This window comes from Panthera pardus, unplaced genomic scaffold, assembly GCF_024362965.1.
Source record: "Panthera pardus isolate Hobbes unplaced genomic scaffold, ASM2436296v1 HiC_scaffold_5, whole genome shotgun sequence".
Lineage (NCBI taxonomy): Eukaryota > Metazoa > Chordata > Mammalia > Carnivora > Felidae > Panthera > Panthera pardus.
This window is the reverse complement of record NW_026526980.1, coordinates 17,297,742-17,728,754: the sequence shown is the minus strand read 5'-3', so window position 1 is coordinate 17,728,754 and position 431,013 is coordinate 17,297,742. Positions and strand designations below refer to the sequence as shown.

The following is a 431,013-nucleotide window of genomic DNA, read 5'->3' as shown; positions in this document are numbered from 1 at the left end:
ATCATTATACCTACCTCTTGCAGCTGTCATGAGGGTTAAGTGAGCTAATACACACAAAGCACTTAGAACAGAGCCAGGCATATAGTGAGTGCTTTGTTAGTGTTTGCTGTTTTCTCGATGAGGGAAAGTTAGGGGCTGGCAGGGGGGGGTGCCAAAGGCAGCACCTGCTGGGGGAGGGAGGAGGAGATGGTGGTCAGGAGGGCTCCTTTGGGAAAAAGAAGGTTGTCTAGATGTCAGGTAGGCAAGACATCCATTCCATGGAGAGGAAGAAAGCTGGAATGTTCTAGGAACTTTACAACAGTCTAGACGGCAGGTGTGGAGAGAAGGGAGAGCCACGGGGTGTGAGGAGGACGGGGGAGCCAGGCAGAAGGATACGGAGCCTCCTTGGGAAGCTCGGTGCTTCCTGAGCACCGCACCCCCCTTTATCCTACGATGTTCGAGGGGAGGGAAGAGGGTGGTCTGGCTTGCACGGTGGCCCCAAGGGATGGGACCATGAGGGCGGATTCAGGAACTAGTCAGGGGGCAGAAATCAACAGACTGCTGTGGGAGGAAGGGAAAGTTGGCAAAGACTCTCGGATTTGGGGCTTGGGTCAGGCGCGGGTTCAGTTGAGTCTCAGATCCCAGCAGACACCCGCGCGGAGGTGTGTGCTCATTCATTATGCATGCGTTGACTAATCACGTGGGCCATTCATTAATCCATTTTCCATTCATTTGGCAAATATTGGCAAATATTGCAGACCTACTGTGTGGGGCTCTCAGGGAAATGGCTCTGGGTGGGACATTGGGGTCCCCTTACAAAGGTCTTGAACGTCAGGGCAAGGAGTTGGGGCTTTGGCCTCTGGGCAAGACGACACCACTTGTAGACGTGGGGCTGGGCCCCCAGGGCACCCGGCATCTTGGGGTCCTTCCTTCTCACCCGAGGTCCTTCTGTACTTGGCGGCTGGACCACAGACGTCCAGGAGATGATCTGAATTGACACGTAGGCAAAATTTCAACCTATTTTAATAGTTGTGTTCATGTACATGTGTATTAGGAAAAAACGTGTAACGGGCACATCGGTGTCACGATCTCACAGACGCTGTTGCTTAGGATGAAACCAAAAATAGGCATTTAAGTAAAAAAGACAGAGCTGGCTTGAAGAAAAATATTCAATAAATAATCGTGCAAGTAGTTTGTGATTATGGTGTGCGGACGGCTCAAGCCAAGGCCTTTCTTACCCCCTGCACGGGCCAGGAGGCTCACGGGGCCACTCTGGCTTCAAGTCCTCCTCTCTGTCTGGGCACCTGTTGGGCAGGAGGGGAGAACCAGCTTTCAGGTCCGTGGAGCCTGTAGCAGGAAGGCTGCTGGTGAGACAAAAGGAAGCATTTGCAGGCGGGCCGGATGCGTGGTCCCAGTGCGTCCCTACCGAGAGTTACTGGGAGGGTTGTGTTCACACAGGGGGCAAATGCCACCGTCTGCCTGAACCTGGGGGGGGGGGGGGCGGGGAGGGAGGACCGGGGGTTTGAAGGCGGGAAGTGCCCGGATGAGCACGTAGCGGTCTGCCCTGGATGCCCGCGCCCCGCGTCGCTGGGTCCACACCCCCTGGGCTCACGTGCACCCACCGGCATCGTACAAGCTTGAGTCAGCGCTTTGTACGCGCACCCGTACAAGGGGGTCTGCTCGGCGCCCATCCGTACCTGCCCGAGACCACCCCCGATCTGCGGTGGGCCCCCTTCATCCGGGAACTACCGGCTGAGCGGCTTCTATGCGCCAGGCATGACGGCGCCCTGGAGCTGCCGCGGTGAGTCAGGAGGACCTGATGTTCACCCTCGTGGAGTTTCTATTCCAGTGAGGAGACAGAGACCACTCAGATAATTCTAGCAACAAAAGTATCCCCTCCGAGTGGGGGAAATGCTATGGAAGCACCCCCAGGGGAGGCCTGGTTTATGCTGGAGCCGTGGGGAAGGGCCATTGCAGCAGGGACGGAAGGAAGCCGCCAGGGAGTTTGGGCAGAAGCCAGAGCCTGTGCAAAGGCCCTGGGGTTGAGAGGAATGCTGGGTGCGGCGCCGTGACAGGACACAGCGCTTGCAGCTCAGGCTGAGGGCACGAGGTCTGCTGCGGAGCAGTTGGTCGTCGGGGGTCAGAGCCTTCGGGGCGTGTGGGTTACGGCACAAAGTGCGCCCTTCACCTGGAAGGCCACAGGGAGCCCCTGGCAGGAGGCTTTTCAGAGGAGGACGCGGTCAGCTCTGCATTTGGGCAAGTTCCTCCTGGTTGCGCGTGGGGAAGGCCTGGGAGGTGGGGTGCAAGGCGGGGGCAGGGTGACCAGAGAGGGGACTGCAGCAGGGCCTGGTGGGAGATGGTGGGGGCTTAGGCTGCGGTGGCACCGGGGACGAGGTAAGTAGCCATAGTGTGGCCTGGGGACGGGTGAGGGCCCGAGGGGCGCCTGGGCTGGGCTGGCTTTTCTCTGCGGCTCCTGTTTGGGCTTTGACGCCGTGCAGGCAGGGACACTGTGGGCCGCACGGGGGCAGCGGCGGGACTCAGGAACAGGTGTCCTCTGAGTGGCTGAATTAGAAAAATCCGTGACCCCAAACCACCGGAGACGCGGCCCGAGGCACACGCTTGGGGGGCGGGGGCGGGGCTGGAGCTTAGCTCCGCTCACCCGTCGCTCAAGGGCTGTGGGCAGCGAACAAATCGCTCCGCCGCACCGGTGGACGATCTCGCCGCAGGATTGAGGACAAACTCAGCCCGGCCGGGGACCATCAGTCATGAGGAAAAACCAATCTCCTCCGTGCGGGGATTTACTGCATGGACAGACAGGAAATCCCGGCGCGGGACCTCTGCCCTGTCCCCACACAGCCCCGCCCGCCATAGCCGGGTAATTGCTTTTGGGGCCACATTTCGTCGTGGACCGACACCGTCTGAGCCTCTGCCTTAAGGGAGGCCGGTGGCTGGGCTGATGCCAGAGGCCTGGCAGGGGAGTGGGCGGCCACCGGGACGGGTCAGGAAGGGGGTCTGGTGCGGGAGAAGTGCCATCACCCCAAGCCCCCGTCCTCGGACCCTCCTGATCCCCCTGGAAACCTCCAGGCTGAGTGTGGGCGGCATGGGGGGGTGCAGGCAGGGAGGTTTGGGGAGAGGAGGCCGGGGGTGGAGAGAATGAACAGAGCAGGGGCAGGAGCTGGCAGAGGAGGAGGGGGAGGAGGGGGAGGAGGGGAAGGGGGAGGGGGAGGAGGGGGAGGGGGAGGAGGGGGAGAGGAGGAGGGAGAGGGGAGGAGGGACAGGGGAGGGGGAGGAAAGAGGAGGAGAGGAGGAGGAGGGGAAGGGGGAGGAGAGGGAGGGCAGCAGGGGGAGGGGGAGGAGGCAGAGGGGGAGGAGGGGGAGGAGGAGGATGGGGAGGAGGGGGAGGAGGAGGGGAAGGAGGAGGAGAGGGAGGGGGAGGGAGAGGAGGGGGAGGGGGAGGAGAGGGGGAGGAGGGGGGAGGAGGAGGAGGAGATGGGCTAAAACACCCGCCTCTGCTCTAAGGCCAATGCCCCTCCTGGGCCAACCAGCTGAGGCCCGGAGGTCGTCCCGAAGGTCTGAAAGGTCAGGTGGAAGGTGGCGCTGAGTGACTCTGGTGAGGAGCCCGGGCCCCGTGCTGGGCAGCCTTGAAGTCCTGAGCCCCAACGACACGATTTCATTACGAAAGCCTCAGTTTGCACACCCGGCAAATGGGCTTAGTCGTGGGACTCGGCAGGTGTGTCTGCCCTCTGGGAAGGGAAGCCGAGGGAGGCCGGAGGTGCAGGGGGTGAAGTTGGTATTTTTGTGGTGCTGTCGCGAAAGGTGACTGCCAGAGGTCGGCCTCCGGCAACGGCTGTGAGCGGAGCAGTTTCCCGGAGGCTGGGGGCCTGGCGGTGGTGTCACGAACGCCTCGCATCACACGGAGGTCCAGGGACGCGCCTGCGGTGAGCCCCACGGCACATGGGGACACGTGACCCGTTGGACGGAGGCCACGTCTGCCTCTTCCGGCCCCGGGCCTGGGCCTGTTGCTGACCGGACCCCAGAGGCTTGGGTTGCGTGGCCCCAGGAGAACCCTCTGGATGGCCAGGCGGCCTGGCACCCCCCGACCCCCCGCCGGGCCCCATGGCACCGTCACCCGCTCAAGCTCTGGTGCCTTGCAGGGCCGCGGTGGTGAGGGAAGCAGGCAGGGCCTGACACGGAGGGGCTGTGGGGGTGTGGTGTCCCGGAGAGCCTGTGCCCGGGCTCCAGTGGCCGTGAGTAATGGGGCCCAGACCCTGCACAGCCACCGGACCCGGGTGGGCTGAGCCGCCAGACCGTGTTCCACTGTTTTGCTCAGAGGCCAAGTGGGTCCTGGGGCCTCAGAAAGGGACTCTAGGTGGGGTGGGAGGTGAGGCTTGGAGAGGGACCCAGGATGTCGCGGCAAACACTCCCAGGTGGGGGGCGGCCGCCTCCTGACTGCGGAAATAGCCCCGGTGGTCTCCTGGGGACCATGTGGGTCCTTCCGAGGTTGTGGGTCCAGGGCCGGAACCGTCGGAGACAAATGAACGAACAAACAGAAGCAGGACCTCCCCACTGCTGGACAGAGGAGGCAGGTGCCCAGGGGGACAGAGGCCTGCGGGGAGGTTCCTCCGGAGCCCCTGCTGCTCTTCTGGAACTCTCCTGTCAGCCTCGGCCGAGAGCTGTGACCCACGACCGGGCGCGGGCATGGCCCTGAGCCCACAGGGATAGCTTTGTGGAAACGTATGCCTGGGGCTGAACAGGGACCAGGATTCGCCTCTGTTCTCCCACCAGGGATGCTGGGGGGGAGGGGGACTGTCACCTCCAGCACGCACAGGTCACTGGGCCAACCCCTGCCTCTGTGCCCAGGGGGGTCTGAGGGCATGATCCCCTCCCTCCTTGGACCTCCTGGGGAGGAACCAGCTGAGGGGCATTCGGGGAGCCACGGTCTTGGAGGGGGGACTGCGGCTTTCAGGGGGACCCGGAAGGGAGGGGGCGCTGGCCTTCATGCTGAGGGAGGGAGGGGGCTGGGGTGGAGGGTGGGCTACACAAGGCTTGTAACCCGTTCGGCTCGCTTGGCGTGTGCTTGGTTAAGCTGAGCCAACATTTAAAAGTTGGATTTTCGGGGCGCCTGGGTGGCTCAGTCGGTTAAGCATCCGACTTCGGCTCAGGTCACGATCTCGCGGTCCGCGGGTTCGAGCCCCGCGTCGGGCTCTGGGCTGATGGCTCAGAGCCTGGAGCCTGCTTCCGATTCTGTGTTTCCCTCTCTTTCTGCCCCTCCCCTGTTCATGCTGTGTCTCTCTCTGTCTGAAAAATAAATAAACGTTAAAAAAAAAATTTTTTTTTAAAAAGTTGGATTTTCGCATTAAAAAAAAATAAAAACACCTGGATTTCCGGCTTCTCGTAAAGTCCTTGAAGGCATCTCCGGACCATTGGAGCTGAGACGCGATCACCCCCTAGTCGGGGCCTGCGCTGCCCTGTTAAGGGGACCCTCCTGGGCCAGCTTTGCTCCCCGATGTCGTCAGAGCAGGGCCCCCGGGCCTCCCACCCCACAGGAGGGCCGGAAGGGCTTGCGTGCCCTCCAGTAGGGGGAGGCTCTCCAACACCGGGTCGCTGGGCAGGGCAGAGCAGGGCCCCTCTGTCTGGGCAGGAGCTCAGAGGCAAGCGGTGGGGTGGGGGGCTGGTCAGGGGAGGGGGTGGGGTTTCCGAGGGGCCCCCTGCTCAGCACCAAGGCGCTCCCTGGCCCCTGAGCTGTAGCCCAGACACCGGCCCCCAAATGAGCCTTCTTCCCCCCCCCCCCCCCGCCCGCCGAGGGTGGCTCTCTCCAGATGCCAAGAGCCCCCAACCAAGGCTCACCTCTGGGGGAAGCAGGGGAGCCGGAAACCACAGGAGGCGGCCCAGGAGTCTGGCATTGGGGGGGGGGGGGGGGGGCTTGGCTTCAAGGATCCACATAAGCCTCGGGGAAACTGCAGGGCCACCGACCCGGGGATTTCACCCCGCCTCAGCTCTCCTGGGGCTGTCCCAGGATTTGTGCGCTGATGGCTTCCAAAGCTGTGTATCTTGGGCAAGCCGCTCAACCGCTCTGTGCCTCAATTCTCTCATCTGTGAAAGGAGGATCATAATAGCGCCTACCCCGTGGGGTTGTTATGTGGATTAAATGAGCGCCGGACACAAAACAACCACTACATACGTGTGGGCTTCTATCGTCTACCCAGGATCATGCCCCCATTTGCAGGTGGAGACAGCGGGGGGGGGGGGGGGGGCTCAGAGAGGGGACTTGCCCCGTGCCACTCAGCCAGCCTCAGTTCCTGGAGGCGGCACAGGCTCCCTCCGTCTGACCCCAAACCCAGCACGTCAGACCAGATTCTTAATAACATCTTTTATTGATTTTGCAAGAGAAAAAAATAGAAATTTATTTTAGAGTTAATGCCTGTACAGCTTTTTTTTCCCCCTCCTAAATTGCATGGTGCATACAATTATTATAAACATCAGTGGAGATTCTGGGAGCGTGTGCGCTGCTCGAGCAATCTCCCCGACAGTCTGACCCGGGCCCCAGCCTCAGGTGGGGACGGGAAGCCGTGACAGCCTTTAAAGTCGTGGCACCTGTTTTGGTCCCCAAGCGCCGGCCTGATCAGCCCCTGACTCCCCCCAAGCCTCGGCTCTCCTGGGAGCCCACAGGCCTTGGGGGCACCCGCCCCATCTGGGAGGTGAGCAGGGGAGCTGCAGCAATGATGGATCTTCTCCGGGAGAAACAATTCCTCGTCTTCGCATCGGCCCCCTGCTCCAAATGAAAAGCGCATTTGCATAGCTGCTCCGCGGAAGCTGCAAAGCTCATAAAGTATCTGCCGGGCTCTCGGTTGCATAGGAACGTACTTCGAGTACAGCGCTGCGGCGGGGCCGGGCTGGGCGCCAGGAAAACAACGGATTAATATTTGGAACGAGAAATTACCCACCACTGGGAAACCAATTAGGTCCCTGATCCGGGCTTGTTACATAGATGGAAATAGATGCGTTCTGAGCTCCACTCGGCTGGGGGTGCAAGGCACATTTCCAACTCGCGGGGAAGCTGCCGGGAGGGGGGGAAGGGGTGGGGGCACCAGACACCTCGCTGCCCGCAGGCAAGGGCGCCCGGCACGGGCGAGACGGGGGGAGGCGAGTGAGAGAAGCCCGTGGCGAGACCGCAGGGATGCGGCCGCCCTCCTCCAGACAGAGTTCAAGGGGAAGGGGAGGTGGGCTCTGGGGCCCGAGGGTGGGGTTGTGGCCCTGGTCCTCGGCCTGCCCTGCGTCCGGAGCCTTCTGGGGCGTGAAGCTGTCCACCCGCGGGTCCCACGTGGGCCTGGCAGCATGGCGGGTGGGCACGGCCCCCTTCCTCTTCCCAATGAGACACACACGTCCCCGGGGATCCGTCCTCCTTGCCTGGGATGAGTGAGGGGGGTGCAGCGGCCCTGGCTAGACCTTCGGGGGACCAGGGAACTGTCCCACCTTCTCAGCCAGCTGCACCGGCCCCCGGATGAGGGAGGGATGTGGGGGCGGGGAGCTGCTGGCACCCCTCCCCTTGCTGTCGGGGTCTGAGGCCTGACCCCGGGCCCGGGACAGCCACACTCTGTGCTGGGAGCAAGTCCTCCCCGGCCACCCCACCATCTGGGCCTGAGCAGGGACAGGCGTGAGTGCGTGTGGCCCTGCTTTGCTGGGTCCTGCGGGAGGGCACCGAGCTGGGTGTCCTGGGAGGGAGCCCCCGAGCCGCAAGGCGGAGGAAGGCCGTGCCACGCGAGTCCTCTTTCCAAGTCCTCTTTCGCGACGGGACTCCTTCTTCCAGCCCCCGGAGTCCAGGCTGCCGAGGCTGAGGTCTGGGGGCGGGCGACACGGGTGCTGGGCGGGGCCGGTGACAGAGCCCGGCTCCGGTCGGGAGGCCCGGCTCTCCCTCCTCCGCCAGTCAGCACCGCCACCGTCGCACTGTCTCCTTCTCGCTTATGCAGGTTTTGGGGCGCAGTGCTGTCGGGGAGAGTACAGAGGGGTGGACGTTACCCAGCCTCAGTCACCGAGGGCGGCCCCACGCCCTGGGGGTGAAGTCCGGACCGTCCTGGTGGCCTGGCCAGGCCACCGCCTGCAGCCCCGGAGCCCATCGCCCGCACGCCGACCCGTCCCCTCCCCTGCAGCGACTCTGCTGCCTCGCCTCCGGGCCTTTGCCACGCTGTCCCCTCTGCCTGGCCAGCTCCCCGTATCTCTTAGGGTGCAGCTCAAACAGCACCTCCTCTGGGAAGCCCTCGCCCCCTGCATCCCCCACTGGTTTCCCAGCCGCCTCCATACAGCACGTCTGCCCTTCGGGGCCTTTTCCCTCTGCGTCCCAAGAGCCTGCCTCCCAGGAAGCCACACCGGGTCACAGGCGCCTGTGGGACGTGGGAAGCACGTTGCCCCTGGGGTTCTGCCCCCACAGCCCCAGCTCAGCCGCCAGGCAGGCTCCTGGGCGGAGCAGAGGGGTCCGAGGGGCGGGCAGGGGCTGCTGGCTCCCGACCGTTCAGCCTTAACTCCCGAGGGCTACGCTCTGGGCCGAGAGGCGACACTGACCTGGGTCAACCGCGCTCTGCTTCCTTTTCGAGTTGGTAATGATTTGGTTTTCGTTCATCATCTGGACGTCCTGATCCTCCACCTGATTGCTGGGGGAGGGAGAGGAAGGAAGGTTCGACCCCTGCCGTCCGTCCCCGTTAGGGCCGGCGGGGGAGGCCGTGGGGCGGGCCTGGGGCGCACCTGATGGCGGTGCGTTTCTCCTGGCGGCACACGTCTGCGTCCTCGGTGAAGAGGATGGTGTGGTAGGGCAGCGTGGGCTCGCACGTGGGCAGGATGCCCCCCACCAGGTGGCCCACCATGGCCAGGATCCCGTTGTACACAAGCAAGTCGTCCACCAGGAGCTGGACAGACAGAGGAGGCGCTGCACCGTGTGGCCGGGGGGGGGGGGGGGGGGGGATAGGGACCCTTCCCCCCACCCCCCTACCCCCGGCCTCGGGCAAAGCAGGTCACTGCTCCGAGCCTCGCCCGCTAGCCCGGCCCGCGTTATGGTGTCAGATCTTTGCAACCCTCGGCCAGACGGGGACGGGGAGGCTTCAAATACCTTTAGCCCACGTGGCCGAGCCGGGAGGCAAATCTGGGCCTCTGGCCCCCGAGGCCCCGGCTCTCCCGGCCCCAGAGTTGCCTCCCGGCGCGAAGAACTCCCTAAACCAATATGACTGGAAAAGACAAGATGAAAGAAAAGCCACTTTCGGTTTGTTTTTTTTTCAGGGTGATGATTCAAATCACTCGAGGCGGGTTTTGAATTCACGATGGGACGGCAAATTTCCCTGCATCTGAGGACCAGGCAGTGGTGTCTAAGGTAGCGACGGAGAGGAGTAAATCAAACGGCGGCGACGAATGGTAATTGCCGGCAGCCTAATTACCAACCAGCATAATTATCTCAAAAAACCCAGCTAATAAGTACTTACGCCAAACTCCTTCACCCCTCGATGGGGCGTTTTTGCATAATTCCACAGTTTGATCATTGACACGGTGGTAGGCAGATCGAAAATCACATAGACCCGGTTCACCTGTCAGAGGCAAGAACTCATTAAAACGGGCATGTTTGGAAACAGAGGCGCGGGGCGGGGCGGGGGGCGCCAGACGCGGGCAGGGGTGAGCCGGGCGGGCGCGGGAGGCAGCGCCTGGGCTGCTGGGGCCGCGGTGCGTGGGGCTCCCGCTGCCTTCTGTCTCCTGGAAGCCCATCTTGAGTCCGGTCACGTGTGGCTGCGTTTGCAACAAACCGCTGAGCTGGCTCCGGGAGGGCCTGTTTTCTCGGGCCTGGCGTGGCCCTCATCTAAATACCCACGGAGAATTGGGTGCGCCCTTCCCTCTCCCCCAGGTCAGGCCAGACGCTTCGCGGGCCAAAGGGGCGGGCCCCGGGTCAAGGAGCACTGTCTCCGGCGATCAGCACGGCCTTGACCCCGATCTGTCCTTTCCCCCAACCACAAATGAGCAGCACGGCGCAGGCCCTGAAAGCAGTGTGGGATAATATCCAGCATGGGTCTTTGAATCTCTGCCTGGCGCAGGGGTGGTGGAGGGGTGTCGGGATCAGTGGCAGAATCAGCTACTAAGGTCAGACCTTCAGCTTCCCCCACCCCCGCCCGCCCGGGCCACCCCCGCTGCCCCCACAAAGACTCTCCAATATCAGGGGGCCCCTTGCACGACAGAATAAAGCAAAAAGCAGTCAGTGCTGGCCCCGGGCTGCAGGCTGCAGGCTCCGTTTTGCCCCAGGCCCTGGGGCTCGGCCTCCGGCCATCCTCAGAATGTCTCAGAGGATGTCGGGAGTGCAGGGGGGTGGGCCAGGGTACTGCTGGGGCAGGGGCAGCCTTCTGACTGCACCACAGAAATAATAAAGGTCCTCAAACTCAGTTGCCCATGGGGCTCAAGCAGATACGAATATTTGAGTCCAAGGGCATCTGGGTGGTTCAGTCGGTTGAGTGTCTGGCTTCGACTCAGGGCATGATCTCAGGGCTCGTGAGTTCAAGCCCCGAGTCGGTCTCTGCCCTCAGCACCGAGCTCGCTTCAGATCCTCTGTTCCCCTCTCTCTCGGCCCCTCCCCAGCTTGTACTCTCTCAACAACAACAACAACAACAAACAAACAAACGTTCGAGTCCAGCTGGGAGAGTGACAGCTGGGCAGACGACTTCACACCAAAAGCCAAGTGAAAGACGACGGGAAAACACGCGCTGGCCAAACACCAGATGGCCGTGGGAGGGCAGGGCCCAGGTCTCAGGGCTGAGAGACCTCCGTGTTTCTCCGCTGCAGCGGTGGGGCTGGCCTCCGCTCAGGGGGGACGGATGCTCGGGGCTCACGGGGGACACTGTTGGAAGAGCTCCCCAACAGAGCTGCTGATGCCGTCTCTGTGCTCTGAGGGCCAAATGTACCTCCCGGTCCTCCTGCCCAGTCACGCGGAGGGGGAGGGGACACTTCCGCCGTCACAGGCGTGCCCCAGGGCCTGCGGCACTCACATACTCGGGCATGAGGGTGGCGCGGGGCTAGAACGACCTGCCCGGCCGGCCTGTCTCCTCTCGCTGTAGCCGGGTGGGTGAAGGCCACCCCCAGGTCCCCCGGTGACCAGCAGGACCAGAGGGAGGGTCTGAGGTCTGCAAAACTGAGTCCGCTGAAGAGCTGGCAGGCAGATCTGGGGCCAGAGGTCAGGGTCCGGTGCCCAGTGCTCTCAAGGCGGAGCAGACACAGAGAATGAGGCCAGAGGATGGGGCTGGGAGGGCAGAGGGGGCTGCTGCACGGGCCCTCCAGAGTCCCATGTGGGCGGCCTCTTGTCGCAACCACCCCAAGAGCGCCGAGAAAGAACTTGCCCCGAAGAGTGCCCGTCAGAGTGTTAGTTAGCTAGACGTGAGCCTTCCTGACGGCCCGCGGGCATTTTGGTTCGTTGGAGATTCACTCGCCTGGAACAAAGACGCGTCACCGAGGCCAAGGACACAAAGTCGCCCTGCCCACCCCGGGGCGGGGAGTCCACGCAAACCCACCAGTCCCGGCAGGATGGGAGCCAGCCACATGTGCCTGCCATCGCAGGTGTCGTTCACTTGGTCGATGAGCTTGTCGGGCGTCCGGACGTCCCCGCACACGCCCTCCAGGGAGTTCACGCTGTCGGGGAAGGCGGCGATATCTGGGGAGCCTCTAAGCTGCCATAACCCAAAGCAGTGTGCTGGCAGCTGCGTGCCACCCTGGCGGCCGCTGGCCTCGTCACGCTGATGGCGTGGCCCAGGGGACGCTGGGGCTGGCGGGCAGAATGGCCGTCCGCTGCTCTGGGCAGCCAGAAGAGCGACAGCCAAATTAGACATGCCAGGGAAAATGAGCACAGAGGCCAACGGGGGTGGGTGTGTGGGGAGGAGGTGACCAGTTTCAAGGAAAGGGGAGGAGCTGTGCAGACAGATGGCGGGGAAAGAGCAGTCTCACCGGACTGCTGGCGGCAGGAACAGAATTTGTGGCTGACGCTTTGGAGAGTGGAGGACAAACTGCTAAGGTGTTCCTTTCCAAGGGGACACGGCCTCGGCATGTGGGGACCAGCCTGAGACTGGATGCAGCGGGGGGGAGCCGGGTCCAGCTATGGCCACTCAACTCCCGGACATTAGCGCGGATCTGGACAAACCAGGTCCGGTGCTGGCTCTGCATTCTGACCTGGGGTCTTGGGAAAGTCACAGAGCACCTTGGGGCCTGTTCTCATCTGTAAAATGGGTATAAAAACCTCCGCGTCCGGGGCGCCTGGGTGGTCAGTCGGTTAAGCGGCCGACTTCGGCTCAGGTCATGATCTCACGGTTCGTGGGTTCAAGCCCCGCGTCGGGCTCTGTGCCGACAGCTCAGAGGCTGGAGCCTGCTTTGGATTCTGTCTCCCTCTCTCTCTGACCCTGCCCCACTCGCACTCTCTCGCTCTCTCTCTCAAAAATAAGTACACGTTAAAAAAAAAAAATTAAAAACCTCCACATCCCAGAATTGATGTGAGGCTCTCAGAGGACACTGGATGTGAGCGTGCCCGGTAAAATCAACACAGCCTTACGTATCCAAGGACTCACTAACAACAATCAAAACCACCAACAATCATTTGTCAGGTGGGGAGGATGGTGTCACCGGGGGAAGGGGCAGAAAAGCTGGATCAGAAAAGGATCCATCTGGAACCCAGGGAATCCCACATAGGTGCAAGGCAGGCTTTGGGGTTGGGGGCGGCTCTGGCCGGTCCCTGTGGTGGGCCAGGGATCACAGGGCAAAGGCCCAGAGGGGTCAGGCAGGTGATGTCAAAGAGACACATGACAGCTTAGTGGTCAGAGCATGGTTTCTGGAGCCGGACTCCCAGGTCCCTCACTCCTATGCTGTGTGACCTTGGGCAAGTTACTTAACCTCTCTGTGTCTCAGGTCTTCATTGGTAAAATGGGGCTAACAGCACTCACTTCACGAGACCGTCGTGAGGGCAAATCAGGTACCACGGGACAAGCCCTCACCGAATGAGCCCTCAGTAAACATTAGCAATTTGGGGGACCTGGCAGGAAACAATAAGGACATGCTTGGGGGAAAGGCCAGTGGATACCGAGGTCCGGCCATCATTGTGGTGCATGACTGTGGCATCAAACATTGCTAATTTTTTCAAGAGCTGCTGAAGAGTGAGGTGTTCCTGTGAAACGCCCTGATCTTTCCAAAACACTAGCAACGAATCTAAAATATTTAAAAACTCAGTGGGCTAATAGTTTGCAGGTTCTGGTGCGGGCGTTCCCTGAACAAAGAGGACCATGGTCAATGAATTCACTGGGCTGAACACAGGGCCACAGGCTGCTCCCTGCAGGCCTTGCCAGAGCCTTTAGAACTCCAAAGTACCTGCGGATCTCCAGGAGGGGGTGCAGTTGGTACCGTCGCCCGAATCCCCGGGCGACAGGACTCTCTGTTTGTGGCACTCCTGTTACCTTGGGACTCCCAAGAGTCAGCCTCTGACCCTCAGCAGAGTCCCCTGGCATTTTCAGTCCCGGGGTCTGGTTCTTGCAGGGACGTCTCCTCTCCTGCCCCCGACCCTCCCACGTTCCCTTTGGTCAGGGTGGGGTCCCCCTTCTGCCTAGAAAGGATACTGTTTTTCCGACAGAGGGATTTTTTCTCCCCGCTCATCATACAGCTCCAGGCCCGTAAGACCGATGTAATAGGGGTCACCCCAGCTGGTCAGGAGCTGGAACTGAAAAATGACTGTGGCACATTATTAAGGAAAAATAGGCTTAATTTTCTGAGAACAAAGCAAGACAATGGCAAAGATCATATTGGGATAGACTTTTTGGGGGCTTATGCAGGTGAAGGGGGGGGGAAATCATTTTTTTCTCGCACGGAGACTGAAACCTACCCAAATATGTGTGGCATTAAATTTTCTTTAATGGAAGCTGTGTATGCATGTGTTTCAAGAATTAAAAACTTCCCTCCACGTCCCAGGAGACAGGAGGACAGGAGGGAGGGAGCTGGCAGGACGGAGGACCATTTGCACCAGAAACTCATCGTGTGGTCATGCCGAACAAAGTGACCGGGAGTCAAACTGTCTTGTGCCTCAATTTCCCTGGTTGTAAAATGACAAAGAACGAAGCACCTGTTCTCTCCTCCGTCCACTTCAAGTGTGCAGGGGGGTGGGGGTGGGGGGGATACATGAGCACCAGGAGGGATGGGCCGTGGCAGGGTGACCGACCCGCCATTGCTGACTGAGTCGCACAATGGGGGCACCAAGCCTGTCCTCAGCCCTGTCCCCAGCCTGCTCCCAGCATTCCAGGGGCAGACAGGGCAGGAAACCAGAGTGGCGGCTTCCGGGCAATATCATAGCCACAGGCAGACCTTCCGGAAGAACGGACTGGTGAGAGAGCCAGGCTGCTCATATTCACTAACCTGTCTTACTCCTTCCCAGCTATGTGGCCTTGGGCAAGCTACTTAGCCTCTCTGGGCCTCAGTTTTCTCATCTGCGAAATGGGGGGTGTTAGCAGTTCCACCGCCCGGGGCTGGGGTGAGGCCTGAGTTAACACAAGCAGCCCAGTGTGAACAGTGTCAGGCCGAGGAAAGGGCCCGGCGACTTTGAGCTCTCCTTACTTCTATCTTTACCTCCTCCCTGCCTGGGTCCGAGGACAGCCTCCAGTTCAGGCCCTGCGGAAAGTTCCAGCTTCTCTGGCCCCGCACCGCTGGAGTCCTGGGTGCTGCTTCCTGAAACATCAGCCGGCCAGGGCGCGGCATCTGGAACTCGGGTGGCTGCCCCCGCCCCGGCAGCACCCAGTGAGCCCGCGGACCCGCCAACCCTCCCACGGCTCCCCGGGTTTCCCTGCGTGGGGCTCCAGCTCCTGGGCTGCAGCCTGCCAGGAACCCCAACGTTGCCAGAGGGGCCGAACCCTCTCCTGGGGTTCCGGACAGGGCCCCTGAGGGCTTGGGACACGCAGACAGGTGGCAGGATACAGCCGCAGGGCATCAGGGGTGCCTCGTAGTCCATGCTTGCCTGCTCCTGGCTTTGCGTGTTGAGCCTGAAAAAAACCCACAAAACGGCACCAGGAAGCAGGAGATTGCAACTACCCTGACCGCTGGCCACTTACTCCCCAGGTGACAGACTTTGAAGACCCTGTGGCCGGAGAGGGTTCCCCGATGTAGTGTGTGCCCACGTGGAGTCCTGTCCTACTCCGGGAGACTCAGTCACCTCCCAGGCGACTGCATGGACACTTCCTTCCCCAGGACGGCCCCAGGAGGTGGGTACGCTTATAGCCCTGGGGTGCGGGTGAGGAAACCGGCACACGGAGAAGTGAAGTCACTTGCTCAGGGCCACACAGCTGGCAGGCGGCCGAACTGGGATGTGACCTGAGGTTGGCCGGTTCCGGAGTCCACACTTAACCACCCAGCTCAGGGATGTACTCAGTAGGTGTCGGCCTGCCCTGATCCTTCTTCAAGCCCCGCCTCACTGCCTGTTCATGAACAAGGCGAGTCCACACTGTGCTGACAGCTGGGCCAGACCCAGGGTGGGGTGGAGTGCCCGGCCGGGACGGGCTACCCTAGGGGGTGGTCAGGGACCCGACGCCTGAGCCAAGAAGGAGGCAGCCGCACAGAGTCAGAAGTGAACCCTGCAAGCAGAGAGGCAGCCAGGGCAAAGGTCCTGCGGCGGGAGAGCAACAAGGAGGCTGCGTTGTGGGGCGGGATGGGAGGCAGGCAGGGAGAGGAGGCCTGCGGAAGGTGGGGCGTACCCTGAAGGCTTTGGCTTTGTGATCCTGAGCAAGTGGCTTCGATAGCAGGGGCCTGAGTTCCCACATCTGTAAAATGGGCGTGATAATCCCTACCTCAAAGGGTGGGTGGAAGGATGAATACAAAGCATCAGAACAGAGCCGGCACCTGGAAGGGGCTGGGGCGTTTCTCCCGGTCCACAGCCAGTACCCTCCAGGCTTGCTGGTTTTCTTCAATTTCAAGGGCAATGTTATAATTAAGTGGCTGTTCCCAATGACCGGCCCAACAAGTGATCCCAGCCACAGCGGAGGGAAACTCATTTTGTTTTGTGAGCATGGCCTCTGGCATTTGGACATCAGGGGGTTTAAATGAGTTAACTGAACGCGGCATTTACAAATTGTTACGGACTTAATGCAGCTGAGACCGGGGCCAAGAAATACCAGCGAACCCACAAAATGTTAGGCTCTCATTTTCTCTTTGAATCTTTCTAAACTGGGAACTGAGAAACAATCGAGAGAGAGAGAAGGCCCTTCCCCAAATTGGCCGGCGGGCATTTCTGGAACGGAGGCAGGCTGGAACCTCTTTTCCCAGCAGGAAGTGCAATGAAGCATTTAAAATCTCCAGCACTCCAGACTGTGAGAAACCCAAACATCCCTAGACAAGGTGGGTACATCCCACAGGCTTCCGGAGAGGCTCGGCTGAGCTTTAGAAAACCGCCAAGTTGAAAAGCAACGCGTTTGATCATCGTTTCAAAACCTTTAGGTATTAACTTCAGAGCGATGCGGGGAGCCGGCAGCCCTGAGGACAGGGAGGGGACACTCCCGGGCCTTCCCCCACTCACCTCTGGGCTGGCTGGGGCAGCTGTCGAGCCTGGAGGTGGTCCACAAAGAGAATTTCTTGAGCGAAATCAAAGTGGCAGTTGCCCGGCCCCTTCCGGATGAGGAAGCCCTCTGGAGGGGAGATGCACAGGCCGTCCAGGGAGGTGTGGACGATTTTGGCCTAGCAAACAAAAGAAAGCCGCGTGCTCGTGTGCCGTGTGTGTGACAGACGGCCTTCACGGAGCCCCCACGCCGGACAAACAGCCCGGCCTGGCCTCCCTCTCAGGCCAGAAGCACCGGGCCGGGCCACTTTCTGGTGCCACCCCCACTCCGTGCCAGGTGCTGTGCTGGGCACTGGGCAGACGGCAGGGGATGATGGTGGCCCACAAGTTGGGGTGGCGCCTGACCCGGCCCGGGTCTCCACCCACCTCACCCGCTGCAGAGCAGCACGGTGGTCAAGGGCACTCAGGTGCCCCGACATCCGCCGTTAGCACCTGTGCGAGTGACTTAACCTCCCTATGCCTCAACTGCCTCCTCTGTTAAGTGGGCTCGATAATGAGTGAACTTGGTAAAATACGCAGAATGCAGTGCCGGGAAAAAGTGATGTACTTGGTAGATGTTGGCCTACCCTGATCCTTCTTCAAGCCCCGCCTCACAGACCACCGCTTCTCCTACGCTGTCCCCAGGACAGAGCGAGCCCCTTCCTGATCTTCCTTCTCATGGCCCTTAGCTCGTTCTCTTTTTTTTTTTTTTTTTTATGTGATGTTTATTTATTATTTTGAGAGAGAAAGAGAGTGTGAGCAGGGAAGGGGCAGGGGTGGGGGTAGGGACAGAGGATCTGAAGCAGGCTCTGTGCTGACAGCAGCAAGCCTGATGTGGGGCTTGAACTCACAAACCGAGAGATCATGGCCTGAGCTGAAGTCGGACGCTTAACCGACTGAGCCCCCCAGGCGCCTCCTTAGCTCAACCGAGCCCCCCAGGCGCCCCCTTAGCTCAACTGACTGAGCCCCCCAGGCGCCCCCTTAGCTCATCCTTTTAGGACGCGTACTCCCTAACAGCGTCCTGAGCGGCTTCTGGGTCTCCCTCCGCGGCAGAGACCCTGGCGAGGCCCCTATACCTGCTTCAGGGCCTGGTGCGTAAGTGGGCGCTTACCAGCTTGCCGAATGGGGTGCATTTGGGCCAACGTGTCCCCCGTTCTAGGATGGATTTCACCAGCCAGGTGGCCAGGATCTACCAGTGAATCTCCAAGCCTGAAGGGCAGGGTCTGAGGTGGCTCGGGTCTGCTCCCCTTGGGCAGGGGGGTGCTGGGTGAGCAGAGAGGGGTAGTCGACCACACATTTTGGAATCAGGCCCGCTTGCGTCGTCCTGGTGAGGAACGTGGGCCCAACTGCAGACCAAATGGGTAGATTCTCACCTCCAGGGGACGCAGAGGGGCTGTGCTCCATGAGAGGAGCCCCCTCATGGCAGCCGGTCACAGGGCACGTAAGCAGGAAGAGTGTAGGGTAAATGGCTTCAGGTATGGCTGGATATGGGGACCCTAGACTGTGACTGCAACTCCCCACTTGGTCTTGCTCCCGGCTGATTCAGACCCTGGCCCAGGGCCGGACCCGGATGTACTGTAACCTGCTGGTCACACGACTGGTCCAGGGACGTGGACCTAGACCAGAACGACCGGCATGACTCCCGGGGTTCTGCTGGCTCGCCTCCAAAGAGGGGTTCCTTCTTCAGCTGGGCTTGGAGCTGGCAGGAGGCTGGTGACAGAGCAGAGGCCCAGGAAGGCCCTGTCCCTCCTCCAGGGCCACCACCTCCACTAGGAGGTGTCCCTGACTTCCCCAGGCCTCTGTTTATTCCATTGGATGGGACTTCTATCACCTCCGTCTTACAGCCAAGGAAATTAGTTCAGAGAGGCTAAGCAATTCGCCTGAGGACACACTGCAGGGACCTTAAGCCCCATCCCCAGCGTGCAAGGCCTGGTTCTAACCACGTGCCAGGGGCCCGTAAACGGAGCGCCCAGAGGGCCTTGGGGGACACCGGCAGCCGAGGCATCTTCCTGGGGAGGGCATGGTTGCCATCACACTGCCCTCTGGAATCTACCCTTACAGATCGTGCCCCTCTCTCCAGTCCATGGTGGCCACTGGTCACCGGCAATGAGGCCGGTGGCCACGGCCAGGCCTGGGAAGCAGGGGCTCTGGGCCCAGCATTTCCAGGTGGCAAATCCGGGTCATGGAGGCTCGACAGGACAGACTGATTCACTCGAGGGAACGTAAAGGCCCAGAGGCACGAGTTGAGCCAGAAGAATGTTTTTTTAACGCCCATATAGCTGACTTTTTAAACCCGCTGAAGCTGAGAGCGTGCTCAGGGAGCCGCCAGCGTGGCCTGGGAGGCTTTGTGAGCTGCGAGCTCACACGCCTGAGGGCTGCTGACTCCACCGTGGCGACCCCCCACGGTTCTGCCCCAGGGGCCCGCGGAAGTAACTCCGTGGCAGGTGCATGGTGGGGTGCCACACGTGGGGCTCACGGGACCCGAGGCCGAGGCCTGGCGTGGTCAAGCTTCGTGTGGCAGAGGATGATGGGTACTCTCCCAAGGCAGGTAGCATCTGCCTCCTCACTTTATAGATGGGGAAACTGAGGCCCAGGGAAAGCAGGCCACTTGCAAAGATCACACAGCTGGTTAGGGTCAGAGCTGGGTTTCAGACCGGGGGCTTGTGACTTTCGGGCCCTGACTGCGTTGCTGTATTTTCGGTGGCCTTCTCACCATCCGCTCTGTGTTGCAGTGGGAGGGGACAAACGTGTCACAGTCCATAGTCACAGGAGGACAGAAAAGCCCACACTGCAGCAGAGGCCCCTGCTTTTTCACACCCAGCAGGAGAACCCGGTGTGGAACCGGAGTGTGAGCCCCACGCCCAGCAGACGTGGACTGGGGGCTCCAGCTGTGTGACCCTGGATGAGTGAATGCACCGTCCTGAACCTCAGTCTAATACCCTGGAAGATGGGGGGTACTGACACCGGCCTCCCAGAGGCTGGGGTGAGGGCCCCATGAAATGAACGGGTACAAAACCCTCAGCTCAGGGCCCGGCCCCCAACCCTCAATGAACCGGCAGGCCTCAGTCTACCATTACGGTTGGGGCCTGGGCCTGCTGGGAACCCCCGAGCCCCCAGAAGAAACAAAGTGTCCCGAGTCTGCCCTGGCCTCTTTAGCCCATATTTGCTCTTTGCAGAAGAAGCCAATGGCAGTGTGTTCTCTCCCTGGCTATAACCCCCCCGCCCCCAGCTCCATTTGGAAAGTTCTGGAAGATTTATGCTCCTCTCTGGCAGCCACACCAGCCATTCATCACGGCGCCGTTTCCCTGACAGTGGACTGAGCGCGGCTGCTATTCCCCAGCTTACCCCGCGATAGGTGTCCTCGGGAGATTTATTGTAGTTCCAGAAGCGCAGGCCTGCGATGCTTTCGGCTCTGTCGAAGCGGATCGTGACCACGTGGTCCAGGCCCGGTGAGAAAGGGATCAGCCACATATGCTCACCCTCCATCGTGATGTTGGCTCCATCGATTAGCCTGCAAATAGTGGGGGGAGCGGTGAGGTGGGGCTTGGCCGTGTCTTCTGGGAGAAATCAGAGCGGGGGTCTACATGTCCCCCCCCCCCCCCCGCCTCCTGTACCCACTGCACCAGCCTGGCTGTGCACAGGGATAAGTCTGTGCTGTTAAAGGTGGGGCGAACCAGTCATCAAGGTTTTTTTCTTTTTAATCTTTTTTAACGTTTATTTATTTTTGAGAGTCAGGTGGGGGAGGAGGGGGAGAGAGAGAGAGAGAGCAGGGGACACAGAATCCAAAGCAGGCTCCAGGCTCTGAGCTGTCCGCACAGAGCCCGACGCGGGGCTTGAACCCACAAACCACGAGATCAGGACCTGAGTCAAAGTCGGACGCTTCACTGACTGAGCCGCTCAGGAGCCCTGCCACCAAGGTTTAAAATAAAAGGGGAGAATGTATCATCTCTCTGGACCCTTTAACTCAGGGGTTCCATTTCTGGAACTGTTCTCCTCTAAGGAAATTTTGTTCAACCTGCCTGAAGGGCTATCTGCACGAAGATATTCATCATAGTGTTGTTTATTTACAAACCACAAAAAACCCCACACCACCACAAAAAAAAAAAAACGACCACAAAAACCCTAAGAGGTCTCAAAACACAAAGAGTCACGGAAATCTGTACACTTGTTGAAACGATCATCGTGAGGATGATGCAGTGACGCGGAAGAGGTGGCCACGGGCACCGATTTTAATGCTGGACAATGGGGACGGGGACCAGGAGAGATGATGCAGAAGTGAAGCACACATTTGTGTCAGGGGGATGGGAGGTGGATGCCTTTGTCTGTTTTCCAAACTTTTTGCGAAATGCTGTGGTGGCTCTATGGCACATTTTGAAATAATTTGATTCGTTCTTTCTTGGGCTGGGGAGAGACGTACTTAGGCACCAGGGTGAACTTGGCAGCTCTCGGTGAGGGAAAAGCACAAGAAGGGGCCGACCTGTGGCCTTAGGAGGGAGCCCCTGGAGCCTTTATGTGCTTCTTGGCCACTATTCTGAATCAACTGGTTACCTTGCCCGGATTGTACTCCCATCCCGGCCGTTTCTTGTTTTCCTGCTCAGAACATCCTGCCTCATCGTTCTCAACTTTGCCTGTGTTTGTCCCAGAGACCATCCTGCCACTGACTGCCCTGGGCTGCCCAGCACACCGCAGCCCAGACCCCAGGCCGTCATCCTGTGGCTCCGGCCTGTGTCTGGCATTGCCACTGAGTGGCCTGGCCCCAGGAACGGGGGCCCAACTCTCAGCTTCTCGGGGAACCCTCTCTCCTCTCCCTCTTATATTCCTGGTGACTTCGAGGCTGCTGCCCTGGGAGACATTCCTAGATTTTAAAATAAAACTTTATGTTTTCCTTTTACATTTTAAAGTTCTGGATTTGGAATAAATCTTACAATCTAAGTGTTCATCCAAGGAGGTAATGTTTCTTTTTTTCTCTAAAAGGCGGTTATTAAATTGAAGGATGGCATGTCTTACAGCTGCTGGCATCTTAAAACTGAGGAAATTCAGCAATTTCAAACGGAGGTGTTTGCGGAATTAGGCTGACCAGAGAACCTTCTGTTTCCTTCTAAAAGCAATTGCTTCTCTGTCCTAGAGATGGGGCTGCCTCCATAGCAACACTGCTGCTTAATTCTGAAAGTAGAGAGAGTTGTTGAAGGGTTTACAGTTGACAGTGAAGGGAAGCCCCTACAGACCCCTTCAAGAATATCTAAATGATACTTCCCAGCTCTGTTCACAGAAAAACCTAGAAACTGGTTTCTACAGAAACTGGTTCCACAGAAACCCAGTAGCAATGAGCATCTCTCGTGGCTAGATTATGGTCTCTAAATACCATTTCCCAATAGAAGGAACCAGAACTTCTTGGGGAAAATGGTCAATTCCACATCTGGGACCAGAAATATACAAGGGGAGCCTGGAATATCTTGTCACATCAGAAAGCAGGAAAGCTGTCACAGACTCCTATTTTTAAAAAAGGATGCAGGGGCACCTGGGTGGCTCAGGCAGTTGAGCATCCGACTTCAGCTCAGGTCATGATCTCGCGGCTTGTGAGTTCGAGCCCCGCGTTGGGCTCTGTGCTGACAGCTGGGAGCCTGGAGCCTGCTTCGGATTCTGTGTACCCCCCTCTCTCTGCCCCTTCCCTGCTTGTGCTCTGTCTCTCAAGAAGAAATAAATGTTAACAAAACTTAAAAAAAAAAAAAAAAAAAAAGGATCCAGGAGCTCTCAGTATCTAAGAGCATCAATAAGATAAAAACTGTAATAAATTGAAAACCTTCAAACACAGTCTGTGTAAGTTCATGATTTATGATCGTCAGACACAAAGTTTTTTTTTTTTTTTTAAGTAGACTTCACACCCAGCATGGAGCTCAATGTGGGGCTTGAACTCACGACCCTGAGATCAAGACCTGAGCTGAGATCAAGAGTCGGATGCTTAGCCAACTGAGCCACCTAGGTGCCCCCAAACACAAATGTTTTAGTATGCGAGAGAAACACCTTTTTATTCTGAAAGCTGAAAAAGAAAGGGAAAGAACCAAGCATTCAGACTGCCTTTCCTATTTGACTTGTACCTCAGAGTAACCAAATCATTGAAGAAAAATTTCTCTTTATTGATGAGAAAAAGAATGATAGGATCAGTGGACCACCATCCTGCACCCAAACCCCTAATATAGTAATGGGTGTGCCCACTGAGCATTGACCGCCAACGTCACAAGAACCCTGACAAGCAGACATTCTGTATGTCCTGAAGGGAATGCACAGTGACATCGACACCCCCGTGGTCACGTCTTGCCCCGGTGGTCAAACTTCCATCGGATCGGGCATCTAGATCTAATGAACAATTTACAGGAAATACAGGGGCCTGAGGAACAGGTTAAACAACACCATAGAGATACAACCAGTAAAATCCTGACACTACGGGGGGGGGGGGGGGGGTGGTGGTGGAAAAAACCCTTTCTTTAACAGATAATTTTGAAGAAAAAGTGAAAAAAAGATGGGAGGGAACCTAGAGATTATAAGAGGCTTAAGAGACTTAACAGGGGCACCTGGGTGGCTCAGTTGGTTGTGTCCAACTTTGGCTCAGGTCATGGTCTCGTGGTTCATGAGTTTGAGCCCAAGTCAGGCTCTGTGCTGACAGCTCAGACCCGGAACCTGCTTCAGATTCTGTGTCTCCCCCTCTCTCTGCCCTTCTCCAACTCGTGCTTTGTCTCTCTCTCTCTCTCTCAAATAAATAAATAAATAAATAAATAAATAAATAAATAAATCAACATTTAAAAAGAAGAAAAGTGACATAACAAAGAATCACAATGCATGGACTTTATCTGGATCCCAAACCAACCAATCACGATGGATGGAACTTATGGGGAATCTCAAAACAACCCATCAGAATGTGTGGATCCTTACCTGGACCTCAATTCGAGAAACAAACTGTTAAAAAGGGAAGGTGAAGAGACTGTCAAGGGAAATAGGAACTTGCTAGATACCCTACTCATTTAGGGAATCAGTGTTAATTTGAATTTTGGGGGGTGGAATGGTGGTAGTGAGATGATGTTCTTCCTAAAGTCCTTATTGGTTAGAGCTACACGCCGAAGTATTCAGAGATGAAGTGCTCTCGGGCCTGGGGTTTGGGGGGGGGGGGTAACACCCCCCCCTGAGGCGGGGGTGGTAGGCGGGTGGGTGTGGATGGACAAGCAGGGCCGGCCGTGGGCTGATCATTTGGCAGCAGGAGCTGGGCTGGCGGGCTCCAAGCCTGAGCATGCGGGAGCCTGATCTGCCAAGATGCGGAGTGCCGCGTGGTTCGTGAGCAGGTGCTGACGGCAGGTGTGAGGGCCGCGGTTAAGGGGTCCCTTAACAAAGCAGGGGGGAGTCCTCTGGGCCAGACAGGGGGTGCGGGTGTGGTGTGGACATCCCCTTCCCGCCCTCCGGCCATGGGATTTATTGTCCTCATGCTACTGATAAGGACACGGAGGCAGTGGAAGACGGTGGAACTTAGTGGTTAATTAAGTGCGTGGATGTTGGTTTCCCCGGGGACCTCCATTCAGAGGACTGTGCCACTCAAAACTAGTCTGGGTGGGGACGGCTGGGTGGCTCAGTCAGTTAAGCGCCCGACTCCCCGTCTCTTGATTTCGGCTCAGGTCATGGTATCATGGTTCATAAGATCAAGCCCTGCCTCGGGCTCTGCGCCGACGATACGGAGCCTGCTCGGGATTCTCTCTTTCTCGCTCCCCCCCTCTCTCAAAATAAATAAGGAAACCTCAAAAAATACAGTAAAATAAACTGGGAAGACCCACACCCCACGGGGTGGCAGGAAGGTGGAAGAGGGAACGCTATTTCATGTCTGAATCTGGAGTCTGAGAGACAGAACAGATCCGCACCAGCTCCACGTCTGAGCGTGAGCGACCCCGCCTCTCGGGGGCCGAAAGTGGTCCACTGCTCGTGGTCGGAGGGGATTGCTCTGGAAGTCGCCGCAGGCGGCTTCTTACGGACAACTTACTTGTCCAGGGTCCGGGAGTCATCGGCATACTCAGGAAGGTCGTTCAGGTCCCTGGGGGAGGCGGAGATCTGGTGCAGGCTGATGGGCAGCGCCTGGCCGTCCTTGCCCACCACTTCCAGGCCTGTGAGCCCCAGGTAGTGCGGGTCCCCCCAGGAGGCAGTGAAGTTCAGCTGAAGGCCTGTAACAGGAGGAAAGGCGGCCCATGAACGCCAAACATTCCGGAGGAGGCTCCCAGACGGAGACGGGAAAAGGGATGACCTTCAGCCTCTGTGTTCTACCGCCTTGAAAACCCAGACTCAGATGAAAGGGCCTTCAGGGTGGGCTCTCCACCTTTCCTCTTAGTGACCCTCAGGCCTGGGACACCGCTGATGTTCTGGAAGCGTCTGCAGGATGACTGGACCAGTGTCGTGTAAACCTGCACATAGCCCTGGATCCTTTCTCCACTCATCCATCACGTTGCCTAACACCGTATCGGGGCTTCCCGCTAGGGTGATGCTTGGCCAACAGGCCTCGTCCATCTGGCTTCTACCTACTTGTCTAACCTCTTACGACAGGGAGCTGGGCTCCACCCAGACTGTCCGTCACTCACATTTCCATTCCTGTCTCCTGTCACGGGGCCTTTGCACATGCTGCTATTGCTGTCTGGAACTCACATAGCCTAGTCAACGGGGTGCGCATCCTTCAGATCCCGACTCACTTCAGAAGCCCGCCTGACCCCGTCAAACCTCTATCCGCAGCCTGCCGTGTCACTGTGAATTTCCATTTCCCTGCCCTGGCCACCACTGTGATCTTGTGACTGTTTGGTAAACATCCGTTTGCCCTGCCGGAGGGTTAACTCTCGGGGTGAGCCACGACCCATGATGACACCTCCATCCTTTCGCCCCTGCCTCACCCGGGCTCCATCAGAGACCCCTTTGGACGTGACCTTCTGGGGTCCTGGGGCAATACGGCCCAGGTGAGTCACCCGTTTGCCCCAATAGCTCAAATCGAACGAATCCTGACCAAGGTCAGTTCCCAACAGGTAGGTGGCTGGAGCTTTTCTCTCCTAACTGGTCTCCCGTTAGAGCGGGGCGCCCTTCTGGGGAGGCCGCGTTCAGAGGGTTCACACTCTTCTGCAGCTTTGACAGGACGCCCACGCTGTGGTGCTGGGGGAAGGCCGCCTGGACGTCCCGTCCAGCTCAGCTCAGGTGCGGAGGCGGAAGCCCGGGGAGTCCGCAGGACACGCTGGGAAGTGGGGCCAGGCCACGCAGTCTCCCCGGAGCCCCGCTCCCTCGCCTACCCGCCTGTCATTTCCAACATACGCGCTGCAACTCAGCCTCAGATCCCGTCTGCTCTCCACGGTGCCGAGGCAGCCCCGGGGCATCTTGGCGGCAGACGGCAAAGCCGGGTGACCTGCATGGTAACGGGCACGTCCTAGCTTCTCACGGCACCGACGGCGTGCACCGTGACCACAGACCCTTTGCCACGAGACTTGGCTGCTCCTCCCGTGCGAAAGCGGGGGGTCTCTCTCTGCACGGCTCGAGTCTGGGTCATGTGACCTGCCGTGGCCAGCGGGGGCACGTAAAGCACACGTGTGCACTGGGGCTTATCCCTTGGGCGTCCTGCCGCGTGGAGGAGCCGGGCCGACCCAGTCTCCCTGCCCCTCCGGCCAACAGCCTCCCAGCTGCCGGACGTGTGAGCGAAGACGCCCTAGACCATTCGGCCGCCGGCCCACCTGCCGGCTGACCAGCAGGCCCAGGAGAGGCCGGCCGAGCCAGCCCATGGGAGGACTGCCCAGCCAGGCCACGGAATTATGAGCCCCTCACGGAGAAACGGGTCGCGCGAAAGCCACTGAAGTCTCGGTTGGTTTGTTCCGCAGCAAAAGCTAATCGACGCGCTCCTTCGCATCGCGAGCCTGTGCTCAAATGTCGTCTCCTCAGACAGGCCTCTCCCGACCACACGAGCCCCAAAGGCGCCCCCATCACTCTCCGCTTTGTTTTCTGCCACGGCGCTTGCTGCCCGACCGCGTGGTCTACATCTGTTTGCTTAGAGGACAGCAAGGCCACCGGCTCTGGGACGGGAGCCAGTGTGATCTGTGGTTAGGACCAAGTGATCGAGGGGGGGCAGTGGCTGGCTCACGTCCTGAAGTCTGGATTTTCTTCTCCCTGAGATGAGAAGCCACTGGAGGGATGGACTTGGAATTTTTTTTTTTTTTTTTAATGTGTATTTATTCTTGAGAGGCAGAGAGAGACAGAGTGCAAGCGGGGGAGGGGCAGAGAGTGAGGGAGACACAGAACCTGAAGCAGGTTCATGGCTCCGAGCTGTCAGCACAGAGCCTGACGCGGGGCTTGAACCCCTGGACTGCGAGAGTAGGACCCAGGCCGGGGTCGGACACGTGAGCCACCCGGGCCCACTTGTGCTCCCAAGAGGCAGTGTGCACGGAGGCAGAGGACGCAGTGGATTTGGATGAGGGGATCCCCGTGAGACAGAAATGCCACCTGCCCCCAGGGAAACAAGGCAGGGCTCCCCAGCCTCTCCCCGGACGCCCCTTGGCTTGCCTGGCACGAGGTACTACTCGGACATCTAATTTGGGGTTGCTCCAAAGGCGCCCGCGCTCCTGTTTGAGCTAATATTCACGCTCCACATTCATTTTCCTCTGGTGTATCAATTAGTATGTATATAAATGGGAATTAATTTTGCTATTTCTCTCCCACATTTCAACTCTCTCAGCTACTTTCCTATTCATCACTGCTGATATTTGCAAAACGCCCCAAATTAGTGTCATCTGCTAACTGGCAAGTCATATATCCCCTTTCAAAACATTAATAGGATTGGCCATATTTACCAACCCCAGCGCACCCCCCCGGGTCACGTTATCAAAGCTCTCTCCACGTGCGCAGGCTGGCGAAGTGGGTTTAGGATTTTAGAGACAGCAGGGAAAACAAAAATGTTCGGGGAAGAGAGACTCAGAAATTGCAGGGCTCCGAAAGGGCAGAGGATGCTTGGTCAGGACGCTCTTCTCCCGACCAAGTAGAGAAGCGGGAAAATCACACTTTCCCTACAGCAAGAAGGGCTCGGAGCTCTACTCTGGGGCAGAACTCTCAGAGGCACTGAAATAACATTTCCAAGAAAGGTCAGAAGCTGGTTGGGCAGGAAGGACATTTACAGACAGCATCTTCGGGGAAATCATCAGATGAAGGGGACAGTGGCTGCTTCTGGCCAGCCTTCCTTCCTTCCTTTTCTGGCTTTGGCATTCTGACCTCTCCTAGAACACTGGGGGGCTGACCGCTCACCTCTGGCTTCAGGGATGCGCCTCTGACCCAGGCTGCACGGAGTTTTCCATCCCACACCCCGACTCCCTCCCCGCTGTGGTGAGCCCCGGTCATTGGTTTATGGATGGGCACGTGACCCAAGCCAGGCCCAGGAGACATGATTCTGGACCCGCTGTTGGACTCAATGGGAACAGAAACTCTCATTTATCTGGGTCTGCCGGGCAGAACGGGAACGTAAAGCCAGAGCTTCCAGAAGCTCTTGGGTGGCCAGGGTCTGAACGGGAGAAAGACAAGAGAGAGTGAGACAGGGCAGAGAGCGGGAGGGAGACACCTAGGCTAGATGAGGTCATTCGCACCCTTGAATCCGGCTGTGCGGACGGAATGAGAACTGAGGGTTCAGTGAGATGACACAGGAAAGCCTCAGCATGGTGCCCGAACGGGGGACAAAACCAAGCCCCAGACCAGGCTCTCGCCTGCACTAGGTTGGTTCTAAAAAATTCTCTGCTGTCAGTTGAGAGAGTGTTCTGGAATGTAAGGATGTGCGGGGATTCAAAGGGAGGCATCTTCCCCTTCTAAGAGGAATTCGTCTTTGTGCAGTGACGGGGGGAGAGCTGGCTCTCGCTCGGCACGTGGGCAGGCTTCCGGGGGGGAGCTGGGTGTGGCAGCAATGCCCTGAGAAGGGGACACGGAGGATGCGGTGGGGGCACAGCCGGGTCCCAGCCCAGGACCGCAGGGCTCATTCCTGCAGCGGAGGGCAGAGCTGACGGCTCACAGCTGAGTCCTCCCACACGCGCTGCCCTGGGCCTTGCCGCTCCCCGCGTGTCCTGACACCCGTAGATACGGGTGTATGAGGCCCGGTCCCCTCACTCAATGCAGGACAAGTCCAAGGGGACTTCGCGGCTCCACAGCTCCCCGTGCAGCTGGCAGAGGCCCCGAGGTGACGGCATGAGGCCCGGCCCCTCCCTCTGCCTGTCCTGCTCGCTGCCCTCCCTCAAGAGGGAGTCTAGCTGGTGTGGCTGCAACGGACTGACCGCCAGGGCCTCCTTCATGGGGGACAGGGAATGGGACCAGGAGGGAGATTGCTCAGCCGGGACCTTGGGCCTGAAGATTCCCCAGGACGCAGCAGAGGTGCTGGTGGGCCGCACACAGAGTAAGGGAGGAACTGGCTGGAAGGGTGAGTGGGAAAAGAAGAGGGAACAGACACAGTGAAGCCCCGATGGGGTTTGCTCAGAGGCCACAAACTGGCACCCTGCTGGCTGGATATACTGTTGTATATATGTTGTATATATGGCGTTCCGTTTGGCTCATGCGGTATTTACAAATAGCACAAAATTAGTCCACCAACGCTTAAAAAATCTGGAGACTTCACATAAAAATCCAGACTTCTCAGAAGACCTGGGACCCTGGGCCAGGATTCCTGCCACTCCCGCCCACCTGGAGCAGGGAGGATGCAGATTTCCTTTGTGCATGAGTTTGAAGGGACAGCCCAAACCACCGGACGACAGATGCCTTGGGTCTCTTCTCGCTCTTACGTCTGCTTGTCCTATGCTTTCTGGGCTCCCGCTGCAGCCTCCTGGGTCAGGGCCACAACTAACACATAAGGTGTCTGCATGCAAGATGCAAAAGTGCGCTTCCGGAAAAGGCCAACTGCAGACAGGTACCCCCTTCTGTGAAATGATGTGGCTCCATCCACGGCTTGGCCTCTCTGTGCAGTGTACAACCTGCCCAACCGTCTAGGGAATCCCTGCCCCAAGTGGCCATGATTGCCCCGGGCCCCTGACAGTCCTCCTTCCACCGGACATCGTCCCAAGAGAGGATACTCACAGATCCCATGGTAGATGCCTGGCTCTGGGGTGGTTACTTCAGGGACAGGCGGACTGAGTGGTGGCTCCAGCTCCGGGACCTACACACAGGTTGGGGGAGAAGCAGAGAGGAAGAAGGTGATTTTGTGATACCCGCACAGCTGGCTAGCCATTTTCCCAGATACTGCTGTCCACGGGGATCTGTGTCTTTTCTTGCATGTTCTACCATTGTGGAAGCTCTGTGACTGGTAACATGGGCAGCCGTCATGTGTCTGAGTCCTCACGAGCAGCTCTTTCTGGTTGGGGAGGAGTCTGACGCCACCAGCTAAAGTGATCAGATTTTCTGGAATAGGGAAGGACCCAATAAATGTTTACCTAGGGTGCTGGAGGGAGGAGAGGGAGAGGAGGATCAGGAGGGAGGGATGAAGAGAAGGAGAGTGAAAAATTTCAACCACAGAGAGTGGTTCTCAGCCTCGGGGCCTGGGCATCTCATTTTAAAAATGGTTATTTATTGGGGCGCCTGGGTGGTGCAGTCGGTTAAGCGTCCGACTTCAGCCAGGTCACGATCTCGCGGCCCGTGAGTTCGAGCCCCGCGTCAGGCTCTGGGCTGATGGCTCGGAGCCTGGAGCCTGTTTCCGATTCTGTGTCTCCCTCTCTCTCTGCCCCTCCCCCGTTCATGCTCTGTCTCTCTCTGTCCCAAAAATAAAAAAAAAAAAAAAAAAAAAAAAAAAACGTTGAAAAAAAAAATGGTTATTTATTTATTTTGAGAGAGTGAGCATGCGCGTGTATGAGCCGGGGGAGGGGCAGAGAGAGAATCCCAAGCAGGCTCAGCATGGAGCCCAGGAACAACCCACTGGATCCTTCGGCCCAGCCCCTAGACAGAGCCTCTTCAGGCCCTTTCCCGCCTGGCTGTGGGGAGGAGAGTGGGGAGGGTGGCCCGCCAGGAGCATCTATGACACCGAGTAGCTTCGGGTCACCAGGGAAGGTCGCTGCCCTGTTCTCCACCCTCCCTGAGCCTCCTGGGACGGCTCATAGAAGGTTTGAAAGCATTTCCACTTAGTTGCCAATAGGTTTTAATTGGGGCAGTTTATATAAAAACCCAGGTTTCTGGCTTCTCTTGAAAAAAAAAAAATCAGGACAATTATCAAGATGAACTGGCAACTCCTGTCTCCTTCTGACCTTGCCAGGCCCCGCCTTCTGTCCTCTGGATTCCAGCGGACCCCTCTCCTCTCCCCCACCCTCTGTAACCATCTCCTTTTCCCCCTTAGGGCCTCAAGAACATCCCTGGGGATGCTGGTTCTTTGGATCGCTGGTCCTTCACTTGGACTGACCCTTTCCCTGAAGGTCGTCTTTCATTTCTGAAAAAATTGGTTTATGAGTTTAAAACACATACTCTGGAGTTACGTCTGGGTGGCTCAGTCAGTTAAGTGTCGGCTCAGGTCAGGATCTTGCGGTCTGTGAGGTCGAGCCCTGCGTCTGGCTCTGTGCTGACAGCTCAGAGCCTGGAGCCTGCTTCGGGTTCTGTGTCTCCCTCTCTCTCTGCCCCTCCCCTGTGTTCTCTCTATGTCTCTGTCACTGTCTCTCTCAAACATAAATAAACATTAAAAAAAAAAAAAAACCAACAGACTTTGGAGTCATACATTCAAGTTCAAGCCTGGTTACTCTCCTGCTGTGTGCCCTTGGGCAACTCACTTAACCTGTCTGAGCCTTGGTTTCTTACATGGGGGTTTTAATGGTCTCTACCTGGTTAAGCATAGTATACACAGTGCTCCACAAGATCACTCTACGTGTGTGGGAAACAATCGCTGGGATTATCATTATTTTAATTCTAAGTCTGCCCATTAAGAGCGTTTCTAGTCCTTTCCGTCAAAAACAACAGTGAGTGATCAAAACACAACCCGAAGCAAAAATTCCCCTGAGACTGCCAACCTCTAAATTACAGAGACGACGCAGGACCGCTTTCTCCTAGCTTTGATTAAAATTTGAATACTTTCTTCACTCTGGTTTAAAAAAAAATAAAAAAATAAAAAATAATTAGAAAATGAAATATGACATACAGGGCCAAAAAATGAAGTAGAAAAATGGGAAATGTCAAAACAGTAGCACCAGCAGCTTAAAGGCTATCTATCTTCATTCTTCCTGTTATACCCGGAGTTGGGAGAAGAAATCCCTCTGGGGGTGCCCCCTGCCCCTACCCGCAACCCCCTCCCCCCCCCCCCCCCCCCGCCAGTCCTACCCGGTCCTCAGCCCATGAGCCGGCCTGGGTGTAGGGCCTCTCCTCCCCCTCGCTGTCGGCAGTGCTCGGCCTCCTCAGCGTCTCCCCACTCTGCAGGCTGCAGGGACCCTCCACGTCCACGTCAAATGTCTCATCAGAACAGAATATGGCCTCCAGAATGTCATCGTCGGTCGTGAATAAGATGGTGTCTCCAAAGTGCTCTGGGGCTGGATGGGTCACAAGCAAGACAGAAGAGTCAACTCACCCCAAATCCAAATAGTTTGTAGACCGGGAACCCAAACCCATCAACCTTTGTGCTAGAAAATCCCAAACCACCCACCGTCCCCGATTTGTGTAAGCAAACCTCATTATTTATTATTCACCCACTGCAAATGGGATTCCCATGGCCTAGATCAATGAAGGGATCTAATCTAAGGAGGGTCATGGTGATCTGTCCTGAAGTAGGTAGTGTTTTTAGGTGTGGGCGAGGCATCCTGGCAGGATGCTGTTGGGACCCCCACCCAGATCCCTGCCGATCCTTTTTTGGGGGGCTGGAGGCTTGCCTGGAAGGGCGTGGGAGTGACACCCCCAAACCGGGGAGCCTGCAGGGTTCCAAAGCTCTTCTGCTTTGCTTTCATGCAGGACGGACTTTGCAGTTTAAGCTCCAGAGCTCTCGCTGGGATCGGGCTGAGGCTGGGCTTCTCCCAAATCGTATCCTTGCCTGGCTTCCCCTCATTCCTATCCTGTCTCTCTCCTTGGACCACAGGCTCTCCTGGGAGCACCCCCTCAATAAGTCGCTTGCAGAAGAACTCCCCCTTCTCCGACTGAGGCTCTAAGGAAGCTGAGTGGGGCCAGCGCCCAGATGAGGCGTTTAAATGAGGTCAGCTCACCCGTGCACCCCCGCACACCCCCGTGCTGCAAAAGGGGAGGAGTGGGCCAGGCCTAGGAAGAGGAGAGACCCATCTGTCACTGGAGAGCCAGGGTCTTTAGTGTTTCCTCAGAGCCTCAGCGGGTGGCAGGTAGAGGCTTCCAGAACATTCTTACAGACATACTGTACCTCCTGTCAGGGTCCCCGAGGCCTTGGCGATTTCTCCTTTGAAGATGCACTGCGAGTCTAACAGCATGGTGATGTCCTTCACGCCACGGAAGGAGTGTATCCGAGATTTATTGTAGTTCCAGATCCGGATCAGGGCGACCTGGCAAGGGTGCATGAAGTCTACGGAGATGGTGTGGGGCTTGCCCAGTGTGAAAGGGGCCAGCCAGACGTGCATGTCGTCCTGGGTCCTGTTCACCCCGTCGATGAGGTTGGTGACCACGCGGGGGTCTTTCCCGTAGGCCGGTAAAATATTGATGTCGGGGGGGTCGGCTTGAATGTTCGCGATCTGCACCGGCTCCCCCTTGGAACTGAATATTTCTATTCCATTAAGGCCGACATAGTGCCTGTCCCCCCACGTCGACTTGATGTCGATGACCAGGCGCTGTCCGTAAGGCAAGACGGGGATTTCAAAGTCACTCGCGTCGTCCGTCTCTATGGGACTGTCTTCCCGGCCTCTCCTTGGCCCCAGCTTCTCCTCCTTCCACGGGGGCGGCTGCTCGCCGTGCCGGCTGGCCTTCTGCTGCTGCAGGAACTCGTCCAGGATGTCCCCCTGCGGCTCCATGTTGGAGATGCGTCCCCGGTGGGAGCGGTCAAAGGCACTGAGGGAGTCCCAGGACTCATGCAGCGTGTGTTCCTGCTCACTGCACCACCGGGGTCGTAGCGGCGTCTCGGTGGACCGGGCGTCTTCTGGAAGAACACAGGAGGGTGAAGCCCCATTAGTGCCCTGTGTGCAAGCAGGGACCTTTACAGACTGTCTCACCCAGGGGCTCTCGGCCAGGTGGGGTCGCCCTCGGGGGTGGGGCGGCATTCTAGAGATCAGTGGGGTGGCTCTTGGGGTCTCAATGCCTAGAGGCCCTGCTGGCCTTTGATGGGTGGGACCGGGATGTTAATATCCTGCCCTGTGCAGGACAGTCGGGGCCTCCTGTCACATGCCACATTCAGGTTGGTAAAAATTGACAATGGTTACTCAAGTCTAGAATCTGGCTGTTTTACAAAAAGCAAAGTATTTTTCAATATACTTTGAATTTTTTTTTTCTTAAGTTTATTTATTTTGAGAGACAGAGAGAGAGAGAGAGAGAGCACGTGCACAAGCAGGGGAGAGGCAGAGAGACAAGGAGAGAGAGAGAAGCCCAAGCAGGCTCTGCCCCGTCAGCACAGAGCCCAACGGGGGGCTTGAACTCACAAACCACAAGATCATGACCTGAGCCGAAACCAAGAGTCGGATGCTTCACCAACTGAGCCAGCCACCCAGGCCTCCCGATAAGACGCTTTGAATTTCCTAAGGCAACTGCCATGCAAATCGAGGGAAGACACTCTGTTGTGTGACAACCTTTGCTGGAAATCATCCGGCGTGTCAGACACTCACAGGACGGGCGGGGGTCACGCCACCGCCAGTCGCGCCCGAGTCAGCAGCCAGGGGGTCTGCTCTGAGACTGTCACGTCACGTGACTTGGACAGCGTCTTCAAAGACTGCCTAACGGCAGGTGGAACACTCGTGAAAGAACGCTGAGTGGGAAAAAGCCAGACCCGCGACTGTCAGATGCAGCAGAGTCTAGCACGGGCGGTGCGCGCCAACGTGTTACCACGATCCTTTCTGGGACGGGAGTAGGAAGGGCTTTTAGCTTCTTTGTCACCTGATCTTCCGAGCTCCCTGGATGTGTTATTTTTATAACCGGGAGAAGGTGCTATAGAAACCGCCAACAACACAGGTATGTTACAAGCAAGGAATTTCCTTCTGTGCGTGGCTAGGTTGGCTTCCAGATCGGAAGCCCGCGTCCCCAGCACACGGAGAACACAGTCGGGCCCTCGGAGGCGCGCTCCGAAGGCTGCACTCTCCTCCTCGCGGAACAGAAAGGGCCCAGCGTGCGCACCAAGCGGCGGCCCTGCCCTCGCGGCCACGCCACGGCTAACTGCCGTGTAAGGGTGTCATTCTGGGAAAACAGCAGCTGATGACACTGACGTTCTGTTTTTTCTCCTTTCATATCGGACGGTGCCCTGCACTCCATTTTCTGCCTGTCTCCTAGGGGGCCCGGCTCCATCGATTATCCCCTCTCTCCAGAACCCTCAATCATCTCTTCCCCACTGGCACCTTGCCCTCTCTCCGCCTGCAGATGCGCATAAATCTCTCCCACCTGAAAGAAAAAGGAAGCCAGACCCGATCTCATGACTTCCTCCAACCGCCCCTCCCCCCCTATTTTCTCCTTCCCTTTGCTGCGGCCACTGTGTTCTTTCTCCCTCAAGCCCTGCAAGCTGGGGCCTCTTTGTGGAGTTGCTGTTGGGCTCACCCAAACCCCGTTTTCCCTTCTCCTGGTTTTCCTTTGGGGATCACCCCGCCTTCAGGCCATCCAGATGAGGCAAATCCCGACGGTGCCCTTCTAGGCTGGGAAGGGAACTATGGAGAGAGGGGGGCTCACTTTGAAGTGGCTCTCCTCTGGGGCACCTGGGTGGCTCAGTCGATTGAGCGTCCGACTTCGGCTCAGGTCATGATCTCGCGGTCTGTGAGATCGAGCCCCGCGTCGGGCTCTGTGCTGACAGCTCGGAGCCTGGAGCCGGCTTCGGATTCCGTGTCTCCCTCTCTCTCTGCCCCTCCCCCGCCCATGCTCTGTCTGTCAAAAATAAAATAAACATTAAAAAAAAAATTTAAAATGGTTCTGTCTGCTGCAGGATATCGGAGGTGAGCGTGCAGTGCCGCTGGCCAGCTTGCTGCGCTGTGGGGGAGGGGGGGCTGCCTGACAACGAAGCCAACACCGGGGACGTGAGCCAGGAGATGGAGAGCCCCAATGACATCATCTGAGCCCCTGGATCCAGCCAAGCCTGAAGCCAAACCCTTGGTGGCTTTCTGTCCCTTGCCTCCATAGGAGTCCTATAATTCCCACGACCCTCCCCTGCGCTGACTTTCTGCATGTACACGATGACTCCGTGCACTCGATCTCTCCTCAGTCCTCATGCCCCACATCCCACGCACTTGGCGGTCCCTCCTCGCCCGCTCAGGAGCGTTGACACTTCCGGGCTCTCCGCTGCTGTTTCTGCTGCTGCTGCTGCTGCTGTCAGCCTCCCCACGCCCTTGCCCTGCCCCAGGCCTCGGCCCCCTCCGGTCCTCCTCTCTGGCCTCGCCCAGCCAGCTCCCGGCTGCCAGGCAGGCACCGCTCGATTTTCTGCATCAAGTTCTGGCTTGTCTCCCCCGGCCACCACCGTCCAGTTCCAAAGACCCCTCGGAAGGCCGAGACGTGTCCATTCTGTCACTCCAAACTCCGTGTGCCTCAAAGGGAATTTGTCACCAAACCCTCCACTGCCACTGTCTCTACCGTGCCGGGAAGCATCTGACTCCTCGCCACGCCGCCACGCCTCATACCTTCCTCCCTGACGATCAGCTCCACCGTGCCAGCCTTTCTGTTCCATGGACACCCCAAGTCTCTTCCTGCGTATCCTTGCAGTGTCTTCTCCCAGGAATGCTCTTCTCCCGGATCCCCACGTGCCTGCCCATCTTGTCCCCGCCTCCTCCTTTGCCCCGTTCCCCAGGTGTGTCCCATAGACGTTGGCGCACGTAAGTGCTCAGTTCATGTGTGCCAGCACAGGGACGGCTGGCTGGTGTCATCGTCATGCAACCCCTGGGTTCAGGCCCGGAGCCGAGGGACCCCCCGCCGCCCCCGGCTTCCACCTGTCAGCTCTCCTGCACCTGTCCTCTCCCCTCCTCATCTGCCATCAAAAAAGACCCTAGGAGTTTCTTCCTTCTTTTCCTCCAGGCGCGAGGCTTAACATCTGGCAGAAGGAACTTCCCATATGGATCGTCATGACATCAGTTTATTGTGATTTGATTTCCACTGACTGAAATGAATGGCCTGGGGGTTGGTCTGCAAGCGCGCGGAGAAGAGAGAACGGACGTCATGTGTCAGGGACTCGGCCTGTGGTTCTCCGCCTGGGTGGCCAAGAAAGGCAGGACTCTGCCCTCACTCTGCGTCTGCGTTCCCGACTTACTCTCCTCGAGATGTACGCTCTGGGTTTCGAACGCAGAGACGTGCAGGCCCTCACCTGGACCTCTCGGACGTGACAGCAGGCTGGCCCACGTTTCCCTCTGTCTGGAGAACACGCGGTCACTGCTCCCCGGGAGTTGGGGAGCTGCCGTGATCCGCGCTTTGTCGTTGTCAACCTCCCCGCCCACAGCCCTGAACGGACACCACAAAGCTGCTGCTGCTTTCACGTGCAGTCGACACAAACTTGGGGGGCGGGGGGGTGGGTGGGTACCCGTATGAGATGGCGGATTTAAGGTTTAAAACTACCTCTTGGCGGAGGGACGTAAACATGGAGCGCGGAGTTCTAAACCTGAGCTTAGGAAAATCAAGGGCACCACCGTGGGGTATGGGCTGATTGTTACTAAAACGGGAAATGAAAACGAACGTAGACACGACAGAGCCATACGCGTTCAAGGTGAACAGCCTCCAGCCACAGCCGATTGGGCCAAGAGCGGTCACCTGACCCAAGTCGACCAATCAGCGGCTCCCGTGAGACTTTGGGAGCCACAACGGGCAACCGTTGCTCCCCGGCGGTGAGGCCGTTGCCCACCCCCAGGAAAGAGCAGGGGCAGCTGACCTCATGAGGAAGAGTGAGGGAACGTGGCAGAGGCAGGGCCCGGCAGCCCCGGGGAGTCGCGGCCACGTCTCCTGGGTGCACGCTGGCTTTCCGGAGGGTCAGTGCTCCCACCGGGCAGATGTGATTTGGTTCCCCCATTGCCAATGGACCCCTGATGCGGACCCTTCCAAGATGTGGATGCCATTATAATGAGAGGCCCTGTCAGACAAAAGGATTTCCAAGCTCTGTCTTTCGGTGACACCATGACTCCAGTCCCAGGGAAGAACTCGGGCGGTCATCCATTCTACAAGCGTCGTTGGAGGGCTCTGCCTTGCGCCTTTCCTGAAGGGCACGGCTGTGGGATTTGGCTCTACGTAATGGGTAATTTAAAATTTCTAAGCAACTTTCCTTTTTAGCATGACTGGCTTAACAAGCATTAAATCTCAAGGGCCCGGTTCTTAATGTGTCATTGAGCCAAGCAGTGAAATGCCTGGAAAGAAATTAAAATGAGAGAAGATTCTTCTGAACGTGGACAAGTCAGAATAACACCCATCACCTCGGAGCTCCCAGAGGTTGTGCGGGGTCTGTCTTACCAGGAAGGCTCCGCAGTGCCCGGCTCTCCCCGGCCGGGGGCGCTGCGGAGGTGGGGCACCAAAGGGGTGGTAGTTTGAGGCACGGATGCTGGAGCAGGCTGGCCTGGGTTCAAATCCCGCTCTAACCCTCCCTGGCTGCGTGACCTGAGGAGAGTTTCCTAAACCTCACACTTTCTTTATCTGTAAAATGGGGCTGGCGTGAGGAGAAAATGAGGATCATTTGAGTAACGTGCCTGGACGAGAGCCCAGCTTAACACACACACACACACACACACACACACACACACACACACACACACACGTCAGGCATCCAGCCACGGCAGTTCCCCTCCCCCACTGCAGAGGACCCACCATGTGTCAGGCCCCCGGGGCCCCTGACACAGATGAGACACGGCCCCTACCCTCAAAGAGCACCCCCACGTCTGCTCTGCTCTCCTCCCTGACACCCAGTCTCAGGGTTAACTCCAGGTGGGGGTGGGGGGTGGGGGGAGGAGCTCTGGAAGAAGGGAGCCCTTCGCCCACATGGAAAGCCACCTTGAGTCCGAGGGACCTGCCTGGGTGCCCCAGGTGACATCGGGGGTCTGAAAGAGGCCACCGATTCTCTGCATGTCTGAGTGTAGACGTGGGCTGAATGCAGACCTTTGGGGTGTTGTTGTTGTTGTTGTTGTTTTTCAAGTGTATTTGAGAGAGCGAGTGGAGGAGGGGCAGAGAGAGAGGAAGAGAGAGAATCCTAGAGACTCAATCCCACGAACCATGAGATGGTGACCTGAGCTGAAAGCAAGAGTCCAAAGCTGAACTGACGGGGCCCCCGGGGTCTGTCTTCTGGACAGTAACAACAGACACGTCGACCCGATTCGCTAGGAAATAGATTCCCTGGCTTTGCACACAGATACACCAGGAGGCAGAATCCCGGGGTGACGGTGATGAAGAGCAACAGCTCACACCTTCCGGGTGCTTTTTTGGGCCCGACGCTGCACACGTATGACCTCATTTTATCCTCCCACGGGGATGGGTGTTACTGGTGCCATTTTACAGATGAGGACACTGAGGCTCAGAAAGTGGACACGCCAGGCTCTGTTAAGTCCCAGCCCCGAGGTACCAGAGCTCCAAGTCGCAGTGGCTGGACTCAAACGGTTCGACTCGTAGCCGCTATGCTGCCCGCCTTCCCAGTAGCCAGATCTGAGTGCAAATAGTCGGAAACCCAGTCTTCGGCACCCTCCTTTCAGACTGCTCACGTATAATCTACTGCGAAGTTGACAAAACAGGTGAGTCCTCCCAGGAGATTTTTTTTTTTTTTTTGACCCACCTAGTGGTTTAAAAATAATATCAATCAGTTGCCAATGTTGAAAAATAATATTGTACATCTCTGATTTCTCTTCACAAAAGGAGAAGGGAGGGGCGCCTGGGTGGCTCAGTCGGTTGAGCGTCCGACTTCCGCTCAGGTCATGATCTCGTGGTCCGTGAGTTCGAGCCCAGGGTCGGGCTCTGTGCAGACAGCTCGGAGCCTGGAGCCTGCTTCCGATTCTGTGTCTCAATCTCTCTCTCTCTCTCTCTCTCTCTCTCTCTCTCTCTCTCTCTCTGTCCCTCCAAACCCCCTTGCTTTGCAGATGAGGAGGCCCTTATCTGGGGTCCATGGAGCAAAATGGTATCCTGGGGACAATGGCACCCGGGTCAGACCGCTTCTCGAGCTTACCTCTGCTGGTTGGCTGGCCATCACTGTGACCGCTGCTGAGGGCGTCCTTCCTCGGGCCCCTCCTCCCACTAGCAGGGCGCTCTCTGTTGGAGGGCTGGTTAAAGATGTCAAAGTCGTCACAGACGTTGGGGGTCACCTTCTGGGCTCTCTCCCCAGCGATGACATTCCAGCTGCTTGCTCGCCCTTGCTCACGCCTGGGGCCTTTATCCCCGATCTCAGCCTCTCTAGGACCCTCACCCCTGGCGCCAATGACGTCATCAGACAGAAGCCCGCCTTCCCGGTCCAGTGGCTTCTCGGGACTCAGCCACAGGGGTTTTGGCTTCCTGCATCCCTGCTTCCTGCCCTTCCCCGCGGCAGAAGGTTGCAACCAGGAGGGAGTTTTTGCTGGTGGCTCGGAGACTTTTCTGCCCGTGAGGTTTTCCAGCTGTTGGATCAGAGAGGGCCCTGGGTCCAGGGCAGGGCATTCCACAGCCGGGCGGAGGGGAGGAGGACGGGGCACGCCACCCATGGAGGCCGGCATCGGGGCTGGGGCTGCTAATAAGCTCGTGTCTTCGTTTAACTTGGACAAATTGTCTTTCGTGCAATTGGGAGGATTCATCTTTTCGCCAAATAACTTTCCTTGGGAAGAAACCTTCACATCTACCGCTGCTCCGGCTGGCTGTGAGCGGGCCCCATCTGTGCCAGCCGTCTGGCAGGCATCTCCGCCTTCTCCTGAGGGGGCACCCACGGTCCTCTCCATTCTTTCCTCCTTCTTGTTTTTCTGGCCAACCAGGACGCTCAGGTCAGCTGGGCCCTCTCCACCTCCTTTGTCTAACGTGCCATCAAAGATGAGCTTTTTATTGACATAAAGCTTCATGTGCTTGGCACCAATGTCAAGATCCTGAAAACACAAAATTTAACAAAATGAAGCTGTGTGGCACCAGGCTGACGTATCACATTTTGGAAGCGGAAGATCAAAAAGAAAAATGTGGAATGCTGGAAACGCAAGCTTTAAAAAAACCATAGCACCGGGGATGTTAAATAAGGCTGGTGTCATTTCTGTGTGAACTGTTACATACTTTATAAATCAAAGGACTTTCACAAAGAGACGGCCCCAATTGCTGCCTTCTCACCACTGCTCCCTGCTGGGACATTGGTAATAGCCTGCTAATTGGTCTCCCTGCTTCCTGTCTCTTGCTGCCTTCAACCTCAACTTCACATTGCCAGAGTTCGTTCTCTACAAGAGCAGGTCTGGCCCAGTCACTCCCCTTTCCAAAATCGTTCTTGTTTTTCACTGCCTATTCTTTAATATATGGTTCCTGGGACCTCTGTGTCAGGAAAGCCTGATGTGCACAGGAAACGCAGAGCCCCTGGTTCCACAGATATCATTTCAGGTGCCCTGAAAGCAGAGCCTGAGACAAGGGTTGAGTACAGGTTGCTTATGTGAAAGCTGTTCCCAAGAGGGAGTTGGGAGAGTAAGATAGGGCAGGAGAAAACCCCCCAGTGTTTTTCTGAGCCGGTCCCGGCTGTTGTGCACATGGTGTTCCACTCCACTGGGGCCCTCAGAGGAACCCACAGAACACAACTCAGAAGTATCCCTCCCAAGGCGGGAGGCTGGGGTGTTTGTCCACTGACTCCCTTCCCCGCTGTTGAAGGCTGCCCCTGGGGGCACTGACTCCCCACCACACAAACTGAGGCCACTGGGACTTTGGGATCAGGCCCTGAGCAGAAAGGCCGAGAGATCTGGGAGCACTGGAGGCGGTGCCTTGTCAGCATGCCCGGGGACCGTCCCACCTCAGCTGCTATCGGAAGGCGGGGGGGCAAGGGGATGTGGTGTGGTGCTGTGCTGGTAACACGTTCTCCGGACGATTCCTTGGAAGGTGGAGAAGCTCAGGCCGATGGGATGAATTCCGAACTCCTCGGCATGACATATGTACAGTAACCTTCACAGAAGGATCCCTGGCTTAGCCTTCCCGTCTCCTCCCCACGACACTCATGGCCTGCCTCAGGCAGGTATTTAATGTTCCTTTGCTCATGCTTAAAACATAATCACACCTCCTCCTGCTACCGCCCCGACTGTCCATTCCTCTTTACAGCAAAACTCTTTCTTTACAAACAGCTTTATGGGGTGCCTCGCTGGCTGAGTCCGTGAAGCGTCTGACTCTGTTTCAGTTCAGGTCACGATCTCGCGGTTCATGAGTTCGAGCCCAGCACCAAGCCCTGTGCTGACAGCGCGAAGCCTGCGTGGGATTCTCCTCTCTGCCCCTCCTCTGCTCTCTCTCTCTCTCTCTCTCTCAAAATAAATTTTAAGAAGAAAATTTAAAAACAGCTTTATGAGAGAATACATACTTCATACAGTAAACCATGCGTGTTTAAAGCATACAGCTTGGTAAGCTTTAACACCTGTATACGCTGCGTATCAGCTCCGCAGTCAAGCTAAGGAACACATCCATCACCCCCAAATTTCCTTGTACCCCTTTGGAATCCTACCCTCCCCGCTTCCCCTCACCCCCAGGCAGCCACCCGTCAGCTTTCTGTCACTGCAGATTACTTTGCATTTTTCTAGAATTTTCGTATAAAAGGAGTCCTGCACTATTTGGGCTGACTTCTCTGACACAGCGTAACTGAGGTTCCCTGTGTTGTGTGAATTAGTAGTTTTATTCCTTTTAATTGCTGAGGAGTGGTCCGCTGCAGGGATGCCCCACAATTTGTTCAGTTCTGAGGGTCACTGTCACGGCTGCTCCTCCCTGCCTTCCCTCTTGGCCTTTGCCTCCACCTCTACATGGTCCCCTGCTTGGCAAGGGCACCAATCGCTGGGGAGGGGTGAAGCCTCCTTGTTAGTCTGGGACAATTGGGATTTCCTCCTGTTGTCCTGGTGCCATCACTCATAAAGTCCACTTTCCACCCTCTGAAGTGTCCCGGTTCGGACAGTAAATTGAAGGGTCCAGCAGGCTGCCGGATCCCCTGGGAGGTGTGCGGTCCTCAGTTGGGGCAACGGCTTACTCCCCTTCGGTAGATTTCCTTACCAGGCTCCTGGGCCCTGCGCTCCCCTGGTCTCTCCCCTGCTTCCAGCTCTCACCGCTGCAGCCCCGGGTTCCTTGTTGATCCTCCTCTTCGGCTGCCCCAGGGCTCAATCCTAGGCCTCCGGATTCCTCTGCACCCTTTCACTAGGTGGTCTCATCCAAGCCCATGGGCCCTAAATACCATCATCACGTTGATGACTCCTGATTATTTACATTATTTTTATTTTTTGACTCCTGATTATTTTACTCTCCAACCCCGAACTCTCCAGCAAGCCAAGTGACCGCATGACCTCTCTTCTGGGATATCCAACAGGTATCTTAACCTTAACATGCCCCAAACAGAGTCCTTTCTTTTCTTTTGGAGAGAGAGTGCACAAGTAGGGGGTGGGGGGAGGAGCAGAGGGAGAGAGACAGAGAATCTCACGAGGGTTCCACGCTCAGCATGGAGCTCGACGCAGGGCTCGATCCCACAACCCTGGGATCACGACCTCAGCTGAAATCAGGAGTCGGATGCTCAACCAACAGAGCCAGCCAGGCGCCCCTGCCCCCCAAAGAATTCTCGATTCCTTCTTCCCAAACCTGGTCTTCGCCCATCTTAAAAACGGTCAGGGGATGCCTAAACCTCGGAGTCCTGATTCCTCTCGTTCTCTTATGTCACAAGCCCCCAGGGGCTCCCTCCAAAACCCCTCCTGAATCTCGGCCTTCTCGTCTCTGAATGTACTGCTGCCCCCCAGCCCATGTTGTCGCCATCCTCCCTGAGACAATGACCACAGCCTCCTACCTGGCCTCTGCTTCCTCTCTGCTGTGCCTGTGCCCCCCCCTCCCCCCCCCCCCCCGCAACACAAACACACTTGATTGTCTACACAGCAGCCAGGGGTTTTTTTGTTTTGTTTTGTTTTTAAGTAACTTAACAGGTCATGGCAACCCCCTGCTTAAAACCCCCTAGCAATTTTCCACTACACAAAGAATAAACTCCAGTGCCCTTCAGGGGCCGACGAGGCCTATGTGATCTGGCCCCTGCGGACCTCTGCCCCGGCTCCTATCACATTCTTCCTCCTCCCTCCACTCCCAACACACAGGTCTGATGGCTGCCCCGTCATCCCGCAGGGCTCACGGCCACCTTGGGACCTGTGGGCTGGGCTGGAGCAGTCTCGTCCAAGATACCTGCAAGGTGGGCTCTTCCTTGTCCCCAGAGAGATCTTCCTGCCCCTCTCTCGAGCCCTCACCCCATCCGGCCCCCTGTCTCTCCCATCGCCCTGTTTGATTTCCTTCCTGTCTCTGAAATGGTCATGTTCATCAGCTCTTTAGCTTAGCTACGGTCTCCCCCGCTCAGACTCCAGCCCCAAGACAGCGGAGGCCCCGCCGATCCCATCCCAGGGCCCAGCAGGTACCTGGCGCCCGGCTGGCACTCAACACTGACTTTGGAACTAAAAGTGCCCAAACGCAGGTACTTTTCTCCAGGATGGCACTGTTCTCGGACGACGTTCTGAGAACAAATCTGATCGGAGAAAAACGGCGGCCTGTTGTTTCACCGCTGGATCATTTTCCACCTCGCTTTGGCTTCTGATCTGCCTTTGAGGTACGGGATCTGAGACCCCAGGGGTGTCCATCTACGCTCATTCCCCGCCCTTTGCCTTCCGGAAGCGGGGCGAGTAAGCTCTAACTAAATTTCTAGTTCACCAAGCTACTGCTGCAGAGTTTCCGCAGCAATTTAGAACGAGGGGCCCTCAAGCCCATGTTATACCACAGGAACCCGGCTTCAATCATCCAATTGCAGGATGGCAGGCCACTATTTGCCGACTGTCAGAAAAGTCGATTCTCAAACCACTCTTTTACATGTTTATATGGATGTGTTCTCTGTTTAGCGGAGGCACAGAGCAAGCGCGTGCTGGGAATTAATCAGGAAAGAGCTATTCGAGGAGGACAGCACGGGCAGCTTCAATGACTAGTTCTGCACAATTACCACCACGGAAACATCTGGTGAGACAGAAACTCTCATTGCAAGAGGGGAGGGGGTGGTGGGGAGAGGGCTTTCGGTCCGGCATGGCCAGGAGGTGGGCACCGCGGCTCTTATAATGAGATGGCCGGCTCTCCGAGGGTGTTCGTGTACATTCCGCGAACGGCCCGGAGCACCGCCTGACCTCTAGCCGTCCGCTGCCCCAGCTCTCTCCAAGGCGTCTGGCGGAGCGGGGACAGAAGGAGGGAAGCAGGTGCACCGTCAAATGCCCGCAGGGGCCAGGAAGGTGGGAGACAGATGCACTGACGTAGGACCTCAGGGCGTGATGGGGGGCGTGGGGAGCTGGGAGGCTCAGGCCTTGCCTGATGGTGCTTAAATCTGAGACGTTTCCAGCACTCTGCGGCCAAAGAAGCAGTATCTGTGGGTGGATTTGGTCCAACAATCACCAGAGTGGGCTCCCTGGCGGGGAACCAAGCAGTGGTCACTTCTCCGGGGATTCCAAGGGTGAAGAAAATAAAAGCCTGCATCATCTCACGCAGCCCTTGGAGCAAATCCGCACGGTGGGCATTAGGACCCATCCTGCAGATGAAGACAGTGAGGCTCAGCCTTCCCTGAGGTCACACAGCTCGTGCGCAGGAGCGGTTAGCCACTCTGCCTGGCATCTCCCTTGGGGTCAAGCTAGATCCAGAGAAGGTCTGGCCACGGGCAGAATCCCCTGCCCTGGCAGGAGCTCTGATTCCACGTCTAGCTTTTAGGAAGTCCCTGTGGACCCAGTCTCTCCCGTCCCCACCCTGGCTCCCTCCTCACCCCCCAGGGGCAATCACTGTGGACACTGGGTGGGGGGTGTGTGCACATGTGCCCTTCCAGATTTTTCCTCCGTATCTATGTACATACTGATGTCCCCGTCACCGCAGCTCAGGGGCGGGGTTAGACACCATGTGAGATGCACACGTGCAGTGTGGAAGATTCTGCTCGTCCCTATTGCTCGGGGTCCCCGCAGTAAAGCTCTGTATGTGGTATGTCTTTGGACGTGGATATGCGGAGAAGATTCTCCCGCTTCTAAAGAACCAGGCTGCTTCCTCCCTTTCCAATAAGCAGCCCTTTAGTCCTGACTGTTTCCCGCTTTGGCCTGGCCTCCAAGAAGTCCAGGGTGAAATTTTGCCTACCGTCTTAATCTCTAAGAGTCACGTGTGCGCGCGCGCTCGTGTGTGTGTGTGTGTGTGTGTGTGTGTGTGTGTGTATACGCTTATTTCCTTGGCGCTCATGTTTTCTTCCTTGCTTAACTAGCGTTACCTTTATGCCCCTGTCGATGCTGCCTCAAACCCCTTCTGTAATGGGTTTTCAAAAGGACGCTTTGTGAAACCCTATGGTTGGCATGTGATTTGTGGGAACATCCTTCCTCGTCCACATCCCGACTTTGTCGTCCTTCTGTATCTTCCTTCTTTACAGGCGCCGAGAACCAGCCATGTTGAGACAGTCATGCATTTTTAACACATCGGTATTAATATTATTCCAATCTAAGTCATTTGACTGACTCTGCAAGGCCAATTCCCCGCGTGGCCCCGGTGTCGAGTGACATACCCCTTCCAATGAGCGCACAGACTGCTCAGCAAAGATTAATGGCGGTGCAGCTCCGTGGGTATTTGCATTCATGAAGTGCTTTCCCCAGAGACAAACATCTGCCTGAGGCACCGCTGGCAGAATGACATTTGGAGCCAGCCCAGGCTAGGCCTACATGCTGAATGCCCTGGAGGGTCTGTGAGAGCAGACCCTTCCCTGGGCACCCAACTGAAGTTGGGCCAGAGGCACGATGACTGGGCCTCATTCATGGGCAGACTGGGGGGGCCATCCTGAAGGCCCCACTCCATAGGCTCTGTCACGAGCTAGGGGCTTTGGGTGGACCGGGAGGGGTTTACCCTGACAGTAGGCTTATCAGGGGCGGGGGTGAGGGGGGCTTTGGGGTTGAGCCACTGCCGCCCGGGACCCACCGTGCAGGCTTCGGGACCTGGCTCAGGGGCTGACTCGTCCAGGAACCCCTCAGCCCTCCCTGTCTGCCCCTCCTCCCCTCCTCTGGGCTCTCGGAGCTGGGCTTACAAGCTGGATGTGGGCAGCTGAACGTGCGGGGACGTTCAGCTGCTGAGTGCCCACATGTGCATGCCTGTCCTCACCTGGATGTGAGATCTTCAAGGACAGGGAAGAGGCCCAATCCCTAGGTATCTTGGGGCCTAGCTCTGGGAACTGAACGTGCTCCTTCCCGGAGCACCTGAACTTGAATATTTTATGGGGAAGAGATCTCAGTGGCCTTTTACATGTCCCCTGAAAAGAAGGACAATGAAAACCGTTTTTGTGATGGAGAAACTTGAAGAAGACGGTGAGGCACCGTGACATTTAACAAGCACCTAGTACCTGCCGGGCTCTGGGCCAAGCACTCTGACCCTCCCAACATCACACACTCAGGACAACAGACGTGGACGGGCCCTGACAGATCGGGTCACAAGCAGCTCTATGGCTAAATCTGTGCCGGGCTGGCTGTTAAAATTTTCAAAACGAGTCAATAAGATCTACAAATCGGGAGCTTTCACGTAACAATGTGCATTTCCGGCCTCTCTTGAACATTGAGGCCATCTGGCATCATGCGGCCAGGGCTGAAAGGCAGTGGCCGCTGCCTTGATGGGGCACAGCTCTCCGGTGACCAGTCTCCACTGAAAGGCAGGACCATGTGATGGGCACCAGACCGCGTGGTAGTCATGTGACCACGGGCAAGATGCTCTGCTTTTCAGTGCCTCAGTTTCTCCATCTGTAGAATGGAGCCCATCACGCCATACCCATCTTATAGGACGGCTGGACGGAAGAACTGGGCCGATATATGCAAAGTTCCTTTGCCTACTGCCTGGCACACAGCACGTACTCACGAAATGTAAGCTACCATCATGGCCTTATACCCGTTCTACCGCCCCGGACGTATGTACCTGCCAAGGCTGCTACTCAGGGCTAACATGGCCGGGAGACTCCCTACTCCCCTTGTTCCAGGCAGAGGCTGGCAGCAGGTACAGGAAGAGTCCCATCCACTCTAGCGTGGGGCTTAGCATCACTCTCCCTGTCTCGGGTCAGGACTCCCCTACCTCTGGGCCGAGGCACACGGGCAATGTGGCCAGTTCATCCAGAGCCAATTTTCAAATTCATCAAGTGGTCCACAAGCTGTACAACCCCCTGCAGGGGTACACCTGCAGGGCAGATTTGACCAGGGGGCACAAGCTGGGGATATCGGAGCCTCAGCAAACTGAGGAACACCTGGGGAAGCATGTGACTTGGTGCCTGGAAGGGTGCGGCCGGAGATGCCAGAAGAGGCCTGGGGCAGGCTAGAGGCACGCAGGAGGCTTGTGTGTGAAGACACAAGGACCCTGACGTCCCCGAAAGGCGGGGTCTGTGATAAGACAGGCTGGGGCGCCTGGGTGGCCTCGTGGGTTAAGCGTCCGACTTCAGCTCAGGCGATGATCTCGCGGTTCGTGAGTTCGAGCCCCGTGTCGGGTTCTGTGCTGACAACTCAGAACCTGGAGCCTCTTTTGGATTCTGTGTCTCCCTCTTTCTCTGCCCCTCCCTGACTTGCACTCGATCTCTCTCAAAAATGGATAAACGTTAAAAAAAATTTTTTTTTTTAAATAAGATGGGCTAGGCACTCAAGGTTGTGGGAACAGCAGGAGCAAAGGCGTAGTGAAGAGGACAGTGTTATGGAGACCAGAGGGAGAGAAGAGTTGGACAAGGACGGAAGAGCCAGAGGGGCCAGTCTGGGGGGCTGGGAGCGGAGGAGGTCCGCAACACACACGCACACACATGCGTGCAGGGTCCGGGCGAGCATCGCACGTGGGAGGGGCGACATGGTGTGATGCCCGTGTCACTGTGCCGGGGAGACTAGCAGGGACGGGGAGGACGGTGGCGCCGTGATGGAGCTCTGCCACAGCTCCCAGGTGCGGATGTGGCCTGGGGTCGCCACAGCTTCCTTTCTCAATAAAAGTCGAAAATCCCCATTTTCATGTAAAACCGCCCAATTTTTCAAAGTTGGCAACGCAAAGAATTTTGCAAAGGCCGTTGGGAGCCGGCTGAAAGCTGTCTGCGAGCGGCCTGTGGTTGGCCGGGGACACAGCCTCCGTGGTGGCCTTCTTCTCAGGATGGACCAGGGAGGGGTCACGGCAGGGGGCTGTGCCACTCTCCCTGGAGGCTTCCTGCAGCTGCGAGGTCCCCGGCTCATGCCCCGACTCATCCCACGTCACCGCACTGGCCTCATTGAACTGTGGTTCGTTTCTGATGTCGCTGGGTGTGAGCTGGCAGGCGTAGACAGCGCATCTGATTCCTGGCCCCAGCACAACAGCGGAGTGTGGGGGATCGATAAGCCCCTGCTGATGAGGCTAAGGGCTGAGAGGCTAAGCAAGTAGAGAGGGAGATGGGAGGCGTCTCGCTCGGGGGTCTGCGAGCCGAAGGAGCAGCTGGGTCCTGAAGAAGACAGGTTTTGGCCACAGAAATAGCAGGACTTAGGGATGCCCAGTGAGGGGCAGAGGGACAAGAGGAGGACTCAGGGGTGGGAGGCCGCAAAAGGGAGCAGGGGACCAGACCGGCTGGGACAGACCAGCCTGGGCGCGGGGATGCGGAGTTGGGAGGGTCCGTGGATTGCTGGGCAGAAATGCCAAAGACAAGCGTCTGGGGGCCAGGATGAAAGGAAGCTCGGTTCAGAAGTTAAGCTTTGGGGAAGGTTTAGATCTGGGAGCCGATGAATTTGTCCGACGGCACGTGACTTCTGTGCTCTTAGAGAAAAAGTAAAAAGACCTCGTTTGGATATCATTTCCTACGTGTTCCCTTCTCGTGGAGAGAGTACCTCAATTTTCCACTAGGTATCCGTCCCTCCCCCAACCTCTCTTCAGAGGGATAACGTGAACCCCACCACAGGTTGCCTGGCCGGTGTGTCCTAGATCTGGGCCTTTCAGGAGGACAATCTCTGCAAGGGCTGATGTAATAAGGAGTCTGACACCATTAAGTGCCACCCCTTGGAGACTGAGGATGAAGCCAATATAGAGGAAAGCAGAGATGCATGGTAGAGGGAGGTAGATTCTGGACCACATCATGTGAACTCCTGGAACCTGCCATGCCTGAAGCCAGATTCCCTATACTCTCTTGTTACATGAGCTGATGAACTCTCTTTTGTGCTTATGTCAGTTTTTTTTTAAGTTTATTTATTTATTTTGAGAGAGAAAGAGAGTGCAGGAGCGTGTGAGCAGGGGAGGGGCAGAGAGAGAGAATCCCAAGCAGGCTCTAGCACTGTCAGCATGGAGCCTGATGCAGGGATCGAACGCACAAACCATGAGATCATGACCTGAGCCAAAATCAAGAGTCAGATGCTCAACCAACTGAGTCACCCTGTGCTTACGTCAGTTTTAATTAGGTTTTCTGTTCTTTGCTACCAAGAGAATCCTGACTGATACTCTATCTCTGGGACTGAGAACTTTAATCAGTAGGCTCAGCTACTCAGTCAATGCTGGTCAAGGCAGGCAGGAGGTGGGAGGGGGAGCCCCAACCCCTAGGGGGCCCAGGATTTACTGAGACGGGCACCTGCATGCAGGCAGCCCTCCCCTACTCAGACATCCGTCTAGCCCAGCTACCACTTGTTCCCGCTATAGTCCGCACAGCACAGGGCAGGGGTCTCGGCTTCCGTCCTGGTTCTACATCTGTGCCCTCCTCCCTGCTGGGAGGTCGTCTGGTCCTGAATCCCCAACCTGCTGCTTGGATCCTGAACACCTTGTTGGGCCCCCTCTCCGAAGGCTGAATTCTCTGCTTGCCTCTCCTTCCCCTGCAGGCTGGGGGCCTGTTTCAGACCCAGGACTTCTGGGGCTCTCAAGGTTACCATGCCCCTAACCTCCTGAGTGTGGACTCGGCTCCCAGATTTCAGCACCCTCTGGTGACTGACAGTGGCCTAGATCAAGCCCGAGGTCACGCACCTGGGTCGGTCCCCTTCCCACCAGCCACCCTACTGAGATGCATGGTGCTCCCCAGGCTCGAGGCTGCCCAGACCCTGCCATGGGGCACAGCCACCAGGTCGCTCAGACTCGGCTGTACCTCAGTTGCACCTTTGACTTCAAAGCTACTGCCACATTTGGTCTTAATCCAAACAAAACAACTATAAAAAAAACAATTTGGGGGGCACCTGGGTGTCTCAGTTGGTTGAGCATCTGACTTCGGCTCAGGTCATGATCTTGGGGTTTGTGGGTTTGAGCCCATCATCAGGCTCGCTGTTGTTGGCGTGGAGCCTGCTTCAGATCCTCTATCCCCCCATCCTCTCTGCATTCTAACAAAAATAAATAAACATTTTTTAAAAACCCAATTTTTAAGGCACAAACACAGACACTCTGATCAATAGAACAGGATAGAAAACCCAGAAATGGACCCACAAACATATGGCCAACTAATCTTTGACAAAGCAGGAAAGAACATCCAATGGAATAAAGACAGTCTCTTCAGCAAATGGTGCTGGGAAAATTGGACAGCAACATGTGGAAGAATGAACCTGGACCACTTTCTTACACCAGACACAAAAATAAACTCAAAATGGATGAAAGACCTCAATGCAAGACAGGAAGTCATCAAAATCCTCGAGGAGAAAGCAGGCAAAAACCTCTTTGATCTTGCCCGCAGCAACTTCTTACTCAACACGCCTCCGGAGGCAAGGGAAACAAAAGCAAAAATGAACTACTGGGACCTCATCAAAGTAAAAAGCTTCTGCACAGCCAAGGAAACAATCAGCAAAACTAAAAGGCAACCAACAGAATGGGAGAAGATATTTGCAAATGACATATCAGATAAAGGGTTAGTATCCAAAATCTATAAGGAACTTCTCAAACTCAACACCCAAAAAACAAATAACCCGGTGACGAAATGGGCAAAAGACATGAATAGACACTTCTCCAAAGAAGACATCCAGATGGCCAAACGACACATGAAAAGATGCTCAACATCACTCATCATCCGGGAAATACAAATCAAAACCACAATGAGATACCACCTCACACCTGTCAGAATGGCTAACATGAACAACTCAGGCAACAACAGAGGTTGGCGAGGATACAGAGAAAGAGGATCTCTTTTGCATTGCTGGTGGGAACGCAAACTGGTGCAGCCACTCTGGAAAACAGTATGGAGGTTCCTCAAAAAATTGAAAACAGAACTACCCTATGACCCAGCAATGGCACTACTAGGCATTTATCCAAGGGATACAGGTGTGCTGTTTCGAAGGGACACATGCACCCCCATGTTTATAGCAGCACTATCAACAATAGCCCAAGTATGGAAAGGGCCCACATGTCCATCGATGGATGAATGGATAAAGAAGATGTGGTATATACATACAACGGAGTATCACTCGGCAATCCAAAAGAATGAAATCTTGCCATTTGCAACTACATGGACGGAACTAGAGGGTATCGTGCTAAGCAAAATTGGTCAGAGAAAGACAAATATCATATGACTTCACTCATATGAGGACTTTAAGACACAGAACAGATGAACATAAGGGAAGGGAAGCAAAAATAATATGAAAACAGGGAGGGGGACAAAACAGAAGAGACTCTTAATTATGGAGAACAAACTGAGGGTTGCTGGAGGGGTTGTGGGAGGGGGGATGGGCTGAACGGGGAAGGGGCACTAAGGAATCTACTCCTGAAATCATTGTCGCACTCTAGGCTAACTAATTTGGATGTAAACTAAAAATAAATAAATACATGGAGACAATTAGGGATACTTGAACATGAACCGGGCTGTAGCGCACAATAACCAATTACCGCCAGGTATGACAGTGGCATTGGAGTTGCATAAAAACAAACTCCTTATCTGTTAGAGATGCGCACTGAAGAACTGATGACTGGAATGGTATGAGAGCCACAATCCGTGTGGTGGGAAGTAAATGAAACCAGAAGGGCGGGATGCCGATTACCACGGGAGCAGGTGAGGGGTACGTGGGTTGTTTGAGCTCATCTCTTTCCTGCCACGTTTGTTTGAAACTTCTCCCTCCTGCCCCAAACAAAGGCCTTGCTGGAAATGCAAACGTTGCCCTGGGATGAAGCGAGTCTCCCCGTGGGGCACCCCATAAGCACCAGGCCCCTCATCCAAGCCACCATGACCCTTAACTAGACGATGCCAGAAGCCTCCTGTGGGGGCTCCCTGTTCCCTCTAAGCCACTCCCCAAACAGCGGCCGGAGTCATCTTTAAAATTCCTCATATTCTATCACCGCTGGCTCAAAACCCTCCAATCACGACGCCAACTGGTAACACTTGTATAAGAGTCACAAAGCCCAGGAGTCATTCTGAGAACTTCATATGTATTAACTGAAGAATAATTACCCAGTTTTATGGATGAAGAAACGGAGGCACAGAGATGCAGAGCAACATGCCCAAGGTCACACAGCCAGGAAGAGGCGGAAGAGGAGGAGCCAGGACTTGCCCCAGCTGGGCTGGCTCTGGTGCCTGGGCTCTGACCACTTCTCTATATTCTGCCTCTCCGGGCATAAGATCTGAGCCAGGGAGGCCCACGCGACCTGGTTCCCACCCATCTCAGGGACCTCCCCTTACCCTCTCCTTTGTTCAGTATCCCCGGCCTCGGCCTAGACTCCTATCCTAGAAGTGCTAAGCATGCTCCTGCCTCGGGGCCTTTGCTCCGGCTCTGGCCTCTGATGGAAGGTCTCTCGCTACTCAAAGCAGCCCTGCCTCCTTCTCCCCATGCCCCTCTCCCACTCCCTATTACATCGTCTTCGGGACACTTAGCGCTACCTGAAATTACATTATTCGTTTATATCCTTGTCCGTTGCCCTTCCCCACGAGAAGGGACAGGGCCGTGTGGACAGGGCCTTGTCTGTTTGTTCAGCACGGCACCCTGAGTGCCAAGATCCGTGCGGTGCCACACAGTCGCCAGCCACAGATGGCGGCTGGCGTTGCAGTCAAATTAAAGGTAAGATGCAGCTTCTCGTAAGAGATAAGCGTGGGCAAGGATGCAGAGACAAGGGAACCCTGCGCACTGTTGGTGGGTCCGTGACATGGAGCAGCCACTGTGGGGAACAGTATGGAGGCTCCCCCCAGCATGAAGAGCAGAACTTCCACGTGATTCAGCAGTTCTGCATCTGGGGATTTATCCGCATGAAACGCAATCACTAGCTCGAAAAGATACGTCCACCTCAGCATTACTTAGAGCAGCCAAGACACGGAAACAACCCACGTGTCCACGGACAGGGGAATGGACGAGGAAGTTGTGGCACATACACACAGTGGAATATTACCCAGCCATAAAAGATGAAACCTCGCCGTTTGCAAATGGATGGACCTTGACTGCACTGCGCTAAGTGAAATAAGTCAGACAGAGAAAGGCAAATATTGCATCATCCCACTTACACGTGCGGCTTAAAAAAACCCGAACGCAGGGGTGCCTGGGTGGCTCAGTAGGTTAAGCCTCCGACTTCGGCTCAGATCACGATCTCGTGGTCTGTGGGTTCGAGCCCCCCGTTGGGCTCTGTGCTGACAGCGCGGAGACCGGAGCCTGCTTCGGATGCCGTGTCCCCCTCTCTCTCTGCCCCACCCCTGCTTGTGCTTTGTCTCTGTCTCTCAAAAATTAATAACGTTAAAAAGCAAACAAACAAACCTGAACACATAGATCCAGAGAACAGACTGGTGGTTGCCAGAGGCAGGAAGTGGGAGGTGGTGATAAGGGGGGAGAAGCACCAAAAGGCACAAACTTCCAGGTACAAGACAAAAAAGTCCTGGGGATGTAACATACAGCATGGTGACTGTAGTTAACAATACCGTATCGTAAATTTGAAAGTGCCTAGGAAAGTTGATCTTAAAAGTTCTCATCATGAGAAAAAAAAATTTTTGTAACTATGTGAGCTGGTGGATGTTAACTAAACTGATTATTTAGTTTCGTTTATCATTTAGTGATTATTTGCAGTATGTACCTATCTCAAAGCCTGTACCCCTAAAACGAATACAGTCTTACATGTCAATTACACCTCAATTAAATATAAATAAATAAGGGGCGCCTGAGAGGCTCAGTTGGTTAAGTGACCGACTTCGGCTCAGGTCATGATCTCACGGTTCATGAGTTCAAGCCCCGCATCAGGCTCTGTGCTGACAGCTCAGAGCCTGGAGCCCGCTTCAGAGTCTGCGTCTCCCTGTGTCTGCCCCTCCCCCTCTTGCACTCTGTCTCTCGCTCTGTCTCAAAAATAAATAAACGTTTAATAACAATTATAAATAAATAAATAAAATAAAATGCAGTTTCTTAGTTACTGGCCACACTGCAAGTTCTCAACAGCCACCTGTGGCTTGGGGGTTACTGAACCGGCCGGGGCAGACACAGAGCATTGATATCATTGTAGAAAGTTCTCTGGGGCAGCACGGGCTTAGACTGCCATAGCATATCACAGAGTTACACCCGCTGGGGAACTCTGACATCCATTCGTTCATAAACTATCTAAGGAGCAGCTTTTCTGCGTATGAAATACACCCCTGGGTGTCCGTCCTGCCTCACTTGCTGTTGTGACCAACTGGAAGTGACATCGGCACCGGTTACGCTGTGGGCGAAGATGGTGACAACGTGCCTGTCGTTCCTGAAGGGTGCCACCAGATAGCAGATAACTAACAGGCTTGTTACAAAGGGAAACACAGACCCTGGGGAGCGGCCGAAAGCCCACTTTTTGGATGGGTTACTACACACGAGAGTAAGGGAGACTCCTGGTTCCTTCCCCCTCTCTTCTGCAGGGGTGGGGGCGGTGCTGAGAAAAAAACCAGAAAAACCAACACCTCTCACGCTCCCCTCTCCACCGTGTCCCCTGCAAGTCACTAGCTGGGCCAAGTCGTGGAATCTGACAAGTATCAAAAAATGTGACAGACGTATTATCACATCCTCCTCCTGAGCCCGGGGCCGACATCACTGATCAATCACACACCCTCTTCTTTTTGAACCAGAAGGAAGGTTCCAGATCCTTCCCAAGACAGCACTCCAGGCAGCCATTGCCAAGCAGAGCTGGTGAAAAAGACGCAGTCTACCCGCCCCCTAGGAGCTCGCTACTCTAAGCCCCAGCTTCTTCACCTCCAAGGCTGACACCACCTTGTAGGATTATTGGGGGTCAGTCGAGATGATTCATTTGCTCAGTTATTGGTGTTATTTGGGTGCCTCACGCCCGCCTGATGGACGCGGCACTGGATAAACGGCAGCTGTGACAAGGACAGACATCTGTGTGCGGCCTTCTGTTTGCCTGTGTGGATGGATTCCAGCCTCTGTGTCTTCCCTTCCCCTGAAGTCCCTCCCCTCGGGGCCAGCCCACACCCACCGCCTCACCTGATGAGGGGGAGAGGAGCCCAGAAAAGTTAGCCTGGGGATTTAACGGGCGGCATATTTTGCAATAAGAGAGACTTCCCTTTTTCTAGCACCTTCTCGTCTTATGTTCTCAATACGCCTTGGTTGGATTAGCTCCCCCCATTTAACTTTTCTTCCTTGGATTCCCGTACACAAAACACTGTATTAACAAGCCGTGTCTACCAGGCTGAGCTATATTTCCTATAAAGTCTCAGTTTATCTCCTCTAAAACACACAGTAATAGCATTCTCTGGAGAATATTAAATCAAACCAACCTGCAGCTGCATTTGTTTGCGCTTTCTGCCCCCGGTAAATTCTGGCAACAGACGGGGGTGCGTTACATAAGCAGCACCCCTGTCAGGGACTGCAGTCCTCCGCACTCCACTCTGCGTGTAGAGATGCCTCCTCAGGACTCTAATCCCCGCAGCCGAGGCTCCCCAAAGCACCCGCAACGACACCCTGACGTCCTGCTCCTCTTTTTTATTCTCCGCACACAGGGAAGCCTGAGTGCAGGTTCAAGAAGAAAGGCGGGCCGCGGCCAAAAGGGATGAGGCTTATCTGCTTTGTAATCCAGAGCATCAAATCCGCTTTTCTTGGCCTGAGACGTATAGTCAATGACAGGGCTGAGCCACAGGACACGGGCTTGGGCAGTCAGCACTGTTCCATTACTCATTCCGGAAGATGCTGACGACCACCTGCCAGGAAGTGCCCAAGAGGAGAGAGCATGGCCCTACCTGCTGGTAGTGTCCGCGGCTACACAGGGGTGGGGGTCCCGCTAGGGCCTGGAGGACAGCCCCTAAGCACACAGCTGGACGCCCGGGGGGGGTGGGGGTGGGGTGGCTGAGAGAATTAGCAGGAAGAAGTACAGGATGGGGGGGATGGGAAGGAGGGAGGAGGGGCAGACTCCCCTGGACTTGATCCTCAGCTCTAACCTTCCGTACGAGCCTGCTCAAACACCCGGAACTCTGATTCTCTGTGTCTCATCTGGATATCAAAAAGCGTAAGACGGCTGCTTGTGGGTTCTGGGGAATGAACTCATTCCTTCAGCTGGCAACCATGCATGTTCTACTTCGCAGGGTCTTGACGTGGAGACAGGTCCTGCTCCCCAGGTGCCCACGGTGGTCTGGGGGAGGCAGGTGTCAATCTCAGTATGGGGGTGATGGAACATATTCATGAGGGCCAGAAGTGGCATAAGGGCCAGGGGTCAGGGCCAGCTTCCTGGAGAAAATGACGTCTCGTTTTCCAGGAATCTAGGGCAGAGGCGGGCACTTCGAGCTGAGCCGGATGGGAGGGTCCAGGGCCTACAGGGTAACTGCTGTGTGGGGTGGTAGAGAGTCACAACAGCTGACACTCCGGAGTGTGGAGCCAGCAAGGGGCAGGGGCTGATGGGAGACACAGGGCCTGGCGCACAGGGATTACGAGGCCCTGATGTCACACTAAGGGGTTTGACCTGGGTCCTCTGGGACAGGGGGAGCCTCTGAGGGTGTGAAGCAGCAAAGAATGATGATCAGACCTCCCAGGGGCTGCTGGAGACGGACTGGAGGCCTGGGCCTGGGGACAGCAAGAGCAGTTCAGAGGCTGCACCGTTCCGCACCTCAGTGCCTTTGCACATGCGGGGCTCCCCACCTGGGACCCGCTTTCTTCTTTTCTACCTTGGCTCTGTGCTATTGTCTCTTTCTGCCACAGCTCAGTTGTGTGCTCCAAGCCCCTTCCCTGAGCTCTCCCAGCCTGATGCAGGCTCCCTCCACGTTCCAGGGGCTACAGTCTAGACAGGCCAACTCCAGCCCAACGATGAGTTTGCTTTGGACTGTGGAGTGGTTTCAAAGGAATTTCAGTTAGCTGTTGACATTTACAAACCAGAAAGGTTCCTATCAAATTCCAAATTCCCAATTCCCTGGGAATGTTCAGATGACCTAGCAGCACTGGCTGGCATTCCTATATAGCAGCCATTAACTGAAGCTGAAAAGTGGCCTTCCCTTTACCTAAAGCATGGGCTTACCAGTTTGCCACACTCCCCACCATGCCCTGCCGTCTCTTTTCACAATATTGAAGCTGAGGACCAGTTTCCAACATTCATCTCCCTTGCATTATTGCTTCCCTGAGAACAAGTTGGAAGGGAGAGCAGAGCAATTCTTGTCCCCATGTTTGTCATAAGAGGGGAAACAAGTCAGGCTGAGGGGCTCTTGTCCTTCCTCACGCACTGAGTTCCCTGCTGAGTTCCTGGGCTTTCTGTTTGAAACCCTGGGCACTCTGCAGTCACCTCTATCAAGGCCTTCCGCACACTGCGTCCTATTTTTACAATTACTTGTCTGCCAGCTTTTAGACCAGGAGTACCTCCTGGACAGGGACTGGGTCTGTGATACCAATGTCCTCCGAACTGATCAGGAAGGCCGATGGTACATATGCTCAACAATAAATGTCGAATGAAGAAATAAATACAAACGAGAGCATGAAAAAACAGCCCAGAGAAGAAAGAAAGCATAAGTGCCCAGGGGTAGGAGGTGGTGTGGGGGTAGAAAGGAGGGCAGGGATGCTGAAACCGGGGGGACTGAGGAGCACAGAGGTTAAGAGCCTCGCTGTTCAGAGTGGGGTTCTCACCCCAGGGACACTGGCACAGGTGGATGCAAAATCTTGGGCTCTGCTCCAGACCCGCTGAATCGGAACATGCATTTTAGCAAGAGTCCCGGTAAGGTATCGCAGATTAAGGTTTGAGAAGCCCTGGCTAAGTGAACGGGCCCAGAGTCTGACTGCGTGGGTTCAAATTCTCACTGTGACGCTTCCTTGCTGTGTGACTTGGGGCATGTCACACAACCTCTCTGTGTGTCTGTTTCTTACCTATTAACATTGAGCCCCAGTTCCGGCAAAGGGCGGCCACACCTGCAAGCTGAGGCCCTGCTCCTGGTGGCCCCAACCATGCAGTGTGAAATGCACCACCAGGCATTCTGCAACAGGCAGGAAGGGCCGCAGTGGGGCGTCCGCGTACCCATTTTGCAACTTCAGCACTCAGGCTGTTGGACAGCGCCAAAGTGCTTCCGTCAGTCAAACGCCCAAGGAGTAGTCGGGGGCCCTTACTTACACCATCAGCTGTCCAGTAATTCCAAACCTTGATCTTGGCTAGATCAAAGTCGTGCAGCCGGCCCGTGTTGCGGATAACAAAAAAGAGCTGGAGCGGCGGGTGGAAGGGGCACGTCCACAAGGAGGGGTCTTTCTTGCTCTGAAACACCAGCAAGAGAGGGAAGTCGTTAGCCCATTTTCTGCCTCTCCCCAGTGTAAACAAGCTGAGGGCAGGAGGCTAGGCCTCCTCCGTAATCCGAGGTGGAGTCTTAGATCTCAGCCGCCCGGGCTGCACTTTGTAGCAGGTACTGACTCATCCCTGGCACAGGCTGGCTCGAGGGCCTCTCTGCTCTGCCATTCGGACTGAATTTAAAATGCAGCGGGCTTTATTCTAATTGATTAATCAGCTCTGGGGAGATGGCTGAGGATGGGGAGTGAGAGGGGAAGGGAGGTTGGGAAAAGAGCCATCACTTGTGCTATTCATTAACCTGGCAAACAGAGACTTTGGTTTTCTTTTGTAAAAACCCTGTAGAATTAAAAACCTTTAAAAAATAGAAACGGAAGAAAAGAAACCACCGAGCCTCAGGATTTGCTCTGTTCCCTGGCAGGGTTTCCAGGCCTCAGGACCCCAGAGTGTGGTTTCCGCCCACCGGTGAGGCTGCCAAAGCCGCTCTCAAGGCCAGAGGAGCAGGGAAGCCCTGTTGCCGTGTGCATTTTGCACCAACAAAATTCCATGCCACAGGTGCTTTAGATGCAGGTGGAAAAAGCCAAATCTGGGGACTCTTCTCAGCCCCAGCTGCCTCCTGTTCCGTCTCTTTGGATACCTCTTCTACGTTCTGTCCCGAGAAAACTCACAGCTGCTCCCAAACAGCCCCCTGCAGGCTCGGCCTCAGTGCCTTTGCACAGGCTGGGCCTCTGTTTGCAATACTCTTCCAGCCCCTCCCTCCCAGGGAAATTCAGCCCAAATGTGCTGTCACGCCCACAGTCACCCCTTCCCTGTCACCGTCACTCTCTCCTCCAGGCACCTAGGGTTCCTTGCAGTGCCTAAGGTTAGCATTTTACTCAGTGTCCCACAACCACCTGTTTTCCAGTCCAGGTCAGCCCTCCACACACTTGACTGTGAGCTCAAGGGAAGCGTCTGTGTAGAGTTTCCACACGGTTCCCTGGCACATGGTAGATGCCACAGAATCTTTGTCGAATGAATGAATGAATGAATGAATGAAATTTACCTCCTAATAGCTGTCTTTTCATTGCAACTAGAGAAGAGGCTATAAACTCATCTGGCCTGCCTAGCTATTTTGTTTGGCTCATGAAGTATTCAAAAACACTGTTGCCAACATTTAAAGATGGGGAGATTTCGCCTTTCCCTCCAGAGCTAGTGTGTGGACAGGCAAGACGCAGGGCAACACAGGGCCCCTAACAGCTGCTGGCTGGGGCCTAGGGCACAGCTCCCATGGCCGGGCCGGCTGGGGCTCTCGGGCACCCCAGTCCCCACAGCTCCCTACAGTTTTAGAGTTTTGTTTTGTTTTGTTTTAAATTTTGAGAGAGAGAGGGAAAGAGTGTGTGTGAGCTGGGGAGGGGCAGGGAGAGAGAGAGGGGTGGGCAGAGGATCCGAAGTGGGCTCTGTGCTGACAGTGGGGAGCCCGAGGCAGGGCTGGAACTCATGAACCGTGAGATCATGACCTGAGCCGAAGTCAGATGCTTAAGTGACCCACCCAGGCACCCCAGCTTACAGTTTTAGTCTCACACCTACTTCTCTTTCCAGGTTGTGCCCCTGTCTGGCCCCTGCGGGCAACTGAGTCTAGGGTCCCCACCTAGTGGCTGACAGCTGCAGTAAGTCCCATCTGCCAACATAACCACCACATCTCTGATACCAAGGAAGTTGTCCCTTTCACCTAAACGGAGCACCGCCGTGTATTTGAGAAGGTCTCAGCAGACTCCTGTCACCAGGACCAGGCCGGCTACTTGGGCCTGGACACAGCCAGGGGAGGAGACTGGCCGACGCTGGGGTTTTGCTGCCCCCCAGGAGATGCGAGGCCCAGGCTCCAGCTGCGGGGGGAGAACAAAGCTGGCTTGTTCCAGTGACAATGGTGCCTTTCAGGAGGGAGGAGGTTGCTTTTGTTAAGGGGGAGAGAGGAGTTCAAGGGGTTCTGACTTATTCCGGCCAAGTTTCTCAAGCTCTGCAAGGACTTTTAGTGCTCTGGGCAGCTGCAAGGGGTCAGGAGACCACATTTCAGCTTCCAGCGGGTGCATCTCACTCCTTCCCCAAGTTGGGGCCTAAACTGGGTCGCTGTGGCTGCTTGACAAAGGAAGAGTCCGAAGGCTGACCCTTAGACACGGGCGAGGGGACTGTCATTGATTTCCCATCACATTTCTGTCAGCAGGAGGGATAACAGGAGGACTAAGTGGGAATCATGGTGTTCAAAGTCAAAGAACATTAACCTGTGGGTAACTCAGGGCCTCATTAGCAGACAGAGTCTCTGAGATGAAGGCTGATGGGAAGCCGTTGAGGGCTGGCCGAGGCACGCTGCGCGAACCCCCGGATGCCAGGCCAGCAGGCCGAGCGTCTGCTGCACCTGTCCATCACAGGCAGTAACAGAGACGGCAGAACGAGAATCAGGGTTCCCTCTTGCCGCCGCTGTGACCTCCCTGGGTTCTCTCAAAGCCCTGGGAGGGGACGAGTGCTATAACCCTCCCGTCACAGCTCAGCAAGGGAGCAAAGGGTGTGGCTCGCCTACGTGGTGGAGTAAGGATGTACACCTATTTTAATCCATTAATTCGTGCTGTCTTAGTTTGTATTCTCTCAGAAGCAGACCCCCGAGTCCAGGATTTGAGTGTCAGGAGATTATCTGGACACCAAAGGAGCATGGGGAAGAGGAGGGGAGGAAAGGCATTCCATAAAGAGTGTGTTACCCAGAGAGCCCGCTCTGGGAGCCAGAGCAGAACGTGCCCCGGAGCAACTCCACCCCCGGGACAAGGGAGCTGGGGTACTCATACCCCAAAGCCCACCAGCGCAGGTTGAGGGCTGCTCCTGGGGGCTCCGTTCCCCACCGGTTTGGGCCCGCTGCACGGGAGGCAGAGTGGGCCCCAGAGGCCAGAAAAGCAATCCTCCGTCAGAGAATTATCAATGGGAAGTACAGCCAGCACGCTCAGACGTGGGAAGGGCCAGAGGGCCGGGGAGGCTCTCACAGCGTCTGTTACCCATTTGCTCAATACAAATACCCTCCTGTGGGGCAGGTGCCGAACTACAGTCGGGGGTGGGTGGCGGAGCCTGGCCCACCGGGTCCCAGCTCTGCACTGGTCGGGGAAGCAAACAAGTAACACTGCCAGGAAAAAAAAACCCCAAAAACAAAGACAAACCCCAACCAGGCAGGGATAAATTCGACAAAGAAAATAAGAGTGAATTCTTAATGGCCAATGGAAGGGCATTTTTAGAATGGACGGTCAGGGGAGACAGGAGGTCCCTTTCTCATTCCTAATTAAGGTGCTTCCCTCTTCCAGAATTAACCTAATACGGATCTACCCCCTTCAGGGATATGTTGGACTGCCCTCAGAAGTAGCCCCAATTTAATAAATTATCATAATCAAAAGGAACAAGCTATGGACACACACAGTTTGGATGGATGTCAAAGGCATTATACTGAGTGGCAAAAGCCAGTCTCAAAAAGATTACATACAAGATGATTCCTTTTATATAGCACTCTTGAAGCGAAAACAGATCAGCGGTTGCCAACGTTAGGGATGGGTGCGTGGGGGGTTATGGCTGTAAAGGGTTGCGAGGGGGAATCCCTCTCTGGTGATGGAACTGTTGTATTTTGTGCTTGTGTATTTTGATGGGGTGGTGGTTACATGAATCTACACATGAGTGATAACATTGCATAGGACTCATACGCACATGCACACGAATGTGTGTACAAAGGTGTGCACCTGATACTAATGTCAATTTCCTGGGTTTGATAATGTACTACAGTTATACAGAATGTTAGCACTGGGGGACGCTGGTGGGCAAGGGCACAAGGGACCTCTCCATACTTTTTTTTAAAAAATGGAGATATACTTCACATATATATAAAGTCACCACCTTCAAGTATGCAATTCAGCGGGTTTTGTTTTGTTTAGTATATTTCAAGGTTGTGTCACCATCACCACTATCTTTTTCCAGCATATTTCATCACCCTAAAAAAGAACTCCATACCTAATGTGTGGCCTGCCGGGTGTGGGTTCTTCCACATCCCATAATGTTTTCGAAGGTTCATCCTTGTTGCGGTAACAATCGGCGTTTTGTTCCTTTGTACAGCTGAGTAATATTCCATTGTATGGACGTACCACATTTTCTTTACCCATTCATCTGTGGATAAACATTTGAGTTGTTTCCACCTTGTGGCTATCATGAATGATACTGCCATGAACATTTGTGTGTAAGTTTTTGTGGGAACACATTTTCCGTTCCCTTGGGTCTGCACCTAGGAGTGGAACTGCCGGGTCATAGGCTAACTCTACATTTAACTTTTGGAGAAACGGCCGAACTATTTTTCACCACGGCCGCACCACTTTACTTTTGTATTCCTGCCAGCGAGGCATGGTTTTTCCACATGAATTGCCAATACTTTATTCTTTTCTCTTTTCTTTTCAAAACCTGTAACAACCTGGTGGGTATGAAATGATACGTCTTTGGGGTTTTGATTTGCATTTCCCTAACGACTAATGATGTTGACAGCATCTTTCCTGTGCTTCTGGGCCGTGTATGTCTTCTTTGGAGGAAAGTCTATTCTGAGTGCTTTGGTCATATTTTCATGTGGTTGCTTGTCATTTTGTTGTTGAGTTTCAGATTTCTTTTCTTTCTATATTCTGGATGATAGACCCTTATCAGATATATGATTTGCAAATATTTTCTCCCATTTCCTAAGATGTCTTTTCAACTTTCTTGATGAATGTCCTTTGAAGCAAATGTGTTTTAAATTTTGATGAAGTCTGATTTATCTATTTTCTTCTTTTGTTGCTTGTGCTTTCCGTGCCATATGTAAGACCTCATTGAAAAGCTCAAGGGTATGAAGATTTATACCTGTGTTTCTTCTAAGAGTTTTACAGCCTTAAAGCTTTAAAAGTTCTAAGGTCTTTAATCCACCGAGTTAGTTTTTGCACATGATGTTAGGGTAGGAACCCAACTTCGTTCTTCTGCATCAGCAATCCAGTTTGTCCCGATATCATCTGCTAAAAAAATGATTTTTTTTCCTCCACCCAATAGTGTTGGCATCTTTGTTGAAAATCAGTTGCCTGTAGAGGCACCTGGGTGGCTTAGTCGGTTTAGCTGGTTAAGCATCCGACTTTGGCCCAGGTATGATCTCATGCTTTGTGAGTTCGAGCTCTGCGTCGGGCTCTGTGCTGACAGCTCAGAGCCTGGAGCCTGTTTTGGATTCTGTGTCTCTGTTTCTTTCCGCCCCTCCCCCACTCTCGCACATGCTCTCTCTCACTCTCGCTCTCAAAAATAAATAAACATTAAAAAAAGAAAAGAAAATCAGTGGACTGCAGATGTATGGGTCTATTTCTCTATCAATTCTGTTCCATTGACCTATATATATGTCTATCCCTATGCCAGTACCAGAGTCTTGATTACTGTAGGTTGGTTTTGAAATTGGAAGAGTGAGTCTTCCAACTTCCTTCTTTTCCAACATAGTTTTAGCTATTCTGGGTCCCTTGAACTTCCATACATATTTTAAGATCAGCTTATCAATTTCCACAAAAAAAGGCAGTTGGAATTTTGATAGGATTGCATGGAATCTGCAGATAATTCAGGGAGCGTTGCCATATCAACAGTATTAAGTCTTCCGATCTGTGAACATGAAATGTCTTTTCATTTATTTGGGTCTTTTTCAATTCCCACCAATAGTATCTCATACTTTTCAATGTACAAGTCTTTCACTTATTTGGTGAAATTTACTCTTAAGTATCTTTTTTTTTTTTTTTTATGCTATTTTAAAACAGATTTTTTTTTTCAGGGCACCTGGCGGCTCAGTCGGTTAAGTGTCTGACTCTTGATGTTGGCTCAGGTTATGATCTCATGATCTGTGGGACTGAGCCCCGCGTTGCACTCTGCACTGACACTTCAGAGCTTGCTTGGGATTCTCTCTCTCCGCCCCCCTCTGCCCTTCCCCTGCTTGCGCGCGTGCTCTTTCTCTCTCTTGAAAGAAATAAACATTGGGGCGCCTGGGTGGCTCAGTCGGCTGGGCGTCCGACTTCAGCTCAGGTCACAATCTTGCAGTTCGTGGGTTCGAGCCCCGCGTCCGGCTCTGTGCTGACAGCTCAGAGCCTGGAGCCTGTTTCAGATTCTGTATCTCCCTCTCTCTCTGACCTACCCCGTTCATGCCCTATCTCTCTGTCTCACAAATAAATAAATGTTAAAAAAAAATTAAAAAAGAAAGAAAGAAACATTAAAAAAATTTTTTTAAAAACAGATTTTTTTCCCTTAGTTTCCTTTTTCAGATTGCTCATTGCTAGGGTATAGAAATACAACTTTTTTTTTTTTTTTGTATATTAGTCTTTTATAAACTTGCTGAATAGGATTTTAGTTTATCAGTAGTTTTTGTGGATTCTTTAGGGTTTTCTATCTGTAAGATCATATCACCCACAAATATAGTTTTACTTCTTCCTTTCCAACCTCTTATTTTTCTGTTTATTTACTTATTTAAGTTTTTATTTGTTTATTTTGAGAGAGAGAGAGCACACGTGGAGGAGGGGCACAGAGAGAGGCGGAGAGAGAGAACCCCAAGCAGAGCCCAATGCGGGGCTCCAACTCATGAACCATGAGATTATGACCTGAGCTGAAGTCGGATGCTTAACCGACTGAGCCACCCAGGGGCTCTTTATTTCATTTTCTTGCCTAACTTCCCTGGGAAGAATCTCGAGTACAATGTTGAACAGAAGTGGTGAAAGCAGGCATCCCTGTCTTGTTCCTGATCTTAGTGCAAAAGCTTTCAGTCTTTTACCAGCATGATGCGAGCTGTGGGTTTTTTACAGATGCCCTTATTAGGTTGAGAATGTTTCCTTCTCTTCTTGGCTTGTTTATGGTTTTTATCATGAAAGGGTGTTGAATTTTGTCAAATGCTCCTTCTGTGTCTATTAAGAATGTTACATGACTTTTTCCCCTCTATCCTATTAACATGTTGTATTATATCGATCTGTTCTCATATATTGAACAACAAACCATGCATTCCCGGGATCAAGCCCACTAGGTTTCAACATATAAATCTTTCTATGAACTGGGAGACTTGGCTTGCTAATGTTTTGTTGAGGATCTTTACGCTATATTCATAAGGGCTGTTGGTCTATAGTTTTCTTTTCTTGGGATGTCTTTGGTTTTGTGATCAGGGTAAGACTGGTCTCATAAAATGAGTTTGGAAGTCTTCCCTCTTCTTCATTTTAGAAGAGGTTGTGAAGGATTGGTGTTAATTCTTCAAATATTTGGTATGACTCACCAGTGAGCCATCTGGTCCTTGGTTTTTCTTTGTTGGAAGTTTCTTGGATTATTAATTCAATCTCTGTACTTGCTATAGGTCTAGCCAGATGGTCTATTTCCTCTTCACTCAGTCTTGGTGATTTGTGTCTTTCTAGGACGATGTCCATTTCATCCGGGATATCTTTATTTGTTGGCATTAGATTGTCCAGAATATTCCCTAACCATCTTTTTTTCCCTGTCAGGTAGACTAATGTCCCTTCTTTCATTCCTGATTTTAGTTATTTGAATCCTTTCCCCTTTTTCCTTGCCGATCTAGCTAAAGTTTTGTTAACTTTGTCGATCCTTTCAAAAAACCAACTTTTGGCTTCACTGATTTCCCTTTATTATTTTTCTCTTCTCTGCACAAGGTTTTTGTTTTGTTTTGTTTTGTTCACAATTGCCTGCGATTCTACGATTATTTCCAAACAAAAAGTACAAAAAAAATGTAGTGTGAACATTTATGTACTGGGGATGTAGTATGGTGAGGACACGAATGTATAGCTAAGTGTGGGGAGAGGGGAAGACAGATAATAAAGGAGTGAACAAGACCATTTCTTAATGTGAGAAGCGCCCTGAAGAAAGTGAAAGAACAGGATGTGATAGAGACAGGTGGGGAAGACTGGGGTGGCGTGAGAAAAGACTCCTCCACACAGGAGTCAGGGAAGGGCTTGCTGAGAAAGTGGTATTTGGGCTGAAATTCAAATGAAGAGAGAGGAGGTAGCCACACGACACTCTGGAGGAGGGAAGTTCTGGGCAGAGACCAGAGGAGCCATGAGCTTCAAGCGTCAGAAGAGCAGAAGGCAGCCTCTGGCGGCTGGAGCCCCGGGGCCCGAGGCAGTAGAGGGAGCCGAAGGCCTGTTCACAGACAGCCTCCCAGGCCACGGGAGGCATGAGGTTTTACTTCTAAGTATACTGGGAAGTCATGGCTGGGGTTTTAGGCAGGGGAGGGGTGCAAGCTGACATTTGTAAAAGATCACTTTGGTTACAGAGTAGAAAATGGAGCAGATGGGGCCAGAAGAGAAGACGAGGAGACAGGAGGCCATTTGACAGTGGGCACGGGGTGAAGGCGACAGACCCGGGCTCGGTATTGCAGGAGGAATCAACAGGACTTTCTGGTGTCCTGGAAGGTGGCAGGAAGGGGTCGGGGCAGTCAAGGAAGACTCTTAAGAGGTTAAGAGGTGGGCTTAGCAGCAAAGCAGACAGCAATGCCATTTACTGAGCACAGGAATCTTGTAGGCGGGAGAGACGTGGGTAGCGCAGGGGAATGAAAAGTTAGGTTTCAGATCACTGAAGTCTGGGATGTCCAGTAGGTGCCCGACAAGAGACGCCAAGCAGGAAGTTGGCATTTAAATCAGGAACTCAGAGAGGCAGGCAGGCCCTGGCATATCCATCTAGAATCATCTTGAAGCCACGGGCCTGGGCGAAGCCAATGAGAGGGATGGCATGGGCACAGAGGGGAGCCGGGCCTGCACTGAGCGTGGGGCACCCCCGTATCTTCTGGCAGCCCCCAGCTCTCTTCCACTGAAGCAACTTCTCTTCTGAACCCAGACTCCACTTTCAGTTACCTGCTGGTCAGATTTCAGCCGAGCTCCCTGACTCCGTGGCAGTATGGCCCGGGGCAGGTCCCTAGTCCTCCCCGAGACTTGGTTTCTCATTTAATCAAATGTGGAGAGCAGCCCCAGGTTCATGTGAGCATCGCACGAGGGATGTCTGAGGACCCCGGCTAGCACGCTGTGGGGCTAAACCCCAGCGAAACCGGGTGGTCCGGAGAGGCTGCATGTGTTGGTAGTCCCGGACCTCGTGCATAGGAGGACCGTCGGGGAGACCCCATGCCAGGACGGCAGAGGGAATCCAGCCTGCCCACAGCTGGGCCTGGAGACCCAGTAGCCCAGGAAGAGATGGCTGCCTCATGTCCCAACCTCAGGGTCAAAAATTTAAAACCCCAAGCCCACCAAAACCATGGGCTGGACTTGTCCCTGCCGTCACATGGCAAAGCTCACCAGCCTCTGCTAAGCGGAGGAAAAGGAACGCTAATTATAAAAACTGGCAGCCATCAGGGGTGCTGGTGGGGGGGGGGGGGGCTCAGTCGGTTAAGCACCTCACTCTTGCTTTCGGCTCAGGTTATGATCTCAGGGCTTCGTGGGTTTGAGCCCCCCATCGGGCTCTGTGCTGGCCGTGAGGAGCCTGCTTGGGATTCTCTCTCTCTCTGTCCTCTCTCTCTGCCCCTCCCCACCTGGCACTTGTCTCTGTCTCTCTCAAAATAAACAAATAAACTTAAAAAAAAAAAAAAACTGGCCCCCACCAAACCCAATGATGTTTTTACTGCCCCAGGATGCTCTGTTCTGTGCAGCAGGCTTCCAAAGTGCTGCTGCTCTGTGCACAAGGGAGACGGGAGAGGGGTGGCCAGGGCCACGCACGTGGGTGCCTACAGACTCGAAGCAGGAAGCAGAGCGGGAAAACCCAAGGCCAGAGCATCCCAGTGGCTGTGACCTACGGGACCTGTTTCTTTCAAGGTCACGGAGCTGCCGATCTTAGAGGGCTGTCACCACCCAGTCTAACCCCATGGACGGGTAGTGTCTCTCAGAGACCTAGCATCTATCCTGCCTTCCCTTCAGTAACAACCCTGAATCTCCTCCAGGGAGAGTTTCTCCCTGCCCCGCTGTGGCATCTCGGGGTAACTGGCATCACGGTGGCCACTTTCCTAGCCAGGGTCACCCATCAGCCTTCCTCTCCTGCGACTGTGTTATCCGCAGCAGGGCGACAGGATGGCAAATCAACTAATGCACACTGCCCCCCGCCGCCCCCAAAAAAGACCACACCCTTGGTGCACTTCCTGGATGCTGCCTAGAACCCCAACACGACCACGGGGTCCTCTGGCCTGGGTGACAGCCAGTCTCCCAGCTACCCAAAGGCTTGCAACAAATTCCTTTGTTAGAAATTTGCTAAAGTGAGCCAGACTCCAGTTTCTTTTGCAGACAAGTAAGAATCGTATGGGTTATCTGTGCCCTCCAGTTCGATTTTACGGGGGGCCGGGGGTGCGCGGGCGGGGGTGGGGCACAGAAACTGATTCTCTGAGAAGGCAGGTAAGTTGCTGAAGTCAAAACCAGAATGCGGGTCTCTAGAACGGAGGACTCCCAAGCTCCCTTTTCTTACTTCCTCTTCTTTAAATGGGAATGATATCTCTTCTTAGTGGTATTAATATTATTATGAATAAAACAACAAATCTAACAAGAGCTGGTGTTTTGGAGCCCTTAGGAAGAGCCAGCCACGGTGCTGAGCTGTTTATAGTTATGTTCGCTCCCCACAACATCGTAGCAAGGTAAGTTCCATTATTATGCCCATTTTACAGATGAGGAAGCTAAAGTAGAGGTCAGGTGAGTTGCCTGTGCTCATGAGGCTGTAAACGGTAAGCTTCGAACACGGGCCTTTCTGCTTCTTGAGCCTGTGTACTGCTGGGTTTAAATAAGGTTATATGGATGATAGCCCGTGCCTGGCACTAGGTAAGAACTGAACATGTGGTAGCTGGTTTCATTTCCAATACATTTTAAAAAATTTATAATTTGTTCTTTGGAATGGATAATACAGGTGCTTGGCGGGAGATTTACAAGGTGCCAACAAGGCCCCAAAGGAAGTCCTCCTATCGCCTCTGTGCCTTGCCCACCGGGTTCTATGGCCCAGAGGCAAAGTCTGTCCCCAGGTTCTCAGGCCCCCCCTGGGGGCGAAGCACCACATAGTAAAGACATGCTGCTGGGCGGCCTACCTCAGCTTAGCTCCCAGTCTCTGTGTCCAACTTGCAAGTGGAAAGAGGAGAAAATGCCAGTGCTCGCCCTTCCTTCCCTCCTTCCTTCCTCCCTTCCCTCCCTCCTTCTCACCTTCCCTCCTTCCTTCCTTCCCTCCCTTCCTTCCTTCCTTCCTTCCTTCCTCCCCTCCTTCCTTCCTTCCCTCCTCCCTTCCTCCCTCCCTTCCTTCCTTCCTTCCTCCCCTCCTTCCTTCCTCCCCTCCTTCCCTCCCTCCCTCCTTCCTTCCTTCCTCCCTCCCCTCCTTCCTTCCTTCCTTCCTTCCTTCCTTCCTTCCTTCCTTCCTTCCTCCCCTCCCTCCTTCCTCCCCTCCTTCCCTCCCTCCTTCTTTCCTTTTTTGACTATTAGATATTTAAAGGGCAGGAACATTCAGGGCACCTGGGTGGTTCAGTCAGTTGAGCATCTGACCCCTGATTTTGGCTCAGGTCATGATCCTAGGGTTGTAGGATCGAGCCCCATGTTGGGTTCCTTGCTCAACATGGAGCCTGCTTAAGATTCTCTCTCTCTCCCTCTCTCTCTCTGCCCCTCCCCTGCTCATGCATGTGCACACTCTCTCTCCCCCCAAAATAAAATAGAATAAAGGACAGGAAAGTGTGATGTGCATTGGGTGTGTACTTGATGTTTGTTGGGAAGCAGGACTGGGGGGCGGGGGAATGCTGTGGACATGGGCCCTGGGCCAGGCTGCAGGATGTGAACGTGGCCCCACTACCTTCTGGAGGTGTGACCTTGACCAAGTCAATATTCTTCTCCAAGCCTCTGTTTCTTCATTGATAAAATAAAGGCATTGACCTCAATGACCCCCAAGGTTCCGTATTTGGTGGTGACTGTGGCAAACTGCAGGGTGGATAGAAGGAGGTGACTTGGCTCCTCTTTGTGCCCTATTCTCCCAAGAACAAGCCCAGGGATCTGGAAATGAGCTGGGGGACGGCTCGGGGGCCCTCACCCACACCTTTCCCTCAGGCTCCTTCCACTTTGCCTGAATGAATGATGATGGACGACTATCTTCTTCCCCTCCCCATACCTGCACCCCCCACACCCGCGTCACAGACTTATCGCGGGCAGAGAAAATGCATCAAAACACAAGGCCAAGGCTCACTGTAGTTTCGAGCACCGCCTCCACTTACAGCTAAGTTCCTATTGACCAGGTGGCCCAGGTCCCCGGGCGTGTCCGTGTTCCGGATATCCACGTCATGGGGCGACACGTAAAGCTTTGTGTTGTTCCGGTCAAAGAACTCAACTTCCGTGAGACCCACCCGGGACGTATGGCCCCAGTTGGACAGGATTTCCACGGTCACGTAGACGGCATCTTCGATCTCTCCGCCTCTTGTTCTCAGTTTGTCCTTAACAAACATAAAAATAATGCTAACGGGTCAAAACGCGACAGGCTCGATTCAGCTCACCACTACACAACAAGTTATTTAGCCACTCAGTGCCTCAGTTTCCCCATCCATACAATGAGGATAAGAACGGCACCCATTACATATAGTTATTACAAAGATTAAATGAGCTGTTACTGTGAACCGTTGGTATTTTCCATAAGAGTTTGCAAGTAACAAAGAAATGTTTAAAAGGCATCAGATTGTGGCTGAACGTGCTCTTCTCTTCCTCATTACCAAGTGTTCACGGCCTATCGGCTGAGTTGGGGAAGGTGTTACGGGCTAAACTGTGTCCCCCACCTCCCCAAATTCAGATGCGAAAGCCCTAACCCCAGTACCTGAGCATGTTCCTATATTTGGAGACACGACCTTTAAAGAGGTAATTAAGTTAAAATGAGGACGTGAAGGTGGGCCCAAATCCAATGTGAACCATGTCCTTAGAAGAAGGGGAAATCTGGGGGCTCCTGGGTGGCTCAGTCAGTTAAGCGTCCGACTCTTGATGTCTGCTCATGACGAGATCTCACGGTTTGTGAGTTTGAGCCCCACGTGAGGCTTTGCAACGAAGGCACGGAGCCTGCTTAGAATTTTCTCTCCCTCTACCCCACTCATCCTCTCTTTCTCTCTCTCAAAATAAATAAATTTTAAAAATTAAAAAAAAAAAAGGGGGGGGGGTGTAAATCTGCCCGGGAGAGACACCAGAAATGCTTATGCACACAGGAAAGATGGTGTTGAGACACAGCCAGAGCACGGCCATCAGCAAGGCAGGAGAAGAGGCCTCAGGGGCCATCAAACCTGCCCACACCTTGACCTTGGACTTCAGCCTGCAGAACTTGAGAGAAATACATCTCTGTTGTTCAGGCCACCACCCCGTCTGAGGTGTGGCTGCCCTAGCAAATGAATTCAGATGACACCATCTCTCTGACAATCCCGTCACGGAGACTAAGTGAGATACGGATACTGGGGGGGGTCCCTGTCATGGGTCCTGGCCCCCGTGTGCGCTCCCTGAGTGTCCACTTCCTCCCATGTTTTCCCTTCACTGATTTTAGCGCTGCCTCCTTCGTGGGCAGGTGGTCCGGTCCGAGGCCGCGTGAATGCCATCAATAAACAGCCACGCTGCGGAATGGCTTCCCGAGGCCCCTTCGGGCCCCGGCTGCAGTGCTGGTCGCCACGGATCAGTCCCTCATAAAATGGTGCATTCCCTGCGTGCACATGCCCTCTGTTAATTAGCAGTGGTAATCTGCAATGGTTCTGTGAGCAGGGAGTTGAGCAAATGAACAGCAACTGTTCCCTACTTACTTTTTTAATTAATAGCCAGCGAGACGTGCCATCGCCCTCAGCGTGTGTTTGGACGAGCCTTGATGGCCACGCGACGGGGATGGGGACGGGGAGGGAGGGAGGTCAGCTCCCAGCTCCCAGAGGGAACACAGGGCCCGCTCTTATCAGCAGACCCCGCAGGCACCGCCTGCTCTGGGCAGAGCCGGGTGGGGCCCTGGCCAAGGCCCTCTGCCGCCCTGGGCCTGAGTCCCAGAGGCAAAGGACAGTGATGAACCGAAGCCGGCCTCGCTCAAGTGGGGCGGGGGGGGGGGGGGGGGGGGGCGGCGGGGGGGAGGGTGAGGAGGTTAATGAGCTGCTCCACCAGGTGAGCGGCAGGAGGCGTGAAGGGAGGTTCACCTTGGCTGCCAGCAGCAGGGGGAGGTCCAGATGGGAGGCGAGCTGCCTTGCAGAGGGGCCGGCGGATCCCACAGCCCGTGCAATGTAAAACGTGCGACGTCCTGCAGCGGGGCTTCTAAATGAAGCAGCCGGAGGGTCTACTAACTAAGGACGCGTCACAACCTGCCAGCGTCTCGAGTCGATGGCCCCCCTGCTCCTGACTCGCTTGATTTAGGATCCCTCGTGGGGGTCTAAGGTAAATGCGGGTTGGGCCGCTCCGGTCTCCGCACTCCCTGCCCTCCTCTCTCGTGTCTCTTCTCAGCCATGACGATGGTCCCAGAGGGGGAAGGACCCCTTCTCAGCCCAAGGAGGAGCCCGACTGCTCCAATGAAATAGCGTGGCCTGTCCCCTGAGCCACCGAGGGGTGGGGGTGGGGGGGGGTAGCTCTGTGATGGGTACGTGGCCCAATCTCAGTTCTGTGCGTGGAAGAAATGCTCTTCGCTCCTGACTGTAGGGCCCGAGGCGATGAGGGCAAGGGGCGGTAACCACTCTAGCTTTTGAGGGGTCCCAGGGAGACAGCAGAGCCGGGCCTGGGTGCTGAGGTGGGGACGGAGCTTGAGGAAGCAGCTGGCATTGTGGAGACACAGCATGAGCTGCTGGGTTGAGCCCCAACTGGTCCCCACTGTGGCGTTTGTTACAACAGTCTTTCATTTCCTTCGCTTCGGTGTAGAAGTCCGTTTGCCCTGGGTTTTCTGTTTCCTATAAAAAGACTTGATCAACCCAGGCTCTTTTTAACGTGGCGGACGCTGTATCACACTTAGGATCTTCATGGCTGAGAAAGCCACTGTTCCACGTGGGCGGCAGGGGTGGGGGTGGGGGGCAAAGCTTTGACTCCTCTAGATTTTTCTAGATGTCAAACTTTCAACGGGTATTTGCCGGATCCTCCTTGCCTTGTGCCAGGCACTGAGGTGCCCACCCTCACAAAACATTTTGTCCTCACAGCAGCGCATGGCTGTGGATTATTTACCCCGTGTGACAGCAACACCCCACGCAGGATCAGAGAGCTTAAGAGGCTTGCCTCAGGTCACATGCCGTCTAAATCATGGTGCCAGACTCAGAGCCAGACTGCGGTCTAGGCCCGGGCAGGGGGCGGAGGGGGGGGGGTTCTGCCATCACAGGACTTTGACATGTGGCTCTCAGAGGACCTTGAGTTAAGTCCTCATCGGCCAAGCGTAGGGTGGGTGACCGCTGTGCTGAAGAATTACAAGAAAGGCTGGACTCAACGAAGACGAACATCACCTTTTGCAGTTAACTTATTATATCCTTAACATTTTCATTCTGCGTAACCTCCATAACGGTAATTCCCCTCCTTTTATACTACTGCTCTGTGCCGATATATCATACCTTCCCGATTAACTCCGTTATCATGAGACATTTATGTGATTTCTGGTTCTTTTTTTTTTTTTTCCTCATTCTTCCCTACTTCCAATCATTCTGCAACAGAGATCTTTGCGCCTATAGCTTTTTCTCGCTGTGGAGTGATTTCCTGAGGGGGTGGGGAAGCGGGATCGCTGGGCTGGGAGGACATAAGTATTTCTACGGCTCTTCTTAAACCCGGTCTTTGTGCTTTTCAAGAGAGTTCCTTCCACCCGTTTCTATTGCTGCCAGCTGGGTAAGCCTGCTGTAACCCTGCAAGTCCAGAGCTTATCATCAAAAATAATCTGCAAACTCAGATATCAAATAGGAATTAAGGTTGCTCGAATCTGCATTTCTTTTTAAATTTTTTATGTTTATTTTATTTTGAGAGAGAGAGAGGGCGCGCAAGTAGGAGAGGGGCATAAAGAGAGGGAGACACAGAATCCGAAGCAGGCTCCAGGCTCTGACCTGTCAGCACAGAGCCCGATGCAGGCCTCGAACTCATGAACCGTGAGATCATGACCTGAGCTGAAATCAGATGCTTAACCCACTGAGCCACCCAGGCGCCCCTGAATCTGCATTTCTGGATTACCAGCGATGTTGGACATTTTCCTGTGGGTTTACATGCTATTTATATTTTGCCTTTTGTGTGGACAGGCTCCTCTCTCCTGCAACATTTAGTGCCATCACATGTACATCTGGGTGCTGGGCAGGAGGAGGATGGAGACTCGGGCAGAGAGAGGTGAAGTTTACCACTGTGGCAGCCATCCCCCCCCCACCCCTGCCCCGCAGAGAGATAATTGTCCCGAGGGGCCCTTCCTCCCTGACCTTTTGCGCGAGATGCCAGATGCATCTGGAAACCCCCAGAAGCCGAGCATCTCACCTCTGGATCCGGCACTGGCTCCTCTGTCGGTGAAACAGCCCTGCTGAGGCGGACAGAGTCGCTTTCGATGGCCTGGAGGACTTTCAGAAGCCTTTGCTGTTGTCTGAAATGTGATTTGGTTTTAGCAAACGGGTGGTAACAGATGGTATGCAACAGAGAGCGTGCCCGTCAGGGCCCCGCACTGGCTTTTCTATTTCAGAAGAAGCGGCGGTTTGAGAAGAGAGTACCCACCCCGCACGCGGTTCAAAGGCGCACACAGGCTGTTTCCCCCCTTTATCATAAGCACACAATTCGTGATAAAAGAAGAGGAAATTGGGGCAAGGCAGCCCGCAGACTCCCTCGGCTGGGCAGGGGCTGGAGCAGCGGGCTGGCAAAGGACAGCAGGCGGGTGGAATCCAGTCCGCAGCCTGAGAGCTCAGAATGGTTTTTACCTTTTGAAGGGTTGTTAAGACAAACAAACAAACAAAAAGCGAAAAGCCCTACTCACTAGGGCATTTGCTGTGTGGCCCTTTGCTAAACACACGTTTGCTACTCCCGGCCTAGAGACTGACTTTGTACCTCTTGCTTCTGAGGATGCGGGCGTTCCCAACTCAGCAGGATGTGGTTTGCAAATGCACCCCACGCGTGTGCGGTTTAAGGCTGCGGAGCCGCAAGACCCCGGAGCACCAAGGATCTTGAGGGTGGAAAAAGCGGCTCCCGGTGGGGTGTGTGTGTGCTGCCTATAAACAGGACCGCATCAGGTGTGAGGTCGCCTCTGGCACCAGCCCGTGGGCGCAAGGGGAACCAGCGAGGGCTTACTTATGGCCACAGTGATGCACGGCCATGGTTTCCAGGCTCTGGGGTCTGTAGACTCCTAGAGCGATGGCTGGAATGGCCTGTTCAGAGTTTTTCTGCAAATCAGGGGAAGGAAACTCCTCTGCGGTGGACACAGACCTGGAGGGTGCACAGCTTGGCCCGGAAATTCCTCTTTCGTGCAGTGGAGAAAAAGCCCTCGTCCCTCTCCGGGCTGCTGCAGTCCCCGGCGGGGGCCCCAGCTTAGTGACCAGCACGCCAGCTGGATTTCAGCCCCCCTTGCCCCTCAGACAGGCACGGGCCTTCTGCATAGACCACGGCGCGTGCAGCCCCACACGCCGGCCGGGGCAGCGGGGCTGTGGGCCACGCTCACCCTCCACCCCCCAGGCCAGCACTCTCTGCTGCGTGGCATACTTCTGGGGAGGCTTCTGAGGAGGATGAAGTCTTACACCGGGCTGGACCGAATCCAACAGGCGTAGACACGTTTGCCGGGAACACATCGAGTCCGTTCCGGGCTTTCAGGCTGGAGGGGGAGGGAGGCTAGAGTGTCAGGGAGCAGTTTTACGGGGTCTGAAAAAACACAGGGTTTTTGGGGTTCTTGGCTGTGTTTGGAAGCAGGCTCGGTACCTACCTGCTCCCCAGCAGGCCGATTCTGTCAATGGCTTCACGGACGACTGTGGTTCCCCCCGTTGCCCTACACGGCTCCTGCGGGCTGGTCCTGCCAATCGCCTCAGGGGTAGGAAGTGGCTGAGGACGGAGAAGCTTATTAGGAGGAGGGAACAGGAATGAGCATAATAGCCTTTTCCCTGGGCTGATTAGATCCAGGATCCCTCCCCGCCCCACCTCCACCCAGGGCCATGATCTTTGCAAAGAGACAGACCCGTCAGTTTCTTATGATCCGGGAGGTCCCAGGAAGCAATCTCTTCAATCAGCTAAGGCAAAAATTTTCTCTCCTCAAAGTCTTTCCCCATCTCAACCATACCCCTGCTCTGTTTGCTACAAAGTAACCAGACTCCATGGAACATTCCAGTAACATCCTTAGGGCCCTTTCATTTTTAATCCTCCTTCTCTTACATTTGTCATCTAAACTAGACACGTGCTCTGCTCTCTATCCGCAAGTGAGTTTAGTCGCCGGCAGCTCGGTGGGTTGGGGGTGGGGGGTGGTCAGGTCATCCAGAAATCCCAGGCCGTGCGGCGGGCAGGGCCGCAGACTGGTCAGAAATGTCAGCTGGCAATGGTTCAGGACGACGGGGAAATAAGAGACCAAGCAGGAGGGACGCATAAAGAAAACCACTATGGTGCTCTGGCGTCCTGCCCTGCCTACCGCCCTCTCCCATGGGCTCTCTCTCCTCCCCTCTGGGCCTCACTCTCTACCCCCTACCCTCTTGTGTCCCCCTTGTGTTCCCTCTTCCCCCCACCAGTCAGGCTTCTGTCTTCCCGCTCCTGGGTCAGGCTGGGCTCATTCCCACTTCAGAGGGTCTCCTGTTGCTTCCACCTGGACTGCTGTCCCCTGTTGTCGGCTCATTCCCTAAGAGACGGGGCTCAGCTCAAACGGCACCTTCCCGGGGGCTCCCTTGGACCACACTTTCGGAGGCAGCAACATCTATGATCTTTTACTGTCATCTCTCTCTGAAAGCACCTTGTTTATTTATGGCTTTACTTGATTGTTTTCTGGAAGTTCCACGAGGCCAGGGGCTAATCTGACCTGATTTAGCCACTCTGTATTCTAAGCACAGGGCACAGACCTGTGCACAATCTAACAAAGACGTTTCTGGGTGTCCCATTAATAATTCATGGGTCCCCCTTGTGTCTGTTTGCAGGGGCTGTCTTGGCTGAGATAGGTCTGAGTGACCTAGTAGATACAGACGTTATTTATTTATTCAGGATACTAAGATCTGTTTTTGCGTTGTCTTGTCGGGAAACCAAAACGTAACAAGGAGCTGGAGTCCCCAGGCCTGGGTGAATTCCGGCTTCCACTCGTAACCTCGGGCAAGCTGTGCCAGCCCGGGTCTCCCCATCTGTGAAATGGGCAGGACAGCTGCCCAGGGAACACAGTGAGTGTCTGCTGGGACCACGTGGGGAAAGCCCTGGGGAGGCCACCGGGTGCCGTGGGGCACAGTGGGCACCGGGGTTTGCTGTGCTCAGGCCTTCACCAACCTCAGCGCTCTCTTCCTTCCCCTTCAGTAGACTGGTCCACGATTTTGCTGGTGGTCCCTCCGTGTCCTGGAATGAGGTAATCATACGATCTGAGGTCACAACAAAGCCAGGCGCTGTTGACTCCTCATTAATAGATGAGGGCACAGAGGCACGGGGGCTGTCTCGAGATCCTAGAGACACAAATGTCGGGGCAGGGGGGCCCGGGGTGGCTCAGTCGGTTGAATGCCCGACTCTCGATTTCAGCTCAGGTCATGATCTCACGGTCATGAGATCGAGCCCCGCGTTGGGCTCTGTGCTGACGGTGCAGAGCCTGCTTGGGATTCTCTCTCTCTCTCTCTCTCTCTGCCCCTGCTCTGCTCGTGCTCTCTCACACACACAAAGTAAATAAATAAACTTTAAAAAAAGTTGTCAGAGGCAAAGGACCGAGCTTGAGGAAGACAGACAGTAGGGTGCTGCTCGATGAACGCCCCAGAGGGCAGCCCCTAACAGAGCCTGGGGAGAAACTGGTGGTGTGGACGGGGCCCCAGGCCTGTGGGCAGGCATACCTCTGCGCCTTCCAAAGACGTGACCTGAGTGAGCCACCTTGCTCTCTGGGTGCCATCAGTCACATCTAGGAAATGGGGCGATGAGACCAGGCCTGCCTGTTTCTGGCCTACTGGGGGCAACGAGTAGGACAAGCTACAATAAAGGGCTTCGGCCGGTGAGGCGGTTTCTCGGCTTCTGAGAAAGGATGTGTGCTCGGGGGCGTGTCCACAGCCTCCAGCTCCCGAAGGGTCCCTACTCCACCCCACCATGTAGCTTCCTGCTTCTTGCTCGAAGCTGAAGGCAGTGGGCACCAACCCAAACCCCTGCAGGGCCATGGAGGTCTCCTGAACAGGTGCAGTGGGTCAGGGGCAGGACAACAGGAGGTGCTGAGGGCGGCGGAGGCCCGAGGGGCTCACGCTCTGGGGAATGAGGTCTTTCCGGAGAAGCCGGGGCTCTTGTCTACTCTATTCTTTCCCTCAGCCACCAGTTTGCAACCCTGGGCTGAGGCTTCCAGGGCTCGCCGGGAGGTCGGCAAGGATCAGAGGCAAACAGGCATTCACCTTTGGCCTTCGGAAATAAACAAAGAATGGAAGGAAGGTGATGAAATGGGCACTTGGGTAGGTCAGTGAGCGACTGTGCATCCAGCAGTGGACGAGCAGCTAGTCTGAGGTCAGGGACGCCCACAACGTCTCTCTCCTCACCGCGTGCTCTTTGCAAATGCTGCTCAGACACCACCGGGTCCCTGAGTAGCCTCCTGTGTGGTCCTTCCCCTGCGCCCCAGACGCACCTGCAGCGGGCTGCTGGGGGCCTCCCCCTTTCTGCTGAGGAGCGCCCTCTGCAGGGCTTCGTTCTCCACCTGGATGGCCCTGAGCACAGCCAAGGCATCTTCCTCTCGGTCCTCAGCCTCGCGCACGGGTTTCCGGGTTGCTGATAGGGGTCTCTCTCGTCGGCTCCCGGGTCCTGCAGGCAGAAAACAGGGGGTGCTCCTTTATATATATATTATGTTATTGCATTCTCGGAGTGCAGCTCAAAAATCTATTAGACCCAAATTGAGAAGCACTCTATAAAACAACTGGCCTGTACTCTCCAAGAATGTCAAGGTCACGAAAGACAAAGAAAGCCTGGAGAGCTGTTCCAAATTAAAGGAGACTGGGCAGACATGGCAACAGAAGGCAGTGGCGATCCTGGCACTGGATCCCGGGTGGGAAAACACTGCCATAAAGGACATTATGGCAGCAAGGGGAGAAATCCCAGTACAGTTTGAGGTTTAGATAACGGTATTATATTAATGCTAACTATTCAGAATTCCCTAAGTGTAACTGTGGTAATGTAAAATGAATGAATGCCCCTAGTCTTAGGAGCTACACACTGCGGTGTTCAGGGGTAAAAGGGGCAATCTCAGATGGTTAAAAAGCGCACACACACACACACACACACACACATACGCACAGAGAGTACAAATATAAATCAACTAGGACAAGGGGTGCCTGGCTGGCTCGGTAGGAAGAGCCTGCAACTCTTGAGACACTAGTCGTGAATCCAAGCCCCACGATGGGCCTAGAGCTTACTAAGAGAAAAAAAAAAAATCAAATCAACCGATCAATCAATCAGTGAATTAACTGGGACAAAATGTTAACAACCGGTGAGTCGGGTTGGAGGATATATGGAGTGTCGTTTGTACATCCTTGCAACTTTAAGAGTGAAATCGCACCTAAGTAAAAGTTGTAAAAAAAAAAAAAAAATTAACCCTCGCACAAAGTACCTATAAGCAAGAACATATGCTATCTTGGAGACAGATGGGCATTTTGGAGTGTTTTGCTTTATTCTGTCTTGTTTTTCCACGGGTAACAAGAATTGCAAAGAATGTACATCCTAATCGAAGAAAAAAGTATTGCGAAGCTGGGGTCGATTCCAGAAGTTCCAAGGAAAGGACAATCAGCTTCACACAGTGTAAAGAGACATATGCTAACAGCACCCCGTGAGACTGGCCGGATGAAAAAAATTCCGGGATACCCACCTAACAAGTACTATGGAGCGTAAAAAGAAACACATACTCAACTATCTGCAGTTGGAATGAGATGATGGCCTGAACTTGCTTCCTAATCATCTGGGCAGTGGCTGGGGATGTAGACGAAATGACACTGGCCACCAATTCATGATTGCCAAGGTCAGGTAATGGACACAACCGAGTCCCCATGACATCCTCCCAGTCACTTACGTGTGGACCCTTTCAATATCAAACAAACAAACAAAATCTCCATTTAAAAACAGAACTCAAGATGTTTCTATTGGAATGCTTGAAGATGTTTCTACCCATTGAATTTCATCCCCTTGGCAAATATTTATTGAGTGCCGCTGTGTCAGGCTCTGTCCTTGGCACTGGGGACACAGCAGTGACCAGACAGATCAAGAACCTCGCCCTTGTATAGTAAGACAACAAGCCGGGGAATAAGAAACGAAACAGAGTGTTAGACGTCAGAAAATGCTGTGGAAAAACAGGCAAAGCGGAGCAGAGTGGGGCTGGAGGGTGGTGCTGTGCTCCAGGCACCAGTGAGGTGAGATCTGCGTGTGCTTTGTTACTGGAGCACCAAGGTGCAGCCGGGGAAACGGGTTCAGGAGGCCTAAGTGGGGGTGGGTGGGGCCAGGTCACTCAGGGCCTTGCTCTGAGCGAAATGGGGAGCCACTGCAGGTTCTAGGGCAAGGGAGTGCTTGACCTGACTTAGGCGCTGAGCGGGGGACAGACTGAATGAAGGGAGGTGGAGGTGACAGCAGGGAGACCAGGCAGTGGTGGAGGCGGGACACAGGCTGCTCAGATCCCGCGGACACAGTAAAGACAGGACCCAGGGATGTGGCTGGGGGAGAGGAACAGTTGAGCTGGGAAGGCTGTGGGTGGAGCAGGTTTGGGAGCAGAGAGCAGGGGCTCAGGTTCGGACAGATTGGGTCCAAGATGTGATTCTGGCATCGGAGCGGAGCCGTCGGGTTGCGCGAACGCACCGTGCTGGAGACAGATGTGAATTCAACAGCAGCGACTGGACCGCATCATTTAAGTGATGTCGAAGATAACCAAGTGGGCATTCACAGGTACGACCTCTTGGGATGCAGAAAATAGCATCCATCCGTCTTTACGACCTCGGTAAGCCATCCGGGTGGAGCACTGGGGGTTCCTGTTGGAGCGCGTGACCCTTCTGCTATGTTGTGTCACAGAACGTGGGGTCTGAAGGAGAGTTCCGGAAGCGACATCCAGAATGGCACCGGGAGGAGAGGCACGGAAACCCAGCAGCTCTGCTGGGCTGCCTTCCAGGACGGCCGGGCACTGGGTTGATGGGAGGCGGTGGGTTTTTATGGAAAAGCTAAACTAACATGAACAGTATCAGTTTCCACAGGCACCCAGGGAGTGGCTGTGAATTTGAATGCCCTGGGCCGGGGGCCACAGCCCAGCTCCAGCCAGCACCTGCCACATAGGGCTACACTCCTTTTTTTAAATGTTTTAATGTTTACTTATTTTTTAAAGAGAGAGAGAGAGACAGAGAGTGAGCGGGGGAGGGGCAGAGAGAGAAGGAGACACCGAATCCGAAGCAGGCTCCAGACTCTGAGCTGTCAGCACAGAGCCCGACGCGGGGCTCAAACCCACAGACCGTGAGATCATGACCTGAGCTGAGGTTGGACACTGGACCGACTGAGCCACCCAGGCGCCCCCATGTAGGTCTACACTCTTAGCGTTGCCTTTTTTTTCCCCCCAAGAAAAGCTAGAATCAGAAATCTATGTGAAATCCCCTGAATTTTACCTGTTCATGACGTAGCCTGGTTTTTAAGAAACCTTATGAAGGCCAACAGAACCCAAGGGGCTGGCCTACCCCAAGGCCACGACAAGTCCAAGCTGCTCTCCCACGAGGGTCAAGAGCACCCAAAGGAACCTCGCGTGGCTGCAGATGGCCGGCCTGGGCTATAAACAGCAAGTGGGTCATTTTCTGACTTTGGTGTACTGTCCCCTCATCATTGCCCCGACGCCGCTCCTCAGGACAGGAAGGTAAGGGGCTGCCGGATAAGTGACCCGGGATTCTGCTCACCCCAGTCAAGGCTGCTTTATGGTCTCCCCTGGTTGCCCTTCTTCTCAGCGACCCAAACACCGAGCAGAAAGAACGCAAGGGCTGGTAGCAGCTAGGGCTTAACATGCTGATGGGGGTGGGGATCCTTGATGGGGGTGTGGAAATGCCCCCTTGGGGGGACGCAGGGGGCCTCGCGGGGCTCAGGTCCTGGAAGCAGCTGGGGGGATGGGACTCGGTCTTGAGCTACACCGAAGCTAGAACTGAAAAATCCACACGGTCGCCCCAAGGGTGGCTGAAGCGGAAATGGGTTCCCGCAAGGCAAACGCATGAATGACGCAGGCTCTCGACCTTCGCTAGGCTGTGGAATGACACGCTGCTCTGGTAGAACAGCACGGCCCTGCCTCAGAGCCCACAGTCGTGGGGCAGGGACAGACACGGATCACGCAGGTGCACCGTGGACCTACCGGCAGGTGGGGGGCAAGTGGCAGGGTAAAGGCTGGAGAGGATAGAGGGAGTGGACACTATTTGAGGCACTTGGTGAGGGAAGGCCACATCTGAGTGGAGACCTAAGGGCAGTGAGCCCTGTGAATACCCCTATAGTGGAGGGAGGGAAGGGGGTTGCTCCTGGCGGGGGAACAGCAGGTGCCAAGGCCCTGAGGTGGGCTGGGCTTGGGGGTTGGGTTCTCATGCAGCCCCGAGGCCATGTCAGCCCAACAGGCCTCAAGCTACAACCCGGGTGACTGGCACGATGATTTTTGTCAAAGGAACGTATGGAAAGTCCTTTCGACCCCAGACCTTGTCGGTCTCGGTGTTTGCGAATAGCACCAAAGCAATGCTGTTTCCTCCATCAGCTGCAGTGCAGCAGAGCTAAAAAATTCAAGGCCCCTTCAGATGCTCTAGAGGATTCTATAAATAAGGGACCAAGGTCTATAAATAAGAGACAAGTGTGCCCAGGCTCTAACAGTGGGGGTGCGAACCCCCACGTTGGTGGAAGGCTCAGGCAGGACCAAGACCAGCAGAACAAAAGCTCCTTCTCCATTTCCTGCGCGGAGCGCTTATAAAGTCGGTCTACAAGGAGCTGTGTGGTGCCCCTGCCTTGTTACTGTCTTTACGTGCGCAGGTGGCCCGTCCTCTCGTGCCTCAGTGGTCTGGGGCTGGGGAGGAACGGTGCACCCGAGTCTAACCCTCTGTCCTCGGTCGCTGCACCCCTGTGCTCGCCTCTTCTTGGAAAAGGATATCGAGGACGGCGTGTTCTTCCAGTGGGGTCCAGTTCTGCCTACACAAACGCTTCTGCCCCAAGCGAATTTCACTGGGGAGGGAATGCTCCCCTGGCAACAGGATCATCTCCGGCTGCCTGTGCCCTCTGAGTCCTATTATGCTAAGAAGACGCTTTGAAAAATGAAATCACCCTCTTCCCGAGTGAAGGTCAACCCTGCAGCTCCGTTACCAGAGCTTTCCCCGCCCGTGGTTTCCGAGAGACGTCTGCACACGGTGCCGGCGTCCTCCTGAACCCCATTTCTGCTGACCAGCTTGTGTTTACGGTGCATTTCCTCCCGACACACGAGGCGACCACCTTTTAACTCGTTTTGACGCTCTCATCGCTCACTTGGGTGAGCCAGCTTCGCACCAGCCTGAACCCCACGGGGGGGGTGGATTTATTTTCATCACACACCTAGAGAATGGCAGATTTATTCACACAATAAATTTGTGCCACCAGCAGGAACCAAATTGCACATTTTAATTTATCCCACACTGCTCTTTTCTGGTGGAAAACCATCCCTCTTCTGGTCACTTCACTTTCTCTCCCCTTCACCGAAATTTGCCCTTTTTTCTCTCTTACAGAGAAACAAAGAGCATATCAACATGGGAGGTTTACCATGAATACAACACATGTCACAAAAGAAGACAGGGGGGTGCGGGGCTCCCGGTGGACTCACAAGCCAGGTAACTTGCTCCCATCTGCCAGCCGGGACTCCAAAAAACTCAAAGTCAGAGTCTCTGCAAAATTGTCCCTTACCGCATGTGTGGGACCTTTAAGGTCACCTGGGAATCCACTGGAACGGCAAGATCTACATCTGAGAATAACAAGGGTCTATTGTAAAGATCATAAGCCAGCAGCCCACAGGCCAAAACCACCTGCAGATGTGTGTTGTGTGACTTTTACTATTTTTTTTAATTGGAAATAGATGCTAAGCTTTTTTTTTTCTTTTTTTTTTTTTTAAAGAGGAAATCTACTTGATAATTAGAATTCCTGGAGTTTCTTGAAAAATCATAGGAACACAGGGTGCCTGGGTGGTTCCGTCAGTTAAGCATCCGACTTGGTTTTGGCTCAGGTCATGATCTCATGGTTTGGGGGTTCAAGACCTACATCAGGCTCTACACTGACAGCTGCAGAGCCTGCTTGGGGTTCTCCGTCTCCCTCGGTCTCTGCCCCTCCCCCACTCACTCTCTATCTCTTTCTCTCTAAATAAATAAACATTAAAATAAAATCCTATGATCTGGGAACCTCTGACCAGACGGCATTCCCATGTGGGGATCATATGCTGGAGTTGGGTAGTGGGGCCCCCTTTAGACGGGTTATAAGCCCTCTGGGTTCTACGGGGCACCCCTACTCCCTAGGGTCACATGACCATCAGCTTGGAGACTGTGCACTTACTTGCGTGGCAAAAGGTCCAGGGAAACAGCTGACTTAGCCCTCTTTTGTCCTGAGATGCCCACACTCATCCCTAAAATCCTGAGACCGGGTGGCTTAGTTGGCTAAGCGCTGGACTTTGGCTCAGGTCATGATCTCACAGTTCGTGAGTTCGAGCCCCACATCAGTCTCTGCTGTCAGTGCATAGCCCGCTTTGGATCCTCTGTCTCCCTCTCTCTCTGTCCCTCCCCTGTGCTCTCTCTTTTTCTCTCTCAAAAATAGCAAATAAGCATTAAAAAAAATGAAACAAAATAACATCCTGAGATGCCCACACTCGCCTCTAAAATTCAACTGGCAGGTGGGAAGGGGGGGCTACACCCGCACAATGGTCTACACCTGAGTACTCAACCCTCCATGCAGCTGACGACAGCACAGCCTCACCAGGCCACACGCTTCCCATGGCCTAAGAGGCTGTGACCAGTGTCCGCCACCTCCTCCCCTCCCTGGCCCCCCGATGCAACGTCACTCACCGAGGGGTGGAGTCTATTTCTCCAGCTGGGCTCAGCTTGGTGACTTTCTTTGGCCAACAGATCACTGGACAGTCAAGACCAAGCAGAGTCTGCAAAAAGCACTTACACGGGGGCGCCCGGGTGGCTCAGTCGGTCAAGCGTCCGACTTCGGCTCAGGGCATGATCTCACGGTCCGCGAGTTCGAGCCCCGCGTCGGGCTCGGTGCTGGCCGCTCAGAGCCCGGAACCTGCTTCGGATTCTGTGTCTCTCTCTCTCTGCCCCTCCCCCACCCATGCTCTGTCACGCAAGGGACCATCCAGCCCAGGTGGCCACCAGCTCCCTCTGGAGCCGCCCAGCCTGTCTGAGCAAAAAAGGGCTGTTGTCTCAGGCCACCGTATTTTGGGGTTGTTTGTTGGGCGGCTATAAATAGCTGATACACATGGCTTGTCAAGGCCTGTGTTCTTCTGTCTCCGGGCCTCTCCGTGGGCAGGTGCTGTCTGTGACTCAAACACTCATCATGTTACTGCCGTCTCTTTTCTCAGCCCCGGGAATGCACGTGGTTTCCGAGGAAGGCGATGAGGGCTCCCCGCACCACCCTGACTACGTGACTCCGCTCCTTCCTCCGGGATCATCACAGCCCTCTGCTCCACGCCCTGCCTCTGGAGCATCTTTAGCAAAATGTCCTCGGTGCTTAATTTGCACATGAAATGAAGAGCAGTTTGCTTGTGTCTTTCCTGTAAGGGGAACACCATCACAGCGCCCGTGTTTTCTTTGGGGGAACCAGCCCTTCCCCTCTCTTCTCAGGCTACAGACTTTGGACGGATCTGACCCTGCTCCTCGCCCAGCCTTTCCCTGTGACCACAGAGATTGGAGATCCGTTCAGGGGAGAGCTCGTTCCTGGGCTCTGCTGAATTATTAGCAAAGGAGCAGTTTCTTTCTCTAGGGCTGCTGGGCCAGGAAAAAGAGAGCCTAGAGGCCCTGGGGGCCATCCGTGGGCCATGCCTGAGACTAGAGATGTGGTTCTCAAAGTGTGATCCCTGGATCGGTAACCTCAGCATCATCGGAACTTGTTACGGGATCAAAATACTTAGGCTCCAAGATGCACCGAAGCAGAAACTGGGGCTGGGTCCAACAATCCGTGTTTTCATTTGCTTGGCAAAGAATTCTGATGCACATTCCAAGTTTGAGACCCTGCTGGACTGGAGGAGAGAGGAGCTAAGTGATGAAGAGACAGCTTCCTGGTGATATCATCCGGGCACCTAGATCCCACCATGCCTGACGCCGAATCTATAGTCCTGGACTCTCCAGGTCTGTGAGCAATACATTTTCCTTTGTTGCTTTAGCCAGTTTGGATTTCTGTCACTTGCTATTAATAATGAACACGGACCAACTACTAACTGTAAGACTCTGGACTTCGGCAGAGTGGTCTTTCTGCTGCTGGTACCTGACAGAAATGCTAAGTACGGGGCTGTCAGGGTCCTCTAATTCAATCACACTGAGGGTGTTACTTTATTTCTACGGTTGGCAGCTTGTCTGAGAAAAGTGGTTCAGATATATCACTTCCCTAGAGCATTCTGACAACCTTGACAGTAAACTTTGTGCATTAAAGACTAATGTTCTTTCCCCCTCAATAGGACAACAGGTCTCTGGAAGTCTCCTGGGTAGAGATGGGAGTAACACAGGACGTGAGGTCCCTTCATTAGAACCAGGACAGTTACAGTGACAGAGGGGAATAAGCTCTCATGCATCATACGCACACTTAATTGACACAAATTCAATTTTATGACCTTGGCCAAAAGAAAAGGGGCAAGGGGGGAAATAACTCTACAAAGAGTACAGGCAATAGGTTGTACTTCTGGTGACGTTCATCCGGACCCAACTCTTCCTTAGAGCACAGCTAGAAAAGCTGGCCCAAGTGTTACACAAACCTGGTTGAAAAAAAAGACATTTGTTGGAAGGCGTGGAGAATGAACAGGGCTGTGAAGGACTACATGTGAATGAACAGGGCCAAAAGAAGGCAGGAGAAGGAAACCCAGAGAGGTGAACCCACAAGGAGCTGTTGACTCTTGAGTGAGCCGCTGCTAGCTGGGAGGCTGAGCGGAGCTGGTGACAGACTTGGGGTCACAGCCTGAGAGTCAGGGTGACCTGGCAAAAGCCAGGATGGAAGGGCACAGAAAGGTTAACAACATGGGCAGTCCAGATCACTACTGTGTAAAATTAAGAATAATAGTGATAATAATGACGATGCCGTCACCTAGTGAGGTTTAAAATCTAGACAGAATTAAACAGCATGACAATAATAGCATTTAAGTTGGGAGGGGAATAAATGGAGTTACAGAGTTGTAAGGTCCTTTCACTGAGTGAGAAGTGGTAAACTTGCTAATTTAGACTCAGATAAGTCAAGAATGCGTGTCGCAATCTCAGGTGATGACTGGAAGGATAATAAAAGAATGTATAACTAACAAGCTAATAGAGAGAGAAAGGAGGAATAACAGAAAGTAATCAGCTCAAAAGAGGGCAAGAAAGGAGAGAGAGAGGAACATAAAACAGGCAGAGCCAATAAAAAGCAAACAATACGATAGTAGATTTAAACTCAAGTATATCAGCAATTACATTAAATGTAAATGGACTAAATGTGCCCATTAAAACACATAGATTGTTAGAGGATAAAAATAAAACCCAATTACATGCTGCTTATGAGAGACAAACTTCAACATAAGGAAGGAGAGATTTCAAAGCAAAGGAGGAAAGGAGATACACCATGTAAACACTGACCAAAAGAAAGTTGGTGGGCTTTAGGGCAAAGAGCATCACTAGATTGAAAAAGAGACAATGCGGTGATTAAAGGTTCCATTCACCATGGAGATATAAAGAGGCTGATTTGTGCGTGACCCTCAAAAGCCCGCCCCACAAATACAAAGCATATAAGCAGTCCAGATTGTGCCTGGAAGGGGTGAGATGGTTTGATGTCACTGTCTTGTCAGGAAGTCTCAGGTTCCTTGTGCCTCTGGGGATGTGAACACCCAGCACCCTGAGCACAATGCCAGAGTCTAAAAACACACATTTTCAGGGTGCCTGGGTGACTCAGTTGATTAAGCATCCGACCTGGGCTCAGGTCACGATCTCACAGTTTGTGGGTTCGAGCCCCGCATCGGGCTCTGTGCTGACCGCTCAGAGTCCAGAGCCTGCTTCGGATTCTGTGTCTCCCTCTCTCTCTGCCCCTCCCCCATTCACTCTCTATCTCTCTCTCTCAAAAATAAACAAGCATAAAAAAACTTTTTTAATAAATAAATCAATAAAAAATAAATAAAAACACAGTTTCACTGCAACCCAGACCCTAGACAGAGCCAACTGCTTCATCTGGGGCTCAGCCAAGGAGCTGGGATGGTTCCCACCCTGGAGGAGAGACGATGCTCTGGGGTTGTCTACATATATACACATACACGCTGCCCTTCAGCATCAGTCTGACAGATTTCCAAGGGTTTCTTTGGACACCTGCACTTCTGACCTTCAGAACATAATCCCCGTGTGAAAAGTGGCTCCACCGTAATCCCAGCGCAAGGGTGGGGACAATGCCACGGTTTTCAACTTTCCTTTCTTCCAATGTGGCTTATGTAGGGGCCAAATGTATTTGACAGGCTGAGCTCCAAATCTGTTCAAAATGAAGATTCCATTACCTCAGACAGGGTCCTCTTTCGGGGAGTCGATGGGACAAATCGCTCTAAGAACCAAATACCAGAGACGGCGGGTGATCTGACTTTGATCAGATGGCCCAGTGACATACATTTTTTATATGCATCCACGATTCTTTGCCACGGAAGCTCAGAGCCACAACTGTACCGCCCTCACGTACCCATTTGTTCACCCCCTGGCTTCATCGTGTTTTCTCTACTCTCGTTTTCTCTCCACCCTCACTTCCTCAGGTATGTGTTCGACTCACGCCACAGGTTATATGTAGTTTGTTAAAATATGCCAGAACTTTCTGGAGAATGGCCGATGATAGATTGATTAATTAATTAAGCTCTGCTTCTCAAAATGTTGTCCATGAAGGTCTGTGTTACGGGTTGAACTGAGTCCCCATAAAGGATGCTGGGGTCCTAACCCCCAGGCCCTGTCAACGTGACCTTCCTTGGAAATGGGGTTATTTGCAGATAATTGGGTTAATATGAGGTCGCGAGGGTGGACCTTCATCCAATATGACTGATATCCTTATAAAAAGGGGAAATCTGGACACGTAGACAGATGCCCACGCAGGAGAGCGCCACGTGAAGGTTGGAGTTCCATTGCCCCGAGTCAAGGGACCACCGGGAACTAGAAGGAGGCCCAGCACAGATTCTGCCCTAGAGCCTTCAGAAGGAACACGGCCCTGCTGACACCTTAGTCTTGGACTTCTGGCTTCCAGAGCTGCGAGGCGATACATTTCTGCTCTTCGACTCGATCAGACTGTGGTATTTTGTTACAGCAGCAACCGTAGGAAACGAAGACGCTATTCAAAATTGTTTTAGTTGATGCACTAAAATTTTGTCCACCTTGGAGAATATTAACAGTTATATGCTGACATCAATGAGAATTAGAAAAAAAAAAAATATCTCCTGTGACTCAGTTCTGTGATTTCAGGCTTGTTTTTGGTTCGGACCGGCCCGACGTGGGTACGTCGTAAGTGAGTCACATTGTAGCGGGCACGCGAGGGGCCATGCGGTGGCGTGGCTAAGAAAACAGACTCTGAAGCCACGTTTTCAAGCACTGGTCTCGCCACTCGCTGGCTGTGTGACTTTAGACAGACTCCTCAACCTCTCTGTGCCTTGGTCTCCTCTGTAAAATGGTGTTGCTGACAGCATCCGCCGCCCGGGGTGGTTTAGATGATGACACGTAAGATGACGTGCGTGTTGTAAAACATGCCGCTTTCGGCTCAGTGCTTTGTAAATGCCGGCTTTTCGCTTTATTACCCAGACGCGGGACATCTAGTGATCGCGGCACACGCATGAGGGAGGGGAGCCCCGGTGAGCCCAGCAGGACAGACCAGACTTTTGTTTCCTGAAGCTGCGGTTAACGGAGCCAGTTTGGGTGTCGGAGAAACAGCATCACGCGGGATTTACCATCTGCACCCTCCACGTGCTGTTGGCCCTGCACGTGACGGGGGCCAAGAGCTGACGGGGCCCTTATCTCGTCCCCTGGCCCCCCCCACCTCCTTCCCAGCTTCTTGGTCCTTCATCCAACCAAAGCACATAGATCCAAAACTCACCACGTTTTTCTGACATCTTACATGTTACATCTGACTCTTCACCCCTGTCGACTACATCTCGAAAGACCTATTTACAAATATGGCATCTCCAGCCCCATCGGCGGCTGTGACCTTGGCATGCCCTTGTCAACATATCACTTCTGCGGTGATTCCCTTTCCACGTCTACCTTCCTCGGGTCCCCCCCCAATGCAAGCACCTTTCTAGGCTCTGGCTTTTGCCAAGAAGTCCCAGGAGCCAGTTTGGTTCCAACTCTGCCCACTGGATTCTGGCTCTTCGTGTGGGTAGGACGCACACAACTCCACCACCCGCAGCCTCTGTCTGGTTGTGGTTCGGGGTCACTCCCCGCTGAGGCAGGACGCAGATCAGACCCAGCCTTCCTGCAGTGGGCTTAGCACTGAATACTACCTGTCCAGATCCAGCGGCCTGGCTTACTTAGGTCTCCCTTGCTCCCTTGCTAGATCTCAGGACCTGCACCAGCCAAGTGACAAGCCAGGGAGTCCCCCATCACTGCCGAGTCTCGGCTCTGCTGTCCTATCACGGCAGGCTCCCCACCGCCCAGCTCCTTGCCCTCGGTTGTTCAGGATAAATGTCACAACTAGTCTTGTATGCTTACAACAGACTCCTCGGTTGCTGTCAGGAATCCAGCCACTGGTAAGACTCAGAGACGAGCCACCACCTTCCCCATCCTCTAGTCCCACATCCACCCTGGCTCCCGACAAGCCACACTCCATGTGGCAGCCACAGGGACCTTGTTCAAATATAAAGCAGGTCAGTGCCAAGTCCCTCCCCCGGCCCCTGCTCACCTCTGTGACCCCTCACCCGCCACGCTCTGGCCTCCAGCCTTCTTTCTTATTCTTGAGCCAACTGAGCAGCTCTTTCCTACCTCAGGGCCTTTGCACAGGCTTTCCCTTCTGCAAAGGGCTAGTCCTTGACCTCATCCAGGTCTCAGCTCGTGTCCCCCCTCCTTGGAGAGGCCTCCTCTGACCATGCTGCCAGCCTTGGTGCAGTTGCTGTCTTGGTGGTAGCTGTTACCACCCATCTTCGTGTTTGTTATCTAGCCCCACCCACCGAAATATCAACACCAAGAGAGCAGGAAAAGTGTGTTGCTCACTGGATCACCAGGCCTGGATCAGGGGCCGGCACATAGCGGGTGCTCAGCACACAGGTTTCTGGTGAGGTCAAAAAGACAACAGATGACCTGCTGCCCTACCCAGAACCCCATCCGGGGCTGGACTGGACTGGACTGGAGCATGCCCCTGACCTGCAGCCCCAGGCCTGGGCCCCACGGCCCAGCCTCCCCTGCTGGCCCGGCCCATGGCCCAGGGCACATTCCCAGGATGCTCGCTGCCAGCCCTGCCTACTGTCCTGACCCCCCAACCCAGGGCTCCTGTGCTGTAACGCTGCCTGAGTCACCACCAGACTTGTCAGGGCCCACCCCCAGGTGCCTGCAAGGCCGCCTCTGTGACCAGCCAGCTCGGGGTGGGGGGAGGGGGGAGGGCAGAGGAGCAGCCCGGCACAGCCATCCAGAGCACGAGCCCTGGAGCCTGGGTGTGAATCGTGGCTTTGCTCTCCCGTTACTCCAGGCAAGTAACTTCCCGCGTTCTCAACCTTGGTTTCCCCGCCTGTGAAATGGGAGAAGGGGGTAGCACTATCCAGAGGGATTTCCTGGAATTTGCTGCCTGGCACCCACTGCCTCTGCCTCCGGGGACAGCACCAGTGTCTGCTTCACAGAACCACCCCGACTCAAGCTGGGAGCGACAGCAGCTCCAAGGCTTTGCTGGCCTCGGTGGGAACAGTGCCTGATGGTCCTGCCGAGCACTTGTTCTCGGCCAGGTGACCCTCTAAGTGGCCTATCTCTCCAGCTCTTTGATCCTGATAGCAACCCTCAGATGGGGGGGGTTCTTCTTCTCCCTGTTTGCAGATCGAAGAATGAGGCCCAGAGAGGTTAAGTAACCTGCCCGAGGTCACAGAGCTAGTTGGTGGTCAGGCTTGCTTTCTGCCAGTGTTGCTGGGCTCTGGGCTGCTGGTGGCCATCTCACCACCCTTAAGAGCCTGCCCAGGCACAACGGGCACAAAGAACGTTGAAGTGGAAGATGGGCAGAGGCAGGCTGCTGCTTTTAATCACCCGGATCCAGCTGTGCCTAAAAATCCCACCACCGTCGGACTTTTTAACTACACGGGTTGATGCGGACTCTTTCCCTCAAAGACGCTTTTTCAAAATCACATTGCTACCTAAAATGCCTTGCTCTGTATTAATGTGGGTTTCGGGCTGTGGTAAGAATTAACCAGATAATGCCTGGGTGCAGCCCTGCCCACGTCCCCTCGGGCAAACCTCTGCCCACAGCTCCCCCGGCACAGGGGAGGGGTATGTAAGAACCTGGCTCCCTTGCTCCATCCAGGGTGGGGAGCGGAGGTAGGACGCGGATGTCCAGCACTGGGGATCCCCCAGCCGGGAGGTGTTCCACTTGCCCAGGGAACTTGCGTGGCATCCCCGGTGTGGACGGAATGCCACAGCAACAGAGATCAGGGCCCCTGGCTCAGACAGACTGCTTGTTTAAGCAAGGCTGGCAGGCTGGAGCTGGATTTTGCCCGGGACACCCCAGGGTTCCAAATCCTGGGGACACCAGCATGCCTTGAATTCTCTGGCATTCACAGGATGCCAGAAACCAGAAGCAAGTGGCTTCCTCAGAGCCACTCCACTGGGGCTTGGGGCCTACACTGGCCACTTCCCAGCCGTGTGACTGATCGCCTGCTCTGGGCCTCAGCCCCTCCTCTGTGAAATGGGGACAATCTGTGGGCCTCCCTCAGAGGCTATGTATAAGGATCATAATTTATTACGAATGACATAACACAGCTGACAGCGGTGGCCGGCTCACAGGAAGTGCTCAATGAGCGTGACCTCCCGTCTCCATTAGAAGAGCAACAGGCTGACTTCACCATAACCTCTTCTGTACTATTGGAATTTAGCACCATTGGCATGTATCATGATCCATATGAAGTAGAAAATAACAACAATTTAAAAGCAAAGCCAAAGCTGAAATAGGTTTTCTTCTAGAACCGCATCTTGGTTATAGAATGAGCAAGTGGCTGTGATGGTTGACTTAATGTGTCTATTCAACTGGGCCACAGGGAGCCCAGATATTTCGTTAGACACTACTCTGGTTTCCGAAAGGCGTTTCGGGATGAGGTTAACATTTCAGTTGGAGAATGAAGCAGATTACCCTCCATGATGTGGGTGGGCCCCATCCAATCAGTTGAGCAGCCTGGATTGAACAGAAAGGACTGACCCTCTCCCAAGTAAGAGAGAATTCTCCAGAAGACGGCCTCTGGACTTCATCAGGCAACTTCGACCCTTCCGGTGCGATGGCCTGTGTACTGGAAGACTGGCTCCTCCTGGTTCTGCTAAGCCAGCCTGCAGATTGGACTTTGACACACACACACACACACACACACACACACACACTCTCTCTCTCTCTCTCTCTCTCTCTCTCTCTCTCGGTTCTGTTTCTCTGGAGACCTTGGAGACCTTGACTAACAACACAATTAGGAAAGGTGAGCTCAGGCCTTGACAAAGAGGGTAACACAGCAAAGACTGCTCTATCACGGCATCCCAGTGAGAGTGCCCCAGGCCCAGCCCCAGTCCTGCTCAGAGGCTGCCAGAACTCTTACTTGAACATGCCTTCTCCTGGTCTGGGAACACAGCAGAGGGCTGGGGGTTCAGGTTCAACTCAGGTCTGCTGGGAATGAAAACCTCAGCGTTGTCCTTCCGCTTAGCAGACAAATTCCTCTCCTTCTTACTACCTGCAGGAAAACAGCGGTTTATATGTCAAACGTGGAGCGCTAGCAGAGCGGGGCTTTCTGCTTGGGTATCTGTTGGTTCGTTCACTTATTCATTCGACAAATACTTGCTGAACCCCTACCCTGTGCCAGGCGGCACGCTAGTTTGGAATGGAGATGTGAATTTTGCGGCGCATCCTGGCAAATAAATGAAACTTTCTAGGACACGTTCTAGGTGTAGGTTTTCAGATTTTAACATTTCTGGGACAGAAGAAGGTTCCAGCACCAGGGTCACAGAGGGGCCACGCAGCTGGGAGCATGTGGCCGGCAGGCATGCAGCAGACAGAGAGGAGAGCCCTGACAGGTTACCAGAGGCACGGAGATGGGGCATTCCAGACACAGGGAACAGAATGTGCAAACGGTGAAAGGCACACAGGCCGTGCTTTGAAGTCAACGTTTCCCAAAGTAGGGTGCCTGTACCGCGGGCAGAACAGGAAACGATGCCAGAGGCCGTGCAGGCAAATGTTTTTTAAGCGATTATTTAACTGAACCTGCATGGAAAAAACATGTAACCAGCCTATCGACCCCTTGATTTCATTAATATCATTGCTTAGAACAATCTGAAAATCATTAAAGAAAGGAAAGAAAGAGAAAGGAAGGGCAGGGGGGAAGAAACAGAGGGAGATGGAGAAAGAAAAGGTGCTGATTTAAACAACAGCTAAAACAGTACAGGAGGTTTGTGGCGATGGCAAAAAACAAACAAACAAAAATGCACAAAAAAACAAAAACCAAAGAAACCCCCTGTGACTTCAGAAGGTCTGCAAATGGCTCCAGCTCAGGGGAAATGGCGCTAAGAGCCTCTGTCCAGCGCAGATTTAAGAGCTCGAGAGAACGTGCTTGGGACCAGCGGGCAGAAGGCCAGCTTTGCAGGCCAGCAAGGCTGGCGGCTGAGGAGAACAGACCCTGCCGGCAGGGAGATCAGTCAAGGTCCCAGGATTCGGGACTTCCTGACCTGGGAAGACAGGAAACCCGGGAACTGTCTGCTGAAGTGCCATGTAATCGGAGTCCCAGCAGAGCGATCCCGGGGGCCTCAGGGGGGCCCAGAGGAGAGGGAGTCCCAGAATCCAGGGCCCCATGGGATTCTTGGGGGCTCAGAAGGTGCGGGGTGTCCCGCACCAACCTCTCCACCCTCCGCTGCGGACTTGATGAAGGACATGTGTTTCTCTATACACTTCTGAACTCGCTGCTCCCTGGCTGGCCTGAAATGCAGGACCCAACGGATGACATTCAGGACAGGGGACAAGACAAAGAAGGGACGGGGCAAATGACCACAAGACTGTCTCCCCACATGCCGAAAATATGCAGCTGCTGCTAACAGCGACAGCCAGCACTGATTGAGGTCAGGCCCCTGAGTGCTCAGCTGCGGGGACAGGTCCTTCCCCAGACATCGCACGGGGTGGATGGGAGGCGCCCAAAGATGCCTTGACACAAGGTCACAGGGCAAAGGGGAATCAACAGTGCTGATCAGCCGACTCGAAACTAGGGAGATCATTTTGGGTTATCCCAGTGGATCCAATGGAAGCCACAAGGGTCCTTAAAAGTAGAAGAGGGACAGAGTTTCAGTTTGGGACGATGAAAAACTTGTGGAGCTAGATCGTGGTCATGGTGACTGTCCTTAATAACACCAAATGGTGCTCTTAATGGTGACTTTGGTAAATCTGTGCCGTGTGTACCTGACCACAATAAAACAGACCCAAGCACTCGCACAGGCACAGAGAAGAGGGTGGCACACAAGGAGGGCGAGAGGGAGACAGGATCTGGAAGAAAGGTACAGAGAGACTTGACCTTGCTGGCTCTGGAGGTGGAGGGAGGGACCCTGAGCCAAGGAATGCAGAAGCCTCTGGAAGCTGGAAAAGGCAAGAGGGGTTTTCCCCGAGAGCCTCCAGAAAGCTCACAGCCTTGCGGATACCGTGGTTTTAGCCCAGTGAGCTGATGTCAAAGTTCTGGCCTATAGAACTATAAGATAATAAATCTGTGTTGTGTCGGGCCACCGAGTTCGTCATGATTTGTTACAGCAGCGACAGAGGACTAATACATACTATTACAGAACAGGGCTCTGACGTTCAGGTTGTTGGCCCAAGGTCACAGAGCCAGGGAGCGATGGAAGCAGGTTTTCACCAGGCCCGCCTGGCTTGCTTGGAGCCCTGCCCTGAACCACGTTAATCCCCGTCTACCACCGCCTCCTCTGGATAAGATGACCTTCCAGAAACTGTGGCCCCCAGGCCTGCCTTATCTATCGAAAGTCTACACGAGGATATTTTCTAGGGCTCCAAAGGATCCAGAACCCCCTTGAGTCTTCATGGAAGGTGGCCTGGGACCCCCACCAGCCTCCTCATGAACCTCTCTCCCTACATGCTCGCTTGGCTCCAGCCGCACGGGCCCTTTCTCTGTCCTCGGGTGTGCCAAGTTCGTTCCCTCTTCGAACCCTTTGCACCTGCTACCCCCTGCCCCTGGAATGCTGTTCCCACAGCTGCTCCCTCCTCATTCCCGTCCCAGCTTCACCACGGTCTCCTCTGAGAAGGCTCCTCTGACCCTTCCAGCCACAAGGTCCTTCTCTGACCCCCAGCCCCCAACCAGAGTCCTGTTTTATAATCTTGACAACGTTCCAGGCTCTTGAGGGCACCGTGCTCTCCTCCTACCTGAATTCTTAAGCTGGCCCATGATTTGGCTTCACCTTTCCAGTTTGGGGAAAAACAACTTCTGTTTTTCTCTGTGCCACTCCCGCGCTGGCCCTCACGGACAAGAGGACACATGGAGTGGGACAGGGAGGGCAGGAAGCCATCAGAGCTCAACCCAGCCACTCTCTTCGTTCCTCCAGTGGGCTCGCCCTCAGGGCACACGCGCCCCACTCCCCCGCCCCCGCCCCTGCCATCACACTGGTGGCATTAGTTGCCCAGCTCTGCCCACATCTGGGATCAGGGTCTGTCTACTTTAGCGGGCAGCACTGAGTGGCCAGCAATGCGGCTCTTCTCAGTTGGAAAGGTGGATCATTTGCTCTCCTTCTAGCAGATTCCCAAACCCATCTCTCATTTGTTTCAATTAGGAGGGAAAAGAGGGCTTTGACTCCTCAAAGCCCAACTATTGCTTTATAACTTGATCTGGTTTATTTATTTAGCCTAGTGATTAAGAGCTCAGGCTCTGGGCTCTGACGCCTACAGGCTCAACCCCACTCTGCCCCTCCCTAGCTGTGTGACCTCGGGCAAGTGATCTGACCGCTCCGTGCTTCCGTTTCCCGATAGGTAAAGCAGGTACAATGACAGGACTTGCCTTGGTGTTGTGGTAAGGACTTCGCGTCCTTGGAACAGTGCTTGGCACATGTTAGTAAGAATTCTGCAAATGCTGGCAGTTGTTATCACTGTGGTGTGTGTGTGTTTGTTCTCCTTGCTAGGATTAAGGGCCACGGGAGAAGGGACCGGGGCCTCTTTTGTTCCAGCACAGTGCCTGGGGCGTGATATGCGTCCGGTGGAAAAAAAAGGAACGAACAGCCCAGAACCAAGCACGTCTTTTCCGGACACTATTGACTGGTTTTGAGTAAATGCTCGGGATTAGTTCAGAACTCCAATCCCACGCTGGGGTCTGGGGCGACCCTGCGACAGGCCCCTCAACCTCTGCCTGCTCCTCTCTGTGAGTGGGTTCTCCTGCTGGGGAATCACTAGGGAGAATCACTAGGGAGAACATCCCTAGGAGGCAGGCATCAGCCCTCTGTGGCTCCAGATGAAGCAGCCCCCGCCCAGGGCAGACATCCCCGCGGCCAGCGTGGGGCCTGCCAAACAATCTAATTGTTCGAAAACAAATGTCAAGAGAGTGAAGTTCTCTCTCTTTTTGTTTCACGCTCCAGCATCACTCGCAAAACGGTGCCAGGGGTCCAGCTGTCTGTGGCCTGGTCCTTCACCCCACAAGTGACTATCGTGCCCTCTGTTTCCAGGACAGGGGGGCTCGCTCAGTCTCCTTACAGCCCTCCCCCTCCCTCGTCACTCCTTGGAGAAAACGCAAGCCACTGGTCGCGGCCCCAGCGCGTCTCACGAGTATGTTAACATTTCCCCCACCGCGGGGTACTCCAGCGGGTGGGCATAAAGCTTTCATGCGTTTGACACCAATTTCCCGGGTGGCTTGAACGTGCCAGATGAGTGCTGTCCGCTGGGGAGGCAACGGAGGGGAAGCGCTGATCTGTGCCCTGGCAGAGCTCACAGGCCAGAGAGGGAGAGAGACCCCTGGGAGTCCGGGGCAAGGCCAGCACCATGATGATACTGTGGGAGCAGAGAAGGCACTGAGCTGCCTGGCCGGGGCCAGGAGGGCAAAGGAGGCTTCCTGGAAGAAGCAGCCCCGGAGCTGAGTCTTGAGGGGAAAGCAGGGAGCCAGGTTTCAGGCTTCGGGGTGGAAGGAAGATGTGGTAATCTAGACAGAGGGAGCGGCCCAAGCAAAGGTTTGGAGGTGAGAGCACACAATGAGAGCACGCCTGAGGGACAAATGTTCGCTCTCTGGAAGCAACAACCACCGGGTGTGGGTTTTTCCAGGGCTGCCTGTTATCATGTCTCCCCAAAACTCGTATGTTCAAGGGGCGCCTGGGTGGTTCGAGTGGGTTAAGCGTCTGACTCCGGGATTCGGCTCAGGGCACGATCTCACGGTTCATGAGTCTGAGCCCTGCTTTGGGCTCTGTGCTGACAGCGCGGAGCCCGGTTGGGATTCTCGCTCTCCCGCTCTCTCTCTGCCTCTCCCCTGGTCGGTCTCTCTCTCTCTCTCTCTCAAAAATTAATTATTTAATTAATTAATTAAAAGAAAAAGCAACAACCCATATGTTCAAGTCCCAATCCCCAGGACCTCAGACTGTGACTGTATTTGGAGACAGGGTCTCTAAAGGGGTTAGTGAGGAAAAATGAGTCGCTGGCGCAATCTGCCTGGTGTCCTTGTAAGGAGAAGAGATGAGGACACACAGGCACACACAGAGGGCAGACCAGGTGAGGCCACAAGGGAGGAGATGCCCATGTCCAAGCCAAAGAGAGAGGCTGAAGGAGAAAACAACCTGCTGGCAGCCTGACCTTGGACTTCCAGCCTCCAGCACTGTAAGAAAATAAGTGTCTGTTGCTGTTTAAGCTCCTGGCGCATCTGTGGTACTTTGTTACGCGGCACGAGCAGACTGATACACTCTGTCTGATTTCAAACATTCCCTTGTTCCTCTTCCCTGAGGGTCACTCACGCTTCCCAGCTGGTTGGCCTTGATATTTGGTTCAGAGCATGTGGCACAGCCGGCTTGGAGAAGGATGTGCTCAGAATGGAGAGGGAAGATGGGCACAGACCAAGCCAGCTCGGGCCTGGGCACGGGGACTGTGGCAGGTAGGCCCCTCCCTGCCCCCCCATCAATTGTTTTCTCTACTCAATTTTCCAGGGTCCTTTCTGGAAAACCTCCCCTCGTGGACAGCTGCTGTTTCTGTCTGTCCTGCACGCTTCCTTCCTTCCTCAGATTTACCTTGACTTTTCCTTTGGAAACTACCTGTCCATGTGGTTTGGCTGGCAGTGACCGCACCCAAGGCCTTATTGTCTGGACCTGGTCCATCAGAGCCACAGTGACTAGTTCAGAGATGTGACCCGATGTGGGTTCAAGAGCCAGGCCTGGGACCTGCACTGGAGCTTTTGGGAAGAAAAATCCATTTTCTGAGGGAGGCATAAAGCCAGTGTCTCAATTCTGTGTCAGTTACGTGGAGAGCCCACCTCAGAAGGGTCTCAGGACAAATGAAGGCAGAGACGAGAGGGAGGAAGTGGAGGGGAGAGAAGCGGGGGGGGGGGGGGGGGGGGCGGGGAGGAGGGGCCAAGAGTCCTATGACAGCCCTGGTCTCCTCTGTTCACCAAGCCAATCTAGTCCCTTTTGCTGAAGCCAGTATGCATTAGCCAGTTGGCATGCGGACCCTGTTATACTTCCTACAATGCACAGGCTAGTCCCCCAAAAGTAGCTGCCAGACACCTGCCTTTTGGGATTTCAGGGTCATCTGTAGGCCTCTGGGAGCCTTTGTGTCTTGCGATCAGCAGACAGACCAGATAGACATACCTCCCTGGCCTGCGAGACAGTCTGCCCAAGACCGAACTCCTGAAGCCCTGCTGGAAATACAAGTCCTGCTCTTAGGCCCAGAGCCACCAAAGGCAAAGAAATGCCACATAAGGCAGAGCTCACTTTTGGAAGCTGGGTTAAATTCCAGCACCACGAGGGGGTCTGGCCCCCGGGGAGGGCGTCCTTCCATCTCCTGGTCCTTGGGAACGTCCTTCTGCACCGAGTCCCCACTGGAAGGGGCGGGGTCATCTCTGCGGTGGCCCCCCAGCACCTGCTCCTCGGGCTCTGGCTCCGAGAGCACATCTTCTTCGATAGAGTCATACTCCTCGCTGGAACCATCTTTTTGTTTCCTTTGTAGATTTACACTAAGTTCCAGGCTTTTTCTTAGCTCCTGCCAAAAGTCAAGAAGAGAGGCAAAAAATGAAATATGTTACTTTGAGAAGAACTCATCTGAAAATGGATCATTAGAACCGAGGGACTATTCCCAGCAAACGAACATTTACCAAAATCATCTTGACACACGTGTTGGCATCGCTCGGAAGATACGAAAGGGACAAATGAGCCACTCTCCAGCAGGGCGGTAATTACAGTATGAATTGTGGTCACACGCCTGGGATGTCACTAAGGGTGTACGTGTGTGTGCGTGGGTGTGCGTCACAAGTGTTTTGGTTTGGGGCTCCTGTAAACAGACTGTGGGGTCCCACCTCCCCCCACATCAGCGTCTCCGATTCGGTGGGTCCTGGATGAGGCCCGAGGAGATGCGCTTCTAACGAGGTGATGTTAATGCTGCTGGTCCAGGGACCACACTTTGAATATGAGATCCCAAAAGCCTCCAAATGATCCTGAAATTCCAGACGGTAAAATGTCTGGCAGAGAGTTGTGGGGGGGCTATAAGAGTTGTGGGGGGGGCTATCCTATGTACTGAAGGATGTTTAGAAGCACCTAAGACGTCCTAAGATTTAGCTAGAATACTTTGACCATCTTAGATAAACCATTGTAAAAATACCCGACAGTAGAAATATAATGGACACCAAATGTGCTGCTTGTGGGGACTCGGGAAATAAGGAGCATGTTACGGAAACTAGGGGAGGGGGAGTCCCATGACGTAGTGGCAGGATCTTAGCCGAACTGTGTCTACGGCTACGTGAGAAGTAGTGCGTGGAACGGAGATTTGATGATGTGGGAAACTCTCAGCCTATCTAGGTTGCAAAGGATGCTAAAATGAGGAGATTCACGGTCAGAAAAACACGCTCGGGAGAGAAGCCTGAGCATGGCTGGACAACCTTTCGCTAGTTACTGGAAAAGGATCCAAAGTTTGGAGTATTCAATCATGCTGAGGGTTCTCTCGAGACATGGGACTCATGGATCCTTGGAGACATCTCAGCAGAAGCCAGGAATAGAGGGAAATTCTCCAGGAGAGATCTGTGAAGCAACCTCTTGTCTAATGGAGGGAATCCTAGAGACGTACATAGGAGACCATATGGTTTTTGAGAATGGCATACCAGTGCAAACACTGGCAGCTGGTACCAAACGGAAGAGAGGAAGGACGCAATACAAGTAGGCTTCCCACTCTCCAAATTCTACGGTCAGGAAGCATGAGGCTCTGTGCTGACAGTGTGGAGCCTGCTTGGGATTCGCTTTCTCCCTCTCTCTCTCTCTCTCTCTGCGCCTCCCCTGCTCGTGTTCTCTCTCTCTCAAATAAAAATAAATAAAATTAAAAAAAAAAAAAAACAGATCACTATGGCTCTTGGGTACTGAGTGGAATTTGAGAGGTGGGGCCAGGATGGAAACAGGGCACACAGGTACAGCAGAAGTGGGGGAAGGCAGAGGTGGCTGCGGAGGTAGGGACAGCAGGTGCATTTGGAGATGCGTTTTGGAGGCAGAGATGACAAACGATGGGCTAGAAATGAACAGGGTATATACACCCTTTGACCAAATCTCTCTGAGAATTATCCCTCAGTCCTAATATACGAAGGTCATGGAGGGATCCTTGATAATAGAGAATGATCTTGAGGGATCCTTGACAATGGAGAAGGAGCTCAATGTGCAACGAGAAGAGATAGGTTCAATGGTGCGTCGAGTGGCACCAACGGAGCCCTGAGCAGCCACCACAGAAAACGAGGTAGCTCTCGCGCCCTTACTCAGAAAGATAGGAAGACATACATTTAAGCAAAACCAAGCATGTCAAAAGATGCACACGTAGGATACGTCCAATTGAAAAAAAATGGTTTCTGTCCATGTGTGCAAATATGCCTACAAACAGTCTGGAAAAATAGGGGTGCCTGGGTGGCTCCGTCGGTTGAGCGCCCGACCTCGGCTCAGGTCACAATCTCGCGGTTTGTGAGTTCAAGCCCCGCGTCAGGCTCTGGGCTGACAGCTCGGAGCCTGGAGCCTGTTTTGGATTCTGTGTCTCCCTCTCTCTCTCTCTCTCTCTGCCCCTTCCTCTGTTCACGCTCTGTCTCTCTCTCTCTCTCTCTCTCAAAAATTAAAAAAAAATCCTAAAAAAGTCTGGAAAAATAGTCACCAAATTACTAACAGTGTTCTCTCTGGGGGTGGCATTATGGGAACTTTCTTCTCCATTTTGTTTTACTTTTTTTTTATGTTTATTTATTTATTTTTGAGAGAGAGAGTCTGAACAGGGGAGGGGCAGAGAGAGAGGGAGAGAGAGAATCCCAAGCAGGCTCCACGCTTAGCGCAGAGCCCAACACAGGGGCTCAAACCCATGACTATGAGATCACGACCTGAACCGAAATCAAGAGTTGGATGCTCAACCGACTAAGCCACCCAGGAGCCCCTACTTATTTTCAATTTTTTTTTTATTATTATAAGCACGTTTCCAACTTTGTAATTAGGAGAAAATGATATATTTATATTTATGTTTAAATCCTGTCCGTCACTCTGGCAAATAGGTAAATTCCCCACAGGAATGGTAGAGAGAGTGGGGTAGAGGACCCTGGACAGCCAGTTGTCCGAAAAGGAGCTGCTCTCCATCCCGGACCAAATCTTGTCCCCTCCAAAGAGTGACTCAGAAAAGCAGCAGTGCCTAACTCCGGAAGATGACAGACCAAATGGACCAGATTTCAGAACAACAGACCATCGGGGCACCTGGGTGGCTCAGTCAGCTGAGCGTCTGATTGTTGATTTTGATCATGATCCCAGGGTCATGGGACTGAGCCTGTGTCGGGCTCTGCACTGAGCAGGAAGCCTGCTTAGGATTCTGTCTCTCTTCCTCTGCCCCTCTCCCTTACTCGGGTGCTCTCTCTCTCTCTCTCTCTCTGTCTCTCATAAATAAAGAAAAAAGGGAGGGAGGGAGGGAGGGAGGGAGGAAGGAAGGAAGGAAGGAAAGAAAGAAAGAAAGAAAGAAAGAAAGAAAGAAAGAAAGAAAGAAAGAAAGAAAGAAAAGCAGGCCACCAATTCTAACAGGAAGAAACTCAGGGAATATAGCACTCCTGAGCCTTTCTCAGGAAAAAAAAAAAAAAAAAAAAAACCACAACAACAAACCTCCCAGAACAAAATCCAAACAATGCACGGTGAAATCAAAATAAAGAACACGGAGTTGGAGAATCTGTGGTAAAACATCTGACGGTAAACACGGAAGCCATTTAGAGACCAAATAAATACTAGACAATTACGCACACTTGGGTCATGGACCAGAATGCAATGCTCTAAACCTAAGGCCTTAGCTTAGCTAACAAAAGCCAGAAGACAGCAGGCAGTGTGGGCGGACCCCCGACCTCATTTTCCAGCCACTCATTTCAAATCCATCTTTTTTTATTTTTTTATTTTTTTAAATGTTTATTTATTTTTGAGAGACTGAGAGAGACAGAGCATGAGCGGGGGGGGGGGGGGGGTAGGGGGACAGAGAGAGAGGGAGACACAGAATGTGAAGCAGGCTCCAGGCTCCGAGCTGTCAGCACAGAGCCCAATACGGGGCTCAAACCCACGAACCATGAGATCATGACCTGAGCTGAAGTCTGGCGCTTAACCAACTAAGCCACCCGGGTGCCCCTTCAAATCCATCTTAAATGGAAACACAGAGTTTTTAAAAATGGCAACTCTAACCTGTAAATATTTTTTTTCGTAATTAAACCGATGAAATATTCTTAAATTTTAAAAAAATGTTTATTTATTTATTTTGAGAGAAAGAGAGGGAGAGGCAGGAAGACAGGAAGAGAGAATCCCAAGCAAGGTCCACACTGTGAGTGCAAAACCTGATGCAGGGCTTGAACTCACGAACCATGAAATCACGACCAGAGCCGAAATCAAGAGTCAGATGCTTAACCGACTGAGCCACCCAGGTGCCCCCTGATGAGATATTTTTAAAAACCTCTTGTGATCAAGAAATTTGAATTTTGGGGTGCCTGTGTGGCTCAGTTGGTTAAGTGTTCGACTTCAACTCAGGTCATGATCTCACGGTTTGTGAGTTCAGTCCCCACGTCGGGCTCCCTGCTGTTGGCACAGACCCTGCTTTGGATCCTCTGTCTCTCTGTCTCTCTCTCTCTTTGCCCCTCCCCTGCTCATGCAGAGCATGCTCACTCTCTCTCTCTCTCAAAAATAAATAAACATTAAAAGAAAAAAAAGAAATTTGAATTCAATAATTCCTCCCATTTCAATTTGGTTTTTTGCTTTTGTTAAATTAGTGCAACTTTCAACGCCATAATTGTATTTACAAAATACATAGGAAAAAGAAGCCTAGATTCTGCACAGCTGGTATCTTCTTCACAAAGGAAAATAACACACTTGCTCGCACTGGATGAGCCAACTTTAGGAACCTATGCTCTTATGATGCCCACGTGATTCAAAACCATCTGTTCCAGGGCAAAGGGGAGACAGAGTAAGTAGCAATGCTCCCCCGGGAAAGCCGTTCAAAACCTTTCCATCTGGAAAGATGAAGACCTTGAACTGGTCGCTTTGAAAGCCAACCTGCCCATACTTCAAACGCATACCATGGAGGGGGATCTACTGGTTGCTTTGAAGCTGTCATCCAGAAATTCCTCTGTGAACACTAACTGTAGGGCTTTGCTTTACGATCTTGTGATTTCGGCGTTCAGTGTTGAAAAGTTTTTGTAAGTTTTTATTTATTTATTTTTGGGAGAGAGCCAGAGAGGAGAGAGCAGGGGAGGGGCGGAGTGGGAGGGGCAGAGAGAGAGAGGGACAGAGAGAGAATCCCAAGCAGGCTCCGTGTTGCCAGCACAGAGCCCGACCTGGGGCTCGAACTCACAAACCCTGAGCCGAAACAGGGTGGGACTCTTCACCGACTGAGCCAGCCAGGCGCCCCTCAGCGTTCGCTGTTGAAAATGTTAAGTTCACACCCTTGCGACAGAAAGCCCTCTGTACAGAGGCCAGGCGGTAAACACCACGGGTGGAGAACAAATCGGTCTCCTCCTCTCTGGAGAGCCAGGGGCGAGGCGGAGGAAGGAAGAGACACCAGACCACCAGCTAAAACGTGGCAGGGGTTTGACGGTCAGTGGATTAGTGCCTCACGTGCCTGATCGGCCTCCTTCTGCTGGGCTAGGAAGAGAGGGAACCCGGGCGCCACAAAATGTGAAATGTTTGCCGTAATAGTGACCATAACTGTAACATCAACAGCAGTAGCAGCTACGAATTACGAAGCTTTTGTTTCATACGGGCCACCAAGATAACCTCTCTACGCACCTTGTCTCATTGCTGCCCCTCACCATCCCGCTGGGTGCCCTTATCTTATAGGCTCAGGGCACCTATCTAAGTACCAGGGCGAGGTCACGCAGCCAGCCAATGGCAGGGCCCGTTTGAATGAATGACCGTCTTGACTCCAAAGTCTGGGCTCTTCACCACGTGCCCGTGTTTATTCCCTGCCCTGGTACCAACGCGTCGGAAGCAAGTGGTCCCTCGAGCGGGATGAAAGCGAGGTGCTCAGTGGCTGTCCCCTGGTTTGCATGACAGACGCCTGTAAGAGCTTTTCACACAAAGCTGCCTTGAGGCCACTAAACATGTTGAAGTGCGTGCTAAGTGCTCGTGGATGAAGCATTAAACCTCTCACGACACTCAGAAAAGGGAACGGCTGGGTCTAGGTTCTGGGCCGGGGGTTCTGGGCCTGACTCCAGCCACCCTGTGTCCCCCGGCAAGACTCTGGGCCCAAAGCACCCCCCACGCCCACCCTGCTGATGTGGGAAAATGCGGCCTGGCGAGCTGACAAGGTTGCTGAAGGGTCGCAATGAGATAATAGCTATGAATCAGTGCTCCGTGATTGCTTTTCCAGAGGTCTTGCTTTTCCAGAAAATTTCAAATTGAGATGACAGCACGCTCACCTTTGTGTCTCAGACCCTACTGACTTTGCCTACGAGAAGATCGGACGTTTAGACCACGAAGCCGCAACAGATACGCTGACGGTTTTCGAGGAGAAGCAACAGACTCTGGGGTGGAGATCACTGACCTGCAGCCGGTCCCCCGGCCCCCCCCCCCCCCAACAGTGTCTCTCACTTGGTTGGCAGAGTTATAAAATTGGGATCTGGGACGCTCGAAGTCTGGCCCACACAGTTAGTTGTAATAATTCCCACTCACGCCTACTGCCTTATACGAACCAGATTTATATTCATCTGCCTGGCCCAGAAAGGGTTTTTACCCCGCCTCAAGGGGTTAATCGACTCATTTGTTTTTCTTTTCACTCACTCGTTTATTCGACGAATATTTATTGTTGACTACGCTTATCCCAATAAGTGCGTCTGACTGCTAAATATTAGGGATAGAGGAATGAACCAGGCGGACAGAGTATCTGTTCTCACGGAATTTCTAATCTGGCAACAAAAACAGCCATTTTAGAAGACATTACAGGTGCAACAGGCTTCGAGAGGCCAAACCTGGGGCTTGCCAGCCCACGCCTCAAACCTGGTGGCTCTTGGGTCACAAGCTTTCCAGAATAAAGTGACCTTTAGGGTCCACACCGTGTATTTTTAAAATCACCTTCCCCTACACCAATTCTGGAGAAACTATGGCAAGGAAAATCTGAGTCACATATTATATGCTTCAAATACCCATGTGGTGTTTGGTTTTTGGTACTTTCTTACTGTCCCATTGAACCTTGGATTGTCTTTTACTAATTTTCATTCAAAGCTAAATTTATTTATGAAGCGCCTTGGAGTTCGGTCTCAAACATCTATCATTATGAAGAAATAAATCTATCCTTGCCTTAGGGAGTGGTGACGTAAGGGAAAGGGCAGGGGCCGTGGAGGCAGAAGGGCACTGCCTGTTTCCTTGGCCGTGAGGCACTTGGCAAACCTCTTGGCATTAGTGTGCCTCACCCGGGCCTGCCCAGAGCAGGGGCTGGTTGTAGGAAACTGCGCAGGGATGAGGGGATAGAGACAAAGTAACGAACAATGCTGCCAGCCGCCTAGAAACTTTGAGGAACCCTCTCCACCCCCAATCACAAACCAGTTAGAGATAAATGACAAGGAAGGGGCGCCTGGGTGGCTCAGTCGGTAAGCGACTGACTCCATTTCGGCTGAGGTCATGATCTCACGGTTTGTGAGTCCGAACCCCTCTGACAAGCTCCGAGCCTGGAGCCGGCTTCGGATTCTGTGTCTCCCCCTCTCTCTGCCCCTCCCCTGCTCATGCTCTGTCTCTATATGTCTCTCAAAAATAAATAAATGTGAAAGAAAGAAAGAAAGAAAGAAAGAAAGAAAGAAAGAAAGAGAAATGACAATGAAGACACTATACACAGCAAAATTTGTAGGACAAGGACAAAGCAGTGCTCGGAGGAAAATGTATAGACTTAAAATTGTTATATTAGAAAACAAGATTCATATGTTAGATGTTATGTTAAATAATACGAAATAATGCAAAAATACCTAAGAAATCCTAAGCAGGCTACAAATGCAAGAAATGAACGACATCATTTATTCCACAAGCGATGCAGAGGTCGGTTATTCTTTCCTTTCGTTGAGACTGAAAACGATGCTTTAGTAACTCGGATACCATCCGGTGTCGTCACGTACAGAAATGCTCTCTTGGTTGAACGAATCGCTACGTCTCGCACTTCTGGACCCGCGTTTCGTGGGCCGTTGGTGCCTGTTCAGCATCATTCCACATGAATCACTCCTGCACCGCTGGCCTTGTGCCGTCTGACCCTCCTGCCCGGGACCCTGCCTGATGCCATCGGCCAGGCTGTCCTTTGGTCTGAGCTGTCTAGATGGGCATCTCTGGGTGCGTTCAAGGGAACCTCGCCCCCTGATGGCTCTGAATACCAGGGAGGCTAACTCAAGTGCCACTGAGAACGGAGAAAGGGCGCCGCTTCCTGGCATCAGGAACAGACGAAGCTATCCAAACCGGAAGTTGCAAGCTGGCGGTCTCGGGCCAAACCAGCCATACATTCTGTTTGCTCTATAGAAAATAACGAACCCGTCATCAACATTAAAAAAAAAAGCAAAAACAAAGCAGGGAGAAGCCGAACGCCAAGAAACCCAGACACCTGGCTTCTCTTAAAACTGGAAAGCCCTAGGGGCGCCTGGGTGGCGCAGTCGGTTAAGCGTCCGACTTCAGCCAGGTCACGATCTCGCGGTCCGTGAGTTCGAGCCCCGCGTCAGGCTCTGGGCTGATGGCTCGGAGCCTGGAGCCTGTTTCCGATTCTGTGTCTCCCTCTCTCTCTGCCCCTCCCCCGTTCATGCTCTGTCTCTCTCTGTCCCAAAAATAAAATTAAAAAAAAAAAAAACAAACAAACAAAAAAAAACTGGAAAGCCCGGTACCCCTGGGCCCTTGTGTCCACACGACTGCCCAGCTGTGTCCACAGTGTTCTCTATATCCCCACCGCTCCCTGCCATGCGCGGACACCCAGGCCAAGGGCGGTGCTTGTTACTTGCCTGCCTCACTCCTGTCATTTAAAATACTCATTTCAGTTGGCACCATGTGCCAGCTATCCCAGTATTTCAGGATCCAAACTCCATCCCCCACGCTGATTTTTCTACCACAAGCAGCAAAGAGTCTTGTCAGCTTATGTGTTAGACTCCAAACTCTGACTCATAGTTTGGAAAATACTGTCACCGGGACGTGATGACTGAACTCAGCTTGTGTGGGCTGGCCGGGGTGCCTAATCAATATCTATACCAGCCCCTCGTTCACTGACCACATCAGCCAATGAGTCAATTCACTGGCTTAATGAAGATTTATTTGCAAACGGACTCTATGCCAGGCGCTTCTCTAGGGACCAGAGATCCTGCAGGCAGAGACGATGCACATCTCTGCCGTCATGAAGCTTAGATCTGGGGTGAGGGAAGGGTGTTGCAAGCCCTGAATATGTAACTTTCTTACTACCTACAGAAAGAGTCCCCGGGGTGAGTGGACACTCCATGAATATTATGTAACCTCCACTCCTACGGATATTGTCAGCAGGAACAGAGTTTTCCTATAAACTCCATCAAATCTTTACAATTTCAGAGCTGACAGGCACAGGAAATATCTAATCTACCCCTTCTTGGTGATTGAGAGGAAAGGGCGTCCTGAAGGAGTGACACCTGGCCAAGGCCCCAAAGTTTATGTAAAGCCCAAAATACCCTCTCGAGGCTTACTGAATCTCAGCCACTAGCTCCTTTTGGCTCTGTGAAAAGGAGTCACAAGCTGCAACGTCTTCAGACGATGTAATGTAGCATAAAATGGCAATGGGAGGGTGAGTGTCACACATTAGGGAGCGGTGGGGACCAGGGCAGATGGGAGAGTGCGTGCTCAGAAGAAAAGTTTTCTAATTCAAAATAGAACAGGACTTCCAGGGAGGATGGCAGAGTAGGAGAGCTTTAAGCTCACTTTGTCTCCCACATACAACTAGATAACACCCGCATCGGTGTAAATAACCCAGAAAAAAATGACCCAAAGACCGGCAGAACAGGCAGCTAAATACAGAGAAGAGGCCACGTCGAAGAAAGGAGGAAGAACAGAGACAGTCAGGAGCTAGACGCACCCGCAGGACTGTCCGTGAGAGGGACCGAGGGAGGGATGCTGTAGGTGCAGAGAAGGGAGAGAAACAGACCCTCGCACCAGGCACCCCAAGCGTGGGGAACCTGCACGGGGAAGATGAGTCCCCATAACATCTGGCTTTGAAAACCAGAGGGGCCAATCCTTGTGGGTTCTTATAACCGGTGAGACTTAATCACCTGGAACTTTAAAGATCAGTGGCTCAGCTCTGGGAGAACCAAGAAGGCGAGAGGAAACTGAGTTCCTGCCCTTAAAGAGACAGCACAACAAACATGCCTGTGGAGATACAGCGCAGAAGCAGCAGTTTGAAAAATGCCTGGGGTGTACACGAGGGAGACTTGTTTATTCATCTCAGAGCGTGGGCTGGAGGGGCAGGGACCTTTAGGAGGCTTCTCCAGGAACAAAGGAGATGGCCAGTGCCATTTCCCTCCCATGACCCCAGCCTGGACCTGTGGATGCCTGTGGGAAGGGCACAGTGCCAACAATTCCCACCTAGCTTGCTAACAGTGGGCTGGCCCCGACGTTCTCCTGTGGACACGCCCCTTCAATATGCCCTTGGCCGGAACCCGTCCAAAGTGTTGCCACCAGCCCGGTAGTGTGTAAACAGCCCCACGAGGGGCTAGTGGCACTAAAAGTGACTCCTGCCCCGGGGGCAGGGGGGAGATAACCACACACACCACTCCAACTGCAGACCCGGCAGCGGACTGCGGGCAGACATCCGGTCTGACCGCAGGCCCTGCCCACCAACAAAAGCTTCTTAGGGGACGACACAGGGAAAGCATCCTGCAGTTCAGTGCTACTGCATCTCTGGCAAATGCCTGGTCTGACTCAACCCAAGCCCCAGGTAGCCCCACGCTGGCCTACTAACAACACAGGGAACAAACCCTGCCCTAAACAGGCAAAGAGAGCCACTGAAGATAACTGGACTGAAGGGAACAGTGGCTCGGCCACAACAGCAGGGGGCATGCAACACATAGGAGACACCCCTGAAGCACCAGGTTCCAGAAAACCGGGGACACTGAGCTGAGGGGTCACTGTAGGACCTCTTCTTCAAAAGGCCACTGCTTTCAAGAGCAAGAGATATAGCTGAGTTTTGTAACACGCAGAAACAGACACAGAGAGACAAAATGAGGAAGCAGAGGAATATTCCCAAATGAAAGAATGGGACAAAGTCACAGCAAGAGACATAAATGAAACAGAGAGGAGTAGCCTGCCTCGTAGAGAATTTCAAATAACGGTTCAAAAGATACTCACCGGACTTAAGAGTGGGGGGACTTCACTGAGACTCAATGAAGAGATAGGAAGCACAAATGAACAGATCAGAGGTGAAGAGCTCAATAACTGAAATGAGAAACACACTAGAGGGAATAAACATTAGACTAGAAGAAGGAGAAGAATGGATTAGCAAACTAGAGGACAGATTCACGGAAAGCAATCGAGGTGAACAGGAGAGAGAGAAAAGAATAATAATAAAAAATGACAGTAGATTAAGGGAACTCGGCAACACCATCAAGCCTAATAACAGTCACAATACGGGGATCCCAGAAGGAGAAGAGAGAAAATTGATTTGAAGACATAATTGCTGAAAACCGGGGAGGCACAGAGAGCCCCCAACAAAAATCAACCCAGTGAGGTTCACCTCAAGACATGCAGTTATTAAAGTAGCAAAAAGTAGTGATGATGAGATAACTTTAAAAGCAGCAAAGGGGGCGCCTGGGTGGCTCAGTCGGTTAAGCGGCCGACTTCAGCTCAGGTCACGATCTCGCACTCTGTGAGTTCGAGCCCCACGTCGGGCTCTGTGCTGACAGCTCAGAGCCTGGAGCCTGTTTCAGATTCTGTGTCTCCCTCTCTCTCTGACCCTCCCCCGTTCATGCTCTGTCTCTCCCTGTCTCAAAAATAAATAAACGTTTAAAAAAAATTTTTTTAAAGCAGCAAGGGAGAAATAGAAAAACATTCCATACTCACGGATTGGAAGAACTAATATTGTTAAAATGTCGATACTAATTCAAAGCAATTTACATATTCAATGCAATCCCTGTCAAATAACACCAGCATTCTTCACAGAGCTAGAACCAACAATCCTCAAATTTGAATGGAACCAGAAAAGACCCCGAATAGTCAAAGTAATGTTGAAAAAGAAAAACAAAGCTGGAGGCATCATAACTCCAGACTTCAAGCTACATCCCAAGGCTGTAATCATCAAGACAGTATGGTACTGGCACAAGAACAGACTCACAGATCAGTGGAACAGAATAGAGAACCCAGAAATGGAGACACAAATGTATGGCCTAATCTATGACAAAGCAGGAAAGAATATTCAATGGAAAAAAGATAGTCTCTTCAGCAAATGGTGTTGGCAAAACAGCGACACAGAAAAATGAACCTGGACCACTTTCTTACACCAGACACAAAAATAAACTCAAAATGGATGAAAGACCTAAATGTAAGACAGGAAGCCATCGAAAGCCTAGAGGAAAAAACAGGCAACAACCTCTTTGACCTCGGCTACACCAACTTCTTACCTGACTTGTCTCCAGAGGCAAGGGAAACAAAAGCAAAAATGAACTACTGGGACCTCATCAAGATAAAAAGCTTCTACGCAGCTAAGGAAATGGTCAGTGAAACTAAAAGGCAACCGACAGAATGGGAGAAGATATTTACAAATGACATATCAGATAAAGGGTTGGTACCCAAAATCTATAAAGAACTTACCAAACAACACCCGAAAAACAAATAATCCAGTGAAGAAATGGGCAAAAGACATGCATAGACACTTTTCCAAAGAAGACATCCAGATGGCCAACCAACACATGAAAAAATGCCCAACATCACTCTTCATCAGGAAGCTACAAATCAAAACCACAATGAGATACCACCTCACACTTGTCAGAATAGCTAACATTAACAACTCAGGAAACTACAGATGTTGGTGAGGATGTGGAAAAAGGGGAATTTGCACTGCTTTTCGGAATGCAAACCGGTGCACTCTGGAAAGCAGTATGGTGGCTCCTCAAAAAATTAAAAATAGAACTACCCTACAACCCAGCAATTGCACTACTAAGTATTTATCCAAAGGATTAAAAAAAAAGCTAACTAGAAGGGCACATGCACCCCAATGTTCACAGCAGCACTACTGACAACAGCCAAATTATGGAAAGAGCCCAAATGTTCATTGACTGACAAATGGATAAAGAAGATGTTGTATACATATGGAATATTACTCGGTGATCAAAAAGGATGAAATTGTGCCATTTGCAACAATGTGGATGGAGCTAGAGTGTATTATATTAAGCGAATTAAGTCAGAAAAAGACAAATACCATATGATTTCACAAATATGTGGAATTTAAGAAACAACACAGATGAACATAGAGGAAGGGAAGCAAAAATAAGATAAAAACAGAGGGAGACAAACCATAAGAGACTCTTGAATACAGAGAACAAAGTGAGGGTTGCTGGAGGGGTACTGGGTGGGAGGATGGACATTAAGGAAGGCACTTGTTAGGATGAGCACTGGGTGTTATATGTAAGTGATGGATCACTAAATTCCATTCCTGGAAAAATAAAAATAAATAAAGACAAAAACTTTAAAATGTAAAAAGTAGCAAGGGAAAAGAAAACAGTCATGTACAAGGGAAACCCCAGAAGGCTTTCAGCAGATTTCTTAGCAGAGACCTCTTAGGCCAGAAAGAGTGGTATGATACATTCAAAGTGCTCAAAACAAAACAACCTGCCACCAAGGACACTCTATCCAGCAAGGCTATCATTCATAATAGAAGGAGAGATAAAGAGTTTCCTAGACAAAAGTTAAAGAAATTCATGACCACTAAACCAGCCCTACAAGAAATGTTAAAAGGGGACTCTTTGAGTGAAAAGGAAAGACCGGAAGTAAGAGTCAGAAAAGTAGGGAGCACAAAAACAGTAAAATTAAGTACGTCGGTAAAAATCAGTCAAGGGATTCACAAAATAAAAGGATGTGAAGTATGATACCATATACCCAAAACTGGGGGGGGGGGGGGGCGGTGAGAGGATTAAAGAATGGGTTCAAACATAAGCAACCATCAACTTTATGATATAGAGTGCATATGCATAAGATGTTACATACAAATCTTTGATTTGGTAACCACAAATAAAAAAAAAAAACCAGTAACAGCTAAGCAAAAAATAAAGAGAAAGGAATCCAAGTATACTAAAGAAAGCCAGCTAACAGTGAGAAAAAAAAAAAAGAGCAAGAGAAGAGTAAGAACGTACCTATCAACAATTACTTTGGAACAAATGGTCCAATGAAAAGACACAGGGTATCAGAGTGGATAAACAAACAAGACCCATCCATATGCTGCCTACAAGAGACTCATTTCAGACCTAAAGACACATGTAGCTTAAAAGGAAAGGGAAGGAAGAGCATTTATCATGCAAGAGGAAGGGAAAAGAAAGCTTTGGGTAGCAGCAATACTTACATCAGACAAAACAGACTTTAAAACAAAGACTGTAACAAGAAACAAAGAAGGACACTATATAATCATAAAGGGAACGATTCACCAAGAAGCTGTAACAATTATGAATATTTGCATACCCAACATAGGAGCACCCAAATACACAAAGCAGCTAATAACAAACATAAAGGAAGTAATTGATAGTAATATAATAATAGTAGGGGACTTTAACACCATACTTACATCAATGGATAGATCATCTAAACAGAAAGCAACAAGGAAACAGTGGCTTTGAATGACATTGGACCAGATGGATCTAACAGATATAATCAGAATATTACATCCTGAAGCGGCAGAATACCCAGTCTTTTCAAATACACATAGAACATTTTCCAGAATAAGTCATCTATTAGGCCACAAAACAAGTCTCAACAAATTTAAAAAGATTGAAGTCATACCATGCATCTTTTCTGACCACAATGCTTTTGTAAAACTAGAAATGAACCATGAGGAAAAAAATCTAGAAAGAACAGAAATATATGGAGGTTAAATAACATGCTGCTAAACAGTGAATGGGCTAACCAAGAATTCAGAGGAAATTAAAAAATACATGGAGACAAGTGAAAATGAAAACACAAAGGCCCAAAACTCTTGGGATGCAGCAAAGCTGTTCCAAGAGGCAAGTTTATGGCAATACAGATCTACCTCAGAAAGCAAGCAAAATCTCAAATAAACAACCTAATCTTACACCTAAAGGAACTATAAAAAAGGACAAACAAAACCCAAAACCATAGAAGGAAGGAAATAACGAAAATTGGAGCACAAATAAATGAAATAGAAACTTAGAAAACAATAGAACGGATCAACGAAACCAGGAGCTGGTTCTTTGAAAAGGATCAACAAAATGAATATACCTAGCCAGACTCATCAGAGAGAGAGAGAGAGCGAGAGAGAGAGAAGACTCAGAGAAACAAAATCAGAAATGAAAGAGGAGAAATAACAACAGAAGCGCACCTGGGTGGCTCAGTTGGTTGAGCGTCCGACTTCAGCTCAGGTCACGATCTCACGGTTCGTGAGTTCAAGCCCCACACTGGGCTTTGTGCTGACAGCTCAGAGACTGGAGCCTGTTTCGGATTCTGTGTCTCACTCTCTCTCTGCCCCTCCCCTGCTCGTGCTCTGTCTCTCTCTCTCAAAAATAAATAATCATTAAAAAAGAAAGAAAGAACAACAGATACCACTGAAACACAAAGGATTATAAGAGAATATTATGCAAAATTATATCAACAAATTGGACAACCTAGAAGAAATGGATAAATTCCTAGAAACAGATAATCAACCTCCCAAAACTGAACCAGAGAGAAACAGAAATTTGAACAGACTGGGGTGCCTGGGTGGCTCAGTCAGTTGAGTGTCCAGCTTTGGCTCAGGCCATGATTTCACAGTTCATGAGTTCAAGCCCCACGTTGGGCTCTGTGCTGATAACTCAGAGCCTGGAGCCTGCTTCAGATTCTGTGTCTCCCTCTCCTTCTCTGCCTCTACCCTGTTTGTGCTGTCTCTTGCTCTCAAAAACAAGAAGACATTAAAAAAAAAAAAGAAAGAAAGGAAATTTGAACAGACTGATTACTAGCAATGAAATTGAATCAGTAATCAAAAAAACTTCCAACAAACAAGTGTCCAGGACCAGATGGCTTCACAGGTGAATTCCACCAAATATTTAAAGAATTAATAGCTATTCTTCTCAAAGAATAGAAGAAGGAAAACTGCCAGAAAAAAACAGAAGAGGAAGAAAAACTTCCAAATTCATTCTATGAGGCCAGCATTATCCTGACACCAAAACCAGATAAAGACACTACCAAAAAAAAAAGAAAATTACAGGCCAATGTCTCTGATGAACACAGATGCAAAAATCCTCAACAAAATATTAGCAAACTGAATCCAACAATACCTTAAAGAAATCATTCACCACGATCAAATGGGATTTATTCCTGGGATGCAAGGGTGGTTCAATACTCACAAATCAATCAACATGATACACTGCATCGACAAAAGAAAGGATCAAAACCATATGGTCATTTCAATTGATGCAGAAAAAGCATTTGACAAAGTACAATATTCATTCATGATAAAAACTGTCAACAAAGTAGGTTTAGAGGAAACATAACTCAACATAATAAAGGCCATATATGAAAAATTCACAGCTAACATCATCCTCTAAAACCTGAGAGCTTTTCCCCTAAGGTCAGGAACAAGACAGGGATGTCCACTCTCACCACTTTTATTCAACATAGTACTTTGAAGTCCTAGCCTAAGCAATCAGATAAGAAAAAGAAATAAAAGGCATCCAAACGGGCAAGGAAGAAATAAAACTTTCACTATTTGCAGATGACATGATACTATATAGAGAAAACCCTCAAGATTGCACTAAAAATCTACTAGCACTGATACATGAATGCAGTAAAGTCACAGGATACAAAATCAATACACACAAATATGTTGCATTTCTATACACTAACAATGAAATAGCAAAAAGAGAAATTAATAACCCCAATTACAATTGTACAAAAAATTAAAAAATACCTAGGAATAAAATTAACCAAGGGAGTGAAAGGCCTGTACTCTGAAAACTATAAAACACTGATGAAAGAATTTGAAAATGACACAAACAAATGGAAAGATATTCCATGCTCACAGATTGGAAGAACAAGTATTGTTAAAATGTCCATACCACTCAAAGCAATCTACAGATTTAATGCAAAACCCATCAAAATACCAACAGCATTCTTCACAGAACTAGAACAAATCATCTGAAAATTTGTAGGGAACCACAAAAGACCCTAAATAGCCAAAGCAGTCTTGAAAAAAACACAAAACTGGAGGTATCACATTCCCAGATTTCAAGATATGCTACAAAGCAGTAGTAATTAAAACAATATGGTACTGGCACAAAAACAGACACACAGATCGATGGATCAGAATAGAAAACCTAGAAATAAACCCACAATGTTATGGTCAATTAAACTTTGACAAAGTGGGCAAGAATATCTAATGGAAAAAAGACAATCTCTTCAACAAATGGTGTTGGGGAAACATAACAGCAACACTTGCAAAAGAATGGAACTGGACCTCTTTCTTACACCACACACAAAAATAAACTCAAAATGGATGTGAGACCTGAAACCATAAAAATCCTAGAAGAGAGTACAGGCAGCAATGTCTTTCTCGATATGTCTATAACGACTTCTTTCTAAATATGTCTCCTGAGGCAAGAGAAACAAAAGCAAAAATAAACTATTGGGACTTCGTCAAAACAAAAACCTTCTGCATAGCAGAGGAAACCATCAACAACACTTAAAACACAATGTATTGAATTGGAAAAGATATGTCTGCAAATGACATATCCAATAAAGGGGCAGTATCCAAAAATGTAAAGAACTGATACAACTCAACACCAGAAAGAAAGAAAGAAAGAAAGAAAGAAAGAAAGAAAGAAAGAAAGAAAGAAAGAACCCAATACAAAATGGGCAGAAGACATGAACAGACACTTCTCCAAAGAAGACATCCAGATGGCCAACAGACACATGAAAAGATGCTCAACATCACTCATCAGGGAAATGCAAATCAAAACCACAATGAGAGATCGCCTCATACCTGTCAGAATGGCTGATATCAAAAACACAAGAAACCACAAATATTGTTGAGGATGTGGAGAAATGGGAAGTCTGCTGCACTGCTGGTGGGCATGCAAACTGGTACGGCCACTGTGGAAGACAGTATGGAGTTTCCTCAAAAAAGTAAAAATTGAATTGCCATATGATCCAGTAATCCCACTATTGGGTATTTACCCAAAGAATATGAAAACGCTAATTTACTAATTTGAAAAGATACAGGCACCTCTATGTTTATTGCAGCATTATTTACAATGGCCAAATTATGGAAGCAGCCCAAGTATCCACTGATAGATGAATGGATACACAAGAGTGTGTGAGTGTGTGTGTGTGTGTGTGTGTGTGTGTGTGTGTACACGTCTACACAATGGAATATTACTCATCCATAAAAAAGAATGAAATCTTGGGGTGCCTGGGTGGCTCGGTCGGTTAAGCGACCGGCTTCGGCTCAGGTCATGATCTCGCGGTCTGTGGGTTCGAGCCCCACGTCGGGCTCCGTGCTGACAGCTCGGAGCCTGGAGCCCGCTTTGGATTCTGTGTCTCCCTCTCTCTCTGCCCCTCCCCCGTTCATGTTCTGTCTCTCTCTGTCTCAAAAATAAATAAACATTAAAAAAAATTAAAAAAAAAAAAAAAAGAATGAAATCTTCCCATTTGCAACAATACGGGTAGATTCAGAGGATACGGTGCTAAGTGAAATCAGTCAGGTAGAGAAAGTCCAATACCACGTGATTTTACTCATATGTGGAATTAAAACAAAACAAAACAAATGAACAAAGAAAAAAGAGACAAACCAGAAAACGGACTCTTAACTATAGAGAACAAACTGATGGTCACCAGAGGGGAGATGGGTGAATTAGGTGAAGGGTACACCTACGCACCTGAAACTAATTTAACGCTGCACGTTAACTACACTGGAATTAAAACAGAACAGCCAACAAGACACATCGGTGAGCTAAACCTGGCCCCCGCAGTCAGGGATCCAGGACCTCCCCGCTGGCCATACCTACTTCTTTAAAAAAAAATTTAATGTTTATTTATTTTTGAGACAGAGAGGCAGAGAGACAGAGTGTGAGCGGGAGAGGGACAGAGAGAGACGGAGACACAGAATCCGAAGCAGCCTCCAGGTTCTGAACTGTCAGCACAGAGCCCGACATGGGGCTCGAACCCACGAACTGCAAGACCGTGACCTGAGCCGAAGTTGGACACTTAACCTGCTGAGCCACCCAGGTGCCCCTGGCCACACCTATTTCTATTCATCATTGTATTTCTACCCTTATCCTGAATTCCAGCATAATTTTTTCAAGTCATAACTAATAAATCCTCTCCTACACGCCCCTATTTTCTCTGGGTTGCTTTTTTTTTTTTTCCAGTTTGAAACATACTTTGAATGTGACCAAAGTGAGAAAAAATGTGAAGGGTTCATATTCATTTTCTTAATATAATTATGTATTGATACAGTAACACAAAGTTAATTTCCTATCTAAAATTCATCTCTTTAATCAAAAACCTAAATAAAATAATTTTCTATGAAAATATTTCTAAAATACATTAAGACTTTCCTGTCTTCTTTAAAAGAGTGTGTTGAACATCACTTGGTCTTTTCTTGATACTAATGGTCAAAATTCTGGATAGAAATTGATCTATAATAGAGAAGATGCTGTCAGGAGCTATTATGGTTTTGTATCTTTCATTTGTTATTTTAAGTAACATCCTCTGTCACCAGAAGTATAGGATATGGGCAGAGCCCCTCTCATCCTTTTCTGGCTTTTGTGAACCTCCTGGGTTTTTGTTGTTGTTTTATTTTGTTTTTTACTTTATAGTTATCCTAATTTTGTATGATGGAGATGAGATTCTAACTTTGAATTTTAAAGCTCCTTTTTTGGGGGGTGGGGGGGCGCCTGGGTGACTCAGTCCGTTAAGCAACCGGCTCTTGCTTTCAGCTCAGGTCATATTTTCATGGTTCATGAGTTCAAGCCCTACACTGGGCTCCACACTAACACCACAGAGCCTGCCTGAGATTCTCTCTCTCCTTCTCTGCTGCTCGTATGCTCTGGGTCTCTCTCTCTCTCAAAATAAAATAAATAAACTTAAAGACTTTTAAAGTTTTTTTTATAGTCCCCAGTTCCAACTCACAAAGTGCAAATTATCTCCAAAACTTTCCTTCTGTACGAGGTAAACTGAAATCTTCAGTCCTTCTGATTCACAATCACTGGGAATTCTTTTGTTAAAAACTACGCTATCTCCTATATACAACTTCTGTATCTTAAAAATTAGCTCTAAAATATGCATTTCAAATATTCTACACGATTCTTACAGAATCAAAAATTGAGATCCACAGCTGTCTTTTCCCTAAAACTGGGGTTCTCAAACATGGTGAAATGTTTGCAAAATGTGGGCTACTTCAAACAAACAAACATGCCTGAGCCCAAGCCCAGGATCAAAATCTGAACCTCTGGAAGATAGAACCTATGCATTTGTGTTTATTTTATTTAGTTATTAGCTTTTTACTTTTCATGTTGTGCTTATTGTAGATTTCCTATGCTGTTTGTAAGAAATAACAGAGAGAGAGAGATCCTATGTACCCTTCAGTCAGTTTCCCCCATGGTAGCATCTTGCATAATTAAAGCACAAAAGCACAATCAGGAAATTGACATCAATATAATCCTACAGAGTTTTTAAAACTAGGTCTCCTTAAAAGGAAACTCTTCTCTTTTTCTCTTTGCTGATGCTTAGCTCTACTGAAGCGGCATATCCCCCTCCTTAATGTGCTAGCTTTAAAAAAACAAACAAACTTTTTATTTTGAAAAAAAGGTAAAACCCACAGAAAATATATCTGAATACTATAATGGGAAGGGTATAATGAATACCCACATACCCTCCACCTACATTCATTGGTTCTTCACCAATTCTGGGCAGCCCTGAGAACTGGAGCCTTCTCTTACATAAACAGAACAGACAGAATTATCAAATTCAGGAAATTTAACAACCATACAATATTATCTAATATAATGTAGTTCATTTTCAAATTCGTTAATTTCCCAAAACCATCCTTAAATTTAGGGCAATTAGCAACCCCAACAGCCCCCTGCCCCCCGCCCCCCAACAAGGATTTCATGTGGGGTAACTGTGATATGCTGTTAGCCTCTTTTTTGTTTTTTTTTAATGTTTATTTATTTCTGAGACAGAGAGAGACACAGCATGAGTGGGGGAGGGGCAGAGAGAGAGGGAGACACAGAATCAGAAGCAGGCTCCAGGCTCTGAGGTGTCAGCACAGAGCCCGACGCGGGGCTCGAACTCACAAACCGTGAGATCGTGACCTGAACCGAAGTCAGTCGCTCAACCGACTGAGCCACCCAGGCACCTCTGCTGGTAGCCTCTTTTATCTGGAATAACCTTTCTCACTTATGCCATTGGTAGTTTTGAAGCCTCCACGTGAACTGTTTTGTAGACAGTCCCTCAATTAGGCTTTGTTTGGTTGTTTCCTCATTGGGTTTCATTTTTGAAAAGCACTGTTCATCAACGTTCCCAGCTATGGGTTCACTGAGGAGATAGACATTTGGCAAAGAAGAGGTCTTCTCAATCATAAGCACAACTGACAGATGGCCACCTCTCAGCACCTTGCTTCCAGGCTGAACATCAATGATATTTACAAGACTGTGCCCCTCCAGAGAGCTGGGCACTTTGGGGAGCAAAAGCAGGCCAGCGCAATTCCCAGCCTAGGATTGTTAATTGCAAGGAATAAGGAGTCACAGGGTTGAGGTTTCCAGTCTGGGTTTCTCTGAGGGCTGGGTGAACAACATCCTTTCTCTTGTCCTCAGTTTCTCCAAACTACAAAATGAGGACGAAAGTACCTAGCAGTTAACTCACAGGGTTAATGCAGTGATGGATGCTCCACACTCAGCACGGTGCTTAGCACTTAGTAAATGTTCATCTAATGTGAGCTTCTACCCACATCAAAAACTAGATCATTAAGTCAAATCTCACATGTATTGTTTTAAACCTAACGGGTGGGCTAGAGGTTTTCTGTTAAAGCCAAATCCTGGTGTGATTTTCCTATCCTACAGCCCAGCTGCTTGGCTATGGCAAAGACCCTGGCCCTTCGTGGGGTTATGAGGCTGAAGTCCATCTTACCATTACATCCTGAATAGTTAAGAGGATCCTTTCTTTGTCTGCACTGCTGGCAGGGTCTGGTAATCCATGTGCATTCAGAAGGGAGACATTAAAATCACAGGGCGTGGTGCCCGTAGGAGACTTGGTACCCTAGGGGCAAGCAGAGAGAATGGGCGTGGTAAAAGCAATTTACGTCCCTGAAGATGCGCTGGGTCCCTCGTTCTCTCTGTTGGTCTCCATGCCTCCCGTCTGCCTCCTCACCGTCCATCATTCTCGGCTCTCTCTCTCCCAAAGCTGAGCTGGTCAAACTCATCCCTGCCTTACCCACACCGCTGTAGACACACAGTTAGTAAAGAGACCAGGATTCAAACTCAGGGCACCAACAACCTAGACACTGGGCTCAGTGAGTACCGAGATACGGCGTCCACATCTTGCTGAATAAAGAAAGTGGGATATCAAATAGTGTGGATGGTATATAATCCCATGTATGTGAAAACAGCTATAAAAAGTGAAGGAAAAAATGGTTCTCACTTGAAAGTTATTTAAATGGTAATCCAAAACAGAAGTACCCAAGCAACGCGACGGGCTTAAAAACAATCTTTCATTGTTTAAGCCTCACCGTTGAAATTAATGAATGGCAAACTGGAGGGATTTGCTACAGGGCCCTCCCTGCTGGGAACCGGGTGGGATTCCCACTGGGGGATGCCTGGCCAGTGATGGCACCCTCTAATCTCCACGATTCCCATAGGTGGGTGACCCGTCATGGGCCTCGGCAGAGTCCACACGTGGTGGACCTACTGGGGGCACACAGGCTGTGAACAGGTCTTCAGTTGTTTGTATGTGTCAGCAAATAGCAATGACTTTAAAACATCGAATTGTAATTGTGGGCAAATATCCAGTTCATCCCACACCAGGGTCCACACAATGGAGGCATTCCAGAAGATGATGGGGCGGCCAAGTCTTCCCATCAACCCATCATGCTCGCAGGAAAAATCAAATAACTAAACTCAGGAATTACCACCACTCACTGGGGATGGGCCAGGACTGGAACATTCCAGATAAACCATCTCCTCTTGGATGTAATCAATACCTTTCATATGTTATGAATGTAAGAATTTTTTATTCTGGATGGATACACCCATCTATGACCTCTGGGGCAGTGGGATTATGAAAAGACTTTTATTTTCTTTGTATGGGTTGAATTTTATTTTTTTTAATTTTTATTTTTTATTTTAGACGGGGGGGGGGGGGGCGGGGGGAAGAGGGGTAGAGGGAGAGAAAGAGAGAATCCCAAGCAGGCTCCAGGCTCAGCGCGGAGCCCAAAGCAGGGCTCGATCCCACAACGCTGGGATCGCCACCTGAGCCGAAATCAAAGAGTCAGCCGCTCAACCGACTCAGCCACCCAGACGCCCCGATACATTGTTTATTGTCTGTCTTATCTTCGGTGTGTAGAACGGTACCTGGGATCTGTCGTGGGGACCAGGCACCTGCAGTGCACACACCTGTGTAAGGACACAGCCGCTCCTCAGCTCCGACCGCTGCTGTTACGTAAGGATCTGGCTCCCAAACAGTTCGGATTTTTCAAGAGAAGCCCCAAATTCCCATTTCAACATGGACTCTCCTGATTCTTAAATGTCAGCTAGTAATTCTTTCGAAAACACCGTGCAAGTCCATGGGCTGAGGCCAACGGAGCCTGTCTGCAGCATGCGGGTCTGCGAACTCAGAGCCCGCAAGAAATTGAAGATCACCAAGGGTATGATTGAAGGCAAACAGGCTGGTATGTTTCAACAGTGAAGGTCAGACGAAAAGTACACATGCGGACACGGATTTCCTTTTGCTCCCCCTCGGAGCTGCGCTTGCAAACAGTGTGAGGTGGCTGAATATATTTAGCCACACGCTTTTCTTCTTCTTTTTTTTTTTTTTCCTCTCTAGTTCAGACTGCGTCTCTTAAGCCTTCTGCCTCGGCCGAAAACGCATGTTACCATTTCACTCTTTCGCTTCGCGGGAAAATAACTCCGAGGGGAAATTGACTGTGAAGCCTTACAGAGTGCCCCCTCAAGATGGGGAGAAAAAGGAAAGAAGGAAATACAGTCAAGCGCTCACAGTGGAGACAAGGCAGGGCGGGCAGGGCAGGGCCATGCTGCTTCAGAGCGTGTGTGCACCCAGGAATGCTAATGGGGCTTACAGCTCGTGAGGGGCGGGCTGCCTTGTGCTGCAGGCAGCCTGGGGGCTTGCAAAGGAAGGAATATATGTTCACTTAACAGGAGGTACCAGAGGAGAAGAGGGAACTACCCCACTTTTCGCGCCGAAGGCATGCACACATTCCGTGCGGGGCGGGGGCGTGGCCGGGACTGGACCGGGCTGAACTTGGCTACAGACCAGCCTCCCAAACTAAAAGAAACTGATGGCTGTTGGCAGAGGCACGTGCTCAGACCCTGAGCCGGGCGCCGTTCTGTTGTTCCAAAAGCAAGTGTGTATGTGTGTGAGCGCGTGTGCTGTGTTTGTGGTATGGGAGGTGGGTGTTAAAGGCAGTAAAGCCCACGCTAGAGTGTTGCCTACTGTAAAATCCCTTTAATACGGACTGGGTAGGAAACAAGGGCACTGGGTTAAGTCCATAAAACCAGCGCCACCCCCCCCCCCACCGGCCCCCTCCAGGAAGACAGAATTTCCAATTTACTTTTAGACTTTTGCAGCTGGGATGTGAAACAAAGCAACCCTTTGCTCTTTACCTGTCCTTCTTTTACGAGCAAAGAAGGAAATACAAACAGGCAAACACAACACAAGAATGTTTCCTGGACAATATTCCCACTTTTATGAGTGCTTTGCAGTTCTTAAAGGCAGGGTTTGGTACAGGAGCGGCATTCAAAAGCAAGATTTGGGGGGCACCTGGGTAGCTCCGTCACTTAAGCTTCCGACTTCGGCTCAGGTCGTGATCTCGCGGTTCATGAGTTCGAGCCCTGTGTCCGGCTCTGTGCTGACAGCTCAGAGCCAGGAGCCTGCTTCGGATTCTGTGTCTCCCTCTCTCTCTGCCCCTCTCCTGCTTATGCTCTCTTTCTCTCTCACGCACACACAAATAAATAAACATTAAAAACAATTCTTTTTTTAAAAAAAGCAAGATTTTGTTCTTTTAGGGAGGCTATTGAATCTGCAGCCTGCACTCACAGCGGAACAAAGGCCTGGGGGATGGGACGGGGGATGGCCCCGGGGCCTCTGTCCTGTGGCGTCCCGATAATTTTGCTTCTATATAGACATGGCGATGATCTATGCACTCATTCTATATATAAAAGCGATGCCCTCAGAATAAAACCCAGCTACCTGGACTCACCCCTCACAGCCCCCTCCACTGCCCTGCCCGGGGCTCATCGTGCCCTGCCTGGTCTGCCCCACACTCCCACCTTGCTCATGCTGTGCCTGAGCCTCATGTCGTCTGTGCTTGCTGTTCCCTCTGCCTGCAATGCTTTTCCCACCAGGTTTCAGCTGAACTGTCACACCGGAAGGCAGCCTTCCCGCCCTCTCTGCCGTGTCTGAAGCTGCCCTCTCTCCCACACTCTTCCACTTTCCTCTGTTTTCTTCGCAGAACGTGACCATACCTGCAATTGTTGCTTTCTTTATCTCTTGGTCTATTCTTTTTTTTTTTCAATTTTATTTTTTATTTCTTAAAACTTCCATCTAAGTTAGTGAGCATATAATGCAACAATGATTTCCTTAGTGCTCCTTCCCGATTTAGCCAATCCCCCCTCCCACAACCCCTCCAGTAACCCTCTGTTTGTTCTCCATATTTAAGAGTCTCTTATGCTTTGTCCCCCTCCCTGTTTTTATATTACTTTTGTTTCCCTTCCCTTATGTTCATCTGTTTTGTCTCTTCAAGTCCTCGTATGAGTGAAGTCATAGGATTTTTGTCTTCCTCTGACTAATTTCACTTAGCATAATTCCCTTCAGTTCCATCCACGTGGTTGCAAATGGCAAGATTTCATTCTTTTTGATTGCCGAGTAATACTCCATTATATATATATATGCCACATCTTCTTTATCCATTCATCCGTCGATGGACATTTGGGCTCTTTCCATCCTTTGGCTACTGTCGATCATGCTGCTATAAACATGGGGGTGCTTGTGTCCCTTGGAAACAGCACACCTGTATCCCGTGGAGAAATGCCTCGTAGCGCCATGGCTGGGTCGTAGGGTAGTTCTAGTTTTAGTTTTTCGAGGAACCTCCGTACTGTTCTCCAGAGTGGCTGTGCCAGCTTGCGTTCCCATCTTGGTCTCTTCTTTACTGTCTACCCCCCACCCCCACCCCCGCCCCGGAGTATAAGTTGCTTAAGAATAGGGCCCCCGTGCGTTTTGTTTGTTTCTGTGTCTCTGGTGCCAGGGACAGAGCCTGATGCTCCGAAGTGGGTGCCCAACCAATGCCTGCTGAATAGAAGCCCAGCACGCACCGTCGGAGGTCCCTGGATTTCACAGGTGACACGGCGGTTTGAGGAGGGGACCGAAACGCCCCATTGCCTGCCTCATCAGCGGCTGCGCGGCTGTGGACTCTTGAGCTACAGTTCTGTGGGGCTTCTGGGCATTTCCGTGTGTGGCTTCTGCTGCCCCAGGGGGTGGGGTGATACTCAAAATCTTTAACAGCAGGTGCATACATACAGTTGTGGCCAGGCTGAGTATCAGCTCTGCCCGCCTCCCCTCCCCTCCTTGCCCCACACTCCACCCCAGCCTCTCGGACCCCGGCAAGTGTCACTTCCTCGAGGAAGCCTTCCTGGATACCCTCTCTCCTGGGCCCACCACGCCCTGCCCCACCCCTCAGCAAACTCTTGCGGTGGAGGGACTGTAGGCTGTTGCCTCTTTGGGGTCGGACGCCAGCCCTTCTGACACCTGGACACCGTGTGCCTGGAGGAACATCCAGCATGTGGCCCGGCCTGGGTGCTCGTCACGGCGTGCGAAAGGGAGGACAAGAGTGAAGGAACTTAGGGACAGAAGGAGGGAAGGAATAAACAGCTGTCACAAAGTGCCCCCAGAGCCGCTACAGCACAAGCTGAGGCCAGTCCTACCTGTGGACGGTCCCCGGAAGCGTCCTTGGCCTTGACGGTCACATCCCCACACGGCTCAAAATCTTCAGAAGGGTCCAGAGGCGGCTCGATGTGCAGCCGCGGGCCAGCTTCCGTCCTGATCTGCACCGATTTCTATACAGAAAAAGTCAGATTGCTTGAGATGTGATGGGAGGAGCATCTGAATTCCTCAGAGGGGTGAGCACGTTAGCGGCTGATGGCGAGGCGGTAGGTCTGCATGGGCCACGCCACCTCTGCTCAGAAGCCCTGACTGGAGGGCCGCCTGGGTGGCCCGGTCGGTTAAGAATCGGACTTCGGCTCAGGTCATGATCTCGCGGTTCGTGACTTCGAGCCCCGCGTCAGGATCTATCCAGTCAGCACAGAGCCCCCCTCAGATCCTCTCTTCCCCTCTCTCTCTGCCCCTCCCCTGCTTATGCATGCGTGCACTCTCTCTCTCAAAAGTAAAAAATAAAATTAAAAAAAAAGTCTTTACTGGTTCCTACTGCACAAAGGGTGTTCAGAATTTTTCACTAACTTTTTAGCTTGGAGTACTTTCTCAGTAGAATTTCAGTGGGTGTTACACTCCCCCCATATTGGCTTTGTGATCAAATAAGTTTAGGAGACCCTGGGTTTTCCTCGGGACTTCTAAGGGCTGGGGCCAGGGTGGCACAAGGGAGGCACCCAGGGAGCAACATTTAAGAAGGGGCTCCCTCTTAACAAAAATAATATAAAAACAGGGAGGGGGACAAAACAGAAGAGACTCATAAATATGGAGAACAAACTGAGGGTTGCTGGAGGGGTTGTGGGAGGGGGGATGGGCTCAATGGGTAAGGGGCACTAAGGAATCTACTCCTGAAATCATTGTTGCACTGCATGCTAATTTGGATGTAAATTTTAAAAAATAAAAAATAAAATTAAAAAAAAAGGAAGAAGAAGGGGTTCCCTCTTGGGTGCCCTGCATGTGCACGAATCCAAGAGTGAGGGCCTCCTTAAACTTCCTGCTCCGGGCCTCACTCGAGTGAGGCCTGGCTATTAAAAGGAGGGACAGGTCGGCCAAGCCATGCATACTGGGTTCGTTACCCCGCTGCGGGACAGAGATTTATTTTATTTTTTCTTAAGTTTATTTATTTTTTTGAGAGAGATAGAGAGTGAGCAGGGGAGGGGCAGAGAGAGAGGGAGAAAGAGAGAATCCCAAGCAGGCTATGCACTGTCAGCACAGAGCCCGGTGTGGGGTTTGAACTCATGAGCTGTGAGAGCATGACCTGGGCCGAAACCAAGAGTCTGACGCTTAACCGACTGAGCCACCCAGGCGCCTGGGGACAGTGATTCATGCCTTTCCCCTCATGCCCTGGGTGAGAAGCCTCCATCCCTGTGAGACTCGGCTTCCCCACCAGCCTAGTGAACTTGATGATGAAGAAAATGACGCCGCCTGCGGGACTCTCACTGGGTAGGACCGAACACCTTTCTCATCCACGGTCACGCCGCCCCACCCCGCCCATCCCCGTGAGCGCGTTCACATTATGCGTCACGACACTGAATGCACACTGAGCGCCCCTCCAAGTCCTTCGCGTGCCTTTGCTCGTTCGGTCCTCATAGCAACCCCAGGGGGAAACCGAGGCACAAGGCCACAAGCCCCTTGCCCAAGGTCGCACAGTGAGGAAGCCGCAGAGCCTCGATCTGAACCCCAGCAGCACAGCTCCAGAGGCCTTGCTCCAAACCAGGGATGGGTCCGTGTTTCCTGTACAGACTAAGGATTTTAGGTCCTGCCAATCATATGGTCTCTGTCACCAGAATTCAGCTGTCCCATTGTAGCTGGAAAGCAGCCATAGATAAAGCCTGAATGAATGGGCTTGCCTGTGTCCCCAAAAGACTTTATTTATAAGAACAGGCTGTGGCCAGATTTGGCCCGAGAGCTGTAGTTTGCTGAGGGACCCCAGTACTAACCACCACACTATAATGCCCCCCAAAAGGCACGTGAAGGATAAATGTGCCCGGCCTGGGCTACAGGATGGAGGGAAATGAAGGAACTTCCTGAGAACACGTAACACTCAGAAAAGTAGGCAGGGGCTTGGCTATAGATCATGCGAGAAAAAGATCTTGGAAAGAAAGTTTAAAAAAGAAGAGAGAGAGAAAGAGGCTGAAAAAGGCAGACAGGGGGCCCCTGTTGGGGAACAGGGAGGACGCAGAGGTGCCGAAGGAAGGTGCTTTGGGACACTTTTCCTTCCATAGGCGATCCTGTCACTTAGCGATGCCCCCCAGGCTCCGACACCAAGTGTGAGCTAGCTGCCTCCCAGGCTGCGTCAGCTTGCTCTCAGAGCATTTCTTAGCGTCAGCAGACCTATGGAGGCTAAGCAGGATCCAGGCCGGGAGACACCTGGGAGCTTTCCTGCCTGGGGCCAGGATGAACCTGAAAGGGGTTTGAAGTTCATCTCCAAGATGGATTTTCTACCACAGACGCTGGGGAGGCCAGGCTCCTCCCCACTCCCCAGGATCCACTCAAAAACACCCAAATGCTGAAATGGAGATGGAGAGTGAGAGAGGCAGAGACAGTGGGGTGGGGGGGGCAGGGAGAGAGAGCGAGAGGAGGGAAGGCAGGAAGGAAGGAGCCAGTGGGGAAGGGAGAAGAGGAGGGAGGAGGGAGAAGGGGAAGGGGCTGGGAGGGAGGAGCACCAGGCATGGGGCACACAGCCTGGCCCCTCTACAGGCTTCTGTTCCTTTATCCAGAAAGGGAGGACTCAGACGAGGACCTTACTCGTGGAAGGTCCAGGCACCAGCAGTATTGGCTTCTCCTGGGGATTTGTGAGAAATGCAGAATTTCAAGCCCCATCTCAGAGCTGTGAATCGGAATCTGCATTTTCACAAGAGCCCAGGTGGCTCGCACGCACACTCCAGTCTGAGCAGCGTGAGGTCTGTGAAGTCTTGCGGCGGGTGCTTCCGTCTGTGCTGCACGCGCCCCCCTGTCTTCTGGCAAAGGCACCCTGATTTTCTTTTGGGAAATCCTCCCCCTCCCCACCCCCAATCCAAGTGTTCATGTGGAACGGAGTCCACGGGGGGCTGGAGCATAGGACAGGCCCAGGCGATCTGAGCATTAGATCCTGCTGGCCCAGAGCGACCAGGTGACAGAATGCACGGTGGAGGCTGACAGTGGTCACCTTGGTGCCACCCAGAGCAGCACAGGGAAAAGCAGAGTTGAGAGATGGAGAACGGGCTGTGCAACACTGTCTGAGCACCTGGATCCAGCCATACCTGAACCCCAGTTTCCCGCTGCCAAGTAAGAGAGCTGGCATTAATGCAGTTTTGCTGGTCTGATCTGAAGGATAAATATGAGAAAGAGCTCCAGCATTCAAGGAGGAGAGCCCCGGTATGCCTCTGTCCTCTGCAGCCTTCCCATCCTCCCTTTTCCCAGAAGCGCCCCTCTGCCTTCCCAGGAGCTTGTCACAACTGCTCGCCTGGCCGAGAGGTCGGGAGATGGGTTTGCAGTAGGCATTAAGGCACTTAACCAGCAAGCCCTTACTGAACACGGACTGCATACAAGGTTCTGGAAGCATGTTGAGATAGTAAAAAAAAAAAAAAAAATGTAACAACCCGTGCCCTGGTCTCAAGGAGTTCACACAGAACTTGCAACAGAAGAACGCGTTTCTGAAGCAACACGTAACAAAATTAATGTGGTCCCGGAAGAGTTTTAAATGCCGAGTGGGCGCCGCCGGAGGGGAATAAATAGTCTCCCATCTGGCCTGCTCTCCCACCGCAGCCCCGGGGCTGTACCTCCGCCACCACTGGAGGAGAAGGGGAGCTGCCTCACCCACATCAAGACGCCCACCTCCCAATAAGCGCACGAGGCTGGAGGGTTCCAACCCAGCCCCCGGGCAGCGCCCGCTCCCCGCCGCCCACCTTCACGTGCTGGTGAGCATGATGCCCGAGCGCCTGGCTGGCTCCCCATCTGGCACGTTGCTTTACCTGGAGTGGGTGTTTGTAAGTGGCTGCTTTCTCCTGCCTCCTGGCAGCGCCCAGACCCGGGTGGACCCTGGTGGTATCAGCCACGCATCGGGACGGGGTTTTAAAGCCCTGACACCCGAACACCCATGTTCCAGTTTGCCCGCCCAAGGGCAGATCTTGCCCTCAGCCACACGCAACCCAAGGCCACGCTCAGAGTTATCTGTGTGTATCTGCCGCCCCCTTAGCAAAGCATTCTAAGAGATGCGCGTGCAAGCTGCTGTCAATGCGAAAGATAGACGGAGGCTAGGGGTTGCCCTGTATGGTTGTTCAGGTTGTGTGGTATGCAAATGGCTCCCTCTAGAGGTAGGAGTGCTCTGAAGATACTGACAGGCAGGTTTGGGGTGGGGAGGAAATATACCCTATTTGATATGTTCTTCCCGGATTTTCCTGATCTCTTACAAATAACAGCGCTCGACACTCTGACAGTGTGTGTCGTGCAAGGTCGCCGTAAAAGCCGATGCTTTATGGGCTGTTTCATTTATTGTCCTCTCTGCAGGGGTTTTCAAAACTCAGACACAGGAAAACAAAGGAAAGGGCTTCACGTTTTGACTCATGAGCTTTTCTGGAGGTATCTGCAGCTGCCTAGCCCACAACAGGAACCCGGATATGACAGTGGAGTGAGAGCAAAGCCTTGCTTTCCGGGCCTTGAAGGAAAGCCCACCCCCACCGTAAATTGCTGAAAGGCCAATCCCTTCACTACCAATTTAATGCTAAGAGCCCATGACGTTCATCAAATCTGACAGCATTTTGGTAAACGACAGCTCTGTTGATTAGGCCGCTGTCCACCCAAGTATTACAAGGCTGAGGAAGCCATAAATCTTAATCCGCTGATAGCAGGAGAAAGATCTGAGGCTGAGACGTGGTGGGGGATAAAGACTAGTGCCAACAGGAGCCCATTGATCACCTCCAGGCCGGTCCACGGGGCAGGTGGCAGCTCAGTCCCGGGACGGGTTTTACAGGTGCGGCCGGTCAGGCTCCAGGCCAGCGTTTGGATGAGCCGGTGACCTTCCGGCGCAGGGATCCTTGAGCCCGTGCGCCTGGGGGAGCCCCTTCCAGCGGGGGCATCTCGACCCCAAAGTGCTTCCTAGTTGCGGAGGGCAAGACCCTAAGAAGGGAGGTTATTCTACAGGAAGACACGAAGGCCTGGTCACCGGGAAGGGGCCGTGTGACCCAAAGGAATTTCAGGCAACACTCAGAACAAGTGGCTGGATGCAAGCTGGAGAGTGCAGAGGGCCACAGGGAGGAGGCAGAGTGCTGGCCAGGGGGAGACTGTGGCCGCCGTGTCCCCAGCTGACCCGGCTGTGGTCTGAGATGACACACTGAGTGCCTGTGTGCCCCCCACCATCCCTCCTGCTGGGCACAGCCATACGGGAGAAACCCCAGGACTGGGACAGGGCTGCAGTGCCTCTCCTGACGGGGTGGCTTTTGAGGACTGGCCACCACTGGCCACCGGGGGATTCTGCTTCCCTCACCGCCGCCTACCTCTGGCTGCCTCCAAGGATGGTGAGGCCCACCCAAAGGGGTGAGGGAAAGACTGCCTTCCTCTCTATCCTTGGCACCCGAAAATCCATCCCCATGTACTTCCTACCATGGAGAAACTTTCTACTTAACCCCACTTCTTGGGGCCAAAGGAAACCCGACCAGTGCCTCTTCCTGGTGTAGTCGGTACATTGGGGCTACTTACTGTCCTGGACAAGAAGCTAGGGGACCCAGGCCCCGCTCAGGGAACAGCTCTGGGGCGGGCAGGCTTTGCATCATCCGACCCGGCCCACCTCCGCTCACACCCTCTCAGGGCGGGAGTGGGCATCTGGTCCAGGCTGACCAACTGAGGCATTGTCCCAGACAATTTCAACAAAGACCGGCAGGGAGAAGACACGAAGGGGTGGGTCGAGGAAGCTGAGGTGACCAGGGGACTCTGGGAGTTAGGGAAGGTGCGAGGTGGAGGCTGGGAGGATGAAGAGCCGAAAGCTGGAGAGACAAAGGCCTGCTTCAAAGCCTCCTGCCTGGTCCTCCTACAGCCACCTGGCCCCACGGGCATCCTTCGGCATGGGGCAGAGGGGATCTTTCCAAAATGTGAGCCCAAACACTCAACTCTCCTATTGAAAACCCTCCAGAGGATTCCCCACATTTAAAATGGAATCCAGGGTCGGGGGCGGGGGGGGGGGCGTCTGGGTGGCTCAGTCGGTTGAGCATCCGACTTCGGCTCAGGTCACAATCTCACAGCTCGTGAGTTCGAGAACCCGCGTCGGGCTCTGTGCTGACAGCTCGGAACCTGGAGCCTCCTTCGGATTCTGTGTCTCCCTCCCTCTGCCTCTCCCCTGCTCACGCTCTGTCTCTGTCTCTCTCTCAAAATAAATAACCATTAAAAAAAAATTTCTTCCAAATTTATTTCTAGAGCTACTCTCCCCCCGCAACGACCCTGTCCGTCTCCCCCCCCCCCTCCTGCGTAGCACTTGTTTCTTTGCTTACTTGCTCCTGGTCCTCTGCCTGCCTGCCCACACACCCCGGAACCGTGAGCTCCAGGAGAGCCGGGCCAGGCCTGCCTCGGTCACGGCTCGGACCCCAGCGCCTCTCCGTGTCCACAGTGGAGCAGGTGCTCGGTAGAGGTCACCGAATGAACAACGGACTGAATAAATGAAGGAACACCCTGGAGCGAAGCCCTGAGGTCTCCAGGCAGAGCCGCCCTCGGCACCTGCCCCCCACGGACGACAGTGACGGTCGTGACCGTCTACCGCCTGCTTCCTCTGTGCCGGGCGCTGCTGGCCACGTTGCACAGACACCGGCTCACCCGGTCCTCATGAACTACCCTACCAGGCGGGTGCCATTCTTAACCCCAGCTGCAGACAAGGAAACGGGCACAGAGAGGTTGAGCAGCTTATCCAGGGCCACACAGCTAGGAGGAGGTGGAGCCCGGGCTTTGACGTACGGCTGCGGGGCTCCTGAGTGGGTAAGCTTAAACGCCTCCTTGGATTTGTCCGTCCCCTGCCGCCTGGTGCTCCTACCCGAAGCTGAAGGACCCCCTGTGACACACACCACGCCCGCACTCCCTCCGGGCGGCCTGGGAGGTTTGCACGCAAAGCTCAGAGACCTCACACCGCCGGGGCACACAGCTAGGAAGTAGGTTGACCCCAAAGCCCATTCCCGTCTCTCCAGGGGACGCAGGTTCAAACGCCCCAGGGAGCCAGGCCGGAAATGGAAAGGCAGGAAGCCCCCCCCACCCCCCACCCGTGTGAGAGAAGCAGTGGCCGCAGCACAAGGCCACCACACCTGCCACTGGGCCTCAGCTCTGGGGCGCTAAGGGGGGTGGTGAGGACTGCGGCAAACAGAAGCACTTTGCCCAGCCTTACCGGGGTAGGGGGCAACCACTACTCTGCTCTAAAGGCTGCCTCGCAGAGAGGGGAGGCCGGCGTGAGGGCCAGATCTTTCCATTTTCCCAGGGAAGTAGGAATCTAGCTTTTTAAAAATATAGAAGAACTTTCTGAATTTAAATGTTAGCAAGTGACTAAGTCTTTTTTAAACTGTGTGAGTCCAAAAAACACCCTCCGGGGGACAAGTTCAGCCCACAGGCCTCAAGCTGCGCGCTCCCGAGTCCAGCAGGCCATATGCCTGGAACAGTCACCACGTCTGTCTTGCAGGCTGGGCGGTCCCCAGGCCTTTATAGCCGAGGGGGGGACTCCTGGGGCAGGACCAGAGCCTTATCTGATTTTTTTTTTTTGTTTCGAACCCCAGAGCCCCACACAGTGCCTGGCCCGTGGTAATACATCTTTTTAAATGAAAGGATGATTTGTCTCGAGACATGGCTTCTACCCCTCTCACGACTTCCGTGCGTTCTCTGGCTTGTCCATCTTGGAGGAGTGGTCCCCAAGGCACGGTAGTGGTGGGGGTGGGCTGACCCCCAGGACCCATTCCACTTCCCTCCTAGGGTGGCTTTACGTTCAGGAGAGGCCGGAAAGTCAGCCCGTGTTTCCCAGATACCCTTTCCGTGGGGGTTCTGGATGCGAGCTGGGTGCAGCCGATCCGACGACTTCATACAAGGCAGGGGACGCGGAAATGAGGTGGAAGCAAGGGGACACATGCCGGCTGATTCTGTGCTAACCACAGTGCAGAGGTGAGGGGTTTTGCAAGTGTCCCAGCCTGGCCGGACAGGCTACGGGCATCGTTGCTCTAGCAGGCGCGGCATCATTCGAGGCCATCGGTTGTGGCGGGAGCCACCTGGTTCCCAGATGACAGCTCAGGTGACCCAGCCCTGATGCGGATCCCCCACCTTCCCCACTGGGCCCTAGGGAGCAGTTCTCCTGGCAGGCTGTGTGAGAAGCACAGAGACCTTGTGAGCACCGGACTCCCTGTATTCCATCCATCTCTGATTAAAACAGCCTGAATGGTCTCTACTGTTAGGCAGTGACTGACCCCTGACTGACACGGTACAGAAGGACAATTACAGCCTTCACGGCATCGGGAAGCTAGGAAATTAGCCATGATTAGGCCCTGTGAAGTGTGGGACCACAGGGAGAGGCTGGGGAGGGATGCTAATTAATCTTAGGCCAAGTCTTTTAAATTGCACAGGCTCTGGGGCCGGCCATTAAGTCACAGTCTAAGATGCAAATATGGCTCCTGATAATAGAAGGCACTCAGAACAACCAGAAGGAGGGTCTGAAGTGGGAAGTGGAGACAGGCCTCCTTAATGAGAAATTAACATTCATTGCTGGGGACAAAAGGAGGCCTCCAGGCTGCGTGCCCTGGAGGCCTTGCTCAGCAAGCCCCGGCAGGAACACCCAGCCACATTTAATCACAGACCCACAAAGGCAGGGGAGACCAGTGGGTTTGGGGGTCACCGGTCCAGTGTTCAAACGTCAGCCTACCCTCCTCCCTTAGCGGCTGCGTGACCCTGAGCAGGTCACCTCACTTCTCTGGGCCTCAGTTTCACCAATGGCATGATGAGGATAGTTACAGACCTACAGGGTTATCGCACAGATGGGCCAGTAAAGCTTATGGAAGTATTTACTATAGACCCACACATACAGCCCCGTGCAGAAGGTTCTAAGGGCAGTACTTCCCAACCTGGGTGAACACAGGATTGAAAAGGATTACATACCATTGCTTAAGCCGCACCTCAGACCAGGTGAGTCAGAATCCCTGGGGGGGGGGGGGGGGGGGGGCTCCCCAGGTGGTATGAACGTGCAGTGGGGGGTTGAGAAGCACTCATCCCAAGCAAGTGGCCAGATAAGGACCACGTGGGCAAGAACACCACGCTTGGAGCAAAGGTCTGGGCTGAAGTCTTGATTCTGGTTGACCTTGGAAGAAATCTCACTTAGCTTTTCTGAGCATTCAAGTCTGTGGCTCCCTTAGAAGAGGAAGAACATTGGAACTTTACCCTGCAGGTCTGCCTCGAGGGCAAAGGAGAGGAGTCACGCGGGAGCACGGCTCGTACCTGGTTGGCACTCAAGAACGCCAGCTGCTGGCGTCAGCACCATCAACAAGCAGCCCTAAGTGCATCTCAGGTCTGTGGGACAGGGGCTTTGCCTTGTTACCCACTGCATCCCTGGCATCAAAGACTATGCCCGGCACATAGTAGGTGCTCAATAAAAGACAGCTGTATGAACGAGTCATCATGAAGGGGGCTGAGAGTGCGCACGTGATCCTCCTGCGTAGGGCTGGGGTGACCCCATCGGAAGGGAGGATCACGCCACAGAGAGAGGGCTGGGAGGTCCCCAGTCTCCTCCACTCCCCAGGGGCCAGGACTGCATGCAAAGAGGCCACCTGCAGGGTGCCCGGCCAGCCCCACCGCTGCCCGCGGGGATTCTGAAAGGTTCTGTCACAATAACCCTGCTCCTTCTTCTAAAACATGAGCTCGGGCCATGTGTCTTGACTCTCCCCCCAGGGTTTCCTGACCTGGTGCCATCCTCGGCGCTGAACTTTGGAAGGGGCTGTCCGCGAGTTGCGTCTTAAAGCTTCTTCCGCTTCTCGAAACAGGGTTCTTCGCCCGTAATCTGCACCAGACATGAGAGAAGGGGATTTGGTGAGGCGCCCGTGACAAGCTCACACCCAAGGCAGATTCATGACTCACATCTAAAACGCACATCAGGTGCCCAAAGTCCCGTCTGTGGAGCGGGCCACTGTAGTCCCATTGGTAGCCGCAGGGCGTTAGGAAACAAGCCAAATGCGCAGCGAAAAGGGCAAGGGTAGTAAGTCACAGCTGAATCAGGCAGGTTTATGTACAAAAGGAAAAATCTCCGACATACGGAAGCAGGGCACACACAGTGGGCACAATCGGCCAGCGTTTGTGTAAAAGAGGAGAGGGGAGATATATTTGTTGAATGAGTAAAGATACTACTCCGTGGCCCAAGTAGAAAGACCGTTACCTGCACCTCCCTGAAACCCGGACCAGGAGAGGCCTGCACCTGCCAACTAGCAGCAGGCTGGCCAGAAGCCTCGTCCATGAAACCGTGAAACCTAGAAGAATCATTCCATTCCCCTTGTTGCCCTGGGGGCCAGGAAGCTCATTCTAAACTCTAAGCTCAACTGCAGTGGCTCTCCTAGGGGAAGGTTTGGGGACATGACTTTCGCCTTTTATCTCCTCGTTTTGACTTTTACCGTCTATTTTACTGTTGTTTTGGCTTTTGCCGTCTATTAATGGCTTGGGATATCTACCGTACCTGTAAGGCAATGAATTAGAACAACACAGATCAAGATTATTGTCTGATGGACATTTTACTTTTCTTATGTCAGTTAGTCTTCCTGGCAAGCCCGCAAGGTGGACGTGATTGTTCCCATCTTATAGAAGAGGAAACTGAGGGTCAGAGAGGACCCAACTGCCAGAGGTTTCAAAGCCAGAGAGTGGCAGAACAGAGTTCAAAGCCAGCCCTGCCTCATTCCAAATGCTCTTCCTGTAACTCAGTAGCACACCGGCTTCTCAGATAAAGCCGCCCGACGTGAAGGGCATGCTGGCGCCCCGGGGATGGGCACCCCTGTTAGTCCCATTTGAAAGATGAGGAAACAAAGGCACGTGGCCAAATTGGGACCCGACCCCGTGTGCTCTGCCATTTCATTCATTTTACCGCCAGGTCATTTTTATTGGTGCCTGTTTTGGGCCAGCCCCTCGGTGGGGTGCTCGTATTGCGCCCCCCTCAGCTTTCAGGACAGGACACATGAAATCTGTTGAAAGTACATGGAGCATGGATTAACTAAATTCAGAAATGAACAGTGGGAATCAAATATCACCCAGGGGTTAGGTACTGAGGTTAAGACAGATCCAGTGAAAATCGGGTATCATTTCAATTATCCTAGACATTTCCTTCAATTACTGGCACTATGAAACATAAAAGCCAGGAATTTACCGCCCTGGCCACCTTCGCCCTGGGGTAATGGAGGCCAAGATGACCCTTTAAAAGGAAGAAAAAAGGGTTTCTCTCTCTTCCTCCCTCTCCTGCTCTCTTTCTGGCCAAGCGGGCACAGTTAGTGTGTATGTAGGTTAACCGGTCATTTGCTGGGAAGTTCACGTGCATCGGATGTGGGTCCGCGGTGCCGAACGAGCTAGCGCGTTGCAGGGGCCGGACGGGCCAGTGCTCACCGTGCGTCCCCTCGGCGTGCGAGGCGCTTCTGGTGAAGTCGGGGTGGACAGCTTTCCGGGGTGAGGTCTTCAGCTCAGAGTTGGCCCCGTTGACGTAGACGGAGAAGCCTTGTTCCAAATGCTCCAGTCTCAGCTGCATGGGGTCCTTGGATCTCAAGTGCTTGAGTATCCTGGAAGAGAAACGATCATTCATTCCTCGTTCTGGAAGCCTGGGCCGCCCACCCCCGACGCGGGGGAGGGGGGGAGAGAACTACCGCTCTGATGGGCAAAGCATCTCGAATCGGGAGGCCGGGTGGCGGGCGCCCAGCTGTTCATCGACAAACAGCCTGGAAGAGGCCCATTACGCACACAGAGAAGCAGCAAGGGGGAGACTGTTTTGGGCCCGGCAGGGCTGTTTCTGCTTTCGTTCTGAGGCCCAAGCGCAGGTTAGCGGCGACGAAGGCACACGTCGTCCTCGCCCCGCGGTGGCTGAGACAGAAAGCAGGCGCGTGTGCGCATTGCCTCCACACAGCCTGGGTTTCCTGGGAGACCCCAACCTCATGCATCTCCACGTTGTGTGGACGGTGGCACCTTCTCCAGCGTGCAACGAAACATGCTGGGTGTCAGGTCGTAAGCCTTTGCGAGAGATTTCCTAGAATATCTACGAAGCAGGAAACGTCCCGCGTCAGACCAGGCAGACTGACTCCTTTTGCTTCAGGAAACAAACGCGTTCTCAGACGCTCACCCCTGGTATCCCCGATGTCATCATCTTCTATGCCGATGCAGTGAAAGAACATATCAATGTAGGCTTTAATTCAAGATTAGTGACAGGATTGTCACACCCTCTGGCTGAAAGGGTCTCGGCGTCAACATGGCTGGCCTCTAGTTCAAGTTTTCTTGAAAGCCTTGGGTCTTTCCCAACTATACTGTAGTGCCATAAAGAGCGTGCAGCAACCTCGTCACCCCCCCCCGCCCCCCGCCGTCCCCGTCCCCTGGAGCCGCTCCCGGCTCCAAACCCCAGGGCCTCCACAAACGTCTGTGCTCACTCCCGCGTCAACCGGATTTATTTCCGCACAGGAAGCGATGCAATCAAACCACATGGCAACGAGCGTGCATCCCCTTTGTGATTAAATAAGTTCCTACCAAACAAGCGAAATGTAAATGTTTTTAAAATATGGAAATAGGAATCACCTGGAGGGTGCGTACTAGGTGCCAAACTCTGTTCTAAATGCAGTGCGCATACGGGATCTGATGGTCGTCATCGGTGGTAGTTTTGCTCCGTAAAGTCACCGCAGACACTGAGCTGGTGACTAAAGAAACTCTGTCCCCAGGGCAAAACACGGGATTCGGTTCCTGCGAGCCTCCGTCACAGCATTTTCATCAACTGATCAGTACATAACCTTGCTGTACGTGAGTTTCGGTTTAAAGGCACCTTATTTAACACAGAGTTGATGCGCTGACATCGAACTCACGGCCGACAGCAGTGTTCTAACTCAGGCCTGACGGAAGCTCGTCCAACGCGTGTTATTTTCTCCTTAAGAGACATCATAGCCTTCTCGCGCTTCCGCACACGACATGGCACTTTAGCAACAGGCCCAGGGGCCAGTGTCAACAGCAAAATCACCAACAAAAAGCATGAAAATGTGGAAAACAGGGCACTAAGTATACTGCGAAAAAGACGCTTTGTTTTGGGGGGAAAGGGTTGGAACAAGAAGGTAGAGCGGTCCCGTGTTCTACCAAAGTTGGGAATGTGTGTGTCGCACAATGAAAATGTTTTGCCCCTCTGCACGTGCCTTTGAATGACCACAAGAGCTCTGTAAATACTGACTTTGGGGTTATGAATAAATTTCAGGGAGTGGGTGAATTTGTATTCAGGGAACACGTGAATAATAAGGATTGACTGTATTAAGGCATTAATCTTCCCCCAACAACCCTATGGGGCAATTACTTTTATTGTCCCCAGGTAATAAATAAGACAAGGGAGGCACAGAGAAGTTGAGTCATTTGCCCAAGGCCACACAGCTGGTATGGTGGCAGGGCTAGGATGAAAACGTAAGCAATCGGACTCAAGTCTTTACCACAGCAAAGACAACCTCTGAAGCTAGCCAGATGCCGAAACGGGCAAACTTAGACATTGCTGGTAACTCACAGAACCTTCTCAGAAAGCAATATGAAAATAGAGAAAATGCCATATGCTTGGTCTTTCCCCAGTAAGCCCATTTCGGCAAGACATTCTTTTTTTTTTTTTTGAGAGAGAGAGAGTGCGCATATGTGCGTGAGCAGGGTAGGGGCAGAGAGAGATAGAGGGACAGAGGATTTAAAGCACGCTCTGAGCCCGAGGTGGGGCTCAAACCCACAAACTGAGATCGTGACCTGAGCTAAAGTCGGACGGAGCCACCCACGCGCCCCAAATCATTCTTGACCAGGAACAATGGTCGGTGCTTGGGCATAACAAAACCCAGATGTCCAAAACCGGGGAAGCAGAACCTGAGATCTCACGCAGCTGACATCATCGCGTGGAGTGTGTCCAAACACGAGGAATCGCTTCTGATCGGTGGAGGGCGAAAGAGGCGGAATCAAAACGGTACGTGTGTGTGGTCAAGTGCAAAGTTGGAAAGAAGTGTGTCTGTGGACCCAGAGTGGGAGGTGATAAATGTGAGAATGCAATGGGTTGTTGAGGTAGGGCGGCGGCATTATGGGCGATTTCTTCGTTTGCTTTTTAAATGTTTCTCGAGCTGTTGACACATCCATCTTTTCAACAATCGTGGCAGGAACGTTTATTACCGACTTCTTATCTCCTGCCAGGCTTGGAAGCCCGGGAGATGATTGTCGGGCGGGCAACAGCATAAAACAGAAGGAAAACACAAGTAACTAAGAGACGCTTTCCAAACACAGCAATAGTTGGGGCAAACAGTCGGAGGTTTCAGCGGGCGCCCGGCAGCCCCCAGGGAGACAGCGCGGGGAGCCTGAGCCCCGGGAGGCCCAGAGAGTGGAAAGTCTGAGCACCCGGCCACAGACTGCCGGCCTCGACCTCCCTCCGGAGACCGCCCTGTCTCCTGATGATGCTATCCTGGTGGCTATGGTGGCATCCGTCACCCAGGATCTGGGACTGGCACTCGTGTGCGCGCTTCTGTATTTAAGCGGGACGATCTATGAAAATGCGGATTTACGAAACTGATAAATGGGGAGATAATTATCGAGAGTGTGAAAGGGATTGCTAAAGGAACTCCCTACTGCAGCTGAGCCTTCGGCGATACTCAGGTGGCACCAAAGAAAAGTGGTGGGTTTTTTTTTTGTTTTTTTTTTTTTTAATGGATAGCCTGCTTTGCATAAAAAGCTGCCCTCGGTGTAGACGACTGAGGATAATCAGATTCAGCCTCTGCCCTGTCGAAGACGGAGCCCCTGCCACCTGTGCCCCATCACGCTCTATTCTCCTGTGGCTCACTGCCTCACCCTACAGGATTCTGTCTGTGTGTCTGTTTATTCTCCCTTCTGACCGCCAGACTCTGACCCCCGGGCACAGGGTCCATGCGGAGTGGAATTCTCTCCATACTTATTTCTGGAACTGGCGGCTTCAAGGCGCCCAAGGTCTAGCAGGGGAGAGAAAACATGGATGTGTATGTATCCTAACAGCCGCCGTGGACCCAGTGCCCATCACAGGAACCCTTCCTGTCTTAGCCAGTAGCGACCTGTGGGGCCACCCTGAGGAAGCAGGGCACCCTGAGCTAGCACCGGGTGTCATGAGGGAGTGTGGCGGGGGACATGAGGGGGTGGTCAGGGCACACGCAGGGGGCCAGCTGGCGACAGGGTTCAGCCAGGCTCCAGGGGCAGTCACCTGGGTGTGACTGTGCTGGGGTTAATGGCTAAACCACCTTGGTCTCAGAGAGCTGTGGCTGCTGTGTGACCAGGCTGGCCACAGCGGCCCTTGGATCTCAGTCACCCCAGGGGGCACTCAAGGATTACCCGGAGGTCAGCTCAGGGAGAAGGTGTGTTTAACATTCAAATGACACCTGGGTGCCTAATCCTTCACCGGTCCTGGGATTAAGGTCCTACCATTGGCCTGTTTTATAGATAAATTTGCCCAAGGTCACAGAGCCCAGGAAGCAGCCAGGATTTAAATTCTGGTCCACGATGCTCCAGAGTCCGTCTCCCAGCCACTGTTTCTTGTCTCCTCGCCAGGCTAGCATACCACGGGGGCTCTGAGCTAGCAGAGCGGTGGCTCCCACCTGGGGGCTTCCTGGAGGTGGTGGCGTTTGAGTCTAGCCTTGAAGGATGGAGAGGCGAAGGGCAGTGGTGCAGACCGCCTGCTGTTCCTCCCAGAACCCGGGTGCTCGCAGGCTCGGTGTTCGTCCTTTAGGCTGTCAGCATCCCCCATCCGCGTGGGGGGAAGTGGCAGACGTGGGGGACAATGCTCCGCCCGGGGGAGGCTCTGCCAGTTCCTCGGCTTGTGTGACCTTGGGCAAGTCCCGCCACCCCTGGGGCCTGTTCCCCTTCTGCAAAATGAGCCCCAGAATGCCTCCACCTCTTAGGAATGTCATGAGGATGGAGTGGGGTATCCGGCTGAGGCTCCAGCTCAGAGACTGGTCCATGCCAAGCCCCGTCGGATGCCAGCTCTCCCCTTCCTTCTCTCTCTTTTTTAAATTTTTTTTTAATGTTTATTCATTTTTGAGAGACAGACAGTGAGAGACAGAGCGTGAGCAGGGGAGGGGCAGAGAGAAAGGGAGACACAGAACAGAACCCGAAGCAGGCTCCAGGCTCTAAGATGTCAGCACAGAGCCCCGACGTGGGGCTCGAACTCGCAAACAGCGAGATGCTGACCTGGGCCGAAGGCAGACGCTTAACCGACTGAGCCCCCCAGGCGCCCCTCCCCAGCACTCCAGCCCTTGCTCTGTTGTGAGTCTGTCAGGCATGATGACATCTTTCATGAAGCTGAGTGACCAGAATCACTAAGTGTCCTCCGGGACGGGTTGTGCAGGGGTGACCCAGGGCAGTCACATCTTCCCTCCCCCTCCCCCGGGCCTCTTGGAGCACATGGCCATTTTCTGCTTCCTCTGGTGCAGTTATAAATAGGTGGCCTTGTGCTCCCCTGCCACCCACCAGGGAGTTCCTCAAGGGCAACGGCTCTGGGGTGAACACCTGTTCATTTTTCCTCGCCAGCTACGCTCCCCCACCTTCCAAAACCCAGCCCCTCAGATCCCCTCTGGCAACTGCCCCGTTCCTTCTCTTACTCCGTGTGGTGTGGGTGAGGCTCACTCACTCCACCACCCAGCTTAAGGAGGTAGCCGAGGAGTGGCCAGCGAGACCATGGCACCTCACAGGCACAGGGGACGCCTGGCTCGGGGCTGGGGCTGGAGCCCTCCTCTGCACTTCCGCCGGAACTATCAGGAAGGAAGTGCTCTCTCCTTCTCGAGGCAGGATGTCAGCGTGGGGCCTCCAGTGGCTGCCTTGGTAAAGAAAGTACAGACCTGAGATGCCTCCAACGTGAGCTGAGTGCCTGGATACAGCTATGCCTGAAGCCAAAGTATTATCCTGGGCTTCTTTAATTTCATGAGCCAGTAAGTTTCCTTATTGTTTAAGGTCCATTTACCTTGGGTTTCTGTCCCTGGGACCTCAGGAGCATTAACTATAAAGCGTGTGCCCTCCTCAGCACAGGGTTCTCCTTGGCACTGGCGGCAGTGCTAGGCACCGAGAAGGTACTCGGCGAAATCCTACCGGCTGTGTTCTGGGCCGGCCTCTCCTAGGGACTTGCTCCAATGATCGCACAGCCCTTTCTCAGGTCACAGGCAACCGCATAAGCAGGCTGGGTTTGCATCTCCCTCTATGCACAGGATAAAGCCCAGACACTGGTTCTCCACCGGGTCATAGAACCGGACTCCCAAGTAAACTGCAGTTTATTTCTGCAAAACCCCTCACGGTGAAACTGGCAACCCCGGCAGGTTTCTCTCCTCCTGAGTACTTATGACCACGTCTGACAGAACGCGAATCCGAAAGTACAGCCCAGCCCCACCACTTCCGGGGGGTGTTGCCTCAGGCTTTCTTTTCTGTCAAATGGGTGCAATGGCTGCACCCACACCTCATCGGGGAGGGTGAGGATAAAACGCAACGATGGGGGCGAGGTTCCTGGCGTGCAGGGTGGCAGCCCAGAAAAGGCGCCTCGAAAGCAACGCCCGGTGATAGCTCAGGGGGACGCCCCCTCCTCGTGCCTCCCTTTGGACGTGTTTCCAGCTCTACTTTCTGAGTCCCTGTCGTCCAGCCAGCTCCCTGTCGGTGACCACACGTTCCCCCAGTTTTACGGCAACCCCACGCGGACACGTTTCTTCATTGCCTTTGTGCCGCGACCTCGTCTCTGGATACTCTCCTCCATGCTGTCGGCTCGTACCTCTTTGATCGCAATCTGCCGGTTAATGAGAAGCAACGTGCTCCTGAGAAACCACGACCCTGTCCCCCAGGGTGAGTCACGCGTGTGTGACCCAACGATCACCCAAACGTTCAGTGGCACCATCCAGTCTGCCAGCAATGGAATACAAACATCCTGCTCCATGGCATTAATGATGATAAAAACCCACGTTGGGCTAACGAGCGCAAGCCTCCCGCTATCGTAGTTTGCGGTCGCCCCTGGGCTGGGCAGATGAGCAGAGAGCAGCCGGGCACAGGGGACGCTGCCTGGCATTTCTGGCTGTGCCTTGGGCCTTGATCCGTTCAAGGGTTTGCCACTAAGGGTCGTACTGCCTCACTAGGGGGCAGCTGGCGACTTGGGTGGGTGCTGTTAGAGATACTGGGGGTCTCGGTGGAAATTAGTAAAGGGGCCGGCGGGCAGGACTGCTGAGCTATAGAACACGAAGGACTAAACCTGTGCATATAATATGCCACCAGGGCCCTGCCTGACGAGCACCGGGAGCCCCACCCGCCAGATGAGGGCGGGATGTACATCCAGGGTGACAACCCCCAGGCTCTCCTGCCTGCAAGACCCCAAGTTCATTCCCAGAACACAAACGCCCAGATCAGGGCCCCCTCCTCCTCACTCCCGCCTGATCTGTTTTAGGGGCCCGTAGGATTCTTGCCGTTGTTTTGCAGGGTTTTTTTTTGTTTTGTTTTTGAGAAAGAGAGAGAGAGAATACAAACAGAGGAGGGGCAGAGGGAAAGAGAAGATCTTAAGCAGGCTTCACGCTCAGTGCAGAGCCCGACACGGGGCTCGATCCCACGAGCCTGGGATCACAAGCTGAGCCAGAAACAAGAGCCAGAAACGCTCAACCGACTGTGCTACCCAGACGCCCCTGTTTTGTGTTTTAATCTGAGTGCATTACCGACATTTTAAAACTCAGGAGATTTCACAACACAGAGCCAGACTTCCAGCTTCTCCATCAACCTCGGAGGATACGGACCCCTGGGCCCGTGTGCCCACACACATCAGGTGGCCTGAGCAGAGCAGCATGGGAGTGAGAATTCCAGGTGCCCATGGTCTCCACCGAGCTGGTTGTGCTCACTGCCATCCCGCCCTCCTAGCATCTGAATTTGCGAACCCGGCCTAACGCGAGGCCCGGGGCCCGACGAACTTGCACAGGCCCTGCGAGGGCGCTGAAGACGGGACACCTCTTTCCAACCGGACCCGACCGCTCTGCCCTCAGTCACTAAACACTGCCTCCACCGCTGTGGGTTTTTTTTCAGGAGCTAGCCCTCCAGAGTCAAAATCAGTACGAACTTAACTTTCAACGACATATCGACCAACTTCAAACACAGACGGAAGGTGACTCCACCTGTATCTCACGAGGCAGGATTACAGGCTCAGGTTTCAAGGGGCCCGGCAAAGCCTGTAGGATCACAGACTGGGCTCTTCAGGTGACTGAGGCCCAGGCCCTGCCGGGTTCCAGCTTCTCGCGACAAAGCCACCTCCTCCCAGAACAGGAGCGGGAGGCGAGAGATGGTAGTTACGGGGAGAGCGGTTGGCTACAGCTCAAAGATGCAATTAAATCAGCGGATGGACAACCGGGGGCTGGGACTACAGTTAAAATCCCAAGCCCCTGAGTGGAGGGTGACTACATAACATTCCTACGTGCAACAGAGCCCAAGTGCTGTTAAGCAATCTAACTAGGGTTTTTATGGGGCTGCCGTTGAGCAGCTTTATCTTACCGGTTCCTCTGCTGAAGCAATATTAAATACTCATCATGCTTCTCATCAAAGTCTGGCACCATGTCCTTAGTATAACCCTGAAAGGAAGAAACAGAGCAGTGTGATATCGGAATGCAGGGAATTATTTACTGAGGCAGGAGAGGCGGAGAGGCAGAGGCGAGCTTGACGAGGGCCCAGCTCTCTGGGCGCGTCGCTCTGGAGACCCAGAGCCCCAGAGATCGCCTGACGGCCCGGTGGGCCTTCTGCGTCCACAACTAACAGTCTACAGAAAGCAGGAGGCTGAGTCCCCCGCCTCAACACTGTCCTTCCCTCCCATGCCCTCTAAAATCAGACTAGGGTTGAGCTTTACCGTTTTCTCCACACTCATTATTTATTTATCTGAATGATCATAATCAGATGTACCCCAGATCCGTTGTTTAAGGAGGGATCTCATTTTTCCCTTGCCACGGCAAGAGAAACGCACGCTTATTAAAAAAATACCCAGTCGCTACAAAAACGTATGACCCAGACAGTGAAGGCTCCTTGAGGAGCAGACACTCGTGGTTTTATGCCCCCTTTTCAGGCAACAGAACTCTGGGTTTCCTTCGGAGAACCCTTCGGCCCCTTTTTTCAGTTCACTGGCTTCCGGAGATGCCCTTGGAAGTTCCTTTGGTCTGTGGCTGAGCCAGGGCCCATGTCGGGTGCTCGAAAGTCAGCTCTGGGACGTTGCAGATACTCTTCGGGGAAAAGCTGTTTTCTTTCCACGGGGGTGCCAGGCTGCTGAGACACAGGCCTGGAACTGTCTGAGAACGAGGTCAATGGGGGAGACAGCAGGCGTGAGAGATGGAAAGGAGATCCCTAATGTCATAACCTGAGACCCTGGGTCCACTCATGTATGAACAAGTATCTGGACGATTCAGCTATTCCTTTAGAAGTTTCTGCTGAGTTTCTGTCATGTGCAGCCAAAAGAATTATGTCATATATACCACAATCTGACCATTAGAGATAACCCCTATTACAATTTTTTACAGCTTTATGGAAGGATAATTCAGGTAAAATAAACTACACATATTTAAAGTGACATATGTATATGCCAGTAAAACCCCCATTATAATTTGATACATATACCCTTAGATGTTTTTCTTTAGAATATACGTATATATACATATTTATAAAATACACATGCAAACACAGACATTCTTTTTTTTTTTTATTTTTTTTTTAAGTTTATTTATTTTTGACAGAGACAGAGCGAGCGTGAGCTGGGGAGGTGCAGAGAGAGAGAGGGAAACACAGAATCCGAAGCAGGCTCCAGGCTCCGAGCTGTCAGCACAGAGCCCGACGTGGGGCTCGAACTCACAGACCACGAGATCCTGACCTGGGCCAAAGTCAGATGCCCAACCGACCGAGCCACCCAGGCGCCCGTACAGACATTCTTTCAAACAAAAATAGGATCATCCTGTAAACAATGCTTTGCCATTTTCTACGTTTCTTAAATAACTTTTTTTGCCAAGGGATGGATTAGAGAGGCAATATCAGCTTGGTTCTAGTCACAAGTTACATGGATTAAGTTTTAAATGGCAAGTAAGACATTTGTGATAGAAATGCAATTTGTGTGAAAATCCTAACTACTACCATGGGGAGAAGAGAAAATCCCCATCATTCTCTTCTTCTCAAAAGCTGGCTTCAACACCATTATTCTACCACAACCCTATCCACAGGTGACCCATAACCTCCTTCACCAAATATAATAGCTCTTCCCACATTCATCCTTTCTAGCTGCTCTGGGCCAGGGGGGACTGCTGACCATCCCCCTCCCATCGTCCCCAGATTCTCCTCCTTCAGCTTCTGCAGCTGTAAATGAGCCTCCCTCCCCTCCGATGCCTTGTCTGACTTCCTTCCCCCTTGGCCCCAGTTGGGGATGGTCACTGTTTCTGTCCGTGTCACCCTTCTGTGTCTCCCTCCTCCATTTTCTCTTTCAGAGGAAAGAGGACATTTTCAGGGAACCCAAGGTCACTCCTGGTCCAGGGCTGACGGTCCGATCCCCCTTTCTTGTCCTTTTTCCTTTCTTTAAAAAAAAAAAAAGTTTATTTATTTTTGAGATACACAGAGAGAGAGAGAGAGAGAGAGAGAGAGGGAGAGAGAGAGTGTGAGCACAAGCAGGGGAGGGGCAGTTAGAGAGAGAGGGGGACAAATAATCAGAAGCCGGCTCTGCACCGACAGCAGAGAGCCCGACACGGGGCTCAAACTCACAAACGGTGAGATCGTGACCTGAGCTGAAGTCGGACCTCTTCTCTGTCACCCCCAGCACACCCCCCTCTCTCGAGGTCCACCTGGGGACAGGATGAAGTCCTCATCTCCCATCTTCTTTCCTGTTCTGATGTCCCTGAAACCTCTTCAGTTTTACCCGGGTTTTCCTGCTTGCTCATCTGGCCAAACAATCACGAAGTGGGGACTAATAAGGAATTTAAATAAACAGACTAGCAATAGCTGACCCCATTCTCTTATTTCCCTGGCTTCCTGAGATGCCCAGAGAGGGTACTTTGTCCTCTCTGGGACCCAGCCCTGCCTTGTCCTGAAAGGGAGAAACACTCGTACACCCTCAGCCCTCAGAGAGCGGGTTGCAGGACAACGGGTCTGGGGAGGATTTCTCCCTCCCTTCCAGAATAACACGGGTCTGAGGCAGACAGTTCATGAGCATTTCCATACACATGATTCTCCTTTGATCTTCGAAGGAGCCCTGGAAGTGGTTATTATTACCCCATTTAAGATACAAAGAAACCCATCTCATGCATCTTCCCGGAACACGCAGGCATCCTACTCCGTGGCAATTTACATAACCATTTTGAAATATCAAAGTGACCACTGATGTACTATGGTGTGGAATGAACAGTCAATGACATTTTAAGATGAAATACGAGATGACAAAGAGATCTCAGCGTGGGATGGGCTGCCCGGGGCCTTCACCTCAAACCCTCCGGGAATGCATTTATTCGCCTCTGCCAGGAGAGCGAGGTCCTCACAAAGACTTGAACGGCCCAGACACGTGTCCAGCCAAACTTCTCACCAGCCCCGTGCTTCTCAAATGCTAACTGATGTGCATATCAATCACCTGGGGACTGCGGAGAAACTCTGACTCACAGGTTCTGACTCGGTAGGACTGGGGAGGGCCCAAGGCTGCATTTCTAACCAGCCCCCAGGCAATGCTCTGGGGCCCACGTGGAGAAGCAAGGCCCAAGCCCAGCCCACCTCTAATCGGAAGGTCTCTGAACTTGAGCCGGGAAGAACGGGAGCTTGGAGACCAGGCCCGGCGCTGGGTCCCCGCACTGCCATCAGTTTACTCCCCTGTTAAAATGGAAGTAATAACGATACCTGTGTGGTTGCCTTTTTGTTTCTAGCGTAGGGTTAAACATGGGTGGGAAACAGCAGCAGTGGAAAGGGCTTAGTCCAGTTCCAGCATTTAGAATGTTCTCAGGGAGGGGCTCCTGGGCAGCTCAGTCCGTTAAGCAGCCGACTTTGGCTCAGGACGTGAGGTCGCGGTTCGTGAGTCCGAGCCCCACGTTGGGCTCTCTGCTGTTGTCAGCACAGAGCTGATTTTGGATCCTCCATCCCCCCCCCCCCTCTCTGCCCCTCCCTGGCTTGCGCTCTCTCTCTCTCTCTCTCTCTCTCAAAAATAAACACTGGGGCACCTGGGTGGCTCGGTCGGTTGAGCAGCCAACTCCTGATTTCGGCTCAGGTCATGATCTCACAGTTCGTGGGATCAAGCCCCCCCCACCCCCGTCCCTGCGGAGCCTGTCTCGCATTCTCTCCCCTCTCTCTGCCCCTCCCCCACTCGCGCTCGGTCTCTCAAAATAAATAAACACTGAAAAAACAAACAAAAGAGAGAACTTTCTCCGTGACTATTAGTTACGTTTCCATTCACAGAGCTCCACTATCTCAGGCCTCTCCCTACCCATCCCATGCTCATTCCTACCCTGCCGCCTTTTTCATTCTACTCCCTCATGCAGAAATCCACCCAATATCCTCTCCAGAGCCCAGCTGAGTTCCCAAAGTCTCCCCGAAGCCTTCCCTCGCCACCCTCGCCCCCCGCTCCCTGCAGCTCCTTCTGAAACCCTGCGATTAGCGTGAAATTACATACAATACAGTGAGAAACAGTACATAATTAAGTGCTAAGTTGTTAGCATTTAACTATGTATGTTGCTCACTAATTATCTGGGGATCTGGAGACTTTGGGGGGTGAGCCCTGAACTCTGCTACCTACCTTTGGGGAGCCTCAGTTGCCGCGTCTGTAAAAGGGGGATAATACTGTCTACCTCCCAGGGCTGCTCTGAGGATCAACTAGGAGACAAGCAGGAGTGTCTCAGGATCCTTCTTATTGATTCCACAGCCGGACGATCAAGTCTGGGGCACAGTCGCAGCCTCCCAGCATGCAGCTCTAGGACGATCGCCGCTGAGGCTGACCGAGCGCCACCACGGCTCACCCTCACTGCAGCCCTGGTCAGACACCAGATGCTGACTCCCCCCCACCCCGCGCCGCGCACTTCGCTTTGCCGAGGCGTTATTCGTCCGGCTATAAAATGGAGGCATTTGCATCCAAGGCGCCTCGCGGAGGTGTGAGGACCTTGTCAAGTGCCAAGTTTATCATCGCTGTCTTTCGGCAAACATTTATAAGCGCTCACTGCGTGGCTGTTACATATGCAATGAGGGTCTGACAAAAGCTTGGACCCACTGTGTGTACTCGCCTATATCAGCTGCACCCGACGGCCAGTCAGGGACCCGCACTGTGTGGTCCTACTGTGCACCGCGTCCGGGGAACACGCACTAGCCAGGGGTCCCTAACAGCGGGGATGTGCAGGGGGTTCTAGGAACATGTATTCAGTTGAGTGGAAGTCCATAATTTTCATCAGATTACCAAAGGCATCTGAGCCCCCAAAAGGGAGACAAACGATCGTAACAAAATGTATAAAACGGGATGCCAAGGTTTTGAAGGAGGGACCTGAGAAGGCTCCCAAGGGCACGGCAAGGCTCCCAAGGGCACGGCCAGGCCCCAGTCTCCACAGAGAAACAGTAGGAAGCCCCAAACCTGACCACTTCTCTCCACCTCCCGGCCACCACCCTGGTTCAGCTCGCCCTCCCTGGCCTCCCCCTCCTGCCCTCACCCCTGCTGTCTGCTCTCCCTGCCACAGCCAAGGGGTGCTGCTGAAAGCTGAGTCCAATCACGTCACTCCTCTACTCCAGACTCTGCATGGGTCTCCGAGGCCACCAGGCCTCCGCTCACGTGTCTGACCCACCTCCTACTACTCTACCCCTCCTCCCCATTCCAGTACCCTTGACGCTCAGCACGCTCCCTCCTCAGGGCCTTTGACTCACCAGTGCCTTGGCCCCCTCCCCAGGCGTGGGGTACTCTTCTCCCGGGTAAGTACCCAGGTTGCTCACGCCCTTCAAGGCTTGCCTCACATCTTACCTCCTCCTGTCTCCCTGGTCACCCTGTTTATAATTGTGAGCCGTGCCTCACACCCCCACTCCCAAGCCCCACTAACACACTATTTTATCTTGTTTATTACACCTTTTAGGTATTGATTCCATGAAGGCGGACTGGGTCTGCTTCGATCGCTTGTGTATTCCAAGCCACCAGGACAGTGCTTGGCACACACTTCGCCCTCACTAAATACTGGTTGAGGGGCGCCTGGGTGGCTCAGTCGGTTAAGCATCCAACTTTGGCTCGGGTCATGATCTCGCAGTCTGTAAGTTCGAGCCCTGCATCGGTCTCTGTGCCGACAGCTTGGAGCCGGGAGCCTGCTCTGGGTTCTGTGTCTCCCTCTCTCTCTGACCCTCCCCCACTCATGCTCTGTCTCTGTCTCTCTCAAAAATAAATAAACATTACGGGGCGCCTGGGTGGCTCAGTCGGTTGGGTGTCCAACTTCGGCTTAGGCCATGATCTCCTGGTCCGTGAGTTCGAGCCCCGCGTTGGGCTCTATGCCGACAGCTCGGAGCCTGGAGCCTACTTCGGATTCTGCGTTTCCCTCTCTCTCTGACCCTCCCCTGCTCATGCTCATGCTCTGTCTCTCTCTCAAAATAAACATTAAATAAATAAATAAATACTGGTTGAATGAGTGAATAAATAAGGAGACACATGAGCTGGGATTTTAAAGTTGAAACATTTCCTGGGTCACAAGGAAAGGGAAAGGCATTCCAAGCAACAGCAGCAGCATTGGGCAAAGGTCTGAAAAAGCTTGACGTGTTCGCGGACTGGCCAGAAGTTGGGTCTGACAGGAGGTAGGTGCCCAGGATGTGCGAGTTAACTACGGCTCAGGGTCTGAGGAGTTTGGACGTGACACGGAAGCAAAGTGTCACTGCCACTACTATGAGCCTCATCGTCTTTATCCCTGATGCTGGCCCTGGAGACAGTGCAGAATCTTATCGGTGGCCATACTATTAATTCTCTTTGGGGGGAAAAAATGGAATTGGAAAAAAATGCCAAGAATCAGTTATGTTTAAAGGTGCTCGGCCGCGTCTGTATTTCAGGGATCACAGATTCCTCTGCGGCCGGGATATTGGAATTCTTTCTGAACAGGGGTGATTTAGCAAGCGCCAGTACCCGCTGCATTAACAGGCGGCTGAGAGTGGTAGTGTTCGTTTCCAGGGCTCCCGAATGTTGGGGACCTAGCCTTGCTGGTGTCAGGTCCCAGCAGAGAACAATCACTTTGGAGGGTTTCATAATGAGGCTGTGAAAACACTGCATCTGGGGGCACGGCAGGGTTCCTAGAGCACTTTCACACACCTGAGTTCCTCCACCTCCCCCACCCTGCCTTCTCCCCCACCCCCCCAGGCTCCTGTCGCACCCCAGGGACAATTTAGGAGGCAAGCCCATGCTCCAGGTTACTGGGGCCTCGCTCTGTGGGCAGCCTTAGCTGCCATTTATTATGCTCTCTGCGGGTGCTTATTGTGGCTGTCTGCAATAATGCTATGGTCAATAATGCTATGCCCATTTTACAGAGGAGGAGACTGAGGCTCTGAATGCTGGGGCAAATTGCCTAACGGCCACAAAGCGTCTAGGTGGAGCTAATGCACATCTGTTGTTTGTGTCAGCTCAGCATCTATTCATTTCCTTCTGGTTACAACACCTCGATCTTCCTCTGGGAAACCACCTCTCCTCCACTCCCCATCCACGCGGTTGTGGGTGGAAACAGCACCCCCTTGGTGGACATGTGACCTAGGCCGGGCCAATCAGGGTATTCCATCTCCCTGGCCATGTGATCGGCTCAGGGCTAGGCGTGCGTCCCAAGCCAGGCCGACAGACTCAACTAAGGGATTGGCTGAATCGGCTGGAAAAGTCCCTGGGCCTCTTGCCCTGGAAATATTAGCTGATAGGAGCACAGAGCTACCAGGGAAGGAGTCATTGTTGTCAACTGATTAGGTTCACCCTTGTGAACATCCTTATATGTTCCGTGGAGAGATCTGTCCAAGGGTGACAGCAACACAGGCAGCCGAATTGAGGACAGAAAGAGACCACACAGAAACTAGATCCTCTTAACCGTGTTTAATCCCCCGTATCCAGCCATGCCTGAAGCCAGCCCTACATTGGACTTTTTAGTCACATTTCTTTAACTGGAGCCAGTTTGAAGTGGAGGGGTGGGAAGGCGAGAGAGAGACAGAGCTAGAGAGAGAGAAAGAGAGAAAGATTTACCCCTGAGGGAATTCTGGGTGGCACAATGGTAGAGACAATACTCAGGGCTGTCTAAATCCGAAGTCTCACCTAGGGCTCAGAGAAGTGTTTACTTAGAGGATTCAAATGATACCTTAAGGAATGTGCCCGATGATGACCCACAGCAAGAGATGATCCAAATGTGTCTCAGAGTGTGAAACTCCTATTCTCCCTTCAAAACCCAGCCCAGTACCAACTCCTCTGTTCTCCTAGTGATTCTCTTCTTTATGTCCCCATGTTGTATAGTAGTGAGTCCTTAATGCATATTACTTGAATGGAAAAGTATGGGTCTGAGCTTCCTTTGTACTGTTCTTGCTAACATAACAGGTGACCTCCTATCCTCAAAACAGGAACCCAAAATGCTCTGCATTCAGGAGGCTACCAAAGAAGCCTAAAGCAACGGCTGATACTGCCCCCTAGGGGTGGAACGAAATACGGCAAGGCACAGCAACAAAGATTTGAGTTTCTCATGCCCTGGGGAGACGGGGTAACAAAATCACAAGCTACACACACACCAGATGGATAATCAAAGGAAGAGTTTGGGTTATTTCTCAAACACCTTGGGCTTACATTTATCACGTCACTAACCTGCTATGTACCATTCCTGATTGGTACCAATCATACGGTACCAATACGTACCCGGAGATTTTATCCTTAGTTCCAGGGTTTGTAGAAAGTTAGGGCAGATCCAGAATCCAGGATTTCCTCCAGGACTCCAGGACACAATAAGCTGTATCTTGGTAAAAACGCTTTCCTTACATACCTATCTAAATAAATATCCCAGTACGTATCTGCTAGAAAATAATGAACATGTCTTTTTATTTTTATTTATTTATTTATTTATTTTGAACATGTCTTTTTAATTCTCCGAGAAGTGTTCTCGTAAGACCGCAACGTGTATGATAAACTGTCTTTCAGGCTGGCAAATACAGGTTTTCTCTTTTTAATCTTGAGTGAGTTTACTTTAAAAAGGCAACTCTATATTAATGCCATAAACGGAAAATCAGTATCACTTGCCATAAATAGAAGGCAGTCATAAATACGGACCTACTAAAATAGCACATGGTTTACGAGCCACCTACAGAGCCGTGGAAGCATCCAAGCCACACGCTGGGAATCTCCCCACAACCCTGCAAGGTGGACGGCACTGACCTCATTTTACAAATTCATTTGCTCGCTCAATATTTATCGAACGCCTATTCTGGAGACACACAGTGAGCACATCAAAGTCTCTGCTGTTACATTCTAATGAGAGGAGACAAGCAATAAAAAAAAAAAAAAAGAAAGAAAGAAATAGGTAGTGTGTCGGATGGTGCTAAGTGCTGTGGAGAATGAAAGGCAGAGAAGGGCAGGCGAATGGGGGAGGGGGTTGGGGGGGAAGGTGCTATTTTAGCCAGGGGGTCAGAGAAGGCCTCTGGCAAGGCAACCTTCAAGAGAAGGCTGAAGGGAGTGAAAGAGAAAGTGTGGGGATCTGGACAAAGGGGTTTTCCAGGTGGCAGGAACAGCAAGTGCAAAGGCCCTGAGGTGGGAGCGTGATGGCATGTTTGAGGGCACCTAGGTTTTAAGGGAGCCAGGATGGGCTGAGGCTGCTCCCACCCTCCTTCCTGAGGAGAGCTCTGGAGGGGGCTGAGGCTGGCAGTACCCCTGGACGCACCAAGGGAAGAAAAGAGGCCTGCCTGCTTTCGCACTCCTGGGCTTGTGCTAAACTGATTCGGGCAGCTGTTAGCGGTGAGAGCCTCCCAGTCAGGAAGGACAGGCCCCTTGGCCTGCTGGGGGGAGACAGGCAGCCTGGCTGGGATCTTCTCTTCTCCAATCTCTGCTGCCACCACTCGATTTGCTTCGGAGAACTTTTCCTTCTAAGGGAATGAACCTCCCACAGGGTCCATCCATCCCCGGGTTGGGTTGCGAGAAAGGACGCTCACCGCTCGGGCAGAAGCAGCCCCCAACCCCCTGAAGAGGGGGGAGCACTCAGGGGCCCCTTCCTATTTATTCAACAAATATTCCTTGAGCTTCTCCTACGGGTTGAACACTGCGCGCCAGAGACAGACGGAGACGAATGGGGTCTGGCTTCACCACCCTCCCTGACCTCCTTCCCACCTCCCTTGCCCCCCACCTCCGCCTAATAGTCCTTCTGGCAGTTTCTCAGAAGCCAAGCTGCTGCTAGTTTCCTCCTTGCTTGTGGGCATGTGTGGCCCTTCCTGGGGCCTCTCCTGACTACCCAGGCCTTCCCGGCTGCCTCAAAGTGGCAGTTTTTCTCCCCTCCCGGGAGGGTAGGGCCCGTGCCCGCACTCACCGTTGTACCTCTCAGCCCCGGACCAGTGCCTGGCACCCACGAGGAGCTCACAGAGTGTTGTGGGAAGGAAGGAACAGAAAGAAAAGAAGGAAAGGGAAGCAGGAAGACAAGATCCCTGTCCAAGAACTTAGCGGGGCGGCCACTGAAAGACAACTGTTTGGATGCCGTGGGGTAAGTGCCACAAAGGGGAGGCACAGATGCCAGGGGCCGGTGGGTAGAGTGAGGAATGCCTGGCATCACTCGGGGCTGGGCAGTCTCTACAGAGGAGAGGACACAGCACTGAATGGTAGGTGGATGGGGGAGGGCAGGGGAGGGCCGGGAAGGGCATCCAGGCAGGAAACAGGGAGCTTATCTTGGGGTTGGGATGGAGAACGCTCAGAGCACCTTGGTTTGATCCCAGGGGGTCTGACATTCCAGGTCTGCTTTAGGCTGGTGAAGGGCAAAGCCCACAGTGCCCGTGACAGGTGCTGGCAGGGGGTGGGGAGGGGGGGAAGTGGGCAGGGAAACCTCATGCTCAAGCCTGGGGCAGCACAGTGGGCTGGGAGGCCCAAATTCCATGTCTCCTCACATGCTACAGTTAAAAGTTTTGGAATATAGGGGCACTTGGGTGGTTCAGTCGGTGAAGCGTCCGACTTGGGCTCAGGTCACGATCTCACGGTCCATGAGTTCGAGCCCCGCATCAAGCTCTGTGCTGACAGCTCGGAGCCTGGAGCCTGCTTCCGATTCTGTCTCCCTCTCTCTCTGCCCCTCCCTGACACATCCCTCCCCGCCTCAAAAAATAAACATTAAACATTTTTTTTTTTAAGTTCTGGAACATAAAGGAAGCAGTTCGTGTTAGCTCCCTCCCCCCGTCCCCTCCCCGACCACGCGGGAGCGTGATCAGTTTCTTCCTTCTCTCTCTCCCCATGTCCCCCCTCCTTCCGTTCCTCAGGTTTGCAACTTTCAGGCTTACTGAGCACCTCCCAGCCCCTGCCAGGACAAGTCCCCTTGCCTTACAGACCTGACAGTGTAGTGAGGGGGGCCGATCCTCAACAAACGAGCCCACCACCGAATGTACGCTGTCTACCATTTCAGTCACCTTGAGCTTTACAGGGGACACGGGACTACGGCAGGGAGGTCAGCTGAGGCCTCAAGGGGGAGGCAACACAGAAACCAAATATGAGGGACAAACAAGTTAATTTGGGGGGGGGGGGAGATGGGAGTGTGCTCCAAGCAAAGTGGACACACACGTGATGGCCATGTGACAAGAAGGCACAAAGAGCAGGAGGGACAAGGAAGCTCTGAGGGGCTGGACCCAGGGGAAGGGGAGCAGAGGATGACACAGGGCCGAGGGGCCGGACCACCAAAGCCACGGGGCCCACAGCAAGGAGTTTTGCCCTCGACCCCGGACCACTGGGGAGCCACATCGGGTTACTGGGGCAGAGGGGGCGACATGGAATGAGAGGTTGGAGGTGGCCGAGAGCAGGTGCCGGGAGCAGGTAGGAGGCTGCGGTGGGGGTTCAGACAAGAGGTGTCAGCAACACGGAGGACGTAAGGGGAAGATGTTTTCAAGGGGAAAGGTACGGGACTTGGCGATGGGCTGGAAAAAGGATGGCGGGGAGGGGAAGGTATCGAAGGCTCTGCAGTTTCCGGCCGGTGTGATGGGAAGGGCGGCGCCGTCATTCTTGGGGAGGTGAAAGCTGGCGGGGAGAAGGGCTGACTTTGGCTTGGGGCAGCTGCGTGGAGACGCTGAGGCACCCAAGAGGAGCCATTCATGGGCTGGCAGTTGGGTATAAGGGTTCGGGGCTCAAGGCTTCATGGCACAGCGAAGATGCCCCTTCGTCCCTGCTCCCCACCCCACCCCCATCCCGGGAAGGGTTACGCCCTCCCTCAGCGGTGTCCCTGACGCCTCCTCATGGACCGCTCTCTGTCGCAGCCCTTATCCAAGCCGCTGTGGACGCAGCCCAGATGACTCATTCACACCCAGGTACGGGGACCGGTGATGGCTAGCAGCTCACGGCGGGTCCCTTCCCAGGAAAAAAGCCAGGTTATGCTGGGCTGATGCCAAGGGTCCACAGACCCAGGCTCCTCGCTTGAACTGGGGACTCTCTGAAGCACCACCCATCCCCAGAGCTCCCTGTGGGATTACCCAGGCCTGCATCACCATTCGACCCCTCCCTCTGCTCAGCCCCACGTCCCTCGTCGCCCACGGGTGGAACTCCCCCCAGCCAGCCTCCTGCCGCACATCTTCCCTCCCAGAGTCCGCTCTCCGGGGGAACAAGACAGCGCATCTCTCCTCCCGGGGCTGAGGGTTGTGACATCAGAGGACGTGGATAAACGCATTTTGGATGATATGGACAATCATGACTCAGCCAGGACTCCTGCCCACACGGTCCCGAATGAAAGTCAGACAGACCCGAGTCCCCAAAAGCATGATGGATTCCTCGCGCCACAGGACCCAATTTTTAATTCTCAAGTATGGTGGCCATGGGGGTGTGCGACATAGGCCCCTCAGTCCTGGGTCTTCGTTCCGCGGCTGAGCGGCCAAGAGGGATGGTCGGGACTCGGCTGTGGAGCCGGATGCCTGGGTAGGAATCCCATCCTGCTTGTGCGAGTGGGAAATGGTATTCGTGGCTGAGTTTCCTCTGCCGTCAAACTGGGATGATGGGCTGGTGGCATAGTTCATACCAGCCAAAAAGTGGAAGCAAGCCGGCTTGTCCTTCAAGGGATGAATGGAGAGACAGCAGGTGCGGGATAGCCCTACCACCTCACGTGCTCAGGTCCCCGAAAGGATCCGAGGTACTGAAACGTTCCCCAACATGGATGGACCCCGAAAACATTATGCTTCGTGAAAGGAGCCAGGCGTGTATATGAAACGTCCAGAAGAGGCCAACCCATAGAGACCGAAAGTAGGTCAATAGTCGCCAGGGCCTGGGGGAAGCAGGCAGAGGGAGTCACCGCTAACAGGTACAGGGTTTCCATCTGGGGTGACAGACGTGCTTTGGAATTTGGTAGCGGTGAGGCCCTCACGGCACTATGAATAGGCTAACCACCACCGAAGTATACACTTCAAAGTGGTAAATTCTGTGGCATGGGAATTAGACCTTGATAAAAAAAAAACACCAGAAATGGGCACGGCGATTAAAAGCAGCCACCTTACGAACATACACTGTTCAGGATTCGGCCTGGCTTATGACACGTGCTCAATACACATTAGCAGTTGAGACGACGTTCATGAGACGTCTTCAGAAGTTTCTAGCTCTGACGGCACAACATCTGAACTCACGGTGGACCCCAGCCCCAGCTCCCCGAGCTAACCCCGAAGGCATCCTATACCCCAGTCAACACCCACCTGAAATCCACGCAAAGGAAAGATGACGTAACTCTTTTAAGGACGCAACTTTCCCTTTCCCGTGTGGGCTGTGGCGGAGCTAAACTCTTTCTGGGGAGAGCAGCTGGGTGTAGGATCTGGTCTGCCTCCAGAGAGGGGCTGCTATCGCACCCTCAGAACAGGCGCCGGGCTGGTGACAATCACAAACCCTTGGACGCATTGTCGCGGGGCGGGGCGGGGGGGTGGGGGGGAGGGCAGGCAAAGAACGCTGGCAGGCCGGTGGCGGAATAAGAGGCCCGCTGATAGAGGAGTTGGTCTGCTCTAATAAAAATAGCGTTTTTATAATGTCTCGGCCGGTGTGTTTGTCAAAAGGGGATGGCTTCAAGCTGGTGAGGAAGTCTAGGAATAGAAACTGGCTGGCAGGGAAGAAGCCAGGCTTGCAGGCTGCAGGAGAGAGGGGAATTCATCTGTGCAGGAGGAAAGGAAGGGGCGGGGAGTGTCTGTTGCAGCCCCTAAAGGAACCCGTGTCCCCATCCCCAAGGAGGGTTCTAAGAGTGGAACAGCAGCCCACAGATTCCACGGTCTCTCGGCTTCCTCCTCGCTCCCGACAACCCACGGCCCGCCACACAGATCTCTGTGGCTCCCTTCATTAAAACCCACGGAGGCTGACAAGTCAGATGGAGGCCTATGGGGGGGCAGTATGACCGAAACAAGACCGGACAGAATCCCACATGGCCTCCATCTACTCAGACCCAGCCATGTCACTCCTAGGAAGCCTCCGGAAAGACACAGGTGTCCGAGGAGGAATGTACAAAACGCTAAAGCCCTCCCACGGGAAAACTGGCTGAATAACCCACAGTCTGGCCATAGCATACTGTAACAAAAAAAAAAAAAAAAAAAAAAAAAAAGACCTAGGTTTATTTGTAACACCAAGAATGGAACTCTCCCGGACACAGTTCAGGAAGGATGGGCAGGTTACGAGATACAAAAGCACATCGCTGAAGAACCCATTCATGATGGCACCATTTCGTTAAAATACATACACTCCCAAAATACGCCATGTAGTTTTTACAGATATCCTCGGGTATACAGAGGCACAAAGAAAGGTCTGGAAGGATGCACGCATGCCAAGCTCCTGACAGCAGTGACAGTCAGGGGGAGGCCGGGAGTAGGGAGGGGTGGGAATTGGCAAAAGGGATTTGAGCCTTATCTGGAAGGCTGAAAATAATTTTCTTAAGGAACTTGTTTTCAAGCATTATTTGTGTAACTAATGACCTCCACCCACCCTACTTCCCTTCTCAAAAAAGAAAAAAAAAGCAAAAACAAATCAATGGTTCCATATTCCAGACGGAGGAAGCTTGACATGGCTTTCCCCTTGAATTCCAGATTCTCATATCCAGCTGCCTGCTCGAGGTCTTAACAGGTTTTAAGCTGAATTCCTGGTCTTCCCCCTAAAAGCTGCTGCCACTCCTTCCCATTTCAGGAATTAACCAATCTTTTTTTTTTTTTTTAATTTTTTTTAATATTTATTTTTGACAGAGAGAGAGAGAGAGAGAGAGAGTAGAGAGAGACAGGGCAGGAGCAGGGGAGGGGCAGAGAGAGAGGGAGACACAGAATCCAAAGCAGGTTCCGAGCTCTGAGCTGTCAGCACGGAGTCCGACGTGGGGCTCGAACCCACGAGCTGTGAGATCACGACCTGAGCCGAAGTCGGACGCTCAACCGACTGAGCCACCCAGGCGCCCCAGGAATTAACCAATCTTTTCCTTCCGGTTGCTCAAAACAGAAACTTAAAAGCCCTTCTTGATTCCTCTCTTTCTCTCCCACCCATAGCCGATCCAGCAACAAATCCACGTGGCTCTCCCTTCAGAGGGCTCAGGATCTAGCCCCTTCGCCGCTGCCCCCAATCCCAGCCACCATCACCACCACGTCCTGCTGAGGTCAAGTCCGTTTTGTTCTGGCCCTCTTCTGCTCAAAATGCTCCTGTGGCTCCCTCCTCATTCAGACAAAAGCCCAGGTCCTTATAAAAGGCCACAAAGCCCTACACGACCTGGGCTTTACCCCTCTGTCGGTGCCTCCCACCTGCCTGCCCCTCACTCCCCCTAACTCAGCCACGCAGCCTCCACCCTCGGGAATTTTGTCCTAGCTCTCGTCCCCTCACTGCCCTTAGGATCTGCCCCCTTCTCAGAGAGGCCTTCCTGAGGACTCCCGCCCAGCACTCCCCACCCTCTTTCCCTGCTTTCTTTTTTTCTCTGACACCCTTCCTATTTGACTTACTCATTTGCTTAGTGTCTGCCTCCAGCCACCAGGGCTTAAGCTCCACAGGGGTGTGGACTTGTGTCTGCTTCTTCACGGCAGAATCGACCGGACCCAGGACAGTGCCTGGGACACAGCAGGTACTTGACAAATATTTGCTAAGTCGATGTAGGAATGAGCAAACAAAGGTTTCTCCACTGGCCCCAGTCACCCCCTTGGCTCCCAGTACGTATTCCTGGCTTCGAGCACAATTAACTACTGGCTGGTCCCTCAGACTCCTGCATATCGCGTGTTTGCACCAGTTCTCACCTGCCTGTTACCCCAACCCTCCTCTCCATCCATTATTCCAGTTTCAATGTCATTTCCTCCTTGAAACCCTGGCCAACCCACTTCCCCCATGCTATCCCATTGGCTCAGTTACAGGCTTTCTCCTCTGGACTCCTGTACTTTGTCGTTGCTCCAGAGGTAATCAACTGCTACCATTTATAGAATCGATGACTCTGTGCTGGCCACATGCAGTTTACAAGTATTATCTCATTGAATCATTTAAAAAAATTTTTTTTTTCAACGTTTTTAATTTATTTTTGGGACAGAGAGAGACAGAGCATGAACGGGGGAGGGGCAGAGAGAGAGGGAGACACAGAATCGGAAACAGGCTCCAGGCTCCGAGCCATCAGCCCAGAGCCTGACGCGGGGCTCGAACTCACGGACCGCGAGATCGTGACCTGGCTGAAGTCGGACGCCCAACCGACTGCGCCACCCAGGCGCCCCTCATTGAATCATTTTAACAGCCGATAAAGTAGGTATTGGTATAATCTCCATTTTACAGCTATGGAAACTGAGGCACAGAGAGTCACCAGCCCAAAAGTGACCCACCTGGAGGTCCCCACCGTGGCTGCTGAGTGAGTCACAGAAGAAATAGGCAAACGAACCAATCAAGGGTCTCGGAGCCCTGGGCTGGGGCTGGACCACGGTGATGGCACAAGGTGGTTCTTGACACTGGCCGGCCCTTACCGACACCACCACAGAAGCTGTCCCGGGACAATGTGGCCCAGGGCGAGGAGCACGTTATATTGACATGAGCATGCACATCAGACAAAACCAGGATCAAGTCCTGGTCCCTCTACTTACTAGCCATGTGACTTTGGATCTCTCTTTCATTTGTAAAATGCGCAGGGGGACTCTGGACGTTACCCTGCCCCGTGATCACAGGTGACAGCACTGAGACTCCCACGGGCCACGTCCAGACGGTACGACCCCACCGCGAACTGCAGGCGTCTGGACCGGGAGCGGGTGCCTGACCCAAGTAGGGCCGATAATCCTGGAGAATTGGGACTGACAGGTTCAGGGAAGGTCTGACAGCTCTCTTGAAGGCAGGAAAGTGAACTTGGGTGTTGCCTTGTGGGACCGCTTTCTGCCAGGCGATCTGAGTACGAGAGAAAGCTGCTTTGTACCAAATGACAAGAATCACAGATGCCCACAGACATAAAGATAAGAGTCATCGAGAGAGGATTTTCTGGGACCCTAGAAGGTCGCAGGCACTGGTTCACCATTCTCGACACCCAGGCACATCCCTGCCCTTGGCTTCTGTGAGTTCAGTGCCCACACTGGAGAGTCTCGTAATGAAGTAATACAGTGCTCTGCTAAAGCTAGATTGAGTTTTGTTGTTGTCGTCGTTGTTGTTTTTTAACTGAGTCCTAAGTAATACAAATATTCACCTGGCAGACTTGTTATAAGAAATGAAAGTAATATATGAAAAGCACTTAGCTCAGTGCCTGGCTTGTGGCACATAAGACCCCATACGTGGTTGCTAATATGATTATTAAAATCAAGCCACGAGGACATACGATTACAGGAACTGGACAAATGAATCAACTTGCACAGTCCTCTAAATTACTCTTCCCCTGAAGGGTGGCATGCCATGGCGTTCTGTCCTTGGTCCTATCCCAAGCTGTAATTTTATCAATGGCTGGGTCTGGCTGTTGAAGGCTGTTTATTAAGTCTGCAGATGACATTCAGCTGGGAGGCACACGGAATCAACTGGATGACGGAATCTGGGTTCAGATCAATTTCTACAGCCTAGAGATGGATCGAGAACAGCTTGATAGAATGCATCATGGCCAAGGTAAAGGTCCTACACAAGGAGAGGCACTGGGGGAGAAGCCTGGCTTGAGAAAAGTTCACGAGACAAAGACAGACTTTTAGCTAATGTGCTCAGTATGAGCTAACAGTGTGGTGTGGCTGCCCAAAACAACCCCCCGCCCCCACAGCACACACAATGAGCGTGTTAGAAATTTCGTCAGAATAAGAGGAAGGGAACCAACATGTTTTAGCACCTACCGTGTGCCAGGTCCCGCGTGAAACTCCTGATGTACTATTTCCGTGGGTAGTCTCACCAACCTAAGAGGTGGGTATTATGAGCATTACTCCCGTTCGACAGGCAGGGAAGCGGAGGCTTAGAGAAGCGAATGGCCTTGAACAATGGAGTAGAGGGCAGGGCTGGCATCTGAACCCAGTTCTTATCAGGAAGTGCACCCCATCCCTACATTCTACATGGATCAGCCCATAGATGGAACCAACTGTTTGGTTCCAACACAGTGTATTTTGAGAGAAAGATGAACCTGTTCAGATGAGGGTGGCCAGGAAGGCGAAAGCCGTGACAAGAGGTCACCTTGGGATCGAATCGAGTTGGCAAGACCAAGAGCAAGCATACACGTCAGCCTCTCCTGCCCAAGCCCACAGAAATGACACCACGTGAAATCCGTAAGAGCCTGGGAAGATAAGGAGGGGTGCCCCTGGCAGATGAGAAAGGTCAAGATACCCCTGAGAAATGGATGGCAGACAGAACTGGATTAGTGCAGAAGACACACGGGCCACATCAGAAGAACTGTTGCAAGAGGGGAAGGCAATCTGGGGCTCCCTCAAACCAAGAGGCAACACGTTCTCCAGGGAGAGAAGAGGACCCGAGGTCAACGTTCAAAGACATGGACTACGCACACTTTTATTTTTCTCTACTTTAGACAGCAAGCAGAGGAGAGGGGCAGAGGGAGAAAGAGAGAGAATCTTACTCAGGCTCCGCGCTCAGTGCAGAGCCCAACAGGGGCTTGATCTCATGACCCTGGGATCATGATCCGCGCCGAAATCAAGAGTCGGACGCTCAACTGGCTGAGCCAACCAGGAGCCCTGGATTGCAAATTCTTGTGGGGTCACTAAGAGGTGGCTCTTTGCTCCGCTTGGCTTGGGGGATCCGTGACGGTGAGTCTCTGGAACAGAAAAGCACGGCATATCCAGCAGGAAAAGGAAGATCCCGTGCCCACAAGACAACAAACTATTGGCAGCACCCTTCTCGCAGCAAGCCCCGCCCCTCTGACGCAATCACTGGCTGCCTAGAAAGAAATGCATCCACAGAGAAGAAAACGAGCTCACAGAACACAGAAGAGCACGCATTCACACATCACCGGACATTCCAGGAAAACTCACGCCATCAGAGAGGGGGGCCAACTCAACTAACAGGAGGACCAACAACCAAAGAAATAGAGACGACGATGCAGAGACATTTAACATGCATTTAATATTCTCAGAGGGATAACGGGGGACCTTGTCTCCATCAGATAAGTACAACCTCGTACGGAGAAGAATTAATTAGGAATCACGAGTGAAAGATGTAATCATCAAAATAAAAAGATCAAAAGACCGTGAACAGCAGACGAGATACAGATACAGAGAACATTCCTGAGCTGGAAGATCGGGGAGAGGCATTTACCCAAAACACAGGAGTAAGGACGAAGAATACCGACAAAAATTAAAAGGTTGCGAATAGCCACTATTGGCAAGGTTGGAGGCATTCTCCAATATTTTTGGTAGGAGTGTAAATTAGGTTTTCCTTATGAGGCTATTTCTAGATTTCCTGCCACTTGAGCCAAAGAAATCCCTGTTGTTAAGGCAAGGGTCAGCCAATTCCAACCTATAGGCCAAATCTGGCCTGCCACCTATCTTTGTCAATAAAGTTTTATTGGAACACAGTCACACCCATTCGTTTACATACTGAATATGGCTGTCTCCATGCTAGAATGACAGAGCTGAGTAGCTGTGACAGAGACAGTGTGGCCCTCGAAGCCTAAAATATATGTTACCTGGCCTTTTACAGAAAAAGCTTGCTGACCCCTGATTTAGGCAATAGTTAGGTTTTCTGTTACATGCAGCTGAATACACTCCCAACTACAACGAGTCCAATTGTACAAATAGAATGAAGTCCAAAAAGTCCAAAAAGATGAACATTCCACTGATAACTGGTTATTTCTAGGGAGAAGAGTGAGATTGGGGTAAATTTCAAGGGGAATTTTCATTCAGTGCCTGAACTTGGAATTTTTACAAAGACACTCAAATTACTTGGCAATTTAATTTTTCTTTATTGAAAAAAAATTTTTTTAATGTTCGTATTTCTTTTTGAGACAGAGAGAGACAGAGCAGGAGCAGGGGAGGGGAAGGGAGAGAGGGAGACACAGAATCCGAAACAGGCTCCAAGCTCTGAGCTGTCAGCACAGAGCCAGACACGGGGCTCGAATTCACAGACTGTGAGATCATGACCTGAGCCAAAGTCGGACGCCCAACCGACTGAGCCACCCAGGTGCCCCGCAATTTAATTTTTCTAATAAAAGAACAATTGAGGGGTGCCTGGGTGCCTCAGTTGGTTATCCGGCTCTCTTTTTTTTTTTTTTTGTAAGCTTCCAACTCTTGATTTCAGCTCAGGTCATGATCTTGCAGTTTGTGAGTTTGAGCCCCGAGTTGGGGTCTGTGCCGACAGTACGGAGCCTGCTTGGGATTCTCTGTCTCTCCCTCTCTCTCTGCACCTCCCCCACTCATGTTCTTTCTCTCTCTCTCTCTCAAAACAAATAAACTTAAAAAAAAAGAACAATTGAATTATACTGCACTTAAAAAGAGATGAATCTCACAAATATGCTTAAAACTAAAAAGACATAAAATACGTATTTACTCTGTGATTCCATTTTTACGAAGTTAAATACAGGCAAAATTTATCTATGAGTCCAGACAGTGGATGTGGATAATACCCTTGGAGAGGTTCATGAACAGGGAGTTGGCATGAAGCTGCTAGGAATGTTCTATCTTTTGGTGGAAATTCTTAAAACTATGTACTTAAGATTTTTTACTTTGTCACTGCTAGGAATTTACCCAAGGGATACAGGAGTGCTGATGCATAGGGGCACTTGTACCCCAATGTTTATAGCAGCACTCTCAACAATAGCCAAATTGTGGAAAGAGCCTAAATGTCCATCAACTGATGAATGGATAAAGAAATTGTGGTTTAATACACAATGGAATACTACACGGCAATGAGAAAGAATGAAATATGGCCTTTTGTAGCAACGTGGATGGAACTGGAGAATGTTATGCTAAGTGAAATAAGTCATACAGAGAAAGACAGATACCATATGGTTTCACTCTTATGTGGGTCCTGAGAAACTTAACAGAAGACCATGGGGGAGGGGAAGGGGGAAAAAATTACAGAGAGTGAAGGAGGCAAACCATAAGAGACTCTTAAAAACTGAGGATAAACTGACGGTTGACGGGGAGTGGGAGGGAGGGGAAAGTGGGTGATGGGCATCGAGGAGGGCACCTGCTGGGAGGAGCACTGGCTGTTGTATGGAAATCAATTTGACAATAAATTTCATATTAAAAAAAATAAATTAAAAAAATAAAATTAAGAAAATGCTAAAAAAAAAAAAAAGGGTACGCACTTTGTTGTATGTAAGTTATATCTCAATAAATAAAAAGCCAAAAAGAAGAATGGAAGGTAGGCATTTCTAATTGTCCCATAGCATGATGCTAATTCCAAAATATATGTAGGTGCACACAAAAAAGCCAGAAGGAAACATGAAAACAAGTAATAGTGATTATCTAGATGGTAGGATAATGACAGATGGGTGTACCTTTCTGTATTTTCCTTTTTTCTTTTTTTTTTAAGTTTATTTACTATTTACTTTGAGAGAGAGAGCAAGAATGCGGGACGGGAAGGGGGAGAGAGAGAGGGAGAGAGAATTCTAAGCAGGCTCCTCACTGTGAGCATGGAGCCCGATGCAGGGCCAAAATCCATGAACCGCGAGACCGTGACCTGAGCCAAAACCAAGAGTCAGGTGCTTAACTGACTGAGCCACCCAGACGCCCCACCTTTCTGTATTTTCTAACTTCTCTGCAATCAGCGTTCCTTAGTTCTGGAACCAGACAGAGATGAAGAACATCTAATGCAGGCCCTACCAAGGGGGTAGGACCACACGGGCCCCGCCTCCCTCACTTCCCTTGCCGATGGCACAGGAGGACAGGACCTCCCCCACCCCCAGCCGGACCCGCCCACCTAAATGTGCTGCTATGGTTCCAAGGATCCACTACTCCCTAATTCTCTTTTAACAACTTCACGAGGTGGTAGCCCAACTTTCAGTTCCTTTCTGCAGGTGAGAAAACTGAGGCACGGAAAAACATAACGGAAGCGTATAATTGCCAAAGGCCACACAGCTAGAACCGGGAGGCAAGCCCCAGCAGTCTGAGCTGGACCTCTGCCCCCTGAGGGGTCCCCGACCACCCCCTCTGCCATTCATGAGCCAACCACCGTGCAGGGGGTCAACAAAGCACGAGCAGCCCTGAGAATATTTTTTTGAAAGAGTGTAGGTTTCTGTGTCAAAAAAAAGAAAAAGGAAAGAAATGGAGAACTTCAATGAACTTCCTTATATTTATTTCAGTTTTGTTTTGAATCATCCAGTGGGGGCAGGGAGGGGCACACACTCCCTTCACTGGCCTCTGATTGGAAGCCAGCTGTCGTTAACTGCACTTGGGGGCGCAGGGAGTGAGTATCAATGTCAGCTTGGTCGGTGACGAAACTGAGGTTTTCATGACCTGGCAGTTACCGCCCCTGCTTTCCCGTTCACCTGCCCAGTCCCGTGGTCCCAGGAGGACGGACGGGGGTCCTCGAGGGTCACTCTGAACCGGCAGTAGGGGCCGTGGGGAGAAGCGGGAAAGCAGCCCGTATGAGAGCCACTTGGTGACCCGAGTTGGGCTGGGCTTCGTGCGTTCATCTCTCTCAACCTCAACGAGTCCTCAGACGAGGGAGGAGGGAGTGAAGATGCCCCTTTTACAGGTAAAGAAACCGACCCTTGCTCTCGGGTCCTCACTTCTAAGATGACCAAGAAAAGAAAGAACAATGGCCATGCCCAAAAGGGCCACAGCTACGTGCAGCCTATTTGCTGTGCCAAATGTGCCCCATCGGGGTCCTAGCACAAGGCCACCAAGAAGCCCGGGGGGCTCCGTCGGTCAAGGGTCCAACTCTTGATTTCAGCTCAGGTCACGATCTCACGGTTTGTGAGTTCAAGCCCCGCGTTGGGCTCTGCGCTGACAGAGTGGAGCCTGCTTGGGGTTCTCTCTTTCCCTCTCTCCCTGCTTATGCACGTGCTCTCTCACTCTCCCTCAAAATAAATAAACTTCAAAAAAAAAAAAAAGAAAAAAAAGAAGTCTGGGATTTGAAACATGGCAGAGGCCACACTTGTCAGGGACGTTTCCAAAGTGAGTGTCTTGGACGCCTGTGTGCTTCCCAGGCTGCACGTGAAACCCCATTCATGCCTGAGCTGCGCCGTTTCTGGCAAGGCGGTCCGGAACCACTCTGGCACGGCCCAGGAGGACCGAACACCCCCGCCCCAACTTAGACCTGCGGGTGCTGCCCCGTGACCTTTACCAAAGCCCAGCTAAGGAGCTAGGTCCTAGAGGACTAAAGAAAAACTGCCCTCTAGGAAAAAATAAAGTGGACTTAATGCCTTTCAAAAAAAAAAAAAAAAAAGAAAGAAAAGAAGGGAAAATTGAGCCTTGGGACGGTCGCAGGATGCCTGAGGTCCCCCAGGGTGACACACATACTCTCCGCTTTCCGCGGTGCACAGGACGTGGAGTGTCCGTTCAGCCCTGGACTCGCGGCGTTAACCGGGGCGGGTTTGCCTGGGAACCCAGGTGCCCTCGCTTGCAAGATGAGGATCACGTTGCATTCCTCACAGGGTGTCCTGAGGGTTTAACAACTGCAGTATTTTGTCAGCCTCACCGCCTACACGACAAGGTGGCCGTGCGCTGGACAGCTATTGTCTTCTGCCTGCTCGCTATCTACCCTTCCCCCCCTTCTTCTGGTCACGGGATCCCGGGGTTCCTTTGGGAAACACCCCTTCCCTACCACGTGCCTAACATGGGGTCAACTCCCACCCCGGCCCCGTCACCAGGGTGACGCAAAACCCTGGGCTGGCTATGGGTCTCAGTCCGCTCTCCTTTGCCGTAGCGGCTGAGAGAATCGTAATAATGACAGGAAGGGAAGGAGAGGACGAGGCACCTGTCACTTATTCAGGGCTTCCTACGTGCCAGGCGCTGCTCAGAACACCCCTCATGACCTGATGATGTGGGTAACACTATTATCTCCATTCTTTTTTTTTTTAAGTTTATTTATTTTTTGAGAGAGAGAGAGAGAGAGAGAGAGTGTGTGTGCACACACGCATGAGTGGGGGACGGACAGAGAGAGAGGGAGAGAGAGAATCCCAGGCAGGCTCCACACTGTCACAGCCCGATGCGGGGCTCGAACTCACGAACCACAAGATGGTGACCTGAGGCAGAGTCAAGAGCCGGACGCTTAACCAACTGAGCCCCCCAGGCGCCCTTATTATCCCCGTTCTACACAAGAAGAAACTGAGGCCCTCGGTCCACGGACTGAGGGATAATTCTCGCAGGCCCGGTTCCCCCAGGAGACAAACCTTTCAAGAGGAATTTGCGGGAAGCTCCTTCTCTTAGACAGTAGCATTCTCTTTTCTAACCATATTCGGTATTCTACAAAGTGAATTTGGGGGTGGGGAGGTAAAGGGAGATAGTTTCAAGGCAATTTCATGCCTAAGATCTGGAAATATAGAAAACTTTGATGATGCTCTGTTGAAGGGCACACTGTTTATCCAAAACAGGCTCGGGAAGGGGAAGCTGTCAACATTATCTCTTTCTGGTCACAAATTGCAGCCCTCTGATGGGTTTTTCCTAGAGTTTAATCTTGTGCTGGAAGCTAAGCTGATACCAGGAAGGTTTCTGACACGTCAATCTCCTTCCTGGCATTTTATCAGAAATTGATTCTCTTTGCTTTCCGAGGCTCGTGTCTTGGCCTTGCCATTAAACTTGGGTTACGGGCACTGTGTCTGCAGCCACGTTTCCCGCAGCTCCCAGCCTGACTGTGGGGGTCTCAGAGTAGGCTGGCGATTCGGTGCGAGGGATTACGTGAGGTTCCGACGCACCGAAGGGATGAGGAGCGTGGGTCCGATCGGGGCCTGCTTGATTGTGACAAGACCTCTCATCCATCTGTGGCTCTGATGGGATGAGCTTTCTAAACGGGCTACCTTGCCCCTGCCAGTCCTAAATTATAGCCCACAACGTTTACTGAGCTCCTAGTATGTGCCAGGCACCACGCTAAGCACTTTACACGTATTAAATCACTGAATTCTTACCACAACCCTCTGAGGGTGGGCTCTATACTAGCCCCACTCTTTAGAAGAGGAAGTCAAGTCACAGGCAGGATGGGCAACTTGCCTGAATGAAGGGGCTCGCCCAGGAATCCAGGCAATTTGTTTCCAGGGTTCCCAGGCTCCACTACTTTGCTAAGTGGCTTCTAACCCTGCCATGTGACTTATTTGCCCTGGAGAAATCAGTTGTCACTGTCTTGAGGGACCCCCCCCCCCCCTCCAAGCTCTCAGAGCTGCAGAGGCCAAGACCTCAAGAAGCAGAAAGGCTGATAATGGTACCCTCACAACTGGGAATGTACTTGGCAGTTGAATGGAAAACGGACTGGGTCCTTCTCTGCCTAGAAATGTGAACTAAAGGGTTTCGTTCCGGGAGAAGTGTGGATTTGGAATGTCAGCTGTCATATCAGACAGGCTCTTATAATCAAGTGCTATTAGCTTTCATTGTCTTTTTTTTTTCCTTCTCTCTCTCTTCCTTTTTCTTTCTTTCTTTTTTTTTTTTTTTTTTTTTGGTTATTTAAAAAATTTTTTAGTGTGTATTTATTATGAGAGAGATAGTGTGCATGCACACGGCCATACAGGAGCAGGGGAGGAACAGAGAGAGAGGGAGAGAGAAAGAATCCCGTGCTCTTAGTACAGAGCCTGACACAGGACTCGATCTCTGGAACCGTGAGATCATGAGCTGAGCCAAGATCAAGAGTGGGACGCTCAACCGACTGAGCCACCCAGGCACCCCTGTTTTTTAAATTTTTAAACAAAGGCGTTGAGACCTGTACAGATGGAAGGGCCAGCTCCCCATTCTCCAGAAGGCTGAAGTGGCAAGAGTGCTGAGCTCTGAAACGAGGGAGGGGAAAGGTCTGTTGACTGCCTGCTAGCGGGGGGCCTGAAACTTCCAGTACAAGTTACCAGCCCCACTGGCCTCCTGCAATCAGCCAAGCGAGGTGCTCAGAGCCAAGGGCCCGGGAGAGATGGCTTTTAAAAACTGAGGTGCTAGACGTGCCTCCAAATCCTTCTTAGGACAGCTGCCCTGCTCCTACTCCCCCCAAGCATGGCCTGGAGAACATACCGGGGCAGCCACTGAACAGCCCCCGGTGTGCCTACCTCAGCCAAGGGCAGTCACACTTGAACCTGGCCAGCATTCTACAAGGTGGCCTAGAAGAAAAGCTCTGTTCCTCTTCTGTTGTTGGGAGACAAATTGGGAATGTCAGTTTTTAAAAAGCACGTACCCTTTGAGCCATTAATTCCACTTTTGAGAATTTAAACTTTGGCTATTCCTACACGCGTGCACAAAGATGTCTGCTCTAGAGTATTCTTCTTTTTTTTTTAAGTTTAATTATTTATTTTGAGAGAGAGAGAAAGAGACAGCGTGAGTTGGGGAGGGGCAGAGAGAGAGAGAGAGAGAGAGAGAGAGAGAATCCCAAGCATGCTCTGCACTGTCAGCACAGAGCCCAACTCAGGACTCGAACCCACAAACTGTGAAACTATGACCTGAGCCGAAATCGAGAGTCGGACACCCAACTGACTGAGCCACCCAGGCACCCCTAGGATATTCTTTAAAGTACTCTCACGATAGGGGCGCCTGGGTGGCTCAGTCGGTTGAGCGACCGACTTCGGCTCAGGTCATGATCTCGCCGTCCTCGAGCTCAGGCTCCACGTCGGGTTCTGTGCTGACAACTCAGAACCTGGAGCCTGCTTCTGATTCTGTGTCTCTGTCTCTTTCTGCCCCTCCCACACTCATGCTCTGTCTGTCAAAAATAAATAAACATTAAAAAAAAAAACAGTACTCTCACAGTAGCAAAAGGCTCCTAATAGCCTAGAGAGTCGTCAACCAGGATCTAGTAATATATTTACAGACAAGTCCACAATTCTTTACATGTACTTATTTATATTATTTATTTATAGGTTTTTTTTAATGTTTTATTTATTTTTGAGACCATGTGAGAAGGGGAAGGGCAGAGAGGGAGGGGGACAGAGGATCCGAAGCAGGCTTTGTGCGGACAGCAGTGAGCGTGATGTGGGGCTCAAACTCACAAACCGTGAGATCATGTCCTGAGCCAATGTTGGACACACAACCGACTGAGCCACCCAGGCGCCCCTATATGCATTGGTTTAGTATCAAAACCTGATCTGAACTGATATGAAACTCACAGTGTTTTTCCCACCTAGGATGAATATTCATATTTCCCTGCAGATATATTCATGTGTTTGATTATAGGGTGTTGTCCCAGACCATACTGGGATGGTATTACTTTCTAAATTCTAAAACAATGAAACATATTTGGCCCCAAAGGTGTCAAACGAAGAAGTGCGTTTCTGAGCATTCATGATGGAGCACTGTACAGCCATTGAAAAAGAAGGAATGAGGTCTGTGCACATGGCCTGCTATGGAATGCTCTCTAAGACGTGTCATTAAGTGAAAAAAATAATGCCAGGAAAAAAAAAAAGCAGCATGTGTCGCTGTGCTATCATGAGGACAGAGGACAGATACGCTCTGCATAGTTGTATAGCTACAGAATACTTCTGGAAGGACACGTAAGACATTTCTTACTGCGGTTGCCTCTTGAGAGGGCATCTGGGGGACTGATAGCAGGAGCACTTATCCCTTAAACAGCCTTTGGTATTGACCATCAGGTCAGTCTCTCTTTCTGCCTCTGAACTGGGAGAAGGAACAGCTGGTAGGGAAGAGAATCAGGACAAGGACAGGTGCGCAGACAAGAGGGAGCAGCGGCATGTCCCTGGTGGTACACAGAGGCCTGTCCAGCTTTCCCCATCCCTGGAGGCAGCCTGAATCCTGGACTCCCTCCTTCCCTGTGTTCCCTTGAGATCCGGTTCCTCCTCTGCTTGGCAAAGATGGAAGGAGTCGCTAGCCCTTGCACCGAAAGGCTCTGCTCAGCAGCAGGAAGGGCCGTGTGTGCGTGCGCGTGCACTTGTACGTGCATACAAAGGGGAAGCTTAACGTTTTCTAGGTGGTTGAGTTAAATGACTTTTGCAGTCCTTCACAAAGTGAGCTTAGCAGACGGGTGTGCTGGGAAGGGCATTTTTCAGAATCTCCAATCGGCTGCAAAAGAAGGCAGTCCGTCGTCACGGGAGCCTCTCAGACTGGCTCAGGGGCGGGGCGGGGGGGGCGCATGAGCTGGCCTGCCTGGGGCCCACCCGCCTGGGGGCACACAGCCAGGAGACTGGAAGGCTGGAATCAGTCCAAAGTCCAGCTGGAGCAAGGGAGACCCCTTCAGCAAGAAGCACAATCGTGCACTCTGTCCAAGGGCATGGATACCTCTCCGTTAACTGTCAGACATGCTAAGAAATGGCTAAAATAACGTAACGCCTAACGTTTATGGAACGCTTAGGAGGGGTCCCGGCACTGTGCAAGGTATTTTAACACGTTACTGCCTAGTAGACACAATCTCGGGAGGAGAGGGGTCAAGAGAATCGTCCAAGGTCCTATGGCTGGGATTTGAGGCAGAAGCACATGTGGCTACTAATTCGGCCTCCTGGAGTCCCTGTGTCTCTGTGCAGCAGGACAAGTCTCCAGTTACACGTCTGTGAGCCCCACGGTGCCGTGGCCACCAGTATGGACGCTGGAGGGGCGACGAATCAAGATCTGTTCCCTCCTCGGCGGTTTTCTTTTTTACTTTTTTAAACACTGTGTGATAAATTTACTTCCTAATGATTTTTGAGTCAACTACAATGACCACAATTTCAAAGTCATTAATAATTCATGACCGAGGGCCATAAACACTATATAATCTCCACAGGCAAGAAACCACGAATACTTGTTAGCGACAAGGCTGAGAATATCTTTGCCAGCTGAACGGAAGTACGTACCCGCTTCGAGCTACGCCTCCCATACGCGTTTCAGAAATGACCGCAGCCCTTCCAAAGCCTGGGTTCCAGCCTTCTTTCCCTCCTCCAGCACCCCACCCCCTGGGGTTTTATCTGTGCCTGTGGCACGGCTCGAGGACTGAGGTGTCCTGGGGCCAGGCAGCCAAGCAGAGCTCAGGGAAGGATCTGAGCTGACAGCCAGGGGTTACTTACTACGGATCAACCACTGGCTTTCACCTGTGGCTGCACACCGGAACCCCTTGGGGGTGGTTACAAAATTCCGAAGCCTGGGTCCCACCCCTGGAGATTCCGATTTAACTGGTTTGACAAGAGGCCTGAACTTCCGGGTATTTCAAAAGCTCCTGGGGATTCTAATGCGCAGCAACGTTGGTGACCACTGCCACGGTGTGGTTGCTGCTCTCTCTTGGCCACCGAGCAGGTGTCTGTGGAGGCAGGCATGGCAGAATGGAGCGCCCCACTGAAAGGAGCTCTCCTCGACACCAGCCATTGCCCGGTATTGCCTTAAGGGAATAAGGCCTCTGTGGTCGTTCTCCATTTTAGCAAAGAAGCCAGAAGTGCGCATTGTTCTGTGAAAATTGTAAATGCGGATGCCTAATTTTTAAAAAAGGTGTAATGGGGGAGGGTGTCTGGGTGGTTCAGTCAGTTAAGCGCCCGACTTCGGCTCAGGTCACGATCTCACAGTCTGTGAGTTCGAGCCCTGCATCGGGGTCTGTGCTGACAGCTCAGAGCCCGGAGCCTGCTTCGGATTCTGTGTCTCCCTCTCTCTCTGCCCCTCCCCCACTCATTTTCCCCCTCTCTCTCTCTCTCTCTCTCTCTCTCTCTCTCTCAAAATAATAAACATTAAAGATTTTTTAAAAAATAAATAAAAAATTGTAATGGAGTCCGGGCCAAATAAAACACATCTCTGGGCTGACTTTGGCTGGCAAGTTCATTGCAAACAGCCTCCCCTCCTCCCCTCACCATGCTGGCCCATGACGGCGTGGAGAAGTTCCTGATCCCAACCCGGGGAGGAAACGGCACGTTCACCTGCCACGGTGTGAGCCGGCCCGTGTCACCTTACCACCGGAGGAACATGAAGAACCTCCCTGTCTGCTTGTTCCCACGAGCTTGTCTTTTCCTTGCCGTTCATGGTGACAGAGTCTGATCTATACCCGGCATCCTGTGTAAGGCACAGAGTGTCAGGAAGAGCAGATTTCACAGGTGGCGTGGGAGGGATGCGGAAAGGGGAGGTAGGTGGAAAAAAGCACGTTATATCAAGATGAGCATCTGCCAGCTTTTGCCATTAGTTTCCTTCTCCTATTTTTCTAACCAAACAAAAGCCCTGTGAGGAGAACCAGCACCCTCTTTTTCAGAAAGGCCTGAAACCATTTTAAATCTCTCAGATATTGTGATAAATATCTCCACTCTCTTGGTTTGTTTGGTTTTTGTTTGTTTGTTTGTTTCTCATTCCAAGCTCTTCGCCAGGCGGGGTGATCTGAAATGCTCTGGGGCAACTGGCAGGATGGGAGTAGCCAAGAAAGCGGCAATTAGGAAGCCCTGTTGCCAAGGAGAAAGACTGAGGAGGAAAAGAGTATCTCAACTAGTTACCCGCTGCCCTGCTTTGTGGATTCCCAGCAAATTTCTTAATGCAGATAAATGGGATGCTGTTACTCTGTGATCAAAAGCCTCGGTGAGGTCGAAACAATTCATGCCTGGCTTGGGAGCGGGGAGCGGGGGGCGGGGGGGTGCTGGTCACCACCCCCCCCCCCAGGTCACGTCACCAAGGGGGGGGACCAGGAGCCTGCGGGCCTGTGCTCACTCCTGTTCCGGGCTCCTCTGCCCCCCCCCCCCCCCCCCAGTCTCTGGAAAGACTTTGCAGGAGACGTGCACATCTGTTCCTGCTTCCAGAAAAATGTTCTTACCAGAAAGGAGTGATGGAATCCACCCCGGCTCAGTTTCTAGAACATCCAGTGGGGCTGACACTTAAATCTTTTTAGTAGCACCAAAGTCCCTAAGTTATCTCTCAGCCCTCGTCCCAGGTAGGCTGCTTGAATGAGAAGAAAACCCACGGTGGCTGTTCTGGCTACAGTTGAGAAAGGAGACGAGAGGGGATGGGATGACAGCCATCGCAAAGGCCCTTTGCAGTCCAACCCCAACCTGCCTCCTCAGAGCTGGTTTGGGAGGCCAACACAGAGGACACAGACATGGAAAGAGAAAGCCCAAGTGTTGTGGCCATTTCTGAGCCCCTGGACCCAGCTCAGCCTGGGAAATTCCTTTTCATTGTTGGAATTATGTCACTTTACAAGCAAGAGTGTTAACACCTAAGTGTTGATGAATTTCAGGATTGGTCGATACTTACGACGAGCCACACGACTGCATACCCATGTACCCCTACACTCGTCCGTGGCTAAAGACTCCAATTCAAACTCCCATGAGCTGGAAGATGTCATCAAAGGGCCCTGCAGTGACCTATGGGTCCTTGCTATCACTGTGTACTCCCAGGCTCAGCTACTCTTGCAACTTTCCCTATTCGTGTCTCTCTGACTTTGACTTTGACCATGCTGCACACCCCGAGACCAGGGCTGTGTCTCTCTCATCCCTGGTGCCGGGCACAGAGCAAGTGGGCTCGGTGTGGCAGGTTTCAAGAAGGGCCACGGTATCTGTAGATTTCTCACCCAGAGGTGAGACCTATTTCCCCACCCCGCGAATCTGGGCTGGCCTTGTGACCTGTTTTAAGGAAACAAAGTAGCGGTAGTGACACCAGCTTGGGGGGGGGGGGGGGGTCCAGCAGCGTCCACTCTTCATGTGTGTGGCCCTGTGAACCTCCACATGAATAAAGCTGGCTGCCTTACTGGCGGACGAGAAAGCATTCAAAGAGAGCTGAAGCACACTACTGATGCTCAGTCATCCCCAAGGCGACACGGCGGCTCACTGCAAAAGCCTAAGGGAGTCCAGCGGAAATCAGCAGACCTGCCCAGCTCCAATGGCCGACCCACAGAATCACCAACTGAATGCACAGTTCTTGTTCCACATCCCTGAAACGTGGGTTTGGGACTACTCAGTTACACAGACAAAGCTAACTGACACACTTCCTAAGAAATTGTCACTACAATGTAGCGACACTTTGGTTGAGAGCTCTAATTGCCAGCTAGCATTTGGTCCCGGATTCAAGCTGGAGACTCAGAGGGAAACAAGAAGGAAATCCAGGAAAACTTATTCACCAGCATGCTCCCTCAGGTGCCTTCAAACAGAGTCCCCTCCCACCCACCCTCACCAGTGACACATTTACCTCCTTTTTCTCCCTCGAGCAGGACCGGCTTCTGTCAGCCTTCCGCGGAATCTGACCTGTGGCAGTTCAAAAGCAGAACCAGAGATTAAGGCTCTTTTAAAACAGCTAGTTTATCACCATGAAAGCTTTTTATTTGCAAACTGAATAGACGGGACCAATCATAATCAAATGATTTTAAGAAAATGTAGCCTATTATTATAGTGGGAAAATGGCATGCTCTTGAAATAGACCAACGGCAAGGAAATGGTAATTCACACGCTCACGTTATTTGACTGTAATGAACAAAGCCTCAGCTCTTTAATCTGGAACATTATCTGCACTCTGCAAGGGCCGACTGTAGATTTCCCAGTCGAATTACATTTTTATTAAATTGTTTGGAATTATATAAAATGCCTTCCACAAAAATGCCTTCCACTGTGCGCATACACATAACCTTTGATGAGTGCACACCAACGTGCTTCACCAAACCCCCAAACTCAACACCTAGGTGATGGTGCAGATGTGAATTAGCAGTAATCACCCGCATCTCCCATATAACAGGTAATTTCAGGGTGAATGTTGCTTTTCTTAGAAAATTGGAAGACTAACATTTGAGAGTGCGCATAAATTCAACAGCTCAACATCATTATGTTTAAAATGCTGTTCCAAATGCAGTTTTCACAACTTTTATGGACATGTCCATTGTAAAAGGATTCCTTGATGGAAAATTAATGGATGGCCTGGGTTTTAAAACACAAAGCGGGAACCTCTGTGCTTTGGCAACGTGTCTTCCAAACTCTCCGGCCTCGCTCTTGGGTGGCGATTTATGAGGAAATCACAGGGTCCCGTGAGCCAAGAGCACGCCAAAGCAGGAGGAAGAAGGCTTAGTGATGACTCATCAAGAGGCAAGAAGTGGGGACCGAGTCTCAGAGGAAAGATGTTTGTGGGTCTACACAGGTGTGGGGGACCTCATAGCTGGTGATAAAGCACAAGTCAAGGGATGATGCTCTTTCCAAGAAAGTGAAAATAAGGGGAAAAGCAAAGGTCCACAGATGACCCTCTGACCATGGCCAAATTTTGGCACCAATATTATAAAAGGATCTAGAAAAGAGGCCGCTGGAGAGTGCATAGACACTGGGTTGTCTGTCTGCTCAGCTCACAGGGACACCCTAAACTGCTTCCTTCTCTCTCACTCTCCTTCCTGTCCTCAGCGGGGAGCTCCCTGGCAGCCATGACGTGGTACAGGACCCCAACCCCAGTATGGCGCACTGGGGATGGGCCCCTGACCCAACCACAGTCGATCAGAATGCCAGCCCCAGGAATTTGACATTGGTTTGGAAAGACAGAGAAGACAGAGGGCCAGAGCAGGGCTATTTCCACCTGTGAACTTTGATGTGGTCGGCACCCTCCTGCCTTGGGGGACAGACTGACACAGAACGCCAAGGCAGAAAGAACAGATCTGAAATTGACTGCATACCTGTCTTTGCGTTCCGCAGACACGCACTTAATGTACCACTGACATGCCGGATGCCAACAGCGGGGGAAGGCCGTATGTGTGTGCGGACAGCGGGTATATGACACCTCTCTGTACTTTCTACTCAATTTTGCTATCAATCTAAAATTGCTCTAAAAAAGCTTATTAATTAAAAAAAGAAAGAAAAGACCCAGAATCAGGGATCAGGTGATCTGGGTCGTTGGGCTAATTTTATCCCAACCTCCTGCCCCCTGATGCTCTGGAGCAGGAACTAGGGTGGACAGCACCCAGAAACCCTTGTCCACACCTGCCCTAGCTGTCAGTCAAGGGACTCGTCGTAGGCCTGAAGGCCAACGAGAGAGGATGACATGTCGGGTGGTAGGGCACGCGGGGCAGCACCAGGAGCCCGAAGACTGGCCTGGAGCTCGAAGGGGACAGAGAGGGTTGGAGACCAGGGTGTTCTACAGAAGCAGTCCCGAGGCGAGTAGGATGCCAGTAGGAGCAAAAAGGGCCCAGAGTGAAGCTGGGGAGAAGGAAAGCAGAGCTAGCCCAGGGGCAAACAAGGCAGTCCCCAGAGCCTGGCTACAGCTCCTCCAATGTTAGTCAGACACATGCCAAGGGACCTGGTCCAGTGGACAGCTGACCAGTTTACGGGAGCTTGGATAAGTCACAGGATCCCACAGGATCTCTCTGGGCCATATTTTCTTCCTATTTTTTTTTTTTAATTAAAAAGAATTTTTTTTAACGTTTATTTTTGAAAGAGACGGGGCATGAGTGGGGAAGGGGCAGAGAGAGAGAGGGCGACACAGAATCCGACGCAGGCTCCTCCGGGCTCTGAGCTGTCAGCACAGAGCCCGAAGCAGGGCTCAAACCTGAGAACCATGAGATCATGACCTGAGCCGAAGTCAGATGCTGAACCGACTGAGTCACCCAGGTGCCCCATTTTATTTTTAAATTTTAAATGAGAGTTAGGCTAAATCACCTCTGGGGTTGCTTTTCATCTCTAAAATTCTGTTATGCCAACAGAGAACAGTAAGAAAAGTCTTAAGGTGGGCCATAAAAACAAAACATTAATACAAAGAACACAAGAGCTTGACTACTGAATTTTGAAAGCAAATCTCTCTCCTGGAGTTCGTTAGAAGCTTCTTATTCATGGGGCGCCTGGGTGGCTCAGTTGCTTATAAGCAACCAACTCTTGATTTCGGCTCAGGTCAAGGTCTTGCGGTTGTGGGATCGAGCTGCGCGTTGGGATCCGCCGTGAGCGTGGAGCCTGCGTGGGATTCTCTCTCTCTCCTTGTCTCTCTGCCTCTTCCCCACTCACGCTCATGCACTCTCTTTCTCTCAAAATAAATAAATAAACTTCAAAAGGAGCTTCTTGTTCATTAAATTGGGAAACAATTTGCTTACTTTCCAGTGAAGAAGATTCACTCTAATTGTACACGCTTGTTCCCTAACGCCTGTGTCCTCAAGCCACTGAGCCCCTCTCTCTCTGTTCCAGGAGGCTCAATGTGGAGACTGCTCCTTCTCACCAAGGACGGAAGAAATGAGATTACATTGCCCCTTGTCTACGGCACTTAGCTTCTCGGAGTATCTTCCTACTTATATCTCGTTTTATTCTCATGACAGTCAGGGAGGGAGGTGGAAGAAGGTGACATTAATATCAATAAATGCTGCTTGCAAAATTAAGGGGGTGTTCCCCTGCATTTTGCAAGGTGACCTGTCAGCTTCAGCCATGAGACGATAAATAAGGCCAAATGTAAATGATACACGTGTACGTCGCGTTACAAAACCGATGTGTGCCTGGGGAAAAGGGAAAAAAAAAAAAAAGGGTGTGAATGCATATGATACTACGCTCCCACTTAGGACTTCAGAGAGATTTTATCCGCACTTTGGATTTATTTTCAATGGTTCGAGGATTCTGACACTTTGGTTTTACTTTGCTCTGGAGGCAGATAATAACATTCATCGCTGCCATTTAGAAGGGAGGTGCATCTTGCTTGGATGCCAGCTTCTGAAGCCAGCAGGCGAGGGAAAACCAGCGTCAAAATTACCCTCAAAAAAGCCTTAAGCCTCCTGTGAAGTGCAGTCCACAGGACACAGCCTTTTACATCCACTGCTGTGGACTACTTAGGATGTGAGATGTACGGTGCGTGATAAAAATACATCTGCCTGATATCATTTGATGGTATTTCTAATTAAATTATTCATATTGTAATTACTCCATTTTTCCTTTAGGGTAGAAGAAGAGTGGCAGCGGGGGAGGCTGAGGACCAGGCACCAAGTTCAAGAACGTGAATGCTCCACTGAACCGGACACCTACTACGTGCCAGGTTCAACGCACAGCCTTCATCCCCCTGCATCCTCAGAACCACTCCTGGAGGTCAGGGGTCAGTGAACTTGTCTTGTAAAAGGCCAGACGGTAAAGATTTTGGCGAGAGAACAGCTACAGACTATATGTACACAAATGGGCACAACTGTGTTCCAATAAAACTTTATTCACAAATGCAGGCTGCAGGCCAGGTGTCACCCCGGTTGGTCACAGTTTGCTGACTCTTGCTTTAGATGGACAGCACCATGGGGCGCTTGGGTGGCTCAGTCAGTAGAGCATCCAACTTCAGCTCAGGTCATGATCTCACAGTTTGTGGGTTCGAGCCCTGCATCGGGCTCTGTGCTGACAGCTCAGTGCCTGGAGCCTGCTTTCAGTGTCTCTCTCTCTCTCTCTGTCTCTCTCTCTCTCTCTCTCTGCCCCTCCCCCACTCATGCTCTCTCACTCTCTCTAAAACAATAAATAAACATTAAAAAAAATAGAGGGACAGTACTACGCCCTTGGCACAAACCAAGGAAGAAATGAGACACAAACTTTGAGTGAGTGAGTGAGCTGCTTTTTCAAGGCCACACAGATGTATCTTGTAAGTGACAGGGCTCAGTGTGCTCCTAATCATGAGCGTCACTGACATTATCACAATCACAAGCATGTTAATCGCCGCCATTACCATGTGAGCTCACCTTAGTGAGGTTTACTATGTGCCCGGCACTGAGCTCAAGGCTAAGTACGGGAACCAACTCATGTGCTCCTCTCAGCTGCCCAAGAAATAGGCACTGTTATTATCCCACTTGTCAGATGCGGTCACTGAGATCCAAAGAGGTTAGGAAGCTTGCCCAGTATCACGCAGCGAGTGACTAGAGAAGCCTCAACCTGGATCTGAGCAGTCTGGCTCCAGAGCCTACGCTCCTAACCACTGGGCCACACTGCTCCTCAGTCAGGGCTTTGAAGACAAATACAAGAACACCAGAACGTGCCGGGGAGGGAGTCTGATTTAAGGAATTCTTTCTGCGATGCAGCTTTTGAGTGTACTTTGCACTCCTAGAGCAATTCATAAGGGGGTTAGATAAAAATGATTCCCCAATTATCCAAGGAGATGGCGTTGCCGGCTAGCCAGGGTAAATGCCATAAAGTGGCCAAAATGGTAAGGCGTGGCATTAGACACTCACTCCCATCTACTCAGGTGAAATGCTCAGCCTTGGCAGAAAGAGTTGGGCTTTGGAGAACAAATTCAGTGGAAAGAGGGGCCATGCAGGGACCTCCCCAGTGCAAAGGAGCTTCGAACAAAGAACTTGTTTCTCTCCACTGGGGTATGGTGCCGCCATTAGGTTACTCAAATGAGCTGATTGCTTCTGTTGTCCAAATACGAGGGCTTATGTTGCTCTCATTTTATGTATCTCTGGAACTTAATTTAAATGACAAATATCTCACTGAAATACCACTTACTCTCACCAATCCGACTGGCAAAAATCAGAGGCTTGACAAGAGAGCGTTGGCGAGAGCTAGGAAGCTGGTGGTTTTGAGCATTGCCGGGGGAAGTACAAAATGACAGACTCCCTTTGGAAAGGTGTTTTGACAATATCCTCAAAAGGACGAATGCATTTTTCCTTTGGGGCTAGCAATATCGCTTCCAGGAATCTACTGTAAAGAATCACCTCCGCGAATGGGAAACAAATGCACAAGGGTATTCACTGTATCACAATTTGCAATAACAACTGTTGGAAATGATGGGTGAGTCCGTCAGTAGGGACTGGCTGAATAGGGTGAATCCACAAATGAAATGGAATGCTGGAAGAAAGAATGGGCAAGCTGCTTATATATAAGACAGTCATATGTCAAGTGAAAAAAAATCAATAGGCAGAAAGTATATGTAGGATGCAATCTTTTCTCTAAGAGGAAAAGAAGACTACATGGGTTCTGTTTGTAAAGAGAACCACCCAGAGGTACATGCACAAATGCAACCGCTCACTGTCACTTTTTTCTGACGTTTATATATTTATTTTGAGGGAGAGAAAGCATGGAAGGGGCAGAGAGAGAGGGAGAGCGAGAGAATCCCAAGCTGGCTCTATACGGTCAGTGCAACACCCAATGCGGGCTGGAACTCATGAACCGTGAGATGATGTACAAGCCTAAATCAAGAGTCGGATGCTTAACCGACTGAACAATCCAGGGTGCCTCACTGTTACTTTTTATATTGTTTTGATTTTTGAATGGTTTGGACCCATTTTCTATCGAGAAAATTAAAAGAAACTTAAAATATTAAATGTCCAAAAGCCAGATTCAAATTAAAAACAAAACAAAACAAAACAATGGGAAACGCTGTAGAATGTTCCCATGAGAGAACCTAAGAGGGTGGTCTACGGGGGGAGAGGGGAGTAGCCTCTGTGAACTTCAGCACCCCGAAGCTTTGCCGGAAAGACAACGCGATATTTAAGGAAAAAGAAAAAAGCAAGAACAAGGAAAGGAAAATCGAGACCTGTCCGGATGGGTTGCCTGGGAATCGTGGTTTCCTGGTGCTTACAGAGCATCTACACGTGTTCCCCCCCCCCCCACCCCCCACAACTCCATGTTCTTCCCCAGGTGAGAGCTCTCTGTCATGCACAACAAAGCCACGTGGCTCAGAGAAGCAAAGTAACTTGCCCAAGGTCACAGAGCAAGGAAGGGGAAGAACCTGGTTAACAACCAGTCATTCTGGCTGCTAATCCAGTGTTCAGTAGACCCTGGTGCCTGCCGGCACCCCCTTGTCAAGCCCAGGAATGGGAGCAGCCCGCCCCCATGTGCCTTCAGCCCCATGCCAGCTTCCTGGACCTTGATCGTGACTTCCACCTACAGCCTTGGTTTTCAAAGATACCTGTGGCAGAGTAAGGAGGCAGGGAGGCGGACCCAGAAGGCTGCCCAGCCTCAAGGGCAATCACTGTTTGGCTCCTGCCGCCTGTTTCCATGCAGGAATGCGGGCCCCGGTCTTGTTGGATCAGATTTTTCCAGAAGTCCAGTCTTAGAAGACAGCTTCTAATTTTTAAATATTGACAATTACAAAAAAAAAAAAATGTAAAGCTCTGTACAGATGCAACAAAACAGGCTTCTAGTTTCTAACCTAATAGGTAACTAGGCAGAAGACTAGAAAATTTTCCATTATTTACCTCGATGCCGCGGAACCATGGCGGGGGGGAGGGGGGCGAGGGGGAGAGCTCTTTAAGGAAATTTCATCATAGCAACAGAAATCTGTTAGACAAAAAGCGTGACTGTTTGGAAGACAGGTAAACGTGGGCTCTGCGACACACTTTCAAATTCTTTCAAATTCCCCATGTGCTGCCTCCAGGCTGGTTCTGGGACTTGAAGTTACATTCTGTCTCCTGAAAGCCCGAAACAATATCCCTGTCACTCTTCCTTTGCATTTTCTGTGTAACTCAAATTCCCGGGACCCAGTTTACTGCCAAATTACCTGAGATAAACAAGTCATGCTAAGATCCTCTTTTCCTCTCCAAACCCAAACAGCAGCTGGCAGCTAGAAATGGTTATTTATAACCTGCACACTGTTATGCACATTTTCTTGTGCACTTCTAAAAATGCTTAGCCGTGCATTCTTTGGCTGCCTTCATAATTAGATGAGAGCCTGGGGACAATGCCGTGCGGTAGCAGAGAAGGTAGGCTCTGGGTCAGCCTGTCTGGCTCAGCTTCTCATTACCTGTTTGGAAACCCCGATACCGTAATTCCATTTCGGTCTATTGTCAGTGTTAAGACAGTACAGATGAAACGATTAGAGCAGTGCCCTGCACACAGTAGGTGATGGGGTTTGGAGTGGGGGTGGGGATCCGGAGCTGATGGCCAAGAAAGAATTCTTGAGATGTCTTTGGGGCAAAAAGCAGATTTATTAAAGCACGGGGACAGGGCCCATGGGCAGAAAGAGCTGCACTGGGGGTGTGAGGAGTACTATGATATACTATGGAGTTGGAGGAGGTAAAGTCAAGAGGAAGTTTCTTAAAAGGGATTTTCCATATGCTAAAGCCTCACAGATCACTGGAGGCCTAGCTATTGTCAAGCTAAGGTTGTTTTTCCCTCTAGCAAAGCATTGAGACAGTAGGGAGTTCCTGGAGAAGGTTTTACTCTGCCTGCCCTCAAGTGTTTGTCACCTGCCTGCAGGTTATAAGGAAATTTAATTTTACCTGCCATTTCCTTCTTGCCTTTGTTCCCCACATCACTATGGAGGGGAGGGTGATGTTGGGGCTCCAGGAAACAAGCCTATAGGTTTCTGGAGATTAGGCTATTGATAAGATTGCCTTTTTCTTGTAATTTACCAAGGTATTTGTAAACGGATGGACTCGTGTCCTGCAGGACTGCGATCTCTATCAGTTAACCATTTGTGTTCCTTCCTTTCCTTTGTTCTTGGGCAGCCAGGAGTCCACGAGGAATATACGTATCCCACCTGGGGGGGGGTGGGGGGATGGGAGGTATGCTAGCTCGTGCTTGGCCTTCGGCTTGCCTTACGCTCCCTCATCAGAAGAGACATCAGTAGACATCCCTGGAGTCTGTGAATGAATGAACGAATGAATGACCAAATTTTTTGAATGGATAAATGCTGGGAGGACAAGAGGTAAGAGTACGAGAAGCTGTAAAGACTTCATCTTCTCTCACAACGTATTTTCCTGATCCTTCCCCCCCTGCTTTTTCTCAGATGGTGAAATGAAATATGACAAAGTGGGTTTAATACACCACTGGAGATAATTGGAAAATATTGATTTTTTTTCATTTGAAACGGTAAAGATAAGAAAGTGCCCCACTTCTGTAATCTAATCAGTGGCTTATGTGACAACATGCTTCCCAGGCTAAAATGTACTTTGGTCGACCTCTGTATCCATCACACAAGTTCCCAAAAGCATTCCAACTACACCCGCCAGCCCAGCCCCATCCTTTCATCCCAGCTCCTGGCTGAATACAAGTGGGGACACGGCGTTTGTGAATCTATGTGAGCATGTGTGTACACATACAAATTAAAGTGTCTTCTCGGTATTTGTGTTCCACCACCCCCCCACCCCAATGATCTGCAAAACAGCCCTGGAAAACGTAAGAAATAATGCATGAGATTCCCCCAGAATCCTAAAGAAAAAGATACATTCCTGCCTCTGACAGCTAATTTTTACTGAGAACCTATTAAGTACTGGGTACCATTTTAAGAGCTTTATTTATGTTTATTTATTTTTGAGAGAGAGAGAGAGAGTGGGGAAGGGGCAGAGAGAGGGGGACAGAGGATCTGAAATGGGCTCTGTGCAGCAGAAAGCTGCATGCAGGGCTCAAACTCACCAACCATGAGATCATGACCTGAGCTGAAGTTGGATGCTTAACTGACTGAGCCATCCAGGGGCTCTGTTAAGGGCTTTATTTTTTAATTTACTTTTTAAAGTAAACTTTTAAAAGTCTTTTTAAATTTGTTTTATTTTAGAGAAAGAGTGAGAGAGAGAGTGCAGGGGTGGGGGAGAGGGACAGAGGGATGGGGGGGGAGAGAGAGAGGGAGAGAGAGAGAGAGGGAGAGAGAGAGGGGGAGAGAGAGAGAGAGAGAGAGAGAGAGAGAGAGAATCTCAAGCAGGCTTCACACTCAGTGCAGAGCCCAAGGTGGGGCTCGATCCCAGGACCGTGGGATCATGACCTGGGCCAAAACCAAAAGAGTCAGATGCTCAACTGACTGAGCCACCCAGGCGCCCCTTAAGGGCTTTAAATAGATGAATTCATATGATTCTCACGGGGCCTTATGACGTAGTCCTCCTATTAATCTCTATTTTATAATTTGAGAGTCCAGGCACTGAGAGATGAAGTAACTAATCTCCCAAGGTCATGTGGCCTCAGGACCAGAACCCCCTTGGTCGGTCTCCACACTCTGCTCCTCCCTCTCCTCTCCAAGATGAGGAAGGCTCACAGAGTGAGCACCTCTAACTTGAACAGGGAGAGCAGGAGAGCGAGTCCAATCCTCTGCCCTGGTTTTTTCAGAGTTGCCTTCTGCAGGCTTAAAATAAAATCTCCACCTCAAATCATGCAAGAGGCAGGACTTCCCACCACAAAGGCTCATCAGGAGGGAGGCTTTGCAATGGCGGCGGGGCGGGTACAGAAACGGAGCCAGGCTGGTTCTCCGGCAAGTGGCCACCTTAACTCCCCAGGCCTCGGCCTCCACATCTGATAAATGACAGCAATCAGACCAGATCGGAAGTTACTCAACTGGCTGAATCCAGGCCACAGACATTTGTTTGGTCTCCATAATGTTTAAAAAAAATTTTTTTTTTGCAGCCAACAGCTTGGGAGATTTCACATTTTAAAATCCTGAGTTCTGGGGGAAAAAAAAAAAAGAAATACTGAGTTCTGGATTGTTTTTGAAAACCTAGAAGATCTGGCAACACCAGGCTTGCCTTCCTGCCTGGCAACAGTTGTCAGGAGCCGGCAGATGGCTGGTATCCTCTGGTTCCTGGCCCCCTAGCTCTCTGTCTCGCTGCCACTTTGGTCTGACAGGCTTCTCCCTACAGTAAAGATGAAAGTGAAGGTCTGTGTGTCCACACCTCTAGCAAAAGTGAGAATCATTACCATCATCATCCTAACTGCAGCTAACACATTTATACTTATCGTATGCCAGGTCCTGATCTAAGGGCTTTGCATCCATGAACGCATTTAATTTTCACAATAACCCCAGGAGATGGAACAATTATTATCTCTTTTCTACAGATGATGGAGGTATGGAAGAGGCTACATGCTTCAAGGAATTAGTAGACGATCGAGTCCTTTATGACATTGAGGAATAGTCCCAGGTATGCAAAGTTCACGTAGGTGTTGAAAGAATCTGACATCAAGCAGCATAATGAAATAAACCCCAGTCACTGTGGTCATTTACATTACCTGCCTGGACCCTGCAGGCTTCTAAACCTGTATTCCTGCACGGGATCCTCAGAGTTTGGAAATCTATCAGATTCCCTGGACTAGATCTTTTAAGTCCCTCCTGGATCTAACTGTCTGTGATTTTAGGTAGGTTCATAAAAACATAAAAAGGTACATAAATAGTTTGGGGTTCTTGAGAGAGTGTGTGCGTGCGTGCATACACACACACACACACACACACACACACACACACACACACACACACATATCGCATTGCAAGGTCACTCAGAGTTTATAAGAGTGTGGTGGTCCCTGCAGGGCTTCTGTGGTTGGTGACCAGTCATCTGTGATGCCCCACCTTCCTGCCTGGTGCTGCATTTGCCTATAACCCTTCAATGACATGTTAAGTCTCCAGAGAATCCATCAGCTACGGGGGGTCAAGGCAGCATCAGAGTTAGAAATGAGGCAGGAGAGGGGCGCCTGGGTGGCTCAGTCGGTTAAGTGTCCGACTTCAGCTCAGGTCACGATCTCACGGTCCGTGAGTTCAAGCCCCGCGTTGGGCTCTGGGCTGATGGCTCAGAGCCTGGAACCTGCTTCTGATTCTGTGTCTCCCTCTCTCTCTGCCCCTCCCCTGTTCATGCTCTGTCTCTCTCTGTCTCAAAAATAAATAAACGTTAAAAAAAAAAATTAAAAAAAAAAAAAAGAAATGAGGCAGGAGATAGGGGTGATGGTGACTCACTGGGGCAGAAAATGGGGGAAGGGTAAGAATGCTAGCTGAAAAATAGAGGGAGTACAGACTAACAGAGGCCAGGGGTACAGTAAAGGTAGCCAGGTCAAGACATATTATTAGGACTGGGTTGAACTACTCCAAAGGTTTCTGGGAGAAAGAGGAAGATTGAGCTGCAAGGACTTTTTCCCTGCCTGCTTTATGGAGACCAGCTACCCATTCGCTAAGGGACAAATCAGTTCATCTCTTCCCTGATTATGACGTCAGCCCAGCAAACACTCATGTACATCTCCCTGTGCCACTCCTTGGGCCAAGTGTTGGGTGTATAAAGGAACAGGAGTGGGTCTCTATCCCCAAAGAGGAGAAAAGGCTCGGAGCCCAACACCTGTAATATAGCATGGGACATGAGGGCTATGGGATCCTGTCACGTGGGAGGATTAATTCAGCAGATGTCGGTCACCATCATCTACAGCGTGGAGGTGACTTGAAAGAAGGAGACAGCTGGCAGGGAACACAGCAAGGGGAAGGCAGGGAGGTGGAAAAGAATGTAGCGCATGCAAGAAACAGCCAGCTTTCCGAGGTGGCTTGGGCAGGGGTTAATTTCCAGGTGCCCATAGGCTCAGGCGACTATTCTCAATGCAAGAAAAGAGCACTTGATGACAGGTGCCACCAGCCAGAAGAGGTCAAACTGTCATCACATGTCCAAGACCAAGGGGTGACCAATGTTCAGTGCTGGGGACCAGGGCTGTGTGGGAATGCAGGCCCAGCAGGGCCAAAGCACCCTTCTATCAAGAGACTAAATAGCCCCGGTTTTTATGGGAAATCACTATTTTTAAATATGGGAAAACACATCAACGGACCCCGTTCAGCCCAGTATAATACCTCTGGGCAGGAGGGTGGGTGGGTAGGTGGGTATCTAAATATGAGGCTGGAGACCAGCAGACCAACCAAGGGACAGGGGAAGGGAAAGACACTGTTTCCCCAGGGAAATTCTCTGATTTAAGGTGCTGTGTCTGATTTAAAGCTACAAGGGTCAAGCCGTTCAAATCCCACGGGGCATCAGCAGTCAGTCCAGTGCTATTGAGGGCAACTGATACTTCCTTACTCTTATATAAAGTGATCTGTAAACAGCACCAAACTCCAGCTTCCAAGCAACCATACTGCTCCTTGTAAGCCCTCTCTTATGTGTAAACAGAGGAGCAGCCACAGAGTCAGATCCTGAGGGAGCCAAGAGCAAGGGCCAAGGGCAGTGCCTTTTTTTTTTTATTTGCTTTTAAGAGAGAAAGAGAGAGAGAGAGAGCATGGGCAGGGGAGGGACAGAGAAAGAGAGGGAGACAAAGAATCTAAAGCAGGCTCCAGGCTCTGAACTGTCAACACAGAGTCCGATGTGGGGTTCGAACCCATGAACCATGAGATCGTGACCTGGGCGGAAGTCGGCCACTTAACCGACCGAGCCACCCAGGCGTCCCCAGGGCAGTGCCTTTTAAACTGTTTGTTCTTCCACCAGCCTAAGAGGGAGCCTCGCCCCCAGACTCACCCCCTAGGTGAGACGACCTGGCGACACCCTGGCAGGGACAAGTTTGAAACAGGTCTTTGATGACATACTCTAGACATACATTAATTCTAGAGTGTGTGCTTTATTTGGCGGAGTCCTGGTCCTGCTACCCGCTGGCCACGTGGGTGTAAATGGGCCCAGTTACAGTGAGTAGCATATGGAGCTGTCTCAAGCATCAAATCGAATGGATCCCCCATGGAAGGAGTCAGCAAACCTTCCCAGTGAAGGACCAGATAGTAAATACTTCTGGCTTTGTGGGTCATATGGTCTCTGTCACAACAAATCAACTTTGCCAATGAAGCATGGAAACAGCCACAGACCGTGTGCATTTATATGCAGAGGGGGCTTAGCTATGTTCCAATAAAACTTTATTTACAAAAGCAGGCAGTGAGGCAGATTCCTTTGAGAAAGGGGAAGACCTTCACGAATGTCATCTTCCAGGAACTCCCAGGTTGGATTCTAGTTATCTGTTTATGACTGGCTTTCTCACCAGACTATGAAGTTCTTTTTTTTTTTTTTTTTTTTTTTTTTTTTTTTTTAGTTTATTTATTTATTTTGAGAGAGACAGAGACAGAGTGAGTAGGGGAGGGGCAGAGAGAGGGAGAAAGGATCCCAAGCAGGCTCTGCACCATCAGCCCAGAGCCCTACGAGGGGCTCGAACTCACGAGCTGTTGAGACCACGCCCTGAGCTGAAACCAAGAGTTGGACGCTCACCCGACCGAGCCACCCAGGCGTCCCCAGACTATGAAGTTCTTAAGGGCAGGGAATATATCCCCCCTTTTTTTTTCAGATTGAAACTAAGTGAACAAGCATATGCAGCACAGTATGCCACACAGGAATAATTCATAAGGATTCCAACATTGCCCAAGTTAATATGAGAGTAGAATTGTTGCTTCAGATGCCTATGGGGCCCAGGCAGGGAACGCAGGCAATGGAGTTCAGGTAGGTGGCCAGTCAGGTAGGTGCTGTGACAAATTGGAAAGGGCACCTCCCTTCTAAAAGGGTGGTCTCCGTTAGCTCTAGCTGTGAGGAGATTGTTGCCTACAGAATTCTGATCCGGTGCTGATAGACTTCATTGATTTTTAAAGAAAATCCCACAATCAGATGTTTATGAGAAATCTCCCAATCTTCCAATGTTGACAACTCATTCAAAAATTGAAAAAGCAAAACATTAGGGGCCAAGTAAACAGGATTGTGGGCTCATTCGTTCGGAGGCCCCCAGTGTGTAACCTCTGACGTAAAGAATTCGTTTTCAAATTTGCTACATCTTTCTTTTTTTTTTTTAAGGTGAAAAATGCTGGAACTAATATGTTGAAAAAAAGAACTTTACAGGAAGTTTTAAGAGTAATACAATGAACTCCCCTCTACCCTTCACCTGGATCCAGTCTCAATCATCTTGAGATCTCTGGATTCCGGTGCGCAGAAGGCACTGGAATGTGGAGTTACTAAGTGAATGCCCTGAGGAAGAATAAGCAAACCATGCTGTGCCAAGTTCCTGTACGTTAAAATCACAGCTGGAGATGAATACTGGGAAATAGGGAGAGGGGAGAAATGCACCCGACTCAAGGATGGGCGCAAAGAAGGAACGAAGACAGAACAGACCAAGAGATTACATGGACCACATGTTTATTTTGCCCGCTGAATGCTTGCTTTATTTTATTTCATATCGGTTTTTGGCTCGGCTTATTTTACGTAGCAAGAGAAACAGACAAATCACCAGGAGCCCAGGTGAATACCACACCAGAATGAAACAGACCAGGCACGTGGATAGCATACTTCCAACAAAACCTTACTAGTTCGCTCGTCGCCCGTTTTGCAGTTTGGGCTTATTTAGACAAGCTAGGCTAAATTTCATCTCGGCGTTATTAATTCTATGAGAAAGTGTACTAAGCAAATGAACAGTATAAGCAGGGGAAATGTTGAATATTTGCTCTAGGGAGAGCAAAAGCAAATGAACAGCTTTAAAATCCTTTCTAATTATGTTGATGTGCTGAACTTTTGTCTAATTATTATGTTCCTTGAAAACTGAGTAGAAATTTTTTTTTTTTTCCTAAACCATATTTTAAAAGCGCTGGGGGGAAATGTGACTTTAACATAAAGATGAACACTTCAGGGGCAAAAGACTGGGGGCGCCTGGGTGGCTCTGTCTGTTGAGTGTCGGATTTCGGCTCAGATCATGATCTCACAGTTTGTGAGTTCCAGCCCCACATTGGGCTCTGTGCTGACAGCTCAGAGCCTGGAGCCTGCTTCAGATTCTGTGTCTCCCTCTCTCTCTGCCGCACCCCCCCCCCCACCCCCCCGACCCCCGCTCACGCTCTGTCTCTCTCTGTCTCTTGAAAATAAATAAACATCAAAAAAATTAATATATATTCGGGGCAGAAGACTCGCACACTGCCAGTTTACTTTCAGGTAAATACAAAATGTAGCACGTCAGCTTTTCTTTTAAATAAACAGTGAGCTAATTACAAAGATTATTATTTGCTAGAGAGCTTCATCAGATTCCTTCCTCCCTCTTCCGCCAGCTGAAGTCTGCCCATTTGCAGCTAACGACAGCATTAGCTACCACGAGGAGCACTTTTTATATGCCAGACTTGGTGTTAAGAGCATTCATGCATAGTCTTGTTCAATTCACCATTGGGCTAGCAAACAAAACAAAGTAAGCCTTCTCATCAGCTTGACTTTATTGACAGGAAAACTGAAGCTCAGAGGGGTAAGAATCCACATCGAGATATGAATCCACAGATACACGGCCCCCGAAATATACCAGTATTACATTATGATGTACTGCAGAGCCAGATAAAACCTGCCCAAAGTCAAAACCAATGGGTCAGGAAAAATGTTGTGAAAAACCATGGTGATTTGGACATGCAGAATTAACCAAACTACAATCCAGTTTGGGGGTACTTGGTAGATACTTAAGCTTTTGTAAGTTTAGGAAGTAAACATCCTTTTGATAAGGCCTACCTAGTTGGCTAGAATCACAATTCATCACGGTATGCTTCACTTTATCCAACACATATGTGCGTACAAAATTGTTGTGTAAATCTAAGTTTTAAAAATAGTAATGGAAAAAGGGATCCTTTGAATGCTAAATTTTTTTTTAACGTTTATTTATTTTTGAGACAGAGCATGAACGGGGGAGGGTCAGAGAGAGGGAGACACAGAATCTGCAACAGGCTCCAGGCTCTGAGCAGTCAGCACAGAGCCTGGACGCGGGGCTCGAACTCACAGACCGCGAGATCATGACCTGAGCTGAAGTCGGCCACTTAACCGACTGAGCCACCCAGGCGCCCCTTTTGAATGCTAAATCTAATCTTAGGGCAAATGCTTTCTTAAAAGAGAACAAGCTTTTCTTGTTTGTGACCAGTCTGAAAATTAACAGGTTCCTCTATTAGGCCACAGTAATGTTCTAGGAGTGCTGACATGGTAACAGAGCGACAACGTAGACTTCTTGAAAATGGCCTACAGCAATAGTTCTCAAACTATCTTCCACAGACCCTAGGAGGAAGAGAGATCCACAAAGACAAAACTATTCTCACCATAATTCTAAAACTTTTTTTTATTTACATCAGTCAATATTTGCACTGATGATGTGAAAGCAGCGGTAGGTAAAACTGCTTGTGGCCTGAATCTCTACAAGGCAGCAGCACCAAACTGTGTTATTAGTCATTATATTCTTTACTACCACATACTCATGATAAAACAAAACAAAAGAAAAATCATTTTCACCTAAGAATATCCTTATAAAATAGTAGAAATTAATATTATTAAATTTCATTCCTTGAGTACACAACTTTTTAATACTGTGTGTGACAAAATGGGAAGTACACATCGAGCACTTCTGCTATGTGCCAAAGTACAACAGTTGATCCCAGAAAACACTCATGTGCTTGTTTGAGTTACCAGCTGAACTAGCCACGTATGATACTGAATGCCATTTGCACTTAAATGAACAAACTATCATTATTCAAACTTTTCTCAAATATATAAAAAAAAATGAGTCTGTCCCAAATACCCAACTGACAGTGTTTGTTGCCCAAATGAAAACTTGTTTCTTACTACCTTGAGTTTAACAGCTTATATGGTAGTTATATTAACAAATGTGATTTTTTTATATCATAATGACATTCTATTTGATATTAATAATGGAATTTTTAAAATGTCAACATTTGGAAGATTTGTATAACTCGGCAAATCAACATTTCCTAAATGACAAACATTTAATGTAACAAAATCATACATGGGTAAAATATCCAACCAAAGGGCATGATAAACCAATGGATTTTAATGCAATAGAGTATAAAAGTTCACCAATATGGTTTCAGATGCCACACTGTACATAACCTTCAAGAATTACAACTTGCTAAGTCTTGGTGTAGCATCAAAAAAGAATGGTATTTGAAAAGGCAATTAAAATAGTCCCTGCTCCAACTATATATCTGTGTGAGGCCAGACTTTGCTCATATACATCAGCCAGAAAACACATGTTTGGTTGCCAAAGCCGAAATGAGAGTCTAGCTATTTTCTATCAAGCCAGACATTGAAGAGATTTAAGAAAATGTAAAATAATGCTACTACTACTCTTCCTACTACTTTTGGGGGCGGGGGCGCAAAGCTATGTTTCATTAAAATTATTATTTATATTCAGAAGTAATGGGTTCATGGTTATTTTTAAATAAGTTGATAAGTGGATGTTTTAAGATTTTCTCAGCGTTAATTTCTGATATGGTAAATTTCACAGATCTACATAAACAACACTCTTCTGAGGTAAGAGCATAAAGGAGTCCTGAGACCAAAAACATTTGAGAACTGTTGTTCTGTAGAAACATTACATTGATCTTCCCACAAGGCAAACTGCAAATGACATTTTACAGTACCTCTGAAGTACAAAGGGCAAAGCGTCTTTTAAGCGCACATCAGATTATTCAATTAAAAAAAAAAATCCCACACTGCATTAAGTGGATATCACAAAGGAACAAATCCCTGTTAGTGGTGAAATGAGAAAACTGATCTGGATTCTAGCATAGACCCTAACAGTCTGTCTAAACATTAGTCCTCCTGTCTTCAAAATGAGATCCGAGTAGCCTATTTTTAGATTGCTTCCCATGGTCGATTCTCTGATTCTAATCAGGGACCTCTAGACAGTGGCCCACAGGCTCCATCTGGCCTTCAGACTGATTGGCTGTCCCGGTATTTAGAGAAGTGCCCCAGGAAAATAATAGGTTGGAGCCGAGTGAGACGCTTTCCTTTCAAAAGGCGAATTGATTTTCAGTCGCAGCCCAATCCAGCCCGCCAGACTTGTCCCTACAGATATCTGCATTTGCAACTTCTGGAATGAAGGGCCTCTGAAACCCGTTTCAAATCTCAAACTCCGTAATTTGGTTCCAGAGGCAGAGTGTCTGGCTTTCTTACCCACCCTGCCACTTGTGGGCCGTTTGGTTAGGGGCAAGTTAACTTCATTGAGCCTCAGTTGCTTCATTTGCAAAACAGGAGAACACTACTGACCTCAAAGGGCTGTTCTGAAGCTTAACGAGGTGTTGCTTGAGAGAGCTTACAGAGTTCCTGGCACTGGACGGTACTAATTATTCTCAGCAGAGCTCATAAAGAGAGTATGTCCTAGAATTCCCCCACCCACCTTACCAACTCCCTTTTCCCACTAGCTGACGACCGCACTCCCCAGGGTGACGCTTACTCCCGCACCAACTCCCAGATTGCACAGTTCCACATCCGAGGAAGACACACAGGACCCCCTCGCCCTTAGACTTCTACTTCTCCTTTCCACTCTAAACCTCTTCTGAGCCCCCAGCCTGTACCGGGTTCTTACACGACCACAGCTCTGCACCTTGGCCAGACCACTGACCACTCCCCCCGGCCTCTTCTGGCCATCCCGGATCACTAAGGCTCCCTTTCCCTCAGACCGGAGGCCACCATGGGTCAGGAAGTGGTGGTCCAGGGCTCTCCGGCCTGGGATTCTGTCCGGGGAAGCCTCAGGAGAGGTGAAAGAATAACTGCCCGACCGCCCGGAGGGGCCCACGGACACTCACCGTCCATCCCTAGAGGCGGCGGTTCCGGGTGCTCGAACCGGAAGCGGCCCCTACACTGTTTGCAGTTCCCCTGGTTACTGCGGGGTTCCGGACCAATGGCGGTGGAGATCCAGGGACTGAGCCCGCCCCCAAAGGGAGTGACGTCGCATCGGCGCTCTGGAACTCCTCCTCGGATCTCTAAGTCCATCCCGCCTCTCAGGGCTGCCGAAGGTTGTGCGCAGGCGCGCTGGAGGGCCTATAGTGTCCTGGTGCGCAGGCGCCGGGGGAGCTGCCCACCGAAGTAGCAATGGACGCGCTTGAGTCGTTGTTGGACGAGGTGGCCCTCGAGGGGCTTGATGGCCTGTGTCTGCCTGCGCTGTGGAGCCGTCTGGAGACGCGAGTGCCGCCCTTCCCCCTGCCTTTGGAGCCCTACACGCAGGAGTTCCTGTGGCGGGCCCTTGCCACGCACCCGGGCATCAGCTTCTATGAAGAGCCTCGAGAGCGACCCGACCTCCAGCTCCAGGACCGGTCAGCGGCCTGGTCCTGCGGCGGGCGGGCGAGAGGGCGGGCGCGGAGCCCGGGGTCCGATGGCTCTGGGAGGGGCCCAGGTTCTGACGGGAGGGGGTGGGAGATAGGAGTGGAGCCCGGGGAGGACCGTGAGTCGTGGGGCGGGGGTGGGGGGGGGTGGGGGGGGTGGGGAGGCCTGGGTGTAAGGCTGACTGGGGGTTCCTCGGGCCTGGTAGAGCCCGGGCGTTCGATGGAGTTGAGGGTTATCTCATGATGTCCCATTATGTCCGTGTGGGTGTTGGGTGGTGGTGAGCAGGACCGGCGGGATATTCTTCAAGTTTCAAAGAGTACTCTTCTTCCGTAGTGGTTAGGAGGTGAGTTCAAACCAAGGCTGGAGACCGATGAGTTCAACCACCCTTTCTGGGGCATTCGTTCAGTGCTTGACTGGAGAGCCTAAGTCAATTAGACATCTGCATAACAGCAACCTTAATAATAATAATATAATTATAATAATAATAATAATAATAATAATAATAATAATAATGGCTAGCATTTATGGAGTGCTTATTTTTAGCCTAGTCCTGTACCCTAAGATCCTGTTCTGGGAGCTTCAGGAGACTGAACTCACTTGATCCTCAGCAGTAGGTACTGTTATCTTCCCCATTTTGCAGAGGAGGAAACTGAGCCTTCGATTAAGTAACCTGTTCAACGGTTACAAAGATTATAAGTGACTCACGTGTTGATTTGAACGCAGGCCATCGGTCTGTAGCATCTGTGCTCTAAAGGCATATTGTGAGAAGTTCCCAGAGGTAATACTGTCCAAAACAGGACTTAAAGATTGGATTTAGGTGGGCACTTGGCAGAGTATTCTGGACAGGAAACCGCACATGTGAAGCCTGCAGGAGGAGAAATATGTTAAGTTTGGTTGAAGTGTAGGATTGGAGGTGGGGAATGAGGAATAATGTTTGTCACATGTATGCTTGTTGTGAGCCGGGACTGTTCTAAGATCCTGACATAGAGTGAGTTATTTAATTTTTACAAAAGCCTTAGAAGAGAAGATTGAGGCACAGAGCGTTTAAGTGACTTGTTTAAGATCATCTGCTAGCAAGGCCAGAACCCCCAATTTGAATCCACGAAGTCTGGGGTACAAAACCCACTCTGCCCTTCGCTCAGTTGGACGGGAGAGGGATTTGGGTGGTCTTTTAATCCACTTAAATAGCTTATCCTTTATCGAAAGGGTAGTTAGAAGCCACTGAAAGGCGAGTCAGACTAGGGGCAAAGTGTGAAGTTGAGAGATTTTAGTAATCCAGCCACAAACAACCAATTGTGGTTTTGCTTACCAGGGCGCAGGTGAAAATAAGAGAAGCAGGTGGGATGAGAACCTATGAAACCAGAATAAAGAGGATTGGGTGACTGGATGTGGGGTATAAGGAGAGGTGGGAGTCAGGGATGATTCCTCTGGTTCCTGATATTTGGGTACCTGAGTGAATACTGATGCCCTGCCCTGTTGGTAGGGAACACAGAAGGGCAGCACAGTGGTTGAGTCTTGGGGGAGGTGGGGAAGATGTTGAACGTACTTTGAGACACGTGGAGTTTGAAGTTCCTTTGGGTGACCCTAGTGGAGATTCTGTTTAGTAAACATGTGGCTTCATGCGGGGCGGGGGAGGGGGGAGCAGGCCAGAGAGGAGTCATCCCGTATGGTTGGATGTTTAAGTTGTAGGCCAGGATTCTCCCTGGAGGCCTAAGACATGGCCCTGAGGTGCACCTACGTGGAAGGGCTGGATGAAGGACTAGGAACCTTCCAAGAAGCCTGGGAAGGTGTGGCTGGAGAAATGGAGGGTAGCAGTTCAGGGTGGTGTCCTGGCAGATAGATGGCAGATGTGACTGGGGGTTGGAGGGTTACGCAGTGTAGAGATCGCACAGAAGGCAAAGGAGGAAAGGGCCAATAAGCTTAAGTGGGATTTAGCCTCAACTGGACTAGAGCAGGATGTGAGCGAGGTTTGCAAGGAAAGCTTAACAAAGTTGGCTGACTGGATAAAGGAAGAAACCCAAGTCAAAGATGTCTCCATGACATTGATACGACACAACTGGGAGAGAGTGGAGAGGAGGGACTTTATCAGGGGCGGGGAGTGGCAGTTATAACTTTGCCTTTGATCTCCTTGAATTTGAGGCGTTTGGTAGACAAGCGAAGATACAGGGTCAGTGTTTGGAGGGAAAAGACAGGACGTAGGATCCCAAGGTGAAAATTGTTAACGTACAGGCACCAGATTTGAAGGGAAACCAAAAGGCCACGACTTGGGCCAGTAGGATGGTTCTGGTTCCAGCATTCAGCTTCTTAGGGTGGATTTGGGGGACCCTGGGAAGGCCTGTGTTCTTTGCGTTAAAAAGGCAGGAATGCTGCTCTAATCTGCATTTGCAAAGTGGGAAGACTGAGTGAGCACATTCTCTCTCTCTCTCTGGTCTCAGCAGGAGGTTGTCAGAAGAATGTGGCCCAGTATGTACTGTTTCCGGAGCTGATTTGTGGTTTGGTATTTGTGCCTTCCCTCTTGTAGATACGAAGAGATTGACTTGGAAACCGGAATTTTGGAGTCCCGGAGGGATCCAGTCGCTTTGGAGGACGTCTACCCCATTCACATGATTTTAGAGAATAAAGATGGCATCCAGGGCTCTTGCCGGTACTTTAAGGAGAGGAAAAACATAACCAATGACATCAGGACCAAGTCTTTACAGCCCCGCTGTATGATGGTGGAGGCCTTTGGCAGGTAACTGATCTGCACCGTCAGAAACTCAGGGGAATCCTCCTGCTTTGGAGTCGGGTGCACAGTCAGAGCGCTGAGTCTCGTCAGCCCTTTAGGAAGCCTCTGCCTTCTTCGCTCGGCTCATGTTGCTCAGGGACCTGCCTTTCTCTTTCCCTCGTATCCACAGTCCTGGCACGGTTGGGCAGAGCAGGAGGCTATCATTTGGATCACTCTTTTTTTTTTTTCAATGTGTTGTTTATTTTTGAGAGAGAGCACAAGCGGCAGTCGGGGAGGGAAAGGGGAGGGGGGAACAGAGGCTCTCAAGTGGGCTGTGCGCTGATGGCAGCGAGCCCAGTGTGGGGCTCGAACTCACAAACCATGAGATCGGGACCTGAGCTGAAGTCAGCCACTTAACCACCTGAGCCACCCAGACGTCCCCTGGATCACTCTCTCGTCCCCTGGATCACTCTCTCGTAGGGACTGGGCCCCCTGCTGCCCAGCGGTCCTTTCCTGAGTCTCCGGCCGGACCCCCGGTTTCCCCGAGTGGTCCATTCCACCTGTTACCTTCTAAGCCTAGCCCCACTCCCACCTCCCTCCCCGCTTCACAGAACAGGGAGAAACTGCCCGTGTGAACTCTCCTGACTTCCATCTTCAACTTGCAGCTGTTACACATCTCTTCCTCCCCCCACCCCCACCCCCCAGCTCAGAGGTGACCAGAAACCATGTCACCAGGACCAGGCCCTGTCTAGAGCCTCCCTCTGCTTCTCTTCCTCCTCCTCTGCCCATCCCCCTTCCCGCCCCCCAGCCCAGCTCCCTGTACCTCCTGCTCTTTCCTGCCTCTCTCAGGAAGCTCATCTTTCTCCATCATTTTCTTTCTTTCTTTTTTTTTTTTTTTTTTTAATGTTTATTTGTTTTTGAAAGGGAGGGGCAGAGAGAGAGGGAGACAGGATCCAAAGCAGGCTCTGTGCTGACAGCAGTAAGCCCGATGCGGAGCTCAAAGTCACAAACCTCGAGGTCATGACTTGAGCTGAAGTCAGATGCTTAACCAACTAAGCCACCCAGGTGCCCCTTCTCCGTCATTTCCAACTTTTGGCCTTTCTGCTGGTACTGTTTCCTCAACCCTAACGTGACTCACACAGCTTACAACAGGGCCTTCTCTTGACCTCAGATCCCCTGTGACCATAGATCTCTCTTTCTCTCTGCCGCTTGTAGGACCAAGCTTTCCAGAAGAAATAGCCACTCTCACTCTTTGTCCCCTTCACCTCTGCCCTCTCAGTCCTGATGTCTGACTTTATTACTTCACCGAAATCTTATCCCCGAAGATTCCTAGTAACGAGCCTGTGGACACTGTAGGGCCCTTAACCTCCTTGCCCCCTCCGCCCCATCAAGGACTTGTAAAGCTTTTGTCCCATGGCTTCCTGCTTTATTTTCCTGTTCTAGCCGATCCTTACCAGTTCCCTCATGGACTCCCCGACTTCCTTCCACCCCTTAAATGTTGGGCTGCTCCCCAGGGCTCTGAGTGCTCCCCAGGCGTCTGCCAGGTGCCGTGTGTGAAGTTACAGTAACCTCTTCCTCAGTGCGCCCACAAGTCAGAGCATCACTCTCCTTCACCCCAAACTTGCCTCCTCTTCCATTTCCTGCCCCTTTTGTGTCTTCCCTCTGCTCCGGAGGATTCCCACGCGCCTGCCGTGTAAGACGCAAACTTGGGCCCCTTCTCTCTTTCTACGTTCAGCTGGCCACCGAGTCCTGTGGACTTGACCTTCTGACGTTTTCTCAAACGCCCTTTGGGCTCAAAATAGTACAATAGTCTCTTATCTCCCTTCTTACTGTCTCTCCTCTTCGGAACTTTCCACACTGCATGGAACATTTTTCTCTAAGATGGACTTGCGGTGGAAAGTGCCTTGGTCACTCAGGACAGATATCAGACTGGCCGCATGTCCCCCACAGACATGCTTTGTTTAGCCAGCATGGTGGTTTGTTTGTTTTCAATTTTATTTCATTGCTAATATTTAAAATCTGGATTTCTGCCTCCTCTTAAAAACATTACAGGATCCATGGGGCGCCTGGGTGGCTTGGTTGGTCAAGCCTCTGACGGCAACTCAAGTCATGATCTCCTGGTTTGTAAGTTCGAGCCCCGCCTCGGGCTCTGTGCTGTCAGCAGAGTGCTTTGGATCTTCTGTCTCCCTCTCTCTCTGCCCCTCCCGACTTGTGCTCTCTCTCTCTCTGGGACTGTGATTTTCCCTTGGTATTTAGGCCAGAACCATGAGCCATGTCCCACCTAGTGCTGCCCACCCTGCTGAGTGGCCCATCAGGCTCCATATGCCTACCCGCTGCCCACCCAGCTCTCCCCCCATAGCCCTCTCTGTGCTTTGGCCCGAACACGCCGGGCTAATCTTACTCAGGGCTGCAACACATGTTGTTCCTTTTGCTTAGAGTCTTCTGCCTTCAGGACTCCTGGGGGGCTCGGTTGGTTAAACGTCTGACTCTTGATTTCGGCTCAGGTCATGATCTCACGGTTCGTGAGATCGAGCCCCTATTCGTCGGACTCTGAGCTGACAGCGCGGAGCCTGCTTGGGATTCTTTGTCTGCCGCTCCCCGACTCACGCACACTCCTCTCTCTCTGTCTCTCTCTCTCTCTCTCTCTCTCTCTCTCTCAAATAAATAAACTTAAAAAAAAAATTCTGCTTCAGATCTTCACATCTCCACCCTCTTCTCTTCATTCAGCCTTGGACTTGACTCCTCAAGAAGTATGTCCCTGTTGCCCAGACATCATCGTATTACTCACGTCAGTACCACAAATGGTCTTCAGTGTTTATTTACGTCACTCTTTCCATACCAGACTGTAACCTTGAGGGCGGAAACTCTTGTTTGTTCATGGCTGTATCCCTAGGATCTAGACTATGCCTGGCACCACATCGGCTCCTGAGAGTGCATGTTGACTGACTGACTGTCCTGTTGGTCTGGAAGTTCTAACCCCTGACCTGTGGCATGGCATCCAAACTCCCTGGACGGCACTGCCAGGCCTTTTGGGATGTGGACTCGCACTGACCTCTCGGGCTCTCCTTCCTTCTGCTTTCCAGCCTGCGACCCCACACCAGGCTTCCCGGCCGGGCCATTTGCCCCCAGGACAGGCGCACTGCTTCATGCCTCCAGAAACTTGCAGGTTCTGCTTCCTTGCCCTTCACCGCCCCCGCCCCCAAGCTTAGTGCTCACTCAACACCCCCTCCTGTGAGAGCGTTCCCTAGTTACTGTGCGTGTGCTCCGTTCACACGCGCAGCTTAGATGGAATTGGGCTCTGGACGCATGCCATTTCCTGGGTGCTCTCTGGCAGCTGTTGGATCATAGCATAATCGCTCACTTTCTGGACTTCCTCCTCCAGTGGACTGTGAGCTCCTTGAAGGTGGACACCGCTCTTATCTATCTTGGCATCTCTGGTACTTTACATTGTGCTTAATCAGTATTTGACATCCTGTCTGGTGACCACACTCAGCATTTTAAGCCTAGCAGGAGTCCCTTAGTCAGCTAATTGGAACTGTCGGGATTATGATAGTGCAGCGTAGTAAACAAATCTGAGCCTGTGCGAAAAGCAGCAAACCTGTTCCCCAGTTTTCCAGCTTTCTTTTCCCAGCTGGCCTCTTCCAGTTTGACTTAATGAACCTGTTTCGGACGAGAGAGCAAAGGTCCTAAGTCTGTGATGTGCAGACACAGGAAGTGGACTCTTTCATGGGTGTTCGCAACCATTCTCTCTGAGGATGGATTCTGCCGACTTCCATGACTCTACAGAAGACTTATTTTAGGTCACAAACAGTGTAAGGTTAAAAGGAAGACAACCTCTTCTTTCATCTTTGCCCCAGTTGGTGGTAGAAGTGAAACCAGCCAGTGTGGGGTAGGAGGAAGGAGAACCGTCAGCCTGAGGGATGTGATAGAAGAAATCCGTTTCTCTGCCGAGTCTCCATCACTTAAGTCTGAGGCTCCACCCACTGGGCCTCATCTGCTAATTTAAGCCAACATCTTGGGCAGATTGGCCCACTCCATTCACATACTCTTGGGGTCCAAGCCCTGCAGCAGAGATCCCACGAGGGTGTGCTGGCAGAGAACCCCTCACTCACTCACTTCTTGGCATCAAGATACCCCCACTTGGAAGCGCTCCCTTTCCCAGATGAATGCATCACTGAGGGTCCCTGTATAAGAACTCATGGACTACCAACCCCTCAAATCTGGGCCAGCATCTAATTCTTCTTAGCTCTGTTGTTTACACATCTAACCACAAGGCCTGTCTCCCATCACGTCACTCAGTCTGAAATGCCTTGCTAGGACGTATTCTTGGCCTCTTTATTATTTTCACACCTCAAGTCACTAGGAGGAGCTGACGATTCTTCCAGGGTCTGGTCTTCAACAGAGTACAAATCCGCTGATTAGCCAGTTCGGTACAGACCTACCTCGTCGTCCTGCACTTCACAGATACTGCGTTTTTTAGAAATTGAAGGTTCGTGGCAACCTTGCGTCAAGCAAGTCTGTTGGCACCATTTTTCCCAGCAGCATTTGCTCGCTTCGTGTCTCTGTATCACATGTCAGTCATTTTCTCAATATATTTTCTTTCCTTTTCTTTATTTTTTTTTAATGTTTGAAAGAGAGACAGAATACAAGCGAGAGAGGGGCAGAGAGAGAGGGAGACACAGAATCTGAAACAGGCTCCAAGCTCTGAGCTGTCAGGACAGAGCCCGGCACGGGGCTCGAACTCACAAATTGTAAAGACCATGACCTGAGCTAAAGTTGGACGCTTAACCAACTGAGCCACACAGGCGCCCCAATTTTCTCAATATTTTGAACTTTTTCGTTCAAATATATTCAAATATATTTTGAATTCGTTCAAATATATTTTTGTTCAAATATATTCGTTATGGTGATCTGGGATCGGTGATTACAGTTTGGCGAAGGTTCAGATGATGGTTCGCATTTCTTAGCAATAGTATTTTTTAATTAAGGTACACACATTGGTTTTTTTTTTGGACGTAATGTCATTGCACACTTAATACACTATAGTATAAACATACTTTTATATGCACCGGAAACCAGAAACTTTATTTGACTAGCTTTATTGTGATACTTGCTTTATCACAATATTTGCTTTCTCGCGATGGTCTAGAATTGAACCCACAACATCTCTGAGGCGTGCCTGTATTTTTGACTCTGAAGCTTATCTGTCCAGTTCAGTAGGCTAGTTTGCTCACTTAACAAATACTCACAGAGCCCCGACTATGCACTACAATCATACTAGGCACTGAAGGTGTCCTAGTGAACAGGTCAGTACCATGTGCCTACTTTTATGGCACTTAAATTTGAAGGGAGGAGATGGACAAGAATGTCTGCCAAAAAAAAAAAAAAAAAAAATGACCTTTAAAAAAAATTTTTTTTACGTTTATCTACTTTTGAGAGAGAGAGACAGAGCACGACTGGGGGAGGGGCAGCGAGTGAGGGCGACACAGAACCCGAAGCAGGATCCAGGCTCCGAGCTGTCAGCACAGAGCCTGATGCGGAGCTCGAACTCACCAACCATGAGATCATGACCTGAGCCAAAGTCAGACGCTCAACTGACTGAGCCCCTGAGGCATCCCCGAAATACGACCATTTTTAAGAGTGCCGGGTGCTGTAAAGAATATGACAATGGCCGGGTAGGGGATAGCTGGGGCTACACTTTCAGGAAGGCCCGAGGAGGTCATGTCTAAGCAGTAGCCCTAATAATGAGAAGGAATCCGTCACCTACAGATTCGGGGAGGGGCCCGGGCAGAGGAAGCAGCTCATTTGAGGACCAGCAGGGCCATGGAGGGTGCGTCAGATGTACCAGGCCCTGCTGGGGAGTTTGGGCTTTGGTCTGAGTGTCCTGACGAGACCTCGGAGGGCACCACATAAGGAGAACACAAGGTTGGCTCTGTTCACCCCAAATGCTGCAGTTTGGACACTGAAAGCGCCTTAATGGGGGGGATTGTAAAGCTGTAAGAAGCAGCACAAAATGATGATTCTCTAAGGTTCAGGGTTTTGTTTGTTCTTTTAAGTTTGTTTATAAATAAGTGTGCAGGGGAGGGGCAGGGTGAGCAACAATCCCAAGCAGGCGTCATGCTCTGCACTGAGCCTGACGTGGGGCTCGATTCCATGAACCGCGAGATCATGGCCTGAGCGAAAACCAAGAGTCTGATGCTTAACTGACTGAGCCACCCAGGCACCCCCTGTTTTTTCATATTTTCTTCAAATCACTTAAAGTTATTTCTTCTGTGTGGTCGTTTCTGATCCGCAGGTGGGGAAAGAGACTGATCATCGTCGCCTCCCAGGACATGCGGTACAGGGCCTTGATAGGCTTGGAGGGTGACCCCGACCTGAAGCTCCCTGACTTCTCCTACTGCATTTTGGAGCGGTTGGGCCGGTCCCGGTGGCAAGGCGAGCTCCAGCGTGACCTCCACAGCACTGCTTTCAAGTAAGGGGATGATTCGCTTGACAGGGCTCCCTGATGATTGTGCCCTGCCCCCCAGCCTGTTGACCTACCTCCTTCCCCGTTCCTCTCAGCCCTGCCACTGGGGCAGTCTGCAACCTATGCTGACTGGGAGTGCAGGGCTTTGTGTATGAAGAGACCCTGGAGTGATCCTATCATTTAGTATCTAAACCAGACATTTTGAGAGTGGAGAGTGGGGCCCCAGGGCAAGGCCAAGGCAGTGGTCATAAATTGGGACCGCCGGGCAAACCAGGATGTATAGTCCCCCTAGTTATTGGCCACTACAGGATTGGGCACCTGTATTTGATGGTGTCATCGCTAACCCTCATCGTCGCCCACCCCACCGTCTGTCCCGTGCCCATTTCCCTGGGCCTCCACCCCCATCCCCCGTCTGCCTCTGCCGGGGACCTCGGCTGTGCTCTTAGGCTGAAGCATGGCTGTTGTTTTCAAGGCCGCTGTCTCACAGTGACTGTCGTCGTAGAGTGGCTGGGTAGGACTAGCCAGTGCTACAGTGTGTGTCTAGCACTGATGTTCAGGTGAGAGGCCCTCTGCGCTGTTGGGAGAAAGCAGCCAGCAAAGCAAAAATGACAGAGCCACGCTCCTCCTCTCCTCCAGGGTTGATGCCGGGAAGCTCCACTATCACCGGAAAATTCTGAACAAAAACGGGCTCATTACGATGCAGTCACATGTGATCCGATTACCCACCGGAGCCCAGCAGCACTCGATCCTCCTCCTCCTGAATCGGTTTCACGTGGACAGGTATAGCGTGTGCACGCCAGAGCACTCCGTTCTGCCCTGCGCGTTAGGCCTTTACAAACCATGGAGGCTAAATCACAGCACGACTGTAGCTTTTTACTTTTATTGATTTATGTTTTGCTTTTATTTTAGAGACGACGAGCACACACATACATGCGCAAGCAGGGGAGGGGCAGAGGGAGGGAGAGAATCTTTTAAGTTTTTTTTTAAACATTTATTTTTTTTGAGAGACATAGACAGAGCACAAGTGGGGGAGGGGCAGAGGGAGAGGGAGCCACGGAATCCGAAGCGGGTTCCAGGTTCTGAGCTGTCAGCACAGAGCCCGAAGCAGGGCTTGAACTATGAACCATCAGATCATGACCTGAACCAAAGTCAGGACGCTTGACCGATTGAGCCACCCAGGTGCCCCAAGGGAGACAGCCTTAAGCAAGCTCCACTCTAAGCATGGAGCCCAATATAGGGTTCGATCCCACAACCCTGGGACCATGATCTGAGGCAAAATCAAGGGTTGGATGCTCAACCAACTGAGCCACCCCAGGTGTCCATGACTATAGGTTTTTTTTCTTTTTTTTTTTTTAACTATTTATTTATTTTGAGAGAGAGAACATGAGCACAAATGGGAGAGAGGGACGGGGGGTGGGGAGAGAGAGAGAGAGAGAGAGAGAGAATCTTAGACTCCACACTCAGTGAGGAGCCCAACGTGGGGCCTGAACTCATGAACCATCAGATCATGAACCAAAGTCAAGAGCCAGACGCTTAACCTACTGAGCTACCCAGGTGCCCTAGACTATAGCTTTTTAAAAGAGATTTACTATCTATTTTTGATTGTGAAAATAAGTCATGCTGATTTAGAAAATTTGGACATTATATTGAAAAAAAGGAAAAAAAATTCCTGTAACCCTATTGCCCGGCAATAGGGACTGTTAACATTTTGGTGAAATTTGGGGGGGGAGTATAAAAATAAAAACAAATCAGTCAAATCAGATTTGTTTTGGTGACAGAATTGAGATTGAATTGTATCCGATTTAAAATTGGCATGTTTTTCCAACACGCAACTCTCATAATCAGCCTAGACGGTGAGATGTGGAGGTTGTGCTGAGTGATCACCGTGCATGACGTTGCTATTTAGCCTCGGGTCCTGGTCCAGCCAGTATAGCAAGGTGGTGAGATGTGTACATTCCCTTCTGAGGATGAGGGTTTCTGGGAGTGAGTCTCTGACTCCTTCCTGCTCCCTGTTGGGGTGACTGCCTGGCATAGGAATGGGGGAAAGCAGTGTTCCACCACGCTTGAGACAGGCCTCAGCCTGCCCTCCGGCACCTCATGGCCTCCTTGGTGAGACGTCCAGAGACCAGGCTAGGGAAGGATCGAGCTGGAGTAGGCCTTGGAAAAGGTGGCCCTTGGGTGAGTAAGCGGGAGCCCCCGAGCGCCTGGCCACCTGTGCTCCACAGTGGAGTCGGGCAATGTCACGGAATCCTTGAGAGGCAGTAGGCAGGCCCTTCCTTTCCCTGGACCACAGGGAATGACTCTGACTCTCCCCTAGCCGAACGACAGAGACCTTGCCCATTACCAGTGGCCAGGCATGCTGTCCAAATGGGAGGTGAGTGAACACTCAGGATTAAGTATAAGTTTTAAAGTCGACAGTGTCCGCTGCCTAGCACAGGCCTGGGCCCAAAGAAAGTGCTTGATACACATGTAGGCAGACTGTTGACTAAGGATTTCCAGGAGTAATGATATCACTGCATTCCTGTCAAAATTCCAAATTTGTCGTCAAACCTATATTTTAGGAATCCTACTGGAGAGAGAATCATGCTTCTACAGTTTGCATTTTATTTATTTAGTCTTACTTTCCACTAGTTAAATACAGTATCACTAGACTCCTACCTGGTGTAGGCGGCAGCTGTGGGTGGAAGAGATTAACAGTGGACTAAGTCAAGATCTGTTTTTAAATCTTTGCCCCTTACTTGGGCAAAGGCACTTGACCTCTCTGAACCACGGTTTCTTCTCCTAGAAAATGGCCAAGACTCAGTGCTTGGTGTTAATTCACATGCAGTAAATATCTGTGCCTTCCTTTATCCTTTCATGTGTTGAGAGGCAGTCGAAGTGGAGAAGTGGGTGCAGACTCCGTATCCCATACATAAGCCCTCCGTGACCCTGAGCTTGTGACCAGTTAAAGTCAAGGTCACCTTCCCAGCTACGCCCTGCCCCCCAGCCTCCCCAGGCACACATAGTCGAGAGCCCTCCGCTCTCTTTCATAGCTTCCTTGGTGGCCATTAGCTTGGAAGCAGTCATTTATGATTCTACACAATAAAAATGAGGTGGGGGGTGGGCTTGATCAGGGCAGTGAAGTCAGAGTAGAGGCCAGCCTTCAGAATCAAAGGCATCATGATACAGCGAACAGAGCGCTGGATGTGGGCAAGGACCTAGGTTCATGTCTTGAGTCTGAAGTTTAGAAAACCTGTTTCACTTCTTTATGAAATAATCCCCTCCTTCACCAAGCGATTTATATAGAAATACCTAAGGTCCTTCCTAAACTTGATGCTATTATAAAAACATAAGGCATTTTGAAGAATCCTTACGGCTGCGGCCCAAAGGTCTAGTTTGTACACGGCCACTACCTAGGTGCCCTTGGCCATGTGACCGAGCCACTCAGAGCCGGTCTCTGCCCCACCAAGTGCGCGTTGTGGGCTGGATGGTGGCCGAGACCGAAGATGAAGGTTCTGTAATTTGGGATGTGGTCACTGAAGGCTTGCGAGGCACTCTTTAGCAATAGGTTTGACCAGACAAGCTGTTTTGTGTTTCTCACAGGAGGAGCAAATATGACATCCTCATGGAGAAGCTCTCGGGTGTGCTGAGCACACGGAGTAACCAGATGGAGACCCTGGGCAGGCTGCGAGAAGAGCTGGTAAGTGCCCGGGGCCGCCTGTGCTCTGGGCCGGACTGAACTGTGCCACAGCCTGGACATCTTTGTTTAGTGTACCTTGATGGTGGCTTGTAATCAGCCCTGTTCACAGACTTAACCGTCCTTAACCTGGAAGCGAGTGGGATCTTCCTTTGTTCCACAGAAGGAAAAAGTGCCCAGGCCTTCATCGAAGGCCTTCCTGCCCTAGGCTGGCTCCCGTTTTCCCCAGGGTTTGCTCGAGGCCCTGCGGTATAAGTTCGTGTGGAATGGTGGACCTGGGTACTTAGGGGTGCTTCTGTGAGCACGCTTCTAATTCCATCACACCGGTTTAATACTGAAATGATAGTGTGACGGCACGGGGAGAGAAGTGCTTACCCACCGGCCTAGTCTCTGGGCCCCGCAGTAGAGTTGGGGGGAGGAGGAAAGCACAGAGGGGGCATGTGGCCTCCAGGCTGATTAGAACAGTGTTCGGCGGAGCCAGCATTAGACAGGGGAGAGAAACAAATTGCCCTGCCAGTTAGACAGCGGAACTTAAACCTGAAGTTTAAAGGCAGCCTGTTTGGGTCATAGTGATTAGCCCACAAAGGACCGTGATTTGGAATCTGATTATCAACATCAGGGTTGGGGCGCCTGGGTGGCTCAGTAGGTTAAGCATCCGACTCTGGATTTTAGCTCGGGTCATGATCTCATGGTTCGTGGGATCGAGCCCCTTGTTGGGCTTCATGCTGAGCTTGGAGCCTGCTTGGGATTCTCTCTCCCTCTCTCTCTGCCCTTCCCTGTCCCTCAAAATAAATAAACATTAAAAAAACCAAAAAACAATAATCCTTGCTCCTTACCTCCTGCATTGGTGAGTGGAGCCCTCATCTCTGATTCCGTCATAGAGGGAAATGGGCCTCTTCTCTATGCTAGATCTCCTCTACGCCCGAGCCCCTCATTTGTTCATTTATTTATTTAGAGCTAGAGAGAGCACACGAGCAAGGAAGGGCAGAGGGAGAGAGAATCTTAAGCAGGTTCCTTGCCCGACACAGAGCTCGATCTCCTACTCCCGACTGAGATCATGACCTGAGCAGAAATCAGGAGTCAGATGCTTAACCGACTGAGCCACACAGGCCCCCATGCCCAAGTCTCTTTGAGGCAGAGCTTAGGAACTGAGGCCTGGGGGTCAGATTTGGCCTATATGTTGTTAAAAGTACATTTGACCTGGCATTTTTTTTTTTTTTTTTAAACTGAGATTTCACGGACAAATCTAAGTTCCCTGCTTCCTTTGACATATCAGAGGCTCCGTCAAGCCTGGGCCTGCAGTCTCTCCTGATGGCAGTCAGCTAGAGCCAGCTGTGCGCTGGCCAGCCGCCCCTCCGCCCGCCCCCCACCGGCCCCTTCCTTCCTGCCACCTCTCAGACACCAGGCCCTTGTCATTTGTCATGACATGTGCACTGCTGTTTGTGGTAAGAAATATTTTTCGGTATCTGAGTCTCCATGAAGAGTGGAAAATGAAAGAAAAATACATCTTTCTCTTGAGAGATCCTAGTAGAAATGAAGAAAATCCCTATTTAATAAACAAATCTCTGCCCACATTGTTCCTCATATTTCTTGTCCAGCAGACATCGGTGATTGAAACCCTCCGCCCTACTGGGTCACTCGGGCGTGCGGAGACCGGGCTAGTCGGGTCCCAGGTCAGCACTGCGGACTGTCTAAGTGATACGAATGGACTGTCACAGGATGCTGTTCTCTTATTTCTCCAGCAGATACTTTAGTGAATGTCTGCTTTGAGTCAGAACTGTGTCCTGTACTTCGATGACAAAAATTAGTGAGGATGACAGGTCTCCCACTGTCGTGGAGCAGTCTCACTGGAGAGGCAGACGTGCGAACACATGCTCAGGCTCGAAGGCACCTCGCAAGGACGCGCTTCAGGGAGCTGGGAGAGGCTTTATAGAGCAAGTTGCAGCTGAGCTGGGCTGTGAAGAAGTGTTCCCAAAGTAGACAGACAAGAAATGGCATCTCGGGCACGGGAGGGTGGCTCCAGCAGGTTGTCAGAGGCGCAGTAACCGAGCCGTCGCCAGGCGGCAGTGTGCTCAGGCAGGAGGAACGGCAATGTGGCTGGAGCGCTAAGAAAGGTCTAGAGCACCGGGCTGGGGGGCTGGTCTGTGGCCTTCAGCCTCGTAAACCGCCAGTGGCAATTCAGAGACGGAGAAGTTACGAGGAGGGAAGAGTGTTTATAGGAAATGAACCTGGCAGAGGAAGAGAGATTGGAGGCGTGGGTGGCAAGGTGGATGCTGTTGACTCTGGCCGGGGGTGATGACCGCTAGAAGGGAGATGTTTTGGAGAGGAGCTAGCAGGGCGGAGTGAGCGCCTGAGGCCAGGACGTGGAGGTGAGTGAAAGGGAAGGAGTCTTGCTGTCCGGCTTGAGTAATGGCTCCTCACTGAAGCCGATGGGGCTGGAGGGCAGGCTCCCGAGAGCAGGGACTGGGGACCAGCGACCGTGCCTGTTTGTTCACTGCTGAAGCCCCACCAGGCGGACGTTGCCTGGCCCATGGTAGGCGCTCAGTAAGTATTTGTGGAATGGGTGTCTGAATAAAGTAGGGAGTTCAGAAGGAGGAACACGTTTGCACGAGGACGAGGAGCATGACAAATTTGATGTTAGGATTTATTGAGTGTGACGGTCTTCTGGGACTTTGACTTAGTGATGTCTCATCGGCAGCCGGAAACAGGGTCAGAGGAAGCGGAGCAGGATTTGGTGAATAATTAGCCAACACGTGAGGTTGATGCCATGAATATGCATGCTGTCCTTTGGGGGGAGTGGGGGAGGCTCACACGGCCTCTTTCCCTTGTTGCTGGGCAGATTGTGCGAGACCCTGATGGCAGACCCCCCGGAGGGCAGGACTCCCATCATCCTCTCCCGCGCTTGGGATCGTCCAGGACGTAGGACCCTATGTTAGGGGCTGGGGTTTGATGGATGAGCTTCCGTAGGGTCTTTCCATGATGCCGAGGGCACAGCTAGATTAACAAGAGATCCCATTTACAAGCCGGTGGCTTCGGATGAGCCATATGTGAGTCATCTGTAATTCCTTGATAGCCGTATGTCCTCCTGCCCGAGGGCTGGGGCACTGGCTGCTCTGAGAGTTGATCACATATGTGGTGGCGGCAGCCCGCAGACATTTTGCTCCCTCTCTCTCCCCCAGAGAGTAAGAGGAAACCCGTAAGACTCCACTAAGGGCTCTTAGTGGTAAGTGCCTCCTGTCATTCAGCCCACGGCCTACAGCAGCCGGAACTGGCCTCATGACTCCAGGGGTGGCCAAGTCAATGCTCGTCGCAGCCAGGATGGATTTATGAACAAATGAAACAGGCCGGGTGTAAAAAATGTTTTTGCTCTCGGTATGGATTCAAGAAATATGTAATCCTCCTGGTAACTACTGTAGGAGAAGACGGCACATAACTGGTGACCTTCAACCCCAATGTACCAGAGGCTGATGGGGCCACCGTGCATGGGCCTGCCTGTCGCGGCTCCCTCTGACTGCTGCTCTGAGGAACCGCAGTCCAAGGATTTGTTGCTGGATTTTTTTTCTAGGAGAAGCTAGAACCTGCTTCGTATATATACATACATATATATGTATATATGTATGTATGTATATATACATACACACACGCATATATATGTTTATATACGTTTATATGATAAATATATATACACACAAACGTGCATATGTATGAAATCTCTCACTTTCCAATGTTGGCAAGTAAATCAGTTATTTTCAAAAACGTGCAGATGGGAAAGCATGGCCTGCACTGGAGGCTGCACATCAGCCACCCCTGCAGCTGGGGTCACGTAGGGTCATTATGGGCACGTTGCCTTGCAGAGCTGTGAGCGGTGGGGCGCACGTGATCATCCTCACGTTGTGGAAACTTCACTGATAGACTACAATTTTTTTTCTCCTGAATCTTTTTTTCTGTTTGTTCCATTGCCTGTGAGAGGTGTGTGTGTGTGTGTGTGTGTGTTAATGATACACTTCCTTGGTTAGAAAACCAAACCACTGAAAAAGTATACGGCGAAAAGCCTCCTGGCTCTGCTCCCATCTGCCTCACTCCCACCCCTGTGTATCCATTTATAGAATCATCTACACCTTCTTCTGTTCCCTTGACAGCATAGCTTGGAGTCTTTCCTCATCAGCCCCTCCAGTGTTTCGTCGCGCAAGATAATCGGTTAACTCAGGTCTTGAGCCTGTGTTCGTTCACATGACTTTAGCGGTCGCAAACGCCGTGCTCGTATCTGATAGCAGCTCTTAAATTGTGTGTTGGCAGGGGCTGTGCGAAAGGACGTTTAAGCGGCTGTACCAGTACATGCTGAATGCTGGCCTCGCGAAGGTGGTGTCTCTCCCCTTACAAGAGATTCACCCTGAGTGTGGACCTTGTAAGACAAAGAAAGGTAAAGAGTCTCGGCCTCTGTTCCCTTGGCTGCGCAGACGGCTTTCTCTTCTCCCCTCCAAGCTCCAGCCTTTCTGTGTCACTACGTTTGGCCTTGCGGTGGGAGGACTTCACGTATTTGGTCGAGTCTTCATTCCTCGGTGCCTGACTTAGGATCTCCTGTAGCAAAAGTGCTCAGGAAATGTTTGCCGGATGAAAGCAATCCTGAGGGCCCGCACCCATCTCCGTGTCGGTGTCCCTCCAGCATCTCTGCTCCGTGGCGTCCAAAACCAAGTTCGTGTTTTCCTTCTCAGGCTAAGCCACTGTCCATTCCAGCATTTGCAAGTCCCTCAGCCGTGTCGCATGATCTCATTCTGTAGCCCTTGCGAGGTAGGTGGTAGGGTCACCTTTTAGGTGTAAGAAAATAAAACTTAAGAGGTGCTAGTAACTTACAAAAGGTTGAGCAATCGTAAGTGACAGATGGGGGATTCGAGCCTTCCCAGAGAGTTAAACTCAGGACAAGAGACCGTAAAACTTTAAAAACCTTCCTTAGTGCTTTATTTTTCTCTATCCTTGAGTTTTGCACCATGCTGCTCCTGACCAACCGAAGTCATTGAAAGAGCCGAGGGTCAGAGCTTTCAGTGAAAGATGATAGATGGAGCATACGCATGTATCCGCACTCTCCCCAAACTCCTCCCTAGTGACAACAAGGGATAGAAAAGGAATAAACCAGCAGGTGCAAAGAGGCTAGGGCAGGAATGACAGCACAGAGTCCACAGTATTCTGGTGCCCGAGGCAGACGAACGCGTGGTAACAGACTGAGCGGCCTGGGGAACCTGAATGCCTGTGTGTGGCAAGAGCCAAGGATTGATGCCTCCACACCCGAAATTAACTAAAGATGTGGAGATCCCAGGTACCCTTGAGCACAAGTTTGGATGGTGCCAGAGACGAGGGGGTCGGTTGGCAGCGTGTGCAAGAAGCCGCCGCTTCCCCAGGTCCCCTCCCTTACTTTGCATGGCCGGGGTAGAAGTCCTTTCCCACACAAGTCTGGGCTTATCTCAGGATGAGATGCATGAGAGCGTCTCTGGGCTCGCAGACCCAGCCGGGGACAGGGTGCCGTGCTGGCAATGGGACACAAAAAGGTGAGGGTCCTCTCCCTGCGGTCCCCCCATGTGGCTCCTGAACATTGGTGGCCAGACTTACCGTCCCCTAGGCCGGAGGCTGGAGGCTGCTTTCCTGCAGAGACCGACCTGTCCGAGAAACGTCCTCCAGATGCTGAAATTTAGGGGTATCCCAGCAACACAGCGGGCCCCTGCCCGCTCACCGTTCCTGGAACCCCACGCCATGACAGCCTCTCCCCTGCTCCTCCTCACCCTGCACGACATCCAGAACACAGGCTCCAGGCAGCAACTGAATACTTCCCTGAACATCTGAGAACTCTAACAGGAATGTAAGAGAGACAAATGGGGGAACTAGGAACAAAGTGAGGAGCAGAGGAAAGCCTGGAAGGACTTGCAGAGAGGAGGCGTCGCATCTGTGAAAACACAGCGAGAAGCTGTAAAGGGGGGACGGACGGAAGATAAAAAAGAGCTGTTGGAAATAGAAGAAATCCGCTTATCGCAGTGAAAGAGTTAGCGGGAGGGAAGGTGGTAAGATAAAGTTGAGAAGGATCTCAGAAACTCAAAAGAGGCGGGAAGTAGAGCTCAGTTGAAAACAAGATGCTAAGCCTCGAAGGTCCGACAGCCCGCACGACGGGCTCACAGTGGGGGAGACGGAATGTGGGCAGGGGAGGAGAGGGGAGGAGGTGATGAGAAATGACACAAGGGATTCTCCCAGATCTGCAGCACGGAGGTTCTAGAGCAAGAGACCTATCAGGTGCCTAGCGTGAAGAACATAACAGAAACCCACACCAACACCCACCATCCTGGAACTTGAGAAACCCCGAGCCAAAGAGCCTCCAGAGAGGAGACGTCAGACTTCCCGGGAGTCACCGAAGCTGGGCGGCCTTGGAGCAGTGCTTTCCTTCTGAAGGGAATGGACTTTCAGTCTGGAGTCCTTTATTCAGCTTTTGCATCGATCCGCTGTGAAAATCAGGAATCTGAAACCGCTCGTCTCCCATGTTCCCTTTCAGGAAGCTGCAGGAGGATGCCCACCATCAAACAGCAGACTGAAACAAGAGGCGGGGAAAATGGGGTCCAGGGAGTGAGGAGACCAGGAGAAACGTGGGAAGGTGGTGAAGGGAAGTCACCATGACCGGCACGAGGGCAGCCCGTCCCGGCAGGGGAGCAGGAGAAGGGGGCTCCAGGAGGGACGGAAGTCCACGCAAAGGATCAGTTGCCCGGTGGGTGTGAATGTGTTTAGAGAAGGTTGTATGTCGGCAGAGAGTCTGCGTGTGAATTAGGGACAGGTACGCAGAAAACCAAGCCATTGGGAAAAAATGAAGTTATTAATTCCAGGAAAACCAAAAGGTGCATGAGAAAAAAAGGTTGGGGCCTGTAAGCTTGACTTTGTGGGCAACCTATCAGTCACTGCCCACCCTAACTGGCTCCCTGTATCTGAGAAAAGTCTCAGATGGGGAGAGGAGATGGGAACACACCCATATTATCATCCAACAGGTGAATAAACCAGGGAAGGAGCCCCCAGGGGCGTAGGGGAAGCTCCTAGAGGGCACCTCCCCTTTGAGTCCCTTCAGTGCCGAGTGCACACGTGACTGGTTGAATGCCTGGCATCCCTCTTCTCGGGAACGGGTGGGCGGCATCAGCCTTCTCAGGAGGAAGAACACCGGGAAGTGCTGCTGGGTCCTGTGGCGGGGACAAAAGTCCCAGGCTTAAGTGCATTTGACTCGAAGTGGGATCACCTGAATGCTTAAAATAGTCATTGCCCGTGGGTCTGTTAATCTCTTTTTTTTTTTTTTTTTTTAATTTTAGAGTGTAAGCGGGGGAGGGGCAGAGGAAGAGAATCTTTTTTTTTTCTTTAATGTTTATTTATTTTGAGAGAAGGAGCATCCACACACATATATACACACGTGGGGGAGGGGCAGAGAGGAAGAGAGAGAATCCCATGCAGGCTCCATGCTGTCAGCACAGAGCCCAACATGGGGCTCGATCTCACAGACCACAAGATCATGACCTGAGCCAAAATCAAGAGCCTGACGCTTAACCGACTAAGCCACTCAGGTGCACCCCCTCTTTTTAATTTGAGAGAGAGACTGCATGTGAGTCAGGGGGAAAGGAGTAGAGGGAGAAAGGATCTTAAGCAGGCTCCAGGCTCAGCATGGAGCCTGACTCAGGGCTCAATCCCATGACCCTGGGATCATGACCTGAGCCTAAATCAAGAGTCAGATGCTCAACTGACTAAGCCACCCAGGCGCCCCAAGAGAGAGAGAATCTTTTTTTTTTAATTTATTTATTTTAATTATGAGAAAAAGAGAACACGAATAGGGGAGGGGCAGAGAGAGAGAATCTGGAGCAGGCTCATTGCCGTCAGCACTGAGCCCAACGTGGGGCTCGAACTCACAAACCATGAGATCGTGACCTGAGCTGAAATCAAGAGTCAGATGCTCAACCAGCTGAGCCACCTAGGCGCCCCGAGAGAAAGAGAATCTTGAGGAGGCTCTATACTCAGCATGGAGCCCAACTCAGGGCCGAATCCCATGACCCTGGGATTATGATCTGAGCCAAAATCAAGGCTCAGACACTCAATGACTCAGCCATCTAAGCGCCCTTAATCATCTTTATTTCCTGATTTCTTGCAAAGAAGACATTAAAAATAAACAGACTGGATTGATTATATTTTTAAAGTAGAGAAACTAAGAAGGAAATGCCCTTAAATAACCTTTCTTGCTGGGCGGGCAGCCACGGAGCAAAGCTTCTCCCAGGCTTGAGGTCCCTGGAAATTCAAGCCAGCCGCTTGCAACTGAGACACCTGAGTGAACTTTGATGTAAGACAGCCCTGGGTCAGAATTCTTATTTTGTCACTTCCTGTTGGGGTGACTCTCAGCAAATTTTGACCTCTCTGTACCTCAGTTTCCTCAGCAGGGTTTTCTGGAGATAATAATACAACTTTCCAGAGTGTCATGGGGCTGCCCGAAAACCGTGCACACACAGCGGGGGCCACAGAATGGTAACGGCCATATGTAGCCATGTATTTTGCTTGGCTCACGGCATGTGTTTTCATTGGGTAGGTTACCGGTCTTTTAAAAATCAGAAATTGCACCTAAGGAGTCAGCCTTTCAACTTGCCTGCACAAATGAAATTAGGCAACGTGAAACTGCATTTCTTTAATAGTAAAGGGTCAGGCCCCATTCCCCAAGGACACCCCGCTTCCTGCTATGTAGCCCATAGCCAGCTTCACTCTGGTATGTCATCGACCTGACCCTTGAAGGTGTGTCTGTGGTCGGGGTTTTCTCGAGGCCTGGTGCTGGGACTAGAAGCTTCCGAGACTGGGTACTGATGGTAATGATGGCTTTGGCTCCTTCTGCAGGGTTAAGTGGGCAGGCACCTAAGACAATGACGATTGGAAATTTTAGATTGTCACCCACAACCACGGTGAGCCCATTCTGACTGTCCAGGGGGCTCATCTCTCCCCGGTGGGCTTGTCACCCACCTTCTGCTGCTCAGGCTTATCGACTGGGTTCTCCTGACTTCCTCTGTCACACTGTGATTTGGTTGTTTGCGTGACTTTTTTCCAAACTAAGTAGTGAGCTTCTTGAGAGCAGCCACCACACTCCTCACATCCCTTCTATCCTTGAGACCCGTGCAGGGTCTGCTTGGAACAGAGTAGGGCTAAGCAAATGCTTAGCAAATTTAATTTAATTAGGTAGCACTTCAGTTACTTTCCTGGGGCAGGAGACAAGGGATGAAGGCACAGTTCTAGTCTTTTTTGCCTTGTGCGTCATCCCACTTTGCAGAATTAATATAAACCTTCCCTCTAAGGCATGAGGGAGCAGACAAGACTTAATAAGTAAAGATGATGGATTACTTCGTGTAAATTTACAGGTGTGCTTGGATATATACGAGTTGTTTCTAAAAGCTGTAAATAGTTTGGGTTTCACATATTTCAAATACATTACAGTAAGCTGCAGTGATCTGCTTTGCAGAAAGGCGGGGTGGGGTGGGGGGGAGTCTGGGTAATGAAAACAGTCACCCTGAACTGATCTGTTTTGCAAATTTGGATTATAGTCTTCAAGAGTGGACTAGTCAGACTGTATTTATTCAGTTGGGCTGAGAACAAAAGGGAAGAGAAAGAGAAGTTAATGGCGTGATCCTTCATAAAATAATGGCAACTGGAAGCAGTTGACAGAAGTCGTGCCCCCCCGCCCCCCCCCCCCAGGGCTAATGATGGAGGCGGTGAGTCAGCGGGTTTTCCAGGTTGGGTGACGAGGCAGGTCCAGCATTGAAGAGGATGGGGGAGGGGCCCTAGCATCTGTATCACCCTGTTCGTGATGTAGCCTCTTCCCATAGCTATTAACCCAGGGCCCTTAAAAAATAAGGAACAAGTTCAACAAGACAGCGGGACACGAGATCAATATACAAAAATCAGTTGTATTTCCATTCATTGATAACAGGCACCCCAAAAATGAAATCAAGAAAGCAGTCCTCCCATTAGCATCAAAAAGAATAAAATACTTGGGAATACATTCAAGCAAAACAAGCGTAAAAACATATACTCTGAGAATGACAAAACATTGTTGACCGAAATTTCCGATCTAAGCCAGAGGGAAAACCTCCCTTGTTCACGGATCCGGAGAGGTAGCCTAGTTCAGATGGCTGCACTCCCCGAATGAGCAGAACCCCAGCTGACCTATGTGCAAACATTGGCGAGCCAATCCAGAGTTCATCTGGAATTGCAAGGTGCCCAGAAAGTTAATCCTGGGAAACAAGAATCCAACACAAAGCAACAATAATCAAGCCAACACGGTACCGGCACAAAGAGACCACGGAGTAGAGCCGACAGTCCGGAGGTACACCTACACATCGATGGTCGGCTGATGTTCAACAAGGGCTGCAAGACCATTCAATGGAGAGAGAAGCCATTCACAAGAGGCCATTACAGCGTGATTCCATTTGGGTGAAAGTTCAGGACAGGGAATCCGGAAGGAGATTAATAAGTGCTTAGGGCTACGGGGTGGCCACACAGGGGTGCCAGCGGCTACAAGGTCTGAGGCAGTGAGGACGTTCTCAGACGGCCTGGTGACAGGTTGACAGGTGCACGTACCTGGGAATACACGACATCACCATCGACTTGCACGCTTCGCACGGTGAATGGAGTGGAATAGGAATTGTAGCTCAATAAAGCTGTTAAAAATTAAAGTAAAACCAGCAAACACTTGTAACAGGGTACAGCAAGCTTAAGATCATTCAAATGGCACAAGGCGACATTTAAAAAGTTCTAGTAGGATTCAGGTATACGAGCTAAGAAAAAAGAGAAATGAGCCATATCAAGAAGGATTAACACACAATAAAATAAAGGTTTAAAAGAGTTTTGGAACCAGGAGAGTAGAATTAAAAAGAACGAAGATCAGAAACACAGAAAGGATAAAAGGTGAGCATAAACATGAAAAGAATAGAAGAAGGTTGTCAGGGCCGAGTTTAAAGCCTAGCAAATTAGTGGTGCTGGGGGAAAACCAGTTAAATCGGTTAAAAATAGCAAGATCTCTTTAAGTTAAAAGTGACAAAGTTGATCCAAGGATGCTAGCTAAAAAATGAAGGGTAATTACTCTCAGTAATATTTCTCGTAAATGAAAGAAACAGTCACTTTATGGCAAAAGCGATTAAAGGCAAGAACCTCAAAGAGTAGAAGGAGTAAAACACCCTAGTGGCATAATTCCAGGCCGCGTTCCTGCTGTCCAGGAGGGAACTTGTACTGAAGCCTGCTGACCGTGAGGGAATGTTCCGTCAACCTCCCTGAGCAGGAAAACGTGCCTGTCCAGGCTGTGCTAGGGGAGGGGGAGGCTGGTGGCAAGTGGAAGGGGAGTGGGGCAGGGGGAGAATTCTGGAGAATCGGACTGGGGCAGATGGCAGTCGATGTGCCAGAGATATGGGGAGGGCCTGGCCAGGTTCTTTGGGCTTGCAAGAGCCCAGAGGCCAGTGCAAGGACTTGTGAGCTCGAGACTGGCCGCACGGGTGACCAGCTGGCCACAGGTTGGCGAGGGGCCAGTAAAGTGACTGCGATGTGTCTGCTGAGCACCTGGCTCAGAGCCCTCAAGAAAAGTGCACGGTTTACCCCAGCCCTTTCCATCTGTGGGTCTCTAAGAACTTTGGGGGCCTAACCGAGTCCATCACTAACTCAGCCCAAGGGCTTGGGAGGTGGTCCCTACCCTGGGTATTTAATGGTGGCTCTGGAACTCTCTCAACCGAGGACATTTCTACAGTGTCCTGAAGTTCGTGAGCCCTCTGTATGCATGTATGTGATTGTCCGTGCCCTTGTTACCTTGTGCAGTTAGCAAGGGAAACCTTAGATCCTGTGGGCTTATCTCAGGGCGTGAAAAAGAAGGCACCAGGGGAGATTCTGCCGTTTTGTAATCCCATCCTGTTAGTCTTGGAGCCAGGAGAGAGATGGGAAAGCCATCCAGATAACATGTCAGGCTCTATGCCAAGTGTTCGTGCTGTGTTCTGATCCTTTTGGCCACCCCATCGTGCGGGTGCCCTCTTCTTTTTCTTCCCTTCACTGATCAGAAAACCAGAGCGCAGATCCCTTGCCTCAGGTCCTAGAGCTAGGTTCTGTGGGGGGGTTGAGCACAGAAGGTGCGAGTCTGTCACCAGGGCCCTCTGCTGCCTCCCTGACAGATGACAGGGGTGACCGGATGGGCGGTAGAAGCTGGCAGGCAGGGGCGGGGCTGAAGGTGGGGCCAGCCGAGGACAGCTGTCCCAGGGGCAGGAGAGTCGGGAGATGTGGACTACCCCTGCGGACCATCTTCTCTCCAGTCTGTCTTCCACATCCACCGTGGAAATAACTTCGAGTCACGCCTACGGAATAAAAGCAAATATGCATAGAAAGTGAAAACTACAATATCCATCGCTTGGCCTGGAAACCTTTTGCAGTCGGTCTTCCCCTTCAGTCCCGCCCTCCCACCACCCCTGCCCGCCTCGGTGCCTCTGCCCGTGCCTTCCTCCCGCCTCGACAACTGCGTATCCTCTAGCGTCCCGCTTTGGGGCCACCCTCGGTACCTCCTCCCCCCACGCCGCCTGGCCCCACCTGCCTCCCCGCTCACCAGCATCGTGCATGCGGGCGGTAGAGCCCTGCCTCATAGCTTCTTTCTCTGTAGTCACTGAGCACTTAGCGTGTTTAGGAGTGAAGCTGAACACCTTACCTGCATTTACTCCTGTAGTCCTCAGCAGGTTAGTCTAGACATGCCATTAGAAGTGTGCCCATTTTATAGATGAGGAGCCGGAGGCTCAGAGAGGTTAGCAGATTGCCCAGGGAGAATCAGTCAGAACTGAAATCCGGGCTCGTGTTGAAACCTCAGCAGACGGCCCACCTGCGCTCTCCAGCCTCTGTCTCAGACGCCACCCTCTGCAGGCAGGAACCCTGCAGTCTTCGTCCTCATGTGTTCTGGGCCCAACGCACAGCAGATGCCTGAAATTGAATTCGAGCCCCCAGGCGATCTCCTGGTATTTTTGGCCCGGGTGACGGGCTATGACCCTTGGTCCTCAGAAGCTGTGTTTTTCTAAGGTTGCTGTAGTGGTAACAGTAAGAAAAGCGGGAGCAAGTGCCGCCTACGTGTGTGCCCGGCGCGGTCCTGGGGAGGAAGATCCTGTTCCTGTCCCCATTTACTAGGGAGCGGCCCGAGGCACAGACTGGTCTTCTCCCTTCACCATGGTTATCCAGCTGGTGAGTGGCAGAGGCAGGTTCTCACCAGAGGGAGACTCCAGAGCCCGTGTTTCTAACCCATCCCATCACCCTGGCGTGTGGGCAGCAGCACCCCCCTCCGCCACTGAGTGCAGTCCCGGACTCTTTGTGTCCCCTGGGCGTGCTTCTCATTTCAGTGTCTGGACTACCTGAATGACTCCCGAGCACTGACCAGCCTAGGCCCGTCCAGGGGTGGGTGCGTGCGTGTGCGTGCGTGGGTGGTGAGACAGGAGCAAAGCACTGAATTTGCATAACCTCCCCCTGGCTTACCAGTAGGACTGTCCCTTCACTGGTGACTCTTCCAGAGCACGTCTGTCCTGGTGCTCGTTCGTTCCCATCTTGCTCTTGCTTTCTCCCGGGTTAACCACTTGGGGAGCAGCACTCTGCCCCGTGGCCAGGTGAGATCTTCCCCGGGGGTGTGAGAAACACAGGCTGTTGGTTCCACTTCGTAGCAGCTTGGGGCTTTCCTTTACAGTGAGCGGTGTTTTCTGATAGAAGTTGGAAGTTCTAGCCCAGCCGGGTTGCCTAGTGTGGAAAAAAGGCCACTTTCTAGGTCCAAGACGTCCAGTTGGGTCCCTTGACCCCTCTGAGCCTCAGTTTCCTTTTTCATGGGATGGTAGTGGTTACTTGCAGAATCCACACGACGATTCAGATAGCATCTGAAACCACCTCCCGCAGTGCCTGATGCATCCCGGATGCTCAGTAAGGATTCCTCCCTCCCGCCTTCTTTTCTGGGTCTTCAGAATGTCTAATAAGTGAAGCCATTCTTTCTTCATGCCAAGGCAAGCCCATCTGGGTCTTTGACACAAAAGAACGGTGTGATTGGTTTGTGTTGAACTGCTGACATTGGTGCACGCTGTGTCTTTAAGATGCCTGAAACTCCTCATGCTTGACTGCGTGTGCAGTGATCTGGCTGGCTCTCTCTCTCTCCTGCCTTCCGTTCCCGGGAAGTAAGCCCCGCACCCAGGGATCGGCGGTTGCCATTAACAGACCCGTGACTTCTCCGCTAGAGCGTCTAGTCACTGAGGCGGCCGCTCAGATGGCGTGACGGGCGCTACTCACGCTGTGTGCCTGTGCTGACCGGGGTCTCACTCTGGCCCCTTCTGTGGCTTCTGCTGGCTTACAGTCTGGAACAGACTCCTGAGAATTTGCCTTAAAAATAGGCAAATAAGAGCTGAAGGGACTTCAATACTAAAAATTGACATTTTGAGGCTGTTTAAACTCCAGAGCTATGGGAAAGGTGTATGAGGCTGCTGCAGTCAGGAGCCACAGACCACACCGTGTGGCATCCTTCACCTGCCTTATCTCTTGCAATTCTCCCCACCACCCCCTGAGGCTAGACGTTCTCCTTAGCCTTAGTTTCCAGGCAAGTCCGTTGAAGCTGAGGGAAGTCAACCGGTTTGCTCAGGTTTGCACACCGGCTCTGGAAGAAGAGTCCAGATTCTTTTCTTTTTTTTCCTTTTTAATGTTTATTGATTTTTGAGAGAGAGACAGAGTGCAAGTGGGGAAGGGGCAGGGAGAGAGGGAGACACGGAATCGGAAGCAGGCTCCAGGCCCTGAGCTGTCGGCACAGAGCCCGACACGGGGCTTGAACTCGTGAACTGCCAAGATCGTGACCTGAGCCAAAGTTGGACGCTCAAACAACTGAGCCACCCAGGCGCGCCAAGAGTCCAGATCCTTAACCACCATGCACGCTACCTGTCTAACACGAAATTTTCCAAAGTAAGGGTACATTTGACACAGCATGGGGAAATGGACGTGTTTCTGCGATCAGTGTTTTGAGAAAGACCAGAGACAGACAGCTTGGGGTTTGCTTGTCTGATGGCTCCAGAAGAAAGTCCGTGCAGTTGGGCTTCATGGCAGAGAAATGAGCTGTGCTTTGTGGGTTAGGTAGAGCTGCAGACCCCGTGGCCCGAAACCTCACCGGCAGCCATGTGCACGTGTCACGCCTGGCCTTCCAGAAGCACGCTGGGCCCCGTCTGAGATGCTCGAGCCGCCCCACCACTCAGGGTGTGCCGGAGACCCTCCCTGTATCATGGGGCTCACGGGGACTGGCAGCCTCGGCTTGTCGTGAATTCATAACAGCCGTGACACAGGACTGGCCCTCAGCACGGGCTGGCTGGCCGTAGGATGACTGCTGTGTTCCGGCCTCTGCACAGACGTCCTCCCCAGTCATCCTTACACCAACACGTGATGTACAGAACGCCAGCCTCTCATTTTGCTGAGCTTCACACGAAGAGCTACACTAAGTCCTTCCTCCCAAGTCCCGGACACGGGAGGTTGTAGGGCTGAGACAGGCCCACGGCTGCCCGACCCGGGAGCCCAGGTTCGCCCCGATGCTCCTCTGAAGGTCCGGCCGCCCTGGCTGGCAGCGGAGACGTCAGCGGGGCCGTTTGGACCAGGCCATGACGGGACGGACATCAAGTGGCGTAGAAGCAGAGGTGAGCACGGGTGGCGACTTGATGCCGTGAGGAGCGGAGGCTGGGAAGGCTGAGCGGGGTTTTCCCTCTTCCCCCTTCACCCTTGGAGAGCTGTCCTTCGTGGTGTTGTTTTAAAAAGAAAAAAAAAAAAAAAAAAAAACCTTAAAAATGTTGAGCGTGGAGCCCAACGCAGGGCTGGAACTCGCCACCCTGAGATCAAGACCGGGGCTGAGATCAAGGAGTCGGGTGCTTCAGCGACCGAGCCACCCGGCCACCCTCCTCCTTCACCCTTTGGGTTCCCCGAGTGCGTACTAGTGTTTCTCCTCCTCCACTTGCGCCGATGTCCAGCGCTGCTCTGTGCGTCTTTTCTTGGCCGATTAACCTCGTGAGGAAGTTAGAACCGGATGGAAGGAATAACGCCAGGCTGTTGCTGAGACGTGCTGGCCTGCCCGAGTGCCGCATTGGACCGTCGCTCCCGCAGAGGCCAGCGTCCCTGGCCCCGGGTCACCCGCCGTTCTTGGTCACGTGGGTGTCTTTGAATTAGGGGCCGTATGTTGCCCAAGGTTTGGGCCCCAGGCTCGGAAGGCAGACTGTCTGATAAATCCCGGTTCCTCCCTTGCTAAGGGGTGGGAGTTTGGGCGAATGCCTTAGCTCCAGCTGTTCTCAAGTGTGAAACAGAATGGTAGCAGCCACCTCCCACGGCCGTGATGAGGGCCAGCTCGTGTGACACGTGGAGAGCTTGTGTTGGCGTCTGAGGAACGGGAGCAGCTTTATCGGGAGCAGCAGGTCACTCTTTGGGCACCGTCTGAGGGGCGAGGTGGGGGTTGAGGGGGCTGGGAGGGGGCTTGGGGAGAGGTCGGGGGGAGGACCCAGTGGGGAGTGACTCCGTGGTTGGTGGGCTGACCACAGGTGCCTCCATCTGCGGCCGCGAGAAGGAAACCCGCACGGAGCACCCAGTTCTGGTCACCTGAGCCTTGAAATAATTTTCAGCCATGCACATGGGCGCAAGGGTCCCCCTCGTCGCCGTGGCTCCCCTCCTGGTTGTTTTAGGCTCCTGGGAGGGAGAAGTGGAGGGGGAGGGCAGGGCAGGCACTCCGAGCCATGGGCAAAGCTGTGGGCAACAGGAGAACCTCGGAGGGCCTGGCAGGTGCGGAGGAAGCCAGTGCTGTGATGTCATGTTTCTTCTGTTGAAAAGTCATGAACGGGGGATTTTCTGTCACTGTGAGGAGTGCAGGCCAATTAGCATGAGGCTAATGCCTGAGGACTTACCAGGCTGCCCTCACTTCTGTGTCCATTTGCCCCAGGCCTGCCCACCCCCCCATGAGGTTCTGGTGGGTCCGCCATGGCAGACCCTCCTCTGAGGGTAAATCTGATGAGTTCAGGGCCCTGAGACGCACTACTGTTTGTGAAGGACACCTGTGGGCCACGTGCTGTGTCCCCCCCATGATAATCCCCTGCCCCAGCTGGGGTGGTCGTACCTGACCTTGCTCCGAGGTCAGTCTGCAGTGCTCGGTGTGGGCATGCCACACCCCGCAGGAAGGCCCTCAGGGCCCGCAGCTCCCGCACAAGAGGCGCTGGGTGGCAGAGGCCAGCTTTATTGTCGCCCCTCCTTGCCCCGGTACCCAGGATTGTGCTCCTCGGTGGCCCGGTGGAGAGACCATCTGTATCCCTGATGTGATAACTACTGCAGATTTGGTGACTGAAGACAGCATTTTCTTTATTATTTTAGTTTTTACTTCTATTTATTATTATTATTTTATAATTCTGGAGGTCTGAAATGGGTGTCCTTGGGCCACAGTTGTGATGTTGGCAGGGCTTTGTTCCTTCCAGAGGCGCTAGGCGAGAATCCATTTCCCGTGGCCATTTCCAGTTTCTGGAGGCCCCGTGCATTCCTTGGCCTCGCGCTCCCTTCCTCCGTCTTCAAAGCCAGCAGCCTAGCATCCCCCAGTCTCTCACTCTGATCCTTCTGTCTGTCTCTTTAAGGACTCTGTGACACGGGACCCGCCCAGATTCTCCAGTATAAGCAGCTAACTGCGACCCCTGCAGCAAAAAGCCTTAATTCAGTCACACCTGCAAGTCCCTTTTGCCACAGAAGGGAACATATTCACAGGTTCCGGGTGTCAGGGCGTGGACATCCTCAAGGGGCCCTTATTCTGCCTCCACACTCCTGTGTCACAGGACGTCTCAGTGCTGGATCGTTTCTTGCGCTTTGGAGGCCTGTGACTCCTGAGTAACCTTGCACCTGTCGTTTACAAGCTCTGGGGAGCTTGGGCAAGTCGTGTAATCCTCTGAACCTCGGTTTCTCCATCTGTAAAATGCCTCCCAGGATTGTCAGGATCGAATGAGTGAGTTTGCACTAGCAAAGCGTTAAGATGTTGTTGCTTCTCCCTGTACCTGTGTCTCGGTCCAGCCGTAGGCAACACTTGTTACGTCGTGCTTCTGGGGTGGCATCCAGGCGCACTGTGGTTGCGTGAGGGCAGGCGCTAGTGCACAGAGTGGTGGCTTGTCCGTGTGCTGCCACTTAGCCCCTCATCACTGTTTCTGTCACTCAGAAAAGCTAGCTCTAACGAGTGCTGTGTGGACCTCTTCGTCCCGGCAGCTCTCACCTCTTTCTATTTTCTTGGAATAAATTCCCACTCTTGGAGCAGTGTTCTCAGAGGCTGCTAGGACCCGTTTACGTGGCTGCCACACCTTACTGGCTGTGGGTGTCCGCTTTAAAAGGGGAAAAAAAAACAGCTTTCATTCTTGAAGCAATACGGCTTGTGTGCCAGGCACCGTGCTGGACAGGCAGGCCCACTTCCTCTTGTCACAGAGCAAACGCGACCAGGAGAGGGCTGCTACTGTTTCTTTAACAGCCTGACACAGGGCCTCATTATCCCCCTCATTTGCATGTCTTTGTTTCCTAATTATATTGAAAACAGAAAGCGGTTTTATGGAGGAAACTTTCAGGTCTCGTGCCCCAGGATGTGCGGTTTCAAATGTTCCCAACTCGATGCTACATACAGGCTTTCTTGGGTCTCTGTCCCAGCGGGGCCCCCCCACCCCCACCCCCACCCCCGTCCCCAGCAGTGTTGTGCTCACTGCTGGAAAACATGCCACGTTGTGTTCCTAGGGACGGACGTCATGGTGCGCTGCCTCAGGCTGCTCAAGGAATTTAAACGGAAGGTCGAGGACGACCACGACCAGGACGACGATGAGGACGAGGAGGTCATCTCCAAGGGAGTACCCCCGGTGGACATCGTGTACGAGCGGGACATGCTCACGCAGACCTACGAGCTCAGTAAGTCCCGTTCCCATGCCTGCTTGCGTGCGGCTCGAACCCCGGGAGTCGAGGGGTGTGTTGCCCACGTGTTGAGAGAGGGCTGTGCTGTGGAGCGTGTGAAGCGGCAGGGAGTCCTGGGGCTCCCGTGAAGGGTTAGGCTTTGGGCCCGATTGGAGCGTGAATCGTTGCTGTGTAGAGCATCGGCAAGGTCTCTGAGCCTCAGTTCCCACATCTGTAAAATGGGGATGGCGGTCACCGTAGCACGTGAATGAGGAGCAGAATTAGAACGCCGGCGTCGGGCCTGCTATGTGGGAAGCGCTCAGGAAATGAGCAAAGATTTGAGGGCTACCTGCCATGTTCTCAAATTGGTCTGAGTTGCTGCAGCCTGGTGGCACCTCCCCCCCACTCCTCACCCTTTCCCTGGACCCCCTAGAATCCACGGAAGACAGCGGTCACCCAGAGCCGTAGACGGTGTGGCCGCACGTCCCGTGGGGAGGACAGAGGAGAAGGTGCGGTGGCCACGGGACCAGCAGCTCATACGAAGCCACGTTGGCGAATTGGCACGGCCTTTTCGAGGGGCCTTTTGGTCGTTTTTATGAACTCTTAATATCACTCTGAATGGGTTCCTCTGAACACGGTTTGGGAAAAGCTGCCCTTAACCCTTCTGTGGCTTCTTTGAGCATGTTAGTAGCTCAACATGGGAACGCATCTTAGCCCCCTCTTTCCTGATGTTTATTTTCATGCACACACAACACAGCAAGAGCACCGTTATCCAGATGGCTTGTACCTGGCAGCGTGAGCTATGCGATGCAGCAGGAAATAGAGGGGCGCTGTTTCTGAACAGAGTTTTCCCACAAAGCCTGCCCTGTGGTTTGTGCACTTCGCTGGGGGAGGGGGGTTCCCTGCCGCGCGCCCCCCCCCCCCCCCCCCCCCCCCCCGCCTCCCAGGCTCCATCCTGGGATTCCCAGTCCAGAGCCGTTGGGTAGATTTATTTTTTATTTTTGTATTTCCTATGTATGTATGTATGTATGTATGAGAGCATGAGCAAGGGAGAGGGGCAGAGGGAGGGGAGAGAGAGAGAGAGAAAGAGAGAGAGGGACCCAAGCAGGCTCCACACTCAGCCCAGAGCCCGATGCAGGGCTCAATCCCACGACCAGAGCCAAAAGCAAGAGTGAGACTCTCAACCGCCTGAGCCACACAGGCGCCCCCATTGAGTACACTTAAAAGGGCTTCTTAGAGGCAGCGACGGTCACAGCACCGAGCGGTGACAGCATGTAGCAGGGCAGGAGCTGGCCAACTAGAGGGGGCAGATAGTGCAGCCCGGTTGTCTGCTGTCGCGTGCTGCAGGGCCCAACAGCGTCACCCCCTCCCTGGCCTGCTGGCGGGCGGCTGTCACGGACGGCACAGTGATCGGTATTCCTCGTGCCTCTGAGTCGCAGTCTGCGTCTGCCGAGAAAGCCAGGGAGATGAAACAAGTTCTTAATTAAAAACCATTTTTTGAAAAAGGATCTTTTTCATTTGTCTGGAGAAGCTCCCCGCTGCCGGGCACAAGCGGGAACTGCCGGGGCTGAGGACGTCCGCGGCGGGCCACTGGCCACGTGCTGTCCTAACGCGGGGGAGCCCGGTGGCGCTGAAAAGTTAGCTGCCGGAAGTGGCTGGCGCTCAGAGGTGCCGGGGAGGCGAGGTCGAGAGGAGACCCGGGGTCTATTCTGCCCGTGGGCTCTGCCGCGCCGACCGCTCTGTGCTGAACTGGGGCGGTGGGAGCGGACTGGCCTCGGGCGCGAGGCTGCGCTTCACACGTCCTGTCCTTCCCTGCAGTTGAGCGCAGAGGCACGAAAGGAATTTCCCAAGCTGAAATCCGAGCGGCTATGAACGTGGGAAAGCTGGAGGCGAGAATGCTGTGTCGTCTTCTTCAGAGATTTAAGGTTGTCAAGGTAACATCGTGAGCCCTCCGCACACTTCATTGTCTTCGGGCGTGCGCACGGTGTGACAGTGAGGGGCCGACTCAGGTGGGCCGAGGACGCGTCGCCTGCGTCTCTGCCACCAGGGGCCGCCCGGGGGCGTGGCGTGTCTCCCAACCCCCTGACTTGGTTTCTGTTGGCTTTCACTTGTTAAAAACCGGGTGAACCTTCAGCACTGATAAGTCAGTAGATGATGTGACCGCGGGGGGAGCACAGCCGCGCAGGGACTCTCAGGAAGCCGGCTAGCCCCCCACTGCCCTTTCAGACAGGGCGGGTGCTGTCCAGGGACCCCAGCCCCCACTCAGGCCTCCCTCTCTCTTGTCACTCTCCTGGCTCCTGGGGACATACGTGTCTGCTGGTCCCCTTTTGGAATTCACACCTGCCCTCCAGGCCTTATCCTTCACTCTCTTCTTGCCAACAATGTGACCATTTTGTTGGAAGGCAGTCGAGCTCATGATCGCAGAGCATTTAGTATGGCCCTTGGCATGTGGTTGGCATGTAGAAGGTGTTGCTTTTCCGGCCGTTAAGGGCCCAGGAGAGCCCCTTTCCCCCGTCCTGAAGATACGGGTGAGTGTGGGTTGGTGATGACCTCATCCTCCGTCCCAGAGGCAGGGACTGCATGGGGCTGGCGACCTCCAGTCTGTGACAGCGGTTCTGAGCCCTCAAATTCTGCGTAGCCAACACTCACCGCTCGCTAACCATTTCCTGTGGGCCTGGTCTGGTGCCAGGCACCGGGGAGATGGGGAGGGCCAAGGTAGGGCCCCGCCCTCAAGGAGTTCACGGTCCCGTAGAGCAGACACACATTCAGGGCTGCGGTTTGAAAACCCACCTGAGGGACGGCCAGACAGGCGGACGGCGACGGAGCGTCAGCTGGGCGGACGTGGGGCCTGGGTGGTGACGGGAGGTGCGGGAAGGATCAGGAGATAGATATCGCAGCCCCCCGCTCTCCCGTGTGCCCGAGTATGGCAGCGCCCCCCAGATGCGATTCAACCCGTCTCCTCCCCACCAGGGTTTCATGGAGGACGAGGGCCGGCAGCGGACCACCAAGTACATCTCGTGCGTATTTGCAGAAGAGAGCGATCTCAGCCGGCAGTACAAGAGAGAGAAGGCCCGGAGCAAGCTGCTGACCACAGTGAGCTTGGCCTCGGTGCAGGAGGAGTCCCTCCTGCCCGAGGTGGAGGACAGCTTCCTCTCCGACTCAGACAGCGAAGAGGAGCGCGGCAGCAGCAGCAAGAGGAAAGGCAGAGTGTCCCAGGGCGACGGGAGAGGCTGCTTCGGCGCCGGTCTCGGGACCCAGCCTCATCACTCCACCCCAGCGAAGGGTACGGGGTGCTCTCGGGCTGCGGGGAGGGGCCTCGGTCTGAGCTGCTGCAATCCTCCCTTGCTCCGGGGGTCTTCAGAGAACAGCCCGTTCACTTAGCACCCGAGGGCGCCGTTGGTGGTGCCCTGACTGGGGACACGGTCACATGACCCTGTGTCTAGAGGAGATGGTCACGTGGTCTGTCCCCTGGCTGCTGGCAAGGCCGTTCCCCTTGGCAGATAGTCGGTTTGTCTTGCGGTGTCTTTACCATTCAAGGGATGGAATCCAGTAAACCTTCCTCTCTCCCCTTCTCTCCAGCGATCTGAGGGCCCTCAAGTTTTTAGTTTAGTTACAGACTTTTTTAAACATGCGGAGGGTGAGACGAAGACAGGCTTTCGAGTCTGGTATTCAGCTAAGCACGGGGTGGTGGCGGGGGGTGGGGAGGGCGTCGCCGCTGCTCGCTGCGTCCTCCCCCCATCCTCAAACCAACCAGAAGGAATCGTTGGCCTGCGTGGGCCTTGTCTGGGCGAGTGTAAGTGCCCCTTTCTCCGTCCCTCCGTATGGCCACCGTTCATTCATGCCTCTCCCGCCCCCTCCACTGCAGGTGGCTGGAAAGTAAACCTCCACCCATTGAAGAAGCAGCTGCCCTCCTCCCTAGCGGTGGCCGAGGAGAAGGCCTGCCAGAGCTCTGCGGGCGGGGACAGCCTCCTGGACACCAGCGCCTCCGCGTACCCCGGCGCGCCCTTTGGCTCCCACTGCATGGAGAGTAGCAGTGGCGACATGACCGTGATCGAAGAGGTCAGGCTTGAAAACCCGAAGGTGAGGGCTCACGGTGGGGACGCCTTTTGTCCAGCAGGGGCCCGTGGCGGGTGGACCTTGGCCTTCTCGGTCCCATGTTTGAGAATCACAGCAGGGACACCTGCGTGACTCAGTCCATTAAGCATCCAGCTCTTGGTTTCAGCTCAGGTCATGATGTCATGGTTCATGGGATCGAGCCCCACATCAGCCTCTGTGCCGCAGTACAGAGCCTGCTTGGGATTCTCCATCTCTCTCTCTCTCTCTGCCCTTCCTCACGCTCTCTCTCTCTCTCGCGCTCTCTCTCTCTCTCTCTCTGTCTCTGTCTCTCTCTGCCCCTTCCTCACGCTCTCTGTCTCTCGCGCTCTCTCTCTCTCTGTCTCTCTGCCCCTTCCTCACGCTCTCTCTCTCTCGCTCTATCTCTCTGTCTCTGTCTCTGTCTCTCTCTGCCCCTTCCTCACGCTCTCTCGCTCTCTCTCTCTCTGTCTCTCTCTCTCTCTGTCTCTCTGCCCCTTCCTCACGCTCTCTCTCTCTCTCTCTCTCTCTGTCTCTCTCTCTCTGTCTCTGTCTCTCTCTGCCCCTTCCTCACGCTCTCTCTCTCGCTCTCTCTCTCTCTCTCTCTCAAAAACAAATAAATAGACATGAAAACAAAGAGCCACAGCAACACAAAATCAGTAACAGGAAAAGCGCTGTGCGCTGAGTGCTCGCTTTGTGCCAGGCGGTGGGCTAGTCCTGCCCAGGAAGTAACACGGTGCTCGTTTATACACCGCCTTTTTACCCAACCAGAAAGCACCCGCACCGCTGTTGACACGGTGTTTTAATCTCCAACGACTTGCTTTCTTCGCATAAAACTTATTTTGGAGGGAACGGTTCGTTTAGATTAGTGGTTCCCACTCTCAGTGATTTGGGCCCCCGGGGGACGTCTGGCATGGCTGGCGGAGACGTATCCTAGAACCTGCAGGAGAGCCCACGAGAGAGAATTGTCCAGCCCCAAATGTCAGCAGTGCCAGTGTTGAGAAGCCCTGCCTTCCATGAAAGGCCAACGTCCTTTGCCATAAAAGGAAGCTAATTCTAAAATAGATAAAAAGAAAGCCAAAACTGCTTAGTGCGTGCTGGTCAAACACTGTTGTGTGCCAGCGTCGGAGATGCGATAGAATCCATTGCTTTCATTCACGTAATTAGAGGGTTTAGAAAGGCAGCTGACACGGGCCCGCCGTTCTCATGATGCGATTCGGGGCATCTTGTGCCGTCCTTTGTCACTCGAACGTGCCTCATGCTGCCAGTGGCAACCCGCCTGGGCTCTGGGCTTCAGAAGCACCCCGGCAGAGGACGGGGCCCCCAGCGCGGCGCACAGCTGTGACCAGGCAGCCGTAGGGGCTGTTGCTGCTCTCTGAGGCCTCCGGACACCCCTGAGAGAGAAGCGTTGTCTCTGGGCTGGGACGAGACAGTGCAGGCCCCCCGGGATCAAGTGACTTGCACCTGCTCAGCGAATGACACAGTGAGGACTGGAAACCATGTGTGCGGGGCTCCCCCCGTGCTGCTCCCTTCCTGGTGTGGACACCTGTGCTTTAGTACCACCCCCGCGGCAGAAGCGATGGGGCACAGGGTGCAAACGTTTTCCGTGGGTTGTTCTAGAACCTTTCAGCCTTTCCGAGGCTTTGGGCGCCATAACTTCTCAAGTCCTGGTTGGGTCTGTGTCGAACTGAAGAAGCTGGGCCTGCCAGCAGGTGCATCCCAGAAGGTTCTGGAGGGTCTGTCTGCGTTGCTCACACCCTCGCCCCTGCTGCGCCTTCTGATCCGGCTCACGTCTCTGGTAGCGTGCTCCTGCCGGGTCCCAGAATTGCTTCGCTTGCTGCCCAGCTCAGCTCTTTCTCTTCCTCTCAGAAATCTGTTCCCAGAGTAACGGCAGAATGCTGTCCATTCTACATCCGTGCTGAGAAGAGGGCACGAGCAACGTATCTGGAGGGCCATTGGCAAAGGATGTTCTTCACCATGCTCTCCAGCAGCCCCACAGCACGTGGCCAGTTTACTCATGGGTCCCCTCCCCCCAACCCCAAAATGTTTGCTCTGCAGTGCAGGGGAGCACAAAGGTCTTTCTCACGGGCCCCTTCTTGAATCTTGAGCCCTTTTGAGCCGGTCCCCCTTCAGGAAAGAACCGTTCCTCTCCCGAAGCCCCGGCACTCAGCCGGGAAGTGATCTGGAGCCGGCGGTCCTGACAGCGGGACATTCTCGTTCTCCTGAAGCGTCCCTGCAAGTGAGGAGCACATCCGGCAAAACAGGCCCCGGGCCGCCACGGGGGTTCGTTTGCGCTGAGTGATCCGCAAGGAGTATGTTAGAGTCAGGATTTTCCTTTCCCTTCAGGGGCACTGGGGCTTCACAGATTTGATCCGAGGGCAGATGGCACAAGTTCATGGAAGCTCCTGGAAGACAGTAGCCATGAAGAGAGCTGTGGGCATTTTGGCAGGAAGGGAGACAGAACACGGATCTGTCTTCTCCCTTCGTCTGTCGTTCGGCACACATCCTGACTTACCTAGGGACAGCCTGAGTCCGGAAGCCTGCCTCTGCTTCCGTCCCATATTCCCAGAGAAACAAGCCCTCTTGACTTTCCTTCTTGAAACGTGGGCATAGAAATTCCCTCATGAGGCAAAGCGCACCCACAGGAATGGCGTCTGGCCCCTAACCTTGCCAAACTTGTTGTATGCTTGTCCTCTCGGTCCTCGCTCTAGGAGAGTGGCAGTTCCCAAAAGACGGGGAAGCACGGCCCAGGCCAAGACAAACCCCACGAAACCTACCGGCTGCTCAAACGCAGGAACCTGATCATAGAAGCCGTCACCAACCTACGCTTAATCGAGAGCTTGTTCACGTAAGGAGCTATCTGTCTGTCTGTCTGTCTGTCTTGCACTGACAGTAAATCTCAGGCCAGCTCGTTGTCACAAGCCACAGAAATGTCACAAGCCACGAGAGGCATTGGCGTCTTCTGCTCTATAGACTCTCGTGGCATCCCTGTCTGGTAGAAAGGATTCAGCATTTGTTCTAGTGGTTCGGAAAGTGTAGGCATTGCAGAACATTGAGACGCTAGATGGGGAGAGAGTGACTGAGCTATAAGTGGAAGTTGGGGAGAGTTCCTCTCTTTCCTTGGAGGAGGGACTGAGATAACAGCATCAGCTTATGAACTTTTCTTAGGTCAGCATGGGGCCTTTTGTTCAAATGCAATCTTACATGGAAACAAAAACAAAGAGACGCGGGTGGAACCTGTGTGTTTGCGGTGGCTCTGTTCACGGAGAGGCTCTGCACTCTGGTGGGGTCCTTTAACCCACCATCACCGCTGCCTCCTGGGCGGCATCTTCGGGCTTCTGAGGCACCCGGCGTCAAAGCCACTCGTTCTCTAGGGAATGGGGAGACCGTGTGCAGACACTGTGGCCTCGTCTGTGCAGTGAGGGGTTTGGCTGGGCGTCCGAATGTCCTTCCGGCCCTGCCATTCGATGACCGGTGGGTGAGCTAGAAACATCCCTGTAGTGACTCAGTAAGATGTCTGAGGAGAGGAATCAGAAAGAGCTGCGGACCTGAGAGTGTCGGCGACAGTACATTAGACAATCCTTCGGGCCTTAAATTAACCCAAAGACGGATGAAGACATCTCCGTCGTGGTGCTTAGTGTCCCTGCCGTCATCGTCAGGTTCTGGTGAAAGGCTCAGAATGTGACGCTGCTGTGCTTGGCGGCTCGTCTTTAGCTAACTCATTTATCGCTAAAAGAGTTGACTGTAACGTGTCCAGAAGTCAGCCCTTCAATGGCGAAACCCCCCTCTGACTCTCCCCGAGTTTCTGCTGGTTACCACTAGGCAGGCTCTCAGCTGCCTGGGTTGAAAGGGGGTTGAAACAGATCTTCCTTGCTGAGATTGGGAATATTAACTTCTTATTTTGTTTGTGACACCCCAGGATTCAGAAAATGATCATGGATCAGGAGAAGCAGGAAGGCGTGTCTACCAAGTGCTGTAAGAAGTCCATCGTCCGCTTGGTGCGGAACCTGTCCGAGGAAGGTCTCTTGAGACTGTACCGGACTACGGTTATTCAGGATGGAATCAAGAAGAAGGTACGCGTGGTTCTCCTGACGCCCACCGCGCCAGCCCCGTGCCGTTGGAAGTTTCCTTGACCGGCTTCTCTTGTGCCCGTCAGATTTCACTTGTTCCTTTGCTGCCAGTAACTCAGAATTTCCCCCTGTGCCTCCCCATCTGGGTCACAGGGGCCGTGCCAATTATCTGTGGAGGTTGGCCACTGAAAAGGGGAATAACTTGCTTGGATCTCAGAGCAGCACACTCAGGCCTTAGAGCAGGTGTCCGGCCCGCAGCCCAGCCTTGAACGACAGGAAGGCAAGTAGGACCCCCTGGAGCTCGGCAGGGCAGTGCTGGCCGACATCAAGCCACATTTAGCAGGTGGAAGGTTTAGACGAGGCAGCAAGAACAGTTTCCACCGAGATCCGAGGAGACGTCCCCGAGGAAGCGAGTGCCGGGGCGGTTTGGCAGGGGAGCCATAGATCTTCTGTCTCAGTTTATCTGTTTCTGTAAGATTTAAAGTTTGGGGCCATTCCCATAGCAACCGTAGCTCAGCAGCCCTGCTCATACTCCAAGGCCTCCGTTTTTCAGGGGCAGAGTAATTTGAGATCGCCCTGCTGGGCACGGGACCATAGAGAAGCTGCTGCGGGGACAGTCACTTGCACTTGCCTGACCTTGTGTTCTGGCTACGTTTTAAACCTCTGCCTTAAGAAAGCTGTGCCTTAATGTTTTGTTTCCTTAATAAGCTGGCAAGGTCATTTCTGGCTTTTTTTACTTTACCTTATCTTTTTGAGACGTTCGAGGTTTGAAAAACACAGAGCGATATACAAAGTGACTTAAAGCGTTTCTGCCATTCCAGGGTGGCAGCTTTCATCAGTTTTTATACCTGCCATCGGGGCCCCTTGGCCTTACCTCCTCCTGCCCCCCGCCGGCCTGCCACTCCTTTCCTGGAGCGGGCAGGAGGTCCGTGTGCTGATCTCTGCCATCGGAGCACAAAAGCCCCCACCCCTCAGCAGCAGCACCTGCGATTTCTGTGCGTCGTCACAGAGCAGTTGCCTCAGATGCGGGCATCCTGCTTGGGACAGTGATCGAGGACAAGAACACCCCCCACCCACCCCCACCCCCAGTCTGAGAGTGGAGAGGGGCGGCTCCCACAGGTGCCCACTGTGTCTCCGGCTCCCGTTCGGCCTAGTGTGGCATCCACCAGGCGGTGTGGAGGCAGGGGTGAGGGGTGAGGGCGGGGAAGCACCACCTGGAAAGCGAAGGCGCCGGCACGGGGGCCTCTGCCGCGGGGCACTGACGGTGCTACCGTGCTGGCGGCCGTTTCCCGCTGGAACGAGCTGCCTCCAGAATAAGCTTAAGTAGCTCAGCAGCTCCTTCTCTGGTTCACCAAGCGCACGCCAGCGGCAGGCTGCCCTCCGAGCCCCCGAAGGCACGTTGATCCCCCTGCGCACTCACACCCCTCTGCCCCGTGTGGCAGCGTCCGCTTCGGCCTTTGCTCCTGTGTCCTGTGCTGCCCGCTGGGCCTTCGGGGAGTGGCTGGGCCATCCGGCTGTGGACAGTGGGGAAATAGGAATGCTTTGTATTTGCACCAGGCTTTTAAGTACACCGAGGTGTTACCTAACCGCCTCTTTTGCGCCCCACAAAATCCCAGAAAAGTTGGCAGGGCGTGGGGGAGGGGCCCCCATTTCACAAACGAGCCGCCCAGTCCCTGTGATCAGCCTCTCTCGGGGCATTCTTGGCCTTCTCGGCGTGAAGCCTGATGGCCAGAGTCCCACATTTAGAAGACCTTACCTTGCTCTCTCCTGCCAGTGTCAGACACGGAAGAGAAGCCTGGCTCTCCGGGGCCCCTGGCCCCAGGGCCTGCCATCCTGCCCGGCCAACGCACTCACACCCCTCTGCTCCCCCAGGCCGTTCCCATTTGCCCTCCTAGACAGCACTCACGAACTGGTAACCGCCCTAGCCGTTCAGCTCCAGTACCTTGGCAGAGGTAAAATAGCAAAAGCAGCTCTAAACCCTCTGCCAGTCGGTTTCCAAGTGCGCCTGGCAGGAGTCCCACGGTGGCACTCTCGGCGAGGGGAGATTAATGAAAGCTGCTTACCTTTTCCAGATGGGAGGCCTCAGGATTCACGAACAACTGTGGGAAATTCTCAGATAGCTGGCGGGGGGGGGGGGGGCATCAGGAGCGGGCCACCAGGTAGCTGCAAGGCCCCTGGGCCGGGACAGCCCCGCCAGGGGACTGCAGGGCGGGTCGCTCCGGCTCCAGGCCAGAAAGTCCTCACCTGAGCAGAGCGGCACGTCACCGACGACAGAGCTTTCTCGCTCGGTCGCCGGAGGAGGGATTTTGATGCCAGAAATTGTCATGGCAGACCGTTCAGCAACACCTTTTGCTCCGGGCTTACACGTGTCTCTTGGAAGTGTTAGTGAAAGCAGGCACAGCCAGTGTTCGGCAAAAGGAACCGAGCCGTAGAGCTCCGTGTCCCCCGGCTCCCCCCCTGCCCTGTGGGACGCTGCTCCGCCCTCTCTGCAGGTGGACCTGGTCGTGCACCCGTCCATGGACCAGAATGACCCGCTGGTGAGGAGTGCCATCGAGCAGGTGCGCTTCCGGATCTCCAACTCCAGCATGGCAAACAGGCAAGTCGCAGCGCCCCGCGGGAATTCACAGGGAAGCCGCCTGGGTCTCTGTGGCCTTCCTGGAGCAGCTTTCACGAGCACCCTTTATTCGCACCCGTTTGAGATCAACACACTCACGGGCTTAGGAGCAATTTCTAGAGTTTTCAGAAAAAACAAAGTCCTCATTTCGTTCGTTCGACTCTGCCTCGCGGCATCGACAGAGCACTCCGAACCACAGGCCCTGTGTGTGCGAGGCTCGCTCAGTCCCCTAACGGCTCCAAATGAGTCCAGTTGCCTTTCTGAGGCCTTCTCTAATCTTGTGAAGTGTCTCGTGCACTGAGAAAACTCGGGGACGGGAGAAAATTCTTAGCCGGGTTTAACCTGGGGATGGCCGATGGGCAGGCAAAGGGCTCCGCGTGGATTGCGGGCCTTGGCTCACGTACTTTGAACCGGCTGCTGATTGATTTCCCATCACATCCCTTACCTCTGGCATTTCTGAAAGCGTCAGAGGACCCGGCACGTTGGGCCGCCTTTCTCAGAAGGCTGTCCTGGAAGTGGGGGCACACTCTACAGGTCTCCACAGCCCTGTCGTCCCCAAACATCTCGTGACCTGACACATTTTATTCATGCACAGCACCTGCTTGGCTCCTGCGGGCAGCCAAGGTTGAAACTCCAGGGCCAAGTGGCTTCATCTGATCTGCCAGGACAGACCCTGTCCTTTCTCCCAGCTCTTGGTCCTCGCAGCAGGGTGTTGATCTTCTATTTGAACTGCAGGGTTAAAGTGGTCCAGCCTCCAGCGCCTCAAGCAGAAGCTGAAGAAGAAAGTCCAGAAAAAGAGGGTCCGAGCGGATCAGGAGACTCTCAGCTGAATACTTCCTCCAAATCAGAAACTGGACGGGTGAAAAAAACGGATGAGAAAATGGGCATCACCCAGCTGAAAAATTATCACCCTGTTGTAGGTAAAAAGCAGCTTCTCGTCGACGTCTGATGGTGTGTCGGTGGTTGGTGGTTGGCTGCATGATGGCGTTTGAGTCCCTTGGTGTTCTGCGGTCTAGCACTCGGCTAGAGTCCGAGGAATCAGGTTTGCGTGGCTAGCTGGGTCATGGGGGCTGGCCACGTGACTTCTGCTGCCGTCAATACCCCCATCTGCCAAATGGGCAAGGTCTCAGCCCCGTGGGCCTCACATCTGAGTATGAGACTCAGATGAAACTGTGCTAGATCCTAGCGAGAGGAGTTAGGCACAAAGATTCATTCTGCTCCGCATCCTTGGGCTGGAATGTGAACCACATAAACCACAGAAAACCTCCGTCCCTCCCGACCCCATAAACCTTCTGGTAGATCTAGTCATTGATGAGTTTGAACACCGTGTCATTTTCCCAGAGTCTGTTCTCCGACAGGGTTGCCTCCTCCCTCAGCCCCCGTCGAGCCGCCCTAGTGTGAAAGTGTGCGGGCCCAGTGCAGGCGGCCAGGTACGCGTCACTCTTCTCCCGGCTCATGGGGCACGGGCCGTGGCCCGGTGTGGGTGCAGCGCAGCAGACCTGAGATCCCGGGGCAGAAGACAGCGTGTGTGTGTGTGACCTCCCTCGGTGCCCCACATCACCGCAGGAGGCCTGCCCTTGCTCTGCGGGTCCCGGAGTGTTCCGTGGTTAGCAACCGCAGTCCGTGGGAGCCCAGGGCCGGGGCCAGTGCCGGGGCAGCAGATCGGCCCACGCGCTGGCCACACAGAAGGCATTGAGCATGCTGCTCGAGTGGGCACGGTGGTGGAGGAGGGCCTCTGCCCGCTCGCCCTCACTCCCTGATCCTGTGGCTCCTTACTTTCTCTCCTGTCCTCTCTCCTTGGGAAAAGCCAAGGAGTACTTTATTTGTGTCAACAAAGAAACAGGATGCTTTCAAAGAACCCCGATGTGGGGGTGTTTTGCACAGCCCTGTCAAGCCCGGGTCCCCGTGCGGAGGCCTGTCAGGCTCTGTGTGGCGGTATCCTCCTCTGTCACACTCTGGCTTGCTCACTGCACTCTCCTCCTTCCTTGCTCCCCCCCACCCCCTGCCCCTGGCCTCTGGCCCTCCACGGTACGTGCCGGGCACACGCTCACCTCCGGCACCTTGCATTTGTCCCAGGGTGCACCTCCCCAAGTCCCTGCGTGTCCCCACCACCCCACCACCTTAGTTGCCCTCTAGGTGGAATTCTAGCCCTCCTCCCACGTCCCCACTGGTTCTCTGCACCGGCCATTTCCATCTGTCGTGTGACTTTAGGTATCTTGTTAATACCTAAAAAGTATTAGTAAGTTCTGTGAGAGTCCGAACAGCACTCACTGTGAGTTTGACTGGACTGAACTGAAGTGAATCTGGGAGTTTTCAAGCATTCCCTCCCCCCACCCTCTCTTGCCTCAGTTCCAGGACTTGGCCGTTCTCTAGGATTTCTGCCCAAAATGCCTCGCCTGCGGGTGGTACACATGTTTCTGTGGTACCTAATCTACGGGCACCCTGCCAGCCATGTGCGGACAAAGCTGGGCCTTGGCAGTGAAAGAAGAATGGGAAAGCAGGAGTCAGGCAGGATGGGAGTCCGGCCCTTCTCCAGAAATTACATGGAGACCTCCTCTGATGCCCTGCCCAAGGACAGCCTAGGGGGAACCTTCCTGGAGACTGAAGTGGAGCCCCCCACGGAGAAAGGTGAGCTGTTGCCCTCTGGAGGGGAGTCCTAATGGTTCCTCATCCTTCTCATCTGAACTGGCTGAATCCCCACAGCGCCCCATCAAAGTAGAGTCATAATCTAGACTTTATGAACCCGTGGGCCTCCTGCCTGACAAGTAGGGTTTTGCCCGAGTTTGTGGTGAGAGGGAATCCGGACCTACCGGGATGATGTCACCATCATGTCTGGCGCCCTGCCTGCAGCACTGACTCTGATTCTCTCCTAGTGTATGTGGATGAAGCCTCATGGATGCGCTATGTCCCTCCCATCCCTGTCCATAAGGACTTTGGCTTCGGCTGGGCTCTCGTCAGTGACATTCTCCTCTGCCTGCCCCTTTCCATCTTCATTCAGATTGTGCAAGTCAGTTATAAGGTACTGATGACTCCCAGGGCTATTGTGGGGGCTGGTCCCTCAGCCTAGACCAGAGGACCTACACTCACCTGGTCAAGGGAAAAAGTACTTCCAGATTTGTGGTTGTCTGGATGGACGGATGGAAGGAAGGAAGGAAGGAAGGAAGGAAGGAAGGAAGGAAGGATTGGATGGGTGGATGGTTGGGTGGATGGATGAGCGGGTGGAAGGAAGGTAGGAAGGGAGGGAGGCATGGAGGGAAGGGGGATAGATGGAGATGAGATGGATGGATGGAGAGATGGGATGGATGGATGGAGAGATAAGATGAATGGGTGGGTAGATAGGCAGACAGATAGGTAGGTGATGGAGAATGATTGGATGGATGGACAGCTTGGATGGATGGATGGGTGGGTGGGCAGATAGACAGATAGATAGGATAAACAGGATGGCTGGATAGACATAGCTAAATTATTGGCTGGATAGATGGATGGTTGCTTGGTGTGTCAAAGGAAATACTTGAAAGACTTAAAGTTAGATCAATTAGATATATCGAAAGAGACAGATAATTATGTTGTAGCAATATGCTTCTAGAAACTTGGTAAATACCAAAAAAGGAGAAAATAGGTTCAGAGAGACTGCTGCCCAGAAAGGAGTGGTGTGTGTTTTTTCACGGTTCTTGCAATTGACCCTGGCCTTGAGGGTAAGCTGATCTTGAAAATGACCTCTTAGGTAGACAACCTTGAGGAGTTTCTGAACGACCCTCTGAAGAAGCACACGCTGATCCGCTTTCTCCCCAGGCCCATCCGACAGCAGCTTCTGTACAAGAGGTAAGGTCCCTGAAAACGATGCAGGCTGGGTGACAGTCCCAGTGGGCCCCTTGAAGTTAGGTTCTGAATAATTGTTCACCAGGAACAGAAAAAGGTTCTGCCCCCCAGCCTGTGAGGACTCGGGGGTTTCATTCATTCAGTGACCCTGTGAGCCTTGTGGATAAAGCACAGAGGCAGACGAAGTGGGGGCTGGAGAAATTTGTCACTTAATTTCAAGGTTCTTTTCAAGTAAAATCTGTCGATAAAGACTGCGAGGTTCGGAGTCGTTTTTTTTTTCCTTTGGCTAATGTTACTTTCTCAATCAAAACCCCATGTCGGATCCACGCTCCGTTGCCCTGGTCGGGTGCCGGGAAGGGGCTTCCGGGTCTCTGCACAGGTCAGGCCCCATGAGGTAGAAGAGGGCGCCACGAGCGAGTCCCACGCCTTCGCCCGACGCGGGCCGCCTGGCCACGGCCGAGTGTGCTGGCACCGGAACCCGCCGCTCCCCTCTGTTTTCCAGACGCTACATTTTCTCTGTGGTGGAGAACCTTCAGAGGCTGTGCCACATGGGGCTGCTGCAGTTCGGCCCCACAGAAAAGTTTCAGGACAAGGATCAGGTAACGTGTCCTGCGCCCAAACGAAGGGGGTCCTGATGGCCAAGCCGTTTCCAGACAGCTGGCCGGCCGTGGTTCTGAGCTTCCCCCCTCGCCCCGTCCGCGTCTCCCTAGGTGTTCATTTTCTTGAAGAAGAACGCGGTCATCGTTGACACCACCATCTGTGACCCACATTACAACCTGGCCCGCAGCAGCCGGCCCTTCGAGAGGCGTCTTTACGTCCTGAAGTCCATGCAGGATGTGGAGAACTACTGGTTTGACCTGCAGTGCGTCTGCCTCAACACCCCTCTAGGTACCGTCTGTCGTTGCGGGGCTCCCTGTTCTCCCCGCTCTCTGTGCCATCACTGGGGTTTAGAGCAAGAAGAAACTAGAAGTCACCGCCGGTTTGCAAACTGTTCTCCAGAGACCTGGAGTGTCCTTGGGGCTCCCTTAGGAAGGAGGGCGATGGGCTTCGAGGAGGGGGGCCCCCAGGCCACTCTGCTTTGTCTTCATTCACTCGTGCATTCAGTAGGTGTTTGTTGCACACCTGGTGTCTGTCATTCCTGGGCCTGACCAGGACACACGCACCCCTGCCTTCCTGAGTCTTAGTTCTCAATAGAGAAGACACACAGATCCACGTCACTTGCTGAGACAGATGCTGCGGAGGAAGTATACGGGGGCGTGAGTGGAGGCTGTTTTAATGGGGTGGCATTTGAGCCGAGCTCTGAAGGCTGAGGCCGAGCCCAGAGCCGGGGAAGAGCAGTACAGGCGTGGGAACGTCACGTGCATCATTGGGAGAAGCAAGAGGCTGGTGAGGGCGGGGAGGAGAGTGGCAGCTGCCATTGGAGAAGCAGGGAGGAGTCAGGACTCTGGGGGCCCTGTAGGACTTGGTACGGGGTTCGGGTTTATTCTAAGAGCAGGAAGAAGCCGCTGGATAGTTGTAGGCAAGAAGTGACAAGATCTCTTCCATTTTTCAAAGCTCACTCTGGCTGCTGGGTGGGGAACGGACGGAGGAGCCCGAGAGTAGAAACAGGGCCATGACTCCTGTCCCAGAGAGATGTCCACTGGTGACAGTGAAGGAGGGGGGCAGCTTGGCAGGTGTTTTGGAGGAAGAACTGAACAGATTGGGCCAGCAGGTCGGATGAGTCGGGTTTGGGGGTCAGGCCTTTGCTTGTGTCTCCTTCCTATCCCTGCCATGTCCCTTGACCTGTGTTCACCTGGCAGTGACCACTCGTGCATCAAGCATCGTCTCTTTGAGGAAGGCTTTTCAGCACCTTTATGCTGTCAGCTGCTCTTTCTGAGGATTCCTTGCGCACAGGAGATTTGGCTTCCATCCCCACGGTGTCTCAAAGTGCCTGGTGCACGGTCGACGTGCCGTGAATGTTGGTTGACTAGATGGAGGCTTTGTGCAAGGCCGTAGACCAGTGCTCTTTCCTCCAAGCCAGTTTCCACCTGGTCTCTTCGTGCCACCTCTACTAGGAGGAAGGGCTGCCATGTCCGGTCTGAACCTGGGAGGGGAGCCCTCTTCCCCTGCTCCTGTCACAGAGCCGAAAGGTCACCATTGCACCTCACTTCTTGGAAAGCCGGAGGCCCAGGTCTGGATGGGGGCGAGGGGCTGCGGGGGAGCCCATGCCCCACACTGCACGCTTGAGTTTGGTAGATTTGTTTACTGTTGGCAGGGTGATGAACCCTTGCAGTGAGAACCTTTGATGTAATGGGTCCAGACAGGTTTTAGAACTCGTGTGTTTCATAGAATCCTCTGGCATTCAGTAAGCTAAGCTTTTACCATTTCAGATTTTTAGAGTGCCCTAATTCCTCTGCATTTTATACCCAGATAAAAATTTGTGAACCGGTATGTTATTTGCACCAGAGTTGTTGAGGCTTGACAACTGGTGAATTTCCATCCCTTTTAGTGTTCATGAGCAGAAATAGGGGAGGCTTAGAGTCCATTAAGCAGGCACCGATTGTCCCTTCGTTTAACAAACACTCGAGGAGGGGCGCCTGGGTGGCTCAGTCGGTTAAGCATCCGACTTCAGCTCAGGTCATGATCTCGCGTCTGGTGAGTTCGAGCCCCGCGTCGGGCTCTGTGCTGACAGCCTGGAGCCTGCTTCGGATTCTGTGTCTCCCTCTCTCTCTGCCCCTCCTCTGCTTCATGCTCTGTCTCTGTATGAAAAATAAATAAATGTTAAAGAAAAAAATTTAAAAAAAACCACTCAAGGAGGTTCTGCCCCAAGGACTAAGGGGAAAGTACCATATAATAAGACAGGAACCTCCTTCAGAGCAAGGGCTCACCAAGCATGGGTATGGGTATCACCAAACAGATTCACTGGGAGAGACTGTTAAAATGCAGATTACCGGGCCCTGTCCAGAGCTTTGGATTCAGCAGGTGTGGGGATGGCCTAAATCTGCATTTCGAACTCACAGCGAGGTGGCGCACAGGAGAAGCATTGCCTTAAGTCCTCCTAGACTTAACCAGCCATTCACATGCGTGACCTTGAGCTCCCCTGAAGACCTCTCTGAGGTTGACGTCTTCATTTCTAAGCCAGGAACACCAACAACAACAAATTATGGGCTGAAGCAGAGCCTGAACCCCGTGTCTTATGTAAACACCAGCGAGCAGTGTGGGGCATGGGCTCCCCCGCAGCCCCCCGCCCCCACCCAGACCAATGTCTCCAGTCGAGCATGTTGGAAGACCGTCTTTGGTAGTGTGCAAATCACCAGAATCTTCCTTTGCCTTACTCAAGCAACAGTTCGTAGCGGTTTGTTTTCTTGCAAGAAACACAGTTTTCTTTATTGTGCCTTTACAGAACGCTATTTCTCAACTGTGTTAATGCAGCTCCTGGACACTCAGAGAACATCTGGCTGTCCTCCAGACCCCACCTGGCCCAGGGACACTGCACTGAGCTATCTGCCCAGATCCCTGCTGACCCCGACTCCACGGCCCCTGCCAAGTGCATCATTTTTGCTTACCGCCTCCTCCGGGCTGGCACACGGGAGCTCCGTAGGCTTTCCCTGAGGAAGGAGGCCCCAGGGCTCCTCTGCTCGCGATCCCCCCATGGCCGTTGGCCTCTCCTGTTGCCAGCTCGCCTTCCCTCCCTCGTGGAGTTCAGCCAGAGTACAAATCCTTTACTCGGGTTCACACCCCAGTGTTTGACCCCCTGACATCTATGATAACGCATTTGTACGAAGAGGGTCTACCAGTTTCAGAGCCTGTCCCGCGGTGGTGAGCGGAGTCACAGGAAGGGAATCTTTTGCCCGCGGCTGCGAGGCGGCCTGCCGGAGCCACGGCAGGACACGGTCCCCAGGGAAGCTTGCGTTTGCTCTCTCAGGTGTGGTGCGCTACCCGCGCATCAGGAAGAACGGCACCCAGGATGAGGGCACTGATGAGGAGGGCAGTCTGCAGAAGGAGCAGGAGAGCGCCATCGACAAACACAATCTGGAGCGCAAGTGTGCCCTGATGGAGTACAGCACGTGCGTCCCCGCACCCCCCCCCCCCCGCCCCCAAGTGCAGTCCCACAGGCTCCAGCTCCTGGGTGTCCGGCCACACAGGTCAGGCCGGGAGCGCCCACGTCTCTGGTGCAGAGGCCCCTCTGGCCCCGGCCAGCCCTTGGCCCACATACTGTTAAAACAGAACAAACTTGGTTGCCACAGTTCAGAAGTTGGGAAATTTACGTAAAATTCTGGGGTCGGGCAAGCGTTTTCCCTTCTGTCACGTGTTACCGAGAAGGTAAAAGGTAGTTAGGAAAAATACCTCCACCGTGTCGCGGGCTCTCTTTTCAGTTCCCAAGAAGGTCTCTCTTTCCGTTTACTTCCCACCTCTCAGGGGGAGCCGTGAGGTCGTGGACGAAGGCTCGATCCCCGGGGACGGGCTGGGAGCCGCCGGGCTCGATTCTAGTTTCTACGGGCACCTAAAGCGTAACTGGATCTGGACCAGCTACATCATCAACAAGGCCAAGAAGGTGGGCTTCGGGGGGTACGGGGAACACGCATCCCCGGGCCACTCCCCAGCCGCTGCCGCAGCTGCCCACCCCGCCTGCCCTTTCCCGGCTCGCTGTTTCTGATTTGGTAAAACCAAAGTTGACCAGAGGCACAAGTACTTATATCCGTATGTATTGAAGGCACATCAGGCCCTTGAAATACCTGCCTGGCCAGTGTTGTTGTTTGTTTTGTTTTTTGTTTTTTTCAACGGATTCTAACTGATTCTGTCACACGGACAGGTATTCCTTTTTAAAGAAGGAACAGAAAGTCCATGAGACACAGGTCATACATGAGGGAGCACGTGTGCAAGAAGCAAGTGGCTGCCCAGGGGAAGCCCAGCCCCAGGGGCAGCCCGACGGCTTCTGGAACGCAGCTGCACAGCCGCCCTCACCTCTCTGGCAGAGACCAGTACACCTCAGTGCATGTGACGCTCTGGCTCCCTGGGGATTCAGGGACGCCCCTGCTTCTTTCCAGTGATGCGCTTGTCTTTTAGGAGAACACTGCATCTGAAAATGGGCTCATGGTGAGACTCCAGACGTTTCTGTCCAGGCGCCCGTTGCCACTCAGTGCTGGAGGTACGTGAGCTGGGGGTTCACCTTGGAAACAGACACGGGACCGGCCCAGGCCGCGTGACTACCTACCACACGTTCCATTCGGCTTCTGGCCTTCACGGGGCTCATCCTGAAATGCTCACCTCCTGTGCTTATTTCCAGGCAGTGGCAGGTTGAATATCTGGGGGGAAGCCAGAGCAGGATCTGAGCTCTGCACCGACAGGGAAGAGCAGTTCGAGATGGACCGAGAGCCCACACTGGACCGGAACTGGAGAGTGAGGGGTGGGAAAAGCCAGAAGCGGAAACGGCTGAAGAAAGACCCCGGAAAGAAGATCAAGAAAAAGAAAAAAGGTCCCGTGATGGTCGCTCGCGTCGGCTAGGCCTTGTCTTTGTACATTCCGACTCAGAGACGGACTGCAGTCTCACTGCGGCCGGGGCTGAGCTCTGCCCCCAGACCCGGGCTTCTCTTCTCCCTCTGTCTGTAGGGCTGACTGTGCACGGTCGCCGTCTTGTCCTCCACATCGAGCTGGCAGACTGAGAGATCCTCAAGCTTCTTACATGCTTCCTGTCTTTGTGTCTTATAGGGTCTTTCAGCTTTGTGACGCCCCTCAGTTCAATTTTCTAACTTCATCTCAACTGAAAAAACCTTAGCAAAAATCATTAGCAGAAATCCTCATCTCAACCAGCCAAAATCTTATTATTCTTTTGGTTTGGCTTTTGATACTTGCATTATATTAATCGGGGCAAAGTTCAAAAGTCACGTTGTGTTTTTAACTCAGAGGAAAGGTGGGAGTCGGTCAGGCCAGGCCTGCGGAATCTCTTCCAGTCTCGTGAGCCCCCTGGGTGTGTCTTAGACTGCTGTTTTGGATCCTTCCCCTGGGCAAGTATTATAGCGAAGGACAGCAGGAGGACAGTGAGGAGATGGGTGCCTGTGTTTTCGTTCATTTTTACATCATCTAAGTGGTCTGTGTGTCGTAACAACGATCTGATAGCTATACCGTTTTCCGATGAGAACAGAATGTTTAAATGGGAACCTGTTTTCAGTGGTTTACTTGGCTGCTGTTTATAACAAATAGGCTTGTGTCCATTGGAAAGCCCCGCGCCCCACCCCCCTCCCCCCAACTTCAGCTCAGCCTATCCAGATAGGCATGGGGTCAGTTTGGCTCACAAAGACCTGAATTCATCACAAGGCAAAATCCGGTGGTGGTGTCCCGTGGAATCCCAAATGTTCTCACCCTACTTTTCTTCTGCCTTAATTTGGAAGAAACGTCCTAAACAAACAGTCTCTTGGAATTAGCAGCAGCATATGGTGTTTACCTTGTCAAACTGCCATGAGTCTATCCCGAGGGGAGGAGATGTTGAGAGAACCTGGTGGGTAAGAGCTCACGGTTCAGACCCTCTGTCTGCTACTGACTGGGCTGTGCGACTTTGGGCAAATTGCCGTGTCTCACCGTGTTTCAGAGTCCTCAGCTACGAAATGGGGATTATAACTGCCTCCTTATAGAGTTGATGCAAAGTAGCATTTTGATTATGGGTTGTTAATATGTAAACAGCTTAAACCAGTGCTTGGCATACAGTAAATACTCCATAATGTTGGTGACTGGCACCGCACGGGGTATTTTATACCCAGTCTGGTTCAGTCCTCACGGCAGCCCTGAAGGATGCGCCTTGTTGTCTCCATGGTGCCCCGGAGTGTGCCCAGCATCTCAGAGGTCGCCAAGCGGGAGAATGGTGGGGGCCCTGCGCATGCTCCAGCCCTCAAAGTGCCTACCACCGTGGTGGGAGGGATGGGACATGGGCTGCGTTCAGGCTGCCCAGCTTGTCACAATGAAATTTGACCAGAGAGAAAATGATAGAAGCGGTTAAAGTATCTATCTGTCAAGGCCCGAGTCTTTTGCAGTTAGTTTCTATGGTTTCTGACACAATGGGATTCTGGTAGCTGATAGCCTTGGTCAGATCTCACTAGCCAAGTAGGGGCCCTTCCCCTCCAGAGTGCCAGCTCCAATCCGGCTGTTAGAAGCTCCCTCTCTTCTCCCCCTGATATTCTTAGAAGAGTCCCCCAAAGAGAAAAACAGGAGGCTGCGTTACCACGATGAGGCCGACCAGAGCGCGCTGCAGAGGATGACCCGTCTGCGCGTCACGTGGTCCATGCAGGAGGACGGGCTGCTCATGCTCTGCCGGATCGCCAGCAACGTCCTCAATGCCAAGGTATTTGGCCCCCGGGCCCCCGGGCCCCCAGGCCCCTGCCCCTCCCTGGCCTGCCTCCTCGCTTTCCCTCTCCATCACCAGCAACGTCCTCAATGCCAAGGTGTTTGGCCCCCGGGCCCCCGGGCCCCCAGGCCCCTGCCCCTCCCTGGCCTGCCGCCTCACTTTCCCTCTCCATCGCCAGCAACGTCCTCAATGCCAAGGTGTTTGGCCCCCGGGCCCTCAGGCCCCTGCCCCTCCCTGGCCTGCCGCCTCGCTTTCCCTCTCGTGGGGAGCTCTGTTCCCTATGTGGCCACACACAGACACTCAAGGCCCCTGGGACGCTCAACTGTTTTGCTTGGCCACCAGGAAAAACGTTTCCCAGAATCCCACAGATGAATATTCCCGGCCTTGCTCATTTCTTTCCAGCCTTCGGCTAACACACATAGATCTTTGCCTACCTGCAGGCTAAACAGCTCGGCGCTGTTCTTACTCTCTTCACTGGGAACCTAACACTTTCTGCTCCCCTTCTCCTGCCCTCACCTGCCTGGAAAACTCCTATTTTTCTTTCATAACTGCTTATCATCTCTGGAGAGGCTTCATCGATCCTGCCAATTGGAAGTAATTACCGCGTTCTTACCATGTCCTTCGCACGTGGACTTTTCACGCTGCTTCTGTTGCTTCTGGCCCCTCTTGGCTTGCGGGAGTGGCTGCCACTCAAGGCAGGGAGACCGCCCGTTTGTTTCGTAGCCACAGCCCCTAGCACGGTGCTCACCACATGGTAACCACTGGGTCGTCGTTCCCCGAATCCGTGTGGGATGGTGATGATGGCCTCAGCCTGGCTCCCCGGCTTCGTCACGGCTCAGTCCCCGCCTTCCGTGCCAGTCCCCCACACTCACGTCTTCCTCCCGGTCTGTGTCCTTGAACCCCGGCAGCTGGGGAGGGGCTTCCCATCGAGCAAATTCTTCCCCTTTCCTCTGATGTCACTGCCTCCAAGAAGGTTCCCCAGCCCGAGCCAGAGCTCCCCTTCTCACCATGTTCCCCAGAGTAGCCTCACTGACTCCTAGTCTGACTATTCCTGCCTCTTTGCCCGGCTCTGATCTTCTGAGTTTGCAGCAGGGCGTGGGGAGAGCCATCCAGGTAGGCGAACGTCCAGGCCGGCTGGTTCACAGAAGCCGCCAGAGGATGGGCTCTGCCACCGTGTAGTCCAGGGCCTCCTCCGGGTAGTAACACCACCGGCTTCCTCGGTGCCCAGGTTGCGTGCCCTGTCCTCGGGCGCATCAGCCAAGAGAAGCCCCGGCAGAGGTCCCGTGCCCAGAATGCCCTCTGCGTCAGGCCTGCTGGATCCCTTTTCTCGACCACTTCTCCAGATGCTCGCACCCCCATTCCCTCCTAAGTTCCAGCCCAGTTCTTCCTCCAGGGAACAAGCTGGAGGTGACAGGCTGCCATCCCTGGTCTCTGTTCCTCGCCTCTGATAGCGGAGAGATGTGCCTGCCTCCACCCACCCTCCTTGCAGCCGGTGGGACCAGGAGAGCCCTGCTTGGTTCTGGGGCAGCAGACCCTCCCCTCATCTGCTTAAATACACACCACATTCTTGGGCCACCTCATTCTGGGGGCTTTCGGAAAATAACCTCGTGATCAAGCCCCTTCCCTGTCTTGGTGCTCCTTTCCTGCATGTTTTTGGCAGAGATGTTCTCCTGAGTCTCTGATGGTGAAGCTAATTCAGTGCTTCTGTTTCTACTAACGCACAGAATGTTTCTGAGCGTACGCGATGTGCTCTTAAACCTCGAGAACCGCCCAGCTGACACATGTTTGGCATAACCTTCCCTAACATGCTGCCCTTCCAGACAGCATTACCCTGTGCCCTCCGAGTACCTGTTACTTGCCGGAACACTCTTCCCCACCAGTTGTTGAGGATTTGGCTTATTCTTCTCTGCCCAGCACCTCACTCGTGCCAGGCGCACCGTCAGTGCTCCGTAAATGTGATCCAAGTAAAGCCGGGAGGGGCCAGCTTTAAGTGTCCGCTGAGGAAGGAGGCGCCGCAGAACATACCTTCCCCCATCCTTCGCGATCGTGACCCATAACGCGGGCTCTGGGGATACTGATTTTCCTTCTTGGCTTGTGTGTGTTCCAGGTGAAGGGCCCATTTGTCCCCTGGCAAGTTGTGCGGGACATTTTGCACTCTACCTTTGAAGAGTCTCTGGATAAAACCTCCCATTCGGTCGGACGAAGAGCTCGCTACATAGTCCGAAACCCCCAGGCCTATCTGAACTATAAGTAAGCCGTGTTTGAACTTCCATAAGTTGGGGCCACAGTTACTCCCGAGCTTCTAGTTCGTTCTTTACTTTCCTTGCATCTCGTTTGCCCAAGAGTCCGCCCTGAAATCCAGAGAGAGTGGTGCGTGTGCAACAGCTCGCCCGTAGCCCGAGTGTTGGGGCCTGTGGGTGAAACCGCTCGTGAGTTTTCAAGGGCTCGGCCTGCCTCTGGGCCGTTTTCCGTATCCGGGGTCTTACACGCTTCAGGACAGCCTTGTGACGTACGTGCTGTTCTCCTTCACTACCCATGAGGACGCGGAGGCCAGTCAGGCTGGGCGGCTTACTGAATGCATCCCGCCAGCGGCGTGTGGTCAGGCAGAGGCGTCTGCTGAGTTTCGCCACTGTCTTCAGCGCTCAGGGCGGTTCTAGATGTCAGGGCCCGTCACATAGCTCCCTCCAGGAAGAAGCGGGGCAGGACCGGAGCCATCGGACCCAAGAGCACTGTCCCCATTACGTCCTCAGCACGTCCTCGGCGTTCCCCTAGAGGGCCGGGTCCGCGTAGTGGTGGCAGCTGGCCGGGGGCCGCAAAGCGTCCTCGTTGTGGCTTGTCGGTTGCCAGTGAGGCTGCCCACCCAGGCCTTCCTCCCACGGCCAGGGCACGGCGCTGTCGCCCGCCCTGTCAGCCCCCGCCACAGGCGTGGGCTCGAGTGGGGAGGACCAGCGGGCGTCCGGGCTGTGCGCGGGGGGGCCCGAGCGTTGCCGCCAGCACGAGAGCGGGGCCAGGAGGGGGCACGTGGCAGGGTTGGGAAGGACTGCTCCCACCGACTGGTTGTTCGTGCCCTGGGTCGGCAGGAGAACGTGGCTCGGGTTGACTCTGAGCCGTGGGCTGCCTGCCATCCGCTGGGTTGTAGAGGGAGACAGCCCAGCCGTGGATTGTGGAGTAAACCACTGCGACCAGTTGCTCACCCTCAGCACGACTGACATTTGGGGCCAGGTCATTGTTTGTTGTGGGGCCGTCCTGTGCACTGTAGCATGTTCAGTAGAAGCCCCGCCTCCACCCACTAGATGCCAGCGGCGCCCCACCCCCCGACCGTGACAACCACACACGCAGGGGCCAGCGCACGAGGGCCCTTCCTGTGGGGAGCCACTTGGCCCTATGTGGAGAATCTTAGACTTTTCTAGAAGGGCTGTGGTCACCTGCTCCAAACCCCTCTTTTTTCAGAGTGGGAACAGCCCCAGAGAGAGGATGCAAGTCAGCCAGGGTGATAGTGCGTTGGCAGTGGAGTGAGTTCTGGAACTTGGGCTTCCTGGCCCCTGCCTGATGCTTCTCCGCTTGTCCCGCAGCGGCTGCTGGGCGAGGGGGACACGAAGGGCTGCGGCCCAGAGCCGCAGGACCCGGCACGAGACGTGTATCCACTTGGGGGCTGTGCCCTCACCTGCGAACAGAACGATACAGCCAATGTTAGCCACCCCTGGCCCACCCGCCCCGGCCCTCGGCAGGCAGGTGACCGTGGGGCCCCGACACCTCACTGAGCTCTAGGACGGAATGACAGCCTCCACCTTGCAAGCTCTTTGTGGAGGTGCAAGTGCCCGGCTCATAGCAGCCCTGCAAACACGGGTTGCCTTTGCCCGCGCTTCTTAGTGGGCAGGTCAGACTCTCCTTACGTCGCGGAGAGACAAAGATGTGTAGCGGACAGAGAGCGCTTTTGGAGATGAGAGCTCTTTCCCGTAGTGACACCAGGGCCTGTGTGATAGTTTAACATTTAGAGTACATCTTCACATAGGACATCTCATTTGGTCCTGGCCAGATGCCTGTGAGGGCAGGCAGGCGGGAGTCCCTGTTCTCAGTTTATAAGTGGAGGACGGAAGCTCGGAGAGGCCCAGCGTGTGACGTGTGGGCGGCCACAGACCTGACTTGACTCAGGGTTGGCTGACCCCAAATCCTGCACTGTTAAGAGCCGTCATCACCCAGCAGGTATAAGGAAATCGTACTCTGTGTTTAGCCAAGGCCAGATGTGTTAGAACAGGAGCCTTCCGGCGACTCTGAACACAGACCTCAAGCCAGACCTCACGGCCGTCCTCCCTCCCTGCAGGGTTTGCCTGGCCGAGGTGTACCAGGATAAAGCACTTGTCGGGGACTTCATGAATCGAAAGGGCGACTACGAAGACCCAAAGGTAGGCCCCCCTGGGTCATCAGGCTCAGCCTGCCCTGAGGGCAGGGGTCTCTGGGTTCCCGTCTGGTCCTGTGGGTCCCGCAGCGCCTCCGCTGGCCTTACAACGTGGATGTTTCTCCCACGCGTCTGGGAGATCGGCTCCTTCGTTCTGTGGCTTTGGCCCCCGTTTGATGTGGCTCTAGCACCGGTTCTCAGAGGTGGTTAGAATCTGACACGCCACTTTGCAGTTGGGCCTGTTTCGTTAAGAAAACAGGGCCGCTCTTCGGAACGTCCAAACCGCTGGACTCCCTGGAAAGTTAGCAGACAGGACGGGGCCTGAGTTTTCTGGATACTTTGTGGGCGGGCTGGGCCGGCGGCTGACAGGAGTGAAGCCATCTTTCCAGACCCAGATTCCCTGCCCTGTGGCTCAGAGTCTCCTCATCCCCCGCTCGCCGAGCCAGCGCCGGGCTCTGTGCACGTGCGTCAGGCCTGGCGCCAGGCGAGGCCGGTCACAGCAGAGACCCAGCCCTTCTCGGGGAGCCCAGGGCAGTGGACAGGCAGAGAAGTGACTCTTCAGAGCAGTGCAGTCACCCGAGGGGAAAGCCCAGGCCCGCTGAGGTCGCACAGGGAGTACTGAGTGCTTTTGGTGCAGATGACAGAACACAACAACCCCACGGGGCTTCCAGCTGTTTCTCCCACGTGCCCAGCACCTCAGAAGAGGGCAGCCCTGTGCGGGCACAGCAAAGCAGAGATGTCATCAAGGCCCCACGTTCAGTCTGTCACTGGCTCCTGGTCCCTAATGGTCAGTGTTCATCCTCATACTGGCCACCTCGTGGTTGCCCCCTGACAGGTGGAGCTCCGTCCTCATCCCAGAATCCCAGGGCAGGAAGGATGGGGAGAGGGTGGCACTGGACCCTGGGATCAGGCAGGGGCCAGCCTTGCCCAGAGGCCCCTGAGGTTGCTGTCATTGGTTTAGATTCATCTTGACTCCTCCTGGGAGGCTGGGCAAATCAGATCGGGGCTGGCTCCAGGCTGAACGAACGGGGCCCCGGAAATGGGCTGCCAGCAGCATCTACTGCAGAGGGCTTCCGAAGGTGTTAGCACTTAGCCTAGACTCCAAAGATGAGGGACCCACTGAGGCAGAGGCAGCAAAGGAAGGGGGAACAGGGTGCTGGGGAGGGGGCCGCAGTGGGGCAGGAGCACGCCCTCCTCCTGCAGCGTGGGACAGCTTGCCCCCTGTGGGACGGATTAGAGGTGAGGCAGCGGGGAGAGTGATCTGTGCCCTAGTCTGGACTGGGCTGGGGGCAGCGCAGGGAGGGAGGGAGCCATTTGGGGTCCACAGTTGAGGGTGGGAGGGGAGGAGGAGGAGGCCGAGGCCGCTGTGCTCAGGGTGAGCCAGGGAGGAACAGAGCTGGGAAGGGGGAGGCGGCAGGGGAGCACGGGCCGGGCCTGCTGATAGGTGGCGCGCAACCGTGGGAGGCTGCAGGGATAGTGTGGGACACACTTGGGCCTTCCTGGGGCCTGGGGCCTGGGTCAGAGCTGGCAGTGCAGGAGTGAGGGCTGGCAGCGTGTTCCTTGACCGAAATCCCTGGGCCCAGTGGCGTCTGTCACCTTCCCAGGTGGATTCATCAGGCTCAAGAGGCAGGAAGGCAGAGGAGGTTACGGTTCTCTGTCCACATTTCCGGGGGGTCGCTGCTGGGAATTTGTGACAAGATTTCCCTTGACGTATCAGCAAAACCTCCCTTCAGGGAGAGAAACGGCTTAATCTCATTCTCTCATCTTGAAAGGTTTGTGCCAATGAGTACAAAGAGTTTGTGGAGAAGCTCAAGGAGAAGTTCAGCTCAGCCCTGAAGAATCCTAATCTTGAAACCCCAGACACACTCCAGGAGCTGTTTGCCAGGTAAGGTTCTTCTGGCAAGTTTCTGTGTGACTCTTACGGGGCAAGAGGAAGAGTCACCAGCCACGGGCGTCTCCCCTGGTCAGCAGTTCCACGGCCTTGCAGCTGACCTGGCTGTGTCCCCTGACTCTGAACCAGCTCGCCTCCTCTCGTGGGCGACTTGAAAAAGGAGAGGCCAGTGCCAACCCCAGCACCCCACCGGGCGCCCCCATTCCTTCTCCCACAGAGGCCCTGCTGCTGACTTAATCCGGGCTTCCCCGCGCACCGGGTGTGCTTTTACTAAGATTGCTCACTTGACCTAGGAGGACACTCCAGGATAGAAGTAGCCCTCCCGAGGCGGCAGCGCTTGTGACCCACAGGGCCAGGGTTTGAACTTCCGCGGTGGGCCTGATTCCAGAGCCCCCAGCTCTTTCCAGCTCGGCCGCTGGGCGCCTGGAGAACATACTTGGGTCCAAGCACGGAACCCGTGAAATGTTTGAGTCTTGAGTTCTGTGATCCAGGCCTGTTGCCACTGCCTAATTCACCTGTGAATCCCTTCTTACCAGCCCCATCGAGGCGGTCCCTCAGGCCACTAGATGTCTGAATTTCTTCCTGTAGAGAGGACGTTCATCTGTTGGTTCCCGTTTGGGAACCCTAGGACATGGTTGCATTTAGCCCCAACAGCTTCATCCGGAGATCTCGATCTTCCATCCGTCCAACAGACAATTTACGTGGTGCCCGCGTATGCCAGCGAGCGATTTGTAGTTGTTTTCAGAGTTGACATCAGTACCTTCTCTTGTGTTTGGGGCTCGTTTTTGCAGAGTTCCCCAGAACTCTCAAAGGGCATGGTTTATGTTCAGTCTTAAAGGTGTTTCAAATGGCCCGCATATTTTCAGTAAATTTACGAGGCAACTTTTAGTTATAAAAAAAATACGGTTAAAATAAAGCCTTTTTATTTTTTAAAGGAGAGTTCATGAACCATCTGGAGGAAGGAAGAAGTCCCGCCCAGTTGTAACAGTTTAACACTAAATTTGATCTGGAGCATTCTGGCAGGACAGGCAAAAAAGAAAATGGATCCAAATACTTTGACTGAAACCAGTTCACATTTCCTGTTAACTAAATTTTAGGAAGAATTTACTGTTGCCAAGACAAATTTTGACTTTAGAATTATAGAAGCCAAAGAAATGTCTTGCAAATGAACAGCCATTATTTTTTTTAAGTGAGTTCTGCGATTTTTGTCTTACGTTGAATTGCCTGGCTCTGAAATGCAATGGCTGGCACATTGGACTTTTCTTCTTGTATTTGTTTGCTTGGTAGGAACACAAACAACATTACTCGAAGCTCAGAAACACAGATGGGGACATAGCCTGCTATCTGATACAGCTACTCCCTCTTTTGAGATCTTTTCTTCCAGACATCTTTCTTATGCTTGTTTTTAATCCTGATGGGCCCACGATTTTAGATCCCCTTCCCTTGACAATTAGCGGTGGCTCTCTGCCAATAGGCACTTTTCTGTGTTGTTTCATAATTGTCCATAAATGAACACTCCTCATTTTCTCAACCCTCTTTTTACCAGCGCGCTCGTTTGACGAGTGGAGTATGGTATTTTCTCATTGTAATTGACACGTACGTGTTTGAATGTTAACGAGTTTCACATTTTCTCCAGCACAGTCGCCAGCGAATGGCCACGTTGAGCAAGCATCCGCGCAGCGAAGGTCTCCTGTGTTCCACTGACATGCTCTCCTTTCGTCCCTTATGCAGATACCGAGTTTTGGCGATTGGAGACGAAAAGGATCTGACCAGGAAAGAGGATGAACTTAATAGGTAGGTACTGATGTACTGAGTGCCTTTCCCTCAGCCCATGATCCTGGCTGCCTGCGGCCTGGCACAGGAGTCACCCCGGGCCCGACCTAGCCTGCCAGCCATCTTTGAAGGTGAAGTTGTGTGCGAACGCAGCCTGTTCTGTGGGTCGTCTGTGCTGGTTTCATCCTGCAACATCAGGTCAAGTGACTATGGCAGAGACCACACAGCCCTCGAAGACCGAAATATTTATTATCTGGCCCTTTCCGGGAAAAGCTTGCCCACCCGAGCCTCACATAGCAGTGGCTTAGCCTTAAAGTGAGTTGAGGAGGAGACAGTTTCAATTCTCAGCCCGTGAGCTTTCCACGCAAAGCTCTGCTTAGAAAGCTCAGCTGGTTTTTCTCATGTTGGATAACCAAGATTCAGTTTGATTTTAGCTCTACATTTCAATGAGAAGCCTCTCCTTTTTGGAGAAGAACTTGTTGGAGGTTGGATGAAAATGGGGCACGTGGCTGGGCCAGTCAGTGGAGCGTGCTACTCTTGATCTCATAGGTAGGTAGGTAGGTGTACTGAAAAAAATCTCAGCCCTGACTACATTTGTCAGTTGTCACGTACACCTGTTTTACGGCACCACTTACCCACTAGACTCAAACATTTTTTCCTGCAAACATGGAGCAGTTAGTAAGGCTTAAAAACCACCATGTGTTTTGTTTCGGTTTATGAATAGTCTAGGTGTTCGTAGCACTTTCATGGGAGGCAGCACTTTTTGAAAACGAGAACTGAATCCACCCAAAGTGAGCAGTGCCCGTGGCCCGCGGCCTCACGTGCTCTGCCGCCCACCCCACTGTCTTTCAGCGTGGATGACATCCACTTCCTGGTGCTCCAGAACCTGGTCCAGAGCACGCTGGCCCTCTCGGACAGCCAGATGGAGTCCTGCCGGTCGTTTCAGGTGGGTAGCGGGCACCCGGCGGCAGCTTTGCGGGAGCGCTGTGGGGCTCGCCCTGTCAGAGGCGGGAGCCGAGGGAGGCCCTCCTCGCTCATTCTCTTCTCAGCTGTGCGGTCTCGGGGGGTCCGATTTCCCCTGAGACTCACGCCCTCACTTCTTTGATCTCGGAAGTGTGGCGGCAGGATCCAGTGACCGTCCCCCCCAAATCCTTCCTGTGCTGAGGTTTTCGGTCTGATGTTTAAGGCAGAAACTTAGGCAGAAGAGGAGGTGAGCCATGACAAAGGACTGAGGCAGCAATTGAGCTGTACAGCTTATCTTCTCAAATCAGAACTTCTAAATGTCGAGATACTTTGATCTCTGGAGATCACCGTGCGGGAAGGCTGCCTTTCTCCGGGCCACAAGCTTAGATCTCTCCTGAGAACGTCTTAGAACGTAATGCTGCTTTATCTTGGCTGAGGGAGGGTGGAGGGCAGGCAGGCGCTTCTCCTTGAACCCCATCCCGAGCCTGGGGAGGTGCTGATATTAATTAGCACTCGCTACAAACAGGAAACTTGCGTTTCCCAGGGCGCGAAAAAGCAAATGTCCACGATCACACGACTCTCCATTGACCCAGAGTCCATGTGGCTCCAGGGCCCCAGCGGAGAGGTGCTCAGAAGGGCCTGCCCCCTGCCCCAAGCCAGTGCCTCCCTTGTTTTTGATGGTCACACAGGTGTATTCCAGATGGAACCTATTCACTTTTGTTTTTAACCTCCAAATCTGAAACTCAGCCCTGGTTTACGTTACCAAATCAGCCCAGTTTGGAACACGAGAGGGACAAATATGAAAAAAAGGGATGGTATTATTTCTTTCTTTTTTTTTATTTTCTTCTATTTTTTTTTAAATTTTTTTTTAACGTTTATTTATTTTTTTTATTTTTGAGACAGAGAGACACAGAGCATGAACGGGGGAGGGTCAGAGACAGAGGGAGACACAGAATCGGAAACAGGCTCCAGGCTCTGAGCTGTGAGCACAGAGCCCGACGCGGGGCTCGAACTCACGGACTGCGAGATCGTGACCTGAGCTGAAGTCAGACACTTAACCGACTGAGCCACCCACGCGCCCCTATTTTATTTTAATGTTTCTTCATTTTTGAGAGAGAGAGAGAGAGACAGAGCACAAGCAGGGGAGGGGCAGAGAGAGAGAGGGAGACACAGAATCTGAAGCAGGCTCCAGGCTCCGAGCTGTCAGCACAGAGCCTAAAGTGGGACTCGAACCCACAGACCACAAGATCATGACCTGAGCCGAAGTCGGACGCTCAACCGATTGAGCCACCCAGGCGCCCGTTTCTAATCCCACTGATGAGTTCAGACAGGTAGTGTCCCAAACTTTGGGTACCTCCTCATCCACCAGGGAGCCCTTGCAGCATGTGGCCCCCAGGCCCCGCGCCCAGAGACCGCAGAGGGGGTGGGATCCTCACAAGCATGCTGCCGGCCCCAGGATTCCGACCAGGGTCCTCGGAGCACCCTGGGGGAAGACACGGTGTAGACCCAGCTTGGACACTGCACATATCTTCCAGATGGTGCTTGTTACTTTGGCCACAGAGGAGATGAGGAGCACTGGGGGGAAACGGAGCGATTTAGGGAAAATACGTGACCCCGTGTGACCTGGTGGTGCTTCAGAGCACCACCCCGGCCCGAGTCCTTTTACGGCAACGGCCAGGCCTCTGCAGACTCAAGACTGAACGCTCTTTCCATGCCTCTCTCAATTCGTCACCGTGAGATGCAGCTGTGGTGGAGGGGTCCCCAGTCATCCTGTTCTTGCCCCCCTCGGTGCCACGCAGCACTTGAGCCACGTTTATTCACGTGACGTGTGTACGTCTCGGAGTGGGAGGCTGGTGGTGGTGCCTCGCCCCTCCTGCATCCCAGCACTTTACAGATAAAGAGGGCAAAGCCTTGTGGGAGTCTCAACACACAGAGAACAAGAATGGAACGGTTTTGGGGTGGGGGGCAGAAGTCCCAAGCAGACGGCCCCCAGTCTGGCCCTGGCTCTGTCTTGTCAGACCCAAGCTTGTTTAAAAAGAAAAAAAAAAATGTTTTTAATTTACTGCCAGCATTGCCCATAAAGATCCCAATTTCCGACTTTATACCTGTGGCCGTGGAGGGACCTTTTGGCTCTTCTGCCCAGCAGGGATTCGAGCCGGACGGCACCTCGGGGGTCAGTCCAACCGCTCATCACACAAGCAAGCCCGGCCCCAAAGTTAACGGCCAAAGCCAGGTCCCCGCGTCCCAGCCAGGGCCTCGTCCCCCGCGTCATCCTGCTGCTGTCCCTCCTCCGGTTCCGTTGGCAGGCGGCGTCTGGGTTCTGGTGGGTGGTGCCGAAGGCCTCATCACTCTCCTTGCCCCCCGGGGGCGTGGGTAGTTGCGTGAGGCAGTGCCTGGGCCACAGCAAGAGGCGGGTGCTTCGTCAGTGACTGCCCGGCTGGCACTGAACGCTGGAGGGCCATCGGGGATGAGGTCAGAGGCCTTATATGGGATCCCACAAGGCTCCCTGCAGCCCCAAACTTCCGGAGGGGCTCTGCAGGGAAGCAGCCACTCCCAGGGGGCCGTGGTCGACTGTCTGCCTCTCGCATATCTGGCAGGCTGGGCCACACTCGCTCACTCCCCAGGCTTGGTGTGAGTGCTCCTGCACCAGCAGTCATCTGGGGAGCATGCCCATCACACAAGGCTTTTCTTTTTTTCCTTTCTTTTTTTAAATACGACTTATCGTCGAGTTGACTAACATACAGTGTGTACAGTGTGGTTTTGGGGGTAGGTTACAGGGCTTTTCACAGGAAGTGGAGCCCAGCTCCCCCCTCCCCAGAGGAGAGGAATGATGGCAAATTGGCCCCTCCCCCACCTCTTTCCCTCTGCCCCATGCAGTGCTTTCCCTTCAGGCTTGATGGTCTATGCACCATGCCTGACGTCGAAGCTCTGTCTAGAGACATCGAGGGTGGTGTGTGGGCCTCAGACTGACAAGCCCAGTGTGTGCCCAGATCCCCCTCCGGCCAGCACCCCGACTGACTAGTGCCTTGGCTCTGCTGATCTCCTAAGTCCCTCTGCCATGGCACAGTGGTGAGGTCACTGGACTTGAGGGCAAGGCCTCGTTCTCGCCTCTTCTTGGTCCCACCCCTGCCCAGCAATGTGGCCTCGGAAGCTCCCTCGAAGTCCACGAGCCTCCGTCTTCTCTGGCACTCGTGGTTCTGGGGGCGATGCGGCAGAGAACCTTCCGAGCCTAAAATGCTCAGACCGTGACCATACTTTTTCCTGGCCAGCACTTTTGAGGAGACAGGCCTAGCAGGAACTGTCCTGGGGTCTAGTGGATGCTGGACATTTGCTGTTGGGCCAGTTGGCCAGATGGTGTGGACGCAGTAAAGCGGACGTGTTTGGGAACATACTGTGTGGGCGGAGCCAACCAGACGTACTAATGGGCTGAGTGAGGAGTAGGGAAAAGAGTGATATCAGAGATGATTCTGTGTTGACTCCCACTGTCTTTTTTTTATTTAAAAAATTTTTTTTAACGTTTATTTATTTTGAGACAGAAAGAGACAGAGCATGAATGGGGGAGGGTCCGAGAGAGGGAGACACAGAATCTGAAACAGGCTCCAGGCTCTGAGCTGTCAGCACAGAGCCCGACGCGGGGCTCGAACTCCCGGACCGCGAGATCATGACCTAAGCCGAAGTCGGCCGCTTAACCGACTGAGTCACCCAGGCGCCCCAACTCCCACTGTCTTTTTATCCAAGACTTAGCTGTGGGGTGCAGAGCAGTCCTTTCTCCCAGCTGCCTGTCCCTCTCTGTAGTCTCCGGGGTGAGATGTGATGGGAGGGAGAAGTTTGAGGGTCGGAACTGCTGGCTTCCTCTGGGCACTCTCACACCACACCCCCGGGTGTCCTTGTCCCCCTGTGGGCCCCTCCTCTGCAGACCAGCTGTAGCGTCTGCTCCCCCCACCCCCCAGCTGCGGGACCACCTTGCTCACCCGCTGCCTTGCTGTGTCACAGACTTTCCGCCTGTACCGGGAGTACAAGGACCATATTCTGGTGAAGGCCTTCATGGAGTGCCAGAAAAGGAGCTTGGTCAACCGGCGCCGCGTCAACCACATGCTCGGCCCGAAGAAAAACCGGGCTCTGCCCTTCGTGCCCATGTCCTACCAGTTGTCCCAGACCTACTACAGGTGAGCCCCGGGCGGGGCTGGGGAAGGCGCAGGGCGTCACCTCCAGGGGGCGCCACCTCCAGGGGGGGGCGTCACCTCCAGGGGGCGTGGGGCCCTCCCGTGGCCACAAGTGCAGGGTGCAGCTTCTGGAACGAGTTTCCTTCTCTGCACCTGTGCCACCTGCTGTGGGGATAAGGGCAGTGCTCGCAATGGTTTGTTCTGGGACATTTACCAAAATGAGTTTCTAACGTAACAATTCGACTAACGGCACAGCCTCGTCGTCGGGCCTAATCGGTCATTCTCACAGCTCAGAGCTGCTCCGGGCTTCATCTTGAAGCCATCCCGTATTTTCCAGACTCCATTTGCAGCACACCAGCCACCCGAGTGGTGGTTTGGGTTGCTGTGAGTCACCTTCCGGAGCGCCTCCTGACGGGAGCACTCCTCACAGCGTGGTCCGCAGCCGGCGTGGCTGGTCTTGGTCACCCGCTCCGCATTTTGTGCCACTGGCCTCCTTAACCACACACATGGAGAGGAAATCTGTGGAAATAGTCCCAGGAGTCTCCTCTCCTTGGCAGCCCTCGGCCTTGGCTGGCCTCCTCTTCTCCAGGCTGTTCTCCTTGTCCGTCCTCAGATCTGCACTGAGGTCGTCAGAAACAGAAGAGCAGCGAAATGAGGGGGTTTGGGTTTTCTTAGGCATCCCTTTGCCCGTAACTCGAGACGCTCACGCCTTTCTTGAAGGCCCCTCCCGAGTGACCTTCTGCGTCCTTTGCCTTCCTGGGATGCCGCCTGCTGCAGTAAAAAGAGCCGTGGCTTGGGAGGCAGGAGACATGGGTCCAGGTCCAGCAAGGTCACTTCTCGACCGTTTTTTCCCCTGCAGCATTCTAGTCTGTGAGCCAAGGGGTGGTGTTCACATCAGGAAGACCTCTGGGTCCCTCCCTGGGACCTGGGCCCGCGTTACAGCGATATGGGAAGGCACACTTGTGGACAGAGACCAGGCCTTGACTGTGCAGCCACCTCATGGAGACAGTGAGACAGACACACTCGTGTCCTCTCATCTCCCCGTGGTTCAGGGCTTGCCTCGCTAAAGGTTACCGCTAACAAAACGTGCATCCGCCTTCCCCAATTTGGCGCCTGTTCATAGCGAAAGGCCGCGAGGCGTGGAGTAGCGGGTTAGATGAAAGGCCACGGCCCCTCCGTGCAGGTGTCCGGTGAGCAGGGAAGGCACACGCGGAGGGGATTGGAACGCGGCGCCCTCACAGAGGCGGAAAAGAGGGCTTTGCGGGGGGGCTGGCGTGGCCAGTTTTGAACGCCAGGGTCTGAAGCGCCCATAGCCCATCCACGCGAAGCCCTCCAACATCCCGTCCTCAGTTCGGACCTTACCTCCTTTTTGTCCGCACAGGATTTTTACTTGGCGATTTCCAAGCACCGTCTGCACAGAATCGTTCCAGTTCTTCAAGAAAATCCTGGCTGCCGGCAAGTTGGACCAGCCTGATAATTTTTCCTTCAAAGACCAGGATAATAATGAGCCTGCACGCGACATGGTGGCATTTTCTCTGGACGGCCCCGGAGGACACTGTGTGGCCGCCCTGACCCTCTTCTCTCTGGGCCTCATTTCCGTGGACGTCCGGATCCCGGAGCAGATCGTGGTGGTGGACAGCTCCATGGTGGAGAACGAGGTCATTAAGAGGTAAGGGCTGGGGTGTAAGCAGGTGGGGCACGCACGCTGCTCTGAGCACAGCCGGGGCTCCGGCACCGGGGGCTTCCTCTCACGGCCGCGGCGCCACAGCGGCCACGCCCTGGGGGAGCCGGGGTGCGGCAGCCAGGCCGGGCCCGGCTCGCGCGCGGTCCCCTAGGTCCGTTTTCCTCTCCCAGCCTGGGGAAGGACGGGGGCTTGGACGAGGATGACGACGAAGAGGAAGACCTGGACGAGGGCTCTGGGGGCAAGCACCGGGCCATCGAGGTGAAAGCCCGCCAGGCCTCCCACACCAACTACCTGCTGATGCGGGGCTACTGCGCGCCCGGCATCGTCAGCACCCGCAACCTGAACCCCAACGACAGCATCGTGGTGAACTCCTGTCTGGTGAAGTTCCGGCTCCGCCGCACCCCGGCGCCCACCCGGCTCTGGCCCATCGGTGAGTGGCGCCGGCCGCCCCACGCCCCGACCCCCCTCGCCCACCCCCAGGCCTCGCGGGGGAGCCTCCGCTGGCCAGCCCTTCTCCTCCTGGGCCACCCCCCCCAGCGGCCGCGTTAGAGCGGACCCCCTCTTCTGTTCCTTTCCCTCAGTCCCACGTGCAGGCCTACGCCCTCAGGTGGCCCCCTGGGCCCCGTGTCCTGGCCCACTCGCCACGCAGCCTTGTCATACTGCCGGTTCCCTCCATCGCTTGAAATCACATACTTTCACAAACTGCTTACGTGTCACTTCTGACCTCTTGCTAGGACAGTCGGGTGTTCGGCCCGACATTCATTGCCTGTCACCTCCCTTATTTACACTTTTTATACTCTTTCTGTCTCTTCTGTTAATTACGTCTGAAGCTCTAAGTAGCCTGCTTAAACCTTCCGTTCCCACATACCCTGAATGTGAGGCAGTCTCTTCCTCTCCCCCCACAGAAAGTGAACACATTCGGGCCCCTTCCCACCCCTTTCCTGCCTCCGCCTTTCCTTCGCCTTCCCCCGTCGGGGTGCACGGTGTTTACTTTCAGTTTCAGAACCCCAGTTAGTGGTCCGTGTGACCGTGGTCGTGGCAGAGACAGCTTTTACGGGAAGAACGCACACCGGCCCCGCTTGCGAGAGCACACGTGGGAGTTGGGGGCGGGGGCCCGCGATGTCTCCCGGGGTCTGAGGAGCAGGGAACACGGGAGCACCGACAAGGCAGGGCCCCCTCCGGGACTGCGAGGCTGCACTTCTCAGACCCTGGCCCCAAGGGGCATCAAGGGACACGTGTCGGGAGCCCAACTGCCAGGGGCCGTGCCCTGTGCAGCCAGAAGGTGACCCCTTGCTGTTCGGGGGGCAGTGAGCTGGCGTTGGAGCCCGTGCTCCGGTCTGGGCTGATTCGGGTCTCCCTGTCTTCACAGTCACGTCTCTGGAAGAGCTCCCCGTGGGAATATCCTGCCTCCCCGACACGTTCACCAGGCTGATCAACAGCCAGGAGGGCCCCTGCAGCTTGGATGAGTTTGTCCACCAGGTGGAGCTGTCCGGGTATGAACCTGGAGACGTGTGCGCGGCCCTGGAGGTCCAGGGGGCCATTGCAGCCACGGGGTGCTTCGGGGTAGACCGAGTGGAGCTGAGCAGGTGGTTCTCCGCCTTCGAGGGGACAGATGGCGAGCGCACCAGGACCTTCGCAGACTACGTCCAGGTGAGCCGTGCTCTCGGGTCACCTGGCGCAGCTGCAGCTCGGGGGCCGGATGCACAGAGTGGGTGGGCATGGCTTGGGATGCGTGGCGGAATTACTTGCCAAGATTAAAAATAGGAGATATTACCTAAAACCCAGCTTTGGGATGTTAGAAGGTCTGGCAGCCTGGGCCCCGTTGCTTTAGCCACACAGCACGGTTGGACAGAGCCAAGTAGGGCCATGTCCGCGGCCGTGACTCCCGGGGATCCTGCCCCTGGCCCCGCGTACTCACCCCTCTACCTGCCTGGGCCCAGTTTCATCAGGCACCCTTGCACCCAGAGAATGTCAAAACAGATGGACCTCTTAAATCAAGTGCCGTGGGGCCTGGCTCGCCCTCCTGCGTGTCGTCCGTAGTTGGAACAAGTGGGATGCACGTCAGCTATCGGTGATGTCACAGAGATGCCTGCCTCGCAGCGTTCATGGTGGGGGAGGAGAGTAGAGACCAGTGTTCCTGGTTATCAAACCAGTTTTTAGGAGCACAGGACAGGAGAGAGGGGTCGTGACGACCATTCACGTGGTGTTTCACTGTTCACATAACTCCTGCCTCTGGAGCTCTAGGAGGTAAACCGACACGGGTCAGGCGGCTCCCTGTGTTCCCTGCTGCCCAGCCCCGGGCCCCAGGTGGCGAGTGCCCGCATGACCCTCCCCACCAGTCCTGCCTGACCTGGTTTCGGGACGTGAACTGGGGCAAGTTTCTTGAACCCTGACCTATGGGTCTTCGAATCTGGAAATGAAAAGAAGGACCACCCAGCGTTGGTGCAGTGCCTAGATCAGAACAAGGACCTCGGAAGCAGGGCTTGGCATAAGTACGAGAGGAGAGTTCCCGTCATTCATGTGGGAACGGTCTTGGCCTTTACAGAGCTCGGGGTGTTGAGTCCCCTGGGAGGACGCTTTGATGGCCGCGTCAAGGGCACAGCTTCGGTTCCCCGAAGTTCACACCAAGCGTAGAGAGGGCCACACGGCCAGCTGGCACCCACCTGGGGCTGGAAGGCAGACCTGGGCCCCGAGTTGTCCGTCCCGGAGGGACTGGGCTTGCCGTTTGCTCAGGGCGTTCAGACACATCGGGCAAGGGAAGCGGGCGTGAGGATCGTGGGGTCCCCCACAGACCCAGTGTGTCCCCCGCTTCTCCTAGGACCTCTTGGAGTACCACCAGGTGGTGGAGGTCGGCGGCAACACTGTTCGCCTGGTGGCCATGGCCTCTGCCCAGCCCTGGCTCCTGCACTCGGTGCGGCTGAAAGGCAAAAAGGAGGATGCGGACGCTCAAAGAGAAGACCACCGGAGCCCCCGGAGCGCCAAGAGGCGTGCCAGCTGGACGAGCAGCGATGTGGCCCGTGAGGGTGGGGACACCGACCTGGAGAGTCCCCAGAAGCCCCCCGCCAAGAGGCCCGCGCTCCAGGATGTGCGCTTGGCCCTGAGCCCCAGGCCCAGAGCGGAAGAGGAGCCGGAAGCCCTGGCGCCTGCTCCGCCAGCAGCTCCCGGAGACGCGGGCGTGAAGGAGCCTGCCCCGGGGGCGCCGGAGGCTGGGCAAGAGTTCCAAGAGAATCTGAGGGCAGCCAGCCCTCTAGGCCAGGAGCCGCTGAGCTGTCAGGCCCAGCTTCCAGAGGGATCTGAAGACCCCAGAGGTACCGAGCCTTGTCGCCGGCCCACCCTCCCCCACCTGCCCATTCTCTGCCCTCGGGTCCGAGCAGTCCCCACATGCCGCTGGGAACCTGCCACCGGCCACAGAAGGCCGTTGCCTCCAGCCTTTCGTGTCTCCGCGTAGAAAGGTCTCGCCTGCGTCCGCTCACTGCTTCCACTAGAGGGCCTCAGACTCCTGAGTGGGGGTGGGGGTTCTAAGCGTGGTCACCGGGGTGCTTCTGGAGGGCTGTGTGTGCCAAGGTGTCCCGTGCGAGGGAGCGGTGCCTGAAATAGGAGGCGTCTCGCTTTCCGTCGGGACCGGCTGACGCCTGGGGACTGAAACCTCCCCTGTGGCGAGAGCGCTCCTGTCTGGGCTCAACGCGGGCCTCTTCACGGGGCTTCAGAAGGTCTTGCCTGGGGTTGATGCACAGAGCTCTGCGGTCAGGGCTTCTGGGCGGGAGGGGCTCGCTTGGCTCCCCTTGTGGGGGCTCCTCGGGGCCCCGGGAACACCCCTCACACTCACACGCCATGGCCCAACCCGGCTTCGTTCTGGGCGTGCCGGCTTTGTTCCCTCAGCCCCAGAGCCCGCACGTGCGTGTCGCACGGAGGGAGGAGGAAGAGGTAGACTCCGCCCCTTAGTCTCCCTTGCCCTTTCCCTCTCCTGTCAGGTTCGGCAGAGAGTTCTGTGGCCGGCAGCCTGTCCCAGGCAGCATGGGAAAAGTGAGTGTGTGCCCAGATTCGGGGGGCCTGGGCGGGGCGTGGGTGCGAGGGTGGGGAGTATGCCCCAGGGTCCCCGTAGCGATCATCACGTGGAGGTGGTTCACGGTCGGGCACAGCGGTTCTCGGCGGGGAGACCTGCAGACTCACAGCACGTTGTCCTGCTTGCTGGGGGCACAAGGCAGGAGCTTCTTGCGTGCGGTGGGCGAGGGCCCGGGGTGTGGGCTTCTGCAGTGTGGGTCCATCTGGAACCGTGGCCTTTCTGGTGGGGGGGCACCCCCACAAGTGCGTACGTGGCCCTCAGCTTGGCGGGGCCGAGCGCCCCCGGCTCAGATGCAGCCCTTCCAGGGCCCAGCCAGGGCGGGCGGAGCCAAGTGTCCAGCCGATGCCGGGCCTGCCCTGTGCCTGGACCCTGCGCGGCAGACCGGTCCTGGGGATAAGGGGGGAGGGGGGCTGCCAGATAGGACACGGAAGTAGAGCTTCCGCATAAGGACCCCAGCTTGGCCCAGTGTGCAGGCAGCCATTGCGTCAGGGTCCGGGATGGAGCTGGTGAGTCCAGAAATCGAAGCTCTTTTCCGTCCCCAGCCAGTGGGGGTCCGGTGGGGGGCTCATCGAGGCCTCGGTTGAGGCTGAGGGGGAACGGGTCCCCTCAGCCGGCGATCCTGGGCCCCGGGGCCGGGACTCCTCCGTCCAGGTGGGAAGGGCCTCGGCGTCCCCTCTGTGGAGCGGGGGGTCCGCGCCTCAGCGAGCCTGTCCCCTCACCCGCCAAGCCCGACAGCGGACTGCCGTCCCCGCAGGGACTGCGAGGGCATCTCGTTCGTCGCCCGCCCGTGGCGCATTGTGGACGGCCACCTGAACGTGCCGGTGTGCAAGGGCATGATGGAGGCCATCCTCTACCACATCATGACCAGGCCCGGCATTCCCGAGACCTGCCTGCTGCAGCACTACCAGGGCGTCCTGCAGCCCGTCGCCGTGCTCGAGCTGCTCCAGGTGTGGCCGGGCCGTCGGGGGGGTTTCTAGGATGGGCCTGAGGGTGCCGAGACTCCCCCCCCCCCCCACCCCCCCCGCCCCAGAGAGTCCTACCCCCCAGCCCTGCCGAGAGATGAGCCCCACGCCTGTGTCCTGCCCCGGCCCTGGGGCCCTGTCTCCTGCCCCGGCCCTGGGGCCCTGTGTCCTGCCCCGGCCCTGGGGTCCTGCAGCTCCCAGGATGGGGCGGAGGATGCGATCCGCAGGTAAGCCCGCCAACCTGGGTGTCCCGCTGTCTCCAGGGCCTGGAGTCCCTCGGCTGCATTAAGAAGTGCTTGCTGAGAAAGCCCGCGGCCGTCTCGCTCTTCTCCAAGCCCCGGCTCCAGGAGGCCCAGGCGCCCTCCAGCCTGAGCGACAGCCCCACGGTGTTCTACGAACCCACGCTGGACTGCACCCTGCGACTGGGCCGCGTGTTCCCCCACGAGGTCAACTGGAACAAGTGGATCCACTTATGAGGCACGTGTGGTCACCACGACCCCCCTCGCACCACTGGCTCCTGAGGAGGGGGTGACTGGTGGGGGGGAGGGCTCCACTTCGGCCCCGCGCACACCCCACCCTGTCCAGCGCACGGGGGCGGGTCAGTGCCAAGCCTCCCCTCCGGCCCGAAACTCAGAAGGGGGCCGCTCGCCTGCCCTCTCCGGGGCTCCCTCCGGCTGGCCTGACACCCCGCTAGGTCCCAGCGGGAGCTGTCGGGGAGCAACTGCCAGGAGACTCCGGTCCCCACTCTCCCCCTCTTGTTCCCAGGGCATCTCGGCCCTTGCTGCCCGCACAGACGCTGCCCTCGACGCTGCAGCCCGCCTCCTCTGGGGAGGCCGGGCTATGGCGAGTTTGAGCAGCCCTCGTGGGCCTGGACTCCGAGGGCTTCCGAGTTGTGGCCGCCGTTGGGGAACAGAGCCGCCTGCCCGGGCCCCTGAGTCTTCGGTGTGGACCTCAGCCTCATTGTCCTTTGGCCAGCGAGAGATCGGGAGCCCACGTCGCTCATGCCTCCGATGCAGATTACAGCCACCGTGGCGGAAAGCCCGAGTGCCCCTGAGTGGCAAGGCCCCAGCGGGGACTTCCTCCGCTCCAGGCAGGACATCTGACCCAGCCACCCAGAGAGGACCCTGCGCTTCCCTTTTTATTAGCCTGGCGAGCCGCCCGGCAAGCCTGCAGCGGGATGGGCGCTCCTTCCTGCTGGCTGCAGCCCAGGAGCCACGGAGGCCTTGGATTTGTTTGTTCTTTTCACCTCTTTTCTCTTTAAAAAAAAAAAAAAAAAAAAAAAAAATCTCTTGGCATGTATTTATTTTGGGTTTTTTTTTTTAATTAAAGTGAAGTCAAATGCATTTAGTTTGATGTGTTTCCTAAAGACTCTCTGATCCCCTGGGGGATCCCCTGCTTCCACTTGCAGAACAGCCAGGAATAAATGTTCCCAGTAGAACCAGAGGAAGAGGGGGTGGCCAGCCCTGGGCACCGCCTCGCCCGCCTGCCTCTGCCCTGAGAGCCTTCCTCCTCCTCAGCTGGGCCCCGGGCCTGTCCTTGACAGAGAAGTGACTGGAGGTGTGCCAGGCCAGCAGGCCGCAGAGGTCACAGGCCTGTAGTGTGGGTTTAGGGAATGAAGTTCTCTTTCGCTCTCTTCCCTCCACTCCCCTCCTTCCTTCCGTATGTGTGTGTGTATGTGTGTGCGTGTGTTAATTGCCAACATTTTTTAAAAATTGGGCATTTCACATTTTTTAAAAATCCAGAGTTTTAGTTTCTTAAAAAAAATGGAGAGATCCAGCAACAACTGTATCCACAGCCAGAAGTGTGGCACGTGCCCCCCTGGTCCCCAGGGTCCTGGCCCGGGCCCGGCCACATGCCCACCAGCTTCTCCAACTTAAAAAGCAGCCCATCTGGGCCATGTCTGACCTGCAGCACCTGACCTGGCCCAGCTCACGGCCCATTATCTCTATCCTGGGACCTGGACCCTGGACCCTGGTCACTCCAGGCCAGACTCCAGGGTGACAAAGGGCAGGATGGGGCACAGGGTGGGGAGTCAGGGTGAACCCCAGCACAGCCAAGAGCGGGCCACGTCTTACCATCATTTTTTTTTCTTTTCTCATTTTTACTCAAATGTAAAAGAAATAGCATTTAGGGGGATTTTTTGAGATCAAATAGAATAAGAAGTGTTATCTGCTCTACGAACAGAAAATACTTTACAAATGCCAGGTGCTTCCTTTGGGAACACGTCATGTGGTAGAAGAAAGGTGGGGTCATGGGAACCCAGTGTTGACATTCACATCTCAGAGCCTTAGTTTTCTCACTTGAAAAATGGGGTAGACTACCTCTCTCATGGGAGGACCAGATACACTGAAGAACTCCCAACTGTGAGCGCATGGTAGGGTTCAGCAAAGTTTATCTTCTCTTTTCTTTCTCTCCTGCCCCCTGCCCAGATGAATGATGGTTTGGGCCTGTGTTTGGGGGTTAGCACATAGGGATGAGGGGTGCAGCCCTCTGGTGGAGAGATGGGCTTCTGTGACCACTGTTCCACATTCCACAGCCAGCCATTCTGTGCAAGGATGATCTGTTCCTCCCACTACCTACCTGTGCATCTGTCCATCCACCCATCCATCCACTTGCCCACCCACCCATCCATCCACCCATCCACTTGCCCATCCATCCATCTGTCCACCCGTCCACCCATCCATCCATCCACCCATCCACTTGCCCATCCTCCCATCCATCCATCCATCCACCTACCCATCCACCCATCTACCCATCCACCCATCCACCCATCCACCCATCCATCTATCCACCCATCCACCCATCCACCCATCCACTTGCCCATCCACCCATCCATCCATCCATCCATCCATCCATCCATCCACCTACCCATCCATCCATCCATCCATCCATCCACCCATCTACCCATCCATCCATCCATCCATCCATCCACCTACCCATCCACCCATCCACCCATCCACCCATCCATCCATCCACCCATCCACCCATCCACCCATCCACTTGCCCATCCTCCCATCCATCCATCCATCCATCCACCTACCCATCCATCCATCCATCCATCCATCCACCCATCTACCCATCCATCCATCCATCCATCCATCCACCTACCCATCCACCCATCTACCCATCCACCCATCCACCCATCCACCCATCCATCCATCCACCCATCCACCCATCCACTTGCCCATCCTCCCATCCATCCATCCATCCATCCATCCATCCATCCACCTACCCATCCACCCATCCATCCATCCATCCATCCACCTACCCATCCATCCATCCATCCATCCATCCACCCATCTACCCATCCACCCATCCACCCATCCACCCATCCATCCATCCACCCATCCACCCATCCACCCATCCACTTGCCCATCCTCCCATCCATCCATCCATCCATCCATCCATCCACCTACCCATCCACCCATCCATCCATCCATCCATCCATCCACCTACCCATCCATCCATCCATCCATCCATCCATCCATCCACCCATCTACCCATCCATCCATCCATCCATCCATCCACCTACCCATCCACCCATCCACCCATCCACCCATCCATCCATCCACCCATCCACCCATCCACCCATCCACTTGCCCATCCTCCCATCCATCCATCCATCCATCCACCTACCCATCCATCCATCCATCCATCCATCCATCCACCCATCTACCCATCCACCCATCCACCCATCCACCCATCCATCCATCCACCCATCCACCCATCCACCCATCCACTTGCCCATCCTCCCATCCATCCATCCATCCATCCACCTACCCATCCACCCATCCTTCCATCCATCCATCCACCTACCCATCCATCCATCCATCCATCCATCCATCCATCCACCCATCTACCCATCCACCCATCCACCCATCCACCCATCCATCCATCCATCCATCCATCCATCCACCTACCCATCCATCCATCCATCCATCCATCCATCCATCCACCCATCTACCCATCCACCCATCCACCCATCCATCCATCCATCCATCCATCCACCTACCCATCCATCCATCCATCCATCCATCCACCCATCTACCCATCCATTCATCCATCCATCCACCCATCCACTTGCCCATCCATCCATCTGTCCACCCGTCCACCCATCCATCCATCCACCCATCCACTTGCCCATCCTCCCATCCATCCATCCATCCACCTACCCATTCACCCATCCACTTGCCCATCCCCCCATCCATCCATCCATCCACCTACCCATCCATCCATCCATCCATCCACCCATCCACCCATCCATCCATCCATCCATCCACTCACTCACCCACCCAGTCATCCAGCCACATCCATCCATCCACTCAAGGTAGCTCTGCCCTTCTAAGTTCTACAAAGTGTTCTAGGAACCACAGCAGAGACCAGAAGGTCTGAGCACAGATGCCTTCAGGGGTCAAGCAGGTAACATAAATGACAGGAAGAGGAGCCCTGTGTTAAATATGAGCGCTAGGGAGTGGTAGAGGCTGTGGAAAACTAAATTGTGTGTGTGAAGGGTGGGAAAGAGTTCACGTTTGGACTGAGCAGCAAAGGCGGGGGTGAGGAGGGACGCTGAGCCCAGAGGGCAGACATCCTGTTCACCCTGGCCTGCCCCTCACTGGAGGCTGGCACCACAGGGCCCGGACACCCGTGCCTCTGTCTTCTTGGTGTCCCCAACCTGCAACATGGTAATCCAGTCTCTTTAAAACAGTACAGTAAGACTTAAGCCTCCGAGTTCCTTTCCCCTGAAGACCTTTTTCTTTGTGCTTCCCTTTTATGCGCCCCTGGAAAACAGGCCTGTGATGATAAAGCTCACTCCGCTCCCCCGCGGGGTCCCTGGCACACCCACATCATCACATCTCCCGCTAACCGGCAGGAGTCCCCGGCACAGGCCCCCATGTCCTGAATGTCCCCCCTCCTTTCCCTGGGGGTGAGCACCGTGGTTCCTGGTTTCCCCCACCGAGCACCCTGGCAGCTGCCTCCCCAGACTCCGCCTCCCTTCTGTCTTGAGTCCTTAGATCTTGTCCAGCCCTCCTGGGTGCCTCCACCTGAGTCCTTCTTCCTCCCCTTCCTGCCTCGTTTCTCACCTGGGCTGAGAGTGATCTCTGCCTTCTGACCCTTGACCCACTTCTGCCGGAGATTTTCCAGTTGTGCTTGTATGCGTGGATCTGTGTGCAGACGTGTAGGTGTGTGGACGTGCATGTGCGTGGGTGTGCGTGCCCGCGTGCGATCTCCCTGCTTTGTGAGATTTCACCACCCCCACCCTCCAGGGCCCTGTGCGTGTCCAGCCGCCCAACGCGTAGCAGTCAACCCGTGTTGAACTAACGAAAGAACCCCATCAGCTCACTTTGTGTCCTCACCACCATATTCCCACTGCGGAGGGTTGCTGTGACCATCGTACAGGGCCATATAAGCCACCTGACCCCAGCCTGAGGCCGCTGCCCTCCGGGGACACGTCAGCCTAGTTCCAGTGGTCACCAGCAGGTGGCAGCACTGTTCGCTGCTCGTTCAGCGGGCTCTCCAGAGGTCTGTCCAGCCTGGGCTGCGGTTGAGATCAAATCTCAACCTCAAATCTCTTGCCACTAAAGATGGGGGAAAGACCCCATGGTGTGAGCAACAGGGGAGGGTCTCCTGCTCCATTTACAGACTTCCAAGCAGGCCCCTGTCTTCATCTCTGTATCCCATTCTGTGGCACTTCCAGGGTCGGGGCCAGGTGGCCCTCTCCTGGTCTCGGTCCCCTCCTTCCTCTCTGCCCACTGCCTTGTCAGTGGATATTCTGCCTTTGATTGATTCACTCACTCATTCGTTCATTTACTCAGTATTTGCTGAGCACCTGCTCAATGCAGGTGCTATTCTAGACTCTGAGACATAGAAGTGAATAAAACAGACAAGACCCGGGGCGCCTGGGTGGCTCAGTCGGTTAAGTATCTGACTCTTCATTTTGGCTCAGGTCGTGATCCCAGGGTCATGGGATCGAGTTCTGCGTCGGGCTCCCTGCTGAGCATGGAGCCTGCTTGGGATTCTCTCTCTCCCTCTCTCTCTCTGCTCCTCCCCCACCCTCTGAAAATAAATAAACATTTAAAAAAATTGTAAAAGAAAGCAAAGAGCAAAATTATCTTTAACAACAACAACAAAAATCCCAAAAAACAAACAAACAAAAAAAGACAAAACCCCTGTGCTAGTGGGATAGACAATAAATAAAATAAATCAAAGACATAGTTTAGAGCTTAATAAAAGGTTATGGAAAGAAAGAAAACTACGTCAGCGGGGGGTGCTTTGGCTCTGAGTGAGGGGCCCTGGGCAGGTCCTGCTGAGAAGGTGACATCTGAGCGGAGACGTGATTCCTCTCGTTTCCCATTCCAGGGTTGATGTTTCTTGACTGCCGAAGATTCCTCTCCCGTTTCCTTCCTGCTGAGAACGCAGCTTGCTTCCTCCTGCCTTCTGGGTGTGATGGGCTCCCGGGACGGGAAATGCATGTGCTGACTCTCCCATCTTTCCTGTCCCCGGTTTTCCGAGAAACGTCCGGAGCAGCCGCGGTGGGATGTGCCCTGCACGGTTCCGGTGGCCAGTCCCAGGTGGGAAGGGGGCAGAGGCTTCCCCTGCAACAGGGAGCCTCCAGGAAGAGGCTCTGCCCCTGCTCTGCTTTCTTGTGTGTTGGCCTCATCCCAGGTGAGCGGTCCCTCCCAGCAAGCTGAGGGGCTGATGGCTGTCCCCCACCCCCTGCCCAACGACGACGGGGAAATTGAGGCTCAGAGACAGAGAGCGACAGCCCAAGGCTGTTCGTGAGAAGGGACAGAACCTGGTCCTCTGGTCTCAGGATGGGAGGAGAGTCCTCACGAGGCTAGGACACTCCCCACGGCAAGTGACACAAAACCATCTCAAACCCACGGAGGCCAAAAAGGGAAACTCACGGCCCCTCAGCCCTGTCGGGCCAGGCTGGGTTGTGCTGAGCTAACAAGCAGCCCCCTAATCTTGGTAGGTTACAACAGGGATTTATTTCTCACTCACGACTCGTGTCCCTCTCGGGTGACCTGGAGACTCCGATCTCCGTGTCTCCTGATGGAGCAGCCCCCAGCTCACCCGTCACGGTGGCAGAGAGGAACAGCGCTCTGGAGGACATAACGATGGTCAGGGAAATGCTCTGGTCCAGAAGTGAGACGTCACCACTTCTCCTTACAACTCACTGGCCAGTCCCGGTCACGTGGTACCACACAAGAGGAACCAGAGAGGGAAGAGCTGGAAATATTTGGTCAACAGCATAATGACTTCCGTACCCATGGTTTCAGGCATGGCTGGATCCAGGAGCTCAAGAGGTATTACCAGGAATCTCTCTCCACTCCCGGCTCTGCTTTCTTGGGGGGTGGCCTCATCCCAGGTGAACTGTTCCTTCCTGGTGCCCCCCACCCTGCCCTGCGGCCCCAGGCTTTGTTTAGTCCCGGTTCCAGCAGAAAGAGCACACTGAGCTGCTCGGGTCATGTGCATGTCCCTGAACCAGCAGCGTGGCTGGGAGGGGCACAGAATGCTCTGTCAGCCAGGCCCGGGTCATGCAGTGGCCACTCCCAGAGCTGGGGTCAGCAGCCCCACACGGACGCCGCACAGGCAGGAACAACGGGCAGCCTCGGGTGTTTGCCGAGAGTTTGTTACCTCTTGACCTCGGTCCCTTCCAGCAGAGCAGAGCTATGCTTGGGATCGGGAGACTAGAGCCCGAAGTGGGGCTCGAACACAAGAACCCTGAGATCGTGACCTGAGCCGAAGTCGGATGCTTAACCCACGGAGCCACCCAGGCGCCCCGATCCTCCTGACTCTTAACTTAAAAGAGTCTTAGCGGGGTTGAGTGTCTGACTCTCGATCTCAGCTTGGGTCATGATCTCGTGGTTTGTGGGTTCGAGCCCAGTGTCGGGCTCCGTGCTAACGGGAAGGAGCCTGCTTGACATTCTGTCTCTCCTCCTCTCTGCCCCTCGCTTGTTCGTGCTCTCTCTCTCTCAAAATAAATAAATAAACTTAAAAGAGAGAGAGAGAGAGAGACTCATTGGCAATTCTGGCCTCACCTTCCCCCACCTGCAGATGCTCAGGGCTCCAACATACCTCCAGGTCCTTCCTCAACCTCTTCCTTCTGCCTGAAGGGCTGGTGAATCGAACAGCTCCTATTCGCGTTTCAGAGTGCAACAAACACCACCTCCTCCCTGAAGCCCCCCAGCCCCTCCTGATGCCCCTCTGGGCTCCCATCAGTGGGGCGTGCTGCCGGGGCTGGCCCGGCCCAGCCGGGAGAGTCGATGGCACGCCCCCTTTTCCCGATCCCGTTTAGAGTTGTCAGGTGAGTAGCTGGGAATCGGCCGTCTACACCATGGAAATAAGCACATGCCACACACTATACAAATCGGGCTGTTTTGAGTGGCTCGGATGTGCCGGGCTACAGATGGAACAGTGAACAAAATCGAGCGAGTCGCCCTCGTGGCGCTTAGAGTCGACTTGCCATCTCTGTCTCCAGCACCTGTTTCCAGAGTTCTTCCTTCAAGGCTTTCGCTGTCCCTGTCTCCACCCATCCGTGCCCCCACCGGCCCCTCTGCTGTCCATCCACCCACCTCTGCTCATCTGTCCTCTCAGGAGGGCCAGCTCTTGCCTCTGTTTTGCACCCGAGTTTAGGAGCAGAGTCCCCTTCAGAGACAGAGGCAGTGAGGAGCCGTGGCAGGGCCAGGCCCGAGCCCCCCACCAAGCCCCAGGCCTGGCCTCCGTGACCCTGGTGCCCCTCCCCTGCACCCCGGCCCAGAGCTCTGTCGCCTGGAGAGCTGGGCTGCCTCCCCAGGGAGCTGGTGGCTCAGGTGGCCCCTGGACCCCATTGCCCCCGAGAGGATGTGAAAACCACAGCACAATTTGCCCCAAGTGTCCCCGGGGGGGGAGGGTGGGGGATGGGGAGGGCTGCTCGCACGAGCAGGGCCTCCGGTTTCAGACCCCAGCTCCTGTGTGAGCCTCACTCACTTTGATCCCGGGTCCGCAGCCCCACAGTTGAAGCCATCAATGTTCTAGAACTTTCAGCACCAAGGAGTCTCATGTGTGACTCTCTCGGGGACTTCCCCAGTCACCCCATCTTACAGATGAGTCACAGCGAGGCTTTCAGCAGGACCGACTGATATCTACCAACTTGTAGGTCAGATTCATCCAAGAGGAGGGACAAAGCAGAGCTTTCTCCTTTAGAAAATGTCACCCTGCAGCCTGGCCTCTGGGGACAATGACAGGAGGACGGGCTCAGACAGTTCCAGGCAGGAGTGGGGATGCCCCCAGGGCTCTGAGAGCAGGCCAGCTGAACCCCACTCTCTGCCTCCTTAACCCTGCTTGGTGGTCTTGAAAAAAAACGTCTCTAAGGGCGCCTAAGGGGCTACGTCTGTTAAGCACCCAACTTTGGCTCAGGTCATGATCTCGGTTTGTGGGTTCAAGCCCCGCATCAGGCTCTGTGCCGACAGCTCAGAGCCTGGAACCCACTTCGAGTTCTGTGTCTCCCTCTGCCCCTCCCTGTTCAGTCTCTCTCTCTCTCTCTCTCTCTCAAATATAAGTAAACATTAAAAAAAAATTTTTTTTTAAGGAAAAAGCCATCTCTAAAGGTGAGCACACTTATTGGAAAAACGATCTATGTTCTTGTGGGGTTTTTTGTTGTTGATGTAAAAGTAGGAGTTGACTGATACCCAGCTCCCGTGCAAAGCTCATGTTCAGGAAGGTGCCTTCAAACGTGGCTAAGAAGTGTCTTCTTAGCTTCTTAATTCACATTTGAACAGGCTCTCTGATAAATCATCAACAAGAACTTGACTTCCCCCTAAGTCCCCGGAGGGGAACGGAGGGCTACATCATCACTGCCGATTCCTGCCCGCCCCTCCCCCAAGGGAGGTTTCCGCCCCCAGTGCTCCCCCCACCCCGCCGCCGGGTACCCCAGAACCCGGCACGTACTTCTGCCCCATGAATATTTCTTGGGTGCGTTAAAGGAATAACTAAGTGGGCAGCAGGAACCAGAAACAGAAATCTTGGTTGGTGGGGGCTGTTTCGAAGAGACAGGCTGATGTTAAGCCTGGAAACCCCCCGTGCGCCCCTCAGTCTGGTGGGAGAGCCCACAGGCGCCCGGGCTGTGGCCGATTTCTCAACCCCGCCCACCTCCAGCCCCAGGCTTGGTCTGGGCAGCAGAAGGAAGGAAACTGAGTTTATTGAGGGTCTGCTCTGTCGCACCCTGTACACTGGGTGACCTCACCCATTTCTCCCCAAGATGGGTCACGCACCCCCACACCCTAGTCCAAACGGGAAACTCCAGCCCAGAGAGGGGAAGCGGCTGGCCCAAGGCGGCACAGCCCAGAGGCATCACAGTTAGGAAGCAGATCTTGACCCACCAGGCTCCCCCCAAACCTCCCCACACCCAGGATCACGGTGGGCCCCCTCCATCCTCTTCCCCGCCCCGAGAAGTGAAAAGGAACAGTATGGACGTCCTGCGGCTCCTGGAGGCCGGATCCGGAGGGCTGGAATTCGGACGCCGCAGGCAGTGGCCTGGTCCCGTCAGGGCCGTGAGTAACCCTGGACCAGCCCCTCGGCACACGACCTGGGGCCACCCCACGTGTCTGGCCACGAGCGAGGCTGGCATCCCGTGCACACAGTCACGGACACATGTGCTTCTCACATCCGTACACACGGGGACCTCGGGTGGGCACAGACGCGTGTGGCCTCGGGCACGTGGCTTCACCGCGGCACGCTCCGTGCCCTCTGGCAGCTGTGCTGGTCACACACGGACACAGCAGTGTGCACCTGGGTCGCCGTAAACACCGGGCCCGGGGGCCCCGTCGGGGGGATGGGAGGTTGCAGGCCGCTTCACCCTCCGGCCCAGGGGCCCCCAGCTCTGGCTCAGGGCCGAATGGCTCGGCCGGCTCCGGACGGCCAGTCGGCCTCGCTAGCTGGCCTGCGGCCCAGATCCCTCAGGTGGAGGGGTCATGACCACCCACTGGCGGAGGTAGCTCCTGGGGGGCCCTGCGTCCCCGGGGCTGGCGAAGTCACACTCCACAGGGCTCCCGCAGTCAGAGCCCGCGAAGCCGCTGTCAAAGGTGTCCATGTCTAGGCCGGCCGGGGGCGAGCCTGCCTCGCTGCCAGGCACCCCTCGGGGTGGCCCGCCGCTCCAGGGTGGCCCCGGGGTCCAACCCGCCTCATCTTTGAGGGGCAGCTTCAGCCTGTCGAGGAGGCTGCCCAGAGGGCTGTCCGGCCCGCCCAGGCCACCAGTCGAGACGCAGCCACAGGACAGGACTGTGGTCTCTGTGTCCAAGAGCGGGTCCCCGGTGCTCGAGCCGGGCTCCAGACTGGCGTCCAAGTTCAGGGCTGGGTAGCCATCATCTCCGCAGGTGCAGGACCAGGCACAGGGCCCCTCGGTGTCCGCCACGGTCACCGTGTCAATGGACACGAGGCCGTACGGCCGGTCCCTCTCCTGGCTGTAAGCTGAGCCTCCGAGGCTGCTGACGACGGAGTGGGCTGGGCCCCAGAAGCCCAGCTCGGGCACCCCGTCCGCCTCCACCAGGTCCGCGGGCTCCGGCAGCTCCGTGGGCTCCGGCCCCTTGCTGGCACCCTGCGGCGGGCAGCCGGTGTGCGTCTCCAGGGACGAAAGCGCCTCTGGGCTCCAGGGCACCAGCTCCAAGCTGGAGGCAGTGAAGGGCGTGCCCACCCATTTCTGTACAAGAGAAAAGGGGCCGGTCATGACGGGACACGGGCGAGGACGGTGTGAACAGACACAGAGACCAGACAGAGACAGCAAGTGACGGGGACACCAGTAGATAAAGAGAGTGACGGCGGCCAGAACCCTGGTGTGCCCCTGTCCAGACACGCTCCTCACCACCGTCCCCTCCTCCCCGGGCCACCTGCAGTGGCCTGCCAGACCACTGGTGTTCAGAGGCCCGGGGTCTGCGTAGGGCCTGGGTAGAGGGGGCCAAGATTCCTGAGCGGCGGGGACATGGGGGCGGGAGGGCCTGAGTCCAGGGTGACAGCGCCGTGGCCTGGTCCCCCGGTTCACTTCCTCCGGGACGCTTCTCGAAAATGGCCATGTTCCTGTTGGCGTCCCCACTAGTGTGGACGCTTCGGGCGCCAGCCTCTATTCTTCCGGTCGCAGCTGCGTCCCTAGAGGCTCACACAGCGCCTCGCACACAGTAGGTGCCTAATAAATGCTTATTAACTAAACGAACGCACAGAGTGAATCAGCGACAAGCCGCTTGGAAAGGCCTCTGTGTGCTTAGTGGGTGAAGGATGTGGGGCGATGATAAACCAAGGCGGCGGCCCCCAAGCTTTGAGAACCCCCCTGCCCTCGCTGGCCGGGGGTCCCACTCATGACACAGGGCCCCCGCCCAATGGGGAGTGAAAATCCCTGAGGACCCGGGGCTCCCAGTTCGGGCACCTTCTGCCTCAGAAAACCCATCTCAGGACCCGGCTGAGGCCCCCGCGACTGATTTGAAATTACTTGTCAGCTGAGGCACCAGTTGCTTGGCCTTTCTGTGCCTCAGTTTCCTCCTCTGCAAAACGGACCTGCCAGTGGCACCGACCCCACGGGGTTGTTGCAAAGAGTGAACGGGTTCCTATCTCTGAAGCTCCTGAGGGTCGGTCGAGGGAGCACCGAACAGGTGCTCGAGCTTCAGGGCAGGTGCAGAGGGGAGACGAAAGTCTCTCTCCCGTGGGGGGGAGTGGGGGGAGCCCGGGCCGCTCCCCTGCCTCCCTAAGGCCGTTTCCCCACCCCGAGCCTCAGACGGAAGGGGCAGGGGGCAGAGAGCGCTCAGTGCGGTGCCAGCCAGCCAGCAGGGGCTCAGCCACTGCTCTGGTCCGCGTTTCCTGACATCCAGGTTCAGACGGAGGAGGCGGGCGGCTCCCCTCCCCACCCCCCCCACCCCCCGCCCCGCCAGTCACCACATCCTCTGTGCGGCGGGCCCTCCCACGCTGGGTGGGTGTCGAGCGGTAAATGGGCACAGAGCCCCGTGGGCGCCAGCGGGTGCCGGGTGGGTGGGGCTCAGCGGGAGATCCGCGTGTTTTGCAGGTAGGGCCAGAGGCTCCCCAGAACCCGCTCCCCGTCTACCTGCCTGTCAAGGGCTCCCGACAAAAGACCCAGGAGGCCAGTTTGTGGCTCACCCAGCCCCTGGCCCAGCTGGGCTCCCCGGTCGGGAAATGCCGCCCCGTGTCGTGTCATTTTTACACCAGGTCTGCCCCACCGGAATGATTTCCTGCACTTTGCAGGTGCGGCGACCGAGGCCTGGCTGGGGCCCGGGGGCTCTGGGCCCACACACCTGGCGTGCGGGTGCACGTACGCCCCCAGGGGGTGAGAGGTTTCGAGGGGCTTGTCCCCGGGGGCAGGGCACTCACCCTGAAGTCTCCGCTGTGGCTCACGTAGAGGGGCTGGAAGAACTGCTCTGGGCTGGGCACCTGCACCCACTCTTTACACAGCCTGGGAGGGCAGAGACAAGGTGAGAACCCAGCTCCCCAGCCCCCCAGAAGGCGGCCCGGCCTCCCGCTCAGGTGCCCCCCCACTTTGTCCCGCAGGAGACTCAGCCCCTCCCAAAACACACCCCGGCACCTCCCTTCCAGTCCTCTACTCCCGGGCCTCAGTTGCCACATCTGTAAAATGGGGGCAGGGAGTCTCGTGAAAGTGCCCAGAGTTTAAGTGCCTGACTGCCTATTCTCTGCCGGGCTGGTGCTGCCCCTTCTGAGCCTCGACTCCCTCCTCTGCCACCAGGGACGCCACAGGGGAGTGAGGAGCGGTCGGTGGGTGTCCGCACGGCGCCCTGCCCGGCTCCCCGGCAGCCAGACAGTGCCCTGTGCTCTCCGCTGTTATTCGTGTCGCTCTCTCTCCCCCTCCAGCTTCCCTGCCTCTGGATGAAGATGAACGAATTGAACTGCGCCCGGGGCGGCTTGGGGGCTGTGGGGGTGCGGATCCCCTGCCCAGGGCTCGGCACACGGCACCTGCATTTCCTGCCTCTGCCAGCAGCACTCATGAAGGCCAAGGGCGTTTAGGTTTTAACGTTAATCGGTGGCGACCTTCAGCAGAAACCCAATAAATAAACGGATGAAAGCAAAGGCTGTGGTTGGAGCAGAAGGGGCGGGGCGGGGGTGGATGATCACCCCTACCTTTCACCCCCACCTGGCGGCCCCACGTGACCCCCCCCTCCCCAAACCCCGGACTCAAAGCTTAAACTTCACCAGACGAGATCATAGCCTACGTCGCCGTCATGAGCACAGGCTCAGCCCCCCTATTTCAGAGCTGTGCGGCTTTGGGCAAGTTCTTTGACAGCTCTGTGCGTCCTCGGTTTCCCCATTTGCGCAGTGAAGGTTGTCACCAAATATCCAGCTCATAGGGCTGCTGTGAAGGGGTGAGTGGGCACCCCAGCTGCACCGTGCCCAGTCAACAGGAGCCGTTTCCTATCTCCGTCACTGTCATTATCACTGTCGCGATGACAGGTTGTGTCCCCCAACCGTGGGTGGGCACAGAGAGGCCGAACCCCTCCCGGCCTCCCCGAATCCCTGGCCTCACCTCCAAGGCAGGTCGATCTTCAGGCCCAAGAAGACTATGACTACAATGACCAGGAAGATATACAGCAGGTAGATGTGGCCGTCTCCCTTTAGCTCTAGGAAGGAAGCAGACCCTGGGTAAAATGGAACCAACCTCCAGCGGAGGCCACAGGGGGCGGGGGGGGGGGGGGTCGACGGGTCGGGGCTGGTGTGGGGGGGGCATTGGAGGCTGCCGGTGCCTCGAAGTGAGATGGGCTGGCGGCCTGCTCCCACCCACCCCCCCCAGACAAGCGACTTCATCTCTCTGAGCCTCCGTGTTCCCAGCTGCAAAATGGGCAGGTGCCCCTAGCGTGGGGTGACCAGGAGCAACCGGGTGCCTCACAGGAGTCCTACCCACCTTCCGGCAGGGTGTGAAAGGTGACCGGGTCACTCCACTCGCTCCACGTCCCCTGGAAGGCAGAGCCCGGCTGCGGCCCCGAGCGCACCTGGACCTCGTAGTCCGAGTCAAAGCGGAACTCCAAGGGAAGGAGAGAGACGCTCCTCGCGTCCACGGAGACCAGCTTTCTCCCCGGACTCTGCCGGCACAGAGACAGGATGCACCGGGTCAGCCCAGGCCAGCCGCCACCGGCAGCAGAAGCACCCTTCACCAGCTGCCACGAAAGGGTCCCCGTCTCTCCTGCAGAGTCCCTGCCCCCCTACAAGGACCAGGCTCAGCCTGAGTCCCGGCCACTGCAGGGTGGGGGCAACACGGAGCCACGGGCACTGCCTAAACCTTGCATGTCATACAACGCCTTGTTCTGTTTGTGACCCCAGCTGTCCTGGCAGGGGACCCTCGCCGCAGGGGCTGGGGACGCCCCAGGAGCAGCGGTGGCCCCCTCCTGGGAATCTCTACCCAGTGGGCACTTTTGGGATTCTCCCACAGAGGGCCTTCTCAATAGTAGGCATTTCTGGAAGCCTTCAACCACAGGCATCCCAGCAGCGGATGCCTCTGGACGTCTTCCCCTGGGGACCGTCCAAACGACCGCATGTATGGAATTCTTCAACTGGGACCCTTCTGAAGGGTGGATGATTCTAGAGGTCTTTGGCCGCGATGGTTCTTGAAGAGAGGGCCATTTGGGATCTCTCCAACACTCTAAACAAGGACACCTCCAGAAGCCTTCAGCTGGGAAACAATGGTCCCTCTAACACTGGACATTCTCGGTTATTGAAACTTCCAGAGTTCTTCAATTGTGGCCGTTCTAAGCCCAGCAGGAAGGTTCCGGATGGCGCCTATCTCTGAAACTTCCTCTACTGTGACCAGGCTCAAGGTGGAGCCCGGGGAAATGCCAACCCCTTCCTCTCTGGCACGCTGTCTCTAGGAGCCCCCTCCCCACCGCCAGCACCCAGGCTGCTCAGCCCTGTGCCTCCCCTCCCCTCTGTCCCCCGAGAGCCTCACCAGCGCCCAGGGGTCTCCCTGCCTCCTGTACCGCAGCTCATGTTGTAGCTTGCCCTTCAGCGGATAGGAATCGTGATTGGAGTCCCAGGAGACGTTATAATGTTCCGAGAAGGTCACGGTCACATTGAAAGGGGGGGACGGCTTGACTTAAAGGAAAAAGCCAGAAAGATAAGAAGGGGTGAGACTGGGCAGCAGCCGAGGAGGGTGTGGTGGCGGGAAGAAGTTCCCTGACCCCGGCTGGGCGATGGTGAGGTCGGGATCCGTGTCCCCAACCCCCCCAAGTGACTCTGGGGGAAGCAGCCCCTGTCTCCGGGCCTCAGTTTGTTCCTCTGGAAAATGGGAGGTTTAGACTAGCCGGGGGCTGCAGCCGCAGGGGCAGGAGGGTGACAGGAGTGGGCAAAGCCTGTCTGGGGACTGAGGCCATGTAAAGGGCCCTCCCAGTGTAAAGGGAGATGCCGTCACTCAAGCTGGGCAGGACCGCAGACCAGGGTGGCCAGAGAAGGACAACCTGGAATCCCAGACGGGGGAAAAGCTCTCTCAAGCCCTGAAGGAGCCACTAATCCAAAACCTTGCTAAGCAACATGTGAGCCAGAGGCACCCCTGCCTAGACGATGACATCATTTCCGTTCTAAACGATGACGTCATTTGCTCTTAGCGCCAGCTTCCCTGAGAAGCCCAAAGATTCTCCATTAGCATCGATGCTAATGAGCCATCGTTAATACTAATTGATGCTAACGTGCGATCGTTAATATTAATTAATGCTAATGACAAAAGCGATCACTTCCGTACAGGAGCAGAGGCACCACCTGCCCCTTCTCCAGGATCTTAGCTGCGTCGGGCAGAGGTTGTCCTCTCCGGGGTCAGTGTCGCGCCCACGGCTCCCAGGACAGGGCAGGAGCAGGATGTGCCCTTGAGAAATACTTGTAGATCAACAAATGAAACTTGCAGGGGCCGCAGGAAGGAACCGGAAAGGTGGGTTGCTGCCTCTCGCTCAGAGGCCGGAGGGTGGCCCTGCTCCGTGAGCTTGCCACGCTGAGATCCAGAGGGCCCAATGAGCATGTGCGTGCCCATATGTGCGTGTGTGGACATGCACGTACACGCGTCTGCATGCATGTGCACGTGTCTGAGACAGTGTCTCTGTCCATGCTGTCCAGGCCAGGGTTGGGGGGACATCTGTGCATTTGAGGGTGTACTTATGAGTGTGTGTGCGCGCATGTACAAGTGTGGGTGCGTCTGGATACGTGTGAAGCTTTGCTCACCCGCTGTGTGCCAAGGGGTGCAAACATGGACCCCCAGAGTGTGAATGACGATGGCCTCTTATCTTCTTGTCCCACCGCCGGGAATCTGGGGACAGTAACTCCCAGACCTCAGGGGCTGAGCCTTCCCAAGGGCAGGTCCCTCTTGGCGGTCTGTCTGCACGCTTCTGGGCACGGGGTTCTCACTCGCTCCCTGGACCCTCCACTTTGGGTACATGCACACGCACACACACACGCACACACACACACAGCCGCTTCCTATGCCCTTCCCCACCCCACCCTGGTTCTGGACCCATAGAAACAACGGTTTCCACCAGGGTCCCTCCCTTCCTCCAGGGTGGAGGGAAATTCTGGGCCCCATAAATGGGAGAAATCTCAGGGAAGTTTTTCCCTTGTGACAGTCTCCCCCGCTCGCCTCATGATGGGGGCAGAATCCCAGAGAGTTGGGATTTAAAGGGCCCTCATTCTACAAAGAGTGAACAAGTCCAAGGTCACCTACAGGCAGGTCCTGGGCCCCGGGCCAGGCCCATTTCGTGCCTCTGCTGCCTCTCTTTGGTTAAGGCCCAAGCCTAGTTATCAACCCAACACGACTTCACATCTGCAGAACAAACTCTAAGGGCAATAAGGACACAGGACAGGTTGGTTTCGATGATGGGGGAGGGCCGGCCCGGGGGGCAGGGGGCCCAGCCCCCACCCGGGTGCCCCCTGTGCTCCGGGTCCCGAGGGATACTCACTGCTCTTAGCCAGGACAAAGCTGCCACACTCCTGGGAGCGATTGCCGGACTGATCTGTCATGTTGACACTGAAAATGTCGTCGGCCATGAAGTGGAACACATCCATGTGGCACGTGTACTCTGTGTGTGTGGCATTGTGGGTGGACCGGCGGAGGCTGCAGGAGGTGACCTCGTCCACTAGTTCTCCGTATAGGTCTTGCCTTCAAGGACAGAGCAGCCGATCACGGCTGGAAGCCAGCGGGGCTCAGTGCACAGGGCCAGGGCGGAGGCCCCGAATCTCGGGGCTGGGCGGGATTTGAGGCGAGGCTGGGGGTCACCTGGTCTACCAACACTTTCCCAGGGAAGGTATTCCTTCCCCTGCAGCATCCCCGGTGGGCTGTCTCCAGGCTTGGCTTGCATGCCTCCAAGGAGCCGGGAACTCACCACCTCACATAGGGCAGCAACTCTCAGCTTGCCTAGACTGAGCCTAAATCTGTCCCTGTCGATTCCATCAACTGGATCACTGTCCTACGGGAAGGATGCTAACAGCATTTCAGGTCTCCTTCCTGCCTTCCTGCCATCCAACACCCACTGAATACCTAATAAGAACCTGTGCTGGAGGCTAAGGGCCAAATGAACCTCACCCCCTGCTCTGGGTGAATTTCCAGGGAGGCTGTGGAGAATGGGGTTGGCGGGGGGGAATGCTCTGGCTTTTTAACTCCCACTGGGCAATAAACAATGGGTCTTGAAGTGTGCATAGGAGTTCGGCAGATTCTTGTTTCCCTGCCTACACCTTCAGGCTCTGAACATGACCACGCTTCAGGGCCAATAGGGACGTGTGGACTCTGTTCTTTGCTAAATATTTCTTAGAATAGAAACGTCCGCTCTGGCCTCTGCCTACCTCTTACCTTCTTTGCTTGTTATTCTCGCTCACGCTGACTCACTCTACTCGGGCCACACTGACTTCCTCACTATTCCTCAAACTCGGCCGCTCTCCCTCCCTCTGGGCCTTTGCACGGGCAGTGCCCTCTGTCTGGAATGCTCTTTCACCAGCTCTCCGGCTGCTTCCTCATCCAGAGCGTCCTGTCCTGACCACCTGCCCCCATGTCACTTGCTCTGTACCCCCGTGGCCCAGGTTCCCGTTCCCTTTCATTGTTATCAGAAAGCAGCCTGACAGTTGTTTGTGTGATTATTGTCTGTCTCCCCAGATATTTCCCACACTGCAGAGCTTCTGGGACCTCATTGGTCTTGCGCTCTGCTGAGCCCCCAGGGCCTGCAGGGGTGTAGCATTAATTATGGCAAGACTCCTGCTAAGTCAGGTGAGCCAGAATCCGCCCCCCCTGGATGTCTGACGAGGCTCCTCACTTCCCATCATCCCCCTGGGCGACACCTGACCAGCCCGAGCTGCCGTCAGCAAGAACCCTATTAGGTCATTTAGCCAGAAACCCCCTTACCCTGGCCTCGTCCTATTGGTAATTTTCTATCCACTGACCCCACCCCTGCTCGTTGGCTCTAAATCCCTGCTTTTCCTGTCCCACCATTCTTAAACGAGTGTCGTCAATGAGTTTTTCTTTCACCACACGGACGGATGGGGGCCCCGCGGGTTTTGGAATCAAGCTGCCCGTGTTTCAACCCCAGCTCCACCAGTCACCGGCTGTGCGACCTTGGGCAAGTTGCATAACCTCTCTGAACCCCGGAGTCCTCGTTTGGAAAACGGGTGCAATAACCGTGGGGACTGGAAGGGATCATTCACAGGGAGCACAGAGCAGGGAGGCACGGAGGGCTCAAAAAAAAAATCACGTGGGAGTCTGGTGATCCGCGGGTCTCAAAATTACAATTGGGCTTCCGTGGGCGAGAAAGTACGGCCTTTGGGGCTGGACCGAACTGCCCCGTTCGTCTCTCAAGGGCATGCTCCGGACACGTCGGTGGGCCCCGTGTGGCCGTCCCTAAGACCGGCACGGTGATTCCAGGCTCACAGTCTTTCTTGGGGCTAAACCACCTGTTGCTGGTGACATTGCTGACAGGACGGTCCGGAAGTGGCGGCTGTTATTTTAATTGCTAAGCCACGTGCCCGGCACACAGTGGGTCCAGCTCGGCCTGTGGGCTCCCGCGGTCCCGCTCCACCGCAGTCCCAGGGCCGGTGAGGCCCGGCGAGGCCCGGCCACTTACCAGGTAAGGGTGAGCGTGCCGGGGTGCAGGGTCCATGTCTCTAGGGTGCAGGTGACTGTCTTGAAGTAATCGGTGTAGCAGACGAGGTCTAGGCAACCCCAGGCTGGAAGGTTAGGAAGAGAGAGGCCGTGGTGGGGGGGGGGGCGGGCCGGAGGTCGAGTGGAGAAAGCATCCCCCCAAACCAAGAAGCCTTCAAATACTTTGGCCAAAACGTATTACCCTTCTGGCCACACCGCTGCCTCCGCCGAGGGACGTGGGCCGTTTTGTTGGGAGACATGAATCGCTCCCCTTTATTCTGAAAGCATGGGTGCAATCGTAGCCTCAATGCACCTACATGTTTGACAACACATCTAATAACCTTTAGCTTCGTTTTGTTTCGTAAGATCAAGGGCCAAGAGTCCTGTTTCCCCCGCCCCCAACCCCCCCAGCTATTTACCAGAAATTTGTTCCCCTTTTCAAGCGGATTCATTCTTAGTGGCTATTTTCCTATTTGTCCTTCACTAATGAAGGCCCAAGGGGGTGGCGGGTACATTCCCTTCCTGGGCCTCACTTTAGGTCAGAAGCCAGCTCTGCAGCCAAGGAGGCTGTTGCCAGAAAACCCTTCTTCGGCTGCCCCTGCCATCTATTTTTTTTTTTTTAATTTTTTTAACGTTTATTTATTTTTGAGACAGAGAGAGACAGAGCATGAATGGGGGAGGGTCAGAGAGAGAGGGAGACACAGAATCGGAAGCAGGCTCCAGGCTCTGAGCTGTCAGCACAGAGCCGGACGCGGGGCTCGAACTCACGGACCGTGAGATCATGACCTGAGCCGAAGTCGGACGCTCAACCGACTGCGCCACCCAGGCGCCCCAGCCCCTGCCATCTTATAGATGAAGACCTGGAGGCTCTGAGACTGGACCACACCTCCAGTCACTCTGGGTCCGGGTCCGGGTGTGGGTCTGGGTCGCGGGGACGCTCACCCAGGAAAGGAAAATCGCATCTGAGCTACCGACTGACATCCGCAGGCACAGCAGACATTACTAATCGATCATGGCGCTCTCTCCCCTGGGCGACCCTCAGAATCCTCCTCAACACAAATCTCCGTGTGGCCAGCACCAAGGGCGCTGAGTTGTGGCGGGGAGTCCAGCTCTAGGAGGAGGCTACCCCCCCGCCCCCGGGGAGGAACCCAGGGCCTGTCGGTGGGCACAGGGGGCCCCGGGCCGACACTTGGTGGTGAAAACCTCTTTGGTCTTGATCTTGGCAAGGCCTAGACCCCGGGGCCGCAGAAGCCACCGTACGTTTATATACTCCTTGTTTATGCTCTGGTTATTCTCCCTCAGGGTTCCAGAACTTGGAGAGGAGCTGCCATTCCCAGCCAGGCTCGAGGTCACCAGGGGACAAAGTTTGTCCTAAACTTAACATGAGACACTGGGGAGGGGACAGCAGCCACGAAGCCAGCGTGGATGTGCTTTCAGGGGCCCAGTGGCCTGGTCGGTAGCCCAACCCCCGGGGCCACCCCCTGCCCCGGGTCAGCAAAGCGCGCAGGAGGCTGCGAGAGGCCGGAAAAGTGGACGTGTGACTCACGACTGCTCCGACGTGGGGGGGTGTGGGGGTATGTGGGTGGCATCAAACCAGCACAGACCATGCTGCCTGCCCGGGGCACTCAGTTAAAGCAGCAAAGAGGCTAAGCCCACGGGGATGAGACAGACTTAGGGTTCCAGCGGCCTGGCTGTGTGGCTGTGGGCCTATCCCTCAACCTCTCTGAGCCTTGGTGTCCTCAAGTGAGAACCAGATGTCCGGGCAGCACGGACTGCACGGGGCGGTGAGGTGATTCCCGGCACCCAGTACGCAGCGAGGGATTATTATTTGCACCCACGGGGCGTGGCCCCCTGGCGGGTGACCTAGCACGGGTGCTGGTCACTCAGAAGAGGAAAATAAAAGAGCCAGACATCTGTTTCCTGAAGAAACTATTTGAAGCTCTGGGTCTTTCGGTAAAAACCAGAGAGAAATTCAGAGTCAGCAGAGCAGCGGCCGAGGGACCCCTGCTTCTAGTCCAGCCCCGCTGTCGAGCCTGGATGCCGCGTCCCGCCTCCTCCGGGAAGGCTTCCTGGATCTCTCAGCCCCGGCTGTGCCTCCAAGTCTAACCTCTGGTCTCTGACTTTCTCCCTCCGAACTGCAGCGTCCTCTAGTCCCCTGGGGTGCCTTCCAGGGTTTGGCTACTTTGGTCTCCACCTCCCCTCCTCCCCCCCCCCAACAGGGGACCATCCGTGCCTGCTGAGGATCCTGTGGTTGTTGAAAAACATCTCTCAGGAGAGCCAGTCCATCAAGACAAAAGGAGGTTAGCCCAAAGGCAGTGCTTCCTCACTCCGAGGAGTGGCAGCTGCAGAGACGAAGGAGTCTCTTACCCCCTCAGGGGGACCCGAAGACCCCAGGTGTTTGCTGCAGAAGCCGTGCAGCCCGCGGGACTCAACACCAACCCCTCCCGGCTAACGGAGCCCTGTGGTTGCACGGGTTCAGCTTGACAGAGCGGGCTGGTCCAGCCCAAGTGGGCAGACACCACAGCCGCCGCCCCGGAGCTTCCAGCCATTCCCCGGATCCCACAGGCCGGCCCGGTCCTCCCCACCCGCAGACCTGGGGGCGCCCCTACTCACCACCCTGGAGCATCAGCAGGAACAGAGGGGCCGCCCAGCCACACAGCATGCTGGCTCTCGGGATCCTGGAAGAGACGCACAGTGAGAGGGAGGGCTCAGGCCTGGGGACCCAGGGACCCCGAACAGCCTCCCTGTCTCTGGTCCTTTCCCTCCCTTGGAAGCCTTGCCTCGGATTCTTGCAGAAGCCAGAGTTTGAGGAGCCCGTGGACGCTCCCAGGGGAGGGGACACTGGTATTTGACAAGCACAGATCTTGAGTCCTGTTCTCCACGAAGCACCCGTGTGGATGCTAGTTGGCAGGACAGACGGGCTCCCTACTGAATAGCAGATCCAAGGGTTCGCCCACGAAGGAGAGCCCTCCTGGATTCCAAAGATAAGGTGAGCCCGGAACGAGACTTCCGCGTCGGTCACGGAGCCCAGGTTAGTGAGTACGCTAGGAAGCTTGCGGGGAACCCAGGCCGGACCCCCCCGGAGGACCCACACCCTGACTCCGGGACCCGGACGAGACGGAGGAGAGGCCTCTTTGGAGAACTGCACGGACCTGCCCGGGAGGAGCGACCCACCAGGCTGGCACTGGAGGCCTCTTGCGGGCACTTTGCCTGCTGCATCCCAGCTCCGAGTCTGCTTAAGCAGATGCCAGCCAGAGGCCCCGGGGGTTCACCTGCCCAGGCCCGGGAGCCCCATCCACACTGGCCCCTGGGGTCAGGATTGTAGCTGGAACGGGAGCCTAGAGGGATGACCCATGCAGGGGCTGAGCTATACACGCGGCTTCTTCCAGACACGATCCCTGAGCCCACAATGGGAAGACACCCCCCCCCCCCCATCCTGGGTTTCCCTCCACCCTACTCTGGCCCCACTAAGAGCTCCCTCTGAGCTCCCTAACGAGTCACCAAGCAGGCAGTGGTTAAGCGCACTGAGAGGTTGAGATCACCAGCTGCGTTGCTCTGGGCTGGTCACTTCCTCTCTCTGAGCCCTAGAGAGACGGTAAAGCCTGCTTCCCAGATTGTTGTGAGAGTTCAGAAAAGCATTTTGCAGACAGCCCTGGACGTGGCCCCTGACACATAAACACCCAACACACAGCTGTGACTCGTACAGACTTTAGAGCATTCGAAGTAGAGGGACCCCGGAATGTTCTAGCCAAGAGGTCCCTACATTTCTCACTTTCAAAATGTGGGCCATATTTGTAGGTCGTGTGTACTATCATTTATTTAACGTTTTCTATAAATGAGCTCCCTTAAAAAAATCTAACTCCAGCGGGGCGCCTGGGTGGCTCAGTCGGTTAAGCATCTGACTCTTGGTTTCAGCTCAGGTGGTGATCTCACGGTTCGTGAGTTTGAGCCCCGCATCGGGCTCTGCACTGGCAGCACAGGGCCAGCTTGGGATTCTCTCCCTCTCTCTCTCTCTGCCCTTCTCCTGCTCTCTTTGTCTCTTGAAACTAAATAATACATAAAATTGTCTTTAAAAATCTAACTCCAGACTCATCCTAAGCAATAATATCCAGAGCTCTTGTGTTTTTTCCTCACACACCTGAAAATAAATAGCATAGCTATGAAAATAAAATAATGTTGGCTGCTGAGCGCCAACAACCAACAGCTGAGCTGTTGTACGTACGTGAAGATAGAACCAGATAAAATAGTGTTGAAGACAAAAACTTTTCAGTTTTTACCAGCCTGCTGGAAGCTGGTAATCTTTTTTTTTTTTTTTTTGTGAAAGAGAGAGACAGAGCACAAGCAGGGGGTGGGGCAGAGAGAGCGGGGGACGCATAACATGAAGCAGACTCCAGGCTCCGAGCTGTCAGCACAGAGCCTGACGCGGGGCTCGAACTCACGAGCCGCAAGATCATGACCCGAGCCGAAGCCGGACGCTCAACCGACTGAGCCACCCGGGTGCCCCTGGAAGCTGGTAATCTTTATCGCCTCTTAAGGACAGCCTGCCTGAAACTTTCTCAAAACCTGAGAAATACAAATCCAGAGTCCCCATGGCACTATTTGAGGACCTGGATCCAGCCGTATCTGATGTCCACCTCTGGCCTTTTCATTTATACAAGCTGGAGAAAAAACACACCCTATTTGGCTCAACCATGTTGAATTATATTTCTCTTGCTTGCCCCCAAAGATACCTGGATACAGTGGAATAGAGCAAGGGGCCCAGAATCTGGAGCCAGCATATCTCGGAGCAAATAACAGCTTATCTCTGGTGTTTCTTCTCTCTGACCTCGGTTATCATCTCTAAAAGGGGGACAATCATGCCCACTGCACCTGGCAGTTCGGGTCAGTGGAAAACAGATGTGACGGTGTTCCGTGAAGTGTAAAATGCTATACAAAGGTGTTGGGTTCTTGCAATTACTGGCCAGCTTCTGTGAATTACTCAGCACCCCCTTAGCACTGAGGCCCCATCATGCCTCTCTGCCTTTGCATGAGGCGAATTCTTGTGCTGAGTCTTCTCCTTGAACACCTTTCCCCCTCCCGACCCTCTAAACTCAGTCTTCGTGGCCCCCTTCCTCTACCTTTGTATCCGTGAAGCCTCCTTGGAATGTTCCAGAACGCCTGCCACTTAACTGCCTTCAAGGTTTTCACGGGTGCTATTATCTACTTGCTAATGATCTTTACCTTGCCTTCCATTTCTGGCTCCAATCAACATGTCCCGAAAGGAAATGAATCCGTGCAATCAACAGGTAACTCGTATGAAACGGAGAGACCGTGTGCACCGCGGTGGTTAAAACACAGGCTCAGGGCCAGCCTGCCTCAGCTCAGACCCCAGCACTGCCGTTTATAGGCGGTGTGACCTCAGGGAAGGTTCCTGGGCCTCAGAGTCCTCATCAGTGAAATGGAGACAATCCTAACCGTACCCACCTCGGAGGGGCCCTGGGAGAAGTACGTTACTCAGTGTTTGTAAAGCCTCGGGAACAGTGCCCAACATACGTGTAGATGTTCTGTTGGTGTTTCTTAAACAAAATGGTTGCTCGGCTGTAAAACTAAACGCAAGGGAAACAAAAGAGAGCAACTGAATTTGGGTGAGATGCCATCTCCTGCCTGGCACGTGCAGGTGGGGCAATCCCGCCCGCGACCATCAAAAAGGAGGATTCAAGAGCATCAGAGGGGTGTCGAGGGCCACATAGCGCCAAACGGAGATTCCCACCACTTCCCGGATCAGAGGACTAAAAGAAGACTGAAAAAGGCCTAACTCTTTCATTCGGGGGTGCAGGGATATTTCACACCTAAAATCAGCCCCTCCATTTGGGAAAGAACAGCCCAGAATGGTAAAGGCCTCCTCCCCGGTCCCATCGCGCTCTCCCTGCGCCAGAATCTGCCCCTCGGTGGGTCTTCATGCTCAGGCTGAGTCGTGAGGACAACAGCACTTTCTCCCCAGGTGCACACCAAACCACCCGCGTGCTTTCTGAGCGAAGGGCAGAGGGTCCCCTAAGCGCCTTCCTGCGGTGGGACCCCCTGTGGGAGCGCCTACCGCTGGGGTCTCCTACAGAGGAGTGAAGGGCGCCCGGATCCCAACTGTGCGTCCTTGGGCAAGTTGCTGGCCCCTCTGATTCTCTGTGTTCTCGTCTGTAAAATGGGGATGGACCGGAGCCCCGGAGGGGTGTTGATCCACCAGGCTCGGAGTTCAGGGGTTGTAGTAGTTCAGACTAAAAGCTGAATTCCAGGAGATTCTAGGGAAGTAGAGAAGCTTGGAGGTCGCAAATCAGAAGCAGGAGAAGCAGGGGCCACGGGATCAGAAAGTGCTTAACCTCACAGTCAAGAAAGACATGCAAATGAAAACCACAACGGCGTGCCGTTTAATTTTACTAGTCGGTGGCAATTCAAAGGCTGACAACATCGCGTGGCGCTGAGGACACGGTGTCATGGAAACAAACACCTATTGACGGCCATTGGTGTCTGGGAAATAGTGTGGATACCCTTCCGCGAGAGAAGGGAAAGATAAGGTGTGGTGTGAGCGCTCCGTGTGAAAATGAATCGTAGCTCCGCACCAACAAAGCAAGCGACCCCCACAAGCAAAATGCATGATGAAGATAAAATAAAATAAGCAGAAATGCATGTAAGACCATCTATGGCACAAAACACTGCGTAAAACAGCGCTCTCTCTGTCGTTTAGGTGAACATACCTGTGTCCTGGCCGTATAAGGAAATTCAAGGGGACGATAAGAAAAATATCAAACTGAACAGTGTAGAAAAGGAGGGGATGGGATGGGGGGGTGGTATCCAAATGTGTCAACAGTTTGGTGAAACCGAGCCAAGCTCCCCCATATGGGTGTTGACTCTGTTATCTGATACACCTTTTTGTACGACCGAACTGTTTCATAAAAGTTCACGTGTCAGTTAATCTCGTATTTGCAAAAATAAAACGTGAAGGGGGACTTCCATTTCTGGCTACGGTGGAGTAGCTGGTATCAGACAGAAGCCCTACAGTCGAGAACAGCTACTAAGCAAGAAAAAAACGTGAGAAGACACGAGAGAGAGCGACCAAGTTAGAGCGTAGTTGAGAGGCCAGGGTTCCAGAGAGACAGCAAAAAAAATGCATTGGAATCCTGCACGCAATTTCCCCTCAAATCATTTGCCAAGTCATTGCAAATGAGCCAGCAGCAGAGAGAATCTGGCAAGAGGCTGAAAACCGAAGAAGAGATTTTGACAATTTCACAAGGCTGAGGGAAGTCTTGGGGTTCAGGGCCTGACAAGGAAGATGGGACCTGGTAAATACCCAGTTATTCGGGAAAGGGTATACCTTGGGAATAAGGAAAAGTCAGGACCCGTTGAGCTGTGACTGCATCCAAATGACCTGCCTGTCTGCTAGGAGAAAGTTAGAACCTATGTGGAAAAAGTTAGCTTCACTCAAAGCCTCTATATTTTTCATGCACAATGTCCAGCATTCAATTAAATTGACAAGGCAGACCAGGAAACAGTACCAAATGACCAAAAACCAAGAGGAAAATAGAAACGGACACGTGGGCGATTCAGAAAGTGGCATTATCTAACACGATTTAAAAGAACCCGGATGAGGATGTTCAAGAATTCCACCAGAAATCTAGAACCTATTTAAAAGTAGGAGCCCCAGCACTAAGAAAATTCAATTAATCGAAATTTATAAGAATTGAATGAATTTAGCAACAGATTAGTAACATTAGAAGAGAGGATTGGTGAGCTGGAATGGAAAATACTCAGACTGAAGCATGCAAAGAAAAAGAATGTTTAGGAATACAGAAAAGAGCAAAAGAGACATATCCATTGCAAAGATGTCCCACATACATGGATTTAGAACATCGAGGAGACAGAACAAGTTGGAAGCAATAATAGAGACGTTGGTTAAGAATTTTTCAAAAGTAGGAAAAGACATTAATCCAAAGATTTGAAAAGTCTTACAAACCTCAAGAAGGACAAATACAAAAACGATCAAACAAGCAAACAAAACCCACACTCTACACAGATGATAGGAAAACTATTTAAACATTTAAAGAAAAATACATACTAAAAGCCAACTTAGAATTTTATATAAAAAAAAAATCCTTCGCAAAAATAAGGCAAGCTCAATATGAAAAAAAAAAAAAGATCTACTAAAATCCCACAGTCAACATTATACTTAATGGTGAAAAACTGAGAGCTTTTCCTGTAAGATCATAAACAAGACCAAGATGTCCACTCTCATGATGTCTATTAAACGTTGTACGGGAAATTCTAGCCAAGACAACCAGTCAAGAGAAAGAAATAAAAGTCATCCTGATTGGACAAGAAGACGTAAAGCATTTCTGTTTGCAGATGACATGATCTTGCATATACATTCTGGAGAATCCACACCAAAAAGCCAAAGTGAAACAAAACACACAAATAAACAAAAACTATTAGGCCCAATAAGTCAGTTTAGCAGGGTTGCAGGATACAAGAGCAACATGAAAAACCAATTGTATCTTTGTACAACAGGAATGAACAATCTGAATGTGTGATGAAGAACGTAATTTCAGGGCTCCTGGGTGGCTCAGTTGGTTAAGCGCTGGACTTTGGCTCAGGTCACGGTCTCGTGGTTCGCGAGTTCGAGCCCTGGGTCGGGCTCAGTACTGACACGTCGGAGCCTGGAGCCTGCTTTGGATTCTGTGTCTCCCTCTCTCTCTCTGCCCCTCCCCTGTTCCGTCTCTCTCTCTCTTTCAACACTAGATATGCATTTAAAAAAAAAGAAAGTAATTTATTTCACTTACAATAATATCAAAAAGAATGAAATAGAAATTTAACAAAAGTGCAAGACTTGCACACCGAAAACTACTAAACATTGTTGAAAGAATGATAGAAGACCCAAATAAATGGAAGGCTATCCCACGTTCATGCATTGGAAGACTCAGTATTGTTAAGATGACTTCTCCAAACGACCAACGGATTCAAAGTTATCCCTATAAAAAGCCCAGCTGGCTCTTTTGCAGAAGTTAAAAAGCTGATCTTAAAATTCATATGGAGATACGGAGGGCCAGCATAGACACAATAATCTTGAAACAGAAGAACAAAATTGAAGGACTCAGACTTCTCTATTTCAAAGCCTACTACAAGACTACACCAATCAACAGAGTATGATATTAACCTGTATATAGATCAATGGAATCGAATTCAAAGTCCAGGGAGAAACTTATACGTTCGTGTTCAAGTGATATTTGACAAGGGTACCAAGACAATTTGCTGGGGGTAAATAGCCTTTGAAACCAACAGTGCTGGGACAATGGGACATCCACACGCAATAGCGTGAAATTGGACTCCCATCTCACACCATATACAAAAGCTAACTCAAAATGGTTTGAAGACCGCGCTGTAAGAGGGAGAACTATTAAACTTTAAAAATAGAACACGGGTGGAACTCTTGGTGACCTTGATCACATAGTAGTTTCTTAGCTATGACCCCGAAAGCACAAGGATCAAAGAAAAAATAGATACATTGGACTACTTCAAAAGTTAAAACTTTTATGCATCAAAAGACACTAGCAAGAAAGTGAAAAGGCAATATACAAAATGAGAAAAAAAAATTGGATTTTGTTTATGTTTATTTATTTTTTTTTATAGTTTCTTTATTTTTGAGAGAGAGACACAGAGAGGGGGAGTAGGGGAGGGGCGGAGAGAGCGGGGAAAGCAAGAATCCCAGGCAGGCTCCCCACCGTCAGCACAGAGCCCGACGCGGGGCTTGAACTCACAAACCATGAGATCACAACCTGAGCCAAAACCAAGGGTTGGACGTTTAACTGACTGAGCCACCCAGGCGCCCCTGAGAAAAAATATTTTTAAATTATATATTTGTTAGGGCTCTAGTATCAGGATATTTAAAGGGTTCTTACAACTCAAGATCGAAAAGATAACGCAATTTTAAATTGTACAAAATATTTGAACGGACATTTCTCCAAAGAAGTTATACTCATGAGCAATGAACATATGAGAAGATGCTCATCATCATTAGTCATTAGGGAAACTCAAATAACACCCACTAGATGGCGATTTTAAAGACAGAAATATTAAAAGTGGGGGAAAAGGATGTAGCGTTTTGGAATCCTTATACATTGCTCATGGGATTGTAAAATGATACATTTGCTGGGACGCTCAGTCAGCTGGGTGTCTGACTTCAGTTCAGGTCCTGATCTCACAGTTCGTGAGTTCGAGCCCCACGTCGGGCTCTGTGCTGACAGCTCAGAGCCCGGAGCCTGCTTCCGATTCTGTGTCTCCCTCTCTCTCTGCCCCTCCCCTGCTTGCTCTCTCTCTCTCTCTCTCAAAAAATAAATAAATGTTAAAAAGATTTTTTAAAAATGGTACATTTGCCATAGAAAGCAGTTTAAAAGTTTCTCAAAAAGTTCATATAGGGTTACCACATGGCAAAGCAAACTGACTTCTAGGTACACAGTAAAAGGAATTGAAAACATACGCCCATTAAAAAAAACCTCTGTACCTGAATATTCACAACAGCATTGTTCATAACAGTCCCAAACTTGAAGCAGCCCCAATGTCCTTCGGTTGAATGGACAAAGCATAGAATAACCATAGAACAGATTATTATTCAGCCATAAAGATGAATAAAGTAGTAACACATGCCTCAACACAGATGCATCTTGAAAATTGATACTGAGGTAAAGAAACCGGGCACAAAAAGCCACATATTGTACGACTCCATTTACATGACATTTCTAGCACAGGCAGCTTCATAGAGCCAGGAAAGAGATTAGTGGTTGCCAGGGGCTGGAGCTTTGGAAGGAGAGGGAATGGCGGATGATGGCTAATGGGTATGGCTTTTTTATTTTTCTTTGGGTGTTGAAAATATTGTGCAGTTAGCAGGGCTGATGGTCGCACAACTTTGTGAATGTACTAACAACCGCTTAATCGTACACTGTTAAAAAGTGAATAAATAAATCCGTGAATTGGATCTTAATTGCGATTTTTAAAAAATGTGAATCTTTAAAAATAAAGAGATTTTTCGAAGCAAAACAAAGCAAAACACCTGAGAGAATTTGTCACTAATAGACGCTAACTTGTCACTGATAGGCTGATAATGTCTTAGGAAGGTTAAACTTATGCAGAATTGAAACACATTACCGTGATGCCCCAAAGGTAAGGAGTGAATAAAGTTAAAGGTTACTGTATTGTCTGGGAAGTGATAAAAGGACCAACACAAAGTAGACTCAAAACAAAAAAATCAAATATGCATATTGTAATCTCTAAGATAAGCCCTAAAAAATTATAAAAGAAAATAAAACAGAAAAGAAACATACAATACTAATGTTTTAAATTTTATTCTTCCAGGGGTGCCTGGGTGGCTCAGTCGGTTGAGCGTCCGACTTCGGCTCAGGTCACGATCTCGCGGTATGTGAGTTCGAGCCCCGCGTCGGGCTCTGTGCTGATGGCTCAGAGCCTGGAGCCTGCTTCCAATTCTGTGTCTCCCTCTCTCTCTGCCCTTCCCCCGTTCGTGCTCTGTGTCTCTCTGTCTCAAAAATAAATTAACGTTATAAAAAAAAAATTTTTTTTAAATAATAAAAAAAAAAAATAAATTTTATTCTTCCAAAAAACGAAACAAAGAAGAAAAAAGGAGTTAAGAATAGACAAAAGGAAAACGAATAGCAAAAGATGGTGGATTTAATCCCAAACACGTCAGTACTTTCATCAAATGTAAGTGAACTAACCCTAGAATGAAAGACGTAACTTTGTATCAAAACTTGACACTAAGGGGCACCTTGCTGGCTCAGTCAGTTGAGCATCCGACTCTTGATTTTAGCTCAGGTCACGATCCCAGGGTCATGGGATTGAGCCCCACGTTGGGCTCCCCAGTGAGCTTGGAGCCTGCTCGAGATTCCCTCTCTCTCCTTCTGCCCCTCTCCCCTGCTTGTGCTCCTTCTCGCTCTCTCTCTCTAAAATAAAAAATAAATAATAAAAATAAAATTTAACACCTTGACATTAAAAGAAAGTAAAATTAGGGGCTCCTGGGTGGCTCAGCCAGTTAGGCGACTGACTTCGGCTCAGGTCATGATCTCGCAGTTTGTGAGTTCGAGCCCCGCGTCGGGCTCTGTGCTGACAGCTCGGAGCCTGGAGCCTGTGTTGGATTCTGTGTCTCCCTCTCTCTGCCCCTCCCCTGCTCATGCTGTCTCTCTCTGTCTCTCAAAAATAAATAAATGTTAAAAAAAAATTTTTAATAAAAAGAAAGAAAGTAAAATTATAGGTCAATCGTTCTCATAAATATACAGACAAAATATTAACAAATCAAAGGTAACGATATACACAAAATATGTATATGTGTATATGTGATACACATCATTATCACGTGAGGTTTATTTCAGGAATACAAGGTTAGGTTGACATTTGAAAGTCAGTAATCTATGTCATCACATTAGGAAAATAAGAAAGAAAATGTGTATCCTAATTTAACAGGTCCAGAAAACACATTTAAAAAGTTGTAACACCCATTCGTGATTTTTTAAAACACTCTCAAAAAACCAGGAATAGAAGGAATCTTCTTTGATCTGATAAGGAGCGCACAGACAGGCATGTGTGCATAATATACACAACCAACATCATGTGTCATGGTCAAATACTGAACATGATATACTTGAGGGCAGGAAAAAGACGCGTGTCTTATCCTGGAGGCCCCAGTCAATGCAGTAAGGCAAGAAAAATAAATAAATTTATAAAGATCAAAAAACTATAAAGAGTAAAATGATATAAGGACTGAACACCTAGAAATGTCCAGATACTTAACAAACTATTAGGATAATAATCATTGAACAAGGATACTGGATATGAGAACGATATAAAAAAAAATCTACTGTATTTCTAAAGATCAACAAAATTGACAAACTTTTAGCTAGACTAACAAAAGTAAGAGAAGACTCAAGTAACTAAAATCAGAAAAGAAACAGAAGACATTGCAACCGATGCCACAAAAATAAAAAGGATTGTAAGAGAATACTACAAATAATTATACACCAACAAACTCAATAATGTAGAAGTGGATAAATTCTTCGAAACATACAACCTACCAACACTGAATTATGAAGAAATAGAAAATCTGAACAGACCTATAAATAGTGAGGAGGTTGATTCGGTCACCAAAACTGTCACAGCAAAGAAAAGCCCAGGACCAGATGACCTCACTGGTAAATTCTACCAAACATTTTAAGAAGAATTAATGCCAACCCTTCTCAAACTCTGGAAAAATGGAAGATAAGAGAACAATTCCAAACTCATTTCAGGAGGGCAGCATTATACCGATATCAAAGCCAGACAAAGAAAACTCCAAACCAATATCCCTGATGAATACTGATGCAAAACTCCTTGATAACATACTAATAAATGGAATCCAACAACATATTAAAATGGTTATATGCCACAATCAAGTGGAATTTGTCCCTGGGATGCAAAGATGATTCAGTATACAAAAATACACCACATTAATAGAGCAAAAGGCAAATCACATGATCATTTCAACTGATGCAGAAAAGGCATTTGACAAAATTCAACATCTTTTCATGATAGAGACATTTAACAAACCAGAAACAGAAGGAAATTATCTCAACCCAAAAAAGGCCATATATGAAAGGCCACAGCTAACCTCTTACCCAGTGGTAGAAAACTGATAGATTTTCCTCTAAGGTCAGGAACAAAGCAAGAATGCCCACTCTCACCACTTCTATTTAATATAGAACCATAAGTCCTAGTCAAAGCAATTAGGGAAAAAAAAAAAAAAGGCAGTCAAATTGGAAGGAAGAAGTAAAATGATCTCTGTTCATAGCTGACATGACCTTATATAGAGAAAACTCTAAAGATTACACATACACACACACACACACACACACACACACACACTAATTAACAAATTCATTAACAAATTCATTAATTAACAAATTCACAAATTCACAAATTCATTAACAAATGATATAAAATCAACACTCAAAAATCAGTTGCATTTCTATATGTTAACAATGAACAATTCAAAAGGAAATTAAAATAATATTTATAATAGCATCAAAAACAATAAAATATTTGGGAAGAAATTTAACCAAGAAGGTGAAAGACTTGTACTCTAAAAACCACAAAACATTGCTAAAAGAAATGAAAAGAAAGCACAAATAAATGGAAAGACATCCCATGTTCATGGATTGGAAGGCTTAATACTAAAAATGTCCACAGCAATCTACAGATTCAAGGCAGTTTCTGTCAAGATCCCAATGGCATGTTTTGCAGAAATAGGTAAAAAACCATCCTAAAATTCACATGGAATCTCGAAGGACTCTAAATAATCAAAGCAATCTTTGACAATGAAGAACAAAGCTACAGACCTCACACTTCCTGATTTCAAAACGTATTACCAAGCTACGGTAATCACTGTAGGTATAGACATAAAGGCAGACAGGCACATACTGCTGCATAGACAGACAAAGTAGGTATTGGCATAAAAGCAGGCATACAGATCAATGGAGCAAAATAGAGAACCCGGAAATAAACCTTTGCATACATGGCCAATGAAGAAAGGACTCTTTCTTTGAAGAACTCCTTCAGTGAAGAAGGACTCTTCAACAAATGGTGCTGGGAAACCTGAATATGAAGCATGGACTCTTCCCTCATACACAGAAATTAACTTAAAATGGATTAAAGACCTATATGTAAGCCTTGAAACTATAAAACTTCTAGAAGAAAACATAAGGGAAAACTTCAGAACATTGGGCTTGGCAATGATTTCTTGGCTATGACACTGACGAGAAAGACGCAGACAACAAAGCAAACGTAGACAAACAGGACCGCATTAAAAGCCTCTGCGTAGCACAGGAAATAATCAATAAGGTGAAAGGACAACCTAGAGAATGATACCAAATATTTTGCAAACCGTATACTGAATACATTCAGAATTATGAACTCCTACCATTCAGTAGCAAAACAAAACAAAACAGAACAAATGGCCTGACTGCAAAATGACTAAAGGTCTTGCATAGATATTTCTCCAAAGAAGATTGAAAAAAAATGGCCAACAGGTGTATGAAAAGATGCTCGATATCACTCATCATCAGGGAAATGCAAATCAAAACCACAATGAGTTATTACTGCACACCTATTAAGTTGGATACAACGTTGGTGAGAATGTGGAAAAACCATAACCCTTATGCCCTCTTTGTGGGATTAGTCAATGGTGCGGGCGTGACCGAAGACAGTGTGGGGGCTCCTCAAAAAATCGAAAAGAGAACCACCGTGTGATCAATCCAGCACCCCACTTCTGGGTAGGTATCCAGAAGAATTGAAAACAGAGTCTCAAAGGTACTTGCACGCCAATGTTCCCTGCAGCATTAGTCACAACAGCCGAGACCTGAAAGGCACCTAAGTTTACCAACTGATGAATGAATAAAGAAAATGTGCTACCCACATACGATGGAATATCATTCAGCCTTAAAAAAGAAAGAAGGCTGCAACGTGGACGAATGTTGAGGACATTACGCTAAATGAAATAAGCCAACCACTAAAAGACGAACACTGCATGATTTTACTTATAAGACAGATCTGAAGTCATCAGACTTGTAGAAACAGAAAGCAGAATGGTGGTTTTTCAGGGGAATGGGGGGGGTGGGGGTGGTGGGTAACGGGGAGTGGTTCAATGGGTATGAAGTTTCAGTTGTATGAGGTGAAAAAGTTTCAGAGATCGGTCATACAACAACACACATACGCTTAACAATACTGTCCTGATCTGTATGGTCCCTGCAAAACTTGTTAAGAGGATACAAAAATGTTACTAGTTTATGAAGTCCACAGCTGGGATGCTCTGTCTTGCACTTATGACCTGAGCAGATGGGGGGGGGGGGGTCTGCAAACCCCCCTGCAAACCTTACAAGGTAAGAAACAAAACAAAACTACAAGACAAAGGTAAGAAGTCCCCAGCTGGGGACTGGGTTTGGTAGCTATTTCTTTCTATATCTGAAGCTCCAGTTTGAAAAAGCGTGTTAACAAAGTTAAGAAAGTGCGAAGAAGATCTGGTGTATTTCTATATACCAAGAGCAAGCATGATTAAAATGATACCGTTTGCATCAGCATAAGAAATCAAATACTCTAATGAACCCCAGTGAAAGACGTACAGGACCTCTACACAGACGCCTACGAGATATCAGTTACATACATTTTTAAAGATATCAATAAATGAAGGGAGATACATGTTCATGAATTAGAAATGAAACAGTTTAAAGATGTCCATTCTCCCCTCGTTGGACTAAAGTTTCAAATGAAATCTCAAGTTTCAAGAAAATCCCCAGCAAGATTTCCTTTGGTGGAAATTGACAAGCCAGTGCTCAAATTTATACAGAAATGCAAAGACCTGAGAAGAGTTTAGAGAATCAAAAATAATGTGGTATTGTTGCAAAGGAAAAAAAAACCTTGCCAATGGAAAGGAATAGAGTCCAGAAATAGACTGGTGTTTATAGTCATTTGGTTTTCAAGAAAGGCACTACCGAAAAGTCATGGGGAAAGCATGATTAAAACAAACAAAAAAAAAAGACAGTAGATCAATTGGATATTCATATGAGGAAAAAATGCACCTTGACCCTCCACTTTATATCATACACAAAAACAAATCCAGATATTTTGTAGACCTATTGTCAGAGGTGAAACAATAAAACTTCCACAAGGAGGCAGAGGATAATATTTTCATGACCTTAGGGTCGATGACGCTTCCTAAACAGCACATAGAAAGCTCGAGCCATAAAGAAAAAGACTGATAAATTGAACCTCATTAAAATTAAGAATTTTTGTCCACCAAAAGATTTCATTAAGAGGATGGAAAAGGGAAATGGGAAGAGATTATACCTGTATCTATACAATATAGGTTTCTTTTATATAATTATATATATAATTCAGATTTTATATAGTTACATATAATATGTAATATATATAAATTATAAAATATGTTATATATCATTTTTATATATCTGTGATCTATATATAGCTTGTGTGTGTGTGTGTGTGTGTGTGTGTGTGTGTGTGTGTATACACACACATATAGATCTGTATCCAGAGTATGTAAAGAACTCCTACAAAACAATAAACAAGGGCACCTGGGTGGGTCAGTTGGTTAAGCGTCCGATCCTTGATTTCGGCTCAGGTCACGATCTCACGATTTGTGAGATCGAGCCCCGCGTCCGTCTCTGCCCTGACAGTGCAAGAACCTGCTAGGGACTCTCTCTTCCCCCTCTCTCTGCCTCTCCCCGGCTTGCTCTCTCTCCCTCAAAATAAATGAATACATATTAAAAAAAAATTATTTAAACACAACGATAAACAGCACAAAACTCCGTTTGGCAAGAAAGGAAAAGAGCTTAAAGAGACACTTCACCAAAGAAGACCTTCCAAATGGCCAAGAAGCATAGTAAAAGTTGCTTGAAATCATGACTCATCATGCAAATTTACATCTCTGTAACACCACTACACGTCAACCCGGAAAGGCTAAAATGAGAAAGGCAGACACCATGCCGTGTCTACGAAGGACGCAGGGTAACCCAAACTTCTCAACCTCCCCTCAGTCTTCTGGGGTGCGTGCCATTCGGCACGGCCACCCTGGGACGCTTCTGCTGAACAGAACCCCATTCTAGACCGGGCATCGAAGAGAAACGTGTACACGCGCAGACGTGGGCCGGAGGGTCCCCGCAGCGGCATTCGCAACCTCCCCAAACTGGAAAGAACCCGAGCTTTGGTTACCCCGTGTCTTTCCCTCACTGACGCTTCAGGAACGGGATTGTGGAGGGTCACAGGTCAGCTGTCATCTCCAGCGGGGGGCTCGGGAGGGGATTGGGGCTGGAAAGTGAAAGGTAGGCGAGGAGTGTGGTAAAAGCAAAGCGGCCCGTTTCCCAGAGGGACCGAGGAGAAACGAGGTGGGTGAAAAGGGACTCCCCAGCCATGCCAGAAACAAAAGCCGACGGGTCGCCAGATGGGGAAGTGTCAAGACTGAGGGACTTCCCGAAAGGGAACATAGGCGAAAGGGCTCCCAGTTTACCCCTGGGCTTCAAGGACTTCTGCCCACCTGCCCTCCTGCCAGCCTCCTCCCTGATCTCTCCGGCACCCAGCTGTGGCCCTCCCAACCACGTCCCCGTTGCAACTGGGTCATTCGGTGGCTCCCCATTGCCCTTCAGAGAAGACCCCGGATTTCTTAGCGCAGCATTCAACACATTTCGGGATCTGCCCCCCCGCCCCAACATTCGTTCCCTCTGGCCCCCAGCACCCACCCTGAGCTGCAGGTACCCCAGGCTCCCGACAGCTTCACCAACAGTCCCCATGCATCTGGCTTCCACACCTCTGCACGTGTTCTTTCAGCCGCCGGAACGTTCTACCCTCCGGGGCGGACTGACAGCCTCCTACTCAGTCTTCAAAATCCAATTCACTTGTCACCTCCTCTGGCAGTCTCCCACCCCTCCAAAGAGTATGAGTCACTCCTTCCTCTGGGGTCTCTCCCTCCGCCAGGGCACCCTGCTCGGGGTGCTTTCACGGACGTTCGCAGCAACAGGCAGGCAAGGACCGTGTGCCTCTTGGCTACCGCTGAACCACGCCAGGGGTGAACCGGTGCCCGACACGCAGCGGAGGCTCAAAACACTTGTGACACGGGCGGCCACGTGAAAGGGTAACGGGTTCTGAGGCCCACCCTCGGAGCTAAAACCTGCATAGACCGTGCACTCCGAAATGAATTGCTATTCTTTTCGACTCCACTCTCTTAAATTTGGTGCCTGGAACATCTTTACGTAGTCGATAAGGGTAAAATCTCCAGTGCTCCCACTCTCCTCCTCCACCCCAGGGCCTTGGCACATGCCTCTGTCCAGAACACTTTTCCTCGTGCTTCTCTGCTTCCTCATCCTCCGGTTTCAACTTCAGTGTCACCTCCTCAAGGAGGCGATCGCCGCTGGCTGGTCTGGATCTCCCCTGCAGTGCTCTGGGCCCCACATCCTTCTGTTTCCTTCTTCACGGTTGTAATATTAGGGTCAGGTCAGTAAACGCTTCTGTTTTTGTGTTTATGACCTGTCTCTGTCCCGGAGCATAAGCCCCGCCCCCACCCCCACCCCCACCCCCACCCCCACCCCGGGAGGCTGGGAAATCATCTGTTTTGTTCACCAAAGAAAGTATCCTTAGTGCGCAGAACGGGGCCGGGAACTCAGTGGGTGCTCGACGAGTAGCTGAGGAGTTGGCAAACGAACGAAAGAGGGTAAGAGTTGCCGTGTCCAGTTACACGAGGAGCGAGGAGTGGGGCCGCAGGCAGCCCCCGAGACATCTGTTTCCCCATCAGCTTCATCACGGTCCCCAGGAACTTCCCTCCACCCTGAGCAACACCCTCAGCTCCCGGGGTCTGAGCAGTCACGACTGCTGTCATCGGATTAGTAACAAGGAACCTTCAGAGAGGGATGGCGGGGCGCCCAGGGTCATACAGAAAGTTCTTAGCCAAGCAGAGCGCTCAGGTTGGGGGAGAATCAGCCTGGTGGCCCTGGGGGACCCTGAGGCATATCCATTCCTTTCTCTGGGACTCAGTTTTCCTCATCCATAGAATGGGGCAGCGCCCTGGCCTGGCCGAGGTGGTGTGGGGCAGGCACACTGTAGGCGAGTGGGTAACGTCAGTTGTTTTTTCACAATTTTTTTTTTGTGTGCCAGTGGCAAGGGGCGGGTTGTGGGTGTCTGAGGACAGATGTCCCAGGACCCTGGGGTCATAGCTTAGGCAGTAGGAGCCGAACATGAGGGGAAGTTCCCATCCCAACCTGTCAGTCTTCCTCTGTCTCCCAGCCAGGCCGGGATCCCGGTCCACGAAGCCTCTTTTAGCCTGAACGAGCTCTGCCTACTGCACAGCCTGGGCAACCGTTCACTCCAGCCGCCTTCCCGCCAGACCAGGAGAAAGAAGAGAGGTTTGCAGCTGCGGGGTGAGGGATGGGGGCAGGGCTGGCAGCCTGCCTTCTGTCTGGCCCCCTGCTTGGCAGGCCCCCCGCCCCCCCCCCCCCCGCCAGTCTGCCCTGGCCAAAGTAGGCTGAGTGTCACGGATTCGTACAGGAGAAGCTTGGCAGGCCCTAGTCCCAACGTACACCATCAAGCCCCCTTGCAGATGAGGAAATAGAGGCCCAGAGAGGCCCAGTGCCTTGCCTATGGTCACACAGCGAGGAAGGACTGGGGCCTGAGCAGGGAGCCAGGCTGGGGTATTTGCCCCACCTCTCTGGGGACACTTCGGGTGGCCGGACCCTTCCTGGGGGCTGTGGGGACCAGCAGGCGAGGCCCCTTGCTGCAGGTGTCCTGGCCATCGGGGGGGCATCAGCAGGGCCCCTGCCTGCACCCTGGGGAATATTCTCAGGTTGTTTCAGAAGTTCCAAGTTTACTCAGATCCTGCATATGAGCTGTCATCAAAAGTCCCTTTGGCCAGGCGCCCAGGCAAGGAGTGGGGGCGGTGGCACCTGTGAGCCAGGGGTGGGGGTGGGGCTCCTCTCCGCTCCCACCCCCAGCCCCGCCTCCGCATTTCGGGGTGCCCTAGAGGGCAAGGGAGAAGGGGGTGAGGAGGGGGCCTCTCCTCGAAGTGTCTGTTCCCCCCTCTCTCCCCAGTTTCCTTCCCTCTGCTTGCGAATGACTCCCTGGGTGACCCTGAAAACCCTACCCCTCTCTGAGCCTCAGTTTCCCCAGCTGTGCAAGGGAGCGTAAAATCACCATGCGAGCTATCGTTTATTGAGGGCTTAGTGTATGCCGGTAGGGACGCCGTGCGTTCTAGCGAATAACAAGGCAATTATTACCAGCCATCCCTAAGGTAAAGCGTAATTGCTACTATTTCTTGTGAACCACTGCTCATGGCGCTGGCCCTGTCTCCGCCACTGAATCCCCAGGACCTAGGACAGTGCCTGACGCCCCAGTGGGTGCTCAAAAACTACGCATAGAATAAAACCTCACGACAAACCGGAAATGGATGTTAGAGACGGGGAAACGGAGGTTCAAGGGAGGTGAAGTGGTTTACTCAAGGTCACCCCAGAACTAGGGGGCGGAGCTGGGTCTCCACCCAGTCCTGGCCGCCTCCAGGGCCCGGGATCGCCCGTGGAGGTGTGTTGGCAAGCGGGCCACGGGTCCCACAGCCCCCCACCTGACCGCAGGGGGGACCTCCCAGCTATCACTCCTGCCCGCAAGGGATTCTGAAGGCACTGGCTCTCCTCCCTGCGTGGAGGATGCCTTCTTCCCTTCATTCATTTATTTATCAGGCACCAGGGAGGGAAATGGTGCCTCCCCAAGCTTCTGGTGCCTTCCCTCTTTCCATCTCCTCTTCAACGGGCCTCCTCCACCTGCCCGCCCCCACTGCCCTCAAGCCTTTTGTGGTCCCCAGCCCCCACCCCCACCCTTCACTGGACAGGTGGCAGCCTAGGGCTCAGGCTTTGTCTTGTTCACCCCACGCCTCCGGGCCCTCGATTTTGTTCTCCTAACACTCGGGCTCCTGGTTTCCTCCACTGCGGGGTGGTAAGGATCCAGACACCCTCCCAGGTGTGAGGTGGGCAGGACCAGGGCTCCCTCGAGTCCACCATGGGGAGCAGGTCGTCAGGCCTGTCCCTCCCCTTCTCAGAAGGGTTCTCGAGACTATGAGTCTTGTTTTTATGCCATCCTGTCTGGCAGTGTGGCCCTGCGGTCAAGCGGACCGGTGGCCCAAACCCAGCTCTGCGTCTCACGGCCACGTGGTCCTGGGGTCCTCGATCTCCTCATCTGTGAAATGGGCTGAATGGGCTCCCGGCCTCACCTGATGTTGTAAGGATAACGGGAGCCCCTCAAGTGCCAGCAGCGGGCTGAGCCCCGGCGCTCGGAGGACCAGAACCACGGGGGCTGAGGGAAGCCGATCGCGGGTTCTCGAATGTGCCCCCCGCACCTTCCACCGCTCTTGGACCCTGGCCCTCCTCTGCCACGGGCCCCCCTTCCTGGTGGAACAAGCTGTCTTCCTGGGCGGATCTCCCACCGGCAACTTTCATATTTTTATGCCCCCCAATCTTCACAACTAGCCCCACAGGGATGGAGCTGCCTTCATCCCCATTTTAGAGATGAGAAAACTGAGGCTCCATGAGGTTGGAAGAAGCACAGAAACTTGCTCAAGTTCACCCAGCTAGGGAGTCGCATGGCCGGCTTTTGAACCCGCCAGGTTTTCCCCACTCGGCCATGTGCTTCTAAACCCATGCTCTCCCCCCCCCCCCCCGGGGGAATACAAATGTCCTGAGGGGAGCAGCCTGTGACTTTTGAATGCCCCCGGCCCCGGGGCCGCTCCTCCCACTGCGCAGGCTGGCCGTTCCTTCTCGAAGTCCAGGGTTCCCACCAGAGGCCTCTCCCCACCCAGCTGCTCTGCCGGGAAGGTGTCTGCCTCCTCCTTCTTTCCTCTCCTGTCCACATGTCAAACTTCAACCCCTGCCTCCAGACTCAGCCTCCCCGCGTCTCCCGGCCTCCCTCTCTTCCACGCACAGAGGGCCCTTGGCTTCTCACCATCGGCCCATCCCCTGTGCTTTGGTGAGAAGGAGACAGCGTGGAGGACGGGGCCAGCCTCCGAGTCACCTGCCCGCCCTGCTCCGCGCTGTTGAGTCTCCTTGGGAAAATCGCTCTGGCCCTGGAGCCCCTGTTCTCTGTCTGTGAAATGGGCACAGAAATCCGTGTGGAGGGGTTACAGGACACAAAGACGCTGAAACCCAGAATCTGCCCCCAAAACCAATGCCCCTCCCCAGAGGGGGCCCCCTAGAAATGCCACACCATCACGCCGTCACCCCCGTGCCCACCCCTGCCCTCCTCGGCTGCCGGGAACCGCGGTGACTGTGGCATCCCGTTTGGCCTGGGACCGGCTTTCCTCCCGCAGCCCCGGCCTTTTGGAGCTCACGGGGTCATCTCAGCCGTGTCCCAGCCTCCAGACCTCCAGGCCTCCCGCAGACGCACAAAAAGGCACTTTGGGCGTCCTGGGCTGGGCTGAACAGGAGACTCCAGCCCCAGCTCTGCCGGCCTCACTGTCCCCAGCTGTGAGGAGGGGGCAAAACCCCTCTGTGTCCTCCCACCTCGGGCAGAGAAGGCGCCAGACCCCCCGCAGAGAACAGTGGCTGGAGCTGAGTTACCTGCTGTCCCAGCTTCTCCCTCAGGAATCCATTCTGTGTGCTCGGGGGGGAATCCAGTGGCCTTCCAGGGGTGGGGGCGCGGGACGGGAGTCAGAGGGAGCAGGCGGGTGTAGGGGGTGGGGATCCACAGCCTGTCCTGAGTCACCAGCCAGACAAGCCTACGACCTGTCACCGGGACGGATGGCCCCGGGCCCTAGGCAGGCAGGCCACACAGAGAGAGCCAGCCGGGGTCACAGGCAGTGGTCGCTCACATCCCAGGGAGGTCACACACAGACAGAGGACAGAGATCGACTGCACCAGGGAGAGACCCACAGCAGACCAGGGCTGGTCAGACAGGCAGACGGACAGACAGGGGAAGGGAAGTCGAGCAGACAGGCAGGTGGCCAGCCGGGCAGACGCAAAGAGAGACAGGCAGGCAGGCAGGCAGGCGGCCGTGTGGCTGTCAGTCACACTCAGGGAGGAGCAAACAGTCGGCCCCGGAGCCCATGGGTCACTTGGCAGAGCCCCATGGGTCTGTCAGAGCGCGGCTGCTGCCCTGCCGCGTGCACAGGGTGGGGAGGCAGGGGAGGATGTGGCGAGCAGCAGCTCTCCCCGCAGGCCCTGCCCACAGAGCAGCTGGCCCCTCCCTGAGGGAGTGAGAAAGAGGTGGGAGGGGGCCGGGCCCCTGGCAGAGCCCTCGCTCACCAAAGGTCACCTGCTAGGAAGACATTTGGGGCCACCAGGGTGATGTCTGCCTCTTGCGGATGGGTGGTGTTACCCCCCCCACCCCGAGGTCTCACGGTCATGACCTATGAGGCAGGCAGGGCCCGTGAGCCACTGCTTCTCACAGATGTGGCGACCGAGGCTCAGAGGGGTGTGGAGGTAGGTTAGTGGACCCAGGGGGCCCCGGTGGTCCCGAGAGCCCAACTCTCAGTTCAGAGAGAAAGTTGAGGGCCCAGGGCCGGAGACCCCCCACCCCCCGCCCCCCGCCCCGAGGTCCCATGCTTCACTCACGCACACCACCTGCCTGGCCCAGGAGGGGGCTGCGTTTGGACCCCCCACCCCCACCCCAGCCAGACCCCTCTGACTTCGCTTCCTTTGAATCCAGCTTTCCACTGCAGGGTTGCAGGGAGCAGCCCCCTGTCCCCAAGCCCTTCAGAAGACAGTCCCTCGGGCGTGTCACAGCACCTCTCTGAATGCCTCTGAATGTCAAGCGGGGATGCCTAGCCGAGGGGAGACGGCAGCCATGGGTAACACATGAGAACTCAGGCAAAAAATAGAGAAAAGCAATTCTCAAGAGAGTTTTCTTTCACCTTGCGGACAAGCCGGGGGCCCGTGAGAGGGTCAGACGTCTCTCTCTGGCAGAAGTTTAAGAAATCAGAGACAAAATCCAGCAGGCTCCTGCCCAGCAGCCTCACAGGGAGAGCCAGAGAACTTACCACAACCCCTACCGTTACTCTCTTGCATTTTTTAGGCCCCTCCACGATCTCATTTTATGCCCCAGACCCTGCCAGGCAGAGCAGAGTGCTTCCCTTTTAGAGATGGAGCAAACAAGGCTCAGAGAAGTGAAATGTCACAGAAGCTACGGAGTGTCATAGCTGGGGTTTGGACCTGGGGGGTATCTGATTCCTAAGCCCGCACCAGGCTGTGACGACGAGTCTGAACCGGGACCAGATGCTATCAGGGTGCATGGGGGCTCCTTTGTGCTGTGTTGATGACACAGGTTGGCTTGGAAACACATGCCATCTGCCCCCCCAGCTGACTCATTTTTGGGAAACGATTTGCAGCTAACCCACATGACCGCTCCAAAGAAAAAGAGAAAGCATCTTACTATTTATTTCTTCTATTTTTTTTTTTCTTTTTCTAGCTGTTTTTGAGGAACTTGGTACAAATTCCCCTGTGGTTGATCTGAAGGATGTTTGCCCTATAGAAATTCTCTTCCTCACTGCTGAAATATCTTGTGTTCTCTGGAGAACCCACGTTAGGAGGAAGCCAGATTTTCTTTTTCTCTCTCCTGATCTTCAGGGTGAGTTTGACGATGCCATGCATCAGTAATCTGAGTGGTGGAAAGATCAAGAAAAGGAATAGTGCCATGGACCTAATATTTGCTGAGAGTTTACTCTGTGCCAGGTTGTTTTGGGTTTGTTTTTTTTTTAAATAAGGTTGTTGGGTTTTTTTTTGTTTTTTTTAAAGTAATCTCTACACCTAGCGTGGGACTTGAACCCTCAACCCCAAGATCAAGAGCCACACGCTTCACTGACTGAGCCAGGCGGGCACCCCTGTGCCAGGGTTTTTAAGGACTTTAAAGATGTATCATCTCACTTAAAACTTATCGTCATGGTCCCTATTTTACAGGGAAGGAAAATGAGATTCGGAGAGGGTAAATGACTTGTCCAAGGTCACACAGCTGGTGAGTGGCAGAGTTGGGATGAGTGAGTGGCAGACTTCAGGCTCCTATGTTCTAGATCATTCACAGCACTGTTTCTGAACGTGCGTTAACCTAAGGATATTTGATCTCTCTGGCCTGCCTCCCTTCTACCTGCCTGCCTGTCTGCCTCCCTAACCTTCTCTCCACCCACCCATTCACCCACCTACCTACTCATCCATCCTTCTATCCACCTGCCCACCCAGCCATCCATTCTCCCATCCCTGCCTTCTGGCCACCAATACTGAGCAAGCCCTTGGCTTTGAACTGGGGGTGCCCCGCAGAAATATTCACAAGCGACAATCCTCATGTGGCCTGTATTCTAACGGGGGAGACAGACAAAACGAAGTGATGGGCAAATGAAATGCAAATTGTACTAAGCGTCACAGAAAACTGATGAGAGATCAAGGCATCAACTCAGCCGTAGGGGAAATATTTTAGGCAGAAGACACTGGAGGTGCAAAGGTCCTGAGACAGGAAGGAATGTGGCCTGCTCCAGGAACACTGAGGTCAGTGGGGTGGAACAGAGCAAGGAAGCAAAGGCATACAAGGAGGCGGGCCACAGAAGTCACACACCCTGCACACCGCCTAGGACCGTGCAGGACAGCAAGGAAGGTAGATTGGGTTCCAGGGGAAACTGGAAGCCATCCGAGATTTTCATCAGAGGAGTGGCTTCGTTCAATGAACCTTTTCAAAAGATTGCTCTGGCCATGACTTAGGGAGGGGGTGGGGTGCAGCAGGGGCCATTTTAACCCCTCATGTTTAAAAAGCAGATACTTTTTTTGGGAGGTGGAAATTGAACAGATACCATGTCCTCTGGGGTGACGTGAGTCCCCTCAGAAACAGATGTGTGTTGAAGGAAGGTTCCCAGTGCGGAGGGAGGGCTTAGGGCCTGTCTCACAAGCGTGGCCCCCAAGGTCCGGAAGGAGAGTGTAATCGGATGTCTCAACATCACCCAACCCCCCCTCCCACCCTGGTATTCAGAGCTGGTCAATGGAGAGGAAGTGGTTAAATTTACATTTCAGCCAGAGGCCTACTGGGGAAAAATAATTGAGACAACCCCCTTCAACTCATTTCCTCTTTTTTATTTTTATTTCAACAGCTTTATTAAGATACAACTTACCTAGCATCAATTCCAGCCATGGGACGTGCATAATTCGGTGATTTTTTAGGTAAGTGGTGCAACCATCCCCACGACCCAAGTTTAGGACGTTCCCAAAAAAGATCCCTTGTACCCGCTGGCAAGCAATCCCATTTGCCCTCCCGGCCCAACCCATCTCCTTTCTCTCTTTGCTGATTTCCTTTCCCCTTGCTGGGTGTTTCGTATATAAACTGAATCGCGCGTGTGTTCATTCATTTGTGTTGCTGAGTAATATTCCATTGCAATGATATTATTGTAACGTAATAATAATGCAATGATGTACCCAATGGATCTGCCACCTCTGGTACATCCATTCATCAGCTGGTGGACATTGGGAACATGCTCACTTTGTCTTTATCCTAAATAATACTGCTGTGAACATCTCCATGCAAATCTTGGCACAGACATGCATTTTCAAACCTTTTGGGTGCACGACTGCCAGGATTGGATTGCTGGGTCTTAGGGTCATTCTACGTGTCATTCCCTGAAGAGCTAACGGTCTGTTTTCCAAAGCAGCTGACCATTTTATATTGTCACCAGCAATGTACGAGAATGTCAGTTTGTCCACATGCTTGGCGACACTCTTATTTTCCTTTTTTTTTTTTTTTTTACTGTGGACATCCGAGTGGGTATGAGGTAGTGTCTCACTGTGGTTTGGCTTTGCATTTCCTTAACAGCTAATGATGGTGAACATCTTTACATGGGCTGGGCACTCATTTGTTTATCTCCTTTGGAGAAATGTCTATTCAAGTCCTTTGCCCATTTTTTTTTCCATTGGGTTGTGCTATGGACACAACGCTGTGTCACACAACCGGCCCTCCAATCATATGTTGAAATTCTAACCCCCAGTGTGATGGTAACAGGACATGGGGCCTCTGAGAGATGATTAGGATATTAGACCAGAGCCCTCATGAATGGTGCCTTTATGAGTATCCTTATAAAAGAGACCCCAGAGAGATAACTCACCTTTCCTACCCTGCGAGAACACAGTGGTCTCTGACCCAGGAAGCAGGTCTCACTGGACATCGAGTCTGCTGGAAACTTGATCTTGGACTTCCCAGTCTCCAGAACTGGGTGAAATAAATGTTTGTTGTTTATAAGCCACTTAATCAACTATATTTTGTCGTAGCACTCTGAATGGACCAAGACAGGTTGTCATTTTGTTGTTGAGTTGTAAGAGCTCTTTATATATTCTAGATACTATCAGATATATAATTTGCAAATATTTTCTCTCATTCTGTAGTTCCCCTTTTCACTTTCTTGATAATGTCCTTTGATGCACAAAGGTTTTTAATTTTTATGAAGTACAATTTTTCTCTTTTTTCTTTTGCTGCTCCTGCTTTGGTGTCATTGTCTAGGATCCATCACCAAATCTAAGATCATGAAGATTTACCCCTATGTCTTCCTCTAAGAGTTTTATTGTGATAGTTCTTATATTTAGGTCTCTGATCCGTTTATATAAATTGTTGTATATGATGTGTGATAAGGGTCCAACTTAATTATTTTGTGCGTAGATATCCTGCTGTCCCAGGGTCATTTGCTGAAGACACTGTTCCTTCCCACTGAGTCGTCTTAGCATCTTTGTCGAAAATCATTGGCCATCGATGCATAGATTTATTTCTGGACTCTCAAGTCAATTCCATTGGTCTCTATTTCTACCCTGAGCCAGTATCGCTCTGCCTTGATTACCGTAGATTTGTAGTAAGTTTTGAAATTGGGAGTTCGAATCCTCCAACTTTCTTGTTCTTTTTAAAGACTGTTTTGGGTGTTCTGGGCCCCTCGCAATTCCATATGAATTTTAGGATCAACTTTTCCATTTCTGAGCAAACAAAAGGCTATTGGGATTTTGATAGGGATCGCGTTGAATCCATAGGTCGCTTTGAGGAATACCTGCCACCTTAACAATACTAATTCCTCCTTTAACCTGAACACAGGATATTCTTTCATTTATTTAGGTCTTTAATCTCTTTTAGTAATGCTTCATAGTTTCCACTATGCACATCTTTTACCTCCTTGGTTAAATCTATTCCCAAGGAGCCTATTCTTTTTAACGTTATTGCATCTGGAATTATTTTCTTAATTTCCTTTTCATCTTGTTAGTTCTAGTGTAGAGAAGCTAATTTTTGTATGTGGATCTTGCACCCTGCCCTTTTGCTTAGTTTATGAGCCTTCATAATTTCTTTGTGAATTTTTTAGTATTTTCTATTTTTTTTTTAATTTTTTTTAACGTTTATTTATTTTTGAGACAGAGAGAGACAGAGCATGAACGGAGGAGGGTCAGAGAGAGAGGGAGACACAGAATCTGAAACAGGCTCCAGGCTCTGAGCCATCAGCACAGAGCCCGACGCGGGGCTCGAACCCACATACTGCGAGATCGTGACCTGAGCCGAAGTCAGACGCTTAACCGACTGAGCCACCCAGGCGCCCCTAGTATTTTCTATTTTAAGTTTATTGTTACTATTGATTTTGAGAGAGAGAGAGAGCACACAAGCGGGGGAGTGGCAGAGAGAGAGAGAGAGGGAGGGAGAATTCCAAGCAGGATCCGCACTGTCAGCGCAGAGCCTAATGTAAGGCTCAAACTCACGAACCGTGAGATCATGACCTGAGCTGAGATCAAGAGTTGGACGCTTAACCGACTGCTTCACCCAGGCACCCCCTTCAGTATTTTCTAGATATGGTATTATGTCATCCATAAATAGAGGTAGTTTTACCTCTTCCTTGCCAATTTCCTTTTCTGGCTGACGTGCTCTAAAACTTTCAGTACGATGTTGAACAGCGGTGGTACAAGCGGGCATCCTTGCTCCTGGTGTTGGAAGGAAAGCCTTCAGCTTCTCATCCATCGAGTGTGATGCTAGCTGTGGGTTTTTATATATATATAACAATATCACCACAATCATGTTGAGGGATGTCTCTTCTGTTCCTAGTTGGCGGAGTATTTTTAGCACAAAACAAAATGTTCGATTTTGCCAAATGCTTTTTTTGCACCCATTGAGATGATCATGCGGGTTTCTTTTCTCCCCCCTTAATTTTATTAGTGTGGTGTGGTACGTTGATTCATTTTCTCGTGTTGAATCTCACTTGCACACCTGGGATAACTCCTGTTTGGTCATGGTATATAATCCTTTTAACACGCGCTAGGATTCGGTTTGCTAATGTCTTGTTGAGAATTTTGCATCGTTATTCATAAAAGATATTTGTCCATAGCGTCCTTCCTCCCTCCCTCCTTCCCTCCCTTCCTTCCTTTCCTATTTAAATTAATTTTATTAATTTCACTTTTGGGTATGGTCCATAGTGTTCTTTTCTTCTGATGTCTGGCTCTGGTATTACAGAATGATTGAGGAAATGTTCCTTCCTCTTCTATTTCGGGGAAGAGTTTGAGAAAGATCGGAGTTCATTCTTCTTTATTATTTTTTTTTTAATTTTTTTTAAGTTTATTTATTTATTTTGAGAGACACAGACAGAGCACACGAGTGGGAGAGGGGCAGAGAAAGAGGGGGACAGAGGATCCAAAGCTGGCTCCTTGCTGACAGCAGAGAGCCTGATGCGGGGCTCGAGCCCACAGACCGTGAGATCACGGCCCAAGCCAAAATCAGAAGCTTCACCGACTGAGCCACCCAGGTGCCCCTCTTCCTCTGTAAATGTTGGGGAGAACTTACCAGTGAAGGCATGCAACTCTAGATTTTTGTTGTTCTTAGGAGGTTTTTGATTACTGATTCAATTCTCTACTTCTTACATGCCTGTTTAGACTTTCTATTTCTTCGTGAGTCATTTTTGGTAATTCGTGTCTTTCTAGGTATTTGTCCATTTCATCTAGGTTATCTAATTTGCTGCCTACAATTGTTCGTAGTATTCTCTTATAATCCTTTTTTTTTTTTTCTGTAAGTTTGGTAGTAATGTCCCCATTATTTCCATTTCCAATTTTACTTGCATTTTTCATTTCTTCTTCTTCTCTCTCTCTCTCTTGCTCTCACCCTTGCTCTCTCTCTTTTGGTTTTGCTTAATTCAGTTAAAGGAGTACCAACTTTTTTTTTCAATAAATAATTCTTAGTTGTGTTGGTCCTCTCTATCGTGTTTCTATTTTTTATTTCATTTGTCTCATCTTTATTATCTCCTTCCTTCTGCTAGCACTGGGTTTAATTTGCTCTCCTTTTTCTAGTTCCTTAAGGTGCACAGTTAACGTTACTAATTTGGAATCTTTCTTATTTTTTAATGAAGGCATTTGTAGCTCCAAATTTCCCTCTTAGCTCTGTTTTCACTGCATCCCGTACATTTTGGTATGTTGCGTTTTCATTTTCACTCATCCTTAAGCATTTTCTAATGTCTCTTGTTATTTCTTATTTTGTTCCTTAGTTGTTTAAGAGCGTGTTGTTTAATTTCCACTTATTTGTGAGTTCACCGGTTTTCCTTCTGTTACTGATATCAAGCTCCGTTCCACTGTGGTCAGAGAAGATATTTGTATGATTGTAATCTTTTAAAATGTATTGAGATTTGTTTTGTGGCCTAACGTATAATCTGTATAGAGAATGTTTCGTGTGCACTTGGAGATCACTGCTGGGCTTGGATGCTGTGTTCTATACGTGTCTGTCTGGTCTCTTTGGTTTATAGTATTGTTCTAACCCTCTATTTCCTTAGGAGCCTTCTGTCTAGGTGTTCTATCTAGTATTGAAAGTGGGCCCTGAGGGGGTGCCTGGGTGGCTCAGTCGGTTAAGCGTCCGACTTCGGCTCAGGTCACGCTCTCGCGGTTCGTGAGTTCGAGCCCCGCGTCGGGCTCTGTGCTGACAGCTCAGAGCCTGGAGCCTGTTTCGGATTCTGTGTCTCCCTCTCTCTCTGACCCTCCCCCGTTCATGCTCTGTCTCTCTCTGTCTCAAAAATAAATAAACGTTAAAAAAATATATATTAAAAAAAAAAGTGGGCCCTGAGGTCTTCAGCTATTACTCTAAACTGTCTATTTTCTTCTTCGGTTCTGTGAGCATTTGCTTTATTATTTTGGGACTCTGTTAGTTGGTGCATACCTACTCGCAGTTGTTATACCTTTTTGATAAATTGACACTTTTAGCAACATATAATGTCCTTCTGGGTCTCCCATAAAAATTTGACTTACAGCTCATTTTACTGATATTATTAGAGCCTCTCCGGCTCTCTTCTGGTTACCATTTGCACAGAATATACTCTTCTATCCTTCCGCATTCGTCCTCTTTGTGTCTTTGGACATGAAGTGAGTCTCCTTAGACAACATAAAGCTGGACCATGGCTTCTTTCTGTCTCTCAGTGTGTTCTCTGTTCTCTCAGAGACAAAAAGACGAGTTACAAACCAAAAATATAGTAATACTGGCTCTTACATTACCTGTGTATTTACCTTTACTGGCATTCTTTACTCATTCATATGGCTTCGAGTTACTTTCTAGCTAGCATCCTTTTATTTTGGCCTGAAATACTCCCTTGGGCATTTCTCATAGGGTAGATCTCCTGGTGATAAACTCCCTCAACTCTTGCTTATCTTGGATTTTTTTTTTTAAGGCAGATTCTGTGCATGTGTTCGTGGGCGGGGGTTGTGGTGAGGTTCTGCATGTCTTTCTTTTCTTTTTTTTTTTTTAATGTTTGTTTATTTTTGAGAGAGTGCAAGCAGGGGAGGGGCAGAGAGAGGGGGGCAGAGGATCCAGAGCAGGTCCTGCCCTGACAGCAGAGAGCTGGATGTGGGGCACGAACTCACGAACCAGCCGTGAGATCATGCCATGAGCCAAAGTCGGACGCTTGACTGAGACGCCCGGGTGCCCCCTTCTTTATTTTTTGACCCAAGATGAGCACTCCCCTGGTTGCTGTGTGGTTTGGGTCAGATTCCAGAGTGTCAAAAAAGTTAATTCTGACTGTTTCTGCCAGCTTAATGGTTGCTTCAGTGGAAAGACTAATCCTTGGAGCTCCCTACATTTTATAAATTTTCCTGAAGTTCAGTTTACCAATTTGTGTGAGTGTGTGAATTACACTTTTGCTGCCATGTCTAAGGTAACAAAGGTAACAGATGTCTTCTTTTTTAAAATTATTATTCTTTTTTTTTTTATTTTAAGTAGGCCGCCTACCCGACATGAGGCTTGAACTCACAACCCTGAGATCAAGAGTTGTGTGTCCTACCAGCTGAGCCAGCCAGACACCCCAACAAAGACCTCCTTCATGTTGTCTTCTCTAAGTCTTACTGTTTAAGTTCTCATGTTCAGAACTATGATTCATTTTGAGTTACTTTGTGTGTGTGGTGTGAGATAATGATCTAAATGTATCTTTTTTGCTTGTGGCTACCCAAGTGTCCCGGAATGATGTGCTGAAAAGATTATCCTCTCCCCCCTGAATTACCTTGGCGCCTATTTTGGAAATTAATTCACTCTTACATGTATGGGTTTATTTCTGGACTCTCTGCTCTGTCTCATCAGGACCACATTGTCTTGATGAGAGCCTCGTAGTTAAGTTTGGAAATCGGGAAGTGAAAATCATCCATCTCTGTCCTGCTTTTCCAGAATGGCTTCAGCTACTCTAGGTCCTTTGCATTTCCCTAAAAGTTGTTAGGATCAGCTTGTTAATTCCTGCAAAATTCCCTGCTGAGAATTTGACAAGGAACGTGACGACTGTAGGTCAACTTGGGGAGATATTGTGTCTTCCAGTCCAGGCAGGGGGACTAGCTCTCCATTTATTTAGGTCTTTAAAAGTTTTCTCTCAGATCCCTCCTTCCTCACCCATTCCCTTTTGTGGCCCAACATTGTGGGGCTCCTCTGATGGTTCAAATGGTCTACTGAGGGTCACAGTAGACCCAACGAAGGGCAGGAGGCGTTTCACTGGGAGCTCAGCTCACAAGAAGGCAACACCCAAGAGGGTCATTACGGGAGGGCTGGGCTATACACACATGTGGCTGAGATTGGAAACCCCCTTTTCACCCAGTTATCTTGACACAGTGGGTTCATTGGAAGAGCAGTGGCTGAATATGAAGGCAAAATGAATAAATAGTACCCTCAGTTATCAGCAATGCAGAAGGGATAGGATTATCCTCCTTTAGAGACTCACCTTGTTTGTATCAGGCTCTGGACCCATAGCTGTGTCATTCAAGAAGATGATAAGAATCTTTTCGGATTTTGTAAATCCATGCCTCAAATTAAGCTCTCTGGTGGGCTGATCAGACCCCCCAGCCATTGATGACATTGACTGCTATTTGAGGATGAGGGCTGTCTTGGTGGGGTTCCCCAGAAACTGTTTCTAATTAGGGCTTTCAGTGCAGGTAGTGGATTTGGGAGGCGGTCCCAGGAACCACTTGTAGGGGAGTCGGGAAGTGAGGCAGGGCAGGGAAGAAGGACAAATAGAACGTTCCTCCCAAGTGTCCCAGATGTGGAACAAGGAAGCCGGGCTATTTCTTCACAAAGACCCAAGACCCCATCTGCCAGGAGTAGAGGGTTGCTTCCTGAGGCAGAGTTCTGGCACTTCCAGATGGCTAGCCATGTGCACCTGCAGCCAAAAATAAACCCTGAGGCAGAGAGTTGATGGTTTTTGCAGTAGGAATGCCTCAGTGTGTAGAGCTGAGAGGGTAAGGGTGAGGCTCCGACACCTACTACAATGCAAATGGCAGCAAATCATCCATTGGCCATCCAATGGCTCCAGTCTCCCATGATGCCCTTCTTTCTCCTATGAGAACCAAGGTGTAATTCTGGACAGGGACGTGCCCAGCTAACAGACTACTCCCCAGTCTCTGTTGCAGCTAGCGATGGGAGTGTTCAGATGGAGCTTCTGAGAGCACCCTTGACCCCTTCTCTCTTTCGCTTCCTCCTTTCTCCTGATTAAAGGGTAGATGTGATGGCTGGTGCTCAAGCAGCCATTTTGGAACCAAAGGAAAAGACCAAGAGAATCACAGAGAACTTGGCCCTAATATCACAGGCCGTGCACCAATGTCAGTAGCTACTTGCCTCCAGGCTTCACGTTCCACAGGAGAATAAACCCTTAAGGGTTTCAGCCACCAGAGTTGGCCTTATGACAGCCTCTGAAGGCAACTTCCAACCACACGAGGAGCTTGAATGACTCTCAAAAAGACAAAGGAGCTTATTTGTATGCCCAAACTGGTGAAGCAAGTTATTCCAGGTACGATTAAAACTACCGACAAAGTCTAAATGAACCAGGAAAAGAGGGTTGAATTCATAATTTATAAAGCATCTACAAAACGGAATACTCTGCAGATATTAAAAATGGATGATTTGTCTATAAACATTGATGATAATAGAAATGGATATCCCAGGGGCACCTGGATGGCTCAGTCGGTTAAGCGTCTGACTTTAGCTCAGGTCATGATCTCACGGCTTACGAGTTCGAGCCCCGCGTCAGGCTCTGCGCTGACAGCTCGGAGCCTGGAGCCTGCTTTGGATTCTGGGTCTCCCTCTCTCTCTGCCCCTCCCCACTCACACTCTGTTTCTGTCTCTCTCAAAAATAAATAAACATTAAAAAAAACTTTTTTTTAAAGAATAGAATAGAATAGGGGCGCCTGGGTGGCGCAGTCGGTTAAGCGTCCGACTTCAGCCAGGTCACGATCTCGCGGTCCGTGAGTTCGAGCCCCGCGTCAGGCTCTGGGCTGATGGCTCGGAGCCTGGAGCCTGTTTCCGATTCTGTGTCTCCCTCTCTCTCTGCCCTCCCCCGTTCATGCTCTGTCTCTCTCTGTCCCAAAAATAAATAAAAAATGTTGAAAAAAAAAAATTAACAAAAAAAGAATAGAATAGAATAGAATAGGGGTGCCTGGGTGGTTCAGCCAGCTAAGCGTCTGACTTCAGCTCAGGTCATGATCTCATCGCTTCTGAGTTCGAGCCCCGCATCGGGCTCTGTGCTGTCAGTGCGGAGCTGGCTTTGGTTCCTATCTCCCTCTCTCTCTGCCCCTCCCCAGCTCGTGCTTTCTCTCTGCCTCAAAAATAAATAGCCACATCAAAGAAAATTCTTTCAAAAAGAATAAAATAAAATAAAATAAAATAAAATAAAATAAAATAAAGTAAGTAAAGCACATTTTCTTGCTACCTGGAGCGTGGGTGTGGTGGTGGGCATCTTGGACAATGTAGACGAAGGCAAAAATCCTAGGGAGGGCAGAGCAGCCGGCATGGGTCCCTGGGTGACCTTGTGGACGCCTACCTCCACACTGTGACAAGGGGGAGGAACCTCTCTTACTTAGGCCACTGTCAGTTTGGGGCTCTGTATATGCAACTGAGCCTACCTTTGAGCTCGTGCTCACAGATACAGATTTAGACACGCACGTGGATGTAGGCACAGAGGTGGGTGGAGCCATAGCTATAACCCCGACTGATGGCTAGACGGCTGTCGGGGTCTGTACAGACTGAAGAAGAAGAAGAAGGACAAGGCTGATACTGGGTAGGCAACTAAACATCGCTGTCATATCCCGGAAAATAAAGTAAATCACATGCGATCCCTCGGTGCCCGTGAGTGACACAATTATTTCAGCTGCAGTCCTAGAAAACCAAATCGAGTACGCTTAGCGAAAATGGGACTGTGCTGCAGAGAAGGAGGAGGTGCCCCAGGATACCGCCGGGGCTCAACAGAACTGCCAACTCACCGGCAGTCAGAGCGGGGGGGAACAATGGTTCCCATGGCCTCCCGCCAGAAAAGTCCCAGGGAATTCTTTGATTGGCTTGGATTGCCTCACAAGCCAATCTGCGCACCAGTCTGGGGTCAATGGTGGCTCAGCGTGAGTAACCTGGTAATCCCTGGACCAGGGCCCGTGGCCAGAGGGAGGGGGACTCTGGGTAAATGCCAGCCCATCTCTGCGGCTGTCACAAAAAGAAGGCGGTGAGGCAGTGCGGGGTCGTTCTGTGCAACATTCCGTGCAAAGACAATAGCCACTACATAGACTGATATTGTCTTGACGGACAGAACTGTGTCTCCCTCCCCCCCCACCCCCAAAACGCATATGTTGAAGTCCTAACTCCCAATGTGATGCTCTCTGGACACAGGGCCTTCCGGAGGTCAGAGTTAAAGAAGATCGTAAACGTAGAGCTCTGGGCCGACAGGCCTGAGGTCTTTGAAGAACGAGAAGAGACACCAGGGTTCTCTCTCTCCACCGTGTGAGGACGCACCAGGAAGGAAGAGGGGCCTCCCCAGAAAATGACCATGGTGACACTGTGATCTTAGACTTCCAGCCTCCAGAACCGGGAGGACAACGGTTTCTGTTGTTTCGTACTTTGTAACTTGTTTACAGTTTTAAGGGGCTTACCATGTAGCAGGCCCTGCGTAAAGCTATCCTAACCACGTATTAATATCCACATTTTAGACAGGGGGAAACAGAGGTACCAGAGATTAAGCAATTTGCCCGTGACCACAGATCATAGGGAGTGGAGTCAGGATTGGAACGTGGACAGTCTATCTCCAAGTGGTAACAAGGCTATTTGTAGGTCATGGGGGTTTTTATTGCTAATTTTCTTGTACTTTTCTGTATTGATTTTTTAAAGTGATGTATTACTTCTAGAACAATAATAAAGCTATTCGATTTTGGAAATTAAAGGAAGGAAGGTCACAGTGTACCTGCGTGCTGGGGAAAGGGCACAGCAAGAAGGGAAGGCATTAAAAAATCTATGGAGGGGCACCCGGGTGGCTCAGTCGGTTAAGCGGCCGACTTCGGCTCAGGTCATGATCTCACGGTCCGTGAGTTCGAGCCCCGCGTCGGGCTCTGTGCTGACAGCTCAGAGCCTGGAGCCTGTTTCAGATTCTCTGTCTCCCTCTCTCTGACCCTCCCCCGTTCGTGCTCTGTCTCTCTCCGCCTCAAAAATAAATAAACGTTAAAAAAAAATTAAAAAAAAAAATCTATGGAGATGTAAGGGGTCCTTCCAAAACCACTGACCAAGGATGAGTGCCGTGCCCTTTACTTTAGGTCCAGCGGTCAATTTCACAGGTATGAGGATTAGAATCACTGAAGCAACATGTGCTTGGGGGCTTTTCCCCAACTCAAGAGTGTCTCATGGCCCAGAGAAACTTGAAGCCCCCTGGGACTCCATTAATAGAGGTATGGAGCACAGAGTAAGGGAGGTTATCCTCACCACAATGGCCAGACCAGCAGCCTATGTCCAGTTCTGAGCCCTCATTTTAAGAACATTGGTAAATTGGAGTATATTTAGGAGAAGGAACCAAGAAACTGGGGGGTGGGGGGGTGGGGGAAGGGGTGTGGAGAGGGTCTGATAACCATGAGCGAGTAGAGGTAAGGAGCTTGAAGAAGAGACAATCCAGGGTGGGAGACATGAGAGCTGACCTTCAGGCTCAGACCAGTGCAGTCAGAGTTGCCTCATTGAGGGACAGTGAGCTTCCTGTCTCTGGTGGTATGCAAACCAAGGCTTGGCCACCTGTTGATGTGGGTATATGGTTGGATTGATTGAGTGTGTGGTTGGACCACAGGGCCATAAAGGCTCCTTTCACGTTTAGTGTCTACGTGACTCTGATTTCTGGAAAGATGTGGGAGGGTTTACCCTGGAAGGCAAGTGCTATGCACCAAATCGTGTTCGTGTCTCCCCGGAAAATTCCCGCGTTGCAACTCTAACCCGGCTGTCACTGTCTTTGGAGATGGGGCCACCCAGGAAGTCGTGAAGAATCGGATTAGCGTCCTCGTTAGAAGAGCCACCAGTGAGCTTGTGCCCTCTCTCCACATGCACGGAGGAAATACCACGCGAAGACACAGCAAGCAAGTGGCTGTCTGTCTGCACACGAGGGAGCGGGGTCTCACCAGGAGCTGAATCAGCCAGCACTCTCTCTTGGCCTTTCCTGCCTGCGGCACCGTGAGAAAGACGTGTCTGTCGTTAAAGCCACCCTGTCCGTGGTGTTTTGTTACAGCAGCCCGAGCTGACTAAGACAGAGAGTTACCACAGCGGTTGCACACATCAGATGCCTCTGCTTAGCCTCCCCCAGGGGATCCTGGGGCTGAAGCCCCAGCCTCAGGGTGCCAGCCTCCAAGGTCTGGGGGGTGGGCTGATCAGGGGAGAGAAGGAGTTGCCCATCTCCCCCCGCCCCCACCCCCACACACAGCCAACTTGACGTTTGATTTTTTTTCAGTAGGTAGAACAGATCTTCTCTTTACTGTTGAGAGTCTCAAGTCCAGTGGGGAAGGGACACACAGGACTGAAAACAAGGCACTTGGGATAATGGCATGTGGCAAGTGTAAGCGTGACCTTTAGGAGTTGTTGTGGTCAGTAATGGGCAGCATTGCCTTGTTTTTGGCTTTTCAGCATTGGAAATGCTAGCATTGTATCCTGGTAATTTTTGTATCCTGATTTTTTTTTTTTCTGAGATGCCACCCCTCCTCCTTGCTTAGTTTCTCTCCCCAGGAGGGCACGTGACCCTGCCCTAAGTCGATTCACTCTATTCTTCAGGCCATGTTCATTGATCCCATTAGAGTAGGTGACCCAGTCAGAACCAATGAGACCCCATGAAACTTTTGATTGGAATGATTGGGGCAAAGACTGGGCTCGGAGCAGAGAGGATATGCTATCTGAAGCGACTTTACATATCTTGTGGCCACAGTGGGAGAACTTGCCTCAGAACAGAATGGAGTCAACATACAAGAAGTGACTCATGACAGGAATTGAATCATCGGGCATTAGGACCCCTTGATCCAGCTGTGCCTGAAAGCCAGACTTTTTAGTGAAATGAGACAATAAGTTCCCTTTTGGTTTCAGCCAGCTTGGGTCAGTTGTCTTTCACTTGAAACTGAAAAGTTCTTGACAGATATAGCACTGTGTGCCTACCAGTGTTACACGATGATCTGTACAAAGTGCCACGGGAAAAGAGGGGAGGCAACTAATTATATGCCTGGGGTGGTGTGGAGGGAGCGTCCAGGGAAGGCTTTGCAGAGGAGGGGTCACTTAAACTGGAGTTGGAAGGAAGAAGAGCAAGCAGTTCATCTTGTCCGAAAGACAGAAGTGACCGTTCCAAAGCTTGTCAAAAACATGGGCGGGGAGGCCAAGAAATACACTTATAAATAATCTAAGGGATAATGAGAAAAACCACAGTGGGAAAGTCAGAAAACATTTTGAACTGAACGACATAGAAAATGCCTATCAAAACTTAACGGGTGCAGCTAAAGTCATACTTAGAGGGAAATTTGTAGCCTTAGAATTTGTAAATTGGAAAAGAAGACACCCTAAGAATAAATGTTCTGAGCATCCCTCTCAAGAAGTTAGCAGCAAGATAAACAGAAGAAAGTAAAAGAAGGGAAATCATCGTGATAGAAAACAGACCGAAAGAGGAAGGAAGCAGAGCCTGGGGAGGATCAACAAAGCCCCAAGTCTGCCGCTGGTGAGCCAGAGACTCAGGGGCGTGACCGCATGGCCTATTTGGGGAACAATACCCCCCCCCCCCCCGCCGGTGCCAGAATGGGTGGACTGGGCAGAGGAGGCCGCCAGCAAGAGGGAAATGGTGAGGCTGGAGACTGGAGAGGTCAGTGGTGCCCAGAGCCCAGAGGAGCAGGACCAGGACCCCACCCCGTGGGCCATGGAAGCCATGGAAGGTTCTCAGCAGGTTACTGGGCTGGGGACGTATCTGGCCCTTGGGGACCCTCTGCAGATGAGAGTGGTGGCTCAGATGCTGGGGCTGATTGAAAAGGAGAAGAAAAGCCACAAGGATGTCATGTTCAGGTTTCCAGGAACCAGCCTCCGTCACGGGGAACTGTCACCACCGCTGTCTGCTCCCACGGCCACCTTGCACGTGGCACAGGCTCACTTCCCTTTCAGGCAGGGGCTGCCAAGCCCCGAGGGTGGTCTCTGAGAAGGCCCTGGAAGGTAGGGAGAGTCTGGTTTTTCAACCTCAGCACCTCTGACATCCGGGCTGGACAATTCTTTGCGTCGGGGGCTGTCCTGTGCATGGTGTATCCTGGGCCCTAGGCACTGAGGGCCAACAGCACGTCTTCCCAGTTGTGACAGCCGACGGTGTCTCCAGACGTTGCCAAGCATCCCCCGGAGGGGCCACTGATTTGCTGTCGTGGTGGAGGGGCGGGCTAGACCCCCTGCCAGTGACATCTTCCCCCCACCTGTCAAACGGGGCTGAGGAGACCCACCGCACAAGATAATAACGGGCATGCGGTGGGGTCACCGACCCTGGCAGAGGAGGGGCTCAACACACAGCAGGGCTCACGATTACGCGCCTGGGTGACAACTATTTCGCCTGCCTCTGCGGTGGGGCCGGAGGGGCTGGACCGCCAGTGCAGCCGTGTCCCCAGCACAGCCACCGAGCTGGCTCAGCCGTGCCTGCCGCTGTCTCTCAGGACCCTACACCCGGCCTCAGGAAGCCTCCAGTTCCACCTTGAAAGATGCCCGGAATCCACAGCGACGGCCACCAGCATCCCTCAGCGACAGCAGGCCGCTAATTCCCCACCTCCATTTCTGGGCCTCCAAAAGCCACTGTTCTCCTCACTGCAGCGATGGTTTTCAAGCTTTTTTCAAATGTTTTATTTTATTTTTGAGAGCGTGCAAGTGGGGGAGGGGAAAAGAGAGAGGGAGACACAGAATCCAAAGCAGGTTCCAGGCTCCGAGCTGTCAGCGCAGAGCCCCATGCGGGGCCTGAACCCACGAACCCTGAGATCGTGATCCGAGCCGAAGTCGGACGCTCACCAGACTGAGCCACCCAGGGGCCCCTGCAGTGATCATTTTAAAGCAAAACCTCCAAAGTCTCCCTGCCATTCTCGAAGAAACGGGAGTCCTCACTGTGACAGGACTGTCACCCATCATCTCATTTCTGCCTCCCCAGACCCCTGCGAGCTGGGCAGGCAAAGACTGGCCCATCCAGCCTGGGAGGGTGGCGTCAGGTGACCAAGGAGAGACCAGGTTCTCTGGTGAATGGGTGGGAGAGACGGCTGAGGGGAAGGGACAGCAACGCCCTGCCCACTCCCGCTCCAATCACCGTCGAGCAGGAGCCTCTCAGTTCCCCGTAACCCACCTGTGAATCTCGGTGCCCAGCAGAGACAGGGTCCTCGTTTCTCCAGCGCCGGGGCGGGGGGCTTGTCGGGGGACACAAACGTGCATACCCAGGTGTGTGCAACGCAGAAATAAAAACAGCAGCAGGTGGCCTGCTGGAAGGCTGCTGTGTGCCAGGTGCTGGTATCTGATTTAGTCCCCAGAACAGCTCTAGGAGGCAGGTGCTGTGCTTACCCCCACCGCACAAAGAAACGGAGGCACGGAGAATGTAAGCTGCCCGTCCAGGGCTGTGCAGATAGGAAGGAATGAAACCGGAATTCCAACCCCGGGCAGCGTGGCACCAGAGCCTGGGCTGTCACCCACCGCCCCGCGATCTCGATCACGAATGCCCGCGCGGGACCCTGTAGGAACACAGCTCACACACGCACAGGTGCACGTGAAACCACGCCCTCGCTGGCGCACTCACGTGCCGCTCACGCTCAGAGGCGGAAGTTCCCACCGGCGAGAGGTCCACCGCGCACGGTCACGCAGGCCTGGGAGGCCCCGCCCTGCTTGCTCGCGCATGCTCTTTGAACACATCCGCGCACGCCTGCGTAGAAAGCGTGCAACACCGCCGTCCCCCCCCCCCCCCCAAGGGCAGACGTGTGCAAGCACACGCTCGTTGTCCTGTCAGCGCAGGCGTATATACGTGCACGTGGGCGCGCTTGCTCATGAGTAAGTATTCGCGGAGCACCTGCTAGGCGCCAGACGCCGTGCCAGGGAGACGGCGGTGAGGAGCACAGTGGCCGCCTTCCCAGGGCGCGTCCTTCAGCGGGGGCACATGCCTGCGTAGGTCCGCGCCTGCGATGGTCCCAGCCGGTCGATCGACCCTGGCTCTCACGTATTTACCGCGTGTCAGATGCAGAGCTGAGCGTTGGGAGGCCGCGGGAGCACCGCCCTCCCGTGTGCACACGCGTGTAGTCCAAGCCCCTTTTTGGCAGGAGCCGCAGGGCACAACCTGGGTCTTGGCAAGAGGCGAATGCGGTGCAGGGGACAGAAATCAGTGTTACTTTCAGCAGCCTCTGTGGTCTGAGGGTCCCGGAGCCTCCTTCAACCCGTCTGAAGCCAGACCGTGATCGGAGTGACAAATGCCATGTGCATTTGCAGACACGGGCACACGCCCACGTATGCTGGTATATGGGCACATGTGTGTGCCAGCCCCCCCCCCCCGCCCCATCAAGAGCCTCCTCCCCAAAGTTCCCAACCGCCTCCTCACCGCCCCCCCCCCCCCCATCTTACACCTAAGGGAGCCACAGCCCAGAGCCACTTGGGTCCTCCAAGAGGCTGCACACACAGGGAAGAAGGGCACCGATGACTCCATTTCCAGGCAGCTGTGGTGAGTTTCTGCAAAGACTCCCTTCCTCAAAGAGGCTCCTCTTTACTGAAAGTTCAGGCTGCTGTGGTTTCCCCGCACTGACACAGAGGAAAGGTCAAACTCACAAAAATGTTTACCAAAAAACTGTCCATCAGTCGATCAGCAAGCATGTACTGACAGCTGCCGTTTGCACCCTGGGCCGCGTGCAGCGCCGGGGGGGAAAGAGGGAGAGGAGTAAGCACGGTTTGTCCTACGGAAAGGTCAAGGACCACGCGGGAGCTGTGGTTGGTCCAGAAGAGAGGGAGCTCCATGCACAAAGCCGGGTGGTGGTGGATGGGGGGGGGGGGGGGTGCGGGCTGGGGAGGGGAAGCATGTTCTGGGCAGACCAAAACAGGTGTTCCTTTGCCCCCCCCCCCAAATCACAGCTGGCAGTGGACTGCTAAGCCAACCATCAAGAAACAAAAAACAAAAACTTTACATGTGGCATTTGCTGCTGTCTGTGGTGTGAACAACACCCCCGCCCCGGCCAGTTTCAACCCGATCCGCCAAACGCAGGGTTGACAGGGATGCGCACAACGGACCCGCGGGAGGGAGCTGGTGCGAGCCCGCCTCGGCATCCCGCGGAGCCACGGCCTTCTCTTTCCAGCGACAGGTGGAGGACGGAGCCAGAAGTCCCGGTTACAAAGGCCAAGGTCGAAAACAAAACCACTGCTCGTTCCTCAGTGCGTGTCCTGGTTTGCCCTTTCATTAACTCGGCACCCACCCTGCGCCGGATGCCGGCCCCCCACCCCCGGGGGTGCCACAGCCCATCCTACCTGTGCTGATGGGGAAGCACAGGTGCTGAGGAGCCCGGAAGACTTCTTGGAGGAGGCGGCATCTAAGCTGAAACATAACGCAGTGAGATCGTGAGCGAGGGGTAAGAAAGGGCTCTTTCTGAGCAGAGGAAATAGCCTGAATGAGGGCTTTAGCGATGTCATGCACTTCTTGGTTAACCCAGCCAAAGCATCCTGTTGAACAGACTCCTTAAATGAGCCGGCATAAGTGCCATACGGGTCCTCGCTCATGTCGTCCTCAGATGACCCTGCGAGGTACTTACTATTTTTAACCTCCTTGTACCTATGGGACAACGGAGACCAAGAGGAGGTGAGCCAACAGATCCGCGATCACTGGTTCCCTCTGCCTCTGCACACACCTCCTCTGAGCATCTGAAGTGGGTGCAGCTTGGGGAAATTTTCGGGGGTACCCAGACACGGCAACCACCTGTAAGTTCAGTTTGGGGTTTAATTAAATGTCAGCGTGTGGGAAGTGATCTGTTCAGCTCAAGCGTAGTCCTCGCCCCCCCTTTACACACAAACAAGGCAAGAGTGCCGTCCACGGTCGAAGTGTTTCCCGGAGACGTCAGTCAGCCAGTCCGCACACGCTGGTCAGCATCGGCACGTCTTGGCCTGGCCTGGGGCCGAGACGTTTAGAGTGAGCCCTTGTTCACTCTCGGTCTTGTCTTGTTTTTCCACTGAGCGTTTCGTCTGGGCCGGGCCCGGGGCTGGGGGCTGGGAGTCACAAGAGGAAATAGGTTCTAGTCCCTGTTCTCCACGTGTCTGGTAGGAGAGACGCCCCAGCAGTGACTTCCTGTATGTTTGAAATATTCCGTTATCAAATACAGAAAATAAAATTGACAATTACAATAAGTGATCGTAAAGGGGTTATGTGCTGAAGAGAGATCGATTCTGCCCTGTGTTTAGGAACGGGCTCAGAGGGAAATGTCCACTGAAACGGGGCATTAGAAGGTGATATTTCATCCATTACTGGGTGGTTGGGGGGTGCAAGTTGGGAGTGATGATATCTAGGGATGGCCAGGTCGCGGGGTCTAGGGGTGACAGGTCATGGGTCTAGGGGTGCCCAGGCCATGGTGTCTGTGGCTGGCTGAGTCACAGTATCTAGGGATGGCCAAGTCATGGGTCTAGGGGTGACAGGTCATGGTATCTACGGGTGACAGATCATTGGTCTGGGAGTGACAGGTCATGGGCCTAGGGGTGCCCAGGCCATGGTGTTTGTGGGTGGCCAGGTCACATTGAGTGGTGGTGCCCAGATCCCAGTGTCTAGGGGGCCCCGGGTATGATTTCGACACTAATTTCCACATGTGTGGGTCTCTACACCACCAAGCCGTTAACTCCATTCTAACACTACCTGCCTGGAGATGCACCAGATCCCACAGGTTGAGGGCTCAGTCCTACCAGACGGCCCTGCCCCACGCGCTTCAGACACCCATGTCAAGTCCGGCTGTCACCTGCGCTTCTGGCAGACCAGCAACCGATCAGAGGTTCCACTTCTGCTCCCCGGGCTCCACTCGTTTGCTAGAGCCGCTCAATGTCACTTACTAGGTTTCCGGTCTATGACGAAGGGATAGAACTCAGGAACAGCCAGATTTAGGGTTCTCGGGCAAGATACGGGGAGAGCCCAGAACTTCCAGGCTTCGCTGGAGCTCGCCATTCTCCCAGCCCCTCTGTGTTCACCAACCCAGACGTCCCCCTGAACTTAATCCCTTTTGGGGTTTTATGGAGGCTTCGTTACCTAGTTGTGATTGGCCATTGGTGTCTGCAGCCCTCCTCCCTTCCCCAGAGGTCAAGGAGGTAGGACCAACGCTTTCAACCGAAGGACACAGTTGGTTCCCCTGGCAACCAGCCCCATCCTAAGGTGGCCTAGGGACTTCCCAAAGGTCACCTCATTAACATAACAAAAGACACATTATTGCTCTAATCACTTAGGAAATTCCAAGGGTTTTAGGGGCTCTGAGCCAGAAAGGGGACAAAACCAAAGACACATTTCTTATGTAAATCACAATATCACACCAGCTTGCAGATTCTAGGGTGCCCAGGTCATGTCTCGAGGCGATAGGTTAAGGTGTCTCGGGGTGACCAGGTCATGTCGTCCAGGGGTGACAGGTCACACTGTACCCAGGGCCAACAGGTCATGCTACTTAGGGGCGACAGGTCACGATGTCTAGGGTGTAATGTAGGCTGAAGGGACAAGAAGAGAACGAGCCAGGAGCCAGGTGGCAAAGGGGTTTGGACTCTGAGCTGTAGACCAGTGTCTACATGAACAGCGCCACAGGCCATTTCTTCCAAGCTTCCCTTTTCTCCTCCACCATCGTGTCCTTAAACTTGCTCTCATAGGGCCTTGCTTGTTTTCTTTAAGTCATTTTATTTTAAAAAGAAACGTTGCCCTCCTCACACATGGAAAACAAGAATCCTGTGTCACAAATAGAAGGGAACTGTAAAAACAAAAACAGTGAAACCAAAACTGAGTTATTAAATTCTGGCGACACGCTGCGACCGTGGAAGGCTAGTCAGATGAGGACAGAATTGAAAAAGGATTCGTTTCCTCGGCTCACAGCCCTTTTACGCCACACCCATGTGCCACCTAAAAGCATCTCAGGGCTTTGTGTCCCCCACCTGGGTTACCCTGGGGTGAGTGACCCATACTCCTGCCCTACTGGGAGCCAGGAGGTACTGGGAGCAGGGAAGGGAGGTGACTAGCCCGAGTCTTGGGAAAGAGGGAGTAAATGGGCCGCCTGGGGCAAAGCCTGCTGTGGCCTTAGCAACTGGGACCCAGAAGGAGGGGGTTTGGGGAGGGTGATGGAGCGCCCGCGTGGGATACGCTGATTCTGAGATGTGGGGACGTCCATGTGGGGATCCATTCCTTTGTTCAAAAAGTATTTACTGAGCACCTACTGTGTACCGCACACTGTTCTAAGGCCCTGGGGATAATGCGGTGAACCAACCAAACAAAAATCTCTGTCCCCGTGGGGTCTACGTTCTTGTGGGGGAGATGTGGGAGCCCTGATAAGAAATAAGGGAGTTAAAAATACCTCATAATAGGGGCGCCTGGGTGGCTCAGTCCGTTGAGCGTCTGACTCTTGATTTTGGCTCAGGCCATGATCTCACGGTTTGTGAGTTCGAGCCCCACACCGGGCTCTGTGCTGATGGTGCAGAGCCTGCTTGGGATTCTGTCTTCCCTTCTCTCTGCCCCTCTGCAGCTTGTTCTCTCTCTCTCTCTCTCTCTCTCTCAAAATAAATAAACTTAAAAAATTGTTTTTAAATATGTCATAATATATGTCACATTAGATAGTGATGCGTACTGGGTAAAACACGTGTGTCTGGGTGGGAGAGGTGAGAATTGAGCTGGATGTATGGGTCTGGAGTTCAGGCAAGAGACCTGGGCTGGGGAGACCTATTTAGAAGACATCATTCATTCATTCATTCATTCATTCAACAAATGTTTGTGGAGCGCAATCTATGTATCAGCCATAGATACATAATGCTGGTACACACAGCCTTCGAAACTCCAGTCCAGTTATAGTTAACTCGATGGTGATGGGGTGCAGGGGAGGTCGCCCCCAAATGCCCCAAATAATCAAAATATTGATTATTTTGAATTAAAGTTACTTAAGACAGCGTGTGCAAAAAGGACACTGTGACCCTCCTCTGTCCCCCTGAAAGCAGGGAATAAATCTCCTGGGGGAAAGGTCCCCTCCGTGTACCAGGTGGTAAAGAGATGCCCTTCTCACCAGAGAGGGGACATTCAGGGCCGAAAAGGCTGTAGAAACAAACCTTGTTACTTTTACCACTTTGTCGCCTCAACCCAAATTTTGCTTACAACTCCTTACTAGTTGAAGCTCCCAAGCGTAATTTTCCTTTGTCCTGTCTGTTCCTCACGGATTTGCGTCTGTCTACAGGATATCAGAGCTGCATGCTTTTTCGTCGTTTCTTGGGTCTCCGTTTTATCATTGGATCTCCCTGTGCACCTCATTACACTTGGGTTTTTTTTTTTTTTTCTGCCATTAGTCTGTCTCGTATCAATTTAATTCTTAGACCAGCCCGAAGAACCCTTGAAGGGGACCAGAAAAGTTTTCCTCCTCAACAATGGAAACAGATGAGATTGCCCATGGAGCGTGTGGGTAGGTGGGTGTGGTGGGGGGTGCTGGGGACCCCCAATGTTTACGGTGGGGCAGAAGGGAAGACCCAAGGAAAGGAGCCTGAGCAGGAGCCAGCGGCTGTTACCAGAAGAACCAACAAGGGCAGAAAGGTATGGACTGAAACAGACCTGAACTTGGTGGCTGGTCTCTGTGAAGGCAGTTTTGCAGCTTCTGCACAGAGAGGGCTGGGGAGTGGGTGTGCAGGGAGGAAGTGGAAACAGAGAGGAGACAGCTTTCAAGAACGTGGCCGGGGAGGGAAGGAGACAGAGAGAAAGAAGGAGAAGTAGGAGGGGTGGAGGGAAACTTTGACGGCTTGCAGAATGAGGGGACTTGACCAGAGACCCGCAGGGATGGGCAGAAGGCGGCAGAGGGAAGGAGCTGAGAACACAGGGGACGGTGGTGTCTGGGGTCCAGAGAGAGTGGTGGGCTCAACCTTGGAGCCAAGGGCCAACCCTATTTCAGGAACGTTTACGTAACTCGAGGGACTCAGGGCAAAATGCAAGTGAAGGTCTTCTTCTTCAAAAAGTACTAAGAATTCAAAATGGTGACTCTTGGTACCCAGATGGGTAGTGGAGAAGAGGCTTGACTTCTTGGCTTGGCTGAGTTGACAGAATCCACTGGATGTGCAAACTGGGTGCCGATCATGAGAGAGAGAATGGAGATGTGGGGATAGGGCTTGAGGAAAAGGCCGGGAAATATCCGTGTATTCGTTCCCTATTGTTGCTGTAACAAGTTGCTGCAAATCTAGTGGCTTGAAACGAACATCCATTATCTTACAAGTCCTGGAGGTCAGGAGACTAAGATCGGTCTCGCTGAGCTGAAAATCAAGACGTCAGCCGTCCTGCATTCCTGCTGGAGAAATCTAGGGAAGAATCTGTCCTTGTCTCTTCCAGCTTTTAGCGGTCACCTGCATTCCTGGCTCACGGCCCCTTCTTCTGTCTTCGACGCCGGCTGCATGGAATCTTCACCTTTCTCTGGGACACTAACTCTCCTACATCCCCTTTTCACGATTATAGGGACCCTTGTGATTCTAAGAGCCTTGGGCCCCTCCAGATAATCTAGGATCATCTTTCCATTGCAAAGTCAGTTGATCAGCTGACCGGATTCCACCTTCAACCTTGACCCCGCCTTGCGCTGTAACATAACAGATTCACGGTTTCCAGGGACTAGGATGTCCATATCTTTGGAGGTTCATTATTCTATCTGCTACAATCTTTAAGGCTGCTTTATGGCTGCAAAAGGAACTCCACAGTGACTTAAACAAAATCAGGTTTATGGTTTATTTAAGAATCCAGAGGTTGGGGCGCCTGGGTGGCTCAGTCGGTTAAGCGTCTGACTTCGGCTCAGGTCACGATCTCATGGTCCGTGAGTTCGAGCCCCGCGTCGGGCTCTGGGCTGACGGCTCAGAGCCTGGAGCCTGTTTCCGATTCTGTGTCTCCCTCTCTCTCTGACCCTCCTCCGTTCATGCTCTGTCTCTCTCTGTCTCAAAAATAAATAAACGTTAAAAAAAAATTAAAAAAAAAAAAAAAGAATCCAGAGGTTGATTTGATCACTTGATGATGTAATCAAGGACTCATGGTCTTTTCTTCTCCCGTGTGGCCATATTCAAGACACTAGCTTTCATCTCCGGTCTTGTTCCCTCATGATCACGAGATGGTTGCCAAACCACCAGACATCACATCCCAAGCAGCATGGATGATGGCAAAGGGACCTTCTCCTACTGCCACTCTCTTTGGTTAAAAAAGGAGAACTGCCAGCTTGCCCTGCGGTTCCGTGGCAAAAAGGAAGGACCACATATGTTGACCAACTCGAGCTGAATTTACCAGCTGGAAATCAGGAAATGCCAGTTCCTGGTTGGGGTGGGGTGTCAGTGTATAGGAGTGAGGAGTCCAGATGGCCAGAATCACAGTCTACAGCTGGGGTCAAAGATTAGTTTGTGGCCAGGGAGAGGGGTCAGCATGTGGCTGGGGTCAGTGTGCAACCAGGATCATGATGAATAGGTCCCTAGCGTGGGTCAGGAATCATTCTATGGCTTGAGTCAGAAGTCATTCTGTGGTTGGAGTCAGGTTTCAAACTGGAGCTAGGATCAGAAGTTTGGGGGTGCGCCTGGGTGGCTCAGTCGGTTGGGCGTCCGACTCACGGTCCGTGGGTTCGAGCCCCGCGTCGGGCTCTGTGCTGACAGCTCGGAGCCTGGAGCCTGCTTCCCATCCTGTGTCTCCCTCTCTCTCTTCCCCTCCCCTGCTTGTGCGCTCGCGCTGTCTCTCATTCTTTCTCTCAAAAATAAGTAAATAAACTTAAAAAAAAAAAAAGAGAGAGAAGTTTGGTTTAGCATTGCGCTCTCTCTCCCTGCATCTCTCCCGTCTCATTCTCTGGATTATTTACACTGATGTGAGTGTATGTAGTCGGGTCCAGGAGACGAGGTGAGCTCAGGGCCCTACTCGGCCATCTTCCCAGGCTCTCTCGTCTCCTTCTCCTTCTCTGACAAGAGCTGCTGAAAGCTTGGTGACTTGGGTCTGTGGGGAAGAGAGAAGCAGAGTCTGGGCAAGACCCTTAAAGACAGGCGGGGGGGGGGGGTGTGGGGTATGGAGGAGGAAAAGACTGCAGTAAAACATCGATGGCGGGAGGGCGAAAATACATACAATGTGAATGGATAGATGGGGAGAGATCCGTGAGCCAAACACACACCTACCCATCCCGCATATGAACAGCATCCAGAAGCGATGTGCGGACAGCTACAAACACGAATTGGTGAGGTGTTGCCATTGGGACCATTCCTGTCCTTCTGGTGTGCTAGTCTGAACTTTTGGCAATAAATTAGCATTAAATTCAGAGTGCCGTTGTTTCTTTGAATCATATTTCGTGCCTTCATTTCCACAAAACCCACGGACCCATTCGGTCTAACAAGAGTGCTAGCAAGCCCGTGGACAGCGTTGCCCGTGTGCAGGCGCCATTCTGAGCCTTCCACCTATCGACATACACGCCAATATCGGGTTAATTTTTAACAACTGGTCCATGAGGGCGGTGCTATTATCGTTCCCATTTTACAGATGAGGAAGCAAACACAGAGAAGTTATGTGACTGGCCCGGAGCCACACAACCGGTCCTTGGAGCACTCTGAGGTCCTAATGTGTGGCAGGCCCTTTTGCCGGGTGCAGAAGGGGACAGGGGACAAAGGCAGGTGCGCGGAGATCGCCCACGCCTACTTTTCTGGGCGTGGCATCGCCTCGGAGCCGCCGAGGCAGAGGCAGGCGCTGGGGCCAGAGCCGGTCACTAGGGGGCAGCAGGGACCAAGGAGCGAGCCTGCAGCCCATCGGCTGCTGCCGGTTCCCCCCACTGGGCTGGTCAAAAGACACGTGGGAACGGGTGGGATTCTAAGGAAGAGCTGGCGCTGTCCAGCTGCCGTCAGGTAACTTAGGCAGATGCATCACAAGGGCAGCTGGGCATCCATCACCACCTCTGCTGCTCACCCTACCTCTGTGGGCCGTGGGCTGCAGGCTACTTCTTTCCGTCTTTGACGGGGTGGACATCAAGGCCCAGAGTGGTCAAGTACTTTGCCCGCAGTCACACAGCCCCAAATTGGCAAAGGCAGGTTTAAACGAGGCAAGATGAGTGCAGAGCCCTTGTTCCCCGGAGGCTGTGTTCTCCCCTGGAAAAGGGATATGCGAGGACGGGCAAACGGTGGCCACGAGCGACCAGGAATCAGGGCTCCTCACGGGCAAGTCCTGCCCACGTCACAGCCTGGGGATCCTAGCTGTGGGGATCCGCTGAGATCACGCCTCTCTCTTGCAGTGGGGGCTCAAAAACTTCTTGCTGTTTTTTTCTTTTTCTGATTAATAACTTTCGTGGGAAAATAATGTCAGAAAGGTTATTCAACAGGATATGCACGGAGATACACCTTCAAAAACAAACATTCATTTTTGTGACCTCCCACATGGTTCCAGGAGCAGGGGCGGGGGATGGGATTTCCGGTGGTTTTCACTTTTCTCTTTATACCTTTATGTTTTCTCTGAATCAGAGAATCCTGGCATGTGCCAATTTAGTAATCAGAAACAAACAAATAAGCAGGGTTTTTGTGTAAAAAAAAAAAAAAGAATAAAAATAAAGTAAAACAAAATAATTTTAAAATAAAATAAGATAAAATAAAGCATAGGCACACCCCTTCCCCCCCCCACCCCCGCCGCCGGGGGAAATCTTGGTAAAATCGAGGCTGGGGGTGTGCAGGGCCGGAGTGTGAGGGGGGGAACCCTGGAATCAATGCATCGGCAAGCCCAACCCCTTCACTCTCTGCACCTCTAGTCCTGTCCCGCAGGGGGGCGCTGGGAAACTCCAGCCTTCAGCATCTCCCTCCGCCCACACCCCTGCCGCCTGCTTCTAGTTCTGGGCTCCCCCCATCTGCCAGACCCTCACCCCTCTGGGGCTCTTGGGGCAAACATTTGGTGCAGCCAATCCCTGTTCTTCCCCTCATCTTTCCGGATCGTTGCCTCTCCCCTCCACACCAGGGCAATGGATGTCTAAAACAGCAGGGTCCATTCATTTGCCTTGCCACAAAATCCCTTTCTACAATTATCTTTTTTGAGCCGACATTTTCTCTTTCTCTTTTCTTCTGATTTCCTTCCTGCAGATCTCACCTGAAACTTTGGTCCATGCTCATAATTTGAATTTTTGTGTTTCCTTTAACAACTGACTCCCAGGGAGTAGTTACTAAACATTTGAGTGAGGGAGTGTTCTGCCAGGTGGGGAACTCCTGGCCAGCGAAGGAGTAGGCATGAGCCAGAGAGCTTGGGGACCGAGAGAGGGCACAGGCAGGGGAGCTCCCACGTCAGGAGCCATCAGAGACCCACCAGGGAAGCTTGGAAGGAGCCCAGGGGATGATGAAGATGAAAAGGGACTCGATCTCCAGGACAACCCCAGGAGGGAGGTGTTATTATCTTTCCTGTTTTACAAATGAGAAAGCTCAGGCATAAAGGGGGTGCAGCAGAGAAGGGGGCTGGGGCTCCCTGCCCCAAATACCCTTGGGGTTTCTTGCCTAATGTGGAGACCTGGGAGGCCAAGAACCAGATTTTAAGGGGATTTTTAAAAGTCCTTTGTTGAAGAAATGTCCAGAAAGGCCCTGGCAGCCAGCCATTCCCTGGGGGAAGTCACTTCAGTCCTGAGTGAGAATATCAGCAATGAGGATTTTTAAGCCGCGCCCCCCCCCCCAACTCCCCTTGGCTGTAGTCAGGAGGGCTGTAGTCCCCTGCTTATGGGTAGCTTAGTTTGGGGACTGGCTGGTTTCTTTCGGACCATGTATCTCAGTGCATGGGCTAATGTGCAGTTGAGCCAAGATAAAAATTCCTCACTCCAGCCCCCATCCTGCCTGATCTTATCTCCCACCATTGTCCCTGGCTCACTGCGCTCTAGCTGATCTTTTCTGAACTATGAACAGGTCGAGTACATTATGCCACAGGACCTTTGCACTTGCTGTACCGTCTTGCCTGATAAATGCTCAGTAAATATCGGTGGGGTGTGCAGCTTCCCTGCCCTCTGCTTCCTCCTTCCTGGTGTTAAGCTGGAGAAGAAGGTTGGGGAAGCAAGAACAGTGGCCTTGTCCCAGCTTCCCTGAACCAAGGAGGGTGGGTTTAAATCCACGTAAGAAATGCGAGGTGTCTGATTCTCTACTCCCGCTTCCCAAAGCCCAGACGACTCTCTGTTACGAGAGGAGCCTCAGCTGACCACCTGGGTCCCTTTTCTCTTAAGATCCTGGCGGGGCAACGAAGAGACCGGCGTCAGGTCTGTGTCAGACTTCCATCCCGACCACCCCTCCACCACTCGCACATCTTTTCTGTTTGCTGCTTGCTTTTAACAGTTGGTTTTCTGAGACGACGCTCAGGCAAAATGGACTGGAGCTGGTATTTGAGTGGATGGCATACCATGGCGGCTGGGAGCTCTGCAGCCTGACCTGGGTTCAAGTCCTGCTCCGGGATGTCCTCGCTGTGTGGTCCTAAGCGAAACCTCAGCCTCTCTGGGCCTGCTTCCTCATCTATAAAATGGGGGTAGTAACTGAACCTGCCCGCCAGAGACGTGACGTCGTGGACGTAGAGCACTTAGCACATTGCTTGGCCTTAAAGAGAGATTTTTATTAAGAATTATATATATAATTTTTATAAAGAGCTCTTGAAGGCAAAAAGTCCAGAGGGCTAGTTCAGGCTCCGTCATTCACTGTGTGACCTTGGGCAAGTCCCTTTTCCTCTCTAGCACAAAGTTCCCCCATCTGTAAATCATGGGGTGGTGGGGGGTGGGGGGGAGATGACTTAGGCCTCTAAAGGGGTAGATTTGGGCTCAGCACAGAGGAAGGATTTCTAACAAACATCAGGCTGCATGTGAGGTAGTGAGCTCCCCATCACTCCTAGCGCATGGTACAGAAGGCCAGAACAGAAGGGAACCTCATGCGGCCCAGCCGCTTCTTTTGCCAAGGGTGGCCGTCCGGGTAGCTACTCAGGGAGCAGACTGATCACAGACACAGAGCTTACGTCCCCGGCCTGTGTCTTCATGCCATCTGCCCGGGTTCAGCTACGGGCCTGCCACTGACTAGCTGGGCCACCTTGGCAAAGTGCAGCAGCTTCCGGTAATCCTTCGTACCTCTCCGTCTGGGAGAGCGTCCAGAGGAAGCTGGTGGCCCAACACCCGGCTCCCTCACCCCTGCAGGGATAGCTTTGGACAGGCGCTGTGCATGGTTACCCGAGGCTCCCAGCGGGTGGAAGGTCAGTTGCCCGGGCTGGCCCCGTTGGATAACACACCGTTTACTGCCTCCTGACCTTCCCCGCCTCACATCCCCACTCCCGAGCAAGGTTTCCTGGAATCACCACCTACAGCAGCTAACTGCCCTTGAGTCCTTGGCTCGGGGAGCAGGGGCGGGGGGGAACCCAAACAAACAGAGACAGAAAGTTAACCTCTTGGACCTCATTTCCTCTGGATGGAAAGATCCAATGAGTTAACAGAGATAAAGAGCTCACCACCTCGGGGAGCAGGGGCGGGGGGGGGGGAACCCAAACAAACAGAGACAGAAAGTTAACCTCTTGGACCTCATTTCCTCTGGATGGAAAGATCCAATGAGTTAACAGAGATAAAGAGCTCACCACCACCTCGGCCCGGATGTTTGTTTAATACACGGAGAGGGCAGGGAACGGAGATAAAGAGGCTTTATTTACACAAAACACCACGCCCTGCCCTCCGATTCCACGCTTCTCAGCGAAGACAAATCCCAGGCGATAAAATAATCTTCGAGATGCAAACAAGCATTACACAACCAGAGGGGCAGGTCGCCGTGCCAGCTGAGGGTGTGGTGTGGGCCAGCAGAGCCCTAGCTCGGCCAATCCCTCCCTCCCTCCGGCTGCTGCGGCTGCCAGCAAAGCGCCCGCGGGGGCACAGACTGGCCCCGAGGTAGCTGGCTGTGTTCATTCTGGGGCTCCTGTGCTTAACAGGAGCCCCTGGTCTCAGCGGTTGTGTGGGAACCAGACAGCAGCCAGTCGTGGCTTGGTGATCCCAGTCTTTCGGGTCCTTTTGTGTCTGTTACCGCACTTGAGTTCGCGCCCCGCCACGGCCCAGGTCCCGCCCCCAGGGTCGACTTAAGGAAGGTCTGTTGAATGAATGGGCACCTCCAGGCAAATGACCACCTTTCCAGGACCAGGATGTCCCATCCATTTCCCAAGGTCTCCCAAGTCATTCCCCGGTGGGCTCGGCCTCCAATCCCGTGAGACAGCGGCAGCCGATCCCAGAACCCGGCAAGACATGAGTAACAGAGTGACGAGCGGACAAAGCGCACCCAGGGTGAGCGTGGCAGGGACAGCGCGTGGACCCATGAAGTGGCCAGTGGCTCGTGCATAAGCCGAGGCACCCAAGGAGCTCCCGATCCCCGCAGGGGCCTCTCCCCCGTGCCCTCCACTCCCTTGGGTTGTGGCGAGCCCAGGCCAAGGCTGGGAGCTGGCGGAGGGGCGGGGTGGAGTCCAGTCTCTGTACCCCCAGGTCAGACCACCTCCCAGCTTCATAGCAGGGTTCTCCAAGTCTTTCGCAAATCTGCCGGCCTAGCCGCCTTCCAGGAGGAGGCACTTCCCAGGCCGGGCTGAGGCCCAGCCCTCACTCGTAGACGGCAGTGACAAGAGGGCACACGCCTAGGAAGCCATCGTGCACGTGGGCTCTGGGGAGAGCATGACCACCTTTTTGGGGGTCTGGCTTGAGCTGTGAGCATGGCTCGGGGCAGGCTGGAAGCACAGGGAGGACGGGCCCTCCTCTGAGACAGCCAAGGGTGCCGGGGAGGCTGGAGCGAGGCTGGCCTCCAGGGGCACCCCACCTGGCAGGGGGTCCGGGGCCCTCAGAGGGCTCACCAGCGGGGAGGACCTGTCTCCACAGCAGCAGCCGCAGCAGGGGCTGGCCACGGGATGGGCCTCGCCACCCTCCTCCTGGCCGTGACACTGCTTCAGGTGGCCACACAGGTGGCAGGTGAGGGCTGAGTAGACAATGCCGCTGGCCAGGTCGTCCCGGAGGGGGTCTGCGGCCTGCTCCGGGGCCGGCGGGGTCTTGTGGCTGTCCTGTGCCTTCCCCGCTGGCTCTGGGGAGCTGCCCGGGAGGGGGGAGTCCTGCGGGCAATGAGGTGGCTCCGCGTCCAGTCCGAAGGTGAACAGGGGGACGGGGACTGGGGCGGGGGCCCCAGGGCAGCCAGGAGTGAGGCTCTGGAAGGGCTTGTAACCCCCGTCCCCACTGCCGGCCTCACCCCCGGACGTCTCTGGGCAGACGGCACCGCTAGTGAGCAGACTCGAGAAGGCCTTGTACCCGGCCTCCTCCGAAGGGCCGAAGCCCCCCACCCCGCCGTCCTGGGTGCTGCCCTGCCTCACGGCGCACACAAACTCTCGGTAGCCGCTGCCGGGGGCCGGGGCCGGGGCCCCCCTGTGCTGCAGGACTCGCTGACGCAGAATCTGCTCCCAGGTCTCTGGCTCGGGCTGGAGCGCGGAAGGCGCCTCCGAAGGCTGGGGGGCAGCGGGGATGCCGGGGTCCGCCTCCCCCAGGCGTCCCGCCAGCTCCGGGCCCGAGTCACACTCGCCGGGACCTGAGGACTGGCCCTGGAAGGTCCCGAAGCTGCGGTAGGCGGGGTTGTCTGTGACGACCGGGGGCGTCTCTGGGAAAGTCGGGCTGGCTGGGCTCTGGGGCAGAGTGGCCAGAGGACCGGACCGGGGGTCGAAAGGCTGCTCCTTGCCCTGGGGCGATGCCTCCTGGGGCCCCGGACCCGGAAACTCAGCCCAGGGCATCTGAGCACCTGCACTTCCCGAAGGAGGAGGAAACCACGATTCCAGAGAGCCCTGTGGGCCAAAGCCCCCTTTCTCAACCCCGAGAAGGTCCAGGAAGAGGCTTTCTGTCAGCCGGGCCGCGATGCCCTCCCTGCCCTCCTGGAAGCTGTCCTCGAGGTTCACAGGCGAGGGGCAGAAGCTCCCTTTATCTTCCTCCTCCTCCTCCTCCTCGCTCTCCACCGGGGCCTCCAGGAGCTCCACACATCGCACCACGCTGATGCTCTCGGGCCAGAGGATCGTCTTGCTGACCTCCACGGGGCACCATGCTGATTTTCCAGAACCCTGCAAAGGCCCATTTCTGGCAATCTTGGAGGGATCCTCTTTCCTTTCCATGCCGTGCTCCAGTAAACAGGGCAGGAGCTTCCTAAGACAAGTCTTCCAGTGTCTGCAACAGCAAAGAAAAGTTTGGTTGGGATTCGCTTTCTCTGCTGGAAAAACTCCTATTCGTCCTTCAAAGCCCAGCTTAAAATCAGCCTGGACTGACGTCTATCTAATGCAGACAGGCCTCCTGACTTTAATTTTTTTTTTTTTTAACATTTATTTATTTTTGAGACAGAGAGAGACAGAGCATGAACAGGGGAGGGTCAGAGGGAGAGGGAGACACAGAATCCGAAACAGGCTCCAGGCTCTGAGCTGTCAGTGCAGAGCCCAACGCGGGGCTTGAACTCACAGACCGTGAGATCATGACCTGAGCCGAAGTCGGACACTTAACCGACTGAGCCACCCAGGCACCCCTGGCCTCCTGACTTTATAGTCAATAATCTGTCAGTCTGACTTCCCTACTAGCCCAGGAACTCCCTGAAGGCAGGGCCCGTGTCTCACTTTGAGATTTCTGGAGGCCACACATACAACCTGGCACCCGATGCAAACTCAGTCTACTGAATAAGGAAAAGTCTCCGTCAGGGACGATGACATTTAAAAATACTTATCAGGTTGACAATAAACTTCATATATTGAAAAAAAAAATACTTATCAGGGGCACCTGGGTGGCTCAGTCGGTTAAGCGTCCGACTCTTGGTGCCAGCTTGGGTCACGATCTCACAGTTTGTGCGTTCGAGCCCCACGTAGGAGCCTGCGTGGGATTCTGTCTGCCCCTCCCCCACTTGTGTGTGCGCACGCACTCTCTCTCTCAAAAATAAAAATAAAAATAAACTGAAAAAAATACTGATCAATTTAAAATATTTATCAATACCACAGCACAAGTAATGACCGGGGCTGTGGGGTCCTAGGCTGGGGCAGTGTCCTGGGGCCCCCGTGCTGTGCCAGGTACCAACTCTTTAGTTACTGGATTGTGGGTCATCCAGGGACGAGCTAGGGGAGGCAGGGGCGATGGTCAGACACTCAGGGGTTCCAGAGTTGGCGATTCGCCAACCAGCACGCGATGCTGTTGACATTGTAACAACCGGCACAGCCGTCCGGCTTGTAACCTCTACGAGCCTGGCTCAGGCCAGACTGCGCACTTCCGAGGGGGTTCGGCCTGGGCCTGACCCCTGGGGAAATTCAGGGGGCTTAGCCAACATGCCCACCTACCCAGACCTCCTCTCCTCCTGCCACCCTCCAAGCCCAGTGTCCCAGGGCAAGTCCTGAATGCTCGGGAGGAAAAACAGGCGGGTGCGGGGGTGGGGGTGTGGTCCTACCGCCCCGCTTCCAACATCCTCCAAATCCACATAGGCTGTGATCTGAGTTCATATACATACGGGCACTTGGCTGGTTCCTGGCCTCGGGACCGCTTCCCCCACAGCGACACCTAAAATACAGAGACAGCCAATGAAATGGAGTGGAGAGGCCTTGCGGCCCAGCCTGGCATACGGCACGGCTCAGGGAGTGTTTGCTGCAAAAGGAGTGTTCGACGTGACATCACATAGGCCGGGGGTCCAATCGAGGTCACTTCAGCTCTCTGAGCCTCAGCGTCCCGCGGGATCGACGAGACTGCCCAGATATCAAGTCGCCGGGGGCGGACGGTAAAAATGGCCACACTGCTCTGAAGCTCCTCCCACCCTCTGAATCTGGCCTGGGCGTGTGACTCGCTTTGACCGACAGGATGCCGCGGAGTGACATCGGGCCGGCCAGCTCGAGGACGTCGCCACTGCTCCAGCTGACAGTCAGCCAACTTCCAGACCTGTGACTGAGGCCACTGGGAAGGGGCCCATCCCAGAGCCTTCCACCCTCACCACTGCATGGAGCCCAAACTGCCCACCTGCAGAAGCAAGTGCTAATTTAGAGTGTTTCAGCTCTCTAAATTTGGGGCTGATTTGTTACACAGCAAAGCTCACTGATACATGAACAGCACTTATGACGTGCAGGACCCTGCAATATATACTTTATATGTGTCGCCTCCATGAATTCCAGTATCAGGTAAGCACTACAATAACCCACATGAAGAAACTGGCTCAGAGAGGTTAAGCAACATGCCCGAGTCCACACCGCAGGTAAATGGCGAAGCCAGGGTTCCAAGCCAGACCACTGGACTCCAGAGCCTGCCAGCGGGTCCCTGGAGAACGGAGGACACTTGGATGTTCTGTTCTAGACAGGGCTTGTGTCCTCCCTCCCTCCCTCCTACAGAGCCCTGAGATCACCCAGGAAACCCCACGTGGCCATGGCATTGGAGAAGCTCATCCCCCCTTAGTTCAGGGGTATCCATCTAGCTGGTCTCAGAGCATCCCCACTCCCTTACTGGTGAATGCTTTAGGAAAGGGCGTGTGGTACAGTTCAGACCGACGAGAATCGAGGAGAGATTTGCTCATGCTTTGGGGGCAGTTTTCTGCTCGTAAGAGGAAGACACAGGAAGCCTGTCCCCAACCCCCTCACCTTTTGGCTTCTTGCCCTGGTACAGAGACCTTTCCAGGAGATGACACGGAGGTGACCTCATGGGTCACCTCCTCCCGGGGGAGATAAGACGCCAAGCAACCAACCCAGAGGAACCCGGCCTGTCAGAAAGAGTAGCCACGGAAGCTAGGGGGCAGGGAGCAAAGGCCTCTGGGCTCCTAGTGACCACACGAAGCTGCTGCTGAAATCCGGAAACCTTCCTGATTTGTCACGTGCGGTTCCAAAAGCCAACAGCCTCCCAGGCATTTTGAATCCTGCTTCCTGATGCGTGCGGCCTACAAAACGCTAACCAACCCACTCTCCTACCTGTGGGTCCTGGATGACTATCGCCACTAGGTGGCTGTGGGCGGGGTTGGGAATCTGGTCCCACCATTCTTTCTTAATCCTGAAAAAGAAAAGGGAGAGTTATTGAGGGGCGCCTGCGTGGCTCAGCCGGTTAAGCGGCCGAATCTTGATTTCGGCCCAGGTCACGATCTCACAGTTTGTGGGTTCGAGCCCCGCGTCAGACTCTGAGCTGACAGCCCAGAGCCTGCTTGGGATTCTCCGTCTCCCTCTCTCTCTCTCTCTCTGCCTCTCCCATTCGTGCTCTCTCAAAATGAAAAAAAATAAACATAGAGTTATTGGGTGCGTGAACAGGTTGACGTTCTTTCCGTGAAGGGGTCAGGGACCACGTTGGGAGGGTTCGTGGATGCCTTGCCCTAACCTCATTCTACAGATGAAGACACCAAGGCCCAGAAGTGAAGTGACAGCTGGACCGTGGGCAGAACAGCCAGGTTCTGTTAGCCAGGATGGAGCTCCTGATGTGGCCACCTCTGCCCTCCGTGGGAATAAGCCCCAGGGAGTTAGGAGACACCCAGGCAGCAGAGAGAGAATTCTGGGTTTCCCCATCAGCAATTCTGCCCTCCCCGGGGCAGCCGAGACCAAGATGCTGGGGTGAGGCCTGGGATGGCCAGAGCAGTTGAGGGAACCCAGAGAGAAACGGAGTCCTTCTCTCCGCCTGGTCTGTCCGGAGCCACACAGCGTCAGTGCTGGGAGGGAAGGTTCTCACATCACCTCTGACTGGCTTCCCGCTTCACTCAGTCTGGCAACACATATTTATTGAGCATTTGCTATGCACCATTCACTGGTCCAGGCGTCGGGAACGCAACAGTGAACAAGACAGACAAAATTCTCCGCCCTGGCGGAACTGACCTTCTAGAAGAGAGCGACCTCAGCCATGGCAACTTCAGTGTCATGAATAAAAACACACAAGAAAGGGAATAGAGAGGAATGGAGGGTGTGCTCGCGGAAGGCCTCTTGGAGGAGGGGACTTCTGAGTGGCCACGGAGGCGGGGGCAGGAGCCACGGTGACACCCGGGGAAAGGGCCTCCCTGGCAGGGAGGGACCGCCGATAGGGAAACTGAGGCTCACAGAAGGGGAAAAGACCAGCCCAGGGTCACGCAGAGCCATCCGGAATAAGACACGAAGGGAACCTGTATTTGCTGCATGCCTACTGTGTGGCCGGCAAAATGCAGGACCCGGCTCGCTCAGCGCCCAGTCGTCGCTAAGCCTCACGCGGTGAGCCAAGGCTCGCTGGTCCCATTTCAGAGATGGGAAGATGGCCGCTGCGAGACACCACGAACCCAAGTGCCTGAGCTCTCACTGGAAACAAGGCTCCTTCTATCCCCCCCGCCTACTGTGGCCCGGGACTGTCTCAGGACTCTCAGCACTCATGAAATAAGCTCCTTCCACCTGCAACAGAGACCCAAGGCTGAGCGGTTCGGCCTCTTATTGGCCACAAAGCTCCCGAGCTCCAAGGCCAAGATCCAAACGCAGGTCTCCGGGGCAACTGTCTAGAATTCCTCTGTCTCCTGCCACGTGCTCTGAGTGTCTGGACCTCACCCTGGGGACCCACGATGACCCATCTTCCTTCTGCTGGAGGAAAGTCCCTCCCCAGCTCATTCTCCCTCCAGAATATCCCTCAGCTCGAATATCGCCTCCTCAGAGGGGCCCGCCTGGCCTCCCGACCCAGCAGCCCGCACATTTCTTCCCTTCACCCCGGCAGATTCCCTTCAGCGCACGGATCACCATGGAAACCAGCTGTGGTTATTGGTTGACCGATGGCTTCGGTCTCCCCACAAAGAGCACAGACAGGGTCGTGGTCGGCCCTGCTCTCAGCTGTTGCCCCTGGGCCTCGCGCATAGTAGCTGCTCAATAAATACGTATCGTGAGAGCGGACGGACCCGAGGGGGGTTCCCACCCTCCGCACACCCCAGCGGGGCCGGCTCGCGGGCCATCCCGTGGCGAAGCCCCGGACTCACTTGATGACGCTGAGGTAGCAGGACAGGCAGACGGCCAGGATGACAAGGCAGGAGATGCTGACGCCAAGTGGGAGGTGCTGCTCCCAGGGCTCGTAGTCTGCAAGTGGGAGGGAAGCCGTGAGCCTGCGCCGTGCTGGGTGCCGCCCGCTGGTTCCCAGGCCGCCGAGGCCTCCGGAAAGGGTCCGCTCAGACCCTGCGTGGCCCGGCCTCCACCCAGCGCTCCCGCCTCACCCACTGCTACTGAGCCCTGGCCACACGGCCTCCTCACTCTCCCCTGCTCCTCCCAAGCTCCGTGGCACCCCAGGATCTTGAACTCGCTGCTGCCCCTCTCCTGAAGCCCAGAGGTCAAGAGCGGGGGGCCTGCGGAGCCCGACTACCTGAGTTCAAAGCCTGACTCTCATATCCTTGCTGGTGACCCAGGACAAGGCCCTCAGCCTCTCTGTGTGCCTCGGCTTCCTCATCTGTACACTGGGGTTAACACAGCACTGAGGTCGCAGGGCAGTTGTGGGGATCACACGACGCGGTCAGAGCAGCGCCCGCATGTCCCATAAGCCTTTGCCGTTGTTGTCTGTGCACAGCTGGCCCCTTCTCATTCACTTCACCGTCACCTGCTCCAAAAAGTTCCGGCACGCCCTCTCCCCTGCTGCCCCTCCCATCTCTCCGTGCCTGCACCCTGATTTTCTCCCCGGACTTAATGTCATACGGGTCAAGGGCTATCTGATTTATTTTCCTGTTGACTTGTTTGTTCTCTGTCTCGCCTCCAGAAGGTCCGTCCCACAAGATCAGGGATTTCTGTCTGTTTCGTTCATGGCTGATGCCCCAGAGTCTAACACAGGGCCAGGCGTGCCGTATGGGCTCAATACATATTTGTGGAAATAACGAATGAGTGTCCAGCCCATCGTACATGCTCCATAGAAGCCATTTCTCTCCCTTTCCTTCCCTTCCCCAGGGCAGTGGTATAATTGAGTGAACTTTGCCCAGCACTATACCACGTGGGACACTCAGTGGGAGAAGATCCTACCTATGGAGTGGAAGGCAGATGGGTCAGGAGACGTCTGCAAGGCAAGACGAACAACACAAGAGGGCTAAGGTCAGGGGCGGGGGCGGGGCGGGGCGGGGCGGGTGGGGTACCCACCCGCGGCCACTTTGCCCGGCACTTTGAAGACCCTTCTCCCACTGGGTGCCCACAACAGCCCTGCTCCTTCTCCATGGTACAGACTGGTGCCTGAGGCGGCCCCCTTACTCAACAGGGAGCAGTGTGCCCACCCTGAGGTTTGGGTCAATCGTGATTATCTTATTCTCTTTTCCAGGCATGAGTTTCCAGCCTCTCTTGCAGCTGGGAGAGGCCCCGCGACAGTCCTGGCCAATGAGATCTAAGGGAAGTCCGCTAGGGAAGCTTCTGGAAAGATTTTTGCTTCCTGATGAAAGAGATGTCCGAGGAGCACTTGTTTGTGGAGCCTTTCATTTCTTTTAGGCTTTGGGGCATGAGGGCGTGTGCAGCAGCCAGCTTGGGGCACGGGGTAACAAGTCTAAGGATAAAATGCTACCACGCTAAGGAGGGCTGGGGGAAAGAAAACAAGCCTCTGGGGCCACATCACTGAGCTGGGGTATAAACCAGGGAAGGTCCACTTGTCAGACTTCATTTTATGTGAGATAAATCAATGTTTCCATTGCAAAAAGCCATGAGTAACAGTGTTGCAAAGACCGCTTGTGGGGGCCGGTGGGGGTAATGCAGCTACTGTATGAGGGACTACATCTCCCAGAATCCCTTGCAGCTCTGTGTGGCCATGTGACTAGTTCCACCAATAAAACTGGAGAGGAAGTGGTGTGTGTGTGTGTGTGTGTGTGTGTGTGTGTGTGTGTGTGTGTCACTTCTGGGCTCAGGTTTTTAAGAAGCGCTTTCTTACGCCATAAACAAAAATAAATTCAAAATGGATGACCTAAATGTGAGACCTAAATTGCGACAGGAAATCATAACACAGGCAGCAATCTCTTTGGCCTCGGCCGTGGCAACTTACTAGACTTGTTGACAGAGGCCAGGGAAACAAAAACAAAAATCAGCTACTGGGACCTCATCCAGATAAAGAGCTTCTGCACAGTGAAGGAAACAATCAACAAAACTAAAAGGCAGTCTACGGCATGGGAGAAGATATTTGCTAACGACATATCTGATAAAGGGTTCTCCTCCAAAATCTATAAAGAACTTATCAAATTCAACATCCAGAAACCAAATAATCCAGCGAAGAAATGAGAAGACATGAATAGGCGTTTCTCCAAAGAAGACATCCAGATGGCCGACAGACACATGACAAGCTGCTCACCATCACTCATCATCGGGGAAACACAAATCAAAACCATAATGAGATACCACCTCACACCTGTCAGAATGGCTCACATTAACGACTCAAGAAACGGTAGATGTTGGCGAGGATGCGGAGAAAGAGGATCTCTTTTGCACTGTTGGTTGGAATGCAAGCGGGTGCGGCCGCTCTGGAAAACAGTGTGGAGATTCCTCATAAAGTTAAAAAGAGAACTACCGTTAAGACCCAGCAATTGCACTGCTAAGTATTTACCGAAAGGAGACAAAATTATAGATTTGAAAGGGTAAATGCACCCCAACGTTTATAGCAGCATTATCAACAATAGCCAAAGCATGGAAAGAGCTCAAATGTCCACCGATGGATGAATGGATAAAGACGCAGTGCGCGCGCGCACACACACACACACACACACACACACACACACACACACACAGAGGAATATTACTCAGCCATCAAAAAGAATGAAATCTTGCCATTTACAATAATGTGGATGGAGCTAGAATGTATTATGCTAGTGAAATAAGTCAGAGAAAGGCAGATACCATGTGATTTCACTCATATGTGGAACTTAAGAAGCGAAACAGATGAACATAGGGCAAGGGAGAAAAAAAAGAGGGACACACACCATACGAGACGCTTAATGACAGAGAACAAACTGAGGGTTGACGGAGGTGGGGGGGGGATGGGCTAGATGGGGGATGGGTATTAAGGAGGGCAACTGTTGGGATGAGCACTGGGTGTTGTACGTAAGGGATGAGTCCCTGAATTCTACTCCGACCCATACCGCGCTGTATGTTAACCAACTAGGGTTTAAATAAAAATTTGAAAAGAACAAAAAATAAATTCACTTGTTCAATTCTCTTAAAAAAAAAAAAAAAAAAAAGGATCTTCGTCCTAGAGAATGATGGAAACCACAGGAAGAGAACCATCCACAAACCAGCGATGTTCACGCCGGACCGTTACGTGAGCGAGTCATACGTTTCGGCGGTGTTGAGCCGCACGCCTCGTGGGCTTATCTGTGACCGCAGCCTCGCCCTGGCCACCCTGAGCAGTACACCAGGTCAGTCGGGAATTCCGTTACCTGCGGTCAGAGGCACTCTATGGGACCCATAGGGTGGGCAGGCGGTGGGGGGGGGCGGGGTCTGGCCAATAGGACAAATGGGAGTGGCCCCGGCTCCAACTGCCCATGGCTCCCAGGAGATACTCACAGTTAAGCCACTTGGTGCTGGGGCTCCACTCGCTCCAGGTGCTGTTGTAGCTCTGAGCCCAGGCCCTCACGCGTGCGCTGTAGGAAGCCCCAGACTTCAGGGTGCTGGCTGCCACGCGGAGGGTGGGCCCCATGTAGGTCACGTTATAGATTCTGGACTGGGAGAGGAAAGGGACACGTTAACGCGCCAGCTCGGGGCAAAGGAGGTACCGGCTCCCACCCTGGCTGCTGTCCTTGGCTGACCCCCCGCAGTGTCGAAGGGCCACCAGCCTCGGTGTTTGGTTGTTCCTCCAATTCAGGCCTGTGGCTGCCACCTCCACAACCGTGACCAGAGTCAGGTGGGAGGGGTCAGGGAATGCCCTCCCCCCACCCCCGGCCCCGGCGCCCTGACGATCAGCCATGCAGCATGACTGGGGCCAGCCGATTAAGCTTTGAGTTGTAATTTCCTCCTCTGTAAAACGAGGGTAGGAGTCCCTGCTGCCACTTTTTAGCTGTGTGACCCTAGGTGAGTCGCATAACCTCTCTGGACCTTGACATCCTTCTTCTGCAAAATGGTAATAAGTAATAAATAACGATTTATCTTTTATTAATAATCATTATTAACAATGATTTATTTTATTATGATTTATTTATTCCTGGCACACAGGAAGCATGAGAGCGACCTTTCTACAGCACAGGTAAGGTCCCCGGTGTCTCTCTCTCTCTCTCCTTTGTGGGCTCTCTGGAGCCGTCACAGTCAAGCCCAAACTCTGGCCTAGAATCTCAGCCCTGCTCCAACTGCTGGGAAGGGACTTCTAAGGCCTGTTATCAAGTGAAAAACGTAAATGAAAAGTAGTATGTGCTGACTACTGCTTTTTATGTTTAAAAAAAAGGGGGGGGCGCCTGGGTGGCTGAGTCAGTTAAGCATCCAACTTTTGATTTTGGCTCTGGTCATGCTCTCACGGTTCATGAGTTTGAGCCCCACAAGGGGCTCTGCGCTGAGGGTGTGGAGATTGGGATTTTCTCTCTCTCCCTCTCTCTGTGCACTGTCTCTCTCAAAATAAATAAGTAAATAAACTTTAAAAAAAAAAAAAAGACAGACTCTGGGATGGCCCTGCGATCCCCCACCCTGTATCACGCCCCTGTGTAATCCCCTCTTCTTGAGTGTGGCCAGGGCTTGCGACCCACCATGGGATTATATTCTGTAAGGCTATATAATTCCAACTTGCTAGGAGACTCTCTCCTTTGCTGGCTTTGAGAAGACAACAGGGAAGGAACTGAGGGCAGCCTCCCACAAAGGGCCAGCGAGAACCCAAGGCCCTCAGTCCAGCAGCCCGTAAGAAACAATGCTGCCAACAACATAGTACTGGGGAGTGATCTTCCCCAGTCAAGCCTCAGATGAGACCGCAGCCCCAGCTGAGTCCTTGACTGTGCCCTTGGGAGAGCTGAAGCTGTAAGCCACACCCAGACTCCTGGTCCCCAGAAATGGTCAATAAAATGTGTGATGTTTAAAGTCGCTACACTGGGGCACCTGGATGCCTCAGCTGGTTAAGTGCCTGACTTTGGCTCAGCTCATGATCTCTTGGTTCATGAGTTCAAAACCCGCATCGGGCTCTGTGCCTCCAGCTTGGAGCCTGGAGCCTGCTTCGAATTCTGTGTCTCCCTCTCTCTCTCTGCCCCTCCCCTGCTCATGCTCTGTCTCTGTCTCTCTCTCAAAAATAAATAATAACATTAAAAAAAAATAAAGCAGCTGCATTGGTGGTGATATTATTACATAACAAGAGAAAACTGACACGGCGGTGAATGAACACACATGTTTCATGCTTGCTTGTACAGGCACACACTCTCTGGGAGGACACAACAGCCTTCATGACCTCTCCTGGCTCTAACCTGGCCTTCCTTCCCCTCCTGGCAGGAGACGGGAGCAGTCAATCTCTGGGGGTTGGGGTCACAAGAGAAACATATTACCGTTCTAAGTGCTTTCAAGCCATCTGGCTTTTTTACTACTCGTAAATATTACTTGTATTTAAAAACCTTTAAGACGCGAAATGAAATCTGTGTTCAGGATCGATCTGATGACATGGGAGTAGCCTGAATCCTCTGCCCGCGGCTCCTCTCCCTGCTAGGTCCGTCCCTTTGCAGCCCTGCTTCCACTCACGGGTTGGAGCAGAGGTCAAGGGGAGAGTTATGGGAGGAAGCGAGGGCAGAAGACAAGGACACTCACTCACAGCCCTATTTTCTCTCTAAATATGAGTAAGCAGGAAGCAACAGCTGGACCTAGGTTGCCAAAGGAATCGTATACCCCAGAAAGGAGTGGGGGGTGGGGGGGGGTGAGAAATGTTTTACCAAGAAACAGAACAGAAATTGGGGATTCCCAGGAAACACTTGTGGTTTATTGTTGTTGTTGTTGTTATTGTTTTGGCAAAAAGGGCCAAGTGTTTGGGAGGCCACCCCTGAGAGAAGGATCCAAGGAAGAGGAAACAGCACTGGCTCTGGAGTTCAAATCCTGGCTTCCCAGCCCGGCTCTGCCTTTTCCAGCCGGGGGGCCCTGGGCAAGCCATTCCACCTCTCAGGCCTCAGTTTCCTCATCACTAAAATGGAGAGACCAACACCCTCCCACCTGCAGGGCTGTGTTGTGCCTAGCACATTTCAGGCACGCAAGCAATGGTAACCATTCACGATCCTGAACAGACTGGTGGCCTCCTTTTCTGTTGCTTCACTGCACTCACTGCCACATCTCCGTAATCCCCAGACACGCCATGAATCTTCTTATCCCCCAAGCCTTTGCTCACGTGGTTCCCTCTGCCTGGCCTCCTACTCTTCCCTTCCTTCCCCGTCCAGAAAACTCTTCTACGGCCTCCAATGCCCGGGCCAAAACTCCACCTCCATTATGGACCCCTGTCCAGAGATCATCCAGGACAATAGGTAGCTCCACTCCCCAAATTCCACTTCTAAGGTATCTTCTAGAACTGATCCCATCTATGTCATCCATGGGGAACACAGTTGCTCATATTCTTTTCACTCTGTGTGGTGACAGATGGTAACCAGACTTACTGTGGGTGATCATTTTGCAATGTGTACAAAACGTCAAATCACTACGTTGGGGTGCACCTGAAACTATTACAATATCGTATGTCAATTATACCTCGGAAAACAGCAAAACAAAAAAATCGGTCCCACCCTATCGGAGCTGTAGCTGGCGTCTGCAATATGGTAGCAAACGGGGCCGGCCGCCCATCTTTGCCGTTGGGGACACGTCCTCAAAGCTCAGGGCAGGTAAGCCTCTGACTCCACCTCCAGGGCTCATCCTCATTGGCCAGGACCAGTTGTGCCCACCCCGTTGTCTAGCCTGTGATTGGTTAGAGATCAACTCCGGCCAATGAGGAGTGAGGGGACTTCTACAGGCTGGGTCCAGCCCTGGGAAAGGGAGAGATGGGCAGAGGGGTGTCTCCGTGGCGTCTGCCCCACCAACAAGGGAAGCTGAGTCAGGAATTCTGAGGCTCCGGGCGGCGCCCAGCACGTCCGTGACAACTGAGCCATAGCTCGGGTACACTGATTAATTCTACCTGCTGGTTGGGAGTCCAGGCCCAGGTCCCAAGGCTGGCTGTTACAGCCAGCCCTGTCCCCGCTTCCCCTTCCCTGGAGTTTGCTCCGGGGAGCCACCCCTCCCTCCTTCCCAGCCCTCGTGGCTTGGGGGGAACTGACCACACCTGCGCTCCAGAGGTGGGCGTGTGACTCACCTCTGGCCAATCAGAGCACAGTACGAGCACCCTCCTTCCTGCCCACAGCCTGGGCCAGGGTCAGAGATTTGCAAGTGATCCGAGCCAGGCGACCGAGCATCGGCCCCAGAACTTCTACCGGGACTAATTAAAAGTGGGACTCTCCCAGTGTGGCGCTGGCACGTAGCCCCGGAGGCGCTGGGGTGGGGTGGGGGGGGCATGCTGGCCACCACTTAAAAATGAACCTAACCCAGAATAAAGCCGGGCCGAGGGAGGGACAGATTCCCGGAACCTGGATGCAGCCACGATAAGCAAATGAAGAACACTTCACACCCCTCTCTCCCCTCCGGACTTCACCCCCCTGAAGCCCTGCACAGGCTCAGCACACGGGGAGGGGATTCACCTACGAAATGGGATCTGCCTATCTCTTTCGGCATCAGAGCAGCCTTGCCAGTGCGTTCTGAGCCTCCGCTGTCACACCCGGGCCCCTCCATCCCTGCTCCCACCCTGCGCCGTGGCCCAGAGCCAAGGGGGAAACCACACCTGAGAAACCGAGAGATGGAAGCCAACACCCGCCCCCTCCCTGGCTTAGGTGGGAAGGACAGGAAGCAGAGAAGCTGATGTGAGAGGGCGAGACGAGTGGGGCCTGCTCCCTGGCAGCGGAAGCCAGGCCAGCCTGGGTCCCAGGACACAGGACACGGGGCGTGGCTCTGAAGAGGCCCTCGGCGACGCTGACGTAGCGAGTTCTAGACCAAGGTGTGGGAGGCCAAGGCCGCCGGGGCTTTCCAAGGCCTGTGGCGCCCCGGCGAAAAGGAGAACAGTGCTTACGACACATTTAGAGCCAGGCCGGGGGAGCCTGTGTCACACGCTTGGCGCCCTCAAGGGCTGATGGGGCGGGGACGCTTACCCTCCCCATGTCACAGAGGGGGAAACCGGGGCCCCAGGAGGTTAAGCGACAGGGCTAGGGCCCCGCAGCCAGGGAGCGGAAACAGGTATCGGGAGCCCGCTCTGTGGGAGGCCGGGGCCCAGGGTGCTCAGATGTGCCTCCCGTGGGGATGCCTGAGGGGAAGACATGGGTGGCAGGAAATGATCTCCAGCCCCGCCTGAAACTAAACTCAGAGGCCAAGCCATCCCGTGTGCAGGCCCCTGCCAGTATTGACCCGGTGGTTTGCTGCCCATCAGCTCTCCCTTCTAAAAACCGTCAACGCGTCGTTTAAGAAGGAAACTCACGATCAGTGCTGTGATCGCAAACCAGGTGTCAGCCTCCATCGGCCGCCTCTAGAAGTAAGTGCTATGAGGACCCAGCGACGGCATGAAATGACGGCACACTGGGAACCAGGCACACGGCGGGGGCGGGGTGCACAGGGCCAGGGTGGAAGTCGGGCTCCAGGGGCCCCGGTCTCCACCCGCCCGAGTCCCGAGAGGTGGCAGAGAAACCCCGAGGCGCACACACTCACATCCGTGGGGTCGTCTTCGCTCGAGATGTTGACCATGTAGGTGAGCTCGGCGTGCAGGTGGTTCTCACGGGGGTAAGGGTTGCTCCACCTCAGCAGCCACGTGTGGGAGACGTTGGGGTGAACCGTGAGGTTTCCGGGAGCCCTGGGTTTCACTGCGGAGAAGCAGTGGCTGGTGAGGCGCTTGTCCAGGTGCGGGGAGGAGAAGGGTCCGCAGGGCACGGGTCATTTAGATGCTCTCGGTCGAGCACACCTCCGTAGCACATTTACGGAATAGCGTGTGGATATCGTCTCAGCAGAGAATGGCCACCATCATACTGATTACGATGTCGCTAAAACTCCGCTTCCCACGAGTGGGGACTACCCGACTTTCTACAGTGAGTGCAGGAAGCATAAGGCAAAGGAACCCAAAATGTGGCTTTTTCACTTCGGTTCCTTCACACTTGGGGCCACATCTATGCGCTGTGTTATGACTCAGAGTTTTTGTTGATCTTGACCCGCGTGTTTTAAAACTCAGTCTCCTTTTAAGCAATCCTATCCAGGAGATTACAGGTATGTAAAGTCGGCCCACCCGTGCAGAAACGATTTTAATTCATGGGTTCGTTCTTGGGTCTATCTCAACAACCCCCCGACCGTGGGCGGTAACTGCTGAGCTCTGAGCTCGGCGATACTCTTGCAAGAATATTCCTCTGCAGCTTTGTGGCCGTGTGACCCGGGGCAGGTTACGCGCCTCCTCCGTATTATACCCGATCGTAAAACGGGGATAGCTCTCTTCTGGAAAAGGAGGCCCAGAGAGGTGATGTGACTTGCCCAAGGTCACAGAGCAATAAATGATGTCCGAACCTCCCGTCACGGTACCGCAGCAGAATCGTGGTGAATTGCTGTGGGGACTCTGGCTACCAGGATGAAGTCAGACTTCTGAGGTCAGACTGTCCGAAGAAGCAGCAGCTGACCAGTCCACACAGCGGGGAAGGAAGGTTCCCAGCTCAGTCTGTGGTCTACAGCAATGCCTTCTATTAAGCACGCCTCATCTCAGCACCCCAGGCTGGGCACTTACATTCAGGCGGCCGAGACGCGTAGACTGAAGGGGACCTGACGTCCTAGGGAGCCCAGCCCCATTTCAAAGACGGGAAGCCGGAGCCCAGAAAGGGGCAAAAATCCCGTCACGTCTGGGGACGCGCAGAAGACTGCTTGCGCCTCCCTCCCCCGCGTGGAGCCTGCCGGCCCCCCCCCCCCCGCCCCGCCCCAGAGCCCAGCCGGGGTTGGGGGTCCGGGAAGCCCACCCCGTGCCCCTCACCGTGACTGCTGGGCTTGAAGGAGCCGCTCCACAGCAGCTGTGTCCCCGCCCACAGGTGCAGCTGATACACGTCCGCCTCGACGAAGTCGTCCATCAGCATGCTGCACGCACACGCCGCGCCTTCTCCGTTCTCAGGGACACACGTGCGGTTTCTGCAGACACGGGTGTCGCGTTAGGCTGGCTGTGACCCACGGGCATCCCGGGAACGTGCCTCAAGGGACACGCGCTTGGAGGGCCACGCTGTGTGTGTCTCAGCCATTCAAGTCTGCTCTCCTAGCACAAAAGCAGCCACGGGGAACGCAGGAGCGAATGGGCGTGGCTGTGTGCCGATAAAACTTTATTTACAAAAGCAGCTGGTGGGCCAGATGCGGACCTCGGGCCGTAGTCTGCAGAGCCCTGGTCTAGGCCAGCGTACCACATTTAGAAGCAGAGCCCGTCTGCCTCGGTAGGTAGGGGAAGGCCTCTGGCAACGTACCCTGCACTCTGGGGTGGGCACACCCCAACACGCCCCCGTGACTGCGTGCCTCGCGTACCCAGCCGCACCCTCAGCGCCGCCTGGAAGAGCACCCCATGTGCCACGGCTGTCCCGGTGACCCAGCCGGAACCACGTACCCCAGGCTCCACGGTCCCCCAAAGAACACCGTGGGCTCCACCGCTAACGTGCCCAAACAAGCGGTCTAGCCAGCGGTTCTCAAAGCGGGGTCCGGGGGGTCACGAGGTCAAACTCTTTTCATAATACCAAGAGGCCGTGCGCCGTTTTCCACTGTTTCTTTCAAGCGTAAGGTGGAATTTTCCAGACGCTACACAGCGCGCAATCATTGCCCCGACGGCTTAGCGAATGTGGACCCGCGTGCTGTCGTGATCTAGTATCTCTGTTTTAATTACTAACAGGCTAAATAGCAATATTACGAGCCACTGAGACAAGAGCTTTGGTCTAACTTTGAAGCAGACGAACAAACCCCGGGACTCCAAAGTCTAGTCCAACATTCCACCACACCCACACGCCACGCGCCTCAGTGACAGTGCACTTAGAGCACCGTGACATGCCCACTGAGCCCCAGGGCGCCTCCCTTTTTTTTTTTTTTTTTTATAACGTTTATCCATGTTTGACAGAGAGAGAGACAGAGAGACAGAGCGCGAGAGAGGAAGACGTAGAGAGAGAGAGGGAGACGCAGAATCCGAAACGGGCTCCAGGCTCCGAGCCGTCAGCACAGAGCCCGACGCGGGGCTCGAACCCACGCACCGCGAGATCATGACCTGAGCTGACCGACCGAGCCACCCAGGCACCCCAGGGCGCCTCACTTCGAACACCACGCTCAGTCAGCTGCGGGGAACCCCATTCAGCACCCCGCGCTCCAGGGCACCACCGGGACCAAGTGAACTCCTGGGGTGAACGCTCTGGGCTCAGCCTCCCCCAGATCCCAGCTCCACTCGTGGCTTACTCGGACCCCATGAAGTTCAGCTGGTAGGACAGGCGGAGCTCAGCGCTGCAGTTCGTGGGCACATCCATGTTCCACTGGCAGACGGAGGTGCTGAGGTAGTCGGAGAAGCAGGTGGGCGCACGCAGGACCTTGACGCTCCCTGGGGAGACACAGGAGCGCCTGACTCGGGGCTCGAACTCACGGACCGCGAGATCGTGACCTGGCTGAAGTCGGACGCTTAACCGACTGCGCCACCCAGGCACCCCAAGGACGTTTCTAATCTAAGGCATTTCTAGTCTTTTCCATCACCACGGGCATCTGCTCCAGAGCCGTGTGAGCAGGAGGAGGGCTGCCGTCCATTTGCCCGCTCCCGGACCCCATCCGTTCTGCACCCCTCTCTGGCTCAGGCGGCTGACCGCCATGGTCTTGGCACTCAGGCGCCCCTGTCCTCTGGCTGCCAGTTCGGTTCAGCCAATGTCAAGGGCAGCATGAAAGGCTGGGGTATTTCTTCCCACTGGCCAGTGGCAGAGCCGGGGTGTGAGCCCGGCAGGGCGCATACTGGGTTTGCCAAATCGTTCGAGAGCCCGACAACAGACAGGCAGGTGCCTTCTCGCTCTGATGCCCAGCACCAGCCTCCACAGCGGATACGTTTGCACACGCTCGCCGGATAAAGGACTTAACGTGTCAGGCAGAGTCTTAGATACCTAACAAAGATCTCAAACTCACCTCGTGTCCAAAACTAACGTCCGATTCCCCACCCCCCGCAAATACGTGCCCCCGACTCTGTTCTGTGCTGTGTTTTTCTATCACTTTCTAACGCTCTTTACAATTGACTTATAATTAGGACCCTCTGTCATTGGCCGTCCCCTCCCACTACAATGTAAGCTCCTCAGGGCCCGGAATCTGTGTTCCTTTCGCTGATTATCCTAGGACCCTGGCATCTAAACAGCCAATGAACGTTTGCTGAATGAATGAGTGGATGAATGAATGAGAGGTGATGACTTACCAGAGCCTGCCGCCCACATCAGGATCAGACAGCTCACAGGGAACGTGAGCCCAGAGCAAAGCCGCCCCATTGGGAGATCCTAAGACACCTGCTGAGTGAAAGCGAGCCAGGTTAGTGCCAAGAATGAGCCCTCTGTGTTCACTAGAGCTCACCCTCTCTCTCTCTCTCTATCTACCTATCATCATCATGAAACGGTTGTGTTTCAGATGTACAAAGCCCACAATGCTTGCCCGCAAGAGACACTTCGTGAAAAAAATCCCATGACCTGCTAAGTTTAAGCAGCCCCTTGGACTTACGGGAGACCATAATGCACATTTGTGTGTAAAGGCTCTGATAAGTCCTGCAGCAAAGAAACTTATTTTCTTCATTTAACCCAACACTTGCCAAATTTATTTCCCTACTCAACCTTCATCTGTATGTGTGTGTAGGCTAAACCCCCAATTAAACCCCCAAGAGACTTACAATTCCTTGAAATGTACTTTGGAGATGTTAATCTGTTTAGCCTTACGGGGCAGGTTAAATGAACAGTAGACCCATGCAATGCAGTATTAGGTGGCCACTAAAAAGGATGCTGTTGAATGTGTTAGACTTACACCAATGGCCCCAATTCTTCCCAGTCCTCCTGGATCCATGTAACCTTGCGGTGCCCACCGCCTCCTTCCCCTCCCCCCCTCCCCCTCCCACTGCCCCGCGCAGGGCATTCTCCCCTGGCCTTCGATTTTGGGCTCAACCACGTGACTCGCTCTGGCCGGTAGAATACGAGCAAAAGGGATGCACTGAAGAAGCCTGCTTTTGCACGACCACTGTCTTAAGAACGCACGTGCCAGCCTGCTGGAGGATGTGGACACGTCGCATTCTGCATCGGGGAACAGGCAGCCACCCCCAGTCACGTGAGCGAGATCAGCAGATCGGCAGAACTGTGTAACCGACCCCAGGCCGACCACAGGGGCACAGGTGACAACCTCCAGCGAGGTTGGCCACGCCCAGGTAAGCCGGCTCTCCCGGACCTGAGCTAAGTAAGCCTCTCCTGCTACATGCTCCTGGGGTTTTGTGCTTTATTGCCATTCTCCGTCCAGTCGTTCCCCACCACCTGGACTCCTAACCCCATAGATGACCTCTGTGTTTTGTGTTTCGGATAAATGGGATCATACACTGCCCCTACTGTGTTAGATGCGTCCCATGTAATACATGACTGGGGAATAGAAGTCAGCAGCACAGACACCCAGAAAGAAAACACAGTTCCAATCCCTCCAAATCACAAGGCCACGTACACGTTCGTATCAACTCTTCCAGATTTGTATCTGTACAAACAGGGAGATAAGTACGAATTTTGTTTCCCCAACTAGCAGCACCCTCTTCCTACTGAAACTTAAATTTTAAGCTTAATATATCATTAAATATCTTTCCATACCACTAGAGATTCAAAGCATCCAATCAGTGGGATCTCCCTGTGTGTCACTGGATTTTAGCCTTTAGTGACTACTCTTACTGCTTTGTTGTTCTTTGTTTTGTTTTTTTAAGGTATGATATTGATCTTTTTTCCTATTACAAAAGCCACACGGGATCACCGTAGACAATTCGGAAAAGAGAGACAAGCAAACGTACAACAAGAATGCCTGTAGGGGGCGCCTGGGTGGCTCCGTCAGTGAAGCCCCTGGCTGGCTCTTCACTTCCGCTGGGGTCCAGGTCTCCAGGTCTGTGGGACCGAGCCCCAGGTCGGGCTCTGTGCCGACAGCGCGGGACCCGCTTGGGATTCTCCGTCTCCTCTCTCTGCCCCGCCCCTGCTCACAGGTGCACGCTCTCTCTCTCTCAAAACTAAAGAAACTTAAAAAAGAACAGCTGTAATTCCGTCACCTGGAAAAACGCCCCTGGAGACATCTGGCATCCAAATCTAGTCCTTTCCACGCGTACCTAGTTTGACAGATCGGGCCGGTACAACGTCTTCTGTTTTGGAGCTTGTGCTTACATCCTGCCCCCCTCCCTCCTCTCCCCGCAATGGCTGTGCAGCGTCTTCCTGAAGTTTGAACACCTGCTCTGTCCCTTACTCGTTATGAACGTTCAGCAAACCGCTTAGCCCCTCCGTGCCTCAGTTTCCCGCCCGGTGAAGTGGCGCTGGGAACGGCCCCCACCTGACCAGGGTGCTGTGGGCACTGAATGGGCTAACACACGCAGGGTCCTCAAACAGTGACCTGAACACAGCCACGGCCCAAGGAGTCGCTTTCGTGAAGGGAAATGCTCCGCAGTGGGATCTCGCCGGGTCAAGGGGCGTGCGCTTCCCCCCACGGCACTCGCGGCACGTGGCGCCCTCTAAAGCGCGACGTATGGAGGAGGCAGGTTTCCCGGCGATGCTCACAGCATCCGCTCTCCCTGTCCCCGTGTGGGTCTCGACCTCGGCGTCGCATTCAGCCAAGCGGCGGCCAGGCTTCCTCCTGGGGCTTGGGAGCTATGTGCGGTTCAAGGCAGTCCCGCGCTCATCATCGCAGCGTGGGCCTCCTTACCTGCAACGTGCAGATGAGACGGAGCCTAACCTCGCAGCTGTACTGCAGAAACGAAGAGACGCGCGGACCTGAAGCCCTCCGCACGGTGTCTGTGCAGCATGGGGGGGGGGGGTGCTTTATGTCCCTGCCGGAAGCTCCCCAGGGACTCTGTTCCCCTTGCAGGGCCTCCCCAGCGGGGCCCCGCCCCCCTCTCCACCTGGCCCAGCACCTGTGCACGGTGCTCCCGCCACCGGCCACATCCTCGCTCCTTGCTGCTCGTGAAACACACGAAACCCATTCCCGAGTGCACACCTTCCCCCTCAGTCTGTCTCTGTTTTATTCATTTTATGTATTCGTTTGTTCACAATGAATAAATCACTCCTTAAGGCTCCAGTGTATATTTCGGAGAACGAGGTCATTCATTCTCCTGCAGCCACAATGCAACTGCCCAAATCAGGACATTAACACTGACGCATGACTGTCGGCGGGTCCGCAGACCCTATTTCCATCTTGCTCGTTGCCTCCACAGAGCTCCTTCTTTTTAAAAAATTTTTTTTCTTCATGTTTTTATTTATTTTTGAGACAGAGAGAGACAGAGCATGAGCAGGGAAGGGGCAGAGAGAGAGGGAGACACAGAATCGGAAGCAGGCTCCAGGCTCCGAGCCATCAGCACAGAGCCCGACGCGGGGCTCGAACTCGCGGACCGTGAGATCATGACCTGAGCCGAAGTCGGTCGCTCGACCGACTGAGCCACCCAGGTGCCCCTCCACAGAGCTCCTTCTAATGAGTCCAGGATCCGAGCAGGGAAAGTGCATGACGAGCCTGGAATCCTTGTGTCAGAGGGTAAGGACGCGCTCCAAGAATGATGGGCTCCCGTCAAAAAAAAAAAAAAGACACAGGAGCCAGCTAAACCGCGTCCACCGGCCCACACGGGCACAAGTGAAGCACCCCAATAAAGGTACAGTAACCAACCGTAACCCCTGGAGTTCAATAGGGGTGCGGGAGTCTGTCCCGATATAGATCTATACGCGGGGCAGAGAGAGCAGCTGTATTTCAGCAGGGGCAGCCTCTAAGCATCTGCCCACAAAATTCGTATTGTCTATTGACTAACGAATCAAAACGCTTGTTAACTTTACCGCATCCTATGCTTCATAGACGTGTGTGCGTAAAATCGGAGATGATGTAGAACCCTGGGAGGCCCCACCTTCAACCAAGTGGTCAAAGGTGACATCTCCAGGAACGGGACAAAGCAGGGTCATGAGCTCTCTGAGACTATCCCCTGAGAACATAGCCTTCCTTCTCTGGCGATGCTGCCCCAAGGGCACAAATCACAGGGGAGTGTCAGACAAACCTAACGGAGAAGTCTATAAAAGAACTTGCCTGTGGTTTTCCAAAAAATGCTGGGGGCGGGGGGGGCGGGGGGGGGGAGACAAAAGGCAAGGAAAGTCCAGAACAGCTGTTCTTTTTCAGTTGCCTGTCATCCTGAGAGCTGTCATTTGTCTTGTTCACTGCCAGGTTCCTGGTGCCTCTACGTTGGTGCCTGGCGTATAACAGCTGCTCAGTTAATGTTTGTGGAATAAAGTCATTTTGGACATGATGTGGGGCCTCTAACGGGCTCAGCACGGGTCTGGAAACCCTCCCCAGGGGGAACCTGGTATCTGTTCCAAGCCCCAGCTCGCTTCCCTTCAAGAGTCACAGTGAAGAACAAGGAAGAAGGGGCGGGAGTGGAGCGGTGGACCCGTGACGCTGGGGTCCTCTACGAAGTCCTGGTGACGCTGCCTCTGACAAGTTCACACGGGGCCACAGCCTCCTATGGCAGAGACGGCAAAGGTGTCACTTTCGCCCCGATTTCGAATGAAGAGAAACAGAGAGGGCAAGACGTGCGTACAAGGTCACACAGCAGCCCAGCGTCCGTTTGCACGCCTCCACGGCAGGACGCTCAGCTCCAGGTCATGGCTGAGCAGAACTGAGACTGGAAACAGTTTCCTTAGATCGAGCCAAAGATTTGTGTAAACACAACCCCTCTTGTGAAGTGCTCACATTGTGCCTGGCACTTAGCTGCGTGCGTTAGGAACATTACCTTATTGAATCTGCCCAAGAGCCCTGCTACATGGGCCGTTACTTCCGTTTTCGACCTGAGGGAACTGAGGCCAAAGAGGTCAAATAGCTTGCCCGTCAGGAACCACAGCTGGCAAGAGGGGAGCGCTAGGGTCAGAAGCCAGTCTACTGGCCTCTGAGCCCGAAGTTCATTCTGGCATTATCAGTGCCTTCACCTTCTCCAAGGACTGCAGAAAGGGCTCAACTGGGTGAATGAAATAAGCCAGGAAGAGCTGGCCCCCCTGCTTGCCAATTTCTTTCTTTCTTTTTAAAATGTTTTAATGTTTATTTGTTTTTGAAGGAAAGAGAGAGCGTGAGCAGGGGAGGGGCAAAGAGAGAGGGAGACACAGAATCTGAAGCAGGCTCCAGGCTCCGAGATGTCAGCACAGACCCGGACGCGGGGCTTGACCTCACAAGCCGCGAGATCACGACCTGAGATAAAGTTGGATGCTTAACCGACTGAGCCACCCAACGCCCCTGTCAATTTCTAACGTAAGCTGCCCAAGCAAAGAACCAGAAACAGCAGAAAACACTCAGGGCTTTTGATGTCTGCAAATGCCCCACACACCATAGGTGAAGCAGCACCTTAAAAAAAAAAAAAAAAAAAAAAGACAAAAAAAAAGCCAGTGAAAGTCATATTAACAGAGATATGAAAGCCAGGACAAAGGAGGGGACAGTGCCCAACCACACCTGTGTATCCCTTTGGAAGAAACCCTGCTGATCTGAAGCTTGTCTAGAGGATGATTGATAACTGACACAGAGAGGGCTTGAAAATCCCAGAGGGCCTAGTAAGTTTTTGCCTAAATGTTCTGCCCCCCTACACCCTATAGGCTCATGATTCACTTAACAAACATACAATATTTCCCACGTGCCAAGTTTCCTTGTGAACGCAGCCCTATGAAGTAGGTACTATTCTTTCCCCCATTTTTAGATGAGGCAACCAAATCACAGAAGGAGTAAGTGACTTGTCTGAGGGTACAGAGCCGTGGAGGTCACGAGATCTGAACAGGGGCCGTCAGGTTCGGGGGCCTCAGCTCCTAACCACTATCTCTGTCTGGAAGGCACAGTCCTTAATGTTCTGGAGATCACTGATCCATCTGAATATGTGATGCAAACTCCAAACCCTCCTTCTCGAAAAGTGCACACGTTACATTTTGCATCCCATTTTAGGGGTTCACAGCTCCCCCAGAGCCCAGGCTAAGGGCTCCAGGTCAAAGACCCCTCCTCTAGGCAATGAGTGGTTTTTAAGGGTCTTTGAATTAAATTTCTTTTAAGTTTATTTTGAGAGACAGAGACAGGGGGGAGGGGGCAGAGCATGAGTGGAGGAGGGGCAGAGAGAGAAGGAGACACAGAATCTGAAGCAGGCTCCAGGCTCTGAGCTGTCAGCACAGAGCCCGACGCGGGGCTCGAACTCACGGACCACGAGACCATGACCTGAGCCGAAGTCAGACGCGTAACTGACAGCCACCCAGGTGCCCCTTAAGGGTCTTTGAACAGGGTTGTGGCAAGATTTTCCAAAGGGCTAGTCTGGGGCTGAGAGAATGATGGGGCAGGGCAGGGTGGGCGGCAAGGAATTAGCAGTTACTGCAAACATGAGTCACTTCGTTTCTTCGCCACACTGCAGGCAGAATCATTTTTTTTTTAAGTTTATTTATTTTTGAGAGAGAGAGAGAGAGAGAGGCAGAGAGAGAGAGAGGGAAACACAGAATCCAAAGCAGGCTTCAGGCTCCGAGCTGTCAACACAGAGCCCGATGCGGGGCTCAAACCCACAAACCATGAGATCATGACCCGAGCCAAAGTCAGACGCTTAACCTGCTGAGCCCCCCTCAGGCGCCCCGGCAGAGTCATTTTAACATCAGAAACCAGGCCATGAACTGTCTGCTCAAGCCCTTCGTTAGCCTCTGGCTCCCAAAGGGTGTCTTCGCCCAGGGACAAGGATGCCTGGAGTTCATGGCCCATCCAAGAGGAGCATCTCTGACTCAGCATTCAACCCAAGCCCGGGAGTGAAAACAGCCAATCCAAAAGGGTGCAGCCTGTGTGATTCCATTTATGTAACATTCTTGAAATGACAAAATTATGGAAATGGAGAACAGATGCACAGGCGGCGGGTAGGAAGGGAGGTCCGTGTGGCTATAAAAGGGCAACACGGGGCTCCTCGAGTCGCGGCTGCTGTGCTGGCGAAACAAACCTGCACACGGGGTGAAACTCCACAGAACCAAACACCCGCAAATGGGTACAAGGAAAACAGGGGTGCTCAGCGGATCCTATCAATGTCAATATCCCGGTTAGGCTACTGTGTTTTGTGAGACGGCACTCTTGGGCAGCAACAGACTCTGTTATTTCTTACAACTGTGTGTGAGTCTACAATCGTCTTAAAATAAGAAGTGTAAGAAATGCAAAAACCCAAACCAACCAAACAAAACCTTAAGCCCCCTGACGATCTGGCCCGGTACACATCCACCGTTGCCTCCCACCCCGTCCCCGTCCCCCACGAGCCTTTGGTCCCACTGGCCTCCGAGCACCTTGACGCACTCCTAAGCCCTCTTCTCCCTCACAGCCTTTACACCCAGAAACCCTACCCACTGAGGGTGCCCCCCTGTTAACTGCTCATCGCAACACCCTGTTTATTTCTGTCCTACACTTATCAGCATCTCTGTTCGTATCACTGAGGTTACACATGTGAATGTTTATTTCAGAACGTAGCCGGCAAAGACTGAGAGATCTGACTGCAAAAATGTTTTCAACTTCCCCAGTTCAAAATGCACCACTAAAAAAAAAAAAAAAAAAAGCAGGACGCCTCGGGGGCTCAGGGCGTTGACTCCTGATTTCAGCTCGGGTCATGATCCCAGGACTGTGGGATCGAGCCCTGTGTTGGGGCTCCGTGCTGAGCGTGGAGCCTGCTTAACATTCTCTCTCTCTCTGCCTCTACCTCTCTCCAGCCTCCCCTCTCTCAGATTTAAAAAAAAAAAAAGCAAGCAAAGACTAGACAAAGATAGCAATCTACATTGTAGACAGCTAATGACCTTCCTATAAAGAGACCTTACAAATCAGTAAGACAAACATCCCTTTAAGAAAAACAGGCAAAGGTGGGGCGCCTGAGTGGCTCAGTCAGTTAAGTGTCTGACTTCAGCTCAGGTCATGATCTCACGGTTCCTGGGTTTGAGCCCCGCACCGGGCTCTGTCTGTACTGACAGCTCAGAGCCTGGAGCCTGCTTCGGATTCTGTGTCTCCCTCTCTCTCTGCCCCTCCCCTGCTCACGGTCTGTCTCTCCCTGTCTCTCAAAAATGAATAAATGTAAAATATTAAAAAAAAAGAAGAAAAAAAAACAGGCAAAGGGCATAAATTATTCACCCAAGAACTATTCCACGTTGGCAAAACATGAAACAGCCCCTCTCATTCTGCTGCTAGTTTGCAATGTTCTGAGTGTAGAGGATCACCCATACCATTTAAATTATTTGTCTATATATGTATTGTTTTTCCCCCCTGCCCCACACACCCCATCAGAAGGCAAGCCCCATGAGGACAGAGCTTTATGGTCATTGTTTTGTCCCCAGGACCTGAATAGTGCCTGACACATACATAGTGTATGCTCAATAAACATCTATTAAATGAGTGGCTAAAAATCAAGAATAACAGATTCTGTAATCTATTTTCAAACACGGGGTGCCGAGCTGTTGCTTATGACGATTGCCGTGCATACACCTCTATAAGGCAGGCTGCCATTGAAACCCCCATTTTACACAGGAGGAGACAGAGGCACAGAGAAGTTACACAGCTAGGATTTGAACCCAGGCAGCCTCACTCCAGAAGCCACGTGCCTGACCACTTGTCTTTGCCGCCTCGTGAAATGCCATCCCTGGCCCCCTGGGAATGCGGTGTTATGGCCAAAACTGAGGCCTAGAGACGGGCAAGTGACAAAACCAAGGTCAGGGAGGTAGGAAGCAGCACTTAGTGAAAGCCTGAGCCAGGAAGAGGTCAGAAGTGCTCTGAGTGGGAAAACCCTCCTGCTGGCAGTGAAATACACTTAACTCACTCTTTCTGTTGGGGAGGAGGGGAGTGGAGAGTCTTGAAATGTCAAGGCCGGTGGCAGTCAGGCAGTGACCAGGCAGGCTCTTCCTGAGCCCAAAAGGGTTGCAAGGCCGCCCACACGGGCTCCTCTTTCCTCTCTTGACCGCAAACCGGCTCGAAGTGGGGCTGGACGGGCAGACAGGATGCAGCCAGTCCCATGAGGAGCGAGCGCATGTGAAGAGGAAGCCGATGACAGCAGGGGCTGACGGTGGCCTCCCTGGGGGGAGCCACCAGCCCCTGAAACTCCACAGTCTTAAGCCAGCCTGGAGCTTCCTCTGGCCTCCGGGACAGCTAGGCCAGTCTGGCGGGGAGCCAGGGGCACACTTCTCCTCCCAGCGGTCGCCTTCCCAGAAGCGCTGCCCGGCAGAGGTTCCCGGAACCGGCAGCCGCGTCAGCAGCCCCGCCTGGCCGGCAAGGCGGGCCAGGCCAGGGCCCCAAGACCGAAAGCGGGAGTGAGGAGTGACGGCAGGCTGCCTCCACTACTGCTGGAGGCAAGAACCGGCCACCTTGGCCAACAGAGCCCAGCGGGCTCCCCGTGCACCTACTGTGTGCTCCCAGCCTTTGCCCGCGTGTATTCTCGCGGCGGGTGTTACTAAGCACCTACTACGTGCCGGCGACCGCAGACGTGGGAGAAGCCACTCATGCATTCGCTCATTCACTTCCTCCCTCTGACAAGTACTTGAGAAGATAAGTCACTGGAGGTTTTTGAGCAGAGACGTGACATTATGAGACGTTTTAAGCCATCTCTCCGCTTATGTGGTCTACAGGGCCCACGGGGTGAAGGGCAGAAGCAGGTACCGGTGAGGAGCCTCCTGCGCTGGTCCAGGCAGCAGGTGCCGGGAAGGGGTCTGTAAGAGCAGGCTGGATTCCAGATCTGTCGAGGGCACAGCCAGCAGCATTTGCTGACCGCACAGACTTTGCCAAGAGAAGAGAGCCATCAAAAAGGCTAGATCTGGTCTTGTCAGGATGCCACGCAGTGTGGGAGGGACCCATGCGGGAAGCAGGCCTGCAGAGAGGCTGTGGGAACAGCATTAGGAAAGGTATGACGAGGCTGTCGGCAGGCAGCCGTCAGGGAGGATCCACGCTGGTCCTCGAGGGTCAAGTGTCCCTAGAGGGACTCCCCAGGGGAGGGCAGGGGTGCCGTGTGCAGAGGGAGGAAGACCTTCCCACGCACGGGAGGCGCCGTGGACTCCGTGAGGGCAGGCCACGTCGCGTCCTCTGTAAGCAGAAGGCCAAGCCCGGCGGCCGGTGCAGGGTACCTCCTCAACAAGCAACCCTGCGTCTTCCACCTTGTTCTTATTTCTACACTTACACGGTGCTCCCCCAGTGCCAGCCGCTGTTCTAGATGCTCTAAGTCCTCACTGTGAGGGGGCGACAGTAATTAAGCCCATTTTTGATCCTGAGAAGTCTCGGGAGAAGGCAAGAGACGGGGGAAGTGACGAGTGAAGGATGAGTGAATAGCCAGGGAGTATGGAGGGCATGGCCCATCCCCCACCCCGCAAGATAGGCCGTGGGCTGCAGGGACGGACAGAAGGAGAGGTCAGTGGGGCCAGAAGACAACACTGCCAACCAGGCACAGTGCGTGGTTCAGACCCCGTCCATCCCCAGTGCAACGGGAAGCCACTGAAGGCTGTCAGGCAGGGCAGGAGCAGGTGCACCTTGCCAGAAAGTCCACTCCACCTTAGGTGTGGAGAAGGGCTGTAGGTTCGAGGCCGAGGTGGCCGGGCTGAGGGGCGTGCTGGGTGCTGCTGGAGACGAGGGGCAGACTCAGCCCTGCACGGGAGGTAAGGGTGGTGAACTTGCCGATGGCTGGCAGTGGGTGCCAGGAAGATCACGCGCCCCCCATGCCGGGGACACGGGGAGTCGAAGCAGGTGGTGGGGAGTGGGCATCCAGTCCGGGAGGCAATATATTCTTTTTTTTTTTTAATTTTTTTTAACGTTTACTTTTGAGACAGAGAAAGGCAGAGCATGAACGGGGGGAGGGGCAGAGAGAGACGGAGACACAGAATCCGAAGCAGGCTCCAGGCTCCGAGCTGTCAGCACAGAGCCCGATGTGGGGCTCGAACTCACAAGGAGTGAGATCATGACCTGAGCTGAAGTCAGACGCTACACCGACCGAGCCCCCTAGGCGCCCCACGGAGGCAATACATTCTACTGGCCTGGAGCTCAGAAGGTAGGCTTGGGCTGGAGACAGGCCTGAAGGTCATTAGCCGTGTCAGAACCCACGCGGTTGCGCAGAGTTAGGGAGGGCCTTGTCTGAGGGGGACAGGAGAGGGTTGGAGACCGTGGACCTCCTTCACAGGACATGGCGGGGCCAGACCCGCTGGAGGGGGCACCATCTTGGGGACAGGCTGGCCACTTTATGGCAGTGGGGACACTCGTGCTGGCTGTCCCAAGCTGCCAGTGGGAACCCAGGGGAGGCTGGACCTCAGAAGGTCCTGGAGGCCCCAGGGAGGAGGCCGAGCCTACGGGCCCCGTGTCCAGACGCCGCAGAGTCAGGAACGGCAGCTGACCCCCGTCACTTGCAAGGCCATTTCTGTGTTTAGCACTTATCCCTTGAGGCTCACCACATGCACACACGTCCTGTACCTCGGTCCCAGCTCCCACGAGACCCGAGGCTGTGTCCACCCTGTTCACGGCTGGCACCCCAGAGCCATACGCCGCTCGGCACACAGCAGAGGGGCCACGGGTATGTGCTCAGTGCAGGAGGGCCTGGACGGCCATCCCTCACGAAAGCAGGGACACAGCTCCACAAGCTGGAATTTTCCACCTCTCACAGCTAGATAAACACTGACCAATTCTGGCTCCGAATTTCCTTAAATACCTTAATGCAGGCACCGATCTTGGCCACCCCCGGGGGAAGTGACTGCAGAATGCTGGTAATTGGGGCATTACCATGATTATGACATCTGGCCCCAAGATGCTGATTAGATTTTGCTGGTCTTAGGGACAGTCACGGCTCCCAGTGGGCCTGCTTCCCGAGGTCCGCAGAAGTCACCATGATTGCCCCTGTGTGTCCCCAGTTCCTCCAGCCATTAGAGACCATGCCCTGGGCCCTTCTGCCCAGGGGTTCCACCCCACCCCCCAAACTGACCGGCCGCAGCCTTGGTCAGAGCAGACTGTCGTGCACTTACAAGTTAACCAACTCATTTAACCCTAACAGCAACCCGAGGAACAGGGCAGGTGCGGTTAGTACCCTCCCCACGGCAGACACGGGGGAAACTGACACCCAGAGGCCCAGGAACCTGCCTAAGAACCGCAGAGAGAGAGGGAAGCCGAGGCTCAGAGGCGTTCAGGGATCATCCAAGGTGACCAGGCAGGAAGTGAGTGAGCTGGAACTTGGCTTCTGTCCGTTTGCCCAGCCCTCCTCTGTGAACTTGTCTCAACAGTGACCAGGACTTTGCCCCCTGGGCAAACCCACAGCCGGTAGGTAGCATGTCAGCACAGGCAAGATCTCCCTGTTCACTTTCTGCCTGCAGACAGGTGCTGGGGGCAGAGGTCTCTCCCTGGAGCGCATCCTGCTGTCCACCCTGCCCTGTGCCAATGTTATCCCTGGCACGGTGAGGGACACACGGACGCGTGGGGCCGCCCACGTGGGCAGCGACCTCAGAGCATCTGACACACAGAAGCCTAACTCTGGGCCTAAGTGTGCAGGCCCTGCCCTGCCCGGCTGACAGGCCTAGGCAAGCCAGGGGCCCTCTCAGAGCATCAGTCTCCTCGTCTGTGATGTGAGGACAGAACCACTTGCCTCGCCGGTCGCACAAGGGGACGCAGAGACCACAGCGGGGTGGAAGAGGCACTAGGGACAGCGTTGATGGAGCAGGTGGCAAAAGCCCATCTTCAAGCACCAAGGAAACGCTCCGAGACCCTGAGTAGCGACAGCGGCCATGACAACCGTGGTCAGGTCTCACGGGCGCGAACTGAATGGAGGAAGCCGGGTTCCAAAGGGCAAAACTGATTCCATTTACATCAAGTTCCAGAGGAGACACCCCTTGATCCTGGGGGTCAGAAGTCAGGGAAGTGTCTTTGGCGGGGCAGGCAGGAGGGAACCTTCTGGGGGGCCGGTCAAGCTGGGTTACACACGCAAGTGCACGCTTTGGGAAAATGCACGAAGCTGTGCACCGGCCTGCACGTAAGCTCACTAAGGAGGAAAAGGGAGAGAGATGGGTGAACGGGTGTGCGATCCGGGCTGAGGGGGCACGGCCGCAAACATCTCAGCCCACCCGTGCTCAGGCCCACGAGGGTCCCCAAAGACCCCGCAGTCCACTCCCCAGCCTTTACAGGGGCCCCCGACTTCAGCCTACCTGCTTCTTCACTCACTGTCTCGGCGGGGAGGTCGCACAGCTCACTGCCACCTGCCCCAGATGACCCAGGTGTCTACGGGATCACAGACCCGACACCTCAATGGCAGAGAAGGGACAAGCCGCAGCGGGCGGGCACAGGCCCAGCCCTAAAGGGCAGCCGTCACTCTGTGTCAGCCGCTTTTTGCCACATCAGCGAAGGCCTGGGCATTGCTAGGTCTCCTGATTTTTCAAAAGAAGCTAGAAATCCAGATTTCTATGCATATTTTCCTGATTTTTAAACGTCGGAAAAGAGTTCCATTTTCAAAAACCACACCACACATCTGTGGTCTCCCTTTGGCTTCTGATGACCAGCTGGTGTCATCTGGGGTGGGTGGGTGTCCTGAGACACCCCCCCCCCCCAGCCTCCTGGTGCACCGGCCCCACCCCCACCCCTAAAGGTGTTAAGGCTGATACCTTTCCCTCCCTTCTGTCCCTAGTTCCTCTTATTCATTATGGGATGTGGTTGTTATGGTGACAAGGAAGGGGTGGGGCTGGAGACCCAGCTTTGCCTGCTCTTTGGTGTCAAGGATCCTCCAAATTCTGCAAGCCCCCTGCCTTCCTCCTTCGTTGGGGAGGACGAGGAGCCCAAGAGCGGTCCTTACCAACCTTGCGCCCTCCCAGCGCTGCCCTCCACCCGTCCCCAAATGTGCCCCAGACTCCCCTCTCAGTGCCCACCTCCTAAGCCACCCCCTTGGGACACTGCTACTCAAACCCCGCTCCTTCCTCAGCCCTTCCCTGCCTGTCCCTCTGTCCCATGAGCAGTGAGCTGCACCTTCTTCCAGACCAGAAGCCCCTCCAGGCCAGAGACTGTGTCTTACTCGTGTATCTGTGAACAGCCCAGGAAGCCAACCAGGGGCGGCCACCGTGAAGTCGGCCTTCACCCTCAGGGCTCCGGCACAGTCCTCCCTCCCCCTCCCTCCTTCTCCGTCCCTCCCTCTTCTCACCGTCTGGAAAGCCAGCCCATATTCACACCCAGTGACTAACTTGTAGGGATGTAGGCAGCTCCTTTTCTATTCTCCACTCTCATTATTTTTCCAGAAACCCGAGAGGAGAGGCCAAGTGAGTCATGTCCCCATTTTACAGATGAGGAAATTTAAGGCCCAAACAGGCAAAAGGACTTGCCCCAAATTATGCAGCAAGTGGGTTACAGAGCTGAGTCTGAGAGGTATATGTGTGTATATATACACACACATATATATATAATTATTTTTAATTTATGTGGCTACAAGACTGTAGTCAAAGAAAATTCCTAGAAAAGTCCTTCAACTTTAGTGTTGAAGAAAAGAAGACAGAGAATTGGTCAAGAGACCAATGCGCATAAAGATAAGAGGTACGGGAATGAAGGAACACTGAATAAAATAAATTCAAGACAGCAAAGTATTAAAAGAGAGAAAGGTGGCTCTTTTATACTGATAAAAGGAGCAATTCACCAGAAGGAATAAATATCATGAACCCTTCTTCGATTCATGTTTTGTTTTTATATGCACCGAACAACACAGCTTTGAAAATAAAGCAAAAAAAAAAAAAAACAAACAAGAAAAGGTCAAGGTGAAATGAATAGATCCTTTATCAGAGCGGGAGATAAGTCAGATAGAGAAAAACACATAAAAATGTAGAAAACATGAATGATGTAATTAGCAAAATTGATCTAAGAGCTCTATTTCTGAAACGTTACACCCACCTTGGGGGAGCCTGGGTGGCTCAGTCGGTTGAGCCTCAGGCTCTGGATTTCAGCTCAGGTCATGATCTCACGGTTTGTGAGTTCAAGCCCCACATCGGCCTCTCTGTTGTCACTGCGGAGACTGCTTCAGACCTTTGGTCCCTCTCTCTCTCTCTCTCTCTCTCTCTCTCTCTCTGCCCCTCCCCCACTTGCACTCTCTCTCTTTCAAAAATAAACAAACATTAAAAACAAAACAAAAACCTCCACACCCACCAGAAAATATACATCCTTTCAAACACAAGTGGAAGATACAAAAGAAACTAACCAGAGAATCTTACAAAGATCTTCACAAATTCTCCATCACTGATATCATACAGGCCATAAATACTGACCACAATGCAACAAATTGAGACTCCAAGCATACAAGAATAACTTCAAAAAAAGAAAAATCCATTCATCTTTAAAAACGTTTGAAGTGCGTAACACTTTTAATCAAAAGGGAAACTGAATTATTTTTGCATTGTGTCACAAGACCTGTGGAATGAAGCCAAAGGAGTACTCAAAGAAAAAAAAATTACAGCCTCTTAGCCTGAAGTAGATTTACTAGAAAACAAGAAAGCCTAAAAAACAACTGCCAGCCTCAAATAAGGAGTCTCATGACGGAATATACTTTGACAGACAGCAGCTCGTGCAGAAGAGAGATCTGGAGGTTTTAGCTGGCAAGCCCAATGTACGCCCCAAGCGGGATGTGGTCACTATAAAGTATGATTGCAGGTTGTATCAACAAAGATATGGGTCCAAATCCAAGGAGGTGAGAGTCTTCCTCCTCTGTGACTGGGCAGACACTGGGGGAAGCAATGGGTTTTATGTGAGACTTTGACGAATCTGTTCATGTCTAAAGCCAAGCTGAATTCTCTACAATTCCTTGAGTCAGGAAGAGTGGTTGAAAGGACTATACCTGTGTAGTCTGAATAAGAGAAATATTGGGCTCAGGTTGGGGGGAGCTGGTTACTACTTCCAAGGGGGGCAGAACCAGAGTCGGAAAGTGAATGTTACCGGAAAGTGAGTTTGGCTAAATCTCAGGAAAGATTTTCTCCCAGTTAGAGCTGTCCAGCTTTGAGGATCTGCCTTCCAGAAGGCCCGTGCTCTATGGCCAGGGGCAAGATCGTCAAGAGGCTATGGCTCCAGGAGCCTGGAGGACTGCCCGTCCAGAGATCTAGTGTCTCCCCTCTCCAGAGAGATTCCGTTTCCTCTTTTCAAAAGGCAGAACGCTTTCCTGGCTCCTTCAGGAAAACCTCAGGGCCTCCCAAGTTCCCCAAAATGGCTCTGGGTGACTGTGCTCCCCTCATTTCTGACCGTGAAACGTAGTTCTCTACTCCTTGGGCTGTATGGCTCAGAACAGCGGTTAAATGCATAGGCTCCCAGGTCAGCAGCCGTGGGTTTGAATCCAGACTCTGCCCCCTTGGAGCTGTGCCACCCACATCGGCCACTTACCCAGAGCCTCAGTTTCCTCCTCGGGGAAACGGGGAGGCGCCCACTCATCTACCCGTGTTCACCCAGCGCAGTGCCTGATCCTCACTGTATGCTCTGTGCTGTGGTGGATGTCACGGTCACGGTCACAGGCCGGGAACGTGCTCATTGGCAGAATGATCTGTAAAACGATCTGTATGATGATGGAATCACCCGTAACACCAATCCGGGCCTGACCACATCCAGGTGTTTTTTTGTTGTTTTTTTTTTAATTTTTAACGTTTATTTATTTTTGAGACAGAGAGAGACAGAGCATGAACGGGGGAGGGTCAGAGAGAGGGAGACACAGAATCAGAAACAGGCTCCGGGCTCTGAGCCGTCAGCACAGAGCCCGACGCGGGGCTGGAACTCACGGACCACGAGATCGTGACCTGAGCCGAAGTCGGACGCTCAACCGACTGAGCCACCCAGGCGCCCCCACATCCAGGTGTTTAAACACCGTGGTAAAGACTGGAGATGCTGGAGCTGCTGGGTTCACGGCCCCGCGCTGCCACCCGTGTGACCCCGGACAAGTTACTCAACTACTCAGTGCCTGTTTCTTCATCGGCAGAGTCTAGATAAGAGCAGTTCCTACTTGGGAAGGTTACTTTACAAGGTGAATGAGACACTGCAGGGATCTGGTTCCCGTTTTCCTCCCTGACCTATGCTCCTACCCCTCGGTGTCTGGTTCACTTCCATACCACCACATCAGCTTCCTTGTGGGTCAGATGCACCAAGCCTGTTCCCACCTCAGGGCCTTTGCACCTGCTGTTCCCGCTGCTGGAATCACTCTCCGGATGTCCATGTGCCTTTTTACCTCAGGTCTCACCTCAAAAGTCACCTCCCCCGCTAGACTGTCAGCTCTAAGAGGGCTCTCGTTTCTGTGTCATTCACTGCTGTGTCCCCAGTCCCTAACACGTCTGCTGAGCGAGTGGAAGCCTGGTGCTGACCCTCAAGACGTGTGTGTACCTGTTACTTTCAGGTGTGTGGTTAGTCCCTTCAACCCGCTGCTCAGAACTACAGTCCTTCCGCTAATATTAGGAAGGGTTCCACCAAACCCAGGAAGCCACGCTCTCTTCCCCTCACACGGACCCACTTCCTTCCTCTGTCCCTGGAGGAGGGAGGCGGGTGGAGGGAGGACTCAGATGCCCGCCCCGCTGCTGATCCTCTCCAGCCGGCTGGCACCCGGGCCTGCTTGAGACAAGTCCCAGAATCTCTAAAGCAAACTCGGAAATGCCACGCGGGCCCCCGTGGGTGAGAATGAGTCAGTCAGAGCCAAACCCGAAATCTCAGACTCACGGTCACATCTTGGAAAGGCAAGGACATGCGAGTTTAGACAGAACTGTGCGCCCAGAGCCAGGGACAAGCAGCGGGCCAGGAGGCGGGGTTGGTGGGGTGGATGAGACCTTCCCTGCGGGCTCCCTCCCCGCCCCTGGCCCATTCTTCCCCGGGGCCTCTGCCCCACATCGTCCTAAATGTGGCTCCTCGGGAGAGGCTCCTGCAAAGTCCACCCTCACCCGGCTTTCGTCTTCCTCCCCAGTCCTGACAGGGTCCTGAAGGTCCCTGTCCTCTTGTGTGAAATCCCGGGGGACCAGGCATGTCTCAGAAGTCACAGTAACTCAGATTATAGACAGGTTATTGAGGATAAAATCCCACCAGGCGTAACCACCCACCCTGCCTCCCTCCCCCCATGGGTCCAGCACTACCCCCTCCCTCCCCCCCATCGCTCACGTCAATTTCTCCACAGGGCAACACATAAGCGTTGGCGTCCAGGGGGATTAACAAACACACCAAAGAACCCCCTGATTAGTTGCCCTCAGTTCTTGCTTCCAACTGAATGATGGAAAACCTTGTCGGTTTTCAGAACTTGCAGAGTTCAGAATTAGGAATAAGGGTGATACATGTGAATGTGTTTGCTTAGTTGTGTATCGCCCGTCTTCAAACTAGAATTTAAACTCTAGGAGAGCAAGGACTTTGTCCAATACTCGGTCAGTAGCTCCTGGAACATATAGGTGCTTGATGAACATTTGAAGACATGAATGAGCTAGCCAGGTGCTGGATATGGAGAAGCGATTGTCCTAAGAAGAGAAACCGCCATCACTGAGCCGTGGGCAAGGTGCCTGTAAAAACTATGCCCTGAACACCCCCCAATATTCATTTTCGTGACAAGCAAACCGAGGCTCACAGAGGTTAAGCAAGTGCCTCATGATCACACAGATAGGAAATAGCAAGGTCAGATCTGAACCCGGGGCCCCTGTCTGCAAGCCTGTGTCCTTCTCTCTGCCTCCTGCTCAGAGAAACAGAATGACTCGATGGCAGTCAGAAAACAGGGAGACAGCCCTGGGTGACGCTGGTTGCCCTGGCCTCTGCAAGAGCCTTCAGTCTCCCCTGGGCTTCCTGTCCACACTCTTGCAAAGGGCAAGTTCATACACAGCCAGGCGAGCCACTGGCCTGTCTTCCAGCCTAGCCAAGGGAATTCTGGCCAAACGTGACTGGGCATGTGGAACGCTCAGAAAGACGTCCCTCTTGCTAACCTGAGCAAACTGACATAGCGGGAGAGAACTCAGGCTGGGGAGAAAGGCAGATTCAAATCCTTCCCTGTCGCTCCTAGACAACATGGCCTTAGGCAAGGCCACTGCACACATCTCTGGGTCTCAGTTTCCTCCCTGGCAAAATGGATCGATTCCATCCCATCCAATGGGGTTCCTTTATTTATTTAACAAATACATAGTGCTCAGTCAGTACCAGGCACTGCTCTGGAGGCTCGACATGTATCCGTTCACTTAATCGTTGCTACAATGGTATAAAGCAGTCACTGTAATTTCGTAAACGGGGAGACTGAGGTCCTGACAAATTAGTAAATTGGAAAGCCAGCATTTGAACCTCGGCAACCTGGCTCCAGAGTCCATACTCGTTACCTCCACGCTATACTTCCTAACGGGTAAAAACAGTCATGAACATTTGTTGTGCATGTACGACGCTTTGGAAACTGTGTTAAGTATCTTATAAAACATGATGCCCTTAGCCTTCGTGAAAGCCCAGCCTGACAAATGTGAAGCACCCCGGGGGGCTCTGTCCCTGCCTCCCTTGCAGGTGCCATCAAAGGCAGCTGAGGGCAGAGGGCAGCACCTCCATTCTGGGGGGCAGGGGAGTAGGGGTGGAGGGAGAGGACGGGTCCAGGACAGGCCCTCTCCTCACTTCTCCCACAGTGCATTTCAGCCGCGTTGCTAAATCAGAGCATCTGGAAACTGACTGCCTCAGGGGACCACCTCCCTGCCCCTGCTGTGTGGTACAAAACACATCAGTTACTGAGCTGCTGCCCGGAATGTGGAAATCTTCAGGTGATCCCAGATCTGCTGGTAACTGGGCGTGTGGTAACCAGAGTGCCTGACTCACGAGTGGTTTTCCCTCCCTGCTGCCTTCCCAAGGCCTCCCTCCAGCCTTGGCTTCAGGGATCCGGGGGCACCCAGGAATCTGCATTGTGGTTTTTATGGCTCGGGCTGAGGTGAAGTGCACTGGGCCACACTCTTCAGCATGGCATTCAAGGCCTTCCACAACGTGGCCAGACGCACCTTCCCATCCCTGTCTGGCTGCCCCCCCCTCCCCCGGCACCTCTCCCTCAGGCCTCTCCCAGCTGCTCCCAGCTGCTCCCTCCCATTCTCCCGCAGCCAAGCTCCCCCGCCCCTCTTCCAAGGCTGGCTCAGGGGTCCCCGCTCCATGAAGCCTGTCCCTGCCAGGTGATCACCCCTACTTGCGCGAGCCCCCCCGAAAGGCAAACACCAGTGCTATTTAGAGCAGTGTCCTGTAGGAGCCCAGCGGGTGCTGATTAATGAATGGATGGCTGCGGGAGGTTGCCCCCCCCAACCCCTTGCTCCCTGCCAACACCACAGCATCCACATCTGTAACCACTGGGCAGGTGAGCTGCTCTTGAGGAGTCTTTGCAGGACTCTGGAATCCCCTGACCGTGGGGGGACACCCTGGACAGAGGTGCACCTCACTCTCAGTTTCCCCATCGGACTTTAGGATTGTAATCAAGGCACTGATGTCCCAGAAAATGCCCAGGCTTCTAACAGGCCACCCTTAGGGAAGGAGCAGCAGGGGTGGAACCTGGGAGGCAGCTGGGGAAGAGCAGAGGCTAGGACCCCGCCGGGATGAGTGCTGGCAGGGGAGCCATCTGCAAATCCCAGCAGCAGGACCACTGAGGGTTGCTTGGTCCCCAGTCTTGCTTGATATAAGAAATCCAGATGTTGTGGGTTTTTAAAACTCCAGATTCCTAGATTTACTGAATCGCAACCTCACTGAAGACAGCCCGGGGAATCTGCCTTTTAATAAAATCCCTTGGATAATTCGTTTATGGGGTAGTTTGACAAATATTGCCGACGGGTGGACCACGACAGGCTCTGGCGTCAGAACCGCCTGGGTTCGAATCCTGCCGCACCCTTTCCAGGCAGTTGTCCACCTCGGGCAAGTCATTTAAATTGCCTGTGCCACACAGCGTCCTCCTCTGAAAAACGGACGGACACACGGCACCGACCAAAACAGTTATTTTGCGATTTAACTCAGAATACGTTCAATGCTCAGGACAGAATCTGTACAAAATGAGTCCAGTTAAATGACCGCTATTGTTACTGGGTCTACCCAACGTTCAAGTAAGGAGACAAGGAGTCGACAGGGCCCCGTTTCCCCAGATGCCTCGACCGGGTAACCAAGTTCAGTTTTCGGAACTCCCCCTCCCCCCCTCCGCCCCAATCCTCACCCATTTCCTGCGCGCGGGGCAGGGGGTGATCGCTGGGACACTGGCGCTGCATGGCCCGAGCCCCGCCTCACCCCACGCTCACGACGGCCCCGGGTCCCCGAGGGGCCGTCCCCGCTGGCGTCTCCGGGCCAGCACGAGTTTGGGGGGCGCGCCGGGGTCCCCGCTCCGCGCGTCCGCCGCCCCCGGGGGCGCCCGGGCCGAGCCGGCCGCCGCTCGGGGCGCGGGGAGGAGCGGGCTCCGGGCGACCCCCGACGGGGTCTGGTCGGCCCGGGGGTCCCCGTCGCCTGGAACCCCGCCGGCGGCCGAGCCCGTCCCCCGGCCGGTCCCCCGTCTCCGCCGCGCGCATCGGCCCGCGTCCTACCTGCGCGCCCCGGGTCCATTCGCCGCGCCGGCGCCCGAGCGGGATGTGGGGGACCCCCGGTCGGCCAGTCCTGCCCGCGCCGCGCGGGGCTTTCCTGGGCGCGCGAGCCGGCCCGCCCCGGCTTCCTGCGCCCCGCCCCTCCGCAGGCCCCGCCCCCCCCCCGCAGGCCCCGCCCCGTGCCCCCGCCCTCCCCGCCCTCCCCTTGCCTCCCGGCCGCCCACTGTCCCGGTCTGGCTCCCGGGCCCGCCTCCTCGCCCGCGAGGCCTCTCCCGGCAGAACCCCGCAGTGCTTCCCCCTGGCTCTCCGAATGGCGTCCCGGCTCCGGTCCCCAGCCTCGCGTCGCAGAGGGGCAGGTGCATGTGGGGCTGGGGCGTTGGGCGGCTTTCATCCCTCTGCCCTTCCCAAAGGCCCAGCTTCTGCGAGGTGCCCCTGTGCGTTTGTTCCTTCAATATTTCCTGAGCGCCTGCCTTATGCCGGGGGCCCGAAGAATTTAGATAGTGGAACAACTCTTCTGGCAATAGCTGGTAAGATCTGGCAGGCTCTGTTGTGAGGCACTGCATGTAGTAATTTATTTAACTCTCACAACTACCCTAGGAGGGAGCTGTATTACTATCACTCGTTTTTACGGATGGGGAAACTGAGGCACAGAGGGGCAACTTGGTGAGAATCGTGCAGCAGGTGTGGGATTTGAGCCCAGGCCCCGTAGACCACTAACCACTGGACACCATAAAAACCCCAATGGAGCCAAGCAGTAGGGAAGAATGCTAAGAGAATAAAATATTTCAGGTGACAAGAGGTCCGGAGAAGAAAGTAAAGCAGAGAGGGACCTATTAGGCCAGTCGGGGTCGGTGGTTGAAAGGTGTCCCTGATGAAGACACGTTTGAGCTGATCCTGAACAGAATATGGGGGAAGACTAGTTCAGGGAGAGAAAACAGCAAGTGCAAAGGCCCTGGGGTGGCGTGTTGGAGTAATTGTCTGAAGGCTAGCTTGGCCGGAGAGACTTGAGGAAGGGAAAATGGAAGGAGGTAAGGTAAGAGGATGTGCTGACTCAGGCTGCGAAGTGCTGGAGATCCAGAGGGTAATTTGACCCCATCTTAGGCTCAAGGAGCTCCTGGTCTTAGAGTAGAGGCAGAATCCTCACAGCCAAGGACAGCCCGATGGGCTTGCTGTGGTGGAGGGTGAGCCAGGGGAGCAGAGAAGCCTCTGGGAGGGGACACAGTACTTCAATTCTCTTTCGTTATTTTTCATGCACTTATTTTTCTCTCGGCCCTACTGTGTGCCTAAGCCTGTGACAAGTGCTGAGGACACAGATATGGAGATAAATATGGACCCTGCTTACTGAGACCTTACAGTTCAAGTATATGACAGTAGACAGTTTGGGGGGGAGTCAAGGGTGGCTTCCTGGAGGACATGGCCTCTGACGGTCTCTCCAAAGATCAGTGCAGAAAAGGGAGGGAAAAGGGAAAGGCATTCAGGCAGAGGGGATGGGGCGAGCAAATACCTAGAGGTGAGAAAAGCTACAATAATTTAGCATGTATGTATTAATGCCTCCATGTGCCAGGGCCTGAGCTGGGGGCAGGAGAGAGTGAGAAATACCCATCCCTTGCTTTCTTAGCCCTGGGGGGTCAGGCGGGAGCCCTGACAAGTCACAAACGCAAGCAGTTGTGTGTAATGAACGCTGGTTGGGGACAGCCAGGGCAGCCAGGGAGAGAGGCCTCAGCAAGAGCCAGGATGCTTGGCCAGACAAGCTGTGAATTCCAAGAGGAATTCAGGTCAGATGGGAATTCTGCATTTCTTTTTTTTTTCATGTTTTTATTTATTTATTTTGAGAGAGAGAGAGAGAGACCGAGCATGAGCAGGGGAGGGGCAGAGAGAGAGAATCCCAAGCAGGCTCTGCACAGAGCCCTACACGGGACTCGATCTCGTGAACCATAAGATCACGACCTGAGCCGAAGTCAAGAGTCGGACGCTTACCCAACTTAATCACCCAGGCGCCCGGGAATTCTGCATTTCACGTGAAATCCGCCAAGAGCAATGGCCGGGGGGGGGGGGGGTTGGGGGCAGGTATAGGCATTGCTTCACTGACAAAGGTTTGTTCCTGCCTAGAAAAGCTTGCACGCACGTTCACACCCACCCTCACACCCACTCACTCACATTCTCCAAACACGTTCACGTGCATACATTCACACTCACGTACTCACACATCCACTCGCACACCCGCACACATTCACACCCACACCCGGGGACTCAAACTCATATACAGCTGACCCTTGAATGACATGGGGGGCTAGGGGTGCAGACCCCGGGGCAGTAGAAAATCCACATGTAACTTTGACTCCCCAAAAACGTAAGTCCTAATAGCCTACTGTTGACCAAAGCCTTACAGATAACACAGTTGATTAAACCATATTTTCCATGTTGTACAGTATTATATACTGTATTTTTAGAATACAGGAAGCTAGAGGGGCGCCTGGGGGGCTCAGCTGGTTAAGTGTCTGGTTCCTGGTTTCGGTTCAGGTCATGATCTTATGGTTCGTGGGTTCGAGCCCTGTGTCAGGCTCTGGGCTGACAGGGCGGAGCCTGCTTGGGATTCTCTCTCTCTCTCCCTCTCTCTGCCCTTCCTCCGTGCTCTGTCTCTCAAAATAAATAAATAGACATGTTTTAAAAGCTTTCAAAAAAATTTTTTTTTAATATTTATTTTTGAGAGGTAGAGACAGAGCGTGAGCGGGGGAGGGGCAGAGAGAGAGGGAGACACAGAATCTGAAACAGGCTCCAGGCTCCGAGCCGTCAGCACAGAGCCTGACGCGGGGCTCGAACCCACGAGCTGTGAGATCAAGACCCGAGCCGAAGTCGGACGCTTAACCGACTGAGCCACCCAGGCACCCCATAAGTTTATATATTTTTTGAGAGAGAGGGAGAGAGCACAAGCGGGGAAGGGGGCAGAGAGAGGCACACAGAATCCGAAGCAGGCTCCAGGCTCCGAGCCGTCAGCACAGAGCCCGACGCGGGGCTTGAACCCACGAACCACAAGATCATGACCTGCGCTGAAGTCGGATGCTCAACCGACTGAGCCACCCAGGCGCCCACAAAAGCTTTTAATAAAAATAATAATAATAATAATAATAAAGTAAGCTAGAGTAAAGAATGTTATTAAGAAAGTCATAAGGAAGAGACAGCCTGGGTGGCTCAGTCAGTTGAGCGCCTGACTCTTGATCTCGGGGCCTGTGCCGTCTGCCCTCCCACACTCCCAGCTTGGCTCCCACCCTGTTTTCTGCGGTTTTAAGTCAAGCTCCCTCTTCAATTGCCGCCAAAACATCTGCCTCCGCAGACCAAGTCCACCACTTACTGACTGTGGAACTCTGGGCCGCAGGGTCACCATCCCTGTGCCTCAACTTCCACATCTGCCAAGTGGGACCCCGACGGGCTGCTTCCTGGGGCCAGGTGAGGGGAAATGCCAAACGGCCGGTGAAGTGCTTGCAACGATGCCCCGCACGTCGTAGGCGCTCAGTGAATGTTCATCATTGTTCCTAACAGAACGAAGATGAAAATGGGGCCTTTCCCTCAGCCCGTTTCTTCCTTGGGAAATGGGGCTGAAAACACTGGAAAGACAGGGAAGCTCACACCACATGGGGTCCTCCGTGAAGGCTTGGGGGGGGGGGGAAATCGGGGGAAGGGAACACGGGAATTCTTTGGACGACTCTCGCCACCTGCCTGTAAGTCTGAAATGATGTCAACATAGGAGTTCAAGAGAACAGGGAATTGTCGTGAGGCCCCAGAGGCAATAAATGGGAAGCTTGTCACTTTGCATACGGTTTCATTATTCAAATTCACCTGCCCGGCGCTATGCAGCCTTTATCGGCTCTGTGTCGGGCCTAGGGAGGAGCCTGGAGACCCCCAAATAATAAAAACCCAGTCCCTTCACCCAGGGGGTTCCCAAGTGTGGCTTCAATACAAATTCAGCTCACATCACATCGTAACTCACTCGTTTTAAGCCCATCTCTCAGGTTTTAAAGGAGTGGTAAAGATGAATAAAATTGTTCAATAAGAGGTGTAGATTTACAGAAAAACGGGTAGTGCAGACCGGTCCCACACACCTCCCTTCCATGAGCATGACTTCCCCTGTTACTAGCGTCTTGCCTTAAGGTGGTGAATTTGTTCCGGTTAGTGACCAATATTTACGCAGTTGCTATTAACTAAAGTCTGCAGTTTACGTCCCGGTTCACTCACTCCGTGACACTTTTGACAAAATCGGGTTTGGACAAATGCGCGATGACTTGTGTCTGCCAGGATAGAGCAGCGTGAACCTTGGAAGCCACTGATCTATTTACTGTTCCTGTTTAGTTTTCCGCACTTAGAATACGCTTTTAGGATTCCTCCTTGTCTTTTGGGGGCTTGATGGTTTTCTTTTTCTTTTTTTTTTTTTCTTTCTTTCTTTTTCTTTTTCTTTTTCTTTTTCTTCTTCATTCTCTTTTTCTTTTTCTTTCTTTTTTTTTCTTCGTTCTCTTTTTCTTTTTCTTTTTCTTCTTCATTCTTTTTCTTTTTCTTTTTTTTTCTTCTTCGTTCTCTTTTTCTTTTTCTTTTTCTTCATTCTCTTTTTCTTCCTCATTCTCTTTTTCTTTTTCTTTTTCTTCCTCATTCTCTTTTTCTTTTTCTTTTTCTTTTTCTTCTTCATTCTCTTTTTCTTTTTCTTTTTTTTTTCTTCATTCTCTTTTTCTTTTTCTTTTTCTTCTTCGTTCTCTTTTTCTTTTTCTTCCTCATTCTCTTTTTCTTTTTCTTTTTCTTTTTCTTCTTCATTCTCTTTTTCTTTTTCTTTTTCTTCTTCGTTCTCTTTTTCTTTTTCTTTCAGTACTGAATACTATTCCGTCGTCGGGATGTACCACATTTTATCCAAATCAGTCTTGGGTGGTTAGGAATAAAGCTGCTTCAAGCCCTTGTGCGCAAGTTTTGTGTGGACATGTTTTCAACTCCTTTGGGCAAATACAGAGGGGTGCGATTGCTGGATCACATGGTTAGAGAATGTTTCGTTTTGCACGAAACTTTCAAACGCTTTTCCAGAGTGTCCCTACCGGTGTGCATTTCCAGCAGCAATGAACGAGGCTTCTGATGCTTTGCATTCTTGCCAGCATTTGGTGTGGTCAGTGTTTTTGCATTTTAGCTAGTCTGGTAGGTGTGTACTGGCATATTATTGTTATTTAAAAAAAAAAAATTTAATATTTATTTATTTTTGAGAGAGAGAGAGAGAGAGAGAGAGACAGAGCCAAGCAGGGGAGAGGCAGAGAGAGAGGGAGACACAGAATCTGAAGCAGGCTCCAGGCTCTGAGCTGTCAGCACAGAACCCGAGCAGGGCTCGAACCCACAAACGGCGACTTTGTGACCTGAGCCATAGCCAGACGCCTAACCAACTGAGCCACTGAGCGCCCCCTATCATTGTCATTTTAATTTGCAATTCCCCTAAGGACATACTGTGTGGAGCATATTTTAATATGCTTATTTTTCATCTTTTAGGTTACTGATTTTAGAGTTTTCTTTATTTCGGGGCACCTGGGTGGCTCAGTAGGTTGGGGGACAGACTTCGGCTCAGGTCATGATCTCATGTTCCGTGAGTCTGAGCCCCATGTTGGGCTCTGTGCTGACTGCTCAGAGCCTGGAGCCTGCTTTGGATTCTGTGTCTCCCTCTCTTGTGTTCTATCAAAAATAAATAAACATTTTTAAAAATCTAGTTTTATTTCTTTTTTTTTTTAATTTAGAATGTGAGGGGGGTGCTGGGGAGAAGGGCAGAAGGGGAGAGAGAGAGAGAGAGAGAGAGAGAGAGAGAGGGAGAGAGAGAGAATCTTAAGCAGGCTCCACGCTAAGCGTGGGCTCGATCCCACAATCCTGGGACCATGATCTGATCTGAAATCAACAGTCGGATGCTCAACCGACTGAGCCACCCAGGCGCCCCAAGATTTCTTAAGTTCTAGTATCTGTGTTCTTAGATTTCCCTCTAAGCACCTCTTTCACCACACCTCACAAATTTCGGTAAGTTATGTTTTTATTTTCATTTATTTAAAAATATTTCAGGGGCACCTGGGTGGCTCTCAGTTGGTTAAGTGTCCGACTCTTGATTTCAGCTCAGGTCATGATCTCAGTCGTGAGATTGAGCCCTGCATCGGGCTCTGTGCTGACAGTGTGGAGCATGCTTGGGATTCCCTCTCTCTCTCTCTCTCTCTGCCCTTTACCACTCATGATTGTTCTCTCTCTCTCTCTCAAAATAAATAAACTTTAAACAATAAAAATAAAATACTTAAAAAATTTCTTCTCTGATGTATTCTTTGATCTATGTGTGCTTTTTCTTCTCCAATTATTTTGGGATTTTCCAGGTTGCTTTCTATTATTGATTTCTAGTTTAATTCCGTTGTAGACTAAGTATGTATTTTATATGATTTCTAATCTTTTAAATTTGTTACAGTTACTTTACAGTCTAAACTGTGGTCTGTCTTGGTGAATGTCCCATGTGAGCTTAGAAGAAAGTATAATCTTCTGTTGTTAAGTTATGTGAATGTCCATTAGATTCAGTTGATTGATAGTGCTGTTCGATTTAGCTATATGCTTACTGAGTTTTGCTTAATGGATCTGTCAATCACTAAAAAAAAAAGGTGTTGAAGTCTCCAACTTCCAATATTATTAAGATCCAATGATATTATTACCCAAATGATAGTGGATTTGTCTATTTCTCCTTGCCGTTCTATCAGTTTTTGCCTTATGTATTTTGACACTCTGTTGTTAGGTGCATATACATTAAGGGCTGTTATGTCTTCTTGGAGAATGGACCCTTTTATCATTTTATAATTTCCTCTTTAATCCCTGCTACTATTCCTTGTGCTGAAGTCTGCTTTGTCTGAAGTTAATACGGCTACTCCAGCTTTCTTTTGATTAATGTTAGCATGGTATACCTTTCTTTATCCCATTAGTTTTCATTTAAGCGCATGTATACAATTAAGATGGGTTTCTTGTAGGGGCACGTGGATGGCTCAGTCAGTTAAGCATTCAACTTTGGCTCAGGTCATGATCTCACAGTTCGCAAGTTCAAGCCCTGTGTCAGGCTCTGCGGACAGCTCAGAGGCTGGAGTCTGGAGCCTGTTTCAGATTCTGTGACTTCCTCTTTCTCTTCCCCTCCCCCCCTTACACACACTCTCTCTCTCTCAAAAATAAACGTAAAAAAAATTTTTTAATGGGTTTCTTGTAGACAAAATGCAGTTGGGTCTTACTTTTTAATCCACTCTGACAGTCTCTATATTTTAGTTGGTGTATTCAAACTATTCAACTTTAAAACGTTTATCAGTATAATTGGGCTAATATCTAGCATGTTGGTAACTGGTTTGTATTCATTGCACTTTTTCTTTGTTTCTTAAAAAAACATGCTCTTTTTCTGATTTTTCTGGTCTTCACTGAGCATTTTATAGAATTAAGTTTTCTCTCCTCTCTTAACATATAAATTATACTTCTTTTTTTTTAAAGTTTACTGATTGTCATAGAGTTTTGCATACACATTTGTCATACATATTGCAATATGTATTTACAACGTAATCTAAATTTATTTTCGAGCAACACTGTGTTGTGTTACAGGTACTACAAAGTTTTCCCAATTCGTCCTTCCCATTCCCTGTAACTTTGTTGCCATTCATTTCACTTATTCATATGTTATAATCACCCAACATGATTATTACTTTGAATAGCTATGTATCACATCAGTTCAGGGTTTTTCGTACAATTTCATTTTTATTTTCCTTAATTTATTTCTCCTCTGACACTCTTCTTTATGTAGATCTGAGTTTCTAACATTATTTTCTTTCTCTCCAAAGAACTTCTTTTAACAATTCTTGGGAGGCAGGTCTATTGGCCACAAATTTCCTTGGTTTTTGTTTGTTTGAGAACATCTCCTTCACTTTTGAGGGGTAATTTCACGGGATGCTAAATTCTAGGTTGGTGGCTTTTATCTTTTTTTTTTTTTAATGTTTATTTATTTATTTTGAGAGAGAGGGTGAGAGAGTGATAGCATGCACTCGAGTGGGGGGAGGGGCGGGGGGGCGGAGAGAGAATCCCAAGCAGGCTCCACACTGTCAGCCCTGAGCCTGACTCCGGGCTCAGTCTCACGAACCGTGAGATCACGACCTGAGCGGAAATCAAGAGTCGGAGGCTTAACCAACTGAGCCACCCAGGTGCCCTGGTGGTTTTCTCTTTCAATACTTTGAATACTTCATCCCACTCTCTTCTTGCTAGCCTGGTTTTGACAAAAAGTCTGTTTCTTTATAGATAAGGGGTTTCCCCCCCACTTGCTCCTTTCAAGATTTCTTCTTTGTCTTTGGCTTTCTGCAGTTTGAATATGGCATGCCCAGGTACAGATCCTTTGATATTTATCTTGCGCCTGGTATTCTTTAAGCTTCCTGGATCTGTTCTGTAGTGTTTGTCGTTAGCGTAGAAGATTCTCCACCATAGCGGGGGAGCTAAGCACGTCAAACATTCCTTCTGTTCCTTTCTCATTTTCTTCCCCTTCTGGTTTTCCCCTTATGCGTATGCAGCGCCTTTTCAGTGACACCACAGTCCTTGAATATTTTCTCCCTTTTTTTTCTTTTTTCAGTCTTTTTCTGTCTGCATTTCAGTTTGGGAAGTGTCTGTTGACAAAACTTCAAGCTCCCTGGGCTGTGTCCAGCCAACTCACGTGCCCACTAAGACCGTTACTCATCTCTGTGTGGCGTATTTTTTTTTTTCCCTGACGGTCTTTTCTGAGTCCTCCATAGAGTGTCCTTTTCTGTGCTTCCACATCGTCTACTTTCTCTGTGAGGTGCTTTACTATCTATCCGTTTGTAGTTACTGTCGGATTAAGTTTCGAACCTGGATCCTCTCTGCCTCTGAGAGTTGCTTTGTCTTCTCAGGCTGTGTTTTTTTTCTTGCCTTTACAGCGTATCTTGGAAATTTCTGTGGAAAGCCGGACCCGATACAGCGCATAATAGGAAACAAGATAATTAGGTTGCTAATGTGAGGTTAATCTGGCGAGAAGCTGGCTGTGTTTGATATTTGCTGTAGCTGTAGGTACTGAAGGCTTTTGTTTTCTCCTGTTTCCTTTTTTTTTTTTTTTTTTTAACCCTCTGTGGTCTTTGGGTTTCCCTAAGAACTCCTTAGTAAATAAAATCAGTCTTTCTATTCTCAGTCGTACTCCACCGGTACACTGGAGCCCGTGGATAGGGTGGCAGGGTGTCAGAGGAGAAGCCATCTATAACTTGTAGGACCTGAGTTCCCAGTCTGACCTTCAGAAGCATTTCTTAGACTTTTTTTTTTTTTCTTGCCTTACTAGAGATGGGAAGGCTAGATGAGGCTGGAGTTGTCTTAATTTCCCTTTTCTCAGCTCAGATGTGGCCCTGGAAGCCTCCCTGAGAGGGCGGGCCTTTGTTATGGAGAATGCTTTCTGCATATTTTAGAAGGGTTACTTCCCCCTCTCCCTACCCCCAGACAGGAGGGGATTTCTGTCTGGTGTTAACTGAGAATGTGCTAGGCTCCTCGAAGTAAAATCTATGAAAGTACGGGGTCCTTCTAAGACTGGGCCCCCAGGATTTATCTCCCGAGCTAGTTCAGTCGACTTCCTGCAGTTTATCAGAATTATCATGTAAGTGTGCCTACCGATTATTAGCTAAGGTGGTTTCTGCACCTGGTAAGCTGGTCTTCTTAGCTGTGAATCTCTGTGTTCACCTTGTCTCTCCAGATTTCGGGGTGGCGGCACGCCCCATGACCTCCATTCCCTGAAGGGTCTACGGAACGTCCTCGGTCTTCACTTTGTTCAGCTTCTCTCCTGTGAGGGTGGCAGCGATGATGTCCAAGCGCTTTCCGTGGCAGAGCTGAGACTCCGAGTCCTGTCCTCCAAGTTCTAAACCTCGTTGCCTTCCTTTGTTTTCCCTGGAAGCAGACTCTGAGACTAGGATTCTCATGCCAGCAACTTATGTCCACGGAGATCCCAGGAAAACCCGAGAGAGGTATGGGAAGCACGACTGGGAAGGGAAAGAGTGAACACAGTCTGCATCACTAAGTGGGTAGTCCCTGTGGCCAACTGAGGCTTAGCTGTGCCGCAGAACTCTTGGAAGAGGGGACCGAGCACGGTAAGTCATCTCACCAAGGGGGAGGGAGCTGGGGTATTTATACGCCTCCTCCTCCCAGTCATTCGCCCAGAGCCCCAGAGGGTGGAAGTAGGAGAAGGACCAGAGGGGGTGCTGAGCAGGCTCCCAAAGCCAGGAGACAAGCCCCCAGGCAAAGAGCTGCGGGTGCTGGAGGTCAGAGGTCAGGAGGTGGCAAGGCTGACTGGACCAAGGCCAAGGCGGGAGACAGTAACTGCCACAGGGTTGCTCTGCCTCTAGAATGAGGAATACTGGGGTCCGTGGGCGGCTCGGTCAGTTACGCAGCCGACCTCAGCTCAGATCATGGTCTTGTGCTTCATGGACCCAAGCCCCGCGTCGGGCTCTGTGCTGACGGCTCAGAGCCTGGAGCCTGCTTTGGATTCTGTGTCTCCCTCTCTCTCTGCTCCTCCCCCGCTCGCGCTCTCGTGCTCTGTCTCTCTCTCCCAAAAATAAACACTAAAAAAGTTAAAATTAAATGAGGAATTACTTCCTTTGCTGAGCAGACCCCACTCTGATTCTTCGGAGAGCAAACAGCTGTAAGTTTTAGGATCTGAAGAGAGAAAAGCGATTCAAAGCATTGGTCAGCTGTCCTCTTAATTCTCCACCCAACACAGTGCTTTACCGTCTGTTTTTTTTTTCTAGGTCTCTGTCATTGGTACGTAGATGTGACATTAAAACACGTCCAATCATTTATCTCCCTCCCAAAAGATGGACTCTAGTTCCCCTCTCCTACTCGTGACCTGGCCTCAGTGGGCCTCTTCTTTTTTCTTTCTTTCTTTTTTTTTAACGTTTATTTATTTTTGAGAGACAGGGAGAAACCGAGTCAGAGCGGGGGAGGAGCAGAGAGAGAGGGAGATACAGAATTTGGAGCAGGCTCCAGGCCCTGAGCCCGATGCGGGGCACGAACCCGCGAACCGTGAGATCATGACCCGCGCCGAGGTCAGACGCTTAACCAGCCAAACCACCCAGGCGCCCCTCAGTGGGCCTCTTCTAATAAATAGGATGTGGTGGAAATAGGATGCAGTGACTTCTAAGGTCCTGCTTCTACTAGGAATGCTCGCTCGCTCTCTCTCCCTCCCTCCATCCCTCTATCTCCCTCCCTCCCTCTCTTTCTCTTAACTCACACCTTGGGATCCCTGAGCTGACACGCGGGAAGTCCGGTTACACTGGAGGGAGCATATGGGCCGTCCACATAGAGATACAGTGAGAAGCCCAGGGAGCCCCAGCTGTTTGGAACTTTCCAAGCCCAGGTCCAGATGTGAGCGAGCGGGTCATCAGCTGATTCTAGAGCCATCCCAGCTGACAGCAAGGGGAACGGAGATGAGCTTAACTCACCAAACTCCGACAAAATCGCAAAAATCATGTGCAAAATAAATGTCGCTGTTGTTGTAACCTGTCGCCAAGTGGAGCAGAGACCCGCTGTCCCCACTGAGCCCTGCCAGATTGCAGACTCATGGGGCAAAGTAAATGCCACAAAATTCGGGGATGGCTTGGCACGCAGCCATAGTACCTTGACGTATAACCGTGACACTCAACCCCCCACGTTCTTCCTTGCTGATGGAACCCAGACTTTATCTGGGGGCAGCGATGTACCCTGCCTGATTCCGCCAGTCATGGCAATCCCGTTCTAGCTTTGTCAGCCTCCTTTGTCCTGCGGGGGCAGGGCAGGGGGCAGGGGGTAGGCTGAGTAACGCAGTTCTGCCAGTGAAACACAAGCGGGAGTCTGTGGGGAGGAAGCCTCTGGGAAAATGTTAGCATTCCTGATGGCAGTGGTCTTCCAGCTGCAACCACAGAACGTCTTGCCCCCGTGAGAGGGGGGTCAAGACAACCACATTTGTGGGAGCCCTGACATCTGTGAACGAACTGGCAACAGCCAGTATCTGGAATTCTTGGAAGGTGAGAGGGAATTCACTGACATCTTCGAGCAGTTGAACTACACCAGCTGTGGCCAAGCTCCAGCCTGCCTTTACTAGGAGAAACTTGAAACCTCTGTTTATGCTTTCGTTGCCTGGTTTGGGGGGAGGAGGGGGTTGGTTTTCTGTCTGGTTTTGTTTTAGTTCTACAGGACGGCCCCTGTGGGATCGTTTCGAGAGTGAGAGCCATCTGGAACCTCTGAGCTGGCGTGGCTCTTTGGTTTTGGCGGGTAAGGACGGAGGGAGAGCCCACGACCCTGAGCCAAGTTCTGTGGACATAGCCAGGAGACTGTGTCGAAGGGGCTGAGCGTTGGTCCTTTTGGCCGTCGCCTTTGGGGCAGGGTGACATCCAGTCGTGCCCCAGTCGGGTGGTCTCCATAAACAAGCTTTCTCTAGAAGAAAACAATGATGGTGATGGTGATGGTGGGGATGACAGGTGTGGGGGGGCAGGGACGTTGATGACGATGTTGGTGGAGATGATGATGGTGGTTAAAAAGGTGATGGTAAGTGGGGGCGACGGTAACGTCAATGATGATGTTGGTGATGGTGGTGGGGATAATGACGGGATGGTATTAAGAGCCAATACGTACAGGGTGGCTCAGTCGGTTGAGCATGTGACTCTTTTTTTTTTTTTAATTTTTTTTTTTAACGTTTATTTATTTTTGAGACAGAGAGAGACAGAGCATGAACAGGGGAGGGTCAGAGAGAGAGGGAGACACAGAATCCGAAACAGGCTCCGGGCTCTGAGCCGTCAGCACAGAGCCCGACGCGGGCTCGAACTCATGGACCGTGAGATCGTGACCTGAGCCGAAGTCAGCCGCCCAACCGACTGAGCCACCCAGGCGCCCCGAGCATGTGACTCTTGATTTCGGCTCAGGTCACGGTCCCAGGGGTGTGGGATCGAGCCCCACGTGAGGCTCCATGTGTGGAGCCTGCTTTGGATTCTCTCTTTCCCTCTCCCTCTGCCCCTCCCCCCCCCGCCCCCGCACACACTCTCTCTCTTAAAAAAAAAAAAAAAAAGACATTAGGGATTACATATGGAATTACCTATTACAAAAGATCCTAGATAGTAGTGTGGCACTTTATGCCAGACCCTGTTGTAGCCCAATATACCTACATACTAATTCCGGAAGCTCTAGGACTTAGGTGCTATTCGTCCCTTTTTTAAAACAGGCACAGAGAAGGTCAGTAACTTGCTCAAGATCTCGTAACTCGTCAGTGCTGAGCGTGCATGCCCTTTCTCGGAAGAGGGAACCATCTCCCAGGAGCCCAACAGACATTACGTACCCACTTTGCTGGTTGCAATGGTTATGATCTGTCATCTGGGAGGAATGTACACGGGGCTGAAGAACAATAGACTCCTTACTTGGCTGATTTCCTGGGGGGGGGGGGGAGGGAAAAGTCCTGAATTACCCTGGTCTTGGGGTGTCTTCATCCAGGCCACCACCAACCCAGCTGTCGGAGTTCACAAAGTTGAATCAATCTCTCTCCCCCCGCCCCCCCCCAATCAAGAATCCCTCTGTAGCTCCCCGTTGCTGAAGGGTTAAACCAGAGTTTCTCAATCTCAGCTCTGTTGACATTTTGAACCGGATAGCCCCTGCCGTGAGCGGCTGTCCAGTGCATTGTAGAATATTTAGTGGCACGTTTGGCCTCTTCTCACTAGATTCCAGAAACATCCTCCCAGCTGTGACCATCATCATGTCTCCATATGTTGCCAAATGCCCCCTTGTTGAGGGAGGGGGAATCACGTGGCCCCCACTTTAGAACCCCGGGGTTAAAGGAAACAGGCTTCCCACCTATAGAAAGCGATTTGACCACAGGTCTTAGAAGACCCTCCCAGCAGACAGTGGGCTCCCCAAAGGGTGGGGTCCCAGCCTTACTCCTTGTTTCTAGTCCCTTGAGGTTGATCTGTAGCTCGTAGCAATGACGACTCAAGAAATAGTGCTCAGTTCAGGCATAACCAGACTGTGGTCGGGGATGAAACTGTGCAAACAGAGAGCATGGGGAGTACTGAGGAGGGCGGGGGGGGGGGCCTCCGGAAGAGGTCCTAAGGACATCTCTGAAGAGGAGAGGCCTGCAGTTGGAAGCAGAGGAGCCTTCTGGCAGAGGCAGAAGGGAAGACGGGCAACTGAGGCACAAAAGGCAGTGTGGGGCGTTCAAGTCCACCCCGGGGAGTGCCGCGGTGGGGTGAGCCGTGCGGCTCAGGCGCTGTTACAAAAAGATCTTGAACACTAGGATTGGGTGACGTGGAGCCTCGAAGAATTCCAAACCAAGGCATGAGAGGCCCAGCCTTGGCTTTTAGAATAACCTCTGTCTGTGGCAGCTGTGTGGATGGAGACACAGCTGGGGACCAGCTGGGACAATAATCCAAGTGAGAGCTGGGGCCCAGTGGAGGGGAGAGCAGGAGCCAGGGTCCTCCCATTTCCTTGTGCGTAAATTCTGAGCCTTTCCAAGCGTGTAAAGGCAGATGGAAAATTTCCAGCCCCTAATAAGAGGTTAGTAATAGAACTTTCTTCCCCGTCAGCTCTGCACCGCGGTTTACGCGGTTCCTGGGCTAGCTGTGCGTTTCCTCCTTTCCTCAGGCTGGGAAAGCATCTTCTTCCGTAAGGACCTGATGCCTCCTCACTGGAGAATTCTTGAGCCCGAGACAGAGGCTCCCTCCTCAACAGGGCTGAGGGCATGTTACAATTCGTTTGTTTTCTCTGTTAGACAGTGAGCATTTTGAGGCTATGACTTTTGTCTTGCCCATTGATTCCTGGAACCAGTATTGAATGGGCACCTGCTACGTGCCAGGCACTGGGATACGGCTGTGAACACCTGTCTTGTATCCCGAGCACCCAAAGAGGGCCCGGTGACTGAGTGAGTGAATGAGTGAGAATGAATGGAGAGTGGGGCAGGAGAGGAAGGCTGAGGCCTGGAGAGGTTCCGTGAGTTACCCGTGACTGTCTGGCAGGAAGTGGCCGAGGAGGAGCTGAAGCCCCAGACAATGAAAGAACATGGAAACCAGGGCTTGGCACACAGTGGGGCTCCATTCCGGGTGCTCTCCTGTGAGGTTCTCTGTTTTCCCAGAGCTGCCCCCACCTTCAGCAGGACCAGGCATGGCTTTGCCTCTTCAGCTGGTTGATCAAAGACGTAGGAACTATGCGCATGTTTGTGGGGGATGTGAGTGGCTTGTCTCCCACACACACTTGTCCCCATGCTGCAAAGTAACGGCCTGCTTTCCCTCCGGGGATCTGCCCACCCTCAACTCTCCATGCACATGCATGCACGGGACTCGATGCCCAGCCTAGGATGGGAACGTGTGGTCCACACCTCTGTCATTCAGTGGACCTGGTGCCACGGGCCTCAAGGCCACAGAGCTTGGTCAGGGGGCAAGCATGTGACCCGAGTGCCCTCCGCGCGTGTCCCAATCGGGCTGAGCTTCAAGGCTATGGTGGGCCTCTGGGACAAGAGCACGTACACCCTTTGGCAACTGGACGCGAGTGCGGAAGGTGCAGATTTTAACTTCGTTGCCTTTGGGTGCCATCAAATAACCACCAGGTGAGGTCCTTTCTATCAATGGAAACCCACAGAAGGAAGTCAAGAGACGGAGAAAGAGAGAGTGAAATTACATCCCGATGTTCGATGTTTCTGTCTGAGCTCCCAGATCCAGCCAGGTCGGAAGCCAGCAAGATCTCCCCCTACCTACATTTTGGTTATTTTCTCAAGCCAGTCTATTGGATTTACAGTCTTAACTCTTGTGGTGCTTTACTGGCTGCTCAGCCTGTAGCAGGGAAATCTTGGTACTGGTTAGTCTCCGGTGGGAGGAAGTAGGAACACAGCATGGAAAAGCTGTTGACAGGGTGACCTCCCCCCCTCCAACATTGTGGCTGTTTTGCAAGAAGAAGGCAGTAGAACGCCAGACCCTTTGAACAAGGGACAAGCCAATGTATGTGCTGCATTCCCAGAGTCTATTTCCTAAACGGGGTGGCCTCCTGGTTCCAGACTTTCTTTTTGGGTCTTCTCGCAGACTCTGGCACAATCAGTGCTTCCTGTCCTTGGTGACGTCCTTCACTCCTCCTTGAGTGCTGTCCCTGTCTTTAGCTCAACTTACTTCTGGCTGATTCTCCTACCTCCTCCTTGTCTCAGGACACTCAGAGATGCCTCTGGAAATGTCACTCCTCCAGACTGGACTCAGCCCTGTAGCTCTCATTTCTTGGAAATTCACCATGTGCCCAGTGCCGTGTAATCAACTGAGGCCCAGAGAGGTGAGGTGACTTGCCCCAGGTCTCACAGCTAGTGAGTGGGGAAAGCGAACTATACCCTGTACCTCCCCTACTCCACAGCCCGTGCCTTTAACCGCTCTGGGATTCTATCCAGAGGCTCTGTACCTATGGGCTTCCTTGCCTCGAGGGCAGGACCCAGACCAAAATGAACTCCTGTCCTAACCTGAGACCTGTTTTTCCCACCATAGTAGATGCTGTCAACGCCCCGCCCCTAACCCCTAGCACGTACCAGTCCAGCTTCTGGATGCAAGCACCAGTGACTCGACCCAAGGACATTCTCTGGCCACGGGAGACAGCTTAGCCTGTGCAGAGGGCGAGGAGAAGTGTCAGAGACTTAGGGCCCACGGAGGCAAGTCGCAGCCAATGGTGATTGGAATTGGCAGGTAAATCGCCCAGTTTCTTGCACCCCAGGTCATTTGTCAGGGACAACTTGAAGGCATGCTCTGTGGTGTCCCGGAGGCTCCAGAGGGACGGAGCTTGGTCCCCCAGCATTAACCTGCTCACTAACACTCCTGCATGGGCTCCCTTCCCTCCCCCATCACTTCCCCGCCCTCTCACAGTCTTTTCGGGGATCCCTTCACAGATATATTGTGTTCCAATCCCTGTCTCAGAGACTTCTGGGGCTACCTAACCTAAGTCAGCCACCTTCTGTAGCATCCTTGATAGTCCTCCGGTGAGCCACCCTCCCTGAACCTCAGTCCATATAAATTAGGTAGGATTGACTCCACCCCAGCTCAAAAGTGGGCAGGTGACTCAGGAGGGGCCAATCAGAACTCTGTGGTCCCTTAGGCTTAGTGATTTGGTAAGAGACTGGGCTTGTGACTCATTGGAGCCAGAGAGACTCTGAGATTCTTCTGGAGCTGCTAAAATAGAGAGTTCACCTGTGCTGTCCACAGGTGTCTCACCCGTGCCACCTGGAGGATGTGGGGCTGGAGCCCTGGCAGCCATCTTGCATGAAACCAGCTTACTGCATCTGAATATACAAAGACAGAACATGTGTTGTAGGCAGTTGCAATGATGGTCTCTCTTAACCCTCCCTAGACACCCTCCCTGACGTGTAACTTATCGGTGCCTCTGACTTGGACTCCAAGCTCCACCATGTGACTCGTTCTGGCCAATAGGATGTTAGCAGATGTGATGGGGGAGGCGGGGTGTGGAAGCGTGGTTTGCTTCCAAGATTGGATTTATTTGCATTTCTGCCCTTGCCACGAGGATGCCTCAAGGCTGGGCCCACGCACAGGATAAGAGATAATGTGGAGTAGAGTTGCTTCATCTGTCAAGCCGTGACCAGTCTAGATCGGCCATCAGCCAGCCATGCCCAGACATGAAAGAGCCCAGCCAAGGCCAGCAGAGTCACCTGGCCAACCATTGTCCCGTGGGCAGCATTCCTATAGCACTATATAATTGATGCAATTCTCAGTTAAATTAGCAAGTTGAAGCCATACAGAAAAGCTTAAAAAACTGAGTGAAAATCACCTCAAATCTCAGAGGTGGCCCCTGGTGACATTTTGGTGACCATCTCTCCGGTGCACGTGACGCGCACCATGCACACCTCCATGCACAACCACGGCCACAGAATTAATATAACTTTGGCAAGATGGGGGAGGGTCCTGGGGCAAAAGGCCGCAAAGAGAAGGCTATGACGTCATCTTCTAAGGAAGGTTGTTGCCTCAGGACATCTGGGAGGCAATAATGATGATGAAAGGGTTAGCATTGGGCATGCAGAGAGGAAAATTAAAAGGCTGAGGTCTCAGGGCGATTGAAGGAGGTTTTAAAAACCTGATGGTTAAGAAATCAGAGATACACAGGGTAAAAAAAAAAAAAAAAAGCAGGAATGGGAAGATTGTTGGGAAAGAATCAGGCTGGTTTATTTAAAACTCTGTTGCCTCAGGGGCGCCTGGGCGGCTTAGTCAGTTAAGTATCCAACTTTGGCTCAAGTCACGATCTCATGGTTCATGGGTTCGAGCCCTGCACACGGCTCTGTGCTGACAGCTCAGAGCCCGGAGCCTGCTTCAGATTCTGTGTCTCCCTCTCTCTCTGCCCCTTCCCTGCTTGTGCTCTGTCTCTCTGTCTCTCAAAAATAAATAAATGTTAAAAAAAAACAAACCCAAAAACCTCTGTTGCCCCAAACTCTGTGGTTTATTCATTCATTAATTCAATGAACTTTTATTGATGCCTATTATGTGTCATCACATCCTAGTTGCTAAGGAATGCAAAGGTGAATGAGCCATGCCCCCAGTCCCCAGGGAGCTTGTGGTCAGCTGAAGAAAAGAGTGACCTGATAATTAGGGTTCAGCATGATGCCAGTTCTGAGAGGGGAAAGCATGCAAATGGAGAAAATTTTCTAGAGAAGGGCCAACCAAGCTGGCATCTGATGGATGAATGGGAGTTCTCCAGTTTGAAGATGAGTGGGACGAGATGGGGAGAGTGACCCAAGGGGAACAAAATTTGCAGAAGTTTGAAAGTGAGACCAGTCACTGGGGTAATTGATATGAGATCCGGGAAGCAAGGGGGTAGGGAGAGTGACAAGACAGGTAGAAAAGAAACAGTTCTAATCCAGGAGAACAGTAGCTTTTAAATCTTTTTGATTGCCCCATGGTAAGATATGCATATTCTATTTTGGCCCTGTATAATCATGCGTGTGTGTGTGTGTGTGTGTGCGCATGCATGTGTGTGTATCTGAAGCAAAGGTCAGAAAAGCAATATTTCACCCTGCAGCATGCTATTCATTCTGATATTTTCTATTTTGTTCTATTTTGTTTTAAAATGTTGGCCAGGGGTGAAATAAGCTGACCACAAAATAACCCACATCGTATGATTTCATTCCTATAAAATTCTGTTAACAGGCAAAACTAATGAGATCAGTCGTTGCGTGGGGGTGCGGTCTGGGTGGGAGCAAGGTTAACTGCAAAGAAGTGAAAGAGAACTTTCTCAAGAGATGGAAAATTTCTATATCTCGACTGGGGTGGTGGTTACATGGGCACATGCATTTGTCAAAAACAAATACATAAAAATAAACGCATGCGAGAGAACTTTCTTGGGTGGTGTTGCTGTGCTATATCTTGATAAAGGATTTGCATTGCACAGGTGAACGCATTTGTCAAAACTCACCAAACGGCACACGTAAGATCTGTGCCCTTCATTGTATGTAAATTTTACATAAAAAAAAAAAGAAAACTGTGGACAAACACTGACCTGTAGTTGGTGAGGTAGGTGCACGCTGAAGGATTAGGAGGAAGTATTGTGGTGTCGGCAGCAAACCATTTTGAAATGGGGAGAGCCATGTGCAGATGGACGGATAGGTGATGAACGTACAGTAAAATGCTAATGCATGTCACTCAGTGAAAAAAGACTAGGCTTTTTCGTTCCTGATGCTGGAATAACTGGACATCCACCTGCAAAAGGATGAAGCTGGATCCCTACCTCACGTCATATCCAAACATTAATTCAAAATGGATCAAGGACCTAAACACAAGAGATAAACTATAAAACTCTTAAGCGAAGACATAGGGTGTGCATCTTCCAGACCTTGGGTTAGGCAACGGTTTCTTAGCTATGACACAAAAAAGTACAATCAACAAGAGAACAAAAAAAAAAAAAAACAAGGAAACTTGATATCGTCAAATTGCAAAGCTTCTGTGGTTTGGAGGATGCCACCAAGAAAGTGGAAAGACAATCCACAGAATCAAAGAACACTTTTGCCAACCCTGTATCTGATAAAAGGCTTGTCTCTAGAATGTGTCAGCAACAATTGCACCTCAGTAATAACAATACGGATGACTCAATTTTAAAATGGTAAAAGATCTGAACAGACAGGTGTCCAAAAAAGATACACAAGTGGCCAACACGCACAGGAAAAAAAATACTCAACTTCATCAGGGAGATGCAAATCAAAACCACCATGAGGTACCGCTTGGAACCCACCAGGAGGGCTATTATCAAAAAGACAGACAATAGTGAGCGTTGGTGAGGATGCAGAGAAATTGCAGTTCTGTATCCAGCTGGTAGAGGTGTCAGGGAGCACAGCTACTTTGGAAAACAGGCTGGCAGTTTATGACCCAGAAATTCCACTCGTAGGCATATAAGCAAGAGGAGCTAAAACTTGTGTCCATATGAAAACTTGTACGCAAATGTTCATAGCAGCTTTATGTGTAATAGCCGAAGGGGCAGAAACGGTCCAGATGTTCATCAACTGACGGCGGATAAATAAAACGTGGCATATCCATACGAGAGAGTGTTATTTGGGAATAAAAAGGAATCAAGCACTGGTACCTTCCACAGCATGGATGAACCTTAAAAACATGATGCTAAGTTAAAGAAGTCAGTTGCAAAGGATCCCGTGTTGTGTGTTCTATGAGTAGGAAATGCCCACAGTAAGCAAATTCAGAGTGATAGAAAGCAGATTAGCGTTGCTAGGGCTGGAGGTGGGAAGGGTGGAGTAGGAGGCTAAGGGTTGAGGGGTGCAGGATTTCTCTGGGAGGATGAAGGTGTTCTAAAATTGATTGTGGTGAAGGTTGCACAAGTCTGTGAGCATACCAAAGCAATCGAGTTGCACACCTTCAATGAATGAATTGTAGGATTTGCGTACCGCATCTCAATAAAGCTGTTCAAAAATGTCAACATAGGGCCCCCTGGGTGGCTCAGTCAGTTAAGCATCTGACTCTTGATTTCGGCTCAGGCCGTGATCTCACGGTTTGTGAGTTAGAGCCTCACATCGGGCTCTGGGCTGACATCATGGAGCCTGCTTGGGATTCTGTCTCCCTCTCTCTCTCTGCCCCTTCCCTGCTCTCTCTCTCTATCTTTCTCAAAATAAATAAAAATAAACTTACAGGCTCCTGGGTGGCTCGGTCGGTTAAGCGTCCGACTTCAGCTCAGGTCATGAGCTCACGGTTCGTGAGTTTGAGCCCCACATTGGGCTCTGTGTTGACAGCTTAGAGCCTGGAGCCTGCTTCAAATTCTGTGTCTCCCTCTCTCTCTGCTCCTCCCCGCTCATGCTCTCTCTCTCAAAAATAAATAAAAATAAATAAAAAAAATAAACTTAAAAAACGTTAACATAGATATAAATGAAACATTTGATAAGTTGCCCTTAACCCAAATGAAACACTTTTGCTCTTCAAAAGACACTACCAAGAAAATAAAAAAGATCTGCCACAGAATGGTAGAAAATACGTGCAAATTATATACCTAAGAAAGGACTCGCATCCATAGTATATAAAGAACGCTCCAAACTCGATAAGAAAACAACTAAACATTTTTAAATGGGCAAAAGGCTTGAACAGGCATTTCACCAATAAATATAAACATATGGCAAATAAGCACATGAAAGGATGTTCAATGTCAGCAGTCATTTGGGAATTAGAAATTAAAACCACAATGAGACAGCACAATACACATTAGAATGGCTCACATTTTTTCAGTGTACTGACACTACCGACTGATTGCGAGAGCGGAAACAACTGGAATTCTCATACATTGCTGGTGGGGAGGCAAAATGACAGTCATTTAGAAAATAGTTCGGCAGTTTCTTATAAGGTAAAACATGTTTTACCATATGACCTACTGTCCTACTCCTAGGTATTTACTCTAGAGAAACGAAATGTCTTCATTTCTGTCTGCAGGGGTGCCTGGGTGGCTCAGGTGGTTAAGCGTCTGACTCTTGACTTTGGCTCAGGTCACGATCTCGTGGTTCACGGGTTCGAGCCCCGTGTTGGGCTCTGCATTGACAGAGCAGAGCCTGCTTGGGATTCTCTCTCCCTCTCTCCCTGCCCCTCCTCTGTTCGCTTGCTTATTCTCTAAATACATACATACATACATACATACGTAGAAAAATCTGTCTGCAGATGTTTATAGTGACCTTATTTGTAATCACCAAAAAATAGAAACAACCCAAATGTGCCTCAGCTGGTGGTGAATGGATAAATAAACTTGGCTACATCCATACGATGGAACACTGCTGAGCAGCCAAAAGGAACAATCCTCTGATACACACAACACTACAGAAAAATCTCCAATGGGTTGTGTGTTATGAAAGAAGCCATACTCAAAATGCTGCATACTGTATGACTCTCTTTCCGTGACAAGCTATAGGGAGAGAATAGATCAGGGGTTGCCAGGAGCTGGGGGTGGAAAGAAGGGTCACTGCAAAGGGGCAGGTGAGAATTTTGTGGATTAAAGGAACAATTCTGGAAAAAATAGTTTCAAACAGAGAGGGAGGGAACATCTAAGAGACTCTTAAATACAGAGAACAAACTGAGCGTTGATGGTGGGAGGCAGGGGAGAAGGAGAAGTAGGTGATGGGCACTGAAGAGGGCGCTTGTTGGGATGAGCACTGGGTGTTGTATGTAAGCGATGAGTCATGGGAATCTACCCCCGAAGCCAAGAGCACACTGTATACACTGCATGTTAGCTAACTTGACAATAAATTATATTTAAAAAAATAAACAGGCACAAAAACAGACACTCAGATCAATGGAACAGAATAGAGAACCCAGAAATGGACCCACAAATGTGTGGCCAACTAATCTTTGACAAAGCAGGAAAGAACCCAGAAATGGACCCACGAACAATCCTAAAATTTGTATGGAACCAGAAAAGACCCCGAATAGCCAAAGCAATCTCGAAAAAGAAAACCAAAGCAGGAGGCATCACAATCCCAGACTTCAAGCTATACTACAAAGCTGTAATCATCAAGACAGTATGGTACTGGCACAAGAACAGACACTCGGTTCAATGGAACAGAGTAGAGAACCCAGAAATGGACCCACAAACCTATGGCCAACTAATCTTTGACCAAGCAGGAAAGAATACCCAATGGAATAAAAACAGTTTCTTCAGCAAGCGGTGCTGGGAAAACTGGACGGCGACATGCAGAAGAGTGAACCTGGACAACTTTCTCACACCAGACACAAAAGTAAACTCAACATGGATGAAAGACCTCAATGTAAGATGGGACGCCATCAAACTCCTCGAGGAGAAAGCAGGCAAAAACCCCTTTGACCTCAGATGCAGCAACTTCTTACTCAATACGTCTCCGGAGGCAAGGGAAACAAAAGCAAAAATGAACTATTGGGATCTCATCAAGATAAAAATCTTCTGCACAGCAAAGGAAACAATCAGCAAAAATAAAAGGCAACCGACAGAATGGGAGAAGATGTTTGCAAACGACATATCAGATAAAGGGTTAGTATCCAACACCTATAAAGAACTTATCAAACTCTTACCAAACCAAAAGACAAATAATCCAGTGAAGAAATGGGCAAAAGACATGACTAGACACTTCTCCAAAGAAGACATCCGGATGGTCAACCGACACATGAAAAAATGCTCAACGTCACTCGTCATCAGGGAAATACAAATCAAAACCACAATGAGATACCACCTCACACCTGTCAGAATGGCTCACATTAACAACTCGGGCAACAACAGACGTTGGCGAGGATGCGGAGAAAGAGGATCTCTTTTGCATTGTTGGGGGGAATGCAAGCGGGTGCACCCACTGTGGAAAACAGTGTGGAGGTTCCTCAAAAAACTAAAAATAGAACTACCCTACCACCCAGCAATGGCGCTATGACGCATTTCTCCACGGGATACAGGTGTGCTGTTTTGAAGGGACACATGCACCCCCATGTTTATAGCAGCAGTATCAACAATAGCCAAAGTATGGAAAGAGCCCAAATGTCCATCGGTGGCTGAATGGATAAAGAAGATGTGATACAATGATCTATACAATGGAGTATTACTCAGCAATCAAAAAGAATGAAATCTTGCCATTTGCAACTACATGGATGGAACTGGAGGGTGTTATGCTAAGTGAAATTATTCAGTCAGAGAAATATAAATATCATATGATTTCACTCATATGAGGAATTTTAGATACCAAGCAGATGAACATAAGGGAAGGGAAGCAAAAATAATATAAAAATAAGGAGAGGACAAAACATAAGAGACTTTTAAATACAGAAAATAAACTGAGGGTTGCTGGAGGGGTTGTGGGAGGGGGGATGGGCTAAATGGGGACAGGGCATTAAGGAAAACACTTGTTGGGATAAGCACTGGGTGCTATACTTTGGGGATGAATCTCTGGAATCTACTCCTGAAATCATTATTGTACTACATGCTAACTCACTTGGATGCAAATTAAAAAATAAAGAAAAAAAGAATAAATACATAAATAAATAAATAAATTTAAAAAAAGGAACAATTCTGTATCATGCCTGGGGCGGTGGCTCTTCCACTATATTTGCCAAAACTCATAGAACTGTACTCTAAAACAGGTGAATCTCGCTGTATGTAAATTATACCTTCATCTCAAAAAAAAAAACCCTAAAAATATGGATTAATGGTAGACTCTGGATGATGGGAATTGTACAGTGATTGTGCACTGTGCAATTCTTACAACTCTTTGGCACGTTTGACCCTGCTCCTAACCAGCTATTTGGCAAAAAACATCAAAAAGATGTGAGGCGGTTGATGAAAATAAAGAAATGTACACCATGACCAAAACAACCTAACAAGCAATTAGTTAAATAAATGAAATCAGTCAGTCATCTCACCCTTCCAATCTTAAATAATAATAAATAAAAAATACAATCAGTAAAGCATTATAGGTCCCGGCCCACTACATTGATTTTGTAAGCCGTTGATGGGCCATGACCTTCAGTTTGGAAGACACTGCTTTAGACCTGGTTAAGGGGCTTGAACTTGAACCTGAGAGAGGCTGGGGAGATTGAGGTCCCCAGGCGTGCGTTGAGCTGGGCAGACTCCCCACTCTTGGACCAGGAGTAGTTGGGGGTCCTGAGGAATAGCTGGGGAACGTGTCCAGCTCAGACAGAAATCACTGCCTGGTGTCCCCGGGGAAGCTAGACCAGGAAAAGGATTCAGTGTCTTGCATCACGGGGTCAGCTCGGGGTGACCGCCGAGGGCAGTCAGCATTCCAAAAGTGGTCACCTGTGTGGATACAAACGGAAGCTCTCCTCAACCATCTGGACTGGATCCAAATTGGATTTTCTCACGACTGTGGATAGAAGAGGGCTCTCCCCTTATGACCAAGAGAATAGCTTTCTCACCGGCCTCGTCACCGGGCACACAGGGGCAGGCTTAGTTTAATTTATTAGCAAAGCCCCATTTCCTGCATTCAAGACCATTGCAGTCAGGGAAAAAAAAAATTATCCCTTTTGTATTGGATATATATATTGGAGTTACATTCAATTTCAACTTTCGTAAAGGGGTTCACGAATATGAAAATAGTCTTGCTACTTGAACGCGCAAGTTTGGAAACCTCTTAATCAGACTCATTTGAAGAGCTTTATCTACCGATGGTCTTGAAGCTTAAGATAATTCCCTGAGGTCTTTCCCGAGCCCCATCTCCTGACCTCTGTGCCATTTGCCCCAAATGCTCAGTTCTGAGGGAGAACAAGGTCTTTATATTTCTTTGCCTTTGCGTAGAGCCTGTCTCTCTCTTGTCCCCCTGGTGAACTCCTATCCATCCCTCAGGACCCTGCTTCAGCCGCACCTCGTCTGTGGAGACTTACCTGGATTCTTTGTCCTTAGGACAGCAGCAGTGATCCCTTTTTCTGCATTTCCACCTGTCTGCATGCAGCTGTAAGGTCAGACTGGCTTTCTCTCTGGATGCAGGAAACGCCATGGGAATTTGCTGTTCCGGATAAAAGTAAGCCTGATGCCAAGCCCTCATGCTCCAGAGTATAACGAATGATTCTCAGTAGCTGCTGGAGCCTCTCCCCGCTTCCAGGGTGACACAAAGGGTGGAGGTGTCATACGTAGAGCAAATGATTACGGAGAGCCCTCTGGGCTGTAATCTGCAAGAGGCACCACGGAGGGGCCATTGTCTGATTCTGCCTGCCCCTGGGTGTCCTCACTGCTCCTTCCCAGCTTGGGCCCCCCCCCTCCTCACCTCACGCAGTCCCAATGGGGTCCTGTCACCTCTCTGTGAGCCGCAAGGCAGCACGGCGTTGTCACGCCACCCCAAAACGCTCCCACCCACTCCCCACCCCGGGTTTGGGGAACTCTCCCCCTCCCGAGGCTCCCTGCTTCTGCTCGTCTCCCCACCACACCCTTCCAATACTTCTGTTCCATTCCTCCCTGGGAGGTTTCATTGGCAACACAGTGTGGCCTGGCTTGCCCGAGGAAGGGGGGAAAGGAACACTGATGCCAGACAATTTCTTACTAACTCACACCCTGTTGTACGTGAATTAACACTCACCTCACCACATTACAGTGATACATTTGCCAGCCTGGACCTTCCCCTGAACTGTGAGCCTTTGGAAGTCAAGTACTATCTCATTGGCTTTGGCCTCTAAAAGGCCAACGGTGGGCTTTCTAAGTGTGATGATGGCAAGCTTTGCAAACGTCTCTGAGGCTTCATGTCCTTGCCTATATAATAGGGGCAACAATAATATCAATCTCATACTAGTGTGGTTGGCACGAACCAAAGTAATGCGTGTTGGGCCCTTACGACAGTGCCTGACACGTAGTTGTAGCTCAATTAAAATTAGCTGCCATGAGTACTTTTCATTCTCATTCTGGTTCCTTGCAGTGGCTGTGTGGTTGCCTACCCAACAGTCATCCCCAGCTCCTTTCTGCCACTACGGAGAGTAAAAACTTGCCAACTGGGCAGGGGCATGTGACCCAGTCTTGGGCAACAGGACTGGAATGGAAGGCTTCTGGGAAAGAGTTTCCTCTCTCATAAAGACAGGGAAACACGGACAGAGGTGATGTTTGGAGCTGTGGCAGCCATCTTGTGACCGCGAGGGCAGAGCTAAACAGAAAAGTCGACATGTTGAAGATGTCAGAGCAGAAAAATAGAAGAGTTAGGGGTCTTTAGGACATTATTGCTGCCCCAGCCCTGGAACCTCCTACCTTAGAACACTCTGGCAAGGTAGATCTGAAAGGTCCTCATTATAAAGGCCACTTTTAGACGGGTATTCCGGTGTGAGCAGCTGAAGCTGTTCCGTGGCACACATAATTACAGAAACGTATGCTCAGTGACTGTTGAAGTGACGGTGCCGGGATGGAAGTCCTGGACTTCGGAGGTCCGGGTAAGTGGGTTTTTGCTGAACGTCTTCTACTGTCCAGCCCCCACTGCCCATCCCGGATCACATTAGCACAAGAGCTGGCTGCCACTGAGGTCATAGCTGGGTAATTCTTCTTGGCCCACTAGTATATGTGTTGGCCTTATGGGCAGTTCTACAGTGTGTTCATAGGAAAGCCAGTAAACACACAGCAAATAAAAATACCAAAGGGAGGGAGAAAGGAATCGCTCGCCAGTGAATAATCCAAATTCCTCGGGCTTTGTGTTCGCTCAGTCTTGGCACACGGCCTTGTTCGTTTAACCTGGGGCATCTGGTCCCCTAATCTGAGTTGGAACACTGGGTCAGTCTGCCGTTGGCCAGCAGAGAAACACTTAGCTGCTGCGTTTCTAACTCACTCGTGGTATGTTGTTCGTTCCCTTGCCTCGGAGACTCTGTTTCTCTGTTGCTGAGAAAAGGAGGGGCGGGGGTTATGCTTCTCTTGTTTCTGGTTAATTTTGTGGCTAGAGAAAATTTCGTGGGAAAGACAAAGGCACAACACAGTTTTACCACAACAACTACCGGTCCCATGGTGATGCAGGATGTTGTAGGAATCACCAGTGTGCACCTTGTACAAGTTCACATTCTAGTTAACCCTTCTCAGTTTGGCGGTCAAAGCCAAGCTCAAAAGAGAGGGCTGGTGGGATAATACATCTTCAGGACGTGGCTGGTCTCCCGTGACCAAGAAATAGCACTTTTCTGCTCCCTTGAGCTCCTGGGTTCGCTCATGTCCTCACACTGCTGTGCGTAGGGGAGGAAAATCTTTTCCCTTCTTCGCTTCCAGATTCTTTGGCCGGGCCCAATAATTACATTGACACGAGACAGGAGAGAAACGAGTTTAATTTCATAACGCAATGGGGGCTCGTAAAAATCTAAGACTCAAAGAAGCGGCCAGAGCAGGCAGCTTTTTGTAATTTTCAGGCGACGACAACAATACGTTTGGGAAGAATTAATGACACAAAGCAGTTTGGGCTCGGGGCAGAAAAGGAGTGAGATAACAAGAGTGGTTTCCACGGCCTTCTCGGCCCTGAGTTGCCACATCTCTGCCGATAAGGATACCTTCTGCCTTCCACATACAGCGAGGCCACTCTCCACACGGGGCAAGTTAGTCCTGCTTTTAGAGGGACAGAGGAGAGTCCGAGTGTCCTTCTGAGACTGGCGGTTTCTTAAGCAGCTTGAATTCAAACTAGTCGATTTGCCCAAGTGTCATGTTTCGGGACGGGGCCTGCACTGAACCCCATCGCGGATATAGGACTATGTTTTGTCTGCACACGACCCGCACTTTCCAGGGTCAGCAATGAGGTTTCACTAAACACGAAGCCTGTCTTTTTTATTTTTTTTTTTAATTTTTTTTTTTTTAACGTTTATTTATTTTTGAGACAGAGAGAGACAGAGCATGAACGGGGAGGGTCAGAGAGAGGGAGACACAGAATCGGAAACAGGCTCCAGGCTCTGAGCTGTCCGCACAGAGCCGGACGCGGGGCTCGAACTCACGGACCGCGAGATCGTGACCTGAGCCGAAGTCGGCCGCTTAACCGACTGAGCCACCCAGGCGCCCCAAAGCCTGTCTTTTTTAGACTCTCCTTAAGGTTTCCTCCACCTCTGCAGCCACTCATTCTTTTTTCCCGCAGTTCTGTCCTGATTCTCTAATTACCTTCTAACCTCCTCTACGTGGAATCACACATCATACCCTCCTCTTTTTCCTCTAGCGCTCTCCTTCTGGTTCAGCTCATTAGTTTTTTTTTAGATATTTTTTTAAAGCTTATTGATGCTGAGAGAGAGAGAGGGCAAGGGGGGGGGAGGAACAGAAAGAGGGAGAGAGAGAGTCCCAAGCAGGCTCCACCCCGTGAGCCCAGAGCCCGACGTGGGGCTGGAACCCACAAACCGCGAGATCATGACCTGAGCTGAAACCAAGAAGTTTAACTTATAAATTAGTTAACCGTAAAAGGTTAACAACACAATTGCTAGTAAAATAGAACAGTTATAACAATGCAGTATAACACAAGTTACATGAATGGGTCTCTCTCTCTTAAAGTGTCTTATTATCCTCTCTTTGTGAGAATGGGAGATGGTAAATGTGTCCGTGATGAGATGAAGTGAGGGGCGTGATTAGGCACTGTGACATAGCGCGAGGTTACTATTGACCTCCTCATGATACTGGGAGGATTGCCTGCTTCTGGACTGCATTTGACCGTGGGGAACCGAAGCCGCAGATAAGGGGGCACCGCTCTCCAGCTCCAGGCTCATAACCAGCACTCTCTTCATCTGGCCCTATCCACCCTCCCACGCCTTCTGGGCCTTTCCCCCTAGCTATCTCTAAGATCTCTCTGACCCCAAAAGCCCAAGACCAAAGTCATTATCTTTCTGGAACCTCACTTCTCTGTGTTCTCAGACTCGGTTAATGCCGTCACCATTCAATTAAGCAAGCTGGAAACGGTGTCTTCACCTTTGACTTCCCTCTCTCTGTCTCTGTCTCTGTCTCTCTTTCTCTCTCCCCTTGTCTCTCATGAAAGACAAACATGAGCCGCCACGATCAGTCTACTCTACTTGGGTCTCCACATTCACACCTGACCTGTTTCCCTTTCCCCATTGCCTCCGCCCTGGTCCAGGCCCTAACTCCCTCTCGTATGACCTAAAGTGACGTCCTTCCCTGCTTTGTGTTGCTGGTGGCAGTCTCCGTATATCGCCTCCCCAGTACCATTGTACCCCTTCCTCCCCCCGACTTCATCCAGCCTGTAATGGCCCCCACACCTAGAGAAGGAATCATGAGCAATCCCATTGGCCCTGAACAGATTCTCACCTTCCCCAGCTCGCTTGCAGCGAGGGGCGGCAACGTGATTCCACCCCGGCCAGTAAGACATACGGGGCAAATCTGGAAAGAGACCCACGAAGAGAAAGACCTCCGTGCCCCTCCCCCACTACCATCATTTTCTTTTGTGTTCTAGAAGCTTAAGCTCTGTAGGCGGGCAGAAACCCTTTAGATGCTACAACGCAGCCCCCAACGTCTCTCTCCTCCAACATTGCCCACTTCCCCACTCCCCCCACTCTCTTGCCCTCTCTCTCTCTCAACATCAATAAGCTTTAAAAAAATATCTAAAAAAAACCCTAATGAGCTGAACAAGAAGGACAGCACTAGAGGAAAAAAAAAGCTCCTCATGCTGGAGCTTGGCGGTAGAATGCTTAGGCCCGGGGACATCCTTTGTGGAGGCTGGTCTCCAGAGATGGGGTGCAAGTCAAGCCTGTCCCCAGCAGTCATGGTCTTGTGCCGCCCTCTCTTGCTCTGAATCTGCACTGGTGCTGGGAAAAAAGCTTAAGTCCCAGATCCTAGCAAAGGACCTGATGCCCAGCCAGCCTGCACCAAGACGACCTACCAGATTCCGGCTTTGTGCTCCCGGCTGCCCTAGTAAGCAATCCAACCTGGCCGAGACCCCAGGCTTCGAGGTGCCAGTTAACCACAGGGGAGGCCACGTGGAGGACAGCTGCCGAGAATCTCAGTCAACACAGAAGACCACGGCCTCACATTCGTGACAGAGCTTGAACGGTCCCCACCAGCCCCCACCCCTTTGTGTCCACGTGGAGCACAGACAAGCCGGGTCAGTTGGGGTGGAAAAGCAACTGAAAATCACTTCTTCTGGTCACACTCAACTCATTTTCTCTTTCTGGCGGAGGACTGCCCCTCTCCTGCATCCGCGCTTTGTTTGCGTTGCCCTCGGCCTGGACTGTCTTTCCCCCCCATCCAACGTGTCCCTTCCTTCAAGCTTCATCTTGAATGCCACCTCTTCTAGAAAACCTCCATTACGCCAAGCCCTAGAATCGTTGGGCATTTTGGCCCGCCAGCGTTCACCTCCCTTTCTGTTGCAACGGCTCACCAGTTTTATTGGGATGCCTGATGCCTCCTTTTTGGTGGGAGCCGTCCATCAACTTGTCCACTTACCTGTCTCCTGGGTGGAACATGACACCTGCCTAGGCCAATCGGCCGCGCTCTCCCTCCAGGGCAAATCCTGAGATGGGTGACGGGAAAAACTGTAAGTGGGTGACGGCCTGACCCCACCTCTTGCTGGCCAGGCCTCCCGGGCTGCTCTGATCCCTGGTCAGTGCAAGAGCTGATTCTCGAGACCAGGAGCTTACCAGTTATTCCATTTGTCCCCTTAGGTGTCCCGGCTGCCTGCAGTGAGGGCAGACCATGTGACTAGTTCTGACTGATGACAATAGAGTAGAAATGACACATGTCACTTTCAGGCTGAGGCAGTAAAAAGCCCCTGGGCCAAACTCCAGTCTCCAGAGACCCCCGCGTGGTCACCGAGGAGGCTTCACGTTCAGGGCATGTGGCTACAAGATCGGGGAGCCTCTGTGTGTCTGAGTCCCCGGGCGAGTGCCGAGGAGAGCTGTCCTGTCGCTCACGGGGTATATGGCACGCCCTAGAAACAACAAATGGGGGATGTTCGTTATAGCACCATAACCTTGACTCTCTTGAATAATAAACATATGCCCGATATCCTTCCAAGAAACTTTTTTATTTATACACATGTATTTTTGCTTAAGTTATCCAGAGTTATCCAGATCTGCAACTATTTTTCTGTTGTTCCCAAAGGAATTCATAATTTTCAAATCAGAAGAAAATAAAATAAAAGTGCCCCAGGAAGCTGTTGAACCAATGAAGAACCACAGAGAAGAGGAAATCCTCTGCGTTTTGTCCATTTTATTATTTTTTAAGTTTTTAAAAAATGTATTAGTTTTTGGCACCTAAAATAGCTCAACTGGTAAATTCTAAGAGCATTTAGCAGTTTCTTCTTTAACTGTGTTACTAACATGTATCTATCTTTTTTTTTTAATCAGCTATTTTTTTAATCAAACCTGACTCTAAGGACTAACACTAACCTTTGCATCTTACCACACTGCTGGACACCTTCCAAGCCTCTTGATCACTCATTAGGACGAACATAAAAATTAAATGAAAATGAAAATTTTGGTGAGTCAGCTAGGTGCTTTCTTTTCAACCTTGGCTTCCAAAACCATTTGCCAGTGAGGTTTTTTTGTGTTTTGTTTTTTTCTTTTCGTGACAAAAGGTACTTTTATTATGACACAGGGACAGGACCCGTGGGCAGAAAGAGCTGCGCTGGCTTTGTGGGGAGTAACTGATTATATGCTTTTTAGTTAGGGAGGGTCTAAGTGCATTTTATTTTATTTATTTATATTTTTGCAGGAGAATTTTAAATTTTTTCTTAACATTTCTTTATTTTTGAGAGAGAGAGAGAGAGAGAGAGAGCATGAGCAGGGGAGGGGCAGAGAGAGAGAGAGAGGGAGACACAGAATCCGAAGCAGGCTCCAGGCTCCGAGCTGTCAGCACGGAGCCTGACGCGGGGCTCGAACTCACGCACCGTGAGATCATGACCTGAGCTGAAGTGGGACACTTAACCGACGGAGCCACCCAGGCACCCCAGTTTTTGCAAGTGAATTTTGATTAAGAGATTTGAAAATACGATTACCTCTCTATTTTATGATGATAGTACTATACATATATTTCATATGATATCTCTATATATCATATATATCATATCATTTCATGTCATATCATATATGTCATATAAATATATATCATATTACATATATAATCTCATAACTGTTTGTCATAACTTCAAAAAAACCTTTATGAGGGGCGCCTGGGTGGCTCAGTCGGTTGAGCGGCTGACTTCAGCTCAGGTCACGATCTCGCAGTCCGTGGGTTCGAGCCCCGCGTCGGGCTCTGGGCTGACGGCTCAGAGCCTGGAGCCTGCTTCCGATTCTGTGTCTCCCTCTCTCTCTGCCCCTCCCCCGTTCATGCTCTGTCTCTCTCTGTCTCAAAAAATAAATAAACGTTAAAAAAAAATTAAAAAAAAAAAAACCTTTACGAAATGCCAAAGAGTAAAATACTTTTGAAACAGCGGAACGACAACACTATTCACTGAGCTCACTTCATGATAGACACTTTATGTACGGCTTTTAGTTTTTATGTCCCCCCCGCCCATCCCCAATCCTGATGTTTAACATCATATTGTAGGCACAAGGGAGATGCAAACATCTGCAACTGTTTTCCGGTTGTTCCCAAAGGAATTCATAATTTTCAAATCAGAAAAAAACAAAAGATAAAAGTTCCCCCAGGAAGCTGTTGAACCAATGAAGAACCACAGAGAAGAGGAAATCGTCTGCTTTTTGTCCGTTTTAGTATTTTTTAAGTTTTTAAAAAATGTATTTATTTTGAGAGAGAGCGCACCCGCGAGCGTGAGCAGGGTAGGGGCGGAGAGAGAGAGAATCCCAGGCAGGTTCCACACTGCCGGCTCAGAGTCTGATGCGGGCCTCGAACTCACAAACCCGTGAGATCATGTCCTGAGCTGAAATCAAGAGTCGGGGGCTTAAGGGACTGAGCCACCCAGGGGACCCTGCTTTTGCTTATTTCTTTTAAAAGAAATGTGTCTGACGCGAAGACAATTTGCAACCTGCTGCCAGTGAGAGAGAGAGAGAGAGAGAGAATATTTTTGTTGGAGTAAGCTTTAAGAGCGTGGGACCTGGGATGGGTGAATAAATGCAAGTGTGTTTGAACTCAGCACTCCTCAAACTTACACAAGCTGTGGACCTTGCTGAAACACCAGTTCTGCTCCAGTAGGTTGGGGCAGCCCCTCAGACTCATCTTGGTCTGTCAAGTTCCCCTGTGGTGCCCATGCTGTTGGCTCAGGGACCACCCTCGGAGGAGCCGGTGCGGGGATGCCCCTGTGCGAGGCAGATGGTCCCTACAGTCCGAGAGCCCTTAAAAGGCCCATTTGGAACCACCCTGGATCTGGGGTTTTGATCAGCTTGCCCTGAACTTACCCTTTGCTCTGCTTTCTTTGTGAGTCGGTGAGATCACTAAGACCTTGCACCTCATGTGGAAACCCCTTCTCCCATAGCCTCGCCATCTCTTTAGAAAGTACTGGAGAATGGGGCGCCTGGGTGGCTCCCTCGGTTGGGCATCCGACTTCAGCTCAGGTCATGATGGCGCGGGTTCGTGAGTTCGAGCCCCGCCATCGGGCTCACTGCTGTCAGCCGGTCAGCCCAGAGCCCATCTCACATCCTCTGTCCCCCTCTGTGCGCTCTCCCAAAAATAAATAAATATTAAAAGAAAACAAAAAGGAAGAAAAGAGTTAAGAAGGAGGAAACAGGTAGAGCAGAGCCCCAAAATAAGTGTAAGAAATTCTACATACTAAAACACGCTCACTTTACGCATATTTAGCTTTATTTATCTATTTGTTTACGGCCACTTTTCCAACAGGACTGGACGTCTGTTTGCTCAGGCTGAAGGGCGTTAAGAGAAGGCCATTATAAGAAGAGATTAGCACTGCTGGTGGTTTGACATGGGGAAGGAAGTGGAAATAATGAAAAGCTCTGGCTTTTTTCTTTTAATTTTTTTAAAATGTTTTTTATTTATTTTTGAGACAGAGAGAGACAGAGCACGAGCAGGGGAGGGGCAGAGAGAGAGGGAGACACAGAATCGGAAGCAGGCTCCAGGCTCCGAGCCGTCAGCCCAGAGCCCGACGCAGGGTTCGAACTCACGGACCGCGAGATCGTGACCTGAGCCGAAGTCGGACGTTTAACTGTCTGAGCCGCCCAGGCGCCCCTGGCTTTTCATTTCTAATAATTAACAAGCAACGTCAGTCTTGGGATATTTCACGGAAAAGCAAAAAAGCCCGAGATGTAGTAATTGTCCTCAGAGACGTCCTGTACTCATCAAGAAAAGTCATTGCTTACAGGAGCAGATAAGCCTATATTTTAGAACCACTAATACGGAAAAGAGAAAAAGGTTTTAGCATGCCTGCGCTTGAAGGGATAATCTAGTTCTAGGGAAAATTCGCTCGCATGAAACAATTCTCAGAACGCTGTATATACATGGCTTTAACTATCTCCTAATTGTACATAGGATCAGTCTTATTAGACCCCCCTCCAAATCTTTATGATCACAGACTCCATTTATTTTGAAAACAGTGTTTCTTTTTTTATTTCTTTATGTTTATTTATTTTTGATAGAGAGCGAGCGAGCATGAGTGGGGGAGGGGCAGAGAGAGAGGGAGACACAGAATCCGAAGCAGGCTCCAGGCTCTGAGCACAGAGCCTGACATGGGGCTTGAACTCACAAACTGTGAGATCATAACCTGAGCCGAGGTCGGACGCTCAACCGACTGAGCCACCCAGGCGCCCCGAAATATAGTACTTCTTATGATTGGAAAATAAAAAAATGCTTTTGGAAAGAAGTTGAAAAATATAAGGAAACAACAAGAAAAAAAAATTACCTATAATCCCCCCAGTCCGGGATAGTCACTGATAAAATTTCGGTATATATGCTTCCAGTTTTCTCTCTCTCTTACAATATTCTGCATTATGGCTTTCTTTTTTCTGACCTCAAGTATGCTTTGAAAACATGACTTTTCAGTTATGTAATATTCTGCAGAATTTTTATTTATTCCAACCATTCCTCTCTTTATAAAGCTATTTGGAGTCATTCAAATGGTTGCCATTCTTCCTGATAAAATTAAGGCTCTGATGCATTTTTTTGGTTTTGTCCATTAACCTTTGGGTGCATGTCTGATTATTCCCTCAGATGGATTCCCAGAAGTGGAATTACAAGGTCAACGAACATGATGTGTGCGTGCTGTCGAGGAGCGTGGCCAAATTGCCCTTTAGAAAGACTGAGCGGTCTACACTGCCTTGGGGAGCGGGGATGTTTCTCCACCCTGTGTCTGAGTCTTCCTGGACTTTAAACAGGAATTGATTTTACAATTGACACTTGGGGCCTGCCACCATCCCTCCAAGATGAAGGATGAGTAGAGGGAGATCACTTTCCCTTTCTGCCCCACTGGCTCGGACCCGTCACCTCCACCGGGTCCAACCTAAAATGTGATGAATCCAAAAAACACGTGAGTATGTGGGTGTGAAAGAGGACCATCACAGGAAAGTGGAAAGGGTCTGACCAGGACTCCGGTGAAACCTCATCTTGCCCCTCACCCTTTCCACTGATGGCCGTGTACTTCTAGAAAAACCAAAAATACGATTTTTGTTCTTGTGTTCATACTTCCTATCAGAAATTGTCTTTATTTTTATTTTTTTTAATGTTTATTTATTTATTTATTTTGAGAGAGAGAGAGAGAGAGAGAGAGAGAGAGAGAGAGAGAGAGAGAGAATGAGCAGGGAAGAGACAGAGAGAGAGAGGGAGAGAGAGGGAATCCCAAACAGGCTCCGCCTGGCACGGGGCTCGAACTCACAAACTGTGAGATCATGACCTGAGCCGAAATCAAGAGTCAGACGTTTAAATGACTGAGCCACCAGGTGCCCCTAGTAATTGTTTTTAAATTTTATTTATTTATTTATTTTTAAAAGATTTATTTACTTTTGACAGAGACAGAGAGAGAGAGAGAGAGGGCAAGCCAGGGAGGGGCAGAGAGAGAAGGAAACAAAGGATCTGAAGTGGGCTTTGTGCTGACAGCAGATAGCCTGATGCCGGGCTTGAACTCACGAACCTGGAGATCATGACCTGAGCCAAAGTCGGAGGCTAAACAGACTGAGCCACCCAGGTGCCCCTAGAAATTGTTTTTAAATACAGAAGAGTGAAAGTGAACAAAATAACAGTCATTCACTTTCCCACCACCCCACATTAACCTCTGTTAGCATTTAGGCATATTTGCCCCGATCAGAAAAATAGACAACCACTATATGAATATACATTCATTCATTCAATGTGTACATTTATATACATTTGGTTATTTTAATTTAACATTTGAACATGACAGGGGCACCTGGGTGGCTCAGTTGGTTGAGTGTCCGACTCTTGACCTCGGCTCAGGTCATGATCTCACAGTTCGTGAGATCGAGCCCCACGTTGGGTTCTACGCCGATAATGTGGAGCCTGCTTAGGATTCTCTCTCTCTCCCTCTCTCTCTCTGCCCCTCCCCTGCTGACACGCTCTCGGCCTCTCTCAAAATAAAAATAAACAAATAAACAAAACAAAACTCATCCATATAGGTACTTGTGAGTGAATTCATCCCTCTTAATGTCATAGGATTATCCATCCTACATGAATATCTTGCTGTTTTGTTTCCTTGTTCATGGATAGTTAGGACGTTTGCATTGTTTCTTCTATCGGCAACACTGTTGGAGCAAACCTCTCAAGATCACAAGGGAGATTTTCTCCAGTTAAATTCCTGGAAGTAGAGTTTCCAGACCGGATTGCTCTCCAGAGCAACTCTGATATTTACAACTCTTCCAGATGTGTGTAGGGATGCTGGTCTCCCTTCCCTCTCCCCAGGCAACATTTTGTCATTCTTATGGGGGAAAGTTGGTATCTTTTTGTTGTTTGTATTTCCAACTGATAGTAAGACCAGCATCCTTCCATGCTTCCTTTTTAGCCATTTGAATCTCCTCTTCTGGAAGAGATGGTCTGTTTAAAAACATTTTTTTTTTTTAATTGGAGTGTTGTTGACACACAATGTTACATTAGTTGTAGGTGTACAACCTTGTGATTCAGCAATCTCTGCACATTACGTTGTGTTCGTAAGCGTGGGCTCCATCTGTCCCTATGTGGTCTTACTAGAATATCATTGACCGTATTCCTTATGCTGTGCCTTTCATTCCCATGACTTATTCATCCTGTAACTGGCAGCCTGTATCCCCCACCCCCTTCCCTCCAGCAGCCATCAGTTTGTTCTCTCTGTTTATAGGTCTGGTTCTGCTTTTTGTTTGCTCGTTTACTGATTTTGTTTTTTAGATTGCAGATATGGGTGGAATCGTATGGTATTTGTCTTAGATTTATATCATTTAGCATAAATAGCCTCTAGGTCTACCCATGTTGTTGTAAATGGCAAGATCTCATCCTTTTCTTATGGCTGCACTAATATTCATATTCATCTATACAAATACACCGTATCTTCTTTATCCACTTGTCTATCGATGGACACGTAGATTGCTTCCATATCTTGGCTATCGCAAATAATGCTGCAAGAAACATAGGGGTGCATGCATCTTTTTGAATTAGTGCTTTTGTTTCCTTTGGGTAAAAACCCAGTGGTGGAATTATCGGATCATATGGTATTTTCTGTTTTTAGGTTTTTGAGGAATCTCCATGCTGTTTTCCACCGTGGCTGCACCAATTTACGTTCCCACCAATGGTGCACGGAGGTTCCTTTTTCTCTACATCCTCACCAACACTTGTCATTTCTTATCTTTTTAATTTTCGCCATTCTCACAGGTGTAAGATGATATCTGGTGGTTTTGGTTTGCATTTACCTGGTTGGTATCCAAAATACATGAAGAACTTATACAATTCAACACCAAAAAAAAAAAAAAATAATAATAATAATTCAAAATCCAATTAAATATGGGCAAAGGACCTGAATAGACATTTTTCCAAAGAAGACAGACAGGCAGCCAACAGACACATGAAAAGATGCTCAACATCTCTCATCATAATAGACAGCCTTGTGAGACACTGAGAGACCCAATTTTTGCATCCTTGCTTATAATATGCATGGACCTGACGTTTTCCTTAATTCTGCTGTTCTTGTTTTGGTACCTAGATTAGATTAGCCCATAGAATGCTTGGGTAGACTTCTCTGTCTTGTTCATATCCTGGTGCCATTTGCATAATATAGCTTGTTTTATATTTTGCATTTGTATGTGTGTGAATCACTCTAGTTGAACTATCTCAGCCTGGGCATTTTCAAAGTTGGAGCAGAGCCGTCGCTTTTCAGTTTCATGGGTGATTATTGGTCTGTTCTCTTCTAGGGCCAAGTTTTGTAATTTGTATTTTTGTCAAAAATTCCCCCCTTTTGGGGCGCCTGGGTGGCGCAGTCGGTTAAGCGTCCGACTTCAGCCAGGTCACGATCTCGCGGTCCGTGAGTTCGAGCCCCGCGTCAGGCTCTGGGCTGATGGCTCAGAGCCTGGAGCCTGTTTCCGATTCTGTGTCTCCCTCTCTCTCTGCCCCTCCCCCGTTCATGCTCTGTCTCTCTCTCTGTCCCAAAAATAAATAAAAAAAAAAAAAAAAAAAAAATTCCCCCCTTTTATCTAGATTTCCAAATGTATTGGCATAAATTTGCCCATAGTATACTCTTATGCTTTCTAAAATTTTTATACTCTATCTGGTATGTCTCTTTTGCCATTTATAGTATTACATGTGTTATTTTTTATATAAATCTTTAAAAATTTTTAATGTTTATTTATTTGAGAGAGAGAGAGAGAGAGAGAGAGAATTTGAGCAGGGGAGGGGCAGAGAGAGAGGGAGACACAGAGTCCGAAGCAGGTTCCAGGCTCTAAGCTGTCAGCACAGAGCCCTACACAGGGCTCGAACCCATGAACCATAAGATCATGCATGACCTGAGCCAAAGTCGGATGCTTAACCGACTGAGCCAACCAGATACCCCTTTTTTGGGATAAATCCCACCAGAAGTTTGTCTATTTTATTAGTCTTTAATAGGACACCAGTGTTTGATTTCTATAATCAATTTTCTTTTCTTTTTTGTTTTATTCATCTCTGCCCTTTGCTTTATTATAATTTCCTCCCCCCCTCCCTGTTTTCTCTGGGTTATTTAGTTGTTATTTACCTTTTAAATTCAACACTTAATTTTTTTCTTGTTTTATAGTATTTTTTTTTTAATGTTTATTTATTTTTGAGACAGAGAGAGACAGAGCATGAACGGGGGAGGGTCAGACAGAGAGGGAGACACAGAATGTGAAGCAGGCTCCAGGCTCTGAGCTGTCAGCACAGAGCCCGACGTGGGGCTCGAACTCACGGACCATGAGATCATGACCTGAGCGAAGTCGGACGCTTAACCGACGGAGCCACCCAGGCGCCCCTATAGTAAGTATTTAAAGCTCTAAATCCCCCCTGTAACTGTTGTTTTAGTTGGATCTCACAAGTTTCATTCTGTGAGGCTTCTTTTTGTCATTCATTTCTAAATATTTTGTAATTTCCATATTGGTTTTCTTTTTAATACATATGTATTTTTCAGTTTCCAAATGTATGTTCTTTTTCTCTTAAGAATGTTTTAAAATCTTTCAACACACACCAAGGTATGAAAACTAATATAACGATCACTTAGCTTAATGCTTATCAGGTTTAATTTTATTTTTCATAAGCAACAGATGCACATGATAAACAAAAATCTTGTCTTCGGGACCTTCTCCTCAGAGGCAATTTCAGTAAGTAATTTAAGGTCTGTAAGTGGTATGGGTTTCTTTCTGGCTGTCTTTCTGTTGATTCTTCATTTTACTTCATTGTGGTTTGTGAATGTGGTCTATAGATTCTTTGGAATTTATTGAGGCTTCCTTTGCGGCCAGTATACAGTCAATTTCTGTAAATGTTCCAACTATGTTTGAAAAGAACAGATGTGCTGATGTTTTTTTTTTTTTCTAAAATACAAACCTGATCTCATCACTTCCTCCCCGATAGCTTTTGTGGTCTTCAGCTAAAAGACGACCCTCTTAGCCTATGATTTGGCCCTGGGCTTCCTCTCTAGCCAGGTTGCTTGGCCACCTGCCTTAGGTACAAGGAATTTATGTCCATGTAGCTCCTGGACCTTTCAGGGCCAACTTTCAGAAGAAAATTTGAACTGGCAGAATGTTCTGTAGCACACAGTCCAATGTCTGGCCCATCGAGGGTTCTAACAGAGACTGAGCTAGCTTCTGAGGGTGGAGTCACATTGAGGCAGGACAGTCACCTGCTGGTGGGTCACTCACTCATCTGGAACGCCAGTCCTTACTACTTGCTTCTGGTGAAGCCAGTTCACCTCACTGGGACCTCTGGTTGCTGTATCCCTCCGTGCTAATGTCTCAGCACTTTCTCTCCCTCCTATG

At 52.4% G+C, this 431,013-nt stretch overlaps 4 protein-coding genes and 1 long non-coding RNA gene across 10 annotated transcripts; 1 reads left to right on the top strand and 4 right to left on the bottom strand.

Moving 5' to 3' along the window:
- Positions 1-6,334: 6,334 nt before the first annotated feature.
- On the bottom strand, positions 6,335-199,752 carry KATNIP (katanin interacting protein). Its single transcript, XM_053894412.1, has 29 exons — positions 199,551-199,752; positions 180,597-180,652; positions 148,416-148,492; positions 140,310-140,479; positions 138,632-138,729; positions 128,750-128,881; positions 123,726-123,854; positions 101,685-101,952; positions 95,354-95,485; positions 80,042-80,214; positions 78,730-78,795; positions 77,204-77,319; positions 75,781-75,883; positions 71,580-71,795; positions 59,189-59,326; positions 39,774-40,653; positions 32,883-33,608; positions 31,847-32,052; positions 29,633-29,711; positions 24,558-24,735; positions 19,886-20,051; positions 16,523-16,680; positions 14,932-14,996; positions 13,599-13,698; positions 11,505-11,655; positions 9,444-9,545; positions 8,716-8,876; positions 8,536-8,624; positions 6,335-7,962 (listed from the first exon to the last, which is right to left on the bottom strand). Exons 1-29 carry the CDS (start codon positions 199,735-199,737, stop codon positions 7,904-7,906), a joined length of 5,181 nt encoding a protein of 1,726 aa, XP_053750387.1. The 5' UTR covers positions 199,738-199,752; the 3' UTR covers positions 6,335-7,903.
- A 26-nt stretch (positions 199,753-199,778) lies between these two features.
- GTF3C1 (general transcription factor IIIC subunit 1) lies at positions 199,779-274,970 on the top strand. The gene is made up of 37 exons (XM_019431822.2): positions 199,779-200,057; positions 202,589-202,798; positions 209,067-209,243; positions 209,874-210,017; positions 212,820-212,916; positions 217,210-217,333; positions 231,694-231,861; positions 233,662-233,777; positions 234,814-235,126; positions 235,709-235,923; positions 238,626-238,762; positions 239,834-239,987; positions 242,477-242,580; positions 243,334-243,518; positions 244,948-245,226; positions 245,472-245,617; positions 246,323-246,420; positions 246,920-247,016; positions 247,128-247,305; positions 250,322-250,463; positions 250,816-250,951; positions 251,464-251,545; positions 251,684-251,872; positions 253,572-253,729; positions 255,840-255,982; positions 258,054-258,135; positions 259,901-260,013; positions 261,751-261,813; positions 262,645-262,738; positions 266,749-266,921; positions 268,300-268,587; positions 268,773-269,032; positions 269,972-270,252; positions 271,421-271,910; positions 272,574-272,625; positions 273,420-273,612; positions 273,891-274,970. Exons 1-37 carry the CDS (start codon positions 199,837-199,839, stop codon positions 274,101-274,103), a joined length of 6,315 nt encoding a protein of 2,104 aa, XP_019287367.2. The 5' UTR covers positions 199,779-199,836; the 3' UTR covers positions 274,104-274,970.
- An 8,816-nt stretch (positions 274,971-283,786) lies between these two features.
- IL21R (interleukin 21 receptor) lies at positions 283,787-317,464 on the bottom strand. Of its 2 annotated transcripts, XM_053894413.1 has the most exons (10): positions 316,864-317,464; positions 311,492-311,916; positions 296,321-296,385; positions 293,691-293,793; positions 291,543-291,742; positions 289,553-289,698; positions 288,515-288,692; positions 288,140-288,233; positions 286,975-287,056; positions 283,787-285,304 (listed from the first exon to the last, which is right to left on the bottom strand). In XM_053894413.1, exons 3-10 carry the CDS (start codon positions 296,367-296,369, stop codon positions 284,540-284,542), a joined length of 1,617 nt encoding a protein of 538 aa, XP_053750388.1. In that variant the 5' UTR covers positions 296,370-296,385; positions 311,492-311,916; positions 316,864-317,464; the 3' UTR covers positions 283,787-284,539. The 2 variants fall into 2 exon arrangements, with proteins under 2 accessions (XP_053750388.1, XP_019287465.2); XM_019431920.2 differs by lacking the exon at positions 311,492-311,916 and having other exon boundaries at positions 316,864-317,463.
- A 31,341-nt stretch (positions 317,465-348,805) lies between these two features.
- On the bottom strand, positions 348,806-389,894 carry IL4R (interleukin 4 receptor). 4 transcript variants are annotated; one of them, XM_053894344.1, is made up of 10 exons: positions 389,762-389,894; positions 368,491-368,578; positions 367,506-367,644; positions 366,064-366,215; positions 364,770-364,921; positions 359,616-359,772; positions 356,087-356,183; positions 354,093-354,171; positions 352,658-352,707; positions 348,806-351,345 (listed from the first exon to the last, which is right to left on the bottom strand). In XM_053894344.1, exons 2-10 carry the CDS (start codon positions 368,558-368,560, stop codon positions 349,791-349,793), a joined length of 2,451 nt encoding a protein of 816 aa, XP_053750319.1. In that variant the 5' UTR covers positions 368,561-368,578; positions 389,762-389,894; the 3' UTR covers positions 348,806-349,790. The 4 variants fall into 4 exon arrangements, with proteins under 4 accessions (XP_053750319.1, XP_053750321.1, XP_053750320.1 ...); XM_053894346.1 differs by having other exon boundaries at positions 367,512-367,644; XM_053894345.1 differs by having other exon boundaries at positions 368,491-368,581; positions 389,762-389,891.
- A 12,241-nt stretch (positions 389,895-402,135) lies between these two features.
- Positions 402,136-407,060, bottom strand: LOC109256545 (uncharacterized). Of its 2 annotated transcripts, none has more exons than XR_008419352.1 (4): positions 406,987-407,060; positions 406,311-406,383; positions 403,104-403,194; positions 402,136-402,208 (listed from the first exon to the last, which is right to left on the bottom strand). It is a non-coding gene; the product is annotated as an uncharacterized LOC109256545 (long non-coding RNA). The 2 variants fall into 2 exon arrangements; XR_002075708.2 differs by lacking the exon at positions 406,987-407,060 and adding an exon at positions 406,714-406,750.
- Between the last annotated feature and the right edge of the window lie 23,953 nt (positions 407,061-431,013).

Coding starts and splice junctions, on each gene's coding strand:
- KATNIP (XM_053894412.1), bottom strand. CDS start 199,737: ATGGACTTAGAGATCCGAGGAGGAGTTCCAGAGCGCCGATGCGACGTC. Junction 13,699..14,931: donor ACCCCTGATGCCCTGCGGCT/GTATCCTGCCAC, acceptor AATGTGCCACAG/TCATTTTTCAGTTCCAGCTC. Junction 8,877..9,443: donor GAGGGGTGAAGGAGTTTGGC/GTAAGTACTTAT, acceptor CTGTCTGTCCAG/CTCCTGGTGGACGACTTGCT.
- GTF3C1 (XM_019431822.2), top strand. CDS start 199,837: ATGGACGCGCTTGAGTCGTTGTTGGACGAGGTGGCCCTCGAGGGGCTT. Junction 266,922..268,299: donor TTGTCCCAGACCTACTACAG/GTGAGCCCCGGG, acceptor TTGTCCGCACAG/GATTTTTACTTGGCGATTTC. Junction 270,253..271,420: donor CCTTCGCAGACTACGTCCAG/GTGAGCCGTGCT, acceptor CGCTTCTCCTAG/GACCTCTTGGAGTACCACCA.
- IL21R (XM_053894413.1), bottom strand. CDS start 296,369: ATGCTGTGTGGCTGGGCGGCCCCTCTGTTCCTGCTGATGCTCCAGGGT. Junction 291,743..293,690: donor GGCACGCTCACCCTTACCTG/GTAAGTGGCCGG, acceptor CTGTCCTTGAAG/GCAAGACCTATACGGAGAAC. Junction 287,057..288,139: donor AAGATCGACCTGCCTTGGAG/GTGAGGCCAGGG, acceptor CTGCCCTCCCAG/GCTGTGTAAAGAGTGGGTGC.
- IL4R (XM_053894344.1), bottom strand. CDS start 368,560: ATGGGGCGGCTTTGCTCTGGGCTCACGTTCCCTGTGAGCTGTCTGATC. Junction 356,184..359,615: donor CAGCACCAAGTGGCTTAACT/GTGAGTATCTCC, acceptor TCCCACTTGCAG/ACTACGAGCCCTGGGAGCAG. Junction 352,708..354,092: donor TAGTCATCCAGGACCCACAG/GTAGGAGAGTGG, acceptor TCTGTATTTTAG/GTGTCGCTGTGGGGGAAGCG.